The 444,475-nt window shown below is 33.5% G+C and overlaps 1 protein-coding gene across 1 annotated transcript; it reads right to left on the bottom strand.

Moving 5' to 3' along the window:
* Positions 1–18,743: 18,743 nt before the first annotated feature.
* LOC129221107 (tyrosine-protein phosphatase Lar-like) lies at positions 18,744–300,636 on the bottom strand. The gene is made up of 37 exons (XM_054855554.1): positions 300,382–300,636; positions 237,979–238,028; positions 174,213–174,307; positions 122,980–123,086; positions 104,560–104,844; positions 94,321–94,503; positions 92,911–93,021; positions 89,710–89,982; positions 86,765–87,052; positions 79,837–79,857; positions 75,141–75,241; positions 74,828–75,023; positions 72,604–72,888; positions 61,620–61,916; positions 59,804–60,115; positions 58,522–58,719; positions 57,547–57,639; positions 56,027–56,213; positions 55,496–55,703; positions 54,661–54,847; positions 53,612–53,706; positions 50,999–51,215; positions 47,751–47,920; positions 45,948–46,130; positions 39,512–39,738; positions 37,393–37,621; positions 35,992–36,297; positions 35,110–35,223; positions 30,355–30,503; positions 28,562–28,847; positions 26,729–26,822; positions 25,420–25,496; positions 24,114–24,248; positions 22,916–23,041; positions 22,147–22,301; positions 20,521–20,656; positions 18,744–18,881 (listed from the first exon to the last, which is right to left on the bottom strand). Exons 4-37 carry the CDS (start codon positions 123,053–123,055, stop codon positions 18,813–18,815), a joined length of 6,069 nt encoding a protein of 2,022 aa, XP_054711529.1. The 5' UTR covers positions 123,056–123,086; positions 174,213–174,307; positions 237,979–238,028; positions 300,382–300,636; the 3' UTR covers positions 18,744–18,812.
* Between the last annotated feature and the right edge of the window lie 143,839 nt (positions 300,637–444,475).

Below are 444,475 nucleotides of genomic sequence, written 5' to 3'. Positions count from 1 at the left end.
TATTTTGTTATGTTTTAGAAAAAAAATTGAGGAAAAATATAGAAACTCAACACGTATGAACGAATCATATCTTACTTAATAGAAATAACTTACTAGTAATAATAAATAATAAATTTTTAAGATTTAATCTGATGAATTCAAAATATAGGTAGAAATATTAAAGCAGTTAAAATCTAACAATACTCAATCCTATAAAAAAATTTTTTTGCAGGGGGGAGAGGACAATCCAGTAGGCTGCTAGGGGCCCTGCTGCTTTTTTGCGGGGGGGGGGGCACTATTTATAGAACCTGCCTGTTTAACAGGTGTCTTTTGGGGGGAGGGATGGGCATCCTTGTGTATAGTAACAACCGGTGGACAAGAGCAGGAATTTGGGGATAAACCCCCTTGACTATAGCAGATTGGTTTTTGCATGGACTGACCAATCTAGAATAGTTAATAACGGAGCAGGAGGCAGATGTTGTTCTTCTCATTGGAGCCGAGAGTGCCAGCAAACTAACCAGGTTGTTGATATGTTGCATGTAGTTCTGTCCTAGCCCTGCCATAAGAGCGGTAACTTACTACTTCGTAATTAGTTGAATCGAACTACTGCTGAAAACTCATGCTGATGAGCTAAATCTATTTTTGCTACCAGTTTGTTGGTCCTTGCTGCTTTAATGTGTTGGCGACTGTCTCCAGTTTGGTTATTCACTTTTCCAGACTGATGAGCCCATTACAAGGACAAAGCGACAGTCTCCGGATGTTATAGCAGAGCTGTCGATAAGTTGCATGTTTCTTACAAATGTAGTTTGCTCAGATATAATACTGCTGTATACATCTCAGATATGAATTTTTTTTAGTAAAACAACACAAGAACTCAAATAAGTGTTCCTTTTTTTGTGTTGATAAACCAAGTTCATCTCAAGCAAAATGCTAGAGCATTGTAACTAATGAGTGGATGAAGAAAATTTCACTCATGTTGATAAAAGGATTCCTTAATGCAACTAGAATGAAATTTAATTATGCTGAGTTAATTCACGACTTAAAAGCTTCTTTAAACATATTTATCAAAACTCGCTCCATGATGGATATATTAAAAAAATAAATGTATATTATATTTTCAAGCGCTTATCACACGATGCAACTTTTCACCCTATTCCATCCAATACCAGACTAGTCCAATATACCTCAGGTGCTTCGGCCAAGATCGACGTCATCATTTCTATTGTTCCCCCGTACGCGAGTTTAGTCCAAGATTATAGCTTCCGAGCAATAAAGTTGGGTAGAGTTGGTCTTTCGACCAATAGGAAAGCATCTGAGTGCACGGGCAAATCCAACATGGCTGACTGCTTGAATCCGAAGTAGAAGACTAAGAAATTTATTAAATAATGGACTTTATTAGCGAGAAAAAATGTCTATGAGATGTTAAAAGTCCCTTGTACTGCATGAAGATTTATAGGATATGGTTAATGATGGAGTATTTTCAAGGAATTGATTAATCGGCGATTGCCGAAAGCATGCATACTCCTTACATACGGTAAAGATATCCTTTTCGATGTTTATTTATTTGCTTGATATAGTGCGTGAAAGAAAAATCTTAAATGCTGTGATACCTTTAGTTTTATTGTTGTTCGTGCTGAAATTTCGCCTGTAAATTTGGCTAATTCTTATATTAATTCGTAGTTTTGGTTAAAGGTACATTGGCGACAGTACCGGTACATATCGACGCCAAATGATTGTTTACATTTTACTGAATCCTTGTCAAATTACTGGAAAAAATAACAATTTTAATTTGATTATTTGCCGTATTATTTCTCATAGTGCGTATGTGCGAAATGTAAAACTGTTTACATAAAACAGTATCATATAAAAAGTAGGCTGATGCTTGATACATAATTTTTATATTAAATGTTTGTAAAATAGTTTTTGAGGTGTTCTAGAATAGTGAGAAATTCTTAATTTCATAAGATTCAAAAACAACTTTTCATTTTGCAGTGCTAATAAATCAGTATTAATCCTGCTTGCAAATAATTATCATTTTGTCTTGCTTTTAGTGTTAAAAAAAATTAAAATTAATCTATGTTATTGCTTTATCATGATTTAAAAGTGAGTTTCTGAATCATTTTGTAAGAGAGCTGTACATAATTTTTGCTTCTCAGTTACAAGGATCCCTTTCAGCCATTCATCTGTGCAAATGAATGAAGAAGGATATGAGAAAGACCTTTTAGTGAAATCTTACCATTAAACGCTAGCTGGTTTGTCGATATTGACAGGTTAAATAAATTAAATTATCTGTCATATTGGTTAACTTGCTGGTTAATCTTTTCATCCTTTGAGTTTCGGTGCCAAAGTAATAGAAGAAAACCACAAGTCACTGAGGCATTTACAATTGTAATAGTTCAGTTGGTGACGGCTATGTTTTAATTCAAGAAAAAAAAAAACCAAGTTTTTCCCATTTGAAGAGAATTCATTGCATTTAACCAAGAAGAAATGAAGATTTGAACCCAAGCATCATTACTTTGAAAAACCTAGAAATGTATTCCCTCTACCAATTTTTATTACGATTTCATAGTATTTTTTTATTCTGTTCTTTTATTATAGTTTATGCTATTTTTTTAACGAATAGTTCTTTACCTGAGTAAAGCATGATTGGAACATTTGCTATAGTTTTTATATTTAAAATAAACATTGTTATTCAATTTGGTGTACTTGCTGTTCATGTCATTACTTTGCGAATATGTTAACAATGTTGCACCAATTATTTGGGAACTATTCGGTTTCCGGCTATTTTTTTTTTAACAATCCGGTATCTGATCCAGCCAGCCCACACCGTACGGGATATCTGACAGATTTTTGCAGGATATCCAGTAGTTAATCTGATATTGATATGGGGGTTATCCGGTATATATGTGGGGATTATCCGGTATGAAGTGGGGTTTGATGGAAAATTTTCAATTAAATGGGATGATGTAATAACTTTTCATGTTTCCTTCATCAAGTTTTGCCTTTAGTAGTTAAGATAATAATTTGCATTTTTTAAGACTCTACCTGAATTTTTTGAACACAGTAAGATTTCTTAAAGTTGATTTTTTAATTATGAGTTTATTAATTTCTTTTTTAAAAAATAAACATTTTTAGCACAACTCTTAATGATGTATTTTAGATGTTAATTTGTATTTTTTATGACTATGTAGGGGAAAAAGGGGCACATTTGAACATGGGTCACATGTGTACATGGCATGTTTTATTAAGATAACCTCAAGCAAAAAATATTTAAAATTCTCAAAATATGACAGTACCAGTCCTACCTCTTGGTGACATAATCTTTGTTTTAGCGGGTGTTGTATATAATTTTACCAATATGTCCTTTCCTTGTAAAAACATATTTTAAACTAATTATGGAGCTAAACTTAGCTGACAATGCAAGTGAATTTATGACATAACTTTTTAAATTGAATCAACTTCTTTTGAAAGTCAGCTATGGGGTTACTTGTGAATATAACATCTTCCTGCATATGTGAACACTTTCCATACCTCTTCCATAATACCTGTACCTCAGAGCCAGACTGATGTAAGTTCAAAAATTGTGATTTTCAATTTGTTCATTATTATATTGTACGTAGAATCCTATTCATTCCGCATCGAACCATGTGAATGCAATTCTAAAAAAAAATTATATTAATTTGAATTTTTGGCATCTTGAATTCAAATTATGTTTTTCGCAATCACGAGAGTGTGTGTGTATGAATGCGCGTGTGTGTTTGTGTAGGCGCATGTATGTGGGTGCGTGTATATGTGTATGTATGCAGGTGTGTGCGTGTTGTGTATGCAGTGCTGTGTGTGTAGGAATTCGTGTGTGTGTATGTAGGCATTTGTGTTTGTGTTGAGCGCATGTTCAATCTTTTGCATGCGGCAGACAAAAGTTTTTCCTCTCGCCTCTAAAGTTACAATTATATGACTTACGTTGTTCTGACCTGAGGTACAGATATTAATATTAGGGTAGTATTAGGGTTGAAAACACTACGTACTGGTGTCGGAGTACAATTAGTTTTGGGATACAGGAGCCAGAGGACCAAAAATGTTTTCAAAAAATTCTGTGTACAAACATGGAGAAAGAAAATCATTGAATTAGTAATTTAAACTTTTTCATTTTGTAAAATTTTTGACCTGAATAGGGAAAAAATAATCTTTTACTAATAATAAAGATGAAAGTCTGTCTCTGGATCTCTGTACGTCTGTTACGCGCATAGCGCCTAGACCGCTCGGCTGATTTTTATGAAATTTGGCGCAGAATTAGTTTGTAGCATAGGGGTGAGCACCTCGAAGAAATTTTTCGAAAATTCCATTTTGTTCTTTTACTATTCCAATGTTAAGAATATTTTACCAAGGAAATTATCATAACCTGGACAAATAAATTTCCAATTTATCATAACATGGAACCGTAACATTTGAGAGCAAATTGGCAAGAAATTCATCATCCATTATTTGTAAATATACAGGCAAACCAAACCACCTTTTATTTTTCTACTACTGGCAAAGCCGTGCCAGTACCGGTACTCAATAAAGTAAGACAAAAGGGATGAAAATAAGGAATTTCTGCCGAAGCTGCAGAGTGGAAGTACGACTAATTTTGGGGGTGCAAGAGTCGGAGTTGGAGGCCCTAAAATTTTCTCTAGCATTTCTTTGTACATGCATAGAGAAAGAAAATCATAGAACTAAATTATTCAAACAATTTTTCATAATGTACATTTTTAATCTGAATAGGGAAAATATAATAAATTAACTTATGAAGTAAAAAAAAAAAAAAAAAAAAAAAAAAAAAGATGGAAGTAATGAATTTCTGCCACAGCTGGGGAGTCGGATTACTACTAATTGTATGGTACAGGAGTCAGAATTGGTAGCTAGGCATTTCCCTTCAATTCCGCAGCATTAGTAAAACCATTTGCATTTCATATTCCTTTCATTTTGGTTCAGTCATGTTTATCTCTTGTGTCAATATTCAGGTCTACGAGATATGGCATTTCAATTTTAGTGATAGCTTTTTTATCTATTCCTTGATACCAAAAATTGAGAATGTATTCAAAATCTGCACAAATCCCCCCCCCCCTTAATTTTTTTAGGTGATAAAAAATAATGTTTTCTGTCATTCTGAATGTTAAAAAATTTTCAGTTGTTCAAAAAATACTTTTAAAATAGTTAAATTGACAAATACCTTTTCTATATACATGTTCATCACCAAGAACTTTTTCCAACTGTTTGTTTGAAGCAAATTCACCTTTAAGTTAGGGATTTATCTTTGCCTTAAATTTTCCCTTAGAGGCTAATGTTACATTCCTTTGATGCGTAAAAAATGGAACAAAATATATTTCAAATCAAAAAGTAAAATCTGGAAATGAGGTGTGCTCGCTGAAATTTTTCAAACAGAAAGTCTGTTCAAATCTGACAATTCACTCAAAAGTTATGTGTGTGTGGGGGGGAGGGGGGCAGCAGATTTCTAAATGTATTCTGTGGGAAAAAAGCCTTTTTGTTATTATAAAATTGATATAAAATTAATTTACTTCAGCTGTTAGTCTTTAGTTAATTAAACCTACATTAATAGCACTTTTTTAGGAAAATTTTAAATTCAATAAATTTCTTCTGCATTTCTGCTCACAAACGAGATGAAAAAAAAAATCATGGAACTAAATTATAAAAGCCATTTTTCATAAGGCATTATTTTGAATCTGCATAGGGAAAAATTAATAACCAAACAAATGAAGACAAAAAAGACAATTTTTATGCAGTTAAAATTTAGCACCTTTTTTTACTTGAAAGTGAACAATGACAAGATTTTTATTGAAAAAAGGAAGGAAGTAAAAAAATAGCATACGGAACAAAAAAAAATGTACCAAAATAAAGTCCTTTTTTTCAAACATTATTTACTAAAAATATCGGCGATGAAACAAGTAAAAAAAAGCCCGCATGAAGAGATAAAAACTTATTTTAGCAAACCAAGTATTTGTTTCGAGAGCAGACGATCCGAACTTTTACGGCAACCCACAATAGCAACGATGACGTCATGGTTTAGAAACAAGTCTGAGCTCTGCCAGTGTTGGCTGGTATAGAGGATAGCTCGAACTTCAGCGTTGCTTGGACTTGTCTCATGTTGGATCGTGTGATAAGCGCTTAACGATTACAAAAATAGAAAGGGTAAACGCAGATACAGAGGACGAGCGCCTGCATCCTAGGAAGGGACTCTTACTCATGTCTCATACGATTGGATGGCGCGTACACGTGACTTCGTGGTGCGAGGATTTCTACTCATGTCTCATTTGATTGGATATTGAAACCACATGACTTAGTGACGCAATTCCCGCCGTTGTTCTGAATGATATTTTCGCGCTTTCGTTCTGAATGTTGAATATTGCTCTTCATAGGTGTTGCTCTGCTCGAAATGAACATGGAATTTACCTGTTCTATTTGTGGTGTTAGATTTTATGTGAAGAGATATTTAAAAAGCCATTTAGCTCGGATGCAAGGCTCAAGAAACTAAATTTCAAAAAAAAAAAAAAAATGAATAAATAAAGGTACTTATACTAAAATTTTAAAAGTTGAAAATATTTTGTTATGTTTTAGAAAAAAAATTGAGGAAAAATATAGAAACTCAACACGTATGAACGAATCATATCTTACTTAATAGAAATAACTTACTAGTAATAATAAATAATAAATTTTTAAGATTTAATCTGATGAATTCAAAATATAGGTAGAAATATTAAAGCAGTTAAAATCTAACAATACTCAATCCTATAAAAAATATTTTTTTTGCATTGGGGAGAGGACAATCCAGTAGGCTGCTAGGGGCCCTGCTGCTTTTTTGCGGGGGGGGGGGGGGCAATATTTATAGAACCTGCCTGTTTAACAGGTTGTCTTTTGGGGGGAGGGATGGGCATCCTTGTGTATAGTAACAACCGGTGGACAAGAGCAGGAATTTGGGGATAAACCCCCTTGACTATAGCAGATTGGTTTTTGCATGGACTGACCAATCTAGAATAGTTAATAACGGAGCAGGAGGCAGATGTTGTTCTTCTCATTGGAGCCGAGAGTGCCAACAAACTAACCAGGTTGTTGATATGTTGCATGTAGTTCTGTCCTAGCCCTGCCATAAGAGCGGTAACTTACTGCTTCGTTGTTAGTTGAATCGAACTACTGCTGAAAACTCATGCTGATGAGCTAAATCTATTTTTGCTACCAGTTTGTTGGTCCTTGCTGCTTTAATGTGTTGGCGACTGTCTCCAGTTTGGTTATTCACTTTTCCAGACTGATGAGCCCATTACAAGGACAAAGCGACAGTCTCCGGATGTTATAGCAGAGCTGTCGATAAGTTGCATGTTTCTTACAAATGTAGTTTGCTCAGATATAATACTGCTGTATACATCTCAGATATGAATTTTTTTTAGTAAAACAACACAAGAACTCAAATAAGTATTCCTTTTTTTGTGTTGATAAACCAAGTTCATCTCAAGCAAAATGCTAGAGCATTGTAACTAATGAGTGGATGAAGAAAATTTCACTCATGTTGATAAAAGGATTCCTTAATGCAAACTAGAATGAAATTTAATTATGCTGAGTTAATTCACGACTTAAAAGCTTCTTTAAACATATTTATCAAAACTCGCTCTATGATGGATATATTAAAAAAATAAATGTATATTATATTTTCAATTACGAGTTCATCAGGAGATGGAAAATAAAGTAGAGTGATTTGGTCAAAATAGTAATATTGCAATAGTAATATTGACACATTCACGCATAAATAGGCCTTGAGCCTATAGCTGGTTATTTCGTTTATATGCGAGTGATTTCTTTTACATGGGTGACATTCATCTATACACATATGTACACACACTCTCTTAATTTTACTAACCTAAAATCCATAGGATTTTATTTTATATGATGGAGTACATACTTAAGGGTAGCCGAGTTTTTCGACAAATGTTAGAGATAGAATCAGTTTAAATTTAAAGGTTCAATTTTCAAAACAAAAAGTTCTGTACTAAATGCTATACTTTCCTGTAGCTGTATCACCAAGTGTGAATACAGAGGAGTGCCATGTTTCCTCCCTCCCCCCCCTCCCCACAAGTGATCAAACAGTCAAAAGCTACAAAATAGAACCAAAAAATTATCCCTTGACCACCTTTCCTAGAATCCAACAATTTGTTGATTCTAAGCTGTATCATGGATTTTTTATAAGCACACTGTATACAGTATAAGTACCCAGAATTCTATTTTATTTATAAACTACAAGTCTTTTTTCAATCGCTTACATTATAAAAATTCATGTAACATATCAATTGCACCGAATATTCAGGAAAAGTTCAGACCGAATATTCAGCTAGATATTGAATATTTGTTTAAAAAATATTTGAATTTTACACAAATGTAAAACAGAAAACAATCTGTTTACGGGAAATGTATATGCATTTCCATTTTTAGAATCGGAAATTTATCAACATTAAATTTAAAATAAACCGTTTAGAAGCAAACACTAATTATTACTGTAAGTGGCTAATTTGGTTTATATCTGAAATTCTGGCATAAGTGAATACTAACTTTTTTTTCCTGTTTCTGATGTATGATTTGATGATTGATAATCATGGCAACATGTTATGTTTTAAATAAATAATCTTAATACATTTACCTTACATACAAATAATATAAACCAAAGTTGCTTAAAATATCATAAAAAATTACAATAATTTTCATGTGATTTCTTGGCACATTAATCTCTTCAGTAACTGATAAATAATTGTATCATCATTGAAATAGAGAAATAAAATTGAAACATTGTAAAATATTTTTATTTTTCACTTTTAGTATACATGATCATTGAATTTATATTACAGTAACAAATTTAAATTTGTTGTTTTTAAACAATAATGTTTCATATGGTGTAACACACAATCGGTGGTTTTCTTTCATATTACTATGTTACATTTAAACGAGGAAAATAGTTAGCTATAAATGTGTCATAAGATTAAAGAAATATTAAAAAGCAACAAGATTAAAATTTAACATCTGAATGTTTTCTCAAACTTTAAAATTACTTTAAATGTGATAAAATTAGTAACTAACAATTTGAACTGCGGTAGTACCTGTATATTGCAACTTTTATTCAATGTCTTAAATAGTATGCCAGAAGTAGTTTACAAATTACGGAACATTTAAATTTGTTCACCATTCGATTGCCGAATATTAAAGTATTCGGCCGAATCGAGTATTCGATTTGTCTGCCGAATAGCAGTATGCCGCATTTTATTTTCGGAGACATCTATCTTCCATATTGTTGAGCTGCTTCATGCGACAACAAACAACAGCTAGCGTCACGAAGTCACGTGTTCTCGCCATCCAATCAAATGACACATGCGTAAAAGTCCATTCCTAGGATGCAGGCATGCAGGCGCTCGTGAAATATTATCTCAATGATTTTAAAATTTTTAACTGTTGCCATCTTATGTTTGTTAACAAATAAAATATTTGTAATTAATTCAAGCAAGGCTTTTAAAATAACTTTCAGTTTTTCGCTCTTTGCTTTTCTTTTGCAATAATTCAGACATTGGGATGGTCGTCAAGTTTTTGCATGTGTAATTTTGTTTTTTGTTGGGAATATTGCTTCCTCTTCAAGCATGGGGAGGGGATCAGAAAAAAAAAGAAAAATATAGAAGAAAGTTTCGTGATGGCCACAACATACTAGTTTTTCATTCCGTTCATTATTTCTTGAGATACAGCAGTCACAATTGACGACAAAAAACGTTCTATAGCTCAACCCTCGTTTGAGTTATTGACACCAAAATTGAATCAGCACCTGTTCCTGTTACTGGCAACATATGGACCAAATTTTGTTTGATTCCGCCAGTTACTTCCTGAGGAATAGCAATCACGCGTAACTCAAAAAACGTCCCATTGCTCCACCCCCCTTGGAGGAATTCGCGCTAAAAACCAATGGGCACAAGTTCACATAGGGGCACATATGTGTACCAAATTTCGTTCGATTTCATGCGGTAGTTTTTGCTGAAGAGCGGCTACAAAAAACTGGTCACACACAGACGTGACACACACACATACACACAGACAGACAGACATTTTCCAAAAATAGTCGAAATGGACTCAGCACACCTCAAAACGTTCGAATCCGTCAAAATTCAAAAATTTGCACGAATCCAATACTTTCTTCTATATATTAGATGTAGAAGAAAGTAAAAATACACATTTAAGTGCTGTAAAAGTTTCTGCAGAGTTAAATGAAAGTTTTTACATTTAATTTTCACCTAAAATTGTTCGCCAAGTTCTCTGATTAGCTGGATTAAATGGGACCTCTTCCTGCAGCAATTTTCTTGGCCGTGCGAAAAACAGAAAGCTTACGCTTTTCGTCGGAAAACAATGATAAATAAGCTCAAAACGTTTTAGAATTACGTCTTACTCACAGATAAAAATGAATTTAACATTTCTGGTTAAATTGTTGTATAATTGTAAATAGAAGAAAAAATTAGGAACTTAATCTTAAGAACTTAGTTGGATCAGTTAATCAGGATGGTGAAGGTGTTTTTGTCTGATGGTGCATATCAGCATTAGGGCTTGGTAGTTCGGATTTTTTTGATAAAAGAATGAATCACGCTGTTCATTTAAATATTTTAAAAAACAATTTTAAACTAGTAGCCCAAAATTTGGTTATTGGAAGCAACTTTGTTTTTAATCAAGATAACAATAAGAAGCACTGTTTTCAAAGTATGGGTCTGGTGCCCCAAAAATTGTCCTTAAGCTTAGAAATATCTACTCAATCGGCAGGTTTAAACTTAATGTATAAAAAGAGAACCGATACATAAGATTCGAAGTGTGGTTGAACACTTACTCAAAAATTGCACAAAAAAAAAAAAAAAAAAAAAAACATTGAAATCTATTTGCAGACGTTCAAATGTTGTTGTGGATGTTGAATGATGTTCCACTAAATAATAACTTAATAAAAAATTAGTTATTCAATAATAAATAGACATTCTTTAAACTTCAATATTTTTCGAAAAAATATTTTTTTTCAACAAAACTTCAACATTTAAAGTACGGAAAAATTTTAGATATAGCAATTTTAAAATTTTTAATTTGTTTTAATTAATGCATCAAAAAAAAAAAAAAAATAAATAAAATAAAGTAGGACCATGAACGGATCAGCGGTTATAGTAAATATTGTAAGAAATGTTTTTGCAATTATGGCTAAAATGTTTTAATAACTGCTGATAACTTCATGGTATCACTCTGAATGCTTTTGGATATATTCATTAAAACATCCTAAAAATCTTTTTTTTTTTTTTTTTTTTTCAATTTCTGAAAAATGTTTGAATTTGTAAAATTAAAAATTTTGCAAAAACATTTTTTTTTCAAAAATGAATTTAATTTACATATCAAATTAAAGAAGATGTAATTCTCCTTGAAAATGAACCATTATACAACTTTGTAGAACTTAAAGTGTAACATTTTAAAGCACTGCTAACAAGTTCAAAAAAGCTTTTCAAATAATTCAAAAATAATAATAATAATAATAATAATAAGGAATGATAGACTTTATAAATGATAATGCCTAGAAGTTAAGATTTTAGAAAATTTTATGAAAATCAGAGACGATCAAATGAGAATTTTTTTTTTGATGATCTGATAAGGAATGACCCAAGAATAAAATAAGAGTAGAAAAGATTTTTTCAGTTACAGAGAAATATTTCAAGAATGAGGAAAATGAGAAAAGGTTAATATTTTTAATTTAAATGACACTAAATGTTAAGGAAAGGAAAAGAATGAAGGCACACTGTCATTTAGGCTCAAATTTGAACCATGCAGATTTATTACGCACCACTTTATACTTTTAGAGTCTTCGACTGAGAATAACTGCAGAAGGTCCAGTGCAGAACTTGGCCTGCAAGGTTATATCAGATTTCAATTTATTTTAAAAAATTAGTTGGAAACATTGTACACAGCTTTTAAATTGCTTCATCCAATCATTTTGATGCTATTGTTTGAGAGATACTCTTGAATGTTGATTTGAAATTGAAGAAGTCTCTCTTCCTACATTGCAATATCCTATATTCAATAGTACACTCCCCTCAGATGTTAGTCCTCTCCAAATGAGATCAAAAGCCCTGTAAAACTTTCCCTAAAAATTTCAATGCCACAGTCAACGCCAGACCCCCCCCCCCCCCCTTTGTTCGCATCCCTGTCAGTACAATATAATAAATCACAGACATCTTGTGATACTTCGATAAAAAAAATGGGATAGTATTCAAACAGATAGAAATTTCATTTTAATAATTCAAAGATGAACTACTTTTATTAAAATAATTTATTTTACCTAGCATTTTCCATATGGTTCAAGGGTTGCCTAAAGGGCAGGATCACTTGGGACAAGGTAAATAATCCACTTTATACCATTTTTATAATTATCATTTCTTATTTTTGGATAATTGACTTCTTTTCGAGATTTTCCCGAGCGAGATTATGCCAAGTGACAAAACAGCACTATAAATAGAAGTCAGCATTTAAATTAGAGAAAGTCAAGATCAAAGTTACCCCAAATGGGTAATTTTAAGGTTTACATTTTTTATTGTTATTTTTAAAAAGTAAATTTTGGAGAAATTTTTTAGATCTAGGTCTGGTAAAATAAGGAATTTATTTTACATATTTATGCCTGTTAAATGAAGCACTCCTCAAAACTTTGTAAAAATTGTCATATCTTGCTTTCACACTTTAGGAATTTATTTATCAGATATGATTCCACTTGAACACTTGTTTCTCTCTCTCTCAATCTCATATATATAATGGCGAATCCACTGATCGAGTAACGCTGACGTCAACAACAATGAAACTGGTGCCATGGCATGTGTGATGGCATTATTTCATTGTTGAAGCAACAAAAATTCAGTAAGTAATTTATAATTTGATAATATTGTTTGGCAAGGTTTGACATGCAAGGAAATGCTTTATTTTGACAAGGCTGAACTGGATCCAGTAACTTAACTGTTCTACTGGTAAGACTGTCATTTCAGGGGAATGACGAAACGAAAAAATGGTCAACAATGAACGCTACCTAGTGGCGTTTAGGGTTAATCCATTGGGGTTTGGATTTCATTTCAACTATCAAAATATCACAAAACAGGGAATTGCTTTGCTCAAATGTAGAAACATTCTTCACTCCTCATTCCTTGAAGAGCGATTTTCTAGTTTATTAATAATTTGCTTCCACACATTTTCATCTGAATAGGTTTTGGAATTTCCAGAAGACAATTGCATCCCGCTCTCTCCCACTAATTACCTTCACAATTTTTGCTTGGTGGACAATGGAAGGAACAAAAAATAAATTCAATAAAGTCAAAAATTCTTCAGGATTCTCATAAATTTTATTCCTTGAAAATGATTGTAACAAAATTATTGGTGCTACAGGTAAAAATTAAAACCAATAAGAAATAGTTGGAATTACAATAGCTTTTACATCATGTGTCATAAGTAAACAAAAACTTGTTTCACAATTGAATTGGCAGTCTATACACATAATTATATAAAAATAAATGCTCATTTACATAAACAAACTAGCAGAATTAACACAGACAAAAAGCCGGTGGGATTGCTCTTGATCTCTGTAACTGTTAGTCATTAAAATTTCAAACAAAAATATATTTGAAACTTTGAAATAGACAATTACACTACAAAACTGTTAAGCCACATGGATTATAAAATGAGTTTCAAATTGCCAATTTAAACAAAATATAATACCACATTATTTAGAGAATACTGAATTTCAATATTTAATACAAAATTAAAAGTATAGCAACTGAAAAATAAAATGGAGCTCACATGAATTGAAAATTTTTATTTTTAATAAATTTAAAATAAAGGTAATGGAAAATAAAATCATACATAATACATTTTAATTTCTTCTGTCTCAGCACAAAAGCCATATGATCTAAGTAATTTCAACATTGACTTGGAAAGAAACAAATAAAGACAGCTTTTATCTTCATTCTTCAAGGTGGAGCCATACTATGTTTGTGAATCTCTTGCCGGCGTGCTAAAACATTTTTAGTCTCCAGTGTGATGTACTTAACTTATATATGAGGTTTCTTGCCTTCAGTTCTGCTATGGCTATTCCAAACTGATGAGTACAAAAGGAAGGCAAAATCGCAGTTCTTAGATGTTGTAACTGAACTGTGTGGAATATGTTTGCAAAGCTGACTTAGCTCCAACCATCAAGAGGCAATTTGTAGCGTTACTAATGTAATAATTTAAAGGAGACAGAATAATTATTAAAAAAAATAGCCATAGAAGCCAAAAACTTGGATTTGAGCAAAACCAAGTTATGTGATAAAGAGGAAGATTGAAAAATATCTTCCCACAATTTAAACAATCAAAGCATTTATTGCTGGAAAACTGCTACTTTTTGCTACAATAAAAAAAAAAAAAAAAAAATGCAGAGCTGAATGAGAAAGAGAATTTATACTTAAGTTTCACTTCCAACTTTCATGGCCATCATGAGTGCAAACAGTTCAAGTCAATTGTATAACTTTGAGATCCCATTTTTTCCTGAGATAACTGAGATTTACAAAGATGTCGATGTCCAAAGGACTCAGTTGGAACAACCCTCATGACGAGTGTTATTCCACCCTGACATTGATTAACAAGCGTTCACAATTACAATGTCAGAAATCAACCACTCTCAAACTGCAAATTAAAAAAAATATTTACTGAAATTGAACAAATCCATATTAAATTCCAAGTCAAAAGATATATCATTTTAGGCATCCACAGAAAATCTCAATACACAATCAAAAATAACATTGCAAAATGAAAGATCTAAATGCTGACAATATTTTTGATTTGAATGTCAATATTCACATCAAAAAAGGAAAGGAAAACAATGAGAAAGGAAATAGGGTTTTTAGGAAGTTGCATTATCTAAATTTGAAAAAGATTTTGGTTAAAAGTGAAGCATGAATAGTTGCCTCATGCATGGTTGTTGAAGGCAACACAAGAAATTGATTGTGTTATTGATAGGAAATGCAGAAAATGTCTCTGTACAACTGAAATGAGAAAAGCTTTTCCAGGCGAAAATATGTCTGAATCACATTTTTCTGAACACTTGCATCCTTTTAAATATAATATATAGGTTTTGACTAGGTTCTTAAAGGGGCAAAAAAACCATCATCTTTTTATTTTTTTCTAACAAGTTTGACTAGTGCAATTTTTGAGTTATGTGGGAAATCTCAACGATCCATAACCCACACAAATTACATTATCCCTACACATAAATTTCAATTTGATGCATAAGATTATATACTTGCTGTCGCATATGGCTTTCATGCTGGAACTTAGAAGGTCATTCATTTCAGTCTTGACAATAATATAAGATTCTGTTCCTGCAAACATCTCATTTCAAATCAAAGCCTTTTTACAAAGACAGTATTAGTTCAAAATATACATATGTACAAACAATCTAGCTAGTGACTATAATTGGAAATTGTTCCTTTTTTTATATTTTGAAGGGATGAAATATCTTATCCCCTCATCTCCATTAACACAAAACAACACAAACATAAAATGCACAATCACAAAACATTAATTTTAAAATAAATGTACATAAAAATATTTTTACATTAAGAATCAACATAAAATAAGATAGGTAAATAATACCCGTCTGATAGTCAATTTAATGACTTTTCTTGCATTCTAATTCAAGAGTGCAATAAAATTTACAAGTACGTGCTTTCATAATTTTTTCACTCATGTAATACAGCTACCAAGACGACAGGGAAATGTTATTTGACCTGAAGTTAGTAAAAAATAGCAGCAAACATTTTTTTAATAGATATGAGTATGATAATCAGCTGCAGTATTTTGAGCACGTCGTTATCAATATAAAATAAAAAATGGCACATGAAAATAATACAGTAATGAAATGAAGCCCTGAATAGTGATGAAACAACTTTTTTCCACCAAGCTACAGGACCATATGATGGGCTGCTATCATGCAGATAAGTTTTTACTTGTGAAACATCAACAAATTATAAAAATATAATCAAAACAATATTGTGTTTTTCTTTTTTTTTTTCATAACTCCAAATTTCTAAAAGTGAAACAGCAATCTTAAAAAAGGAATAAACTTAAGTACCTGAATAAATTAATATAATAGATGTAAAAATACCTTTACAAAAGTTCAAAATTCTGTAGAAATATCAGAACTAATTGATAGAAACTATCAAAATTATGGAAGAAAATCATGTTAAGTTTGATAATTGAATTTTAATCAAAATCACTTCATTCTTCAATACCTTTATGATTACAGTACAAGACAAGCTGCTATTGCTGATAGCAAATTTCAGAGAATGCAATATTCATCCTAAGTGCTATTTCATATGAAACTATGATATGTTACAGTCATAAATAAGATAAAATATTTTTTTTCAAGTTTGATGTTTTCTTATAATTATTTGAGGTAAGACTAGCAAAGGACTTCCAGAAATATTGATATACAGAGATTCAATATTCTAAGCAAAACATGTTTTAAATTGATCACATATAAATTCAGACTAAAATCCAATGAATCCTTTTGTACACAAAATAGGCATCGGGTAACAAAAGAACATACTGAGAATACCCTAAAAAATGATTCAAACATATTAGGTATCTTAAATTAGGTTTTTGTGAAATCCTCTTTTTTTGAGGGGGGGGGGGACTGGTACAAAGCAGTTACTATCAAATTGAATATGTTTAAAATGATACAAAAAATAAACTAACCAAACTTAACTAAAACACTCAAGCTCTTGTTTTTATAGCTGTTTATCAATACAAACATACAATAATAGTTACATCAGTATGAGATCGACCAGAAGTAAAAATTATAAAAACTTAATACAACAATGAAAAAACTAAACGTTTATTCCAATCCATTTGGAAAAAAAAGTCAAATGTATTCCATTATTTGAAAAATATATCCCACCAGCAAAGTAAAGAATTTATAAATATAAAAACTGTAGTGGCCCCACAATAGCATGTCCAGTAAACATTCAAATTATTTAAAACAGAAATGGACAAAGAGACATTGTTCAATTAAACTTAATTTCATATAACCCATATTTTTAAAAGACAGAAAATTACAGGAACCAATTTCAAATTCTTTCAGGTACGAATATGAAATTCAAGCCTAAATATAAGGTTTTGCAAAAAAAAAAAAAAAAAAAAAAAAAAAAGAAAATGAAGAGATAATTTATATTATTTAGACAATCAATTAATACCAAAATACCTACATCATTTTTATTCATGCAAAGTTATATTTATATTATATATGTATGATGTGTACAGAAATAGATGCTACATCATATGATGCTGATATTTGGCATAGTCATATTCAAATAAAAAATGAAACAAATATCAATACCTGGTAGCAATTTTTTTTCCATAGAAATTGAATTTCATTGAATCAATACTGATTATAAAAAGTAGAAACCTCACTTTAGAATTAAAATCTTTCAATCAAAAATATCACAGGAAGATTAAATTTAAAAAGAAGAAAATATACACTGATTATGTTAATAAAAAGTAAATTGTGAAGTAGGAAGGTAAAGAGAAAAACTAAGTATTTATGCACTAAGAGTTTTTACTTTATAAAATGAAAACTGATTAAACTCAACAAAATTTTTTCCCCATGAAAATCTATATAATTTTTCGTGATTTCCTTACATTACAAAATAAGATGACCAACATCACTCCACCCCTCATAACTAGGTAATTCAAAATAGTGGATCGAAATTTATTTGATTCAAAATACTAATTGAAATATTATGTTTAATCTAATGTTACAAAGACAGGGATATTTGAAACAAAAACAGGGATATTTTAAACAAAACACTCCTTGAATTACTATTGAAGTCATTTAAAGCAATCCAGCTTTTCAAAAAGAAAATAATAATAAAAATTTCAATTTTGTATCCAAAAATTAAATGATTTTATGTGTTTTAATTTTTATGAGTATTTAATGACAACATTCATTCCAGGATAGCAATCCTATGGTCTATCTCTTTTAGATTTTTAGTCTAAAACACAATATTCATGATATTAGGCACAAGAACTCAAATACAGACTCATTTATTTCATCATTATACTTTGAGAAGTATTCTCATGATAAAACTTAAAAACTAATAAGAATAATAATAAATTCTTTCGTGCATAATATATTGTGCAGAATAGTTTTACGTTATTAAACAATTAAAAGATGCTGCTGCTTTTCTTGGAAATCTAATGACATTTCACAGAGGACCTTTTGATATAGGTGATGTTGCCACACTTCAAATAATGTTCTCAATGAAATAAATAGATGACTTAAATGAAGCACACAATGATATGTTTGCATGAGAATGCAAAGTTTAAATTACACAAGGAGATATGTGGCAGTACTTTAAATTCTTTCCAACACATTTTTGCTTCCAGTCTACATAAAATTTTCACTCAGGAACGAGATACCATAAGACAAGCCAACTACCTTAAAGATTATGATCAGTAAGTCAGCTTCAAAACAAAGTTCCACTCAGTTTAGTCTTTTCAAACTAAATATAAAACGAAAGGGTCCAGATTTCTGTACGTAAAAAAAGCTCTTATTAGTTCCATTAACTACAGCTTTTTTCAGCACCAATTCTATCGTTGATAATGTATCAGTCTGAAGACGAAGTCTCAGGTAGGCATCGTCTTGTCCGAGCACACTGGGAGGCATGCTCTGGCGAGACAATTCTTCCAGACTTTTCCCCAACACCACTTTTGCTTGTGAGTTGAATTCAGTTCGCATAATGGTCAAAAGAGCCTAAGTATTCTAATGATGCTCGGTAGCAAAATTGATATTGATCCTAAGAAAAAAATTAAATTAAGTTACACATATGTTCATATTGTTTCAAACAAAGAATTAAAACTAATAAGAGTAGAAGCTATTCCAGGCCTCTCGGTCATCAAGTGACCTTCATAAATTCAAATGACACACTTCAGTTCCAAAAATAAAATTTACACAAGAAAATAAAGAAAACCTTTAAACAGAAACATAAAGAATACAAAGAGTTGAATTAAATAAGGAAATAAAGTAAAATTAAAAAGAAAAAAGAAACAAAAATGAAAAAATCATAAATGCAAATACATTGAAGAGCAAAAACATTATGATCACTAATCAATAATGTGCTATGCCACCTTCGGGCTTCAAATAAGCTGTCTTTATTTTTAATTGGTTACTAAAAGGCTTCTGTGCTGTAAATCTTTGATTTAAGACCTTCTGTATAGATTTGGGATTTCATTTTTCACTAAGATGCATTTTGCAATTTAAACTAACTATAACATTGAAATTTCAAGTCTTTTCAGTTTTAAAGCATGACACAAAATATTCAAATACAAAAATAAATGTAACGATATGGCACTGGGAGCAGCTAGGCTGACCTAGTCATCGTATTAGTCCCCAAGGAAGATCAATGGCCCTCTTAAAGCTATCTACCCCCTTGCTCATTGCAGCCTCTTCCGGTCAACTGTTCCAAGTGTCAAACTAGAGTAGTAATTAAAATCAGACACGTGTTTCGGCGTTACAGGGAACGCCTTTTTCAATGCAAAAAATAATGAGCTTATGGATGAAAAGACATCCGACAAAAGGCTTTTGTCGGATGCCTTTTCATCCATAAGCTCATTATTTTTTGCATTGAAAAAGGCATTCCCTGTAACGCCGAAACACGTGTCTGCTGTAATTTACAAATTTGTGCTTCTACTTACGTTGTTTTGTCTGACTTTACTATTCAGCACAAAGGTATTTATTTATCTTAGAGTAGTAATTTTTCCTAATTTCCAGGTTAGCCTGAGATTTGAATAGCTTAAAGCAATGACCCTTCATCCTACTTTTCACGCAATAATTTAATCCCTTAACATCCTTCCTTTTGAAAAATTTAAGCAACTGAATCATGTCCCCTCTAACTCTCCTTTTCTCCAGGTTATATATATATATATATATATTAAAACCTGTAAATATGTCATCATAAAATAAATCTGAAAGTTCTTCTACTATAACAGCAGCCCCTTCTTTGAACCCTTTCCAATAAAGAAGTATCTTTCTTGAGATAAGGAAATCAAAACTGAACAAAATACTCCAAATGAGGTCTTACCAAACTTCTATATAAAGGAAGAAGAACATTCTTAGATTTGTTTGAAACAGATCTATTGATACAACCAAGCATTCTACTGCCTTTGTTACTTGCTACGCTGCAGTGTTGACTAAACCTGAACCAAGACCTGATTTATTAAGACTCCCAGATCAATAACATTTTCTACATAAAATTGCAATATAAAAATATTTCAATATCGATGAAAATAGTTTTTTATAACAAAGAATGAGAATGGCTTGGTAGTGCTAACTAATAAGTTATCTAACTCAGTCTTGAAGTCAAACTTTTTATTTTCATTTTAAAATTTAAAAGAAAATTTCAAGAACTTAAATTAGAAAATAAAATGCAAAGATACCTCAGTCTGAACCATTCCTGGGCGCTGTGTCCTCAAAGTTCTAACGGTTTGGAAAACATCAACAACACCTTCATATTGCATTCGCTCTAACACTATGCTTAAGGTGATGAAAACACCACTACGTCCAACCCCAGCACTAAAAAAAAAAAAAATAAATACAATTTTAACAAACTGTAATAACAAAACATACAGCATAGGTTTAGCATTAATGACAGTTCATAATATATGTAGAAAGTAGGGTAGATCAACCAGTGAATGTATACTCCCCTTCAACAGTGAATAAACAGTATGTAATTATTTTGAGAAAATAAGGTTTCTAAATATTTTTCTTAGATGAATTGGTACTAATAAATTGGTACCAAGAAGAAAACGACTAGAAAATGCTGTGTTTGTCCACAGGATGGGATGTTCATTCACTCGGCTCGGGCACTTTTTTCCATTTCAACTCCCCAAAACCCCCAATGCAGAACTATAAAAGTTCTCCCAAACATTCAAAAATAATTACCCACATCATCTAAAATGTTTTAAATGAAATTGCATTTAAGTGTTCATTGGTGGGTCCGCCCTATGTTTTAGAAGGGAAAAAATATTTGAATTATATTCTCATTTTTAATTTGTTTTTAAAAATCAATGATAAATACAGACCAATCAATATTTAAATTAATTTTCAATTTTAAGAGTATAGAGTCATGCATCATGAAAATTGTTAACAAGCAACAAACTAACATAAAACTTGAGTAACAGCTGCTAAGTCAAAAATTATTGAAAAGCAAATGCTTTTAATCAAAATCAGATACTCATGTATTAAAAAATATATAAAATTAATTGCACACAATCTTAAATCAAAACAAGTATTCAATCATAGTTAATAAGATCTTCTAATTCAGGGGTTCTCAACTGTTAGTCGAGCATTGAACTATGGAAATTTTTACCTGTCTACATTAGAAAAAGTTCCTGATTTAAATAATAATAACAGAGTAAGCAAATTATGACAGCCTAGTAACAACCCCCAGAGACTGCAGTTTCATCCTTTTGTAGGAAATTGCATGTTTAAATAATTGCTCATAGTTCTGCATCTGCCCTGATTTGTGGGTGGTAGTTTATTAGAGCTTAATAACAGCATTTATGCAACATTTATTGTGTGAATTTTGGGATTATGTCTTATAATATTTCGCAATTTTTCTCAAAGATTTATTTACTTGTGCATAATAATTGCAAAAATTACTTTTCTTTACATTTAAATTTTATTGTGAATGCATAACAATAAAATTTTTGTATTTTTTTCACCCACAAAATCTTTCCAAATTTTAACTGGTCAATGGATCAAACATAGTTAAGAAATGCAGCAAAAATTTAATTACTTGCAGAAAGAGTAAATATAATTTACTAATTATGGCATCATTTCCATTTCATTACTCTGCTTAGAGTCGAAAACATTACTTCAACAAATAAACGTATTTGTTCGATGCGAATAATTGTCGATTGTGACAAAAATTTAAGCTTCTGCTTGTGGTGTTGTATTTGCTAGAAGTGCTTGGCTAATAATTGGCTAATTAAATGCTTGGGCTTATTATAAATTAAGCAAAACCAACTTTTAAGAAACCATTTCATAACCGATTCATTTACCTGCAGTGCACAGTGATGGGCCCTTCTTGTCCAAATTGCTCTTTGGTTTTATGTACTTGACCTATGAACTCTATAAACCCATCACCTGATTTCGGTACGCCTTGCTCCGGCCAGTCAGTGAAATGGAATTGGCGAATGGTTCTTGATTGACCGTCCTAAGATACAAGAATTGAAATGTAAGAGAACACAAAAGGATTAAAGCTCAAGAAACAGCAACAAAATATCCATAGACAACACTTGTTTTACATGAGCAAAAATAAATAAATAAATAAAATTCTAACCTACTCTTTTTAAATTTTCCTTTGTGTTAACTAGTAGTTCATCTTAAGCAAATATTGTTACTTTAAATGCAACAATAGTTCTTTTTCAAATTGAATACATCAAAATAGATTTGTTTCATCGATATCAGACACACAAATTTTTTTAATATGGTGGATTTTTATTTTCAACTTTTTAAAAACAATTTAAAAGAAATTTCTTCTAACACATTGACAGATAATACAATCTGTACAATGAGCATATGAGTTTTTTAATTGTTGTATATGTAAGCTTATTCTGCTTCTCTTTGACTGAAAACTTTTGCACTGTATACAAAACTTAACAATCCTATTGTATAGTAAAATGTAAGCAAAGCAGGTGGTTTCTTAAACCTTTGAAGTAAACCAATGATAAATTATAAAAACTACAAAATTTGAAATAAAACCACATCAAAATTTGACACATAGCAAAACAAATTATAGACAATGATGTTTGGTTTACGTTGACTTACTCTGGCATCTGTTACTTTGAATTCTCGCAAAATGTATTGAGGCATATTATATTCAGTGATAGGATCAACTACAAAATATAAGTATCTTTGAGACCGCTCATTTGGCCAGTACTGATGACATTTTTCCTGAAAAGTACAAAACACATTTTAATATATAAACATCTACACACATGCACACAAGCATTTGAAATATGAAATGAAATATATAAACAAATAATAATAAAAAAAAAACTATAGACAAGAAATATTGTCTGCAATTATGCACTATCTTTTTTCAAAAAAGCTTTTCTTTCTGTTTTAGATGTAGCAATTAAAATATTGTTATTATGCATGAGAGGGTAGAGGGAGGAATACACAAACAAAAAATAACACAGAACACATAACAACTTTAGGAAGCAAACAGAGGTGGGTTTACACATTTTGGGACCCATAGCAATCTATTTTTGAGATCTCCCTTTATCTATTATTCTTAAACTAAGAATTTTTGAAAAACAGATGTTAATAATTGATAATTTTTGTCACATCTAACCACCATTTATGTAGATATTACATAGTGGTTCTATGAATAAACTTCAAACTAGTTTATCTTTCTTTTTTACAATCTGAAGACAATAAGCTTTAATTAAAGGCCTTTAAAATACCTTTCTTACTAATATTAGCAATCAGTTTTGGAAAAGTATTTGTTAAATTATTAATGTTTGAAATTTTTTACCCCTAAGGTGCTCTCTTGCAATGTGGAATGATGGGCTAAACTATTTCACAATGCAGTAGTCCAGGTTACAGATGAACTCAACAAAGCAAAACAATTCGTTTTATGTGCATTTCAAGCTATGCTGCTGGGACCACTCGCTGTTGTGACTTAGTAAATCCACCTTTGCAAGAAAACAATTCTTTTTTTTTTTTTTAAGAGGAGGAAAAGAAGTTTGGATTTTTTCTTTTTCTGTTTTAGATGAAAACTGATAATATAAATTAATTAACTAACAAATAATGAAAAGTAACAAAAAAAAAAAAAAAGTCCTGAAGTAACCCTTAATAGAAATAAGAATGGCAATCCAGTTATTTATGGAGCACATTTTTATTACATGTTTCACTCAAACAATAGACCCATTTTCAAATAACTTAGAAATTATGCACACAGCAACATAAAAATGACTATATTGTATTTTTGTTAAGAAATTATTAAATAACCAACACTTACCCGACCCATTTCCTTGAGTTTTGTGAGCATCACTACTATATTTGAATTATGTTCCCAAAGCATACGCCAAAAGTCCTCCGTTGTTTCGACAAGAGGGCCTTGGGTAGCTATGTACGCATTTCGATATTTGTAACCCTTGAGAAAGAAAAGGGTAAAAAATAAGAATCACCAAACATAAAAAGCTACACAATCTCAAAATAATGCAATTACTATGCTACAGAATATTGGTGATTGTAAAAAGCTCAAATTAGCATTAGTAGTATTTAGTGCTGCAGGAAAAATGATTTTCAGATATAAATTCAAAAAATATGTACAGCTTTAAAAATTAAGTCTGACTACGTAACAATTGGTGGTAAAGTTAAAATATATATTTTCATTGATAGAACTGTAGATAAATTACAAAAGCCGACATCTAACTGTCATGAAAACCTTGAAGAACACACTGCAACTTATTGCAAATGACATTAATTGTTGTGTACACCATTTTCTGTGTGCGAATGATAAGTTTAATATATATCTTTATTGCTTTAATTAAAAAATACAAGATGAAAAAGGCCAATAATTTTGAATCAATGGTGAGAACTTAACTGTACGCTTGTAAAAATCATTAGTGCATATTTTTTAATTTATAGTATATGTTTTATGAATTTTTAGAGAATATTTCAATGATTTTGTTTTGCATATAATCCAGACTCTAATTATCACACATAAGGCTACATAAAAATTGAAAATAAATAGATAAATAAATTATTAAAAAAGAAAGAAAATTAGACAAAAATAGAGACATTCATGAATAGCATAGTTAATATAAATGTAACTAGGATTACAAATAGATACTCATATTTAAAGAGCGCTAAAAGTGGATTTAAAGCATGAAATGTTTTTTTAATATTCTTTTTTTTTTGAGTAAAAAATATTTAAACTATTTCACTAATTAACGATAGAAAGGATATAAACTACATCTTATGAGTCTTTTAGCAATGTCAATTTTGAAAACCTATTTCTGTTTAATTTAAACAATGCTTAATACTTGGATCATTTTACATTTAGTTAAGAAAATTGACTTTCAATAATATAAGCTATGAGCAGAATTTTTTGAAGTTTAAAATAATTATGAAACTTTAATTTTACAATATTTAGTACAATTTGGTATATAAGTTTTAAACATTAATACATAGCAGTCAATGAACATAAGATTGCTAAAATTAACGGTCAGGAAAAACAGCATTTGAGAGGGGCTCCCAAGAAACAAAAAATAATACAGCATTTGATAAATTTCATCACAATCTGTTCTCGCTACACTTACATCAATAAAACTAGCATTAATATAATCTGAGCCATCAACTCCTCTTATTGGTTGCAGACATACTCTTGTAGATTCATCTGCATCAGAGAAATTGAAAAAATATAAGCAAAGAGAAACAATACTTAGTAAAACATTTGAATCATGTAAGTTTTAAAACATCACAAACTTAAGATGCTTGTTTTCATTTTCAAATAAGTATTATTCAAAATTAGTTTGACTCCCAAGCTTACAATTTGTTTTGTCAAAATCACTAAAAAGAAGAACAAAAATAAATTCAGAAGGTATTAGAAAAAGTAGAGTTGTATTTGCACTGTTTAAAATTCATTCAAACAACGTATTACAAAAATATAAAGTTCCCAAAATGGTTGAAATGCCATTATTTTTTACAACTTATCAAGAAGCTGATAGAATTCTCAAAAAGTTGACTTATTAGTTGATAACTTTTCTGTTGAAAAACGTACTTTTTAAAAAAATATTACATAGAAATTAATTGTTTTGGAAGCTAGAGTTATGTATAAATGTAAACTTAAGTTTTCAAAGTGTACTTGAAGAGATATTAAACCAATAAAAAGGAGTTAAAGAGGGGACAATCTTTAAAATTGTTGGAGTTCTTAACATTTATTTGATTTAGTTCAGGTAAACTGCACAGAAATTTTCATCTTTAGACTTAATTATTTTCTTTGGAATGACTCATTAAAACTTACATACTTATTGACCACCTTATGCATTCTTTTTATTTTAATTTTACTGATAGCATATACAACTGTGACAAATTATAATGATAATCTTATACAAATTTAATAAACAAGGGTCTCTTATTTTATTGGAGAAGATCCAAAAGTGATATATACCCAAACCTGTTTTTGTGTGCTTTTTTTTTTTTTTTTTTTGAATTTTTTCTTTTTTTTTTGTGTGTGGTTTATGAAAATTTCACACATATTGGGACTCAATTGACTAACCTATCTTTAAAAGGAGTGCTTAATGGTGTAATTTTGGGCGAATTTGTTTAATGCATTTTTTTTATGCATTCCTTATCTACCACACAAAAACAGGTTTGAGAGTGTATATACCTTTTTGTGAATACGAAGATCTGGTCTTAAAATATAAGTCAGAAGAATTGATATCACAGATGAGTAAACTTAAAAAAAATTTATATAATTACCGTCATTATTTCAAACTATTTGAGTTTTATTCTGAAAAAACCTTTAAAAGCACTAGATTGAAAACTTTACAGAGTTTTAAAGAAAAACACAATAAGGATGAAAGAAATGTGGGAGAGGATCTAGTTTTTAGATGATGATCAACTCACATGGAAGAATATTCATGAGCCTATTTTTAAATTTATTTACTGGCAAGTTGGCACTCACAAACTTGCTTGACTGTGTTTTCATGTTGGCTAGTTTCTGAAAAACGAAAGAAAAAAAATATTATGAATAAAACATTTAACGCATACATTAACCAAATAATAATAATAATAATAATAATAATAACAAAAATTCTACAGTTTTAAAATTATTCATAGAACTGTTTCCAGCTTGTAACAATTTTAGACATCTTTTCCTTTTAGCTAGACTTGAGTAATGTACCAGCAAAAGTGAATTTAAAAATCAGTAAATACATAGAAAGATTCATTTAAAAAGAACTTCAACCCTTTATGGACCTCATTTGTTGTCGTATCCAGCGTTAAAAATCCTTTAAAAAAAAAAAAAGAAAAAAAAAAAAAGTGGTTCTGGCGACCAGTATGCATTAAGACATACCACATTAACAAACATAATGATAGGTCTACTGAACATGAAAATATAGTAAAATGTCATCTAAGTTTCAACATAAGTTTATTTTATTAACATTTTACTTAAATATTATTAATTTTTCACAAAAGTTTCACACTGTAGCTGATTGGCTTTAATGAAAAATTCACATGAGTAAAAGCTTCTTAAATTTAATGGAACAAAATTACTGTAAATGTAAAAATACAATTTGAAAAATGTAAATAATATGAAATTTTAATTGACGAGGATCGATCAGGACACAAGGGACTACTATTTCATGGGGGTACAAAGCAATTTTCACTGGTCTGAGACCAGTAAACCATCAATGATTACAAACGCTGATATCTGCCTTCATTACTAAGGTAACAAAAAATTGTTACCCCTGTATGCTGTTTTAATGAGAGAAAAAAAAAACAATGATTAAATGCTATATAATGAAGGCTGAAAGTGTGTGATGTGAATGAGAGCTTGAGTAATGCAAATGTTTAAGATTCGAAAAAGATTTTTACACCTACTTAACAAACGCTTAAATAAGTTCGTAAAGACGAAGGAATAGGTTGAGCATTATGAAGGCCCTTCCAACTGCTTTAATGATAAATGAAAGGACATAACTAATTTTTTTGAAAAAATTATCCGAGGTTCAAGATGTACTGATCTGCAATAATGATACAAGAAATAATTGAATTATGAGGAATATTTTAAGTGATTTTTCCACACTCACATTTGGGAATATTAGCAGGGAGCAGTGTGGTCTTAAAAATTATAACACAATAGACACCTTGTTAGGAGCCTATAAAATTACACACACACAAATAATAATAAATACAGTAAAACCCCTCCTAATGCACACCCCTTAAATGCGGACACCCGTCTTATGGGGTCAATTTTTAATTCCCCGATTCCAAGGCAAATAACATTATTAAACCTCTGTCCTGCGGACACCTCTCTGTTGCGAACAAAAATATTTGCCCCTTTAGTGTCTGCATTAGAGGGGTTTTACTGTAGTTTGATCAATTTAATTTACTGCTAAAGATATATATATATATAAAAATAACAAAAACAATTTAACTTTCGGTTTGATAATGTTAGAAAGAAAAAAAATATAACAGATATTTTGAGAAAAAAGAATTGGAGCTTCTCAAGGATCAAAAATTTGCAATAACTTGTTCCATAGTTTAAATCAAATTAATACAAAACCAAGGTTTAAAAATACGCTTTCAATGTCTCATTCTGCAGTATGATCCCTACCTCCCCCCCCCCTTAAAATGGTAGTCTGTATCTGCCTTAGCATGCAGTAGTGCATTAAAATAAAACCTAGAATGTTTTCTTTGAAATAGCAACAAATATACACAGTTTTGTTAACGTTAAAGTACCTTAAACTCCAGTTCCATGCTGCTACATCCTTCCACAGGCAGCATCTGCATGAGCTGTTGTATGTGGACAAAGAGGTTTCGAGCAGGAACTTCAGTGTTGCCTGCGATGACAGCTTCCAGCACCGCATCGTGGATGAAAACATATTGGTCTTCTGTCTGAACCATGTAATTACGCTGCGCCCGCAAACAAGTCACGTGGCCATAGATATCCACCGTGTTCTCATTCTTCAGCCTCTCAAGCATGGAATCGATGACCACAAAACAGCCAGTCCTTCCCACTCCAGCACTGAAAATGAACAAGGGGCATAAACATATGGGTGGTTGTGGCTAAAATAAATTATTTTTTAAACTTTTCCCCAAACTTCCACAGTGAGAAGGGAAATATTGTGTAACTATAAACAATAACGATACAACATTCCTTTTAGCAAGGATATATCTAAGGGGGAACCGAAGGGGCGTGATCCCCTCTCTAAATAGCTTTAAAGAAAATTGAAAATTTCTCAAAAGATTCAACTCTTATCCTTCCCAAAACAAATTCTTATGTACACCCCTGCTTTTGTGTGAAGGGTGACATAAGGGTTAACATAAGGGTGAGTATACCTGAATGAAATTAATTTCTTTACTTTGCTCAATCTCTGAAAGTGGGAATGGGCAATACTTTTGGAACACATAAATATAAACAATTTAACATTCCTTTTATGTTAAAAAAATTAACATAAGGGCATAATAGAAATTCATTTCTTTGTTTCACCCTTGCCCCTATTGTGGCAATATCCAAAATCTAATAATGCAGAGACATAAAACATGCATGATTACTGCAGTAGTTTTGATTCTCTTAAAGCTATTTGTTAATATTTCTAAAAAATTGTTTATACTTGAAAACATGAAAGATAAAATTCAAAGCCCAAGAACCTTATCCTATTGTTATCCTATTCCTTTATTTGAGGAAATCATGATACTAACCTAAAGCTGGTCCTCAGAAACAAGCACAGAGAAACTATTGAGAAAAAGAGTTTTAAGGGACGAAATTTGAAGGGGTAACCTTTCAACACCATATCAGAGGGTACAATATCTCCTATAAACATTTTGTACCACTCAAAGCTCATTAGGTTAAAGTTTTTACAAGGTTTTCATGTTGGTGATGTCAAACTACCAAGTTTTACCAATTGTTCTTTTTATTATCAAAAAAACAATTAAATTTAATTTAAAATTCACAGTTCTGGACTTTCAAAATTAATTTTTATATGTTCTGTAGTCAGTGTGCTGTGCCCTAATTTTTCACATTAAGCAGTCTAGTTTTCTTTCTATGAACTTAAAAATAACACATGCACCAGGCATTAAAATAATAAATAAATAAATAAAACTCATGCAAATTAAGGTGGATATCTCATTCACTTCTTTTTTGTCCTTTACCAAGCACATAATTCCAGCACGACAAAATGAAATAGTACATAGGATAAAGCCAAATTTTGAAAAAAATATAGAAATTTTTTTTACAAAAATATTTTTCAGTCCATATTTTTGGTGCTTGCATTTCTTTGGGCAACTAAAGTAAATAAAGCCTACATTTAAAATGAAATTTCTTAAAACAAAACCATAACTGTTAATTGGAAAAATTCAAATAAAATGATTTGCATGAAGGTCAAATGAGATTAAAACAAATTGTTTGATTTTAAAATTCAAGTTAACTAAAATAATCAATACTACAGACACTTTTCAGCTACTGATAGTTTGAAACATATCAAGTAAAACCTAAAGCTTGCCAGGACATTACTTATTTATGATTTTCTTACCTGCAATGAACAATCATTGGTCCTGATTCGAGAGGATTCATGCTTCTCACTCTCTTTAAGAACATCAGGAAAGGAGTTGGATGATCAGGAACTCCATGATCCGGCCATGCAGTGAACTGGAACTGACGCACCTCCCTCTTCTCACCAGTCTGGTTAAGCTACAGAGTACAGGAAAATATGGTATCATTAAGAAATGTACATATATATGAACTAAAGAAAAAAAAAATAATTGCAAAGTTTAGAGCTCCTATGGTCTCAATGATCAGTCGTAAAATAACAAGGCACAGAATATGCACCTTGACAGTCTTCCTTCACTAGATTTGGAAGTCTGAACTGAACTCATTTGACTCAATAAACAAATTTTACATATAATTCTACAACATTTAAATAAAATAAAACAAATTTTCAGCTCTCTTAAAATAGTAAAGAAAAATTACTGTTATGAATGTCATGCTACCCACATAGCCCCCTCATGCTTAGTGCAACAGATTCGTATGTGACATACGAATCTGTTGCACTAAGCATGAGGGGGAGTCCATTGAATTTTTCTTAAGGTGGGAGGAGGGAAATACTTTGAGATGGTTTATGATCTCATTTTGGGACGCTCTCATTCTGGGGGCCGCTCCACAGTATTTAAAGAAGCTGTAGCATCGCCCTATGGTGAGATGGGCACTCCTGCCTTCTACTATATATACAAAAAAAAAAAAAAAAAAAAAAAAATCTGGTATTGTAAGATATAAAAATTAGAAATCATTTTATTAGTCAATTGCATTCTTACTGAAAATTACACAGCAGTCACACTGAAATTATGAGGATTTTACATTAATTAAAACAGAAAATGATTTTTGGAAGTGACAACATGCTAAACTTTGAAAGCAAAACAATTGCAGCCTCAAATTTCAATGCAAGTATTGAGAGAGAAGAGGAAGATTGCATAGTAGGTGTTAGAAGATACAAAAATCAAACAATGTTTTCTTTTCCTTTTTTTGCTATGAATGAGATTTTTATTTTACTTTAGTAAGCACAAAGAGTAATTAATCTTCCATTTTTGAAAATAGAATCTCTCTTATACAATACGTGCCTTTGGAAAAGAAAAGGTAGATAATGTATAGTAAGAAATGAAGCAATGTTGGTTTTGATATCTGATAACTTCTCTAGTTTTCACGTTAAGCGGTTTCAAGCATTATGGGAAAACACTTGTAGCACTTAAAGAAATTCTAGGGAGTCTGTGAGAACCCCATGTAGTTTAATAATTTATTTACACTTGAAAACTCAAGCCATGAGGACTAAAAGTCAGTCATAAGATACACTTGAAGAATATTTGGTAATTAAAAAAAAAATCATACACTAACCATTAGATTAGGGGTTCTCAAAAGGTGGGCCCAAATCCCCCTGGAGGTCGCAAGATGTGGAGGAAAAGTTTAAAGAAAATAAATTCCATTGCAAGATTATAAAATCAATAAGGTCAACTACTGTCGCTTATTATAAAATAATTCAAGAGACAAAAATTCATGCTTCTTTTACCAGCTACTTGTGTTTCTAAGGATAAAACTTAGCCATTTGTGTAGCTTTTAGTTATTTTTTTTAGGGTTTAGACAGAGTTAAAACTTTGGAAGGGGGGAGGGTCGCCAAAATACTTAGTCTTGAAAGGGGGTTGCAATGTCTATCGTTTAAGAATTCCTGCATTAAATCATTAAAAGCAATATTTGAAATAATGTAATATAGTTATTTCTACAAGAAAATTGTCAAATTCAACACTTATGAACTTCTTAATGTTGGTAATTAATAAATGGTAAGGTTTTTGAATGTAGCTGTAAAAACTGAAACATTTTAAAGGGGATAACATGTAAAATTAATGATCATGATCATTTCTCTGCAATCCAAATACCATGTAAAATAAATAATTATGAAGCGTAAGGATTTTTCAGGGTTCATACTCTATTTGGATGAAAAAATTCCATGACTTTTCCAAGACTTTTTCATGACTTCAATGAAAATTTTCATGACTTCGTTACACGAAGATAATAGCACTATTTGATCTCAAACTTGGTAATATTTAGAAATGAGCATTAGCAAAACGTCTATATGAATGCCACAGCCTCATTGAAGCACTTACTCGTAATGGAAAAAATATAAGTGCACACTTAAAAAATTAAACTCTTCTTATTTGTCTTCATCGTGTAAATTTAAATAAAGTAAAAATGCAGTGAAGAAGCGAACATGATAATGCTTAAATGTCCGTTATTTTTTTAAAAAAACAGGCAGAATAACATTGAATGGGACAAAGGTGGAATGAGTCATCACTAAGTTTCAAAAAATTTGCTTCAAAAGTTACCCTTTAGTGTCAATAGTGCCTTTAATCATCCACGTAACTTCACAGTATTTTGGTTCTTTGAAGTAAAGCCATATAGTTTAGTTCTTTTTTTATGTTTCTAAACCAGGTCTTTTTTTAAAAAACCATTCAGTAATGAATCAATCTTCTGATTCAAAAGTATACTTGTTTTATTTACAAATTTGCATATTTTCAAATCCATATAAATTAATAAGTTAAGAAGTTCCAGAACACGTTTAATTCCCAACATTGAACATAGCAGTGGGTTGCATGGATTAGTTTTGTGTGCCGTATGTTGGGCACTACTGTTTTAGAGCATTAGAATCCCTCTTTTTCTGTATTTTATCGCCTGACTTAAAGTCTTTATTTTCTAAAACATTCAACAAATTAAGATAAACTCTGATAAATTTAATAATAAAGTCCTTAAGAAAAATGGAATAGAACTTGCATGCAATTCAATTGCTTTTTTTTTTTTTAGTGGGCGTGGCAAAAGCTAAGAACGTGAAATTTTGCTACTACAGAATATGAAACATAAGAAGTGTTAAAAATAACAGAAAATTCAAAATAAGTGATGTCCAGGCAGTAAAATCACACCGCAAAAAATGGCAAATGGATGCGACAGAAGTGGATGCAATGAGATTTCAAAATTCAGATTTGATTTTTGGATCTTTCACTTTTCCAATTTTAATAGCTTTTATGTGCTATACTGTTAAATCACTCAAGACTTCTAATGCTCCTTTAGCTACTGTTCCTTTCTCTTTGTCCAGGACATTTTTCCATGACTTGAAATAAATGTCCATGACTTTCAATGAAAATTTCAATTTTCCATGACTTTTCCAGGTCTGAAATTCTGTTATTTTTTTTCCATGACTTTCCAGGATTTCCATGACCCGTACGAACCCTGATTTTTACTTTCTTCTATATCTAATATATAGAAGAAAGTATTGGATTCGTGCAAATTTTCGAATTTTGACGGATTCGAACGTTTTGAGGTGTGCCGAGTCCATTTCGACTATTTTTGGAAAATGTCTGTCAGTCTGTGTGTGTGTGTCACGTCTGTGTGTGACCAGTTTTTTGTGGCCGCTCTACAGCAAAAACTACCGCATGAAATCGAACGAAGTTTGGTACACATATGTGCCCCTATGTGAACTTGTGTCCATTGGTTTTTGGTGCGAATTCCTCCAAGAGGGGTGGAGCAATGGGACGTTTTTTTGAGTTACGCGTGCTTGCTATTGCACAGGAAGTAACTGGCGGAATCAAACAAAATTTGGTCCATATGTTGCCATTAACAGGAACAGGTGCTGATTCAATTTTGGTGTCAATAACTCAAACGGGGGTTGAGCTATAGAACGTTTTTTGTCGTCAATTGTGACTGCTGTATCTCAAGAAATAATGAACGGAATGAAAGAAAAATTTATCGGAAGTAGCAGCTAGTGGGTGGGGCATTCCAAGGTATTTTTGACATTTATGTAGAGTGACCTTTTTTGCCATAAATTTTTAATTTACTGTTTGATTAGCATATTATTTTATTTTGATATTTTCCTACCAACACACCAGCTCAAATTAAAATAATTTGCAAATCATGCGGTAAATTAAAAAGTTATGGCAAAAAAAGGTCAGGTTACGGACTCTACATAATGTCAAAAATACCGTGGAATGCCCCGGGTATAAGAGCTGATTTTATTTTGGGGTCAACAGCTAAAAAGGGGGTAGTGCAATCACCCGTTCTTTTTTTCCATTGCGAGTGCCCTATCACAAGAAGTAATGCTACGTTGTGATTGAAATTTGGAATATATGTGAATCCATATGTAAACAGTCTTTGGTTTAATTTCGGCGCCAATCACTGCAAGAGGTGTTGATTTTTTTTTTTTGCCAATAAAAATAGCTTTTTTAATGCAACAATAAGAAAGATAAATCGTAATAGATTGTCGTCTGCGTATTTCTCGTGATTTTAATTGTATGGAAATGATTAGAAATATTATCTCAATGATTTAAAATTTTTAACTGCTGCCATCCTATGTTTGTTAACAAATAAAATGTTTGTAATTAATTCAAGCAAAGCTTTTAAAATAATTTTCAATTTTTGCTCGTTGCTTTGCTTTTGCAATAATTCAGACATTGGGATGGTCATCAAGTTTTTGCATGTGTAATTTTGTTTTTGTTAGGAATATGCTTCCTCCTCAAGCATAGGGAGGGATTGGAAAAAAAAGAAAAATATAGAAGAAAGTTTCGTGATGGCCACAACATACTAGTTTTTTTTCATTATTGAAATATAAATCAAAATAGTTATCGCAAAGCTTATGATTTCTTCCTCCCAAAATAAATACTTTTGAAAATAATGTATCAGTCAAAAATTCCTTATGAATAATGAACAGCAAGGGAACAAACAAGATACAATATTTTTTAGTAAATGTTTTACAAACCCTGGTAATATGCAGAGTTCTAATACAATATGTAGCAACTTCTTGGACGTCGGAAAGTGTTACTTGCATGACACCATATGTTTCAGATCCTCTAATGGGCCAATACTGGTCACACTATTAAAATAAAGGGAGAAAATTATGTTATAAAAATACAAAGCATTAATACAAGACGATTATACAAGATGAATTTTGTAAACAGAAGAAAAGATATTAGACTTTTGTGCACACTAATTTTGTATAACTGAACATTTGATTATCTGCTTTATTTCATTCTCTCGGTCTTTTTTCGGGTGTATCTTCTTTTCTACTGTTGTTTTCTCTATTACAAACAGCATTTCTCTAACATTTATCTTTAATGTAAATAAAATGCTTTAAAACTTTGCTTGACTCTATTATCAGATTATTTACCTATTTCATAGAATTATCACACAAAAATTGCTTTTTAGAAAACTTGTAAAGTTATAAACATAACTTTTGTTCCTGCAGTTTTATACAAAGTAGTAATTAAATTTTAAAATCAATTAGAGAAACATTCACACTTGCAAAATTATTAGAATTGGATTGAATACTTTGCTAAAGATTAACTATTGTTAGATTATGTGTCATACCACAGTCAAAAGCAACACTTTTTATGAAACTAACAAAGTGACATTAGAATTGGATATTAGGCAACTACAATGAAATCTCATAGCAGCAAACTTCAAGGAGCTGCAAATTTTGTTTGCTGCAACAGGAATTGTGTTGTAATGGAATTCAAGCATGATGGAAATAAGTCCCATTTAAATTAATAATTAAATTTAAGCCAAAAAATAGTTCACATCAAAAGATAGGAAGATAAACTCTTGAATAAAAGTGGAAAGTTGCATTCCCTCAAGACATTACCTTAATTCTAGTTCTCTCTTCTAACTTGGTCATCATGACAATGGTGGCACTTCTTTGCTCCCACACCATCCTCCAGAAATCACCGAAAGTTTCAGGGAGAGGACCCTGGGTGGCAATGTAGGCATTCTGTTTTCGATAACCATCACAATAGTTTGCATTGATGTAATCTGAACCAGGTAGCCCATCCAGTGACTGAAGAACAACACGACTGTGGTCATAGGCAATGACGTTGGCATATCGGTTTTTCGGTTTGTTAATTTCCAGATTGGAGTTCTCCCAAGTGAACTGCTGACCAGGTTCAATGGACTAAAAATTTAAATAAAATCATGAATATTACTTGAATAGAATATAAAAATTTACACCGTAAAAATGTAGCAATTCTTAAAAATTTACAAGGATTAAGTTTTATGAAAATTTTGTGAATATCAAATCTGTTGTCTGCTGGAATTAGCTTCCAACATTAAAATAAGGGCCAAGTTAAATTAAAATTTAATTAAAATAACAAAACCAGAGTTTTTTTAAAAAAATGTTAATTCATGAGCACTTTTGAAAAATACATATTGCACTATGTTACATAATGTATGAACAAGTACAAATAAAACTTCATCCATTAGAATTAGGGAAATTTTTAAAATAATTTATAATTTTTCATTATTTGTTACAGCTCATGTTTTTTTTAAATATAAAGATGAAATTAAAGCGCTGTTACATTCCCTGAATTCATGTACTAAAAATAAAAGCTAATGAAACAAGTTTCAACTTCTTTTTCAAGTCAATGTTATTGCAGGTTTGCAAACTGTTTCAACATGGAATAATTTTATCTAACTTAAAAATAGAAAATCTTTAGCAAACAGAAGAAAAATAAACACATAATGATAATAAATCCTTTAAACCATCCATGAAATTCACCGCCAGCTCAGTAAATTCCAGCCGAGGAATGCAGTTTTGTGCTTATTAGCACTCATCAGCATGGCATAGAAGTGACAGAGCCGAAGGTGGAAAACCTCTTAAGGAAGCCCAGAATATGTATTAGCTACCAGTTTGTTTGGCACTCTCTTTATGTTGAAATTTGAGCCATAAATATTTTGTGAAGGCAATACTTCCTTTGCATTGGACAAGGAAGTAAAGAGTTCATTTTCCGATATTGCTCAAAGAATATTCAGGGTAATCCAAGTTTTCAGTAATTCGAGGTGGCATGAGGCCCGATTAGCTCGGCTATTCGAGAATCTACTGTATTTCAATTTTTGCATCAAAAGAGCGTGAAATATATTTGTGTCCATCTTCATTGCCAGCTCAGCTGTTTTCATCAAGATTTGCAGATGAAATCTGCAAAAATGATTGATCATGCACCTACGCAATCAAAGAAAGAATTCAAAATATGTACAACCAACATAGACACACCTCATATTCCTGTGAAAACTTCAAATTGTCGTTGGCTTTCAGAACCTCGATGTGATTGCCCAATTCCGTGATGGGGATGGGAGGATGGCTGATCATGGCTGGTGTCTGATAATTCATGCGGCGTATCTCCACAGGGTCTGTAGGGTGAGTGGGCAGCTCTCTCTCTGCAGTTGTCATCAGCAGCTTCATAGTGGTCTCTCCACCAGGAGTCTTGGCAAGTTGGCGCCTTCTATAGAGGTCAGGGAAATGTCTGTAACAGTGACCCCTGCACACTCAACATTACGCAAAAAACGAAAGGGATGCCGAGCAGGGAAGGAGGTGCAAACGGTTGAGGTGGTGGAAGCAAAAACATAAATAAAAAAAATAAGAGGGGTAGCAATGTTAAGTAGCTTGAAAAATAAGTCAAGGATATACCACATTTCAAAAAATAATTACGTAAACTGAAAAGTAACTGAAGTGCAAAAAACTGAAAAGGAAAATGCAAGCATGTAAGTATGAGGTATGAGATTGGATAATGGGCAAAAAGTGGGAAAATGAAGGCAAAATTCAAATTTGCAAGTGGAAAAAAAATTAAAATTATCCTTTTCATATATACATATTGTATTTTACGGACTGTAAGATGCACTTTTCTTTGAGAAATTGCCTCCATCGCCCAGCCGTAACGAACTGATATCAATATATCCAGTGTCTGATTTACAATTTCCAACAGTCTTAAAAAATGACAAGGAAGAAGTACAAGAAAGCTGAGGTGATGATTTTCAGAGATTACAAACAGTTCAGTTTAGTTTTATAGACTAATAAAAAAAATATTTTATAGCTTTAGCTTTGCAATCATTGATATAAGTTAAAAACTGCTATTTTTTAGGTAAATTAAATGTAATGGTGCATCTTATAATCCATAAAATACAGTAACAAAATGGTTTTTAATCATAAAATGAATGATGCAGTATTTTACAGAAGGTTAACAAGTTACGTAAACATATATTTTCTGTTGAAGTGACTTCATTTAAAAAAAGATAAAAATTCATCAATCTATGCATATAGCTATCAATCAGAAGAATCACAGAACATTCTTTCCAAAAAAAAAATGTGGTGAAACTAAAAACCCACGTTGCTGAAATGAGTCTTGTGAGGTGATCTTTTACATTTATGTAATACAAAAAAGGGGCTGACACTGAAAAATTCCAAAGGACTAGAACTGAAAAATTCCAAGAAAAGTTGGAAATAGCAACAAAAGTTGGAAAAATTTCATCACTGGAGTATATTTGTTACCAAAAATCAGATTTTTTTTTTAAACAAAAAGATGAGTCAAGATAAATAATAAATATATATACTATTTTCAGGCATGCATAATGAAGTACTTTTTAAAAAACAAACATAGAATATTTTTGTAAGTATGCACAAATATTTGTTCATTTTACTACAATAATTACTTAATAACTAACTAAGCACTTGTTTCTCCCAAAGGAGTCTGCAGATAGCAAAATTGGCAGAATGTAAGATTTATGGAATTCAGAGCAAAAAGTTGGGGACGTCTCTATTGTTAGGAGTCTATAGATGTTTACATAAATAGGTAAGAGCCCAACGTGTCAAAAGGACTTTGATGATTTTCATCCCACAGTTTAAACTCAATTTTGAAGTAGTCAAAATGCTGTGTAACAGAATGATTAGTTATATTCCACAAGGTATACATACATTGTGATAATTTAAGATAAACACTGAATTTATTACTCCCCCCTTCCCCCAATTTAACTGCATATAGTACTACCTTATAAGAATAAATCATTCTATTTTTGTGAATAAATTTGTTTTAAGTATTTGGCAATTTGCTAAGCAACATATTTGCTTTAGTGCAACATAGATCCCTTTTACACTTTCAGTTTTGAGGTCGTACAAAACCAAAAAAAAAAAAAACTTAACAGTTTTAAGTTGTGTTACAAGATCTTAATTTTAAATTAATCTTAAATATTTTTTGTAACTGTGTAAACATCATACTTTTGTGTAAATCTTAATATTTTGCAACTGCAATAAGTAGATTTTTTAATTCACTTCGCTATTGTGTAACAGGACAAAAAGGAAAAAAAAAATGATGATTTCATTCAAATAAACAATTTCCCACCTTTTCACAAGGAAAAGCCCAATGACACAGAATGTGATCAAAATGAGGGCAATGACCGGTCCGACGATCCAGATGATTTGAGCCTTGTCACTGTCAATGCTGATGTGAGACATATCCGGCCGGTCATTTCTGTCACGAGTACCAGGATCCATGGGTGGTGTAGGACCCCTGACTGGAGTCATGTCTAAGCTCAGGGGGTCAGAGAAAGAACTGCTGGTATACAGGCTCTATATTTTGGAAATCAATATTGTTAAGAGATTAAATTAAGTAATTCAGAAGAAACTAGAAATGAAATATACAGTGTCCGAAATAAATGTATTGAATTTTAGCAGTTGATTTAAAAATAAGTTTAAACACCGCAAGGGCGATATTGGGCAAATTTGGCAGTTGAATTCTTAGAGTTTGATGGCAATCTTTTATTTTCTAGCGTCCGACGCACCTGCTCCTTTTATGAACTGACAGAATGAAAAATGGCACCAATAGTGAAGGAACAAATTGTTCTCTGGTAAGCAATACAGAACCCAAATTCTTAATAACAATAACAGTGCAAAGAATAATTTGAGAAGTTTAAAAAAGAAATCCACCCCAGGATAAGAGCATTAAAAAAGTGGCACAAAACGTTTCCAGAAACAGAAAATGTACAAGAAAGGCTACTAAGAGAGCTCACAAGCCTACTAAGGGAGCTCCCATGGAAGTGTACTGATTTTTTTTAAACAAAATCTTTATTTGTATTAATATCTAATTTCAGTTTTCTTATGCTTTTTTAAAACTCTGCTAAATACTCTAATTCGGCAATTTGATCAGGGGTCATTGTTTTAAATTCTTCACATTCAAAGATAATCTTTAAATTAGAAAAAATTGCTGCTTCAACAGTCAACCGGGCTGCAGCCATTTTAAATAGTTAACCGGAAACAGTTACTTGTAAGAGGTGAATTGTTTTATAATTACTCTTGATAATTGTTTTATAATTAGGGATTGATATACTGACTAGGACCAGCCTAGCTGGGCCCAGAGGCTATAGCTGGTCCTCACTTTTGTATTTGTATTATTAAGAAAAAAAATCAATTTGTGTGAAAAGATGCTAATTATTGCACTGTAGGAAAAAGACATAATATATATATATATTTTTTTGATGTAATGGCAAACTTAGAACTAGTAAATGAGTTCGTTCTAAACTTTCATGATTTTTACATTTTAAATAATTAATAATCTTTTAATGATCATTCTATTAAATTGACCAACTGAACAAGTAGTCCACTCAATGAGTGCTCAAAACAGGAGTGTAGCATGCATGTAATATTGGATAATTTTTGACTTCCGAATATTGTTATGGGTAGTTAATAAGTAAACAGACTAAAAGGGGGTGAGCTAAAGGTGGGAGGGAGGTGGGAAGAAAATTTTTGGATTTTTCGAGAAAACGTCGAGAAAAATGGGTTTAAAATAAAAATTCTGCTAATAAACTTTCTATGAAACTGTTTCTCTACACATTTGTCGAATTTCCAATAATTTTCCGTGTGTCTGCTATGAAAAATCGATGAGTTTTGGAAAAATTCTCTCTTTTTGTCAAACATTTGCTCCTAGTGCCTCTCAGGATCAGTATTCATGAAAATTGTCAATGACAAAGTTGTAGAGCTTTAAATTTCCTTCAATTTGATATGCAATTTTGTTATATTTCATTCAACCAATCAAAAGTTACAGAATTTCAAAAACGCACTTTCACAGCAAAAAGTGGAACACTTGACATTCAAAAATTTTAAACTGACTCGAAAAGATCGCGCACTTCCTCTTTCCTCAATGAATTTGACAATCCTGATGGATAATAAAGAAGTATTTGTGGATTACTACAACACAAATGATGTGTTTAGGGGGGGGGGGAGTGAAATTGTGATAAGGGGGAAGGAAAGAGTGAGAAGTGTGACATCAAGTATTTTTTAATACAAATATGTTCATAAAAATTAGTTTATGAAAAGTACTTTGTGACAAATGGAGAGGGGGTCAAAAATGTTGAAAAAAACTGTAAGGTCTGGGGGAGAGGTCAGTTAAAGGTGGGAAGAGGGAGCCAAATTTTGTAGTTTTCGATTATATTTCGGAAACTGCAGGAAAAATGTGTTCTGAATAAAAGTGAAAGTTAATTAAATTTATTGTGAATTTGTTTTCATACATATCTGTCACATTTCCAGTGTTTTTTTAGTTATGCGTTTCTGAAAATCAACTTTTTGGAAATTTTTTTTATCTTGTTCCTTTTGTATCAGAATGTATGTGTCAAAGAGATGCTCAAGGGATATTGTGACAAGGACCCTGACAGTTTTCTCTGTCTTGAAAATCCACCGGTTGAACACTTGAACTGCAGATTCAAACCTGATACCAAAGAAATAGGAAGCCTATGCCCAATCGACTCGACACCTAGCTGATAGGCAATCAAATTCTATGAAGTTCTAGCATGTGCTGAATTTTGTTACTCTTATTAAAGTGAATATGTGACGCTATAGCATGATAAATAGAAATAAGGTAAATGTAGCTGACCGGCAGCACCTTTTTGTAATTATAGTTTTTATTACATTATTACTAATCATATTTTGAAAATGTTTACGTGGAATATGGACTGACAGTAATTAGAAAATGAAAATATCATCTTTATGGTGACATTTTGGTTTTATTCTGAGGCGGAAGGGTCATGTCACCAGCAGTGGAAAAGTTGTTCTAAGAAATTAGTAGTGTATTGATATCATTGTTGTCCCTTTCGTTCTGGATAAATATTTTGATTCTGTTGTTGCAACTGCCATTGCAATGCAAGCTTGCAACAGAGTAATTTAACAATGATTTTTAGAGACGTACCGAGTACTCGGTACTCGGCCTACTCGTCCAATTTGTCGAGTACTCAGTACTTGGCCAAATTTTGATCAGATACTCGGCCAATACCGAGTTGTTGCAAAAAAGATTGAATATTGTCCAAGACAGATATTAAAATTTATAAAAAAGCGCAAGCATATATAATATTCTGCAATCATTTACAAGTCAAATTTAAATTTTGAGAATGAAGTTTGTAATGCTTCAATGGAATAAAACTTGATTTTAATGTCCCCAAAGTTAATAAAACTTATATTCAGTAAATTACCGCCCATTAGCCAGGGCTAAGGCAGAAATACGTGAAATACACCGCCAGCTCAGTCATTTCCAGCCGAGGACTGCAATTTCGCTCTTATTAGCACTCATCAGCCCGGCATATGAAAGGAAAGTGACTGAGCTGGAGATGGAAAACCTCTTAAAGAGGCCAAGAGTGCGAAACAAACTGGTAGCTAATTTGGAATTAGCAGACCAGACGAGTGACCGAAGCAATGGTTCGGTTCAACTCGAAAATTGAACGCATGGCAAGGTATATTCAGTAAATTACCGCCCATTAGCCAGGGCTAAAGCAGAAATACGTGAAATACACCACCAGCTCAGTCATTTCCAAGCACGGAATGGCAGTCCTCGGCTGGAAATGACTGAGCTGGCGGTGTATTTCACGTATTTCTGCTTTAGCCCTGGCTAATGGGCGGTAATTTACTGAATATACCTTGCCTTGCGTTCAATTTTCGAGTTGAACCGAACCATTGCTTCGGTCACTCGTCTGATCTGCTAATTCCAAATTAGCTACGAGTTTGTTTCGCACTCTTGGCTTCCTTAAGAGGTTTTCCATCTCCAGCTCAGTCACTTTCCTATGCCGGGCTGATGAGTGCTAATAAGCACGAAACTGCAGTCCTCGGCTGGAAATGACTGAGCTGGCGGTGTATTTCACGTATTAATAAAACTTATTAAAAATTGTGCAAAAAAGGTTAGTATAGAAAATATGGAATTTTTATATTAAAAATTGATTTTTGCTACAAACAAAAATTAGTTATAAGAAATATAAAAATACCTTTGCTTAAAAAATAAAAGGAAATAAAACAACGTTAAAGGCACAGTGCAGACACGTATTTTGGCATTACAAGGAATTCCTTTTTCAATGCACAAAATGTGAGCTCGTGGATTTAAAGGCATACTACAAAAGTTTGTTTTTTTTGTCGAATGTCTTTGCATTCTCTAGCTCACATTTTATGCAGTGAAAAAGACGTTCCTTGTAACACAGAAACACGTGTCACATTTGTTTTATTTGCTTTTAAAAATTATTTATGTTTGGCGGACTGGAACTATAATAGATTGATAACGAATAACGAATAAATAACGAATAAATACCTTTGGGCTGAAAATTCAAAAAATCAGTAATCCAACGTCAGAAAGCACAAATATTGCAAGATAATAGATTGGTATAATTTGTTTTAATTGCAACTTGATTAATCAAACCTTTTATTTATTTATTTTTAATTTTAAAAATATTTTTTTGTAAAATTTTTGACATAAACAAAATTTTTTAAATAATGCGTAATTAAATTTCAGCAGTAATTTAGTTTTAAAAACTATTATATGGACAAGGAGGTCTATACTACTATTCCAATAAGTTAAAAATTCATCACATGTGTGTCGGTGGTTCTTCTTAAAACATAATTGGTACTTGGTAACTCGGCCGAGTAGTGAAAGGCCGAGTACTCGGTAACTCGATACTCAGCCGAGTAGTGAAAGGCCGAGTACTCGGTACTCGGCTACTCGGCCAAAGTGCTACTCGGTACGTCTCTAATGATTTTCTACAAGTGACCTTTCAATCACTTGTAGAAAAGCAATGGGTCAAAATCATCTTCAAGATTCCATCAGGAGAGACATCCGATTCCAAGAGTTTCAGCATGAGTTGGTCATTCCTCCTTTTTTAAACCTCCATTCCAGTACTTCACCATTAAGCTCCTAGCTACAGGTGTACCTGGTGGTACGGCAGAGTTAGAGATCAATTTTGATGTTTGCAGCTACTTCGATAAATGATCTGTAACAGAACTCGTTGAGGCACTTTTCAGTGGCTAGTGCACCATATCATGAGAGAAACCCCAGCCGCTTCAACAGATTCAGGGGAAGAATTACTATTGATATATACCTTAGATACATGTTGTATGATTTTATATTTCTGGTACCTACATTTTGACAGTAGAATGTTGTGATCAGTTAGGAATTTGGCTATCAAGCGAACAACCAGGAGGACATCCTATCAAATGATAGCTACCGAAGAGTTTTGCCATCTGATGATAGCCGTCTTCGCAATATCAACATCAAATAAAGCTAGGAGCGTATATTTGTCTCGTTTTTCAACAGCTTCATCATTAGCGGATTTGTCAACTGACTGTTATTATGAAAGTTGGACAGAAACCTTCTTGTTTGACCGTTGTTTCAATTTTATAACTGACATTGATGTCCATATGGTTTATACAGTCGTTTACTTTTGCCTAACAGTGTTGTAGACTAGGTATTCTTAGTAACAACAAATTCAAATTAAATTAAATCAATGTTGTTATCAATTTCCTTAAAAAGTATGTATAGTGCTAACTTTCTGCACGCCCTCAGTCCACCTTCATATTGCAAATACGTAATTTTGCTAAGCTTCGGCCTATTCCTTGGTAAAGGGCTGCCTATAAATAATGTCACACTTCTTTTCAATATTTTTACCCCCCCCCCCCTCTTTCCACAAAGTTCATTTTACAAGTTACTTTTCATAATTCGTATTTAAAAAAGCTTGATGTCACACTTCTTACTCTTTCCTTCCCCCTTGTCACAAAGTCACTATTTCACAACCCCCCACCCCGCTAAACATCATTTGTATTGTAGTAATCCACAAATACTTCTTTATTCTCCATCAGAATTGTCGGATTCATTAAGGAAAGAGAAAGTGCGCGATCCTTTCAAGTCAGTTTGAAATTTGTGAATGGCAAGTGTTCCATGTTTTGCCATGAAAGTGCGTGGTTGAAATTCTGTAACCTTTGATTGGTTGAATAAAATATAATGAAACAGCATATCAAATTGAAGGAAATTTAAAGCTCTACAACTTTGTCATTGACAAGTTTCATGAATACTGATCCTGGGAGGCACTAGTAACAAATGTTTGACAAAAAGAGAGAATTTTTCTAAAAATCGATTTTTCATAACATACATCTGGAAAATTATTGGAAATTTGACAAATATGTGTAGAACAGTTTCGTAGGAAGTTTATTTAGCTTGAATTTTTATTTTAAACACATTTTTTCTGCGGTTTCTGATGTTTTTTTTGAAAAACCCATAATTTTCTCCCCCCCCCCTCCGTTCCACCATTAGCTCACACCATAGGGGCAGGGACTTTTAGTATGTTTACTTGCTAACTACCCCTAACAATATTCTGAAGTCAAAAATTATAGCATATTCCATGCACGCTATAATGTGTTTATTGACTGGACTAAAGGGCAGATATGTTTTGCAAGAAAAATTACCTACTGGAGAAAAATTTAAATGTATATAATAGTAAAAGAATCATCTAGTAAAAAAATGAATAGAAGTTTTAAGGTACCTTTTGTGGTGTATCAACCACTGCTCGAACATATATGCTATATTTCTGATCATGCAAGAGTCTACGATTCAAGAAACCATTGTACATTTTCCCATCTCCCAGAGGGAAAATTTCAGGCATGGATCGGTGTAAGAACTTGGCTGCGATGTATGGACCTAGCTGGTCAACTGCAGTGGCAGAAAGCTGAAACATATATAAGATAGCAATTAAAATACTCTATTCTAAGATTTTACATTTCAAAATGTGCTCATAAAGTAGTAAATCATTTTTAAAAAGTCACACTACATGAGACCAACTACACTAAATACTTTCAGCAAACATTCTTGAAAATGTGACAGTGAATGGATTCAAATCTACCTCAAAGAAGCAATGTAGAAAGTATCACAGATTGCGTAAAATAAGAAATTATTCACCCCTGAATAAACAATATGCTAATTAAATATTTTAAGTTTTACTTCAATGGCTTTTTTATCCAATTCCGAAATGTAATAGGTTTCTGAACGAAATAATTGATAACACACAGGGTTCACACTAGGAAAATGTCTAAGGCTTTATTTTTCACTATGATAAAAGGTTAAGTGAGATTTTTGTGAAAACTGCCAGCAAATGAATTTTCATTCAATGGGATTTTGGAATGTACTGCAGGAATTGCACAATCCTGTGTCCGAATGCGAACCCTGACACAGCAAAATACTTAATTTATCCAAAGTTAATGAAAGCAAAATCATCATTATGTTTTGTGCTAAGAAACTTTTTTTGCATTTACTGAAGATAGGAATAATTCTCACTTTTTTTGCAACTAAAATGGAAAAAAAAAAAAAAAAAAAAAAAAAAAAAAAACACACACACACACACACACACACAAACTCCATATAAATTGTTTGTTGCAAACGTCAGAATAGATACCATACCTTATTTACACCAACAAATAGTTTTTAGCATTATTTTGGAAAGATAAAAAATATCATAAAAGATACTATTACTACTTTTAAAGGTAAGAAGTAAAAAAAAAACTTTTTAAGCTTTAAAATTTTTTTAAAAAACAGAGAACGCAGCTAAATTAAAAGATAACAGCAAACATTTTGTATAAATTTACAAGTTATTCATAAAGTTCAAAGCAAATTTAAGTGCTCTAAAATGATAAATTTCGTTAAATACTTACAAATATACAGGATATTACCGCTATATAAACAATAACTAAAATCAGTAGTTGTATGCAGTGTGGAAATAATTACAGTTAAGGTAAAATTGGTTGGACTATGAAAATTATTTCATGTTGACTGGATTTCGTCTCATCCAATAAAACTTAAAAACAATTTTATTAGGTATGATGAAAGTATATTATGAACTACAATCAATATAGGCTTTACGAATGTAAGCAATATTATGTACTTAAAACATTAAGATAAGCTTACATTTTTAAATTTAAAGAATTTTACTAAAAATAGAAAATTAAAAATGTACTATACACACTAACAATTTATATATTTTATTTTCAGCACAAATTGTCTGTAACTGATTTTTATTTCTTCCTTTAATTTTCATATTCAATCCAGCTTTCCTAAATATCTTCTAGGCAAATAATTTACAAGCAATGCACCATTCTTATGAATGTTTACGTGTCAAGTTTCCTTTCATGTAAAGCAATAACCAGCTTGAAAATTTCATGTGAAATGTGAATAATACAATATTAATGCAGAATTAATTCACAGGAACAAACATGTATTACATGTAAAGATACATTTCACATTAATGAGATTCAACTGTACTGTGTTTCAGCCAAAGTAAAAAATTGCAAACTACCTCATCAATAGTGAATTCTCCTGGATCTTTAACAGCAAACTCAGCAGGAACCACTACCAAAAAGTAATGACTAATGGGACCGTATTCCTCAGAGGCTTTGGGTAGAATTACTGTAATTTCCCATCCATTTTTGACACCAAAAGAGTCTGGTTTCACCATTGGTTTGGGGGCTGAAAACAAAACAAATAATTAAGCAATGAAAAGTTAAATTTTTTGGGTACAAAACTCAGAATCACTTATGAATTACTTCGCCACATTGGATGAAACCTGGGCACAATTTTTATGACACAATGTACATGAAGTAAATATAGAGTAAAAAGCAAGTACAGTTGGTTCTCTCTTTAACGACACTCTATATAGTGGCTTTCTCTATTTAAAGACAACTTTTCACCGTCCCGGATGCTCCACTGCAGTTTTAGAAGCATTCTATTTAATGACGCATTCTACTCAAGAACGATTTTTTGTGGTCCCTGGAAAGTCCTTAAATAGAGAATCAACTGTATATATTAAGAGAGGTATCAATTATACGGTTGAAAAGTTTTTTGATTAACAGTCTTTGAAAACCAAATCTAACACACAAGTTACACACATAAACATGTATGTAGTGTTGTAGTTAGGGGAAGGGGAGAGCACTATCCCCTGAAATATTTGGTTTAGTATTATAAAATACCGTATTTTCTCGTGTATTCTCCGCAGGTTTTAAAATTGGCCCGAAGAAAAAAAAATCTTTGTCAAATCAGCAGATAATAAGATGGAAAAAAACAAGGTTGCTTTGATTTAACATACAAATTTATTAAAATTAAAAATGTGAAGGAGTAATAGTTAAAATTAGAATGATTTCTTCATGAAATCGTGGTGATTACAGCAACGTAATTGCTTAAATACAAAGAGTCAAGACATAGGAACAAACGGTCCAATCTTGAACAAATAGAGACTTTCTTCTTGACTGTATGGCTGCTGATTTTACACAGCCTGAGTCCTATAAGAGGAAAACTCAAGCTATGTAAAACAACCAACCCTACAGTCACATTGATGTGCAGACCGAAACTCCCTTTTGGAGCAATCTTGGGAGCAGGAAACTGATGAGTTTGGAGCAGCTTGGAGTAGCAAAAACGGTGAATTTGGAGCAGCTTGCAGTAGCAAAAATTTTAATTTTGCATCAATTTGTCAATCAAAGTTATTTACTTATATTTGATTACTTATATTGTATATATTAAGAGAGGTATCAATTATACGGTTGAAAAGTTTTTTGATTAACAGTCTTTGAAAACCAAATCTAACACACAAGTTACACACATAAACATGTATGTAGTGTTGTAGTTAGGGGAAGGGGAGAGCACTATCCCCTGAAATATTTGGTTTAGTATTATAAAATACCGTATTTTCTCGTGTATTCTCCGCAGGTTTTAAAATTGGCCCGAAGAAAAAAAAATCTTTGTCAAATCAGCAGATAATAAGATGGAAAAAAACAAGGTTGCTTTGATTTAACATACAAATTTATTAAAATTAAAAATGTGAAGGAGTAATAGTTAAAATTAGAATGATTTCTTCATGAAATCGTGGTGATTACAGCAACGTAATTGCTTAAATACAAAGAGTCAAGACATAGGAACAAACGGTCCAATCTTGAACAAATAGAGACTTTCTTCTTGACTGTATGGCTGCTGATTTTACACAGCCTGAGTCCTATAAGAGGAAAACTCAAGCTATGTAAAACAACCAACCCTACAGTCACATTGATGTGCAGACCGAAACTCCCTTTTGGAGCAATCTTGGGAGCAGGAAACTGATGAGTTTGGAGCAGCTTGGAGTAGCAAAAACGGTGAATTTGGAGCAGCTTGCAGTAGCAAAAATTTTAATTTTGCATCAATTTGTCAATCAAAGTTATTTACTTATATTTGACCTTAATATAGGCATATATGTTATATGCTGAACTACTTGATTAACAAATCTGATGAGCAAGTGAAGGCAACATTAAAACCTTTCATTTTTAACTGTTTGATATTTAATCACAAAATTAATAATGAAATTACACAAAAAAAAAAATCAAAAATGAAAAATGATGTCATAAGAAAAGGAATTTTAAAATACATGAGAAAAAAAGCATGAAAAATAAGAACAAAAAAAAAAAAAAGGCTAAGAATATGGAAAAAAAATGCGTCTCGAAAACATAGCCAAGTGTGCAAAGTGTAAATTGGAAATCAAGAAAAATTTATATTTTGGTGACAAAAATAATATTGGTGTTATTATTATTATTTCAATTTTATTTGTAAAATGAAATTAGTATGACCGAAAAATTGTACAAACTCTTTGTGTGTTTATGGTAGTTCTTGAGAAATTCATTTATTACGTAACAATATGGTGTTTTGTAAGAACATTCCCTCCTTCCATTTAGATATTTTATAGTAACAAAAATCAATAGAATACACATAAAACCAAATTTGATAGACCATATAAATGTTTCAAAAAATGTGTTTGGTAAAATCCCTGCGGAAACAAAAGTTTGGTTATGGTTCTGCCCTTGATGGCGTTGACTGAAGAGGTGGGATAGTAGAAAATAATTCCGATGCTTTTTTAGGATAGCTGCTGTGGTTGCTGCACTGGAGGGAAAAAAAAGATAAAAAGATTTTATAAAGACTTGGAATCAATTTACAAAAATTTGAGTGGACCATTGTTGGATTTTCTAATGTCACCCAGTGGTTTGATTTTGCATCTTCTAGGCAACAGATTTTTTTCACTGCGCAACATTGATGTCGCATATTCCCTATGTTAAAAAATGCTTTGGCACAGCGACATAACTGACAATGGGAACGCCTTGGCTCTTTGCAGCCCAGCAGATAATCTGGGGACAATACGGTACTGCAAATTTGACATGAATTGGTTACAAAACTTACAAACTTAGAAAAAATAAATATTTCTGAATTAAAGTAATCTCAACTAATATTTTTTGTTCGAACAAAAATTTGTCAATAATGACATCTACTTAACAAAAAAAGAAAGAGAGGGGTGTGTCCCCCTCCCCCCCAATATGTTTTCCGGACTATGGCACTGCATATAAGTATGCATGTGCAAAGCAATAAATATATGCAAACAATAATTCAAGCATAGCAGAAAACATATTTCATTTTATACTACAAATATTAATGTGAGATTCAAAGGAAGGTATATATTCTTTTAATGAAATTTAAGATGAACAATGAATAATAAATACATAAACAAGAAGCTAGGAAACATATAAAAGGGCATACCTGCCATGGCTGTAGTAACAGTTATTTTGGCAGGAGGTCGGAAGCTTTCATCAGAAGGAATGGCAGTTATATTGACTTGATAGCTCGTGAAAGGCATCAGGTTATCGACAGAATACTCAGTGACATCAGCTTCTACAAACACAGTGTGAGTAGGAATAGGAAGCTTTTGCAAGTTGCCTTGGCTATCATAAAACTCCTTATGAGCTCCATAAGATATCTGCAAACAAAGTGGTTGGTTAAAAGAGATGCTGTTGAATAAATAATTACCAAACAGCAATTTTTTTTCTCTTGTCAATAAATAAATAAAGTTTCTAAAAAAGACTTTTAAGAAAGAGCTTTCCTGAAACAAATTAACTGATTGAACTAACTGATCAAATTAACTAACACTCTTCAAACTAATTACCGATTACTTGTAAAAGATTTTACAAAACATTACAGAAATATTCTACATAGGTAAAATAACAAGTTGAAGGAGGGGAATATTACACTTGATAAAAACAATTATCCCTTTTCGGGGGGGGGGGGGGAGATAGTAAAATCAACAATATGAAATCACAAAATTTGTTACAGATACTACATATACAAATTTTGTGTTAATGAGAAACCCTTTTTCCCAGCGTCTATGATGACTACTGCTTAGCACTGGAACACTTTTTCTGCATCAGGGTGGCGACAGAAACTGTGAAAAAAAGTTCCCTGACTTTTCCCTGATTAAATTCACCAAATTTCCCTGATTTACGTTACCAATGATAATGGTTTTCTTTCTTTGCTTTACGTGAAATCCATTGTATGTTTGTATAAAATGCAGTATTTCAAACGTTTTAAGTTGTGTAAAGTTGTTGAACTAAAGATGTATTTTTAAAAAATGCTGCTTTTTTAATAAAATGGTTTTAAAAAAACGTATCGTCATTTTGGGGGGGGGGGGAACCCCCTACAAAACAGTATATTAAATTTAAATATAAAAGAATCACTTTAGTCTGAAGAAAAGAAAATCTTTATAATATGCGGTTACAACAAGTAGTATAACGGCAAAAAAAAAAAGTTTTTTTTTTACTGTAAGTTCAATTTTAGCAATTAAATTAAAAACGCGAAGAAGCAATAATTTTAAAGCTTTTATAGTATTAATTCAAAAACCAAAGATTTCTTCTTGAAATCGTGATTACAGTACGCTAATTACTTCAAGACAATGGAATAAAGGCAAAGGAACTAAGGCATTAATGAAGGCTTCCTCTTTGCCTGTATGGTTGTTTATTTTACGTAGCATTGAAAGCATAAAAAGAAATTTCAAGCTAGGTAAAATAAACAACCTAACAGACACAGAAGCAATCTTAGGAAGTTCATCCTGTGGTTAATAAGTAAGATTCAATACTTTGACGTTGAGGAAAACAGATGCACAAATTTGCGGCAGTGTATAATCGCACCTCATTAATTTTACTTTTTTTTTTTAACAGATAATTGGTAGAAAATGCGTAGGGAATTAATACTTAATTTTGTAAAGCAAAAAAAAAAATTTTTTCTTCATAAAATCAATTTTCCCTGGTTTTTTGTTATTTTTTCAAAACTTCCTGATATTTCCCTGACTTTTCCCTGATTAAAAAAGTTCCCTGATTTTTCCCTGATCTGTCGCCACCCTGTGCATTTCAAAAGAGGTTTCTTGCAACTGCAACCAATAAGCATGCAATACTTGTGCAAATTTTATGCTTCATTCATGGTGATCTTATTAGTTACTACATTCAATATTTTTATCATGTATGAATGAGAATTACGTATCAGATTTATTTTTCAGAACTTTTTCAACATTATAGCAAAAGAAATGAACAATAAGAACAGTGATATGTAAGACAAATTTTAAAAGGCTATGGTTCTCAAGTCACAGAAATCTTTGTTGATCACAAAATTAAACTGAACATTATGGATACTTCCCATTTTCACTGTTCAAACTCAGTTTGGGCTTCACAAAAGGTTAATCAATGTACAAGTGAAACATTACCAACACTGCATGATAAATAATGTAAACCAGAATAATGAAAAAAAAAAAAAAAATACCAGCATCTAAAGATGAAGCTGATTGCTGTGTAACATTAAAACCCTTATTTGTACTGATTTTAGATAACCTACTTTTTAATTTTTACTTCCAAGCTACTTGAATTAATAAAATTAATAATAATAATATTTTTTTTAAGTACAGTAGACTCTTGAAAACATTACCTAATGTGGACCAAAAACTGGCTGAGTTTGAAAATGCTAGGTTATGGAGAATGTGTGTGAAACTGACTTTTTGTGCAAGGTTTTTTCGTCCTTCCAGTTCGTGACCCGGTTTTAAGATTCAGGCAGGGAGTGGCAAGTTTTTGGGGCTTTATTGTAACTGATTTAATTTTGATTAAATAAAACATAAATGAAATAAACCCACAATCTAATATTTTTCAAGATATACAACGCTGAACTTAGGAATGATCTTCTGCTATAAAGAATTATTAAGGGAGATAAATATATCAACTTCTGCCTTTCCCTTCTGTTTTTTTTTTTTTTTTGTTCATAAGTAATACAAGCACAAAGTACATTTTTTTTTTTTTTTACTGCAAGTAAGAAGATAACAAGTAAGATTATAATTACTTTATATTTGATAGGATCCAATTTTGATGGTCTACGCCAGGAAAGAGCCATACTGTGAGTAGTAACATCTTGAGCTCGCAATTGTGTTGGAACATCTAGGATAAATGGAAATTGTAGTTCAGAAGTTGCAAAGAAAATATTTTAAATTAAATATTCATCATTGCAATATTGATAGAAACATTATTAATTGCGAAAATACAACCATTTTTGAAACATTTACTAAAAGGTTGGTTTATTTTTGAGAACTTTTTCTTAATACAGGGTTGCCAGCCTTTTTTCTGCAACTTCAGGAGCAATTACTACCAATTTGCAGCTTTGGTTCTCCACGAGAGATAAGAAAAGTAGAAAAATTATATTTTATAACCACCATGAAAACCTTTAAAGTTATAACAGTTGAGGGCAAATCAATCTCTATTTTTTCCTCACCTTGAAGCAACTGATCTCTACATTTTTTGTTTTCCTATCCAAACAAATGATGTAGACAGAAACTTGAGAGGCTGCTTTACACATCAAAAACTTATAAAAGTTTCTTTCCATGATAATTTTTCTAATGGACAAATGTTAATGTTTCAAAAACTGAAAATGACTCAATTCAATAAACATACAAACAACATTAATGTAATTTTAAAAGAAATTTGTGGGGGAAACAGAATATTCAAAAGGTCATTCTGAAGGGCATAAAGCTATCAGAACTGTGTTGTATAGCTGGGATATTATCATAACTATACATATCTTTTTGTTAGTTTAATTTCCTTAATTGGAACAGCTGCAAAATAAATAAAATAATAATAGTAATAATAAGATTTTTTAGATGGGCTTTTTAACAATTAAAAAAAAGCTACTTGCACTAATTTCTATAATTGTGATATTTTGCCAAGACATTTGTTATAAAAGATAATGCATCTGCAACTTCTCATACACATTTGAAAACCAAGAATCATCAGTAACAACAGTAAAATTTCTTAATTTTAAATTAAAAAGTTAAGCAAATAGAAATTTAAATAAAACATTGCAATAAGAATTTCAACTAAACATATATATTTACAAACCTGTAGGTGCCACCCGAACAGATATCAATTCCGAGAGCCTTCCCAGACCTTGCCGTGTCCTGGCTGCAACTCGAATTGCATACATGGCATGACTGTCCAGACCGGTCAATTCTGCAGACCAAGTCAGAGGTACACTTTTATTGTTCCACCTGTCTAGATCTTCAACAGGTTCTTGAATGTACAGAACCTGAGAGAAAAACCTTTTGTTCAAGCATTTTCTCCAAAATGTGCACTTGCACACTTCAAGTTTAATGAAATTACGTATTTATAAAAATATTATAAAATGTTTTTTTTTCTGAAATCTAAAATGGCTTCTTAAGGTATTTAAGTAGAGCACCGAATATCATTGTTTAAAAAAAAAATTGGAAAAGATTTCCCACTTGGCAAAGCTGTCCCAGTTGACAGTATTCCTATCACGTATTTGAAAATATAAATCTTAATTTCCAAGAGTCATATATAATTCCAAGAGCAAACTATTTTTAAAAATTTACATTAAAAATTATAATAATAACTGAACCTAATAATAATAATAAATAATAATAATAATAAATAATAATAATAATAAATATCCTAAATAATATAATAATAATTGAACCACTTCTCAGTTGAACTTTTTAAACAAATTAATAATAATGAATTGTTTTAGCTCATAATTTTTGTTTTTAAGAATGGATGATGAAAATTTCATCAGAGTTATAGCCACAGTAAAATAATTTTTATTTTGTCTTTGTGTGCTCCTCTCTCAAAAAACTTCCACTCCTATGGTCAAGGTGTTATTCATGCCACTTTCAGAGAAAAAAATCATAAGTAGGAAGAGAACAGCTAAGAGTTTCACCTCATATCCCAATATGTCCAAGAAGTAGGGAACTTGGTCCCACCAGACCTCCACTGATTGGTCGGAAGTGGCCACTGCTTGGACATTCGTAGGGGCCGGGGGAACGTCTCCCGGAGTCTGCACCGTCATTTTAGGACTCCAGGGGCCACCCCCTTTGGAAGTGTAAGCACATACTTGGAAGGTGTACTCCGTGTTTTCATCCAGATTGCTATGGGTGAAAAAATACATGAATTACTTGAGAACAAGAACATTACAATAATCGGTATTCAGTGAATGATCAAAAACAAAAATCTGACATTTCTGACAATCATTTTACTCCTTCTTTGTCAGATTGTTTTCAAATTTCTGACCCAAAAAAGTTTTTTTTTTTTTTCTAAAATTTAATATATGTTATATCTAAATCCTAAAACAAAATTAGAAAATCATATTTAAATATTTTGATTTTCTCGAAAAAACTTCTGACACAATGAATCTAAGTTACTGCTGGAAGGAGAGAATTATGCACTTTAATTTTTTGAATGTGAATATTACCTGAAAACCATACGAGTTTCAGTAGTATTCCTCTCGATAACTGCCCCATCTGATGTTTTGTGAAACTTGATACTATAATGAGTTATTCTACCATTTCTTAACTGCGGCACAGGTGGCGTCCAGGTAATAACGACACCTGTCGGACTCTGAAGACGGCGAGACAGATTTTGAGGAGGAGCAGTTGGCACTGTAATGAGAATGCATAAGGTATGAATTGATTCACCGAACAGAACAGATTACCTATTTTTAATTCAGAAATACTTTAAAAATTAATGTATGTTTTTTTACCTACAACTAAGTATTTCACAAATATATATAGCACATTATATTTTACTTTTTATGACTAAAAATTTAACAACATTACTCAAACAAAATTCAGCTTTTATCTATTTGAGTAAAAAAGCATTGCCTATCTGTCTGATTTGTGTCTATGACTTGATAAAATAATGATAACTGAATAAATAAAAAAGTAATGTATTGAAAATTCTTTTCCTTATTTTCTCCCATTTTATGAAAGATAAATAAGAACTAAAATATGGACTTTTCCATCCTTGCCACAAAATAGCAATTAGAAAATATCTCAAAAAAATTGTTTCATGCAAAGAGATTCTGAATTACTTTTAATTCTATGCATAGTTGACTGAAATGACTTTGCATGCAGGATTGCTGCACAGAAAGAGTGGATCATTGTTATTATTTTCCATTAAAAATAATTTAAAAAATAATGATTATAAAATTTTGACGAACAGCCTTTTTGTGGTGTGATAGGTATGAAACATTTTAAATGCTTACGGGAAACATTAATTATTGGTTTTTGTTATCTCTAAAATAACAATGTAATGATGATATCTGCAAGTTAACTTCTGAGATAATGTTAACAAGATGCCATTTTCAGTAGAGATTGATAAATTACACTTAAGACTTTCGAGAACGAGGATGGAAACAGATTGAAATTTTAGTATATTTTACTGATGTATCTTTGGATAACCAAAGATGACACAATATTGCGCTTTCAGCTAATAAAACAAAAGGGAAAGTCGAATAATTGGACAAGTATAGAAGAGTTAAAAAATTCCTGACCCCCTTCCCCTTCTAAACCAAAGAAACATGCACAAAGATGAAAAATCTTTGATCTTGGATCTTTCCAAGTTTCTTCTCTAACTCTTTTAAACATTATACACTAAATTTTTTTGCATACATTTCAGTAGACATGAAAAATATTGGAAGAAAAGAAAATTTCATTGCTGAAAATGTTTTGCTCAAGTTAATTACAATAATAAGATTTGGTGTTTTTACACCAGGAAGTAGCAAGAAACAGAATTTGGAGTAGATTATCTACTCTGTAAGTTTTAATTTCAAATGAAAAAATGAGATAAGGCTAAGAAAAGCTAAAACATTCAAAATTTTGGCCTGAAATCAAATTTTTCGGAACAAGGCTTACAGGTTGGAACAAATATGATTGAATCAGAACACTTGCCAACTCTGTATGGTGCTTTTAAAATGTCAAAATAAATAGTTACCTCCTTCAGGCGTATCAAGATAAGTGTATGCTTCTTGGCCCCAACCCAGGCCATTCTTCCCAGATAGATAGAACTCATAACGGGCACCTCGATCTGATTGAGAAAAATAGTGGTATTACTCATTGCTATACTAAGATAACAAGAAATGATTATATAGAGCATGAAATCAATCATTCATTTATGGAAAATTGTAGAAAATATGTAAGAATGATGTAAGAATTTTAGCTTTCTAGTGTTAACTGTGTGGTTATTAAAAGGTTAGCATTTATGAGAAAGGAACAGAACTAATTTGGAATTTGAGCAGATTAAATGATTTCTTCCAAAATTTCAACTGTGCGAAAAATATCTCCAATCAGCTCAAGAACAGGTAATTCAAATTCTTGAAATTTAGATTAACAATAATTCATTTTTGGAGACGATTGAATTCTGCACCAAATCTAGTTCAAACCCATCTGGGAGTATGAACTTGTTTTAAGTTCAAATACAAACAGACATTTATATTTGAAAATATAATTAAATATTTCAAACCAAGACAACATAAGTTTTGAGGGGGGGGGGGACGGGATTGATGGTTTTAACATAAGCCAAACATAAAATTACAAAGTAACTGGAAAACTGCAGCACCCTATTGTTTACAAGTACTTATTGTTTGAAGTACAACCTGGAAAAGGAAATTATGCAAAATAATACACAGTATAAAACCAATTTAAAGATTGTCAAGGGGCTTTTAGTTGTTACTGATAAACCAAATTACTGAATTGAGGAAGCACACAGTGCGACTATTCAAATTGTAATCAGAAAAATCTAATATTAAAACCAAGTCATACTGTAAATGGTTTCCATAATACAAGGGACTTAAAAATCAATGATAAAACATGAGGTATTTGAATCCCTTTGAGAAATACAACAACTAAGCAACAAGAGCGGTAAAAAATTACTGCACTTTTATAATAAACATTTAAAAACTGTGCTAACCTAAATTTGGTATTTGGTGATTTTGCTCCAGAGGATTGATCTCCTTTTCATCCATTAGCTGAGTATCTGATCGGCCGTATCGTAATTTATAACTTACAAGTTGACCGTAAATATGAGTTGGACGGGACCACTGTACTTGAGCAACAAGAGTTGGTTCCTCTTGGATGAGCTGAACACTTAATTCAGGACGAGTAGGCACTAGAAGGAAAATAAAAATAAAATGTAAAAAAATAAAATGCATTAAAAAATATTTTTAAAGTAAAAAGTGATAAAAAAAAATTTCACAACTAGGGGGATCCTCCCCCTGCTCGCTGACACTCGCCAACTCGAGAAGATTGCTGCCAATCTTATTTGATCCACAGATATTTATATTGTCTTTTACGGAGAATAAAAAAAGAAAAAAATACATGAATAGAACAAAATGAAAATCCTGCTCTCTTCCCATAAAATGTATTTAAGTAAAGAGCTCATTAAAATCAGAACAATATAAAAATTCTGCTCCCACCTGAACAAAAATGAACTTCATGAAAATACACGAAAACAAAATTACTAATAAGCTATTTAAAAAACAAAATCTAAATGCCTTAATGTATCACATCAGAAAAATCTTGTCGAAGTTACAGTTTTGCAAATTTAATTGCATTATTGTGAAAAAAAGATTAATTTCAGCAGAAGGGACTTTGTACTCTTTTATGAATCTATAAAGCCTATGAAAGCTCAAATTATGGTGAAAAGCGAGCTTCATATCTAATGGTTTAGCTGACATTTTCTGTCAACTTTGAAAAAATAAGAAAGTCATACAGTTAAATATTTGTGACTCTAACAACAATGAAAGTTTCATTTCGTGAGCTAAGAATTAATTACACGCAGAAAACTCATGATCATGATTATTCCGAAAATTTTTTTTTGGTATTTTAAACAGATGTTTCCTAAATTATTACATCTTTTTAACCACAGCTTAAGGATAATTTATTGGAAAATATAAGAAATTTTAGGTTGTATACTATAAGCAAGTGAAACTAACAAAACAAAATTAAAAAAAATGCTTTTAAGAACACTTGTTATGCTTTACATAAAAAAAAGAGATATACACCAAGTAACCAATTTTGATTGTAATATTGAAGCAAGTGTCTATCATTTTTTGAGTTCATTTAAAAATTAGGACGGAGAATAGCTTATAATCTTGCAAAGTTTTCTATTAAGAGGTGCCTGTTATATGATACTAATGAGCAAAACTGATTAGTATCTCATAACATGTATCTCTCTTTTAAGTAATACATACCTCCTCCTAATGTCCTTTCTGTCTTCACTCTGCTTCTTGTTCCATCACCTTTTCTCGTAACAGCAGCAACTTGCACAGAATAAAGAGTGTCAGGTTGCAATTTAGTGACATTATATTCCTCTGCATTTTCATCAGCAACATCGTATCTCTTCGGTTCGTTCACTAAGTCACCATCCCTCGTCACTTCTTGAATGTGAATCTGATAACCTCGAATCAAACCGTTCCGGTCCTTGTTGGCTGGAGGCTTCCACCGCACAGTGATGGCAGTACTGTTCACAGCAGCCACTTTTACCTGCCTCGGTTCACCAGGAACTAATGAATGAAAAATCAGTCCAGTTTAGAAACAGGGAAGCTAGGTTTTACTGCCCCGTTTTTATTTATTTTTTTTCCGAATGTAGCAATAGAAAATTATCTCAAGTGAGGGATATTTAAAAACTTTTTATTATATAAGAAACTATTTCAAAGAAAATGCTAAAAACATACAAAAATTCAAGTTTACTTCTAATAAGAATGCAATCTGTGGGGAAAAAAACTTCATAAATACAAGAATTTACTCAATATGATTATCATTTTAGAGCAAAATAAGTATAAATTACTTAGATACATGAGCTTTTAATAACCTGTTAAAGAAATTCAAATGCTAAAAAGAAATTAAGCACTGAATTTTGTAAACAAATTATTTTTCAAACAGTTAAAATTGTAGTAGAAAAAATACTCCATTATTGACATAGAAATTAAAAGAGCGCTCTTTTAAAATTCACTGCCAAAATATTTATATGTTGTTATGCAAATAAATCTTAAATCTGATAAATTGATTAAAATAGCTTTATGATCTGTGTTTTACAAAAATTAAATTTGCCTTAAAACTTACCCTATTTCCTAATGAATGCTATTTTTCATTTATTTAAAATTTTAAGAGAAAATATTTTTCATATTTAATACAGTTGCATAGTTAAAAAAGCAAATTAAAAACATGTTTCATACCAGATATTCCCAATAAAATGCTTGAACACAAAATACTTTTTGTTTTAGACAAGAGAAAATACACTTCAAAAGCTTTTTTCAGAATATAAAGTTATTTTTTTTGTTAATAAGCTTGAAATGGCAACAGATACACATATGCAAAGGAGTAACAATTGCAGTGAATAAATACAATTTAAGACATATGTAATAATATTTATATGCAATTATCAGAAAGATATGTAACAGCATGAATGTTATTATTACACAAAGTTGTGTTATTATTAGACAAAGAACAATTAGTCCAAAGAATGAAAAATATGAAACATTTGTGAGACGTTAATATACAGAGAGAAAAACGACACATAGAGAGTAAAAACTTCCATATACAGAAACAGAAAAATTAGTAAATTGGGAGAAGGAGAGAGTTGCCAGCTGATCGAAACAAGCAATTCAGGAGACACATGCAGTCCCATGCAACAAACTACTGGCTCAACAGAAGGATTAACAGGAGAGTTACATCAAATGAAGTTCCAAAATACTTCAGTCATTTTGTTGAAATTTAAAAAAAAATTACCATCGGTATCTACTCCCATTGCTAATTAAAAGTCTTGGCCAGGGACTTTTAATTGGCAATGCCCAAGTTTATTGGATTATGAAAATGTACTACATTGATAAGTTAGATTATTTTCAAATTAGTACCTTGCAAGATGATATTGCAAGAGCGTGCACCTATTGTATTTGGATGTAACCAAAAGACATCTTGGAACTTCAGTTCATGCAAAATGTGGAGAAGGGAAAAGACAGAGATAGAGAGTGGCATATGAAGTCGAGCGACAGGTGGCGTCATACATACCGTCTTCATCGGTGCGAACTAGAATGGGTGTGGAAGGGGGGCCATCCCCCTTCACAGTACCGGCAATCACCCACACCTTGTACTCTGTCCATTTCTCCAGGCCTCCCAGGACATAAGTGAGCTGGTCAGCATCAATCTGGACTTCCTGTGCTTTGGTGGCCTCTAGTTTCTGGTACTTGAGCTTATAGTACGTAATGGCCCCGTTCTGCTGTTCCCTGGGAGGGGGTTTCCAGGTGATGCGGAGGGAGCGGGAGTTAACGGCAGAGCCGCGCACCTCTTGGGGAGGGGCACCAGGCACTGTGGGGAGAGGGAGGGAAAAGGAGGGAAGAGTGCGACATGTGCAGTGACTGGGAGTATATTTCGCTTTTGCTTGTGAACTATCTGCAGGTCACAGATTCCATTACTTGACATTTAGATGAATACTTTCACACCATTTCAACTTGAAACAATTCTCTTAGGCTGCTTTCATAAGATTTTCCTTTTATGAGGAGACTCTGGTTGGCAAACTCATTCACCGACTGATATCTTTTTCACAGAAATTTCAAGTGAATGGATGTTACCATTTTTTACTAAGGCAGTGATTTACTCAGAGTCAAGTAAATCCGACAGAGGGAAGCCAGATTAGGGCTTCAGGCAGGTGCGGATCCAGAGCGGGGTCGTGATTTCTGTTTTATATATACATATATGCATATACATAGATATAAGTTGTGTGTTTTGAAGATTCATATTCTAAAAGAAAAAAAATTGCCCCAGATCCCGTATGAATGCCAAAAAAGACATTTATGATCCCCTTCAAAACCAGAAGCTAGATCTGCCCTTGGCCCCAAGATAAGTTTCCATGAGTAACATACATAGCAGCATATTTTGCTTAAAATTAAACAGCTTATATGAAAAACAAGCACATTCACAAAGAAAAAAAAATGTTTTGATGATTTATAATTTGAGTGCTCCATTCCAGTAAAGCAGTCCATTGCAGTGTTCCAGTAAAAAAGTAAATAAAACGCCATTTAAATATTGTAGAAGTATGTGGCACATTTAGGCATTTATTGTTAGAGCTATTCTTTTTAACTATTGCCAACTTTGTACTCTCATAAGTTTATGAGCTTAACCTAGGAAACTTGCTTATGCCTAACTAATAGCTGCAAATGAGCTTAACCTAGCAACTTAAGGAAAGATAAGTAACTAAGAGTGAGTGCATGTGTGAATTGGTTTAGTCTTTGCCATTAACTTTAATTAGAATTAGTTTAAAAAACATTACGCTAATAGTATATATAAACTGGATAGTACTCTCAAAATCAATTCTCCATGTAGATAGATAGCATTACTTAACTAGAGTTTTTAAGCTTAAAATTGATCTTTTAATTACTGCATGTTGCCCATGAATTAATGATGAAATTTAATCTTTTAAACATGTAGGGAAAAAAAGAAAAAGAATTTTATCACGTAGACTCACAGGTGAATTGATTTAGCTCCCCCCCTCCCCCCACATTTCCGATTAACTTGAGTATTTTTACTTCTATATGTAAACATTTTTGTATGTAACATACACCAATATCTTTAGTAAGTTTTAATTTGAAGGATAATTAGGTTTTGATTGCTTATCCTTAAATTCTTTGATAATTTCAGAAGAAGTACATAATTTATCTTTCGTATCATCAAGATATAATGCAAACTGCAATATTAACTATAGGAAAATAAATTAGCAACTCAAAAAAATAATAGTTAAAAATAAATTTAAATGTGCTGATAAAAACAAATTTTGTTAACTACAAGAGTGCTTTGAAATGTATAGCAAGCTACAAATTATAATCACGCACATGTGTGTGGTTAGCATACATTTTAGTTTTTCTAATAAAAAATAAAAATTTCATCAATCAAAAGAAAAATCTTACAAAGCAGTACTATGTTAAGGGTAACTACGCATTAAGGATTTTAAATGGTGAAAATATTGAAATAAATATCAAGTGCAGGAAAATATGACATACAAAATAATACACAATAAGAAATAAAATAAATAATAATAAGGCAACTCATAAAATAATACAATCTAAGGAATAGGGATAGGCAAATGTAAATGAATATTTGAATCTCGTACAGTACTCAAATCATAAAAATTGAATATAATTATTTAAATACTAAAATAAAAATCACAAAAAAATTTCTGGAATTTTGTAGATTTTAAGTTTTAAAAAAGTGATTTCAAACTGAATCAAAAGTTTGTAAAAAAAAAAAAAAAAGTAAGGAACAAAAATTTCGAATGAAGAACAGAGATATTTCATTATGTTCTTATGTACTGCTTTGAAGGATAACTTATAAACACATGACACTTTTTACTATACTCTACTTTAAAAAAAATGTACGAAAGTATTAATAGATAATAAAGCCTTACTCAAAGACTGTTGCTGCAAAAAAAAACTAATTAACAACTCCAATGACTAATTATTAACCTCAAATTTATTAACTAGCAAAAATAAGATTTAAATAAAAAGTTGTAAGATTGTTTTTGACATATTAAGACATTATACGAGCCAAATACAAAATGCAAAGATCTAAAAAGCAGTTTATGAGTTTACTTAGTAAATTCTTATACAATCAGAGCAGGGAATTGCAGATTTTAGAAGCACATGAGAAACTAACTTATTTATGCCTTACTAATATTTCTCATAAATGAAAATATAAATAAATAAAAATATTTGATAAAGATTACTTCCCAAAGCATGAAACATATTAAAATTAATGCGAATGCTTTCAGAAGCAGGTATAACAAACGTTCTTTTGTAATGTCCATTTTTTAAGAGACCGAAACTTTATGTTAAAAGTTGAGTACTTGAGAGAATATTCAAATATTCAAATTCAAGAGAGCTTTTGAATAAACAGAAAAAAAAAAGCTATTTGCCCATCTCAATTAATTCTGTCAAAAAAGATAGCAAAATCTTTTGACTGACACAAACTTCTTAATGTACCAAAACATAAAACTGATTTCGAGCATGAAAATTTCCCACATAGTGCACCAACTTTTACATGATGAAATTGTGATTCTAAGAAGGAATAGCAATATGTATCCTATTTTTAACCCGGGAGAACTTCAGCACACAAAAGACAGTGCAAGGTGTCTGTATGATCCCATCTATTAAAGTTTGCTTCATAAAACTTATACATGAAAATTCTAAATAAAGATCATTGTCAATTTGTAAAATAAGATATTTTTACATATAAAAAAACAATTTAGGATACTTTAAATTTATTGCTACAACAACTTTCCAAGAAATAGTTAATTTATTTAAAAAAAAAAAAAAAACACTAGAAAGACACTGAATACATACCCATATTAAATTTCACATGCATTGATCTCGGACACAATTGGAATTAACCTTGAAAATAAATTGTTCACATTTAATTCAAGAGATTTCAATTTTTGGATTGGGCACTCCAGTTTGATTTGGCCTCAAATTGCAGTTTTGTCCAAAAAATGGATGCGGTTTTTCAACAAATGAAAAACACAAACTACCGGCAGGTGCTCTAGAAAGAAAACAGTAGAAAGCAAGCTACAGATCTTCAGGTTAAAATCCGTTGAATTGCGCCATCGAAAATAGAAGATTTTAAGTAACTGGGGTGACTCAGGACCACATACGAGTTCTCCCGGGTTAACAAGGAAAAAAACTGGTGTTTCTTTAATTGTAATCATTTGCAGTATCTTTTTTCACAGAATAAACAAAAAAAGATAAATCATAAAAACAAGAAAATGATAGAAAAGTATGTACATAAGTAAAAAGAAGAAAAAAAAAAAATACAACAAATAATAATCATAAAAAAAAATCTTTACATGTTGACTAAAGTTTCCTGCTATTTGAAATAAAATTAAAAAGGGTTAAGAGTTCTATAAAAATTAAAAACATATAAAAAAAAGTAGAAAGATTAAAATTATTAAGGGAAAATAATCTTAAACAAATCTCCACCCACATTTTTAAGCAAACATGTAAAGATTTGTTAGAAAGAAACAAATTGTAAAATCAAAGGAAACAAAAATGATAAATAAAATTTGTTCATAACAATTAATTTCTTTCTTTTTTTTTTTTGGATATGCATAAGTTTTATCTAGCCATACTTAGTATGTATTTTTCAAGCAAATAATTTCAAGTATTTCAAATAGTAAAATGCCAAAATAGTTTAGAAAGAAAAAGGTTTTAGAAACATTTTCCCGTAAATTTTATAAAGTAATAAATGGAAAACAAGTAAAAATTCAAACAATATGTTTCATGTGCAGTAAAAAGTTAAGAAAATAACTGATGAAATTTTTCAAAACTGAAGTCAAAAACTGATTTGGAATAAGAGATAAATGCGGCAAGTTGAAAAATATGTTACTGGCTACAAGAAGATAAAGGAATAATCATTATTCAAACATTTCTCTCTGATTGTTAAGCAATGTCCTACCCATCTCAATCTCCAGTTATCATTTCAATTTTATGATAGATACGTGTAATGAAATGCTATGATAATTACAGTATATTTTTATAATAAAGCTAGTAAACCGTCTTACATAAAGCACAAAAAAAAAAAAAAAAAAAAAAAATATTTAAAGTAGGATAATATTTTAATTTTAATTTTAAATTAATTTTTGTGATTCAGAATCATAAAAAGGACTGGTGAACATAAATAAACTGGAGAAAAGACTTATTCTTACTAACTTAAATGAAAACTAAATAGATGCAAATAGAAAAATTACTTGAAAATATGTTTCTTACAAAACAAGTTCAATTTTTAATACCACTATGCTAAAGAAATTTTTTTATCTGCTTCATTTTAGACCTATGATACAATAAAACATCTATTTATCCAGATATTTTTTAGAAAAAACAAAACATTTATACTATAAAGTTAACAATTTAAAAAATCTGTATTTTTGAACGAATTTACATTTAGAAACATGATATTTTTGCTCCTTTAATGCGGATAGCTACTTTTTTTTTCCGTCACTATTTCAGAAAGATTTTCAAATAAATTTGTAGAGGAAAGAATTTAAAACATATTAATGGGACAATATTCATCAAAATTTAATACAGCAATTGAAATTTAAAAGGTGCAAACGCATGCAGCTCAAATGTAAAGATAGTTCTTCAAATCAATATTAACAGATTTGGTGACAAAAGCTTTACAGTAAAAAATACAGCTCCTAAAAAAGTATTTTAAAATAGAGAAATATATTCTGATTAACAATTAAATTTTTAAGTTGATCAGCCTGACTCACTGTTATTTATATTTTATTCTTTCTCTCAATCAAAAGCAGATCTTACCTTTATTTGCAAAACATAAAACAAGTCAGATTAAAACGCTTTTCAAATCCTTACTTGGCAACTTTTGAGGCGACAGAATATGAAATATACTATTAAGGCTACCTACTAGAACAAATACAAAAGACTATTAATGCATTTTACTACTCAAACAAAAAAACATTCTAGAACATGCACCGGCCCTAGGTAATAGAAATCACTACTACCCATGTGTTATTATGATATTCACAACACATCATGATAAGCGAAATTCACATAATAATAATAATAAAATGATGATAAGAATAATAATAATGAATAAATATTAGAGAGTTAAAAAATGTCTTAGAATTATTCACCCAAAAACAAAGAGTTTTCAAATTAAACGTGAATTTATTTTATTTACTTATTTACTTTCATAAACATACCAACATCATATACAAATTCATATAAAATTTTAAACTTTGTATTGTTTACATTGCTTCTTAAGAAATGATTCTGTGTGAAAACACTGTAAGTAAGTTGAGGCATTGAAGCTTCATATCAAGGTGCACAAAATTTAAGCATTAAACACTATTGTGAACTTGAAATTTAATGCACAGAAACTTCCCGAAAAAGCTTAGTAAAAAATTCAGTAAAGCAATTTGGGCAGTAAAATAGTTTTATGATAATTCTGTGATATTTCTATATTTATTGTTACATTTCAAAATGTTACTTAATTATCATGATAGTTGTGGATATCAAATTTTTTAGTGAATTTAGAATACAATTTAGTACAACTGTGTGCTACTCAACACATGTGCAGCTGAAAAGCAATTATGTGCTAATAACGAATGCATCAGACAAAGGAGCTTTACAGAAATACTATTTAATCTATCAAATCAAAAGACTAAAGGTTTAGTCTATTTGTAGACTAAAAAACTAAAAATTTTATTCCTTCAAAGACTTTTAAAAGATGGTATAATTCACGATGAAACAAAGCAAATATTTTACTTTCGTTTTTTTCTTTTTTTCCCACAATATTACTTTTTTTGAAGGGGGAGAAAAAGCTGGTAAGAGGATTTATCAGATAGAAAGCCAAAATGTATAAATCTGAAATTTCACTTGATTTTTTTTTCTTGCAGCATCACAAGTAAAATTCAGTTCATAGCATTCTAACAGACTGTTAAAAATTGAACTCAAAAATAAATAATTTTTATAAGGAGCTGATAAGGGGAAAAGGATGTTGTGTACAGTATCTCTCCTTTTTCGCAATGTTGTTAATTTCTGTTAAACAATTTGTAATTAACTATTATTTCCGTTACAATGGGTAGGCATTTCATTAGAAAGTTTTAAGTTCGGTATACACTTCAAGAATCGTTTTATAAAGCATGGCTAGAATACTGCATATACAAAAAAGAAGAAATAAGTCTGTTAAATCAAGGTAGCACAAAATAAAAGTATTATGGAATTTATGTAGAATGGAGACCAACTATATACCTGATATCATAATGTTTCATTATGTCCAATGAAGTACATAATAACACAGTGAAAATGACCAATTTTTACTTCTTTTCTTTCTTTACTTAAATACTTAAAATGAAAGAGAGTTAGATTTTAAAAAATGAATTTTAAGGTTTGATATTTAAAAACAGTAGTAAAGTATTAAATGTCTACATTACTACTGCTTAAAAAAAAGTTTTAAAGTTTTTTTAAAATATGATGTCCCTTCCTCTCACACAACAGAAAAAAAAAATCAAGCTTTGAATAATAGCGACCTAGAAGTTTCACCTCCCATCAAAGAAACTATATGTATGATTTCACGTTAAGTAGTTCACTTTATGATGCAAAAAAAAAAAAAAAACATTAGGTGAGATATGAATTGAAATTTGATTCCCCATTTAGAGAAAAATAATTTAAGGACCCTGCATTTTCATGTAAGGGTACCAAACCTGTACTTTGCTGCTGTCATGTAAAAAAGAGTCTTGCATATCTAAGCTGTAGACAGACTAACAAATGAAAAAATCACCTATGACAGTGGTGGCCAACAGTTTCATAGCATTGACAAAACATATTTTCACATTGACGCTGGACACATTTTATTAATTTCACATCAGTGCAAATGAAAACACATAAAATATTCGGGGTGCACTTAGGTGCTTAATCTTGGTAGAAAATTTAGATCTGAGTCATATTGCTAACTCTAGTATGTTGACATACACTATGTATATAAGGACTGCTATGATCAAATTCTGGTTAAAAAATCTAATTGAAGAAACTCTTGCAGAACTATTCAACTACATAACTAACAATATTCAACTACATAACTAACAACAATACATTGCACGGTTAATAAACGGAATTGAAACTTGAATCCATACAACAAAAAAGAGCAATTGTCAGAAATAAAGTTTTCACAGAATATCAAAAAAAAAAAAAAAAAAAAAATCTTCATGACAAATCAGGTGTGAAAACAGAAACCTGTTTGCAGACAAGGTAAAAAATACGCTCTGTAGAGAAGATTTTCATTTGAGTCCAAACCATTTTGGCATATTGTTGAACACATTCACACTAGTAGAAATTCACAAAATAAATAAATAAATAAATAAAATATTCAAAGGTTACAGAAAAAAGGATTTAAATTGAAGTACTTTCACTGAAGTTATCCATCTCAGCAATAAAACAAACTCTTACTGCAAAAAGAAAATTAATAAATATTGAAATGTAATGCAGTAACTGAACCATGACTCATGTGAAAACAGTTTTTTAAAGACAAGAGTAAACTAAGTTCACAACACTTTTTCTTGACAAATTTAAATGTGCCTGCAGTATCAAAAGTCAAAATTAATAGCTTGAAAGAACTAAACAAAAAAGTTTCACTGAGCTGTTACATATAAACAGACATATGTTATCTGAAATCATGTTCGGCCCTCAGCAGCGACTGAAGAAGACCTAAATGCACACTCTAAACGTGACGATGCTCCTGAAGCAGAACATTTTTTGTCAATTGTTGGCCAACATAGAATTCCAAAATAGAATGACTCTGTATATATAAGAGCCACATACAGCGGTTGTTGCAATAAATCAAAACAAAGTATTATCTCAGCTAATTAGGGGAAATGCATATTGGGGATTTGCATAATGAAATTAAGAAAAGTAAAGTAGTTTCTTTTGCAACATGAGTTATCCTTAAATCAGGAAAAGCAAAGTTACAACAAAGATCAATATTCAAAAAAAAAAAAAAAAAAATATTTATTGATTGATCATAAGCATAAATAATTGTGTACTTATTTAGAAAATTTAACACTGAAAACTATATGCACTTAATTAATCTTTAAATCTTAAAAAATCAGATAACTTCTACTTGTTGTAGTAAAGAACACATAAGTATGGATTTGTAGGAGTACTTGAAAAATATGAATGGAACATATTGGTTGGACAATAAATATCAAACATTTTCAAAGGAGAAAGTAGCATCAAATGAACACTTATTCATATTATTCTCAAAACCACAGAGAATATAATATTTTTTTAGCTAAAGAGTGCATTGGTGAAGTTATGGAAATAAATAGCCACAATTCACCCGTGTAACACTACTCTAAGGAGCATAATTGCAACATTTTAGCTAATGACTGCTTTGTGCACTATTTATTCTTAAAAATGTATTGCCCTAAATGCATTATTCTCAGAAATTAGTTGTGTTTAATGCCAGTATTAGCATTACTAAATGAATTTATGACTGATTTGTGCTGAATGCACAATTTATAGATTTTTTTAATTATTATTGTTCTTAGAAAATCATTGTTGTTAAATGCATACTATTGAATCTTCGAAAGGTATTAAGTAAAATACATTCTGTGTTGAATGGATTCACTCGCAAAACTTTGGTGAGAGCTTATAAAATTAACCACCAGAGATAACACATGGTCTTGGAAGCAGTGACAATTTTAAAAAATACTACTTCATTGAAATGATGGACAAAACTAGAAATGAAATGATGAAACCTTCTACATCAGTGAAAAAAAATCATGAATACTGAATATCAGCTACTGGAAGCAAGATGTCAGCAGTTACCATTAATGGGAAATTACTTTCCAAGTTACATGGCTACGCCAAAGTCTTAGGATATAAGGTTTGTAAAGCCCTCAGGCAAGTTTTGCTGTATACTCACAATGCCTTTTTATTTCATTTAATGTAGTAATCCTATTCTGTTTTTCATGGAAATTGTCTGTTTTGGGAAACTGGTCCAGATCCTCAAAAGACTCTTTTCGGGTAGGAAAAGTCAAGTTTTCATTTACACTGAACTGAGCTAAATTACATAATCAAAATACATAATGGCCAAGTTTTAAACATCAAATGTAGTTCAATGCAATGCATGATGCAGATTGACCACCACTGGCCAAAAGGCAACTACAAAGCATCTTGAAGAAATATTTCAGTCTACATTGGAATTCAACAGGCATATGACAGCTTGTGCAGCATGGTCCACAGCATAGTATATAAGGCAAAAATAAATGGCACTCTGAAAGGGCATTTGCATGCGTGCTGTAAGAAAATGATGCAAATTATCTGAAAGTGGGTGTGGGGAAAGAGTACTTGGTCCTCATGCTCTTTTGCAAGGGAGGAAAAAAAAAATACTAAAATTCAAAGGGTTGGGGTAACTGGCAACTTTCTGTACAAATTATCAAATATTATAATGGCCATTTTCAAAGCAGATCAACAATTAAAAATTTAAAAAAAATGAAATTTTTTTGACATGTTTCCAATCAGCATTTGAGACATTTCTAACAATTAGATTTTTTTAATTGTGAGACATTTGGATTTTATATTAAATTACTACTTTGATGTTAAATTCTACCAGCAAAAATATTTATTTTTGGACAATATATTCATTGGTGTAGCCAGGATTCCCATTAGGGAAGGGCAAGCATAGGTGCAGAGAGATTCTGGTTTTTAGTTTGCCCCCCCCCCCCCCCAGGAAAAGCTGTTATGTGGGCTCTCCCTTGAAATTTTTTTTAAATTTATGTCTTAAAATTGCAATTTTAATCTATCTTTGGTGGCATTTAGAAAAAGGTTGGGAGTCAGAGGTTCTCTTCTAGAGAGCAGCAACTGCCCCCCTCTGGCTATGCGCATGAATGTATTGATGCTTGAAAAGTATTACTTACTGTCAGATAGTTAAACTAAGACTTACACCAACAACCATTAAACTGCGTAAACAGTGATTCGACAGTTCGAGAGTTATGATTAAAACAGGACAAAAAATAAATAAATAAATAAATAAATAAATAAATAAATAAAAATAAAAAGTACTTCTGCCCTTTTACTGATTTTTAAATTCAAAATATTTGTTGATTTAAGCACTTAATTTCCCATATTCAGTAAAAAAGTAGCATTTTTATTTATTTATTCCTAATTATTAAGATGAACAAAATGCTTGACACACATTTCATTGAGGATAAATAAACAATAAAAAAAACTAGCTTCCATTAATATTATTACTGCTCCAGGGAGAAAAAATGGTTATAAATTGTATAATTATTTCATAATGTTTGTTTTTAAAGACTCAAATGCTGATAGTTTTTAATTGAACTAAATGACAGAGATTGAATAACAACACATGTAAATGCTTTTTTTTTTCTGCTAAAAGCAAAGAGTTAAGATAGTTAAAAACACCTTTCGAAAGAGCATCAAAACCATGATGCTTTATCTGATCGAGTATATACCTACGGCTTACTTACCGTATTGGTCCGTCCTAACTTGCGAAGGTGGCGTTGCAGCCCCTTCTCCTTGCCTGGATCTGGCTGCAACCCAGACATAATACAGTGTGTCTGGGTACAGTTCGTTCAAGGTAAAGGAGTCGGTATCTGGAAGACTCTTATGATATTGTTGTTGGGTGAAAGTGTCATTCCAATACAAATCATATCCAATCACTTTCTCACCCGAGTGAGAAGGTTTGGCCCACGATACGTGAACAGTGGTTGATGATGTGGCTTGAACACGCAAGTTGCTAGGCTGACTTGGTACTAAAAGAGAAGAAAAATGATGTTAAAACAAAATTATGAAGTAGGTTTCACCATAACACTGTTTTGATAAACGTAATAGTTTTTTTATATTCTGATTCTTGTTTAATTATAAAACATTGAACATAAAACATTGATGTTAGAAAACCCTTAACATTGATGCCACATTCTAAACTGCACGACACAATATTAGGAACTGTGACAATTGTGGAGAACTTAGACACACTTGAAAATTAAGGCAGGCTAAAGGAGATTTATGGAGAAATGCTATTTTCATGCAAGAAATGCATTTTGAGTCTGACTTTGTTCTCTTACATTCTAGGTTAAGGAAGAAGGATAATACAGTAGTACCTCCTTTAAGGGATACCTCTATTTAAGAGACATTTTTTCTCTCCTAGTCAATTTGAATATAGACTTTCATGTATTTACCTCTCATCAAGAGACACTGTTTAAGGGACAGTTAGAGAAAAAATACAAAATTGATGTATAATCGCATTAGAAATATTGAATTTATTAGAATTCATGGTTTACTTTTTGTCCAAAAGTTAACTGGTAAAAGTTTGTCCTGACATTAACATGCACGGAAACAAATATGTACTCTTAAATTCTTGCTGGTATCTACATTTATGGTTTTCCCTCTCATCAAATTCTTCATATCAACTCAGCAATGACCAATTACCACCCATGACTAGCTTTGTTTAGAAAACTTGAAATGTGATCGCAGTTTGTTTGTATTGCATTGTAAATGTAAATTACATGACATCAATCAAACCCATGTAGCACATTAATTCAAAATTGTAATTAATAAAAGTCAGTTACAAAAGTTTGATACTACAAAAGTTTTGATAAAACTTAATATATATATATATATGTATGTGTGTGTGTGTGTGTGTGTCTGTGTGTATGTGTGTGTGTACAGTAGAACCCCTCCAAATGGACACCCCTCTTATACGGACATTTTTTAATTCCCCCGATTCCAATGCGAATAACATTATTAAACCCCTGTAATGCGAACACCCCTCTATTGTGGATAAAAAAATTTGTCCCGTTAGTGTCTGCATTAGAGGGGTTTTACTGTATATATATATATATATATATATATATATATATATATATATATATATATATATATATGTATATATATATATATATATATATATGTATATATATATATATATATATATATATATATATATATATATATATGTGTGTGTGTGTGTGTGTGTGTATGTGTGTGAGTGTGTGTGTATACAAATTTGATAAATAATTCTGAATTTCAGTATACAATATAACTTGGATTTAGCGATACCTGATTTAACAATTTCCTCAATTTAATGATACAGTTCACTGGTGCGGATTTGACTGTATTAAATGTCTATGCTCCTTGATTTAACGATATCCTTGACTTAACGATAACCTTTCCAGTCCTTTGACAATTGCTAAATTGAGGTTATACTGTATATGAAACATTTTCAACACTTAATTTAAAATGTTATTAGTTTACTTTATTATGAAATTATACTGAAGTTAAATATATAATCAACATGCATCAATTTCCCTACCCTGAAGAAGGGACACCTTTATTTAAGGGACCATGTGTCCAGTCCCATTAGTGTCCTTTATTGAGAGGCTATATTTTAATATAAAAGAATAACATATCTGTACCTCAGAGGGATACAACACTATGTCCATTTTCATAACTTTACAGGACAGTAGTTTTAACCACAAGGTGTTCTATCCTTCTAGGCGAAAGTGGACTTGGTGTTCTTTTAAAATACGCAATATCCATTAATTAACTGGTTTTTGACATAGTGCTCTATGCCTCTAGGAAAAATATGAGAAAAAATGATTTTAACTCTGTAACATCATTTTGGAAAAAAAAAAAGGACATAGTGTTGTATCCCTCCGAGGTACAGATATATAAATGAAAGGAAAAAATTACCGCCTTGCTGTGTTTTGACTTGCACTGGTGCAGAATGTGGTCCCGGTCCCCGACTGGTGAATGCTTGGATACGGATGGTGTAGATTGTTTGAGGGGTAAGGTCACTAATGGTTGTTAATTGGTTATTATCTACAGGCTGAGTATTCCATGCAGAGGTGGGAAGATTCGGCCTTGTAGTGTAATACACTTTGTAACCCTTAGGAAGCAAAGAAATAATGATGAGCTATTGCAAAGTGCATCACGAGTTGAAGAAAATGTCTCAAGAGTATCGGATAAAACGTTTTTTGAAAAAAAGGCAAAGAGGAGCAGTTACCGTAACTTGGCCATTAGGTTCTTTGGGAGGATCCCACTGGATCACGACAGTACTGGAACTTAAAGGTCTGGCTTGAACATTTCTGGGAGCACTACCAGGTTCTTGAGTGAATACAAAAAAAAAAAAAAAAAAAAATTAGTTTTTAGTTTTAAATATGCAAAACAGTGTGACAACAAAAGCTGATAACACACATCCAAATGCTTTTAGATCTGTGTTTAGTTTTCCGCTCAGATAATGAAACATAAATGCTTAATTTTTTAACTTTCTGGAAAACTCCAAAAAAAGTTTCAAATGGCAGCTTTGCAAGAAGAAAGAATTGCAGGTCATTGAAAAATATTTTAGCAATGCTGCATCTTGTGATGCAAAAGATAAAGAAAATCCAATTTTCTTACCATTAGCTATTAAAAATTTTCAGGATAGCTCAAATATGAGAAAATGCATAAAATTTCAATAGATTCATTCATGTGACATTTATGCAAATTGGTTTAAACTATTGATTCAATTGAAAAATTTGAAAAACTTTGCAGCTCAAGACTAGTAGTCACAGTAAATACAAGAAACCAGTCTCGCAATAACCAATTATTACATGCGAAAAGAATATAATGCACAAAGCTAATGCACAAATGTCAATTACTTGAATAGAGAAAAAAATTGTCTAACAGAAATATCACATGAATGGTGCTCATGTGCATGTTTAAATTATTCCAAAGATGTACATAAGAATAGTTTAAAAGTGAATGAGTAGCAAATTTGTAGTAATTTCATTTATATGTTTTCAAAAGTAAGTAAACACATAAAAATTGAATCTAACATCTCATACAACAACAACACTAAAACATTCCAAAATAATAATGTTATTTAATACATATAAAAATAATAACAGTAAAAACATACCTAAAATGTTCTATTAAGATTTATATTAAATCTATCTACTTACAATAAAACTTTTTCATATCAAGTAAAAACAAAAACACTGCAATATATCTGTCACACCTAAAAGTAAGAACACTTAAACACCCAATTTATATTTTAAAAAAAGAAAAAAAGGAAAAACATGCTATCTCCATGCTTTAATTTATGAGTAACGCTTATTTAAAACATTTAATGTTGATAAATGCTGGAGTAAGTGGTAATAAATTATGGCTGGAAATCTTTTACAGTAGCAGGTCAAGAAAGGGCAGTATGCAAATAAATGCTAAACATACTCGAAAATGGAGGAAGTAAAAGAACTTCTACCTCAATTGAATCCGATGTGTTAGGAGACATTTACTTTTAAAAAAACATAGTTAAACTTGGTCCTAAATAAAATCTAGAAACAATTACAATGAATTGTCACAAAAATACTTAAAGTTGGACATTCTAAATGGCAGATGAAATGCATCAAGAATGTCAGCCTAACACATACAGTGGCTCCCAAAAGTGTTCGTACACTTTGAAATTTTTTAGTAAAAACCAAAATAACGCAAAAATGAATTTGAATATGAAGTCCAATATTTTTTCACATCATTCCTATGTCATTATAAATACAACCCAGTAGTTTTTTCAAAATAATGACCAATCTTCATTTTCAAATGGGTCAAAAATAGAAGAGACAGAGAAATAACATGACACAAAAGTCATTGTACACTCAAATATTTTCAAATGAATTCATGATTAAAATTATTATCTCTCATTCTTTTTATTATTTTTGCATGGTATTAACCCTTAAAAGTCATTTGGCTTTAATTTTTTGTTTATTTATTCCTTAATATTGTGCTTATTACTTTAAAATAGCTGGTATTCATTAAAAAACAACGACAAAAACCATTCGAAATTTGAATTTTTTCCTCACAGTAGAAGTAAAATTGGTTTGAAATATCTCGAAATTAGTCAATTTATTCCATTCTAAAGTAAAGTGCTTCATAAAATGCTTCAAAGAAAAGAATCGGACTGAAAACAAGGTAAAAAAAAGTCAACCAGCAAGGGTTCCCATATGCAAAATTTTAGGGGGTAGGGGGGACGCTCAAAAATTTTTTCCCATGGTTTAGCAGAATATTTTCCCAATGGAAACCGATTTCGGTACAGATTAAAAAAAATAAACTTCGACATTTTTAATAACTCATTCATTAATGGCTAGAAAAGAATTTTTTATACATTTTTGCAAAGAAAAAAGCACTAAAAGCAAGGAAGTTTTCATTTCTAAGAGGGGGCCTGGAGCCCCCCCCCCCTTGCCCTTTTATATGGGCGCTCTTGTCAACCGGCAAAGTTGACAAAGCCTGATTGGAGATTTAAAGTCAAAAAATTTATGAAAAATACACATTTGAGTGCTGTAAAAGTTTCTGCAGAGTTAAATGAAAAATTTTACATTTAATTTTCACCTAAAATTGTTCACCAAGTTCTCTGATTAGCTGGATTAAATGGGACCTTTTCCTGGAGAAATATTTTTGGTCTTGCGAAAAACAGAAAGCTTACGTTTTTCGTTGCAAAATCAATGGTAAAAGAGCTGAAAAATTTTTGGAATTACGTCTTACTTACAGATAAAAATGAATGGTTAAGTTTTTGTATAATTGTAAATAGAAGAAAAAAATTAAGAACTTAATCTTAAGAACTTAGTTGGATCAGTTAATCAGGACGGTGAAGTTGTTCTTGTATGAGGGTGCATACCAGCATCAGGATTTGGTAGTTCGGAATTTTTTGATGAAATAATGAATCATGCTGTTCATTTAAATATTTTTAAAAACAATTTTAAACTCTTAGCCAAAAATTTGGTTATCGGAAACAACTTTGTTTTTCATCAAGATAACGATAAGAAGCACACGGTTTTCCATGTTTGCGTCTAGTGCCTTGAAAATTGTCCTAAAGTTTAGAAATACCCCCTCAATCTCCAGATTTGAACTTAATGTAACATATTTAGAGATATCTGGAGACATGACTACCAAAATAAGGCTTTCAAATGAAAATAGAGCTAGAAACAGTAAGACTCGAAGTGTGGGTTGAATACTTACTCAGAAGTAACGCAAAAAAATAAATTAAAAAAAAATGAATGAAATCTAATCCCAGACGTTTAAAAGGTGTTGTTGATACTGCATGATATTATACTAAATAATAACTTAATAAAAAGTTAGATTATTCAGTAAAATACAGACACTTTAAAAGTGTAGGAAGACTTTTGTGAGATAAAATTTCTGGCACTTTTTGGTTTTTTATTTAAAAAAAAGTAAGTTTTATTATTTAACAAAATTTTTTTATGTTGTTTTGTTAAAAATTGACAATAAATCTTATTATTAAATACCGATTCCGAAATATTAATTCTAACCAATGGATAGGGGCATATTTCATTGAAAGTCGTAGGTGTACGAACACTTTTGGGAGCCACTGTAGCAAGGATAACTTACAACATTTTTCAGAAATAAAAAAGGAAGAGAGCTAAATTTTCACTGATTAAGAAATACTCAATTTTTTTCTTTGAGGATAATTAATTCACTATCACTTTTCTTTTAAAAAAAAAACTAACAATGGAATAGGATCACATTCAATATTAGTTATTTTGTATAAAACCATTTTGCATAGCAAAATCTATTGATTTAATAATGAACATCATATCCTATTTTTATAGCTTATAGAATGAACCCCTGCTGAATAATTCAAAATAGAGTACAAGGGTAAGTATGTAATAATGACTGAAATATACATTTAATACAGGTGGGGAGGGAGCACAGCCTTTTTGATATGACTAGGGTAACAGGATTTATAGCACAATTTTTCTTCGGAAACGGGGGGGGGGGGGGTGAGCATAGACCTTTTAAGTAAAATTAGTATTAATACTTGTAATAATACTAAAATTTAAGAAATGAAGTCAAAGTCGCATTTGTTTGCATACAAGCAATCCGAATTTTTTTAAGAAGAAATGAGAGGAGGAATTTAGAAGAAATAGGATTTTAAGGAAATAAAAATAATTTTTCCACAGTGTAAAGACATTTCCAAATTTTTAAGGCTAGTAAGAACTTTGGGGAGGGAGGGGGGATGCAAATAACCTAGAGTGTGGTACAAATGCAAACTTCTTTTAAATGATGAAACTGGTAATATAGTAGTTGGCAAACTGAATTTGAAGTTTGAATCATTCAAAACAAACCAAAATTAAAGTACACCCAAGAAACGAGGACATCTTTAAGACAACAGAGTAAACATTCTCATTTTGTACTGCATAATAGTTTATAAAGTATTAATAATAAAAAGTTTGTTAAGAAAAGGCTTAAAGAATTTATACTGATCTCTCATGCTAATGTTTTTATTTAAAATGGCACATTTTAATTTTAAAGTATACCTTGTAGTTGTTTCAAACAATGATATACTTTTTTTTTTATTACTTTGTAGTATGCTAATGTGCTGTTGTGGATTATTTTTATTTTGAACTGTAAACTAGCCCTAAATGTGGTACTTTTTGGAGTGGTGGGAACTGATCAGGTAGTACTTGTAGTAACTCCCATCTATTCACTCAAAGAGTGCCAAATGGATAGGGCATAATAGAGAAATGTATGCTTCTTTATTTTGTATGCAATGCACTTTTCCTCTACTGTGTGTGTGATTGAAAATTAAATATTGAAATCGAATTAAATTAAATACTCCATCATTTATAAGTGAAACAAAAAATCCAAAAAACACTCCATGCAGAAACAAACTGCAAAAAGGGACACAGAGGATATTGTGTGACACTTACTGCTGCTTCCAAGGGACTCCACTGGGGAAGGAGGAAATAAACAAAGACAAAAGAGGATCAAATGCTAAAATGCAGGAACCTCAGGCAAGCTAGCCCATTTTAACTTTTGCGATGGGCACTCATAAATGCACTTTATTATGTAAAATAAGTCAAAAGGTGATTAAGGTGTACTGCTTAAAGCACATGCAGTCAATGATAAGGTTAAGGATGTCGGGACGGAACTTTTAAAAAATGTTGTCATTCACTTGGGGTAGAACTTATGAATCAAATATTCGTAAAATGGCGAAAATTCATGAAGTATTTTTACCAATATAATGCACTATACATGATTAATTTTGTACCAACTATATGAACTAAAAAAACCAATGTCACTAGGAATAAATTTGCAATGAGAATTGAATTACTGCATACATATATGCTTTGAGGCTATGAGAATTACTCCTATTTAGCAAGAAGAGTAAACTGTGCTAAAACCACTGCCGACGTTGGGAATACAACTTCTTGTGCTATTTTCTAAAACTATGTAATTACAAAACTGCCATGAGCATAGCAAGGTTGCATATTTGACTTCCACTGAAAATAAGATGCAGAAAAAAAAAAAAAAAAGACAAATTCCAACAGTTTCCTATTGTTGGTTCTATGGGAATCGAAAACACATTTCTTGAAATAACTCAAAAACTCATTTCTGGACATACTGTGCTTTACCTCATCATGGCAGAAAACATGTTTATACAATTTTCATTGCAAATTTGTGGCAGTATTGGATTAGTTAAGGCATACTTGTTTAAAAAGTTATTCTATTTCATGATACATTTCAGCCAAGAGCAAAGTTCTGTAAGACTGCAGAACTTTGCTCTGCAGTCTTACATCACAGAACATTATCTTAACATAATGAGGCCTAATATATTTTCACCTAAAGCATAGGAACTGGGTATAATATTAATACACATTGTTATTGGATTTTAATTATTATAATTCAAATTATTTTTATTTATTTACAGAAGAATTTCGAAAATCCAAGGTAATTGGCTCCTGCCACCTTGTATTACTGAAAACTCGGACTATTGGGAAAATTCTTCTTAATTATAAGTTTACACTTTTCAATGACGTAAGGAAGAGCACTTTTTACTTCCTTTTACAAAGAAAAGGAAGTAGTGTCTTCACGAAAAATATTATCACTGAAAGTTCAGCATACATTTTGCTTTTAATTATCTCTTAACGAATTTTGAATTTTTTTGTCACAATGTCTGTATACATATTTATATGTTCCAATTTTGTGTACCCAAGCATGCATTTTGACAGAGCCCAAATTAGTTTTGATGAGTTTTGTCATTATGTCTACATTTATGTGCTTGTATGTATGTTGCAAAAACACAAAAATGGTTAGTTGTAGATGGTTCAAAATTTCGTATATACAATTCATTTGGCCTCAAGTTGTGAATCTACTTTTTTTTACTCCAATCGGGGTAATTCCAAAGGCATGTTTACACTTTCTTTGTAGCTAACCAATGCTAATTTTACGTATTGAGTTATTATTTCCAAGTCATCTCAAAATCCATACTTAATAGTCGATGAATATTTCGTGTCACTTAAAGAGTGTTGTTGACACCAACCTCTTAATGCATTTTTTAAATATTTTATTGTATGTAATTAAATGAGTTTAACGGTCGCAAAAGATTTCTCCTTTCAGATTTCCATGAAAATAATTTTTTTGGAACTCAAAAATGTAGCTAAAAATATAAAGTAAGCACCTTGAACCTAACGAAACCTTCAACGTTTGAGACTTGGATTTTCGGGACTCTACCGTATTTATTTAATTTTTTTTACATGAGAAAGTCCCTTGAGAAAGATAATTAAATTTATTTCTTGGCTGTAATACATCAAACCGAAGCAAACATGAAAACAAAGTTTTATAACCACGCTGAAATGAAATTGAAAGTTCACAAATATATCAGGAGACAAAACTTATATTTTCCTTTATCAAAATAACATGAAAGCATTCTAGAAGGCAATGAATAATACTTCAGTGTGGCTTGAGAAAAAAAAAATAATCAAACTCAAGCATCAATTATAAAGCACAAAAAATATTGCACATGACATAGAAACACAACAAATTTGGTAAGAAATGTTGCTAGCATGAAAGGAAGCATTAAGAACACCACAGTATGTTACTTTCGTGTTTAAAATATTATTTGTGGAGAAAAGGTTATTTATTAAACACATGATGTGAGTACTTCTAATATGAGTAATATAATTTAAAAGTTTGTGTAAGCAATTACATTTCAATTACAGGGGTATCTCTCATATAACACGGGAAATTCATTCCGTGTAGTATTGAAACCGTGTTATACAAGACTTTTTTTTTTTTTATAAATGTTTCTTTTTTACTCATTTTTTGACCTAATTAATCATGTACATATCATAAATCATGTCAATGAGTACCGTGCTAAATGGAAACCATGTTTTGTGTTATATCGAAACTGTGTTATGAGAGATCTTGAAATAATCAAGGAATTTGTACCGTGTTATATTGAAACCAATTCATAAGGTAAAAATTTTATGATAGCTGAAATTTTGGCTCAATAGAACATATAAAATGGCAACCAGAATATACAAAGACCCACTGATTTAAAAATAGGAGTTGTTATAAATGATAAAACTTAATTATTTTACATAGCTTAAATTAAAACTGTTATGCATAACAAGAAGAAAATTAATATACTTTTTTTCCTGTACTAAGAACAAAATGCATTAAATAAGAAAAAATATCTGAGCTTTTCTGTAGCAATCAAGTTTGTCTAAGCAACAACAACAAAACAAAATTTAAAATAAAATAAATAGAATCATATTCTATTATAATTCTATTTATTTTATTTCACATTTTATTTTGACTACATTTTTCATTTATTGTTTCCTAAATTTAACTTACGTTTAATCCTAATGTTATTTTCTTACAATGCATTGGAAACAAAATAATATTCATCGTTTTGCTTTCAGAACACTGATGAGAAAAATCTAGTTTGTATGTATTAAAAAGTTTAAAGTTAGTGTTATGAGGGAAAACCAAACTTTTGAGCCCAAGACAGGCAATTTTTCATAAAAGTTTCATAAAAACAAAGTAAAAACTTATTACAGTTGTTATCTTACATTTTTTAACAGTATATTGAACAAAAACTGAATTATTTCTTTTAAAATTTGAGTTACATAAAAACCGTGTAGTTATGAATTAAAGTTTTGTACCGTGTAATATTGAAATCATGTTGTAGAAGTACTGCGTTATGTGAGGGAAGCCTGTACTACCAAATATAATGAAAAAGAGCACAGCGGATGTTTAAAATTTTAAGTATTTTTGGTGTATTTTGAAATTGGAGTGATCTGTTTTTTGGGAGAGGGGACATAAGAGATATATGCATATGGCTCATGAGCAACAATTTAAAAGTGCAATCAGTTCTTGAAATACTTTTAGTTTATTCTTGTAAGGTTACAAAAAAAAAAAAAAAAAAAAAAAAACACATTTTGGGGAAGAAAAAAATCAGAGCTTTTTTTCTGTATGTGGATAAAATTAAGAGTTAATTTGATAGGTCTTTGTAAAAATACTACCAAAAAAAATAAATAAATAAAAAACAGAACTATTTAAGCGAAAATATCTTTTTTTTTTTAACTACCTAATGTCCCATGTCCAATCCATTATCTAATATATATATATATATATATATATTTTTTTTTTTGCATAAAATAATGTGAAATCATTTTACTGATATTCTGTAAGTATCAAATAGTTTTAACAGTTTAAAAATATCAATACACAAATTCCCATTTAAATGCTATTTTAAAAATCATTCACCGATTTTACAACCCTTTCCAAAAAGTGGGATGTGATGGGGGAAAACAGAGGTCATTCTATTTAAGAATCAGAAAGAATGCTGTCAGAAGCATTTTGAAGGATTTTTTTTTTAGTCATCTGAGCAGAAAACATTAAGCGTGTGAAAACTGTTGTCGATTTTTATCAAAGAACTTGGCAACTGAGATAAGATTTCGTTTTAGCATTATCAATAACTAAAAATAGCTATATGTAAGCAGAAAGTTACATCCCTTAAGCCAGAGGTAAGGCAAAACTACATGCAATAGACGACAGTCGTGTTATGACACCCAGAGACAGCATCATCCTTGTGTTGGACTCATCAGTCTGGAATAGTCAGTAACCAAGCTGGAGCTGGCTGATAATCTCATTAAAGCTGAGATTACCGCCCAGAAGCTAAAATTAATTTAGTACACCAGCGAGAGTCTGCAGGTAATGGGGTGCAGTTCAACTCGTCAATTGAAGGTAAAAACCCTATGTAATAAGCAGTAAGTTACAGCCCTTAAGACAGGCCTAAAGCAGAACATGTGAGATGCCAACAGCTATCGGTATATTGAATGTAGTTCTGCCATTTCAAACCTATAACTAGTATACCTAAACATTACCAATAACTAAAAGAAATTAATTTTACTCCCAAAATTTTTAAATAAGATAAGCTCAACTATTATTTTTCTATTCTAGCTGCAGCAGGAAAGCAGTAAAACAACTACAACACTATTGTTATTATCGTATTCATCATCACTTTCCCCACTGGCAAAGCAACAATTTTACGGTTCGTGAAACATCGTCATCATTCCTAATTTGTTCAATTATTTTTTCTGTATGTAAATAGTTTCAGAGTCATGTGACAAAAAGGATTCATTTCGACTTGAACACTTACCATACTTCTATTTATACTTAGGGACTCTTTTGTGAGTATAATGAAATAGATTTCATCTCTCACTTAGGGACTCTCTAAGTGAGAGATGAAATCTATTTCATTATTGTTTTAGTGGCAATTAAAAATGAGAAATATATATATATATATATATATACAGAAAATGTTTGTAGATAAAATGACCAAAGAAATAAGAATGAAATTTAAACTCCACAATTCTGAAGAAACTGCTTAAATAACAATTTCAAAAAAGGAGGAAGTTAACAGCCTTACTTTTAAAGACGGAATCATGTTTTATGTTATTCTTCTTTAATCATTAAATCAGAGAGCATACTAACATTTCCTCCCTTCATTTACCATTAAATAATCAATTTTAGTGCATAAAGTAACAAAGACAATACTAAAGAATCAAAGAGTACCTGGCTCCGTCCTGTAATCTGGAGAATGTAAAATATTGAAAATATTGGGGTTACACAAGTACATTTGATATAAATAAGAAATATCAATATTCCGACACAAATATCATTCACAAGTTTCAACTTCATAAACTTAAATGATTACAGACTAAGTTTTACAATATGTTAAATGCAAACTGTATTCATTTAAACAAGCTTTTATAGTTATTTTTAAAACTTAAGACACAAAAATGTTTTTATTCTAGGATCTGTTAAAGAATCAGAGGCTGTCAGAAAATAATAATAGCTAAGTTTTTCAGTTTTTAAAACAAAAATATAAAAGCACATAGCTAATAATAAGGCCTCTAAATTATTGTTATTAGTGTTTTAATTAGTTAGAAATTGATGAGGGACAATATTAAAAATATGTATATGCATTAATTTGATGCATATAAATTTTATGATACAGTATCTAAAACATGTATGATTATCAAAAGTTTCCAATATTTTTTTGCATACAGTTTTTATAAAGTACTTTGCACCAATAATCATTATATTTCAGTTTTTAAACTTCATTCATGAAAGATCCATAAGATGAATAAAATCAACTAAAACTTGTATGGGTTTTTTTATGTAGATTTGTTTTTCCTTAATAAGTAATATTCTCTTTTTTTAGACAAAAATATTTTTAAAACATTTCTGATACTTAAATACAGAAAAAGTTTACATCTTAAGCTTGAATTTGCTGGCACTGATCTCATTCATCAACATAAATGAAATAAACTACAAACTAAAAACAATAATTATAATAAAATAATTAAGCTTTTCAATGTTTATTCGAAAGTACACTATGATGGTTGTAGTCTTGAATGTTCAGAACTTTAAAAAAATGGCAAACTCAGCCAAAGTGCAAAAAATACAAGACATTAAGCTATTTCAAAGACATAAAGTTTACAGACTGTTTTGCAGCCTGACATTTAAAATACTTTCCCTTTAGACTGATTTACATCTCTGCATCAAGTTACAAATTTACAGTGCTAAATGCAGCCTCTTATCTACTGTGATATGCATTCATTTGAAATGTCTTTGCTCAAAATATAAGAGCACAAGAAAATAAATATTTGCCACTTTGCAACAAATTAAAACATAAGACTTATGTTAAAATTGCACAAATAGGTATATACTTAAAAGGTATAAGATTATCTTTTTCAACAATAAAAAGAGCTTATGGATGAAAAGACATTGGTCAACAGTGAAGAAGCAGAACAACAAACACTTTGAACAGACAAAAATGGAACTGATTTAAGACCATTAACGAAATTAGAATAATTCCCCAAAAGATGCTAGGCTTCTTAAAATCCAAGATCTGAAAAATTTGGCCAGTTTTCGATATTTTATAAAAGTTTGAGTCAATTCTCCAAAACATCATTCAATGCTTCCTTGATTTATACAATTGTTGCTTTTTCACATAACTATTAGGCTTCTCAAGCAAAACTTCAAAGTTCAATAAGATTTGAAATCAACAATCAAAATTCATTATCTATTAGAACTCTTGAACAACATCAGTAAAACTTTTCCAAACATATTTCTGAACATTCAAATCTAAAGATAATCTCAAGGGCCCAAATTCATTGAAAAAATAAGGAGTAAAAGTAAATTAAGTGTCTAAAGTAAGTAAAAGTTACAGCATTAAAAAAAAAGTTACAGTGAATAAAAAATGAAGGTTACAGTATCATAAAAAATGCCAAGTTACAGTATCAAATGCCAAGGTACAGAATCTTAAGAAATGCAAGTTACCTGTTTCGCCTGTAGTGGCAACGACGGGGGTGCTGGGGGAACCACGTCCTATACCATTCACGGCGATAACATAGAACTCGTACTCAGTGTACGGGCTGAGATCGCGCACAGTGTAGAACATGGTGGTGATTCCACTAATCTCACTATATTCCTGATTGGCTTGTTTGGGTTTGTATTGTATGACATAGTAGATTATATTTTCCGAGCCTATGTCATAGGACCACGAAAGACGCACGGAGGTCGCAGTGACGTCCGATATTCGAACGTTGGTGGGTGGTCTTGGCAGAGCTGAAAGAAAAGAAAAAGAATTTAACATGCATTAAATACAAAGCAGAACAGCACATTGTATTTTAAAATATTTACAAATTGAATTTGCAAAAGCAAATTTAATACAATAAACCTTTGTTACATTGTATTTGCCAGGAGACAATGAACAAGAAGTTCTGTCTAGAACTAGACGAGCCTACTTTCCCGTATACCCATACTACTTTCTAGTACCTGATTAATATTCTCAAAAAAAAAAAAAAAAAAAAAAAAAAAAGCAGCAGCAACTTTTAAACAAAACAGCTAATACACTTTTTTCCATTAAAAAAAATCTTTAACAGCTTTCAAAACGAAAAATTATTAATTAAAATAAATAAGCTCATTAAAATAAATTCATCATATAAAAAAAAATAGTTTCTTTTTCCCCTGTTGCAAAAAACAATTTTTTAAATGAATTAATGCACTTACCAAAATAAATAAAAACTATAAAATGTCAAGTTAAAGAAATAATTTTCATGTCAAAAAAAAAAATCGTCTGCGCATATCTTTATGTACAAACATAAATGACTTCGAGTTTATTCGCCGAAAACTGAATACCTAAATTAAAACTTTAGCGTAAAAGTAAAAACAAGTCAGATCAACAATAATTATTTCACAGTCAAAACCATAGCTGCAGAGTCGGAGTCAATCTCATTTTGGGGTAAAGGAGTCAGAGTCGAATATCCAATAATCGAAGTCGGTCCTCTGTGTATAAATTTTTGGCAAAGCTACAAAGTCAGAGTCAAAGTCGGGGAGTCGGAGTCTGATTAATTGTCGGGCACAAGAGTCGGAGTCGGGGTCAAGTGCCCCTAAATTCTTGGAGTCGAAGTCTGGAGTTTGGCATCAAGAGCTATTTCCAATAAAATTTTTTTGAAGTAAATCCGCCTTCAAGTACGGAACCTACATTGACTTTCAGTTTTCCCGTAGGCACTAATGTTAAGGGATTTGAACTGTTCAAAATTGAACGGAAAATTGTTCAAATCAAAAAGATATTTTATATACAAGTTTTTCATCAAACACTTTTTCCTACAAAGTTTGTTTGTAGCGAATTCGCCTCATGGTTCAGAATTGCTTTCAATTTCCCCGTAGGCGCTAATGTTAAGTTTTTTTGAACTGTTCAGAATTGAACAAAAATAGTTCAAATCAAAAAGTAAAATATGGGAATGAGATGTCCTCACCGAGATCTTTCAAACAAAAAAAAATTGTTCGAATCGGACTATTCATTCAAAAGTTATTGGGGGGGGGGGGGGGACAGACAGACAGACCGACAGTCATTTTCCCCCATCTCAATACCCTACTTTCCAATTTTTAATTTTTCGATATTTATTCAATTATTTTATTTATTTCTGACTTTTTTTTGTTTTTTGCGATATTTTTAAGATGCATTAAGCCTTCTTTCATGCTTTTTCTTCTTTTTCTGACTTTTACTGGGAAAGTAGGCTAAAAAGGGTGAAGTATACCAAAACACAATAAAATCAATATCACTAAAAATAGCAACTCATCTAACATCCAAGTAATTAATGGGTGATTCTGCAATAAATTTAGTTTTTCTCACATTAGGACAACTTTTTTTGATGAAAAATACTGAATAAAATTATCTCCAAATGCTTTACAATCTGAATTGAAAATTATTTTAAATGTTTTTAGGGGGAAATAAAATATCATATAATTATGACTTGAATGCCCGAATAAATGCTCCAACGGTTTATAACGATGACTTGCCCAAAATAATTTATTTTTTAGGCCCAAAAAGTATTACTATATAGTTAGATTTTACTGTGTAAGGAAAAAAGGTAAGTGCCATTGATGCCTAATTTTTGTATTGCAATCTTGAACCTTCAATGGGGGGTGATTGAAGTCTCCATTGCTCTGTGGTAAAAGTTTTGCCTCATATGCCAGAGGACATGGTTTCAATTCCCATTGGTGTCCCGGGCGATATTTCCTTTTTTTATACAATTACAAATATGACGACCAGCAACAGGCTCTGGGCCCAGCTAAACTGGTCCTAATCAGTTTATAAGTCATCAATGGCCCTCTTAAAGCTATCTACCACCTTGTTTATTACCGCCTCTTCCGGTAAGCTGTTCCAAGTGCTCGCAACCCTACTAAAGAAGTAATTTTTCCTAATTTCCAGGTTAGCCTGAGATTTGAATAGCTTAAAACAACGACCCCGCGGCCTGCTTTCCGGGCTAAAATTTAACCCGTTAACATCTTTCATTTTGATAAATTTAAACAACTGAATCATGTTTCCTCTACTCTTCTTTACTCCAGGCTCTATATATTAAGCCAATTAAGTCTGTTATCATAGTGTAAATCTGAATGTCCCCTTGCTCGTCTAGTAACCCTTCTTTGAACCCTTTCCAAAACAGAAATATCTTTCTTCAGATAAGGAGACCAAACAGCATGCTCCAAATGAGGTCTTACTAAACTCCTATATAAAGGATGTTGTAAATCGGTTATGATTATGTTGTAAATTGTAGTAAAATAAAGAAGTCCAACATCTTGAGGCAATGGCACCCAACCTTTCCTTAGTGTTGGTTGACTAGGGATAGGTCAACAACAACAATGATGGGGACGAATAGCTTTAAAAAAACACCCCTTTTGTATTTGTAATAAAATTCTATGAAAGAGAGGTACTTTACCCTGCACTACCACTTGCGCCGTGGTCTCAATGTTACCCAGCTTAGAGGCAGCAATGCAAGTGTAGTTCGCAGACTCGGAAATGTCCGTGAGGACAAGAACGTTCCGACCAATTGGGATTGTGTGGTCAGGTGTGATGTCCATGAGGCCTTTGCGCCACTTTACAAATGGCATGGGAGAGCCAACTGCTACGCAGGTGATGTTCAATGCATTGCCAGGCATCACTTCGTACACGTTTTCTGGACGAATTGAAAAGTAAGGAGGAACCCTTCTCACTGGAAAAAAAGAGAAATTTCTCAAAAACAAAGCAGCTTTCAATCAAAAAGATATACTTATTGGTTTCCACATTAATTCAACATTACTTCAATTTTTTGAAGAACACATTCAATAATAAACTTTATGACCAGTGACTATATTTAAAAATCTTTTTGTGTTATATTTTGATCATTTCCTTTAAGTGTTACAGTTTAGTGTATAATACATTCTTTTCAGAATAAACCAATCCCAATCTTTATGATTGGTGATCATTCCCAAAAATTCTTTTTAGGTTTTGAAAGGCATTATTAAGTAAGGGAATATGGGGCAAAGTGAAATAGCGGAACAAAGTGAAATGGTGAAATATTTACCCTGCTTTTAACACCACCAATCTGCTGATATTTTAACTGTGTAGAAGCACCAGGGACGTGCACAGAAATTTTGAGGCCTGTCACAAATGTCTGTTACAAAACCCTCCACATTGTTTACCCCACGTCCCTACATTTATTTCACCCCTCATTTTTAAAATCTTGGGCGCCTTCAGGCTTGGGCCCGGGCCAACAGGTGTCACTTCTCCCCCACCCCCTGTGCACGCCCCTGAGTAGCATGCACGGAAAAAATACCGTTAAATATTAAAGCATATGAGGCAGAGAGAAGCAAAGGGATGCAAGTGGACATTTTTAAGTTTCAAGTAAAATGCGTTTAAAGATTTGCTCCTAGGTAGGCTTTCATTGAATTTTTTTTCTAAATCATGCTGTATAGCAGCAATTACCAAGGCTACTAGTACTCTTGCCCCAAGATAGAGGAGAGGTTCACCTACCATGTGTACTAGTTATCTACAAATTTTTAATTTTGCCACTTGCATCCCTTTGCTTCTCAATGCCTCATACGATAATACAGGTAATTTTCAAAAACTGATACTCATCTTGTAATATTTTGTTGTAAGTCAAAAAATATTTTTGTAATTATAAAATGATAAAGTTCTTGTTATTAACATTTTAAATACTAATTGAGATCTTAACTATTTCACATTGTCCTACATTCCCTTACATTTAAAACAAAATGAAGTTTAAACTCACTTTGATTTAAATTAGTACAGACCTTTTTATTATTGTTATTATTTTTTTAAAATCTATGGGACCATTACTTGTCTTCAATAGCTTAGTTTGAATGCAAAATTTTTGAAATGATTTATTTGCATTAAGAGTTAAAATTATATCAAATAAATTTACTATCTTTCAAATTTTGTTTCTAAAATTAACAAAAAGAATTCTTATTTAAAAAGGTGAATGGCACCATTTTTTAATATCACAAATATGATTAATATTTTTCTTCTTGCATGAAAGCTGAAATCTCAGGTTCAGTTCGGCATCAAGCCATTGCGATATTTATTCTTGGCGACAGGTTAGTAGTGGCGAACCATGTTTCATTCACTTATGTATTTCAAATGGTAAAAGTAATTACACATCATAACAATTAAGAATATTCATTTTTTAAATTGTACCAGAATTATAACAAGTGCCATTAAACTGAACACTAGAACGACTGACATTTTCTGTATACCTAGAAAGACTGAAGGAGCCAGTGTGGCCCCTACTCATTTTGGGAGTGAATTCTTTTAAAAATTCTTCCTGAGGGAGTCCACATGCCTGATACACCTTCTTTCATGACTAAATAAAAACTTAGTACTAAATTATTTTGAGTTTTTTCCCCTCTACACTGGGAAAAAGGTTGAATTAGTTTTCCTTTCTAAGAGCAATGGCCACCATTAGGATGGTAAGCAGTCGTTACTGTTTATAGCATTTGGATATCCAACCGGCTGCATAAAGAGGAAGTTACACGTTAAACTAGAGTGAATGGCATTTTTTTATGCTACAACAATTAGGAGAAAGGAAAAAAATAAATTTTTTAATTGTCAAAATGCTTAGGGGCCACTGCGGCCCCTCCTGTCTTTCTAGGTATAAGGATCAATATTAACAGTACTATGAGGCGAATGATTAAATGTTTAAACAAGCATTCAAATAGTGTCATATAATGAAAAGTCAGAAAATTCCATTAAGTTCCGTTAGATATTATCCGAGTTATTAAACAACAAACTACGCGAGGGGCCACACAGGCCCCTCCGTCTTTCTAGTGTTAAATATCCGTTTTATGGAGCCGCCAGCCTTTTCTTCTGGAGGAAGGAGGAAGGGTGCTTGGGAAAAACAGTTCTTCAATGTACAAATACTACGACCATACTAGAATTGGAAATGCAGCTTTTCATTTGTGATCGATGCTCAGAGGTAAGAAATTTCTATTTAGAAATAATACAGTTTTTACACAAGTTCCTTTAACACTGAAAATGTTTTATGGGACAGTACTCAGAGACTTTTTTAAAAAAAAATTTGGCGTCACGTCAACTACACTTTTTTTTTCAATGTATAAAATTCAATTATCAAATTTTCTACATTGTTGGAATCAAACCTGTGATCTTTGAAATGGAAAACAAATGTCATGTATTACCTAGACACCACTCAGTCACTAAGAAATACATTACAAGAAGAACGAAAACTGCTTTATACATCTAAACATAAATAAAATATTTTTTGATGAAGATTTTATTGGCAGAGTAATTTACTGTTCGGAAATTTTACTTACTTTTATTATTGATTAATTGATGCAATGAAATATTTTTAATGTACCCTGAGTATCTCTTGCTAAGGGAGATCACCTGCATTTTTTTGAAACAAATGGAGTCATTCAAATGAACTAGTTCAATGCACAGGTTGAAAAAAGAACGATCCTCTTATGAACCGATAATTAAAAAGGACAACATTGGCCATCTCTAATTTCAATAGAAGAGAATTAAGCATGTAATTTTATTTCAGAAACAAAGATTGTCAAATTAAATCAATAATAATGTGAATTTTTACATTAAATAACATACACGTGAAATGCATTTTACATACCTCGTACAAAAAGTGTGGCCATTACGGATAAAGCAGAACCATGAGAATTTTCTGCCATACACTCGTAATTTCCTTGATCTTCCTCTTCAGCATCTGTTATTTGTAATGAATCTAGAAAGGAAAAACGATTTCTTTTAGTCAATGACAAATCATCTAACGTTTTAAAAATATTTTTCAGTTTAAATGTCCAACAATTGAGTGATTATTCAAAATGTGTTTTCAAACAGAGATATATGGACTAACCAACTGTTCATCTATGATATGTAACATGATTATTCTATGCAGTTAATCTCAAATCCTCAAAATCATCAACAGTTGTTGATTCAGTTGGTCAAAATGAAAGATGTTAATGGGCTACATATTTGCAAGGAAAGCAGGACAAGGAGTCATTGTTTTAAGCAATTCAAATCTCAGGCTAATTTGGAAATTAGAAAAAAATATTACTTTAGTAGGGTTGTAGGATTGGAAGAGCTTACTAGAAGAAGCTGTAATAAGTAGGGGCTTTAAGAGGGCAATATCAATCTTCATCGGGGACTAATGAACTGACAAGGATCAGACTAGCTGGGCTTAGAGCCTGTTGAATGTTGCTGTTTGAATTACTCAAATCAATTTACGACAGGCCTCTGTCTTTCTAGTGTTAAAAATGTACCTAAATTGAAGGACCATTTATATTTTACATCAAACAAGTGTGAGTGTTATCTGAGATAAACTTAAAAATAAATATGTTTGGAAATTAGAAATTAATGCTTGTTAAGCATATTTTTATACCAACAATCTGGTTTTGAAGGTCATATATCCAAAGCTAAGCTAGGCACCAAACTTAATGCCTGAAACTTTAGATCACCAACCAACCTTTACTTTAAGTAAGCATAAAAAATAAGTTTAAGGATTTTATTAAACAGTCTGTAAACGCTACATGCATATAACTTTCACTATCTACACTATCTTAAGTTATTCCAGTCAACCCCCTTGTGTGTCCCCGACACAATGCAATCAAAACTCACAATTCAAATAAAGGAATAGAAACTTAATTTCAAAAACTGCAATACTTTTTAAATGCATGCATATTACTTTTATCCAATGGGTTTTTTTTTTTTCTTTTTCTTTTTGTCACCTCATACATATTTAACTTATTTGAAATAAATGATAGTTCAGTTTCATTTCAGTGCATAGAAAACTTATTCCAAGCGTCATCTTGACATTTGCAATTACATTCTTACTTCTGACAGTTAAACCCTTTGCCAGTGCAACCTGACCACAATTACAGCTAAATTGTGCCAACAGGGTTCAGGCAACAATGGCTAAAAGATTTAAAGCCTTTTTAAAGATTGTAAGAGTATTCAGTCGCTATATTTATAAACTTTCCATAAAACACTACAAACTAACTCAAATGATAAAATCAGTACTTACACCCTTGAACCAAGGAATATCGAGAGATGCTCATGTCGAGAGGAATCATGTTCTTCAACCATTTGATAGAGGGTTCAGGATCTCCTTCAACCTGGCAGGGGAGCAATGCACTGCGTCCTTTTTCGATTCCTTGCATGTTGGGTTGGCGCACAAACTTTGGAAATCCAGGTGGCAGTGCATCCTCTGCAACACAGAAATGAGAAATGTAAGCATTCTAAACCAAAGACTAATTTATTTTCCAACTGAAATCTTGCACATTTATTTAATTTTTAGACATGAGGCAGCAAAGGGATGTAACTGACAAAATAAAAACATTTGGAGGTAAGTACAAATGATAGGAGAACCTCTCCTCTGCTTTGGGGCAAGAAATAGTACTAGTAGCTCTAGTCGGTTGTGTTGTACAGCATGATGTAGAAAATTTTTTAAAGAAAGACTACCAAGGATCTGAACCTTAAACATAATTTACCCGAAACTTTAAATAGTCCACTTAAATCCCTTTGCTTCTCCTTGCATCAGATGTAAGTGGACAACAACATGTGGCTTACAATGTACAGTAGAACCTCATTTACCAGGCCTCCATTTATCCGGCTCTTTGGTTTATCCCAGATCAAAATTTGCACAGGTTAAAAGTTTTTTATATTTACATAAATAAAAATTCTAAATACAAACACATAAGTGACGACCAGCAAAGGTCTGGGCCCAGTGAGGCTGGTCCTAGTCAATTTATGAATCCCCAATGAAGATCAAGAACCGTCTAGAAACTATTCACCCCATTGCAAATAACAGCTACTTCAGGTAAACAAACAAATAGTGGTAGCTGAACTATAAGTCTGCCAAACATTTGCTTTTTATTTTGATTATATGTTTCATTATGATATACAGGTATCCCTAGCATAACACAGTTAATTTCTATTGTATAGTATTAGTCAAGTCAATAGATACATTTTACCTTACAAAAAATGGGGTCAAAGATTTTTTTTTTAAATTTGTACATATTGGTGCCGACATGGAAAAACCAAGTTATCCAACACGAAAGACCCCGGGGGAAATTTTGAGGGCCGAAAAACCACAAAAATTTATGACTTTTTTTGTTTTTTCCAAAATATCTCCGAAATGGTTCAACTTAGAAAAAAGTATTAAATATAAAGTTTAAAGAAATAAAATTTCCTACAACTTTTGTATTTACAACTTTTTTGTAGCACAAATAGCAAGCTTGCTATAGCTCTTTGAAAATAGGCAGTTTTCCTCCACTCTGAAAAAAAAATCTTTCACATCGAAAGCAAGGCGTCATAATTATTAGAACTTGAATAGAAACTTTAGTTTCAGAGAGTTTATCGACAGTTAGAGTAGTTTGAATTTCTTCCTCACCCCCCGCTGAACACAGAGTGGCAATTCTGGCTGACAGATTAGTTTCCACTAGACTCCAAAAACAGACGATGTATTGTGAAACTGAAATACATATATACACATTCATTTAAAGCACATACGACGATGAATTAATAAAAGAAAACCCGTCCCCCGCTGCTCACGGACGGACATTTTTAGTCTGACAGAGGTAGTCTTCATCAGACTCCAATAACAGATGATATATTGCAGTTTGTAACTGGATTACACAATATATACATTCATTTGAGGCACATAATTCGTACATTCTAGTCTAATTATTGCAAACAAAGATGCGATTTTTAAATATTAATGTGAAGGAATGAATGTTAGGCAGCTAATAAGCAAACACAATCATGCATCCTATGCTCTGATACAATAATAATAATAAACCCTCCCCCACCGCTCACGAACTAATATTTTTGGTCTGACAGAGGTAGTCTTTATCAGACCCTAATAACACATGATTTATATTGCAGTTTGTAATTGAATTACATAATCCTCTCATTCATTTAAAGCACATAATTCGTACCACCTATTCTATTACAAGCGAAAATGCGATATTTGAATATAAATGTGAATGAATAAATACTAGGGTGATAATAAGCAAACAATAGACATAATAATGAATAAATGAAGGTACAATAGTAATACGTAATGAACACTTTGAAAAAATTCTGCAGAAACTGACTTTTTGAGGCATAAAAACCCCAAAAGAATTACCTTTCAAAATGAAAATCCAACTGTAGAAGCTTAATACATACATCTAAATTACAGGGAGATTCATTCGACCTTAAAGCAAATCGAGAAAGGACAACAAAATATGCTGTTTATTCTCTTCGAAATCGTTTTGAAGGCCCAGGTTCTCCCGGTTCAGAATCTGTAGGAGGTAGAAAGAAGCTGTGGTCCTTTAATTGTTCATCTCCTTGTTGCGGTAATTCCAAAAGCTCCTGGAACAAATCATCTTCAGCAGTCTCATCCAAAGATGAAATTTCTGCAACATTTTCACAATTTGTGCCACTGCAGTGTTTGCACGTGCTGGAGCATTTTAAACCTGCCTTGCGACAAAAACAGGCTACAGTACAATTTTTTTTGCAGGTACAAGGTACAATCTTCAAAAGATTCTGAGTAACTGAATCTCTTTTCGTGTCAACAGGCATTAGACCTTGCGTTCTGCGTTCCCAACCCCATTTCTCTGGATCAATTATGTTGCCCTAACAACTTTGAATTTGGTGGTAGCACCAATATGAGTGATAACGTCCAGCATCCCTCCCCCCCCCCCCCCCGCACGTTGGAGGTAGCCCTGCAAGATTTATTTTAGCCCTGTATACTAGTTTTATAAAAAGATTAAATCGCAAAGTACCCAAAGATAGGTTCAAATACTTTACGTCATCAGTGCATAATATTTTCAAAATGTTTTCTCCAGCTGCAGCTACGGCATCATGATGACTGATTGGGTCCATAAATGCTTCAATAGCTTCTTCAATTTCAGGTTGTTTTTTTTTTTTTCGACTATTTTGTACAACTTAATTTTGCCTTGGCCAAAGATTGCCGAAGTCGTATCACACCCACACTAATATTCTTTTCATGCATGAAAAGAATATTGGTGGGGTCAAACTTAAAAGATTTAGTGGGGAAAAAAACAAATCACAAGCATTCCCTCTTCCAGGTTTTAAAAAGAACAAGTTGCTAAAAGGCTGTCCTAAAGCTGTCATCAGCACCAACAGATCTATATCCTCTCGCCCACTATAACAATCTTTTCAATTTCCTTCGCCTTTGAAAGTGCAGTAAGTAAGTCGGCATCTTCTTGAGTTTGCATGACTTCAATGCCACACTCTTCGAAATATGTCTCAAGAAGTTGAATAAGACGATTCTTGTTATAATTTGCTAGAAATCTTTCTTGAGGAATTTAGTCAACATGTTAGGTTCAACCATTACTTCAAGGGAAGAGATTGATTGCTCATTGATACAGCATTTGTGACAGACAGTGTGAATTGTCACTTCTTTTAAGTCCTTCAAAAACGCAGATGTTCTTCATTTTGACGTTTTGCGCTGCATCTTTGAAGATTTTCTACTCCCTTCTCCTTCACAATCTTTATTTCGCATTCATTCAAACTGATTTCGCAAAAAAAAAAAAAAAAAAAACCACCTTGGTCAGGTGTAATTATTTCTAGAAAAAAAAATTGTAATACAGATCACACAGATTGATAAAACATACTCTCGCTCGAACTCTGAAGTGACCAACATGAGTAGCTATTGAGTCGATTCATCTCATTTGGAGAGAAAAAAAAGGGGAGGGGTAGAATGGGGGTGTTTTGTTTAAGTTAAAGGGAACGGAGTCATTTACCCTCAGCTCACAAATCATTTCCAAGGTCCCACTGACGGCGTTTCTCCTTTTTTCCTCCGTTATCTGATGCGCTTTCACGCACTTTGCTGAGGAATTCAGAAAAAGTGTGACTTTCAAGTAGTTGTAACTCGCTTGCTTTTCATGCTACAAAAAGTTGTAATGACAAAAGTTGAAGGAAATTTAATCCTCTTTAACATTTGCATTGGAAGTTTTCTTGTAATTTTAACCATTTTTGAGATATTTTGAAAATACCACAAAAAGTCACATATTTTGGGGGGTTTTCGGCCCCCAAAACTTCTCCCGAAGTCTTTCGTGTTGGATAACTTGTTTTTTTCATATTGGCACTAGTATACACAGATTTAAAAAATAAAATCTTTGACTCCATTTTTTGTAAGGCAAGCCCGTTTTTTCCTACCTATTGACTGGACTATATCGAAACCGTGTTATAGGAGACTTTTTTATAAATAATATTTAGCCTATTTTTTTTAAACTAGTTAATCATGCACACAATATAAATCTGGTGAATATGTATTGTGCTATATCAAAATTGTGTTACACAAGCCTCGGAAATAAAATGAATTAAGGTAATGTGTACTGTGTTTTGCCAAAAAAAAAGTCTTAAAGTGCAAATTTTATATAAACGGTGAAATTTCGGTTAAATAAAACATACAAACAAAAACTGGCAACTGAAACATACAATGGCTCTACTGATCCGAAATTAGATTTGCCATAAACAATACAACTGAATTCTTTTACATACCTCAAATTAAATCTATTATATACTACAAGAAAAGTTTATCAACTTTTTACTACGAACGAAACACATATTATCAGAAAGAAAGTCTGAGCTTTTCTGCAGCAATAAAGTTCATCTAAGCAACAACAACAAAACAAAATAGGAAATAAAATAAATAGAATTATCCTTATATATTATTTCTGTAGCCTGCTTTCTGTTCTTACAAAAGATCTTCCTCAATTCTTGATCAATTTCTTTGATTTACCCTTCATTTTAAAGCTTATCGTGCAGACTAATGACGAAAAATAGACCCACGGTCTAAAAATTGTTTTTTTTCCTGTCAAAAAATTTTTGAGCACCTAACTGAGGTTTTCGGTTAAAGTTATGTTTAACTTGCGCTGCGACCGACAGAGCTGAATAGCTTGATCGGCAGAGGGTTCGAACGGTAACCAGAAGAACGAGTGTGTGGGCCCGGCCCAGACGATCTGCATCAGAAAATTAGACAAATATCGCATATTACATGAACGCTTGAAAACAATAAATAACCCAAGTGATTGAATAAAATAAATGAGATAGGAACGCTCCTTGCTGTTACGAAAACTTGATGCAACCTGTAGCTCAATGATTCTTAATTGTTAGGTTTTTTTTTTTTTTTTTGGTTTTAAAGCTTTGGCTTCGGTCAGAAAACTAAAGCATGGTGTAAGCGAAAATACAGGGTTCATACCCTTTAGGCAGAAAAAAATTCAAGCACTTTTCAAGTACTTTTCAAGGTAAAAAATTTTGTTTTCAAGGCAATATCATAAATTTGTACTAAAAATATTGTATGCAGATTTCATTTACTACAAACACATAGAAATAAGGCAATAATACAAAAAAGTATAGGAAAGCAAAATTGCTTTTTCTACAACGAGAGACGCTTTGATGAAAGATCTACTGCGTTGAAAGTTTTTCTGAAAATGTTTGAAAAGTTTGGTCATAAAGAGAAGCAGATACCAAATGGTTTAATTTTGAGGTTTTTCAAAGGTTGCAGCAGTCAGAGGTTTGTATATGTTCTAGAATCAGCAAATTAATACTTAAAAAAAAAACCTTTCATAAGTGCTTTTAACTTTTAAGGGAAGAAACTAAAATACCCAAGTTCAATGGTATTGCAAGAGAGGAGTTTTTGAAGTCACTCCCCCCCCCCCCCCGGGTTTCAACATTTATTTCCAATATCTATATAGTGGTTTATTACAATATAAGGGCGGTTAGGACAAAAACACTACCCAGAAAGTTATTTCAGTTTTCACTATTAAGTTCTAAAAATATTAGGTTTGCAAATCATTTATAAGTATGCAAATCAATTATTCGTATGTATTTATTAGCTGTTCAGACAATAAGGCATTTCAACTGTCCTCGAGTAAATTTAAAAATTAGGAAGTAAGAAAAGTTTATGAAAGTCCACAGTCCAGTCTCTACACCTCAAAATATACAAAAGCAGCTTAAGCAGTGATAAATACTGTGAATGCAAACTTGAGCCTATTCAGCTTTCATTGATTAACTTGCAATAGACAATAAATGTGCAAGTTCAGATTTATAGAGCCATATTTCGAAATTGAAAAGATTCACAAGAAGTTGACATATATTATGACAAAAGTAGTTTTATTTTGGGAAAAAATGGGTTATTGTTGAAATTAGAATGTAAATTTAGAAAGGAAATAATATTCAGGTGATTTGTGAGTTCATAAAAAATTACCTGAAAGTTTCAAAGAGCAAAATGGGGCGAGGGGGGGGGGGAATAATTTTTAAAACTAAGACCCCTATTACTTGAATATACATATGTACAACAACAACTTTTGCTATGCATACAATTCATAAAATAGTTTATTAAGTCAAAATATTTTGCATAGAAATACCATGCCCAGTGCCTGTTGACAACCAGCAACAGGCACTGGGCCTAGCTAGGCTTGTACTGGTCAATTTATTAGATCCAAATGAAGATGAATGACCCTCCTTAAGCTATCTACCCCTTTGCTGATTAAAGCCTCTTTCGGTAAGCTCCAAGTACCCACAACCTTAATAAAGTAGTAATTTTGAACATTTGAGGAAAAGGGGAAAATTGGAGATATAGGGAGGTAAAAGCATAAAAACGAACACTACTGGATTTCAAGTGAGTAATCATAACACAACCATCCCTGTTATACACCTTATTTATTTTAGCAGACATAAAAAAAATGATGTACTTAAAAATAAAATTATATAAATCAACTTTATATTTAAAATACAAACTTTAAGTTAATTTGTTAGGTGCTCAACTGCTGAAATTTAAATTTTTTTAAAAAAAATCTGCTATGACCAAAAATTAGGTAAAGATAATCATTCAAAATTGCAAAAATAAATTAGCAAATAATTAAACAAGACCAAGGTAATAAACTAACTCTTTAGTTATTAAAATAAAAAATAAAATAAGCTAATCTGATGTAGCAGTGTCAAAATAACTACTAATTGCCAAAAATATAAAAATATTTACAAAATGCAAAAGGATTGAAATCTCAAACAAGGGAAGCAAATTTTCGCGAATTAAGTTTAATGTTGTCATGTTTCCCATAAAATAAACTTATATTTTACTGAAATTAAACATAAAATATGCTAATCTACGGTAGCAAATATGAAAATAACATCCGATTAGTGAATATATTTAAATATTTGCAAGATGCAAAAAGATTGAAATTTCAAACACGAGAAGCAATTTTTCGCAAAGTCTGAGTTCGTTCGATGTGGCATGTTTCCCATGAAATAAATTTATTTGTATTTTTATTAAAATTAAACAAAAAATATATTAATCTAAGGTAGCATATGCGAAACTAACATTTGATTAGCCAAAATATTTAAATATTTGCAGGATGCAAAAAGATTGAAATTTCAAACACAAGAGCAATTTTCCGCGAAACCCGAGTAAGGTCAATGTTGTCATGGTTTCCAAATTAATTTCTTTGTTAATTAATGAAATTAAACAAAAAATAAACTAATCTAAGGTACCATATGTCAAAATATCTTTCGGTTGTAAAAAACATCAAAATATTTACAAGATGCAAAAGGATTGAAATCCCAAACACGGAAGCAATTTTTCGCGATGTTGCATACTGAACACATGTTCAGAAAATTGCATTGGTGAAATACTTTTTTAAAACTTCTAAGCACAATTCGTTGATTTTTGGGAGAATTTAAGCACTAAGAAACTTTTTCAAGGTTTTAAAACTTTTTCAAGGTTTTCAAGCACTTGAAAATGAACTTTTTTTTTTCAAGCACTTTTCAAGGTTTTTCAAGGGCGTACGAACCCTGAAATATAAGTATCAGGATAAGATTTCAGACTATAATGGAATAATTTCTGTTCAGAAAAAAAATCGTACACTGAAATATCGATCTTCTAATAAGTTTTTAACCCTTTGGACAAATAAAAAAATTATTACCCCTAATTGAAATTACGTTTTTTATTTAGTTAATCTACGAATATTTACTAGAATACAAACTTAAACATTAAAATTACTAACAACTTGATGGGTAAAATATCATTTTTTTTCTTCTTTCGGCAAAAAACAAATAACCAGTCACATTTTTACTACATTGGAAAAGCTATGCTTAAAAAACGAACTTAGTTCAACTGATTTTGTATTTTAACTGTTTGGTTAAATGATGAACACGTGCTGCCATCTAAGCCATAACAGTTCAAACAGCCTGCGATAACAAGTTGTATAAATTTTCAAAAATAAAAACACTTCTCTTCAATATCTTATCTTATATATTATTTCTATGGATTATTTTTCTGTCGGTCGAGACCTTTCTTATTTCTTGAAGAAATTCCCTCTCATTTTAAAGCTTATCGGGCCGGCTAATGACAAAAAATAGACCTGCGGTGGAAAAACCAATTTTTTGGAAAGGCACATTGCTTTTGCATAACCTTGATGCAGCGTAAAGCTCTTATGCAGATTTTTTAAAATTTCTAACACAATTTTTCAATTTTTTGCACTGCTTTTGGCAAAAAAAAAAAAAAAAAAATCCACAATTAAACCTGCTTTTTTTTTAAATTTTTTTTATGAAGCTCAAGGGCACTGGGCTTAGTTGTTTGGTTTCATTGATAAGTTTTTTATTGGTAGAGCGTACGGCTATAAATTAGCTGATCTTCGGGTTCGCCATTATAGTTAATTTAGATCAGTATTACACATTACATGAACAGTGCAGCTCTGGTTAGTTGAGCTGTGACTTTAACTATGTTTACCTGTTTTAGAGGAGTTTAGTAAAAAATAAACACGTTATTGGATTTTAGTTGGAATATTTTTGAAAAACTACTAAGAAAGTTTCTCAATTCAATTTAACGCCAATTACTCTTCCCTCTTTACCGAAACAGAGGTAAACATTGTTAGAGTCGGAGCTCAACTTCTCAAAGCCTCACAATACTATTAACATATCACAGATAACACACGTAAGGCAATAACATAAATGCGTAGGGAATGCTCCTTGGCGTTTCAACTCCTTTATGCATGCTACAGTTATTATTCAGATAAATTAACGATTAATCGAAGGATTTTTTTCTTTTTTTTAAAGCTTTAACTCCGTTCAGATTACTAAGCATAATGTAAGCATTAAAAAAATTAGACTTAAAAATTCAGACCTCGCCTGATATTATAATAAGGCCTCAATGATTTTTGCGCAGAAAAGCTCTTTACTGTATGCTGAAATGTAAATTTTGCTCATAGCTGTGTTTGACCTTTTGTATAAATAAAAAATTACTATGCCAAATTGAAATTACGATTCTCACCCAACGAAGTAAAACATTAAATTTATTATCAACTTCAAATGTAAGAAATCCTTTTCTGTTCCTCTGCTTTCGGTGAAAAAAAATGCATTTTGTCTACATTCGAAAAATTACACTTAAAAAACGAATACAGTTCAAATGGTTTTGGCTTTGAATTTTAAGTGTTCGATTAAAAGAGAAACATGTGTCGGCATTCAAGCCATAACGGTTAAAGCAGGAACCGGGAAAATTGTATCAATTTTCAAAAATAAAAACACTTATTTTCAATCTAATTTGTTATTTCTCTAGAAAGTTTGTTTCAATTGCTATGCGAGAACTTCCTCATTCCTTAATCAAACTCTATGTTTTACGAATAATTTTAAAGCTTATCAGCTGGCTAATGACAAAACATACACGCATGGTCTTTTTTATTATTTTTTTTTGGCAAAAAAGCTTTTTTTGCTGTTTTTTATTTTTTTATTACACATTGCTTCAATGAATAGCATTCGAAAATGAAGGCAAAGTTGTTCGGTTGGTTGGAGTGTCGTGATGATAATCAGAATGGCGCCTGTTCGAATCTGTGCCAATATATATCTCTTTTATGTTTTTTTTTTCATCAGAGGCTCAATTAGGCAGCATTGTATTTGCCACAAACCGTTTTTTCACATGCACAATTACTGCTTTTTCAGGAGTCACTCAGTCACACTTTTAATGATACTTATGTTTGCATTGAAAATACGTACAACCAAAAAGTGAACCATGATTACATTATCACAATGTTGTATTTAGCGAGGTTTTGTTGCTGATGTCTTTAAATCTTCACAATGTTCCTCTTTGAAATTTTTAAAGAGAGAAATGCCACATGAAACGATTCGAAGCAGAGTGAGGAGTTCCGCACGCGTCGACTAGTTCGATTTATTTTGTTTTAGCTACATTTTACAAAACTGTAACACCCAGAGAGTGTAGAAAATACAATAAAAGTATGTACATAAAAGTTAACCATACCTCTCAGTACATTGAGGTCTGCAAGTGCTCTGACGGGCTCTCCTACGCCATTCTCGGCCACACATTCGTAGGTGGCATCATCCCTTTCTGCCCGTACGGGTTCGATTCTGAGCACGGAGCCATTGGGCATGTCGAGGGTCGTGTATCGCTGGGTGGTGACTCGCTTGCCGTTCTTGCGCCACTCTATCTGCGGGTTGGGATTACCCACAGCGGTGCAGACAAAGACTGCAATGCCACCACTCGCCACAATCTGGTCTTGAGGATATGTCTCGATACGAGGCGGATCTGAAAATGGAGAGAAAAAATTACATCAGTAAATTTTGAGAAAAAAATTAAGAATTCAATCTGTTCAGGTGGTAGACAAAGAAAATAGTTTTAGAGTGCTTCTCAAATACTTTGGCTTCATATAATAAATAAAAAATGGTTAGTGATATTTATCAGTAGAAATCAATAAAGTGCAACAAACATTGGTTAATTTTGCAGGTTTCATTTAAATATTATTGGTCACTTGACTGGAAGATAAAAACGTTAGATAGCTTGCAGGCTTCTCATATAAATTAATTCATATTATATTGGTAACATTGATATTATTTGCCAAAGCTAGGTATTGTGAACATAAGTTCCCTTGATACTACTTCTTCTAAAGCAAAGCATTTCAAAATTTTCACTCTAATACACTTTAAATTTTTTAAGTTACACATCGTCCCCTCAGAACAGAAGTATGATATGGTTATTTTTGGGCTTAGATGTCTTACTGCTGCTCTGGGGGGACAATACTCAAAAAGTATGATTATGTCAAGAAGTTTTGAAAATAATTCTCAGTTAATGAGCACTTTTTAAAAATAACTAATCAGCAGCTTCAAATATAAGATGTTAACCAAAGGTTTTATTCTTTGCACTGAAAACTATTCTGCTTAATTCTTATTAACTGGAAACAGCCATTTAGTCGCAAAGAAGCAAAGGATTGCATACAGTGATCAGGAATTAAAATTATGCTCTACCTCAGCTTTTGGTACTATGAACAAAAATTCAATTCAGGAGAAAATTTTTAAAACAGTCTCTCTATTTTATATATATATACACAGGTTAAATAGGTGAACTTTCAACTTAGAGAGAGAAAAAAATCTTTTTAAAGCAGTTACAGAGATTTGCTGATCATAAAGATTTATAAATGTCTGCATACAATAAATCAACATATTAAGTTAAAAAATGGCTCTACACATTACAATTAGTTTATTACATTATCAGGAATTATGTGCAACATACAACACTGCAAATACAACTATGCTCAAATGAGATTAGAACAATTTCAACATTATTTGTCAGTAAAAATCAACAGCAACATTTAGTGATTACAAATGTTTTACTCAAGTAGAATGTTTCATTTATAATAGTTAAACGCTACATGTGTCTACTGAAATCAAACACTCAAATAAATAAATATTGGTCAAACTGCAGAGAAAATTTGGATGCAATTTTGAAACTTACTTTTAGACATTGTGTAACAATTAATACGTAGTAGGGTCAAAAAGTTCCCGGAATAGTCGCTTACATTCAAGTATTTGTTCGCTGGAAGGGAAATTTGTGTTTGGAAGGTTGGCATCACTGCTCTTGAAGGTCATATGAGGTTCAACAGGCAGATGTTGTTAGTCTCGTGCGTGCGGGTGTATTAATATTGTAGTCTCTGATTTCTCTTTCGTCGAATTGTGTAATGTCGTCATTAGAGCAACGTGGCGATATTAAATTCTGTGTGTTGCTGGAGAAATCACCCTCAGAGATTCTTGAGATGCTGAGAAAAGCATACGGAAACTCTGCGATGAAGAAATCGGCAGTTTACGAGTGGCACAAGCGTTTCCTTGGCGGTCGCACAACAATTGAAGATAATGTTCGGACTGGGCGGCTTTCCACTTCCACTACAGATGACAATGTTGAGCGCGTTCGAAAACTTGTGCGTGCGGACAGGCGAACAAACATCGATACTATTGCCTCCGAACTTGGTATTTCACATGGGAGTGTTCACAGCATTCTTCATAATGACTTGAACATGCATCGTGTTTGCTTACACATGGTTCCGAAAATGTTATTCCCTGAGCAAAAGGAAATGAGAGTGACCATGTCCAGGGACTTGATTGAAATGGCTGATGCAGACGACAGCTTCCTGCGCAAAATTATAACAGATGATGAGACTTGGTGCTTTCTTTACGACTCTCAGACGAAACGGCAGTCTGCTGAATGGAAGTCAAAAAGTTCACCCAGAAAACAAAAATTTCGCTTGGACAGAAGCCGGGGTAAAGTAATGTTGGAGGTATTTTTTGATTACCGTGGCTTGATTCATTATGAATTTATTCCTGAAGGGAGAACAGTAAATAAAGAAATGTACAGAGAGATCTTAAAACGGTTACGAGATTCAATTCGACGAAAAAGACCTGAAAAAGGGGCAGAAAATGATTGGTTTTTGTTGCATGACAATGCCCCTTCACATCGCTCTCTATTGGTGAAACAGTACTTAGCTAAGAACAATGTTACCACTCTGGAACACCCACCATATTCTCCCGATCTTGCACCACCAGATTTTTACCTGTTTCCACGGCTGAAATAAGCATTGAAGGGACGTCGTTTTGCTAATTCATCGGAGGTGATTGAAAATGCGACGAAGCAGCTGAAAGAACTTTCAAAAACCGGCTCTCAGGAGTGTTTCCAACAATTGTACGAACGCTGGAATAAGTGTGTGGATGCAGGAGGAGAGTATTTTGAAGGAAAATAATGTAAGAATGTAATATATATTTTCAATTAAATTGTATTAACCAATTCCGGGAACTTTTTGACCCTACCTCGTATGTATGTGACTTAAAATAATGACCAAGATATAAGTAAAATTTAAACTAATTTAATATACCCGAAAACTTTAATTCAGTACATTCCACTCCATTGACACCATATTTAATGGCATCTCATGTAATTTCATGTGATTCTTTGAAAAGTTAAGCTCTTAAATGAAGTGATAATTAAAATCTATGCTTGATATGGAAAGTAAAAGATTTCTGACTAACTTTGCAAGGTTCCCAGCTATTTCATAAAAAGTAAAATAAATAAATAAATAAGTAAAATTTCATTGACAATAAAAATCAATTCACAGTCAACTCTTTCAAATCTGCCAACCTGAAACTTACAATAGTCTAAAACCTGCATGATTTGAGACATAAACAATGAAATTTACAGTTAAATGCAAAATAAAGAATTTAAGATGGAAATAATGTTGAAAATTCTAAATGCTTTGAAAAAAAAATCAATTTTGAATTTAAGGCTTAGTTTTTACATAGTTGAACTCTGTTAACACAAAATGTCAAATATCTTTAAATTTGTTAAATAAATACAATCGTGCATAAAAAGCAAAATAAGAAACAACGTAAAATAGCACAAACTGCAGACATGTTTTTTGAAGTTAAAAGGAACACCTTTTTCAAAGAAATGAGCTAGTGGGTGAAACTTATTAATACAAATACAAAAGTGACGACCAGCAACAGGCTCTGGGCCCAGCTAGACTGGTCCTAGTCAATTCACAATCCCCAGTGAAGATCAATGGCCCTCTTAAAACTATCTACTCCCGTACTCATTACCACCTCTTCCGGTAAACTGTTCCAAGCTCCACTACCCTGCTATAATAATAATTTTTCCTGATATCCATGTTAGCCTGAGATTTAAATAGCTTAAAACAATGACCCCCTTGTCCTGTTTTCAGTGCTAAACTTCAGCCCCGTAACATCTTTCATTTTAATAAATTTAAACAACTGAAGCATGTCCCCTCGGTCTCTTCTTTGCTCAAGACTACATTTTTAACCTTCTAAGCCTGGAATCATAGTCTAAGTGAGAAAGTCCATTTATTAGCCTTGTAGCTCGCCTTTGAACCCTTTCCAATACATTAATGTCTTTCTTAAGATAAGGAGACCAAAACTGAACAGCATACTCCAAATGAGGTCCTACCAAACTTCTATATAAGGGCAGAAGAACTTCTTTAGATTTGTTTGAAATAGATCTATTGATAAACCCAAGCATCTTATTGGCCTTGTTACTAGCAATGCTGCACTGTTGGCTAAACTTTAAATCCTGACTTATTAAGACCCCCAGATCAGTAACTTTGTGCTATGGATCCATATGGATATCATCCATTAAGCTAATGGATGATGCATTTTTTGGATGTTTTTATATTAATCCTTAAATTTGTTCACATTATCAGTTATTCTTAACAACTGAATATGTGATACTAAGTAAAAATAAAGAAATACAATCTATACATAAAAAAATAATTTATTTATTTTTTGTAATCAAATTATTAGTAGGTACATTTTTTTTTAAAATGTTGCTTATTTCTTAAAGTTGAATGTTTTTGGAAAAAATAGAAAAAGAATGATCAATAGTTGTGAGACAGGTTGTAATCTACAGCAGAAAATGTGATTTATCATCAAGCATATTGGAATGTCCATAGGTAAACCATAGGTACTTTCAATTCCAAGTATTTTCCTTTTCTTTCTTTTTTTTTTTTTGAAGAGACAATGGATTCTTTACAATTTTCACAAAACAATGAATAATTTCCAAAAAACAAAATTACAGTATTCAATCACAAATTTTTTCAATGAAGAGGGCAAAAATTTTTGTTTGTCTTAGCCGAGACTTTCAGTTTAATGCATGTATTTTGCATGAAAGTTTTACTGCCACTAAATAGCAATAGCAAACCAAACTTAAGTAACAAAATGTTCATTTTAGCCGTGTGTTTGGATCAAAAGAGTAAAACTGTATACATAAACATAATATATAAGTACTGAAACATAAATGCTTTATGCCATACTTTTCAAATCACAAGTTCTAATCCTGTATGCACTGCATACTTTTCGGTATACCTTTTGTTAATCTATCATTTTCACAACTTGTTTCACCAATAAGATTTTAATCCAATCATACATCTTGAGCTACATAGTTAGTTATACAAAAGTACTGTATTTTCCTGCGAATTATCTGTATTTTTTCCTCAACTTCAACGCACTGAACCTCAATTTTCAGCAGAATTCATCAATAGAGTCCGTTTACAAAGCCTGTATGATTGTTTATTTTACATAGCTTAAAATTTCTTCTGACGCGGTTCAGGCTACGTAAAATAAACAACCATACTCCAGGTACGAGGAAAATTCAAGCTATGTAAAATAAACAACCATACAGCTATAGTAGAAGCAGTCTTCATTTGAACTAGACTAGACCGCTTAATCCTGTCTTGACTCTATCTTTTAGTAATTAACGAACTTAAATTACAATTTCCAAAAAAAAATCAATATTTTTTAGATTAATAATGATCATACCTTAAATATTATTACTTGTTAACGTTTTCAATTTAGTTGCTAAAATTGTGTGTTAAATCAAAACAACTTCGTTTTTTGACATCTTATTGTCCGTGGATTATAAGCCACCGCGGATTTCCGAAGATTTAATTTTTTTTTTCTTCAGATCGATTTTGGCACCTGCGGATCATACGCCGCCACGGATAATACGCAGAAAAATACTACACAAAAGTGAGAACAAACATGAATTCTTAACAAGCTACAAGAAAACAAGAACTGCACAAAAATCGCAAAATGTACAAAATGCATAAATTAAAAATATTAAGATTCAAATTCAAAACGGTTGCAATAAAGAATAGCTTAATCTTGATATCTCCCCCCCCCCCCATTAATAACAAATGGTTTTCTTTAAAATAATAGCAATAATTTTGCAAGTTTAAATTGTCAATAAATCACATTAAAAAAATTAACTCCAATTACAATTACACAGTGCAACTATTATTTTTTAAAAAGTTCTATATTTGGCATGACAATTTTGCTTTCTGTTTAATTGAGCAATAAGTATGTAGAAAAAAGAAATTATATGCCTGAAACTTCATTTTGTGACTATCATAGTGGTACACATTTAAATACTGCCAACTTTTACGTTTTTCAAACTATACCGTTCGTAATTTGCGTAATGACTTTTAAAAAATGCAATATATTGTATGTATAACCATCGAAAAGTCTTATTAATTACACATTCTTTGTCTCTGGAGCAACAGGGACTCTAAATCACTATACCATAAACGATATTGTCTTAAAAGAACAGTGAAGCAACACAACAAGAAACTACCGTAATTTTTCGAACAAACGCCCCCCCCCCCCCAGTGCATCGCAGAGAGGAAGGGGGGGGGGGGAGTGGTTAGAAGGGCCGCATAGCGGGACAAGTAAATGCCAACCTTTTAATATGCTAGGTGCTTGAAAAAGTATTTTGTTTTTTGTTTTATCGGAAAATTCTGAGCAAATTTATTAATAAAATAGTGTCAAGATTTGTAGTAGACATTTTTAGTTGCCATTCATTAGGGAATATCCTTAAAAATGGCACAGCACTATATTATAATAAGATGTCATTTTAAATGCCCATTAAACATGATGAGTATAAACAAAATTGTATAAAACTTTCAATGCATTAATACATGTTTCGCACAGTATTCGGTCGAGGGCGAATAGTGAAATTCGGCCGGTGGTATTCGGCCAAATATATGTTCGACATATTGGTTCTAAAATGAAGAAGAGGACAGCTTCACTTTTTGGCTATGTTGTGTTTTACACTATTTAAACACATGAAGGAAAATATCTTTCATTCTGCAAAGAACTAGACGTCTCCAACCAAAAACTCAAAAGATGTTGAAGGAAAATAGTTGTAACAGGTTTTGTTTCAGGAACATGTGAAGAAAAACATTAATATTTTTTTGTAGCAATATTTTAAAACCAAATCACGAAACTCGCATTAAAATAATAGAATTGAGTATTAGTTGAATAATTATTAAAATCCAAATTTTCTTTTTAACATGTATTTGGCGCAAGAACGGGATAACTCCAATGCATTTTATTCAAAAATATTATACATTTTAGAAACCTCTAGATACGCCCAAAGATTGAGGTTTGGGGATCCGGAAGGCCACAAAGCACGACAGTGGTGGATCAAAGATTTTACACACATTTAAGAGAATCTGTCATTTAATGAGTATGATTTTTTGCATTAGGATGGCTAAAGAATAAAAATATGCTGAAATTTAAATCCTGAACTAGACGTAAATCTGCAGAAAAAAACCTTAACTCTGATAGCGAAATTTTGAACTTTTTTTTTTTTGCTTAAAGTATCCCTACAATGTATTCTACAAAAAATTTTTAACTTTCAGAAAAATAGTTTCGTCTGTAGACAGTTTTGAAGTAGTGTCATTTAATTATGCTCAACCCGTATAGATATACAACAAATAAATTTAAAAAATAGATTAATACGAACTGGAAAAAATCATATTGATACACTACCATCATATGCTGTTGAAGTATTTGAAGGAAAAAAAAAAACGCCTGCAAAATATGAAGACAAATAGCGGGAACCCTGCATTACAATAGTTGGAAAAAAATCAGGACTTGTTAAATATGTAGTTGCATTAAAAAAAAAAGACTGCAAATTTTAAACAATCACACTCAAGAAGAAAATGTCCTTACATCAATTACGCGGTGGAACCTTTTCTACTCTCTGTCTAGCATTTATTTATTTATTTATTTCCAAGCATCATTGTCAAGAGGCAATCTGTTTCATCGATAAACGCGGTACATCGCCAAAATTGTACTTTCCAAAACCAAAGCTTTACTCTAACAGTGGATTAGATTATTGCCACAACGTTTCACAACTAATATAAATGCAACATGCTACTGAAGTAATAAAGGGAAAGGGGGAGAACTGTGCATTGAACTGAGAGCTATCTCAGGAGTGAAGGCTGTGCGCTTTAGTTAACCAACTTACTTGTTAAATATTTCACATATTCTCTTTGCGAGAAATCTCCTGAAAATAACATTCACTGTTAATAGAGGCAGTCGACCACAAAGATAAACAATACATTTTAATTTGATCTTGGGCAGCTGAATATTAGCACTGCTATAAATTTAAAAGCAAATCAGTAGTTATTCTGTTTGAAAAACATATACGAACTAATCTGAATTAAAAATTCACAGCATTAAACTTATCGAAACAAACGAGTGCTACATTTTCTTATTTTTATTTCATTTCTTTTGATCTTACTGTCTGCGATTTTACTTTGAGTGCTAGTATCTTTGCATTAAAGCAGCCTTGAGATAAAAACGTTTTTTTTTTTTTTTTTTTTTGAATCCCAATAACGAAATGTACTGATTAAAAATTTCCCAAGGAACATATGGATGCTACAATGTTTACCATTAATTAAGTAAGAAATGATGAGACAATATGATACAGAATGATTAAGCTCATATAAATGATATTGTTCATCATAAAAACTGATGAACAATGCAGGAGAGAGGGATGTATGCACTAAAAGTAGAACTTTTGAATCGCACAAGATCTATAAAAGCAGAATTGAAAAATTCCTTTTAGCACATCCATGTTTTTCGTCAAGAGCTCTTTTCAACAAAATTTGTTTGAAGCAAATATGCCTGAAAAATCAGGATTTAAAGGGAATTCAAATTTTCCCGGAGATGCAAATGGTAAACTTTATTGAGATTCTCAAAATGTTAAAAACAAAAAAAAGTAACACAAACAAAAATGGGGAGGGGAGGAATGGGAGGAGATGCTTCAGCCGTGAAAAAAAATCGTGTGGGGGGGGGGGGGCACAGACCGACCGTAAAACATATTCTCACTCAAAACTCTAGTTCCAAAAATTTATTTTTTAACATTTATTCAATTTTGTATTTCTTTTATGTTTTCATAAAATATACTTTTTGCAATCATTTACTAAAAAGTAAGCTACCAAGAAAAAGAAATACAAATAACTTTTTCCAAATTTTGCGGAAATGCTCCTACAATCAGTGTAAACTGCATTAAAAATAGCTCTAAAATAGTGCAAAAAAGTGATTTTTACCTCCCCCCCCCCCCTTTTCTCCAATGGGGTAAAAAATTGAAGATTTGATTCAAATACACTCCTGTTTGTGAAAATTGCAACACCACGAAGGATTTACGTGAGTAAGCTGAAAATTGCAGGAAATGTAAAGTAGGACGGATCGCACAGCTTCTTCTAGACAATTGGCAGCACAGTGATCAACAGCTACAGGTGTTTCATTGTGTGCTTCATCAATTCGGAGACGTCTGCTGCAGCGTGGGCTGCGAGCAAGGATTCCTTTATACAGGATTCCTCTCACGCAAAACCATCGCCGCCTGTGGCTACAATGGGCCCATGTGCATAGGACCCGGCGTGCTGATTGGCAGCTGGTCGTCTTTTCTGACGAATCCCGCTTCAATTTGTGGCACCATGACGGCCAAATTCGTGTCAGGCGCTATGCTGGTGAACGGCACATTCCGGAGTGCATTATCGAACGCCACAGTGGATGAACACCCCGAGTTGTGGTCTGGGGTGCCATAGCATAATATGGACGATCACAATTGCTACGAATTGCGGGCAATTTGAACCGTACCCGATACATAAACGAAGTTTTACAGTCCAAGCTATTCCTTTCCTGCATGGATTGACAGGGGCTGTATTCCAGCAGGATAATGTCCGTCCACATATCGCCAAGACTGTCAAATCCTACCTTGATTTGCAGCAGGTACAGCTTCTTCCTTGGCCTGCATATTTTTCGGATATGTCACCGATTGAATATGTGTGGGATTTCGTTGGGCGGCGTCTCGCTCGTGATCCTCGTCCTGTTGCTTCGACAGACGAACTTTGGTTGCGCATACAATCAATATAAAATACTCTTACGCAGGTAAATATTCAAACTTTGTTTCACTCCATGCCGAGTCGTGTAGCAGCTCTTATTGCGGCGCGTGGTGGCTTCACAAAATACTTATTTCTATCTCTTTTTATTGTTCGTTTGGTTTGAAATTGTAATTATTTATTTGTACCCTTTCCACTCAACTGTGTATTAAATTTCATTCAATTATGATGCTTCCTTCATGGTGTTGCAATTTTCACAAACAGGAGTGTAGAAACGTAATTCAAAATGTTTCCAAGGGAAAAATAATTATACAGTAAATTTGGAAAATACTCTCATTTAAAATGAACGAAAAAGTTGAAGGATGAAAAAACGGATTGAAATTCGAAACAATAATCCAATTCGGGCAAAACACGGTTTTAATCAGCTCAATTTTCCGAATCCCATTTCTACCTACGAAAGCTAACGGTATCTCCAAAAACATGTACAACTATAGAGGTTAATAGTCATCGAAACTCTACTAAAAATGTTTAAACCTTCAAAGCATATAAACATTTAGCATGAAATTCAGCAAGTTTAAGTCAAACTGTTGTACCACTATTTCATGACCTATTTTGAAGAATTTAGTAGGGAGAGGGGATAGGAGATACAGAGGGAATGCATTCTTTTGTAACCTACCGACGGCTATCTTTTATTTTGAGCGCAACATAATGAAAATCCAAAGTAGTTTTGCTAGGGGAAAACAGAACAATTGAAATACAACTGCAATTATCGTAAAATTGTAGTATCTTTAATGGCAAATTACTCAATTTTCACCCAAATAGTAAAAAGATTTAAAGTCATGTTTGGTTGAAGCAGGAAAATAATTCAGCTTAATAAAAAAGACTGGTTCCAGAAAAAAGACCAACGTTTGATAACGAATGAAAACAAATCTCGCTCAATGAACTTAATAATTCCGAACAACCGCAAAATTGCAAGATGTTACTCAAGTGAGAATTATTTGACTTTGTCTCTAACAGGCTGGAATTTTAGTTTGAAGCATCACACAGAAAGAATTCTTTCTTTAACAAAAAAAAAGAAATCGATCCAGTTTTTAGCGTCGACGAAGACAAGTTTTTTCCCGAATAAAAATAAAGAAGTTCAAAGAAAAAAGGTTTGGGAGGGGCAATTGTTACTTTTGAGTTAAAACGGAGACAAATCCGATATCGCAAATATGTCACAAGTTGTCAGCAGCGATATCGAACCAGCTCGACCCGTGTAGAGTGATCAGAAAGGAAAGTTCAATATTTGGGAGAAAAGGCTAAAAATTAGAAGACAAAGCGGACTTACGGGGCTTATATATTTGCTCTTTTATTAGCTATAAGAAACTAACAAGGCATCGATTTCACATAAACTAGAAAAAAAAAAGTCGTCGTTTCATGTCTAATTAGAAAGTGAATTATACTAAACTATTCTTTTTTTCAACCGAGTAACCACTAAATACCAACTGTAAAAATAAAACCGGAAAAATAGTAATAATCGGATATTTTATACATTCGAAGCATTTGACTCAATAAGACAGCCATTAGTAAGAAGATAAATATGCAGCACAGAAAATAAAATAATATGGAATCAAAAAGAACAAAAAGATAATTTTTTGGTAGATTCTCATTGATTTTTAAGTCGGATAAAAAAATCCACAGGCCGGACAATCGTCTGGGCTACTACAGAACAATCCTTTTCTACTAAGGCAATTAGATGTTATTGTAGTTGAAAAAAAAATGCCAACAGTTTAGGCATATGATTCCTCACCTCGCACCCCTGCTCTAAAAGATGTTTTAGAAACGGGAAGGGGAGCTGCTTGCAGGGAAATCTAAGGAAACCACTTTTTAAAAGGGGAAAAAAACGGAGAGTAAAAGTTGGACAAGTTGATACATGAAGGGAAGAACTCCAAGCTGGGCTACAGCTGAACGTGGTTGCACTAACTATAGACGATTTGAGGCCTCGTATCCCGCGCCATCCAATGATAATCACCACATTGTAGTCATAAGGCGTGCACGTTGATTAATTTGTCGTGGTCACAAAGTATTCAGGTTCTCATTCTAAATCAATACCTCTGAGGGTGCTGGAACAGGGGTTGCTAAGGTTCCTGGTGTGGAGCAAAAAGACTGAGTTGCAAAGGAAAAGTTCCAAACTGAGCTACTGTTCAGAAATAGACTTCCACAGAGGAGAGTGCAAACTGCAAAAGTAGCAGGAGGCACTACAAGAGCATGATTTTTTTCACAAAACGTCCGAGGAATTACCGAATTTCAAGAAATTGAATCATTGCTACGCCTGGGCAACGTTGTAATTTCGGTTTGTCATGCATGCAACCTAAAGCCCTGAACTGTAGAATAAAGTTAGCAACACGTCCGCCATCTTGGAGCTAAACGATGCTTTCTTCCTATGTCTGCTATGGTGAAGTATAGTGTTTTGCTTCTGGGCCATTTCTCACGGTATTTCGGTCAAATTCCGTAACAAGCCTTTTTTTTTTTGTCAAAAATATTTAATTTACTGCTGGATTAGCAAATTATTTTAGTTTGAGTTTATGTGTTGGTAAGACAAACTCAAAATAAAATTATGTGCTAATCAAACAGTGAATTAAAAAGTTATGGCAAAAAAGGTCATGTTACGGAATCTACATAATTGTCCAAAATACAGTGAAGTGACTCTTCTTGGTTGAGATTTCATATTAACTCTATGATTTTCCACAATTGAGAAGAACCACAATCAAGAAGCAAAACACGTTATTTCATTATAGCAGACAAAGGAAGAAAGCAGCATTTAACCCCAAGATGTCGGAAGTATCGCTACTGCAGCTACGATCTAGGGTTTTAATGCAACCGACTAATCTTTTCTTCATACTCTCTTCCTCCCACATTATGAAATGAGACGGGGGGGGGGGGGGAGCCAGTGTTTTCGAAACTATCCAAAACACGAAGATGCAAACTGTGCTGCAGATTCCATCGTTTCAAGTTAAAGGAGACGTTAGTTTCAGGGCGAGAAAACCCCACATCAAAATCTGAACGTCCGGAAGGGGGCAAGGTGGAGGACACATTCCAAGGAAAAGCAAACAAAACCGGAGCTTGAAATGACTTTTCGCGCCTGACGTCACCCACACATGCTTCCCGCGACGGTTGCGAATAAGCTAGCACGTTATCCTGTGTGACAGAAGCGGCAACAACAACAGCACGGCAAAAGATTGCGTTGTCCCCTTTCAGCGGTGAAATATTTCGGACACAGAAAAGATGACAAAATGGCTGCACCTCCGCCAAAGCCCAGAGAATAATGAGATATATCTCGGTGTTGCCAACTCCAGGGAAATCTCCCTTTTTGAAGAAATCCGAGCAGTATTTCTAGGGAAAAACTGGAAACCCACGACACATCACTGGATGAGATGGAAATAGATACACATGTCTTAGAATAGGATATCATAAATCACTTTGTTTAACGCAATTAATTTTAATTTTTAGGTACTTAACTGTAGGATTTAAAAAATGTAGTTCATTTCGAGCAAAGTGAGTCTCTCGTTTTGACAAGAGAGCTTGCATAAAATGCGATCTAACAAAGTACAGTACTAGCTATGCAGGTGTCTATACAGTTTATTACTTTGAGTAGTTTCTTTTTCTTCCATTTACAATTTTATTTTTATTTTTTTTTTAATATTGCACTGAACATGCACTTCTCCCTCTCTCCCACAAGGGGAAAAACACGACTCCTTCAAATATAAAATATTGACTAGATGAAATGGAAACAACGTTTAAAAGCACAAAAAGGATAAAAAGTTTTTAAAAAACGCAGAGATGTTTCGGAGGCAATAGCCTCCTTCCTTAGTGCGAAATGAACAAATGGATGAATCAAGGTCAAGGGAGAGTTTAAATGCGTAACCGGAAAAACAGCTATCAGCAAGTGCTGAGGCAAAATATGACGTATTCTAACATGTAAGATTGAATAAGATTGGAGAAAAATGCGGAATAGCAAAAGACTCATTGCAAAGATTATTTAAGTTTTTATGAATGTAAAAAGATTCCAGAAAATCTAATTCACCTACTGTTGTACGTATGCAAATGATTTTGGCCTCCGAAAAGACAAAATTGTGCCCTGTGTCCCAACAATGTTTAACAATTGAAGATTTGTTTAGTTCCTGTTTTTTAACGTTCATTTCGCACTGAGGAAGGAGGCTATTGCATCCGAAACATGTCTGCGTTTTTAAAAAACCTTTTTATCCTCTTTGTGCTTTTAAACGTTGTTTCCATTTTATCTAATTTACCTTGCACAAAGCTATCACTTTTCAATAAAATATTGACGTTTGTTTATCAGTTAATACATCACATTTTATTAAATGCAGCAAGAAGAACTTGTAAACGAAGGCTATGATTTTTTTTTTTTTTTCACGCGGAAAAAAAAAAACAATGTTTTTCGAATGGTGTAATGAAGCGCGTTTTTCTATGCGCAAGGTTAAATTATTATTGCTTGCTTAAAGTTTGTTTTAAAATGCGATGATTTCTTCTTTTTTTCTTTTACAGAAATGTAATTTACGTCCCAAAACCGTCAATTTAAATTATTTTACTTGCTTAAGCCGTCTCAGGGGTAAGAACGGGGAGAAGCCCCAAAACTATCTTTACGGTACCTCCAGGTAATGGGCACAAACCTGCTGCAGATGCGATGCTGTGTAGATGGCAGCGGCATAAAAAAGTGGCGAAGCCCCCGAAATACATTTTCGAAGGTGGTGTACACCAACCTGCCGCAGGCGGCTAGTATTATGTCATTAGAGTCGGTTACAATGATTAAACAATGGAGTATGTCATTCGATGGAGAACATAAAAATAATTAAAAGCAACTAATTGAACTCTGATTTCCATCGCAGCAGACACACCAGCCTGAATAAAATTGCTATTGTAAGCAAAAAACAGCCCAAAAATCCAGGCAAATATATCCAGAAATTGATTTTCTTTTCACAACATAACTGCAAGTAATTCTGTCGATAATTGTTTATATTGTACCTGAATACAGGATGTTCCGTTTTAACCTGCAAAACCTCTATTTTCCCAACCGTTAGTTTTAGATGCATACTTCCAATTGCAAAAATGTTCAAAATCAGATGTGGGGTTAAGGTATTGAAAGTTTGAAGCAAAAATAGAAATGAGCCAAAAAATACAAAATTTAACTTTAAATACAGGCCCTAGGTCCCCTAACATATATTTAGGGAAATAATCTCCATTGAAAAATAATTCCATCACAAAAAGTTCGACATTAGCAGGTACGACCAATATTCACCGAGATATGAAGCGCAGCGTTTTGTGACTTACACCACTTTACACTCGCCATTAATAACACCTTTTAGGGGAAAAATATATCAGTTAACAAGGGTTTATAAAATTATATGTGTGCCTAGTGTGGTTTTTCAAATTGGCTAAGGTTTTGTAGTGTGTTTTTGCGTATCAGGGCATAACATTTGCATTGATTTTTGAATAGAAATGAAAAATGTAAATACTTTGTTTTTTTACTTCGACAACCTGTCAATCTTCTGAAAGGACGATAAGTTCCAATCTCGTCTTCTCTATGGTCTTTTAAAACTTTGAACTCGAATATCAACTTGAGTTTTGGTCGCACAAATGTCTTTTTTTTTTTTTTTTTTTTTTTTTTGTGCTAGTAATATCTTTCAATGGAGATTATTTCCCTAAATATAAATTAGAAGACCTAGGGCCAGTATAAAAAGTTAAATTTGTATTATTTTTTGACTCATTTTTATTTTTGCTTTAAATTTTCAATATCTTAACTCTGCATCTGATTTTGAACATTTTTGAAATTGGAAGTATGCATCTAGGACTAATGATTGCGAAAATAGTGGTTTTGCAAGTTAAAACGGAACAATCTGTATACACAAACATATTGTTCTTGAACGTTTAATTATTACACAATCATGTCGAGTTCTACTGGGGCGGGGAGGGGATGAAACATTATTAATAACTCAGTTATCATGTACATTACAAGAACAAGCGCAATCGACATCGATTCAAGTCTTTTCTTAAGCTTCCAAAATAATTAAATTTTTGTTAAGTGGTAGTTTTCCCATAAATGAACACAACTTCTGATTGAAATTCTTTATTCTTAAAAATGAAAATGAAAGCAAAGTGGAGAAATTTACACAAATAGCAAATTAGGTTTCATTCTGGCCGTCAGAACGGAAGATATTTATAAAGCAACCCACTCGTCAAGAAGTCTAAGTTTATGAAGCAAGAAAACGAACATCAAAGAGCTTTAAAAAAATAAACAGCTATTGTTCGCAAGATTACTTAAGTTTTCAGTAAATCCTTACAAAAAACTGCGGTTTTGTTAAGAAATATTTCTTACTTTCACCAAACATATTTTTAGTTCATAAACTGTAATACCGATTTTCAATCATAAAAACATGATACTTAAGTCCGATTGCTTCATAATTTCATACATTACAAAAAAGAAAGAAAGAAAGAAACGGGGGAAAAAATTGGTGGTTTTGATACTAACAGAATTTTTTTAAAAAAGTTTATGATTATGAGGTGCATTTCTCAAACGTAAAGTGACGGTTAACCTAATTATACGAAAATTAATTTATAAACAAGGTTAAATCTAAACTAATTACATTTTGTGATAAAACAAGGTGGCGACAGGAACTGGAAAAAAAAAGTTCCCTGACTTTTCCCTGATTTTCCTGATTAAGTTCACCAAATTTCCCTGATTTACGTTACCAATGATAATGGTTTCCTTTCTTTGCCCTACCTGAAAAGCATTGCATATTCAATAAAATGCAGTGTTTAGAACGGTTTAAGCTATTTATTAAAAATATATTTTGAAAAGATGATACTTTTTTTTCGTAAAAATAGTGAATTAAAAATTATCGGCAGAGAAATAATGTAGGAAATATAAAACAAAAACTTTACTTCCAGGAGCCAGTTAATATCAGAATTCTAAGAAATTATTAAAACCACTCTTAAAGAAATATCTAATCATGATAAAACTAAAACATTTAAATGGAAATAATCTTGAACTGAATTTTCAAGCAGTATAATTGTTGCTGCAAGAATAACAAGTGATAGGTAAAGTATAGAAGTAATGTAGTTTTACTTACGTGAATAATACTGCCGTGTGCAGGTAAACGGCAGTATCTGCAGAAATTAGTTTTCGAGATATTTGAAGATATGTGTGGTGGACTCAATACTAACAATGGGAAAATGTTGGAAATAGACGTGTTTTTCGGGCCTCTTTTTCAGCGGAAACAGCATGGGGGTAAGTATATACAATTAAGATAACGTACAATAGCTGACAAAAATGCAAAAAATGCAAAAAAAAAAAAAAAAAAAAGTGCAGTTTCTGCCCTTTACTTGCAAACGGCAGAATAGATATATTCATGTAAAACAAATAGAAATCTTTCAACAACCAGTCACATTGAGCTATTCTCTAATCAAGAACTTAGGTTTTAATGAATGTATACAGCATTATAACTATTAAAAAATAATAAAAATATTTACTAACGTATACAACTCAATTTCAAATGATTTCATTAGTTGTCAAAAAAAAATCTTGGATTACTTTCTAGTAACAAACAACATTGAAATTCAAAAACAATTATTAATTTCAAAATGTATATGGTTTAAAAAATAATAGAGTTTTAAAGTCTGAAAAAAAAAGCTCTTTGTGTAATCAGAAGTGACAGCAAATACCATGCCCCCCCCCCCCCCCCCAAAAAAAAAAAGATTTTCAGTCAAAATTTAATTTTAGCAATTAAATTAAAAACACCAAGTGATAACTTTTAAGATTTTTTCAGCATTAATTTAAAAAACAAAGATTTTTTTCTTGAAATCCTGATTACAGTATGCTTATTACTTCAAGACAATGAGTAAAGGGAGCAAAGTCATTAATGACGGCTTCCTCTTTGCCTGTAGGGTTGTTTATTTTACGTATCTTGGAATGCTTGGAAGGAAAATTCAAGCAAAGTAAAATAAACAACTTTACAGACACAGAAGCAATCTTAGGTAGCTCATCTAAGATTGAATGATTTGACCTTGAGGAAAAAAGATGCACAAATATGCGGCACTTTATAATCACATCTCATTAATTTTACTTTTTAAAAACAAATAATTGGTGGAAAATTTGTAGGGAATCAAAGCACTTCATTTTGCAAGGAAAATTTTTTTTTTCTTCATTTGATCAATTTTTCCTGAATTTTTGCTATTTTTTCAAAATTCCCTGACATTTCCCTGAGTGATTTAGTTCCCTGACTTTTCCCTGATTTCCCTGATCTGTCGCCACCCTGTAAAAAGAGGGGTTGCCGTTTCAAATTTTAAACATGATACTTAATTTAATGATACCTACTCCTTAAGAACATTTATTAACTGTCACTTAATTGCGTCCTGAAAAATTGAAACATTTTATATGTGCCTAGTGTAAATGACAATGAAATAAAAATGTTTCTCTCCCCCTGCCCCCCCCCCCCCCCAACACTGCACATACAGTATTAAAGCAATGAGATTAAACTGTCGAGATTTCAAACGGCTGTCCGTCATGATAATTTGAGAATTAACATCCAGCAGAACAAGTAATGAGGTTAGCATCCTCCTTTTCTCCAGACTCAGAGTCGATCTTCGTCCTCCGGGAAGACAAATCCGAACAAGACAAACAAGTGAATAATGGAACAGACACTCACCTTCCGAAGGCTCGCAAGCGACAAAGGCACAACTGAGAAGCGCTGTTGCTATTATTGGAAGCCATGGGGGAGCCATCTTGGGATTAGAGGTGCTTAGGCAATCGAACCTATAAGGTCAGAATAAGAAAAATGCAATTATTCCTCCGCTCTAGAACTGAGTATATGTGACAGCAGTTACACAGAATCGGCTTCGCAAGATCAAGATGGCTGTCACAATCAATCATCTTGAAGTTCAGTCTTAGAAGCTTTTATACGTCGGTTTAAAAACATTAAAAAAAAAAAAAAACTTTCTTGTACAAAAGAAGTTTATTGCCATCATGAAAAATTATTCACATGAATTTCAACCTAAATTTCTATTTTAATCGACCTTAAATGAGAGGTCAATAGTTATTTTTGCACGTTTATACGTACGACCGTACTACCGACCAACAACCGAAACATTAATTTTAAGCATCCAAGATTTCATCTTAAAGAGTAGCATTGCAACAACCGTTAGTAGGTGCACCTTCTATTTTGGTTGAAATTAGAATTTGATAAAAATCTATTTCCAATTGAGGATATAGTTTAATTTTTTAAATCGTGTGAAGTTAGAGGTTCAGCAGAAAAAGGCTTACTGTCAAATAGCATACAACCAGTTGACGCTAATATTTAGAATTTAAAAAATAAATCAATAAATAAACTTTTCAATGAAATTATAATCCCCTATTTTACCTGCATTTTTCAATTTTAACTGCACTTTTAATTCGGTTTTTGTGTGTTTTTAGAACATTTTTTAGATCATCAACTTTTGGGCCTGTGAAAAAGCGTAAAAAAAGACACGTGTGACCACATCAGATTTGTTTATCAAAGTTTAAATTTTGCTGTTAAAGCAATCTGCACAAAAAAAAAAGTCCCCAGCTTTATCTGATTTGAACTGAACTTTCTATTATTTAGAGTCCACGCAAAGCACAAAAATAATAATTATTAAAAGTTGACGTAAAAAAATCATCTTAAGCTATGTGCCTAACTTCTCGACTTCTCGGAGCGTTTACTTGAAAAAGATTTAAAATTTCAACGAATTATATACAGGGCTTGATTAATACCAGCCTCGTATTTGGTAACCAGGTAACCACGCTGCATAGATTTTTAGACCAATAATATGACGATATATGACGTTCTGCAAATTCATATTAGGAGGATCATCCAAAAAAAAAACATTGCGGAGTTGGAAGGCACGTGCCACATTTGCAGCCATACGTCAAGTTTTGAACTTCGCATAAGGTTGTAAATATAAAAATCATGAAAACTACGTTAAAATTGCATGAATAGGAATAAAGATTGTAGACACGTGCTTTGGGATTACAGGGAATCCTTTTTCAATGAGGGAGGGGGCAGGGAGTTATGGATTAAAATATATCAAAATAATAATAATAATTAAGAAATAGTAATAATAATAATCAATATTTTAAAAATAATTTTTAACATGCATTTTCGTTCAATTAATAAAAGAGGTGACGTATCAGTTAAAATTTACTGCTACTTGCAACTATTATTATTGCTAGATAATATTTTTAAAAAAAAAAATTGCATAATTTATTTTCTTTGCGTTGAAAAAAATGTATCGGTATTGCTAGATATTTTCCCCCTACTTTGACAAAGGTATATTGTTAATACTAAGTAATAAAAAATTCTAGTGTAATTGCATTTTCTTCCTAATTGTGACAAATAAGGTGTATTGTTATTACAAGATAGTAACATTTTATTTTCTATTCTGAATGATATGTTGCTATAACTAAATAAGAAAAAATCGTGTGTGATTCTTTTTTTTTTCTCTTACTTTGACACAAGTAAATTGCTATTGTTGCTATTAGTTATCCTTTTCGCAACCAGATGATTTTTTTTCCCACTTTGACAAAGGTATGTTATCAGTTACTAAGTTATAAAAATGTCTTTCTTCTTTTAAATTTAATTTTAACTTTTATAAAGGCAAACATGGGATCATTATTCGAGGCTCTTGTTCCCGGCAAATGATAGTTCTACCGCCCCCCCCCCTTTTGTTTGCGTTTCTGAAATAAGCAACCTATTACATCCGACATTCCCGACTTCAGCCATTTTTTGGTGAGTGCTCACCTCTGATTGAAAAAATTTGGAACAATATATTGCACAGCACCAATATCTTACTAGCCCGTTCGAAACGAAAACATAACACAAACGAAATCGACGAAAGGAAATCTCTGGTCGATCCCACACTAGCCGAACAATAATCAACCATCAGAATCTCGTTAGCCATTTTTCACTATCTCTTTTTCCCAATTTTAAAGCTATTTTCACTTCCATTCAAGAAACCTTTTCGTCGTCCGAGATCAAACGAGTGGCAAATTGATTTTGGATCAGTTCCAATGCACGATTCGGTTGTCCGGAGAACATGGAAAGTGCAAGGTACGAGGGAGTGTAAAAAGAGGGCCAAAAACAGAGAGAGAGAAACCTTCTCCATCGCGTGCACACAACTCTTTCTCGCGCATAACATACATCAAATACGACTCCCACGTATGGTCACTGATGAATTTCGTGACTGTTGTCTTTTGTCGTTGTGTTTCATTTCTTATTTAAGGGGAATCTGCGACAAATTTCAAGCCTGTCACGACTTTTCTTCGAACTACAAGCCATGGTACTTATATCGCTTAAGCGGTTTTTATTAAGGATAATGCGATTATCTTGAATAAGTACCTTAATCACTAAATTAAGAGTCAAGAAATGTTCAGTAGAACAAAAACATTTTTAAACATGCTAAAACTAAGGAATTTAACGAGTATTATTGTTTTTTATTTCTGTCAAATATAAAAATAAAAATTGAGATGCTTCTTTTTAATAAATTACTGCTGTATCGAGTAAGAGTCGTCTTTGAAAAAAGAATCATTGACATACATGAGAAGAATTTTGCACTTATTGGAACATCAATACAGATCTTCGGCATTAATCAATTTTTGCAACAAATTCAATTTAAACTTTAATTATTGAGTACCTAATGGTAGCAGAAATTAAATTTTTATAAAACAAATCTCAAAATTATAAGTAGAAATGACAGATGCATAGCTCAATTTTAATCTGTGTTCATTTTAAATACAGGGACTTTCCTATACAAGAAGTCACATTTTAGCAGTGAAGTAGTGGTGAACACGTAAATGTATATTTGATATTTTCATTTATAAAAATTTCTCTTTTCTTTTTTTTTTTTTTTGTGCTTATAAATATTTTTTTTTTTACAACTACTCGGGATTAGTCCAGTACATAGCCAAAATTTGGACGAGTATCAAATACATGCCAAGCACTCGGTACCTAACAACTGTCATTTAAAGTTTGTTGGTCTGGAGCATAAATATTGAAATGCATCTAGAGCCTTTTCAAAAATTAACGGTTAAATTGGATTAATGTTCCTTTTTTTTTTTGTGAGTGTGTATTTGGTTTGGGGGGGGGGGGCATATTATATACTTATTATCAAAGACTTTTTGAAAATTGTTAGCTAATTACTGATTTTGTGGAACACTCATTCATTATCTTTTTAGTTTTGAATTATTACTTCATCGAAAATACAACCAAAACGCTGCAATTCTAATGAATTTGATTCACTTAATAAACACGTCCAGGCGTTTTGCATAACGAATCAGCCCCATTAAAAACGAAGGAATTTTATGACAAAATCGTGAGAGAAAAATCCCTCTCACCTAGTATGAATCGCAAGAAAATACGTTGGGTCCCGAAATGAACAAACTTTAGAGTTTATTTATTTATTTATTTTCAGCATTTCCCCCGGGAAATATATCTTTATTAATAATAAAGCTGAAAGTCTTTCTGTCCGAATCTCTCTCTGTCCGGATCTATGTCTGCCAGGATCTCTGTGACGCGCATAGCAAAAAGACCGTTCGGCCAATTTTCATGAAATTTGGCACAAAGTTAGTTTGTAGTATGAGGGTGTGCACCTGGAAGCCATTTTTCGAAAATTCGATGTGGTTCTTTTTCTATTCCAATTTTAAGAACAAAAACATCATAAGATGGACGAGTAAATTACGAAATTATCATAACGTGGAACCGTAACATGGGCACAAGCCAATCGGCGAGAAAATTCACCATACATTATTTGTAAATATACAGGCGAACCAAAAGACCTTTTAATTTTCAATTACGGGCAAAGCTGTGCGGGTACCACTAGTTGAAAATAAAAGTAGAGAAAAGTGAGGTCATAAGAGACGGGGATAAAAAAGCACCAAAATTAAAATTTTGAATAAATAAGCATTGTTTTAACGTCGCTACATATGTAGGTAAAGCTCTCCCGCCTTCCTGCTTGCGTTTCAGTTCTGTAATGTTAGTGAACCTTATTTCGAAAGTTTACAAATGAAACTACGTTCACATAAATTGCAAGTTTTTACATTTATAATATGTTCATCATTTTTGTTTCTTAAATAATAAAATTAATTAGATATGACATATTTATTTGATTTTACTTTAGGAACGAATGTTGTTATTTTATTCTGAACTAGTGGTACCCGCACGGCTTTTCCCGTAATAGAGAAATTAAAAGGTCTTTTGGTTCGCCAGGATATTTACAAATAATGTTTGGTGAATTTTCTCGCCAATTGGCTTGTACCCATGTTACGATTCCACGTTATGATGATTTCGTATCTCGCCAATTGGCTTATGCCCATGTTACGGTTCCACGTTATGACAATTTCGTAATTTACTCGTCCATCTTATAATAATTTTGTTCTTAAAATTGGAATAGAAAAAGATGAATCACATCGAATTTTCGAAAAATCGCTTCGAAGTGCACACCCCCATGCTACAAACTAACTTTGTGCCAAATTTTATGAAAAGCGACAGAACGGTCTAGGTGCTATGCGCGTCACAGAGATCCTGACAGACAGAGAGACTTTTAGCTTTATTACTAGTAAAGATAAAGATCAAACTTAAAAACTTTCGAAGTCGAACTTTGTCGATGTTATCTGCAATCCCAATTCATATTTTGAATTCAATTAGTAAAAAAAAAAAAAAAAAAAAAAAAAAAGGTCCTTTATTCTAAGATAACCGTACAACACAGACATACACAAATGCAGATGTTCATTCGTTTTTCGTTAACTATGTTCAGTTAAATTTCAAGTTCCAAAAGGTGTCACTAATATCGATTGCGTTGGGTGATTTCACCGCCTTAAAGAAAAGATAAAATTTCATTTCCTAGTAATTTAAAATGTTATTTCAAATAAAAAAAATTAAAGAATCATGACAAACGAAAATTCCAAGTACTACATACTTGAAATTGTTATCGTTTGTCAGGCATTTGGCACTACGTTTCTAAACACAAAAAATTAAATGTCTGAAATTGATAGAATAAGATTTAAAAAATGCTGCATTTCCGTCTCAATGGAAAATATTTTCTTAGCGTAAACGAAATTAGAGTGTACCTTACTTTTTTTTTTAACTTTTTAAAATCGCTTGAAGAAACTTAATTTCCGAGCCATAGAACAGGGAAGAGGGAGTGGAATAACTAGCATCATACATTGCAGCATATATAAAGACTTAAAAAAAAAGTATTTGTGTTCAGAATTTAAAATTGAATTAATATAAATAGAAAAAAAAGCTGAAATTAATATCGCTCTGAAACAAGATTTTACGGGGGGGGGGAGTTAGCAAAACGCCTTAAATAAATAAAAGTCAGAATAAATTTTTGTTCAAATAATTAAATTACTTTACACGTGGATTGGTTGTTAAATATAACATAATTTACTTTCTGAGTCGCATTTCGTAAGTTAACTTTCTCTTAGTAGGCTAATGCAGTTGACTTTTCTACCAGGCAGGTCTTCAATGTTATCTTTACTCATAGAATTAAAAAAAAGATTCCATGGTTGCAAGAATACAACAGCCCAAAAAAGCGTTGAATTTTGACAACAAAGGAAACACATTTTCCAATTGAACTCCTACTTCCATATAATTTATTCTTTTACAATCCAAACAGTTCTTATTCTAAATGGTAATTTTCTTTGTTGACGTTGAGGCAATAAAAGAAATTTCTCTTTAGAATGGACGAAATCTAAAATTTATTTAAAGTTATGAAAAATACGTTGGAGTACTTAATATTTCTTCACTTTTTAATATTCTTACATTCTTTTGAAGTTTCTTTTTTCGTCATAAACAGTAATTTATTCAGTGTAATTTTTAATCATACTTACAATATTTACCCCCATTCATAAATAAATAAATAAATAAATATAGTCTTCAAGGATCATTTATGATTTCGAAGACTAAAAACGGTGCGCTGGTACCAAGGAAACTCGATATTTCGAAATAGTTAGAAAAGAAGTGGTCAGGGTAAAAAGAAAAAGAAAAGAATTGTTACTAATTTCCAACAGGATGGTTTGAAATCATCAATTGCTGAAATGCGCTTTGCTAATATACATTTTGTACCGATGATTCTTCGTTGAATTTTTTCCAAATCTTTAAACCGATTATAATTGTTCATGAATAATTCAAGTGTTGAACTTTTTTCTGTGCTGGCGTCAAAAGCATGTTAGTCGGATACTATACTTATACAGAACAATCTGCTGGGTTCGATAATCCAGTATTCGGATCCTCGGACTTCAGGAGTACAGCACTTTAGGAAGCAGCACTGTATTCGATATTTCGCCGAATGAAAATCGATTAGAATGTATTAATGCAAATAATAAATGAACATAATAAATGTAAGATTTCATATATTTTTAAACAGTCTGGGAGAAGTTTGGTAATAAGAAACAACTTGTAGTGTTGGGTAATTAAGTGAGGTAAAAAACGTTGCTGAAATCACGTGGTCAATCTGGGAAATTATTTATTTACTTTTTTTTATTTATTCATATATTAACTTTTTTTTTACTTTTGCAATTTAACTTATTTTTTGTAATCCTTTAACTGCTGAAGTCAGGGTGTAAAAAATATGATTTTTTTTCAACCTAAAAAAAAATCGGATTTTCAAAAGAACTCATTTTTTTAAATAAGTTTAGATAATATAGTTTATTTTTATGTTAATTTAAGGGGGTCCGGGACACAAAAATCGTCAAATGTTGCAATTTTTTTTTCATCATGTAAAACATTACTCCGTGTTTTTCTGCTTAAGAGGAGGTTTGAATCTTGTTTCTATCTTAAATAGAACGAAAGATATAATTATTTTTGTTTCATGCACCTAACTAATGTGTACTTAACTTTAAAACTTTAAACGCGTTTCTCTCCATGATGCAATTTTTCCCGATTTCTTGCATTCAAACTCTTATAAGTCAGGAGCCGATAAAGATAAAGTAATGAAACTTGGAACGTATCTTTTTCAAACAGTTTACTTTAAATTTTATTCGTCGAATTTGAAAAAAACGTTTACTGCAAAAATTACGATTTTAAAAAAAAAAAAGTATCTTCGAATTTTTTGAAATTTTTCTTCAAATATTTTTTATTTTTTATTGAATCAATATTTATAAAATCGCCGAATAAAAATTAAAGCTTAGATATTTGTGGGTAATTCATTAAAAAAAAATTGAAAATTGTTTAAGAATATTTTGAGTTATAGCAATTTAAAACAACCCCATTTTTTATAAAAAAAAACTAATTAAATTTAAATAAAAAATTTCTTTTTTTCATATTTATGTTATGATTTTGCTTATTAAATAAATGGTGAATCAGTGCAAAAAATTTCAAAACTCTAAAGTATATAATAAAAAAATTTCAAAATGTGTCCCGGACCCCCTTAAAATGTACAACGATTCTTTTTATATACCGCGCTGCATTGTTTCCTTCAGAAGAAATAGATCGAAAAGTTACTAATATTAGCAATAAACACAGCCTGTAAAAGCTGAATTAAAAAGAAAAAAAAAGCAATTCATCATCAAGAAAGTATGTAACTATTATGTACACAAACTTATAGTATGCTCTCTAAAAGGGACATATAAGTACGATATGGAGACGGGACGGGAGATGAGGACGCGCTTCAAGGTTTTTCTAATGGAAGATACTTCTGTGGAAGCGAAGATATTTTTGTATTAAGAGTACCTTTATTGATGAATTAATAAAAAAAAAATATTTTTCAATGCAAAGCATTTCCTTTCATATTAGAGTGCTTTGCTCCCCCCACAAAAATTTATATCACACCCCTGCTTACATATGACAGGCAAATTTTTAAAAAATGCTTTGAACACTTATTCAAATCGTATTCAGCGTCTAAATTGTGTTGAACGTGTTCCAAAGATGGCTAAAACAGTAATAAATTACATATTTCGAGGAAGACAATGGGAAAACAAAGCCCCCCCCCTCACTGTTCTACTTCGAGCCTTTATTCACTATAACGAACGAAAATTTCTTAATATAAATTTAAAAAATGTATTGGCCGTAAATGACACGTAATTTACTTCATCAAAATATCGGTCGAATATATTCCTGGTCATTTTATCACAGCACTACGAAAGCATGTCAATCCAACAGCTCTTTGCATCACAGTAACAACACTAAACGCAGCTCACACACGTAGCAGGAATTAACCATACGCATATTCCATGATCGATAGTTATCGACAACGAGACATTGCGACCAACATATAATGGCAAGAAGTCACGAAGCACATGGCACACGAACGATATCTGGAGGGAAAAAATACTGTCAGGAAGCTTTGGAACACTTAAGGGGTTCTTCTATATACAGATTATTCTCTAAGACTAAATTCCAAGCCATTCTTTTTCGAGTCATCAAGATGATAAAAAAAATAAAATAATGAAAGACGTCAGACTCTGTGAATTAATACAATCTCACACACACAGACACCAAAAGTGGATCAGTATTTTACTACAGCTTATTTTGGAGTCGCTGAGAATCACGGGAAGCCACGTGTCCAGGGAGGGCAGGTCCAATGAGAGTGGTTGTAGGTTCCGGGTTACCTTGGCAACGGCAGACAGGTTGAAGCTACAATGCAAAAGCGGAAAATGGTTGTTTTTTGACCTACGGCTGGAATGAGCTAGCAAACGAATCTTGTATCGGGGTGTGCGGCCTTTGATATTTCATAAGCATAAAAATTCACCTTTATACCTTATTCTAGGGCCAGTTCTGACACAAATTCGACACATTTAAGGCAATGGTAGTTTTTTTTTTTTTTTTTGGCCTGTAAAGAGCTATTATGAAATTTTGATTGTTTGAGAACGTCTCGATAAATGTAAAAAATGTCCTAAAACAATTCAAAGCTTTGAACCAACATATAAAAAAAATTGAAAAGAAAAAAAAAATAGTAGGAATTTAAATATTTGGGAACAAATTTGAGGATTCAATTTGAAAATCGATCCGGTAAATTATTTATTTGTTTCGGTTGCTTCAAACTTTTCCCTTAAAATTTTGCGCAGAAAATACTTTACGAATTACAGCGTAATTTTCACTAGCGTTTCTTAAAATACATGGACACCACAAAAAAAAAAAAAAACTTTCCAGGGCATAAAAATGTGATTACGAGTAAAAACTTCAAAAAACGAAGACAACTATAAATCTTGAATATGTACACAATTAATTACTCGTAAGAGCAACAAAACCATAGTTAACCCACATTTTTTGAAAAACTGTTAGTACTTCAATGACCAGTACTTAATACTTCATATGATTTTATTTTTGCTTTGGTTTTTCACGTTAAGTTACGACCAGTAGAGTTGAAAATATCACTTACTTTAATTTATTCAAATATGTTGGACTATCATTCATCAAGATCAACCAATAATACCATTTTACTGACATGAAATTAATAAGATTAATAAATTGCGAGTGTTAATTTATTTATAATTAAACTAGGAATCAATAACATTAAATAAATAATAAAAATAAACAATAAATAATAAATAAATTCCTGACTAATTTAATAAGAGCTAATTTATAAAGGCTGATTACTAATTATTGAGTTACTTAACGTTTGTTAACTGGACGTTTTATAAGAAACATTTAAAAGTATAACATATTTCTACAAATAAATAATTTAATAAAAGCTAGAGAAAAAAAAAGTATTAAGAAATTTTTAGTAGTCAGAATATTTAAATATTTATATGAAATAGATGAAAATTAAGATGCAATGTACAGAAGAAAAAAAATCATCCCATTCGAAAGCAATAAGAGACCATTCAACAAAAGGAGAAAGAAGTTTCCACTTAATAGTGTTTTCTTAGCCATAACAGTACAAGCACTGTAAAGACTCATTTACAGGCGCACAAAGGGGGGAAATGTTTCCCGATTACTCGCTAAGAAAAGAATGTAGTCTAGTTCTTTTTCACACGATTAAAGAACACATTTTTGGAAGGCAGTTTTGTTTGAACCTGAGTCTTACAATAGAAGACTGGATGATAACAAAATATTAAAAAATAATTAAATAAGATTATGGAATTATATTTAACAGCAACATATATTTTAAAAAATTATTTTTCTTTGTTAGGAAACAACCAACTTAAGACATTGATAAAATTTCCTTCTTAGCCTAAAGCACAATTAAGCAATATTTTAATAATTTTCGTAAAATATTTGTTTTTGCACTAGTTAATAGCGCGTACGGTGATAAATTCCTTCATCCATTATACATAAATAGCAATAAGACAACTAGGGGAAAGTAAAATTTAGCATTTAAATTTGAAATAAAATATTTTTAAACCACAAGATTAAACAGTGGTTTAGCAGTGGTGGGGCAGGGATACATCCAGGGTTCTAGTTTTGATACACAATTTCAGGGGGGAGGGGTCAGTTTTTTTTTTGGGGGGGGGGAGCAGGAAATACTTTTGTGATTTTTTTTTTTTTAATTTTCGTGAAAGAAATTCTCATTACATCAAAAAAATCATTTTCAGAGATCACAATTCAATTTGAGGGATGGTAATTTCTTGGTGATTTTTTTCGAGTTTAAAAGTTTAGAAAAGGGACATTCTACAATCGAAGTTTTGAGAGAGAACCAATTTTTTTGATTATTTTCTTAAGGGTACGCGCCGCCAACTCAGTCTGTGTCATGATAAACCACTGGGGATATATTAGAACATAATAGAAATGAACTTTGAACTATCAAAAATTGTCCTAAAATAATATAAATAAATATATATATATATATATATATATATATATATATATATATATATATATATATATATATATATTGCTTCATTTTTATGTTGAACAACAAGTTCTTTCTGATTTTTTCAAGCAGGGGTCAGTAACTTAAGACCCACGGGCTGCATACGGCCTATGTTGTATGTCTATCTTGCTGGTGGCAAAAAAAAAAAAATGTTCAATAAAAATAAAACAAAATATAGAAATCCTTATTTGATTAAAGTAACAGATTATAAAGCTTTGATTAAATAAAAAAATCTTCCTTCCCTTCTTATTATAGAGGCCCACTCTTGCAAAAAGGTTGCGAACCGTGTGTTGCATCAGAATTCAAAAAAGATACAAATTTTACTCTAAGTCTTTCCTTTGAAAAAAAAAATAACTAATTCAGAAAAAAATACCCCTTAAATTGTAAAAAAATATAGCAGAATATTTTTTTTAATGCTATTGGCAGGGAGGGGGTAGAGAGAGAGATTTTGAAACTGCCGAAAACTGAAAAAAAAAAAAGGGGGGGGGAAGACATCCCCAAAAAGAAGTGGATGATTAGGTCAAACGGGATAACGGTGGTCAAATTAGGACTCAGAGGGTCATTTTACTCGCAGTCATAGGAATCAGCAAGAATCCTCCTCCTCCTTATTTTTTTTTTTTTTAATTACTAAGTAGGCTAAAGTTTCTTTTAAGGAATCTTACTCAGGTGTGATTCGGACAAAATATAAGAATGTGGACAGCTCACGAAAGTGAACTAAAGGGACAAGGTACACAAAAGAAAACTGAAGAGAAGAGTGGCAACATTTTCCACAAGAATTTCACTGAACGATTTAGTACCGAGGTCAGCTTTTCAATTTCATCCGCGAATACTTTTCATTTTTTGGAAGAGCAACTCTTTTAACACACGTGACGGCTTTTCGCAGGGAATCGAACACACATTTTTCCGACTCGCAACTGTCAGAAGAAAGGTCCGGCTTTCTGTAGTTCACCTCCGGCATTTCCTTCCATTTTTCATCCGGAGACAGAAATAGATGGCCAAAGGGTATTCGAAATCGGAAAGATACGTAAAGTGTTTCCCATGGCCACTTTCAATTGAATATTAAGTGATTTTTTTCACCCACCAGCATAACAATTCCAGATCTTATGAAAAGTGGTGAATTTTAATCTACTCACGCCATTCCTATTTTAACGTCATGCATTTTTATTTCTTATCAATCTTAAATGATGGGAATGAGTAATCTGGAAATTTTGCATTTAGATGAAGTTTTGTTTAAGTTCATCTATATAGGTGTTTTTTTCTTGAAAATACGTAATTTTGCAAAAAAAAAACCTTTTAAAATGTAAAGTCAGTTTCAGTTAGGAACTGAAAAAAATATCAATGAAATCAAACCGCAGACGATTTGTAACTATGAAGACAAAAATGTTGCTCTCTAAATAAAGATTAAAAACAATTGTCGTCATGGTGATCTAAAAAATCAGAGCAACGTCAACTTTGGTCAAGTGAGGATAGTAAGGAAGTCGTGGTTGATCAATTATAAAAACAAAATTAAAAACTAAAGAGGGATCAATCTTGTTGGTTAACCGTCGACGTAAAACAGAACGTTCCAGCAGAATTCAACAGTTTCAATTACAGGAGAGACTTCCATATCAAAGCAGCAGCAGATACATATTTGTGAACGTGCATTCGAGCGCCGTTGAAATTTCGCGAATACTTTTCCGAGCAAGCCCGGATGTATGCGGAAATGTAATTCGATTCGGGATGAAGCAAATGACTCTAGGCGAGAGAGAGAGAGTGGACGGCCGAGGATTGAGGCCGAATGACGAAAATAATCATTCCGGTGACTGACGAACGCAACTTTGATTCCAAATGCAAAACGCGTCCGGGAAAATGGAAACTTAATTCCGGTCATTCATCGACACAAATTCCAGGCAGAGCAGGGAGAAAGAGATCTTTTGATTCCAGGATTCGCCATTCACTTCAAGGATCGTAGGATAGTCTAAGGAATATCAGTGGCTTCGTGGTTATAAAATATTAATAAGCAGCACGATAAATTGTCAATGGATATCTATTAGCATTCGAAAGAAATATTAGGAACTAGCGGTACCCGCACGGCTTTGCCCGTAGTAGAAAAATTAAAAAGTCATTTGGTTCGCCTGTGTATTTACAAATAACGGATGATGAATTTCTCGCCAATATGCTATGTTTAATTGCTCGTCCATGTTATGGTAATTTGCTCGTCTACGTTATGGTAACTTGCTCGGTCACGTTACGGTAATTTAATCGTTACTGTTGTGATAATTTGCTCGGTTTAATGTTCTTAAAGTTGGAATAGAAAAAGAACAAAATCGTATTTTCGAAAAATCGCTTCGAGGTGCTCACCCCCATGCTACGAACTAACGTTGCGCCAAATTTCATGAAAATTGGCTCAACGGTCTAGGTGCTATGCGCGTAACAGACATCTAGAGATCCAGAGATCCAGACATACAGACTTTTAGCTTTATTATTAGTAAAGAAGATTTTCATTTAATATTGCCAAACTATATCAGAATTCACAATAAACTAACTTATAAGTACCGTCTTTACAAAGGAAATCAATGTGTCATGACCAACGGCGTCTCGAACTTGATTTTCTTTTCTTCTGGGGGGGGGGGGCGGAAATTCTCAATTTGCCGAATGAAACTCCGAATGTTGCCGAATGAAACACCCAATTTCACCGAATGATGAAAATTTTGCCGAACATTTAACTCCAATTTTTGCCGCATAAGGAAACTTTTGGGTCACAGTGATCTCGTAACGGGTCGACCCTGGCCAAGGCTACCACAAACTTTTCTTCTATACCTTTCACATTAATGACCGGTGCGCACTCTCGTAACTACCAAAATTTAATATTTTGGCGGCACTTGAATTTTCAGCATTTTGGCTACCAGGTTGCCGCGATATTTTCTTGGCGGAATTTCGAGTTAACTGAATATGAGAAGATAATTGCTGCGTGGGATCTTGTCGGCGATTAAAATCAAACAAAGTCACTGAACCACATAAAGCTGAAGCTCTGCTTATTGAGAAAAACATCACCCTCAGAGCGGTCGAACCTTCCATTACTTTTTCAGATTGCGCAGTTACGCGAAAAGAGGTTGGTTGGTTGATTTGATTTTTATGGCGCAAGAGCCCATGAGGGCTATACTGCGCCAAACGATATAAAATCTTAAAATAATAAAACGAAAAGAGGAAAAAACTACACTTCTATTCACAACTCTATTGAAGTGTTTGGCACTTAAAACTCATCCACATGACTTCTCATCTGGAGTTATTTACATATCGAATTCTGTCCAAGGTCTTGCATTACTTTGTCAGTTACAGCGTCTTAAAAAAATAAATTAAAAAAAAAAAATAAAAATAAATAAATAAATGAAAAGGGGGTTCACACAAGAGCAGTCATTTTCCAAAACTGCCCAAAATAGGCTCAGAGACACTTAAAGCACGTAAATCTGTCAACTCAAAAATAACCATGAATACAACACACTTTCTTCTACATGCTTTGCATGTAGAAGGAAATAAAAAAGCAGCAAGAAAAATGTTCCGTAAGCAATCAAAATTTCTTACCTCCTCCTCACTCCTATCTTTTTCTAGTCCCCCCCCCCCCCCTCTTTTTCTTCTATACTAACGAATCACGTGGTTATCAAAGGTGGATTGAGAGCGCGTATCACAAATAAGAGACTGGTGTTAAATATTGTAAAGCAAAGCGAAACAAGCATTTTAATGGAAAATGTTGCAGTTGTAGTCGTATACATGGTTCGGACACTCCTGTTCATGTAAAGAGAGGATGTCGTCTGCCTTACGAAGTTAGACTTTAAATATGATCGATAACTGGCTTCACCATCCAGAGATGGCGCCACCGGTGATATCCACTTTTACAATATAAACACGAGCTGAAGGGAAATGGTATTTTCTCTAATATCATGCACCCGTGGAAACTGCCAAACGTTTGAAACCCGTGGAATCTGCAGAAAATTCGAGAGGATTTTAGGAGCCACCCGACTTAACCTACAAAATTAGCTCGAGAATCAAGCCCTGTAAGCCGAGGTCAAGCCTGAGTCTAATTACTAATTAAACCTAATTACTAGGTTGCCCAGCAGCCACTGTTGCAGTGATTGCTGAGTAGATGATAGAGAAACAGTGAAAACGATAGAGAAACATTTTCACAGAATTTTAAGAGAAGCGCGGATGTACACATCCTTGTAAACACAAGCAAGAAATTACAAAAATCCACGGGGTTAGTTTAAGCGAAAGTCATTAGATTGTTATCATTCAAAAGAGATAAAACACGTCTCCATTTTTTGCAAGGAACGTCAATATATAGTTTCATACCTCAAGAACATTCTTTCGAAAGACGATAGTATTTTTTATTTCAAGCGGAATTCGTAAAACCGGTGACAAAACAGACATTCGAACGACGCTATATCGAAGTGCTGGACACGAATGGGCAAAAGGGATAGAGGACGAAATCTACAAAAAGAGGTCGTCGAAAAGATCGAAGCGGATGTGATCCCGCACTGCCTCAAATGAAAAATGGAAATAAAATCAAAACGAGAATAAGAAAGAGCGGGAAGCTCCTCTATGTGTGACAGGTTTCCACTGGCGGAAGAATGTTCCATCTCGGAACGCAAAGCCGTCACGTTTCCCGAGTCCGAGAAATGAACGGTATTTGAGGATAAAGGCGAAATAGAATTGAAGAATCGAGAGCAGTGCTGAAAATTCCTCCGAGGAAGATCCCCCATTCTTCGGAGCTTCTTTAGGTATTCTCCGGGGGCCACCTGGAGTCTCGGTGATAGACTTGATCTCTCGAACCGGGGAATGCGGTTTTAGGATTTCGTTTCTAATCGAGTTTGGAGGCACCTCTTAACTTTTTAAGAAGATCCGATGGAATCTTTCAACCAAGGTGATTTGTTTTTCACTTCGGTCAACACAATACAGCCTCTAGATCTTTCATGTGTGTGTGTGTGTGTGTGTGTGTGTGTGTGTATATATATATATATATATATATATATATATATATACTTGAACTCCTGTTACAACGAACTTCAAGGGACAGTAAATTTTGTTCGTTGCAACGAGAATTTCGTTATACTAGGATTTAAGAAAAGTAATGAAAATTAAATCGAAACTGAAAGTTTATTTTGTCGAAACGGATATTTCGTTGCATTGGTATTTGTTGTAACGGAATTTCACTGTATATAACAAGTGCAATAGCGAGGGGGAGTTCAGGAGTTACAATCAGAGCTTTCTTTCATGGGAGTTCCCGAGTTTCTTTTAATTGAATGCGAATTTTCACATATTGGATGAGGTTCAGACTATTCACGCATGAAAATAAGTTTCGAAGCCTGTAGGGCTCCTGTGCTTTCGTTACAAATTAAGCCCTGGTTACAACCCACAGACCCCTTTGTTTCAAACAAAGAAACCCCGTAGATCTTGCTAATTGTAGTGTATATATGTACCAAGAGATCGAATAGCCGGATTTTAAACATTTCCCAGAAAGAGTTCAGACACATAAAAGTTCTCTAAAATCGCGTTTCAAAACGTCTTTTGAAAAAACTGATTAAAGAAAACTAAAACTGCTTTATCTATACCTTTTTTTTCCATATAGCTTTAAAGTGGATATTCACAGTCGGGTCAAAAAAAAAAAAAAAAAAAAAAAATCCGATACAATTATTTCAGAGTCTGTGTGGTGAAAAAAGGGCTAAAATCATAAAACCACTAAATAACTTTCAATACCAATAATTCATATAAATACGGACTCCGAGGCGCATAACATCCGCAAAAACCACTACTGTGCCGAATGCAATGTTTCTAATAAAAGCGTTATTTTAGATATATATTAGCAGGAGAAAAATAAAATTAGACACTTCTCAATTAGAACTATCAATGCACTTAACAATTTATTGGCATTGGTAAATCTGAAATAGCGGTGACAAACATACCATGGAGATATAACAGCTTCGCTAAAAACAAAGAAAGTTAAATGAATAAACAGCAATCTCCCGCCAAAAAATCGAAATTCCATGGAATGCCGGAACAATTTTGCAGTGAATTAAAACTCCGTATAACACCAACAGCGGTCGACAGAGATAGATTAAAAAGCCGCACTTCCAAGCTTAATTTGCACATTCCATCAGCCTTCTAAAGCGTCAGAGGCAAGTGGTAAATGAAGAGCTGTTGTGACGAGTCTGCAAAATCTGAGAGTCGGCGGCATTTCTGGCGAGACTCGTTTCTAAAAGACCAAGCTGAGATTCTGAATACAACAATCAAAACCTTTGCCCCCTGTAGTTTGAGAACATTCGACCTCGTTGAAGTTTAGTCTAGCTGACCAACAAATTCATGCATCACTAAATTATTTATTTACAAGTATAGATAATTAACTTTTCTTAAAATAAAAAATTTAAAAAACCTTGGGTTTATAACGATAGTTTTAATTTCAAGAAAAACATATATCATACTTTATCATATGGGGCTGTTCACAAATGATGTCATGCTTCGAGGGGGAAGGGGCGTTCATGAAAATTGAGTTTGTGACAAGAGAGATAGTCCAGTCAATGAGTGCTCAAAATAGGGGTGTAGCGTGTATGGAACATGCGATAATTTTTTACTTCAGAATATTGTTAGGGGTAGTTAGTAAGTAAGCATACTAAAAGTCCCCGACCCTGGGGTGCGAGTTAAAGGTGGGGAGGGAGGGGGGAAGAAAATTATGTGTTTTTCGAGAAAATGTCGGAAACGGTGGGAAAAATGTGTTTAAAATAAAAATTCAAGCTAAATAAACTTACTACGAAACTGTTTCTACACATATTTGTAAAATTTCCAATAATTTTCCGGGTATAGGTTATGAAAAATCGATGATTTTCGGAAAAATTCTCTTTTTTTGTCAAGCATTTGATCCTCGTGCCTCGTAGGATCAGTATTCATGAAAATTTTCAACGACAAAATTGTAGAGCTATTTAATATGCTATTTTATTCAACCAATCAAAAGTTACAGAATTTCAAACACGCATTTTCATGGCAAAAAATGGAACACTTGCCATTCACAAATTTCAATCTGGCTCGAAAGGATCGCGCACTTCCTCTTTCTTCAATGAATTCGACAATCCTGATAGACAATAAAGAAGTATTTGTGGATTACTACAACACAAATAATGTTTAAGGATTGGGGGGGGGGGGGCGAGGGTCGTAAAATTGTAACTTTGTGACAAGGGGGAGGGAAATAGCAAGGAGTATGACATCAAGCATTTTTTAATACCAATGTTTATAAAAAATAGTTAATGAAAAGTACTTTGTAACAAATGGGGAGGGGAACAAAAATGTTGGAAAAAGTGTAACATCATTTATGGAAAGCCTCTTACCAAGAAATCGGACGAAGATTTCCAGAACTACGTATTTGCAGTATGAATTAGCTCCTACTCATTGCATTATTTAACGAAAGTAAATTGAGGAAGTGCAGAAAGCCAGCACTTCCTCAGTAAGAAATTTGTTAGAAATGATTGCAGGGGTCTGTCCAGGATTTTTTACAGGGTCCGTTTTTTGTGAAAAATAAAATAATTTTGTGAAAAATGAATTAATTTTGTGAAAAATCAAAAAATTTCGCAAAAAAAAAATTTTTTTTTTGTTCAAACGAAATTTTAGAATTTAGAGATGGCACAAACTGCATCAATTAAACTTAAAGTTGAGTGTTTTCCTCTTCTACGTCGAGAAAATCATTCTGGATTTTTTTCCTGATATTTGGCGGGGGGGGGGAGGCATCGCTCTTTCAAGTATCAATATTTATCTACCATTCTGCATTATGTTAAATTATACTAGATATATTTCTGTACAGTACTTAAAATAATTGTATAACAAAAATATAAATAAATAAAATAAAATTCAGAATAGGGTTCAGCATTCAACTTTTTGACCCAAGACACTCTTAAAAAGCACAGAATTTCGTTTAAAACCTATAAATTCCGTGATTTTAACAAAAATAAAAAGTTTTTTCAATTGTTTACCTCTTAACAAAGCGTAATAATCATTAAAAATTCGAAAAATCGGATTCCCATAGCGGATGCAAAGAGATCGCAAATCTCAAAGTGAAGACATCAAAAGTATAAAAACGGCTTGTAAAAGAAATATTTTTGATAAAATTATTTTAAAATTGTATTTTAGAGTCCTATGATAAACATATCATTAATATCTGTGGACACAGTTGATCCAAAAAATAAAATAAAATCAACCATCTATTTAGCATTTTAATTTTTGACTCATAACAGAAAATGGAATTTTGCTTTAAAAACTTGAAATGAGAGTTCTAACAGAAATAAAGAGACTTTTCATTTATTTGAATCCTAATAAAGCGAAGTTAGTTTGAAAAAAGAACAAAATATGATTCTCATATCGGATGTTAAAAGATGGCATTTTTCAAAATGTAGACATCCAAAGAAAAAAGAACTGTAATTAAAAGAGTTTATTTAAAGTTAATCATCCTTTTCAGCATCGAAAAATCAAAACCCATATAATTTTCTCCCAAAATAACAATTAAACATCGAACGCAAATATTGACAAGCTGGCAAAATGATGAGAATATTTTCTAATCAAGTCATTATAAAGGTTCAACGCCAGACACTAAGTGGTGATAATTTTGAAGTTGGTAACACTATCTGAAGCGATCATATTTTTTCCTCACCCTTACTATCCCTTTGCCGTTCTAAGTTCATTTCGCAGATATATATTATTATTGTTTATTAAATCATGAGCGGAGAAAAGTGCTTACCAATGCCTTTTCAGAAAAGTTTACAAAAACACCGCTGCTAATTAGCTGTGATAAAACAAACAACCATTATATTTATTTGGCAGTAGCAATTATTTATCGCTTGCAGGAGCATCCCAAGAGTGCCGATTTTGTATAAGCTGATCCCTCCAATTTGACTTAAAAAAAGGTTCCAAAAATTATCGGTTTATACACAGAAATATGCTTATACACAGAAATATGCGTTATTTTGCTTTCAGATTTGCTCTTTCAATAAACAATTTGACAGATCCGATCTTGTTTATCAGAATTTTGTGAAGGGTCCGTTTTGTTTGATCGGGATTTTGTGAAAGGTCCGTTTTGTTTGATGGGATTTTGTGAAAGGTCCGTTTTAGTTGATCGGATTTTTGTGAAGGATCCGTTAACGGACCCAAATATCCTCTGGCCAGACCCCTGGATTGATAAGTAAATATACTGAAAGTCCCCGAACCTGGAGGGGGGGAGTTAAAGGTGGAAAGGGGGAGCCAAGTTTTGTGGTTTGCGATTATATCTCGGAAATGGCAGTAAAAATGTGTTCCGAATAAAAGAAAAAGTTAACTAAATTAATTGTGAAATTGTTTTCATACATATATGTCACATTTCCAGTGTTATTTTAGGTACGCGTTCTTGAAAACCAATAGTTTTCAAAAAAAAATTATCTCGTTCTTTTTGTCTCAGAGTGTCTGTGCCTTGTGCCAAGCAGGCGATCAAAGGATCTTGTGCAGCAATCATGTGACAAGGACCCAGACGGTTTTCTGTGTCTTGAAAATCCACCGGTTGAACACTTGAACAGCAGATTCGAACCTGATACCAAAGAAATACGAAGCCTATGCCCAATCACAGAACACACAGCTGACAAGCAATCAAAAACAATGAAGTTCTAATATGTACTCAATTTCATTACTTATTGAAATGAACATGTGACGCTATAGTACGATGATGAAAATTTTTATGCAATAAAAATAACGTAAATGTAGCTGACCGGCAGGACCTTTTTGTAATTATAGTTTTTATTACATTATTACTAATCATAATTTGAAAGTGTTTACATGCAATATGGACTGACAGTAATTAGAAAATGAAAATATCATCTTTAAGGTGACATCTTCGTTCTATTTTGAGGTGGAAGGGTCATGTCACCAGCAGTGATAAAGTTGTTCTTAGAAATTGGTAATGTATTGATGTCATCGACGTCCTCACCGTACCTGACCCCACCTGTACCCCACCGTAAGTGACCTTCCGGTCACTTGTAAAAAAGCAATTTGTCAAAATCATCTTCAAGATTCCGTCAGGAGCAACATCTGATTCCGAGACTTTCAGCACGAGTAGGCCATTCCTCCTTTCCCATCCCCCCCAATCCGGTACTTCACCATTAAGTTCCTAGCTACAGGTTAACTTGGTGGTACGGCAGTTAGAGATTAGTCTTGATGTTTGCAGCTACTTTGATAAATGATCTGAAACGGAACTCATTGAGGGACTTTTATGTGACTAGAGCAACATACCATGAAAGATACATATGAGGCAGTGAAAAGCAAAGGGATGCAAGTGGCAAAATTAAAAATTTGGAGATAACCAGTACAAATGGTAGGTGAACCCCTCCTCTATTTTGGGGCAATAAATAGCACTAGTAGCCCTGATAAGTTCCAGTATACAGCTTGATTTAGAAGAAAAATTCAATGAAAGCCTACCTAGGACCTGATCTTTAAACGCGTTTTACTCAAAACTTCAAAATGTCCACTTGCATCCCTTTGCTTCTCACTGCCTCATATGACCCCAGCAGCCTCAATGGATTCAGGGGAAGAAGAACTGTTGATATATGAGCCGCTCAGAAGCCAATGCGGTTAAGTCCAAAACACAAAAATTGAGAAAATTAATGCTTTTTGATACATTAGTTTTTAAAATTCGTGGTTTAATAATTTAATTAGAAAAGTGTATAAAATCTTTTTTCGAAATGTAAACTCTGCAAAAAAACAAGATATGTACAGGATGTGTAAATAAAAACGTAAGTATTTATTGAAATAATGACAGCATCTTAAAAATTTTAGGACTTATACCTTTTGGCAGATGAAAAATATAAGAAATCTTTGTAAAAATAATAAAATAACATTTATTGTCATAAGTTTTATGTTTATTCATCATAACAAAAACCATCTTCTTACAAGTTATTTAAATGTAAATCTGATCTCTATGTGTTGTCCTTAATGTCCTGTAAAAGTAGTGTTTAATTGGAGGTATATACTTTACTGAACATATGATGTCTTTTTTTGTTTCTCTTGAAATTGTTCTGAATATAGGTTGAGTTATATTTTTTAAATTTACTGGTCTACTTTTTTTTATTTATTTAAAATCAATTACATGAAAGGTATCATCCTCGTCAAAATTATGTTTGAACTTAATGCTGCTTGGGTTCCAATTTTATGCATCTCATATTAAGCCAATTGACTGTTAATCCACTTGTTGATTTTTTTTTCTGTTGGTAACAGCTTCTTCCAATGGTCTTGTGAAAAGAAATTCTCATGGATTCTTTTCGACAACTCTGAAAGGGTTCTTCCTTTTACTATTTTTTATTATATGATACCTGTCACTAGGGTTATAAATATACAGATTTTTTTTTGCATAAGCTTCTATGACTGCAGAAACAGCATCATTGGGCAAATAACTGTGCCCACTTAATAAAAATTTAAGCTCAATTGATTCAGCCTTTATGTCTTCACTCTGAACCAATTTCATTAAACTTAACACAGCTTTTATATTTCGATTCTGTCCTGAACATGAATCTGAATACATTATAATTTTTTGAAAATCCTTTGCGTACAATTTAATGTGTTTAGATAAACACGATGACACTTCTTATGAACCCCGCGATGCTTGGGTTATAGGCCAAACATACATGTAGCCCTCGTTAGTCTTTAAATCATGGCAACCAAGATTGTATACAAATAAGTTTCTCTTGTAATAAGCCACTGATGTGGATAGTTTCGGAAATGGTAATGCTTTTTCAAAATCAAAACTGAACATGCATATTTCGTCTGAAGCTCTTAGTCGATCATTAGCCATACTATTACGGGCAATTTCTGCATCTCGCAAGTGTTCGTCATGTTCAACTTCAGCTGCATTTTTTTCTTCATTTATTGTAGATTGCTTTTTTATTACCAAATAATCGGATGTTGCACAAGTATCTTTTGAAGGTTGCTTAAAATGTAAGTTAAATTTTGTCGAAAATATATGGTAATAAAACTTTTCCTTTACTGGTACAATTTGCTCTTCATTACATTGTTCGACATACAGGTTATACATTTTTGCAATAGAAAAATCTGAATTCAAGTATCTGCCACTGGGATTATGACTTCTTGTATAATGAATTTCTTGTTTTTCAGTGTTGCCAACAAATATCGAAAGAAGAAGAATAATTTAATTTTTATTTCAAAGTTTATGTAAAAAAATATTAATAAAAGGTGGACTTATTCACAATGGCTTCTGAAATTATTATACAACATGTTCAGAAGCTATTAAAAAAAGGGCTGTCTAACCTAGAAAAAAATATCCAACGAGTAAATCCTTTAATAACTAAGAAGATTATTATTTATTTTATCAAAATTTCCAAAAATCAGAAAATATCCAAAAATGGACTTAACCGCATTGGCTTCTGAGCGGCTCATATACCTTAAATACATGTTGTATGATTTTAGATTTGTGGCAGAATGTTGTGATCAGTTGGGGATTTGGCTATCAAGAGTCCTGGAAGACTTCCTCTCACATGATAGCTACCGAAGAATTTTGCCATCTGATGACAGCTGTCTTCGCAACATCACCTAAAGCTTGGAGCGTATTTGTCTCGTTTTTCAACAGCTTCATCATTAGCGGATTTGTCAGCTAACTGTTATTATGAAATTTGGACAGAAATCTTCTTGTTTGACCGTCGTTTCAATTTTCTAACTGACGTTGCTGTCCATATGGTTTATACAGTCGTCTATTTTTGCCTAACAGTTTTGTAGAAGGTATCCTCAGTAACAACAAATTCAAATTGAATTAAATCAATGTCGTTATCAATTTCCTTAAACAGTATGTATAGTTAAGGTGAAAAAACAACGTATATAAAGCACAAATATTGGAGAAAATGCAGCATATAGCTATTTCAAGGCTACAATGGAGCCTCTTCATCAGTGCAAAAAGCTCACCAACACAACCAGAAGTTGCGAGAGAACTCATTTTTGAGAAAATGCAGCATATAGCCTTGAAATAGCTATATGCTGCATTTTCTCCAATATTTGTGCTTTATTTACGTTGTTTTTTCACCTTAATCATATTGTAGCACAAAGCTTATATGATAATTTTTCAGTATGTATAGTGCTGACTTTCTGCAAGTTTTATCAATTCATACTGCATATACGTAATTTTGCAAATCTTCGTCCGATTTCTTGGTAAAGGACTGTCCATATAAATAATGTCACACTTTTTTTCAACATTTTAAATCCTCTACCCCTCCTTTCCTTTGTCACAAATTTCGTTTTACAAACTACTTTTCATAAACATATTCGTATTAAAAAATGCTTGAAGTCACACTTCTTACTCTTTCCTTCCCCCTGGTAACAAAGTCGCAATTTCACCCCCCCCCCCAACACGCAACCTTTAAACATGATTTGTGTTGTAGTAATCCACAAGTACTTTATTGTCCATCAGGATTGTCGAATTCATTGAAGAAAGAGGAAGTGCGCGATCCTTTCGAGTCAGATTGAAATTTGTGAGTAGCAAGTGTTCCATTTTTTGCCACGAAAGTGCGTATTTGAAATTCTGTAACTTTTGATTGGTTGAATAAAATATAACAAAATATCATATCAAATTGAAGGAAATTTAAAGTTCTACAACTTTGTCATTGACAATTTTCATGAATACTGATCCTACGAGGCACTAGGAGCAAATGCTTGACAAAAAGAGAGAATTTTTCCGAAAATCATCGATTTTTCATAACATATACCCGGAAAATTATTGGAAATTTAACAAATATGTGTAGAAAGTTTCATAGTAAGTTTATTTAGCTAGAATTTTTATTTTAAACACATTTTTCCACCGTTTCCGACATTTTCTTGAAAACCAAAAATTTTCTTCCCCCCCTCCCTCCCACCTTTAGCTCACCCCACAGGGTCGGGGACTTTTAGTATGTTTACTTACTAACTACCCGTAACAATATTCTGAAGTCAAAAATTATCGCATATTCCATGCACGCTACAATGTGTTCATTGACTGGACTAAGAGGGTAACAAAAAAGCGCATGGCCGAAAGACTAGATATCTCATAAAAACACTTTTAGTTTTTAGGAAAAATATATATTTTCTGCTGCAAAAAAAAAAAAGTTACAAATAACTTTTTTTGTTTTGTTTAAACAAATTATTTAGGAATCATCTTGAAACTCTCTGAACAAGAATGTGTTTATGAAAAACAGCGTGTCATGAAACAAGGGGGGGGGGGGTTAAGGTGAAGTATGACACTTTGTGACAAGGAGGGGGGAGGTCAACAATTTTTAAAAAAGTGCGACATCATTTATGGACAGCCCCCACCAAACCATAACAATTCCTAGCAGAAATTGGTTAGGATCAAAGAAAAAGTATAAGAAAAACAAAAACAAAATAATCTTACAATACAGCATTGCATAAAAACAACCTCACAACGTAAGTAACCATTTAGAGGGTATGCTTCAAATGCAGGAAAACAACTTAAGAAACAGCGCAGATTACAATCAGACAAATCAATTTTCAAAAAACAATTAAACTGTTGAGCAAAAGAAATAAATTTCTTCCCTTGAAATCAGCAGAAATCATAGGAAAATGTTCCAAAACCAGGGAAACTTATAAGCAATATTGCAAAGCTATGATTAGCAAGTAAAACATGGCAATTTCTTTTTTCGAATCTATGTGCAAGAATTACAAAATGAGCAGATAAGTTTCGATGGTTATTAAGAATATAAATACAATCAGTTATGGCGATACAGCTAGCATTGACGATGACACTTTCGCCAAGATATTCTCGAATATTTGATAAGTATATTACAAGTGATTGTTAAAGAAAAAGGTTGAGGGTCTGTTGGCATAAATTTGTGGTTCGTCAAAAGAGGAATAAAACATTTTATGACTATGTGTAAGCCCTACTGAGAAAAAATAGTTTAAAACAGACCCAAATATTCCACCGGGAATGCTAAAAGACAAAGATTCTAAAACATTAACACAAATACCCGTTTCAAAAGACCCCCCCCCCCCCTTCGACACAAAAAAACACACTATCCTAGATCTAGGGACACATCTTAGGCAACCTGTTAAAGATAAAAACAATTTGGTCTAAAGGGAAAGGAAAGCAAAAATGCCATGCGTTATATGTAATAATTTGGTTTCTTCTCTTAACCATGGTTAGAAGTGGTTGAAGAAAATAACATACGTGATGTCTCTTTGAAATGCCTGCTAATTAACCTCGACAGCTATACTAGCTGAAGCCCTGAATCGCAGAGTAGAAAATTGTGAATTAACAGGAAGTTAATAAAAAACCGCAATCAAGAAGCAAAACACTCTACTTCACCATAGCAGACATAGGAAGAAATTACCGTTTAGCCCCAAGATGGCGGACGTGTCGCTACTTACTCTACGATTCAGGATTTAATACTAACTGGAAAAAAAAAATCCGACTTTTTCGCAACCACCACATAATCTAATGCAACGACTCAATTTGCAGTCATAATTACAGCTTCAGATGTAACAAAATTTCACGTCTAGCTACGAGACAAATATAATTAAATCCAAAAAATAAACTAAATTCGTTTTTCCGGAGAAAGAACGACCTCGAAATGAAACGAAGAGAAGCGGTGCTATTTTACAACGTGAAAGAACAGGCGATAACAACTCGTGAAAACATGAAGAGCACATTTCCGGAACAATAGGCCGCGAGGATCACGCTACCATGGCAACAGTGGGATTTTGGAGGAAGCTTCTTTGGTTTTCCAGTGTTTCCTTCCACAGTTAAAAGTCAGACCGCAAATGTGCGAAGAAAAGAAAGTGGGGGGGGGGGGTGCTTCTTTCCGCACAAACACGGTTGAAGTGTTAGAAAAACAAGCTCATGCCAAAGAGTCGCCGTGATTCGCATAAGATTTTACTCCACCATTTTCTTTTAATTTAACTTGGAAAGAGAATATCGGTCTAACGCTGCAACTCAATGTTTAAAGATTGCTGGTATGTAATACCCCCCCCATCCCCCCAAAAAACGAAAACGTAAAGGAGAAACTACATATTTTCAGGTCGAGCATTATTTCACTCCATAGTAGAGTTTTGCATTCAACACTTTTCAGGGATGCTAGTTTTTACAGATGAGCATTAATCAAACAGAGAGTCACATCGAAATGAGTGAAACATGTGGATCAAATTTTTACTCCCCCCCCCCTTCCTTATTCAGATAGACTCATCTTAACTGGTCATTTGCCAATTCTAATAACCGGGGGCGGACAGTAGTCCTGAGGTCTTTAGAACTCCATTTCATAAATAACTAGTCTGAATTTTGTATAACAAGCAAAAAACCCCGCGATTGAAAATTCGTTACATGTTAAGTAACTTCTATCAAGTTGAAGCAAACACTTATATTTATTCTGAAAAATTCCTAAACATCACATTTAATGTTGAATTACAATACAAACTAATCAGCAAAAAAAAAAAAAAAAAAAAATATTGACGTTGTAAAACTAAAATGGTTTTCAAAAACGTTCAGCCATTTAAACAAACTTTCAATACGATGTTATGCAAAGGAACCAAACCATTACATTGTCTTTCCCCCAGAAAGTAAGACACAATTAAAAAAAGAAAAAAGTTTTAAACAACAAAAACAAGTCCAAAGCGACTGTAATTTCATCGTGATAAATATCCACACAAAGTGAGCTCAGAAAGCGACAAAAAGCACCAAAAATATCATTTTCAAAAAGCCGTGAGGCATAGAAGACAAAACGCTGTGAAGCCATTAATAAAAGTTATAAGACAAAAAAGGTCAGCAAAATTAAAAATTCGAGTGGCTCATCGGATGGCGAAATGACTTCAGTGGCCTACCGGGACTCATTTGGACGTTATTTAGGGCGACTTTTTGGTGGCTGTGATTCATATTCTGATAAACAAACGACAGCGATAAGACTGGAGTTTGCAGAAAATTGAAATCGCGGTTAAGAAAATTTGGAAATTCTTCGAAGATGATCCCCCAGAGAACAATCAAAACTCATGAAGATAAGTTCTTTCGAAGGAAGTGTTTTTAAGGAAATGATCGTTCTTCTGTTTACACATAGAGTTTGATGCAAAGAGTTATCAGTTTGGTCATTATTTCAGTTGGAGATGATGAAGTATTAAGGATGTAAAACTGAGTCTGGCGTGACCAATCGCTTTCTTGATGGTAGAAAGAATAGACATTAATTTCAAGTAATAGCACCAGAGCTGTGCTCGTCAAACTTGTAAAGCCACTGAGCAAACGTATAAATCCCACCATCAATTATTTTTTTTAAAAAGGTCGCTTCCCCCCCCCCCCCATTCAGAAAACACGAGTGGGTTTTTATAGTAGTACAGATGTCGCCCATTGTAGATATCCATATTTTGAAATACGTACTTTAAAACTCATTCGCGATGAATTCTCTATGGGTTCTTGTCTGCGCTACTATAGTTACCCATCGCAATAATTAGCGAAACATTATTTAAAACTAAAACGCACACACATTCACAATCCAACCTAATAACCATTATAGATTAGCTTGCGATCGACGGTTGAAGATATCGGCATAATGCGAGCAACAAATACATCTACGTTTCAAATTAATAGTTATTTAACTTTTCTTCAATTCGCTATTAGCAACTCTTATCTAAGAGTATAACAAATAACTAATGGTATAGGAAAATAGCTAAGAACCTGGATATGGAAATGGTAGGAAACAAACCGGAAATTTATGGAAAAAAAATGGTTTTTTCCGGGTAGTTTCCGCAGAGTTTTTTTTTTTTTTTTTTTTCTTTTTTACTCAGGATAAATTGAAAACTTTGAAATTAATGGCACAAAATTATGTAATTAGAAATTTATACTTATACATATACACCTTCTTTTAACTTAAAGTATTTCTTTTTCATCCAGTATCCCCCCATGAAAACATTAACTTTATTAATTCAAGTTCTAAAATAAATTAATTTCCCTGAACACCAATGCAGTAGTAGTTACTTTTCTCTTCGACACTGTATATGTATACAAAGAACAGAATGAATGAGTAAAATAATACAAATAAAAGCATTAAAAGGAGAAAAAGGGAATTAACTTTTTTATATTATTTTATTTGTTTTGTCATAGACGTTGTCTTACTTTTAGTGATTTTTTATTAAAGTTTTTCGACTGCTTTTAACAAAAAACACAACTTTCGGTTTAAAATCTCACAATTTGTATTTACCAAAAAAATATGAATTAACAATTTACAAAAATCATCTTTTACTTAAAATGGTTGGATAAAATAAATAACTGGCTGACTGATGTTTAGTTTTGACTAATTTAGATAATTTTTGTTGTTCTAAACAAAAAAAAAAAAAATTTCAGGCATTTTTTAACGGTAAAAGTTTTGTGTAAATTTATTATTAAAAGGAAAAAAAAAAACATGGACAGCATGAGTCTTTTATGGCTTCATTGTTTTTTGTGTTTTCTAAGAAAGTACAACCATTAAATACATTTTAATTCGCAAAAAAAAAAGTCCCCCTCCCCCCCCCTTGAAAAAAAGGCTTTTTTTTCCGCCGCCTCTAAATTTCAAGAGAATTTTACACCACTACTAAAAACTATTGGAAATATATCGAAGAGTGATCGTCAAATTATGACGTTTACTTCAATTGGCATTGAAGTTAACATGGATTTGTGATAAAAACGAGCTAAGGGCTTCATTCGCATAACAATTTCAATAATTCACAAAAGCTACAGAAACACTAAAAAATTGTAGCACAAAATTTCACTTTCGTTTAGTTTCTCTCAATCGAACAGTAGTCGTGTCAACTTTCGTGCAACAAAACATCCGGATCGTGTTTTGCACGTCGAGCCGGCCATTACTTGCGCGTTCATTTTGTGCCTCTCATAAACCCCCTTCAGCAGAGAATCCGGGATCGTAAATTAATGCCGACCGAAAATATGATTTCATTTTCTGCTCGTAAACACCCCCCGGCCGATCTCTCATTATTTGCGGCCCGCCGTAATTCCCGAGAAATATGCAAATTGTTTCGCGCGCGCGCGCGGACCCCTAATGGCTTTTCGAATGAAGTATTTCCTGCGGTGACAGTTATCGCTTTTCTGCCCTCCGCGGAGCGCGTAGACGAAAATTCCACATCGGAATTTATTAGTGTTTTCGCTGAGATTTCAATGAATGCCTGCAATTTCGGTACATATTTTGGCAACAGTTCGTTTCTTTGTCGAGGAAGTGTGTGTTCTTCTGGCGACGATCGTCTGCGGAATTTGCAGATTGTCTTCGGAATCGCCACAACTGTTCCGGCACACGAATTCTTTCACTCGAAAATAGTATTTTATTCGGATTTCGACAGGCTCGAGAATTTGAAAACTATTTTGCAGCAAACAAAAATACGACGCTTAAACCAGTTAATAATTTTTTCTCGCTTCATTGTGCTATGGCAGGCGTTCTATATTGACGTCGGAACTAATGGCAACACAATATTGCGCAAAATAATTAAATCAACAAATGGCATTGGAAAACAAATGGAGTACGCACATAGTGCACTATGAAGTAAAACGGCCAGAGTATTTAGTTTATACTTAATTTTAATTTCGTACATTGGAACACCGCTTATCCTTGGGGATCAGTGCGTGTAAAAAAAAAAAAAAAAAAAAGAAGAAGAAGAATTTTCCAACATTCAAATAAAAGTACAAAGGAAAAGATGGTGCTTAAAAAAGTATGTTATACGCATAAAGCAGCCCAAAGCAGTACAACGAGGAAATTTCACCCGTTACGTTATCATTAGAACAATAAATGTGATCATGTATGAAGGAAACTTATCTTACGGCAAACTCAAGAAGACGTTTAATGCACGTATAGAAGCCATTCTTTAATTATAGCATTAGTTCCTTCAGCGTGTACAAAAATTGTGAATGCTGATAAAGTATTTTATTTAATATCTTTTTTCTAAGGAACATTTAAATCGAATCCTTTCCTACTTACTGAATAATTTAAATTAAAAAAAAAAGGTTCAGATTAACAGGATTGTTGTAAAGCAGGGTTCAGAGCGGTTGGATTCCACTGTAGCATATAATATCATAACTCCACACAACTGCAATAAAATGTAATGCACGAAGTCAAAAAGTCTTTAAAAAGAGTCTAACCTAACAACTCAAACTACATTTTATAACTTAAAAATAAAGGCACTATTTAAAAAAATATATTTTAAGAAATGTATCTCGTCTAGTACAGAATAGACCTTTGGGTTTCTTGAGTTACTAAACGAAAAATCAATTTATTAAGAGAAAAAAGTGCGGGCGGAACTAATAGCAGGAGGCAATAGCTGACGCTCCGGCAATAATGTTTCTTTACACGAATAGTATGTTCGCCAGAAAACAAACTTTACAGCGAGAAGTGTCTGGGAGGTTAATTTGCACGCCCAAACAAGGGTCCTTGTCGTTTTCTCGGTGTTGTCGTTTTCTCGGCTCCCTTCTTTTCGTCGACATGAAATTTCCTCCCCCCTTGTTTTTCCCTTTCAATCTTACATGAAAGATGTTTGGGGATTTCATGTTGGCGAAACGATAGGAATTAGGGGAAAATAGCGAAATAAAATTTTGCGTCGCGGTAAAAAGGCTTAAAATATTTTCTCTTATTGTAAGTCATGTGTGTCTTTTACTTATTTGACTTTTTCTTCTTTCTTTTAACGGCTGAAAATATCACATTTACAGAGACATAAATAAATATTACGAAAGATTCAACTACATGCACCTCAATCGCCTTTTTTCGTATTACGACAGCACTGATAAGAAATCGGTGGCTGGGTTGCCAGATTTTGAAACGGGAAAATACTAAACTTCCTTCGAAAAAAATGCTACAAAATACTACATTTAAAAATGCTGCACTATCTAGTGAAACTAAATAGAATTAAATATATCAGTTCTCTGGAAAGTTATTAACGACTCCTTTTCGTATTTACAATATATACGACTGTTAAATTCTCAAATGTGTATACAGTGAAATCCTGTTACAACGAACTTTAAGGGACCGCAAATTTTGTTCGTTGTAACGGGAATTTCGTTGTAATGGAATTCAAATGTGGCAGTTATCTAGGGACTAAAAATGTAGTTCGTTGAAACGGAAATTTCGTTGTATTGGTATTCGTCGTAAAGAAATTGCACTGTATAAATACCTTTCAACGGAATTTCACTGTATAAATACCTTTCTAATAACAAACATATTTAATTATTCATTTCATTTTCGAAAAAATAGCGTCGGCGAAAATGGAGAGTAATCCTTTACAGTTTTTCCTACTTTGGAGAATTTATCAGTGGGCGGGGAAGGGGATTGTAGTGTCGGCGAAACGGGGAACAAACCATTTTCTGGCTTAAATAATTCTTTTTCAACAAAAGGCCATTTCCTGGACTTACATAATAGTGATTATGCTAAAAATGGAAGGGGGGAAAAGAGACAAATTGTTCCAATCAAGAAATTATAAATTATTAAAAGGGTTGGAATAAATATTTCGAAATAAGATTATTGACAAAAGCTAACTTTTTTTCGATCAGGAGAACAAAATTGTCAAGATCTCGAAAAAATAAATTAGAATTCACAGCGCATTTTTTTTTTCTCCTTATGTCTTACTAGCTTTTACCCGTGGCTTCGCTCACGTTGATGTTTTATTTTTCAATCGATTCAAGTTAATGGTCAACACAGGCAGAGGTCAAATAGTTACCAAAAAATGGTTTGTCCCCAGTTTCGCCGACATTTGAAATTGCCTCCCACCTTTAATATATCAAAAGGTATGGGTATGATTAAAACTGAAAATCGGGGGGGGGGGGAGGGTGTAAATGAAATGACGGTGAAGCTGGGAAGACACCCAAAAAATCACACAACATATTCCCAAAATTTCTAATTCGAGTGTGGTCAACAATTCTTAAATAAAGTCAAACATTTCTTTTATAATCCCGATCCCCGTCAAACGATGTCCAGCGCTACACCGGCAACCTAAATTATTGTATAGCTTCTTACCGGAGAAATCGTCCCTAAATAGGGTCGTCAGTCACTACAAATCCTGATTCTAATAATGTCCTTTAGAGTGAGAACATCAAATCTTTAAAATCACCATCAGAAGGAAATCAACTGTTTCTAAATAACGTAAACGGTCCTAAGTAAAATACCAAAAAAAAAAAGAAAGAAGTTCAGAGTAAAAATACCATTAAAATCAGAATAAGCACAATAGGTTTTTTTTTAAGTTCCCATTTAAATGAGGACAATAGTACAAAAAACTTTTTATTTCAGAAAGAGAAATATTCCCTAAAATCTGCATTAGAATGGCGATATCAGCGTTTTCAAAAAACATCTCCCTCTGAAGATCTCCGTCATGATTTATTCCAAAAATCATCATGAGTATAGATCTGATAGTATAAAAAACAAATTTAAAAAAAAGATTGAAAAAAAAAAAAGAACAATACTCTCCATTGTCGTCATTAAAGTAGGAACAATAATTTCGCAAAATCCTAATTAGCATCATTTATCATTAACGTCTTTTTGTCGCAAATCACTTCAAGGGGTTATTGTTAATTGTAAAAATACCAAACAAAACCCGGCACATTGTTTTCATGCTTATACCTCAGTACGTGCTAGAGCAAATTGTTATGAAATTCATATTGAACTTAAAATAAAAGTTTTAGATATTTTAAGCAAACTTTGAATCTTGGACTTGCATTCACTTTTTTTTTTTAATATATTTGAGACAAACCTAACATGGCAGTGTCGCAATGCTGCGATAAGGATTTTCGTTTATCAATTCTGCCATTAGTTAGCTTTGCCTCAATTGCAGTGCATAATAACATCCGGCTTCATGAATAAATTTGAACATCATGTAAACCAGATCTAACATGCGGATTTACTTTAGTAGAACTTAGAAGCGAAAAACTTTCAGAATCACAGTAGCTTATGCGAGTCATAACTGTTATTATTTAGACAAAAATTACTTCTTTGTTTCAAACTCTCACAAAAAAAAAGAAAAGAAAAGAAAAGCTGGAGTGACATTTATGATCAGGATCGACTTAAAAATAAAGCACCAAAACAGCAAGACAAAGCATCAAACAAAATAAAATTCAAAACAACAAACAGCAGAAGTCTTCAAAATGTCAATTTCTTTTACGTTTTAAAATATCGCGTTTCCAAAAGCCCCAAGTTTTAAATTTAAAGAAAAACTTTTGTTTTGCATCTCACACAGAAACGTCAGAGAATTTTAACGTTTAAAAGCTTATCGATACGTACGATTCCACAACAAATACGAAACATAACAACTCTTCTTCTCCGAGGAATATGAGAAAGAAACAGAAGCATTTTCAGAAAAGCTTCAAATGTTTTCCAACCATCCAGTTACGGTATTTGCGCCACCAATCCCATGGAAATTGGCAGGCGGGGTAAAATAAGTCTTATACTTGCTGCTCGATGATGTTGACGAATTTTTAGCAGAGGACTCGTCTAGAGAAAAATATATAGTTCAGAATATTCTTCTGAAAAGACAAGATGGAGTCTTGTCTATTTTTTTTCCCCCAGCAGAGTTCCTCGCAAAAACTTTGTACAACTTTTATTTCGGAGACAAAGAAATTTAAACTCAAATCTGAACATAAACCATTCTTAATTTGACAAATTTTTCATATTTGAAAAGCAGAAAATGCGTCCATTTTTTCCCTGTTTAGAAAAAATAGTACATGAAAAGGACAACTGAACTGAAAATAACCAACTGAAAATATTTTAAAAAACTAAACGTTAGATATTTACGTTTTGGCAGCAAATATTGTCTAAGTTATTTTATTGATAAACTCCCATGTCAGCAAAGTTTCTAGTCCCATAGTTGTTCTTAAGATTAATATGATTAAAATTTGCGAAAAATTTTCTACACATAAACTGTTGTCATAAGTAATAAAAAGTTAATTTTGGCACTGATAATGAATCCCTACCGATTTTCAACTGCAAATTTATTTCAGTAAATAGTACTACAAATTTCAAATTGTTTATACTAGCAGCATTTAAGATTATTTACTTGGTGTAATTGAACACTGTACGCCCAATAACTAGAGTAGTTACATTTTTCGAAAACAAATATCAAAAATTTGCTCAAAATTCACTAATAGGTATACGGATAATTTATATTAATTGCTATCAATATTACTTCAAAACAATCAAGAAGCTTTTTATTGTTTTTGGTAATTTGCGGTTGGTGTAAGGTACACGTTCAGTTGCTAATATTTTACAGTACGTACCACATACGTGATTTTTTTACGTAATAATAAAATTTGAAAATATTAAATCACATATTCGAAAAAGTTTGGTTTTATTAGAATCATAGTTATCTAAAATTATTATATGAATCAGAAAGTTTAGAGCATTAAAATGATTTCTAACACGTTTTAAATCATTTTAAGATTTTACTTGTTTAACAACATTGCTTATTTAATTTTCAAACTAGTGTTCAACATGTGCGATTTTCTCCAAACATTAGAACTTACGTAAAATGTTTATCCAGACGAGTCAAAAATATTTGACACATGTGAGATAAAAGCAAAATCATTCTCACTTTAAAAAGTAAATGAACAAAATCGTTCTTATTTTAAAATGAATTGAAACAAAATTCTCCTCAATATAATGCAAGGAAATAATATTTACCCCACTTTAAATATGTATAGAAAAAAAAGCTTTACTATAAAATGCATAGAAGCAAAATTTTCCTCTCTTTAAAAATGTTTGGAAACACATTTTTTCTAGCTTTAAAAAATTTCAGAAAAATGTATAAAAACAAAATACACTCTTAATCTTAAAAAAACAAAGTTTTCAATTTTAAACACTAAAATCTTTCCCACTTGCATGCATTGAAAATCTCCACTTAAAATATGCAGAATATAAATATTTCGCATTTTAAAGTGTGTAGAAACAAAATCCATTCACAAATTCGCAGACATATATATATTTTTTAAATTTTAAACGCTTAAAAATTAAATCCTTTTGATTTAAAATTTATAGAAAATATTCACTACAAATGTAGAGAATATAAATAAATATTGCGCATTTTTAAATGTATAAAACAAAAATCACTTTTAAATTCACAGAAACAATTTTTTCAATTTTAAAAGTTTAAAAATAAAATCCTTCCCACTTTAAAATGCATAGAAAATCCTCACTGAAAAATATAGAGAACATAAATCTTTCGCATTTAAAAACGTATAGAAACAAAGTCGCACTTTAAAATGCATTAAAATAAAAAGGCTCATTTAAATATTACATCGGCCAGTCACACGTGAAGTTCGGAAAGGAGGGCGGCTCAGACGACAAGCAATGAATTCGAAGGCAGCCGTGCGATTATTTTCAATTCTAGGATCATTTCAGGCGAATCATCATTCAACCCGCACAACAACGTGAGACAAAGGAATTAGAAAAGTTAATTCAGCGGTATCCAAAAATCAGTGTTATTTTTAGAGCTCTGGGTATGATGACCGGCAAAGAACTAGTAAATTAAAAATGAGCAGTTTTACGAAAAAAAGAGTAATTGAAGTTTTCCTATTTTTTTAATCTAAAAGAATCAAAACATTAAAAAAAATCGAAAACCTTTTGGGACGAAACATTTTGATTCAGGAGAACAAAAAAGAAGACAAAATAATAATTTCTGAAAGCAAAAATTATAAAACTAATGAACCGTTTATAACATTTTGTAACTAAAATGAAATAATTTGCGATCTACGTTAATTTAGAAAATGGAATGCTGGTGTATGGTAAAACAATCTCGTTCAGTGGACGAACTCCTAGTTATTTATTAGAAATCTACACCTAACCAAAAATATAACACAATCTATAATAATGTTGGCTCTTAAACAATGTAGGGTAGATCGGTGCACGTTTACGCACCGACCTTTTTTCATAACGAATTATAACTGGAGAGATAACAGTCATGCGAAGAACATGACCTGACGCTTTTTTCGCTCCGAACTGTCTCAATTTTTTTTAGTATTTTCAGGCTATTTAGGTTTGAAAATCGCCATTTATATTTTAAATGAGTTACAAATTCGTATCTTATAGGTTACAATTATGTAGTGCTGTCTTCATGCCCATTCAGCTTTCAGTTTATACTCTATTCAGTCAGTAATAAATTTGCTTTATTTTAACGATGGTAAGACATTATGTTCAAAACACTAACAGAACCAAGTTAGGAGTCAAAATAAATATGCGTAAACGTGCCCCATTTCCGGGGCAAGTTTATGCAACCGACTTGGACTCAAAAAAAAAAAACGATTTTTTTAACGGTTAAAAACACAAACTGAGCAACAACTGAATATACCAATTTTGACTCCATTAACTGCTTTATAAAATCGTCATGTTTAAAGTTTCCTAAGTTAAAACACAAAAATTAGAAAATTCATTGAAAAAAATCTACGTAAACGTACCCCGGTCTACCCTACATTTACTGTAAAAGCTATTCAATATCAGATACTTGAAACTGTTCAAGATATGCGTCACTAAACCACATAAACATTCGCTCATTAATTTCTGAAGTATCAATTGAAAAATCTGACGTGGACACCACAAGTCTTCCCAGTACGACGAATTTCGTCCGGAACTAAACGAGTCTAGTTTCTCGTATAGTAAAATCAATTTTCTAGTACCAACCAAATGACTTCTTTAACACGCTTAGCACAAAAAATAACTAAACAAATGTTTCTTTTTAAGATTTAAAACTAATTTTTGCAAGCAAAACGTGTTCAGTTTCTTAAAACTTCAAAAATGAACAAAAAATTGTTCGAAATCTTTACTAATAATAAAGCTGAAAGTCTCTCTGTCCGGAGGATGTCTGGATGTCTGTAGGATGTCTGTGACGCGCATAGCGATTAGACCGTTCGGTCGATTTTCATGAAATTTGGCACAAAGTTAGTATGTAGCATGGGGGTGTGCACCTCGAAGCGATTTTTCGAAAATTCGATGTGGTTCTTTTTCTATTCCAATTTTAAGAACAAATCTATCATAAGATGGACGAATAAATTACGAAATTATCATAACGTGGAACCGTAACATGGGCGCAAGCCAATTGGCGAGATACGAAATTATCATAACGTGGAACCGTAACGTGGGCACAAGCCAATTGGCGAGAAAATTCACTACACATCATTTGTAAATATACAGGCGAACCAAAAGACCTTTTAATTTGCTATTACGGGCGAAGCCGTGCGGGTACCACTAGTTAATTAATAAAATATGAGAATGAAGAGTGCGTTGAAACATGAGTGAGAAACGTTTCGTGAAAACAATACGCCATTGACTTCGCACAAGGAAGTATTAAATCAATCGAAAGTAGTTTTGTTGTTTTCGTAAATATATAGTTAAAGTTACGAGTTGTCTGAAAATAAAACAACGGTTTTTAACCACAAAGAGATTTTTCTTCCTTCAAAGGAAAAGAAAGTTGGTGAAGTTAGTACAGATTTTATTTTCCTCCTTTACAAAGGGGTATTTTGAAAAGAAAAAACTAAATGACAATGTTCAGTGCTTTCTACTGTAGATAAATAGAAAACTAGATAATGCAATCGAATATAAATGGAAGCATTGAATAGGTTGGAATTCAAAGGCTCAGTGTACATATCATATAGAGGAATGTGGGACAAAGTGAAATAGCGAGAAAAAGGAAAATGGTGAAATATTTACTCTGCTTTTAGCGCCGGTAGCACATATAGTATGTTCCTGTCAAGAAAAAGCTACCTCTGAAAATCAAAATGTAATAATACAAGAATCTTTCAAAAATTGATACTCATCTTGAAATTTGTGGAAAGTCAAAAATTATTTATGTTATTATTAAATAATAAAGTTCATGTTATTAGCATTTGAAATATTAGTTCAGACCTACTAATATTCAGTGCAGTATTCATTTGTTCAATATTAAGCTCATTTGTATTTTAAATGCTTTATTGTGCAGTTAGTCAAATGCATGCAGAGGAAAGTGAAATAGTTCATTTTATTTACTACTTAGTCAATCAATTCTTTATCAAATCACTTACGTACCCATTAATTAAATATTATATTTACTTCACATTCCTTCATTGAATTATTTATTTCCTTATTTATTCAATCATTCACAAGTTTCTTATTCATTCACTATTTTATTAACTTATTTAATTTTTCTCATGCATTAATTAATTAATTTATTTATTCGTTTATTACTCCATTTTGTTTTCATTTATTCATTCATTATTTTGTTTACTCATTCGTTGGATCAAAATATCTTAAATAATAAAATAGAAAATATTTCACTTCAAAAATATTTTTTCGCTTGTCCAACGAAAAAAAAAGTGAAAATTTTCAACTTTTTCTGAGGGAACAAATTTACTGCCAAAAATAAAAAATAATCTTTCAATGCAAGTTTTATTACATAACATATTGTTCTTTCTTTCGTACATTTCAGAACAAATTTCCAATTTTTTTCATTCTGAAAAAAGTGAGTTACTTAATTTTTTCACTTTGCCCCACATTCCTCTACTATTCCAAAAGATATGACATTTCTGAGGGATAGAACCACGAATATAATGAAAATGGAACTGATAGATATCGAAAACAAGGCGTGACAAACAATTGCAAAACAAGCTTTTTACAACAAGCATGAAGTTTATTCACCCGACCTTATGTGACTGAAACATTCTACTCTATACCAATAGTTGCAATGAATTTAAAAAAAAAATACCTGCCAAGAGCATATGTTGCCATCTGCCGTAAAATAAACTCTCGTGGAATTCTCTCTTTATCCACCACTTAGCTTATTTTGAATAATACCTAATTAAATTTTCATGCTCGCCTGACTAAGCGACAGAGAAAACAAACCATTCTGATGCACACCATCAATATTAATTTTCATGTACTCATTTTTCGCCGCGGGAAAAGCCTCCCACGATGAAAGAACCGAATTTAATATTTCCCTTTGACTTTTTTTTTTTCCTTCTGAAAAAAGTTATTATTGTTTAAAGTCGTGAGTGGGAATGAGATTTACCCTCCCCCTCCAAAACGAATTTATTCATGACCGCTTCTCTGTTTAATCCCTTTGAAAATTTCTTTCGCGGGAAGCATTATGTTGATGAAACTCGAGCCGATTATTTTCCCTTCTAAAGCAAATGAATGTATCGGAGGAAGACATTGTCAAATTATTTCACGTGCAAATTTCTTTTAAGTTTCTGAAATGCTAAATGGTTCTTTCAAGAAAGTGGTTTGCATACGATTGACCCTCGCTGCTTTAACATTTTGTGCAGAGCAAAAGTACACAGGAACTCATATAGCGTCTACATGATGAGTGTATTTCATATGGATAAAAGCAATAAATGCGAAAATTAAGTATTACTATTATTCTTGACATAACTGCTCTTGTACGTCGCGAAAAATGAAGAAATCGGTCAACTGGAAAAGGGCTGAAGTTCTCAAAGAATACGAATCGTTTTATATGGATAAATCAGCGAGGGAGAAAAAAAAAACTTAATAGACACGCCTCAATAAAAAATAAATAATTAAATTATAACAGAATATGCATTAATTACATTAATATGTTCCATAACATTTGATAAAAGCAAAGAAAAAATTTCTAAGGTAAATTCAAACAGTTTTATTTATTTTTTTTTTATTTATTTATTTATTTTTCAAGCAATCACGAATTGCTTATTAATCCTTACTTGACCACAGTTGATGTTGCTCTGATTTTTCAGACTGCCATGACGACGAGAGTAAGCTAACTCGTTGTTTAAATATTTATTAACAGGACAAATTTTCGTCACCATGGTTTCAAATGGTTTGCATTCATTCATTGCTTAACTGAAGCAGATTTTAAATTTAAAAAAGAGGGAGGGGTGTAAAATTACGTTTTTTCAGGAAAAACATCAACATAGACGAACTTAAAAAGCAAAATTTCATCTAAACACAAACACTGCCGGATTACAATTCCCATCATTTAAGAATGATAAGAAATATAAGTACAACAGTTTTTCTTTTAAATTCTTCTCATAAAAATCTTGCGATGAGTGCTTAAACTTTGAAAATTGTGTAAACAAAATGTAACTTGCAGAGATAACAATATTAACAAGTATTACAATAGTTACTAAAAGAAAAAAATCAGAAATAATAAAACCATCAATTTTTAATGAAAATTGCACACAATTGTTTCAAAGTAACTCCACCATGAGTGTAAAGATGGTTGGGGGGATCAATATAGGTTGATAGATTTCTCGGCATTGAAGAAAATATTTTCAACTTTGAAACCCAAGCATGAAATTATTGTGCGTTACTAATTTGAAAAGGCTAAATTGTGCAGACAAAGCGAAGTCAACTTTTTAAGTCCGATAATATTCGTAACCAGAACTACTTCCAACGATCGCCGAAATGTTTGCTCTCACCTCGAACTCTGTAAAACAGTCTTTTTTACAATGTAAGGCTTGATGCGGAGAAACGGACGACACGACTCAGGCAGAATTTAAAAATATACAAGGGAACAGAAAATTAACATTTTCCGTTTCTTCTGTTCTGCTTCCGACGGCTTTTTCTACTGGTGCGTGAAAATTGCTCTATACCGATAATGTTAAAATATTATGAATTTTACATAATCATATTTCCTCTACTAGACTCGCGTCATCTTTCTTTCTGGTTTTTTTTTACGAGATAGATTTGATTTTTAACTGTTTAGAGTCATTCTGGTATTCTTTCGGTTCCGTTTGACTGTTTTTATTGTCAAAGCAAATTTTAAAACAATTTTTGTTGCGAATGCGAAAATAATTGCGAATGCAAACATAGAAGGAAAATTACAAAAAAATGTATTTAACGATAGAACTTGTTATAAATGAAAATGCTCATAAAAGCACGTAAAAATTACAGATTTCTTCCACTAGTCCATGGGAAAAGTGTCAATTCGTCAATAATTTCCTTAGACACACCCCGACCCCGATTTTACGTTTTTCCTTGAGCCTTTTTAACGCTAGTCCGACGGAAAATTTAAATCGGGTTTCCACAGTGTTATTTAAAAGGAAATTATTATTTCTAATTTCTCTTAAAAGCTATCTTTTTTTTAAATAAAATAAACAATTTTTTTTTTACTCACATTACAGTCGAATAATTTTTAAAAATAAGCTTGAAAATTCAAGGGGGGAGGTGGGGGGCGTGGAAAGAACATACGCAGTTTTTGCGCTGTTTCTAGTAACATTTGGGGTAATATCTTAAAAGTATAAGGATGTGAAATCCATCTCATGACTAACATTACTCGGGAAAAGTTTTTAGCACAGTGCTGGAAAGGATACATTGCATACCGTACATAGACACATTACATAACCGTACAGTATAACCGTAAGTATCAAACAATTAATACGAAAAACGTAAGAAACTGCAATGCAATTTATGGGAGCTTAGCGGTTTGGACATCGGACACTTATCGGAATCGATTTTCGATATTTTTCTCTAACTGTAATAATGTGCACGGAAACTCATAATGCAAAAGAACTGTACATTTTTTGCTACCTTTCTTTTTTAAGATATCAAGAAAGAGAATATATATATATGTAGTTCCAAAATGTAATTCTGCTCCATAAAGGAACGAAAAAAAAAATCTTCATTTTTACTAGCGAGGGGAAAAGTTGAACTTGTGGATACCTCGAATTAAGCGGAACCTCGTACTATTCAGACTTTAAGCAATAAAAACTCTAGATGAAACTCTGGTGGAGGTTCGTAGCGGCTTTGTAAGTGATCAGAGATAGCCTAAACTGAGTTAGGGAGACTTCAAATTCGAAAAAATTGCCCCAGACCCTTTATTTATACCTAAAAATGATACTTCTTCCGAAGATGACCCCCCCCCCCCCCGACAAAAAAAAAAAAAAACAGGACCTGGATTAGCTTTTGGCTTGATCAGTAACAAACCTTTGCCACTTATATGAGGTACAGTACGGAGAAGGAAAGCTTTAAATAGGCATAATGTAACAAAATTAACTTCGTATTCGAATTGGATGGGGGCAGTCCGCTTTCGACAGAGGAGGGCGGAAACCATCACTCTGATTAGCATTCCAGCGTCAAAGCCAAAATGACCGCCTCGGATGTTAAACGTTCCATCGGACATTCGAGCTCCATTAGGTCAGCCGGCGGAACATCGCGGTCTATTGGGCTGCCACTCCATGCAACGGACAGAGTCCGTCACGTGATTCATGGACCCGTCACGGGGGAAGGTCTGTGTCACGTGCACCTGGAAAGGGAGAGAAACTGTCCGTCTCGTGACAGATACCACTCAAACAGTAACAAGAAAAACCAATCGGTGATACAGCGGAACTAACCCTTCTCTTATTTTTGCAATGGTCTAAAATACATGGACTGGTTAAAATTATAGTGCCAGTGGCATAAGTGAAAAACATCATCATAAATTAACTTAAGCATAGATTTGTGTACCTCTTTATTCCTTTATTAGGTATACCAACTGCGCATGAAAAAAAATACTAATATTTATTGCCCACTAGGACACGGTACACGAAAACTGTCCACAAACCGAAACTGAAGTTCAGCTGAGAATGGCACTTAGTTTTCATGGCGCAGATTGGCTCCGCTGCCAGAATTATCTGAGAGGAGCACTCACTCCTTGACAGTACTTTCTTTCAGTCAACTCATTGTATATTTTAAAATGACAGTGGTGTAAGTCATTTAAAGTTACTTTACACTAGTTTAAAATAACTCTCGATAAAAGTTGATACGTAAAAAAAATCTAGTGTGGACCCTACACTTCTTCCTTTTACGGCTATTAAATAATCGGCTTTTAGATAAATTAAAAGAATGAGTGCGTCTACTCACGTACGAACGTCAGAAACAACTCTTAAAGGATTGGCTTTTTTTAAACATCTTCCTACACGCATAAAAATTTGGCAAACGTAGGGAGTTATACTTTCGAATGTAAAGAAAGATGATGCATTTATTAGCGTCTGGTAGGGGAAGCCGGGGTAAAATGGACCACTTTTCTAAATTTCAAGTGTTTACTCTCAAAATTATGATTTTTTGAGTTTGAAAAAAAGCATGTATATTACCTATACAGTAGGCTTTATGTTACATTTAATAAAAAGCAGATATTGTATAAACTTTTTTTAATATATATTTTTTAATACCAAGCGATAAAGTGGACCATCTTACCCCGTGTCCGGGGTAAAGTGGACCATGGCATGGGGTTAAATGGACCGCTAGTAAAAAAAATAAAAATAACTTAATTTAGTAATTTTTTTCAGCAGTACAAAATATACAGTGTATTATTATTTGTTTAATTATTGCTTTAATTCATACAGATAATATTAACGAATATTAAAATTAGCGAATGATACACCAAATTGTTTTTGTGTAACTGAAAGTCTGCTATTTTCTTGAGGGTCTGGAAGTATCATTACTATGTCTTCAACATTTATAAGTGACTCGTCTACATTCTCAGGGAAAATGAAACCATTTTTGTCCGGTTTCTGTCGCATAAACCTGACGAGAACACAATCATCATCACTTTTGTCTAGTATTAGTCCAACAAAATGAACTACTGTTCTTTTTGTCAGAAATTTTACTAAAATGTATTTGCCAACTTTTAACTCGTTGTCAAAATCGGTATTAAGAGATGAAATAATTTCATCGTCACTAATTTCTGTATCACTATATGTGGACATATTTGCAGAATCACTTGAACTCTCAGATACATTAGTTTTCTTTTTTTTTGTTGGCTTTCCGCTTTCTCATCTTTTTCCGAAACTAGTATTTTTTCTAAGTCTTTCCTTGCTCTAATTAAAGCAGCGTTTTTTTTGTTTCAATTTTTTCTGTTGTTTCTTTTCCGCTTCCTCTTCAATGCTAATTTTTACAGGTGTATCTGTCAAGATTTTTGATGCGCCTTTCTTTCTTTTATTTGTGGTCTTACGCATACTAGCTTTTGGCAAGGGGCGAAATTCAAACGGTGATATTATGTCTTGCTGACGATTTTCACTTACAAATTGTGGGGATGTATGTTGCTGATCAGCTGTGCTTGTGCTCGGTTGATCGATTTCACTTATTAGAGCCATTTCCAGTGCTGGTTGATCAGTCACGTATGCTGCGAGAAATTCAACATCATCAAATACATTTTCATTTAGTGGCCATATGCCTGTCACTTTAAAGCCTGATTGAATGTTTTTGATGGTAAGGGCCTGGGGATATGCTGTGCCAACAATCGATGAAATATCATAAATTGTCATTGGCTTTCCAGGATGACACAACATCCATGACTCACAAGCACTGTTATAGAATTTTTTAAAAGGGCCAAATACAGTTCGATCTAATGGTTGCATTTTGTGGCTTGTATGCGGATGAAGCGTCAGCATATGAATGCCATGTTTTTTGGCGAGATCAAGGACAGGAATGGATATGTGGCTTTCGTGATTGTCTAATAGCAGTAATGTGGGTCTTTCTTTGACACACTTGGCATATTTTATAAAATGCTGCATGTATAAAAAGAAAGTGTCAACGTTCATCCATCCAGATGGGTTTGCAGAACCTCCTGAACCTTCTGGAGCACCATGGAGCATATATTCTTTAAAATTAACTCTCGGAAATACGAGAAAGGGTGGAATCGCATTTCCTAAAGCATTTATTCCAACACAAAGTGTGACCAGTTGGCCTCGTTCTGCAGAAGTTACGGCCCCAATTTGTTTTACTCCTTTTTCCGCTAAAATTTTTGATGGAATATGGCATGTTGTCACCCCAGTTTCATCAATATTATAAATGTCCTGAGACTGAAATTGAAAACGTGAATAGAGGTTTTTCAAATTTTCGAAAAAGACAGCAACATTATGCCGATTGAAACTTGTTGCCCTAGATAAACTAGTGGATTCTGGCTGTCTAAGTGAAATTTTAGGGTGTCTTTTTCGAAAACCATATAACCATTCTACTCCTGCGATAGAATTTTTTTTCCACGACTCAGGAACAATCTTGTCATTAAATAATGCAAATTCATATGCTAATCTTCTTGTCATTGTTAGCGAAAGTCCATGGTAAATTCTTGCAGCATCTATTATGTACTTTTCTAACATATCTTCTTCTTCTTTTGAAAATATAAGCTTATGCGTATAATTCGGAGCAAAACTAATAGTTGACTCATTATTGCTATCTAATTCCTCTGACTTATGATTCTTATACTTTTGTATGTAACGCAAAAGAGTTGTTTTTGAAATTCCTGTCTCTTTGCAGACCGAACGAATGGATTTTTTTTCATCCAGAACACTTTTTACTGCCTGCTTCATATCATCATGTGACACAGTTCCTCTTTTGGTTTTCCTTGGTTTATTTCTTGGCATGGCTAAAATTTAAATAAAAATTAAATTTAAGTATGACTGACATGAATGAACAATGAAAAATAAAATTAATTATAATTTCTACTGTGATAATAAAAATATAAAATATTGTAATATGAAAATAATTTAGTACATTTTTTTTTCTTAAGTTTATTATACTACATTAATCTGCGACTTGTTCTTATGTGACAATTTCAACTTTCTAAAATTATTTTTATCTCAATTTATCTATAAAATCCATGGATACTAACAATCTATTATTATTTGAAATTAACTATTGAATAATCGTTTGTTATACTTGTACATATATATATATATATATTTATTAACGTATAATTCTCCAATTAAAGTAAAAGGATTAAAAATTGACAGAATGTTTACAAAATTTGAAAAAGAATCTCAAATAAAATGTTTGTTTATTTTCCTTTGAATTATGTATTCAGGATTAATTTTAAAATTTGAAAGTATAATGCAAAGTTAGCACTTCAGAAGTGTAGTAACACGAATCATTAATTAAAATTACTCATTAAAAATTAAATAAATTATTGATTCTTAATTCTATATATACTACTATCAAGAAAAACACATAGGATATAGAACTGGGGTAAAATGGACCATGGTCCATTTTACCCCAGTGCCTGGTGGTCCATTTTACCCCATGTGGATTTCTCATGAAAAATGCAAAAAAAAAGTAACAAATTTTATATTAAATTATTTTAATTACATTAAATGTACTAAAATATAATCTTACCTTTTTATTGCACAAAGTAATATCTTCCAAATCACAATTCTTGAATGATGAAAAAAGAAAATGTTTCAATGAAAAAAGTTACTTTTGACTACCACAAATCAATTTTCTGGAACAAAATGGCTAAATTGTCAGTTAAACACACTGTTGTAAGCTTATTTTCAACACTTCAGTGCTGCCATCTATGTATAAAAATGTGAAACATTTAAAAACATAAATAAATTAAGAAATGGGGGGTGGTCCATTTGGCCCCGTGGTCCATTTTACCCCATCCTCCCCTATATCTAAAATTGTATAAAACTATATGTAAAGTGTATAAAGAACAAAAATACAATACAATAATGCCTTGCACTGAGCAAGAAAACACTTTAAATAATTAGACTCATAGTTTGTCGTAAACTATTGCAAAAGAAATGGTTTTATTCAGTTTCATTTTCGAAATATCGAGTTTTAGCATGATTCAATGGATTATCCGCTAAATATCGCGAATAGCGATAAATTGAAATCAGATTCGAAACATCTTAGTTTTCGACCAAAAAGCTGGTGATATACCGACAAAATTATAACATTACTCTAGCCTTCATTAAATAAACGTCGACCTGCTCCCAAAACCATTAAAAAAAAAACTTTTTGGCACATCCGAGAGGAAAATTCTCATTCTACTACTCTCCTTTCACTTCAGGAACGATAAATATTCCAAAACAAAAGACTACCTGAAATTAGTTTTCCAATATATTTTTTTTCCAACACGAAGCAAGCAATCAGATGGCTCATTATTCCTTTGATTCAACGAAATTTAAAAACAATATATGGATTGCCAGAATCACGAACCTTGGTTACGTTTTTCTGCAAGACAACGTTACCGAATCACGTCATCCGTTCAAAAGCACGTTTCGCGTCAAAAGCGTGGTGGCAGGTTTTTCGAACATTCATTTTTTGGAGTTCTGCTTTGCCCTTAAACTATATGGTTCAATAACGATTGATTAGAGATAGAAGATTACGTTTCAATTTGTTATTATACATAGGTTACATAAATAGGAACTGTAAATAATAGAGACAAAAAGTGCGCGACTTAGAGAGAGGCCTGGTAGCAGAAACAACGGGAAGCTGAGTCGTGTATCGCAGATTCTTGAAGGAGTCTGTAGACTACTTTTTAGCGAGGAAAGAAAAAACATAAAAGGAAGCAAATTAAATCTTAAAATTTAGCTAATGAAGACTTAAACCGCATTTTCTGCTTTATAATCCACAGAGTTTGCACTTGCATTAGCATTTTATTTTTAACTATTTCTCGGTACTGATTGAAATTTTAGAATTAACCTAATATCGGCAAAACTTGCAGACTATTTATTGATTTCTACTCTGCCACAGATTGTTAAAAAAAAAAAATTCTGCTACTAGTGATAGAGGTCGGGATTGAACCATCCAGAACTTTTAGTAATTGCAAATCCTATATTTTAATGTACTGCAAAACCGTTCTCATTATACCAATTTATTGAACTGAATACTAAAAAAAATAAAAACTTTATGAACACGAAAAATGCGACTTTCAGATTTCAATGTCAACCATTTTACTTCTTTTGGCGCGACGCTTGCAGAAATTGAACAAAGACTGAAATAATATCATAAATTGGCGACAGCGTCTTTTACAATGTATTTTTGTTCCTCTTTCATACTCCAGATGTCAAAATAATAATAATAATAATAATAATTTATTGGTTTTGAAAGAGTAATTCTCTATATTTACCATACTTTATAATGCACGGAAATGTCAAAGATATCATTAAAAACTGAAAACTCATCAACTTATTACGCATTTAGAAGTGTGTAACTTAACGCACATATACATGAGCATACTACCCATTTCTTTTGAGTCTTTAAAAAACATTAGTTCATTAAGCGTAAGAGGAAATAGTGTAGTCCCAACATCATTATTTATTTGTGAACACAGATATGCAAAGCATAACTTGCCCCTGCTATGTTTTAAAATCCAAACCTGCTTGCAATAATAATAATCAATATTACTTTTCCTGTAATTCATGGCCTTGAATGATATAACCATGTAACTCAAAAGATGCGAACTCCACAGGCGAACAAAAAAACGTCTGAGATACTGTCTTTTTTCGTTTGTTGAGATCTTCCGCCAATTTGCGCATGCGTCAAGTCCGAGCTGATTTTGTCAAAATAGAGAGGGGGAAACCCGGAAATATAAAAGGTGCTAAGTGACTTGTTCAGCAATGGTTCCAAAGTAGCGTCGAAAAAGGCAGTGATAGCAAGTGCTAGAGGAAAGTGCCCATCCTCAACCTATCGCCCTTTTTAAAAATGGAATTTATCCCGAGTGCTATAGTCTTGCTTTCGAGAACGGACAGTACAGGCTTTTCTATCTAATAACAATGTATAAAAAAGATTTCAGGGTTTTTTATTTATTTATTTTTCATTTTTGAGATGCGAAGTTTTTATTCTGGGCTATCGACATAACAAACAAATAGCAGAGCTCGAGGCGGAAAACACATTTGCATTAATTAGTAATCCGATTAAATACATCCCATAGCGGAAATTATGATTAAATCAGTCAGTGCCAATCAGACCACACGGTCGAGAGGTTAAGAAATTGATTGTGAGCAGGAAGGATCACGACACAGCACCGGCAAAGGTGAATTAGACAGGCAACATCAATTAGCCCTCTCTAGAACAATTCAACCAGTTCTAAACCTTCCTTTGGTACGTATACCATCATTATTAAGCGGTTTGTCGTTCACACGTCCAAACTGCCTCCAAATAGTAGAGCCCGATTAAACAACAGTACACTGACTCGGGAATGTGCCGCCAGGGAAAGCGGCAAAGATAAGTTCTCCATTTCGAAGCAAGAAATATTGGAAACTGGATCACTGAATGGTTTTGGATTGCCATACTAAGCCAAGTTTTTCAGATTTATGTTATTTTCAGGCGTTTAATGTGTTTTGATCCGGAAAAATGTCGACTATATTAACTTTCATTCAATTACCTCACTTTTTGAAGCTTTACTTTTAAGCTGTTTTCCCTGCTTAGCTAGCAGCTAAAGCATAAGGTTCTACGGGTTTGGCGGAAAATTGGCGAAACTACAACGACTGAAATGTTTGGCGCCAAATAACGCTAAGCTTGGCGACTTGACGAAGCTAATAGAAAAGTAACTTCACTCGAATATTCCCGTTTATTTAATCCAGAGTGAGGTCCGTTATTTCGAATTTTTGCAGGAAAGGGGGCAAGAGGTGTATACTCAATGCAATTTTTTTTCGTAAAGCAACAAAAAACGCGCTAAACTTTTTTGCAAAAACTGAAAAAACAGTATCACAAAGCCGAAAAGGACCCCCCCCCCCCCCCCCGAAATGACGGACCTGCAAAGAGTAACTCAAATCTCTAGGCAGTTAAGTTTTCAGCCAGTTGGTGAGGTGTTTAGCTCTTCTGTGAAGCCTACGTTCTAGCGTTGTGCGCTACGCTTTTTCTTTGCCTTAAAAGTTTTTATCTTATTTAGAAGTAAATACGTGTTCACCGTTGCGACTGTAGCCCTTTATCAGATTAATCTAGTTTCTGTATGATTTAGCGATTACAAGGACGTGCTTAAAAGGAAAAGCACGCAACGAAGAGGGAGCGTGTTTGAGCTTTTGTTATCGAAGATGGGTAACGCCACAGGAAAATGATTTGTGAAGGCAAGAACTTCATAACAATACCTTGATAAAAAGATGCAGTGAAAAGAAAAGTTAAGGATTTTTTTTCCCAAATAAATTTTTATTTGATTTGGAAAAGTCATTCGGACCGTCGACACTTAAACCTCCTCTTTCTTCGATAATTTTGAAATTACTGTTTTTCAAAAAGGGTGATGGGGACGGGGAGGGGGAGACGTAGGTCAGTTTTAGATTCAGAGCTATAAAAAAATTAAAAATAAAAAAACGGCATGCAACAAACGAAATCTAAGGCACAAGGTCGTCGTAGGTCGTCCTGTCTTTCTATACTTTTTTCCTTTCTTTCTTTTCTTTTTTTTTGAAAGGAAATAAATCACTAAACAAAAGGAAAGATAAAAATATTCAATACACACTTACCGTTATAATCTTTCAAAAGGTTATGCACAGAGGCAGCGTTAACAATATTGATTCAATCGGTTCCACAGATAAACAGCCATTTCAGAAAGTGGTGCCTATAAAAAAAGAAAAGTGTCGGTATCACTACATTAAAAAAAAAATATTAAAAAAAAAAAAAATGCGTAAAAACCAAAAAAAAAAAAAAAAAAAAATTAAAAAGAAAAAATATATAAGCCCAGTAGTTTAGAATGTTATTAAGTACTACAGGGTGGCGACAGGAATTGTGAAAAAAAGTTCCCTGACTTTTCCCTGATTTCCCTGATTAAGTTCACCAAATTTCCCTGATTTACGTTACCAATAATAATGGGTTTTTTTTTCTTTGCTCTACTTGAAATCCATTGTATATTTGTATAAAATGCAGTATTTTAAATGTTTTAAGTTGTGTAAAGTTGTTGAACTAAAGATATATTTTTAAAAGATGCTACTTTTTTAATAAAATGATTAAAAAAAAACATATCAAGTCAATTTTTTTGGAAAAAAACCCTACAAAACAGTATATTAAATTTTTCTACATGGAAAGATCAGAGAAAATTTAAAAAAAAAAAATACTTTACTTCCAGAAACCACTTAGCATAAGAATTTTAAGAAACTATTAAAATTTCCCTCAAAAACATGTGCATTTATGATAGAACTAAAAAGTAATTGAAATTATTTTGAACTAAGTTTCCAAACTGTATAATAATTGTTGCAATAATAACAAGTAATAGTGAAAAAATAGAAGTAATGTAGTTATTCTTATATAACTAATTCACATATTTATGCAAAACAGATGAAACCATTGGACATCCATTCATAGGGAGCTTTTCTCTAATCAAGAATATAGGTTTTAATGAATGAATACAGCATTTTAACAATAAAAAAATAAAGATATTTAAAGTAAGAAAAACAACGTCAAAAAAGCACAAATTGCCGATTACAGCAGACACATGTTTCGGCGTTTCAGGGAACGCCTTTCTCAATGCAAAAAGTAATGAGCTTATGAACGAAAAGACATCAAGACATCCGACAAAAGATATTTACTTAAGCACACAAGTTAACTCTATTTCAAATGATTTTAACAGTATGTAATGAAAAAAAATCTTAGATTGCTTTTGTAACAAACAACTTTGAAATAAAAGAAAAAAAAAAGCAATTAGTTCATTTCAAAATATATAAAAGAAGAATACAACTTGGTTATAAAATTAAAGAATCACTTAAGCCTGAAGAAAAGAAAACCTTTATAATCGGCGGTGACAAAAAATAATATAACGGCAAAAAACAAAGTTTAGTTCAATTTTAGCAATTAAATTAAAAACGCGAAGAAGTAATTACTTTTAAGCTTTTATCAGCATTAATTCAAAAACCAAAGATTTCTTCTTGAAATCGTGATTACAGACGCTAATTACTTCGAGACAATGGAATAAAGGCAAAGGAGCTAAGGCATTATAATGAAGGCTTCCTCTTTGCCTGTATGGTTGTTTATTTTACGTAACATTAAAAGCTTAAAAGGAAATTTCAAGCTAGGTAACATAAACAACCTAACAGACACAGAAGCAATCTTAGGAAGTTCATCCTCTGGTTAATAAGTAAGATTCAATACTTTGACGTTGAGGAAAAAAGATGCACAAATATGCGGCAGTGTATAATCGCACCTCATTAATTTTACTTTTTTTTTTTTTTTTTTTGAACAGATAATTGGCGGAAAGTGAGTAGGGAATTAAAGTACTTAATTTTGTAAAGCAAAAAAAAAAAAATTTTTTTTTTTTCTTCACAAAATCAATTTTCCCTGATTTTTTTTGTAATTTTTTCAAATTTCCCTGATATTTCCCTGACTTTCCCCTGATTAATAAAGTTCCCTGACTTTTCCCTGATCTCCCTGATCTGTCGCCACCCTGTACTACTGAAAAACTACACCACTGAAATAGTTTTATATAATCCATATACACACATAAGACAAATCATAAATTCAAAAGCAAAATAGAAAATCTTTCGATTCCGGGTTGATGGGCAAACAATGAAAGTTGATGACTGTACAGAGTACACATGGATTGATTATCCGTGCTCAAATAATGAATGAAGTGAAACCGCTGTAATCGTAAAATTCCAAAAACAGAGTTTACTAATTACACTAAAATATTTAAGTCGAAATCAACCACCCTCCCTTTCTCGATACATATAAAAAATTAATATTAACGTAGGAACTCTACTTCGATTTTAAAACTCAGCATATTTTAAAGTATTAATACAAATTAAAATATTAATTGCAAAAAAAAAAAAAATAGTGCCGTAATATAAAATGTTTTTCTTGAATAATTTCATGAATAGCTGTAGTTGAAGGGGTAATTAATTTTTAAACCATTTAATTAAATGAAACAAACAAATGAGGAAAGAAAAATTTATTCTTAAGTTTCTGCTTACAAAAATGTTTTTACCAAAAAAAACAAAAATCATACAACAAGCAAAGAAATAGTTAACCAGAAAACCAATCTCTTATTAAAATTTCAAAATAAATAATATTTACAGTTGAGACAGTGAGAAGCAAAGGGATGTAAGTGGACTATTTAAAGTTCCCAGAAAATCGCGTTTAAAGTTCAGACCCTAGGTAACAAGGGAGGGAGGGTATAACCGTTTTTTTTTTGGTTTAAACCGAGTTTATTTGGTTTTTATTACTATTTGTAAGAAAAGCAATTTCATTTTTAGGGAAATCATAAAGATTTTAGGTCTTAATTGTTAAGGAATATCTAATATTCATATTTGTACCTAATTTTTTCGTAATTAATTAAATAATTAAGAGTAAAATCTTGTAATTTCATTTCCTCGTACTTAGAGGTTTTATAATAGAATATTGTTTGAAAACCTTATACTATTTTAACTATTATAAAAAAAAACAATACGTAAATGGGTCTTGGTATAAATAATCAAAGAAATAATTTACTGCGATAGTTCAGACATTATTAATTAAAAATAACAAAGAACAAATTCTTGCAAATTAACTTTCTCATAATCATAGCTATCTACTATGAATAAAAAAGTAAAAGTAAAATTGAAATCACGCATTCTTGAACATAGGGAAAGTATTTTGCACTATCTACAAATGAATCTTAAGTCTGATGTACATTATACAACTGTAAAATTCAAACTATCAATGCATATTTTGTCTAAAATCTTTCAAAAAATTACAAGTCATGTAATTTATTTATCTAATGTATCAGTGACAACAATTATAGAAACAGGACAAGTAGATTTTTAAAAAACCATTATGTTTTCCATTGTAGACATTATTTATCTGTGCTTAATGCATTTAGGAGTACCATTTTTTTTTTATCAAAGAAAAAAAAATCATTTTAATTAAAAGCCTCAGTACAAACTTAAATGAAAATACTCTTTTAACATATTTTAATGAGGAGATATATTTTAATAATGTCATAAAAATTAATGTTTATTGCTTCTTAAACCAGTCTTACATGAGACTTCTTTTGTTACATTGGGATAAAAAAAGTTCTTTGAAAGGTGAAAATTTGGCATTAAATTTTTTTTAAAGATCATAGAGTTACATGAAGGTGTTCTGTTTTTATAATTTTGGGATACAAAAAGTGTGCAGGTATAAGCGCAATTTCATGCCTGCTCTAAGCGTTCTTGGATTTTTTTATTATTTTTTTTCTCTTGTCATTTAAATATTCTAGTGTAAGAAATTTTTACACTAAGCATCGCTTCAATAGTACACAATCTATCTCAATAAATCTTAAGTAATCAGCAAATTAGGTAGTACATGAAGTTTTGGTTGAAATATGCTCTTTGGACTGTTTTGAAATGCAAAAGACTGAAAAATAATGATAATTAAAAATTATTAAATAGCTATTTGGATATTTTTTTCCATGAAATTTTAGAAAACTCAGTTTGTCTACCTTGTATAATTATAATAATTTAATTATGTATCTAATATAAAAGCTGCATCGATTTGGAAAAAGAAAAAAAACTATATAAAAACTATTTAGCAAATTTGTATGACCTTAACAATTATAAATTTCAAAATTTATTAAATCTGTTATTTATCTGTAAAGCTTTCCTAGTTGCTTTGCATCAACTAGATTTCATTCTTTGCAAAAACATTTTTTGGAAAAAAAAAAAAAAACATGTTTTTTTTTTTTAAAATCCACTCGTTTTAAACCACTGTTTAAACCGTGGTTTAAAACAACGTGGTTTAAATCAAACAACACTGCCAGGTAGGCTTTCATTAAAAAAAAATCTAAATCAAGCTGTACGGCAGCATCGACTACTACAATTTCTTGCCCCAAAGCAGAGGAGAGGTTCTCCTATCATTTTTACTGGTTATCTGCAAATTTTTAATTTCGCCACTTATATCCCTTTGCTTCTCACTGCCTCAATTCACATTTCTGTAAGCTACGGAAGTGGAATGGAAAGAACTGCACATCATAAATTAAAGTTAGATCCATTAGATTTAAAAATCCTTTTCGCTCTAAAAAGATACTTGCAATGACAATCTCTAAGAATTTATGCCATATAAATAATACTTTTTGAACGCAAAAACACCAAAAGATTTTTTTAGTGAAAAAGGTGGTTTAACATCATTAAACTATTTGGATTATTCTTCTAAAAGAGGCTATTTTGATCGTTCGCCAACATAAATATTCCATATTTTATTTATGTTGCAAAACAACGATTGAATATCTTTGCACAGTAACATTTCCTTTATATTACTTAAAACTGCGTACAGGTGGCAGCACTAACAAGCTTTTCAAGTTAAATGCCTATTGTTTCCTGATTCGATTCTTCAAAGATGAAAAGCACCCATACAGGTCTCAAAAATGGTTTCTTTTGCAAAAAAAAATTCCATTATTACATCAAAATAAGAGCTTCAAGCATTGGGCATCTTTATCTTTTTGGAGAGAAAAATGCAAGCCATAAATTAATACAAAATATACAACATAACATTAAAACATTACCATTAATTTTTTAATCTGTTTCACATTTAAGGGTCCACTGGAAAAATAACTGAAGTTCACTTTTTGATGAAATCTTTGTTTTAAGTTTTGTTCATTCCTTTTATAGCAAAAATATGAATTTTAACTGGCACAATATTTGTCAAATTAAGTTCATTTTATTGAAATTACTTTTAAAAATTTATTCCCCTTTCAAATGCTTCATTTTAATGAGTAAGTTTAGTTAACTAAAACTTTTGTTTTGTACGAAATCGGTTGCTTGGACGTAGGCCGTTTTTCCAGTGACTCTTTCTCTTTCATATAACTCTTCTCAAAAAGACGAAAACGTGCCATGCAATGTTGGAAAGGAAGGAGAGACCCTAGTTTCAAATAGTACAAAATGAAAAAAACATGAACTGATAAAGGAAAGGGCAGAACCAGTGCGATCTGGACTTTTCAAGCGAGTTTCTAAGATTTTAGTGAAAAAAAAAATCAAACATTTAATTTCAAAAATTCAACTGATGTAAATCATGATTAAAACCAATCGTTTAAATTGTTGATATCATCGCTGTATGATAATAATCAGAAAATTATCATACATATTGATCCAGATAAACGGAGTCTATTCGCCGCATGGAGAATAATTAAAAAAAGTGGTGACTAAGAATATGAGTATAACCTTCACTCGTCACTCTCCTCGACCCCACATGTTCTGTCTACAATTTAAACATGACATAAAACAATCCTAATAAAAATGATAGATCCCGTTTGCAGAATCAACACTTAATTATACAATTAACGTTAATGCTACAAACATGTTTGCCTTTACTTAAATTGAGAAACTTAATACGTCAGTAGTGATTTAAAAGCTCATTTATTGGTTAGTTACTTTTTTTTTTTTTTTTTTGGATTGTAAAAATGAGCCGGCTAGAAAAAAGTGGCGCCTAATAAATGTCCTATTAATTAAATTGTACAATAAACAAACCTCATCCCTATTGTACTGCCGTGAGGTAAAGGACAGTTAATTCAAATTTTTCACTTTTCTACACTGATTTTTGTCACTGATTGTATGTCAGCTCGATTGTACAAGCTTGCTTATTTGGTTTTCGCTGAAAAAAAGGGCAGAAAAAACATCTAATTCCAACATTCCTCTATAGTTAGTATTTCCTCAAATATCTCTAACCAAGAGTCATTTCTGCAGATACTGCTGTTTAAATGTCCACCGCACTATATCCCCTCCTGCTAAACACAATTCTGAAATCCACCATCAATCCAATCCACGTTGTCATGTTGGAGGCGACAACAATCTGTCGAAAAGACACACAAGATCCCGGACACCGTGTCCGGCTGACTCAGATCTCTTTGTCCTCCCACGGAGCATCCTCCCACGCACAGCTGTCCCTCTCCATGGGGGGAGGGTGAATTTTATTAGATTTGATTCACCAGATCCGACGGTCAGCCATAAACAGCTTAGGCACGATCTAATTGTTCCAGCTTTTAGAGCTTTTCACGCCGTTAAAATGAGTTGTGGAAGAACGTGAAAATTCTAAATACGTCGTCGTCAAACTGACTGTCAATGAGGAATTATTTCTTCGAAACGAAACAAATATATGTAATTGACTGCGAAAGAAACATGGGATTTAAAAAACTATAAATTTATATCAAATGTTGAGTTTTGCGAATTCTAAACACCCTTCTTGATTCAATTAACACAAAATTGGTTTGTAGGGGAAAAAAAAGAAAGAAAATTTTTAAGAATGTAATTCTTTTCCATCGTTATCAAACATTCTTTAATTAATTCAGTAATAAAATTTGAACCAATTTAAGGGGCAGTAAAATTTTAAGGGGACTTCGACAACACGGCAAACGAATATTTTTAAAGTTTGCTGTAAATTGCTTATCCTAAATATAAATATTAACCCTTTTCAGCATTTCAAAAACACACACTCCAACCAAACAGGGTGATAGTGGACTCAAGTAAAATTTTCCGAAGACAGTATGAAATTTTCTGAAACTATGAGGAATATCGACTCCGCCCCCTTCCCCCTGTAAAAACTCTTCAAATATGCGTACAAAAATCATTGAAATCACTAATGAAAACATTTTAAAAGTTGAGGGGTCACAGCACCTTCAAGATATTTTTTTTAGTTTTAGTTTAAGTAAAATTGGTTTTTCTTTGAAAAAATAACATGCACACTTACTTCGCAATGAAAAATTTACTTTATTATTTTTCTTTTGAAAGGTCACTTTTTTTAAAAATTGAAACAATTTAGAAAAATTTCAGTTTTTTTAAACCTTGAAGGCTATTTTGTTTTTGAACTTTAAAAAAAAATGTTTTTTGTTAAACGATCACAATAATCATTTCTAAAAATCTGTGCATTCATTTGCTTATCTTCTTATCAGAAAACTTTCTGGGATTAATTATGTAAATTTGTTTATTGTTTTTATTGGTGTAACATGCCCTAAGCATTCGAGTTTTTTGTAAAATGCTTATCCAATGCACAATTTTGTTAAATATTTTATCTTGACTGCAAAAATTATTACTTTAAAGCTGTATCTTTAATAGAAAAAAATCCTTAGGAATTCTAATGACATGAAATCGCAAAAAAAAAAGGATCATTGAGAAAAGGCAATTTAAAGTTTTTCTTTTGCGTATAGGAACACATAGCGAGCATGACCTAAAACCACTCATAACTTTTTAAATATTTGAACTAAAGCAATCAAATTGTTTTCCTGTGTTAGAAATAATATTTAGTTTTGAAACAAGTAATAAAATTTACTTTGATCGCTTGATCATTTTCGAGGAACTGTAACCCTTTCAAGTAATTTTTCAGTTTTAAAATGTATTGTTAGTCCGAAATTTTCGGAAACGGCAACCCAAAATTTTCGGAAATTTCGGATCACAAACACTCTGCCATCAAACAAATTACTTTTTGGGGGAAGGGGGTATTACGTCCCCATATAAGAAGTTATTTTTTTCAAAAGAAACACTTCTCCATTGAATAGTAGTAAACACTAGTTCCGCTGGTCAACTGTATTATAGCTAGGGGTGCAAAGAAGTGTTGGTCAAATAGCCAAATAACTCGCCATTTCAATTAGGTCTAGGCAAAATAGCAAATATTTAGAAACAAATATCAACGTTTCTCAAAATTCTTCGTAAATAAAAATATTTTTGAAAAACATTGTATAAAGTATTCAAAATAAAATATCATTAAATACTTAAAGCATTCAAAACTCCGTTGTAGAATTTTGCAAGAAAAAAAAACAAAAAACACACACACACACACACAAAGTCTACAGTAGGGACAAAGTTAACCTGGTAGCATTGTGAAAACTACACTGATCCTAATCACAGCTTTACAACTCGGCCAAGATAATTTTGCCCCAAACTTCCAAGTATAGTGATGATGTTCCGAAAAATGTATTGTATTTTTTATGTGTATAACAGTGGAAACTAATCCATAAAAAACAAAGTAGTATAATGAATATTTTTCTTTTTTTTTTATTTTTAAATTGGAAAGTAGTGATTTAGCAATACAGTATTTTAATAAAATATGTTTTTATGGATAAAATATTTATATATTTAAGTGACTCTCACAAACATTTATTTGACAAACAGAGAATCTCCCCACTCACAAAAATTTAGGTTCGGGGCACTCCCGGGAGGCCCCTGTCGCATGGCGGCGAAGGACAGGTCTTCGCGAAACTTGTTTCGCATAACCCCAAATAGTCTCTCTACTGGTACACTGCCACTGATTTTCCTCTACAGGAATCTATTTTTGACGTAACTTTCTGGTGCGTTCACGGTACACTCACGAATTTACATACTCAATCTAGAAAACACGGCAAAGAGCTTTCGACCATTTGCGACCACTTTTCCCGCCATGCCTCTCCTAATTGAAGAATGCGCTCCATACACTGTCCCTCCACATTAAAACCGAATTCGGCCACGCTCAATCTAATGAAGCCGCCATCTGCAGAGTTTCAATTAGGGAAATGGCCTCTTAAAAGAACGCCGCGCTGAAAGCGAAATTCTTTTTTCTCTTTTCGGTTCTCCGCGAGAAAAGATGGAAAGAAAAGAACAAAAAACATTTATTCGCGGAATATTTTAATTACATTTATTAGTAGGTTCCTTTTTATAGATGAAAAAAAAAACAATAATTTCGTGGTTCGTTATGAACTACTTAGTTCAATAAAAAGAAGAGTAGGAGGAATTTTGCTGGATATAGAAACTCGTTACAGTTTAAATCGGTAAGACTAATCAGAATTATACAATTCACAAAACGAACTCCAGGTAATTGGGCTTGTTGTAGAAAACAAATGTAGAAACATCACAATTCACGCGACTCCCGAAACATACTACAACTACAACGTTGTTGAAAGAATCAGTCCAACGCAACGCAGTAATTCAAGCAATAGCAATAAATCTCACGTTGAGCAAGTGTATTCACCTTTTTAGCCCGAGATATGTTAGTTTCCAGATTTATGAGTATTTATTGAGAATTGACTAGTTTATTTGAATTTATCTCCACCCCCCCCCCTCCTCCACCTCCCCAAAATGAATTTGGGCAACAATACAATTGTATGTAAAATGAGTTTACGTAATAAGCAAAATAAAGGCAATAGCCGGGTTTGCATGTCAAATCTATCCTTGCGGTCTTTTTGACTCGCACTTGGGGATCATTTTGGCGTCGAATTAATAAAAAAGCCAAATTTTCAGCTCTTTATCTCCAACGACTTCCGAGTTTTTCCGATTTTATTTATTTATTTTTTTTTCAGAGTAAAATTAGAAATTACTGAATGATTTTTTTCCTTATCCTCATATAAATAATAGCCGATGATAAAGTAACCCCCGTGTTTCAACAACGAAACTCGCGCTACGGCATGATAATTTAATGATATGTTTTGGTAATGTTTAACATGCAAGGAAAGGATTTTATTATGATAAGGCTGAACTCGGTGACTTAACTGTTTTAGTAGGTAAGACTGTCATTTCAGGGGAATGAGGAAACGAAAACAACTAACGCTATCTACTGGAGTTTAGGGTTAATCCACTGGTGTTAGGGTTGAAATTTCAACTATCGAAATATCACCAAACAGGTAACTGCTTCGTTCAAATGTAGAAGAATAGAAGCAATTTTCTAGTTCTTAGGAATAAAATACAGGAAAAAATATTATGGTCATAATTTTAAAACGAAAAGCCGATTTTTGGCGACGGAAATAAAATTTTAATATATTTTTTTCAATGCTTTTCTGGAAAGTGTCTCTCGCCAAATTTTGTCAGAAAATGTCTTTTATGCTCCTCTACATTCAGGATTTTTTTTCGAGTTTTTGAAGTGGTGGAACAATACAAAAGAAAATTAAAAGGTGATTTTTTTTTTATAATTTTGCATTAAAAAAATTGAATCTTTTTTTATTGCTAAAAAATTCATAAAAAAATATATATTTCTTAATGAAACTATAACTTTACCAGCAAAAAAACACACAAAAAAACCGATAAACAACGAAGACATATCCTGCATAAAGTTATTAGGATTAGGTCGAAACGAATGAGTTCAACGGATGCATTCAGTTTTTGCTAAGATGTCCATCTCGTGCTACAGCATTCAGATGATTTAAAGAATTTTTCTGAGGTTACAATAGTAATAACTTTTTGTAGAATCTGCTTAGTTTTGTGGTTTATGTTTTTTCTCTGGTAAGATTATATTTTCGTTAATATATATATATTTTTATGAATTTTCTATTAATAGAGCAGATTCAAATCGGTTAAAACGAAAAATTATGAAAGAAAAACTTACTTTTTATTTATTTTTTTTTCGTGTTGCTCCATTAATTAAAAAATTTCAAAAAAAAAAAATCGTGAATGTAGAGAAGTTTAAAAGATATTTTCTGATAAAATTTGGTGAGTGACTTTCCAGAAATTCATTGAAAACATATTTAAATTTTATTTCCGTCGCGGAAAATCAACTTTTCGTTTAAAAATTATGACCATAATATTTCTTTCCTGTATTTTGTTGATACTATGAAAGAAAAATTTAATTGAAAAAACAGGTTTTTTTTTTTTTTTTTTTTGAAACACTCGAAGGTCGTTTGAGATAAAGAGCTGAAAATCTGGCTATTTTTTTTTATTGGACACCAAAATGAGTGCGAGTCCAAAAAGCCGTAAGAGCAAATTTGACACATAAACCCGGCTATTGTCTTTATGTGAAACACTAGCGCAGCCAGAAATACTTCCTGGAGAGGGTTTTTTGATCAAAAATACTTTCTAAAACGAGTTTTTGACCAAAAATACCTTCTAGGGGGGATTTTTTGATCAAAAATAGCTTCTGAAAGGGGCTTTTTGATCAAAACAACTCTATCATATGCATAAACTACTGTATTAGAATTCGCATTCGTGGGTCATTTTTCAAAAAGTGTAACTTTTAAGTCACACGCATTTTACAGTAAAAGCTTTAAAGAGTAGTACATTTAACAATATTTTTTACATTCGCCATAAATGTATCCATTTAAATCTATCAACATTTTTTGAAAAAAAAAAAATTAAATATTTTTTTGCTTTACAACATGTGAATTCTCACCACCATGGCATGTCAAACACCTGGTGTAGCTCATAATGATGCTTAATAACTTGTTTAAATAAAATAATGAACTTATTTTTTATAACTTTTTCCTCACAAGTGTCTAAAACACTAAATGCTCAGGTGTATTTAAATTGTTTCTATTGTGATTTAATTCGTTTTAGTAGGATAATGAGGTCTGTCACACAAAAAATTCTCACCTCCGTTACCTAAACTTAAAATGCCATTCCTCATTAACACGTGGCAGTAATGACATCGATTTTTATTTTCCATGATACAAGGGACCCCCCTTGTTTATTTTCAGCCATGGTTGAAGTTGTGAGAATTTTTATCAACACTAGCCTTCTACTGAAAGTCTTGTCCAAAAATAGTGCGTCCGTTACCATTTATAAAAGTGTATAGTTCTCAAATTTATTTTATGCATGAGGTGAGGACAAAAACTTGTACAGGGTGAAAGGAAATGTTAGACTTGATCTAAACATGTCAAAATTTTAACCAGCAAATAAATAAATGAGCTAGAAAACATCATGAATTGCTGTAGTGTTCTTGCAAATAGTACGTCCGTTACTTGAATTTTGCCCAAAAGATAGATTTTGCTTTAAAAACTTAGTGTAGTTACTTTGACTTCTCATCTCCGTGAACTTGAATTTCAGGGATGTAAATTAATGTAAAAAAAGAAGTGAACATGTTTTCATATGCTTAATATGTACAGATTGTATAAACGAAGAAAAAAAAAATTCCCTGAAAAACGTATCTGTTAGGCCTTTATTAATGGCATATTCTTCACCTCCGTGACAGAACTTATCAATGTCATTTTTTTCTGAGGTGAAAATAAATGATGGAGGGAAAATACATCAATAATAGGCATTATACCAAATTATGAATTGCCAGTATATCCTCAAATTTACTAAACATTATTTTTTAACATACATTTGAAACTACTAACTAAGCCGTACTTTAATTAAGAGAGCTTAATATTATATTCCCACTAATCATTAAAATAGCTGATTGCATGCAGAATTAACAAAATTACTACTTTGATATTAAATTGGCCTTAATTTTTAAATATTAAATGTTTTTTGTTTTTTTTTCTTTCATTTTTTTTATTTCCGTGAACAAGGCATTTTATTTTATTTTTTTTTTAAATTTATGAGTAAAATAATTGGAACTTAGCCGGGTCATTGTTTATGTTACTTCTAGATGGTAACACTTTCATGAAAGAATGAAAACAAAAGGTTTCAAAATTGAAAAATATTTGCGTTTAAAAGTTACGTTTTCTGGAGAATGACCCTTATGTTAAAACCAATGTCTTTGGGTGGTGTTCCCCCTCCCCCTTTCGCTGTGCCACTGAGTGAAACATATTGCTACAAAAGCAGTATATCCTACAACAGTAAAATTCAATGCACACTATTCACTTAACATGATCTTTCCGGAATTAATTTGTGCGTAGTTTTCCTCTCCTTTTGATTTTGGTCTTTTATTTATTTTAATTTATCTACATGGTTTTATCTACTTTGAAAGCAGTTCAGAATTCAATGTATATAATTGTTATAGTTTCAGTGTTTACCAAATTAAGACGCGTGTTCGGAGGGATCAGGTCCCCAAATGAGGGAGGGGGCTTTTAACACAAAGAAATTAGCTTACAGATGAGAGTAATTTGAATGTTGGTCAAAGTCGTCTATTCACTGGCCATTGTCTAAGTTGCTGAGCCGTTTTTTATTTACCCCCCCCCCCCAACCCCAAGGAACCCGAAGCAGAACCACAAAAATTCTTCCTGTTTCTTTTTTAACAATTTCACTTATCAATAAACAAGTTTTCACTATCGTGTATCAAGTGCAACCGCTTTAATAACATTACAAATTTCTGAAACCGAAAACTACCCAGACATGACCAGACTACCAGAACATGATATAATCAAATTCTGTTTTAAATCAGTCTTCAGATATGAGGTTTTTGCCTCATTCGTTTATTTTTCAAGTCATAGAGGTCAAATTTAAACGAGTATCCTTTCACTTGTTCGTCAGAGAAATGTAACAGAACCCCGTCCAGATGCTCGAATTTTGACATCAGAGAAACAGACAGTGATGTGTGTGGCCATTCAAGAGTAACTGTGACCGCAACTGAAAGCGACCTTTGTGACATGAACAAACGACGCGCATTTCAGGGAGTCAACAAAGCCCTATCAACGAATTCTGAGTGCTGCGCTCAACTTATCAGCGAAGCACTTCACAGACTTAACGAACAAGAGCACATATGCTCAAATTTATGATAACACCAAAGCGAAAGGAACACATTTATTTTTTTCGGTTGTGTGAACATTCCAGTATTTTCATATTGCTTTTGCATCTCAAAGAATTTTTTTTTTTTTTTTTAAAGAACGTTTCAGCCAAATATTAAAAAATACACTTTTTATTTTTTTTTCTAAAACCACTGAATTCTAAAATTTTTAGTTTGTGATTTGATTTTTTTATTATCCCCCCCCCCCCCATCATACTAATATTATTAGAGAAATCACATAAACAAAGAGTCCATAAATTTTTGCTACAATGAATTATGAATGATACTTTTGCCTTAGAACTTTTTAGCTGGTTATGACAAAATTCTAAGACCGCTAAAACTAAATAAATAAGTTATACTGAATATTCAAACAGATTACAATTGTATGAAAAAATGTCTTCCACTGATAATGGGGTCGTTTCCAAAATTTTAAAAGAATTTTTTTCTGAAAGAGCACGCTTAAAAACATAGGATCTGACCATTTTTTAAATAATTTATTTAAGTTTAATGTTTTTAAAAAATTACTTAAATCGGTGCGCTTTCATTGTTTACACTTCTGTCGTGTGACATCACAAATGATGAAACGCCATTCAATGCTGCCATTCACAGAACAAAATATTTAATTCGCATCATTACTCACGTGTATTGGCAACGATATGGTTGATAGCAAGCTTAGAGCGCAATTTTAATTCGCTGCTTGATTATCATAACGTGGAAGGGTAGTAGAAAAATTCGCCAAAGTGCATCATTTGTAACGTCATAAAGACCACGCCTTGTTTGAAAAATCGGAAATTTTAAAAAATTAATTTAAAAAAACTGTTGGGAAAATGAAAGTATTTTCTGGGTTCATGTAATTTTTTTTGCTCATTCTATCCATTTCAATGACTAAAAGCAGTACCTTTGACTGAAGAAACCAACCCATTCTAAACCCCCCACTACTACAAACTACTAACAAACATTATCGTATATTAAATAATTCAGATCACTGTGTTAATACAGTCGAACCTAACCTGTTATAATGGTGTTGTTCAGGTGGCCTGGTTCAATGGTGGTCTGTCTATGCTCAATTTCCTTCTTCTCAATGGAAAGGAAGATCGATTCTTTGTAATTATAAAGTTGCAATTGTAAATCATTCGCGTATGGCGCATAAATGCAAAATAATCAAAATTCAAATAATAATGCACAAAGAATCTTTAAAGGCAATTTAAAATGGGTCACTCTTCAAAAAGTGTAACTTTTCTATCACACGCCTTTTACTAGAGACGTACTGAGTAGCACTTTGGCCGCTACCGAGTACTCGGCCTTTCACTACTCAGCCGAGTACCGAGTACTCGGCCTTTCACTACTCAACCGAGTACCGAGTACTCGGTCTTTCACTACTCGGCCGAGTACCGAGTTACCGAGTACCGAGTTCCAATTATGTTTTAAGAAGAACCACGACACAATAGACCTCCATGTCCAAATAATAGTTATTAAAACAAAATTCCAGCTGAAATTTAATTACGCATTATTGAAAAGGTTTTGTTAGTGTCAACAACTTTACAAATAAATTATTTTTTAAACTAAAGTTCAACAAATACATAAAAGGTAGGATTAATCAAGTTGGAATTAAAACAAATTATATCAATCTATACTTCTAGTCCGCTACACGTAAATAATTTTTAAAAGTAAATGGAACAACATTAAAAGCACAAATGTGCAGGAGCACTGCAGACACGTGCTTCTGCATTTACATGGAACATCTTTTTCAGTAAATAAAATGTGAGTTAATGAATGTAAAAAAAATCCGACTTTTTTACAATGTCCTTAAATCCGCAAGCTCACATTTTGTGCATTGAAAAAAGCATTCCCTGTAATGCCAAAACACGTGTCTGCAATGTTCCTGCACATTTGTGCTTTTAAGGATGTTTTATTCTTTAAGAAAAGGTATTTTTATGCATCAAAATTCCATTTAATAATATAAAAAAGCATAACAAACTTCATTATTGACTTTTAAATTTGAATTGTAAATGATTGTAGCATATTATATGCTTGCACTTTTTTATTAATTGTAAAATCTGCTTTTAACAATATTCAATTCTTTACAACTACTCGGTATTGGCCGAGTACCTGATCAAAATTTGGCCGAGTACCGAGTAGTTACTGAGTACTTGGTAAGTCTCTACCTTTTACAGTAAAAACTTTAAGGAACAATTCATTTAACTATGATTTTTAATTTCATCAAAAATATATCTATTTAAACCTGCCAACAGCTTTTTAATAATAATTTTTATTTTAGTATACTTTGGTTCACAACATGTGAATTCTCACCTCCGTGGCATGTCACACACCTTGTGTGACTGTTAATGTTGCTTAATAACTTGTTTAATTAAAAGTATATACTTATTTATTGATTATTCCTTTCACAAGTGTTTCAAATATTAATTGTTTAAGTATATTTAATTTTTTTAATATTGTGTTTTAGTTCGTTTTAGTAGGGCAAGAAGTCATGTCACACAATAAATTCTCACCTCCGTTACCTAAACACAAAATGCCATTCATCATTAACACGTGGCAGTAATGACATCAAATTGTATTTTCCATGATACAAGGAAGCCCCCCTTGTTTATTTTCAGCCATAGTTGAAGTTCTGATATTTTTGTCGAAAAACAAAAGGGGCAAAATCATCTCAAATTAAACTTTTTCTCAAAAATTCAAATTTGCTGTAAAAACTTGAATGATTCCTCATTTCAAAGGTGAAAGCTTGCAGATTTTGAAATTGTGTTGATAATGCTTATACTTGATATAGATTTTTAGTTTTGAGTTCATGTTTAGGCATCTATCAATAGGTTAGAAACAGTAGTACGCAAGGGTAATAAGTTAGACTAAACTATGTATTTAAAAAGGAAAATATGAAATATATTTTTTCTTTTCACCTGTCTTATTTGCATAATATTCAAAGGTTCTGAAAAATTCAAAAAACTTTTATGCTTAGGAATTTTTTTCCGAATTACTTTGGTACGTCCGTTAGTAATTTCGGTTTAAAATGATGCTATTAATTTATTTTTTAGCAGAAAACTCCCAAATCGTAGGCTTACTTTTTGTTTCAATTGAATAACATTATACTAAAAAAAACTATTATTTGATGAAAAGAATCGGGTAAATCAATGGTAACGGACGTACCAGTACGTCTGTTACCAAAACTAGGCATTTTTAGATCTTATACTTTTAAATGGTTTTAGATTATTTTTATATTCTAAATACATAAAGCCTTTGTTTTTATCAAATCATCAATCCTTTTATTTCAAAATTTAAAAAATATATTAATAGGATCAGATAAAAAAGTAGATTCAGATTTTTTTTTTAGTTTTATGATTCAAAAAAATAAATAAATAAATAAATAAAGATAAAAAATGTTTTTATCTTGGTAATGTTTTTAATATTGATTTGTCATTCTTGCTCCTGAAATGATTTTCAGTTCAAATAAAGCCATCCTTAATTCATGTATATGGTAAACACGGTTAAAGTATAGAAAATTTGTAAAGAAAAGTGCATGTGAACAAAGTTGTCTCACAGGTGGATATCTTACATTTTATATTTTGCATGCAAACAAAGTTGTGTCACAGGTGGATATCTTAAATTTTATATTTTACATGTGAACAAAGTTGTTGCACAGGTGGATTTCTCAAATTTTATTTTAAAATCAAAAGGAAATTCAAAGTGTTTACTACTGGGCTAATTCTCGAAATACTTCATGCACTAAACATGCATGAATCCTATGTGTTTGCTTCTGATTGCTTAAATTATGGGAAAAACTAGGAGTTTATTTACCTATCTCAGATATTAAAGAGTGAATCTTTTCAGATGGAGTATCTTCCCAGAAACTTAAACAAAAAATGTTTTTCGTCTTAAACAAAACATTTTGATGTTGAATTTCAAATATTTGAGAAATTAAACAGCACTCTCAAAATCACTTGAAACTATTTTGTATGTTTTCTTAGGAACGGAACGGCAAAAGAGGGGGGTGTGGGGAGCTTCAAGTTCAAAGCGTAGTTAATGCTGCTTCAGAATTTGTTTCACTTGCAATGGAGGTCAATCCAAAAATGCATTATTAATATGTTGTAATTACGGACTTTGTGGCTCGATAACAGCTGTACCTAATATCCTAAGACTACATTACATAAAACTATGAGAGATATCAAATCCTTGTACCTGATGAATCTTCAGGAATAGATAAAACGAAGGAGTGCAAAATTAAACAAAACAGACTGTGAAGAGGATGAAAATGATCCTAATACTAAAAAAAAATAGGATCATTTTGTCAATGTTTAAATTGCAACTATAAATGCAAAGAACTGTTTTTAATAGCTGAACTTACAAATCTGAAGTGAGGGGATGTTGGGTATGAGGTGCAATATTTAAAGAAAACTGAAAACAGTGAGATATTTATAGACAACGAATCTGAATATTATCATTCCATTATACTACTACTTTATTATGATACTGGTTGATACTATGGATCTATTTAATGTTTTAATTATTAACAACAAATTTCGACATCATTTTTAAAATACTGTATTAAACTTTTGATTTAACCATACACACCTTTTTATCAATCATTTTCATTCTTATTACAGGGTTCATACTGTATTTGGATGAAAAAATTCCATGACTTTTTCAGGACTTTTTCATGACTTCATGAAAATTTTCATGATCTTGTTACACGAAGAGAATAGTACTACTTAATATCAAACTTGCGATTTTTTTTTTTTTTTTTGGAAATGAGCATTAGCAAAACTTTTATGTGAATGCCACTTCCTGATTGAAAAAATATCAGTGTACACCTAAAAAACTGAATTCTTACCTGTTTTCATCATATAAGTTTAAGTTAAAACTAAAGTGAATGATGCTTAAACATGGCGACTATTTTTTTTTTAAACAGGCAAAATGATAATGATTGGGGAAAAGGTTGAATGAATCATTACTAAGTTTCAATAAATTTGCTTCAAAAGTTGTCTTTTAATGTCAACTTGACAATTTTTTGGTTCTTTAATATAAAGCCACATTATTTAGTAAATTCATGTTTCTAAACCAGATATTTATTTTAAAAAAAACATTTCATAGTAAAAAAATCTTTTGATTTAAATAACTTGTTCACTTATTTGTACATTTTCAAATGCATATATAAATTGATAGGTTCAGAAATTCCAGAACATGTTTGAATACTGACACTGAACGTACCAGTGGGTCGCATGGATTAGTTTTGCGGGCCGTATATTGGACACTGCTGTTTTTGAGCATTAAAATTCCCTGATTTCTGTGTTCTATCGCCTGACTAAAGATTGTCCAAAACCTTCAACAAATTGAGATAAACTCTGATAAATCTTAAAATAAAGATTTAGGAGTGATGGAAACTAACTTGGATGCAATGTTTTTTGAGATCGTTCAATTTTCCAATTTAAATAGCTTTCATAGTGCAATACTAAGTCACAAAAGATTTCTAATGCTTTTTTTTTTTAGGTACTGATACTTTTTTCCCAGAACATTTTTCCATGACTGAAAATAAATTTCCATGACTTAGACTGAAAATTTCAATTTTCCATGACTTTTCCAGGTCTGAAATTTGCTTATTTTTTTCCATGACTTTCCAGGATTTCCATGACCCGTACGAACCCTGTTATTATTAATCTTTTGGAAAAGGTACGTTCGTTACCACTGTTGGTACGTCCATTACCGACACAAAATATTTTTTATCATTATATGTAATTAAAAAAAAATTCTTTAAAAGTTTTGATTGTTTTTGGATCATAGTACACTTAAGTCTGTAAGAAAAATATTTTTTCACTTGTGAGAGATAGTAAATTAGAGAATTTTGATCGACACTAGCCTTCTATTGAAAGTTTTGTCCAAAAATAGTACGTTCGTTGCCATTCACAAAAATGTATAGTTTTGTAATTTATTTTACGCATGAGGACAAAAACTTGTACAGGGTGAAAGGAAATGTTAGACTTGATCTAAACACGCCAAAATTTTAACCAGCAAATAAATAAATGAGCTAGAAAACATCATGAATTGTTGTAGTGTTCTTGCACATAGTATGTCCGTTACTTTGAATTTGCTCAAAAGATATATTTTGCTTTAAAAACTTAGTGTGGTTATTCTGACTTCTCACCTCCGTGAACTTGAATTGCAGGGATGCAAATTAATGTAAAAAAAGAAGTGAACATGTTTTCATATATGCTTAACATGTGCAGATTGTAGCAACGAAGAAAAAAAAAATCTCTGAAAAATGTATCTATTAGGCCTGTATTAATGGAAAATTCCTCACCTCCGTGATAGACCTTATCAATGTCATTATTGCTGAGAAGAAAATAAATGATGGAGAGGAAATACATCAATAATAGGTATTCTACCAAAATTATAAATTGCCAGTATATCCTCAAATTTACTAAATATTATTTTTAAACATACATTTGAAACTACTAACTAAGCCGTACTTTAATTAAGATAGCTTAATATTATATTCCCACTAATCATTGAAATAGCTGATTGCATGCACAATTAACAAAATTACTACTTTATTAAATTGGCCGCAATTTTTAAATACTAAAAGAGTTTTTCCTTTTTTTTTTTTTTTTTTCCCCCGTGAACATGGAATTTTTAATTCTTTTTATTTATGAGTAAAATAATTGGAACTTAGCTGGGCCATTGTTTATGGTTACTTCTAGTAGGTAACACTTTCATGTATTAATGAAAAAAAAGAAAGAAAACAAAAGGTTTCGAAGTTGAAAAATATTTGCGTTCAAAAGTTACGTTTTCTGGAGAATGACCCATATACAAAATCTCTTCTAGAGAGCCTTAGTTATTTTTTCCAGGGGTGCCCACAGGGGGGAATTATGGCGCAAGTTGCGCTATCAAAATTTGGGGGGGGGGGATTTTTCCCAGAAGGTTTTCCCTTCTTTAGAATATGAAATTTTTGAACTTTGGAAAGAAAAAATATTTAATCTCACTCAACAAGAAATAGATGCATTAATAATACTTTTTTCATACTCAGGGCCGCTGTCGTAGCACCCCCCCCCCCCGTTTTTTAGAAGTGGGGCCGCCAATATCATTTTGGCGATGCAACTAACGAAGAAAAAGGGAAATTCTCCATTGTTTTGAAAAATTGAAATAGTAATTATGATTGAACAATTGAAATAATAGTGACAAAAAAAATTTTTCTGTAAAATTTTAATCGAAAATGTAATCTTAAGATACAATTTAGGTACATCCATGATTCTCTTTTATTAAGAGTATCTAAGTAAGGACTGCGGAAATGTACGTTTCAAACATTTTTATTAACGCAAAAAAAAAAAAAAAATCAGTACAGCACACTCTTCACTAGGCCGCAGAGTGGGTATGTCTGGATAGGCGGAAACTATGAGCTCGGCTCGAATTACTGTGCATAGAGTAAAATTAGCATAATGGGAGGGAGGGCCGGCGACAAAACTAACATGGTGCTCGCCTTGTCTCTCGGCGGCCCCGATTATACAAAACCGTGCTTCATAGTTCATCAGTAAAAAAAAATAATAATAAATAAATTAAAAAAAAAAAAAACATAAATAAGTAGTACAGCTTTATTAGGACAGCCCATAGGATAGGAGTCGCCGAAACATTCCCATATGGTTTTTGTTTTTTGATGAAAAATGTCCTGAAAATCATCGCTAAAAAGGAGGAAAATGTATGGTTCGCCGAAATAAATTTGAAAGAGAGGGAGGGAGAAAGGAAAAAAAACAGTTAAATGCAAAGAGAGATTCAAAGTATTGTATAGTGAATACTCACACCAAAAAATCTACATGTTTGAATGTAAAAATCGTAAGTAAATCAAAGCTTGATCAGGAGATGCAGGTGGCATATTTAAATTAAAATGAAGTGAAATAGAGACCTAAGGTATAGCAGAAAATTACCACATCCGTTCAAAATGTTAAAAGTCCTTTTTCAAAGGTCGCAAACGCTTGTATTTCAAGAAAAAAAAATATTAGACTGGGAATTGAAAACTTATTATGGAAAATCCAACCAAATAATCGTGTTTGGCAAAGGAAAATTTGAAAAAAAAAATTGCCACAATATGTTTATCAATAATTAAAACTTACAATGAAGATAGGAGAGTCGTAGCCAAACTGAAAGGAAGAGTGGGGAATTCCAAACCCTCCTTTTTACGTCCCCAAAGCTGGCCTGGAAGTGAGTTTTTAAAACTTAGGTTTTGAAAAAAATCCCGGGAAAACGTTCTCAATCCCATCCCTTACTCTAACGTCACTAAAGATGGCATACACTTGAGTATTTAGGACTGCAATTTCGAAAAAGCGTGAGAGTGCTCCCAACGTAACCTATGAGAAACGCTCTCTCAATTAATTATTCATCATCAAGGCCGAATAAATTTCGTCTTTTGGCCTTCAATTTTAAAAAACTTCCCTGAACTGTCTCGAAACTGTCGTCCTCCAGAGATCCCACGATTTGAATAATTTTCTGTTATTACGTTCACTTACTTGTGTTCTTAGAACTCTTCACTGTTCGATGGTATTTCATTAGTAAATTGTAATTGGATTACAATGCAAAGAGCCGAAAGTTTCCGCTTTTGAAAACTGCCTATTTGAAAAAAATATACCGCGTTTAAAAAGTTTTTGAAGACTCTTTTTCGTTCTACGTAGTTTTTAATTTAGCATGCTTCCTTTATTTAAAATCTTTCAGCCATTTTTACTCGTCACTCATTTTTATTGGCTCCGAGACTTAATACTAACAAAAAACAATTTTTAAATATTAATAATGTAAAAAAGAAAATAAATGTCAATTACTTAAGAAACTGGTACTGAATAAACTTTAGTATATCATTAAAAATTTTAGTCACACTCCAATCTTGCTGTGACTTCTGGCCAAATGCAACACTTTCTGAAATCGATATTCGCGTGTCGTCTTCAGTTACTGTTTTACACTGCTCTATTAACATGATTTGAAAATCATTTGATTTTCATAACATGTATGAAAGTAATCATTATTAAATTACAACAAAAATTGTCCCTGTGGAAAATAAAAGAGTGTTAATATTTTACTTTCAAGAATTAAAAATTTAAAAAACGTATGGTTAAAGCAAAATTTGCCACCTTTAAAAATTTTGCCGCCGTAGGCAACTGCCTACTCTGCCTATTGGGAAATTGAGCCCTGCTACGATTGCGTTAATTGAATCTCAATTTTGAAAATTTGCAAGTCGAGGACTCCAAATCTCTCCACTCCTTAACATTACCAAAAATCTAAAACTGCGGTTTCAACAGATCGAAATTTTTTCCAAAGAATCTCCCCCCCCCCCCCCTCTTTCGCCAAAATCATCAAAAATGTCTTAAATCTCGCTTTTAGAGCTTCAATTACAAAACATTTCTGGTCGCGACACCCTTCAAAACTCCCCCCCCCCCCCACCCCCTTTCATCGAAGGTTGGCTTAAATTACGTTTTCGGAGCTTTAATTTCAAGAAACTGACAGTGCACAAAATTTTACCAAAAAAAGTCTACAATTGCATTTTTAAGGCTTCAAAATTTTAAAACATTTTCGGGGTTCCCCGCATCTCTCTTCCCTTTTAGTGTCACCATAGATTGTCTAAAACTGCATTTTTCAAACTACAATTTACAAAATTTTCCCGGGGGAGTGCCCTCAGACCCCTCCCCCCCCCCTCCTTTGCGTGTCACAATCCGAAATAACTCACAATTGGGAATGTGTGCTTTAAGTTTTCATTTTGAGAAATTATAGAACGATGATGCCGTCGTGTCTCTTCCTCCCTTAACATCACCATAGATCGTCTAAAACTGTGTTTAACAATCTTGAAAACTCTCGGGGGAGAACCCCGGAACCCCTCTTCTGAACATAATTAAATATATTGTCCGATTGTGTTGGGAACTTAAATTTGAAAGAATTATCGGGAGAATCTGTCCTGGACCTCCTCTCCCCTTTCTCCCAAACTTAAAATATAGTCTAAAACTGCTTTTTTATGTCTTCAATGTCGAAGTAATGCAAGAAGGTAGTCCTCCGACACCCCCTAATTCTGATTGAATATTATCCTTACGATTAAATTTATATTACTAGTACTAAGGTCTAGTAATATGAATTTCCCTGCTAAACAAGAAGTCAAATCTTTTCTCTCTCTCTCTCTGCGTATTTGAACTTGAGTTTGAAACAATTAAGGGGTCGCCAAAAGCGTACCCCCTCTCCCTCCAGTTTTTTGACCTAACGACGGCCCTGGTACTCTTTCCAAAATTTAATGACCGTGTCTCTTTTTCAATGAAGGTAACATCACAGACGTCATGGAGTTGGTGTCTGTTTCAAAGCTGGATCAGACGATTTGATTTCTTTTCAATTTCTTATAAATTTTCTGGAAGTAGCACAATTTTACATGATGAATACGTGAGACAGTGATGAGAAGGAGAGAGGTCGAAAATGTTTTATTGCTTGTAACAATTCTGACCAGCATGCTCTTAGTCTTTCATTGATTCATTTGCACCTTGACAATCGTTAAGAACTAGCTTAGAAGTTTGCGAATAACATATTTTTTATCCCTCCAATCGACAATTAATATATTTTCTTCATTAACTAGCTTAAGCTGATGAAAAAATTTTCTCATTTCACTTTACTCCCATTTTCTCTACCATTTTTAAACTGATTGTTTCAATTTATCATTAGATGATTTTTATTAAAACTTTCAGTGACGTTGGTTTTCGCTGATGGAAGTAGAACAGTCTGTTCTTAAGGCGTTTAGATTATTTTTCGTAAATCATATTTACTTTCTTCTATGTCTGATATGTACAGATGGATATTTGATTCGTTAAAGTTCTCGAGTTCCGATTTTCGATATTTCTGAATAGCTGAATCTATTTTTAAGGATTTCCAAAACATATCTGTCACGGTGTGTGTGCTCCTTCAATTTTGGAAAACTTGCAGGAGAGCGCCTACATTGCAATGCCTGAATAACACCTTCTTTACCAACAAGAGTCATCTGAAACTGCGTTTCTAGTACCGCAATTTTTAAAAATTTGTAGGGGAGAGCCCCTGATTCCCCCCTCTTTCCTTAACACGATCAAAGACAAGCATAGAATTGCGTTTTTGGAATATCAATTTCAAAAAATTGCCGGTGGAATGGCACCGAAATTCACCTTTCACTTATATTATCAAGATCTATTAAAACTGCGTTTTCAAAGCTACATGCTCGAAAATTTAAGCAGAGCGCCCTTCCCCCCCCCCCCCAACTCTCGTCAACATTAGTAAAAAATCGTCTAAAATTTGGTTTTCAGGGCTTTAATTTCGAGAAAATTCCAGGAGAGCTTCCGAAAAGTAGTATTTTCCTTAACGTCACAAAGGTCGGCTACAATTGCGATTTTAGAGCTTCAATTTTAGAAAACTGCTTTGCTCCCAATCATAGATAGCGTTTTTAAGACCTTAATTTTGAAAGTTTTCCTGAGGCGAGCCCTAGGATCTCTTCTTTACCTAACATTACCAGAGATAGTCTAATACTGCGTTTTTAGAATTGCAATTTTGAAAACAGAGCCCTCCTTAACACAACGTTAGACTATCTACAATTGCGCTTTTTAAAGTTTCAATATTGAAAAATTACCGGGAAGGGGCCAAACCTTGTATCTATCCAACATCACCAGAGATCGTCTAAAACTGGCTTTAAAAATAACAATTTCGAAAATTTTGCAGGGGAGAACCCCTCCCCCCCCCTCTAAGTGACAATAAAATAAAATTCACATTGTATAGATTTATATTGTATAATTCTAGTAATGACTCCATCCCAAGTCAGAAAGTTGAATCCCCTTTTCCTATAATTATTCATACCTTTAAAAAAAAATAAAAAAAAGAGGTGTAGCAAAATTCAGGGGTACCCAAAACTTGTTTATTCAAGCTCCACGTTGTAAAATTTGGGAAAGAAAGGCGGGTCAACAATCCAACAGTATTTCAGTTCGAATGGTATTTGTTAGCGCCTCCGCCCGCCCCCCTCGTGAATTTGACTGGAAATTAAACACTCTAAAAACTTATATGTTTAATCCGATTCGAAAGCGAGAAAATTTTTGGGGGGGAATTTGCGCCATTGAGCTTAGGGGGGATGGGCACCCCTGATTTTTTCCCAAGATCCAAAGAGAAGGGATGGTGCGTGAATCTCATACATCTAGGGGCACAACGAAATTGCAATTGCATCCCTGAATACGCCAATAAAAAGACTACAACAGAGTGTAGCAGCGTTCTACTGCCCGTAATCGTGGCCAAGCCCCCTTCGCAAACCACTAACAGAAAATCATCCCCTAAGTCCTAACCTAATGGAAAAGAGGGTGGATTCCATTAAGGGAACACAAAAGCTTGGGCACGGTCTACTATAAGCCATTTACCACCCACAAGAACGATGTGTTTACGCCCGGCAGAAGCGGGGGGGGAGTGCAATGAACTCTGCGCCCCGATGGGAAAGGGGGTGGGCAAGAAAGAGGAAAACACATCGGTTGACCGGTCAGTCGAATCTTTCGACAGTGACATACAAAAGAAAACGCGGCTTCGCTTCAAAGCAAAGCATGACAAATTAATGGCTGTAAAATCATGAATATGTATTAACAGAGGTTACTTAGCTGAAAAGAATAAATCTGGAATAATAGTTTATTATTAGCTTCAGCTTAAACAAGGACTTCTCTAATAAGAGTTCCCTGAATCCGAAGTTCCATGTCGTTGAAATCCGAGTTTTTAATGCTAAGATGCAATATTAAAGAAATTTAATTAAATATGTACAAAACAAAACATAGCTATTAAAAATTAAAACTATTTGAATTTTTTTAGCATATAAAAAGTGCAATCCATGCATAAAAAGAATAAATTAACTTTGCGCTGATTATCCAGAAGTCAATGTAGTTGGGGTAAAAGCGAACTTACATTGAGAAGGATTGCAAACAGAGGCGGATTTACCAATTCGCAATAACGAGGGACCCCCACGACCCCGAATGATACAAAAATGGCATGATAAATGTTTTTAGATAGTGCTATAGGGTAGATAAACAAAAGGGCCCCCAAAAACGGATTGCGAAGGGCTCCTAAACCTGTAAATCTGCCATTGGCTAAGGGTATGGTCTTACCCATGTTTATGCTGCAATAGGGAAGTTTTCGACTTTTCAATTTTATTTTTATATGATAGAGTAACATGTATGAACATCATAGGTGAAAAAATTTTTGCGATATGATAAGTAGTTTTTTTTAAATTAATTTTTAAAGTTCAAGCGCCTGTGACGTCAGATGGCATAGGAAGTGACGTCCGATAGGAGAGAAACGCTAGCGAACCGGTTCCCATGTCATGGGAGAAACCGAAGAACGTGCATTCGACTTCGAAGATGAAACGTAAAAGGCTTATCTCCTCGCATTAAACTCCTCGCGTTTCTGGAACATTAAACCTCTCATCCTCTCGGAAATATTCGAATATCACCATTGATATTATTTGAGGAAGATTATTTAGATTGTGCTTTAACGAATCCGGCCTCCATAGTGTGTTCAAAAGGATTATTGAATTTCTAAAAAATAAAAATATCAGCGCGCTCAAAATGTCCCTAGCGAAAACAAGGGATCTTCGGCGGAAGGCTGCCCATTCGCGCCCTGTGACGTAGGCTCGTGACGTTTCAGAAGAGCGCACTTTTGCGCGTGGATTTTAGTCCAGTCAATAGGTAGAAAAAAACGGGCTTGCCTTACAAAAAATGGGGTCAAAGATTTTATTTTTTAAATTTGTGTATACTAGTGCCAATATGAAAAAACCAAGTTATCCAACACGAAAGACCTCGGGAGAAGTTTTGGGGGCCGAAAACCCCCCAAAAATTGTGACTTTTTGTAGTATTTTCAAAACATCTCAAAAATGGTTAAAATTACAAAAAAACTTCCAATGCAAATGTTAAAGAGGATTAAATTTCCTTCAACTTTTGTCATTACAACATTTTTGTAGCATGAAAAGCAAGCGAGTTACAGCTTCTTGAAAGTCACACTTTTTCTGAACCCCCTCAGCAAAGTGCGTGAAAGCGCATCGGATAACGGAGGAAAAAAGGAGAAACGCCGGCAGTCTGACCTTGGAAATCATTTGTCTTTCACAGCTGAGGGTAAATGCCTCCGTTCCCTTTAACTTAAACAAAACACCCCCATTCCATCCCCCCTTTTTTTTCTCCAAATGAGATGAATCGACTCAATAGCTACTCATGTTGGTCACTTCAGCGTTTGGGCCAGAGTATGTTTTATCAATTTGTGTGTTCTGTATTACAATTTTTTTCCCTAGAAATGAATACGCCTGACCAAGGTGTTTTATTATTTATTATTATTTATTATTATTATTATTATTATTATTATTTGCGAAATCAGTTTGCGTGAATGCGAAATAAAGATTGTGAAGGAGAAGGGAATAAAAATCTTCAAAGATGCAGCGCAAAACGGCAAAATGAAGAACATCAGCGTTTTTTGAAGTTCTTAAAAGAAGTGACAATTCACACTGCCTGTCACAAATGCTATATCAATGAGCAATCAATCTCTTCCCTTGAAGTAATGGTTGAACCTAACATGTTAACTAAATTCCTCAAGAAAGATTTCTGGCAAATTATAACAACAAGAATAGTCTTATTCAACTTCTTGAGACATATTTCGAAGAGTGTGGCATTGAAGTCAGGCAGACTCAAGATGATGCCGACTTACTTACTGCTCTTTCAAAGGCAAAAGAAATTGAAAAGTTTGTTATAGTGGGCGAGAGGATGTAGATCTGTTGGTGCTGATGACAGCTTTAGGACAGCCTTTCAGCAACTTGTTCTTTTTAAAACCTGGAAGAGGGAATACTTGTGATTTGTTTTTTCCCCACTAAATCTTTTAAGTTTGACCCCAGCAATATTCTTTTGATCCATGTGTTTAGTGGGTGTGATACGACTTCGGCAGTCTTTGGCCAGGGCAAAATTAAGTTGTACAAAATAGTTAAAAAAGAAAAAAAATCCTGAAATTAAGGAAGCTATTGAAGTATTTAGGGACCCAATCTGTCATCATGATGCCTTAGCTGCAGCTGGAGAAAACATTTTGCGAATATTTTACACAGGTGACGTAAAGTATTTGAACCTATCTTTGGATACTTTGCAATTTAATCTTTTCATAAAACTAGTACAGGGCTAAGATAAATCTTGCAGGGCTACCTCTAACGTGCGGAGAGGGGGGGGGATGCTTCACGTTATCACTCATATCGGTTCTACCACCAAATTCAAAGTTGGGCAACATAATTGATCCAGAGAAGTAGGGTTGGGAATGCAGAACGCAAGGTCTAATGCATGTTGACACGAAAAGAGATTCAGTTACTCAGAATCTTTTGAAGATTGTACCTTAAATCTGCAAGAAAAATTGTACTAGAGCCTGCTCTTGTCACAAGGCAGGTTTAAAATGCTCCAGCACGTGCAAACACTGCAGTGGCACAAATTGTGAAAATGTTGCAGAAATTTTATCTTTGGATGAGACTGCTGAAGAAGATGATTTGTTCCAGGAGCTTTTGGAATTACCGCAATAAGGAGATGAACAATTAAAGGACCACAGCTTATTTCTACCCCCTACAGATTCTGAACCGGGAGAACCTGGACCTTCAAAACGGCTTCGAAGAAGATAGTTGTTGTCCTTTCTCTATTTGCTTTAAGGTCGAATTAATCTCTCTGTAATTTAGATCTGTATTATTCTGTCTGTAATTAATCTGTATTAAGCTTCTACAGTTGCATTTTCATTTTGAAAGGTAATTCTTTTGAGTTTTTCATGCCTCAAAAAGTCAGTTCCTGCAGAATTTTTTCAAAGTGTTCATTACGTATTACTATTGTACCTTTATTTATGCATTATTATGTCTATTGTTTGCTTATTGTCACCCTAATATTTATTCATTCACATTTATGTTTTCGAATATTGCATTTTCACTTGTAATAGAATAGATGGTACGAATTATGTGCTTTAAATGAATGAGAAGATTATGTAATTCAATTACAAACTGCAATATAAATCATATGTTATTGGAGTCTGACTGAAGACTACCTCTGTCAGACTAGAAATATTAGTTCGTGAGCGGTGGGGGAGGGTTTATTATTATTATTGTATCAGAGCATAGGATGCATGACTGTGTTGATTGTTTGCTTATTAGCTGCCTAATATTCATTCCTTCACATTAATATTTAAAAATCGCATCTTTGTTTGCAATAATTAGACTAGAATGTACGAATAACATCCCTCAAATGAATGTATATATTGTGCAATCCAGTTATAAACAGCAATTTATCATCTATTATTGGAGTCTGAAGACTACCTCTGTCAGATCAGAAAAGTTAGTTCGTGAGCAGTGGGGAAGGTGTTTTTTATTATTATTATTGCATCGTCGTATGTGCTTCAAATGAATGTGTATATATGTATTTCAGTTTCATAATACATCGTTTGTTTTTGGAGTCTAGTGGGAACTAATCTGTCAGCCAGAAATGCTACTCTGTGTCCAGCGGGGGGGGGGGGGTGGAGCAAGAAACTCAAACTACTCTAACTGTCGATAAACTCTCTGAAACTTAAGTTTCTCTTCAAGTTCTAATAATTATGACGCCTTGCTTTCGGTGTGAAAGCTTTTTTTTTTCGGAGTGGAGGAAAACTGCCTATTTTCAAAGAGCTATAGCAAGCTTGTTATTTGTGCTACAAAAAAGTTGTATATACAAAAGTTGTAGGAAATTTTATATTCTTTAAACTTTATATTTAAAACTTTTTTCTGAGTTGAACCATTTCGGAGATATTTTGGAAAAAACAAAAAAAGTCATAAATTTTTGTGGTTTTTCGGCCCCCAAAAGTTCTTCCGGGGTCTTTCGTGTTGGATAACTTGGTTTTTCCATGTCGGCACCAATATGTACAAATTAAAAAAATAAAATCTTTGACCCCATTTTTTGCAAGGTAAAATGTATCTATTGACTGGACTATTTTTAAAAATTCATTAAAAATCAACCACGGTGTTTTAAAATTCGGCGATGGTGAATTTTTTAGTTTTGAGGGTCAATTAACAATATGCAATAGCCAAAATATGAACATTTAATAGGTTGCAACTTCCCTGCTGCAATTAGACCTGCCCAACTACCAAGGGCGCCCATATGCAAAATTGTAAGGGGTGGGGCTCAGATATTTTCCCCACGGTTGAGCAGGATATTTCACCCATGGAAACTGATTTCAGTGCAGATTAGAATCATTAAAATTTGACAGTTTTAATAACTTATTCATTAACGGCTGGAGAAGAAATGTTTTTACATGTTTGCAAAGAAAAAAGTACTAAAAGCAAGGAAGCTCTAAATTCTGAGGGGAGGACCTTGAGCCCCCACTTGCCCCCCCCCCCATATGGGCACCCTTGCCAGCTACTGATTGGTAATTTAAGAGGACGAGGACTAGTTCTCACCGAACCCTATTGCAATAGTCTAATGAGGGCTATAGAAAGAACAGAAGTCAAATGTCGTGGAAGAAAGAACTAACAGTACGTCCGTAAAAGCAATCCTTTGCTGTTATAGAAAAAGTTTAAAGAACGGAACGTTTGCTTTATTTTTCTGAAACTTCATATTTAGCTAAGAGTTCTCCTACCCTCGCCGATCATATTAGTTGTATTAATGTTTCTGACTCAGGTATATGCTGTTTATTGAAAAGACGTATTGGAGATTTTTCAATATGTTTGAAAGGGATCACTCTCGCTGAATTACACATCGTCACACATTGATAGGTCAAGCAGTATCAGCAATAAGCCTATTTCCTTGTTCCAACTGGCAACAGCCAGTAAAGAATCACGTAAATGACTTACATCCCAGCCACTGCTCGACTCCACTGAATTTTGTTGAACATTTTCAACAAAAATCGAAGATCAACAATCAAACAAAAAACTTACACAGGAACTTATAAAGGTTTTACACAGTTCACCCACTGCTACATACCTGATCATTTCGTTAAGAAGTTATATGATAGCTATCATTTATGCATAAGATTTCTTAAAGGCTGTTATTATCATTCATGATAAACTATGAATTTTAAAATTACCACCAATTTTCTTTAGTGGTAAGCTTCAAAAAACAAACTGAGCCTTAACTTTTGAAGACTTGCGTAGTTTTCGAAAAGTCTTTTGTTTCTCACAAAAGTTTTGTATTTACCTTAAGAGAGCAGGAAAAAAACCTTTCAAAAATGTTTCGCCTTAAAGAAAAACTAGTTTTGCTTAAAAATCCAAACACAAAGACAATAAATGTTCTGCAATTGTGAAAAGATAGACAACGTTTTGTCACTTCACATTTTTATTTTCCTCGCAAAGGCTTTTATTTCAAAGACGAAATTTTATAGCCCTACCGTCAAAAAAAAAAAAAAAAACTTCCAATTGTTATATCTTCGGGTCGTCCGCTATTCCGAGGAAAAGCATCCCAAGACTTTAAACTTGAGTAACGGCATCCCTTGAAAATCCAATATTTGCGATTCCCGCTCCACAAAAGCACGCGACGAGAGATGTATGGGGGGCCGGCCGAGCCACGAAGAATTCCTCCGCCGCGATCGATCCGCAGGTTGGCTGGAACGCAGATGTCCAATAACTCGGGACATGATCTGGAAATGAGTGGGGGTGAACGGACCATTGACCATGTAGCGATCGGCGGAATGGATGGAAGAGGCGGAGGATGTTCTTTTCTTCGGATGAGGTTCGTTTCCTTTTATGCCAGCTCTTCTATTCCGGGCATGCTTCTTGCCGAATGGGGGCAAGTGGACAATGGGCGACGTTGCAGGATCGAAGGGAGGATTTAATGCACGGTTAAGTAACTTAGCAAAAGAGGATAATTGGCCGACATCGTTTCATTCCGCTCCAAGACACTTTTCTTTCACCAGGCATCATGAGAGTCGTAAACAGACAAAAAAATCGGAGAATGACTGAAACAAATTTGCCAAAAAACAAGTGGTATATACTTTTAAAAAAAATAAAGTTAATTCCTATCTAATATTTAATTTTATTAATGAATTAATATTTGAAAAAACTGCATCAACAACAAGTGTTATCCACTGCAAGTTTAAAAAATTTATTTGAACATGATTGGATAAATAAAAAAGTATTTTATTAGCAATTGAAAATTTGAATAACATATTACACCCCTCGTAAGGAAAGTGATACAACTCAAAAAAACTGAATTGGAGAAAACCAAAGTTTTACGCAGTAGTTGTTTTAAGTGGTTTAGTTTCAAATGTTGCAATGCGCGCAAAAAGTTTATGATGTGATGTTTACTGGTTAGTTTTTGTTTTTAAAATTAATAACACATGGCTTAAAGTTCGAAAATAGTTATGCTAACTAATGAAATTAGATTTTAAATCAATAGTTAAAAAATTTTCCATAATTTTGAGTTGTGTCACTTTCCTTGCCAGGGTGTGATACATAAATATTCATAGGGAAAGTAGAAACTAATTGTAGGAATTGGGGGGGGGGGGGGGGGGAACTGTGCTTTAAATCACATTTTGCTTAAAAAACAAACCGAATTACAGAAAAACCTCATTACAACAATACCGAATACAACGATAATATTTTCCGCTCTTCATAATTTTTTATTAAGGGCGAATACAAGGGAGGAGCAAAGGGGCGATCGCCTCTCCATGGTAAATTTTCGATATTTAAGTTCAAGAAGCGCAATTTTAATACGACCTTTGATGATGTCAAAGTTAGAAAAAGAGAGGGTTAAATGCGCAATACCCGGTAAATGTTTTAGAATTTATCTTCGAAACATTTACTATGAGCAAGTGCAAATTAGGATACGTAGTAAAGATTGGGTAAAAAAATACAATTGCCCTCTCCCCCCCCCCCCCCCTGAAACATTTCTGGATCTGACAATATAATGTAAATCATATTGCAATTTAATACCTGTTAATTTTAAACCACTAAAACGATGTTTTTCTACCTCAAGAACGATTATTTCCTATCCCTCCTAACGCATAATTCAGATTGAAATAAGGGAAAAGGAAGATTTCCTTACTCCCACCACGCCATCTGGCCACAAAATATTATCTGATAATTAGAGACGTACCGAGTACTCGGTATTAGGTCAAATTTTGATCAGATACTCGGCCAATACCGAGTACAGTACCCGCCACTTAAAAAATCACTGGATTATAAAATCAGCCGCTTTTTAAAATCAAATCTGAAAGAACAGAATCATTGCAGAACCAAAACATGTTAAAATCATCCTTTAATAAAATCACTATCGCCGTTTTATAAAATCAAAATTTCGGACATCCTACGTAAAAAATTGATAAAAGTGCATCAAGAAGTGAAGGAATTGCTCTGAGAAGATGAGAAAATCTCAGCGCCAAATTTGTCTCTTCAATGGATGTCAGAAAAGCGCTTGATGCTATATGATGCACTTTAGAGCAAAGAAGAAAATATAATGTTGAACGTTACAAAACATTTAGTAAACTCTCAAACGATATTGAATCTTTACCCTCCAATTCTGTTAACCAAACCGCAATACGCCAATATTTTAAGACCTTTGTGTAAAAAAAACCCTCATGTTTAGTTTAAATGACAACTGTATTTTAAAATACTTAAAACAAAAATTAAGTTACGTAATTCATTTCGTTTCGGGGAGTCAGTACCCTAAATACTTTCAAAAATTCGATTTTTTTATTTTTATATATTTTGAAACTCCATTTCAATACTTTTTTTATGATACAAACATCTTGAACGTGCTCATATTAGAAGTAAGTTAAAATAAGCTTTAAAAAATGTAAAACCTATTTTGGTGAGGTATGATTTTCCCCTTTAAATTGCAATATCTCGAAATGGTATTTTTTAAACTAAATGTTCCTTTTTCCCAGAAACTAAATTGTGTTAGGCTTTGAAATTTTTACCACCTATTCCATACATCTAACTGCATATACTGAAGTAAACTTCTTCTTATATTCGAAAATTATTTTTTTATAGAGCTGATTTTGTGTGGTAAAATGGTATTTTTTAAAACAAATACAGTGACTTACACATTAGAATTTTTTACAAAAAAAAAACTAAGCTTTCTTTCTGTAAAATTTTACTTCAGTAGAGAGAACATAGTCTACTTGAGGTACAGAAAAAAAATCATACTTGTATCTTTAATAGATTTTCAGAAAAAGGTACATGAACCTGTGCAAATTAACATTGACGGTATACAGGGTACTGACCATCCTTAAAGTATTTAAACTTCAAAACCTTTCTTTTTTTAAATGTAGGTATGCCGGTTTATAAAACCAGCCGCTTTATAAAATCAAATGTCCTGAGAACGAATGTGATTTTAATAAGCGGCGGTCACTGTAGTTGCAAAAAATGGAAAATTGTTAGGGCAGATTTTAGAATTAATAAAGGAGTGCAACCATATAATATACTGCAATCATTTACAATTCAAATTTAAATTTTGAGAGGAGTAAATCTTTTTACTGTCCGCAAAGTCAATAAAACCTTTTTACCAAAAATGGAGCAATGTAAAAAGTATGAAATTTATTATGTTTGTCGAACTAGAACCGGGGGCGTGAATGGGGGGGGAGAAGGGCACCTGTTGGCCTGAGCCTGAAGGGGGACCAATTTTTTTTTTTAACTAGGCATGAAATATAGAGGTAAACAATATGGAAGGGGACCCGGAAAAGTCATTTGTGACGGGTCTCAAAATTTTTGTGCACCCCCCCCCCCGACTAGAATTAAAATAGATTAATATAATTTGTTTTAATTCCAACTTGATTAATCATACTGATTATTTCTTTGTTTATTTTTAATTTTGAAAATTACCTTTTTATAAAATTTTAGATACAAACAAAATCTTTTATATAATGCGTAATTACATTTCAGCTGGAATTGTGTTTTAAAAAGTATTATATGGACATGGAGGTCTATACTACTATTCCAATAAGTTCGAAATCCATCACGTGTTTGTCGGTGGTTCTTCTTAAAACATAATTGGAACACGGTACTCCAGTGGCGTAGCTAGACTCGACTTTCGGGGGGGGGGGGGGGGGTTACTTCTTTTATATATATATATATATATATATATGTGTGTGTGTGTGTGTGTGTGTGTGTAATCGCTTGGAATTTTTTCCTTTCTCTTCTCTCTTCTTTTTCTCTTTTTTTTTTGAGACTAACTTTTCGGGGGGGGGGGGGGGTTTGTCCTTAACCTCCCCCCCTTAGCTACGCCCCTGCGGTACTCGGTAACTCGGTACTCGGCTGAGTAGTGAAAGGCCGAGTACTCGGTACTCGGCCAAAGTGCTACTCAGTACGTCTCTACTGATAATGAGTAAACATGTCAATGAAAAGGTCGTCTAAATACCCCCTTCAAGTTTTCTCATGCTACGACAAAGACTGGGGCACCCCTTTTTTCTATGGAACCCACATGCTTCCCAGTTTCTATTCTTACCTTTCAGAAAATTTAAAAGAAAAAGAGGTTTAAAATACTGTAATGAAACCAGTTTTCTCAGCGCACGGAAAAATTGAAGAAAAAAAAACTTTGTCAAGAGATTCGGTAGACGTGAAATTAAAAAAAATAACAATCGTGGGAAAAGGTGCTAAGGTATCACAGTAAAATATCATCTCAGTCAAAAATGTTGTAAGTTTTACTCTACCGCAATCTACAACGTTAAAAGATTTCTCTCTCTCTCTTTACTAAATTTACCAAGTAGAAAAAAAAGTGACTTTTAGCAGAAATAGTGACCCGTAGAAAGCTTGTACTATCAAGCGTTTAATGAGAACCAAAAAAAAAACCTGCAAAACACAGCATTCCACGTCAAATCAATACGATTTGGAACAATTTGAGGACGGACCGTCACAGATCTGGATGAAACTAGGTACATGAAGAGATTTAACCTAGTTATGAATGAAGATGCTGAAAAAAAAATTTCCTTTCACCTCATTCAAAAGTTATTGATTATTAATTTTTCAAATTTTCATTAAAAAATGCTACACTTTGAAACGGTTAATAGTCATTTTCTCAGAAACTATAAAAGACAAAAGCTTAAAATTGGTCTTGTTTTAAAGCTTTTTTAATCTGCTTTGATTTGATGTGCCACTTCATGAAATCAAAAAATATTTATTTTAAAATTTAATTTAATTTTTAAATTTATATTTCTCAAAAACGGACAATTTAAAATTCTGAAAATAATCAAAAAATTACTTTGAGTTATCCTTTCACATCTCACCAAGTTTCATAATGGGATCTTAATGAGGTCAGTTGATACAGGGAGGCCAGTTTCGCATATCTGAGAAAATAAGGGTTATTGTGCTAAATAATAAACTTTTATTCACAAAAAAAAAAAGTTATAATAATTCAAGTGTTGGAATATTATGATTAACTCTGCTTCACATACATGTTTACTATTTTATGCAAATTTTTTTTCTAGAAATGAAGTTTCTTCTTAGTGTGATTTGTTCCTGAGGAATAATTACTAAAAATATTAATCATCTAAATCTCATTTTATTGGAAAAAAAGGAAATAAACAAAAACGTAAAAAAGGGGAACTCAAACAGTTAGCTACACACATTTCACCCCCTTTACTAGCAAAATGCAGGGGTGCCCACTAGGGTGAAGTGAAAAAAATAAATTTTTGAATTTCGAAACGCCTGGGGTTTCAAAAGTTGATGCCTTTTAGCATCAATAGATCACCCCTAAAATTTTAGCCTCCTAGGTTAATATCTTTAGGTTCCTAAATAACTCCAAAAATGTCCAAAAATGAAAAAAAGTCTATTTTTTTGAAATTTTTTACGAAATTGAAAATATATGATTTCTAAATGTTTGAAGGGGTAAATGTTAACTATTGGTAACATTAATATCTCATAAAAATTTTACTTCAATAGAGTAATTTCTTTAAATTTCCAAAAATTAGCAAAAATAACCAAAAATCGACCGTTTTTCTTTCCAATGTACGCGATTTTACGAAGCAAAAATAGGTTAAATGCATAAAATAAAAATATTTAAGCACAAAATCTAAACTTTTTTACAATTTATATATTTAATTTCTTATTTACATAATTTATTGTAACATTATAAAGGAACAAAAACAGTATTTTGTAAATAAAAACATAATGAATAAAAACATGAATATATGTTCGTAAAATACCACAAAACAACTTAACACCCAACATGAACAACAATGACAAAATCCTGCGGTAAGACAGAACTTGAATATGTCTTCTTTTATCAGTCAGCATTGATAATAACATGTTCTCTGAATAAGCCAAAAATGTAGAAAAGTGTAGCACTTTTTAATAAAAATTTGAAAAATTAATAATTAATAACTTTTGAATGAGGTGAAAGGATTTTTTTTTCAGCATTTTCATTCGTAACTAGGTTAAATCTCTTCATGTACCAAGTTTTGTCCAATTCTGTGACAGTTCGTCCTAAACCGTGTGATGGTTCTACACGGAATGACATAGTTTAAATTTTGGGGATTAATCACTGGAAAACGGATAATGCACTAAACATATATTAGCCTAGCTTTTAGTCATAAAACTTATCAATGTGTTTCTCCACACCTTCGATGCCACGTAACAAAGTAAGAGTAGTCAAAAAGAAACCAATGTCTACAAGATTTAAGGTATCTCAAAACTTGATCAAAGGTACTTTACTTTTGGAAACAAGGTACAGTATACTCCCGATTATCCGTGTGCGGATAATCCGGTTTGCGGATTATCCGTGCATCATTTCGGAATCACACTTTTTTAAAGCTTCTTTCAGGCTTTAAAATCAAGGTAATACGAAGCAAACCCTACTATCTGTGCACAGAGATCAAATCGGACACGTGTCCTACCCTCATGTGCTCTATTGCAGCTGCATGGTCAAAGGTAAAATCAGTTACCCTTGCACGATCTAGGAGAAAAATCTTGCCAGAAGAGCATTGGATGAAGAATCATTTTCGATTGCGGATGATAATATCGATAACATCATTGTGGATGTTAAAGAAATCGAAGGTTTCGAATCAGTTGACGCTGAAAATGTCGAAGAGTGGTTTAAAAAGGACGAATGTGAATCAGGATTTCAATGTCTAACTGACGAAAATATCATTGAACTTGTTACTGAATCAAACGCAAGTGATGGTACCGAAAACGAAGATGAGACCATGAAGAAAATACAATTTCACATTCTACTGCTCTACAATCTGTGGAACATTTATGGGATTACATGAGTGAAACAGGTAACGATTACGGAGAAATAATTGCAACGAGAAAAATTCATACGGACATACGCAACAGTTTAAACAAACAAAGAAAACAAAAATGCATCACCAATTGTTTTAAGCAATAAATTTCGAAGAAAAGTTTCTGGTTTATGTGAGTATATATATATATATATATATATATATATATATATATATATATATATATATATATATATATACACTACTGGCCATTAAAATTGCTACACCAAGAAGGCGACATAGTACTGACATGAAATTTAAACGACAGGAAGAAGATGATGTGATATGCAAATGATTAGCTTTTCAGCGCATTTAGACAGCGCACGCGCCCGCAGCGACACCTACAATGTGTTTAAATAAGGAAATTGTACAGACATTTTCCCACGTGCTAATTCAGTTTGAACGTTGCTGCGTGTTGGAAAATTGTTGTGATGCCTCGTGTAAGAAGGAAAAATGCGTACCAGCACGTTTCTGCCTTTGATAGAAGTCGAATTGTAGCCTACCGGGTTTGCGGTTTTTCCTATCGCAGTACTGCTGCTCGCCGTCGGTCGAGATCCGATGATAGTTAGCAAAATATGGAATCGATGGGTTCAGGATGGTAATACAGATCATCGTGCTGGTTCTCAACGGCCAGTAATCACTAGCAGCCGAGAGGACAGGCATGTTATCCGCATGCCCTTCATGGATCGTACAGCCACGTCACGAGCTTTGAGTCAAGAAATGGGGTCATTTGCGACACCACAAGTGTCTGCACGAACAGTTCGGCGACGTTTACAGCAGCATGGACTGTCACCTCGGAGACCATGGCTGCTGCTACCATTGACGCTGCATCACAGACAGGAACGCCTTCGATGGTGTGATCAGCGACGAACCTTGGTGTACCAATGGCGAGACGTCATTTTTTTTTTGATGAATCTAGGTTATGTTTACAATATCATGCTGGTCGCATTCGTGTTAGGCGACATCGTGGTGAACGCACACTGACAGCGTGCTTTCGCCATCGTCATACTGGCCCATCCCCTGGCGTGATGGTATGGGGTGCCATTGGATACACATCTCCGTCACCCTCTGTTCGCATTGACGGCACTATGAACAGTCGGCGTTACATTTCTGATGTGTAACGACCCGTGGCACTACCCTTTATTCGAGCCCTGCGAAACTTTGTTTCAGCAGGATAATGCACGACCGCATCTGGCCGGGAATGTGCAGACTTTCCTTGGTACGGAAAATGTTCGACTGATACCCTGGCCAGCACGTTCTCCAGATCTCTCACCAATGGAAAACGTCTGGTCAATGGTCGCTGAAAAACTGGCTCGTCAGCTAACGCCAGCCACTACGGTCGATGAACTGTGGCATCGTTTTGAAGCTGCATGGGTGTCTGTACCTGTGCATGCCATCCAATCTCTGTATGACTCAATGCCCAGGCGTATAAGCGCTGTTATTGCTGCCATAGGTGGTAGTTCTGGGTACTGATTTCGCGGGATCTATTCACCCAAATTTCTTGAAAATTTAATAATTTTTTATTTCTAACATAATATATGTGTCCAATAAATATCATTTTGTTATCTGCATTTCCTCCTGGTGTAGCAATTTTAATGGCCAGTAGTGTATATATATATATATATATATATATACAGTGGCGCCGACTCCATGGGGCCTGAGGGGGCCCGAGCCCCCTCAAAAGAAAAAAAAAGGGGGCAGAGCCCCCTCAATAATTTAAGAAAATTATTTGTTATTTAATGCTTTCTAAACTCACAAATTTGTCTCAGTATTTTTTATTTTCCTTGTTTGAAGATAGTTACCTTGTAAAATACATTCAGTAATGAGTTACAACAAATAATTTTTACAGTAAAAAGCAGGTTAACTGAAAACGAGTGGTGTGAATAATGACATTATTACGGTGCTGCAAGCGCTTAGAATTTGTCCCAGTGTGCGGATAGTCTGTCCGCTCAACAATGGGGCAGATAAGCACCGAGATATTTTGGATGAATTGGATATTCGACTAGTCGTCAATGGCTTAAAATTCAGTAATCCAGTCAGGCGGTCGACATTTGCACCTTTCTAAAGACAGCCCAAATATTGGTATTTAAAGAGCATTAAAACTGAGAATTAACTGCATACAAAATGTTAGATTTAAAATTTCGAAATATTAGTACTATTTTATTACCGTATTACTATAGTACTGCATTAGTTATTTTGAAATACTTAAATATTTTTGGGGTATAAGACCCTATAAAAACCCGCTATTTACATACTATATTAACTTCATTAAACAAATCAACTGTGGGATATAATTTTTATTTAATGAACTCTGAGCCTTATTCAAAGCAAGTTTAAATTAATATATATATATATATATATATATATATATATATATATATATATATATATATATATATATATATATATATATATATATTCACTATTCTTTAATAGCCTAAAAACAAAATTATTATACTATAAATTAAATTAACTTTTTACGAAAATACCGTACATGTGTTTGTTTGTATTTTTTTTTTCGATTTTTAAAGCCAAAACATGTGTCGGGTTAACGAGAGTAGAGTTTTCGGGGCTCTAATGTTGATAATATATTACTCTAAAATGCTTAAAAAACTGTAAAACTTACTTTTTCTACCTTCAATTAAAAAAATTTCCCGCTGTTAAACCCGCATTATGCCCCCCCCCCCTTCCCAATATTTTTTGTATTTAGACGCACTGGGAGTGCCCTTCCATGCAAGTCAAGTGCCCTACATTATATCAATGCCTAGCCACGGAGCTGCACAACTTCCCCCAAAATAGAACTGTAAAAATGTCCCACACTGAAGACAAGTGACATGATTTAATTGAACCAAAAAATTTTTATACAAATTCTTAGATTAACTTTGAAAACGCCATGCCACATGTTGTTTGTTTGTATAAATCATATACACCAGAAAATATGTAAATTGGCATTTTCAAGGTTCAAAAAATCTGAACTTTTTTTTTTTTTTTTTTTTTTAAGTGGGGGTGTGGACGCCTTAGGATTACATAACCCCTGGATCACCGATGACGTCTAGCCCCCTCAATAATTTTTGCAAGTCGGCGCCCCTGTATATATATATATTCTTTAATTTTTTCTAATTTCCCCTTAAATAGTTAACTTGCATATTCTTTAAATGATTTTTCGGATTATCCGTGTTTTTCGATTACCCGTGCTACGCCGACCGGTGATTAGCACGGATAATAGGGAGTATACTGTATATCGCCAGTGGAGTACCTTGGTCCTTCTAGTATTTCTTTAACTTCCGATAATTACGTAGTAATTGAAATTAAAAAAATATAGCTTGAATGAGAAGGATTCGTGATGTATTCAGAGAAAAACTTTTTTTTTTTTTTTTTTTAATTTTGTTACCAGTGAGCTTAACGGGTAAAAAGTAAAAATAGGTCCAAGGTAGCCCAACTTCCCCCATAAAACAAAATTATTTCTCTTGAAATAGCGTTCAACGAATGGATAGCTTTACCAAGTCTAAGCGTAGTGCTCTTTTATGAAATTGAACAGCACCAAAAACCTACAAAAACACAACAAATTAAACGGAAGAAATGAAGTATCGTCAGATTCATCACTTCGTTTGATGTATCATCGAGGGGGAGGGGAGAAGATTGGGGTTCCAATATACATTCTAAGGTGGCGAAGAACGTGATCGAGGAGCCAAACAAGGAAAAGAGGTCTCGATTTCTCGCGGGATGTGAAGTTGCTGGATCGAGTATTAAGTTCCCCGTGTTGTTTACGATTCAGCAGCTATCAGTTACAAGAGAATCCAGCAGCAGTTTTCAGCGCGTCGATGAGAGTTCGAGGGGAAAAAAGATTCGCCTTTGGGAGGACTTTATCTAGGCACTATAGCTTTACCAAACTGCTCAGAAGATGCGTTGAGTTGCACAAGAAAACTTTTTAAAAAGACGTGATTTTCTTATGTCTACATAGTTGGCAGTAGCGCAAAAGACAATAAAAAATTGTTTTACACCAAAGCTCTAATGAAGAGAGAATGACAGCAGTACAATCTGAGCTTGAGCTTTGCCTTCAAAGAAAAACATATTTAAATATTGTAAAACATCTGATTATTATTCGTTCTTACCGCTCAGAAATAGGTATCAAGAAGACTTATTTTTTCTTCTTTCTCTCCTTCTCTACTTTATGCATGGGGGGGGGGGGATCTTGCTCCCACCTCCAGTTTTTTTTGGGGGGAAGAGAGGGAAAAGACTTTTTCATTTAAAATTTTCGGCATTAAAATCAGTTTTGGCGCAGAAATCCCGTTGCACTTTTGTATCGCTATGTATCAGAAAATTGGCGCAGTTTGGCTCAGATTTTTCAGCCTTGCATAGTGATACTTATGCAAATCAAACAAAAACTGCTCAAAAATTAAAAAAAAACCCGAAGTACCGGTCACAGAAACAAAAACGAAAAGAAGAAGTATCCTCCAAATAACACCCCCAACAACCGAAACAGGATAGCACCGATATTTGGGTGACAGCCAATCCAGTTTTATTTATGCCCCGTTATAAGTGGTCCTTATTTATAACCCCTTTAATGTAAAACAGCTGTAACAGTCATTCCCTCCTGGGAACTTTTTGTGTTAAGGCTCGTAAACCGCGCTCGGTTTTTGTTTCTTTGGACGGCGTGTTACCATTTCCGCCCTTATTTACGGTACCTCCGATAGCAATTAATATAAGCGGCCATAACAAGGCTGATATTGGACACCGGCTGAAAGCGAAGTTTTAGCTTTAACAGAATATCAGTGTTTCCCGCTTTTTTTCTTCTCTTCCCCTTTTCAACTCCGAGCATCAGCTTTTAATAGCAGAGCAAATTTTGGAGGAGAACGAATTTTGAAATGCGATAAAATAAAAAAATGCACGCAAGGAAAGAAAGAGGCGAAAAGGGCGGTTCATGAAAAATAAGGAGCACAATTAGGAAGAAGCACGAAATTTTAATTCATTCAAATTCAGACTTCTTCTATCACGCAATCTTGACAGAAACAGATGATGAACATTATATGCATCAGAGGGAGATGATGAACCTACCAAGAGGAACTTCATAAACAATAGGATGCAACTAATTACTCGAATTTCAGGAGCATTGCGTAATTAGAGATGTCTAAAGCAACAGGCATCTAAATCTGAAGGTTCAGAAAATAAAGTACTTGTCTTTTTTTTTTTTTTTCATCTAAACGACCCAGTTTTAAGTAAATTACAGCTTATTCCTTTCGGACCTGAAAGGTTTTATTCGATGAAAGAAAACCACTCATCCTCTACCCCTATGACCTGTAAAAGTTCGTCGAGTGTTTACGTAAACACTTTTTTTTATTAATTCACATTTCTTTCGCATTCTATAATAGAATTAGTAAGATACCGAATTCAAAAAAGAACACCTAAAACACACACAACAGACAACACACGAAGAAATTCTCATGTTATCCCTCTAGTTGATGTGCTCCTAAGACCACCGCTTATTGCGATCATATCAGCCTAAATTATTTAGGGCTAAGTAAAAATCTCGTTCCTATCACTGAAAAGCATTTTCCATACAACTAATACAAGAAAAAATATTTTTATTTAATTGTTTAACAGAACGTCCTTAATATCAAGGTTTTCGTTCAGCAAAATTTAAAAACGAATGATGAGCAGTTTTTAAATTCAGCTAACATTAAGCATAGTTTATTTAATAAGTATGTCGTTTCTAAAGTGTAGTCTTAGGAGTGACATGTTTATCATTTAATTCAGGACGAATGGCTTAAATATAGCTCAAGTTAGGCCCACCATAACGCCACAGTGGACAGGAACAATTGACACTCACAAAATGTGAGGCACTCTATACAATCCGAATCATAGGACCTGCTGGAAAATGTCCATGTGGATCCCTAGATTACCCTAATATAATATCGTCCGCGGAGACGTCTGTACAGTTCAAACCTCATCAATGTACTGCGGTTTCAAAAAGTACAATACGAGGCGGTTTCAAAAAGTAAGGTAACAAGTCCAATAAAATTAATTCAATTATAAAAATGCATAAATCTTAAGGAGGGAAAAGTACAGATTACATATATCGATGCATTTGTCCAGCGGCACACGAAACCATCGAAACCGGAGGGGAAGAAATTGTCAAGAATGTGAAACCACATCAAGAGAATCAAGACGGCTTGCTGAACCGCAGCATTGGTTCTCAAAGGTTGATCTCACAAGTATATCCAAAGAAATGGAAATCACTTGGTGCGAGGTCGGGGCTATAAGGAGGGTGATCCAATACTGGGAAAATTAGAAGTAACGGGCCCGTGCAAAGGACAAATTTTTAACGAACATAGAATATGCTCTCCTTTTTTGACGTGTCACCAATTATTGGTATTTCACTTAAACTAGAACTGAAGTGATTAACCTGGCTTTCAAATGGTGCCGAAGTTGATATGACTCTATCAAACTTCAATCCTTGTTCACCCAAAACGATCATTTTTCTAAATTTAAAAAGTCAAAAACTCGTAACATGTCAATAATGGGTGCCTTTGCCCTACCTAAGACAGACACGGCACATCAAAATAATTGTCATAAAATGTAGCAGAATCGAGGCATTTTAAGAACATTCCTCCAAAGCAAGAACACCCAAAACAAGGTGGAAACCAGTTCGCTTCTATCGTTCTATTTTCAAATCAGACGATCATTGATGCACCCCACAACCACAGAACGTACCCATTCGTTACGGTTTAAAACAAGTAAACTAATTACAGAAGACGGTGAATGAGGGAGCAAGGCCAAAAGTAATAGAGTAGACTGCTCCCCTCTTTCAATTTGGCATATGAAAGTTTCAAGAAAAGGAAAAAAAAATGGAGAAAGACTCCCTTCAGGGGGTCTTTAAAGGACTTCACCTCTTGATGAAAATGCCAAAGATCTTGTTATTCATCGATTAGGGCAAGAAGGCGAAATCTTTCCCCGACGTCATTAGAGAAATCTAGAACCAACTTCAGCAAAAGGGCGAGTAATTGGGAAAATATTCATTGGTTGTGTGCTTGCATTTGAAAGTGAAAAGGGGGAGTTTTTTCTTTTCTTAAATCGCATGGGTATCACAAAAGTTGAACTAGCCTCTTATTGCTTTTAAACATGGATCTGCAATTTCGTTCCTGAGACTATTATCTACAGCACTTCTATGCTATATTGATTCTTTATAGAAAAAAGAAATCAAGCAGCTGTAATTGAAATAGAACCCTACAGCGTGGGGCCCATTTAAAAAAAAAAAATGTAGGCTTGTCGATATTTTTTTAATTAACGGCATTTTGAATACGTGCTGGGAAGTCAAGTTAAAGAAAAAATAGCACGCATAAAAAAAATAAATAAAAAATAATTAAAAAAAACGACATTATCGAAATTAAAGATTTCCTTCCTTCCCAATAACATCTCGATAAATTCACTTAATGCATTTGAAAATGGTTTTAAATTAGAAAAATGCGAAGAAAATCTGCTTCTGAACGAAGAATTCCTGTAAAATAATAATAATAATAAAACAGCTACAGAATAACTTCGGGAAATGGGTCATTCCATAGTGACGAAAGTAAAATTCAGTCTCTATGTTGTTGCATATCACGAGTTGAAAACGTCTAATAATAATTTACTTGGGGTTTTACAAAATTTTGTGAAAGAATAAAACTTATGCGTAATATTCATACAATAAAACACAGTATAAATCACATAAATTGTTTTTTGAAACTAAATTACTATAGTGTGACGAACGTAACATTTTTGAAACCTTGAATTTGCAACATGAAATTCAGCTCTCAATTTCTCTGAAGTTTAGGTAGATATTCATAGGCGGATTTAAGACTGAGTTCCTGGGGGGGGGGGGGCAGGATTTTTTTTTTTTTTTTTTTGGAGCAACATTTTTAATTGCCCTCCCCCCCCCCCCTTCCCATGTTTTTGTCTGTTTTCCGTGATGCGTAAGACCATTCTTTATTTTTTTATGTGTCGTTTTCATTACTGTGTGTAATCATGCTGTCCTTTTTAAATTGACCTTAAAAGAGAGGGGGCTGGTATTAAGAGAGTAACGCAGTGCTCCCTTTTAAGTGGGATATAGAATATCTCCAGTTTTAGGGGGCCCGGGGGTTACTCCCCCGGTGGGAAATTATCTAAAATGGATATAAAATTCTGCATTTTGAAGTCTTATAAGGGTTAATTGGAAATAATAGGCAAATAATTTTTTTTTTTAAGTTTTACGCTTTAAAAGTGCTTTGTGATGCAAGTTAATACTTTAAAAGAAATGGTGCACAGATTTAGAGAATAGGTATCAAGAGAGAGTAACATACTACCCATTTGAACAATTCTTAATTTATACACTTGATAAGAAATAAAATTGAAGCACACTTTGCTTAGGAGTTTCAAAGACTTGTCTAATTATTTTGAAGGTTTGGTTGGTTAGATTGGGTTTTTGGTTCAAAAGCCTTTGTAGGCTATACTGCGCCAATCTTTTCAGGGATTTTAGAACCTATCAATAATTTGCACTTTCTAGCCTCTGAAATTGAGTAGTAGATTATACACTTGCACAGTATTGTTCAAACTTTGTAAGAAACGGCTATTTTAAGTTTAAAAGAAAAAATAAACTTTAATTTCCTATTCAAAAAAGAAAAAATCATGATTTTGTTTTGTTATAAGATTTTGAAAGATAAGTTGTTACTATATAAACTCCTCCCAAAACTGGGGAGCATTGTCCCCTTTGCCCCCCCCCCCCCTATAAATCCACTCATGCTCTTCTAAACTATTAAAAAACAAAAAAATGATTTTTTTTTTAATTTTTGGAAGATGTGTTGTTACTACATAAAGTCCTCCCAAAACTGGGGGGGGCATTGCCCCCCTCTGACCCCCTATAAATCCGCCCATGTAGATATTATTGTGAAATCAGTTTAATGCGTTATTTTCATTCCTTAACTTTGTTTTTCATGCAGAATAATACTCATTTTTCTAATAATGGTACAGAAATGAATATTTATTCAAAATATGAAGTGAGACGAACGTAACATTGAAGAGCGTAACTCTGAAGTTAGTTCGTCACGGTGATGACGTGTTGTTTTTTAGACCGTTACGTGTCTAAATATTAATTAATAAGTAAGCACTTATACTTTGTCTTAAAAGTAATTTATATCAACAATTTTTCAACATGGATTAAATAAATGCTTTTTTATTGGCTTTGTGCAAAATTTATTTTTTTCTTCTCTGTTTTGAAGTGAAACTTTTTATGTGAGAGCTTTGCTTTCCTGATCCCCAACATTTTTGTGTGACGGAAGTGACGTAGTTGTTTTTTAATTGTTTTCCGAAAAATTAAAAATGATAGCGTTTAAATTTAATTTTGTTAATAAAATTAACAGTTTAATTTCAAGGCTTAAGTAAGCATATATTTGTGGATTTTAGTCACTTTTAAAGTTTCAAATAATGCAGGTTTTCGATTATTTCTTTAATTCAAGTTTAAGAGCGTAATCCACACTGCTAAGGTTTAGCCTTGAATTTAGTTTAACTTTTATCATCAAAATTAACTTTATTATTACTATTTTTTATTGTTTTTTGGCAACAGCTAAAAGGCGGATTTCGAGTAATTTTTAGTTTTTCTCATTGTTTATATTCTATTTTCTTCATTAAAATATGCAATCATACTGTGAATACGCCTAAGTCAAAAAAAACAAGAGCTTGGCGTCAGAGAAAACGTACGGGTGAAATGGCAGTTTAGAATGTAATAAAGAAGAAAATATAAACGTCTTCTTATGTCTTGGGTCTTTACAACACACTTTTTTTTTTTCATCACACAAAAGCGGAACTTTTTTTTTTCCAGAAAGCTATCAAGAAATGTAATTTTCTTTACGAAAACAATATCCACAGTAAGGATTGTTTTTTCAAGAAAACTTCTTCCAGGAACTTTTTGACTTTCATTTCTGCCACAGTAATTCCATTATTGTTATTATTATTATTATTATTATTATTATTTACAAAAAAAAACATATAAAAGTCTATTTTTTTCCTGGGACTACATGGGAGAGCGTGCTTTTTGAACCTTTTTTTTAAACTTAGCATGTTGAGAAAGGCGAAGTTGCATTGGTTTACAACTCTATACATAGCTAGCTTACTAGCTTCTCTACAATTGATTTTCACCCCCTCCCCCCTTCCTGACTTCTCATTTTTGATTCCGCAGTCTTTTTGATTTTTTTTCCCGTAATATTTGCATACGCTCTGCTGCTTTTTTTCGCTTCATTTTCTTTTTGTTTACCTGCCATTCTTGCTCTGCTTTAACTCTCTCTCTCTCTCTCTCTTTTATTTTTGACCCGCTAATTTTTCCATAAAATGCAAGTCAAGAAAATTCCACAAATATGTGTTGAAAATCGAGTTAATTGTTGCAAAAATTACAAAATATACTCCTGTTTGTGAAAATTTGCAACACAATGAAGGAAGCATCATAGTTGATTGAAATTTAATACACAATTGAGTGGTAATGGTACAAAAAAATAATAGTTTAAAAAACTAAAAAAACACGCTTTCGTAGCAAAATGAACTAAAAAGTGAAAAATAATCTTTGGATGATAGTAGTTGACCAATCACTTAATTTTAATGTAATACAAAAAACGTATGGGGTGCTGTCTATTTACATTTTTGCTTGGACAACAAATGAAAGAAATTCAAGACAACTGATAAGAAGCCCCCCCCACGCTTTTCTGTATTACATTAAAATTAAGTGATTGGTCAACTACTATCATCCAAAGATTATTTTTCACTTTTTAGTTCATTTTGCTACGAAAGCGTGTTTTTTTTAGTTTTTTTAAAGTATCATTTTACTTTTCTGCTTTTTAGTCTTATGTTGGAGAATTATCAGGTGACGAAATTATTTATAAAACGAGTGCGAGGTAATATCTCAAAGTTAAGACAAGGGCACCCCGATGGGAAGCTACTGTGAGTCATCGATGTATATTTGCGGAAATCATATTTATGTTACTTTGAAAATTTGAGATGCATTTAAATAAAAGTTTTGTTCAACAATGATCTGATCAGCAATGAATTTCCAATTGAAGGCTCACCTAAATTTTGGCATCAAATTAGTTTAAAACAATTATATTTCATGTTCTAATTACCTTGGAACATTGGAACAAATTTTGTCTGATGCAGAAAAATTAAAGGTTTTTGTAGATATTTTTAAATAATTTTTGCGAGCATTTTTAAGGTATTTTTTAAAGTTTTTCCTTTTTCACATTGTTGGATTTATGCCAAATATTGATTAAAATTGGAGAAAACTAACAATTAAAAGAGTTAATTAATTAATTTGATTATAGAATATTGCATTGTCATCGGGTCTGAGGTCGCGTGCCAAATTTCAAAAGAATCCGATCGCAGGAAGTGGGTGAAATTTGAGCTGCAAGATTCCGTTACAAGATACATACATACATACATACATGCAGGTGAAGTTAATAAAAGCGTGTTAATAAATGATTACATTTTCAAACCAAACAAACAATAAAAAGAGATAGAAATTAGTATTTTGTGTGGCCACCAGGCGCCGCAATAAGAGCTGCTACACGACTCGGCATGAAGTTGAAACAAAGTTTAACAATCTGCCTGCGGAAGAATATTCCATATTGTTTGTATGCGCAATCAAAGTTCGTCTGTCGAAGCAACAGGACGAGGATCAAGAGCGAGACGCCGCCCAACGAAATCACACACATGTTCGATCGGTGACATAACCGGGGTATATGCAGGCCAAGGAAGAAGCTGTACCTGCTGTGAATCAAGGTAGGATTTGACAGTCCTGGCGACATGTGGACGGGCATTATCCTCTGGAATACAGCCCCTGGCAATCCTTGCAAGAAAGGAATAGCTTGGGGCTGTAAAACTTCGTTTATGTATCGGTACTGTTCAAATTGCCCACAATTCGAAGCAATTGTGATCGCCCATGATATGCTATGGCACCCCAAACCATAACTCTGGGTGTTCGTCTACTGTGGCGTTTGATACTGCACTCCGGAATGTGCCGTTCACCGGCATAGCGGCTGATACGAATTCGACCATCATGGTTCCACAAATTGAAGCGGGATTCGTTGGAAAATATGACTTGTTGCCAATCAGCATGCCAACTCCTATACACATTGGCCCATTGTAGCCGCAGGCGGCGATGGTTTTGCTTGAGAGGAATCCTGTATGAAGGAATCCTTGCGCGCAGTCCACGCTGCAGCGAACGTTTCCGAATTGATTAAGCACCCAATGAAACACCTGTAGCTGTTGGCCACTGTGCTGTCAATTGTCTAGAAGAAGTTGTGCGGTTCGTCAACGCCATACGCACCAGGTGTCTTTCATCGCGATCTGATGTCACATTTCGGGGTCCACTCCCGTATTTCCGAGCTGTCCGACCCTCGTCTCTCCACTGCTTCCAAACACGCATGATTGTGCTGCTGTTACGCTGAAAACGAGCGGCTACTGCACGATAAAACAATCCAGCTTCACGAAAGCCGACGATTCTGCCCCGTTCCAACTCCAAAAATTGCTCAAATTTCGCTTTCTTTAATCGAAGAGGCATAGTAAAGATTCAGCTAACGTTTACTCTAGCATATAACCACCGATAATCATACACGCCTCGCTACAGCCATCTATTTATATTCGGTTCGATACGCCGCACAGTGGGACGAAAACGCTAAAAAGCTCTGATAAGTGTTTTTAAACCTCTCTCGCTTGTTTGTTTACGCAGTCATGTTATAATGGATTTTTCTCGATTTGTTTGGGCTCAGTGTCCAAAGTTCGCAGGTTTACGCAGCTAATTCCTTTTCAGGGTCATTCTACAGATCATTGATGACTAATTAATGTTAATTTCTAAGAGGACATAAGAGGACATTTTTTTGTATAGTGATTTGAAAAAAATAATCTTGAATTCCGAAGTTTTTGGTGCTGATCAAAACCGATTTTCGGTTTGAGAATTCGATTACTCATTTTTTTTCTTCTTATTACTATCGTTGGACATGAGAGAAATTAAATATACCCGCCTTTGATAAGAAAAAAATTTTTATAGACTGTTTAAAAGCAATTTTTGTAAATTCCCGCACTCGTGGTTCTTCAACTTTCTAAAGGCTCCCTTCAGCTTTGTAGTGGATGCAGGGCTCTAAAATTCCAGTTCTGATTGCCTAAGAGGTAGGCCTGTGCAAATTTATTAATCCTCAGTTGGTTTGGTGTAGGGAAAAAAAACCCATTTATAAGCGCTTTTTGGCGTTTTCGCCCCACTGTGCGCCGCTCAGAGGGCGCTGCTCAGTATACGCATGCGCTACCTGTCTGCAATTCTAATCATTTTCATATACCCTACTTTACATTTCCTGCAATTTTCAGCTCACTCGCGTTAGTCCTTCGTGGTGTTGCAATTTTCACAAACAGGAGTGTATTATACAGTAACATTGAAAAAAACAACTATTTCAAAATATTCATTTCATTCATTTTTTATTGAACTAAACGTTCGAAAGCTGCAGTGTTTGTTTCAAGCGATTTCGTTCATCACAATCAATATGATACCTTCGTCAAGCTGATAGCTAATTGTGTAAATAATTTAATAAAAACTCAACATTTTAAATGCATTCTAGGAAACTCTTAGGGAAGAGATTAAAGCAAAAATTTTCTTTTTATAGTCCTATAAAAAGTGTGGAAGGGAAAATACGACGCATTGTGACGAACGCAACAGGCCGTTCAACCCAGAATTCAAATTAGGTTCAACGAGAAAAAAAATAATAAAATTCAATGAAAGAAATTGAAGAAACTGAAATCTGAAAATGCAAGCAATAACTGAAAGAAAAAAAAAATATTTACATGAAATGCATCCCTAAAAAATTATAGGTCGCGTTTCTTGAATGCTTTATAGTTAAAATTTACATGTTGTTGTTGAAGATCTTCAAGCAGTAATTATTCTACACACGGCATCCATCTTGAAAAACTTTTACGAGATTCGAAAATTAAGAATGTTATCTCTAAAATTATGTATAACACGTTAATGTTGATTGAGTTTGAAATTCTGGCCTGCAGGTTGAAATTTTCGTGGAATGACCGGTACAGAATAAAAGTAAATTAGAAAGAGAACTGCTGAAACAATAATTAAAATATATTTTTACTTTTATGATTTTGGCCTCCTTTTTTTTCTTTTTTTTTTTTTTTCTCTCATTTTGGAGAAATAAACTTATGACAAGAACGACAAGAGAAACCATAAGCAACAATATTGAAACAAGAGACAAAAAATCAGCAGAGAAACAACAGAAAATTTCTGATTATTAATGATGAGTTGTAATATACTATTTCTAAAAGTACTGTTCAAGCACTTGTAATTTCAAACAGGCAACTAATTTAGAGAATAAATATTCAGAAAATATGTACTATATGTAACTTCTGCACTGTACTAGTCGAAATCATTATAGGTTTTACGTATAGATTTGTTATAAACCGAAATCCCAAAAAAAAATATTTTAAGTATCCCTAAATCCGCTCTGGAATTGAGGACACCCGAAATTTGGAGACACGTCAACAAATTGTTGCTTAGAAATATGATCACCAGTGTTGAATAGAAATCGGGGGAAAGATTCCTGGGATCACATTCAAACTGTGCTGAACTACAACTGATGACAACTAAATCTGCAAGTGCGGTAAGAACCTGAACTGTCAGAAATCAGCTTCAGATTCTGTCATGGTCACGTAAGGAATGGTCACTCTCCTATTGTATGGTCATTAGTCACCCTAATGCAGAATATTAGTTAGAGGAAAGATTCATGGAATCAAGTCCAAACTGCGTTAAACCACGCCAGCACGACAACTCTCGATGGGTTAAGTGCCACGAGAATCTGAAATGTCAGAAATCAGATTCGATCCATTATCTCATGGTCACCTTAGGTATAGTCACTCTACTGTATGGTCATTGGGCACCCTAGTGTAGAATATTTGCAAGAGGAAAGTTTCCTGGAACATTCAAACTGTGTTAGACCACGACAATATAACAACTAACTCTACCTGCACAAAGCCGCAAGAACCTGAAATGTCAGATATCAGATTCGGATCCATTATCTTACGGTCACTCTATTGTACGGTCATTGGTTATCTTAGTGCAGAATATCAGCAAGAGGAAAGTTTCGTGTAATCACATCAAAACTGTGTTCGACCACGACAGCACGATCTTATACAGTGCCGCAAGAACCTGAAATGTCAGAAGTCAGCTTAAGATCCATTATTCCATTCATTCTTCTGAGAGCAAACCGGAGACAAAAGAAATGACCTAATTAGGAGAGAGGTCAATCGAGGGAGGACTTAAGACATCCACCGGTAATCTTCCCGTTAACGAGCCGACATTCGCTAATTAGCGCGAATCGAGAATTATTCCCCTGGTGCATCCATCCCTCAAAAGTTGAGATAATTAAAACTCGCAAAAATCGACCCGACATGTTGCATCACTCGGAACGGCAAGAACAACATGTCCCAAGCTCATTAACGCAAACAATAGTTGGGGGGGGGGGGGGGACACAATAAGAAAGTAACGTTTCCAAATACTCGGTTACAAGGGATGGTTATGATAATGAAGAACATTAATTATTAATCTATCAATTAAAAAAGATTACTTCAGCCAGGCTTGTTAATGATCTGCCGACGTGGAAAGGTTGATGTGCAATGCGACAGATATTAAAGAAGCAATAAGGTAATCCAGATTACTCTTAATTAGCGGGAGATTATCTTTTAGATTAAAGAAAAAAAGGAACTTAAGTTTGTGCGCATCCATTAATTAATTATTTTGGACAAAATTGTTTGCGTATCCTAAACGCCGAAGCCTATCATTTGGCAAGTAGCCAAGGGCGTTATATGAACTAATCTTGCGGTTGCAAATGGCGATTTGCCACGAAGACACTCTTTTGCCATAACGGGTAAAAAAGTGAGAAGTTGGTTAGATCAATAATAAAAGAATCCGAACCAAAACTTAAGATAATACGGTAGTTATTTCAGTGTAACAAGAAGAAATTTCCCTAATTTATAGCCATTTAAAACCGAAATCTATTACTTCCGAATGTTATGACAAAAATGACGCTAAAACAGAATTGGGAACAATCCAAGTCCATAATTTATACATTGCGAAATATTGAGTTCTTTTATCATATACTAATTAATCGATGATGTTCCGACACATCAACGAAAAAAAAAAACAACAAAAGATTTTTTTTTTAATCAACATTAAAAACAGGATTGAAGTTGCAGGGAACCAAGATAAGGTAAGTGCTCCAGTAGTCGGCCACAAGGACAAAACTGCTTATAAATAGAATATATGTAACTCAAAATCGGATATGACGCATTCCCACATTCCTTTACCTGTCCCCAATTATCATCCAATAACAATGAAGTTTTAAGTACGTTCTATAAAGTACTAATGAGTCATTTTATTTCAAATGGTGTGCCCATCATCTTAGTTGGCGAATCTGCATATTTTTTCTTAAGAAGACACATCATCTTTAAATGTTAAGTACCCTTATTTTTTTTCGTTCTGATGTAAATTTTCTTTTACTTATGTTTTAATGGATAGTATAACATTACGTTTCAATTAAATATAAAACTCCTTCTGAAGACTCAATTATTTTTAGAGAGGTGGCCGACCACTTGGTACTGAATTCTTATGCATTTCCAATAGTCGGCCATGGCAGATTGGCCACTAGTTCTATACTGTTTTGTTGATCTACCCAGTACTCAACTGCGTACCTAATATGGATTTTCTAATGTTCATCAAGTACTAATTAAAATTAAGTATTGACACAGCTGCAATTTAGCTGTTTTGAGAAAAAATTCCCTTTCTAACGTTATTTCTTCTAAAGAAAATGTTTTAACTTTCTGTCGAAACTTTTTCTTTGACAAAAGGGGGTTATTTCATCATTTTATTACCTCTAATGTTGTTTTAACTTAGAGTTCTTGAAAACAGGTGTTATAAATTTAGTCCATCGTTGCGTTTAGAATAAATGTTCTATTGCTTAACACGTCATTAGCAAATAGTGATGTATCGTCTTTCTTATCAAACCATATTACGTTTATGGTTTGATTTTACTAAGGCTAATTATTTCAAATGTTGGTAACACCTTTTATTACTGCTTTCATAATCAAATATTTATTTCATTAGGTTTTCTTCTGTGGGAAATCAAAATTTATTTCTTTTTTAAAATAATGCAGACTTAGTTTCAAAATTGCATTACGTGGCTACTAATTTCATTTTCGTTTATTTATTGTTTACTAATATTCGAGTTGAAAGGATGTATGATTATCTTCATGACACCCCAAATGTCTGAATTTCAATTTACCTACATACAGGCCCGTCATTTGGGCAATTAATGGGGGAGGGAGGGGGCAATTGACACCTCTGGATTTTCACAACATAATGCAATTATGCATTTTTGTTGTATTTTGATGGTTTTTTTTTTCCTTTCGAATGAACTGAATTCATACTCTTTGACCTCCCCTCCACTAATAAACTTTGAAAATACGGACGAGTTTACATAATTCATCTTACTGCAGTTCATTCACAACGAAGTACCATTGTTTTTATGATAAATTTTGCTTTAGACGTGTTCTTGTTTGATAATCTTTTGAGTAAAAGGATTTTCACTTTTATTGTTTTGAGGTGAAATTATTACCAAAACTACAATTTCAATTTTGTGTTCCGTATGTTGAAATTTCGTTCAATGAACATAAAGACTAGTCCAATGTCAATCATATCGATCATTAATTCGCTCTTTATCGGTCATGAATTCTATCAACTCTTTCGTTCAGTCAATGTTAACATAAACAGTTAACACTGAAACCTTTTTGTGCCAAGGTGGGGGAGGGGAGAGTCCAAATTCTCATGTTTTAGAAGTTTTCAAATTGCCTCCCCCTCCCCCTTCCCGAAAAAAAATCCGGCTTAACGGCTATTTTCCATTCATCAAATTTCTTTCGCAGCTATGATATCATTTTAGTGAATGACGTAAAACAGGGGTTCTCAAACTTTCAGCCTTACCAGCCCCTTTGAAGACTGACATGAGGTCACCCTCCCCCCCCCCCCCTTCCCTCCGTACGTGCTTAATACAAGCAATCTGGAGCTGATATGGATCAGCTCCAGACATGAAAACAAGTAAATAAGGAAAAATCTAGATAGTTTCACACACAAAATTTAACTCAACTGTTCAAAGCTTTATTTTAAACAGCTTTTACTGGAAGATATGAAATCCAAGATGAAAAGAAGTAAATACAATTTTTTGAGGTAATTTAGGATCCAAGTGAGGCTGGCGTACACATGGCGTTCACTTTCACAACATTAATGAGAGAGTTGATTTTATTTTATCTGATATACCTTAACACCCCTCCCCTCCCCAGTTGCCTTGATATTCTTTTGCACCCCCCCCCCCCCCCGTCGTAGGTTGAGAACCGCTGTTGTAGAAGATAAATAATAATAAAAAAATATTGCATGAAATGCATATTCAAACTGATTGCAGTTTAGAAGATAATATAAAGATAAACATTATGAAGACACCCAGAATGCAAAATTCTTTCATAATTACTGGAAAAATTATTTTTTTAAGTACACTGCTGTGCTGTAAGTTTCGCATTCAATTTATTTCAAATTTATTCACTTACACCTCATAAGAGTAACGGAAATGAAACAGCCGACTACTGGCTCATGCATGGCCGAGCACTGGGTTTCTATGGCCGACTATTGGAGCATTTTCTCGTATTTACAATAGCTTGATTTTTAGAATAAAAATATTTTTATTCCAGAAACAAGTTAGTGAATCATTATCAGAAAGGTACAGCCTAAAGGTTTGCATTGTTTTTGTTGTTGTACCGATAGCTGAAGTTTATAGCTTAACAAAACTCAACAACTGATCTCTTAAATGGCCGAAAACTAGAGCTTTTACCCTATTAAAAATTCTACATTTAAAACTTCAACATTAAATTATCAATGCATCTCTTATACTTTTTCGAATGAATATGCAAGACGACTTCGCTAATTTAGTTTAAGAAAGATTTAACCATACATATGAAGTACCAATAATTTTATCCCCGTGTAATGAGAAAAACCGCTAACGAAGACAGTATCGGTATTTATCCTTTACAGGGTACATCGCGGCGTATTTTTAATCTTCGCGATTATTTTTCATTTAATTTACTGTTTCCATGATCGGCCAAGTTGAAACGAATATAATTTATTGATCGACATTCTCGAAGATACAATTAAATGTCCCGAGAGAGATATTTTACCGCTCGACTCATTCAATGTACTACTAACACATCAAATACAGTAGGTAAAAAACGGCACTAGAGAACGTTAGAAATCACAAGAAAACCCATTAATAAGTTCCACCTCACCAGTCTAAATTCACTTCTCCTCTTTAACTCCAATGCGGTCGTTTCCAAAACTTTAAAAGTATTTTTTTCTGTAAGAGCATGCTTAAAAACATAGGATCTGACCTTTTTTTAAATAATTTGACTAAGTTCAATACTTTTAAAAAATTTCTTAAATCGGTGCGATTTTATTGTTTACGTTTCTGTCGTGTGACATCAGAAATGATAAAATGCCATTCAGTGTTGCCATTCACAGAGAAAAATATTTAATTCGCATCTTTACTCACGTTTATTGTCAACGATATGGTTGATACCAAGCGAAGAGCGCAATAGTTAATTCGTTTCACGATTATCATAACGTGGAAACGCGAAAGAAAGATGCGCCAAATTGCATCATTTGTGACGTCATAAAGACCACGTCTTGTTTTCAAAACCGGACATTTTAAAAAATTAATTAAAAAATAACTGTTGGGAAAATGAAAGTATTTTCTGGGTCCATGTTATTTTTTACTCATTCTATCAATTTCAGTGACTAAAAGTCGTTATTTTGACTGAAGGAAACAACCCATTAATGCTGTGTCCATTTAGCTGTTTTTACTGACAAGAATTCTACCATAAGTATTATTTTCGTCGAAAATTTTTCGCAAGTATTCTTTTCCACAAAATATTTCCAGCTACTGGTATTACCACTACTATTTCTGACATTAATTTTGTCAACATGAGAGATGAAAGAAAACGCTTCCCTCTATACAAGGTTAAGGTGATCTGGTCAGCAGAAATATCTGAGGTATTTCCATTATGTTCTATCAAGACAAAAATGGATAAGTACACCAGAAATGCCAAAATAAACTCGCGATGCTGAGCTTTCAATTTTTTACTGACAAATTAAACGTTACTAAATCGAGAAATAATATCATATTTATTTTCCTATTAACTTCAAACCTTTTTTTATCTAAGTTAGGCATAGAACGTAGTTTCAAAAGATTTCCAGGAGGAACGATGTTTTCGAGTTTTAGATTATATTTTGAGACATCTTGCGACATTTTTGGTCTAAGACGAAGGATATTTAGATATAAATGGAGATATTTTAAATTATGCTCGGCGAAAAACCTATGGTTCAGGATAAAAGTTAAATCATAAAAAATATATTAATTTGAATTTTTAGCATCTTGAATTCGAACTATGTTTTTCGTAATCACGAGCGTGTGTGTGTATGAATGCGCGTGTGTTTGTGTAGGCGCATGTGTGTGGGTGCGTGTGTGTGTATGCATACATGTGTGTGCGTGTTGTGTACGCAGTGTTGTGTGTGTGTGTACGCGCGTGTATGTGTGTAGGCGTTCGTGTGTGTGTAGGCGTTGGTGTGTGTGTGTATGTAGGTATAAGTGTGTGTGTAGGAGGAGTGGGTGTTTGTGTCTGTGCGCAGGCATGAGTGTGTATGTGTGTGTACGCGTGTGTGTGCATGCGTGTGTGTGTAAGATATGGACGCAACATGGAGACGGTTTTCGCAAGAGGAGCAGCATCGTGAGGCCGGTCGACACAACGGTAGTGCTGGCAGAGGGAGGTGGTGGGAAAATAAAATCATAGGAATTCAAAACAGTTAAATGAGAACAATAAGAAATCGTAATTGCTCAAAAAAAAAAAAAAAAAAAAGATCCAGAAAATTAATAAACCACTTCACCTTTTCGTTTGTCTGTTATAGTTACAAAATAGCAAATAATCAGAGAGTACATTTATGTGTCTTAAATGACGCCACACTGCATAAAAAAAAGGTGCTCGGGTCGAACTTAATTTTGATTGATGGAACTAATAAGTGCCAATAAGGTATTAACAAAACGAGGGCTTGTTGATAAAATTACATAAAATCAATCAAGTACGCACAAAGTTAATGATCAACATTTTGTCGATATGCAAAAAAGTATGCAATCGAATCAGTATTGCCTGATAATAACAAAGCAAAAAACCACTACATCAATTAACTCCCTAACACTTGCAAGTATAACTGCGTAGTTCTATACATGCATGTAAACATTCCCTGCGCAAGCGAATACGTACCTGGACCCATTCCTTATACATTCAACAGAGCGCCATTCCACGAAAAAGCAGACATTTTGCGCACACGAGACATTCATGCTATTAAAACCTGTGCACGTCTGTGTGTGTGTTTCTGTAACCTGTAACCCTATCTCCTACGGAATGTCAATGAGTACCAGGTCAATACTGGTACCGTTGGATATAGGATAACCAGGGAAACCCATTCCTTCCTGTCTCAACCCTCTAAACCTGAAGGGGTCAGGGATATGGATTGCGAAAAACAATCTACGGGCTATCCAAGAGGAAAACATTAAAATCATCAATTGTTACCCGTCGAAGGCGGCATTGAGCCATCGCAGGTAAAGATCCGGGATTAAAGAGCGAAGCGAACAGGGGGCGAAGCCCCCTGGTAATGTAACAAATCTTGTAAATGGATTTTTTTTTTTTTTTTTTTTTTGCTTTTAAGGATTAATTTATTGATATCTTGCTAAATTTGACACTCATACCTTTAATTTTCATTCAAAATCACCAAAGTTCATGATGCCTCACTTGTAAGTTCTTTAACAAGCTTTCTGTGTATTTTAACATTAAAGTCAACGGGTTTAACGAGAAATAAAAAAGATGTCGCCAAGTTGGCATCATTTTTGGCAATTTATTCTTGGCACCAAAAGCCAAAAATCGCTAAATGTCGCCAGGCTTGGCAACATTTCAGATCTAATGTGTAGTTATAGTATTTCAAACCTTAATATAAATAAAGTCTTGCATTAGTTCAGAAATCTCAAAAATTTAGTAGAATACTTGGGAGTAGAAAATGCTTATATTTTAAGATTTTGTAACAATAGACTCGGAAGATATATATATTATTAGAATTGATAACTCTAAAGCTGTATCCCGCACGTGAGAAGTAAAATTCATTGAAAAATAATAATCCTCATATATATAATAGCCAATCGAGAAACGAACGAGTTTCAATAATAAAACTCGCACCACGGCATGATAATCTGATAATATGTTTTTGTGATGTTTAACATGCAGGGAAAGGCTTCATTGTAACAAGGCTGAACTCGATCCGGTAACTCAACTGTTTTACTGGTAAGACCGTGTCATTTCAGGGGAATGAAGAAACGAAAAAATGGTGAACAATGAACGCTACCTACTGGAGTTTAAGGTTAATCCACTGGAGTTAGGGTTACAATTTCAACTGTCAAAATATCACCAAACAGGCAATGGCTTCGTTCAAATGTACAAGAAATTTTCACTCGTCATAACTTCACGGGCGATTTTATAGTTAAAAAGAATAAAATACAAAACTTTCTTTCTTAACAAATCATGTAAGTAAAGTTATTTCACTAGAACAGACAATTTTAAAAACTTTCAGCTTTTCTTTCTTTATATACGAAGAAAAATGTAAGGAAATATTACGCTCAAATTGTCCCACACGTGACAGTAGAACCACTCGAGAGTACTTCTACACATACATGGAATTTGCAAATGCAACGAACATACGCAGACCCATTAACTTGAGCTCGAATGAGAAGGCTTCCGCGGACGGTGAAAAGAACTGCCAACTCATTCCAAAATACCGACCGGTGAAAAGGACTGCCAACTCATTCCAAAATACCGACACGTCCTTCGCTCTACTACCCCCCCCCCCCCCCCCCACTCCCTTCTCATGATCAGACATTATGAAGCATGACTCCCACTACTGTTCGAAGAATCCAGCGAATCGTGCGAGGCTTCTTAAAAGTCCCAAATGAGAGTCTCCCGACGGAGAAGGAAGAATCTGCTGGAATCCTCACCAGCATCAACCGAAGAATCGCCAATAAACATTTTCTTCAAACATTAGCTAAAAATGCATTCGGATTCGTACGATTAAAATCAGCAGAAGCACTACTTAAGCGGTTAACTTATAAAGATTGGTATGAATGATATAGGACAAATTCTGTTCCTCACAAAAGCGGTCAACTTAGACGGGTGGTTAACTTACAGGGATGGTCTATTTTACAGGTGTTTTGTAATATGAAACTCTGCTTAACCACACTAAGTTCAATTGGAACTCACAACAGAAGTGGGAGAAATGTACAGTCTTCGGCGTTTAATTTTATACGGAGTCAGAAGTCCCTCCAGTATGTAAAATGGCACATAGAATTGAAAAGAAGAGCCAGAGCAGAGCTTCCATGAGCTGCCAAGAAAAATTTATCTTTCACATCAATAAAAGTTAAAACTATGTTTCGTTACTGGCTCAAAGCAAACAAACGCTTTTAATTACTTAAAACTAGACACCAAAACCAGACTGATTGTAATTATAGATTCACAACGAATATAAAATAGAATGAATATTTTTCAAGAAAAAAAAAGAGGAAGTTTACAAGCCCAGACATTTTCGAGTCTGCTCTTCAGAAAAACTCAGGGTTTCAAAGAAACTTCCAAACAGACGCATCCAGAACGTGAGTTGCAATTACTTGCTTTATCAGGCACGCAATCAGAGGATGAACCAATCAAAAACATTGGACTCGAGTCATGCTCCTCAAATTTCAGGTTCTAGGGCTCAAACTAAGGGTTGTTGCGAGAGGTTGCTAAACTTTGTTTTGTGCATTGCGTACATAACTACAGTAAGCAAGGACGCAGAGGAGTTTCGGATTTAACGCCCCCTCCTTCCCCGAACCAATAGTTTTAGGCCGCACTTTTAATCTTGATATGTTAACAACATGCAAGGAATGTATAGCCAATGCCACCCTCCCTCCCCCAAAAAAATTCTGGCTAAACTAGTGACAGAAGAATCTCGCTAATCCTGACCTTGGCAATCCAAATATTCATCTACCAATTCATACAGACCAACAAAAGCGTGCAAAGCAAACATTTAGAAACCTAGTTTACATTATCTGCAATCATGTTCTGTTTCAACAATCGAACAAACTATTGTCCGTTTTTCAGGAGAAGGCTCTTCGCCACACCCCCTTCGAACGCAGAGTTCCATTTTACGCGGGGGTGAGCAGCCTTAACTTGGACGTGCATTTTAATGTGCAAAAAAGTCTTAGTGTCCTTTACATCACTTGCTTCACTTGTTTGTTGGCATTTTAGTTATTCTTACATTTTGAAAACTGCCGGTTTTACAAAAAAAAAAATCTATGACCCGAGTATACCTTTTGCCGAGAACAGCGAAATAGAATCATCGGATACCACGTGATGAGGGAGGAGTCAAGTGCCTGCTTGTGAAAAAAAGGACCATATAGTTTTTGCAGCATGTATACATCAACGTTGTGAAACATGCTGCGCGACCACCGTCGATCATAATTCGATGATCCGAAATCAATCGATAACTGACTCCATCAAGTCCGGATTAGCGAAACTCCAAATCACAAATGAAAATGAAATAATAGCGATAAATGAAACACTTACCTTAACAACAACTATAGGATTTTAAAACACCACTTTTTGTTCTCAAAGTCCTGCAAAGAGAAGAAACAGTTATAAATATAATACGAAAGAAGACACATTAAACAAAACAAAAAAAAAGGAAAATACTCAAAAGGGTAGGCAAAAAATATCGACTCAGAAATGTGGAACAATTTAAGCAAAAGTATTACTCACTCTTATAACGAATTAGTTTCAAGGTTGTCCTTTCGCTTTAATTAAGTAAATGGATTCGGCATCCGTTGCTTTTAAAATCCCTACGGAACATTTTGCGCGGGTGAAGTTGGAATTAGAAGAGGAAAAAAACAAAGCAGTTTTTTCTTTTCTGCTTTTAGCCGCAGTAAATCAAGAGGTGGAAAGTAAAGACAATAAATTAACCAACTGTCCAACTGCATGATGTAAACTGCAAGCAATTTGAAGAAAGTGGAACGTTCGTTGCTAGAACACAATTTATACGCATTGAAAATCACCATCCAAACTCTGTGCAAAACCAAAAGGACTAAAATTTTACTAGTCAAGGGAAAAACTCAAAGCGAGGAACGAAATTATTAGACGCGTCCTTAGACTCATTTGTATAAGTTAGTTTTATTTTTTGAAAATTTTCAGAGCAAAACTCTACAAAAAAGCACAAAAAGTTAATAAAAGACCGTTAGAGGAAATTAAGTGGCTATATGTAGAAGTATTTTTTTCTAAATCATCCTAGAAAACAAAATCAACCAATAAAATAGTTTTCACGACAACTTTCATTTATTTACATGAACGTGGTCTGTTGGTTAATTCGGAATTACTGCAGGGCCATGCGGTCATATTGCATATCAAAATGTCCGTCCACCGTCCAGTGAATAATATCCAAGAAACTGAACCTCTCTTAGGCGAATTTCTTCTTAAAATAAAATTAACTGTGGCAATCTTTAAAATACGCACAGTAGATGGGCCTTTTTTTTTTAAAAAAAAGATAAACTAAACTTTCGCTTAGCACCATGTTGCAATTTGCTTTGCTGATTTTCAGTTTTTATTCTATTCTTCTGCGCAGTTGTACTTGTTTATGCATAAAACATTGACCTAATATACATAAAAAGTAGTCGAAAACTTTGTACTGCATAGTGAATAAAATATGACAACGTGTATAAGTACAAATTGAGAATGAAAAAAGGTTAAAAAACCAGCAAACAGCTGTTTCGGCACTCTAAAATACAAGTGCCATCATCAGTGCATTAAAAACGAAGACAGTTTCACCCGACTAAAACACAGTCGAGGCGAACAATGGAATGAGAGACGAGTTGTAAAAGATATGAGAGCAGTACCGGAAACGATGACGTCAAGGTTACGTCAGAACTCAAAAGGTCAGTTGCACTCAGGAGAAACGTCACGCACAAAAAATAAATCAAATAACAGACTTCCAAACATTAGGAAAAGGGGGAATGCTAGACAAATCATTGACGATTAAATTAGCATTTTTCCATATGTAATATGACTCCCAAAAATCTAAATCATGAATGGACGAATACTCGTGAATAACTTTGGCGGAAGAATAAATAAAATTATGACCGCAGGACCAACAATGTTGAGCAATAGAGGAGCGTTTGAGATCCTGTTTTTTGACGTAATTTTCGTGTTCTTTTATCCGGAATTTGAGGGATCGTCGAGTTTGCCCAATGTAGGCCAATTTGCACTGGCAGGAAACACTGTAAATGCCCCATATGTCAAGGTTCTGAACAGGGTGTTTAAGCTGTGAAAATTTTAATTTATTAACAGGAGAAAAAGTGACGGAAAAATGAAACTTTTTTAAGATTTTGGCAAACTGTAGATTTTAGGAAAAAAGGGTAAGACAACGGAACTCGAATAGTTCACAGGAGCAAGTGTTTGATTTTTGTTAGTTGAGCTACATAGCTTCTTATAAATGGTATCAATAATATCTAATGTGAATCCCCGATCCAACGCAATACTTCGTAGGTAATTTGTACTTATACATTTTCATTAGAACTGATTTTTTTTTTTTTTTTGAGCAATCACGATTGCTTATTGTTCTCATTTGACCGTTTTTGATGTTCCGTGCCTTTTTCAGCTTGGACCAGAAGCCTCTGCAGCACCACCGCCCACCGTCCTCTGCAGGCGTCTGCTCCGGTCCCGAGCTATCCGCTTCTCCTGGTCGGAGACGTACATGTCCGACACACACGCACGCTCACACACTCACACACATACACACACGTCTACGTGCATACACACAGGTCTACGCACACACACAAGCTTACACACTTACACACACAACTATGCACATGTAACCGCCCAGGAGGAGAGGCAGGCTTGGGGAGGGGGGACAGGAGCTGTTTCTAGAAACAATAACTCCAATGAGTAGGGTCCTGTCTCAGTTCGTGATTGCGAAAAACATAATTTGAATTCAAAACTTCAGAATTCAATTTTTTTTTTTTTTTTTTTGACAATGAAAATTATTTTTTTAAGTTGACATTTTATTGTTTTTATTTATTTTGGTAAATGCATTAATTCATTTAAAAAATTATTTTTGGCAACAGGAGAAAAAGAAACGATTTTTTTTTTTTTTTGATATGATGTATTTATTTTAATAAGCTTATTAATTTTAATTATTAATTTTTCGTTTTGAAAGCTGTTAAAGAATTTTTTTTAAGGGAAAAAAGCGTATTAGCTGCTTTGTTTCAAAGGTGCTGCTTTTTTTAACGCATCTAATTTTTTCAGATGTGTGAGGAATACTTTATTCCTAGAAATTAGCAAAAATATGTTTGAAACAATTTGCGATTTTAGCTATTTTTGAGACTATTGATCAGGTATTAGAAAGAAGTATGGATATACGGGAAAGTAGGCTCGTATAGTTCTAGACGGAACTTCTTGTTTTTCATTTAAATCAAGCTGTACATAAATAAAATTAAGGAAATAAATTAAAATGCTTAATTTCAAATAGGTTTGTATGAATAATTTACCGTTTACAGATCTAAAATATGAATATTTGCAAACATGAACAATATAAAGCATAAAACGGGACATATCTGACGAACAAGAACAATTATCATTTAAAATAAACTATCATGATTAATAATATTTATTTTCATTACATGCACCCCAATTTTTTGCACCCAAGGCAACTTCAAATAAAACCCAGGTATATAAAAACATAATGGGAAATATCCATGGAGTAATTTGCTCATTAAATCGCCGATTGCGACAGAAAATTTGTATCTATCATGCAAATAAACTTTAATTGGAAGCAAAAGGTCACGGAATAGCATTGAACTAGTATGCACGCATAACTTAAAAAACAAAAAATCCGGTTTTTTCTTAAGAGCTTGTTTGTAACCATTCTTTTACCCCTCATTCCTTCCTATCGTTTTCTTTTTTTTCCCCACTTCAGTCAAAAGAGTGTCATCACTCCGCATTCAAATTTGCAATGTGATTTAATTCCAAATCATAGCGTATGACAATATGGATTAGAAATAAAGCTTGTCCGCAACGTGAAAACAACAAAAAGTAACAGTATAACGGAAGAACACTGACCGCACGAATTCAATGCTTAAAAATAAATCTTTATTTGCAACTCTTATTAAAACTAATACTTTTTACAGTTGTATGCCCATTTAACAATCCTGTTTTGCCCTCAAATATGAAAAAAAGAAAAAATATTAATTTGAATTTTTGTCATCTTGAATTCAAATTATGTTTTTCGCAATCATGAACGTGTGTGTGTATGAACGCGCGTGTGTGTTTGTGTAGGCGCATGTGTGTGGGTGCGTGTGTGTGTATGTATTCATGTGTGTGCGTGTTGTGTATGCAGTACTGTGTGCGTACGCGCGCGTGTGTGTAGGTGTTCGTGTATGTGTGTGTAGACGAGTGTGTGTAGGACATGGATGAAACCTGGAGACGGTTTTCGCTACAGGAGCAGCATCGTGAGGCCGGCCGACGCACACTGTTAAAAAAAACCTGAAAGTTCAGGTAGTTTTCTGACTGATTTTAACAGAATATTTCCGTAATGCTTCAAAACGCATTTTTTCCTTCCAACAACAGAAATATCACGAAAGGAAGGGATGAAAACAGAATTTTTCCATTTCTAGGGTTGCCGCTGTGCTGCACTTTGTTAGTATTCTGATAAGCCTTCAAGTTATGATAAACATCGCTTTTTTATAGTGCTTATTAAATCGCACTGTTACATGTTGTTAATTAAAAGCTTATTTAGAATAACAACTCAGATGCCGTAGTCAAAACAGATAGCTTGCTATTTCATGTCTGGAAACTAGTACTATGTCGAAACTGTTTTTACGCCTTTGGGCTTTGTAAGTTTGGAAAAATGTTTGCGCCATTTTCAGACAGGCAGATGTGTTTTGATCGCCTTGGTGATTTGATGTGGGTTTTACTGAGTCAGTATTAGAATATTATTGCGGTGTATTATTTTGCTCAATACTTCGAAATTCTATTCGTTAGACGACGTTTATTCGTCGTCGTCGACGACAATTCTATTCGTTAGTCATATTGTGTGTTCTATTCGTGAGAATAGTTTTAGGATCTCATGTTATCCATTTAAAATAAAGGCTATTGGATTACTTGTGTCCAGATGCAATGGAGACACTTAAATTTAGCACCGCTGGTCACATGTAAGTATTGTTGAATATCTTTGTACATGTTAATATACAAATTTGATTTTTCTTGTTAATGTGCATTTGATAGAATTCCGATGGTAGCTGATTTAGAATTTATAGAACTACGTATTATAAAGTTACTGTTTTTACTCTAACGCGTTGTATTTTTGAAAGTCATTAAAAAGTTAAATGCCAACATTTTGTATCAACCGGAGATTATCGTGGTGTGCGAGCAAGACAGAAAAAATCACTCAGTTTTTTTTTTTTTTTTTTTTTTTTTTTTGACAGATTGAAGGTAAACATTTTGAATCTCTAAATAAAAGTATTTCTTGCTGTTATATTTCTTGCGAAAAGGCATAGTAGATTGTTAATCTTTGAAAATACAATTACAATTTTGACAAGAATAAGTTTTCTTGACTACTTAGAAATCTGGAAACATTCATTACTCCTTTCGGGATTTCATTTATAATAAAAAATATAAATTATTTAATTTATTTTCTTAGGATCTCATCCAACAACTTATTTGAGATTATTGCAAGTTTCTTGTAAAAACATTTCGGGTAAAACGAACTGATTGATATGTTTAGCTTAAGTATAATGCTTATGCACTAAAAATCTATGCTGCTATTCCAATGAGTGAAAAATGCGGAAATCACCGAGGGGGGGGGGGATATACATCATCTGAGCAAAAAATTCTTCACGTATATGTCAATGATTCTGTTTTTAAACACAGTAAATTGGTATGCGGTACTCTCCATCAGGTATATTATTCCATGATAAAGTCAACCGGTTTTTGATGGTATTTTATTTGACTCAATCTGCAAATAAAAATATTCTATTTTTCATGTATGCTTTTCCATGCCACGCCAGAATATGTACGAGGAGATGTGGAAGAAAATATCGAACAGTATCAGCATCAAAAATTGGTGTTATATTTAAATCCACTAGTTTCCTTGCTGGTACTTTTCGATTATTTTTATTCATCTGAAGGTGCAAATTTCGAGATAGATGCCTTGAAAGGTAAGTTATCAAGTAAAAATTTCACTTAAAATATATGAGTAATAAATACAAATTAAAACAATAATAGTTTTTGAATAGTTAACTATTTTTCTATATATATCATTTTAAACATAGGATAGAAAAACGAGAATGAAATTTCAGTAAAATATGTGAAAATGAGAAACGAAAAAATAGCGCAACGAAAAATCAAGAACCGAAAGTTCTGTAAAGACACAGAAAATATAAAAACGGAAAAATAGATGAACGGAAAATTTAAAAACGGAAAAATAGATCAACGGAAAGAAGAGAAATGGAATTTTCGTTAAATCACGTAAAATTTATAAATGGAAGAACAGAACTAAACGGAGAAATGAGAAATGGAACTTCTGTTAAGTCACGGAAAATAATGTAACGGAAACGTAATATTTACGGCAACTTTGCTGCCGGTACTTTATCCGTTATTTTCAGGAAATTTTTTTAACAGTGCACAGTGGGGCATTTGAGCCAAAAAGCTGGCCATAAATCAAATTTTCCAAATATAATGATTATTCTGCTAGTTTTTCATTAAAAAATGGTTGCTAATAATAAACTCGGGCAAGTTATATGTATACTCTTAATTTTGCTTGCTCAAACACAACCCGTAAAAGGAAACCAAACAATTTAACAATGTTGAAGTACATATTTACTAACTTTAAACAGACATTCGACACAGTGAAATGTACAAAAAATTAAAGCAGAGCAAATTAATTATAGTTTTGCTGTTTTACACGTACATGGGATGATGGTGATGAAAGTCTACAAACTTTTATCATCAGTATCACTATCTTCAAAACAAAAAGATTTTAAAAATTTTATGGCTTCCTTCGATATCGTTTGCCTCTTTCTCTTCATGTTAGATGATCAAATATGGATCAGAAGTTAACAAGAGTCGATTTAAAACGTCTTCGTTACAATCCTTTCTGGAAATTTTTCTGGTGAATTTTTCTCTGTACTGCCGAAAATGCTTGTTTCTGGCTTCTGCGGCCTCTTCGGACCACTGACCGATTGGTAACAAGGCATGCGATATAATACTCAGAGCATGAACTAGTATCTTGTGGACTGTTGGTGACATAGGTTGCCAGGCATGCAAATTTACATAATACTTCGCAGTATCCATGGTATACATGCCAAATTACTCCACATTTATGTCGAAACCCGAAGATATCACCTCCAATATTATTTTAAATCGGAGAATTAGTTCTAAATCTATCCCTGTAATGGCAGCTGCTTCATTCACGTCACCAAAAAATCTACGAGACGTGTTTCCATCATTCGTGTTTCCATAGCCAACTTTAGGTACGTCAACCAGCAAATGTATTTAGATGAAAGCAAGCGAATGCTTCAGTTTTCTCCGTTTGATTGGAGAGTTCGGTCGAACTTGATGGAAACATTAAATGGAGCATATGCAAGCGTTTGAACTATTTTTACTTAATTTCAAATTTTAGTTTCTTTACCATTTGAGTGCGACAGAGAGCTATCACGCGTCTCTTGTGCTTCGCCTGAAATGCGAGTGACACAAAAAGTGCAAAGGCGCTTCTGTCAGTTGCTACAGTGAGTTACGTCGCATCGTAAAAAAAATTACGGAATTAAAATATGAAAATTTGCGCTCCAAGTAAAAAAAGAACTCACGAAATTTGCACAGAAAAACTCTCTTGCGATAAGTGAACATCAAAATATTTTTGCTGGTAAAATTTACCGTACATGTAATAGTTAGAGTTAATTGCAGACGTTTCTACAATTTTTAAAAAATAAAATAAATTAAAAATAACCGTGCATTTTAGCATAAGGAAAAGAAAATTCTTCAGCACTAAAACGATTAATGTACATTGTATCCTTATCAAACAACTAGATTTTACTGGAAGAAAAACGATCTTTTGTTAATCTGAGACATGTTCTCTAAACGATATTTTTCTGATCTTTTGATTGATTTAGCGTTACGAATGTTGTGATACTGTTGTGATAGAAAAAGACATTTTAAATTTTGTTAATTCTTTTGGACAAAGTTTCAGTGGGAAAAATGAATTTCAGCATGCAGAGTTAAATGCAGAAGGAAATTAAATGCTGATCCTAGTGTAAGACTGAAACTGTCAGACAAGACATTTGAGCCAAACTTAGGAATTACTTCTTCCACAACCATTCCATTAAGGATTTTTCCAAAGTGAGCTGTACCTCAAAGAATTTCACTCTGTTTTTTTTTTTTCTTTTATAATAATGTTTTAGCTATCATTTTAGCTTGTGGCAATGTTTGTACTCCTATATTTTTGATTATTACTTTTCTTTTTCAAAAAAAATACTGTGTGTGGGGGGGGGAGAGAGGGTGCTTGTCCCTTAGCACTTACTGCACAAGGGGTTCGCTAAACTTGTACAGATTTTGAAAGGTGTTCGCAAGACAAAAAATGTTGAGAACAGCTGATTTAAGGTTTTAGTGCAAAAAAAAAAAAAAAAAAAAAAAAAAAAAAACCAGCAGAATTGGCATCCGAGTTTGGAAGTAAATGGAAGAGGATAACTGAGACACCCAATTCGTAGGAAAATTAATAGTGCACACTTTTTTTTTAAGCTATGAAATTTGTCAGATGCCATGTTGTCGGATGATCTTGCGAGCCCGCCGTAAATGCAACTTCACACACACGCAACGGTTTCGAGCCACGTTTACTCCTCAGCCTCGGAAGAAGCATCCCTCCACGCCGCTCTCCTCCAATCGGAGAGACGATTAAAATCTTCCGCTGCGCGGGAACTAATAGTCGGGCGATGTCTCCCTCCTAACCCGCAGAATGAATCTTCGGGGCGAACAGGTGCGCGCGACATCTTTACAAGGGACGCCGCTCTTCGGGTGGACAACGCAAATTGGATATCACCATTTGTCACCTGGTTGGTTGCACCCAAACGGCAGAACAAATTACTTTTATTCCGAATTTGCAATCAGGCTGCCGATGGGCGAGCGAGATGGAATGTGGAAACATTAAAATGGTACATATTACTCGCAGCGGATGCTCACTGACGCCGAGCATTTAAAACGGCTTATGGTATTTAAGCAGACATTCAAACTTTTGATATAAGGGAGAAACTATTTTTGAATGTATTAGGAGGACCAGAAGGTAATGTCAATTTCTTTTCAGATAAATAAAATTTGACCATGTATTTTATCCTTAATCAAATATGTAATCATCAGGGGCACACCGATGAGAGGTCTCTGTGACTTTCAAAAAATTTCCTGATTCGGCAGATTTTGTCTAAGGATTCGGCGAAATTTTGAGATTTATTAGGCAAAATATGGAGTTTCATTCAGAAAAATTATCATCATTCGGCGAAATTCGGAGGTTTATTCGGCAAGATTTGGAGTTTCATCCGGCAAATTAAGAATTTCCGCCCTCCCAAAAAGTTAGATCGGAGAGCCCCTGGTAATCGGCCTCGTTACTGAAGTCTTAGAGTGCGGAATTTTTTAACTCCGATCAATAAAAATCAATTAGTTTGGAAGCAAAATATCTGGGAAAGGCATTTTGGATATCTGCCACATTTTCAAGTGTTTTGCATATAGGTGCAATGTTGGGTGAGTATGCTGGATGAGGCAAAACACAACCTTTAATTTTTCCCACGTTCCTCTTGAGCAGCGAAATCTTGTCTTATTATGCTTCAGAATCACGCCTTTTTTTGGCGAGCTATTTCCCAGCACCAAACTATTTGATTATCCTTTATTTTGATCCCAGGAACAAACTTGGCTCTGTTACACTCGACCTAACACTTTAAAAACTCATTAGCATCTTGCTTCAAGCGAAATTACGACTTTTTTGTGAATGAATCAAAGCTAAAACTTGGACAACATTGAACAAGCAATCTAAAGCACAGTCTAAAAAAAATTTCTTATTCAAGCATACGCCTATCCACGATTAATCCAAAACATTAAAGGCGAAGAAACCTTTGCACTTCGAAGTACGCGATAATACGGAAACAAATCTCTCCATCCGGCGTCGGATGTGGCCATCTCCACTGTCATCGAATGACAAAGATGAAAACGATAAAAAAAAAAAAAAAAAAAAAAAAAAAACGTACCATTAGTGTAGCGCTGTCATTCGGCTGGAACAAAAGAAAAACGCCCAGTTCTAATAACTTTCTATGTGTCCATCCGATAGGACAAATGGCCATAAACAAAAGGCTAAATCATCGCATAAATCATCCGCCGACGGATTTATGGATGTTGGTAGGATCCTCAAACAAACAGCCTTTTTTTTTTCTTGAGGACATTTTTCAATGGTGCATTCTTCCTTTATATGTATTTTCATTCTGACGTGCACATAGAAAATTTCGAAACTTAAAAACCAAGAGTTATAGTTATGATGCCATAAATCCCTGAAATTTTCATTCCCTAAAAATATTTTTTGGTCGGAGAAGATCCAGTTTTTAGGTACAGGCGCAACTCAAGATTTGTTACTGTCAAATCATTGTAAATCAGACAGTATTTGCTATTCATGGATCTCTTTACAAGAAAGAAAACAATAGTAATGCAGGGCTCATAGCAAGTGAAAAAAAAATATATAGGAGTTTAACAGGAAAAATATAGGAGTTAGATAGCAAAATAATATAGGAGTTTGATAGCAAAATATATGGGATTTTAAAAGAAAAAATATAGGAGTTTGATGGAAAACCAATAGGAATTTCAAAAACGTATAGCATCTAGCATGTTTGGAGCCCTAAAAAAATATAAAAAACATTAAAAAAAAAAACAGAAATCCAGTATAAATACAATTCCAGAATGCATGAAGTCATAGCAATGAAAAGAGTCAAAGAAGTGAGAGCAAATGAATTTTTGTATCCATGGTTACTTATATGAATCCTGTTCGTTTAAGACAACTTTGATTCAACTAAGCAAAATCGTGTGTGTGTATGTTTTTTTTTTCTTTTTAATTTCTTTTTTAAACGTGGAATTCACCATACAATTTCAGAGAACTTTATTAAATTTTTGGTCAAAGATGATATCATAAGAAGTATATCGCCAAATTATCCGTTCTCTGATTATTTACAGAATTTTTTCCCAAAACAGCATGAAAAAGCAATTATAAAATTCAGATTTTAGCTTACGTACTTCGGAAAATACATCTCTTGTTGATTGCTAAAACTAGGTAATAATTAATTTGAACATTCTTTTTTCAATGTCTTAAATCTACCCATAGTTCTCAATATTGGTACGTTATTGCTTCAATGCTAACAATAACGATGAAAAGTTGAAAAGTCCATTTAACTAAATGTTTCTCTCGTCTTACTGGTTTTGTTGGACATATCAAGAGAAAATCGTTACAAAAAGTGTGCAACACTCTACCTCCCCATCGTTTCACTATTTAGAGAAAAAGAAACTAATTTTTTTAAACGAAGGCAAAGAAAAAAGACTGCGCTAATGCATCACATTTTTGGGTAATTGGTCAGCCTCATAGGCTTGATTCATTTAAGCCGCAAGTTTGATTCAAATATTCTGTAATTTTTTTAAGTTAAAACTGGATTTCATTTCACTTTTGAGGAATTGATTCATTAAAGTGACTGATTCAATTACCTGGCGCTCACTGTAGCGGCATTATCCATAACTTACAGTTAATGTGTGTATTTATATGCACACATATGAATAAAGGGTGAATTTTACCTAGTCTGCCAAACGAAAGGGGGTGTTAGAGAGCCTAAGTGGAGCATAGATCCATCTATTATCCTCTCCAATTTGTAACTGTAACGTAGTAGATAGAAAAAAAATGAGTGGAAAAAAAAAGTTCTGAGAAGAACGAATTTTGAAATCTTCGGAAAATCTACATACAAAATAAGTACAAATTTGAATAAAGCAGACAAAATCCTATAAAATGACACTTTTTTCACTGAAGTAGTAAGAAAAGGACTTAATTGAAAACAAGTTTAAAGTTGAAAGTAAATCTAACTTCATTGGTAAAACCATCTATTTTGTATATTTCATAAAAATAATCAAACAGAAGTTTCGTACAAATGCCAACATTAAAGATGTAAGAATGCACAGTGCAGGGGAGAAAGAAGAAGAAAAATTGATCAAAAGTTTTGTTATTTTTGGGTAGAATTTAACATTCAACGAAGAAAATATAGGAGTTAGTGAGAAAATATAGGAAATATAGGAGATATAGGAGGACTATGAGCCCTGTAATGCTTCAGAACCTGTTTTTTTAAGTAATTTTTTGAATAACAAAAGAAAAAAAAATGTGATTTATTTATTTTTCGCCGATAGCGGCATAAACATTTTACTTGCGGCGGAATGACGTTTTGCTTTTGAAGTTTAATGAAGAATTAATTAAAATTATGGCGTACCCACAACAATATCGCTTAAAAATAAAATATATGACACTGCGATTTGCCATGTTAAAAAAAAAAAAAAAAAAAGAGGAGGGGTTCTGATTTCAATGCAACAACAAACTGTGGTTTAGAATCATGCCCCTAATTAGTTAACATTATATATTCATGAGAATTTTAATTAGAATTCAGTTGAGGAAAATTAATTATTCAAATAAACCATATTCTGGCCAGAGGGAGGATAGATCCCATGGCTTTTGCGTTATTAGCAGGACGCTATTGCCAACAGAGCTACTGAGTTTAAATCTTTGTATGCTATACATTAAGGCAAAACGTAATAATGCAGCAAAATAAATTGAAATCGATGCTTCTATTTTGTTAAAATATTTTTTGAAAAAAAAAAAGTTATACTGCGAAAAAAATGTTAAAATTAATATAATGTGTCCTGATATTAACAGCAGAAGGGTCATTCCACAAAAAAACGGTTAAAATAATTTAAACGGGCGGGCAATGAACAAAATTTGATTGCTTAAGAAATGAAAAACTTATATGTGACTAACTTCTTAAACAAAAAATTTCGTCATAAAATTATTTCTTTACTAGGAAATATAGGAACCGTCACATGCGGGACAAAATGGAATGGTCGTTTTCAGTGGAATGACCGTACACATAACTTTTTTTCAACGTTTTAAATTATTATTTCGCAACAAATGAAATATATTTCCTTCACATTGCAACCTTAGTTTTCAAAATCTACAAATTATTTCGTCATTGCAATATTATAGAATATTATGCTTACAGCAAACTACAAGAAGTTAACTTTGAATGCCCCGCACGTGACGCATGCAAATAAATTACATTTTAAGTAATTAAATTATTTAATGAAAACCGAATTAACATCATGAGAAGTCTCTCGTACCCCCTATGCAGTGGCACTCAAGTTATAGGTTTGCTGTAGGAACGCCGTTTTCAATGCAAAAGAAATGAAATTATGTGTGAAAAGACATCATTTGTGCAATTTGACGTAGTTACTTCTTATTTTACTTTTTATGCACACAAAAGTATTCAAAGTTTCATGTTCTTCGGTTTTTCCCCGTTATTGGGAAGCTAGAAAACCTGCTTTACTTTTAATTCTATATTTTATATAGTGTATTTTGTTTTGTGTTTCAGTCAAGGAAAAGTTGCCTCTGTGTCTCTTATATTGAAAATTTTTAAAAAAAGAAAAAAAAAAAAAACCTATCCCTGCTGACTTACTTCTAGAAATGTGGAAAATCAATGCCAATAAACACTTTTGGGCCAATCCATTTGAAATCACCCAAAAAGAATAAAATTTGTTGCTCAACATTTTTGATTTTCCTAATTTTTTTACTAGTTATTTTCCACTACTAAGTGAGTTCAAAAATGTTAAAAGAAAGTTTTTCAGGCTCATACTTTTTTTTACGCGCCATTTTAAGTTTGCCTAGTAGCCGTTTTGGGACCAAAAACAAGTTTTACGTAAATGCATCTAACTCGGTTAATTTTACAGCTATCAAGACAGTGGCGCCGACTCCATGGGGCTTGAGGGGGCCCGAGCCCCCTCAAAAATATTTTTGAGGGGGCAGAGCCCCCCCCAATAAATCAAGAAAATTATAAGTTACATTATGCTTTCTAAACTCATAAATTTATCTTTTATTTGAAGATAGTTTACCTTGTAAAATATATTCAGTAATGAGTTAAAACAAATAATTATTACAGTTGTGTAAGCAGGTTAACTGAAAACGAGTGGTGCGAATGATGATAGTGTTACAGTGCTGCGAGTACTGTAAAAATTTGTCCCAGTGCGCGAACTTACTAGAGTCCCTATATAAAAGCTATGCTTCATAGCGTAGCTTCTATATAGGGTCTCTAGAACTTACGGGTCAAGTCTGTTGCCGGTGGGCAGCGCTGCGGCGCGCTCACCTAAGTGTTGCTGATCTGGAAAAATATATATGAGAGTTTGATTTGTATATAAAATTGGAGGCGTGATAGTTTTGAATACTTTTGGGAATCGTGTTTAAAAGAAAACCTTCACAAAATGATGATCCTTCCCTTCCTCAGAATCGACGTGTACCAAAGAAGTATGAAAACAATGAAGGCAGCTTACCGCACACTTTCAAAATCCCAAAGGAAAACATTTGACTCGCGCTACTTATGCGAAATAGCTATAACACGATTTTTTCTCCAGTATTCAGACCTAACGCGAATTCCTCACCGCAATACGAAAATTCTCGGAAGGGAATCGTGGTGTGTTCGTATCAGCTTTGTTATTGGCTACTAAAAATTTTTTTTTTCATGAATGGATCTTTATCCTTTTAGCATCGCTGAGAGTAGAAGTTCCCTTTTCATTTTAAATGCGAAAGTTAATGAAATATAATGACACCTAAGAGCGCTGTTTCATCTAAAGTTTGTGAAGATAAAAAGAGAAAGTTTCATGACAATTAAAGAAAAGCTAGAGCTTCTTGAAAAGCTGATGGTCAACTAAAAAATGCGTTGAAGGTAGCACGAGAATTAGGTATGAGTGATTCTTCCGTACATACAATTACAAGTCAAGAAAAGGAAATCCGTAAAAATTCACCGAGTAGTGTCTTGCAAAAATTTATGAAAATGGAAACTGCTCATGTAGTGTGTACGAATAATTGATCGACTGTACAGTACAACTAAAGATGCATTTGCTTTTCTTACTATATACTGTATCTACCGTATACCGGTTTATTTTTTCTTTCTTTCCCATTAATCATTGATTTTGTACATCGTAGCAGTATTTTATGTTGAATAAAACGTTTTTTTTTTAAAATACAAGTAAACATTCAGTTCTTTATGTAAGAGACAGTAATGTACAGTTAGTTAAGAGATGGTTTTTAACAGTTTGAGGGGGTGTTTACAAGTGTCTAAAATAATTGGGTACGTTTATAAAAAAATTTACACATACCGTTTTCCACAACGCGAAAATTCGACCTTCGCGAGAGGTCTTGGAATGCACCCCTCGCGTAAGACGGGAGTTGACTGTACTACAAGGCAATATACATTGAGGTTTGTAAAATGGTGCAATTTTGCATTATTGGGCGATTTACATCAACTGGACGCACACAGGTCATTGCAGTTGAACAAGAGTTCTTGCTTTTATTAAACAGAGGTGAAAGAGAAGAGAACATTTTGAAAAATCAACTGAGTTTTTCAAAAATGACCTAGACATTGAGAGACTGCGTTTACACTTGAATATGTTAGCCGATATCACTAATGTAAAAACAACTGGTCGTAAAAAGCATGCGTAAATTAAATTTCCTTTTTACAAAAATACTGTGTGTGTTTGTATTTATTTCTTCTGTTTTTCGAAGTCAGAAAATATGTATCGGGCTTGTCGAGTTTTCGAGGTTCTAATGTTGATAATATGATTTTAAAAAAACTTTAAAACTCACTATTTTTCATCTCAAATTTAGAATATTTCCTGCGGCATGCCCCCTTTCCCCCGATATTTTTTAAGTCGGCGTCTCTGGCAGTGCCCTTCAATGCAAGTCAAGCGCCCTACCTTTTCCATGCCTAGCTACGGCACTGCATGACTCCCCATAAAATAGAACAAAAAAATGTCTCTTACTAAGACAAGTGACATGATCTAGTTGAACCAGAAAAATTTGTATACCAATTTTTGGATTGTTTTACTTTGAAAACGCCATGCCACATACTGTTTGTTTTTTAAATTATACACACCAGAAAATATGTAAATTGGCATTTTCAAGGCACAACAATCGACCTTTATTTGGGGGGGGAACCTCCATGGGATTACATAACCCCCCTAAACCCCCGGTGATGACTGGGCCAGCCCCCCCAATGATTTTTGCAAGTCGGCGCCCCTGTATCAAGACAAAATAAAATCCTACATCATCAGAATGATGCCCTAGATATCATTTGCTTGCAAAATATTATTTAAATGGTGAGAAAGGTGAAGAAAAAAAAATTCACAACTACAAACTGAAAATTAGCATAAAATACGAGTTTTAGTGCTGCAAAATTAGTAAAAGGAGAGAGTCTCAGCTCTTTTTTTTTTTTTTTTTTCTTATTTGGCCAACTTTAATGCACTATAACTCTAGTATCAGTTGAGTCTCAGTCGTCAAATTGCTATCATATTTTCATGTCATGAAAAGGTGTTACCTGTATCGATTTCATTATTTTTCACTCAGCCTCTTTTGAGATATTTTACTTTAAACTTTGCCAAAATGCGATGTTTGCCATTTTTGAAAAATTGTACAAAAAAAAAAAAAAAAAGACAAAGTTCTCAAGCTTAAAATTTCTACAACAAGTAGTTCTATATTATATCTACGCAAGAAAAAAAAAATAGAGCTCAGACTCTTTTTTTACTAATTTTGCAGCACTAGAACTCGTATTTTATGCTAATTTTCAGTTTGTAGTTGTGAATTTTTCTTCTTCACTTTTCTCACCATTTAAATAGTATTTTGCAAGCAAATCATATGTAGGGCATTATTCTGATGATGTAGGATTTTATTTCGTCTTGATAGCTGTAAAATTAACCGATTTAGATGCATTTACGTAAAACTTGTTTTTGGTCCAAAAACGGCTATTATGCAAACTTAAAATGGCACGTAAAAAAAAGTACGAGCCTAAAAATTTTTCTTTCAACACTTTTGAACTCATTTAGTAGTTGAAAGAAACTAGTATAAATATTAGGAAAATCAAAAATGTCGAGCAACACGACCTGGGTGATTTGTAATGGATTGATACTTTTACCCTGAGCATTTTCGCCATTTTTATGTAACGAACAAATTAGAACATAACAACGTTAATCGTTGTAACAGTCGAAAAACTTTGTAGTAAGCAATGAGTTTAAAAAAGTACAACGTGTATACCAGTACAAATAATTTTATATATTTATTTCAAATGGCAGAGAACTTGACAAATTAAAATACAACCAGAACTAAAACGAAGAACTAGGGGTGGAAAATGCTTTGTCTCATCTAGTACAAATAAAAGCATAGACATTTTGCTGAGTTTTTAACTCTTTGAAATGCTTTCATTTGTACCTGTTGCATGTTCCCCCCCCCCCCCCCTCAACATTAATTGTTAGTGCTCTGGTAAAATATTGGAAAAACTGCTGTTGGCCTCGCTTTTAACATGACTCTTTTTTTTTTTTTTTTTTTTTCGTGACTGATCAGCTTTTATTGCCTGCCAATCAAGCTGCGTGTCAAGTCAATCGCTCTTGAATGTTTGACAAATATTGTTTCCAGTGTACACAGCTTTCTGACATTCCCACGCAACTACGGTGCATGTATAACTTCAGTGAGCATCGAATACAATCAATCACCGCAAACTGAAGTTATTATTCATAGTACATTTGGAGTATTTGAACAGCAGAAGTGGAGCTGTTAATGTTAAGCACGTCAAGCATGGTCGTGTTCACAAGGTTCTTTTTTTTTTCTTTATTTCCTCAAAACAAAGAGGTATACCAACAGAAAAATGTTGCTTCGTAAATATTGTAACCAAATTTTACACTACTCTTGTTCAAAAACATAAGTTTAACTAAAAGAAACTGGTACATATTATAATTTAGAATTATTTTACGTAAGGTTGGTGAGAACGAAGTCTGATGTCGTTAATCAATGAGCATCACAGATTTAAGAACTAAAAAAAAATGACGAAAAAACCAGACAAAAAAGTAAGTATCACAAGACATACTGGCCGCCTGAAGATCAAAAAATAAAATCGATTTTTCATTAAAATAATTTTTTCCATAGTAAGTAAATGCGGGGCAAAGTGAAATGATGAAATATTTAGGGGAGACTGGGGTAATAAGAGACAAAAGGGGTAATAAGAGACAAAAAATAATAATAAAATTTATACCAATATTCCAAATAACTTAAAACAACTACCTCATATTAACTGAATTAAACGGACTACTCTTGAATTTTTAGGTGATTATTTAACTTAAACATTTTGGTTAAAAAAGTTTAAAAATTTCAAAAAAATTCTTGTCTTTAATAACCCTGGGTGGGGTAATACGAGACTAAGGCTGCTATTCTCCATACATAGCAAGGTAAAATCATGTGGGGCCATGAGAAACATCTGCAAACAACTCTAAATCTGCCAATATTTTTTAATTTTTAATATTTTCATCAATAAAAAAATTTTTTTTCTTAAAAATTAAATGTTCACAAACGGAATTGTGAAATTCATTTTTTATAATACAAGGTTCTAAATAACATAATATAGCCTTAACTTATAGTTTTAAATACTGTACATAACCTAGAGATGGATCAAAAACATTAATATAATTTTTAAAGTGGCCAGAAAATATTTTAAAAGTTCTCTAAAGTATGGTCGAAAATATGTAAAAAAAAAAAAACATGTCTTAAAGTGTTATTAGGGCTTTTTTCTACTCACTAAGTATAAATGAACTTAGGCTATTTCTTATCTAATGAAGTGGTAGTGACTTATTAGTAACTTACAGACATTCTACGCATGAAATCATACATTTATGACATCTAAATATGGTCTACTCTGATGAGTATAGCTGATTTTAGATTTAGGCTGTGCTGGAAAAAAAATATTCTATGAACTTGCTAAATTTAGACTAACCATTAAACTCATTGTATTTTGCCTAAAACAAACAAATTTGTTAGTATGGCGAAATAAGAGACACCTGTCTCGTATTACCCCCACAAAAAATAAAAATGGGATATTAAGAGATTGGCCCAAAACGTGTAAATAAAGAAGGCTTTCAAGATTTCAAAAAATAGTGCATCAATAGTCATAGACTTGGTAAGAAGTTTACACATTAATCTCTCCCAAACACCTCACCTACAAAATAAAAATAATAAAAACGTAAAAAAAGTCACGAACTTTTAAGGTAAGTTCAACGTGAATGTTTTTTTCATTGTATGAAAAAAAATTCTAAACATGTTATAAACTTTTGAATAAGTGTATTGTAGTAAAGTATACATATGGTACTTTATATTACATATTTTTTAAATTATCTAAGTAAACTTTTTTTGCGATTTTTCGTCTTTTATTACCCCTGTCTCTTATTATCCCCCTCCCCTACTCTGCTTTTAGCACAACATATCTGTAAATATTTTAACTATGTAGAGGCACATGTAGACCATTCCAATCAAAAAAAAAAAGAAAACAAACAAATACCGCTGTAGATTAAAGCATATCATAATAAGGCAATTTTCAAAAACTGATAGTCATATTATTTTAATATTTGGTTGTAAGTCAAAAAATTTTTTTGTTATTATAAAACGCTCAAGTTATTGTTATTAACATTTTAAACATTAATTGAGAACTTCCAATCTTCGGTTCAGTATTTATTAACCTAATATTAAGGTTACTTTTATTTTTAATAGTCAATTAGTCAAGTACATGCAGGGCAAAGTGAAATAGTTTATTTCGTTTACTTGTTCAATCATTTAGGGTCAGGTGGGGTGAAATGGGTCATGGGGTGAAATGGGTCATGCTGTGTATTTTTATTAATAAAAATTTTTGGTGTGACTGAATTTTTCTCAAACTTTACACAAGTTATGAGGGGCTTCTTGGCTACAATTCTGATTTTTAAAAAGTTTTTGTGTAAATTGCTGGGAGCACTACACTGAATTTTTTTTTCTCAAGTCACATGAGAATTTTTAGGAAGCCTGACAAACTTCTTAAAATCTTCCTATATATTTTTTTTCTCTTAAAATCTTCATGTGTTATCAGTTAGAACAGACTTTCATCTACAAGTTGCAAAAAACAGGTAGGAAAAGTATCAATTCTTTCTTCTTTTGTTGCCATTTTCATGTGGTGGGGTGAAATGGGGCATAGTTAGGCTTAGAGAATTTTAATTCATAATGAGAGTAAATTGACTTTTAAAATCCATAAATAGGTCTTAAACAGAAATTTAGAAGATTTTTAAATGTAACAAGAATAAAGTATGTATTATTAATGTGTAGAATTCAAAAGCTTAACTTGCCATCCATATTTACAACCTATTACCTACCTACTCTTTCCTAATCCAAATTTTTAATTTATTCAATGAAAATGCCTGGGGTATATGTAAGAAAAAGGGAAAAGAAAAATTCAGACTATGATTTAGAGGCTGCACTAATTTTAAGTTGAAGGTGATTTAGCAATTCCTGCAGCTGCAAGGAAATATAATATGCCAAGAGAAACATCGAGGAGATGGGTCTCCGGCGCACAAAGTCGAAAAGGTTGGTTAGAGGTACAACGCTAAGTGAAGAAGAAAAATGTATTGCTTCAACTCTACAAAGTACGATTCCCCATTTGATAGAAAGATACAATCATTGTTGCTAAGGTATTTATAAAGACTATTTCTGAAAAATGCAATTGTGGCACTCTTGGCATAGAGAGAGCCAGGAATTTTGAAAAAAGATCGGCATGCCACTTATGTAAGAGAAAGCAAGAATTGCTCACAAAAGCAAGAGCCTGGACATCTTCTAAAAAGCAGCAACCGAATGAAACCCAACTCTTGGATGAAGAAATGTCTGAGTTACTTATGCAAGAACCAACACCTGGGAAATGGGTTCTTGTCTAATACACGGGCAAGAAATCATCAAAAGAATTTTTTGATCACTTGGCATAAAGTTAATGACCAAGATTACAACAGCGTAAATTTTCTACAAAAAGCCAACTCAGGCAAATACTACATCTTTCCTGGGTAGGAAGATACATTGTTTCTAGATACCAAATTCTGAAGACATTGAATGAGCAGAATTCGATTGTTGCGGACATTATACTTTTGAGTTTTAGTTCAAAATATTTTGGTGTTGAATATGTTAAGATAAATAAATGGTTCTTTGGAAACAATTTCTCTCAGCTATTGTACGTGTTTTGGTAATAATTTCTTAGTTATTGTATGTTTCTATTGCAATGACCCATTTCACCCCATTAAAACCCATTTCACCCCACCGTGGGGTGGAATGGGTCAGATACTTTAATTGCAATTTTCAGATTGTCAATGACAACAAATTTCAATGAGAAGCAGCTTAAATTAAAGGGGAAGAATCAGATGTAAAGAAGAAAATTTGAAAAAAGTACAAAAAAAAGTTTATGGGTTTGCAAATGGCATCATTTAAAAAAATAGACAAAATCCGCCCCATTTCACCCCACCTGACCCTACTAAATTACTTACGTATTCGTTTATTAGTTAATTCATTTACATCCCTTCATTTAGTAATTCACTGATTTATTAACTTATTCTCTTATTCATTCACTCTTTTATTCACTCATTTATTTTTCTTCATATATTAGTTTTTTTTTTTTTTTTTTAATTTTTCGCTAAATGTTTCATGATCTTTTCATTCTTTTATTTAACCTTTTATCTACTGATTTATTTGATCAAAACTATTTTTTATAATCGAATAGAAAATATTTCAAGAGAAAAATTAATTTTGCCCCATAAAAAAATGAAAATTTTCCACTTTTTTTTACAACCAAAATTTACAACCAAAAAAAATACTGTTTCAATTCATCAAGCTTTATTATAAACCAGCGGTACCCGCACGGCTTTGCCCGTAGTAGAAAATTAAAAATTCATTTGGTTCGCCTGTATATTTACAAATAATGGATGAGGAATTTCTCGCCAATTTGCTATGTTCATTTGCTCGCCCATGTCACGGTTCCATGTCATTATAATTTGGTAATTTACTCGTCCACGTTATGATAATTTGTTAGGTAAAATAAATAGGAATATAAAAAGAATAAAATCGAATTTTCGAAAAATCGCTTCGAGGTGCACACCCCCATGCTATAAACTAATTCTCTGCCAAATTTCATGAAAATCGGCCACATGGTCGAGGCGCTATGAGCGTAACAGAGATCCAGAGATCCAGACACACAGACTTACAGCTTTATTATTAGTAAGGAATACAATATTATTTCTTAACAAACTGTAACTTTCACGAAAAACTCCAATTTGTTCAGTTTGAGTCATTTATACTATTTCAATTTGCCCTACATTCCCCTACTACAAAACATTAAGCGCTGTGTTTTCAATTTAAAAATAATAAATCTGATAAATTTTAAAATATATGACTGTATGACTGTATAGTTAAATGCCCGTGATGAGAAAATTTCGTATTTTTCATTTTTAGAAAACAATAGAGGCAGAAAACTTAGCTATTTGTCTCAATTCTGAAACCTAACATCATCTAGAATTTCTGCGAAAAATTGATTTCTGAAATTTTCTTTTACCTGACACTATGAGCGAGTGCCGTCGTTTTTATGAATGGTTACAAACAAAAACGCCGAACGAATGTAGTTCAAAGAATACTTTTACAGAAAGCGGAAGCGAAGTCAAAATATTTCATCCCTCAACCAAAAAATCGTTATTCAAACGATTTTCCACGAGTAGGCGTATGGCTGTTTCCCACGAACCGTCTATCCGTCAACTGAGCATGCACGTGTCTACATTTTGACAACTTTAAATCCCCCTCATTCGGATTTCAAACCGAAGCTATTTCGATGTGATTTTTTCAAAGCATGTAAAACATACATGTCGTTTGTTTCACTGCAGTGAATGGTCTTGAGTTAAAAGAAACGTCTCGGCTGAAACACATAGAAGACTATATATTCTCGATACTTGTAACATGAATTTTTAACTCAATGCAAACTTTAAACTTTAAGTATATGGTACTCTGATCCAGGGGCGGATACAAGGGGAGGCTCATGGGGATCATGACCCCTCTAAACCGCCGACAATATTATCCGTCCATATTATGTTCCAATTACGTGTGTGTGTGTAAACGATTTCAGTAATCTTTTCAACTCACTAATTCTTTTTTTAAATAAATGCTTGAAAAATTGCTCTTCTTTTCATTACTTATGAAATTAATTAGAAACGTTAATGCTCCACCAAGTGGAGCATTCCTGGCCGATTTGGTGATATTGACCCCACAGCAAGTTTCAGAAATTTTTAGTGGTAGTCTGCATCCGCCCCTGATCTGATGAGTAAATGAATGCTTTCTAAGCAGTGGGGCAGCGAAGGAGAATTTTGGGGGTGAAACCCCCCCCCCCCCCAGAGCCATTGGTTTTAACAGAAAATGCAAAATTCTAACACAGTAGTTTATGCATATTATACATTTTTAGAAAACCCTTCAGAAGGTGTTTTTAATCAAAAGCCCTCTACAGAAGGTATTTTTGATTCAAAAAAAAAAAAAACATTAGGTACTTTTCATCAAAAAAAATACTTTTTTGATCAAAAAAACCCCTTCAGAATATATTTCTGGCTGCGCAAGTGTTCCTAAGAGATCTAATGCTAAACCCAGGGAGTAACTTAGTCCCCAAGAAGGCGCCAACCTTGACTCCCAAAGTGCGCATTATTAAAAAAGGGGGCACACAAGTTCGAGAGCAGAAAAAAGGGAAAACAAAAAGAAAACGAAGGCGCACTCAGGTTTAAAAGCACAAGGGAAAAAAAAGAAAACGAAGTCGCAAACAAAAACGAAGGTGCTCAGGTTCAAAAGCGAAAAAACTGAAGGCGCACAGATTTGAATTTGGCGCATAAAAAAGCGAAGGTGCACAGGAAAGAAGCGTAGGAAAAACGAAGGCGCACAGATTCAATCGCGAGGGGGGGGGGAACGAAAGAAAAAACGAAGTCGCATAGGTTTGAAAGAGTAAAAGAAAAAAAACGAAGGGGCAGAGAGGGCGTTAAAAGACGCACATACGGGAATGGGCCGGCGGTCTCCCCCCCCCCCCCCCGTTGAGCTAATGTGATAAAGAGTAGGGTATCAGAAAGGAAAAAAGTCCGCATCAAAGTTTTTTTTTTTTCTTCAAAATCAACCACTCACAAAAAAATTACTCGCTGAAACGATAACTTTTGTTCAAATATTTTCAAAAAACGTGCCGTCGAATAATGCTGCGGAAGAAAAAAAAATCAGTTACTGTTGCAGAAAGTTCAACCAGATCCAAAAAAGGAAACAACCAACTGTTGCTCTCTGTCAGCAACAAGTAGGGTGGGGAAAAAAATCATTAACATGCAAGAAAAGTTCACCAAACGGCCTTGCGAGGTCGCCACGTTTTTGTGCATCAAGTGGAAAGAGAGGGGATCGGGCAGCCGAAAGGGAAATGTTGTCCAACACACACACACACCTGTTCGTAGCTTCCATAGGGAAGGATGGAAAAGCGAGCGGAAGTAATTTCGTTCGCCCCGAATCTCTGGGAGGCATGATTTAATAAGTGTGCATTAGGTGGCGCGGGTGATTCGATTTGAAAGCCGAGTATTTGTCCAGCCGGGAATACATTAAGGGCAAACACGAGCTGGGGCATTAATGCATCTATTTAAAGGTTAATAGCGGTTGACACATTTCAGTCGACGACCAGGTTCGAACACAAAAGAGGAGAATGTTTATCCATGATACTGCTTTTCAGCCAATGGATAGGAGATTCTAACAAAAGTTGAAAAAGATGAAATTGATTTAAAATCTTAATTTAAGATCAAGAACTTAATCAACAATGATGAATTTCCAAAAGATGGAAATAAAAAAAGTGCTTTTTGATCCCCTCCTCTCCATGCGAGATTAAATATTAGTTCATTATAATGAAAGAAAAACTGCATTTTTCTCCAGTGTGTGTCTTAGAGTATCCAAAATAAAAATATTTCTATTTTTCTATTTTCCTTCCTAGCAGGACACTAACAAATATCGAACACTAATTCTTACTCTCTCAAAAAAAAAAGAGGGAGTTTACCTTCTTTGCTTGCTTAAAGGTTCTCCACTGTTGAAAACATTGCATAAACCTTTCATCTACATTTCTCAGATAAAGGGATAAAAGTAATGATTTATTACAGTTTTAAGGCCCAAAGTATTACATGCTGTTAAAAAGAAGGTGCTAACGACCGCCATGACTCTTAAAGCGAAGTGTGCATGCAGGAGGTTATGCGGAGTGTTCGTTGTGTAGTGATAGTTTGCGGGAGTCGGCAAAAGAAGTCCGATCTCCAAAGTGAATAAAGAGTTCCATTACAGCCACTTGAGTTATTTGAGCTACGTGTGAAAGTAGACGGAATAATTACTTCATCCAACTACTTCGCCTCCGGAACAATATTAAAAAATAAATACCTTTAAAAGGAAACGAAATAAGTAACTTTGGAAAAGGTCTGGAATATTTTGTTCAAGCTCATGCAATGCAAATGTTACTAAAACTACATTTGCTCCAAATTTTCCACGAAATAATCAAGTTTCTATTACGACATAAAACAGACTAAGAAGATTTAGGTTCCGCGAATGAATTTGAACAGGGTGAATGTAAAATAGCATGTTTAATCGATGACACATTTGCCTAACAATTTTTACACAGAACAATAAGGATACGAAAGAACATCAAAACCTAATTTGAGGATTGACCTATTTCTTAGAATAAGTACTCGGCAACTCGATGCTTAAGTAGTCTCAATTATTTTCATGATAGTCGAGTAGAGACACATTCATTAAAAGTGCGGCAATGACATCGTTCTTTCAGTTCATTCATGCATTATCATTTTAAGTTTCTTTTTTTCCTTGTTTAAAACAGACGATCTCATGTACGCTATATGTCTTTCAGGCACTATTATTTTGAAGGATTCCGATAAAACGGGAGAGGGGGGTTTGAAAATATGCTTCTCTCTACCCCCCCCCCCTTCACCTTGGAACTTTGCGGAAAAAAAATATATTCTTTTCAAGATCAATGCAAAAATCTCTTATTGAACGAAAAATTGTTCAAATCAGAGGCGCCGACTTGCAAAAATTATTGAGGGGGCTAGACATCACCGGGGATTTAGGTGGTTATGCAATCCCACGGAGGTTACCCCCCCCCCCCCTCCCAAATAAAGGTCAGATTTTTGGACCTTGAAAATGCCAATTTACATATTTTCTGGTGTTTAACTTAAACAAACAAATGTGACATGGCGTTTTTACCGTAAAACAATCTAAAAAATGGTATACAAATTTTCTAGTTCAACTACATCATGTCACTTGTCTTAGAAAGAGACAGTTTTTTGTTCTTTTCTACGGGGAGCCGTGCAGTGCCGTAGCGAGGCATTGAAAAGGGTAGAGCACTTGACTTGCATGGAAAGGCACTCCTAAAGATGTTGACTTAAAAAAAAATATTGTGAAGGGCGGGGAGGGGGGTCTTGCCGCGGGAAATTTTCTAAATTTGAGATCAAAAATAGTGAGCTTCAAAGTTTTTTAATGCATTTTAACGTCATTTAATCAACATTAGAGCCCCGAAAACTCAACAAGCCTGACACATATTTTTTGGCTTTGAAAAAAGGAAATAATAAATACAAACACGCACATATTTTTGTTAAAAGGTAATTTAATTAACGCATGTTTTTTAAGACCAGTTGTTTTTTCATAAGTGATATCGGCTGACATACTCAAGTGTAGACGCAGTTTCTCAATGTATAGGTCATTTTTGAAAAACTCACCTGATTTTTCAAAATTTGTTTCACTTTTGTTTAATAAAAGCAATCACTCTTGTTCAACTGCAATGACCTATGTGAGTCCAATTGATGTAAACCGCCCAGTAATGCAAGATTGTACCATTTCACAAACCTCAATGTATTGCCTTGTAGTACTTAGGGATTTTGAAAGTGTGCAGTGAGCTGGCTTAGTTGTTTTCATACTTCTTTGGTATACGTCGATTCCGAGGAAGCAAAAGGATCATCATTTTGTGAAGGTTTTCCTTTTAAACACAATTTCCAAAAGCATTCAAAACTATCACGCCTCCCATTTGATATACAAATCAAACCCTCATATATTTTTTCCAGATCAGCAACACAGAGCGCGCCGCAGCGCTGCCCACTAGCAACAGACTTGACCCGTAAGTTCGCGCACTGGGACAAATTCTTAGTGTGCTTGCAGCACTGTAACACCATCATTATTCACACGACTCGTTTTCAGTTAACTTGCTTACTACCATAATAATTATTTGTTTTAACTCATTACTGAATGCATTTTACAAGGTAAACTATCTTCAAACAAGGAAAATAAAAGATAAATTCATGAGTTTAGAAAGCATTAAATGACTAATAATTTTCTTAATTTATTGGAGGGGCTCTGCCCCCTCAAAAATATTTTTGAGGGGGCTCGGGCCCCCTCAGGCCCCATGGAGTCGGCGCCACTGGTTCAAATCAATAAGCGAAATATGTGAATGAGGTATCCTCGCCAAAATCTTTCGAACAAGAAAAAGTTCGTTCGAATTGGAATATTCACTCAAAAGTTAATTGGGGCTGGGGGGAGGGGGACAGACAGACAGACAGACTTACATTTTTTAAATCTCAAAACCCTACTTTTAAATGTTTAATTTTTGAATATATTTTTTATACTATGTTATCAATTTTGGACCCCCCCCCCCTTTTTTTAGTAGTTTTTAACTTTTTTTCATGATTTTTTTTTTCCCCTTCTTCTTTTTTTTTGAGTTTTATGGGAAAGTAGGCTAAAAACCAAGACAACGCTGCGAATATGCTCGTGAAGCTCTAATTCAGCGTTATCAATCTTTTTAATTTTATTTTTGTATGAACTTTTGCCATTTTTAAGTTCCACTGCCTGTGAACATCCTATATTTTTTTTTCAAAATTTTCTTTACAGTCGATACCTATATTAAATGTTTAGAAAACACTGAGCTAATATATTACATGAGCTCGTCGTATTATTCTCAGCATTTATGGCAACAACAACTTTTCAACAGTGACATGAAAAACCCGAAACGGCAAGTCATTAACTAACATCTTTACATAGTATAAGTCTCCAAAAAGCGTCTGTGTGTTTGAACTCGCAAAACTTGAGAACTACCCGGCTGATTTCGCTGAAATTTTTACAATTTGTTCCTTTAAGTCCTGAGAAGGTTTGCAGACCACTTCGAAACAAAATTCGATGAATTGTTCTTTTTTTATTCCAATTTAGGCCCAATTTTCACATAAATTTCCGAATATGGGGGTGAAAAATTACTTGCACATATTAATATTATATATCGTTAGAAAGAGTAGAATTTTCCGTGTTCTACTCAATTTGTTTCAATGCTCTTCCTTGATTACGGCGGGAGTTATTTACGTTTTTTAGCTCGAATTTGTTTAGGCTTAGCTGAAATTTGGGCACTACTTTCTTCATTAAATTTATCAATAAAAAGTGAAGGGGTTGTCCCACAGTTTCCTTTTTGACATCATTGGAAAAAGCGACATTTTTTGCTCCAGATCTATCTCGACCTTTGGTCGCAAACCTAAGCTTCTATCTCCAAAGGGAAAAAAGTTACAAGCCTTTTTAAGAAATCAAATTCAAAAAATCGCATTTCCATTCAAATTGTTAACCATTTTCTATCGCATTTTAATTCCTTAAACTTATTTTATTTTGTGTTTCCATGGTTACGCTTTTTAAATCATTCTTTCTCGATTTAATTTCTTAAAAAGTATTTTAATATCTAACGTCATTGTTTGGAAGGTAAATTTTGCATGATGTTTTTTTTTTATTTATTCAAGTTTGATTTTTGTATATACGTCACTTGACACAATTTGTATTTTTAAGGAGGACCGGGCAAAGCCGGGCAACGCAGCTAGTTCAAATATAAATAGTGGGCAACTTCATAATACCATCGATGTCAAATTTCTACAACCCGGATCATGGTAGTTCGAGTCAAACTCGAAATCAGTTAAAGCACATAAGATACTCGACACTCGAAATGAGTTAAGGACATATTAAGACATAAATCGCGGTTGTTGAAACGTCACAGTGGTTTCGCCCCGTCGCTTCTCTATACAGTCGAAGTCGCTTATAACGAGCCCGGATTTAACGAGAACCCGGATTTAGAGAGGAAATCAGATACTTGGTTGGTACAATATTAAATCTATAAGAGCATAACTCGTTTTTAACGGGAAATATTTTTGTGATTCATAAAATTTCTTTCGACTTCCAGCTCAATTTAATCTTTTTGGGGAAAATTTTTTTAACATTTCGAAGTCAACCGAAAGTTAGAGGTAAATCATAAATCCTGAGAACAAACAATGACACCACTTCTTTTTTTTTTTTTTTTTAATTTGTGGAGTAAAGAAGCATTAAAAAATTATATATGTGTGTGCGTGTTGTAAAACCTACTAGGATGAATTTTTATGATTTTTTTCACAAACTCGTTTTTTACGAGCACTCGGTTATAACGAGCCAATTTCGTGGTCCCTTTGCCCTCGTTAAAAGCGAGTTCGACTGTATAAATTTTTAAGAATAAAATGAATGAAAGAAAGAAAAAGCACAGAAAAATCATCGCTCTCTCGGAACAATCGAAGCCTTCTCAAAACAGTTTTCTCGCGGGCAGGAATATAGATTCAAATGCGCGGGGGAAATAGAGGAAATGATAAAAATGCCTCTCTCCTCCCTTGTCCCCTCCTTGATCTGATGCGGGATCGCAGATCTCATCCCTTCCCCGAGAGAAATCTCCCCAGGAATTTAATAAGGCTCGGGTGGGGGGGTGCAGCTGAGAAAGGAAGGTTTCGTCACGAAATGAAAGGCACAAGTGACCATGCGGTTGGCATTCTTTCTGGAAAATGAAAGCCGAAGAGATACTAAGATGAGAGAACGGTTGTTAAAACATTTTAACTTTTTATTCCTTTTTTTCTTTTAAATCAACAGTGATGTTCAAATTATTGAACACATTCTCTCTGAAATCATGCTTCTTAATAACAGTATTTGGGCAACGGTTACTAAATTTTTTTTATCGAACAAAACTAACCTCTAGCGCAGCGTTTCTCAACCTTTTTTCAACCCGCGGACCGGCAAAACCTTATGAAAAGAACGGTGAAGTCATTTTTGTTTTTCCAAAAAAAAAAAATCGAGTTATAGACCGTTAAAACTTATGAAAAAAAAAAATATTTCGAACGAATGAAGACCGCCTGCTCCCCTTCCCCTATTTTTGGCAATAAATAAATAAATAAAAACTTTACATGGAATTTAAAAACTCACAAAAGCTATTTAAGTGTAAGGATGTAAGTAAGGATAAGTAATAATGGTAGCGATTTCAGAGCTGCGGAGTCGGAAGAAAAATTGTCGACTCCGACTCCGAGATTTTGAAACGTCCGACTCCAACTCCGGCTTTTTTATTATGTATTATTTTTCCAATTTTATTATTATCCCCCTTCCTCATGCGAAGGGGGGCGAAAAAACTAAACGGAGATTGAAATATTAATTCCTTTTTATGAAATTTTCGCGTTGTATTTTATTGTAAACTTAAGATCTATAGGTACAACGTTAGAAATTCAATTTGAAAATCAAATTATCCAATACTTGCGGTTTCTAAAGTGAGATTACTTAAAAATGAATAGGATTAATTTGCTCCCTTTTAATGTTTAACTGAGAGATGTTGATCAAATCCTATGCTTTCAATTTTTAAAAGCTGTAACATGGGTTTTTTTTTTAATTTTATTTCATTCATTTTATTTATTTTTTTTTTTTTTTTTTTTTTTTTTTTTTTGCCTAGTCAAAAAACTTTTTTTTTACAGGGGGCGGTCCTCCCCCTCCCGGATGACACACATCTGGCGGGTATTACCTCAACTTAATCTCAGAGTTTTAAAAATTGAAATACTTAAATTCTGAAAAATTTCCCCAATAATATCCCCCTAAATCTTAAATTTCATCTTAAAAATTTCAACGAAAATATTGCACTATATTACGGGGAGAGATCGGGTACATGTACGTCTGGAGCAAATTTTATCCAAAAGGCGGCGATGTATACAGCTTTGTACGGATAGATTTTACTATAGCTACATTTCTTCGCTCAATTTTTAATTTTAGTTTTATTGACAGCTCAGGGTGGCGACAGAAACTGTGAAAAAAAGTTCCCTGACTTTTCCCTGATTAAATTCACCAAATTTCCCTGATTTACGTTACCAATGATAATGGTTTTCTTTCTTTGCTTTACGTGAAATCCATTGTATGTTTGTATAAAATGCAGTATTTCAAACGTTTTAAGTTGTGTAAAGTTGTTGAACTAAAGATGTATTTTAAAAAAATGCTGCTTTTTTAATAAAATGGTTTAAAAAAAACGTATCGTCATTTTTGGGGGGGGGGGGGAAACCCCTACAAAACAGTATATTAAATTTAAATATAAAAGAATCACTTTAGTCTGAAGAAAAGAAAATCTTTATAATATGCGGTTATAACAAGTAGTATAACGGCAAAAAAAAAAAAAAAAAAAAAAAAAGTTTTTTTTTTACTGTAAGTTCAATTTTAGCAATTAAATTAAAAACGCGAAGAAGCAATTATTTTAAAGCTTTTATAGTATTAATTCAAAAACCAAAGATTTCTTCTTGAAATCGTGATTACAGTACGCTAATTACTTCAAGACAATGGAATAAAGGCAAAGGAACTAAGGCATTAATGAAGGCTTCCTCTTTGCCTGTATGGTTGTTTATTTTACGTAGCATTGAAAGCATAAAAAGAAATTTCAAGCTAGGTAAAATAAACAACCTAACAGACACAGAAGCAATCTTAGGAAGTTCATCCTGTGGTTAATAAGTAAGATTCAATACTTTGACGTTGAGGAAAACAGATGCACAAATTTGCGGCAGTGTATAATCGCACCTCATTAATTTTACTTTTTTTTTTTTAACAGATAATTGGTAGAAAATGCGTAGGGAATTAATACTTAATTTTGTAAAGCAAAAAAAAAAAAATTTTCTTCATAAAATCAATTTTCCCTGGTTTTTTGTTATTTTTTCAAAATTTCCTGATATTTCCCTGACTTTTCCCTGATTAAAAAAGTTCCCTGATTTTTCCCTGATCTCCCTGATTTCCCTGATCTGTCGCCACCCTGCGCTTTAGAATTAACCTTAATAAGATTTTAGGATTAGCTACAATTATTGAATGTTGTAACCGAGAAATCATGGACTGATTTCATTTTGACCTTTTTAGTGATAACCAAGCTTTCTTAGATCAAGTCTTTAACTTAAAAAAAAAATATATATATATATATATATATATATATATATATATATATATATATATATATATTTAATCGGATCTTTTGGATTTGCGCTTTCGGGCCAAGCCAACACTTATTTGAATTTACCAAGCACCCTCAGAAGTTTCCCGACTTGCTCAAGCGATTCATACATTCTTTTTACTATTTTATAACTGAGATCGAGGTAAAAAATATACAATTATTTTTATTTGAAAGTGGTTGCTTAGGAAATATTAGGCAACAAAATTGTTCGCTGACAGTTGCTATCACTTAAATAAAGTTAAAAAAAATAAGCAAAATAAGAGACAGAGTAGGTAGCTGTTACAGAAAGCTCGATAAACAATCAAGCCAGCTGGTTGCCACAATGACAATCATTTTCTTATTAGTAGCATATAATCAAATTAATTGGTAGTCAGTTTTTGAAAAAATGCAAGGAGAGTCTGAAAATTAAAGAAATAAAAAATCCGAAGTCGGAGTCGGCATGTTTTCGAAAGACTCCGACTCCTTTACCTCAAAATCAGTCCGACTCTGACTCCACAGTCCTGGCAGTTATGCATAAATTTAAAAATTAATAATAAAACTCACGCAAAAAAATGCCATACACAATGGGGTGGTTTCCTTCAGTCAAAAGACTACTTTTAGTCATTGAAATGGATAGAATGAGCAAAAAAAAAAAAAAAAATTACATGGAGCCAGAAAGTACTTTCATTTTCCCAACAGTTTTTTTTTTTTTTTATTATTATTATTTTTTTTAAATGTCCGATTTTTCAAACAAGGCGTGGTCTTTATGACGTCACAAACGATGCAATTTGTGGCGCATCTTTCTACTACGTTTCCACGTTATGATAATCAAGCAGCGAAATGAAATTGCGCTCTACGCCTGCTATCAACCATATCGTTGCCAATACAGGAACAGGTGAGTAAAGATGCGAATTAAATATTTTGTTCTCTGAATGGCAAAATTGAATGGCATTTCATCATTTGTGATGTCACAAGACAGAAGTGCAAACAATGAAAGCGCAACGATTTAAATATTTTTTTAAAAATAATAAACTTAAAAAAATTATTTAAAAAATGGTCAGATTCTATGTATGCACTTTCCGAAAAAAATACTTTTAAAATTTTGGAAACGACCCCATTGTTCGTTTGACTTTTTATTTTACAGCCACCGTCATTTTGATACTAGTAGCTAGTAGTTCCTCGCATCAAAATGACGGCGATGCGTCGGCCTATGTATTAATAGAGAATTAGTTATGACCAGGGTGCATCTGGCTTCACCTTACATATCTCACGCTTCATCATGCAAAAAATTTTACTTTACGTGCCAGTAAAACTGACAGCCATGAACATCGTCGAATATAAACAGTACGTTTTCGTGAAGCCAAAAGTCAAACACACTTCAAAATTAAAACAAAACTTTTCTATCTTCTTAACTTCTGCAAGGCAGACCAGTTGGCCGAACTAAAAATGCGCAAGCCATCTGGTGGAGAAAAGTATCGGCCCGATATGGCTCGCTGCCAGCAGATGACCACTTCTCAGGGTAAACACATGGCCCTATTAAAGATCAGAAAAGGGAGGCCGCTGGAGAATGACAACTGGAGAGATTAAAGCCTCCATCCGCCATTATTTGCGGAAGCTGACCTGACATCGAGGGATGTCTCAGAGGATAAAACGGCATTATGAGATGAAGACGGTGCTAGTATTTTTGTCCGTCGCAAACGGAGACTGGCAGGAAGTTTATTACGAAGAACGGATGCTTTTTTTCAAAAGTCGTCCATCCAAACTAAATAGGAGCTGACCTATCCGTTATTTTGATGCCATGTTCATTTGTTTGGCAATATTATTAGTTGAGGTTAAATATTTTGCCAGCATAAAAATTCAACTAACAATATTGCCCGGTGGATAGACTTTTTGAACAACCACACCCTCGCTAGAAGGTAAATTCGGCCTGCGCAAAAGAAAGGCACATAACAAAATTAAATTTTTCAAATGCTGTCCAATAACATCTTTTTAGTTTGAAAGGGCAGGGAAGACCGGGGCCAGTAGTGACAATTTTGTCAATTTTGATATTACCGTAAGATTTGAACTGGTGTGAAACATTTGGTGCATCATATCATTTGAGTAAATCTTAAGCAATATATTTATTTATAAAAAAAAAAGCAACATTTTAAACGTTTTTCATACCATAAAATGGAATTTGTGTGGTCTCCAAGTTTGTCTCGCCCGTAGCGCGCCTAGTAGTGGTTTGGGCACGTAGTGATGCACCAAAAACGCGAACAAATAAGTTGTAACGTGTGGGGCATTCCAAGGTATTTTGGACATTTATGTAGAGTCCGTAACGTGACCTTTTTTGCCATAACTTTTTAGTTTACTGTTTGATTAGCATATTATTTTATTTTGATCTTTTCCTACCAACACACCAGCTCAAATTAAAATAATTTGCAAATCAAACGGTAAATTAAAAAGTTATGGCAAAAAAAGATCACGTTACGGACTCTACATAATTTTCAAAATACCGTGGAATGCCCCGTGTATAAATTATGTAAGAAATGCAATTAAATGGGATCAAGGTAAGAATGAAAAAAATATATTCATTTAAAATGCTCTTAACACTAACAAGAACACCTTCATGTTATCAATAACACTTTAAACGAAATGAAAATAAAATACTTAAACTATTAACCATTGTGAACTCTTTTAGAGAGACACATTTTTTTTTTTTTTTTTTTAATGTTAATCAGGAAAGGTAAAACGTAGAAAAACACTAATTTTTGGCCACATTAATCTTTGACTCGGTACAATGTATAGGCCCATATCCATGAGGTCTACATCTGTTTTTATAATCACTCATTAGCATTGTTTGTTTCAATATCTGATGTGCTGTTAATGCAAATAAAATAAGGTTTCATTTTTGGTAGATTTGACATAAGACCAGTTTTTAAGTGTCATGCATTGTTCCTATTCCTCTAGGGTCTTGAAACTTTGTTTTTGTTCTGCTCGAATTTTCTCTTTAGGCGCGATTGCGAGAATGACAGGTTTTAAAACATTTGCGAGCGGTGTGCTGGTACTTTCGATTTCCAGCTTTAGGTGGCCATCTTTTTTCTCTAAAATGCACCGCTATTACAACGCTAATGTCAACTGTCATAGACTCATCTAACTTAATGGGATTTCTCACTTCTGAAGACTGTTCTGCATTCTTACTATCATTGACTACATTTATTGTTGAAGAGCTGGGTTTGATATGAGCTTCACATTTTTTATTTTCACTATAATTTTGGTCCTCAACGCTCTCATCTCTAAGAGACAACGGACAGGGGCAAGTAGTGACTGTCACAACGTGCCTCTTTGACTTTGTCACAACTAGCTCTGTGTTACGCCATTTTAAACTTTTCTTAATAGTTTCCGAAATAATATCATAATCAACAAATGAAGTGCATAGAATAACAGCTCGATACTGTCCGTTCTCGAAAGCAAAGACTACCAATCAGGACAGATTCCATTTCAAAAAGGGGCGATAGGTTGAGGATGGACACTAACCGCTCGCACTTGCTGTCTTTGAACACGTTATTTTGATCCTTTTACTTCCGGGTTTCCCTCCCTATTTTGATAAAATCACAGCAGATCTGACGCATGCGCAAATCGGCGCTAAGTCTCGGCTTAGGAAAATGAACAGTACATAGGTACTTAAATGTTAGTAAAGTTTTCACACTTCAGTATCCTCAACGGCCATGACAATTCCAACTCAGGTCCAAAAATTTACTTTTGCTGTAGAAAACACGATACATATTTTTATATTGATAACAGTCCAACGCTATGCTTCTAAACTAACACAAGGCACTGAGACCATCAACCTGCTCATTCACATGAAGCGACAGGTGTTGAAAACTATTGGCTCCGTCAGGAGGCTCGATGGCACAACTTGCCCCTGGCACAACTAACCCCAGTCTCCCCTATATGCTCGTATTTAGAAATTTTATTAAATACCACCAAAAGGCAGTGTCTGAATGGAGAAAACCTTGACAAACATATTGTGTTTTATTGTAATCAAAGTGATTAATGCGCAGATCATTTTCTAATGAATAGTTGTTTTTTAAAATATTTTATAGACTAATAACAAACAACGCCGAAATAATTTTTTTAAAAAAGGCAAATCACTTTTTATTAAAATTTACAAATGATTGCTTTTCTCGGCATAGTTTGAAAAAAAAAAAAACTATTCGTGTACATTTCAGGTATTCTTAGAGCATATTTTAATGCTTTTGTAGTGCATATAACCCGGCTTTATTCATAAGTTTCATTTCCAAAGCGAGCACAAAGGACTAACAGCTGGTGAAGCCTAAGTAGAAGCAAAAACAACTCTTGGCGGTTTCTTCGAGTCTGATAGAAACATCCGAAAAGAAAGAACGCAGGAAGGTTATAATTGGATAATTGCGTTTCCCAGCAGATTAAATTAGGAAGTACGCTCATAAAAACTGGCAATAAAAAAAGAGCACAAAGTCCTAGAGAACGTTAAAAAATTCATCGGACGATAGACAAAAAGATCACCTCCAAATTCGGAAAGAGTTCTTTTGTTCGAGTACAATGTGCTATTGAAAGGGTGTCCTTAAATGGCTTGTTTAAAGACGCGGAAGTATAATGAATGATTACATTATTTTATTAGAAACTTCTCACTTGTTTAATTCATGATGGGGGCAGGAATGACGAAATTATTCGAGACAAATAAAAAGAGCCTAGAAAGGTTTTATGCTGAACTGATCACTTAATTTTAAATTCATTTAAGTTTTGAGTTAACTTTGCCTCCAATTTTCACCAACTAGTTTATTTTTTAGATTTCACATCAGTTCCTCTTATGCTAACTATGCATTAAGCAAGAACAGACATAATAAGATGCGTTTGCTGTCCTTCCCGTAGCTAATTGACCGTTGCCATGGCTTTCCACCAACACTTACATTCTTCCTGTTTCAATTTTAAGTCACGTATAAAACTATTTTTAATAATGGAATTAATGAACGCCAATCAGTAAGAACGAGATTATCTTTAATATTTATGAAGGATCAATGACTAGAGTTGAAAGCCTGCGACAAAGAAACGTATGATTGTAATCACAGTCGGAAAATTTTCATGTTGCAAGGTTTTCGAACACATATTTATTTTTTGGATGGTAAAATGGTGAAAGGATAGCATAGATGAAGATTTACCTTTTTCATGATACCGTAAGTGTGGCGGATAGATAATATCCTGTGTCAAAGTTTCGAAGACGGTTAACTTTCAATTTTCTATGTCTAAAATTTAAGCTGAACCACGAACATATAAATCAAGTTTGTATAATTATTGTTTGCAATTATTTCTATAGCAGTTATTCAATGAAATTAACAATTAAAAAAAAGCGAAGATGGATTTTCAAATCGGTTGACACTACACATCACTTTTACAATTTCCTTTTTTCTTTTTTTTTTAACAGGAATAGATTCGGGTAATTTTCACGTGGATTAAACGTTCTTCTACATTTTATTTTTCCTGAGAGTATGCAAAGGAGGGGGTGGGGGGGTCTATAAAAAATTGTGAGACACTCGATATTTACATTAAATGGCATTATTCGCGCACAAGCCAACGAAGACCAGGCACCGGAATACCCGAAAGCCACATCACATCAATCCATCCAAAATCAACAAAGTTTGGTACATTCTTTCGCGGAGCACCACCAAGTGATCTGTAAAGGCATTGTCCCTTCTTCAACCGATATTAAATTCCTGGACATTCTCTTGTCGAAAGGAGTAGCCTCGTAGCCTGGGGAAGCTTCCGTGGATCGGAAACATCGGAGCGTATTGCTGGAGAAACCGACATGGATGGCTAATCCTCTCCCGTCCGATTCTTCCTCCTTATTCTCTTATTTCTTCTATTTGGCTCATCCGATGACACGAGGAGCAACCATCCTTCGGAGGAGGTGTTCCAGAAGAGAGAATAGTGTAGTCCTGACCAGTAGCTGAACGCTTAAGCACATTTTCATTTTCAAAAATTCATAAAATAGGTAAAACCTATGACAGTAGGAATTGTAGTCGGTAGTATAATCATCAAAAAAAAAACAATAATAATAAATAAAGAGCTTTTGTGGTTTTGTTACTGGTTTTTGAGCGATTTACTAAAAAGGTGATATAGGTAAATGGACTTGTTTAAACCCTAAACAAACACAAGATTTCATTGTCAATTAACAAGTGAGATTTTTGATTTTTGCAGACCTATGTCATTGAGTTTTTTTTCATATTCTGTATATATTTTACTCTTCTTTCATTAATTTTATAATCTCTACTAAACTGCTCCTCTTTCATTTTCTTTTTTTTTTTTTTTTTAATATTATTCTTTTACTAATTATTTTTCTTTCTTTTCCTTTTCCTAGTTGGAATTGCAAGGTATGTGACTGATATTGGTGTGGCAGGGAGATGATGATGCTGTCATTTAGTGACTGAATTCTTTTGTATTTCATGTATTTTTTAGTAATTTTTCTCCTTTGAATCATTGCATAGATTTTTATTGTTTTACTGTTGATAATTTTACCGTTTTATACATTTTTAAATTAGTTATTATCCCTTCGTTAATTCGATTTTAGCTCTAGTCTCATGTATCTGGGATACATAAAGGCTTATGAGTGCTATTGCCAATGAGTGCTATCAAGTGATTTTGCAATAAAAAGAAAATGCAAGGAAGAATTGACTGTTGTCAATTTGTCACCGAAAAAACTTTATTCAAAGAAAAAAAGAAACTGTTCATTCACCGGAATGTGTTCCAACATTTTCCGGTCGGTCTATCCATTTTAGAAATCGCCAGAAAAGCCTTCGAAAGTTGACACCTTGCTCGCGATGATTCATCGGCTATTTTGTTTTAATGTTGTCAACCAGCGTCATACACAGCGCGTAGGACAAAACTAACTTTGAGTGAGATGGAAGAAAAGGGTCACACAAAACAATTCTCACGAAAAACAAGAGACAAATATAAGTCGTACTCTTTCTTCTTCTTTACGTTACTCTTTTACCGTTTAACTCTCTCTCTACTCTTATTCTTACGTTTAACAACTTCATAAAAGAAAAAAAAAATCATGTGATGACATAGCAGGGTTGGTAAAAAAAACCAAAAAAAAAACGTTTTTTTGGTTTAAAAAAGGTTTTTTTTTTGGTTTTAAACCGGGTTTTTTTTGTTTTAAACCGGGTTTTTCTGGTTTAAATACTATTTGCGAGAAAAACAAATAAACAATTAATTTTCGGAAGGTAATTAAGGTTCAATGTAATTAACAGTTATTCAATAGTCACATTATACCTAATTTCTTGATTAATTAAAGAGATAAGAACAAAATCTTGTAACTAAATTAAATAATTAAAATAGCTTTCTGTGGGCAAATAGTGATTGAAATGTTTGACTTGATTAACATATTAGTATGCATGTATATATAGACCCTTTATGATACGAAATACTTCAAGAAGTGGTTGTGATGCGGGTTAAGATAAAAATGAAGATCCAAGAAAAAAAAAAACTTTATAAAACCAACATAATATGAATAATTATCGAATAAAGGTAAAAGTTATATTTTTAAGCATAATCTTTTCAAAAGAACAATTTTCATATTTTTTCTTTCTGATCTTACATAATGTTGATTTTTATATACACAATGTCGCAAATATTGAAGTAAAGCAAAATGTACAACAGTACATGATTGAACAGTCAAAAAATCGATTGCTGTTGTACTGACAAAGTTTTAAAAAAAAGTTCTGCTCTACATTCGACTTCGTTCTTATTTTGGAAAGACTTGGGAAAAGATATCGACTATCGCTAAAACAAAGAACCAAATCAAAAATACAAAAATTGGTGTAACATGGCTTATATTACAGGTTATTTACTGGCATACATGTTGCATCCAGCATTGAAGTTTAAAAAATATTAAATGCAAACTCTTTAGAACAAATAAATGTGTTGCAAATTCTATTTCAAGAAAAAAATTTGCCAAAAACGTTATATACGTGAAGTATAAACTTTTTTTTTAAATTTGATTCAAAAAATATTATTTGTGTTCACCTCAGAACAAATCTTAATTTTTAAGTGCAAACAATTAAGTTAGACTGTTGATTACCTTACAAGTCAAAGTTAAAATTCCAGGAAAGTGCAAATAAATGGGCAAAAATGTCACACCCCTGCAACAGGAGTGAGCAATATAATGGATTGCATCTACAATAAAAGATTCAATCCTTAGTAAATCTTAACTAATCATGCAAATTAAGCATAATGATGGAAGTTGACTGAAATCTGCTTTATGGCACATATATGAAATAAAAAATATATTAATATTTTTTTTCGATTAAAGCTTGTAATACATTTTAAAGACGCAACTTTGCAATTTTAGTATTTATCTCTGCAACTTAGCTAGGAACTTAGCATAAATGGAATTTTATATTTTTCAATATGTGTGGGAAAATCAATGTGAACCTGTAAACTGGAATTTTTTTTTAAACATTTTTTTAAAAAACCGCATGGTTTTTTTTTTAAAAACCAATTGGTTTAAACCAAACAACCCTGTGACATAGCCATGCGTCGTATATCAGTTAATGTTCATTACAATGGAACAAGATCGGCAGTAAAAAAACGTTGATACTTTTAACCGTTTTTTCTTTTTTTCCTTCATTTAATTTTCGAAACCAAATTTTCTTCATCCACTTTTCCCTTGAACAAAAATACTCTCTCAGTATTCCAAACCTTCAAACACACGGATTTCCCCCCCCCCCCAAAAAAAAAAGATAAAAATACTGAAAACATTCTTCAAAAGAGAACTCCGCTTTGAAGCCTTTTTTGAGAACCACACATGCGTTTCTCGTCCTCTACTTTTCAGAACAGATTGTAAAAAGTTTCCCAAAGCGAAATATCAACCTAAATGACAACCGCGGACGACAAAGAAACGAGCTTCTTCAAAAACGTTTTCCGTGGTTAATGAATTTCTAGTAACAAGGCTGATTCGTATGCTCCGTGTAGAAAGAGCACCTGCGAACTATCGATTCATAGATACAGCTTTTCTTCTAGGACACACAAAGATGGATATAAATTTTAATGAGGCACTTCATTAAAACTAGCACCGAGTAGGTAAAAAAAATCGATAGAGTGATGACCTCCCCCCAGCGATGGTTGATAGCGTATGTTAGCTAGAACAATACATAAATAAAGGGGTTGTTAATCATATTGCAACAGAGCACACTGCCAAAAGAAATGTGTGTGCAACGTTTTCCATAATCTCGATAACAAAAAATAATAATAGTGACTAGCTGCGTCGCCCGGCTTTGCATGGTCCACCTCGAAAATAAAAGTTATGTCAAGTGACGCGTGTTCAACAATCAGGCTTGAACAAAAAAAAAAAATATCAGTGAAATTTTGCGCCAGATTGCGGGAAAATAACCAAAAAGTAAGCATTTTAAAACCCCATATTGCAGGAAAAGCCTCAAAACAAAAACTAAAAAAAAAAAATTTTTTTTTTATTCGAGAAAAAAAATGGCAACAAATCTTTCATTTAACGATTTTCTTCACACTACAACTAAATTTTAATAAAAGCATTGTTACGGAAAGTTGAGATGAAGCACTGAATAATAGTTTGAATGGAGGAAAGCCTTCGAAAAATAGGGATTTTATTTTGAAATCTAAGAGTCATAATTAATATCTATAGTTTTTAATTGATAGCTCCGCTAATTATTATAGGAGGATTATGTTAAATAGCCAAACATGAAGACGGGAAGATTACGAATCCAATGATACCTGGCTCGATGGTCAGTTCATTGGCGTTCAAGAGAAGTTACTTGGACATACATAGATAAATACGCTCAGTTTTTAATTACATACTAGCTGCGTGCTCGGCGTTGCACGGGTTACTTAAAAAATGAAAGAGATGTTCAATTGATGTTTTTGTATTACTCTGACATCAGTTTCTAAAGCGCTAAGGAGTAAATAAATACGCGTAATGCAAGGTTTGCAAAACACCAGTAGAGCATTTTTTGGCAAAAATCTCTTTAACGTTAATCATAGTTATCAATGATACAAGTTATGAGTATTTTTAATTAGCACAAAAGATGAAAATATATGCATTATCAACTATAATCTGTGCCCACGTTAAAATGAATTACATCTGATAGACTATATCTGAAATATTTATGTACAATTACAATCAGCTTTTTACGAAACACACTTTTTGGTTGATTACGTGAAACTAAAGCACCAAGACTAAATAAATACCAATAAACATTAATTTAATACCAAGTCATCAGATTCCAAATTAGCGTTAGTAAAATCCTTAAAAACAATCTTTTTTGTCCAACTCTGTTTCACTTAAAGAAATCTAAACAATCTTAATTTAACATGTTCTTTTAACGATACAAACTGTATTTCAAAAATAGAAACAGGAAGGAAAAAGAGAGTTATTACAATTCGAAAACTCACCCATGTGACGGGAAAAAGTCCAACAAAATAAACATAATTAGTCGCACATCCTAAATGTACCAAAATATCAGGCCGGTGAATGATAAACTTACACTACAATCAATAAACATATCTAGCTAAAGAAACAACTTTCACATGCTGAAAAGAGTTAAGAACGTTGAATGTAAAAAATAAAAAAAGACAGTCGATAAAATGAAGGCTATGTCCGAACAGGGCAACCAATTTTATACTAATTTAAAATGAAATTCTAGATGGAAACGTGTTTTAAGATTTGGACAGCAGCCAACAAAATCTCTTTTAAAACAGTTATTAGAATTTTACTTGCTCACCCATATACAAAATGACAACAGGAAAGAAATAAAAATTCCTGAATAACATTATGTTAACGTTTTAATTAATATCTCCACTAATTAAGGTGGCACAATTACGAGATTGGTCCTATTGTTTTCTTTGGAAAATTTGGAACTGATCGGTATCTCGTTTGACTCTCGATTCGCCGCGATTCTCGAGAAGATCGATCTTCAGACAAACAGACAGACGGACGCGAACAGATTTCTGCTTATTTGGCAGAGAAACCGAATATTCGGTTCGCCCGAATACTTTTTCGGCAACCAAATAGAAAATAAATTCCGATTTTACGTCCCCCGAATCTACGTTTTTGCTGAGTTTCACGTTTTATCCATCAGGTCCCAGTTTTTTCTTACACTAATAATATTAATTATACCCGGATTGAAAGTTGGTTGTTCATGAATTTCTCTATTTTACTCTCCCTTTCCCTGGGAAATTTAAAAAAAAAAACAGTTCTAAAATAAGAAATACGTTTAATTTGTGCATTTCAAAGATAATCCATGTTGTTGAAAGTTAATCTATGGCAGGGCTGTCCAACAGCAAAGAGCCCACGGGCCAGAACTCCGGTCACTGATTACCTGGCGGGCCACAGTTTGAAAAAGTTGAACAATGACGTCTTACCTCTTATACAATAAAAATTAATGGTTGAATTATTAATTAAAAAACAATGAAACAGAAGGATTATAAAACAATTTGTTTAAATTTTAATGGGAAAACTCATGGTAGCAACCAGTCAGATCAATATTATCAACGGAAAAGACCGGTTAGTTGACGACAAAGGCCGTAGAGTCAGTGAGGGGGTCTTTATTTTTAACCAATTGCAGGCAGATTTTGATTATCTGAAATGTTTCTCTCTTCCCTCCCGCCAACGCGAGGCAGTACTATTTCTAGGAATCCGTTTGAAAACCAGCGTGCAAGGTAGGACCGCTTGACCTTGACCTATAGATGTCCTGTACCTTTTTCTCCCAATAAAACGAAAGGAGTAAACGAGAGATGAAGAGGAAATTTCGGGGACCCCGGCTGCAGGCCCGCGCCAAGCCTGATCGGCGCCGTCGTGCAAATGTCTTTTGAGCGCCTTTATGCCGTGGCGTTTAGCGAAAATATAGTTAACACAGGCCTAAATCTGCGTACCTGCAGGCCGCGCAATGCGGGCGGGGGGGGGGGGCACGTCCTTAAAGGGCCCAAAGGCCTAAGAAATTGAAAAAAAAAAGAAGACGGCTCAAAAGATTTTGTTGCAGGGAGGGGGGGGGGGCGAAAATTTATAGATACGGGCCTGAGTTAAGACCTAGAATAAGATTTTGTTGACAAATATGACGTAGAAAAAAATACGTTTAGTATTTAATTTATTAAAAAAACAATGTAAAAATTGTGCATTTAAGTTTGGATTACAGTGTACGTTTTGACTTCATGTCTCGAAGTTATTTCGAATTCAGGAGTTCCTCTAATACGCTAATGCGTTTTGGAAAAAGAAAAGATTTAAATATAAAAATATAACGCCACTCTAAATATCTCTCTGATCTCTAAGTAATGAATAACTAAGCGAACTTCTATGAATGTTAAAACATGACAACAGGATACTCATTACATTTTTAAATTGACGTATAGAAGATTACCACCTTAAAATCTGAACCTGAAATCCCTTCCAGTAAAACTAATAATTCTAAAATATGAAAGGCGTTGAATATGACATCTAAAACAAATAAATTATCCAAAGTTCTTTTTCTGACAAACAAATAGTTTAAGAGAATGGAGGGGGGGGGGAGAGAGAGAGAGAGAGAGAGAGAGAGAAAGAGGAATCGAGTAATGTGGTCAAGTCGTTATGTTTTGGAACAAAAAAGTTAAGTCAAAATTGTTGCCTACAATATACACATATTAAGCACAAGTAAAATGTGTGCAAATGAGCTTACGGTATTTTTTACGTATGATAACATGAAATAGTCGAATTACAATGAACAATAATTAAAAATCATAAAAAATATATTGCACAAATTATGATACAACATATTCACCTCAAAATCCAAAATGGGGAATAAAAAATTTCTTGCGCTTCATTAGCACAGCCTTGTGGAAGTCAAATGCTAGCGTATGCATTAATTAGCATCACGTGTTTTCATTATGAAAGATTGCGCTTGTGAATAGCATGTTTAGACTCGACAAGGCATTAACTTTTCCTTTCAGATAGTCAGCAAAAGGATTGCTTGTTTCAATGAGCAGTGTAAGGCAGATCCATGGACCACAATTTTAGGGTCACCAAAGTGAGGTCAATTTCTCTATTTCTTCGCTTTTTTAAATACTTTCGCATGAAAAATGTACAGATTTTCTTGCGCTGGGCATCATTTTGGCTTGATCGGGCCCTGGATGTAGTGAAAAGTTAAATTTTATTTTTTTGGGTGAAGAATGAAGAGAATCCCCCCATTTAGAGCATTTTTAATTGGTAGAGCTAGGCGCTGGTTTGACTCTGGCGCAGTCGTGCGTCGCACGACCTCGCACATAGGGACGGCGCGGCCCTGACCGGCTGAACCAAGAATGGTAATCTCGGATGCTTCTTGATACCACAAAATGTCGAATCAAGAAATATGCTGAATAAAAAGTAGGCGGGCCGCACAATATGTGTTGGCGGGTCTCATGCGGCCCGCGGGGCGCCAGTTGGACAGCCCTGATCTATGGAAACAGAAATCGTACTATTTCTGTAGCAGCCTTTATGGTCTTATCGTCCACCAATGAAAATGAGCAGAAGAAGCACAGCCCGCGTCCCTTCTTTCAACATTGCATTGAAGAGCTTACAATTAGTGAAACATTTTCTGTCTCATAAAGACCAGGAAAAAAACATGCCAAGTATTTCAATTCTGGAAGATGCTGCTGCAATTACTTTGAACTCAATGACTGAAAAACTATCTACTATTACGGACTATTTTCAACCTAAACGCCAGGATTCTCTAATAAATGTGATAAAATGATCTAATTTGGTATGAATAATAATGCTCTTTTCGTAAAATATAGCTATTACACCATTTAGAAGAGTCATTTTTTATTAGTTTAGTTTTTTTTCTATTTGATTTTCGCATTTTATTTCACGTATTTAAAAATTTTTAAGCAATTATTCAATGTTCGGTGCATTTTTAATTATGAATTTCTGTAACTCAAAAGGGGCTCATTGTATTCATATGCTGGTCTAACACCTACAGTAAAACTTCGTTTCTAAGTGACTGTCGGTAAAAAGAAATATCACATTAAAAAGCTTTTGTGATTTTGAAGATTTTTTCCCGCTCTAATTTTGAATTTAGTTCTATGAAATTCAGTGAACAATAGCCTTTAGTACAATAAATAAATTTCTTTATATTCTTTTATAGAATTCGCGAAGTCATCGATATCTTCATTTTCGCAGAAACTACAACTCGAGAAAATAAGTATTAAGCTAAAACGAGAATAACATGACACAGTTCTACACACATTAGAACAGTTTTTAAAACAAAAAAAAAACTGAAAATGAATTGATAAGTTGGAAGTTTTCTGTAAAATTAAAACGCAATGTAACTTATTACTTTTTTTTTTTTTTTTTTTTTTGAAAATGATGTATTTTATGGGGTAAATTTCTGAAATGAATCTGAGCAACCTTTTTACAGGTACGCAACTTCGGTTCGAAGTTATAAATGGAATTATGTTGAATATATTTGAAAGTAATACAAAGAAACAAGAGACATTAGTGGAACTAATAAATCCAAAAACTCATCAATACAAAACTAATTCTAAACTGACTGCCTTTTCACTTTTTTTTTCCAGTTACGTTATGGCCTTGCATTAAGGGTTCGATATGTAGGTTTGAAAAATAGAATAATAATTCAGTTCTAAGCTTCCCAAATTGTCTTCGAAAAATAAAAGATAAAATCAGATTCGCGGCGTAGCTCGACTGTTCCACATTTTTTCCAAATCAAAAAATGACAATTTTGCATTACATGGAATACAAGACAGAACGAAATGTGTTTGCGACTTCGAATAGACATTTCCCCCTAGAAAAACGTAACGTAAGCAGACGATTTTTCCTTCCCAGATCATGTAAGTGCTCGAACACATTTCACGGGACTGAGGTGGTGTTGAAAGTTTTTTTTTTTTTTTCTTTTTTCGGAAGAGAACATATCGGATCGCTCGCAGGGGAATAATTGAGTTTACCGAAGCGCAGATTTCATTCGCTCTTAGAAAACCCCCTCCTGAGCAAAGTGGATGCGACCGCTGAAATGTAGACGATCTACTACTCTCCCAGCATAAAAAAAGATGGGGGAGTTGTTGAGAATGCATTCGAGCTATTCCAAAAGTGCGTCAATAGCACTTTTTTCTGCCTGTAATGAGGAAAAAGTGGTTTTCCGTTCAGATTTCTTTTTTTTTTCTTTCGGTTTATTATGTGGCTGGTTGTGAATCACGCAGAACTCTTGCGCTATAATTGAAATAAACTTTCGAAACACAAAATTTTGAACAAACGATTAAAACGGGGGGGGGGCGACACTGCAAAATTTAAACTCGAGCAGGAGCGAGAGAAATTGCGAAATCAATCGCAAAGATATGAAGTAGAAATTTAACAAATGAGAAACAACTTTTGCCACTAAGTGCGAAAAAGTAATCTAAGAAAATACTGCTATAGTGAAGCAGAAATGCAAAAAAGTTATCTATAAATAATGCTACCGTGAAGCAGAAAGGTCAATTATATTCCCTGGTGTACTTTATTGTTGATTGATTTACGTTTCTGTACTAAAAATGCATCCCAAGAAGAATGACACACATCCTTCAAATGTTTCCGGAGCATCCTCCCTCCCATCCTCCCTTAGGACTTGAACTTACCAAAATCTGCAGGAAAAGACCTTGCAAAACATCAGTACCCATTTAAAAAATTTAATGGAGCACTCCCTTCACCTTTTCCTCGTCTCTCGTGGGCACTCTTGGCAAAATTAATAGGTTAACGAGAAACATAAATCGAAGCATCTGATGAGAAGAAAACAAATTTTAGAAACATTTTCCTTCAGAAGCAAGTAGATCAAAACAACTTGCGCTATTTCGTAAAATATTACATTCGAATCTGCAATCGTAACTTTAAACATGGGGCTGCTACTTATTGTATATTATTCTTCTACAAACTTATCGACACAATTTATGGAAGATAGAGGAATTGATCCTTTTGTTACACTTTTTTTTTTACCTCACAAAAACGCTTTAAATGCTACTTTAATAAATCGCAAAATGTTTATAAACAATGCAGAAAACATAATCAGTTTTCAAGTTTGTTAGGGAAACGATGGATAAAGTATAGTAATCCATCAAAATATTTATCAACTTTTATTTTACCAGGACAACCAAAAATCTTTTTTTTAGTGAAAGAAAAAAAGTATACAAAAGTAGAGGGTGTAAGTTTATATAACTATATTTTATCAAAAACAAAAGAAGATCATTGAAAGATGAACAGAAAGAACGTTGTAGTAGGAGATTAAAAACGGGTTTTATATAATTGAATAGCATTTGTATGAAGAACAGTTCGACTTTTAGAAAAGTCAAGAAAAATTTATATAATTAAGTTAGTAAATAGAAAACATTTATATAAGTAGGGGAATGTGAGGCAAAGTGAAATAGCGGGGAAAGTGAAAAGGTGAAATATCTCCTCTGAGCTTAGCGTCACCTACGACTATCTAGTGATATTTTAACAATGTAGTTGCACAGGTAGTCTATTCCAGTCAGGAAATAATACCGTCTAAGATAAAAGCGGCAGATAATGCAGGAAATTTTCAAAAAATTGATACTCTTATTGCAATATTTGTTGAAAGTCAAAAAATATACTTGATATTAAAAAGTTCTTGTTATTAACAATTTAAATATTAATTCGGACCTTCAAATATGCGGTGCATTATTTATTTAGTTAATATTAAGCTTATATTTTGCTCAAGTAGTCGAGAACATGCGGGGTAAAGTGAAATAACTCTTATTTCGCTTAATCACTCAATCATTTACTAAAACACTTACGCATTCATTTATTATTTAATTCATTTACATTCCTTCAATTCACTTATTTTTTATTCATTCACTCTTTTACTCACTCATTTTTCTTCATACATTAATTCATTAATTAATTTCATTATTCTTTTATTCTTCTGTTTTCTTTTTATTTATTCACGGAAAATTTTATTTACAGATTCATTTGATCAAAAAGAATTCATACACGAAGTAGTTGAGACTTCCATGATAGAGCTAGAAGTGGACATTGTTTTTGGTGGTTGCAGTCGACAACCTCAGTTTTTCCATTGTACATTTCATAGATTTTTGGCCAGGGTTCGAAAATATCATAATATTTTCGAAAATATCTAAAATATCTGATATTTTGATATATATCCGATATTTTCAATAAGCACAAACTAAAGTCTTCAAAATAGTAAATGCATCCTCAAACCACTTTTTATTATATTTTCTTATAATTACAATACATAGTCTTAAAATTAAGATTTCTTTCATAATGAACATCTAACATTTCATTTTACATTTCTATCAATTTTAATGGAGTTAATTTAACACTAACTGTTTCACTCATTTTTCTTCTGTTAGCTACTTTTACACAATTATATGATTCAGAAATAAAAAATAAACATTGGTCGATGCACAGACATAAGACATTTTCTTTTTCTCTGACCAATGTTTAATATTTAATTAGACACTCTTAATATGAATTAAAACTGTTACATTACTTATAATTTTATGAATGTAAAATAAAAAAGGAATATTACATTAGTTTGTTATGTTAATGATGTAATAATACATCATAAAAATATAGTACATAACTTTTTGGTTATTTTTAATAATAACAATATTACTATGATTTTGTCATTTTTACATTGAAAATACCGCAATTGAAAAAATAAATGTCGAAAATATCAGAATATCATTATATATATCGACTGATATACATATCGGCAAACCTTGCTTTTGGCTTTTTTTTTTTTTTTTTTTTGAGCGGCCCTCAAACACTTAAGGGCACTAAATTGAGCAGTCACTTTGAAATGAACCAATCAAAATTTTTCCTTTCCCCCATCATTCAGGCCTTTTTAACTGAGACGCATATGTGAACCGTGGACAGACTGTACACACATCCCCCCCCCCTCCTCCCTCATCAGAACAATTATTTTAACATGGACAGGTAAAATCAGAGGCTCAGTCAAAGTTTTTCACAGACCAGCGATTGAAATTCCTGACGTCAGAAACTAACTAATCAAAATACTAGACAGCAACAAATGGCTATTTCGATATTAAAAGTCACGTTGCAATTCACATTACATATTGCTCAATTATAAACCATCATAGTAAGCAGAATTAAACCACAGTTTGCTACGATTTCCCACATGGTCTTGAATTTTCATGACCATGCTCTGCTTTCCCTTCAAACCTCGTGCCGGCCCTCATTAGCGTTATGGTGAATAAAAAGGTCTGCTCAAGTCGGCTTTCAGTCACTCAGTAATTTACCTTCAATTGTTCTGAATCAAAGCTACATGTCAGATTTCAGAAGAATGTGCTTTGGAAACAGTTGTACTTTTTGGATCGAAATATACGAGCGCGATCTTGAGCAGAATCGATTTTTCAAGAGGGATACAAGGTTGATCCATTGACGGGGAGTTCCCCAGGCGACTGATATGTCTGGAGATTTCAGCCTCCACGTTCTAATTCCATTGGACACGGATTTATAGCTATACAGAAAGTTTGAATGAGAACGAAACAAAATCGTTTCAACTGGTAAGGTTGAGGTTTTCCGAAACGCGATACTTCGACAAAACAGGTTCAAATGCGACAAATGAAAATGCTGCTTCAGTAATTAAAATTATTGCAGCATGGCTGCCAACATTACAAAATGAAGATCATGGGGATTTGTTCGCAACTAGATCTTACTTTAAAAAACGGTTAAATAGGGATTTTTTAAAACTAAATATGGAATAGCATTCTCTCCCCCCCCCCCACACACACAAACTAAGGCTTTATTAAATAAAGAAAATATACAAACTAAAAGAAATTTGTATGTTAAAACACAGGATTAACAAAATTATTTCTAGGAATGAAATAAATTATTTTTTTGAAAAATACTTTGTATGGCGCAACTGTACATCGATTTTCAACAGAAACAAGCTTTCACAAAAACCACTTGTGATAAATCTTTTTTTTTTTTTTTTTTTTTTTTTTTTGTAAAACCATTTGCCAATAAAACGTTAATGGGGGGAAGGGGAAATCCGTTTTAAGGAGTTTTAAGTCTTTTGTCAAGTGTTGAGAGTAACTTATACATGTACTTCATTTCGGGAGAAGGCATGTAAATTCGGAAGCATCCCGAAAGAATGGGAAGAGATTGTAGCTACCCCATCGGGCAAAGAACAATTTTCATAACTTTTAGCATGCTGACAACACAAAAACCACACAACCAAAGCTGCAAATTTAATCTCTAGAAATCCAAACGCATTGCAGGCATTTAACCTGTTACTAATGACGAGAATCAACGTGCACTAAGACAAGTTATCATGATTAAAATATTACCGAAGACTGATTCATCGAACTGCAATGATTCCGGGAGTTTCCATTTAATTCGTCCAGTTTTAAAAATTGTAATCAATACAAGTTCGATTTGATATCTACTTATAATACATTTGTGAACTGCCACTTTTTTTAAGCTGAAACCCAAACAATACCTGCTAAAAGTTTCTTCTTTAAAAAAAAGGTTTTACTGAAAACCAACCCCTAACCCACTTTTTCTAGTCAACATTGCTACAAAACCCCATTTTACCAACCACAATTCAATCCTTTTTCTTTTCTTCACACACATTCTACATTTTTTCATCCTAAGAAACAATGTTAAGAGGTCTTAATTCATCATAGTTCCCCCTTCTGTATTTAAGTGAGAGTGTAAAATAGAACGAGAGATTTTTTTTTAACTCACTGAGTTACATCAGCACAGAGCAGTTATTGATAAATCTTTAAATTTCTTCTTTTTTTTTTTTTTTTTTTTTTTTTTTTTTGGTATAGCATAAGAGACGTAAAATTCCTAGAAATTTTGACCCGGTGAAAGAAAAAAAGTTGTTTTTGTTTTGTAAAATTGACTTTTTACGAACTAAAATGTATTTTATAGCTAAATTTTTTTAGAAAACATAAAAAATGATAAAGCCAAAAAATATCTATGCAGTCCATGTTATTTTCTTCTTTTAAACATAAATTTATATAAAACTTTCAGTTTAAAAAAAAAAGTTAGTGGTTTTTCTTGTTCAGAACATCAAAATTATCTAAATTAGTCAAATCATCAACCAGCTCTTAATTTTCAGTGAAATGTGATTTTTGTAAATTGTTAAAATAATATTTTGTGACAGACCTTTTTTTTTTTTTTCAAATCTAAACCGAAAGTTTTTTTTTTTTTTTTTCATGCATTGTTTGTTCATATATACACATACATACATTAAATAAAAATAAATTAAAATTTTTATTTAAACATTTCCACTATCTGCTATTAGTCCTCCAAAAGTTTTCGAGGACTAAATACAAAGAAATATTTTCAGCATTCCCTCAATTTGAATGGTCAGTTTAAAAATTCCACAAAGTCAATTTCAATTTCTCTGCCTAACTACTTTTAGATAAAATTTAAATAGCTTCTACTCCTGGAACCAAAACTTGGTGATCTGGAAGATATAAAGTGCCAACATAGTCCCATACTACTTAGAAATTTTGTAACGGTCTCAAAATGTTTGTTTACAGTTTCTGATTATGACCTGAGTTGTGGTTGGATCTCTAAATATTACTCTGCTCTAGGGCTCCTTTAGTTTCTTTTCATAAACTTTTAATTTGTCTCATTTTTTTTTCTTTTTTTTTAAATCAACCTAAAAACTAAAATATTAATTAGTAGCCATGGACTGGTAGGAACTTTTAATTCAGTAGCCACTTTTTCATCATTAATAATCACTTGATTCAGAAAATGGGGAAAAGGGCATCGAAAAAATGACTATTGCTTCAACTATCAAGTCTTGTTAAAAAAAAATTTAAGAAAGCTCAAGCTCATAAAGTTTTTAAAAGAAAATAAATTTCATAAAATGTTATTTTTTCTGAAAAAACTGAAAAACAATATTTTTTTGTTTAAATCCCTTATGTTATCATTTTTTAATATTCTTCTTTCTAATAAATCCAAAACTCAAAAGCATGAATAAATAATATACAGTGAAATTGCCACAGCTGGAGCACATCCGGACCTGGACCAAAATCATAGCTTATTATCTGGGGGCAAAGCTGGAGCATCAAAAAAAAACTCTTAGCTTTAGATTCCTTGGAGTCAAACTGGTTTTGGGGTAAAAGAGTCAATAGTTCAGAGTCCAAGGCTTTAAAATTCTAAGAGTCAGTCTCATTTTCCTCTCTGAATCCGCAACTCCACCATGGTTGCAGAGTCAGATTGATTTATTTGGAAAGGAGTTGGAGTTTCGAGTCAAAGGCTCTAAACGTCCAGGAGTTGTTAACCGTCATTTTCCCTGCACTTCGACAGCTCTGATTGATACAGTTCATGGAACAAAGAGTGATTGCAATAAGAGATATCACAAAAGAAAATTATATTCTCGAATGCAATAAGAATGCATATGAAGCTCTCAAAAAAGTAGCATAACTGCCCAGGCATAGCAATTAATAATACTTGTGTAGTTATGGTCCAAAAATCATTCCAGAGTAGTGTGAAGAAACTTTGGAACAGGATATTTTCAAGTGGCTGGACATTGAAAACCAACATCCAAGATTTAAATCCTTAAATATGAAAAATCGTACACGTTGTCAGACAACTGCTGCTGATGATTTGGACCCAATGCTATGGCTCTGACCTAATTCTGTGCCAAATTTCATGAAAATCGGCCAAACGGTTTAAGGCGCTATGAGCGTAACAGAGATCCTGACTTTCAGCTTTATTATTAGTAAAGATTAACCTTCACTTAAACGGATGTTTTTTATGCTTTAGAAGCAATTTAAAAGAAAATTTTTTGCTTAATTACTATTTTTCCTTTATTCTTTAAAAAAAGGGGGGGGGAGTACCAAGGAAAAAAAAGGAGCCGCAACAGGATTATTGGTTTAAGCTTGGGTTAAAAAGGCTTGGCGACCCTAGAGTAAAAAAAGGGTTGACACTACAGTTATAATACTTCAAAAACAAAATACTGCAAAATTTAATATCCAAGGGCTTCAATTTATAAAATCACCTATTAAAACATTTGTGAATTGATGATAATTATATTTTTAGCAGTATATTTTATAAATATTAAATAATGAGTTTCGTTTTTTTTCCTCTCTGATTAACTGTCTCATATTTAAATGAGTTAGCAATAGTAAGGTTAATGCAATGTATGTCATAAGATTTAAGAAAAATTGTAATGTAACACTAATTATAATTTAACGCGTGAATGTTTTCTCCTACATTTAAATTACTTTGAATGTAAAGATATTTATTAATAACTAAAACTTGAAGCAACTAATCAAAGCCACACAGAGCATGTTTTCTAGTGTTTTCACTAGTAGAAAATGATTGAAAAATGTATCTTATAGCATAATAAACCAATATTTTAGTGTCAGAAGCTTGGTGAGTGTCTGACAGGGTTACTCTAACCCAGGGCTTCGCAACCGGTGTGCCGCGGCAATCTGGTGCGCCGTGACAAGGATCCCGGTGTGCCGCGGTATTTTCGTAGTTATATAAAAAGAAAGAGCCCTGTTGTATTTTATTTTAAAGTTACGACCGAATGGCGTTTATATCGTTCTGTAACTTCACAATTCACCCAGTCGATCTTGTGCAATAAGACATAACCAAGAAGGGGAGAGACGGGATTTGCTTACTCACCTCTTTTAACTTCTTGTGATCCTATTACTTTCAGTTTTTGAAAACGAATTCTGATTTCCACGAAATCAACTAATTATACAGAATTTTTTTTTAATCTTTCGCAAACCGGAATATCACCCCCTCCCTCAGGCAAGGATCGTGCCCTCCCCCCAGAATTTTAGCCACAGCTTTAACTTTTGTTTTCATCTTTTCCGGTTCCGATACTAATTTCATTTTATAGTAAGTAGTTTCTCAAAGCTCAGGTCTGAGACTAAGAAAACTTGAAATGAAAACCATATACCGTTTCCACCATCCTGAAGCTCTCATGGCGAAGATCTTACCAGATGAGCTGATGTCTGCTTTGGCTGAAGTCGTGAAAATCGTGAATTACATAAAATCGAGGTCGCTTAATTCTCACCTTTTCTCCATATACTTTGTGAAGAACTGAGTGCAGATCTCCACTCCCTACTTCTTCATACAAAGATTTGCTGGCTTTCATGTGTTGAGGTACTATCAATCATGTGTTGAGGTACTATCAATCATAGGCAGATTTAGAACTGAGTTCCTGGGGGGGCAGCATTTTTTTTTTTTTTATTATTATTAGCATTATCAATTGTATTGATTACAACTGGCTGGATTTAGACATAGCGTGCTTCTAAGCTATTTCAGGGTTTGGGTCTCTTTAGTAGTCTGGTCAACTTCTCTATCGGCGTCAAAAAAGGCCATTTTTTAAAGCTCCCCCCCCCCCATGCATTATACATAAGGTCTAAGGTGGAAAATGGAGTCCCTTTTAAGTAGGGGATAGAATATCTCCAATTTTAGGGGGTCCGGGGGTTTTTGTAAAATAGATATAAAATTCTGCATTTTGAAGCCTTAGAAGGGGTAATTGGAACTACTAAAATCTCGGAGACAAATAGCAAAACACTCTTTTGCAAATTACGATAATACAGAGTAAAAATTGTTTTCGGGTTGACAAATCAATTACAACAGTTCTCATAGAGAAAAAGCGAGAAAGAATAGAAGATTATGCATTGTTATTTGCTTACTTTGGCTGTCGGTTCAATTCAATCAGTTTTTGATCACGCCTCCAACCCACCGACAAATACAACAGTGAATTAAATACAAAATGATCAATACTAAAAAAAATGCTTTAAAAGAAATGGTGTATAGATTTAGAAAATAGGCCCATTTGGACAGTTCATAATTTATACACTTGATAAGAAATAAAGTTGAAGCACACTTTGCTTAGGAATTTCAAACACTCATCTAATCCGTTTCAAGGACTTGAGAACAGTTAAAATTATTTAAGGCACTTAAATTGGCCTTTCCAGTCTCTGAAATTTAGTACTTGATTGTACTGTTTTACAGTATTATTCTAACTTTGTAAGAAACAACTATTTTAAGCTTGGGGCTTCGGTGGCCAAGCGGTATTGCTCAGCAACTGCTTGCATGCATAGAGGCACAGGTTCGATTCCCCCCTACTGCCCTGGGTGTTCTTCTGATTTCCTTGTATTGTAATAAATCTGAATTGTGCTATCTGTCAAATGTGTCTGAGTAAAAGTCGGACGTCCACCTAAAATGGGGCTCAGTCTAACGGAAGCCGCTCATATTAGCCTCAAAAGTGGATTAACGCCTCTGTTATTCATTACCTTGGGTGCTCCAAGGGCCATCAGGAACAACAACAACATTTTAAGTTTAAAAGAAAAAAAAACCTATTGATTTCTCATTACAACAACTTTTTATTTTCAATTAAAAGTAGTGCAAAAAAAAAAAAAATAGAGATAGTGTTTTTTTTTTCCTTCTGGGCTGAACAGATTAACAATATGCAGAAGAAGTAAGATAAACGCAAGTTATACAAAATAATTTCCAAAATTACTGCATTCCGGGTTAAATAAACAGCAATATATGAACCATGTGAGTCACAAAAATTTATCTCAAGTAATATGCTACAGAAACGTGAGAACCATGATTTTTATATTTTTGATGCAGGATGTGGCAAGGAGCTAAACTTGATACATTTCGGCATTTCTCTCCCCCCCCCCCCATCATTTGTTATAAATTTTTAAATTTATGGTTTGTATCCACACTTTTCCAAATTTTCAAGGTTTACTACAAGCACTTTAAAATGGAATTCATTTTTTCAAGTACTTTTCTTCTTTTCTTTTGAGGAGTTGGGGGCCTTCAACAAAGTGGGTGCCCTCAACTATAGGTTGTTTAGTTTATAGGTAAATCCAGTTTTTTTTTAAAATCTTTGTTTTAGTTTCCAATTTGTTGAAACAGTCGTTGATTATTTTAAGTATAGCGGCTGATTACTTATATTTTCTCTCATATATTTGCTCTAATGGTTTTCAATTCAAAGTAGTCCTTTTCAACACATTTCAAGAAACCCGGTAACAGCTTCACTCTTTGTAATACAGTGTTCGGTGCCCCCCCCCCCCCATCAGAAAAGGACAGTCACTATTCTCTTCATTTTCACTTCTGAACTCTTCAAAAAAAGAAAAAAAATCATGATTTTTTTTCTTTTCACATTTTTGAAGGTGTGTTGTTACCATGTATAAAGTTCTCCCAAGACTGGGGGGCATTGACCCCCCTCGCCCCCCATAAATCCGCCCATGCTATCAATAATTTTTGAATTGAGGGCCGAGGTACGACAGGTTTTGATTTTGAAAAACGAAATGCAGTACGCCAGTTCGTTCATCAAATCATACAATTTCTTATTACATTTGAGGAAGAATAAGTATTACTTCTACAGTAAGTTAGGTTTTCTGTTAGACACTTACTTCCGTCATCAGTATTTCATTTAGATCTCTTTTCCTCGGACTGAACTGAGGTTTCTGTCACATAGCCAGCACTTTTCCCCTATTTACAATTATATTTTGCAGCTCTATTGAAAAGTTATCAAACATGTGCAATAAAATGCACTAATCAAATCGAATGTTTCGAAGTTGGAAATTTTCGAATATGGTTTGGTTATGTTTAACTATTGCATTTGGAGAATGTAACTAAGCTCAAATCCTGTTCCAGATATGTTGGAGAAAATCACATTTAATCAGTAATGTGCAGATTCCCAAGCAAATCAAACTGTGCTTGAGCACCCAAAAGAAAATTTTTAAAAAATAATAGTTTGTTACTTTCATGCTAAGGATTCATCAAGCCTAATCCAAGCAGAGACATGAAGTAAGGGTTGTTGCCATGAAAACCCACATGACCCTAGTGTATATCTGTGAAGAAACGCTCTTACGACACCTATCTAAGCTGGTTTGGCTTGCTCAAGCTAACTGCACGTCACTGCATTTAATATAGATCTTGTACCAGGTCCGGATCTATAAATTTCGGGGAACAAAAATCATTCAACAAAATCAGTAGGGCCCCTCCCCACAAGCCAGCAGTGTATATTTGCAACGTTAAGAAGTCTTAGCACTAACTTTTTTTACCATATTTTATTTTAGGCTGTTGGGCCCTTTAAGGACGTGCCCCTCCCCCTCCTGCACCTCGAGGTCTGCGGGTATGCAAATCCGGGCCTGTTTTGTAACAAGCAAGAAATAAACATTTGTTTAGCTCTTGTCTAAAAATTTATTGATGAACTTAGTCTATCTGATAATTTCTTGTCAAAAAAAAGCAAACTTGAAACAGCAAAATAGCAACTAAAATTGCAGACATGTATTTTGGTGTTACAAGCAATGGAGTTAGTAGCACAGGTGTCACACAGGTCGGTAATTCATGGTGAAATCTGTTAATAAGTATCCGAGCATGATATATAATTTTTATACAGGGTAAAAATTTTGTAAAATTTAAACGAGCGAGTTTAAGTTTGAAAACCATTGTGATTTGTCGCAACACTGCGATGTAAGGTTGGCGATGCATCACGATGCAGAAACTCCTACATTGCCTAGCCCTGGAGAGCAGGTTAAAGGCAGTAACTGCAAAATTTTCATTTTCATCATCTATTGTATGTTTGCTTTATTAGGTATACAAGTTTGCTTATTTGGTTTCCGCAGAAAGCTCAAAAAATGGTCTAATTTCAACATTTTTATTTCGTTAGTTAATGAATCCAAAATGTATTTCTTCAAATATCTCAAAAACTCATTTCTGCATATACTGCCATTTAATTGCCCATGGCAGTATAGCTCCATTTATTGAGCCTAAAAAAATTTTACTATTTACCAACTATGGAACATTGTTATTTGTTATTTGTTTACTATTTGGTCACTGAAAATTGAAGTATTCGGCAGAACCATACATTCAGTCTATCTGCCAAATATGCAGTACTAGCTGTATCAGAACGGCTCTGCTTGTGCAATAAAAATAAATAAAAAGCTCTTAGAGCAAATGCAAATGTTCCTTCCCACTCTGACATAAAAAGAAAGATTTTTTCTCCCCTATTAGCATACCCACCTCTAAGGTATTTTCCCTATTATAACTAACATAGCAGATTGTAGATCCCTACAAAATAATATTCTTCAAAGGAATTAAGAAAGAAAGAAAGAAACGAAGGATTTAAAACGCGTAACCATAGCAACAAAAAAATGGTTATAACTTGAATTGAGAAGAGATTTTTGAACTTCACTTAGTTCGCTTGTAACTTTTTTTTGAATTGAGATAGAAGATTGAATCTTCAAACACAGGTAACTTCAAAAAGTAGCTTTTTCCAATGGTGTCAAAAAGAAAAATATGGGACATTTTTTTGACTTTTTATTGATGATTTTATTGAAGAAAGTAGTGGCTGAACTCCAGCGAAGAATTGAAAAATTTGAGTTAAAAACACAAATAACTCCAATCGTAACAAAGTTAGAGGGTCATAACTAATTGCATAGAACACAGAAGCATCTGTCCTTTCCAACGATACATACTATTATTTTGTGCAAGCAATTTTTCATCCCCATATTCGGGAATTGATGTGAAAATTTGGTCTAAATTGGAATATAAAAGAACTATTTACTGTACTGGCCTGCAAACCTTTTCTGGGATTAAAGAAACAAACTGAAAATTTCAGCGGAATCAGACGGATAGTTCTCTAGTTTTACACATTCAAACATGCTTTTTAGAGAATTCATTTTATACTATGTAGAGATATTGAATGCCAAAAAAATACTTAGTGCATTCATAATCTTAATAATCTCCAGATGAATGCACGACAATAACAACTCTATGATCAATTCAAAATGATGCGAATTCACGTATGTGTGTATCTTATAACCCCCTATATGTGGCATACCCAGAGTTCAAAAATATCATATTTACAAAAATATCGGATATTTTGATTTTTTTGGACATTTTGATATATATCCGAAACTTTCAATCAGCACAAACTAACGTCTTCAAATTAGTAAATGCCTCCTGAAATCACTCTTTATTTTCTTTTACAATATGTAGACTTAAAATTAAGGTTTCTTCCATTATTTATGTCAATATTTCATTTTACATTTTTATCAATTTTAATGGAGTTAATTCAGTATTATTAGCTGTTTCACTCATTTTTCTTCTGTTAGCTACTTTTAGTTATATAATTCAGAAATAAAAAATATGCATTTGTCGGTCCTTTTTTCTGCCAATGTTTAATAATTAACTAGGCACCTTTTTTTTATGAATTAAAATTAATAATTTTTATGATGAATATAAAATAAAAAAGGAATATTATATTACTTTGTTATATTAATGAAATGTATTAATGCATCATAAAAATATAGTACATAACGTTTTGGTTATTTCTAATAATAAATAAACAATATCACTATGTTAATATAATTTTTATATTGGAAATACCGTAGTTGAAAAAATAAATATCAAAACTATCAATATATCAGGATATTTTCAAAATAAATATTGGATATGTATAGTGATATATATCGACAAACCCTGGGTATACCCCCTACCACAATGCAAAGTTATAGCATCCACAATGCCTGTTACAAATATTCTATATAATGCCATTTTCCATTAGAAATAAGAAACTAAATGAGTCAGTTTCAAATACGAATTTAAACGAAACAGAAAGAGATAAGTATAAATTAGATAAAGTAAAACCCTGGTTTTACGTTTTTCCCACATTTAATATTCGGTCCCATCATCAGTTCTGCTGCTAAATATTTCCCTTATTTTACATTTTTTTAGCCCAGTACCATGAGAAACGTAAAATCAAGGTTTCACTATCATCGTTCAAAAGAACAACCATTCATTTTCTAATACAGTCAACCCTCATTTATTGCGTTTAATTGGTTCCTGATTTTACGGCGATAACTGCATTCCTGCAAAGTAAGATTCTATATTTAAAAGCCGAATATTTTTCTAATTTGAGTGCATAAAATTTACTTACGACAATTTAAATAGGTTTTTAATATAGTTAGAGCCTACCTAGACAAACAGCACTCTTAGCCACCATTACATTTGTATTACTTTATATTGCACAAACTATGAGAAATAGACATACATATCACATTGTTAAACATTGTGAAATAAACTACAAACACACACTTATATGCAGTTCTTATGTACACTACACTCTAATTTATGAAAATAGATCAACTTATTCAATGAAGAATCAATTGCTGGTTAGTGACTGTATGTACCCTCCTCAAAGGTATCGTGTATATACAACTTAAAAAGCTAGTACATTGTTGAACAAAATTGACAGATGTATTTATCCAATAGTAATATTATTGATTAACTTTACTGTTAGTGTTTATCGGTTAAAATGAGACAGCGATTCCCTACACTTTCTTCGTCGACTTCATATCTCCTTTCCCTTAACTAGTACGTGTAACTATAGCCCCTCAGAAGAACTTACCTTACTTAGAAGACATACGCTGCCTTTTTTTTTTTTTTTTTTAGGTTTACACAAGTGCATAAAATGATCTAGAAACTATAGTTGGAAAAAAAAAAACAGAAAAAAACGCGATGTGGTGAAGCCGGGAAAGTCGAAGCGTGAAATAGCGAGGGCCGATTGTATCGTACTACAATATATATACCATTCATTTTTAGGAGTTAGTGTTTCAAATTCGCTTCTCCGTGAACGACACATCCCTGCCATGTTTTACAATTTAAAAAAAAATAATTAAAAAACGAAGCCTAATACATATTAGATCTAGGTAAATATATGCATATAATTTTATTTATTCATTAACAGTAATCATTCGGTGAAATTCCAAGTTTTATTAGATTGAGAATTTCCCTAACACAGAAATTTAGCTCTGAGGTAGGTACCCCTGAATCAAACAGAAATGAAAAATCCTATCATAGCATCTCACAAACATTTGATGTTTCTCAAAATTATTACATATATACAAAAATTCATAGTATAAAAACAGAGAAAAATTAACTTTACCTTGCAGTAAATCATTTAACAGAAAAATAATAAAGATATATACATTATTTTTATAAAACTAGAGACAAATTGAGAAACATGGAAAATATAACTACTCTGATCACATTTAAACTAAAGTCATAGAAAAGCAACAAACACGTTTAAATTATATGCTGTTTGTAATGATCGACAATAATCATTGAAAAAAATTGAGAAGCTTAAAATATGCAAGAAACGAATTCAAAGATCAAGATAAAAAAACAAAACACAACCATAAATGGAGTTTTGTTTTTGTTTTTTTTTTACTCCAAGCAAATATCAGTAAATCTGACCTCAAAAACAGACGTTATACATTAGTAATACGGAATTTCGGCTATATTTTATCCGATCTAACATTAAAAATACAATATTTAGTCTAAATGACTAACATTCATGCAAAACACATCAGGATCAAATTCATTACACAGGTACTGACTCGTCAAGGAAATCTATAAGTTTATGGTACAGATCTTACCTCTTACGTGGTTTTCCGACATTTAATTAAGTTATAGAAACGCGAATTTACCCCAGGAATAGTAAAATTTACGGCTACTTACGAGATTGACAAGTACTAAGCCTAAATCACAGTGCTATCAACAGAGCTTCTGTTGATGTTGCATGGGAGTTGGATCACCGTTTGTTCCGAATCGGAGCTTTCACTCCTAAATATGACACTGGATCACAAAGCACAGCGATCACATTCACTCGAAATAGTGTAAAAAATAAGGTCCGAAACACATTTTCACTCAAGCAGATGCATTTGATGAGAAACAAACACAAATTACCGCATCATAGCGTCTTGTTTTCATTCAGCATTAAATCCACTATGGCCGACTGTAGGGTTACCGTATCGTCGTAAACCCCATTACACGTGATTGGCAGTGATCGCTCACTGGAATCAGTTTTATTTTCGCGCCAAGAAAATATATAAAGCCGTCAGTACAGTGCCCGCCACTAATAAAATCACTGGATTATAAAATCAGCCGCTTTATAGAATCAAATCTGGAAGAACAGAATCATTTCTATGTCAAAACATATTAGGTTTATCCTTTAATAAAATCATCCTCGCCGTTTTATAAAATCAAACTTTTGGAGAGCATATGTTAATTCTTCTCTGAATAGAACCAGGATTTTATTTTTTCTTTCAAGGATTTAAAACATTTCAGCACTAATAAAATAACAAATTCCACATAAACAAACAAAAGGTGAAGGTTGTACGTTTTTTTTTTGGGGGGGGGGAGTTGAATGAAAAAAGAAAGAAGAATGAAGCAGTCACAAGAGAATTGTTTCAGAGCCATATATTTAGTTGGTGCTGCCTGTTTCCACTTCGCAGAACTGTTTCGATATGCAGCCCTGCTCACTGACCACTGAGTCAATCAGTTCGTGCTCATTCAGCTATCTACAGGGGTTGACAGTTCATTTCTACAATTGAGTTAAAATTGTTAGCTAGCAAGTCGTGACGACTTGAGTGTGAAAGATTAATTCGAAATTTTGAATAAGTATGACACGCTTCCTAAATGTAGTTAGTGTGATGCTGCAATTAAATTAGGGATTTCTCAATCTTTACTTTCAAATTCTCTTATTAAAACAACAATAAGTCAATATTTTAAGACCCTTGTGAAATTTTAAAATGTACCTTATGTAAATTAAAATGTCAACTGTATTTTGCAACTGAACTAAAATAATACAATACAACTAGACTAAAAATAAAATACAACTAATCGTAATTTATTTCTTTTTTAGAGTATTTATACTTAAAAACCTTTTATTTTTTTCAGTGCATGAGTGCCGGTTTATAAAATCAGCCGCTTTATAAAATCAAATGTCCTCAGAACGAATGTGATTTTAATAAGCGGCGGGCACTGTAATGTGAATCATCCTGCTGTCAACCCTCCCCCCCCCCCCCGTTTTATTTTCAAATAATGCATTGTTGCTTCTCAAAGAACAGAACGAAAGCACCAAAAAAATTTCAATCTATACTCCCTGTTTTAGCTGTTTGCAGAGTTTTTTTTTTTACTGTTTTTAATTTCTGTGATTTGTATAAGTATCAGGGGTGCCCACCTAGGGGGGGGGGCATGTCGCAGACTGTGGCATTGAAACTTTTAGGCGGGTTGTTTTGAGGGGTATTTTTTCACTTTTGGGGGGGCTCTTGGTTTGGACGGGGAGTCCTTGCGATTTTTAGGGGGGATGCGCTCTTGCTCTTAGGGGGGCACCCACTCCTGCATCCTGCATGTATACTCATTGTCATGTTTTTATTCATTTCATTGTACACAGTTTTCGACTGATTCTTTTACATAGCTCTTTAATTTCGCGTAACATTCGTTTTATGAGTAATCACGATTGCTTTTTGCCTTCACTTGAATGTCATTTTGATGTTCCTTTGATTTTTCAGATTACCATCACAATCCCGAGGAGAATAAGTCTAGTTCGTTGTTTTTAATATTCTTTATTTTCGTCAGCACGGTTATAAAGTGTCTGTGATTTGCTTCATTTGTTTTCCCCCCAAAGGGACCCCAAGCAGATTTTCCAAAAAAAAAAAAAAAAAAAAACGGGTTTTTCATGAAAAAATCACGTTTTTTTTAAGAACATAAATAACATAACATCATCTAAGTAAAAAATTTCTAGATTACTTACTCCCATCATTCAAGATTTAGAAAATAAAAGAAGTAGCAGAACCAGAGTGGCGCACCCACGGAGGGGGCTAAGGGGCTTAAGCCCCTCCAGTAGACAAGGAATTCAGAAAACTTCATTGCCCCTTTGACAAGGTCAAAGAAAAGGTCTGAAATTGCGATTCTTAGTCCTTAAGTTTGGAAATTTCACAAAATGATTAAAAATTACTTCTCTTGAAATACGGCTGCTGCAAAAATCTTTTCCGGAGACTTATCCAGCAATGAGATTTATCTTTCTATTTTAAAAAATAATATTTGCTGCAGCTTTCTTTATTCAAGTTTTTTTTTTTTTTTCCTAATTTGAGCAGAATTAGATCCTTTAAAAATTTAAATTGATTTTGTAGTTCGATCAATGAAGAGAGGAAGAAATGAGAACAGGAAAGAACACAATTTTTTTTCTTTCCTGAAATTTCGTAAAGTATGAATATGATCAAAATACAACTGTGACAAAATTTTAATAATACGAAATTTAAAAAAAGATCTACATAAATCTGGGAGGAGGATGCTGTTGAAATTTTACTGATGTTGCCTCTCACTTCGTGTATCGTAGTTCTTTTAAAAAAATTCTAGCCTCTAGCAGGAAAAATTCCTGAATGCGCCACTGAGCAGAACTGTATATGCTGTTAAAAAAAAATAAATAAATAAAAAATGTTTTTGAAAACTGGACGAGTGCAAATTAGCCATAATATAACTATGCATCTTAATACCGCATCCCAATTACCTTTTTTTAAATGGATATCTAATATTAATAGGATTTCCTTGAATACCAAATGTACAACTATAATCACACTACAATCTTATTTTCATGTTGAAATTCATCTAAAATTCTGCCCTAACTTTGATGCAAAAAAAATCACTGATTTTGAGAAAAATAGTCTATTGACTTTGACACAAGCAACAGCACACAACAGCAACACAAGCACTCCCTCGCAATAAAGCCATCCAAGAAAGTACAGGGTTAGCATAAAAGAATATCACGGTTGTAAAAATTTATATCTCATAAACTATTACACTTAGCACTATAAATGATACATAAAAATAAAGATAAACTGTGAAAGTTTCTTTTTACTCGCAAATGTTCGATGGGTGCGCCATCCGTAACGCTACACATCTATAACATACATTTTGGAGTGTTTCATCTGTGATTTCACTGTCAATTTTGGAATTTGCGATCTTTCAGTTCTTGCAATGCTGTAGGCAATGGTGGTGTATAAACAGTCTTTGACGAAACCCCATAAAAAAAAAATTTTTTCAAGAACACATGGGGTCAGGTTTGGGGATCTGGTCGGCCAACGCATAAAGCGTTAGTCATCATCACCAGTACGGCAAATCCACTTTTGCGGGAACTCTGCGACGCAGCGTAGTAGGGGGGGGGGGAGTACAACCCCAAAGGTCTTGGTTTTAACGCTGCTACCAATCCTAACACAGTAGTTAATACATGTGTAAGGGCTGTTGCGATCAAAAAACTCCCTATGAAGTATTAATTTTTTTAACCGGGGTATTCTTTTATGCTAACCCTATATGAGAACTCAAAAAATTTGCAAAATTTGTATCTAATATTATTAACGCATCTTAGATTCAAGGAAATATTTCAATTTCTTTTCTGCAGTTATTTTTAGAGAAATCACACCTTCATAATAAGCAGAAAGCAACCAATATTGCAAAACATTGTAATACTCCGAGAAAAGAAATTCAGGTGCTAAAGAAATAGCATAAAAGAATATCCCGGTTTCACATACTTATGTTTCATAAACTATCACACTTACCGCTATAAATTATGCATAAAATTCAAGGTAAAATTCAAGGTATATATATATATATATATATATATATATATATATATATATATATATATATATATATATATATATATATATATATATATATATATATATATATATATATATATATATATATATATATATATATATATATATATATATATATATTGCTAACCTCAAGAGGATAAATAATGAATCCTAAAAAAAAAAAAAAATCAGGGAGCAAAAAGCAATAAAAGACTTTTTCTTGAAAAAGATATGCTTAAAGTTTCTTTTACTGTCAAAATGATTCCTTAAACTCGCAATAAAGCACTTAATAATGTAATAATAGAATAAATACCTAACAAAACTAATAAAGAGCAATTTTAATCAAGAGTCCATATTGTCTTTATTATCGATTTCAAATTTTCACCATCATATTTCAAATTTCTATAAAAAGTTTCTTTAAGACCCCGTATTTCAAAACCTCTTTATCTCGATTTTTTTCTTTAATGTGAAATTCGAAGTATACAGATTCGACTGTATGCAATGAAATATGACTGTATTCCCACTGCGCGGCTCATAAAATTAAACATATTTAACAATTTACAGAATCTATGACAAAGAAAGGCTGCATATACGTGGATTTAACAAATCAATCTCATTTCTAAAGGGAAGTGTCAAATTTCACTCAATTATCAAAAAATTGTCGCAGCAGAGGGAGGCGTCTTATGCTTGAGGGTCACACATGGAGATTTTCAATGGCGTTGGGGGGGGGGCAAAGTGAATTTTTGACCTTTGTTACTCAGAAAAAAGTCGTTTTGATTTTTTTTTCTTTTTTTTTCTTTTTCTTCTCTCTTTTTTTTCTCTTTTTTTTTTTGAGACTAACGTTTCGGGGGGGGGGGTGTCCCCAACCCCCCCCCCTTAGCTACGCCCCTGTTTGTACGTAAAATATTTCCAAATAAAGCGAACAATAATATCAGTTTTAATAAATGAAAAAATAAAATCCATATGCTAAAAGATTTTTAAAAATATTATGCACTTTTTGCATAACAAATGACCTAAAAGAAGCAGAATGTTGATTATGAATGAACACACTATAATAGCGATGTTTTTAGTTTTGTATTTATAGATTAAAATGAGATTCTATGAACTTCTGATGGTGCTTCTACAACGATGACTTTGCTTTGCTGCATTCATTTCTTAACTATAAGAAAAGTAAAAGCGTAAAATTATTTTACTTTCTGGTAATATGTTTAAGTATATTTCATTACAAAATGCTAATTATTTATTCAATAGTTTATTTTTTACTGTTTTCCGTTCTCGCGAATCGACAAAACCAAGTCAATATGTTTGACGACGTATTGGGGTATAATATGAAAATGAGGCTTTTGATCTCGGACCCTCCCCTTGCAAAATTCCTGTGTGCGCCACTGTTGAGAAGGAAATGTAAATCGATTTGAAAATTCGATCGAGGACAATCCCTCGAGTCATATTACTAGTTTCACTTACGTCAACAAATATGGTATATCATCCGTTTTTAAGACATTAATTTCGAAAAATTTTCAGGGAAGTTTATTCGAACCTTTTCTCTCCTTAAAATTCCAAAAATCGCCGAAAAACTCGTTTTTAGAACAAGAATTTTGAAATTTTTCCTTATACGCGCTCATCTTTGAGTACTGACCGATCCCCTTTCAAAACCAGTTTTATCACCTCATTATCTCCATATACAATGTATTTATTAAATATGATGGAAAATTTTGCTGGGAAAGAGAGAGAGAGAGAGATGGAAAGAGAAGCTTTGAGAAGCTAATTTCTTATGGGGAAAAAATGTAAGTGCCCCCCCCCCTTAAATTATTTTCTGGTTATGGCATAATATGTCTCAGCTCCCCCTACTTCCACGAAGTTCCTACGCCTCTGAACTCTGGGAGGGGTGGTGTTTTTTGTTCTGGGGGATCCCCCACTTTTGCCGACATTTTAAATATTCTCCTCCTTAAGTATATACCAAAAGGTATGATTGAAAATGCAAAGCAGGGGAGAAGGAAATTTCGTGTCTGCGAAACTGCGGCGGAGGGGGGGGGGCACCGTTTAGACGCTACGATGCCACACACACATAAATAGATTCGTCAAGCTTATAACCCCCTTCCTTTTTGAACACCCTTAAAACATTTTTCATTAGAGACACAATTTTAAATTTCTTCGTTGATATCTTCTAAATGAGCTTTCTAACTTCCGAAGAAACTCAAAACTAGTTTTATAACACTAAATTTCATAATTTGGATTTACTGTATAGTTGGGGCAAATCTAATCTGGCAGCATTATGAAGGCTTCGCTGATTCTGATTGCAGAATTATGACGCTGCCAGGTTAGATTTATCCGAACTATGGGGAATAATTTGAATTTCATCAAGAAAATAGAAAAAAAAAACAAAGATACTGATTTATATTATGCTTTAGCTTTACTTAAAGGAAGCGTATATGCGTAAATATGTCATAATTACACATGCAGAAATGTCTGTTGTTTAACTAAATATACATGATTGTTACAAATTAATCTCTAACATTTTTATAGATAAAATACTCCTTTTAAAAAGAGCTATTGAGAGAAAATTTTGATATCGCTTACGAGCGAATTTCAATATACGTCGAAATTCGGTTTCGGACGGAAAAACCTATTTCGGATAGACAATAGTATCCAGAGAATGATTACTGAATAGATTCCACAAGACCATGGCGTAGGGCATTCGCTTTTTGGGGGGCCCCCAAATGACTGAAATTATTTTAACTAATGGTTAAAGCTAAGATTTGGCTACAGGGGGGGGGGGGACCAGAAAAAAGTGTTTAGCCTAGGGTGACCGATATCTTAATTGGACCCCAGCTAGTTTCCATACAACTAGGGGCGGATCTAGAGGGGAGACATGGGGTTACGTCCACTTTCAAAACCTTGTGATTGCGGGAATTTTTTAAGAAGAAAAAAAAAGAAAATATTATGAGAAGATAACAAAATTTAACACTTGTGTTTCACTTTAAAAGAAATTAAGGTCTTTATTGGGAGAGAAATTATGTCCCTCTCCTCGAAAGAGAACTATAATTTACATAATTTGGCTCCATCGTTTATATCATTTCTTGAATCTAATTTTCGACACTTGGACGATCTTTAAATACTGCTGATGTCCTCGGAGTACACCAATTTCTCCCGACACTAAACAAAGCCTAAATTTGCGTTTCTATGGCTTTAATTTTGAAACTTTTCTGGGGGCGATCCCCCTTTTCCCATGCTCCTCCACAAATGCCACAAAAAGTGACCAAAAATTACATTTTAAGTTTTCAATTTGGAAAAATTTTCAACTGAGATTAGCTTAGACCAGCCCAGATGCCTTTTTGGGGCTTCAATTACTAGTGATTTTTGATTGACTCAAATTGACATTAGTCGTAAACAATAAACGAGTTTGCTTCAAGAACTTTTTTTTCATAAGAAAGCACATTTGAGACATAAAATCAGAATAAAAATTTACAAGTCAGATAACAGCACCCTTAAAAGAATTAGAATTTCCTCACGGCACCCTAACACCTAATCTATTAGAAAAACGGGCAATTTTAAAAACCAAATATTTCCCTAAGTCTAAATTATTTTAATATTTTTGAAAATTATCTTACAGGTGTTAAGCACGACATGTATGGAATAAAATGTTCCGTATAATATGTGACGTATATAGGAAATTCTTTTCTGGTGATTAATTGATCGCATACATCTACTTTTCTAAGATTGAAATTTATGGCACTGCATTTTCCTCTGATTATTTCGCACAATATATGAAGACATCCTAAAAACTGATTTTGATTTATAAATTCACTTATCAAAAGCTCAGAGCGAGGACCTGAAACAAAAGTCATAAATAAAACTTCTCTCTGACACAAATTTTTATTAAAATGCAAAGTTCTTCGAAAAGTGTGGCCCTTCTTTGTTTTATACTACTTCGTTTTCCCAGATGTTTTGCTGAATCCTCCAAAATCAAAAGTCAACAGAGTTCAGTAAACTTTGCCATAAAGCGTCCCTAAAAGTAATAAATTTTTCTTCGCGCTGAAAGAAGACTAATAAATCTGAAATATAAGACATTCAAAATATGAAAGCAAAACAAGACGAAATGGCGCCTTACAATAGGGCGAATAGAATTTGTGCAGGGACGAAATTTGCTTTGTGATGCCTTCAATTCTTAAATTATCTCACCCAAAGAAGTGATAATGGAAATGTGTTTGAACATTATTAATAACAGTTGTCTTCAACAGTTCCAACATTTTTCGAAAACACCAAAATGTATATAACACTCCATTTAACTGTTTCTATCTTAAAGCTGGTTATTAAAGCTAATTAAAATTTAGGGAACAAGTCCAATAATTGGCAAAGCAAAACCTTGGGCAAAGAGCTCAAGCCACGTGACTCAACATCAACGAATGGCTGACACGTTTTAAATGAAACTAGCAAAAGAAACTTGATTTCTTCCAATCATAGGCGCCCATATGCAAAATTGTAAGGGGGTTCAGAAATTTTAACCATGGTTTAGCAGGATATTTTCCCCCATGGAGGCAGTTTTTAAGACAGATTAGAATCATTAAAATTTTACATTTTTACTTTCTTCCATATCTAATATATAGAAGAAAGTATTGGATTCGTCGCAAATTTTCGAATTTCGAATTTTAACGGATTCGAACGTTTTGAGGTGTGCTGAGTCCATTTCGACTATTTTTGGAAAATGTCTGTCTGTCTGTGTGTGTGTATGTGTGTCACATCTGTGTGTGACCAGTTTTTTTGTGGTCGCTCTACAGCAAAAACTACCGCATGAAATTGAACGAACTTTGGTACACATACAGTGACTCCCAAAAGTGTTCGTACACCTACGACTTTCAATGAAATAGGCCCTTATCCATTGGTTAGAATTAATATTTCGGAATAGGTATTTTATTATAAGATCTATGATCTATTTTTAACAAAACTGCATGAAAATTTTTAATAAAACATTAAAACTTAATTTTTAAAAAATCAAAAACCAAAAAGAGCCGGAAAATTTATCTCACAAAAGTCTTCGTACACTTTGAAAAAATGTCAAAAAATTAGTAAATAATCAAACTTTTTACTAAGTAATTATTTAGTAGGATATCATGCAGTAACAACAACAGCTTTTAAACGTCTGGGAATAGATTTCATTGTTTTTTCTTTCTTTTTTTTGTGCAATTTCTGAGTAAGTGTTCAGCTGCGCTACGAGTCTTACTGTTTCTAGTTCGCTTTTTGTTTCAATGGTGTATTTTGGTAATCTAACCACCAGATATCTCCAAATATGTTCCATTAAGTTTAAATCTAGCGACTGAGAAGATATTTCTAAGCTTAAGGACAAATTTTGAGGCACCAAACGCGAATCGTTAGTTCTTATCGTTATCTTGAAAAAAAAACAAAGTTATTTCCGATTACCAAATTTTGGGGTAATAGTTTTAAATTGCTTCTTAAAATATTTAAAATGAACAGCATAATTCATTATTTCATCAAAAAATTCCAAATTTCTAAGTCCTGATGCTGAGATGCACCCTCACACAAGAACACCTTCACCGTCATGATTAACCGATCCAACTAAGTTCTTAAGATTAAATTCCTCATTTTTTTCTTGAATTCACAATCATACAACAATTTAAACCCAAAATGTTGAATTTATTCTCGTCTATGAGTAAGACGTTGTTCCAAAACGTTTTGACCTTATTTATCATTGATTTTACAACGGAAAGTGTAAGCTTACTATTTTGCAAAAGGACATAGGAATGGTGTGAAAAAAAAATTGGACTTTCATATTCGAATTCAGTTTTGAGTTATTTTGGTTTTACTACAAAAATTCAAGGTGTACGAACACTTTTGGGAGCCACTGTATGTGCCCCTATGTGAACTTGTGCCCATTGGTTTTTGGCGCGAATTCCTCTAAGGGGGGGTGGAGCAATGGTACGTTTTTTGAGTTACGCGTGCTTGCTATTCCTCAGGAAGTAACTGGCGGAATCAAACAAAATTTGGTCCATATGTTGCCCCTAACAGGAGCAGGTGTTGATTCAATTTTGATGTCAATAGCTCAAACGGGGGTTGAGTTATAGAACTTTTTTGTCGTCAATTGTGACTGCTGTATCTCAAGAAATAACGAACGGAATCAAACAAAAAGTTTTTTGACAAGTAGCCCTTAGTGGGTATAAGAGCTGATTTTATTTTGGTGTCAACAGCTAAAAAGGGGGGTAGCGCAATCGCCCGTTCTTTTTTTCCATTGTGAGTGCCCTATCTCAAGAAGTAATGCTACGTTCTGGTTGAAATTTGGAATATATGTGAATCCATACGTAAACAGACTTTGGTTTCAATTTTGACTCCAATCGCTCGAAGAGGTGTTGATTTTTTTTTTCCGAATAAAAATAGTTTTATTAATGCAACAATAAGAAAGATAAATCGTAATAGATTGTCGTCTGCGTATTTCTCGTGATTTTAATTCGCAACTCCAACGAACTATAGGGGGCACTGCAGTCACTGTCTAATGGCGGACTTAAAAACTAAAACAAACGCATGTGGTAACGAAGAAAATGCTAGAAGTGTTGTGATTTTTGTTCGTATGTATGATATTTTTCGCTTTATTCTTTTTAAATTAATTTCAAAGTCTTGTGGATATTCTGGCCCACGTAGAAAGAAATGAGAATTCAAGAAGCATTACTAAACGTCAAAGATTAATGCAAACTACGTAGTTCGTAGTTCTAAGCAGCTATTTCCACGATGTTGAATTCGATATTTATCAATTCTTGATAAAACTAAATAATAATTCTGGCCTGACAAGAACAACAATTAATGCTAGAAAATTCAATATGACATTACAAATTATTATCGAAAGAAGATGATACTTCTTTTCCTTGCTTGGCTAGCGCTTATTGTTTAGCATTTGTTGCTGAGTTATTTCTCTCGAATTCCCGAATCGGTTAATTTAAAAATTTTCTGTTTCGATTTTTCTAATTTCTGAGTTACGATTTAATTATGTCAAGTTATGCAAATCATCTACAGAATTCTTACGGATATATGGTGGTACTTTTCTTTTCAGTTGATTGACCATTATTTATTTTTACTTATCGAATTCTGTAATCTTACTACCATTTTATTCCACTCATGATAAAAATTAAAAATGGTTTTAACTAAAAACGCGAAATTTCGCCAAGGCTACTTTGCTCGCACAATACTAAAACTATAACCCTAAACAAATTTGGCGAAACCTTTCAGCTGAGAATAAAAGGAATAAAGTAAATTCTTTTTCGGTGAAACATTTTTCATTTTGTTCTACGATAATATATTCAAGAAAATATTTTGCATACCGTCCATTGCAACTAAATGCTGCTGTAAAAAGATGGTTAGTTAACTTAATTTAAGATTAAAAAAAAACTTATATTCTTACAAATTCATACAAAACAATAAATATTTTTACCTTGTATAACGTTATTCAAGTTTGTTAATCCAGTTTTCGCTTTCACCATTTTCAATCAACTCATATTTTAGAAGGAAATAAGGAAAACTAACATTATTTTGAGAAGCTCGAGAATACTACTAAGGGACGAATTAATTTCTGTAGCTGAAAGCAAACTAAGACTCATCGATTGCGTTAATAAATACTCGGAACAAACTGCCCGTGTTTACGTCAACAGACACACGTGGAACGCAACGTGGCAATGTTTTAGTTTCATCGGCAGTTTTGTAAATCACCGCAAGGTAGCGTATTCGAGCACTGGGGTTCCGAATTGTATGGAAAATGATCGGAAATATTATCTCAATGATTTAAAATTTTTAACAGTTGTCCATCTTATGTTTGTTAATAAATAAAATATTTGTAATTAATTCAAGTAAGGCTTTTAAAGTAACTTTCAATTTTCGCTTTTTTTACAATAATTCAGACATTGGGATGGTGGTCAAGTTTTTGCATGTGTAATTTTGTTTTTGTTAGGAATATTGCTTCCTCGTCAAGCATGGGGAGGGATCAGAAAAAGGAAAAAATATAGAAGAAAGTTTCGTGATGGTCACAACATACTAGTTTATTATTTATTCATTAATGGCTGGAGAGGAAATATTTTTATATTTTTGCAAAGAAGAAAGTACTACAAGCAAGGAAGTTTTAATTTCCAAGGGGTGGGGGCTCGAGCCCCCCTTTGCCCCCCTATATGGGCGCCCTTGCTTCCAATGCTTTTCTTTAAAATATATCACGTGACTTGGGGGTCTTTCCTTCACGAATGAAAGTCTTTACTCCCTCCATTTTATCTCTTCTCAATGGTTTATATGTTTTAGAAACTGCACAGTAGAATCTCGTTTATACGGATTAACTTTAACCAAAGACAATCCGGATAGACGAAAATCGGGAACATCCAGGTAGTATGGGATAGAGATACAACAAAGATTTAAAAGGTTACAAAACTTATTTTTTTTTTTTTTTTTCGAAAATTATAACATTTGAAGAATGGACTTTTTTCAGTTCACTATATTGCATTACAAATGTTTTTGATATTAGATTCAAGTTGTTCTTCTTCAACAAAACTCAAATAAAAGACACAGCAATAAAAAATAAAATAATTATAACCTGGGTATAAATATAAGCATGAAACTAGCAGAAGAGTCGGAACAAAACATTTCTAGCATAACTGTTTCCACTCTTTTAAACACAAAAATTCTTTGTAAGAATATATTAATGAAATTGCAAGTTAACAACAAAGCGAAGCCTCGGCAGAATCCTCAGCTCGAAGAGAAATAAGAGAAATTGATTTACATTTTCTAGAATCGTTGTTTGAAAGAACAAAATGGTCTTCAAAGGGATGAGAACTAAATTCCCTAACCTATTCCTGTTTGCCAAAAATACTTTGCAGAACCTGGGGTTCACTATACGTACCAAAGGTTGTGCACCTATTTATTATTATTTATATAATGTATTTATGAAGTCTGGTAACTTTTTATGAAAAGAAAAAAGAGAGCTATCTACTAAAAATGTTGTCATAGTCTGTTTCTACAGAAAAAGAAACCCCTTGCTTTATGATTTTCACAACTGTAAACATTACTAAGTTTTTTTTTATTTTTCAAGATGATGTGTAGGAAATTTTAATTTTAATACACCTTTTTTCATTTTAAATTTAATACAAAAATCTGAAAAGATTTGGGGAAAACCCACTTATATAATGTAATTAAAACATTTTATTTTGAGTTTCTGAGTGAGAAAATACTAACCTTTTTTTCATGTATGAATTATCCTTGTATTTCGTCTTAATTAACTTAAAATCTTTATCTATTGGAATTAGTTTAATCAGATAAAATGAACCAAATTTCCTAATACATATACCAGAAAACGTATTTTGTTTTCCAGTTTTATCTAAATATTTTGTTTCAACTTATGTGTTGATTCAAGATTTATAGTACAGACCATTTTTAGCTGTCATATATTTGTGAATACCCTTTAAAAATGGCCCAATGCACTATAAAATTTCATTTAAAATACCTATTAAACATTATGACACGAAATTTCATAAACTTTCAACACGTAAAAATAAAATATAAATTTTTGTATGTGAATAAATTTTCGGTAGAGTACTCGGCCGATAACGAATAGTAAACCAGGTATTCGGCCGAAGTCGAATGTCCTGCGGACGGGAAAAACAGGCCGAATATCTCTTGCATGATTTTTTTTCTTTTTTTAGGTTTTACAGCGTGAACAACTTTGGATTCGGAGCCCATACGAGTGAGGTCGATGCGCTGGTTTAACACCAAAATAAATAAATAAATAAATAAATAAATAAACTGAAGAACATTGTGAAAAATAAACCAAGGAAAAAATATCGTTTTAAAGACTTTTTAAATATTGATGGGGAAGTGGATACCTCCATGAGCCCCCAACTTGCAACTACAAATGTACCCCCAAATCAAAATAATGGCAATAAAATTGTCGAATACTGACAAAAATAAGGGGCGCCTTTCCAAAAGGTGAAGGGGGAACGATGGTCATATTTGGATTCAAGCGGTTATTTTACATAAGAACCAGCAGGAATAGTGTTAGAAGCATTTTTCAACGTAGTTAATGTGTTCATAATGGAAAATTTATACATTAACATTAAAAAATTCTGATTTTTGAGTACTGTGCGGGAGACCCAAAAATTGCATAACAGCAAAAGTTTTTTTTTTACAATAATGTTCGATTTTATTGCTTACATTAGTCAAAATGAAATTAAAAAACAATCGACGATTAAAAAATATATATGGAAAACAAGATTTTTTTTTTTTGCGGAAAAATATAAATTTCAAACCTAGAGCGGCATGTCTAATTTTTTTTTTTTGAACTAACTTTTTTGTGGTATATGTAGGTCTGTAGGAGCAACGTTTTATTTAATTAGCATTATAAATTTCTAAAAAACATGTTTTTTTTTCGATACACCCCAGTATACATAAAAAAAAATATTTTTTAAACTCAAAGGCAGACAAAACACGAAACTATTGAATTCAAACGCATTAGACATCAAGGAGAACAAAAAGTTGCTACAACAAACAGTTTTTCAAAACCAATGATGTAGCTTAAAAATTGTGCAAACGAATCTGTGCCTGAAAATGTGATTAAAAGTCACCAGTTTATGTTTGCAGAACTGATATCATACAATTTTTTTAAATAACTGAAAATCTATACATATATATCGATGGACTAGCTTACTACCCGGCGTTGCCCGGGTGCTTTTTAATGCAACATATCTTTTGGACAATCAATTGAATGAATTATTTCCAAATGAGCGTAAAAAAAATACATTCACAACGCTTTCTTGGCTCAAATCTTCAAAATATTTTAAATAACACAGAAAATCAAGCATTTTCCGAAAAGGTAGCATCAACTTAAAGCAAAAAATATGAGGAATATTGTTTGGGCTCTGTAGTGTCCACTGGTACGTTGTCTGAGGTTGAATCAGACGGCCGGTACGTAAATTGTCTTCATGGCAAAGACAAATGATTGTCCTTTGCACATCTTGTGGGAAAACCTTTTACGTGATGCTTCGAAAGAAAAGCGTTGTGCCGCCTTTCTAGGTTTTGTTTTCCCCAATACATCAAAAAATGCAACAGTACTTTTCACATACATTTTATTTGGAAATAAATCATTGAATGTTTCCTGAGAAAGAGTCGTGAGCTTACCAAAAAATAAAAGTCAATCCCTATTATCAGGCACAAATATATACAAAATAGTCTTCTTGGACACGGTTACAATATTTTCAGATTAATTTAAAATCATCCTCAATGTCCAAAAGCTAAACAAATAGTCCACCGTACAAAAAATAAATTCAGGCTGTGTTGTTAACAGACGATAACACTCCGTTTTACGGATTTTTTGCGGTGTTTTTGAGAATGAAGGTATCAAGTGATAGGTTATTTTGTATGTTTTTCGGGCAAGCACATTTCGCAGAAAAAGTTTGCTTAGTATAAAAAAACTTTACCAAATTTGTCTTCTCGCTCTCGCCATGGTGATTTAGTGCCATGCCATAGATTAAAATTGGATAAGTGTAACTTGCCTGAAAAGACGCACGTCGATCTACATTTTATTTTCTTATATTGACGTCAAATTTCTATTTTCGTAGGCAAAAATGACAGTTAGACAGTAATGTTAATGTCTTGTAAAGATTTAAAATTTGTCAAGATTTAAGTTCTAATTCAAATTTTTAAGATCTAATACTTGCCGTAAATGTTATACATGATATCACACTGATGCAGGTAGAAAGAACATGCATTTAAGTTTGTTGAATTATATTTCCGTGTGGTTTTGCAAGGGAAAAAGGTGCACAACCTTTAATTTTAGCACATATTGGCAATCCTAGTATGGTAGCTTATTAGCATGTAAGAAAAGTCATGACCATCCCCCTCCCCCTTGAAAAACAAATTCCAGATACGCTACTAAGCACAAATATGATTATTTTGCAATTTATTTGCGAAATTAGTATTTTTTACTCTTGTTCTTTGTTAGAATTCAGCGATTAAACTTAGTTGAACCGAATTAGGTAAAGATCCGACGTAAATCATGGAATAGTATAAAGAACATATGCAGATTGGTTTTAAGCACCATCCAACATTAAATTGTTGAAGCTTGTACATAGATAATGAATGAATTATTGATACCGAGCTGGTTTTGATATTTTCTGGGCTGTTCATGTGGGAAATACTGATCTATAATTTCGTTCTACCATTACTGCAACGGAAATACCAAAAGAAAGCATACAATGTAAGTAGAACCGTCGAAGACCGCATTGCATTCCTGCTTAACAGCAGTATTTTGATTTCGTACGGTTTTCTTGCCAAACATGCTTTACTGTAGTCGCAAATCGGCATTAACGGCCAACGTTGAGAATACCTTTAGTTTTGATTGCATTTAAAATATTTCCTGGTGGTTAAAAGTTGCAAATCATTTTTATTAGCTTGGAATCAAAGTTCCTAAATTTAACGATAGTAGTTAATCTTTGAAGAAACTTCATCTAGGGCAGTTTATTACGGGCTTTTCATTAAGACTAAATTAATAACTATACACAAATTCGTTCGTGTAGAAAAGAGCAATTTTATGACTCAAAATATGAATGTAGACCATTTTGGGTCTTTTTAAAATTTAAAAAACCAGCCTGTTTGAACTCCTGAGCAACAATTTACCTTTGTGTTAAATTTGGAAGAAATCCGACGAAAACTGGATTTGTAGAAGGAACATACACTCCCACACAATCACAAACATACATATTCTTTGATAGCCTGGAGCGACTTCTATTTAACCCAATTAGATTATTGGTTATAGTTGAACTGAATTACTTAAAGATTCGACGTAAATCAAGGAATAGTATACAGAAAATTTACACATTTCAAATTGATTTGGTAAGGATCATATGAATGAAATAGATGTGGTTTTAATAAAAGTATTCGAATACTGAAACAGTCGAAGATAGTGCGTCAATCTTGAATGTAACTAATGTTTGTATTTTCTCTCCTATTAACGTGGAAAACACTGATAAAAAATTACACGCAACCCTTACTGTTGTGGATTTTTTAATTAAACAATATTAATAATTACAATTTAACTGTAGCATTCAAATTACGTAGAACCATGGATAGCATCAATGGATCCCTGGGGCTACGAAACGATGTACATCATTATTTCGTACGGTTCTCTTACCAAACATGCGTTTGGCTTGTCGCTAAAAGACATTAACGGCCGTTGTTTATGATACTTTTTGTGTTGATTGTGTTTAAAATATTTACTGGTGGTTATAAGTTGCAAATCATTTTTATTAGCTTGGAATCAAAGTTCTTAAATTTAACGATAGTAGTTAATCTTTGAAGAAACTTCATCTAGGGCAGTTTTTTACGGGCTTTTCATTTAGACTAAATTCATAACTATACACAAATTTGTTTGTGTTGAAAAGAGCAATTTATGATTAAAAATATAAATTTGAACCTCTTCGGATCTTTTTTAAATTCCAAAAACCCGCCTATATGAATTCCTGAGTAACAATTTACCTCTGTGCCAAATTTGGAAGAAATCCGACGAAAACTGTGGATTTGTATAAGGAACATACACATATACCCACACACCCACAAACATACATCCATTTTTATATATATAGATGTTACAGTAAAAGACCGAAATCGGATAAATGTCGAAGTTCTCCAGTGATTGCTCACCATCCACACAGCCAAGTCATCGCGAAAAATCGAGTATTTTCAGTAAATCACAGGGTAAATGTTGATATTCTCCAATTTAGATTTTCATAGTAACATATATATTTGTGTGCGTGAGTGTGCGTGCATGCAATAGAAATTTCTGAAAAGCTAAGTAGGAAAATTAAAATTAACCTAATATGTATGGCGGTGATTCTTTTCATAAAAACAGCAATAGAAATAATTCAAAACATTTAAGGGGAATGATAAGTAAAAAACCTATACCGTTAACTCCAATCGCTATATGCGTACTGACGCTATATGGGGATTGATTTGTGAAGAGAAGTAATTTTGAAAGTGGTTTTAAAATCTTTATTCTTTATCATGCATTAAAAGTGCAAGATTGAAAGTGAGTCAATTTTTTAGTTTTCTTTACAACAATTTTTATTATTTGAACAACATTGTTATTATTACTATAATATTATTATTAATACATTTCTTTTTCTTCTTATTATTATGTCTAATATTACATAATTTATATTATTAAATTAATTATTATTACTAGCGAGGTCGCCCGACTTTGCACGATCTACCTCGAAAACAAAAGTTAGTCAAGTGAAGCGTGCTCAACAATCAGGATTAAAAGAAAAAAAAATCTGTAAAAGTTCCCGACAAATTGCGAAAAAATAGCCAAAAAGGAAAAAATTTAAATCTCCCTATTACAGGAGAAGCCTCAAAACGAAAGCCAGAATTTTATTTGTTCATATTCGAGAAAAAAATGGCAACAGATCTTTTCTTCTTAATGATTTCCTTCACACTGAAAATTTTAATGAAGGCATTGTTCAGCAATGACAGTGATCAGCAATGAATTTCCGATTGAAGGCTTGTCTACATTTTAGCATGAAATTAGTTAAAAACAGTTTATAATTCATTTTAAAATTATCTTGGAACATTGGGACGAATTTTATCAACGCCATTTTGGGGTCCTAATATTAAAATTCGAACGGTTCAGTACTTTGGCGTTCGAACCCCCCTCCCCCACGTTCTTTCTCCGGTGCCCAAGAGCCTCCCTGCCAAATTTAGCCCAGATCCAACAAAAACTGGATTTGCATAGGGAACATACACACACATCCTCGTATATATAATCGCCAATGATCGAGTAACGCTCCTGACGTCAGCAACAATTAAACTCGTACCATGGCATGATAACTGGATAATATGTTTTGGTAATGTTTGACATGCAGGGAAAGGTTTTATTGTAACGAGGATGAACTAGATCCGGTAATTCAACTGTAAGACTGTCTCATTTCAGGGGAATGAAGAAACGAAAAGTGGTCAACAATGAACGCTATCTGCTGGAGTTTAGGATTAATCCACTCGAGCTAGATTTAAAATTTCAACTATCAAAATATCTTAAAACAGGGAACTGCTTCGTTCAAATGCAGAAGCAATTTTCATCCGTCATATCTTGACGGGCGATTTTCAAGTACAAAATATATCCTTTGTTTTATTTATATAGATTATTAGTGTTGAAAATATCTTTGCCCGAGATTCTAAATAAAGTCAATGTTTACGAGTTAGGCATCAAAGCTAAAAAGTCGGATCGATAATGATCGGCTCCGACAGACTTCGATAATTTGCAGAGCCTCCGACTCCTTTGTTTTAAAATCAGTCCGACTCTGACTCTGCAAACACTGATTACTTTGTGGGGAAATGAATGACTCCGACTCTTGGAATTTTAAGCCTTTGACTCCCGACTCCGACACTCCAGAATCACTCTGACTCCAACTCATCGACCCCGACTTCGCAGACTTGTACGGCATTTGGCTTTTGAGTTACAGAACTTGTTGCAGGAAAGGATTTTACTGTAATTATTAAGCGTCATTTCATTATGCGGCAGATTTTCATCTTTTTATTGGAACAGCACAAAATCCTTATCCTTATACAGGGTGTTCCGTTTTAATTTGAAAGACCTTTATTTTCGCAACCGTTAGTCCTAGATGCATACTTCCGATTACAAAAATGTTCAAAATCAGATGCGGAGTTAAGATATTGAAAATTTGAAGTGAAAATAAAAACAAGTCAAAAAATATAAAAAATAACTTTTTATCAAGGTCTCAGGTCCACTAACTAATATTTAGAGAAATAATCTCCATTGAAAACTATTACTGACACCAAAAATTTGACATTTGTGCGATCAAAACTCAAGGAGATATTCCATTTCAAAGTTTTATAAGGGACCGTACAGAAGATTAGATTGGAACTTATCGCCCTTTCAGAATAGAAGAAAGACAGGTCGTCAAAGTAAAAAAAACATGGTATTTATATTTTTCATTGATATTCAAAAATATGTGCAAATGCTATGCCGTGATACGTAAAAACACACTACAAAACCTCGAACAGTTTGAAAAACCATATTCTCTGCACACATATAATTTCAAACACTTGTTAACCGCTATATATACCCCCAAAAGGTGTTATTGACGGCAAATACAAAGTGGGTCTAAGTCACAAAATGCTGCGTTTCATATCTCCGTGAATATTGGTCGTCCTAATTTAAAACTTTTTTGTTGAAATTTCTTTTCAATGGAGATTATTTCTCTAAATATTAGTTGGGGGACCTGGGGCCCGTATAAAAAGTTATTATTTTTATTTTTTGACTTATTTTTATTTTTACTTCAAACTTTCAATGTGTTAACGCTGCATCTGATTTTGAACATTTTTGCTATTGGAAGTATACATCTAGGATTACCGGCTGCGAAAATAAAGGTCTTGCAGGTTAAAACGGAATACCCTGTGTATTATTTCTGTAGCCTGTTTTTTGTTCTTGCGCTTTTGAACTTCCTCAATTCTTGATCGATTTCTTTGATTAACACCTGATTTTTAAGCTTATCGGGCTAATGACGAAAGGCTAATGACGAAAAATAGACGAAAGGTCTAATTTTTTATTTTGTCAAAAAAACCTGTTTTAAAGCACCGGGCTGCGGCTTTCAGTTAAATTTATAAGTTTAACTTGCGCTGTGTCCGACAGAGCTGAATAACTCGATCGGCAAAGCGTTCGAAGGGTAACCAGAAGAACTAGTGTTCGGGCCCGGCCTGGACGATCTGCGTTAAAAAATTAGGCAAATATCATGCGTTACATGAACACATAAAAACAGTAAGTAATACAAACGAGGTATTAAAATAAATGAGATTGATACTCTCCCTTGCTGTTACGAGAACTTGATGCAACAGGTAGATATATGGTTTTTTAATTGTAGCTTTTTTTTTTAAAGCTTTGGCTCCGGTCAGAAAGCTAAAGCATAATGTAAGCGAAAATATAAGTTTCAGGTTTAAGATTTAGACTACAATGGAATAGTTTTTTTGTTCAGAAAAAAAAAAAAAAACGTATACTGAAATGTAGATTCTTCTAATGACAGTTTTTGACCTTTGTACAAACAAAAAAAAATTATACCACAAATTGAAATTACGCTTTTTATTTAGTTAAACTATGAATAATTATTAGAATACGAAGTAAAACAGTAAAATTACTTACAACTTGATGGGTAAAATATCATTTTTTTCCCCTTCTTTCAGCAAAAAACAAATAGATAGTCACATTTTTACTGCATTCGAAAACCTAAGCTTAAAAAACGAACTTAGTTCAACTGATTTTGTATTTTAACCGTTCGGTTAAATGATGAACACCAGCTGCCGTCTAAGCTCTAACGGTTCAAGCAGCCTGCGATAACAAATTGTATAAATTTTCAAAAATAAAAACACTTTTCTTCAATATCTTACATTACATATTATTTCTGTGGATTATTTTTCTGTCGGTACGCAATATCTTTCTTATTTCTTGAAGAAATTCTCCCCTAATATTAACGCTTATCGGGCCGGCTAATGACAAAAAATAGGCTTACGGTCCATGCCCATGTAAATACATTAATTTCTGATTTCTCAAAGTCAGCAAAGTCTGTTTTTTTCTGACACGTGAAAATAAGTTTTAAAATGGTTATTTCAATAAAGTCTGTTCCGTAAAGCAGGATTATTAATGGATAATTTTCTATTAAGCTTTAATAACTAAAAGGAGTATTATTTATACCATTAAAATTTATAAAAGATGAAACATTTCAAAAAAAAAAGAGAAAGTTGAACGCATTAGTTCCGATAGGACTCATAATGTCAAAATATTGACTGTAAAGTATACCTGATTAGCAGGCATTCAGGGGCTAATCAATAGGAGGTCATTGAGAATTTTCATAAACTTTCCTTTCCCAGAAAATTTTGTCTGACGAGTCTTCAAATTTCGAGTAGTTTTTTGTGAAATATTGCATTAAAAAGATATTCTCATTAGATGTAGTGATGTGGGTAATTAGGAATTTCATTCGGAAAATCGAGAAGTAACCCCATCTGAATAATAAAATCGGGGAGCCCCTGCATATATTACACAAAACAGAATGGTGCTTACCATAGACATGGGAACCAGTTCGCTCGAACCGGTTTCCATGTCTATGGTGCTTACCTATCACGGTCTTTTGACTTTTGAAGACGGTTCCGCGGATGTTGATGATTATTCAGTAGTTAAAAATTGCTCAGGTTCATTTGATGTAGAAGGTTTGCTACATTTTCCCGTTTCAAGCCACCTCCCCATAGCCGTAATCGAATACGTAAAAAAAAGTATTTTTACCAAAATAGGAGCGCTTTTCAGGTCACCTACTCTCAAGGAGACCAAAAGACCACATGAAATTATCTTTATTTTTGTCAGAACGTTTCCAAATTCTGGAAGCTTCTTTTATTTCTGTCTTTTTTTTTTTCTCTGGTCATCTTGCTCTTCGGAAGTGACATCACAGTATCCGTCGTTATGTTTTAGACTCCTCCTCTTTTTTTTTCTGTAATGTAACGCTTTTTTGGTGAAATTTGAGATGCCGCAAACACATTTGAGAAACCGCGCTTCGGTAAGGTACTTTGAAGCCACGTGTTGAATAATGTCAAACACATGACACGTCTCCTTTCCCTTTCTACCCCAAACTTAACTCTTCTAAACTAAACTCTTCTAAATTTTTGTGCATCCTTTGGCCGGAGTGTTGTTGCCAGCTGCAAAAAACCGCCAAAGAGGTCTGGTGTCTCATTTTGTTTGGGTAACATCGGGTTCGCTATAAATTGAATCGAATCGGAGAAACAAACACTGCAAAACTCGAAACAGAAACCTGGAAGCGCCGAGAAACGAGATAAGACAGAAAGGGGCAAAAATTTAGATCCCCGTCTGACTTCTGTTGACTTATTAGCACGAGAGTCGTGAAAAAGGGCGGGAAGAGTTGTCCATCTAGTTTCAGTATCTCTAAGTTGTCTCGTTGTTTCCCCCTAAATAGCAACAAATACGCTGGAATGACTTTCAAACTGGGGAGGCCGGCGACACAACTATGGATGGTTGACATTGCACTAGGGAGAAGGTGTCCCCTTTCTAGCATCCTCCACTAAAGAGCAAGAGTTTGTCATTGGAATTCACTTTCCGACTTTCCGTTCACTATACACATCACCTATTTTGTTTTTTTTTTAGTTCATTTTTTTTCAATGTTCATTTTGTTTTATTTGATATGAATTAAACATGGTAAATTATGTATTATGCAACTGTTTAAAGTCTTCTAAGCAAAAATAATTCCCCCAAAATAATGAATTTCATCTTGACAATTATCGAGGGGGTCCGGTCCTCAAATATTGGGGGGGATCCGGACCCCTTGGACCCCCCTCGGCCGCGACGCCCATGCCTTTCAGACAACTAAGCATAATGTAAACATAAAAAAGTATTATATTTAAAAATTTATTTCTCAAGGGAATCCTTTTTGTGCAGAAAAACTTTTTCATTGTACGCAGAAATGTATATTTCTCATAGCAGTGCTCGACCTTTTGTATAAATGAAAAAATTCTACGCTAAATTGAAATTACAGGTTTCACCCAGTTTACCTTTAACTATTTATTCGAATACGATGTAAAACATTAAAATTATTATCAACTTCATTTGTAAGAAATCATGTTCTACTCCTCTGCTTTCGGGGGGGGGGGGGGGGAGTGCATTTTGCCTACGTTCGAAAAATTACACAATGGACTCAGTTCAACTGGTTTCGGTTTTGAATTTTAAATGTTCGATTAAAAGAAAGACATATGTTGGCATTTAAACCGTAACGGTTAAAGGAGTCTGCTATGCGAAATTGTATCAATTTTCAAAAATAAAAACATTTGTTTACAATCTAATTTACTATGTCTCTATAATGATTGATTCAATTGCTACGCGAGATCTTCCTCATTCCTTATTCAAATTCCATGTTTTACGAATAATTTTAGAGCGTATCATGCTTTCTAATGACAAAACATAGATGCATGGTCTTTTTGTTTTCTTTTTTGGCAATAAACTTTTTTTTGCTGTTTTTTTATTACACATTGCTTCAATGAATAGCATTCGGAAACGAAGGCACAACTGATCGGTTATGTGGAATGTCGTGCTGTTAATCAGAATGGCGCCAGTTCAAATCCGTGCCAATAAATATTTGTTTAATGTTTCTTTTTTTAACACGATTTTATGTTTGCACATGAATTTACCAGAAAGCATTCAAAATGTCTGATGCAAATAATGCAATAGAATACTAAGATATATTCCATTATAACAAAAAACTAAAAAAAACACGCTTTTGTAGCAAAATGAACTAAAAAGTTAAAAATTATCTTTGGATGACAAGTATATAAAGTAATTGACCAAACATTTAACTTTACTGTAATAGAAAAAAGTTTGGGGGGGGGGAGGGCTGCCTATTTACATTTTTGCATGGATAATAAGTGGGAAAAAATTTAAGACAACTGATAAGAAGTTAAAATGTCAGTAATCCAACGTTATTAAGCACAAAACTTGCAAATGATTGCAGACACGTGTTTCGGTGTTACAAGGAACACCTTTTTCAATGCAAAGAAGTGTGAGCTTTTGGATGAAAAGTCATCCGAGAAAAGCAACACGGTGGAACAGGAGGTAGTATAAATATCAAAAAATAGAAATTAAACAAAACAAAAAAGATAAAATGACACATGGAGACAAAATTTATTAATGGATTATGTAATAGTCAGAAAAGGTATCTGGTTTTTGTATTTCAGAATATAGAATGCATTTCGACTGTATTATAATACAGCCGAACCCTCTTAATAGAAATGCCAATTTTCCAGTAAAAATTATTCTTATAAGCGGGATATACCATTAAACCACTAAACGGGATTAAAATAATAGACAGCAACGGTCTGGTATATTGAAAATGTATTACAATAAGCGGGATATTCTTTTAACCGATATTCTAATAAACAGGCTAGACTGTATTTATAAAAAATATTTGTTGAATTTTTCAAAAGTAAAAAATTGACCTACCGGAAAAAACTCATTTGGCATATCAAATTCTTGCCCCGAGCCCTTCAGTTGTAAAATAGAGCTGTAAGCTCAGTTGCAAACAGCTGCAAGCGCAGTTACAAACAGTGTTGCAAGCCGTTAAATAAACAAATAGAGTTGCACGCCCTGTTTTAAGTTGTGAACGCAATTGTTGTTGTAACCCTAGCAGATCTGCAACCCCGGGTATAGATACAGAGCAGCAAGCTATTAAAAAAATAGTTTATATATAAGAGCTGCAAACCGGTAGTAAACAAAGCTGTGAACCCAGCATATCTGTAAGTCAAAGTTGAAAGCCAGGTTGTAAATAGAGCTGTAAACGCAGTTGTAAACAAAGCTGGAAACTCAGTTGTAAACAGCTGTAAGCACAACTTCTCTTGAACTATTTATATCCTGAAGTATTTCTTTCAATTTGTGTTTTAATTAGTGGTTTTTCAAATTTAGTGTTTTTGGCACAAAGCCAAATTTTTTATTTCTCATGAAGATCATTGTTTGATTAATTCAAATGTGCAAGCATTCAATATTTTTATTTACTTCTCCTTTCCGCATTGATACCCCCTCCCCCCATTCACCCCCGTTTCGTTACTTGCTCAACTGAAGTTCTGTTTTGTAACCAGTTGGGCAAGTGAAGAAAAAATAATTGTAATCTTCGTAATTAAAAAGTTAAAAAATAAATACGATTCCACCTCTACGCCCATCTCGCATCAAATGATTTTGCGATGAATATTCATCAGAATAAATCTTTATCCGATTTGTGTGAATTTGATAAAAAACAAACATAAATTTAAAACATATAAGCGTCTCAAAAATTATACTTAACGAGGATTTGTTCCTCTTTGTCTCGTTCGAGACTTTTAATTAATTTCGCTCACATTAAAACAAATCGCTGTAATTAACGAATGAAATTTATTCCAGAAGGGTAGCCTCTGGTAGAACTTCCACATGGTTAAATTTATGATTCAAACTCTCAGGCGATATTTCCGCTTGAAAAATTTGCTAGAAAAACAATTATAATTACAGCATAAAATTTCATTCTTTACCATACGTGTCTTTTTGAGCTTAGGAAGTATTTACAAAAGGATTAAGATCAACTTAAGTGTTACGTTTTTTTTTAAAAAGCAAATCGGAAATAAATTTGAATGAAACTCATTTTGTTGCTATTTCACTTTAAGCACGAATCTCGACACCATAAATAATTGTTTTAAAATTTAACACTTCCGGATTTTAATAATTAGATTTTATTTAAAAATGAATTTAACAATTGGTTCGAAATATTCTTCTCATTATTCATTTTTAAATTGATTAAGGGATTTTACGCAATTATATCCCTTTAAACAAATGAATTTCGCATGCAGTTTTTTGAAATCACTGAGTGAAAGATTAATACAAATAAGAACTACCCTTAAATAGAATGAAGTCTTCTATTTTTCTTTTCTTTTTCTTTTGCCAAAAGCGTTGTTTTCTTCAAAATGGTTTCAACTACAATTTTACCAATGATTCACATGGATTGCGAAACTGTGAACATCGTACTTGCACCACTTGCAAACATTTTACTCACGTCAGCGATTTTACACGATTTAATAATCATAGTCACGCCCCCAAGCTTGTTCATTGGTTGTAATGTATGGCATCATTAAAATTTGCTTTTATCCAGAGGCCTTTGATTTTCTGATTCCGCCATGCGGATATTAAAACAGAAAAACAGTCCAAAATAACAGCATGTCACAAAAAATGTAAAAGGTCGAAGAAATCGATTTCGTGGCTGTTGCAGCTGGTGTGAAACCGACATCATTCTCATGATCTGACATAAATTTATAGAGGTGAGTCTATAAATGCGGAAATAATAACAAAAAATTTCAAAACTCAGAAATGCAAAAAATGAAAACGTATATACTCATGTGTGTTAGGAACTACGTTGCTTAAATGTTTAATTTTTTACACTTTCATTCGTCTATAAAGTATAGTAAGCATGGAGATTGCAACTTTCAGACTGAAACAAATTTAACACTTTGATCTGGAATCTGAAATTGCAATAACAATAGCTGAACAGAATATATACAAAGACAATTTAAAAGTGCCCTAAAATCAGGGGCAGAGCATTTTAAATATCCACATTTCTTAGTTTACCGCAACCGATGTAGGAAAGACATTTTTATAGAGATAGTTACTAGAAATCTCGCCAACGGTTCAACATGAACTCCTACGGGAAACTCGCCAGATGTCACCAAGCTAACCCTGGATTTGCCTCCTTGGTGTTATGGTCAAATTGTTGCCAACTGGTATCAAATTATAATGTTACTTCTGTCTGCATTCTGTTGTTTATCAAGATTTTTCCTCAATCAAACCAAAAGAAAAAAAGAAGGGGGAAAAAATTAGAAAATTTGTGCAAAAATATTATTGGCCTTTTCTAGAGAAATTTTCGGAATGAATTTGTACTGTAATGAAGTCAAAATGATTCAACTTTTGAAAAGTTTTAAGAGATAGATTTTTTAGAACGTTGCGATTGTGAATTTTTTGATCATGCATATCTTAAAAATTCAAATATCCTCTTTTAAGGATTTTTCAAGCTGCTTACGCAAAGAAGAAAAAATCACCTGAAAAATTCTTGCTAGTGAAAGGCTTGTTGGAGTGTTACAGTGATGCACCAACCAAAACTGACTTCCAAACATTTTAAGAGAATAAAAAACAAGGAATAATTTTTAACTCTTCCTCGGGTTGTAATGTTTATTTCTTCCCTTCAAACATGTTACACGTCACTCTCCCAACCCCTCTTTTTTTTTTCACTCTTGTGCCCTTCGTCATGTCCGGTGGTGGGGAAAAACATTCTGCTCTTATTTTAAGCGTCGGATACACTCCCGCATGATCGTGAAGACGGATAAACCTAGTTCTAACAGCAGAGTTATTAGACGCATAACAAACGTGTGATCATTGCTTACGTTATGCCCCTCAAAACGAGATAGTTATTTTTCAGATTGGAATACAGTCGAACTCGTTTATAACGAACACTGGTTTAACGAGAACACGGGTTCAACAAGAACACTTGGTACTACTGAAAACATTGTACTTGATTGGTACAGTGTTTAGTCTATGGAAACATAACGTTATGATCCATAAATTGATTTCCAGTTCTGCTTATCCTTTCTGAGAAAAATTTCTTTAACATTCCAAATTCAACCGAAAGTTACGTGATGAGGCCCCTTGGTGTTATGGTCAAATTGTTGCCAACTGGTTGCAATTTATAATGTTATTTCTGTCTGCATTCTGTTGTATATCAAAATTTTCCCTCAATCAAATCAAAAGAAAAAAAGAAGAAGGGAAAAGAAAAAAGGATTAGAAAATCTGTGCAACATTATAATTGCCCATTGCCAGAGTAGTATTTGATAAAAGTATTTGAAAACTATACAAATATTTTGTAGACGCCGATGTTATCACTGTCGAGATACTTTGAAGATCTTGTAATTAAAATTCCAGCTAAACCAGAAGAACAAGTAACGAAAAGGAGAACGAGAACGACAATCGCGCTCGTTATAAGCGAGTTCGACTGCAGAATATGTAGTGTGAGGTTGTTTCCTTCAATCAAAAGTAGTACTTTTTTCACTGAAATTGATAGAATAAGCAAAAAAAAAAAAAAAAACATGAACCCAGAAAATACTTTCATTTTCCCAACAGTTATTTTTTTAATTAATTTTTTAAAATGTCCGATTTTTGAAACAAGGCGTGGTCTTGATGACGTCACAAATGATGCACTTTGCCGCATCTTTCTACCGCGATTCACGTTATGATAATCAAGAAGCGAATTAAAATTGCGCTCTACGCTTGCTATCAACCATATCGGTGCCAATACACGTGAGCAAAGATTCGAATTAAATATTTTACTTTGTGAAGGGCGACACAGAATGGCATTTCATCACTTGTGATGTCATCGGACAGAAGCATAAACATTGAAAAAGCGCAGATTTAAATATTTTTTTAAAAAATATTAAACTTAAACAAATTATTTAAAAAATGGTCTGATCCAATTTTTTTTAAGCATGCTCTTTCAGAAAAAAATACTTTTAAAATTTTGGACACGACCCCTTTCTTCTTCTATCCAACGTTCTCTTCTTGGAACAGTTCTCACTTTTTATCAAATGACTATTTTTCTATATTATATATATATATATATATATATATATATATATATATATATAATTTTTAAGACAAAAAAAATCAAATTATCCACCCAAAATTTCTTTTAAGTTAAAAGTATATCGTCTCTATAGACAATTATATATCCCTTTTATTGCGATAATGTTTTTCTTTACTATATTCCGGTAGAAACGAGTTGTATTCGGTAATAAATAAATTTTATAAAGGATTATTTTTAAAGTTAATTTGAATCAATTATGTTTTCTCGCATCCTCTTCAGTTAAAAAATTCCTTGAAATTACAATTGCTCATAGTTTAGCGATGACTATGATTCCACTATTGCACACAATGCATTTCCTAATTAAACAACGTGATTTCATCATGTTTACTCGTAAGCGGAATGTAAGATTTCTGCTATCAATACTAAATAAATGATGCAAGCCACAGGACAAAGTACTGTAATGTTTACGAATTCACTGTATTGACATGCGCGATACGCGCGATTTCGAAAACAACAAGCAGTTCTGTCCAGAACTAAACGAGCCTACTTTCCTGAAAATCAATACCGACTTTCTAGTATATAGGGATTGCAATACCGAACCAAGAACTCAATACCGGTATTCGGTATTTATAAAACATGATACCGGAATACCGGTATTAATACCGGTATTTGAAATTTCTCAAAAATTGCTTAAAAACATATTGTTTCGTTGCCACACTTCATAGTTTTGTACAAAAATTTTATTATTATGAAAACGTATTGTAAACAAATATAAAATGAAGGAACAAATGTCATAATAAAAATCAATACTAGTAAAAAGCATAATGCATCTATTGAACTGTCTCTAAGCCTGGAATTCATTTTTGTGCTCAACTTTCCTACAGTTGAACCTACTCTTTCTGAATTCACGCAGGTCGGTGGTACTGTTAACAATGCGTAATACACCTCCTCTAATTTAGTTGCCTAAAAGTATTTTATCTTCAAAAAAATTCGGTCTGTTGCATGTCATTTTTGGATAAACCCTTTTGTGTGTGTGTGTGTGTGTGTGTATTATTTTTTTTAATTTAAAGCTAGTTGAAATTTCTTTCTTCAGAGACGATACTTTTCGAATATTAACATCATTTTCTCTTGAACAGGAGGGGTTTGTGTTTACTTTTTAATAGCCCTTTGGTTTGAAATTTACGATAAACTTGACTAAATTTGATCTTGTTGGTTTCTCTTATTCATTTTAGCTTTCTTTTCAAAATTCTTTACAATTATAATTATGCAAATATCTGAAAATATCTTTCAATTCATACATATTTATGCTTTTCCTCTAAGCAAATTTTCAAGGCAATATATAATTTCTAAATATTATCTTGCCAAGTATGAAGCCAAATAGCGAGATGGCATAATAAACCAATACTGGTGACAACAAATTACCATTTGTAATAATAACAAGAAACAGTTTTTCTCAAAATTTAGTACAGTTGAGACAATAATTTAAGAAAAAAAAAAATCATAATGCATAACTGCAATTGTTTTTTTGAATAAATTGTTCATCGGACAAATGGCGGAGGCATTCAAAATTACACTCGAAATTAACTTTCCCAAAAGGAAAAATGAGTGATCAGGGAAATGGAAAAAATAAATACATGGTGCACAAAATACTTTTGTTTAATGATATTCTATTAGTTCATGCTTTTGAAGCGAAATTTTTACATCAATAGATTGATTTTGGTTCCGCATCATGGGAAAATAAATGTACATTTAAAAAATAAGTAGATATTTAATAAGTTAAATTGAAAATTCTTAAATTAAAACTATTTAGTATTTTCAGCTAATACGGAAGATACCGGTATTTTCCTCAGCAAATACTGGTATTACGAAATTGCAAAATTGTTCGAAACACGGGTATTTGGCATACCGGTATACCGGTACTGCAATCTCTACTAGTATATACCTTGCTCATACGAAGAAAAAATGCTTAAAAAAAGAAAAGAAAAGAGCAAATTAAATAGTTGCACCTTTAAAAATAAACAGATAATGTATTTTTTCCATTAAAAAATATTTAAAGAGTTTCAAAAATAAATAAATAAATAAATAAATAAATAATAAATTTAAAAAAAAATGAAAAATATCTATTGAGCTCATTAACATATTTTCATTATGTCAAAAAAAAAAGTTCGTTTTTACCATGTTTCTAAAAAATAAATTTAAAAAGTGAGTTAATGAATTTCAAAAAAAAAAAAAAAAAAAACAATAAAATGTCAACTTAAAGAAATAATTTTCATTATAAAAAAAATTGAAAAAATATCGTCTGCACATATCTTTATGTAGAAAAATAAAAGACTCCGAATATCTCTGTAAAATATTGAATACATAAACTTAAGCGTAAAAATAAAAGCAAATCATACCAACAATTATTATTTCAAAGTAAAAACCATGACTTCGGAGTCAGAGTCAGTCTCATTTTGGGGTTAAAGAGTCAGATTCTGGAGTTGAAGATTTTTAATTCAAAGACTCGGAGTCGGAATCGGTCATTTTCCCTTACAGTCCACGACTCAGTCAGTATTTGCGGAGTCGGAGTAGTAGTCTTTAAATTTCCAAGAGTTGGAGTCAGTCATTTTAACTCAGTGTCTAAATTTTTGCCAAAACTACGGAGTCAGAGTCGAAGTCGGGAATACGGAGTCCAACTATTTTTCGGGTTCAGGAGTCGGAGTCGACTGTCCTAAAATTCTCGGAGTCGGAGTCGGGATTTTGTCATCAAGGCTATTTCCAGCAAAATTTGTTTTAAGTAAATCCGCCTTTAAGTTTGGGAATTATATTGAATTTTAGTTTCCCCGTAGACGCTAATGTTAAAGGATTTGAACTGTACAAAATTGAACGGAAAATTGTTGAAATCAAAAAGAGTTTCTATACATATTCCTCATCAAAAGCTATTTCCTACAAAGTTTATTTGAATCTAATTCACCTCTAAGTTCGGAATTCATATTCCTTGAACTTCCTCGGATCCGCTAATGTTGAGCTTTTTTGAACTGTTCAAAATTTACCGAAAAATTGTTGAAACAAAAAAATAAAATATGGGGGAATGAGGTTTCCTCACCGAGACCTTTCGAACGAAAAAAAAAAAAAAATTTCAAATCAGACTATTTTCTCAAAAGTTATTAGGGGGGGGGGGGGAGACAAACAGACCGACAGACATTTTTCTCCATCTCAATACCCTACTTTTCAATAATTTTTAATTTTTCAATACTTGTTTGATTATTTTATTTGCTTTTTACTTTTCTCTGTTTTTCGCGATATTTTTAAGATGCATTAGCCTTTTTGCACGCTTTTTTTCTTCTTTCTCTGACTTTCACTGGGAAAGTAGGCTAAAAATAATGCAGCTAAAAATTATTTTAAATTAAAAAACCATGGCTACGGAGTCGGAGTTAATCTTATTTTATCGTAAAAGAGTCAGATTCGGGAATCGAAGGTTTTTAATTCAAAGACACGGAGTCGGAATCAGTCATTTTCCCTTAAAGTCCGCTACTCTGCCAAAATTTTTGTGCAGAGTCGGAGTCGGACTTATTTTGGCTTAAAGAAGTAGGAGTCAGTCATTTCCCTTCCGTGTCTAAATTTTTCTCAAAGCTACGAAGTCAGAGTAGTAGTCAGAAGCATAGAGTAGGAGTTCGACTAATTTTTGGGTACAGAAGTTGGATTCGGAGTCGACTCCCCCAAAGTTCTAGAATTCGGAGCCTGGAGTTGATCATCAAGAGCTTTTTCCAACAAAATTTGTTTGAAGTAAATCCGCCTTTTAATTTCGGGATCTATATTGACTTTTAGTTTCGCCGTAGGTGCTGTTGTTAAGTTATTTGAACTGTTCAAAATTGAACGGAAAATTGTTCAAATGAGAAACATATTTTCTGCACATGCTCTTCTTCAAAAACGTTACGTTTCCCTACAAAGTTGGTTTGAAGCAAATTCACCTCTAAGCACAGTATTTACATTTGATCTGAATTTCCCCGTAGGCACTAATGTTAAGGTTTTTTGAACTGTCCGAATTTGAACAAAAAATTGTTAAATCAAAAAAAACAAACATCGGAATAAGGTGTCCTTGCCGACATCTTTCGAATAAAAAAAAAATAAGTTCGAATCGGACGATTCACTCAAAAGTTATTAGGGGAAGGGAGGGCGACAGACCGACAGGCAGACGTTTAACCCATCTCAATACCCTACTTTCCAATTTTTTGATATTTTTCAAATTATTTTATGTATTTTTCACTTTTTATTTGTTTTCCAGGATATTTTTAAGATGCATTAAACCTTCTTTCATGCTTTTTCCTTTCTGTGACTTTTACTGGGAAAGTAGGCTAAAAACAAATACTCATATCGACTTTTACAGTTTGCATGTCATGCAACAAGTGGGTAACTCAAAGATTATCATTTTTCGAGAAGATTTATTTATTCCTGTCGATAGGGGTGATCGGGGGAGGGGGAGGTGGAAGCACGTATTTCAAAACACACATTTACGTACAATTTATATATATGAGTGTGTGTGTGTGTGTCGGCGCGGAATGGATGCCGGAACTCAGTTCCGGATTTATTTTTCTGAAAAATCAAACTCTCCATTCACATAAAATTGGTCCTGGCACAGGGTTCAACTGTTTATATCTGACGTACCTGTCCGGAACATTTACGAATCTAGCCCTGGTGCGTATGTCTGATCGTCAATTTGTATGTATTTGTATGTAAATAATGTATGTAAACAGGTTTAAGAAGCAAGTAGGAAAAAAAGAACAAAAGAAAGTATAAGCAATCAAGAAAGTACTTGAGACGTATTTTAACGATAAATTCTTCTTTACCTAATATTTTGAATTGTTTAAAAATAAAGTTACAATAAATAAACAAAGAAATTGTTACTACTTATTTTACTATTGGACTGGATTAGTAACTACTGTTTAGACTTTCAGCTTTCAAGCAGGCATTTCTTTTTAGTACAAACGGTATCGCTTTGCTTTTTTTTTTATAATGAAAACATAATATTTAATTTAGAAGTAGGCATTTGTTAATGAACATTTTCCTGCCACAGTAAATTGCACAAATAACACCTTCTGCACTTTTGAAAAGTTGTTATGTTTTTAAGAGTTATATTTCTTGAATGACCAACAAACAAGAAGGCTCATACCCAGAAACTCCATTAACATTGATTCCTATGAACGGATATGAAAGAGTCTCCTTGGCGTCCAGACTTTCAGCGAAAAGATTAAGAAACTTCCAACGTAATCCTTCCAAAGCAGAGGGTGAAAGTATCGAAGTCTTCGGACCACAGATAGAGATAGAGAGAGAGTGAAGAGAAGGAGATAAGGAATGCGGGGAGACAGCAAACGGCAAGATGAATTGAGAAAGCAGCATTAACAAAATGTCTGTTATGGGAAGCCCTAGCTCATTGCGGCGGGTTCTGGAAAATTGGTGGATATAAAATCAGATCTCAAGAAGTAGCTGATGTGTTTGATAAAACTATGCTTGGTTGGTTATGACTTTTATGCGTATGACGTAATGAGATTGTTTCCTTCAGTCAAAAGTAGGACTTCCCGGCTCATTTAAAAATCAATTAATTTATAAAACAAGGGTTTTCATTTTTTTTTTGAAATTTTGTTCTTCGACATTTTATTTAAAGAAAACATCGATCTGGATAAGAGTATATATATACTCTAAAATTTGCATAAATTTCTGAACACTCCTTCTTGGTGTTACATTTTTTAATGTCGAGCAGTATATATATATATATATATATATACACTGCTCGACATTAAAAAAATGCATATATATATATATATATATATATATATACACTGCTCGACATTAAAAATGCAAATTTTAGAGTAGACGTAGTACATCACTGAGTTATGTAAATAATGTGAAATGCGCAGCTCTCCGATGCACGTGAAGTAAGATATAAGGGAAGGAACTTGCAGAATGGGCAATATTTGTGTCGTTATTTCTGACTGGAAAATTATCGAAAACATTTTGTTTTTGTCTTGGATAGAGATGTAAAATTTCCGGAAATTTTGAAGTGGTGGAAAAAACCGTTTTTTTTTTCGAAAAATTGGAAAAAAATGGAAAAATTGATTCTTTTTATGAATAAAAATAGGGTTTCTTAATAGCTCTGTGTTTCTTGGAACATATAAAGCGTTAAGCATTAAAAAATATATGCAGTCCACAAACCTTCTTTTTCTGTTTGACAGAAGTACACATAAAGGTAAGTTTAGTTAGGAAAAAAAAACATTTTTGTTTTGTTTATTGTCCAAGTTTTTATAACTGAGAGCTTTCTTGGTGAAACACCAGAAATAAGCCAAGTCGTCGTGCAGCCAATAATCAAAACTAAATTGGTTTTTCTTTTGCTTTAAAACAGAAACTCCAAACCAAAACTGCGTAATGGTTTCTAAAGCTGAACCAACACTTAAACCGGAGTTTCAGTTTATTAATACGGCCATGCTAAGCACAGTAGTAAAAGTAGTCATACCTGAACTTTTGAACAAAACTGGGTTATTATAACCAAGTTTTTCTCTATTTCGTATTTTACTTAAATAAAATGTTTAAGGGTCATTTGATCAGGAACTATTTAAAAAAAAATCTGACAAAAAAAAAAAAAAAAAAAAGCATCGGAAACAAATATATTGAACTCAACTGCAGATTCCACTTTTGTGCTTAGCACGGCAGTATACAGGGTGCAGGATTATTAATTAAAAAATAATTTACAATATATCTCTTCGTTTATGTACTGTTTTCCCCGTTTTCTTACAATTTTAAGCGAAAGACCTGCTACTTTAAAGTTGTTTAATCAAATATAACGTCAGTCTGTTTGCTTGTTGTGCTTCGGCAAACAGTATTTGATGCGTTATGCCGCTTCAAGTGGCTTGGAAATGATACCCGGTGTCTGGAAAAAAATATAAAAACGAACAATGAACATTTCAGTTAATCGTCAGATCATCCCAAATTGAGTTCAATGGAATCCTTGGATTTCCCCGAGAGAAGTCGTTCGTAAGATGGGGAATTTGTGATCGGTAAGTTCGACTGAGGACAGAAACAGCTCAAACAGAAGCTATACGCGTTCCAAAAAAGTTCAGGCATTCGTATAACTCCAAAGATGCCAGAAACGTTTGAGACGGGCCGCAAGTTCACGCTGGAAGAGATACCTTTCACTGATTTACCGTTCAACCAGCTCATAGCCCCCAGAATAATAGGATTTGGTCTATAGACACTCCAAGCACCGCAGAAAATGTTAAACATCGCCAAAATCCGAAGTCAGACTTTGTCTGTGGTGGAATCAGCGCAATGACAAAAAAAAAAAAAAAATCCCTGGGGGTTTTTGTGGATGAGGACCATTAAATGAATCACAAAGTGTACCAGAAGGACATTTTATAAGCTCTTGTACTTCTATGGACTTAAGAGCACTTCAGCATAGCAATGTGGATTAGACATTTCAATTTCACTCCACACCAGTTCATACGGCCAAAAAGACAAGAGTGGTGCAAGGCGCGTTATTTTTGGCATGATATCGTCTTTGGAGTGGCCGCTCTACTCACTAGATCTCAATCCCATTTATTACACTGTATGACCTATTTTAGAGTCAAAGGTCTCCTTTAAACTACACATGTTTGGACTCTCTAAACCAATTACTTTATGGGGAATAGGATTAATAAAAGGACTTGCGGCTCTTGAATGAAAATTTCAATAAGCAATTGCACCTTTGTATTACTTCAAAAGGTGGCCAGTTTGAAACCAATTAATTTATTGATTGCTAAAGGTCTTCTCATATTATTATTTTTTGTGTTTTGTTAATTTATTCATTTTTAATAAAGTTACATGGAAAATTGCTTGCCCAGTAAGGATATTGGTTTAATTATTTATTTATTTTTTTTTTTTTGCAAAAAGATGTTTCTTGATCTATATGCAAATTATATTATCATACAACAACTTGCATTATAAAAGTGACTGCATTTTAACATACAAGGAGGGGGTGACATCAGCATTTAACTATGAGAAATTTCTAATAACTTTTTGCGGAAAATTTCAACTAAAACTTCCTAAAAAATTGAAAAAATTCATTTTTTCAATTTTTCCGGGTTGGAAATTAACCCCTTTGAAAAAAAAAAATTTTCCCGTATTTCTCGAAAATTTTCCGGTTTTTTTCCGACTTTTTTCATCTCTAGTCTTGGAGGATACGTGTAACACGGGAGAATGCCAGGCCGCCGCCAATGAAGGCACTTCCAGCAGATAGACGATTTTACGAGGGGTATGGTGATCGGACTGAGAAGGGGAGGTTGGTCCGTACGTCAAATCGCAGCTGATACCCTCCTGGATGCGAGTATGTTGCATCGGCTGTGCCGAAGATGGTTGGGACAACGAAATGTGGTAAGATTGAGGGGTACAGAAGCAGCCAGAGTGACGTCAGAACTCGTGGATCGACGCGTCCACCGACAAGCTGTAGCAGACCCACAAGTCACTTGTTCCTCGATTCTGCAAAAGGTGCAACATACCCTGAATGTTCCCGTGTCAACCAGAATCATTTCTCGTCGTTTGGTCGCACGTGGTCTGCAATCACGGCGTCCGCTAAGAAGACTGCCATTCACCTCACAACATAGACAGCAACGTTTAGTATGGTGCCGGACTAGAGCGACGTGGATGACAGAATGGCGAAATGTCGTGTTCTCAGAGGAATCCCGCTTTTGTTTATCCAGTGATAGTCGCCGAATGCGTGTGTGGCGTCGACGTGGAGACATATCTAATCCGGCAGTAACTGTGGAACGTCCCACCGCACGACAACGTGGCATAATAGTTTGGGGCGCAATTGCGTACAGTTCCATATCACCTCTAGTTCGTATTCAGGGTACTATGACGGCAAAACTATTCTTGGATAATGTGCTGCGGTCGATGGCAATCCCTTACCTTCAAGGGCAACCTAATGCAATTTTTCAGCGGGATTACGTTCGACCATACAGTGCTCGTATCTGCCAACGTGCTCTCCAAGGCACACAGATGCTTCCCTGGCCACCATACTCTCCTGACCTGTTACCAATCGAACATGTGTGGGATGTGATTGGACGCCGTTTGTAGACTCTGTCCCTGCCTCGTTTAGTAAACGAACTGTGGCAAATGGTTGAAAGGGAATGGAGAGCCATCTCTCTGGACACCATCCGCATCCTTATTGACTCTATGCCTAAACGTGTTTCTTCCTGTATCGCTGTCCACGGTGGTCCTACATCTTACTGAGCCAACGCCGTTCTCGCTCTGTATTCTGCCTATCATTTTGAAAGTAAGATCATTAATTATTCTTTGCTGTCTCTGTCTTTTTTCCAAATTTCATCACTTTCTGACCACTCCTTCTTGGTGTTGCATTCTCAATGTCGAGCAGTGTATATATATATATATATATATATATATATATATATATATATATATATATTTATATATATATATATATATATATATATATATATATATATATATATATATATATATATATTATTTCCGTAGCCTGTTTTTTTTTTTTTTGTCACTAAGCGAGATCTTCCTCAATTCTTGATCAATTTCCTTGATTTACTTCTCTTTTTAAAGCATATCGAGCTGGCTAATGACAAAAAATAGACCCATGGTCTAAAAATTGTTTTTTTTTTTTTCTGTCAAAAAAAAAAAAAAAAAAATAACGTTTTAAAGCCCTGGATTGAGTTTTTCGGTTTTATTTATAAGTTTAACTTGCGCTGTGACCGACTGAGCTGAATAGCTCGATCGGCAGAACGTTCGAATGAAACCAGAAGAACGAGTGTTCGGGCCCGGCCCGGACGCTCTGCATTCGAAAATTAGATGACTATCGTGTATTACATGATCGCTTGAAAACAATAAATAACAAAAGTGAGATAATAAAATACAAGTGATGGAAACGCTCCTTGCTGGAACGAAAACTTGATGCAATCTGTAGCTTAATTGACTCTTAATTGTATGGTTTTCATTTTTTTTTTCTTTTTAAAGCTTTGACCGGGTCAGAAAACTAAATAATCATATAAGCGAAAATATAAGTATCAGGTTTAAGATTTCAGACTACAATAGAATAATTTTTTTTTCTGAAAAAAAAAATCGTACACTGAAATGTAGATTCTTTTAATGACAGTTTTTTCAACTTTTGTGCAAATAAAAAAATTATTACCCCGAATTGAAATTACGCTTTTCACTTAGTTAACCTATGAATATTTATTAGAAAACGAAGTAAAATATTAAAATTATTGACAACTTTATGGGTTATCATTTTTTTTTCCTTCTTCCGGCAAAAAACAAATAGATAGTCACATTTTTACTACATTCGAAAAGCTAAGCTTAAACAAGAAATTCCGTCTAGAACTATACGAGCCTACTTTCCCGTATACCCATACTACTTTCTAGTACCTGATCAATATTCTCAAAAATAGCCAAAATCGCAAATTGTTTCAAACATATTTTTTCTGATTTCTAGGAATAAAGTATTCCTCACACATCCAAAAAAATTAGATGCGTTTAAAAAAAAAAAAAAAAAAAAGCACTTTTTAAACAAAGCAGCTAATACACTTTTTTCCCTTAAAAAAATTCTTTAACAGCTTTCAAAACGAAAAAATAATAATTAAAATTAATAAACTTATTAAAATATATACATCATATCAAAAAAAAAAAAAAAAATCGTTTCTTTTTCCCTTGTTGCCAAAAATAATTTTTAAATGAATTAATGCACTTACCAAAATAAATAAATACAATAAAATGTCAACTTAAAGAATAACTTTTCATTGTCAAAAAAAAAAAAAAAAAAATCGTCTGCGCAAATCGTTATGTAGAAACATACAGTAGCTCCCAAAAGTCTTCATACACCTACGACTTTTCAACGAAATAGGCCCCAATCCATTGGTTAGAATTAATATTTCGGAATAGGTATTTAATTATAAGATCTATGATCATTTTTTAACAAGACTACATGAAAAATTTTTAAAAAATATTAAAACTTAATTTTTTTAAAATCAAAAACCAAAAAGTGCCGGAATTTTATCTCACAAAAGTCTTCGTACACTTTATAAAATTTCTATATATTATTGAATAATCTAACTTTTGATTAAGTTATTAATTAGTATAATATCATATAGTATTCATAACACCTTTTAAACGTCTGGGAATAGATTTCATTCTTTTTCTTTCTTTTTTTGCGTAATTTCTGAATAAGTGTTCAACCACCACTTCGAGTCTTACTGTTTCTAGCTCTATTTTCGTTTCAAAGCCCTATTTTTGTAATCTAGCCTCCAGATCTCTCTAAATACGTTACATAAAGTTAAAATCTGGAGATTGAGGTGATATTTTCTAAACTTTAGGACAATTTTCGAGGCACTAGACGCAAACGTTGAAAACCGTGTGCTTCTTATCGTTGTCTTGATAAAAAAACAAAGTTGTTTCCAATAACCAAATTTTTCGCTAAGAGTTCAAAATTGGTTTTTAAAATATTTAAAGGAACAGCATGATTCATTATTTAATCAAAAAATTCCTAACTACCAAGTCCTGATGCTCATATGCACCCTCACACTAGAACACCTCCACCCTCCTGATTATCTGATCCAAATAAGTTCTTAAGATTAAGTTCCTAATTTTTTTTCTTCTACTTAAAGTTATACAACAATTTAACCAAAAATGTTGAATTATTTTTTATCTGTAAGTAAGACGTGATTCTAAAACGTTTTTAGCTTATTTATCATTGATTTTGCGACGAAAAGCGTAAGCTTTCTGTTTTTCGCACGACCAAGAAAATTTCTGCTTTAAGAGGACCCATGTAATTCAGCTAATCAGATAACTTGACGAACAATTTTAGGTGAAAATTAAATGTAAAATGTTTCATTTAACTCTGCAGAAACTTTTACAGCACTCAAATGTGTATTTTTCATAAATTTTTTAGCTTGAAATCTCCGATCACGTTTTGTCAACTTTGCCGGTTGACCTTTTCTTACCTTGTTTTAGGTGCAATTCCTTTCTTTAAAGCATTTTATCAAGCACTTTACAATAAAATGAAATAAATTAACTAATTTAGAGACATTTAAAAACCAATTTTACCACTACTATGGGAAAAAAAATTCAAATTTTGAATGGTGTTTGCGGTTTTTTACGAATACCAGCCATTTTACAGTAATAAGCACAGTATTAAGGAATAAATAAACAAAAAATTAAAGCCAAATGACTTATAAGGGTCAACACAATGCAAAAAATATAAATAAAACGGCATATGATAATTTTAATCATGAACTTATTCGAAAATATTTGAGTGTACGATGACTTTTGTGGCGTGTTATTTCTCTGTCTCTTCGTTTTCTGACCCATTTTCAAAAATAAGATCCATCAATATTTTGAAAAAATCAATGGGTTGTATTTAGAATGACATAGGAATCATGTGAAAAAATATTGGACTTCATATTCGAATTCAGTTTCGAGTTATTTTGGTTTTACTAAAAAATTTCAAAGTGTACGAACACTTTTGGGAGCCACTGTAGATGACTTCGAGTTTATTCGCCGAAAACTGAATACCTAAATTAAAACTTTAGCGTGAAAATAAGAACAAATCATATCAACAATAATTATTTCACAGTTAAAACCATAGCTGCGGAGTCGGAGTCGGAGTCGATCTCATTTTGGGATAAAGGAGTCGGAGACGAATATCCAAGAATCGGAGTCAGCCATTTGTCCTCCGTGTATAAATTTTTGCCAAAGCTACGAAGTCGGGGAGTCGGAGTTCGATTAATTGTCGGGCACAGGAGTCGGAGTCGGAGTCAGGTGCCTTTAAATTCTCGGAGTCGGAGTCTGGAGTTTGGCGTCAAGAGCTATTTCTAACAAAATTTGTTTGAAATAAATCCGCTTTCAAGTACGGAATCTACATTGACTTTCAGTTTCCCCGTAGGCACTAATGTTAAATTTTTTTGAACTGTTCAAAATTGAACAAAAAATAGTTCAAATCAAAAAGTGAAATATGAGAATGAGGTGTTCTCGCCGAGATCTTTCGAACAAAAAAAAGTTTGTTTGAATCGGACTATTCATACAAAAGTTATTAGGGGGGGGGGGACAGACAGATAGACCGACAGACCGACAGACATTTTTCCCCATCTCAATACCCTACTTTCCAATTTTTAATTTTTCGATATTTATTTAATTATTTTATTTATTTTTGATTTTTTTTTTTTTTTTGTTTTTCGCGACATTTCTAAGATGCATTAAGCCTTTTTTCATGCTTTTTTCTCCTTTTTCTGACTTTTACTGGGAAAGTAGGCTAAAAACGAACTTAGTTCAACTGATTTTGTATTTTAACCGTTCGGTTAAATGATGAACACGTGCTGCCATCTAAGCCATAACGGTTCAAGCAGCCTGCGATAACGAATTGTATAAATTTTCAAAAATAAAAACACTTTTCTTCAATATCTTATATTACATATTATTTCTGTTTATTATTTTTCTGTCGGTATGCGAGATCTTTCTTATTTCTTGAAGAAATCCCCCCCCCCTCATTTTAATTTTTATCGGGTCGGCTAATGACGAAAAATAGACTTACGGTCAAAAAATCAATTTTTCGGAAACGCCTCTTGCTGTTGCAAAACCTTGATGCAGCCTGTAGTTCTTATGCAGATTTTTTTAAAGCAAAATTTTAATACAATTTTCCATTTTTTTGCGCCGATTTCGGCGAAAAAAAATAAAATTAACCTGTTTCTTTTTTTGTTTTTTAATAAAGCTTAAAAGCAACGGACTTCATCGTTCGGTTAAATTGATAGTTTTTTTTTTTTTTCCGGTAGAGCGTTCGGCTATAAACTAGCTGATCGTCGGACTCGCCCGGGCTGTCCGACATTATAGCTAATTTAGATTAATATTACGCATTACATGTATTCATAGCATACAACAGATAACACATGTAAGGAAATAAAATAAATACGAATGCTACTTGATGTTTCGACTCCTTTATGCAGGATACAGTTATTATTCAGATAAGTTGACTATTAATCGAAAGGTGTTCTTTTTTTTAAAGCTTGAACTCCGTTCAGACAACTAAGCATAATGTAAGCATAAAAAAAGTATTATATCTAAAAATTCATTTCTCGAGGGAATCCTTTTTGTACAGAAAAACTTTTTCATTGAACGCAGAAATGTATATTTTTCTCATAGCAGTGTTCGACCTTTTGTATAAATGAAAAAATACTACGCCAAATTAAAATTACGAGTTTCACACAGTAAACCTTTAACTATTTATTCGCACGCGCGAATACGATGTAAAACATTAAAATTATTATCAACCTCATAAGTAAGAAATCATTTTCTATTCCTCCGCTTTCGGCGGGAAAAAAAATCATTTTGTCTACGTTCGAAAAATTACACTTAAAAAACGACCTCAGTTCAACTGGTTTTGGTTTTGAAATTTAAGAGTTCGATTAAAAGAAAAACATATGCTGGCATTCAAGCCGTAACGGTTAAAGCAGCCTGTTATGGGAAAATGTATCAATTTTCAAAAATGAAAAAATTTATTTTCAACCTAATTTATTTTTTCTGTAGAATGTTTGTTTCAATCGCTACGCGAGATCTTCCTCATTATTTAACCAAATTCCATGTTTTACGAATAATTTTAAAGCGTATCATGCTGTCTGATGACAAAACATAGACGCATGGTTTTTTTTCCTTATCAAAAAGCTTTTTTTTTTGCTGTTTTTTATTACACATTGCTTCAATGAATAGCATTCGGAAAGGAAGGCGCAATTGCTCGGTTGGTTGGAGTGTCGTGCTGATAATCAGAATGGCGCCAGTTCGAATCCGTTCCAATAAATATCTTAATAATGTTTCTTTTTTTCCGGCAGAGGCTGTCATAGGCAGAATGGTATTTGCCACAACCAGTTTTTTCACATGCACATTTACTGCTTTTTCACGAGTCACTCAGTCACTTTTTTATTGATATTTATGTTACCTTGAAAATACGTACAACCAAAAAGTGATCGATAATCACATTATCACAACGATGTATTCAACGAGGTTTTGTTGCTGATATCTTCCAAGTACATGCCTTCTTTTGAGCGTTTACTTTTTTGATTCTTCTTCATAAAATTCTTTTTTTGACATTTTTAAAGAGTGAAATGCTAAATGAAACGGTTCGAAGCACAGTGCAGAGTTCCGCACGGGTGGACTAGTTTTTACTTATTTGTTTAATTTTCTCTAAGATTATAAGAGAGGGCTTGCTGGCATAGGTAAATATTAGTTAAATTTGATGTGAGTTGAATAAGACGGTTCGATGCGCCCAGAGGCTTTTCACTGAACTTAAGGGTGCTCTTCACTGAGAGTCTGAAAGATTCGGATCTAATGTTAACCTACGGAGAAAGTTGGAGCTTGTTTTACAAATTCCTGTGAAGTTTTCGGATCCGGTTTTTTTTCTGAGTATTTTTCAAGACCATGTCTGTTTCTTTTAGTTTTTACTTTTTTGATGTGTCCATTCTCCGATTTTTTAAAATTCGAGAAAAAATGAATTTCTTCGAAAACGAGGTACTGTTGGACATTTCGCTCTGTAAAACATCTGCAACTCGTGCTATCGAAATTTTAAGAACGCCCTGACACGCAAAATATTTCCAGCTCTCTTTTGAGATCTTGTTTGAAATAATGCGACCATTTTTTAAACAAATATCATGTTCTAACTATTGAAAAAAATTTCAAAATACGTTCACTTTTTGCATTCGCCCCGCCCTTTATTAGAAACCTCCCCTTTTTGAGGGGTAAGCACATACTTAAGGGGTAAGTGCTAATGGGGTGTAAGATTTATTACCCTCTCATTAGTTCCCCTCAATGACCTCCGCTGGACGTCCTTTCTTCTTTCCTCTTTTCCTAAGGCTTTCGTGAAGAATCAAGTGCTTTTGAAAGTGAATCCATGTAGATGCGTGCTATTAGCTGTTAAATTCGCAACATCTGCTTTTTTTCAAATTTGTGGTTTGAAAAGAAATAGATTTGAAAGGAATATTTCTGAGTCAAATTGTTTATTTACAATATAATGAACATTGTTACAATGCTGTCGAATGCGAAAAGTTGACATTTTTCCCTTCCAGTAGAAAAATATTTTTATATATAGATTAAATCGTATTCCAGATACTGGGTATTTTGCATCGTTTTACATGTGTTTTATGTTACTACAAATGGTACACACATAAAGTGCTTTCCACAGCTCAACAAACATTTTTGAAAATTATTTGTGTCTTTAAGAGCCAGACTCGTCAAATTTCTTTAGAAGGTTTGGGAGGTGGAAAATTCAATTGCGGAAAACATTCCGTACACCAACATACTCATTAAACACATAGAAAATCATGAAAAATATATTAGCAATTTAATATAATTCAGTTAATGTAAAAAACACACCGTGGTAGAATTACTAAGCATTGTATGTATTAGTTTTAATGACGTTTTCAGCCTTATGTTGCCGACAAAGCTAACTAAAATGTGAACAATATAGAATGGGGGTTACAAGTTTTCACTGTTTTCTATTTTCATTCTCAGAAGCTAGATCAGCATTTTAATACAATGTAGAAAAAATTAATTACAGGCATAAAGGTTTTCAGGTCACATAAGCACCCCCCCCCCCTTAAAAAAAACATCATTAAAGATCGTCTTAAATTTCGTTTTTATGGCTTTAATTTCAAAAAATTTCGGGAAGGGAGTTTGTGAAAAGTCCTTCTTTGACCATAAAAAAAAAAAGTCGTCTAAAATTGCATTTTTGGATTTCAAAAACCTGCATGTCCCCAACGTTATTAAAGATGGCCTACAATCATATTTATAACACTTTAAAAATTTTGCCTCCCCCCCCAACATCACACTAAGACTGCGTTTTTAGACTATTTCGAAAAATTCCGGGGAAAGCTTCCGAACTCCCCGTTTCCTAACAGAATTGAAGAACCTGAAATTGTGTTTTTGGCGTTTCAAGTTCAAGTTGCTGGTGGAAGATCACAGGACCTCTTACTTACTTCCAAATACTACCAGAGATCGTCTAAAAGTGCATTTTGAAAATTTTTATTTTCGAGAAAATAAAAAGGCATAGCCCTCAAACAGAGTGCTTGGGAAAATAGGGAGTATTTCTGAGTAAATAGTATGCTTACGATAAAGATCATGTTAATTAAATATAGAAATGGTTCCCTCTCCTAAACAAGAAGCTAAATCCTTTCTCTCGCTGTATTTACATATTACTAGGAGTCAATAGAATGGAAAATGTGGGATCTCAAAAAAGATTTTTGTTCTATACGAATGAAAATTACTTGATAATCATTGGATTAGAACATTCATTTTATTCTGTGACTGAAGACAGGATACGATAATTTTTCGGCACAGAAGTGCGTAACACAGAACTTAAAAGAAAAAGTTTGTCTTGTTTGTTTTTTTTTTAATTGTGAACCCTTACTTGTACCTATAATTGCTTTCCTAAATGTAAGCTGTTCATTTTCATTTTTGTTTCAACTTTATGTATTTCCTGCAAATCTGTTTCTTGCCCTTTTTTTATTTTTTATTATTGATTCATTAAATGCAAGATGCATGAAAACGAGGCAGAGCGATAAAAACTTTAAAATCTGGCAGAGCGAGGCGTTGAGATTTTTTTTTCATCTAAGTATTTCGAGATTTTTTTTTTTTTTTCAGGCAGATATACATGTAGGTAATATTTTCGTGCCTCCTGAGAAAAAGTACAACCCTTAATATTTATTATGACAACTAACGAGGATCAGACACTCACAAGACTTATTAGAAAATTTTAATAAAAACTCAATGTGTTGAAGTAGAAGCACTATATACACTATATGACCAAAAGCATTGGGACACTTTCAAAAATTCACATGTTTAGGGATTTCTCGAGAAATAATAGTCCAATTGCTCTATAATTTGTTTCGCATAAAATGTATACTCTAGTTGTCATTTTCCAATAAAAATTAAGTCTGCTATTCATTTAGGGGACCGACAACAAATTGAGTAAAAAAGTTTTTTGATAATTTTTCATTGCAAATTGCTGGGAATAAGCTATAATTTTCAGAAATGAGTTAAAAATCTATCAAAAACTTATTTTTATATTTTTGTGAAAGTATCTCTTATACCCATGGAAATATAAGCATTTCTTTCAAAAATGCAAAATTTTTTTGAAGGTTTTCGCCTTATATTACGCAGAGTATTTCGTCAAACGTTACTAAACTTTTAAAATATTTGACAGCATTTTAGAGAAACATAATAATAAAATTTGAAGTTAAAATATTGAAATTTTGTTGAAATATGAACAGTTAAAGCTATTAATTTTTCACTGCGCAGACACGAAAGATAGCAATTTATAACGTTCATAATTCAAAGCTCAGATACATCCTACAATCCATGAAAAAAATTCCACCGCAATTTCTTTAAATTTTAAAAAGTTATCAGCAATCTAATGAGCCGAATTTCTATAATTCTAGGATAGGCGACGAATGGTAAGGAATTGTTAGCAAACTGGCAACACTTTCCTGCCATCGTTATAGAGTGATTCATGATAAGAACAGATTATTTGTTGCTGGTCCCCTAAATGAATAGCAGACTTAATTGTTATTGGATTTGACGTCTGGAGTATACTTTTCATGAGAAAAAAATTACAGAGCAGAGAGCAATTGGTCTTTTATTTTTTGAGAAATCCGTAAAATTGTGAATTTTTGAAAGTGTCCCAATACTTTTGGTCATATAGTGCATGTAATACCTCATGTATTTTGCCGAATTTAGTAACTGGGAATCTGAGACTCTAAAAGTGCTAGGTTTAGTTTTATTGCAAAATTTCAACGCAAGATAGTTTACAAACATTGAGAGTGGGGGAAGGAGTGATTTTTGCCTTTGAGCTTGGAGCAGGGTGAGCACCCTTGCATACAAAGATCAGAGAAAAATCTTTAATTTTTCAAATTCAGGAAATCCTTATCCGTAGCCGTCCGCGACTTTGCCGTTGTTATGCTCAATTTGAAAGAACTTTCACCATAACAACCCCTTGAGAAATGCTATCGTAGCCTTCTCATCTGCATATAGTACTTAGATAAATAAATAAATATTTTTTCAAAAAGAAAAGGATTCAAAGATAAATATTAGGGGAATTTTCTGGTCACCAGTGGTGAGAAAAGGTATTTATAGTAGCCACATTTTTTTCTAGTCGCCACTACATTTGTAAAACAGGTAACTAACCAACAAAGTAGTATTTAATTTAGCACTAAAATATAAATATTATCAGTTCAAATAAAGGTTAATGTAACTAATTAGTGGCATTAATGTTTATTGTACAATCAAGTATTAACTATGCAAAGAGGATCTAGTTTCATTTTTAAGAATGTTTTCTGCTAACTCGGATGGGGTTGGGGAGAGTGGCAAACAGGCAGAAGAAGTGAAAGAATTTCGCCAACCGATAACTAGTTAGTCCCCACTTTTATTCGGCACTCGATTTTTCAAATTTATTAAGTAGGATCATCCATTTTTAAAGAATATTTTTTGGTTAGAATTTGGAGTTCATTTCGTTAAAATTCAGTGTGGTCATGCAGGCTATCTTTTTTTTCCTTCCTTTTTTGATATTATCAATTTTCAATAACGAACATTTTTCTAAAAATAAAACGAATTTATAAATTTATTTATTGCAAATATTCATTCATTCGTTAATTTTTCCTAGATGAGATCAGGAACCGTATTAATGGGGAAAAAAATCTTCGTTTCAAAAATTAATTTTAGTGCGAATGCAAATAAATTAATATCACAAGCGGGATTGCAAAATGCCGCGCCTTTTACACTGAGTTATTTTTCTTTTACCTATGTAGTCAAGACTCAAGAGGGAAAGAACTAGAATTTCCTTGGAAGGGTCTGTAAAAAGCTGCGGTTTCATTTCGCCGTCAGCTATTACCTCCTTCGACTACTCTGCACAGCAGGGGAGCGTCCGGTCTGTCCCCTTGCAAAATGTGACAGGTCACATGATCCACACTTTCATCGGCCACCGCTCGTTCTATTGGTTGTTGAAGTGTCAATCACTTCACTGATGAACATTGCTTTCGTTTAAAGAAAAAGCCCATTTTCAAGCGAGATCGTTTTTCTTTCCCACTGAAGAGCAGCCTTAAGTTTCAGAGTGGTTTTTCAAGATGTGTGTTGCTGTTTGGATCGATGAGCAACGAACTATTTCCTCTCTAATTGAATTTTTTATTTGAACTCATTTACTTCTTCCACACATGCTATCTTATTCTCGCCGTGTTCTTGCATTTTGCGATTCAATTAGTATATTGTTCAAAGCTGTCAGCCATATACGCTTTTTTTTTTCACCCAATATTCAAACTAAGGTTGCAAGTCTTCCTTCAACTCAAAAAATTGAGCTTGCTTTCTGAAATCCAGCGAACCTCTGTGTTAAAAAGTAAAGAGCTTTAATTTTTCCCATCTCTTCACAAAGTGCGGAGAAAAGGTGAGAATTAAGTAAGCCTAATGTTCAAAAATTGGCGATTTTATGGCTACAACCAACGATGGCTTCAGCTTTTCTGGCTGGTTGTGTACCATGACAGCTTTGTGATTGAGGAAACATTTTGTGACTGTTAAAATAATGTAGACCAAATTTCGTTCGGTTCTATTGAACATATTTTGAGTTAGAACGATTTCAAAACGTCATTCACGTACAAACGTTAATGCAGATGTTTTCCATATTGGGTCAAGAGAAGTTCAGCACAGCTTCAAACGTGGAAATCTTTGAAAATTCTAATATCAAAACATTTTACTTATTCAATACTTTTTGTTTATTGTGCATGTAGAAAAAAAATCAATAAATAATCATGGTAAATTCTTGGAAAATAATTTGTTTCCCATCGACTAAGTTCTGGGCAAATCATTAAATATTATTTCACTCAATAATGTTTCTATGGAAAACGAAATTTATTCCGTTGATGTCTGGCTCTTTTGAATCCGTAACTAGTGAGGGATATTTTATTTCAATATCAAATGGATAAAAGCATTAAAAACATTCCAAAGAAAAGCCTCGTTGTCAATCTATGAGTGTTCTATCTCGTTTTGAGTGAGAAAGTAATGTTGACCGGAAAACAGGAATCGCATATAATCCACAGAGAACACGCAGAAGAGCCAGTCCCCTTACGCAACATTGGCAACCCTTTCGTTCACGCTTCGATTGCAATTGCAGATGACGCGCTCTCGATCCACTCGAGAATACGGAAATCATCAAAGACGGTGACGTTTCCCTGGTCACCATCGATGATCACACAATCGATGGGAATCGATTCTTGCTTTCCTTCTCCATTATACATTAGATACCCTTTCTGGTATGAAGTATTTGAAAATAATTCAAAGGCTGTGTGTCTCAAACGAATGAATAGGTTGTTTTATCACAATAGTTAATGGCAATGAGATACGTATAATTTTTTAATATTTATTTATCTCACGAAAAAGAAATTACTTGCGTGAATGTCAACATGTCTTTTGCAAATTATATATTAGCCTACATCTATTGACGGGGCTTCCATGGTTCTGCGGTAGAAACTTCGTTTTCTAAGCCGAAGGTCGTGGGTTCAATTCCCGCCGGTGCCCTGTGTGATGTTTCCTTCTCTTGCGTAGTAAGCCTTTCGTGTGTGTAGCCGGAGGCTAGGTGCTTTGTACGCAGTCCTCTATGCATTTGAAACTGTTTAGCTTCTGTATAACATTGATAATTTAGTATGTTGATAATAACACATACTAAATGATACACATTGATAATTTAGTAACGCTCTGTAGTAAAATTTGCGTCACAGCATGCTAGATGGTTTATTTCGTTACCAAAAGAATATAAATTCAGTTATTTAATTTTTAAGTAATATCATTTGATTTTTTCTTCCAAATCAATTTGATATTGTAAACGATTTTTCATCAAGACGCTCCAATGGGAGATTACTTGTAGCCTTCCAATTTTTCTCTCATTTGGCAAATTTGTTTTGACTATTCAGCAAATTTAGAGACATGAATGTCTCTTTCAATAGATGAACTTAGGTGTGCATACCAGTAATTTATCATTCAGGAGAATTTAAAGCTTCATTCTGCAAATTGAGAGTTTCTGCCATCAGGACTTGACTTCTAACGAAAAAGGCGCAGGAGCAGTTTTTGAGTACCGGAACATTTGTTTCATATTTTATCATACTTAGTCTTGGAGATTGCAAGGCCAAGAACATGGTTTACTTCCAGAGGCGGGTAGCTATACAATGAAAAACGCACACCATTTGAACTGTGTAAAGGTATGGCTGTTGCACAACTGATTTTTAATTTGTCATCTGAAAAGAATAGCACTTATTGACCGCTCACTTACAGGGACGTCCCGGGCTAAAATGTTTGGTAAGGCGGGAACTCTCAATTTTCAGAATGCAACTCCAAATTTTGTCGAATGATGATAATGTTTTCGAGGAGCTCCTAAATCCTCCCCTAATGGAGCTCTAAAATTTTCCGAATAATTATAATTTTGTCAAATCATCAGACAAAATTTGACGAATAAGGACATTTTTGGGCTGTCACAGTGACCTCCCTTTGGGGTGCCCCTGATTACTTATATATCAGTTTTAATTCGAATCATAATGCAGCAGCAAAATATGATAATCTGATATATGAGATTTCTAAACTCCTGAAATATTAGAACACGAGGAATAACCATAAAGAGGTTATACAAAGAAGCGCTCAATTATGTCCCATGTTACGTCATTGGTGTTAGCTTTTTCCTAAGGAATAAAAAATAACTACAGATTATTGAAACAATAAACTTGGGACCTCGGAACTTAACATCGATGAATTCCGATGCTAACCATCTAGTTTCTGGAAAAAAAAAAGTGCAGGAGCTGAACTCCCATGCAGCGTAAGCCCTCCCTGTGGATTAAAGTTACCCTGAATAACTATAATAACTTTAGTAAATTAATAACTAGTTTTAATCAAATGTTAGTTCCGAAAGTTAGTTCCTTGTGGATCAAATTTACCCTGAATCACTGCAACAACTTCAGTAATTTAATCAATACTTTTAATCATCGATGAGTTCCGCTTCTAACCATTTAACTTCTGGGGGGAAGGGGAGGGGAGGAAACGTGCAGAGGGTGAGTTTCCATGCAGATTAAGCCCTCCTTGTGGATCAATGTTACCCTGAACGACTGTAGTAACTTTAGTAACTTAACCATCACTTTTAACCAAATGTTAGTTCCACAAGTTAGCTCCTCAATGTTAGTTTCTTGTGGATCAAAGTTACCCTGAATCATTGCAACAACTTTAGTAATTTAACAACCATTTTTAATCATCGATGAGTTCCGCTTCTAACCATTTAATTTCTGGGGGAAGGGGGGGGGATGTGCGGAGGGTGAGTTTCCATGCAGATTAAGCCCTCCTTGTGGATCAATGATACCCTGAACGACTGAAGTAACTTTAGTAACTTAACCATCACTTTTAATCAAATGTTAGTTCCACAAGTTAGCTCCTCAATGTTAGTTTCTTGTGGATCAAAGTTACCCTGAATCATTGCAACAACTTTAGTAATTTAAGAACCATTTTTAATCATCGATGAGTTCCGCTTCTAAACATTTAATTTCTGGGGGAAGGGGGGGGGGATGTGCAGAGGGTGAGCTTCCATGCAGATTAAGCCCTCCTTGTGATCAAAGTTACTGCGATTGATTGTAGTAACTATACTAACTTAATTACTACTTTTAATCAAATGTAGTACCATCGGGTTATTCAAACGTTCCGTTCCTTCAAATAAGGTACGCTGCTCTAACAGGGCCCGATCAAGACAAACTGGTGCCCAGGTCCTGAGTAAAAATTGGTGCCCCTCCCCCATGAGAAAATCAGCATAATTTCAAAGTCAGTGTTTTATACTAGAAACCTAATACACCAGAAACCTACACATTATTACAGAAACCTGGGATTTGAATACCAAACACTTGATAGTCACCATACTAATCATAGTTAAAATTGCCATACCTTAAGGTGACAATGAATTAAAAAACAATTTAAAACTGCAAAAATAGCAAAAAAAAAAAAAAAAAACTAACTAATTCTGACATTAAGCTTTAAAAAGACTTCTTTCTGGCTTTAACAGATGCAAATGTGTCGATCACATCATCGAAATCTAATTTTGATGTCACAGAATTTTCAATGGTCAGTAAGAAAAACGCCTGTAAATTATCCTGAGAAGCGCATCTTCTCAAACGATTTTTGATTCTTTTCAAAGCTGAGAAGGAACGTTCACTTTAACAGAGAAAAAAGGAAGGAAGTAATTTAATTTAGGCAATTTTAGTGCCCCTAAATTTGTGGTGCCCAGGTCCACGGACCCGCCGGACCGTGCGTTAATCAGGCCCTGTGCTCTAAGAGACTCGTTCCCAAGGGCTCCCGCAACTCAAGATGCTGAGTAGCTCTTGACCACTCCACTCCGCTCGATGGCTTATTTCGCCTCACGCTCCAGTTCCGACCGTCATCACCGTTGCTCGTTCCGGGTGATGAATCATCTGCGAAGGACCATCTGGCAGACGATGATGCGTGCTAGGATGGCTCCGAAGGTTTCCCCTCGTTGGGTGGTCCCGATAGGATAGAAATAGTCTGGTGCGAGGGACTGCTTGGAGACACGTGTCCAAACACAAACAGTCTCAAATATTCACCGATCTCATTCCTGTACCTAGAAAATTACTTGTCATCAATTGTAAATATTGACTCGATGAGGATTTATAATCCCGACAAATTTTAACCCTTACCTGGGCTTTTTGTATTCTTTCGAGGTTTATTAAAAGAGTTCAAATGGAAATTTATTCCTTCACCATAGTTTTTGCACCCATTTCATTTCCCAATAAAATTTGCAAAATTATAACTTCGAAAAGATAACAGTTGAGGCAATAAATCTGCTATGATTGGGATTTGCGCAAACAGCACTGCCAGATTAGGTTTTCCCCCGTAGGATGCATTGAAAATTTGGACTTTCTAAATATCTTATTATCTATTTGCGCTAGATTAACATATCTGCTGCAGTAGGTTTAATTCGGAGAGGGGGGGGGGAGGAAAATATCAATTAGGTTTCAGCTTCTTGTTTTCTTTGAAAGGAGGTTTTTTTTTTCACATGATGAAAAATCCGATATACAAGCTGAAAAGTATGCTTCTTTCCCTCTGGACAAGTTGCTACTAATAAGAAGTAATAAAATAGATGACTACTAACTTTTAAGTCTCACAATTTGTTGTTTATTGACCAAATTCATCAAACACTGCTTCTTGTCAGAGACATATCATACCATAATATGAGAAATGTATAGTTTTTGATTGACTTGTAAAAGTAAAAGCTAATGAATTCATGTCTCATTTGGTTTTCTTTTTTTTTTTTTTTTCGTTAATTCATAACTTCTCCCTGGATTTCTCCGAAGTTTTTTAAAAAATCCGATGGAGGGTGATCTCCACTAGCCACAACCTTGTTCCAGAATCATATGTAATTTAGTGGTAAGAGAAAGAAACATTCAAACTAACTTTTTACTGTAATGAAATAATGATGAAATTCACTCTTATTTGATCAACAGATTTCTTGTCAACAGAAAATCACGAGAAAACAAACTTTGGGGAAGAGGAATCGGGGTCATTTGCAAGACAACAAGATGTTTCACGAGCATTTTTACAACATTTGCAGCAGCATGATATGTCAGCAAAACGATTATGATTTGGCTATACCTTTGACTTTCAACGTTGCGGCCAAACATGAAAGCAACCATCATGATGTTGTAAACAGAGCCGCCATTCGTCTGAAAACATAAAGCTAAGCCATTCCTTTCCAGGCTTGCTGTTGATTACACCATTGAAGGCGCTTCTATCTGTGATACAGCGTCAAAGATAGCAGAAGCCATTGCCGTAAAGCAAATATACCACACTGCTGCTGCTAAATGCTGTAAAAATGTTCGTGCAGTTTCTTTGTTGTCTTACAAATGACCCCAATTCTTATTTCAGAGCTCGCGACGTGGCTGTACGATCCATTATGCACCTGCAGATAAGATGTCCGTCACCTCAGTTATTGGTAACAGCGGGGTGATTCCATATTCGGCAGACACTAATAGGATCCTGATAGACGCCAGCAGCAATACCACGATACAATAAACCGAAATCCGAGTGGGCTACGATTCAACCAAAAGTAAACCTTAAACGTATTCATACTCGAGGTATTGCAACAACTTCTCCCCAAGAAAAAAAATGCTCTGATGCAGTTTGTGTATGAGAAACCTGCGACTAAATTCATTTCATTAAACGTAGGGGGCGCCACCGCCACCTGTTCTGCATGAATGAGTTGAAAATCTAATCATTTGCAAATCACAGCATCTTCTTCCTGCCGCATAAATTTCAACGCAAGGGAATTGTCAGAGGAAAGTCCCTCAGATCGCCTCTCCCTTGAGGGAATTTCCTACAACAATTTTTCGGTGTTGAAGTTCTAGAAGTGCAATTTTACGAGACTTTCAATGATGTTAAGGGAAGAAGAAGTTCGTGTGCCCGAAAGATTTCGAAATTGAAGTCTTAAAAACGGAACTGTAGGCCATCTTTGATATTATTAAGGGAAGAAATGGGGCTTGGAGCTCTCTACCGGATTTTATTTTAGATTGAAGATACAAAAACACAATTTTAGACTATGTTTGGTGATGTTGTAAAGATGGGAGGTTCAGCGTCCTTCCTCTTGACATTTTTCAAAATTCAAGTAATTAAAATCACCATTGTGAAATATCTTTTGATGATGAACGGTTCGGAGATCCCACGCAATTTTACGACATTGAAATTCAAAAAATGAGATATGAGATGGCCTTTAATGTGCAATGTACATGTTTGGATTATAATCAGGATGCGTAGCAAAGTCAAAGCAATAAAGACCAATCCACCCCTACCTTGAAACATTTCTGGGTCTGCCCTAGGTAGCACGTCACCATCTTCGGGTAGCAATTATAGTTGCCAGAAATGTATTATTATTTTTTAAACTCGGAAAACTTACCTAACGCTAACAGGTTAAATTTGAAGACCGTCAAATGTTTCAGAGGTTGAACCTCTATGCTCTAACTTACTACATAACAGCATAACAAAAATAGAGACTACCATGAATAGAAAATTTCCAAAAAATCTTGAATGGCAAGTTCGTTACAAGTTTGTAAAAATTTCCTCGACCTGAGAAGGAACATGATTTGCCACTTAAACAAAAAGGAAAGCATTTTAAGTCATTAAAATACAAAAAAAAAAAAAAAGTATTTTTTTCTGTGAAATGTTTTATCAAACAAATGGTGAAACGTAAATTGATTTTCATTTAAAAGTTTCATTTTTGCATGCTTCTCTTCCTTTTTCAAAGCTTTTCTTAAACTTAACTAACCACTTAGCTTGCCTTTCTTTGAGGCAGGTAAAAAAGGCTAATCAATTTCTCCTTCTGTCAGTTAATGGATTTCCTTTTTGAGAAAGGTCAATGCAAATTCAACACATAAGTTCAAAAGCTTCTCAAACTTGCAAATAAACTTGCTTATTAAACTGCTTATAAGTTTATTTGGAATTTTATACCCGTTACTTTAATAAATGATTGCAGTGAGATAACTCTGGATAAGTTTACTCCTCCAGAATTGACCTTTAATTCAAAAAGGAAAAAAGTGAATAAAAAGAGGCAAAAAATTCAGTCACATTATCACAAAAGGAAGAACTTTTTCGACTTCAAGGTAAGATGCCTTTGTGGTTTATTTTAGTTTTAAAATTGCTACTGGAAAACTGCATAAAAATAGCATTCATAAACAAGGTGACAAAAAATATATGTTTTCTCTTTTTTTTTGAAGACAAAGAGGGCAAGTGAGTTGAGTGAAAACAAGCATTAGGAAATTAAATACCTTTGTGTTGAGAAATAACAGGACATAGTGCTAAAAATGCGTTGGATATTTCCTATTATTAAGCATTAAGGTATTCACACACACACATCCACACATACTTGTACGTAGAGATAACTAGTCAGTTTTTCGTGGTTATGTATATCTCCGTGATTTATAAATTATTAACGGCAATATTTTATAATATCTGCATTGCACGGCGTTGCACGGTCTACCTCAAAAATAAAAGTTGTGTCAAGTGACACATGTTCAGCAATCAGGCATCTCAAAATTTAAATTTAGATCTCTTTGGATTTGTTTAAAATCCCAAAACTTCAGTCATCTTTATAAATTAACCAGCTTCTGTTACCAGTTTACAGCAGCATGAATTAATGAGTTAATTCTGAAAATTTCAGAAAGACATTTAAAAAAATTAGACTGAAAGTAATTCTAAAACTAACATCATGAATTTAACGGGAACTTTCCGATCTGTTGTGTTCTACAAAAGCTATTAAAACTGGCAAAAAGTGCAGTCGATATTTAAAAAATAAAATAGAGGACCTATTATTCTTTTTCATTAAAGTTTTTCACTCATTTTTCCACAAATAACTATGATTACAAAACAGACGACATTTTATTAAAAGAGATTTTTTTTTTTTTTGTAATTCTTCATGCTTTTTATTTATTATACTTTTCTTCACGAAAATATCATCTGCTACAAATAAGAACTTCAATTTATTCGCAATTTCAATAAACTATTGGGGACCCTGCAGCCACTGTCTAATGGCGGATGAAAAAGGTAAAAGAAACAAATGCTGTAACTTAAAGCTTAGCGAATGACAGTAATTTTTCATCGTGTTTGAGGGAAGATTTCTTTTCTATTCTTCTGAAATTACAGTACACAACAAACTGTCTGAAGCCTGTAATTTACCCCATAGAAAACACGTGGAACAAAATATTTTACCTTTTTCGATTGTTATGTTAATCACCGCAAGGTAACGTATTCGAGTTCGGGAGTTGCGAATTCAATTTCAGTTTCGTGACCAGAAACCGCAGACGAGACTTTAAAAACGAAGATAAGCCTCGTTTTAAAATATGAAAGCATTTTGAGCGAAGAACAAGGGGGTGCTCTATTTATCCCACGAACTTCGGATAAAGTTCACATTGTGTAGCTTTTCACGGGCTATACAATGCTGCAAGAAATGTACAAATGTGATTTTTTCCGATGAGGCACGAATTGGAATAAAATCCTTTTTTCTACATGAAAAGTACCCTATGTTCTATTCTGTACCACTGACAACGGTATACAAAATTTTACGATGTTCAGTTGATAAGCTAAGGAATGAAAACATTATACACAAGCCAACAAACAAATATATAAAGAAATTCACTTTCACATTTATAAGATTAGTAAGGATTTTAAAATGCAAGAATGCCCAGGAAGGCACAGTGCCATCGAAATGTTTATGGGTGTTGTTTCAAGTGGTATTCTTTCTTTTTTTTTCTTGGGGGGGGGGGAGGTTATAGTTCTGGGTGATACTGCACAGTATTTGAGAGGAGTGTGCCATCGCTCTTTGGGCCGATGAGCAACCCTGTAGGATGAACAAAATTTTGAGAGAGAGAGAGAGAGAGAGAGACAGAGAGACTTGTTAAAGCATTTCTTTTGAAGGAAGTACAAAATAGTATTTTAAAATCATACTGAATTTTTATAATAACAATAGGGCTTAATAATTGTTGAAGGAAAATCGTCAAGCCTTTTTTTCCGGAAGAAAAATTTAACTGGACCACTGGACGCTACTTGAAATTTCTTGAGGAAAGGCGCTATACTGCAAATAACAAACTATGACGTAAACAAAGTTTTCTTTACAACTTTGAAGCAACGACAGTTGCTTCAGATAATCCAGTCAGTTTGGAGATCAACCCTCCCCCCTCTAGTACCCTTTAATGTAAGTAATATTGCCAATCCCAGCCTGTTAATAAGTGCTTCAAATATGCAATGTTATGATCAAACCCTCCCCTGGAGAAAGTCCTGACTTGTTATATGAACTCCCTTCCCTCTCTGTCAGAAGGAAATTGCAACTGCCCTAATGTAAACAAAAACTTAAAAAAAAAAAAAAAATATTCACCAGATCTTAATAAGTTATTCTACCACTATAGAATATTGCAACTTTTAAGCATTTACTAACTGGAGCTTACACACCCACGTATGTTTGTTCCAGTCACTTAGAGAAATAAATAAAGTTCATCATTTAAATTTTGATAAATAGCGTAAAAAGTAAGTTTATCGAACTCCCAGTGGGTGGGTTTCACACATTTTGATGTGATTCAGTGACGGTTAAAATTCATAAGAATTCCATTTTTTTACAATTCTCTACCTCAAATGACATTAACTTCGTCTTCTTACTGTTTTGTCCCGTAACTGTTGAATGTCGGTGGAGAAAAATGCCCGCATAATAAATAAAAGGGGAACATCGAAAAGAGGATATGAACTACTAGAAAAATCCTCCTTTTCCAGCCGAGTGAGTAGAATTCCAGGAAAAAGGAAACAACTGCGCCATTTTCACTTTTAAATTTGAAAAGGACCATGACAACTTTCAACTAAATACTCTCCGCTCGGTGTTTACGTCAGACTGAACCGCCAGCCATTCATTTTTGCCCTCTGCAGATGACATCTCTCGCATATTTCCGAAACCGAGAACACAGAGAACTCGGAAAAAAAAGGAAAGCAGTAAAAAAAAGAACGGTGAAATATATATTCTTCGTGTTCGGCATCGAACGAAGTGAAGTGGGAGCATCAGAAATTGAAATTCCGACCGGGGTCAGGAAAAGGAAAGATGATGATTTTTCAATCAATCTTATTTGCATTCCGAATGAAAAGTTGTGGTGGCCGCCATTTTCAGGTGTCTCACGGTCATTAATCACTGTTGCCACACGGCGGCTGCTAAATAAGAGGGCTTCTGCTCCGGGTTAATGAAGCTGGTTCGGGAAAAGTCTGCGGGGGCAAGCGAGGAAGCAATATGTTACAATTTTAAGCGAACGATGTGTAATTTTAGAAAAGATTTGAAATATAAATCATTAAGAGGTGGTAAGAAATGTAATGTGCAATATTTTCAACAAGTACCAAAACTTCACTTTATTCTCTTCTATTAATATGCTAAAGGTCTACTTAACTTTTCTTTCGCGATGCTACGCAACCTGCATATTTGGCAGTTTTTACTAAATCACATTTTTCGAATAGTAGGTAACAAGGCCCTATTTAAAATAAATTCGGTAAATTGACCAGGCGCATTTACTATGTAGGAGATCCTTAAATAGCTCAATCGAAGAAAATTAAGTAGAGTTGCAACAATAGACCACATACCTTTGTTTATACGCTCTAATCTGCATTATTATTATTATTATTATAACATTAACGAATGGTTAACAACAGCAATCTTATATAATTAAAAACTGAGCGTATGTATCTATGTATGTACCTATGTATCTATGTAGTCATCTAGTATGTATCTATGTCCAAGTTTCTTCTCCCGAACGACAGTGAACTGACCATCGAAACAGGTATCGATGGATTCGTAATCTTCCCGTCTTTATGTTTGGCTATTCAACATAATCCTCCGATAGTAATTAGCGGAGTTATCAATTAAAAACTACATTAAATATGACATTTAGATTTCGACACGAAATCCCTATTTTTCGAAAGCTTTCCTCCATTCAAATTATTATTCAGTGCTTCATCTCAACTTTCTGCAACAATGCTTTTATTAAAATTTATAGCGGTGAAGAAAATCATTGAGACGAAAGATCTGTTGCCATTTTTTTTCTCGAATATGAACAAGTAAAACTCTGAATTTTGTTCTAAAGGCTTTTCCTGTAATCGGGGATTGAAAATGTTTACTCTTTGGTAAATTTTCCGCAATCTGCCGCAAAATTTTACAGATTTTTTTTTTTTTTGATTTAAGCCTGAGTGTTGAACACGCGTCACTTGACATAACTTTTATTTTCGTGGGGGACCATGCAAAGTCGAGCGACGAAGTTAGTCTCTGAAATAAAATCAAGTACTAAAGTTGCCAATAGTTTTAAAGATTGTTACTTTTCTTACATTTACAGGATACAATGTTTCCAATTTTGGTCATAACAAGCCTTCTTATATACGGCCATTCAAAAAGAAAGTTTGTTTTTCATACGGCTACCGATTTGAAAATACTGAATCCACGGCTCTCTGGTGGAGCTTGAATGAAAGAAAAGTTTTAATTGGCTACATCATTGGAATTTCGAAAAGCCCAATTTCGCAAACATAACACTCCCGCAACTTTGGATAGGCCGTCAAGGGAGTGATGATTTAGCATTTTGTGATTGCCGCTCAAGTCACTAGACCTAACTCCAAGAGATTTTCTTTTCTGTAGGGATATGTAAAGGATATAGAGTTTGTGCCCTAATCATTTGCAAATTTTGACGAACTGAAAAATCGGATCCCTGCAGAAGTTGATCACATGACTGCGGACATGCTGCAACAACTTTTTGGCAGGAGTTTGGTCAAAGGTGTGATATCGATAGGGGGTCAGAAGGAGGGCACATTGAAAATGATTTAAGTGTAGTACAACCTCGTTTATCCGCCCTAACTGGGACCAGGGGCGTGCACAGAATGGGGCCCGTCACAAATGACTTTTCCGGGTCCCCTCCATATTGTTTACCTCTGTATTTCAACCCTAGTATTAAAAATATTGGGCCCACATCAGGCTCGGTCCCGGGTCAACAGGTATCCCTTGTCCCCCACCCCCTTGTGCACGCCCGACTGAAAGGTAATCTGGTTAAAATAAAATCCAGATAATCCAGGTAATAAGCGAAACACTCTTAAATAAGGAGACGTATCTTTTATTACAGCAAAATACATTGATATGTAACAAAATTATATATGATCATTTTGCGACAACGCTTATTCATTAATAGTTCAGCTGGAGCGGTGTTTGACTGATGCTCCAAGTACGCTGTGATATTTGTTAACTTTCGATAATTTATTGTACGATTTATGCCAGAGTTGTACATTTGATCAAAATAAAAAGGGAATTTTCGGTGTACTTATAGTTTAGTAACCATAATTTAAAATTATCGTTTATATATGAACATAAAACTTTTGAAAATCTCTGCAAAAATGATCCGGATTAACCGGAGATCCAACTAAAAGAAGGCCGGATAAACAAAGTATCTTTGTTTATTAAAATATCTCATTTTTGTACCATTTTTACGTTTAGAAGTATACATGTTGGCCAGGGTACAAGAAACATATGTCTGGTACACGTTGGACAGGGTGATAGAAAAATAGTGGAAACCTGATCTTTGTTTTTCAATCAACATGTTTAATCAAGCTGGTACTTTTCTAATTTATTAACTTTTAAAAACTCGTTCATGAAAATAAGTAACATTATTCGAATGTATTCTCTTCAACAAGTCTAAAACTATAAAAGTCTTTGATATCTTTTTAATAACACACACACACGGAAAAAAAAGAAAGAAAGAAAAAAGATTACTTTTAAAATTTGAGAAAAATTTAAACTGAAAAAATGATAACAGTTGAACGACTCATTGCTTTTGAAATGTTTCGATGCTACCTTTTTTTCTTTTTGAATTGAATATTGCACCAGAAGTCTGAAATATAACTTTGGATTCAAATAGCTGATTGAGAGTTTTAAAGAAATAGCACCGTAACATAAAAAACTATGTATAAATAAAAATATACATAGACGAAAGAAAAGAATCTGACCGAGAAAAGAATTGGAAATTGGAATACGACAAGGGTCAGAGAATACAACGGAGGGAGGCTCTCTCTTATTCCAACTCGAAATGAAAAGTGGTGGCTGCAGTATTTTCAGTTGAGATCGTTTCATTCATCACTGTTGCCAAATATCGCTTGTTTGACGAGGCGCTCATTTTAGGTTAATGAAGCTGGTTTGACAGGTGGTGATTTGTCATGACCACGAAATACCGTTGCGGTTTGGGAATATTGGAACAGCATCATTTGCAAGTTTTGGAGAAATTCTCATTTTCGGTAATTATTTTTTAAACAATTAATAAATGATGTCTCCATGTATTGAGTAACAGAGCTGGAAAATCCACCAAACTAGAAAAAAATATCCACACAAATAAATAAATGATAATAATAAATAAATAAATAAACACTTTACATATCCATAGGTACAAATAAATTATTCACAATAACCAATTCATCTGAAGCGCTCAAGGACTCAACGAGTTTTTGAATCCCCTTCCCAGAAAATATTGGCATTTATGCTATGTTATCAACCTTAGGGCGGTAATATACAAAAATAAAAGGATTGTTGTGAGCCAATTTCCCTCCAAAGGAATAAATTATATTTACTCCACTTTAAGCACTATCTTCCAAATGTGTTAAAATAAAACTAATTAAATTTGTGACAAAACAAATTCATTCCCTGTATTCATTTTAACACATTTTTCATGCTATAATTTTGCTTGCAATTAATGAGTTGAACTATTAATGAGGTCACCATCCACATATTGAATTATTGTAGTAAAGTTAAGCTACCTCCTAAGGCCCAAAGTTTTTTTTTACGAAACCTCTAAATCTGAGGAAACTTTTTATACTATTATAGTTTTATTATTCACAAATGCTGAAAAAAAATCTTACTTCAAAGTCGACATTTTGATGTGAGGGAGACTTCTTAACGGCAGGCTGTAAGCCGTTACGACTACAGTTACCAACCTGCAAAGAAAATAAATTATGAAGTTTAATCTCCTATTTTATAGTAAAATAACTCAAAATCAAATTAAAAAAAAAGAGTTCCTAATGCTGAAATGAACATGAAGCAAAAGATAAATAAAGCAAATTTTTTGCGAAAGGGAATTTTCTTTTCCCAGGAAAGCAGTACTGGACTGGCATTCCAGTGTGAGTTCAACAATGCACCAGAAATTATTTCATTTCTTAACATGAGTTGAATAACATATTGTAACGGATTCGGTGCGACTTCCACTTTCTTGAAATGAAGACACAGTTCTTGATAAAAACACAGGAAATTTATTTACACTATGTACAGGAGAAACCGTTAACAACTGCTAAATTATTCATCAGCAATTATCACACAACACCGTAAACTCAACGTTTACACACGTATTTACTTCCAAATACGAAAACAACACAGCGAAATGCCTCGCTATAAACAGAGCAAAATGCTCTCCGTTCGAAATCTCAAACGAAACTAACTGTTTATCCATCGCTAACGGCTTAAATACACCGAAAAGAATTTTCTCAAATATTCCACACGCTTCTCGAAATGCGTTGACCGTTATCAAATTTTATCAATGAACGAAAAGGGAATAGGGGTCGTATATTTTAGCCATATGAAAAAGGGGTTGTATATTCATTACGGGAAACTATTTACAGGTTACGTTCCTACAATAATTACTATTTACAGAATTTGTAACATTGCCCCCTTCCTAAGGACTGCACGTCCCGGGCAGTACAATCCCCAGAAAGGGTGCCAAACTTCTATCACAAGTTCACAATTACACACATTAAATTATAACTAACAGATACAGAAAACACAATAATAACAAGAAATATTACTAAACATTAAAAGCAAAAATTATCTACAACTTTTATGTTATCAACCATGGTTGTTTACGTAATACTCATGAACTATGGCCATAGTATGGGGCTAACCGATCATAATGTACAACCCTAGGTTTTGCATTAGGTGATTTTTGGATCCTCACTACGACGTCATTTAGTCGGTTAACGACTTTGTAGGGTCCATCCCAATGCGACTGCAATTTGGGTGACAGACCTTTCCGTCGGATGGGATTCCATAACCAAACCTTGTCGCCTTCGTTGAATTCATGTCCAGTAGACCTTGTGTCGTATCGGGTCTTCATCTTCTCCGCCGCGATGTTGATTCGCTCTCGTGCGAAGTTATGAACGTCTTCCAACCGGGCCTGGAGATCCTGGATGTACTCCTCAGGCGATGAAGGCGCATCCGGAGGACGACCGAAGACGAGATCACAAGGTAGCCGAAGCTCTCGTCCGAAGAGCATCTGAGATGGGGCATATCCGGTAGTCTCGTGGACAGCACTGCGGTAGGCCAGCAGGAACAAAGGCAGCTTCTTGTCCCAATCCTGTTGATTTCTGGAGACCATAAGTGAGAGATTGTTCAGGATTGTGCGGTTAAATCTCTCCACCATGCCGTCCGATTGTGGGTGTAGTGGTGTTGTCCTAGTTTTCTCAATTCCGAGAATTTGACATAGGCCCTTAAACACAGCAGAGATGAAATTCCTCCCTTGATCGGAATGAATCTGCAAAGGTGTTCCATATCTCGAGATCCAATGTTGGACTAGAGTCTCTGCTACGGTGGTAGCCTCTTGATCTGGAATGGGATATGCTTCCGGCCATTTGGTGAAGTAGTCGATGGAAACAAGAATGTATTTGTTCCCATCAGCAGTTCTTGGTAGAGGACCCAGGATGTCGATCCCAATTCGTTCGAAAGGAGCTCCAACGTTGTACAGATGTAGCTTCCCTCTGCTTCTCTTCTTCGGTCCTTTACGAGCAGCACAGGCGTCACAAGAATGGCACCACTTCTCCACGTCATCCTTCGCCTTGCTCCAGAAGAAGCGCTCCCGAACTTTATTGAGAGTTTTCAAGACACCAAAATGTCCTCCAGTCGCACTACTATGTATTTCTTTCAGAACATCAGAAATCCTGGATCGAGGAAGTAGTAACTGCCACCTAGATGTCTTGCCGTCGTCAGATTCCCATTTCCGGTGTAGCACGCCGTTCCGTAAATGGAGTGAGTTCCATAAAGCCCAGTATCTTTTTGTTGCAGGACTGAAGATGGAAACGTCCTGCCAGCTAGGGCGCCGACTGTCACTTTCCATGAACTCTAAAATTGGTTTTATGTCGGGGTCTTCAAGTTGATCTTTTCGAACTTGGTCATCACTCCATGGATCAGGTTCTGATGATGTTGGAGTCACTGTCACCTGATAGGCGGTAGGGCTAGTCGTTCCGTACTGTTTCTCGATTCGGGAACAATAGTGGCAGTTCTCAGGACAGGGTCTCCTTGATAAAGCGTCAGCATTACCGTGAGATAACCCTTTTCGATGCTTGATCTCCATGTCATATTCCTGGAGCCGCTGTATCCATCTGGCTATCTGGCCTTCCGGATTCCTGAAGTTCAAAAGCCAAGTTAACGAGGCATGATCTGTCCGAAGCAGAAATTTTCGGCCGTAGAGGTAATGATGGAAGTGTTCTACAGCTTTCACTATGGCCAGTAACTCCTTTCTGGTGACGCAGTAATTTCGCTCCGACTTTGATAAGCATTTGCTCCAGTAAGCGATGACATGTTCATTTCCGTCAATTTCTTGGGATAAAACAGCTCCAATTCCCTCGTTGCTCGCATCAGTGTCCAGGATGAAGGATTTTTCAGGCTGAGGATAGGCGAGGATAGGCGTTGATGTTAAAGCCTCCTTCAGTCGTAGAAATGCATCTTCGCATTCTTTGGACCATTCAAACTTTTGCTTGCTCTCCGTCAGCTTATGCAAAGGTCGTGCAATGTTGGAAAAACCCTTCACAAACTTCCTGTAGTACGTGCAGAGCCCCAGGAAACTTCGCAACTGATGGATGTTTTCGGGACGACTCCAACTCCTGACCGCAGATACCTTCTCTGGATCGGTTTGCACACCCTCAGAAGAGATGATGTGACCAAGGTAGTTCACTTCCCGGCGGAACAAATTACATTTGGACGGGCTTAACTTCAGATTGGCTTCCTTAAGCTTTTGCAGCACCTTCCTAAGATTTGCCAGATGTTCTTCGAAGCTGCGTCCCACGATGATGATATCGTCTAAGTAGACCAGACAGGATTCGTAAGAAAGTCCTCTTAACACTGTCTCCATAAGACGCTCGAACGTAGCTGGTGCATTGCAGAGGCCGAAGGGCATCACTTTAAACTGCCATAAGCCTTGTCCAGTTGTAAACGCTGTCTTCTCTCGGTCATCAGGGTGTATCTCAACCTGCCAGTAGCCGCTCTTCAAATCCAGGGTCGAAAACCACTTGTGTCCGGAAAGAGTGTCCAAGGTGTCGTCTATCCGTGGAAGAGGGTAACTGTCTTTCTTGGTGATTTCATTCAGCCGTCGGTAATCGACACAAAATCTGGTGGAGCCATCTTTCTTTCGGACCAAGACGATGGGAGAAGCCCAAGGACTGGATGAAGGTTCGATTACATCATTCTCCTTCATCTCTTTCAGGAGAGTTTCAACCTCTTCCTTCTTAGCGAACGGTAGTCGTCTTGGAGGCTGTTTAATAGGGGGGTGTTCTCCAGTGTAAATCCTATGCTGCGTTAAATTCGTACGGCCAACATCCTCCGATGTAGATGAAAACAGATGCTTGAAGTCGTCCACCAATTGTTCCGCAGCAGTTCTTTGATCCTCCGATAAGGGTGCACTCCCAATTAACTTCGATGTCGAGGACTCAGAAGACACAGTCTCGGGGGAATTGATTCTTCTAATGATGCAGTTTACTGGAGTACAAGTTGCTAACACTTCACCTTTCCGGATATTCCTTGGCCTTTCACTCACGTTGGCGACTCTCACAGGAATTACATCCTTAGAAAGGTCCACAAGCGTAGATGCTACCAGTACTCCTTTTAGGCTATTGCTTAGGTTAGGGTATTCAATGAGTCCAAATCGAAAACTATTGCTTTCTTCAAGGGAGCCAGGTATTAATGATTCTGACCTTGAGGGAATCGATAAATCTGTTTGAGCTATTATTTGATGAGCGGATTTTACATCACTCTCTGCAGGGAAAACGGCTATGTCTTCTCTCATCGAGTGCAGCTCATTAGTCTTGAAGTCGAGAGTGAAGTCATATTTCTTCAAAAAGTCCAATCCGAGAATGAAGGGGTCCGTGATATTAGCGACGAATGCCGTATGATGGTAGGTGGCATTCCCAAACACAATTTCCAAGTCCACTTTACCGTCAATCTCAATTTTGTCACCTGTCACAGTCTGGAGACTTACGCGTGGCGATGTCCACAGCAGTTTCAATCCAAATTCACGAGCCACATCTGTCCTAATGATTGTCACATTGGCTCCAGTGTCAACAATCAGTCTGCAGGGGTTCCCATTTACATGTGCGTAAATGAAAAGTCCATCACTGCCACTACTAGAAGAGGAAATCTGCAGAGCTCTAGTGGTGGTGATTTCCTTCCCTCGCGTAGCTTGGCGAGCCGGACAACTCCTTCGCAGGTGTCCTTTACTACCGCATTTCCAGCACTTCTGCTCTTGTTTCTTTTGGGCTGTTATGCTGCTCAGATGTCTTGTCAAGTCACCGAGTTGTCTCTCAAGTTCAGCGAGGTGGGACAACCTGGAATCAGACTCATCAGCTTCCTGAGTCCGGATTAGATGGCGATCCACACGGGTTGCTTCTTGGGCGGCCTCGTATCTCATCGCATACACAACGGCAGAATTCAGGTCTTTGACATCCGCCATCCGTAGAGCTTTCTGGATTTCCGGATCTCGAACCCCGTCGATGTAGTAGTTGAGTGCCAGGTTGTCTCGAACATCCGCAGGACAGTCGCAAAAAGCTAGATGAGACAGTCTCTCGATGTCCGCCGCAAGCTCTTGCAGGGTTTCCCCGGTTTTCTGGAAACGGGACTTCAACTGGAGTCGGCTGAAGTCTTTCTGGCACTTCTCACCGAAGCGAAGCTCCAACGCAGATGTGAGGGCGGCGAAATCCAGGCGCTGGCTGTCCGGAAGGGTCTGAAGAATGTCCGCTGCGTCACTTCTCAGGGATGCTGCAAGATGACAGGCCTTGGTAGCAGAGTCCCATCCGTTCGCTTCCGCCACTATCATGAATTGAGTTTTGTAAACCTGCCACGAAGTTTTCCCATCAAATGTGGCAAGTTTAATGGACGGTCGAGCAACCGATGTGGGAGCGCCAAACTGTACAGAGCTGCTTTCCGCGATCGCCAATCTCCTTTCCATGTTTTTAATTTTCTCATCCACATGATTTTCAACTGTTGCGATACGGTTTTCTACTGTTTCAAACTTTTCATCAAAAGCATCAACTCGATGCTCTATCTCATTAAATTTGTTTTCCATCACAGTCTTTACCGAAGTAAGGTCGTTTTTAATTTCCTCTTGGTTAGAAGCTAAATCATTTTTCAGTACCATTAAATCACTTTTCAATTGTTCTTGATTAGCCGCAATGTCATTTTTTAATTGTTCTTGATTTGCAGTAAAACTTGCAGTCAAATCACTTTTTAATTGTCCTTGATTAGCCGCCATATCATTTTTTAATTGTTCTTGATTAGCCGCCAAACTTTCAGCCAAGTCACTTTTCGCAGCATTAATTGCTTCCAGAAGTTGTTTTAATTGGTCATCCATTGCGCGAGTAATCACCATAAAAACAAAGTCTATAAATTCAAACAGTCTTTATGAAAAAATGTCCAAAGTCACACTTACTCCAAGAAAGTTCAGAAGAAGCCCCACGTTGGGCGCCAATTGTAACGGATTCGGTGCGACTTCCACTTTCTTGAAATGAAGACACAGTTCTTGATAAAAACACAGGAAATTTATTTACACTATGTACAGGAGAAACCGTTAACAACTGCTAAATTATTCATCAGCAATTATCACACAACACCGTAAACTCAACGTTTACACACGTATTTACTTCCAAATACGAAAACAACACAGCGAAATGCCTCGCTATAAACAGAGCAAAATGCTCTCCGTTCGAAATCTCAAACGAAACTAACTGTTTATCCATCGCTAACGGCTTAAATACACCGAAAAGAATTTTCTCAAATATTCCACACGCTTCTCGAAATGCGTTGACCGTTATCAAATTTTATCAATGAACGAAAAGGGAATAGGGGTCGTATATTTTAGCCATATGAAAAAGGGGTTGTATATTCATTACGGGAAACTATTTACAGGTTACGTTCCTACAATAATTACTATTTACAGAATTTGTAACAATATCATATCATGTTACTCTTCAGGGTCACCAGTACTAACCCTCCCCAGTACTCCCCTAGTACACTATTTGCAGTTTAACCAGTTGAATGGTACCCTGAAGGCAGCTCTGTTTTTTTCGTGATCCAGACCAGAAGCCGAGCAATCCCTGATCCAGCACACCCAAAGGTATTAATTCACTTGGAGAACTTTGTGACCATGAGATTTTTAACGTACCTCAGTCTCTATTAACGAACACGGAGGGTCTTTGACCGGCTGGAAGCGAGCCCGGTTCTCTTCGTTAACGAGTCTGGCGCCTTTCTGACGAGGCCACCACGGTCTCTTGGGTTGGATTGAACAACAATGAGCTATACTAACTAAACGGTTCCACAACAAAAATTCTGGTTCCGATAGATATTTTATGGAAACAGTCATGACATAGAATACGGCTGATGTTGAAAACATAATAAAATATGAAAATTTGATGGTTTAACCCTTAAAACCATCATGAAAATCAGCAATTAGAGGGGCAAAACCACATCAACTCCTCCTGTCGCTTTGTGACTGATCCATTGAACTATTTATTGTTATAAGGATTGTTAAATATCAATTCAATTGACATAAGACAAGAACAGTTTAGATAATATTATACTACTGCTTTCATATATTTTATCTTTTCATAAAATGAGAAACGAGTGATAATGAATGACAATACAACTATTTACGTCTTCGGAAATCGATACTGAAACACCAACGACTCTACCCTATTTCTAGAAGTTACCGAGAGAAAAAATAAAAGGGTCTTTGACGAGTATTTCTTTCAGTGCTTCACTTTAAAAAGTGACAACTGAGATGGTATGAGGCAACAAAACTCTTGTCATCGGGGAGACATATTGCAACTTGGAAGTAGAGCTCTTCCGCCGAAGCTCGGACATTTCAACGAGAATTCCAATATTTTCTTCAAATATCTCGACACTGAGCCCTGTCAAGACGTTTTGCCGGAAAAACGCCTTCCGACACATCTGGAGCAGCTCCCGACTCTTCAAAGATACCACGTTAGGAGAGATTTTTTTTTTTTTTTTTAAATCGTATGTGCACACAAGCTGTTTAGGTTTCGTGGGTGAGTACATTGTTCGTCACAAATAATCGATATTATAACCATTTGTTTAAATTATGGAAACAGCAAATTAATGTGAAGTAAAGACAAGTTTTGCAAGGATTTATAAAAAATGCACAGTGCTTCAGCTGGAAAAAAATATTTTGGGGAATTTACCTTGGGGTTTGGGGGAGAAAGGAGACTTCCTAAAAGAAAAGGTAGCTTAAAACCGATCTACATTACATTTGTATTATTTTTACAGGGGCAATTCCATGTCAGATCAATCACTTTTTGACCTCACCATCTTTAATTTTAACGGAAATTGGTGTGAGGGACACATATGTCATGATAAGTTATCCTGCCAATTTTTAGAATTCTGCTTTAAAATTTTTACAAAATACAAAGCTGTTAAAAAATTGCAAAAGTACGAAAAAAAAAACGAAAAGTTGTGACATTCGAATGACTGTAACTTCTCTCCTAATTATAGTAGAATAAAAATTCAAAATTCATTGCAAAGCTAAAAAATAGAGCTTTCTATTGATATAAAACATGACTTCCTTACTACAGTTTTAAGTTTCAAGGTCATTCATCGTGACTTTTGACATTGAATATCTCAAAACATACCTCCTTAGAATTAAAAAAAATATATTTTATAGCTCTAACACTATTCTTCCACTACACCAAAACTTAAACTGGGATCTCAATGGCAAGGTATTGAAAAAAAAATCAAGAATGTTCACATGTTTTACATTGTGGAATTCCATATATCAGGTCAGTCACCTTCTTGACCTCCTCAACATTTCTGATTTTAATGAAGCTTGTGTGAAGGACACGTACAAAGCGATAAGTAATCCTGCCAATTTTCAGAATTCTACTTCAAAAATGTTACGAAATACAGGACTGTTAGAAACTTTAAAAATGCAAAATAAACGGAAAGTTGTGACATGCAAATGACTGTAACTTCTATCGTTATATCCTAATTACAGTAGAATAAAAATTTAGAAACCATTGTAAAGTTAAGAATAGAGCTTTCTATTGGTATAAAACATGGCTTTCTTACGATAGCTTTAAGTTTCAAGGTTCCCCGTGTGTCAACGGTGTGAACGTTTTCATGTGTTTATCATGGTTCAATTGACCGTGAATTTCTACCTTCAATGTCTAAAAACACGCCACCTTAGAATTTCTTTAAAAATATACATATTAGTAACATAATTAAAACAATAAAAAAAAACAATAACATTAGGACAGAATTAATGTAAAACGTGTAACAAAAATACGTAAATATTTCTGATTTTTTTTGCAGTCCCTTGCCATTGCGATCCCAGCCTAAGTTTTGGTGTAGTAGAACAGTGTTGGAGCTATAAAATGTATTATTTATTTTTTTTTTTTTTGGAAAAATTCTAAGGGGGCATGTTTTGAGACATTCAAGGTCGAAAGCCAAGGTGAATAACCTTGAATCTGAAACCTGTCATGAGAAAGCCATGTTTTATCTTAATAGAAAGCTCTAGTCTTTAACTTTACAATGGTTTTCAAATTTTTATTCTATTGTAATTAGGATAGAACGATAGAAGTTACAGTCATTTGCATGTCACAACTTTCCGTTTATCTTGCGCCTTTAAAGTTTTTAACAGCCCTGTATTTTGTAACATTTTTGAAGTAGAATTCTTAAAATTGGCAAGATTATTTATCTTGTTGTATGTGTCCTTCACACGAAATTTCATTAAAATTAGAAATGGTGAGGAGGTCAAGAAAGTGATTGACAAGACATATGGAATTCCACAATGTAAAACATGTGAACATTCTTGAATTTTTACTTTCTTCTATATCTAATATATAGAAGAAAGTATTGGATTCGTGCAAATTTTCGAATTTCGAATTTTGACGGATTCGAACGTTTTGAGGTGTGCTGAGTCCATTTCGACCATTTTTGGAAAATGTCTGTCTGTCTGTCTGTCTGTGTGTGTGTGTGTGTGTGTATGTGTGTGTGTCACGTCTGTGTGTGACCAGTTTTTTGTGGCCGCTCTAAAGCAAAAACTACCGCATGAAATCGAACGAAATTTGGTACACATATGTGACTCTATGTGAACTTGTGCCCATTGGTTTTTGGCGCGAATTCCTCCAAGGGGGGTGGAGCAATGGAACGTTTTTTGAGTTATGCATGATTGCTATTCCTCAGGAAGTAACTGGCGGAATCAAACAAAATTTGGTCCATATGTTGCCCCTAACTGGAGCAGATGCTGATTCAATTTTGTTGTCAATAGCTCAAACGAGGGTTGAGTTATAGAACGTTTTTTGTCGTGAATTGTGACTGCTGTATCTCAAGAAATGACGAACGGAATCAAACAAAAATTTTTTGACAAGTAGCCCTTAGTGGGTATAAGAGCTGATTTTATTTTGGTGTCAACAGCTAAAAAGGGGGTAGCGCAATCGCCCGTTCTTTTTTTCCATTGTGAGTGCCCTATCTCAAGAAGAAATGCTACGTTCTGTTTGAAATTTGGAATATATGTGAATCCATACGTAAACAGGCTTTGGTTCAATTTTGACTCCAATCGCTCCAAGAGGTGTTGATTTTTTTTTTTTTTTGCAAATAAAAATAGTTTTATTAATGCAACAATAAGAAAGATAAACCGTAATAGATTGTCGTCTGCGTATTTCTCGTGATTTTAATTGTATGGAAATGATCGGAAATATTATCTCAATGAATTAAAATTTTTAACTGTTGCCATCTTATGTTTTTTAATAAATAAAATATTTGTAATTAATTCAAGTAAGGCTTTTAAAGTAACTTTCAATTTTCGCTCTTTGCTTTGCTTTTACAATAATTCAGACATTGGGATGGTCGTCAAGTTTTTGCATGTGTCATTTTGTTTTTGTTAGGAATATTGCTTCCTCATCAAGCATGGGGAGGGATCAGAAAAAGGAAAAATATAGAAGAAAGTTTCGTGATGGCCACAACATACTAGTTTTCAGTACCTTGCCATTGCGATCTCAGTCTAAGTTTTGGTGCAGTAGAAGAATAGTGTTAGAGCTATAAAAATATTTTTTTAAAGAAATTCTAAGGGGGCATGTTTTGAGATATTCAAGGTCAAAAGTCACGGTGAATGACCTTGAAACTTAAACCTGTCGTAAGAAAGTTATGTTAGAAAGCTCTATTCTTTAGCTTTACAATGGTTTTTAAATTTTTATTCTACTATAATTAAGAGAGAAGTTGCAGTCATTTGAATGTAACAACTTTGTTTTTTTCGTACTTTTTCAAATTTTTAACAGCCCTGTATTTCGTAAAATTTTAAAAGTAGAAACTTAAAAATTGGCAGGATAACTTATCTTGACATATGTGTCTCTCACACCAATTTTCGTTAAAATCGGAGATGGTGAGGCCAAAAAGTGATTGATCTGACATGGAATTGCCCACAATAAAAAACCCAACTATTTCAGGGAACGTTGTACCTCCCTCTCCCTTGAACTATAAAGCACTGTAAAACAGATACTTGGTACACTCTCGTTTTAAAATGCTATGCGCGAACTCAGACAAAGTTTTCTTTTTGGGGAGGGGGTAGAATATATCAGTCGGGACCGGTAATACTTGACGTCGATAAAAACGAGGCCTCTGTGGGGTTTAACCTACTTAGTGCAGTCCTTAATAATATGTATGATTTTGTTTTTAAATATGTTTATGTATGCTTGTTTTGTCTAATGCTATGTATGTAATATTTTATCCCATGAGAAAGGAACATACCTACACAAATATATCTGTAACTTGGAACAACAACAACCATTGCCAGATTTAACCAAATCAAATTTATGACAGGAACTGTTTCACGAAGTAATAAACTTTTATGTGCACAACATTGCTCGTAGGACAAAATGCATATAAAATTCAAATATTTTGAATTTTTTCCTGAAACCTGGGAAAACACGATATAGGAAAGGTAATCACAACTACAAAGTTTTGCTAGTCGCAAAAGTAGAACCACTAGGGGAAGCTTAAAATCCTTTAGAAAGCCTTTCGTATTTATTAAAATCAAATACAAATGTTTTATATTTTTCCAAATTAAAAATGGTAACTGATAAAAACCCTGAATCATTGAGTTTTCTCCGATCGTATATTGTGCATTCATGAGGAGAAGACACTTCGGTACGCCTTCCCGAAGCAGAGCTAATTTTAGCGCGGGGGTGATCGCTACCGCAATTGAGACAACCCTAACTTTGGCGGGCATTTAAATTTGCGAAAATGTCTTTGCGTTCTTTCCTTTCGTTTCTTGCTTCGCGTAATTGTTGTCTACGGGGAATCTTTACCTTTTAAACTGAAAATTTCAGAACTATAAATATTGTGTTTACAAAAAAAAAAAAAAGGTATTTTGTTTTCCAAATGAAACATTTCTATTAAGGATAGGCTTTCTGTGTGTGAATTTTGAACGATATCCTTTTAAACACTTACGTCCTATATTCGAAACTGCAAGTGCGCTGATAAAAAAAAGGGGGGGGGCAGAAAAATTTCATTGCCACACAGACTGTGGCATTGAAATGCTTAAGGGTTGAGTTCTTTTTGAAGACTTAGTATATCTCTCTCCATCTCCCTCTCTCTTTTCTTGAGGGGGGGGGGGGAATGACTCAGAAGCTCTCAGGGGCTGGGTCTTTGATGCTTCTGTATGGATTGTACAAAATTTCAGATCATATAGAGTGGATATACAATCAGTAAATCTACAGTAGCAGTTATTTTTTAAAAATGCTGAAAACATTATTCGAACAAAAGTTGCCCCCCCCCCAAAAAAAAAAAAAAAAACTGGTTGAACCAAAGGCGGGTACTGACCAGTTGTTCCAGAAAGGATTCACATGTGAGAAATAAAAGTAAATGCGAAAAAGAAAATCAATCTAAAATATATTAATGCAATTGACTATTAAAATCAAGATTATTTCTCTATGTATTGCATGAATGTTAATATTTAGAAATATGTAATAATTTTCGGTGCTTTATAAAAAGTGACTTTGGTTGGAATACTGTTTTAAAATTATAGGTTCATCGGTAGGGCCGTCTTAAGAGATGACGAGTACCCCCTGGGCGAGTATTTGCCGGGGCGGACTAATTAACTTCGTTTCTATGGGGGGGGGGAAGAAACGAAGTTAGTTATAACACTTCAGTACAACAGTAGCTCAACGTCCACACGGATTGTCCATAAAGGATGTTACACTTCACCTTACCCTCTCCCCTCGTCACATCTCACGCAATGTTCGATGAACATATTGCTATAACGAACGCTTTTATTTGAACCAAAATGTGTGAAGTCACATTTCTTGTAATCCCCTCCTTCCCCCTTGAAACTAACTATCAGAAGTTCATGAACCCCGAACCCTCCCTCCCTACTCCTTTCAAGCGTAACATCATTTGTGAACGGCTCCTTAGATTTTCTCTAAGTCACCAAAATCGCACTAACAATTGTTTTAAGGGAAAAGACCGGCCCCCCCTCCCCCTGGATAACGCTAGTCACAATATTTTTAAGATCATGTATGTTTTTAACAAAGAATCATATTGCACCCCGTCAAGGAAAGTGACACAATTCAAAATTTGGAAAACCGCACCGGCTACTGATTTAAATTCTAAATTTAATGCTCTTTCTCGACACAAAAATCTTAAAGTTAGCTCACCTAAATGGTGCGGAGGGGGGGGGGGAGCAATGTGCGATACGTTGAACAACTGAATAGGTTGACTATAGCAATGTTTCTTGCTAAAAGTTACGCCTTTTACATTCAGAGTCAAGGGCGGATCCAGAGACTATTCAAGGAGGGGGCGATTGATTTCACACTTCTTCCCTTTTATAAATTCGCAAACCTCCGCTCCCCTCCCCCTTCCAAACACCATAAAAGATCGTCTCATTTCAGTTACTTTGGGAGAGGGGAGGGACTTTTTTTTCTACAAAATTGCAGAGGAGTGTACCAAATCACATCCCTTACTTTAACGCCATCAAAGGTGTACCATAATAGTTTCTCTTTTTTTTTGGGGGGGGGGGAGGGGATTTCAATTTTCGAAACTTTCCTGAGAAGAGCCCTTGAACCCTATAACCCAATTTAATATTACTAAAATCGTCTAAAATTGAGTTTTTGGAACTTTGAAATACTTCCTATATAAAGTTCGGATCCCTATCTCTAAAGTATTAAGATATGTGCAACAATTTCATTTTCCAGACAGCAAGAGCTTCGTAAAACTATTGAAGATAAGCTAAAACAATTTTCAACTTCAGTATCAAAAATATGCCGTGGAAGAGTTCTGCATCTCGACTCAAGGAAGGAGCGATCGCCCCCATCGCCCCTCCCTTATATCCGTCCTTGTTCAGAGCTGTATTAGAATACGGGCAACAAATGTTTGCCTATTTTATGATTCCCACACGTAACGCTGTTCCGTAAAAGTACTGGAAGAACTGCATTACTTTCAGAGTAATCTCAAAAACTTAAAAAAAAAAAGCATATACATTTTTTCGTATTTACAAAAATAAATAGGTCAAAAAAGTAACATAAAACGTTGTTTCAGGCACTTATTCAATTACTCTGTAGATAACCATATTGGCATGTGAAAAGCTTTAACTTTTGTTTTGTTCCTTTTTTCATTTCTGAAGAATAAAAGTTATATTGAAAAAAAAACAGTACTAAAGTATTGAAATGTGTCACACAGAGTGCAACTTACCTACTGTGGCTTCCAAAATCATTCGTACGCTTTAAATGTGTGTGGTTAAAAATGAAGTGCCTAGAAATTTAAATAGTAGTTCAATACTTTTTCATACTGTCTCTATATTACATCAACCCAACATTTTTCACAAAATATTGACTGTTTGAAATGGGCCAAAAACGAGGTGACATAGAAATATTTGCAGAAAATTTGAAATTAAAGTTGTCGTCTGTCGTTTTCTTTTTTTTATTTTTCAATGCAGTGGTTAAAAGATTGTTTGGTATTAATTTTTGCTTGTTTACTTCACAAATTCTACGTATCATTTTCAAAATGGGTCGAATTCGCAAAGTAACAACAAACGCAATTCGAAAATGTATTAATTCTTCATTATATGCGAAGTAAAACAGTTCGAAATATTGCAAAAGTAGTTCATTTATCCCATACTACTGTGTAATACTTAAAAAAACGCTTTAAAGAAGAAAATTGGATCGAAAATAAAGTGAGATATGGTTGACCAGCAAAATTAACAAAATGCGATTAGAGATTTATAATTAGAAAATGCGTTAAAACCCACGTTTGAGTTCTGTGAAAGTTTCAGCATAATAGAATGAAACATTTTCGTTCCAATTTCACCTGTAAACTGTTCACCGTGTTTGCAGAAAATGTTTAGTTAGTGTGAAAAACAGAAAGTTTAGGATTTCCTTTGCAAAATCAATGATAAATTAACCGGAAACGTATAGAAATACACTGCAAATCTTAACAAATTTAGCACACCTTTTCTTCGAGAGAGAAGGTGGGAGGTGATTTCTTAGAAAATTAGAGAACACTCGTCTTCTTCCATTGCGATAACGAATGGCCAACTGGCAACCTTTCTCAGTGTTGGTCTGAAGCCTCATCCCCAAAAGACACATATAGAATCTTCCGATACCACGTGTTGGGGGCGCGGCCAAGTCTCAACTGCTGAAAAACGGACAATACCAGCATTGAAATTGCTACCAGCGTGTGAAAGGCTTAGAATGTTACTTAAAACCAGCCGAGGACTGCAGTTTCGTGCTTATTATTCCTGGCTATGGGCGGTAACTTACTCAAAATCCAATATGCTAACAAAAATTTGCTCTTTCGATTAGTACCAATATTTTAAATGTGCGAGTAAGTTTTTAGTACAGAAGCTGCGAAAGAATGCTGGGCGCTTATTCCAAGCTCGAAATTCACCTTGCGAGATTAGTTCTGATCGCCTCACTAGATGGCGCTATAGGGAAAAAAGCGATCTCGAAAGGAAATTCTCGCAAGTAGCGATTCCAATCGCCAAAAGAAGGGGAAAAGTGACTTTTCGGGCGCTTATTTGCGGAGCGAAATCTCGACTGCCCTAAAGTAGGTGAGATTGTGCGATTTTTGTGATACAATTTGGGAGTTTGTCTTTCTGAAAGGTATTGGCTCGAGGAAAACGAATTTGGATGTTGCCAAACTTGGAGATGGTGCAGGGGGCAAGGGGGGGATTAAAACTGCACTGAGGGGGGGGGGGGCAAGTGGTTTTCGTTAAATTTTTGTGATACAAAAATGGGAGTTAGTTTTTCTGAAAGGTATTGGCAAGCAGAAAACAAATTACAATGTTACGAACCTTGAACATCGTGAAGGAGAGGGAGGGGGGTTAAAACTGCGCTGGGGGAGGGGGGGGGGGCAAGTGGTTTTCCGTTAAAATTTTGTGACACAAAAATGGGAGTTAGTTTTTCAGAAAGGTATTGGCAAGCAGAAAACAAATTAGAATGTTAGGAACCTTGAACATAGTGAAAGGGGGGGGGGGAGGGGAAAAGTGGTTGTCCGTGGAATTTTTGTGATAAAATTACGGCAGTAGTTGGTTTTTCTGATAGGTATTGGCACGAGGAAAACGAATTAGGATGTGGCCAACCCTAAAAATGGTGCAGGGGGCGGGGGGGGGGGGGGTTATAACTGAAAACATAAAATAGGTATATATGCAACATTTTTCGCTTTGCAATAAGTTTTCAAAGCTTAAAATGCTTAATTTAACTAATAACAACATTATAATGCACAAACATCCGAATTAAATTGCAGACACGTGTTAAGAACTTCTTTTTCAATGTAAAATGTTAGTTTGTGAATGAAAATGCATTCGGCTACGGTTGATAACTTCCATTGATTCCACTTTCTTGTAACCAAACCCATCATTTAGGAATTAAGGTAAGGGTGGGGGGGGGGGGAATCGGGGGCACTCCAAATTTTCAAGATATAATGCATTTGAAATAATTAAGGGGCTAGGAATTTCCTACTCCCTCTTATTTTTTTTGACCGTTCGACGGCCTGCACAAATGCGTCTAGGGCAAATTTTATGTAAAAAGCGTTTATAAATTTTATTTTTCTTTTGTACATTATCCCACTTAAAATTTAGTTTTTCACAAAAGTACTAGTTGTTTCTGAAAATTGTATGAATTTCAAATTTACACAGAATATACAATCCCTTTTTTTGCGTTTTAGAGGGGGGGGGGGGGTGACATCACAAATTACCGCCCCGGGTGTCACCCATGCTAGGTACGCCACTAACGTAGGTAATTTTTTTTCCTTTTTTTTTTTCTTTTTGTCTTCTTTTGCTATAAAATCCTCCTCCCCCCCTTTTTTCCTAAATTCTTTATTTATTACCTACTGTCAATATTCAATTTCAATTGAATTCAATTTGTAAGATAATTTATTTTCCTTTATTGAAATTTGATATTGATTAACTAATTACAAAACAGTAGAAAGGCTGGTAATTTCTGGGGAGTTGTTTCTAAAATTTGATTTTCCATTTCGCCAACATCAAAATTAGCAATATTATATAAATACTGTATTCGATTATACTGTAAGCATTTGTAAATTGGCTGCTATATAATATGATGCATTTCAAGGAAAAGAGAATGCTTCAAAATGCTCCTTTTTTCTTTTCTTCTTCAATTTAGGATCTTTCCTTTGGGTTTGAACTTTAAAGTTCTTTATCAGCTGAAGAGAAATAATGATTGAAAAATTTATTCCTTTTACGAATATTTTTCAATATACATTTACAGAAGCAGAGTATTTATTTATTTTAAACTGCTCTTGTAACCAAGATTGCTGTTTTGACTTTTTAATCTTGAAAATAAAGATGGAATTGTGTAATCATAGGTACAAGTTGCTTGTTTTGAAAAAAAAAAAAATCTAGAAAAGTACTGTTTTTGAGGATATCTTAAGATTGGGTCTTGGAAAACAATACCTAGAAAAAATGGAATTTGAAAACCGGAATATTGAAGAAGTAATACTTTTTATTTAGCATATGCTTATTTAATTATAATTTTAAAGGAGAAGAGAAAAAAAATCTGGAACATGTCTTTGAAACTGAGATTGTTGTTATAATTGCAACTGGAGCGGGGGGGAGAGTTGGTTTTCACATTACTAATCCTAATATGGAAGATTATATATTCTGTTATGTCTGCTCCCATCCCCAAAAGCTCAATTAGCACAACAAACCTTTTACATTTTGTAGGGGTGACCCTACAAAATGTAAAAGGTTTCAATGGCGCAATTAGCGCCATTGAAATTCCCCCCCCCCCCCATTTTAGTGTTTTTTTTATTCAATTTGAATTAGCAGATTTTTTCATCAAGACTTTTGGATGCCTCTAAACCTTTCGCACTCTGCACTTCATTAGACACGGCAACAACATAATATTCAATCCACGATTACGAACTATTTATAATTTTTCATCTGCATTTATGACGGTTAAGATTTTTTTTAGTATCATTATTTTTTTTAAGTTATTATTATTATTTCGATTATAGTTTCTTGGGAAAAATATATTTCATATAAGACATTCTTACTAATATAGATGGTGTTATATAGTAAATCCACAAAATTTACGGATAATTTTTATCAAATTTATGTAATGGCTGTTTTAACCTCTTCGATTTTTGTTTTAGACACTGTAATATTGAAATATGCAAAAAATACGACTTACTTTTTGCCATTCGACTAAGCTTTTTTGCACCGGAGCATTCTGCCATTTTTCCTTTGTGTACTATTTTTTAAAATTCTCGGAGAATTAATTTTTAAGAACATCAGGATTTGCTTCAAGAAAATCTAAAATTATTTCGGCGTGATTCTTTGTAACGTAAAACGTATTCTTTGAAGAATAGCCATTAGCGTGCCAGTCGTCAAAGTTCGCGCTTTTCCGTCCAAGAATTAAACAAAACAAAACTAGCTGCACTGAAAGGGCATTGGTTGGAAGAAGTCACGTGTACCTCCTGGCCGAACAAACTAATCGAAAAAATTGGCGCCTCTTCGAAAGACAGCTGCGAGCTGTTCAGAATTCAACGTTGCGAGATTTTTTCGATAACATCGATCACGTGACGGGAAATCTCGAAGTCGAAACGTTAGTAGTTTAGAATGACCACCCTGTTTTGGTTTCTCTATTAATATTTCTGATATCTAAAGTCCTGTAAAGTGAGACCTAACTAAAAATATCCTTCATCAAGTCATATTATAAAGCGATTTAAAATAAAAAATATTAATACAGTGAAGCCACGGTTATCCGAACCTCGACTAACCGAGTTTAGGATTAACCAAAGTGCATTAGTCCTTAAAAGAAAAAATATCGCCCTAAACCTTACACAATCATTTCCAAGATTGGCAGATTAAACAACCATGGAAAACGAGAATCCAAGTGAATCAACTCGAATGTGAAAATGGAAGGAACTATTGGGCAGGGCTATGGAGTCGAAGGAGAAATGATCGACTCCGGCTCCGACTCAGACTCCGGGAATTTTAGAATCCTCGACTCCAACTCCAATCGCTTTACCCCAAAATCAGTCCGATTCAGACTTCGCAAAGACTGACAGAATTGTTGACTTTGAAGGAAAGTGACCGACTTCGACTCCCGACTCAGACTTTGAACCCTTTGCTCCAAAATCAGTCCGACTCCAACTCTTCGACTTCAACTTCGCAGCCCTGCTAATGAGAGAATAGCAGTGATGATGGCAGTTAATGTTGAGGCAAAGTGACAATGGCGATGAAAAGGAGAATGAAAGTAACGAAGTAACGATGAAGACACTGAAAAGGACAATGAATAAATCAGCCACTGTGAAGGAAAGCAATAGAACCTGCCGTCGAGTACTAAGAATAAAAGTCAGAGATAACATCAATAGATCTTCTTCTGCTACGACGATTGCGTGAAACGGCAATAAAGAAGCAAACGAGCTCAATTAAACAGAAAACATGGACTGCTTTAAGAAATAACTTTTCAAATTGAAACATGTAGGGGAATGTAGGGCAAAGTGAAAAAGTTAACATAACTTACTTTTTTCAAGATGAACAAATTGGAAATTTGTTCTGAAGAACAAACAATATATTTTACAATAAAACTTGCAGTGAAATATTATTTTTTAATTTGGGCAGGAAATTTGTACCTCCAAAAAAAGGTGAAAAATGTTCACTCTTTTTTTTCATGAGGGCAAAGTGAAGAAGGAAATATTTTTCTAATGAAACATTTTCTATTAAATAACTAAAGACATTTTTTATCAAACAGATGAGTAAATAAAAGAAAGAATCAATAAATGAAAAGAAAATGAAACGATGAACGAATAATAAATAAATTAATTAATACACGAGGAAACATAAATGAGTCAAAAAAATAGTGAATGAGCAAAAAAAAAAAAAATAATAATAATAAGAGAATGAATGAATTTATAAAATAATTATTAAATGAAGGAATGTGAATGAAATAATTAATAAATAAATATGCAAGGGATTTCATAAAGGATTGAATAAGTAAATGAAATGAGCTATTTCACTTTGTCCCATCCACTTTGTCCCGCATGCACATGACTAATTGAACAAAGCATTTAAAATACAAATTAATTTAATAGTATCTAAATAAACGCTGCGTCGAGTATTAGTAGACATAAATTAATATTTAAAACGTTTATAACAAGAGCTTTATCATTTAATTATAAAGAAATAATTTTTAACTTACACCAAAGTATTACAATATGAGTACAAATTTTTGAAAATTGCTTTTATATTCATATTCTTTGGTTTGCAAAGGTTAATTTTTCTTGACTGGAACAGACTACATCTATTACTACATATTTGAAATATTACCAAATAGGTGGCTCTAAACGCAGAATAAATTTTTCACCATTTCACTTTCCCCGCTATTTTAATTTACTTCACATTCCCCTACTATACGTATGTATGTATGAGAGTTTCATATTTTTACGTATGCCATTTTTTCATTTCATAATATGCACAGTAAGACTAATACTTTTAGAGCAGTGGTTCCCAACCGGTGGTTCGTGAACCCCTTGGGGATTCGCGAGAGGTACAAAGGGGTATCGCGAAAATTATTTTGTACTGGCAAAATTTTAACATTCTTGTTTGAGATGAGTCTTAAGTTCAATAGATTTTTTGTTAATTATTTGTTCATTTGTCTCAGGCACATTCGATGCTCTTTGCATAAAAATGTTAGCCTACTTCCTGGCACATTTTCCTTCTAAAGAATAAAGACTGTCATCTTAACTAGCGAGTTTTACCGCATCATCCGCAATTGAAGCTATGTCAAAAAAATTCCACTTTTGAATACAATGTATTTTGATGAAAGAATATGAATGCTTTATAGCGGCACTGTGAGATACGCACTGCCGTGCTAAGCGGAAAAGTCGTATCTGCAGTGGATTTCTAAATGAGAAATTACCGCCTCCATGTTTTTGATTCAGATGCAACCTTTTTAGAATTTTAGGTGAAACTTAGGTGAAAAATGTGATAAAGAAACATCTGGTGACCGTAACTCAATTTTGATAAAAAGTGCAGATACGACTTTTGTGCTTATCACGGCAGAGCAGTAAAAAAAATTAACGGAATTAAACCGTGGAACTTAATTTTCGCTGAATGTAAAAAAAGGATTCATGGAATTAGTGCAAAAAATTTCTCTTGTAAGAAGTGAGCATAAAAATATTCTATTAGAAAAAAAAAATACTTTTTGTATAATAACTAGAGTTAATTAAAAGCGTTTCAATCGTTTTTCAACACACGTATTTCATTCCACCCTTTTAGTATACCAACAAGAAAATTCTTCAGTACTTCAAGGATTAATGTACTCAGTATGACCTTTATCAATCAGATGGACTTGTATTCATTTTCAAGACACATTAATTTAGAGACTTTTCAAATTTTACTGGAAGAAAAAATATCATTTTGTTAAGCTCGGACAGTTCTCTGAAAGTTTTTTTTTTTTTTTTTTAGATTATTCTTTAATTGACACGACGTATAGTTTAGCCTTACCGATTAATGTACTAAGACGGATTTACAGGTTTTGGGACCGTCGCTAATTAATTTTAGGGCCCCTTAGAGATGAACAGAACTACATTACATTTTCATGTCCCTTTTCGGGGGCCCCTCGCGATTGCGAGAAATGCGACATGGTAAATCCGCTACTGTAAATGTATATTGTCGTGGCAGAAAAAGAAATTTTAAAATTTATTACCCTTTTGAATAATGTTGTGAAGAAGGATTTCCAACATGCACAGAGATCAAAAGAGAAGCAAATTAAATGCTGAATCGTGTACGATTAAAACTGTAAATATTTGAGCACAACTATTAGCTTCTTTATTCCACAAATATCAAAAACCCCCATCTTAAGAGTTTTTTCTAAGTTGACTGATGCTCAACAAATTGAACTCACTACGTTTATTTTTATTGAATTTACCTTGTATTCATTTTCTAGCTACCGTTTTAGTTCCTAAGAACGTTTGTACTTCTATGTTTTGCAATTATGTTTTCATTTTATTTTTATGTAAAAACATTATAAAAAATTTTAATGTGTGTGTGTGTATTTTTTTTTACTTATTACTTACTGCACAAGGGGTTCGCCAACTTCTTTCAGATTTTGGAGGGAGTTCGCAAATGAAAAAAAGGTTGGGAACCGATGTTCTATGAATTACACAATGTAACAACACATGTGACAACACATGATAACAACACATGATTATGTCACATAGTTAACAGGGTTCATTATCTTATATTCTCTATCTCTTAACAAAGCTACAGTAAGTATGGCTGGTCTGGCTAACAGGAAATGTTGTGAGTATACTAATCGATTTAATCTACGATGTTATATTAACCGATTCTGATATATTGAGGAGCACTTCATGGACTCACAATTTCCGTTAAAATTTAAATCGATCGGGCATTAATCTATTTGTGGAATTTCTGTCTGGAAAATAACTTAGAGTTCGACTGATAGCTAAAACCACACATTGAAATTCAACTTTCGATAAAATACTAATACTACTAATAGTAATAAAGTACTGCGCTGGCAGAAAATGCTTTTCCTTCCATTACCACAGTAGAATGATAATATTGTTGGATCAAATCTTAGCGTGGATAAAATTTGTGAGAAACCGAAATTAAATTCTGCTCAAAGGGTTGGAAACGGGAAATTTTTTGAAAAAAAAAATATAGAGGAGAATATATACGCGTTTGAAGAATGTGACAACAATCAGACCAGAAAAGAAAATTACATGAAAGTTGGGCCAGTTGGAGTAAATGAAGACATAATTTCAGAGCGTCGACCTTAGATCCTTCCCTTCCTTTTGGATGAACTAAGAGCTTTAATTTTGCATACAGGACAACACCTTTTGAGAGCAACTGGGTATAGAAAAGTTGATTTTATAACTTTTTTGATGGCGAATAAAATCCTGTTTGCGTTTAACCAAGCAAATTACCATTTACCCCCAATGTCTAAGGGGAAAATGGAAGCAGTGACATCTTACAACCATGATGTTGATGTAGGTAGATAACCAGAATGTACACAATCAGTTCAAAAGCGTATGAAGTTTTACCAAAGATATTCAATCTGCGTTTCATAGACCCCAAAAACAAACAAATTGTAGTCTGAAGTCATTTACAAGGATTATGTAAAATACATATGCAAATGTAAAATATTTAGGTTGTTTTTGTAAAATTTATATAAAATGTCAAATTTTAAACTAATTGCTTTGTAAATTGCACATAAAAGTATAATTTATATCAAAGTTTAATTTTCCAAAAATTAGGAAGAATGACATAGGGTAACGACCCCAATAATTGACACTTTAAGAGTTTGTCCTTAAACTACCTCAATTTTCATTACTTAGAAAAAAATATTCACTTGAAAATAATTTTGGATCAAAGAGTGTAAATCTGTGCATCTACTTAGTTCACTGAGAACAAAAATATTTGAATTGATATTTTTATAAAAATATATGTATAAAAAGTTGTACATGTTAATAAAACTGGAAAATCACTTTATTTTTCACTTTTAGATTAGATACAAATTTCATCATCATAAAAGGCATAATTAGTGTTAATGCAAAGTACTTAATTTTACATAAATTAATGTTAAATCACACATCTTGATGTTGAAAAAGTAGAGAAATAAAAGTAAATTCGGAGTGTTATCCGTGTTAAAATAAACATGGGAAAAAATATCGAGATTATTGATGTTTTATTAGTCGGTATGCAGTTTTGATTTTACGAATTTTAGCTGTTTCCACAGAAAAAGGAACATTAACCTGATGATTCTAAAATACCATAAAAAATAAACGATTCTCTACAGTCGCAATATCTGACTGATGGCCAAACATATTTGTTTTTTATTGTTTCTCTTAAAAATTTAGCAGTATATTCTGTAGGATTCAAATCAATAGTAGAACCCATACAATATTGTTGCTGCAAAAGTATCAGAAATCAAACGTGTGACATAATGCACAACACACTGGTGTTTATAGGCACATGTGCCAATTACTGGAGATTAGCAAAACTGAAGCACCAGTAAATGGCATCCATCATTGCTTCAAAAATCCAAAAAGGGACAAAAATATACTTCTACCCACTCAAAGTAACACCTTTCAAATAAACAAAAATTTTAACAACCAAAATATATTTTAAGTCAGATTTTAATAGGTTGATGAGCATGCTTCCCTTATGCCAGAGAAGAAGCTTTTGCAACAAAAATGGCGGATTTGACGCGAGCCACATTTGTTTCTCTTTCCTATGCATTGCTACCATTTAGTAACATGAATTGAAGTTAAAATCTTCAATGTAAACGACATTCAGTTGGTGTATAGCCTTCTACTTTTAAAAGATTGGGTACAAATCCTATTTTAGGGCATTTTTGTTGGATGTGCGATGTGCCAAACACTGGTGACCTGCCAATTACTGGGGGTGTTTCCCTTCTTTGTTTTTTCCCAATTGCCCCAGAGAACATAATATATGGGACAAATGGAAACACAAAAATCGCTCATCCAAACAGCAGGAAACATAAAATTCATAACTAAATGTTCTTGATAATCTTGCATACGACAAATTAAAACATTTAAAACCAGTTACTATTGCATTTGTAGAGCTGCTAGAGAAGAAAATGTAAGATCACAAAACTTTAAATAAGCATTTTTTCTCGCAGTTGTATTTAAACAATGGTGATGCCTATATAATTGATTAAAAAAAGGGGTAACTCTCAAGATGTCTTTTTTATGTTCCTTTTTTCTTCACAAACCAATATTTTAGTTTCAAAAATTACCACAAATGTGTCAACCAAGATTGTTTCTACTTTTCCCAACAACCCTATTGCGGAGGAACAAGTTATTTTAAAAACTCATACTGTACATATACAGCTTTTCTTAGATATTATACACTCATTCCAAACTGTTAATTTAAATTAGAATATTTTGCATAGAATGGGCTGCATGTCTTATTTTTATAGAGTATTTATTTAAAAATAGTTTTACCAATCAAAGATTTCATATTACGTTCGCTAAAACTAATTCACAGAAATTGACAGCCAGAAAGTAATAAATTGCTTCTTTTTCCTAATTGGAAGAGCTGAAATTTGACAAGCATTTTAACATAAAAGTATTAAAAACTGAAGAGCAATTTATTGTCCATCGAGAAACTTGAAATTACTTTTACTTTATTTTCTTCGGCACAAAAATATCTGATATTAAATATTTCATAAAAAATGTCGCCAATTTTCTTTTACCTGCTTTGGAACAAGACACTTCCCGTCGAACTTTGTTTATGGAGAAGAGCTCCGACGGAGGAAATAAGCGAAACTCATCGAATACGTATTTCTCTAGTCTCAAATATCGAAGTGTTGCCATTCTCAGAAGAGAAAAAAAAAAAGATTTTAAACCGTTTTTAGTCTTTCGAAGTAGTTTCATTTTCGGATCCTGTATTCGAAAAGTATTTGAGCAATTTCGCAGATTGCTATCGTCAGATTTCTTGATAAATCTTTTTTAGAGTGGCTCTTCTATCAGTTGCAAATGAAAGATTTCCCTGCATTTCGGCCGGTTGATTACCATATTTGAGTAAGAAGAGAACCGAACAGACGGGAAAAAATGGCTCCTATAATGCGAGAAATAAATTCTGCTTAATGCACAAAATGTGTCACTATAAGACGCCAGAAGCGTGTAAATTTGAAATTTAGTAAATCAGAATTCTCTAAGCAGACAAATTTAATTGAAAAAAAAATGTTCCAAGCGTTCAAATTACGTTCCGGTAGATAGAACGCTAGTAAAGTTTTTGAATAAAATTTGCACAAACGTAAATTAAAACACATTAAAATGAAGAAACAAATGATGATGAAGGAGTCAAATACACATCCATCATTAAAAATTGCTCTTAGTTTTTAAAAAATCGTAATTTGAAGGTTTGTTTTCCATTTTATGTAGTTTTTGTTTAAATAATTTCGCATTTACTTTCAAAGCAAAATTCACAAGCAAATTCAAGTGACTTGGAAGGGCACTAATTATTCTAATACTGCCGCTATATTTTTTTCAAATTCTTTTATCAATTTAAGTTATACATTTGAAAAAAGAAGGAACAACATATTTTTTACGTAAATAATATTCATGTTCACAGTTTCAATTTGACATGTGAATCAAAACACATTTAACCACACTATTCAGCATTTACTTTAAAAGCACTTATTTTCGTGAGGCTTTAATTTTCGCGAAACAGTCGTAATCGCGAAAATTTAAGCCTCGTGAAAGATTTTTTACTTCAACTTTCGGATCTGTTCATTAAAATGTTGCGAAATTTTCTGCTCGCGTATCCACTGATTTGCGTGAAAATTACGGCTCGCGAAAAACAAGTGCTTTTACAGTATGTAAATGCCGACGAAAGTTTCCTGAATTTTGCAGATATTTTCTTCACAGCAGAAAAGAAAATTTGCTTAACGTGAATTTATACGGTAAAGTAAATTATTTAACTTTTAACCCCATGTTACAACCATGTTAAAAGTAGTACTTTCTTTATATCATGCCTTATTGGTATGATATAAAGAAAATACTACCTTAAAAGCTTGAACTATTAAATTTTCAATGCTATGTACTATACATACATACATACATACATACATTGTTAATTCAAAAAGTATTTATAAAATTTTTGATGAAACTAGGTGAAAAAAAAAGACCTTTCTGCGTACTCTAAAACACGTAAATTTGCAATTCAAATTAACTACAGAAGGCTTTGCAGTTTGTCGCCAATGGCCTCTGAAAGAGCTAAATCAAACAAATCTAGTAACTTAAAACCTGTTTTGGGCTTAGTGAATGAGAGTAATTTTTCTTCGCGTTTATAGGGCTTCTCATTTGAACTCTTTTGAAATTTTACTAGCATCAGAAACTCTGAAACCAATGTGATACCCTGAAATAGGAATGGATTGTTTTACCTCTTTGGCTAATTTCTTAGATCACAGCGAGGTGGCGTATTTGAGCTCTAGAACTACGAATGGTAATCCAACGTGCGTTGCTTCTTAAAAAAAAAAATGAGAAATATATCAGGAGTACTTTTACGACCTCAAGAAATTAGTTTAAAAATTGCAGACTTTAGAGACATTGTTTCATTTTCCTCTTTATGCCCTCATCCTATAGAACAAGGTTTAAGGTATCCCTTCTCGATTAGCTGTAATCCCTCGCTTCCACTTATAACGATTCAAAATCTGGTAACATTTTACCCCAAAATAGGAATGGAAAATGTTTCCTCATTGGCTATTTTTTTAAAACACCTCGAGGTGATGTATTCGAGCTTTAGAACTGCGAATGGATTCAGATAACCTAACATCTGCAGCTTCTTAAAGGAAAAAATAACAAATATATCAGGAATTCATGCAGAATTTTTACGACCCCAAGAAATTTAGTTTAGAAATTGTAGAGTTTTGAAACATTGTTCCACTTTCCTCCTCCTATAGAACAAGGTTTAAAGTATCCCTTCTCGATTAGCTGGAACCACTCGCTTCCACTTATAGCGATCTAAAATCTGGCAACAGCAGAATCAAATTATCCCATTAGCATATCACCGAATCTCTAATGACGATACACGCAGCCATTTGCGATCGCCTGTTCGAACAGCGACCGCCATATGTAAGGCCGGTGTCTCAGCTAAGTTATTGAGCTCGCCCTTTGACAGATAGGCTGTCACTCGCACTTAGAAGACAATTTGCTTCATCTAATGGATGGTCTGTAGAAGTGACATTTATTGGAAAACTTTCTATTACTTATCCACCGTCTTAGATCATCTTCGGAAAGAGAAAAGCGTCGGTTTTTCTTCTACCTTTTCTGACAAGAAGGTTGCGTCGGGTGATTATGTAGTTTTCTGAGATTTTTTTTTTTTTTTTTGCAGCCTAATGTGTGAAGCCTAAATGAAATTCCTTTGCCTGCTTTTTGTTGTTTGCTTTTCGTTGCTAAAAGATCTTTGCTCCAAGCGTATTATGTTTTGTTGCACGTTTGAACTTTTTCAAAGATCACATTACATGCAAGATTAGACTGTTTTGAAAGATCAACCAGAAGAACGAGAAAACTCATTGAAACTTTAATGTAGTTGGTAAAATATTGATGTATTTTTCTCTTACTTAAGAAAAAAAAAAAACTTAATTAGAGCATCTCCTTCCTTTATTATTCAACTATTAAGTACCACATTTTTTCGAAAAATAAATATTTATTTCCGCTGAAATTTGTAAACGAAACTCTTTTGCTATTGTAGATATTTTATTACGAAGTTTCTCTAACTGAGTAAAAGAGCGCAATAAAAAGAAATTGGGAAGTATTTGTCGCAAACATTCCCCAAATATTGTGCATTCACAACGAAATAGCACTTTACCCCGCTTTCTCGAACTTAGATATTGTTTTAGAGCGAGGGTGATTGGTGAACGGAACACATTTCTATTCTTGTAAGAGAGATAACCATAACTGAAACGCGCATTTAAATGTGTGAAAAAGTCTAAGTGTCTTTTATGTAACGTGCTTCGCTTGTCGGCCATTGCTTTCGCTATTCTTGTTTTGTTAGTTAAATACATTTCAAATTTTAATAATAGATCCTTTTACGGCAAAAGGCACTGAGCATAAACCTTCTTCCAAAACTAGCGAAATAGAATCGTCGGATACCTACCACGTGACGAAGGACAAGTGCCTTCTCCTGGTAAACGGACAGTAGTACGAAATATTTCGCCAACTATAAAGGTCAATAAAGTGGAGCTTTGAGGGAAAATTCTTTAATACGGAAAAAGACTATAAATTAATGCTGATTTGCAACGAAAACAATTAAGAAGTTCTTTTGGAGCATTTAATCGCAACTGAAAGAAAGGGTGCACAGGTAGACCGTCTGCGGTTCATGTTCATACTTATGTAGTTCCAGCTTCTGACGAATAATTGTTTTTGAGCGATGCACATACGCACGCACAGATGTCATGATAAAACTCGTTAAAACGTACTCGAGAAGGGTTAAAATGGATGTTTCAGTTGCTCAATCGTTTGTACGTATGATGTGTTGAAAAAACAGGTTAAGCTTCTGGAATACTACGGCGTCAGCCACAGGAGAATAACTGCGGATAGTCAATTGCTGTCGAAAAAACTGTTATTCAGCTCTTTAAACAGCGCACTAGAAGATCATCTGAAAAGTAATTTCTTAGGAATGAACCATTGAATGGTCTATGACTGAAAATAGTACTTCTGCGAGAAATTTAGCCGTATATGCTGGCAATTTTCTAAAAATGTATTTCCGCTTGCACGTAATGATAAAAGTTTTTGATTCTTTATTTAAAAAACCTATTTCATTAAGTAAAATTTTATGAGAAACTGATTTGTTGTTTTTCCTTTTTTGCCAATTCACGAGTTAATTTTTTTTTTCTTTTGCTGTTCACGACAACAAACATAATTTTTCAGTGACAAGAATTCCAGTACTCAGCAAAGTATTTTAAAAGGTTTTAAACTGATGCAGTAAGATGAAAAGGGTTTTAAGTGACAAAAAGATTTTGAGTTAAAGGCACGTCAAGTTCTATATAATCACTGGATTATTAATATAAAATTTTTCTCTAAATTAAGCTGGATAGCAGCCCCTGTTAGATTTACCTTTAATATCTCTAGCCGCAAAACATGCAGTTGATTCTCTTACTATTTTGCAGCAGTTATCTCCAAAATTGTTCTAACTTTCACCTAGGTCTTAATCTCTGGTATCATAGTGTAGACTTTCTATAACGAACGTTCGAAGTCTGCCGAATTCATAGAATATATTTAATAATGTTATCATGCCCTATACCCGCGGTCTACACCCTGAACTATTGAAACTGATTCCAAAGAAACAACTAGATGTTTCTACTTGTCGCCGATATAAATTAGTTTTTCTACTATTAGCCCTTATGAAAAGCCGACTGCGAGTTCAAAAAATTATTAAGTTTTGATTAAGTTTTTGTTGTTCTTAATTGGAAAACTGGAGAAGTAAGTACTTCAACTTTGTTATGTAACGTTATTTTTGATCATTTTTTTTTTCTTTCTTCTTTTTTTCTTTTTTTTGGGGGGGGGGATGTGTGTTTACTTAGTCTCTCTCTCCCTGGTTTTGTCATTTTCTTCATCAATAATAAAATTAAAGAATCCACAAACATTTGTTTGTTTTTTTTAAATATTTTAAGTTTCTGAGTTCTAAAAATCAAATAAATCTGAGTTCATGAGGGATAGGCGTAAAAAAGCTCAGCTATGGTACGTCTTTTCCTTTTTATGTGAGTTTTAACCTACCAGATTGAATTTACGTGTGAAAGTATGCTTCGAGGGCTATTGAAATCCTGCATTTCTTCCATTAGAAACTAAGCCTCGATAGCACTCCTTTGCTTTTCAGTGCCCCTATTGAATTTAAATTTTATAAAGTCTCCAAGCAGTAGCTTTTTTTTTAGATTTTTTGGCGACACAAAAGACGAACATAATAACAGAATTGTTTATTTCAAAAACCAGGCAAGTTGTTGCAGTGTCATAGTTATTAATCTCTCTGAAAATATGGTGTGCCATTGCCTCGAGAGGTTGAACTTTTTTACCATCATATGAGACAACACAAAAAAGATTTAGAGTACAAAGAGAAGAAATATTACTTAGAGCAGCGGTGTAAATCTTACACAGGACCTTGGCATTCAAAGTGAAGCTTCTATTTCAGAGCGACAGCAGGGCCGCTAAGAGCCAAGATGGGTCCTTGTAGATGTGGTTGCCCCGCCCCTCTCGCATAAAAATTTTAAAATTTATACTAGTTGAACTCTAAGACAGGCCCCCTCAATCGCCGAGCCCCTAGTTTCCGATTAGGCTGACCAGGCTTCTGATCGTTCATGATCCACCTCAAACAGTCACGTTCCAAGTTAGAAAGCTCGAAAAAAAAAAAAGAAAATTAATTTACATTTTGACATCTTGAATTATAATTTTGTTTTTCGCAATCACGAATTGCGATAGAAACCTACTCGCTGGCTTTCTTGTTGATAAAAATGGCTCCTATCGCAATCATAATTTCGAAGAATATAGTTTGAATTAATGATGTCGAAATTCAAACTAATACCAGAGGCTGGATGCTAGATGTTGCGTGCTAGATGCAGTTTTTGTGTAAAGTCGAGAGGGTCGGGTATAAATAAAGTCGATTCTGGACGACATATATGCCACCTTCTAGGAGGAGGGACATGCTCTTGGAGGACTGTGGATCAGAAGTCATGGACGCTGCCGCCCCAGGAGAAGGGACATGATCGCGGAGGCCCGTGGATCAGAGGAGATTGTATTGTAAAAATAGAAAAAATGAATGGAATATCAACTATTGTCAAGTGAAAACAATAAGCAATCGTATTTACTCCAGAACATTTTTATCATCATATTATTATTATTTACTTATTTTTATTTTTGATAGCGAATAAATGTTTCTACTGAAAGTGACATTTGAGTATACATCCTAATGTAAAAAGAATTTTATGCTATTGTGCGATTCATTATGGTAGTAAAATAATTCTCTTGAAAGTAGAAAACTTGGTGTTTGATTGGTTTCTGAAATGAACGAATCAATTGAAGTCATAGAAAGGCGAACGAGTTATTTGGTCAATAACAACGAATTTAACAGTTTGGCACAGCAACAATTGTTTAAATCGACTGATCTCTATTTAAACAGATCAATGTCGCACAAGTAAAAGTCTATTCCGTCCTCATTCTTTCTTCTGGGACTCCCGCCAGTACAGCTGGAGCTTATTAGGTCTGTTCTGCAATCTCATTGAGTGGCGCCACAGGAAGAAGACCTTCCCAGGAAAAGGCAAAAGATTACGAGGGCTAAAGTAAACGGGGAAACAATCTGGAATAGACTCAAGGTTAATGGAATTGAAAAAGTCTATTACGCATTCCCGATGCGAAGAGGATTGTGAAGTCCATTTATTTCACCACCAAAAGATCGAAAGAAGTGCTTTTCTCGGAGAGCAGTGATAAAGTATCGATAAGATTACAAGAATTGAATAACAGCATTTGCACTTGGTTGAAATGAATTATACTGAAACACAGTAAGGAATAAAAATTGAGGTGCACACAGGACTGCGAAGTCAGAATGAAAATGACCAACTCCGGCTCTTGAAATTTTAAAGCTTTCGACTCCGATTCCGACTCCTTTACCCCCAAATTTTAACTCCGACTCTGCAAGCAGTGGCAGAGTTGTGGACTTTAAAGGAAAATTACAGACTCCGACTCCGACTCCGATTTTTGAATTTTAATCCTTTTACTCCCGATTCCGACTCAGACCCCTTTACCCAAAAACCAGTTCGATTCCGATCCCGCAAGCACGGGAAGGGTTTTGGATTTTGAGGGAAAAGGACATACTCTGATTCTTGGAGTTTTAAACCTTCGATTCCTGATTCCGACTCTGACTCCTTTACACCAAAATCAGTTCGACTCCGAGTCTGCACTGGCAGAGTTGCAGGCTTTAAGAAGAAATAACAAACTCCGACTCTAATTCTTGGAATTCTAAACCTTCGACTCCCGATTCCGACTCCTTTACCCCAAAATCGGCCGAACTCCGACTCCGCAACCCTGGATGCACACATTTTGTTCATTGTTTTGAAAACTAACCGGGGAAGCACACGAATAATGTACGTAATAATGAAAAGAAAAACTAAATGGATAGCAATCAAAAGAACATAGTGAAATATTTTGACACAAATTATTTGCCCTCGTTATCGAGATATAAGATCTTAAAGTCTGCCGAAATGTTCAGAAAAGTCGCCAAACTTAAAGACTTAGGCAAAAATAGAAGGTAACGCGACTTCACCGTCTGCATATGGCAGTATAATTTCATTTGCGAAGTGTGAGATAGTTTTCTTCCATTTTTCGCCTAAACGCACCATTTAGCAATTTTTTATTTTAATTTTTTCAGTGCTGAAGACCTCATACTTTGATAACGGGAACACAAGGGAACTAATGAATACTTCCAAAAACAAGTTTTACAAGTTTCTTTCGATTGCCACTTATTTTGAATTATTACATTATCGAATGGTTTTCTGGTTAGAATTTTTTTTCTTTAAACATCATTTTCCCTCAAAGTTTGCTAAATTAAAAAAATGCTATTTGCAATTTTTTTACATGAAGCTTACGACTATGGCATTCTTGGCCAACTGAATGAAGTATATTTTGTCATTGGCTAATCATTTCATTTCAAATATTAACCAAGTTGTAGGATGAAAACGAATCGTAGGTCTGACTTATGAGCACTTCCTTTATTATCAGCGTTTTCATCATTTAAATGTTCGACGTCAATATCAAGCATAACGCCATTTATAAATAACTCGTACGCTTCTAAAATATTTAATTTTATTCAGAAATGAAACAATAAACATAAATATAATGTTTCTTAGTAATGTAAAGTTCTTAAATGTTTCTTATTTGTAAAAAAAATGATAAAATAAGTGAAGCAATTAATGCTTCTTTAAATAATATCTTGACTAAACTAACAATGAAATTGATAAAGAGATACCTAACATCCATTTATTGGTGTCCTTTTTTCTTTTTTTCTGACAGGAAATTACTTTCCCCCTGATTTTCAGTTTCAACCTTATCTCAGGGGAAGGAAATTTTTCGAAGTCGGCGAAAAGCAGGGAAAAATATTTTATTGAATATTTTAAAAAACAATTTAATTGTACAAATACTTGGTTTATTCGTTATTTCACTTCTCTATGGATCTTTAATGTATTCTTTCTGGCCGTTGTGGCACTGCGGTGGAAGCTTCGCTTTGGATGCTCGAGGTCGTGGGTTCAATTCCCATAGGGGCATTGATAATTATTTGCTCACTTTGAGCTGTAAATCTATCTTGTGCTCTTATTTAGATCAATAAAGAAGTCCAACTCTTCGAGGCAATGATACCCTATACCTTCAGTAATTATAAACTGTGACACGTAAAGAACAATAACAACATTGAATTATTTATATATTACGACAAGATTTCAAAGTACCTCAAAAATCTTGAAGGAATAATGAAACAAAAGTAAAAAAATCAAAATTTATTGCAGGAATTTAAGTTTTCATCCTGACTCGTTCACTGCGTCGTAAATAAGTAAAATGTTACAACGAGATTCCAGTAGCAAAAATGAGATTTCTGATTCATCCACCGTGCTGCAACTTCAGTTTTTGATACCGAAAACAAAATCTTTTGCAGCAGAGCGAAAACTCAAGCATCCATTTTGATGGATGAGAGGTCTCAGGGGTTAAGGCGTGACTAAAGAAGAAACTGTAAGCTGTACAGATGATGCCTTAACGTACATAGCTGCATTTCAAACGCGGCAGCTTTGATTGATGGATTCACAGCCACCTTCATTTGATTGGTCAATAAGTGACCAATCAAGATTGTTATCTAGATAAAAGTAGGTAATAAACGTGTCTTCCCTTTTTTATAATAAGTACTTTGAAAATAATTTTGTTTCGTGTGTCATGGAAGAAAAACCAGGATTGCGGAGTCGGAGTAGAAATCAGAATCGAAACCGCGTTGATTTTGAAGTAAATGAGTCTGAGTCAGAGTAGCTCGTTTTTCCTCAAAGTCCGCAACTCTGCCAGTGCTTGCGGAGTTTAAGTCGTAGTCGAACTTATTTGGAAGTAAAGGAGTCGGAGGCGAATGCTTTAAAATTTCCAGAATCGGAGCCTGTCATTTTCTCTCCGACTCCGCAATTCTGATTAAAAGAAAAACTGAATTTTCTTTCCAATACTCATCTTTTTTTTTTTTTTTAATGCGGCAGTAATTCTGGTAGATGAGATTTATGCATCCAATTGATAAAGAAGTTTCTTTAGATATTAAGCTGCATGCAACTTAAAATTTCGCTTTTTAGAAATTACTACATCACATCAACTTTGAGGCTTGTTCAGTTGAAGGTAGTTTCAATATACTACAGGGAATAAATATCAGTACAGTTGAAACGTGTAACCACAGTAAATACAATTAAAATTAAAATCTTTTTCCATCATAATAGCTTTTCAATTGCTTTGAAAAAATTGGGACACTAATTTTAATCAGTTTTGATCGTTTTGAGATTATGTTAAATCCGTGCCAGATAACTAATTATTCACAGTATCGATCTCCGTAACAAGGAGAACATAACGAAAATTGTTCATATACAGCGGACATAATTTCAACATTTTCCTTTGAAATTCAACGAGTTTAAATCAATACCAGCTTTACACATGGTACGAAATATCTCCCCCCCCCCTTAAACAGCTCCCCCCCCCCAGCAAAAAAGAGGTATAATGTAAATTGAATAAGTATAAATTTAAAATTTATAGTTATCGACCGTATCTACGATGCAGGGGAGGGTGGCTCAAAGCGGGTAGGTTTTTAAAAGCGCTCGAAAATTGTAGTTTTTGGATTTTAATCGCAACCATTTCGGTTTTATTTCCTAGCAGGGTTCTTGAACGTCAAAATAAAAAGTGATTTTTGTATTATTTAATGTCCAATATTTATTTATTATCAAACTTAACAAATATGTGAAAAACCTGCTTTGCCCTACCTTTGAGCCCAAAGCGGGTAAGCTTAACTAATTGTGGTTTGGTACATTTTCCAATCAAATATGGATTATTATATTAATTAAATTAATTAATTAAATGATTAAAATAGTTGACTAACTACTGCCATTATATAAAAAAATAAAACAGTTGTACTTATCCAATTTAAAGTCAGTACATTTGTTTATAAAACATAAAGAAATAACTGAGTTAATTAATAGACTAATTAATTGTGTGCCCATCCTAAAAATAACTTTTTAAAGTTCTACTTATTCTATTGAAAGAGAAAATGTAAGCCAGCACACGAGTCAAGAAATTTTAAATAAATATATGATTAAATCCTATACCTGCTTTGCCCAAACGCACGTTTATTATTTCAATAATTATAACCTTAAATTAATAATTAAAAAAACGGAATGACCATCGTAGTTTATAGGTGGATAGTGTCAGAATAAGTTAATATTATTGACAACAAAAACGGCGACATACGTATTCATCGCCGCTAACACACCATGGGGGGGGGGCGCATATAAAGGAGCACCCGCTTTGAGCCACTATCCCCAAAATAGAAAGACAAAGCACACATATAAATAGTACACAATAAAAAATGTACATTAAAAATGAAAAAGAAAATGACGGAGAAAGAACAAATATTTTAGGGACATTGTGTTTAAAAATTTTAGGTTTTTTCTCCCCCAACAAAGAAATAATCTTTCTCAAGAATCTGCGACACGTCGCAGCGTAGAGCTGTTTCTGCTACGGGATTCAAAAACATTAAAACTTTTTAAATGTGCACAAAGATACTCCAACCTACTCTAACATTCGTTTATGGAACGATTGAATTAATTTGCCAATGCATGCAGTATTTCTAAACTTATAACAAGATTTTAGAACTGTATAGTAATAATGGTGACAACGAATTAATTATTAAACAGTACTTTCAAATTAAGTAGGACGAACGAACTGGTACCTGATATCTATATATTTAAAATACAAAACATTGAACCATCAATACAAATTAATAGAAATCGTTTTTTAATATATTTAAGGTTTGCTTCTGAATAATACAAGAACTAGTAAGCGAAGTATTTTACAATAATTGCAAAGTAATTTGAGCAATTTGGTGATATTTTCAGCTCTCGATTCTACGAAGAAAGTAGATTGTACTTGGTAAAAGATTAAATATGATATTTAATAGGTCTTATTCTTTTCTAGGACTTATTCTAGTCTATCTCTATTTCTATAGAAGGAATTGAAACATGTACCACTAAATGGGTTATAAATGTTTCAAAGTAAATAATTGAATAAACATAATAAATAGTATAACATAATGAAAAAAGGTAAGATAAAATAAATAAACAAAATATAAAACATGAATTATAAAATTAAAAAAAATTAAAACAGCAATACAGCCGCGCTAAGCAAGAAAGTCGTATCTGCACTTTTCATCAAAATGGAGTAACAGTCACCATATGGTTCTCTGTCACATATTTTACTTAAATACAGCGTTTTATGGTCATTTGTCAATGAGAAATATATTTTTAAAATTCTGAAAAGTTACATATGAATCAAATAGTACATGGAGGCGAAAAACTTTAAACAGCAATTTTTCATTTTGAACTCAGCTGCAGATACGACTTTTGCGTTTATCATGGCAGAATAATACTCATAGTAATAAATAAATGATTAAAATTAAAAAAAAAAAGTATTTATATAAATGGTAGTGAGAATTATTTTCTTTCCCACTCAATATTTGCAGAAAACGAGTTTTGTAAACTATTTTCCAAACGAGTCTTTTTCTTCAGATAAGTATCTATAACAAACTTTTTCTAATGCGATGGATGTTGTAAATACAGATTAATGATATGACTTTTATCACGACTAGATTTTCATGCTTTTATAAGCGTAATTATCACAAGTTTTATTTATTTATTCATATTTTTTTTCGCTCAAATACACTGCATCATTATCGGAAAAATATCGAATATAAAACATCGACTTTCGAAAATATCGATCTTAGTACATCTATGGTAAAAGCCATCGATATCGATGCCGCATCCCTAGAAAGAACAGACTATCACAGTACTCGAACGCAATCTAATCACCATCTGCATCTCTGTAAAAGTTGCTTCTTTGCGAGTGCAGTCTTAATGCAGGGAAACAACTCGCTTTGCTATAATAAAGTAATTGCTATCGCCTCTTTCCAAAAAACTATATTTATTTTTGAATTGTTTTCTGCGATTTTTAAAGTGATGAACTAAAAGTTTACTTATCATGATTGTATTGGTCTACATATGGAATTAAAAAATATTGGTCGTTTACAGAGAGGCACGGCAAAGGAAGGGGAGTCAAGATGCTTTAGTTTTAACATTATTGTCAATTCTAACCCAGTAGTTTATATACACGTGGGGACTTCTTTGACCATCTACTGCCCTTCCCTGGAAAGTAAATTCTAAATACTCTACGGGGTTGTTAAGTACTCTTTCATCATCCTCATAACAACATTAAAGGTAAAGTTTTGAACGAAACGGCATTTAAGTACAATTATTCTTTGCACGGGAGCATGGATTACTTCTGATCACTTTGATTTTTTTTTTTTTTTTTTTTTTTACGCTTTTTCGGCAGAATTACTTTTTCTAAGAAACAATCTTAGTGTAAAATGCAGTACATTTGAGCCGTAACCGTAATGTTTGGAAAGTCTCAACAATCAACATGAAATGATATTAACATTTAAAAGATTAATTATAAATGCAGTTTCGAGTTCAAGCAGACTTGCTTGAATGTTCGTTATTCTAAAATTAGCAAAGGACTACCGTATTCAGTAACTTACAAATAATATAATTAATTTTGTTCTGTATTGACGTATTCTTTTCCATTCTTTCTTCTTTTTTCTGATATCAGAAGAAAAAAAACATTTTTATTTTTCAGCGTTAATCTGATAAGTTATTGCGAATAAATTAAAAGTAGCAAATTAGAAAATATATCTACGTTTTTTTTTTTTCAATTTAGGAGAAATTGTAAAGAGTTGAATGATAATTGCAGTAAGTACGGCTATAATATAATATGTGAAGGATTTTGTAGAACATGATACATATGTATACATATCACAGTCCACAAACTTAAGTGTATTCTGGAGAATACTATTTCTTTGATAAAACTGATTCCCCTCCCCCAGTATATAAAAGGGGGTTCTTAGGGTTCAACCCCCCCTCCTCCCCGAAAAGTTCAGTTTGACATTTAAATGTTCGTTTATATTTAAAAATTTCCAAAAGATATTGTTCCAAAACTCAAATGTCTTTTATATATATATTAATTGCATAAAACGCTTTCATAATAGATAACCCGACAACTTGAACATTAGCACAAATAGTGCAAGCGCCGCATAAAAGTTTTCAACCATCCCCGAAATTATTTTCTGATAACGGCCTTTAAATGGGGTATAAGTAAATAATTTGTTATATAAAAAAAAATCTCTGCGTTAAAAGAAAAAAAAAAGGATAATGTCCAGGCAAAACAATAGCACTTATGGACTTAAAATTTGGTAAAACTTTACTTCACAGGAATTGTCTATAAGGCAGGCAAAAAAAAAAAAAAAAAAAAAAAAATCGTAAGCCTCAAAATGTGTCTTTTGAACGAACGTGTTTTTTTTTTTTTTTTTTTTGTGCTCAAAATAAATTTCCAAGATAATTAGAACAGGAATTATAAACGATTCTGATTAAGCTAATATGGTATGGTGCAGTCATTCCATACTTAAACACAGACGATTTATCTTTGTAAAAAAAATAATAATAAGTTTGCGAATTAATCTACATGGGGGTTGGTGAGCATTACGCGGAATAAGTATTGTTAAAAAAAAAGTCAATTTTTCAGCAGAATTTAAGTAAAAATCGAAAAGTGTTTTAAGATTGGTCATATAAAATGCATCGTAACATTAATGCGTGAACATTGAAAGATGTCTCTCCCTTATTTGCAACACTAATGTTAATAGGAGGTAAATTAAAGTTGCATAAATCGAACTGCACTAAATTAGAAATGCAAACAAAATAGTAACTTTTTTTTTTAATGCCATTGTTCTTTTTTTATCGTTCAAATTTTTAGCTGGATTTTCATATTCATTTCCCAATTTGAAGCTAAAAAAATCATGCAGGCACTTGGTTTTCGCACAATCCAAATATTTTTCCAAATGATCAGTTTTTTACATAAAAAATGAACATTGTTCGAAATTTTTAACATGGCTTAGCGCGTCTGTAGCTACCGTTTTAAGAATGAGAAAACCAAGGATCTATAGTATTCCTTCGTTTGTTGGAATTTTTTCTCATTTAAAAAAATTTTTGTTTTCAAAGAGGAACAGAAGGTTTATTCATGTTTTGGTTTTTCCCTCACATTTTCCACTTTTTTTTTTCTTTCTTCACTGTCATCTGATATACTTTTAGTGTACTTATTAATCATGGGTTCCAATTTTATTTAATGTCTTACATTTTGGCTAGTATTTATTTTTCCATTACTACAGCAACTATTTACGCACGCTTTCTTCCATCGCTTTCCTTGCAGTATTTATATGTTACGAAATAATTATTTATATTGAACTACTTTAAATCAGAATTTTTTAAAAGTTTACCTGTTGAATGTTTTCAATCGCCGATTACATTAGATTAAACACGAACACTAAGCACAGTTGATGGAATTTCGACTACTAGTGATGCCAGTATTTTAGTTTATCCCCCGTTTCGCCGACACTTCAATTCCTCAACCCCCCCTTATTTATCAAAAAGTATGATTAAATCTGAAAAAGAGGAGGGGAATGAATAAGTGTCAGTGAAACTGGGGAGACACCAGGTTTTTATTTTAACTTTAAATTCAATTTTTCTATTCACCAGAGAGAGCACTGAGATGCAGTCAAAAAAAAAAAAAAATATATTTTTTTTAAATGGTAGGGGTATTTTCCTGCCGGTACATTACATCTGAAGTCATTTTTCTGCAGTCGTTAAAAAAAAGTTTACAGGGAGAAAAACTGAAGATCTGCGATTTAGGCAAATTTTCTTCTTTATGCAAAAGATAAATTGTAAGCTTAAATCCAGAAGATTTAATTTTTAACATACATTTGAAAAGTAACATGCAAAAAATATTGAGAAGAATGCAAAACAATGCTTTTTTTTCACCAAAAGAAAAATGCAGCATCAAACAAAAGCGAAAATTTTTTTCTATTTTTGACGGCCGAAATATTTTCTTCTCTTAACGTTTCTATTTTATACTTGATTTTTTCCTCACTAGATGGCACTTACATCTTAAAAGAACATTCGCTTTTGCTTTCTTTAGAAAGGAAAATGAGATGCAAATTAAACTTTTATATTAGTTTACTTACTCAACTTCATTTCAAAATCTTTCTCTCTGTAAAATTGTACAACAGAAAATTGCTCAAAGTAAAAACTAAATTTTAGACAGATTGTACTGTTTAAGAAACGCTGCAAATATTAATTTCATTGAATCGTGAAAATAGTACACGCAATACGTTCGTAGAGATTATTCCATAACAACATTCTTTTTATTTAAACTTTTCATGACATCGAAAAATACTTTGAAAATGGTAGACGTAGCCAGTTCCGGATCATGTGCTTACTTACTCAAGGCTCCAATTCTCAGAAAGGGGGGGGGGGGTGAAATTTATTAGTCTTGATTAATTGATAACTTTGCTTTGTTCATTCGTAAAAGTTGAGAATATCACAATGATTAATCACAGCAAGGATTCTTTCTAAGACATAAATAAAGATAGTGGAATATTCAAATTGTAGAAAAAAGAGCAGCTTATTATGGCTCTAAAATGAAAATTTGAAGTTTTGAAAATAGTTCACATTTTGAGTACCACAATTCTTGCGGAAACTACCGGATATAAAAGTACCTCCGTAACAACTTTAAGCGAAGATCTGACTTAAGATACACATTTGACATCTCCATAAACAACATACAGTGCTGGTAAAAAAAATTGCATCACCCTCGCATTTTCACAACAACGGGATAGGTGAGAAGTTTTGGTCGACCGATTAACGATGAATGTATGTGAAACTCTGCAAAACTTATGAAATAAATATTTAACGGCAAGAATCCGATAATTGTTTACTTTATTTATGGAAATACATGGCCAAAACTGTAGCAAGTACAATGTGAAGTGCATCCACGTTGCCAAGTGGACGTCGAAAAAGTAAGTAGAGGTTTTAACTGTAACTCTTTCTGTTCAAAAATAAACAAAAGTAACATGGAAATGTTTGAACATCATAAAATATAACCTAATATTTTGTTGGTCCGCCTCTAGCTTTAATGACAGCTTGACATCTACGCGGCATTGAACGGATGAGTGATTGAATGTATTCTTTATGTCTTTATATTTAATGTAACCCGCACCACACAGTCGTTTTCGTACACTACACGTGGATGCGTGTACACCCGATTCGCTTTCCCATGCTGTTCTAAGGTCTGCCCTGCAATTGCACTGCATTGAATATTCGTGGACGACCACTGCCACTCGTTCTTAATGTGCTTCCGATGCTCTTTAAGCTTATTCAGTAGTCGAACAATAGTCGATTGCGAACAGTTTAATCTTTTTGCTATGGAACGTGACGACAATCCTTCTTACGACAATCCTTCTTTGTCCAATGCAACGCAACACTCTTCCTTTGTGGTGTCAATTGAACGTATTTCGACATACTGCAATAAAAAAAATGAATGCGTCGAACGTTCAACCGATTTTTTTATAATTAGAAGGATTATGCAATCTTATGCAATAGCTTGCGTCATGTACCGATGCCAATCCGTGTTATATGTTGCAAGAACCGTTAAATATTTCAAAATTACTTATAAATGCTAAAAATATTTGGATTTCGCGGGTGATGCAATTTTTTTACAGCCACTGTACATACACGCGCAGTTCCACAGAAAAGTACTGTTTTGTCCTGCACTTGGCAATAGGTTAGTTAAATAACTATGATTTTAAAGGTAATGAACAAAATTTTTTGCTCAATACTTCCCACACTGTTGGGGTTTTAAAGCAACAAAATTCGTTTATTACTTTTGAAAATTATTACTTTTAATGAAATACTCGAAAATCGCCCGTCGAGGTATGACGGTGAAAATATGCTTCTGCATTGAACGAAGCAAATGCCTGTATGTTGATATTTTGATAGTTGAATTTTAAACTCTCACTCCAGTGGATTAACCCTAAATTCCATTAGAATGCGTTCATTGTTGCCCACTTTTTCGTTTTTTTCATTCCACTAAAATGTACTGTCTTACCAGTAAAACAGTTAAGTTACCGGGTTCAGTTCAGCCTTGTCACAATAAAGCATTTCCCTGCATGTCAATCATTACCAAAAATATTATCAAATATCATGCGTGGCGCGAGTTTCATTATTGATAACGTCAGAGCTTACTCTATCAGTGATATTCGCTATTATATATATATGAAGATATTAGCTGTCACATGTGGAACAAAATCACCACTTTTTTGGGGAATGGCACCCTATATGTATACAAACATACATACACAAATAAAGTTCAATAGTAAATACTTTTGTGCTTGAAAAGTAAAAAGGAATAACAACGTTTAATTGAACAAATATCAGATTTTTTTCAAACACGAATTTCGGGGTAACAAGAACCCCTTTTTCAATGCAGAATAAGTGAGGGTATGGATGAAAAGAAGTGAATGAATGAAGATGAGAAATATCGCTTCATCCGTAAGGCTCACTTATTTTGCATTGAAAAGGGGGTTCTTTGTAACTCCGAAACACGTGTCTGAAATAATCTGCAATTTGTGTAATTAAACGTTGTTTTTTTATAGGTACACAAACTTCGATTTTTTTATGTAGATTTGTATTGTATCATACTGTGTCGAGCTTAATTGTTTAGGCGAATCTCTCTACTACACAAACTCCATATTGGATAGGAGCAAAACTAGAGAAACTCCCTTCATACATTCATTCATACATATGATGACGGTTTAACAACGACTCTCAGAACCAACTCATTTTCTTCGTAGTCGAAACAGCGATGTCCTCTCGGAAATTAAAGCCAAAGCCTTGTTTGTTTGATCAAAAAAAAAAAAAAAAAAGTCAGAGCAATCCATAAATGATGTCACACTTTTTTTCAATACATTTTTCGACCACCCCCCTTTCACAAAGTGTCACACTTCACCTTACCCTATCCCTCCTCTTTGTTGACACGTTATTTTTCGTAACCATACTACTACAAAAATGCGTCATGCCACACTTCTTGATACCCCCCTCCCTCTCTCTTGTCACAAATTGTCACAATTTTCCGAACCCCCCTCTCCTTCAAAGCATGACATCATTTATGAACACCCTCTAAGCAATATGCCATAAGTGGGGCTTCTCTTTTGTATGAGCGCATACATTTTGTGGATCGTTCGTATAAGGAGAGTAAGGTCAATTTTTTTTTAGTACTATCAACCTCTGACTACAGAGCAATATGTTACGTCATCATCAGAAAGAAAATTGGGGTTTGTAGATAATGTGCACACACGTAGAGCCATGAGTATACACACATACACAAAAAGAGAACTATTCTTCTTTCCAACAAAAGTACCAAGTTAGGGTAGACCGGTTGATTGCCGCCACCTGGGGAAATGCCGCTACCCCTGATATTTGAGTCAAGGAAACCGGTTAGCCGGTCTGACAGCTCCTGATCTGTTTCGAACGCTGTTACAACCAATGCCCCAAGTCAATGGCAGCCATTGCGCTCGGTGTTTTGTTCTTACAGTGACGAACGTTGTTTTGAAGAAGTTTGATCTTATTTTTCCATTTTGAATAAGCTGAGGTTTGTATTTTTAGATGCTACAATGTCTGCATTTGCTATGACCTTTACTACCTTTTACTAGATATTTTAGCCTACATTTTAATCAACAATATTGATCACTTCCGTTTGTTTTGATGCCTTTAAATCTACATTTCTTCCATCTTGTTGCATCGGGACTATGTCGCCACCTCTCCGGGGGTAATATCGCCACAGTGTAGAGGTTAATTGATGTTTTATGACTATTTCTTTTATAAATTTATGAATAACAAATACATTCATAAGATGACATACAGTAATCGAAAATATTGATGTGGCTCATAAATACAATTTTTCTTGTTGATAAAAATTGAAGTTCCTTAATGTGGCGGCATTCCCCTGGTCTACAATAATCACGATTTTCAAAACTCTAAAAATTTAAGCAATAAACCTCCTGTGTTTTTCTCTGAAAAACCAAATGGATGCGGAAGTAAACATTGAGGCAGAATTTTTAACTTTTTACAGTTGAACTCTGGAGTGGGCTCGGTTTACAAATTGTGACTTTTCAGCTGTGTGCCAGACGGAAAGGAAATCCATTTATCGTCTTTGAAAGGGGGAAGGTGCTCATTTTCCGGCAGAATAAACCACGGCACATTCCGTGGAGTTCCACGGTAAAAAGAAACTGCTTCAGTTTTTTTAGTAAACCATAAAAAAAGTTCCTATTATGGTAAAAGAAAGAAAATATTTATGTGAGAACTATTCGGAGTAGTTCAAAATATATTTTTCATTCCACCCTTTTTTTCTAAGTCATACTCAACAGTAAAATCACCTATTTTCAAGGAAGCTTTAATTTTCGCGAGCTCGTCGTAATTACGAAAATTTAAGCCCCGTGAAATATTTTTTCGCGGCGGACATTTCAACTTTCGGTTATGTTCCAAATAAATTCGCGAAATTTTTCAGTTTGCGAAATCGCCGATATCTTCATTTTCGCGAAAATAAGTGCTTTCATAGTACAGTGAAATCCCGTTACAACGAATACCATTACTACGAAATATCCGTTTAAACGAAATACTTTTTCAGTCCCTATTTGATTGTCATTACACTACTTGAATTCCATTACAACGAAATTCCCATCACAACGAAAAAAATTTGCGGTCCCTTGAAGTGCGTTGTTGCGGGATTTCACAGTATTTGGTAGAGGTGTCCACAATGAGGGAAGGGGGATCATGGTGCAGACTGATTTATTGAAAATTTTCGAAAAACTTATTTTCTAGGGGTTTTGGTCTCATTTTGAGGCTTTGGAGGGTCTTGTTCTTGGGAGGTTGATTTGTAGTATTTAAGGCTGAGGGTGCGCCATCGCCTTTAGAGGCATGAGAACTAGGGTGGAGTGAAAAAAATAAATTTCCGAATTTCAAATCGCCTGAGGTCTCAAAAGCTGCCTTTTACCATCAATAGGGTACCCTCAAAATATTAGCCTCTTAGGATAATATCTTTAGGTTCCACAATCGCCCCAAAAAAGTCCAAAATTGCCAAAAATCGCTCTTTTTTTGAACTTTTTTTATGAAATTTAAAAATGCTTTTGAAAATGCTTAGAGGTGCAAATTATAACTCTATGTAAGGTTAATATCTCCTAAAAGTTTAAGTCGATAGAGTAATTTCTTCTTATTTTCTAAAAACCACAAAATAAACCAAAAATCGACTTTTTTCTTCCATTTTCACACGACCTTGTAAAACACAAATAAGTCAAAGCACACAGTATAAATATTTTTGACACAGAATCTAAACTTGTTTATGAGTTAAAAAATTTATTTTGTTATTCAGATAATTTATTGCATTACATTTAAGAGCTTTTGCTACACATCATTTTTCTAGTTTTTGTATACAATAATGGTACAATCACATTAAAAAGCACTCAACAGGAACAAATAATTTTGTTTACCAGTTAGTTTTTTAATTATAAAAACCTTTGTTACTGAATTTGCTATTATGGGAGTCCGAATTAACTCGACTCAATTTGCGTACAGAGCCGCCTTAAATTTAGGGTCGACTGAAAAAAAATGAATTTCCGAATTTCGAAACGTACAAGTGATTCTCTTCGCAAATGGAAAAAGAGCAAAAAATATCTTATCTCAACTCGTATCAAATATCATTAATACAAGAACCCGGTACAAATAACATAGGATATATAAAAGTTCTACTCGGAGAAGTTGAAATTATACAGTATAGCATTATTAATTTCCTAACAGCTGATGAAAATTTATTTGACAATTTGGTTGTTATTGGTTAATTAGTTGCGACAGTACCAACACCAATACTGGTGTGACAAGATGAGTCATTTGTCGTCTATAGTTAAAACTAAACAAACAAATACAGTGGTCGATTTTCATTGATTGAGACATTTAATGCAAAATTTGAACGGAACAACGTAGGGCCCCTCAAATATTTTTAGTGACTTGCAGAAAATGTATCAAAGCCTGCGAAAATCTGCCACTGGTGAAATTTAAAAATATGTTCTTGTGAGATTGTCTCTACTACTTAGACTAGAATAAATCTTAGCTCCCATCAACTATACATTCGTATGAAATTTCCCAAGATGTTTCATCTGGATATTGCTCAAGCAATCTTGATACTAAAAAACTTCGTCCTGTACAACATTCCAGGTAGATAATGATTGCCGCCGTCTATTAAAGTTATACCTTTCAGCGAATCAGAGTGAAAATGTGGTCGCGCTGTGTATACATTGTATATTGCTCTTGAGAAATCTCTAGATGAAACATCTTGGCAAATTTCATACGAATATACTGCTTAAGTAGGCTAAGATCTGTTCCAGTCAAAGTTGAAGGGACGTTCTCTAAGAATATATTTTTTAACTTCACTAGTGGTAATTTTTCGCTAATACTGATATCTTTTCTAATAATTACTAAAATGACTTGTGGGTCCTTTCGGTTTTCCGTTCAAATGTTACATCAAATGTCTCAAACTAAGTTCATTTGCATACAGCAGACAAAATCAACCACTGAATGGGTTAGTTTAGCTTTAACTTAAAACGTCGAATCATACCTCCTGCCACACCTGATGGTGTTGGTACCGTCACAACCGATAATAACTTAGTTAGCAAGTGGCTGCTAAATGCTCACTACTTGTTTAGAAATTAATAATGTTATACTCTATAATTTCGGCTTCTCTGCACGGAATTGTTACTTGTCCTGTGTTTTTTGAGCCGGTTTCTTGTATCAGAGTATAATGATATCCAACATTAGTTGTAAAATGCTTTTTGCTCTTTTTCATTTGCAAAGAAAATCAGGTGTACGTTTCGAAATTCAGAAATTCATTTTTTTCAGTCTACCCTAAAAATAAGGCGGCTCTGTTAAATGTAATGCAATAAATTATCTAAATAATAAAATAAATTTTTTAACTCAGAAATAAGTTTAGATTCTGTATTAAAAATACTTATATTGTGTGCAATTGACTTATTTGTGTTTTACAAGGTCGTGTGAAAATGGAAGAAAAAAGTCGATTTTTGGTTTATTTTGTGGTTTTTAGAAAATGAGAAGAAATTATTCTAGTGACCTAAAACTTTTAGGAGATATTAACCTTACATAGAGTTATAATTTGCACCTCTAAGCATTTTCAAAATTATATATTTTAATCTTCATAAAAAAAAGTTCAAAAAAGGGTGTTTTTTGGCAATTTTGGACTTTTTAGGGACGATTGTGGAACCTAAAGATATTATCCTAGGAGGCTAATATTTTAAGGGTACCCTATTGATGCTAAAAGGCAACTTTTGAGACCTCAGGAGTTTTGAAATTCGAAAATTTATTTTTTTCACTCCACCCTAATGAGCACCCCTGTATTCGAAGTACTACTTCAATCTTAATTGTATATTGAGCTCAAAGTAAAATTTTGTAAATATTTCTTGAATACGAAGGAAAATATCTTTGTTATTCCGAATTCGTATAAAAGTTATAATATGATGGCACAGTAAATTTACGGTCAACTTTGTCAAAAGGAAGTAAAGGACCGGAAATATATTTAGAATTCTAAGCAATTATTCCGAAGTCTTACTTCGATATTAATTGCATGTTAAGTTCTCAGTAAACTTTGACCAAACTAAATTAATAGGAGGGAAAATATCTCTTGAGGTTAACATTTATTAAAAAGTCATATTTCGCTCCGTGTTGAGTTTCAGTAAACTTTGCCGAAAACGGAACAAATAGCACAATTTTTTTTTCTCACAATATTTAGAATGATGCTTTTATTTAGAATCAGAACTCTTTGTTAAAACTATATAGAGTTGGCATTCACATTTGCCATTAAAAGGTTTAATAGGACCAAAAACGTATTTGAAATTCTGTTCTCTTTTAGCAGTTGTACTCCATTAATAGCTTACTTTAAACTTTTAAATTTTTAATCGCACACAGATTTTATAATACAGGGCCTGTAAAATAATTAATGATACTTTTTTTTTTCTGATGCGACTGTACTTCTCAAGCGCGCTGAAACTGGTTAGGTCGGTGGTGGGGATTACTGGTGGGACTCACTCTAGTCCACAGTCACCTAGGAGTCTTTGTTCAGGCAGCATCGTCGTTAAAATGTACCCCTGTTGCAAACGTCGGTTCCAGCTCCAAAATACAGAGAACATTTGAGCGTTACAAGATTAAGTTTTGCGTGGAACTTGGACTTGGTAAATCGGCTTCACAGACTTTTGACATGTGTAAGGAAGTGTTCGGAGATTGTTAAATGCGCATGTGTTTCGGTGACACAAGTGTTTAAGAGATGTCCGGGAGAGCGTCGAGGATGAATCTCAAACAGGGTGTCCGTCAACCAGCAGAACGAACGCAAATGTGGAACGTGTGCATGTTGTGCTAAATTTGGACGGCCGGTTAAGTGTGAGAATGATTGCAGATGAAGTTGGACTTAAAGCCTTCGATCCGAAGGATCCAGGGCTTTAGTTGGGCTTGATAAAATGACAGTTCACAGCATCATGGCTGAAAACTTGAGAAATGCAGGAAACACCTGCTTCATCCTCCAAGACTTCCTGGCCAATAACGGCATCTCTGCACTTTCTCTGCCCGCCTATAGTCACTATTTAAATCCAGACGGCTTCTTTCTATTCGCGAAGATGAAAACATCACTAACAGGGCATCACCATGGAACTCCGGAGGCCGTTAAAACACTGGTACAAGACTTTTAAAGGACATTCTGGAAGCAGACTACAAAGCAGACTTCGAAGCTTAGAAGACCTGCTGGGTTAAGTGTGTGTTAGGCCAAGGGTCTTATTTTGAAGAACTTTAAGTGTGAGTATTAATATCTGCAATAAATTCTTAGAACACAGCTCAGTTTCATCACTTTTTATACAGACCCTGTAAATTCTGTTTTAAACGAAAACAATGCAAACGAAAAGTTTTTGTCTCTGAGTTATGCAGAATCTTGATGGTGTTTTCCAATTCGTACAAATTTTGAAATGCATATTTTTTAGGAAAAAATACACTTAGTATGTGTGTGTGTTTTTTTTTTTTAACGAAATTCGTTTTCTCCATGTGGATTTATATTCATTTGTATTTAGTTATTTTTTTGTAAACTTTAAGCACAAATGAAATGTTAAACAACAACAAAAAATGTTCTAGGTCCTGCGTATGTGCAAATTTAAACATGACCACTGAGTTATTTGAAAAGAAGAATTTTCGAATATTACCTTTAAAATTTTAAAAACCGAAAATTTTAATGTCGATTTTGATGTGCACTCTTTCGATTATCAGAGCACTCTAATGGAAAATTTCATGGTTGAAGGTTTGTATCTTGACACGTAGTACAGAGGCATTGACTTTTATGATGATTGAGATTTGAAAAAGCTAAGGGACATTGTTTGAAGTAAATAATACAAATTATTTTCAGATTCTAATCTTTGACACCTATCGGTTATTAATTCCAAATCAAATAGATATAAGTAGTAACATGTCCCTTTTGGCGCCTTTTTGTAACAGAAATGGCAAGTTTTTTCCTGAACTCGACAGTTAAATAAAGTAATCCTGTTAAAAAAGCCTAAAAATGCCATGAAAATGTAAAATGAAAGCATATGGTATTACCAAATATATGTATCCTAGTAGAAAGTAAATGAAGTAACAAATAACATGGTACATGAAATACACCACCAAGCTCAGTCAATTCCAGCCGAGGACTGTAGTTTCGTGCTTATTAGCACTCATCAGCCCTGCATAGGAGTGACTGAGCTGAAGGTGGAAAACCTCTTAAGGAAGCCAAGAGTGACAAATAAAAAATAAACTGGTAGTTAATACAGAATTAGCACTGACCAGACGAGTGACCGAAACAATGTTTCGGTTCAACTCGAATATTGAAGGCAAGCCATGTACATTCTGTAAGTTACCGTCCAATAACACTCATCAGCCCGGCTGCTGCCGGGCTGATGAGTGCTAATAAGCACGAAACTGCAGTCCTCGGCTGGAATCAACTGAGCTGGTGGTGTATTTCATGTATTTCTCCCTTAGCAATGGCTGTAGGGAGGTAACTTACTGAAAATAACATCGTAGGTGAACCAATTAAACAAGCCTAATACTTTCATAGCATGGTACAAATAAGAGTGACGGTATATAGTATATTTTAGTACAAATAAAATAACTGGTGTAAGGCAAAAAATTTACAATTTGAGTATTTCATGGATTTGGGCTCCTATTTAGTTTCTCTATTACGTGTACCAGTTCAAAAAGAATATATGGGAACATGGGGTTAAGTGAAATGGTGAAATATTTACTCTGCTTTTAGCTTCACCTATTTTGTATTATTTTAACTATATAGTACCATATGTAGTCTATTCCAGTCAGGAAGAAAATACCGCCGAAAATAAAAGCATTTGGTTATACAGGCAACTTTGAAAAATTGCTACTCATATTGTAATATTTTGTTGTAAGTCAAAAATTATTTTTGTTACCATAAAATGATAAAGTACTTGTTATAAACATTTTTAATATTAATTGAGGCCTCCTAATATTCAATGCAGCAAAAATGTAGTTAATAATGAGCTTATTTGTATTTTAAATAAATTGTACAATTGGTCAAGTACATACGGGCCAAAATGGATGGGGCAAAGTGAAATAGTTTGTTTCATTTACTAACTCAATCATTAAATATAAATTACTTTTGTTTTGATTTATTAATTAATTCATTTACATTCCTTCATTTAATTATTCACGTATTTATACATTCATTCTCTTATTTTCTCATTCATTCACTCTTTTATTCGCTCATTTATTTTTCTTCATATATTAATTGATTTATTAATTTAATTATTCGTTTTTTGTTTCATTATCTTTTCATTGATACATTCAACTTTTCATTTACTGATTCTTTTGATCAAAAATATGTTTCATAATCAAATAGAAAATATTTCATTTGAAAAATATTTCATTTTTCACTTTGCCCAACGGAAAAAAAATAGTGAAAATTTTACAATTCTTTTTTTTTTCTTTGAAGACTTAAATTTACTGCCAAAAGTAAAAAATACTGTTTCAACGCAAGTTTTATAATAAAAAAAAAAACAATGTGCTTTCTTTATGTGCTGTAAATTTCAATGCAAATTTCCAATTTGTTCATTTTGAAAAAACACCGTCATCTTAACCATTTCATTTTGCCCTACATTCCCCTACAAAATTTACTGGCTACTAGGAGGACACAAAAATATTCCACTAACTTGAATTACTGTTGGGATATGAATGATAGTGGTGTAAGTCAGTTTCCATGTCATGCATCTAAGATTTTCTACTTTCTTTTAATTCATATTTTGTTTTTACATGTATCGGACTTTTGCGAAACCCATCGCAAGTGTAAAATGTATAAGTCATTTAAAGGAACTTGAAACAAGTACAAAGAACTTTTGATAAAAGTTGACACATAAGAAAAAAAATATTTTTAACATAAATCCTTCTTTTCAAGTCGAAATTTAATGTGTCTTGATGATTTTTCAGATATTTTTGCAAAACCTTCAACCAGTGGGAAAAAAATGTTGGATTAAACTAACCTTGAGGTTCATATGAACTCGCCAAAATAAATGTGAAATTGAAACAATTTACATTACGTTTGCATTATTTTCACAATAATAAACAAAATATTTCAGGTAACGGCGTTCTCCCATACCCCCTTTCAACTACAAGCATTGCCTTCCTTTACTTGAAGCTAAGTTACGAGCATAATCACGAAATTTAAAGCATTTTTTTTTTTGTTGAAAAATATAATGAAATATATCGCTTATCTTTACCATTTCTATGATCCAATCGACTATATCGAAATTTTCTATGCATTCTAAGAATGTATCTAAAGCTAAGAGTTAGTGGTCTTCTAATGCGCTAAACGAATTTAAAAAAAAAAAAAAAAAAAAAAAAAAAACATACTCTTTCTCCAGAAAATTCATTTCCCTTCAAAGAAAAACGAAGAAAAAGCAGGAAACTTTTTTCATCGCAAGCCCCCATGAGAAAAAGAAGTTTAAAGTTTCTTCAGATGCGAAATTAAACTCATCAGAATGGTTAATACTGGTTCGACGATTAGAAGACGTCTGAAAATAATCGATTCCAAAGAATTTGTTTTATCCAATGAACAAACCTTCTTTTACTCCAGAGATTTTTTCCGAGGCAAAGGAACAAACAATATTTTACGCGGAGTTTTGTTCTAACTCGACGGTTGAAATTAACAGCAATAAATTGTAAAGAAAGAATTTCTGCTTGTTACTTTTTAAAAGTGATTTTTCAACCAACTTAAGTTTTTTATTCGTAAGTCGGGAAGCGCACTTATCATGCAAAACAAATTCCTTTACTTTAATTAGAAATTTCGTTATTATTATTAGTAGACTTTTACTGCAGCTTATACTGCCGTGGGCAGGTAAACAGCAGTATCTACAGAAATGAGATTGAAAGAAACGCGTTTTGGATTCAATACTAACAGTAGAGAAATGTTGCAATTAGACCGTTTTTTCAGCATATACCAAATAAGCAAGCTTGTACAATAAAGCTAACGTACAATAGATGAAAAAAAAATAATTAATTTGAATTCTGAAATTTTTAATTCAAATTGTGTTTCGCAATCACGCGTTGCGACAAGGTCCTACTCATTGGAGTTATTGTTCCCAGAAACGGTTCCTGTTCTCCCAAGCCTGCCCCTCCTCCTGGGCGGTTACATGTGTATAGTTGTGTGTGTGTATGAGCGTGCGTGTGTGTAGGACATGGACCATGGACGTCACCGATCAGGAGAAGTGGAATTCGGGGGACAGTGCTCAGGACCAGAGGAGCCGCTTCTGCAGAGAACGGTGGGCGGGAGTGCTGAAGAGGCCCCTGGTCCAAGCTGAAAAAGGAACCGGACATCAAAGACGGTCAAGTGAGAACAATAAGCAATCGTGATTGCTCAAAAATATTAAAAAGGAAAAATTTGCAGTCACTGTTCTTTACCTGCCCACGGCAGCATATCCCTGGTTATAGTTTTCTTATTTTATTTTACAGTATTGCTTCAGGCTATTATTAGCTTCCCCACCACTGTGCGGAATGACTAGTGTCAATAAAATCAGCAACTATTCCCGTTGAGAAACGCTTCTTATTAAATTTTTGAGCGAATATTACTTCACGTATCAGGTTGAAGCACGTAGTCAAGCTTGTCGAGAAAAATGTTCATATTCCATCCTTGGAACAAATTGCGCCAAAAGCTAACCAGCACCAATTCACATAGGGAACCACCCTCCTTTTTGGTTTTCATACTGATTGTTTTCTGCTGTAATGCCCATAAGAAAATTGTTCACATGCCTACATTCAAACAGATATTTCCAAAAAAAAAGGATCAACATTGACTCAGCGCTGCCTAAAATGTGTAACTCAAAAAAAAAAAAAACTCGAAAACTGAAAATTTTCACGATTGTAGTACTTTTTCGAAAAATATATTTTACACAAAGAAGAAAGGACAAGTATCATGAATACAGAAAATAAAATTTGTAAACTAATTCTAGTTGAAGTGTCCTGTAATTTGCATTGAAAATGGACTCCTCTCTTTTTCCCAAATTGAAATTCGATCGAGTCCTTTCGTATAAATACAATTGTTTTAATGAATTTAATTTGTTCTCGAATGCATACTAATTTAAAATACCTTTTAAAAAGCATGTTGTTAACATCTAACTTTACTTCTCCAAAATTGAAATCACGTACTCAAAGTAAAGGTTTCCATTACAAGAAAGTAATTTTTCAAGTTTATCAAAGTGCTGTCTACCGTATAAGTTTTAAAACGTTTTAAAACAGTATGTTTGTCGAGAAACATGAGAAATATTTGCACATGGTGTTTAATTTACGGGAAATTTCATGCAATACGTTGAGATGAATAGTAATAGAATTTCGTATATTTCGGTATACGTCTCATGCTTCTCACGAACTACAAACTTATTTTGATTAAATCCAAAAACTGTTGATCAAAAACATAATTCATTGAACCCTAACGATTTAACCTCCTATAAAATTTACTCTCCATCTAAATTCTCTTGGATGAAAATTATGTAATCCATAATGCTTTCAAATCACGCGTTTATTTGGGAATTTCGGCCATGCTGTCTTTTTGTAATATGTTCTCTTAAAAATATTATGCCCCATAAACATTCTGGTAGCATTCGAAAAAGTAATACATAAGGGGTTTGACGGTAGTCAACTACTACTTGTGCCTTTTCATTTAACTTTCGCTTTTAATTATGTAAAAATCTTACAGAAATAAGATGAAAAACAAAAAAAAAAAAAAAATCCTAAGAAGTACAACCCTGAATAAAGGAATTCATCGTAATAGAATTCGCTTTTCTATGACTTCGCCGTTTTTATTATCGAATCAATACGAAAGGTTGTTAAACAAGTGACGAAAAAAAGTCATCATCGAGCAAGCTGTCTTCATTCGCCAAGTGGCGCGATTTTGTTCCGTACCATTTGTCCTTTCGTTTCGAGGAAATGGAACGAGAGTTGACAGATGGAGCAAGCAGGTGGATTGGCGGACGTCAGACAAGTGGAAACCATTGAAACTGAAGACGTATTACTGAAACCAATATGATCTTTTAATTCTCTTTAAACCACTTATCGCACTTTCCCGTGTATTGAACGGGTGGAAGTTACCGGCAAATGACAGTTATATTAAAATCAGATTTATTGTCATGTACGTAGAAAATTTACATGCTCATAACAAACTTTTTTTTAAAATCAAAGATAAAAATTTACACTTCAGATGCACTAGATAATCTAGTTACTTTTTCCTACCCCTTAAAGATACAAAACCATGTCATATGTATTGAAGAATAAATTAAGAAATGTGAGAATAGACTTCACACACCAATCAAATTCAATACAATGGCAAACCTTTCATTCCTGTGCACTACATAAATATCAAAATCTTCTGTCACTTTTAAAATCTAACTTTAACAAAATTGATTTAATTTTAGGAGAAGAGAAAATAGTTTCATACATTTCATTCAAATAATAATAAAATAAAAATAAAGTACTTTAATGAACAGCAGAAAGTTGCTACTAGATCTACAATAGAAATGTCAGCTTATTCCTAGCAAGTACACAACAATTTTATAAGTATTATTATTATTATTATTATTATTTCGATGCATAGCAAAAAAAGAAGAAAAAGTCAAATAATTATTCAATGCAAAAACAGCTCTTGTCTTTAGCTATATTTAAAAGGTAATTAATTAATTTTGATTGATCAAAATAAAGCAGTCACAAATTGAATTATATTAGACTTACAGTAGGTGTTAAATCATGAATTACTAGGCAAAAAAGATATTTAGATAATGGCTTTTTTGCAACTATAATTACAAAAGATATACAGAAATCATACTTCCTCAAACACCAGGAAACTAAAAAATGCATGACAAAACATCCTATGAAGTAAAAACTAAATTTACAATTCAAATACACTAGATAATAGAATGTCGTTTTTTCTTTTCCTATCCCCTTTACAGAGAAACAAATAAATAGAAATAAATAAAAGAATAAAAAGCAATTTTATCGCTAAGTCGTTTAAGAAATACAGTATATTTATAGCAGAGTTGAAGAATCGAATAAAAAATTCTCTATAGCCGAAATTTCATAATAAAAAGTTACAGTAAAGCGTGAAGAAGGATTGAAGCTGTTACGCTATAGCCTTCAATTTGCTATGTACGGCTTCAATAGAAACGGGAGCGAATGTACTAATACGGGAACAAACTTTATAAACAAATTAAATATTATTACAAGAGCAAACCTTGTACTCTAGTGCACTACAAATATTAAATTAATATTTTTTAATAACTAGCTGTGGAAAAAATGACTTAACTTTTAGACCTGTTTTGGTACAACTCGAAGCATTGTATTTAAATTAAGTTTGTGAAACCAATAAAAAGTATAAGGATAAGGAATCGTTATGTTTTCTTTTGGAAAGTCATTGTAGTTACGTATTTTACATAAAAAGTATTATATGGTCGAAATTGTGGGTTGTCGATTCACTGGAGGTCGAAATCAAAATAAAAAACTCTTAACCAGTGCTAGTTTAACTTAATGTAATTTTTAATATTAATTACAATCAACTGTCTACAAAGTACTAGTTCAATTAGAACCAGTAGAGATCGACTGACCGATTTTACACTATTTAATATTTAATAGCGAAAAACATAACATATACACTTCGACTACTAGAATGAATTGGTACTAGACTTTTTTCACAAAAATGTATAACGAATGTTAATCATGTCTTAATTCGATACTATTTTACCAGAAACGAAAGTTGGAGAAAAATTAATCGACAATCCACTATTGGCAACTAAACTTAAGCCTATCATTGGAACTAATATAAATATAGTATAATAACAACGGATCTGCATCAAATAAGTTAATGTCTTCAGCTGCCTGCGAATCTAGTGTACTCGAAATTAGGAGAAATAAGACTTAAAGCACATAATTTTCATCACATACTTTCCTATACAGCGTTAACAATCGCCGATGTAAACACCACGTTGTCCATCGCTTAGCAACACGGAACGCTAAAGCGTCCTCTAGTAGTACCGGGTCCGAAGAAGCAGCCCAGCTGCTCTCCGTTACTTTCGTGGCGGCCCCGGTTCTGTTCTATTAGAAATAGATAGGCTAGACCAGGGGTTCCAAAATTGGGTTCCGTGGCACCTGGGGTGCCACAGGGAGAGTTGAGGGGTTCCGGGAAGTATCAGTGGTTGAATACGCATACAGGCGTCTCTCGTGTAACACGGTACTTGTACAACACGGTTTCGGTTTACACGGTACGAATTTTGCGACTATTATAACACGGATTCAATATTACAAGGTACAAAACCTTAATTTAATACCACACGTTCGATATGAAACAACAAAAGTTGTTCCTCCATATTTTTATTTTACATTAATCTGCATAAACTTTCTGAATGAGTTGTGGCAACAGCTGATTTAGTTTCCCTCACGTTATAGTTAGTTCTTATAGTTTGTGTGAATTCTTATGAATTCTGTTCGTACAGTCCATTTAATAAATCAGTTTTTTCTTTTGTGACTATGATTGAAGTCATGTTTGAGAGAAATTTTGTGCCTTTATTCATCACATTCAGCAACTGCACTGGGATAATTTCTATGGCAAAGTTTCTCCTCACATAATTCTAGACCTCTACAGCAGTGGTAGAAAAATGCACTCCGAGATTTTCTCCAAGGAGCAAGATTCCCTTCGTTCACACAATTCATCTTGGGGAAACTCCACTCCTAAAAGACTTTTATAAAGTTTGTATCCCGCGAAAAGTGCAACGGGTGTTTAAAACTCTGCTCCGGTAATGACTGCTAAGTCCCGCATTCCGCTGTGCGAAGCACATTCCAAAGCTTAGAAGAATTTTTCTCTTCTGCCCTTTTGCAGTATCGATCGAACATTATTATCAAGAAAAGGAGCTTTTGCTAATTCCGCGTGTGAATGCTTATTTGCATTTTCTAGATCGCGGAAACAGTTGTTTTTTGAAACAGCTAGCTCCAGACTGAAGAAGAGGCTCTTGACAACAACGACACTGGTGGCCGAATTTTACTACATAGTATTGTGCTTTAAAAACTTCGTTTTAAAAAAATGCTTTGGTTTCTGTCCACAATTTAGACGTAGAACTTGAAATTGAACATCTAATTACGTTCGACTTCAAAACATTAAGCTTTTGAACAAAGTTATTTCATACTAGCGGTACCCGCATGGCTTTGCCCGCAGTAGAAAATTAAAAGTTCATTTGGTTCACATGCATATTTTCAAATAATAGATGATGAATTTATCTCCAATGTGCTATGTTTATTTGTTCGTTCATGTTATGGTAATTTGATCATCCACGTTATGGTGATTTACTCGTCCATGTTATGGTAGTTGTCAACTTTACTGGTTATTGTCAATCATAAGTATCAAAACAGGTAAATAAACATGGCAGTATGTGAATGCGTTCTTTTTTCATTGAAACTAACCATTTACTAGCAGTCGGAACTTAACGCTTTTGTGATTCAGTTATCTCTGTTTGGGAGATTCAAGTTTTTCAACAAATCTTCATTGTTTTATTTTTCATGTTAAAAGTGATATTAGAAGAACCATTTATCATGGAAGGGTTCGAGCAAGGTTTGTACTCTATTATTCATCAATTTACATGCATATATTTTTCCTTTTTCTCTTAATGCATTTCTTCAAGCCTCACAAAAACACATCCCCCTCTTTTTATTTTCTTGTAAGACAATGTTTTTAAAATATTCTGCTCTCATTTGTACTACTTCCTAGTTTTTCTATAATATTGTCTATTTTGACAATCTGTAGCAAAAGTTTGCACAGAAAAATAATAAAGCTATAAGTAGAGCAGACTATTCATTTTATATTTTTTTCTTTTTTCGTTTATTTTTGGGTTTACAAGTTTCAGTCTGGTGCATGAGTTGAAAACAAGTACAGGATATTATAAATTAGATTATAGAAGGACAATTTGATGCTACTGACTGACTTCAAAGTTAGACCCAGATATAAAACAGGGTGATATTTTTCAATTTCGATATTTTCAAGAGAAATCCCTAAGTTCAGCTAGTTCCATTTCTGTTTGCTTGAACTTTGCATCCAATAGCCTTTATGTACTGTCTTTTATAATATTGTGTAGTTGATTTTGAGTCGTACTCATGACTGAAGCCATAAAACATAAAAGTAATCGAAAAAGCTCAAAATTATGAAAATAATAATGTATTTCTATTTATAGCTTTATTATTTTTTCGGGCAAACTCGGGAAAACTTTTGCTGCAGATTATTAAAATAAACATTCTAAAGTAACATGGGGTATAACTTAGAAGTAGTACAAATTAGTAGACAGTGTTTAAAAACATTCATTTTTACATAAAATATTTCGAAAAAAATTAATGATATTTTTGTGATGTTTCAAGACTTGCATTTAAAAAAATACTTAACAGTCTTAAAAAGTTAAAATTGATAAATAATAGAACACAAACCTTCCCTTAGCCCATCCATAATAAATTTTTCTTCTCATATAATTTTAACGCGAAAAATAAGGCGTTGAAGGTTTATTGTAAACCTCTGTGTCGTAAACAAAGACAACCGAATCAACAAAGTGCTAAGTTCAGACTGCTGGCAAATTTTTATGGATAATTTCAATGAAAAAAGAACGCTTCCACATAATGGTATGTTTATCCACCTGTTTTGATACTTAAAGCCGATACCAATCAGCAAAGTTGACATTTTGACTTTTAGCTAGCTTTTTGGCTCAAATACCACTATGTACAGCATTCATGGACCAGATTCAGAATTTTTATGCAGACAAAGAAAAAAATATCGAACTCTTTTTATTTTCTTCAAATTGTTTATGACTTATCACATTTTCTTTAAAACTACATGAGCTGTAATTCAAAACAAGTAATAACATCTGTACAACAATGGGAAGACATTTTTTGAGTTAAAAAAAATAATCTTGTAACAATATATGCACACACGTACATACAACACACAGCAGTGACGCAGCTAGAAAATAATTAAGGGAAGGGGGAGGGGGGGAATACAATAGGAAAAAAAATCTCATCATTTTTATACATTTGATTTGTTCATAAAATCTCTCAATTTTGAAACTTGTAGTTTTAAGAATGCAATTTTAGACGGTCTTTGGTGATATAGGGGGAAGAACGGTACAGGGGACTACACGGAAATTTGTAGAAATTGAAGCCTTAAAATTCGCTTATAGGACATATTTGTTGACGTTAGAGTAAGAGATGGAGCTTCGGGACTCTTCCCGATCTCTTTTTTTTTTCTTTTCTCTTTTTGAAAAACAAATGGAAATCAATTCCGCATCACCCTTCCATTTTTTTTGAAATGGCTGTCCAAAAACCGCAATTGCAGACAACTTTAAAGATTTATACGTGAAAGGGTTCTGGAGCTTTCCCATGGATTTTTTTTTTCAAAATTTAAGTCCTAAAAACTTAAGCACAATATTCTATGATAATATGAGGAGGGTTTCAGAGACTACTCCACTTAATTTTTCATAAGTGGCTGTTTAAAAAACAAATTTTTTGATGACATTAAAAGAAAGCGGTTCGGGGACCATTGTCCGAACATTTTCTGAAAAGGAAGTCTTAAAAACGCAATTGTAGGACCATATTTGGTAACATTAGGGGCAACAATCTTTCGAAATTGAAGCTCTAAAAACGCAATTTTAAGCGCTTTTCTGACGTAACTTTAAGCGATGTTGTAAGGTAATCGGAAAAATAATGATTTCTTCTCTAAATTGTCATTATATTATGTTAATTACGTGAAGAGACATAGAGACAAGAAAGGAATAAACGGTCTAACTTGTGCAAATGAAAGCTTCCTCCTTTACTGTATGTTGTTTATTTTACATAGCCTGAATTGCGTAAGAAAAACATTCAAGCTATGTAAAATAAACAACTTACAGGCTGGGTAACGGTCTCGGCGAATCCTGCTGCAAATATTGAGGTTCACAATGCGTTGGTATTGAGAAGGGGGGGGGGGGGGACACACGCACACACAGATAATCCGCGACAGCGTTATATCCGTATCTCATTAATATTACACTTTTTTAGCAGATAAGATAATCCGCGAATTATACGCAGGAAAATATGCATGTACGCAAAAAAAAAAGGAAAATAAATAAAAAGTTTTAAATTATTGTCTGAAAAAAGTGAGGGGGGCCCGGCCCCCCTCACGGCTCCCCCTCCATCTCCCACGAATCACCACTGAATACTATTCATGCTTTGAGTAAGCTGAAATACGTGTCAACATAGGGAGATTTGGCATTTCCTGTGACGGATAGGGTTAAAAGTTTGAGAGCCACTAATTTGTTACGGTTGTTTGTACTCTATATTCCCACCCTTTCACAAATTATTTTTAAACCCTTTTTTACGGTACTTTTTCTTAAAGAATGGTAAGTAATACAAAGATGTTAAAATCGCTAAAAAATGTCCATTTTGTTGAGATTTCAAGTGCGAAAGTAATTTTTTTATTCGATTTTAACTAAAACTCCAACGAAAAGGTTCGATAAAATTTTACGCCTGCAATGCGTTCTCGAACTTTTAAAAGACAATGTAATTTTCTGGGCTAAAGAGTAGAGTTGCTTTCAATCTCACGCTAAGTGATAATGACGTTTATTTTGCAAAGAGCGTACAAGGGGAGATCATTCGCAAGATAAATTCCTTACAACTTCCAGTGTAAAATAGAAGGATCAAAGAATTTGTTATTGAGAGGCACAAGCGACCTGTTATAGTTGGAAAAGATAGATTTAAAATTTGTAGTTTATAAAAATTCGTTCGAAGTTTCTCTCGAAACTTATCATCATACTTTTAAATCAGTATGCCCATTGCACATTGGATTTTAATAGGCTAAAAGATAAAACATTACAATTTTGAAAATGTCAAAAAAAATAAATAAATAAATAAATAAATAAATAAAAATAAATAAATAAATAAGTAAAAACGAATAAATAAATACATAAATAAAGAAATAAAATAAAATAAAATGAAAATAAAAACGATCTCCTAAACGCATTTGATTTTAATAACATAAGAACACATGAATAGAAATAAATGATGTAGATAAGACTTAGGCTGGTGAGAGGCACATGTTTCGGGTATGTGTGTGTGTTTTATTTATTATTACTTATTCATTTATTTATTTATTTAGAAACTCCTCAAAGGTTGCTAATTTTCTTGTGCCCTTATCCTGCGATAGCTTTTTCCTGCGTAAGTACAGACTTTTAAAAAACACATTTTTTTTTTAAATAATTTTTTCATTGGATAAGTATTTGCGTATGTATAGTCTTATTATATTTTACCGACTATTATTCAGTGAAATATGATTCAGCGCTCGTGAGCAGGTACATAAGCATTTAAGAACTTCTACGAAAATAAAATCTTTTTTTTTTTTAAGTTACATTTTACGATTGCAGTTATTATTCTTTTTTACATTGAACTCAAGAGAAACATTTTATTTACTTTTTTTCCATGGGAACACTTTTCGTTGCCACTCATTTTAAGTTTCGGGAATTTAATAAATGAATAAAATCGAAGTGACACTATATTTTAGAATCAAAATTTGATTACACTCGAAGCAAGGCCATAAGATTGATTACCCGCGCACTTGATCATCCGCTTTTTGTGGATTATCAGTGCGTTTTGATCATTTTTTGATCATTCATCTTCTTTTAATTAACCATGCAGTTCGAACATACCTTTAAATGTAGAGTTACTCTGATAATGTGATGCTTGACCTTGAACGAGCTCATTTATGTTTGGGTTTAAACGAAATGAAATTCTTTTATTGTCACAACTCCTACCAATCTTTATCGCAACGCAAATCGGTCTTACTCAAATCAATTGTAATAAATGGGGTCTTTTATGTCTGAGCGGATCGGAAGTCTATCTATGTAAAAATTCCCTTTACATTTTGTTGTTAGAGATAATGTAGCTTGAAGCAAAAATGATCTAAGTCATGCAATAAAAGTTCTGAGAAAAGCGAGTTCCAAAAAAAAAAAAAAATATTTGCTAAATAACATTGTAAAGGAACAACTGCCTTCGCTACTAATATAGTGTGGGCCTGACAAGTCAAGCCATGAACTTGACAATGTCTATTACCTTTTTGGGGGGTAATATGGAAAGCACTATGCGCTGAGTTAAGTGGTGTTTCTTTCGTTGTACTTTTGCAAAAGTATTCCAACTCAAATTTGCGCAAAAAACACGTTCCTTTTTCACAGAACGCACCGAAAAGAAGTAAACATTGCTAAGATCATAGCTCAACTTATCAGAGGACACTACACCATCTATTGGCGCTAAACAGGTGGAGAGTTTCTCCTAACCTGTGTGTTTGTGTTTATGAACAGAAAGAGTCAAAACTGTGCATTATTTTTACGAAAACGATGAAATTAGCCGGGTGATGCCAGGAATGAAAGATTGTGTAACAGTTACTCTGCCAGATGGAGGCAAGAAAAAAAATGTCAAAAAGACTTATTTAAAAAAATTAACCTTTGTACTGGTTTTTTCTCCAAATTTTTATTTTTGACACTTCCACCGCTAGGCTTCACATATACAAGTTAAGCAATTACTCCTCTAAAAGAAAGTGAATTATGATCGAAATTTCATAGCTTTTAATCTTTAATACAGATTATTTAACCCTTTAACCTCTATTAAGTTTTTATTTTTAATAATTATTTACCTCACACGAAAAGCAATTTCAATTCATTTCTATGTTCGTTTATGTCTTTTGCTAGAAACCTCCAATAGCTTCATCATGCATGTTAAGTTACAAAAATTAAATTCTTCAAGTATTTTTAAAGTTGAACTTGCAGATTTTGAGATTAACATAATTAAATTGCAACATAAATGAAAATAAGCGTTTGGATATTATTTTGAAATATTAATTTTAAAAACTGAACTATGCAATAAACATTTTCGCTTACTTTTTTGATTTCTAATAACAAGGCAACTTATAGTATAATTTTTAACATACATAAATTTCGTTCTCTTAAGGTTTTTTTCTTTTCGGTTAACTTCTAAAACCAGGCGCCAGTTAATTAAAATTTTATATTAAAAACAACTCGTTGTCATTACCAAACACATACCTCTGAAAAAGGGAAAGCAAAAAACGACCGACTTGGAAATGCTGAGAATGCAGCAATAAACAAAATTCGCCGCTTTAGCAATATGCTAATGAAGTCGGGAACTCGTTTCTGCGTTAAAAACCCTAACTTCAATCATTAAAATTCAGTTTGTGTTGCCTGACGGAGACTTTTAATGAAATTTTGCTTCAAATTGGATACTGACATTTTCCAGTGTAACGACGGAGATTAGGTAAACGGGAGATTGATACTTTAAAAAATTAAGCAATGCTATTTATTATTGTTGTTTTACATACATTATCACAAAAACAAGTCAATTCTATACTAATTGTACTATTTACTAGTTGCGTTGCCCGACTTTTCCTGGTCTACCTTGAAAATAAAAGTTGTGTCTAGTGAGGTATGTGCAATGATCAGGCTTGAATAATAGGAAAAAAACATCATACAAAATGTCCCTTCCCAAACCATGACAACTGATATTAATATTGTTAAGAAATTAAAATGACAAGATGATGGAAATAATGGATTCAAGAAACGTAACCATGGAACCGCAAAATAAAATAGTTAATAACTATAATGGAAATGAGATTTGTCGAATTTGATTTAAAAAGGCTTGTAACTTTCTTTCTTTTGGAGATATAAGCTTATTTTTTCTACCATAGGTAGAGTAAGATCTGGAGTAAAAAATGTCGCTTTTTCCAATGGTATCAAAAAGAAAAGTGTGCGGCAACTCTTCACTTTTTATTGATATATTTAATGAAGAAAGTAATGCCTAAATTTCAGCAATGCCTAAAAGAATGCGAGCTAAAAGCAAATATCTCCCGCCGTAATCAAGTTAGAGCATTTAAACTAATTGCGTAGAACGCGGAAAATTCTATCCTTTACAACGTACATAATATTAATATATGTGCAAGTAATTTTTCACCCCAATATTCGACAATTAGTGAAAATTGGGCTTAAATTTGAATAAAAAAAAACTACAGTTGCCGCCGCTTATATATATGAATCACGTTTTTTCTAAACAGTTTTGATCCCACAAAAGCGGTTGATTCAATAAAGCGCGGCTATTTCAATAAAGCTGGATCTTATTCTGTTTTCGACGATTTGATTCAGTAAAGCGGTTGATTCAGTAAACCATTGATTCAATTAACCGGTGTCCACTGTATTCATCGGATTTTTTTCAAACTGGTCTGCAAGCCCTTCCAGTGCTGAAAGAAAGATACTGCAAACTTCAGCGAAATCGGCCGAGTAGTTCGAGTTTTGCTCGTTCGAACACAGACTCTTTTTGGAGACTTCATTTTATACTATGTAGAGATTCTACGGTTTGCCTTGTGTTGTAAGTGATTTGAATACACTACGGAGTAAATTAATTGGGACTAAGAGTTTGTAGAGAATGTATGCCCATACTCTCATGTAGACCTGAAAATTCCAAGTCTCGGTTACTAGTAGGGCTGGACGATATCAGAATTTTTATGCCGCAATATATCGCTCTCCAAATACCGATATTTTCGATACATCGATAGATTTAGGTCGTTAAATTCAACATTTTATGGAGTGGGGGACTTCAAAGCCTATCTGCAACAGAGAAAAGCCGTAGGCCATCTTGGTGAATAAATATTTTAGCAATTTATTCTAATAACATAGCAATAGCAAGGATTCTCATGTGTTAGTGTCGGGGGGGGGGGGGGGGGATCATGAGGCAGATTATACCACAGAAACTTTTGGAGAAATTACTTTAGAAGAATGTAAGTCTATTTATTAGAGGGTCGCAATTCTTGAGGGAAAAGGGTGTTTGATAAAACTGAGGGGTGCCACCGCAGTAGGAGGGAATGGGCACCCCTAGTTACATCATCTGTATATTAAGATATGCAACAGAGAAACGCCATTGGACATCTTGAAAAGAAAATATTCTATCGATTTATTCGAATGATAATAGCTAAAGCAGGTGCGCAAATTTAGGGGGGGGGGGGAGGAGTCTTGATGCTGAGTATACAATTGGAATTATCAGAGAAGTTCCTTTACGGGGGGGGGGGGAGGGTCAGGAGGCAGACAATGAAATCAAATTTTTTACAGAAGTTTTTTAATCCATTAAAAAGATGGTGGCGTTTTTCTTTTGTTTGTGGGAACCATGATAAAATTGAGGAAGGCCCCTGCACTTGGGGAGGAAAATGGGCACCCCTAGCTACATCACGTACATTATAAGATCTGCAATGCAGAAAAGTCATCGAAGATATTAATTAGCAATTAACTATGCCATTGAAATTATCAGGGAACTTATTTTAAAAGTATTTTAGTCTCTTAAATAGGGACTCTTTTTTGGGGGGGGTGGGGGAGGGGTGTTCGGTAAAATTAAAAATGTGGGGAGCCATTGCACTTATTGGGGATTGGCAGCCCTAGCATTATCATCTACGTAGGTCAGTCAGAAAGTTAATTGAACTTCTTCGTAAATCAGTTCCGTCTAAGACAATTTTGATGAAATTCTGTGGCAATACTTAAGACATGTACCCTTATCGTCTGATGTAGCGGCTTCCCCAAGAAAAGTTCAGTTTTTCTGATTATCATTCGCAAACATGTCTGAACAGCTGCAAATAGCATTCAAATTGGGAATGCGCGCAGTGATTCAATTCTGTGGGCAAAAAGGTGCAACTGCACTGAAATTTATGTGCAGTAGCATGAAGTGTATGGTGAAAATGCAATGTTACGATGAGCTATTGTGAAATGGTGCAACATGTTTGAGAATGTATGTACAGATATTGACGACGCTGAGCGCGAGGGAAGACCAAGTTTAGGTGGGAAGTGTGGAATCCCCTTCACAAGTCACCCTAACCTTTCACCTCCTAACTTCGATGTTTTTGGTCTCATAAAACAGGAACTTACAAAGCGATGATGCCATTCGGATGACGAAGTGAAAGCTGCATAGATGCTTATCGGACATTGGACGGGATTCCTTTGCAGAAGGCATCGAAAAACTTGTATCACGCCTGGACAAGTGCTTACAGAACGGAAGTGGTTACGTTAAAAAGTGGATTTTTAATGGAACTTTAAGATAACAATAAAGTTATTGTAAAATTTCAATCCTTTTTCTGTTTTCTTGAGTAGTGCAACTAACTTTCTGACTGACCTTCGTATGCAATAAGATCTGCAATAGAGAAAAGCCTACGAAAATCTTGAAATGTAAGTATTCCAGCAATTTATTCTAATGATAAAGCTGGGGTTCCCATTTGAAGGGGGGGGGGGCGGTATGAAACTGACAATACCACTGAAACTATTAGAGGAGTTATTTTGAAAGGATTTTAGACTCTTCACTAGGGGAGCCCATTTTGGGGGGGGGAGGGGGGTGACGCTCAGTACAATTGAGGAGTGCCGTCACAGTTGGAGGATGTGCTTCCCTAACTAAATTTATATATTGAGATCTGCAATGATTGAAGCCATCGAACATTTTGAAACCTAAATATTAAAGTAGTTTATCCAATAATAATTGCTAAAGCAGGGATATGCTCAATAGGGGGGAGGGGGTATGAGGAAAACTATGTAACTGAAAGAATCAGATGTTATTTCAAAAGGATTTAGCCTCTTTTTTTGAAGATCCTGTCTTTTTTTTTGAAGGGCGGAGGTGTGGTAAAATTGAGGGGGGGGGGGGGGGGCAACGACACTTGGGGAGAATTGGCACTCCTAGCTACATGATCTGCAGTAGAGAAAAGTCCTCGTAAATCTTGATTCGTAAATATTTCAGTATATTTTTCTATTGATAATATCTGAAGTAGAATTGCCCATGCGTGGTGGGAGGGGGGGGGGGGGATGAGACAGACTTTACCACTGAAATAATTAAAGAAAGTTTTTTTAAACGGATTTTAGTCTCTTTAATGAGAGGTCACATGTTTTTTTTTTTTGGGGGGGGGTCGTTAAAGTTGAGGAGGTCATCTTTGGGGGGGAGGGACACTTGGACATATATCTACGCATATCAAGATCTGCAATTGATAAAAGACCTCGGTTAGTAATGTGTCTGTAATTTGCTCAATAATATTCGCTTCAACGACCCTCCCCCCGCTTACGTGGTGAGGGGAGTCGCAAGCACAGACCAAATTGTTGAAATTTTACTAAGGTTACTTGAAAATTTTCAAGTCTTTGTGAAGCAGACCTCATTATTAGGGAATAACATTTTTAGGGGGGGGGGAGGTGCCGTGTAAACTTTCGAGGATGGGGGGTGTACCACCCATATTTAAATCATCTGCACATTAAAATTTTCTTCCTTTACATAATTTACAAAAACCAGAAATGCAAGTTTATTTTTGGTTTTCTACGACAATCGAAGTTTTCCAGAGAACCGGAAATCCTAATATATGTTACCCCAATTCGGCAACCTATGTTCGATGAGTCATATCAAATAAAATATCGGATCTTGAACGGAAAAGATATAACCCCGTTAGTTTCGATACCACTTCAACATCAACAACGTATTTCCTTGAAATCAAACGCGTAAAAAACGACGTATCGGAAGTCATGCAAACGGCTTTACTTCTCAAAGACGGAAACTAACATACATTTTCGGAATTCTTAGATCTTCGGAGTTGTAAAAACTGCTTTAGCATCCAGAGTTATATTCATCCAATGGAACAAGCGTCTCTTGGATTCTATCTGAATGAAGCAAGTGAATTCTCTTACGCAACCCTGGCTTTAGACACGGCGCGGTGCTGCATTGGCACGTTCTCAACGCAAAAAGTGACGAGATACAATTTTTTTGTTCTGCAAAGCACGAAAATACTGAAAATTTTGCTCGTAATCAGAACAACGGAAAAAGACATGAAAATCCATAAAACTTCTGGGAAATCTGGAAGAGTTGACGTATGATTCACTCATTAAGCACGAAGAATTATGAATAAAAATATGCATTTTTAAGTCATTATTTCAATTAATTCTTAGTTAAGTCCGGTCAGACGATATATCCGACAGATTTTAACCTGAATATCGTTACCGCGGTAATAAATATATATCGATACATAACGGTTTATCGGTACATCGCCCAGCCCTAGCTAGTGGATTTTTCAGCTTGCTAGCACGTTTTTGCTGAACGTACAAAAGAAAATAAAACGAGCTGATGTGTGACATCACATGACTTCCTTTTACTCCACTTTAATGTCATTTCCTCATTACTGGGAATTTTAATGTGATTCAATAGTTTACTCTCTAAATATTACCAACAGTGGATAAATTAAAATCAGATTTAAAAAAAAATCGCCAAATTTGTCGCGAAGTTGACGACAAAACTTGGCGACCAAAAGACTGGCGATATATCGCCAAGTGTCCGCCAAATTATAACACCACTTGAGTTTACATCGAAATCAACAATGATTCCCCCCCCCCCAAAAAAAAGGGGCAAAGACCCCTTTAGAAACACCCGAATGCAACCAAAAGGGGAGGTGCACAACTAGACCCCACTAGGAGTCTACGTACTAAATTTCAATTTTCTAGGACATATCGTTCTTGAGTTATGCGACATACATACGCACATCCGCTCATCCGCACATACAGACGTCACGAGAAAACTCGTTGTAATTAACTTGGGAGTCGTTGGAACGGATATTTGCGTGTCTATACGTTCTTAGGCACTTATCCACGTGTGATCGAGTCGAAAAAAAAAAACTCCATATTCATTCGAGGGAGAGTAAAATGGAAATGAAGGTCGATTTTTAAGTGAAAATTTTTCGCGAATACAATACTTCCGTTTTTGTAAAAGGGAAGTAAAAATAAGCAACAATTTGGACAAACTCCAAAAACTTCCCACCTTTACGGCCTATGTTTCCTATTTAAATTTAAAAATCATGCACATTCGGCTTTTTCGTGGTAAATAGTTTGCATATTGGACGTTTTTTTTTTTTTTTTTGAGCAATCGCGATTGCTTATTGTTCTCATTTGACTGTTTTTGGCCTTACGCTGATTTTATTTTCCCGCGAGCACCCTCTGCAGCTTCACCGTCGACCGGCCGCCTCACGATGCTGCTCATCTTGCGAAAACCGTGTCCAGGTTGCATCCATATCCTACACACACACGCATACATATACACACCTACACATACACACACCTACACCTACACACACACACACCTACACACACACACACACCACCACACACACACCACCACACACACACACACCTACACATACACACACTCATGCCTGCACAGAGACACAAACACACATGCCTACTACGTACACACACACACACAAACGCCTACACACACACACGAACTCCTACACGCACACGCGCTTACTCGCACAGCACTGCATACACAGCATCACACACATGCATACATACATCACACACACCCACACACATGCGTCTACATACACACGCTCGTGATTGCGAAAAACATAATTTGAATTCAAGATGCCGAAAATTCAAATTAATATAATCTTTTTTTTTTGTTTTGTGGGTGTCTTTGATGGAACGCGTCAAACGTAAATTAGCGTTGTTCTGTAATTCTTCAGCAATCATTTAGCATCTGCTTTCATATCATCTTTTTAGAGTAATTTTTTTGAAAAAAGTTACATTATTTACTACAGATTGTAACAATTTTTATACAGTACATGAACCTCTGTAACGTCATAAAATAAAAACAAAATGGGAAATCTTTTCATTCATGGCGCAGATAAATACTTCTTAAACTTTACCAAAGATTCTAAAACTTGAACGAAAATTCAATTTTTAAAAACAAAAAATCTAAGCGCTCATTTTTTAGGAAATTTTTTCGATAAAACTTACACACACAAAAGTCGGATATTGGTTCATAGCACAGTAAAAAAGGGAAGAATCATTCCGGCAAAATATCTCATCAATGACATTTTGATACATCGCTCATTTGGAAGAATGCCACAATATGAAGAAATGAAATTGCACAGGAGAAGCATTGGAAGTTGAAATCTTCAGGCAATTTGAATTAAGAAAAGTAAGTTTGCTGTGCTCTCCAGTGGTTAATATTCGTACACAAAATCTGTCATTATTATCCAAAGAAGATAATGTTCTTTGAAAGCCTTTAAGCGAAAAAAAAAAAAACAAAAACAAAAACAAAAACGAGCTGATGTGTGCATCACATGACTTCCTTTTACTCCAATTTAGGGTCATTTTCTAATTATTGGCAGTTTTAATGTGATTCAATAGTTTACTCTCTAAATATCACCAACAGCGGCCAAACTAACACCAGATTTAAAAAATAAAAAATAAATAAAAATCGCCAAATTTGTCGCCAAGTTGGCGACAAAACTTGGCGTCCAAAAGACTGGCGATATGTTGCCAAGTGTCCGTCAAATTATAACACCACTTGAGTTTACATCGAAATCAACAATGATTCCCCCACCCCCCCAAAAGGGGCAAAGACCCTTTTAGAAACACCCGAATGCAACCAAAAGAGGAGGTGCACAACTAGACCCCACTAGGAATCTAAGTACCAAATTTCATCTTTCTAGGACATTCCGTTCTTGAATTATGCGACATGCATACACACATACGCACATACATACGTACATACAGACGTCACGTGAAAACTCGTTGTAATTAACTCGGGGATCGTCAAAATGGATATTTCGGGTGTCTGTACGTTCCTAGACATATATCCACGTGTGGTCAGGTTGAAAAATAAACTCAACATTCGTTCGGGGGTGAGCAAAATGGAAATGAAGGCCGATTTTTGAGTAAAATTTTTTTCGCGAATACAATACTTCCTTTTTTGGAAAAAGGAAGTAAAAAGAAAGTTAGAAATTTCGTATTGTGGCACTTTTCTTCCAAATGAGCGATATCACAACTATTGCACATTAAAAAAACGCATTTTTTTCAAAAATAAACTATATCACCATTTTTGCATTTTTACTTACATAAAGAACTTAGAAAGGTTATTTCTTCACAATACTCAGTGTATGAAAAAATTAAATCAAACTCATTATTTACGCTTCTACCGATCTCCAAAGATAGTATTTTGACGTACCATCACAACTTAATTTCCTGCATTTTGTATCATTTTCAGAAATAATAATATTCCAGGACTAGAACGTCAGGTTGAATTCCGAGTGTTGATGAAACTTTTCCATCTAGTATTTTACGAACGCTTATTCCTGCCGCTTCGGAAACGCACTTCTAAACTTTAATAAAGTTGTATGAGCTCGAAAGAAAATATTTCCCTCCTTCCACGAGTTGCTGTCTATTTCCTCAGCCTAATTGAAATTTATCAAAGTTCGAAACACATTATTTAAGAATTCAACATTCTCCGCTTGTTGAGTTAATGCTCTGAGCCATTTGACGGCGAAAGTAGAAATTTCTGCATCTGCTGTCTTCCCTTTTCAAAGCCTTGCTCGCTTAGAAAGTTTGAGACATTTTTGAAGGCGGATTCTGAAATCGTGGCAATCATTTATTGTGAATTAGTACTTGAAATTGCCGTATCTTGAGCGAGCCATTTTGGATCTTTTTAGTCGAACGTAATAACTTCATCATAGTTTGAAACTTCGATATGCATGTAATATTTTGTAATTTTATTTATAGTTTCTGAGACACGTATACACCTGAACTTAATTTGTATGGGAGCTCAGAGGAAACCAGAAGTTGTATATCTATGCAATTATATGTAAATTTTTCGACTGGCAGAATTTGGCTGTTTAAGCATGAAAAGGAGTGATGAAGGCTGTAGAGTTACTGAACTTTTTTTTATCAGAGAAACCCTGACGCATATGATGTGTAGACGCTAAGTTTTCACTTTACTAAAAAAAAGAGGCATTTAAAACCTTTGGTCAAAAATATTGCCTAACCTTTTCGTTGTTATATTTAAAACCATTTGTTCAAAAATATTGCCACCTGATATTGTGTTGGGATGTCAGAACCTTAGACCAGTGTTTTTATTTCCCCCTCATGAATCTCTTATGACAAGATTCCAGTTCAAGAGGCCTTTAACGTACGCACCTAACTATGTGTTTTTTTTTAAATGAAATCACTTTATATACGTTTAAAAGTGCATAAATATGTGCATGAATGTTGTAACAATGAATATTAATAGCATATTGCATGTTTAGAAACATGACACCGAATTGTTATTCAGCTTAAAGCTCCCAATTATTTAAGTGTTTAGGGAACTTGAACTAGTACAAAGAAAACAAGAAAATGCTTTTGATTTCTCGAGGAGCCCCCAACTTTGTTTGCAGAGCCCTGGTTGAAAAACGATGCTTTAGACCACAAAGACGTACCTCGAGATGATAAAATTCTGTTAAAGAACCATGTGACAAGTTGATTTATCGAGACGCGCTTTAGAACCACTGCTATTTCTCACATTTTTTTAAAAAATTAAATGTTGATTTTAAACGAGTTTAATATTAGTACACTTTTCATACGACAAAAATTCAATATGCAAATAATTTCATTTCGTGTTCGGGCACGAGCACACAAGCGATTTTTCTCTTTTTTTAAACGAATAGCTAGTTTCACATTTCGACTGAAAAGTAAGCTTAAATTCTGAACGCATTCAGAACATTGAAAAGAGATCAAATGGAGGGGTGAAGACTTTCATTCGTGTAACTGAAACCCCAAGTCACTGGATAGATTTTAAAGCAAAGCATTGGAAGAAATCAGGTTTCTTTCGCTCGTTTCACGCAAAACGGGCCCAACCATTCATCGTTGTTGAGTCACGAGACTTGGGGTCTTTGGGTCAGCTTTTGCTAAGCCAATGATTGGACTTGCTCTCTGTATTTACTAATTCCTGCTCTTAGATTCAGAAGGACACCTAACGGAACAAGTCACGTGGTAATTAGCAGGAGAAAACGCAAATTTCATACCCTCGGCTGTAAAACGGATGTGCCGAACTTACAAAATGGATAACATATAGTGTTGGGCATTAATCAATTATTTTTTCAATTGCATTGTTAATTGATTAAAAAAGTAATTGCAATTAAACTATTAATTGCACTTTGCAATTAATTTAATTGAATTAATTTACGTTAATCGTTTCTCACAATTAAAATAATTGCAATTAATTTTTTAAACTGTTTTATGAAACAAAACTAACAATTAACTTTATGTATCAATAGGTACAGCGCAAGGTACAGAGTCAAAAGTATTATTCAATTTTGTATTTTCGTTCAATGCTGATTGCTTGCTCGCCGAGTGAACTTGTTTCGTCCAGGCAAGCTTTTTCCACACGTAAATGTTTGTGTTTTAATTATGTGTTTTAAGTTTGTGAAAATCACTGTTTAAGTTTAACCCATAACAACGGAGGTGAGAAAGAAGGACATAACAGGGGACGTGAGGTCTCAGAGACCGCTCTGCTTATTTATTTATTTTTTTAATTAATGTACATAATTAAGATGCATTTCTGAAATTTCTCTCAGATGTTATTTAGACTTTTATAAGTAAAAAAAAAGGAGAAAAATGTTTTTGAATTTTTAATTGAAAAATTTGCTGCAGCCATAAGATTTTTTGAGAAAACTCATATACTGCAGTAAATAATTTATTGCTCGTAATAAAGTTACTGTTGAGCATTGATCTTTTAATAGTTTCTAACATGTGTATTTAAATAGATAATAATATGGTACCTGTCCGGCGTCCACGTCCCAGGTAGACCTGCCGCCTGTATAGTATATTATACAAAACCAGTAATTTTTTTAAGAGTTAGTTTTACGTAAAATTCTCAAGAAAATTGACAATTGTTAATTGTAGCAAACTACAATTATCAATTAATTAATCGTTAATCGTAATTTTCCACAATTACAATTGATCAATTGTTAGTTGTTGTGGTTACGTTTACTAATTAATCAATTGTTAATCTTTAATTGTTCATGCAATTAAAATTTGCCCAACTCTGATTACATAGCATGCTTGTCCATTTCTTTACATCGAAGGCTTCATTTTGCGGTTCAAGTGTATGAAAGAGGTTCAATTCGACTGGTGACTAAGGTCGAAATAAAATTTAAAACATCAGTTTAGTGGGACTGAGGTTTGAACAGGTTGGTAAATACGACAGTCTGACTTACATTTTGGAAGAGGATTGTTCCCAAGTGCGCAGAAGAAAACCTAATGAATTAAATGAACTGAAAACTAATGGTTGACACGTCGTTTATTGTCCCAAACACCTTTTGTTAGATTTCTCAGAATCATAAATCTAAAAACCAATTAGAAATAAGAATAGAAGAAGAACACAAAAGAGAATTTCAATTCATTGAAAGCCTTTATTTTATTCCTTGACTGAATCGATATCTCGAAAACAAAAGATCTACGACAACAAAACTTTCTCGTAATGATCTTAATGATATGCGTTTTTCTCCGTCGCAAGATTCAACTTTTTAGGCTACGGAAAATTGTTTTTGAAAAGAAAAGAACCGAACAATTCCATCCGTTCAATCCGTTCCACGCGATAAAACCGCTTCCTTGCCTCATAAAAACGCATTTCTGCAAGCATATCTCTCCACCTTACAGATCCCAGAAGTTTATTTACTTCGCGTAACTAACGACAGAGAGGGCGCGCTTCATTCTCTACGCCCCACGAGTTTTATTTCTCTCCGATGAAATCCTCTTTTGATAAAGACGAGGGCAATTCATGGTAAGGGATCATTACAGATGCTAATTTTGATCGTTCCTTGGCTGCTGGATTGTGTCCGAGCTGCAGATTGATTGAACGTTTCATCGCGTTTTCTTAGGAGCATGCAGTGAAGAATAGGGAGGAATACTTAGTCTCTTGTGAGTGTGTTTATTTTAACGATGCTGCTAAAACTATTTGGTCCGTAGCTCAGGTTTTGTTGGCTTTGATTTCATAGCTCACAGTCAAGAAAATTCATGGTTGCCATTTTTGGCAACAATATATCACTGGTTTTTGTATGTTTGCGATTTTGCTAATATTGTTACATGAGTTCGCACTCTCAGAAATGCATCGCTCACGTTCGCAGGAAAAAAATATATGTATACGGGACTAAAAAAGACTTAGAGATTCTTTGTTCCTGTATGCGTTAAATTTCCTATGAAGTCTATCTTACCGGTAGCGGAAAGTCCGAACCGAAATTTTAACTTGTGACCCGACACTGTTAAACTATTAGAGGCTTCTTAACATTTTTCTTAAAGTAACTTGCGCCTAAATTTAAAGGCAAGTCTGGTTTGTTCCATGTAACCGATGTGACGCTCACAATTGGTGTAGTGCATGCCCCAATTATCAGAATGCGGAATAGGATTTTTAACTTTTGAAAAAATGTAATTAACTAATAGACTATAGGGATGAATGTAAGTACTACACTGAAAAACATGTGTAATGCGGCTAGTACTACCTACGACAAACAAAACATATGTACTATATGCCATGCTAAGCACAAAATTCGTATCTATATTTTTTGTCAAAATTGAGTTCTTGTCACTAGGTGGTTCTTTATCGCAAGTTTTACCTATATACAATGTTTTATTGTCATTTGTGAATGTTAATATTTTTTAAAAAATTCTAAAAAGGTGGAATCTGGATCAATCCCAGTTTGATCTCAGCTTCAGGTACGACTTTTGCGCTTAGCACGGCAGTATACTAAATCAATAGCTGACAGTTGGGTGCAAAATTTTAAATGATTTAAAAAGAGCCCAACAATGTGCTTAACATATTGAATAAATCTGTTCAATTTACTCACGAATGTGTAGTAGGAAATGATTTTTTTTTTTTTGAGCAATCACGATTGCTTATTGATTTCATTTGACTGTTTTTGGCGTTCCTATGATTTTATTTTCCCATCAGCATCCTCTGCAGCATCACCGGAGACCGACTCCTCACGATGCTGCTCCTATAGCGAAAACAGTCTCCAGGTGGCGTCCATATCCTACACTTACACGCACGTACACACACACCACACAAACACACAGCTACACATACACACACAAACACATACAGACACATATATACACCTACACACATACACAAACACATACATACATACACCTACACACACAAACACATACACAAACACCTACACACATACACACAACTATCCACACACTCACGCCTGCACGCAAACAGAAACACATATGCCTACACACACATACACATCCCCCCACACACAAACACTCATACACACAACTACCCGCACACTCATGCCTACACGCAAACACACATACCCCCACACACATAAATACACACGCCTACATACACACACTCACACTCGTGATTGCGAAAAACATAATTTGAATTCAAGAGGTCTAAATTCAATTTTTTTTTGTAAGGGTCTGAGGTGTAAGGGATGTTTGTAACACATTGAAGTTGCTGTGCACAGACTTACTAATGGGTGTACTATATTAAATATTGCTGACAAACAGACTTACGAAGGACTAGTAAGACGTTGAATAATATTTGCCGCAGACAAAATGATACCTGCAACGCATTGACTAACCTGTGCCCAGACTAAGTAGTGCGTGCAACGATGACTAAGTGAAAATATACAATGAAACGGAAAAAATAGCTTGAAATATCCGAGACATTCAAATCAAGGGAAAAACATCTGTCATTCTAAGAGTCCTTTAGTGTCTGTTATCATTCCAACAGCAAATTCGCGACTCGTCTTCGATCGATTCTTTTTTGCTCCTGCACGCCAGAGCTTAGACAAGCAGACGATTCGTCAGTGTCACCCCCGGAGAGCCAAGCGATAAAAGCGAATCCGTTGAAAAACAAGCGGCTCGAAACAGAAACTAACTAAATAGTCGCCGCCGAAGATAAATGTACCCAATACCGGCTTGGGAATCTTTGCCGCCGTCACTCCTTGGTGGGATCGATTCCGAGGGGTTGGAGAAGTAACGAATGCGCGGTTGAGATTGTCAGACGAAAAACGGTGTTGGAATCGTTTTCTGGAAACATGATGCTTAAAAGCTATTAATGCTATATTCTCTTTTTTTTTTGGAAGATTGAGTTCTTTCCTGATGTGAATAATAAATAGCGCAATGAATGAATGGCGATAATAATTCCATTTTTGAAAAATTTCGCTTCTAAAAATCCCCGAGGAAATGTTCCAGTCCAGACGATATTTCCATTTTGGAATTGCAAGAAAATCTCCAAGAAGACGACCTGTCATTTTCGTTATCTCGTGTCAAGGTCTTCGCAAACGGGTCAGTAGGGGAACCGAGAGAAATGAAACGGTGAAAGTTATGAGACATTTGCTTATATGCCGAAATAAAATGTTATGAAAATATTTCAGGCTTATCCAGTTATAACTGTATCTGGAGAGAAAATCTACTAGTTGAGATGCTTTACTGGTTTTCTTCATTTCTGTAAAGTCCAATACAGTGACTGTTCATCAAGGGCTCTTGTCTTCAAGCTGGCTAAAATTTTAAGGGTACCTTATTGATGCTAAAAGGCAACTGTTGAGACCACAGGCGTTTTGAAATTCGAAAATTTATTTTTTTCACTCCACCTTACTCTGCATCCCCCCCCCCATTTAAAAACAGAAAAGTAAGAAATATGTAAAGTGGGAAAAATAAAATGGATAAATTATGATTATCAATCGACAAATAATAGATACTTTATTTAACTTTTAGGCGTGTCCTTTCGTTTGAAATGCAGATTTTTTTTCTTTCTATCTTATTTCTTTCTGGAAATAATTCAGTGAATGCCGTAGTCTTAATGGAATCTACATAGGGATTCCGCAGTGCAGTCTAGAGTGGATATTTCTTTTCATGTAGGTAAATATTTCAAAATAACTTCTTCAAGTACGAATAAAACTATGTAAAACACAAGTGTATTCTAAACATATGATGTTTGTTAGAAACTTTTGCTTTGCTACTTGCCGTCAAATTCAGTGAGCACGAACAGTATCGCCATTTACTGCAGAAAATAGGCAATGGTTCAATTGACGACATTTTTGCAGGGCAGAGAACATAGATTGGTTTGTAAAACCTTCTTTAAATGTCATTAAAATGCAATTTTTTTCATGTTAGGTTGCAGGCATTCTACACAAAAGTTTGAGGGTTAAAATTAATACTAAAGTTTTTTGCTTTAAAGGCACCGGCTACACTAGTCAACAAAAAAGAACTTTTTATCTGCATATGGCTCTTAAATAGTCGATTCGTACTAATTTTGGGTCGAGAAAAACGAATATGGTAGTGGATTTTTATTTATTAGCTCTTGTTTTCAAGATACATACAAGCCCTTTTGAAAAATATGCACAGCAACCACACATTAATTTAAAGGGAATGTTAAAAAGGGGGAAAAAACCTGTGCAATAGATGTTGATAAATAGGTACTGATTTATTAAACAATTCCTTTTTCGGAAAGTAGTGGTTGTTTTAGATTAAGGTTGTAAGCGCTTCATTTTCGATTGCTTTTTGCACATCAAAGAAGGACCCTCTCCTGTAATAGTTCAGCAGCATTTGGTGAGCATTAACTCAGCCCAAAAACCCTTATATCTGCGTTCCATTGTAAAGATATCATGGTGAAACCTTTCTTATGCTCACTGCACATAGCTTTAGTTTTTAAACAAAATATCCTGGAAAAAGTGAACAAAATAGAGTTTCACACACACATCATTCATAAATGGTCATAGAACTTCCCTAGGGATTCTTTGACCAACTGTTTTTAATTCTCGTCTTCCCTGCTGCTTAAAAATACTTGTAAGGTCCCTCAAAGACTTCGTGGGTGTTTTTCTCTCTCCTCGCATTTTTTTTTTTTTTTTTCCAAAAACAGGGATTTTGCGCGTTATTTGAAGGGTTGTTAATTCTCTCCTTAACCTCAGTTTCAATAAATCTTGGAAATTTCTCTCAAAGATATTGGAAAATTGTCTTTGTTCACAGCTTTCACGAAGTTCTTCATTATTCCCACCAGAATGAGCATGGGTGGCAGTAGAAATGCGTGGATCTACTAGAGGCTGATTTTGGGTATTTCTCTTCCCTGAATTTAAATTTCTTGAAGTATATTTCGCTTTTATGTATGAGATTTTGTATCCAAAACTAGGGTCAAAGTTAAGAAGACAGCCAGTCCCATGGGGGGGGGGGGTTCTATCTGTCAGGAAAAAAAGAGCATTAGTTAAAATTTACTATTCTAGTTGACCCTGTATCTTGAAAACTAGAGTTAATCTCAACTTTTTAGGGTGATTTTCGTGTTTTGCGACGCAAAATATTACAGAAATAGCTATTATTAAACATGATGCATTTTTGTGTTGACCAGTGCTATATCAAATGATTTGCTTACTGTGTGTCCTCCCCTTGAAAAAAAAAGAATAAGTAAGGAAGAATAACATTTTTGAAATCTTATCCATAAATAAAG

The sequence above is a fragment of the Uloborus diversus genome, chromosome 4 (assembly GCF_026930045.1).
Source record: "Uloborus diversus isolate 005 chromosome 4, Udiv.v.3.1, whole genome shotgun sequence".
NCBI classification, from domain to species: Eukaryota; Metazoa; Arthropoda; class Arachnida; order Araneae; family Uloboridae; genus Uloborus; species Uloborus diversus.
This window is presented reverse-complemented; position numbering and strand designations above follow the sequence as displayed.

What these genes read in the sequence shown, in the direction of transcription:
- LOC129221107 (XM_054855554.1), bottom strand. Translation starts at nt 123,055, where the DNA reads ATGGCTCCCCCATGGCTTCCAATAATAGCAACAGCGCTTCTCAGTTGT. An exon ending in ATATTCCTTGGTTCAAGGGT is followed by an intron (nt 93,022 to 94,320) that starts GTAAGTACTGAT and finishes TTTCCTTTCTAG; the next exon opens with ATTCATTACAAATAACAGAT. An exon ending in TTAATGCTAGTTTTATTGAT is followed by an intron (nt 24,249 to 25,419) that starts GTAAGTGTAGCG and finishes TTCTTTCTCAAG; the next exon opens with GGTTACAAATATCGAAATGC.